The sequence below is a fragment of the Ailuropoda melanoleuca genome, chromosome 4, assembly GCF_002007445.2.
Source record: "Ailuropoda melanoleuca isolate Jingjing chromosome 4, ASM200744v2, whole genome shotgun sequence".
Lineage (NCBI taxonomy): Eukaryota > Metazoa > Chordata > Mammalia > Carnivora > Ursidae > Ailuropoda > Ailuropoda melanoleuca.
The window spans coordinates 14170390-14731751 of NC_048221.1; the positions used below are offsets into that span (position 1 = coordinate 14170390).

Here is a 561362-nt window from a genome sequence, read left to right on the forward strand (position 1 = left end):
CTTAGACAGACACAGCCCGTAGCCTGAGGAATTGTAGCAGTTAGACCAGGAAGAGGCTCAATATGATTCCAGTGCCCCAGGAGCTGGTTGGTAACCTGCATTTTCTAGATTCTGAGGATTTTCCAACTGAGGTTTTAGACACTTTTCCAGAGAAACCCAGAGCGATTAAGGCACTTCTCTGAAACATTCACATGAATTATTCCAACAGCTGCTCCTTCCTAGTTTGAGAAAGTTTCCTTGTTTCATGCATTGCTGAAATGTTTTCAAATCATGGCTCTTTTGGCAGAGTCCAGGGGAGAAGACAGGTGGACATCCCACAGAGTGACAACACTAGTGTTGAGATGGGGGAGGGCATGTAGTTGCAGGAAGGAAAGGGGCCTTGGGGGTTGGTACTTGGAAAGAAATGACTTGGGTTCCAGAGTAGCACCTGGTTGGTGATGAACAATACACTGTTGGAGTCCTGATTTTGGGGGGAAGATGGGAGTGAGGAATCGGGTGAGTTAAGTGAGAGCAGCAGCCTGGTGCCCTTTATACAGAACTGGGAGGGCTGGCATGTGTCCTGGCCCCTGCCCACCCTAGGAAGCCCTCCTTGTAGGGCCTGGGCTGTCCCTGAGCCCTATGTCCTCTGCTGTCCTCTCTGCTGTGTCGGTGGCCAAGAGACCGATCTACCTACTAGTCTATGTCTGCTCCGTTTACTGCCTCACACTTGTGGGCACTGTGCTGTTCTTATGGAAAGAAGGAGAGCACTCTGCACACATGCTCCTTGCTGGGGGACCCTAGTTTGCTCCTGTGACGCACTAGAGTGTGGTTGGCATGTGTGTACATCTTAATAGAAATGAAGATGAAAATTGGTTCTGGTTTGTGACCCAGGCTGGCAGTGTTGATCAGGTCCTTTAAGCCCTTTGGTTTGTACCTTGGCAGGTAAGGGCTCAGAAATATGTGCTTCAACACCTTTGAGGGGTTTTGTGCCTTTTGAAGAAAGGGAGTCATTGAATATGCTACATGGTCCACAGGATACAGCTTGCACAGTTGAGGGTCATTGCTCCATGAAGTTTCTAGCAATTCAGGAAAGGGTTAAGTTAGTGTGCTCTTAGAAGAGGAATTGTGGGTGTGCTGATCTTTGCTCTAGGAAAATTTCCCAGAATCTTGGGAAGTATCCAGCCTCAGGGTGGATTCAAAGTCAGACTGTCCCTGATGGTACAGTGGTTCAGATTTGAGCCTGGGCCTGGGAGATAGCTGACTTAAGTTTGGATCCCCATTTGACTTCTTAGCCATCTGACCCTGGCCAGTCATGTTGACTTCTGTCAGTCTCTGCTTTCTCACCTGTCAAGTCTGGGCATCAGTGGCAGTACGCTTTGTGAAGTGTGGGTAACATTGGAAGTACCCCCATGTGAAGTGTAACATTGGCAGTACCCCATGTGAAGTGGGTAGCATTGGCAGTACCTCGTTCTGTGGTTATAAGGATTAAATGAAATCAGGCATGTAAAGTGCTGGCTCCCTGCCTGATATCAAATAAAGAATTCAATAATTGTTAGCCACTGTTACACTTTTCTTTTCCTCCTTTAGTAACAGATCTCTTGTCAACCTGTTAAAGATGATTCTTTCCTTTTCCCAGAAGTTGTCACTGGGCTTTTCTGTAGCAGTTTGAAACTGTGTGCCTAATGGTCACTTTCTCAGTGAAGAGTCAGGCCCTCACCTTCTTGCCCCACTGATGCTTGAGCACTCAGGAGGAGGTTTGGACCATGGGGACAGCAGAGCGCCTGCCTTGGCAGTAGTGTCACTGTGGTCTTGGGGACAGATCTGCAGGGTCTGGGTCTTCGGCTGGATCTTGGTGCTGGATGGTTAGATAGGACCTGGGTCTGTGTGAGGCTGCTGGAGGCAGAGCAGGGCAGTGGGATGGGCCTTGGAGGAGGCAGGAGGGTCTCCTGTAAGGCTGGCTCAGTAAAGATTTATGTGAGTGATGACCACCACCCTTGTGGCCCTGCCCCTCTACACCTGTGCTGGCCTTGCAACCTCCCTTACAGGGAGGTCTGATGGCCTGGGACCCTGGGCGACTTCCCACTGAATGTCTTGCTCAGGGTTGGATTGTCTTGGCAAGACTGTGCTTCAGAGACACTAGAGTGAGGTATTTGGACCTGGCCCATGTAGGACAGTGTTTCTTTGGGATGTGTGGTTTGTGTTTTCAACAGTTGATGGTTTAAAACTGTGCCTTTGCCTGGAGGACAAAGTGTGTTGGCCATGTGTGTGCCTGTGTGGTGGCCTGAGTGTATTGGTCTTGTGTGTGCACATGTGCTGATTGCCGGTGTGTGTATACATATGTGCATGCTTGCTGGTACGTGTGTGGGGGGTAGCCCTATATGTGCTTATGTGTGTGTCTGCTGGCCATACTTGCTGGGATGGAGCCTGACATCTGCAGTTACTCTGGCGTGTGCAAATGGAAGAAAGACACTCCAGTCCATGTTGGACATGAACTTTGTGTGGCAGAGTCCTGCCTTTTGTGGGGCCTCCAGCTTACTCTGGGGTTAGTCTCAGGTACAGGTGAAGTCCCATTGAGGGCACAGTCTGAGCCTGTGTGGTCCTTGCAGATTTCTTTATGCTTTCTTCTTTCAAGGCAGGGGTTTGTGTGACATTTGCATTGTATCTTGTAACACCTCAGAGTTTTAGTACTGAAACCTCTTACCAGCAAGGAGAACTCCGACTGGAAGCAGAAGCAGCAAGCAAATTGTGAGGCTCTGGTCTCCTTGCCATTGCACCCCAGGAGGTAGGCCCTTAACTCTTCGTAAAGCTTCTGTGAGGGCAGTTAGGCCTTGGCTGCTTTGCTTCTCTTGGAGCACGGTGCTGCAGGCATCTGATCTTCAGTGCAGTTTCCTTCCTGCTCCTTAGATGCTAGCTCCTGGGCCATGTCAGCAGAAGTAGCAAGCAGGGCCCTGTGTCCACCCCGTCCCTCCTCTACCCCCTCCTCGTGACCCTTCTGTGAGGGTAAGTGATGGGAAGTGTCCATGCGGGCACTGGTGAGCTCTGATGGCTGAGAGAAGGCCAGGTGCAGCTCACCCTCACCTCCATCTTGGCTTCAGTTTACCCTGTAGGACTGGGGATGGTGAAGACAGTTGATGGTTCTGTGAACACTCTCCCTGAGGAGCCGCTCTGTTCCTGACATCCTCTGATCATACTTTTATTGTTGGATACATTGTCAGGAAGGTGTGGCATCTGTTTACATCGTTTCTCAATTTGTTCTTTTTTTTTTTTTTTTAAAGATTTTATTTATTTATTTGACAGAGATAGAGACAGCCCGCGAGAGAGGGAACACAAGCAGGGGGAATGGGAGAGGAAGAAGCAGGCTCATAGCGGAGGAGCCTGATGTGGGGCGATCCCATAATGCCGGGATCACGCCCTGAGCCGAAGGCAGACGCTTAACCGCTGTGCCACCCAGGCGCCCCTCAATTTGTTCTTAATTGATATGTGTAGCGTAAGCCACTATTTACTGATAGATGTTGCTATCGTTATAGTTTCTTCCTTCTCATTTTGCAGCCTTTTAGTCCTGCAATTTTTGTGATTGCTGTGGTACATCATCAGAGTTTGCAGCAGTGATGAAGCATCTGGGGTGAGGAACCAGCTCATTGTCCTGGACTTTGCTCTAAGGCCTCAGGACTCCTGGGCTGGCCATGTGTCTTTAGTCAGGCCATCAGTGCCATGGTGTTGTGGTGGACAGTTCAGCTACTTCTGAGAAGTTACCAGATGGGGTGCCTGCCTGGCTCAGTCGCTAGAGTGTGTGACTTTTGATCTTGGGGTTGTGAGTTTGAGCCCCATGTTGAGTGTGGAGATTACTTAAAAATCTTAAAAAAAAAAAAAAAAAAAGAGAGTTACCTGATGGTATTGGCTATTTGACTTAGGCCCTAATGGTCCAAGAAACTGAATTGTTCCACTTAGGGAAGCTTGGTTGGTGAGATGGGGTTGTAGGTTGTTTGGTATTTGAAGAGCTACTGTCAGACTGGATTTCTGAAATTCTACCAAGTCCACCTTCCTGTCTGAAACTCAGCTTGAGGGCATCTGGAAGGTTTGTGGTTGGACAACACTGACTTTGCTGCCTGCCTGGGTACTCACTAGCCCCACTGGATTTGGATTTAGGCAGACCATTTGTGTTCAGGGAAACAACCAGCTTAAATAGACCTGAGTCACTGCTTCTTGGTCTCCCATTGCCAGCTTAGAAGATAGTACCCTTCTTGGGGATCAAGGTGAGAGGTCACCTGAGGCTCCAAGTCCATCCAGCTGTAGTAGAATGGCTGGTGGGTACTTTCCTTCGCAGTGAGAAGGCAGAGAGAAGAGGTGGGGTGGGGTTTAGGGGTGAAAACTGGAGGTCCTCTCCCATTGATATTTCTTTGGTGAGATTTCTGCCATCCCACCAACTGCTAACTGACCAAAATAGTTGTGTCTTGTCTTGGACTTTTCAAAGATAAGTTATGTGAACTACTGTGGGTAGACTTTGGATTTCAGGATTGTGAAATTCTTTTCTTCTAGGCCCAGGTCTTCATTTATATGTATACAGTGGGGCCGTCTTTAGCATGCTGCTCCCTCTGGGTGCTCTTGAATAACAACAAAAGCTTTCCCTTCTCCCTTCCAAAGAAAAATATTCTGAAAAGATAGGGTTCTTAAACACTTGGGCAGTACTTGCAGAAGATTGCCAGATTGTGGCAGTCTATCGGCTCCCCCTCCCTTTCTAAATTTGAGTATAGTTGACACATAAATGTTACATTAGTTTCAGGTGTACCAGTGTAGCTGCTTATTCTCCAGGACCGCCTGTTGGAAGATGGCTTGTGGGGAAGTAAGCTCAGTGGATGGCCTTTATGCTGCTCCTCAGTGAGACTTGGTGTAATTTACTGGTGTTTGCCCTGCTCATGAATATGCAGATCAGGGTTGGTCACCAAATGAGAGTGAGTGGATTGCTGATTTAGGGGCTGTCTTCACAGCTTGGAGGAGGTGCTCAGCTGGTGGCTTTGTTTCTGCTTGCATGGCACATGCAGGCTCCAGACCATCCAGACCTGGTGGAGGAAGCACCTGGTGCCTGTGGCTAGGGCCCATGATGCCTCAGTGGTAGTGGAAGATAACTGTCCATTGGTGAAAGAAGGATTCCCACCTTTCCAGGAGGTTCCCTTTATGATAAGTAAGGTGTTCCTTCTTTAAAACAAACTCAAGAAAACTTGTCATAAGAATAGAATGGCTGGAGGTTTTATTTCTTGACATGAAAATAAACACAACCTGGCAGCCATCTATAAAGCTAATATAGCTGATTGAGATCCTGCAAGACAGGGAGGCAGATCCTGCAACACCTGGATGATATGTTCTTGGGAACAAGGCTGGCTGCCATTAGATTTTCTGTTGGCTGCCTCATAGATGGAGAAGATATCTTCTGCAGGTGGGATTTTTTGTGATCCTCACCCCCAAATTTTCCTGTTTTGTCTGGTCCTGGAGACTCAGGACCACTCTTCACCTATTTCAGGAGGATTCTTTGCATGTTTTGCAGTCACAGGTCACACAGAGACGTAGGTGTTTGCAAATGAGACTGCCTGCTTGCCTTGCCCTTGGCAGGGAACCCCACACATTTTTGCTCCTCTTACTTTTAATTTATCCTGGAGCAGTTGAGCAAGAGATAGGGGTGCTCTGGACATTCCTATCTGAAATCATGGGCAGTGAAATGCCCTCCCCCTATGCAAGTTGGATATCTCATGTTGGGGTCACTTGATATTACTGTTTTTTCTAGGCAGCATCATCAGTGGACTCAGCCAGCGTGGTGAATCCCCTGGGTCTGGCTCTGGCTCACTAGATAGGTGGGCTTGGTGCTCAAAAGTTGAGGGGGGGGGTACAGTGTTTTCCTTTTCACTGATGGTGATTGGCGGCTACACAGTTTGGGCTAATTGCATGGACCTCCCTTGTGTAGAGTTCGTTGTGTCAGGAGCTCAGGGCTTGCACCCCTGGTGGACTTGTGTAAGTTTCCACATCCAGCCCAGGTGCTCCAAGGAATAGGTTTGGGTTGGACTGTGGTATCTCTAGCTTCCATTTTAGGAAATGTTTATGTCCAAGATAAGCTAGTTGTTTTTACCACTCACCCACCAGCCATTGCTTGATTCCCTTGGTTCTTGGATGTGAGATGGGGCTGGAAGGGGTATATCCCAGGGAGATAGGGTGCATTGGGAAGTCAGAGCTGGGGTGAGATAGGCATACTTAAAGTCCATCTGAGGCATATTGTTTACTGCTGCTCTCATTTTACCATTCTAAGTTTTTCCAGTGCCATTCTGTGTCGTTTATTTGGAGAGTGGAAGGAAGGATTGGTTGATAGTGGAGTATGTCAGGGACATGGCTGGTCTGGGAAGCAGGGTTCTAGAGTCAGTCATACATTTGGCTGTGGATATACAAGGCTTATGGGCTTTGTTCTGTACACACTTTGGCCCCAAAGGGTTAAAATGATGTGTGTGGTTCTACCTTAAGAGACATTGTGCTGAGTGAAATAAGTCAGACACAAAAGTACAAATACTGTATGGTTCCACTTATATGAGGTCCCTAGAGTAGTCAAATTTATGGAGGTAGAAAAGTGGAATGGCGGGTGCTAGGGGCTGGGGTGGGGGTAATGGGGAGTTAGTGTTTAACTGGGGACAGAGATTCAGTTTTGCAAGGTGACAAAGTTCTGGAAATGGATGGTGGTGATGGTTGCACAGCAGTGTGAATGGACTTAACACCACTGAGCTGTACACTTAACTAGCTAAAATGGTCAATTTGATGTTACTTATATCTTAGTACAGTGAAAAAAAAAATGGAACCTTTCTGAATTCAGAAATAACCTGCATCCTTTCGAGCATGCATTTTATCCTCCCAAGAGTTAGTTTAGGGAGAAAAGAACAAAGGCACTCACTCACATTTTGATGGCTTAGCTTGTGCTGGATACTATGAGGTTTTTAAGGAAAAAAAAAAAAAAGGATATGGATATGTGTGATTCTAGAAGGCTCATTGTAACATCATTTTGGGAATGTTGGAGCAAAGGGATTCGATGGGTGTCCGTTGTCCCCGTAAGGGTGGGGCTTGGATGCACTTTCTCCAGCTGTGTGGGGTGACATGGGACTCTTAGAGTCTTCAAGGGACTTAGGAGAGCAGAGTCCAGAAGCAATCTGAGGTCTTTTCTGCTTCAGTGCTTGGCTTAGAGATTGAAGGTATTCCTTATTTTCCTATGGCTGCTTGTCAGTGAATTTCCTTAATATAGCACATATTGGTGCATGTACACAGAATGGGAGACACCATTCTTAGTTTCTCATTATTAACAAAGATGTTATTTCCTCTTTTGTTCTTGTGACATTTTCTTTGAGATGTCCTTTAATAATGTAACACACCAAGCATCCTCAGTGCTAAACACTAACACTTCAGACACTTCCCAGAGTCTCAGATGTGTCTAGATAGATATAGACATTTGATTCCTGAGCATTTTATTTTTTTATTTTTTAATTTTTTAAAAAGATTTTTATTTATTTATTTGACAGAGACAGACAGCCAGAGAGAGAGAACACAAGTAGGGGGAGTGGGAGAGGAAGAAGCTGGCTCCCAGCGGAGGAGCCTGATGTGGGGCTTGATCCCATAACGCCGTGATTCCTGAGCATTTTAAATATGGGGGTTTATCTGAAGTTTTGAACTTCTGTGTGGACTTGCCAGGGCAACTGCTGGGGGGCAAGGATGGAAACCCTAGGTAGGGGTTGAAATATTTTGAGAAACAACATTAAATGACACTACTCGTGTCATTAAATGACACTACTCAAAGCGAGTTGCTTCTGAGAGCCTGCCTGGTGCCAGGGCCTGTCAGTTGGTCCTCAGGATGGTTTGAAGGCCTGAGGGTGTGCCCAAGGGATCAGGTGGGCTCCTGTAGCTCATTATAATTCGTCAGGAGGAAGCAGTAGAACATTTAGGCTTGGTGGTATGAAAGGGAGGGATTCCTGGAATGCCCAGGAAAAAGGGGTATGGTTGAGCCACGCCTTGGAGAGGAAAGGGTTCTGTTGGAAAGACTGTACTGAGTGTTTTAGGATAGGATAGGAAAGGAGGAGGGGAGTACAGGGTGTGGGTGCCATGGGTGCAGGGGTAGGGGTAGCTCATGGTTCTCGGCAGTGACAGAGGAGGCCTTTCCAGATGGAAGGCTGTAGAGGTCTCTGGAATCTCCAAGTGAAGCTCTTTTGCCTTTCTCCAAACAGCAGTATAAGGGAGGGTGCGGAGAGCTTCCCCTAGGGGTTGTGGTGGCGCTGCGGCCTTGCCTATCTCCATGTTACTTCTTCCTGGTGTTGACTTGCGATTCTAATTAAGGGTAGGGTTTATATTTATATTGCTATGTTTTTGCCTCAGGTCCATGGTGGAAACACAGTGGTTGGTATTTATAACTCACGGAGGATGCCGTTTCCTCCTCTTTCTTCATTAGGCATTGGATAAAGAGATGAACAAGAGCTTTTTCTCAAGAGCGTTTGGGCAAGAGAGCCTAATGGGATGCTGGATGTCAGATGTCAAGATCAGCTGTGCTAAGTGTTGGGGCTGTAGTCCTCAGTGATAGAAGGGGGAATGGGGAGGGACTGGTTAGGGAGAGCATGCTTGAGTAACAGGTGCTTGAGTCTGAAGGAAGAGTGGGAGGAGGGAAGGGCTTTCCTAGTGGTGGGAACACTATGTGGAAAAGCCCAGTGGTGGAGGCAAGATGTGGCAGTATGAAGAATTGAGACAAGGCTAGTGTGGTTGGAGCCAGAAATGTGGTGTATGTATACACGTATATACATGCATGTCAGATGATTCATAAGGTCATGTGGGCCTAAAGCAGGCAGGGCCTTGAAGGTCAGGGTTAGATGTTATGAGCATTGGGGGGTTTTGAGTGGCTTGAGGAATGGCTGTACTGGCAGCCAGTGGTGAGTGGATGATCCATCCCTCAGTGAGGGCATAGTTACCATGGCCAAGGGAAGACAGGCAGGGACAGATCAGGGGCCTGGAGGGCACATACCCTGTGAATGCCTCCTAGGTTTGACAGTAGAGACAGGCCAGTTCTGGTTGCCAAGGATGGGCTCGTGTAGCTGGCCTCACTCTCGGCTCCTTGGCTCTCATGGGGCTGGTTCTTCGCCTCTCTAGTATGCCAAGTCATGCTCTCCCCTACTCCGTGGGGACATAGGGTTAATGAGGATCTATGCTTTGGAGAGAGCAGGTACTGCTTTGTGCCCTGGGGCTGACACAGAGCTGGAGCATCTCCTTGGTGTGCCTGTGCCCTGACTTTTTGTTGTGGTGTGTCTGGATCACCTCTGTCCCTTTGATACTCAGCACAGCCTGTCAGGGCTGCAGTTTCCTCCTGCTTTCAAGGATCAGGTAGTCTGTGTTTTCATAGACTTTGGGGCTGTACTGTCTCTGTTGCTATAACTCAGTTCTGCCTTACAGGTGTAAGCAGCTGTAGACATTGCATACTTGGGTGGGTGTGGCTGTGTTCCAGGAATACTGTTCACCAGGACAGCTCGGGCAAGTGCCGATCCTGGATTAGAAATGGAATCGTTGACCCAAGTTAATCATTCCCTAGCCAGCCAGCACATGGAACAGTATGACCTCTGGGCTTCGTTGTGATGTTTCACTGTTGCCCTGCCTCAGTTTCTCCCTTTCTGATAGGGCTGACCAGGGAATCCCGTCCTTGACAACTTCAGTGGTGCAGTCACTAAGACCTTTGCCAGAGAGGATTTAGGTAACCCTTTTCTTCAGGAGCATTCAGTTTTCATGCAGCAAGTAGACTTTGTGGACTTAGAGGTGGAGAAGGTGAAGGGTATTGTTGGGTTTCATCTTGTAGTTTTTTTGCCTAATGTCATGTTTCCAGAACTGGATTAGAGCCAGGGTGGTAAATATTTGGTTACAGACACAGTTGAAGAATTTTTAGATAGCACAAATGTTTGGTGAGTGCAGATGGTGGTAGAAGGAAACCAGAGGTGAGCAGCTTCCATAGAGCCTGGCCTCAGATGGGGCCCTTTGGGAGTGCCTTGGAGAGCCCAGGCTTCTTAGTCAAATGACTATGGCCCCAGAAACCCATCCCTGTGCTCGCCACGGGTGCTGCAACTGGAGTGTATCCGCAGAACTGGAGTTCCCCAGACAGCAGCTGGTTTTTGGCCAGTGTTCCTCCCCTCAAGTTTAAAGGGAGCCAACCTCACTTGCCTGAGCTAGAGAGGATGAAATGGCAACAAAGGACTTCTGTTCCCCAAAGTGCAGTGACTTGATTTCATGTAAATTATTATGGCTACTTTCTTAGCAAGTGTGATCTCTCTTAGACTGGGAAATCATTGTGTTTGAGCGGATTGCCGAGTTGGGGTGGTGTGGGTATGCGTTATACCCAGGTGTGGGGTCAAAGCCAAGCCATGAGGATATATCAAGGGAGTAGAAGAGTCTCTTATGAGTTGGTAATTGTGTACTTAAGGGTTACTTGATACTGTTTTAAATGTATGGGTTGGAAATAAAAACAGTAAAAGCTCTCTAAACCCAGCCAGTGCGGGTGGATGGCAAAACAGTCCAGATGATGTATCAGTAAAAAGCAACTACAGTTTATTTTAGAGAAATGCGCCTAGTTCTCATGGTGCTAAGTGATCTCTGCTTGGTTTCCGCTCCTTTGTGAATTTCACACTATTTGTATAGAGGGACTGCTGCTGTGGGATCCTCAGATAGGTTCCTTCTCTTTCAACGTTAAATCATCCCCGCCCATTCATGCTGTAAATGTTTATCAAGCACCTGGTGTGTGTCCGACACTTGTTTTTGGTGCTTGAAATAAAATCACGCATCAGGCAGACAAGATACCCCTTTCCTCGTGGCCTCTATGTTCTTATTAGGTGAGAAAGTCCTTAGACAGTAGCTGCATAATAGGGAGTACGCAGAGAGGCCAGGCCTGTGGGAGAGAAGGAGCAGGGTGGGCCTCTGCAAAGGAGACGTTTTGAGCAGTGACTTGGCAGGGAGTGGGGGAGGGGGCATGGACGTGGAAGGATCTGCCATCTAGGGGGTGAGAGTGATCAAGGCTGAGGGAGCAGGTGTAGTACAAACAGTGTAGTGGCTGCTGTTAGAATAGACCATAAAGACATTCCTGAGAAATTGTGTGAAGCTGAATATGAACTGGACATTTGCTGACATTTAGGGATTATTATATGGCAGTTATGTTTTCAAAGGTCATTTTCAATTTGGGATGGCAGTTGAAGAAGTGATTGTTAAAGTGATAAAGTATCTGGGATTTTGTTTAAAACATAAAAAGACCCCAAGGTGGGAGGGTGCCTGGTGTGTTGGAGGCGTGACCGGGGAAGCCAGCATGGCTGGGGAAGGATGAGCAGGTGGGCACAGGGCAGGACTCTGGGGCCAGGAGATGATAGGATTTCACTCTGAGTAAACACCAAACACGGTGTGGCCAGCAGAGGTACAAGAAGCTGTTGGACTTCAGATGTGTTTTATGAGAACCAGTAGCTTTTCCTGATGGACTGGATAGTGGGGTAGTCTTATGAAGAGGGCAACTTCAGCTTTTAATCTGAGCTGCTGAAAGACTGGGTTTGCCATGAGCTGAGATGGGGAAAGCCATGGTTGAGTGTGAAAGTGGGAATTTATGTTAAAATATCGTGCACATTGTGTTCTGTCCTATGATGCAGGATATGTGTTGTGATAACACATTAAGATGGCCTTCTTCCTTGCAGGGTTAACTGTCCAGGAAATTGTCCAGGGTGTCTTGTGGTCTTGCAGAGTGGGATACTGGATCTTTGTTGAAAATCAGTTGTCCACAGGTGCATGGGTGTATTCTGTTCATACATCTCTCCACTTTTTCACACTGTCTTGGTTACTGTAGCTTTGCTTTTTTTTTTTTTTTTTTTTTTACGAGGAGGAGGGAGGGGCATAGGGAGAGTGAATCTTAAGCATTCTCTATGTTCAAGGCAGAGCCCACTGCGGGGTTTGATCTCACAACCCTGAGATCATGACCTGAGCCAAAATCAAGGTGCCCCTTGGTTACTGTAGCTTTATGGTAAGTCTTGAAATCAGGTAGGGCAGGTCCTCCAAATTTGTTCCTCTTTTTCAGTTGTTTCACTATTCTAGGTCCTTAGCATTTCTGTGTAAATTTTAGAGTCAGATTGTTTTTTCTAAAAAAAAAAAAAAAAATTCTGGTAATTTTTTATTGGGTCTGCATTCAATCTGTGGATCAATTTGGGGGAGAATGGAGACCTCCTGACTCAGGGACAAGGCATATCTTCATTTGGGTTTTCTTTCATTTCTCTCAGTGACGTCTTATTGTAGTTCCAGTTTATGGGTCTCGAACATTTTTTTTTTTTTTGATGGGCATTGAAGCAAAGTTTATTGAGTGACATCAAAGTGATAGCACAAAGCTCCTGAGGAGGGAGGTGACCCAAGAGGGTTGTCCTTGAACATCTTTTTAAAAATTAAATTTATCCTGGGGCTCCTAGGTGGCTCAGTCAGTTAAGCATCCGACTCTTGATTTCCACTCAGGTCATGATCTCAGGGTCCTGGGATGGAGCCCCACCTCGGGCTCCTTGCTCAATGGGGAGTCTGCTTGAGGATTCTCTCTCTCTCCTCTCCCTCTGCCCCTCCCCTCCGTGTGTGCGCGCGCTCACGCACACACCCCCTTTCTCGAAAATAAATAAGGATAAATTTAATTTTTTTAAAGATTTAAGTATTTCATGTTTATGCTATTGTAAATGAATTTTTAAAAATCCGTGTGTGGAAATACTGCTGAACTTGTATTGACCTTGTTCCTGAAGAGGGTAGGTGTTCGGAAAGCTGCTTCTGGGCTTTTTCCCCTCCATGGCAGAGTGAGGCCATGGCTCAGGAGATATGAAAGAACTAGGAAACTATGTCTTCTGGCCTGAATGGGGCCAAGAGTGGCAGAAAATGCCCCCCTCTCCAGGAACTAGCCCTGGTGGTGGCTGCAGCTGGCCCTGGGCCTCACTGAGGAGGATGCCATGTGCTCCTCAGTGCCCAAAGGTCTTTCCATAGAGTTCACTGATATTTGCTTATTTTGCAAGTTCTCCTGTGGGAGTGTTTCTCACTATCCATGAACTGTGAATTGCTGTGAACCCAGTTTAAAAATAAAGGTTTCATATCAGAGCCAAGCTCCTGGTAGTCATGTGGGCGCAAAGAATGACAACAGAGGTGATACTGACAATATTCGGCGAGCTACAACTGACAGCACTGCCTAGGAGTCAGGGATTTGGCTGGTTCTCTAGGTTTAGCCTCTGTGGGTGGAGCCCTGCATCTCTGATGTCACAAAGGAGGGGGGATGTCCTAGGGCCACACTGTCTTCTGTGACCTTAGGAGAGTTCTGAACATTCTTGATCCTTAATTTTCCTGTCTGTAAAACAGGCAGCTCCTTCCTCCCTGGGCAGTTTTGTAATCCCTGTGGAAATGATCCCCAGAGTAAAACTTCGAGTTGCCTTATGGAGGTAAAGTCTGCCAGGCTCCAGGCACTTTGCACCCTCAGCTTCTTGAGGGCAAACCCTGCAACGGCCTGGAATGGTGGATTGTGGACCGGGGAGCAAAAAGGTCATGTCTGTAGAGGGAGACCTGGGTAACTCTGGGCAAATTCCTGAATATTGGACACATTAGATTCCTTATCTGTAAAATGGGGATGATTACGTAACCCCAAGATTGTTCTGGGGAGTCAAAGAGATAGGGAGTTTTAGCATAGTAACTGGAACTCGCTACTGAGCACCTATTAAATTCTAGATATTACTATTTCTCGTATTAATGTTATTACTGTTATAACCAAAACGTTGAACCATTTTCTGTATATTCAGTGTGTCAGCATGTGGCTGCTTATTACCACCTCATGTCTCTGTCCATATTGCTGATGTCAGTGTCTGGGATGCTAGGGTTTATTGGTTAGCACTGTATAGGCCATAGGTCAGAGAGTAATAGAAATTTATTTCCTCAGCCGCCCCCCCCCCGCCATGTAAAGTAGCAGAGGCAGAGCTATGGTTGAAATCTAAAATTTTGCTATGTAATTCCAGGGATGGGAGATACTGAAAATTGTCCATATATTCCAGAAACTTTCCTTGGAAACTCAGTGTTTCTTTTTCTGTCCTTTACTTTAGGTTGGTCAGCACGTTGACACAAGTTGCCTTTTGACGTAGCTGCCGCCATGGCCAGCTGGTAGGACCAGCATCCCATGCACAGAAGCCAGGTGAGTGTTTAGGGTCTGGTATCTGTGGAATGAAGGCTCTTGACTTGCCCAGCGATCCTCATTCAGCTCCTTGGACATTTGAAACCAAGCACTGCTTCAGAAGCTTATAGCTGCCATCCTAGAGGAAATGGAGGGAGGCAAGTTCCTCCAGGGTTGTGTACTGGGCTGTCACCACGGGATCACCTAGGCCCTGCCCATTGCTTCCAGGGAGGCCATTTACTCTCCCTTCCTGTCTCAGGGTTCACTCACTTGAAAAGCCCAGGCCTAAATAAAATAAACCTTCCTCGGATATCAGGAGCAGAGGACAATTGTGGCCAGGTGGCTTTTGCCCTCTGGCCATTTTTATGATTTCCCAACACTGACCAAAATGAGTAGAATTTTTCCCTGACCACTGTCTGTGCCACAGGGTCTGGCACTGGTGCTTGGAGCTGGTTGCCCTGACCCCTGACTCACGCCTGTGAGGATACTGAGCCGGCCTCACCCTGCTTAGGGCTCTCAAGTGGATTCTCAGGGGCTGTCAGAACCCAGCAGGACTGATCTTGACACCTGGTTGGGATTTTTGTCTTGTTACCAGCAGGGTCTGGCCAGCCATGTTTTGGCCCAGGACTGTCTGTCTGGAGAAGAATGTAGAACTAAGAGTTAGAACTTGAAGGCAGGTTGGCAGGAAACTTCCTTGGTTGGGTCAGCTGCTTCCTTTTCCAGGCCAGCCAGCAGGTGACTTGCTGAGGGGTGCATGCCCCTCTAACAGCGCCATCGCTGCATGGGATGAGAACCAGCCGCCTGGATTTGCCCGCTTCTTGACTAGAGTTGGGATTGGTTTTGTGAAGTTTTGGCTCTTATTTGCATATAAAAAAAAAAAAAAAAAAAACCAAAACACAAAACAACCACATGAGCATGGTCAAGTAATGCTGTTAGTGGGAAAACATTTCCAGAATGTTCTTCTAACAAACAAGCTTTACCAGTGCTTTAAAGAAAATTTTTTTAAAATTTTATTTGAGAGAGAGAGCAAGTGCAGTTATGAGTTGGGTGGGGGGCAGAGGGAGCAGCAGACTCCCTGCTGAGCAGGGAGCCCAGCTTTAAAAAATTTTTTTAACGATCAAGATATAATTTGTCTACCATGCAGAATTTGTCTACCGTACATTTCACCCATTTATAGTATACGATTCAGTGATTTTTTTTTTTTAATTTAAGAGTTGTGCAACCATCACCTCTGTCTAGTTCCAGAGCACTTACCACCTCAAAAAGAAACTCCATCCTCATTAGCTGTGACTCCTTCTTACCTCTCTCCCACTAACCTGCTTTCTGTCTCTATGCATTTGCCTGTCCTGGACGTTACATATCAACAGAGTCATACAATATATAACCTTGTGTGTCTGGCTTCTCTCAGCATAGTTTTTGAGGTTCATCCACATTGTAGCATGATTCAGTGCTTCATACACGTTTATGGCTGAGTAATAATTCCATCCCATGGATGGACCACTTATTCATTCATCCGGGATAAATTTGGGTGTTTTCACCTTTTGGCAATTGTGAATAGTGCTGCTATGAACATTTGTGTACACAATATGTGTGGATGCATGTTTTGTTCCTTTGGGTATATAGCTAGGAGTGGAATTGCTGGGTCATATGGTAACTGTTGAACATTTGGAGGACCTGCCAGACTGTTGTCGTGGCAGCTGTACATAGCCCACCCCTACCTGAGGCCCCCAGAGTTCTCTGGAGACAAGAAGTGACCTAAAGTCTCGGCTGGTTTCCTAGAGCTAAATGAGGATTGGATCATCAGTGTTGATGCTTGATACCTGGTCCTAGTGGCTTGTTACTTGGTGCTGGTGGCATAGTGGGACATCCACAGAGGGTGGGCCTGGCACTTGGCTGTTGACAGGCTATCTTTAGACATTAGCATTTAAAAATCAAGGAATTTTACATCTGAAAAAGGTCTCACTTGAACCCCAGCCCAGTGGGGTTAATGACTGCCCTTGTCTTGCAGCTCACTTCCTTGTCTGAAGGCAGTGGCCTGGCCTAGGGTTCTCTGAGGTTCTAGGGTGGCTGCTCCCCCCTCTGCCTGGTTCTTTGTTAACTCAGAGGTAGTGAGTAATTGCTGAATGGATGGATGGATGGATGGATGGATGGATGGATGGATGGATGAATGAATGAAAGGAAGAAACAAACAAACAAACCTCTTCCTTCCCTGTCACAGGGCTAGCAGGGAAGACACAGCCATAGCATTAGAAGCGGACGGTTGGGGGTTTAAACTCCTGGAAGTCATCCTAAGTATTCTTTCTGGCCTTGCCTCTCCCCATCCAGTACATGAAGGGGCTTGATAGGAAAGGGACAGTCTGTGAACAGTTATGGCATGTGATAGCTAATGCCAAACAAGCAAAAACACCCTTGAATAATTATTTTTTAAGATTTCTAAATATGTCAGCTTGTACTTTTTGTTGTGGTGTATAAGTTACCTCAGCAAATTGATTTTGGGTTTTCTCTGGTTAATACCAGCCTGCACCCACTTTCAGTTGTACCATGGCCTGTGGTCACCTAGGGTCTCTAGGGTCTCCACATTTCTGCCACCCAGGATTCAGTGGGCACAGAAGATGAGCAGGGCAGGAGGAAGGCTGGCTCCTGGCGAGCCCTGAAGCACACACATAGCCCCCACACAGCGCTCCACCCGGTACACAGTTGAGGTGTGCACATCTTGGGTCAGACTGCCTGCTTGGGCTAATGGATGTGGCATCTGCCCCTTGAATTTTGCTTGTCAGGAGCCATATTTGTTCAAGTACACACTGCTCATGTGCAGAATGACTAGCCTTATGTTGGGTGCTAAGGATTAAAAATGGGTGTGACTTACAGAAAAACAGTTCACAGAGAAAGTAAATGCAGATGGCCCTAACCAAAGTATGGAAGATGCTCAGGTCTTTCTGATACTAAGAATAATGCTCATTGGAGCTTCCCCAAAACAACATTTCTGACCTTTTGTCCGCAGAGGTGGATACCAATCTGTAGGTGGAAATCAGGCACTGCCATATGTTGCTTTTGGAGGTTCACAACTCCTCGGAGAGAGATTGGCTTACCCTTTGCTCCAGAAATTCCACTTCTAGAAATGTATCACAAAGATACACTGTCAAAAATAAGAATTGTGACAAGGATGTTCATTACAACATTCTGAAGTAACAAAGCTGGAAATGACTTAGATGTTTGTCAGTTGGGGCTGGAGACCAGTGGGGGTGGATCTCCTGGTGGGGTGGCATCAAGCCCCTGAAGGAAAGAAGGAGACGTCCTCATGTGATGGTAACAGGAATTCTAGGGTGAAATCAGAAGTGGAAAAAACAAGATGGAGGATAAATAGATATAGTGCACTTACCTATCCAAGGGAAGGTGGGGGGACATGGATGTATGTGTGTATGTTTGCTTGTATTTTAAAGTATAGGAAACCTAAACCATAAATGAACAACATGGTCATTTCTGGGAGGAAGGCTGAGAGGAGACAGGGTTATTAGGAGATATCCCTGGCTTTCTTTTCTATGTAGCACCAGATGGGTGTTTTACATAATTATAAACACAAGTATGGCAGATGTTGTGAGGAGGGGGGAGAGAAGTGACCCCTAAAAACCAAAAGCAAAAGGAAATGAATGTGAATCTAGGTATATGTCAGTCATGACTCAAGTTGGTGACTTAACGTCTCAGAGAGGATTTTCTTCGCTAGACTTTTAAACAGAGTAGACTGTAAATGTTTTAGTAATATGCCATAAGGGCAAAAACTTCTTTTTAAAAAATCATTAATTATTTTTAGGAATTATTTTTGGTTTTAGGTTAATAATACCAATAGTCTTACTGTTATATACAGTAGTACCTCCTTCCCTACAAGGACACTTTCCAGGACCATCATGGGATGCCTGAAAATGCAGATAGTATCAAACCCTATATATACTATGATTTTTCCTATACATGTATACTTACAAAGTTTAATTTAAAAATGAGGGACAGTCAGAGATTAACAACAATAACTAATAATAATAGAACTGTTATAGCTATACTAAAATAAAAGTTGTATGAATGTGATCTCTTGCTCTCAAATACCTTAGTACTGTACTCACCCTTCTTGTGATGATGTGAGATGATAAAATGCCTGTGATGAGATGAAGTGAGGTAAATGACGTAGGCATTGCGACATAGCATTAGGCTGCTGTTGACTTCCGTTGGTATGCCAGAGGATCATCTGCTCCTGGACCATGATTGACCAACCGCAGGTAACTGAAACTGTGGATAAGTGGGGACAACTGTATTGTAGGAGAAAGCAAGTAGTTGATGTCTTTAAGAATCAGAATTTTCAGCATCAAAGAAAAATACAAGTAGAAAATCAAAGCACTTAAATTAAAACAGAACTTCCTGGAACTCCCTGTACCCTCACTGTGTCCAGTGTGGCACCTGGGATAATTTGAAGAAGTCAAATTTTCATTTTATTTAACTTTAGTCTATTTCAGTAGCCACATGTGGCTAGTGGACAGTGCAGCTATTAACATATTCTGGCTAATTAAAATGAAATGATGGAATTATAAGCTTTTAAGTTTTCAGACACCTAATGAAATGGTTAGTCTAGACAGTGATCTTCCATGGCTGCCTGCCCTCAAGAAGGGTGTGCGTATTTCTGGAGTGATGTGTGCTTGGTTGGGCCTCAAAATCTAGTTTACAGTAAATTAGGGGCATGTTGCGTTATACCACAGGGATGCCACCGGCAAACCCGACTGTGGGAAACAGGATAAATAAATGTATGGTTGAAAGGAAAGGTTGTGGGGGCACCCATAGATTTCAACCAAGTGTGACTAACAAAGATTAAGAAACGCTTGTTAAGGGGCACCTGGGTGGCTCAGTCATTGAGCATCTGCCTTCGGCTCAGGACGTGATCCTGGCATTCTGGGATCGAGCCCCGCATCAGGCTGTTCTTCTGGGAGCCTGCTGCTTCCTCTCCCACTCCCCCTGCTTGTGTTCCCTCTCTCGCTGGCTGTCTCTCTCTCTCTCAAAAAAATAAATAAAATCTTTAAAAAAAAAATGCTTGTTAAATTGCTGGAGGTCAGCTCATGGGATTGTGGTTTGTTTGTGCTGTAGAGATAAATACTGGCCAGTTCATTCATAAAATGAATGCTGTGTAGGATTTACTTCATAGGAGGTAGTAGGGTGTGGGGGAAGGCCGAGCGTGGAAGACCTGCAACCTGGGTGGTGCATGTGCACTTTGAGTCATGCCTTTCTTGCTACTTCTGTGGGTATGTTTGCAGTTTTCCATAATCGAAGATTAGAAAAATGGACTTAACCCAGGCATTCCCTCAGGGAGCTTTATAACATGTCACCCAGGGCAGGGGAGACAGCTTTTTACAAAAGTGAGAGTGGTGGCCACTTGTGGTTAGTTAAAATTCAAGGAGAAAACCTTCAGAGATTCTGGAATTGTTGTGAGCGGCTGTAGCTGGTGGCCTGTCAGGTGGAAAAGCCTCCGATTACAGTATTGTTACTTTCTGTAATAATAATACTCACAGCTATTTCAAAGAGCCTTCAGGGAGCATTAGTGATAAAGTGGGTATTGTTCCCATTTCACAGGGGAGGAAACTGAGGTGAAGCAGGCATTCTGGTTTCTACCTGATGCACTGTGATCCTGATGGCACCTTCCTTTCCCTGAGCCTCTGGCCTCCCTCCCCAGTACTTGGAGCTCATTTTACCACTGCTTGTGCTTCTTCACCTCAATACTTTGACTCTGTGATATCCCATACTTTGTTTTCTGACATAATATATTTTTGATTAGAGACCAGTCTCACCTCATTGGTGTCATCTCTCCATAGTAGCCATAGCTAGTTGAGAGAGGATAAAATAGATGGTTTGATCCTGTGTGTGGTCTAGGGACCTCATTCTGTGTCTCTCGGCCTGGTGTCCACTGTCCACCCACCTACCTCCTTGTGTATCTTCCCAGAGTTTCCTGGGAGGGGAGGCCTGTCATGGGGTCCAGTCAGCCCCCTGGTTCCTGGTAGAAACTAAGCAGGTATTTGGATGAACGAGTAAAACACCTCGGTGACTGAGGTGGGTGGCACATTCCCAGAAGTGTATTAATATAAAGCCATAGTGTGTGGTGTTTTGGTTTTAGGGAGTGTAAAGTCTGTAATGAACCTGACTTAAATCATGTTCTGCTGGTGGTGGCTTGTGTGGCCCCAGTTATCTGAGGCCTTGCCCTCTTTTGCCTTGGCTTCCCATTGCTAAATTGATCTTTGCCCACGTGGCCCTGCTCCCAGGCATTAGCTCCTTTGCTTGGAGGCAGTTCTTAGTTCCCACTTGTGTGGTGGGTTTGTTGTGACTTCAGTCGCTGTGAGAACTGGATGGTTGATTCACAGAACCTAAAATTCGCCATTTTAGCCATTTTAAAGTTGGCATTTAGGGGCGCCTGGGTGACGCGGTTGTTAAGCGTCTGCCTTCGGCTCACGGCGTGATCCCAGCATTCTGGGATCGAGCCCCGCATCAGGCTCCCTGCTCCGCTGGGAGCCTGCTTCTTCCTCTCCCACTCCCCCTGCTTGTGTTCCCTCTCTCGCTGGCTGTCTCTGTCAAATAAATAAATAAAATCTTTAAAAAAAATAAATAAAAGTTGGCATTTAATACACTCACAATATTGTATGATCATCTCTGTCAAATTCCAGAATGTTTTAATCCCTAAAAGAAGCCCGTACCCATTAGCAATCACTCCCCACTCTTCTGCCTCTGTTCGCTTCAGGGCCCTAGCAACCACTAATCTACTTTCTGTCTCCATGGATTTGCCTGTTCTGGGCATTTCATATAAATGGAATCATTTTTGAGTCTGTGTGGCCTTTTTTATGTGGCTTCTCTCACTCAGCATAGTATTTTCACTGTTCATCCATAGTGTGACATGAATCAGAACGTCATTCCTTTTTATGAGTGAATAATATTTCGTTGTACGGATATATAATTTTGTTCATCCGTTCATCTGTTGATGGACATTTGGGTTGATTCTGTTTGTTGACTGTTGTGAGTAGTGCTGCTTTTAACATTTTTGTATAAGTTTTTGTGTGAATATGTTTTCATATCTCTTAGCTTATGTACCTAGCAGTAGAATTGCTGGGTCATAAGGTAATGCTGTATTTAACTTTTTGAGAGACTGTCAGACTGTTACCCACATCACTGTGCCATTTTATGTTCCCATCAGCAATGTATGAGGGTTCCAGTTTCTCCACCTCCTTGACAACACATGTTTTTTCTTCCTTTTCTTTTTCTTTTTTTTTAAATTATAGCCATCCTAGTAGGTATGATGTAGTATCTCATTGTGGTTTTGATTACCATTTACCTGATGACAAATGTTGCATATCTTTTCATGTGTTTATTGGCCATTTGTATATCTCCTTTGGAGAAATGTCTCTTCAAGTCCTTTGCCTGTTTTTGAATTGGATGTGTTGTTTAATTGTTCAGAGTTCTTTATATGTTCTATACACTGGACCCTTATCAGATAGATGATTTGCAAGTATTTTCTCCCATTTTGTGGGTTATTCTCTCTCTCTCTCTCTTTTTTTAAGGTTTTAAGTAATCTCTACACCAAATGTGGGGCTTGAAGTTACAATCACTTCTGACTGAGCCAGCCAGACCCCCCTCACTCTCTTGATAGTGTCCTTTGCACATTAGATTTTAGTTTTGATGGGGACGCCTGGGTGGCTCAGTCGGTTAAGCATCTGCCTTCAGCTCAGGTCATGGTCCCAGGGTCCTGGGATCAAGTCCCACATCCGGCTCCTTGCTCAGTGGAGAGCCTACCTCTCCCTCAGCCCCTCACCCTGCTTGTGCTCTCTCCCCTCTCTGACAAATAAATAAATAAAATATCCCCCAAAAAATAGATTTTAATTTTGATGAAGTCCAGTTTGCCTTTTTTTTTTCTCCTGCTGTTGATATTGTGCTTTTGGTTTCACATTTAAGAATCTGTTACCGAGGGGCGCCTGGGTGGCACAGCGGTTAAGCGTCTGCCTTCGGCTCAGGGTGTGATCCCAGCGTTATGGGATCGAGCCCCACATCAGGCTCTTCTGCTGTGAGCCTGCTTCTTCCTCTCCCACTCCCCCTGCTTGTGTTCCCTCTCTCGCTGGCTGTCTCTATCTCTGTCGAATAAATAAATAAAATCTTAAAAAAAAAAAAATCTGTTACCGAATCCAAGGTCATGACTTACCCTTCCTTTTTTTCTAAGAGGTTTATAGGTTTAGCTTTTTTTTTTTTAAAGATTTTATTTATTTATTTGACAGAGACAGCCAGCGAGAGAGGGAACACAAGCAGGGAGAGTAGGATAGGAAGAGGCAGGCTCCTAGTGGAGGAGGCAGACGCTTAACAACTGCGCCACCCAGGCACCCCTATAGGCTTAGCTTTTAATAGTTAGGTCTTTGACCTGTTTTGAGTTAATTTTTGTTAAAAGGTAAGGGTTTTGGTTTTGATCCTTATCTTTTTTACTGGCATGAAAACATTTTGGCTTATTTAACCAGGAAGGGAAAGAGTGATAGCTAGGAATTCTGAAAATACTTTTTCTTATGTTTCTTATGTTTAACACATATATGTTGAGCATTTATTCTGTCCTGGGCTCTAGGATGGTAGCACTGAACAAAGAGGTGTTCCTTGTCTTATGGAAGATGGGGTTAGGAGGGTACACAGAGAGATGAGTAAATAGAATGTTAAGTGGTGATGAAGTGGGAAAGAGGTTAAAAATCCACGGAGGGTGTTATGTGGAGGGGAGATAATGTCATTTTGCTATCTCAGCTGAGACCTGAAAAAGAGGGTTAGTTCAGAGACCTGGGGGAGGAGCCTTCCAGGCAGAGAGAGCAGGAAGTGCAAAGGCCCTGGGGTGGGAGTGAGCTTGACTGTCAGGAGCAGCCAGAATGTCAGTGTGCCCTAAGAGAATGGGGTGAGGATGGAGTGGGGCACAGGTTGCCCGAAAAGGTCAGAGAGGCTGACCTGACCTTAAGGCTGCGGAGAGGGCCTTGCTTTTATGTTGCATAGTATCTTTTACAAAAGGACCACTTAATGTGATACCCTCAAGTGCAGTTCTGCTGTTTCCTGGTGATTGTTGTAGGTATCTGAACAACTCCCTGCCTGAGGAAAGATTTCCACTTACCGGGTAGAGGCAAAAGTGGGATTTCTGCTTCAGCTCTCGCAGCTGTGCAGAAAGTGCCGAGAGAACTTTTCATTGGTAGCAACTGTGGACTTCATTGAGACCAGAAACTTAGTCCTAAAAGTAAGTTTCCCTGCTGGCTCTGATCCTCCGGGGTCATTTGCTGGTGTGCTGTGATACCACAGAATATATGCAGGGAGGAGCTTGACAAAGGAAGTCCAGGAAAGGCCTCCAGGTGTTACCATATTGCTGGGTGCCCTGATGAAAATGACAAAAGAGTCACCCCGGGTTCCCCCACTTTCTCCTCATATCTCCTCTTAGGAACGGAGGTGAGTTTTTTAGTCCTTCCTGCATTTGTCTGTGCAAAACCTTCCTGCCATTTCCAGCCACGGGCCTCTGTGGAACTGGTGGTTAGAGCTGTGGCTTGGCCCTAAGGGAGTTGGCACTTGAAGGGTTAAGGCTTCCCATTTTGTGATGTGACACCCGATGGGCATGGAAATGGCAGGTGTAACCCTTTGTAGGCCATGGAGGCACATGACCCAGGAGGCAGCTGGGAAGGAACAGAGGGCTGTTCCTTCCTCATGGGAGGCAAATGTACCAACTAGCCCTTAGAGTGACATCCAGCGCCGGGGTGACTCCTGGTTACTGTTTCCCTGTGGACATTTAATATTGCTCAGATTCCCCTTCACAGGCAGTACCTTTGTTTCTATATTGTGTGTTCCCGCAACAGCATCTGTTTCTTTCTGGCTGCAGGGTTGGGCTTTGGCCCAACGGCCCTGGCTGCTGGAGGTTCAGACGCCTATGTGGAGCCACTTCCAGGTGGGTGGTGTTCCGTGCTCACTGGGCACTTTAAGAGCCAAAAGCCAAATCCTTATCTCCAGTGTGAGCCTGGAGGAGCTACTGTAGTTTTAAAGACACTTGCTACCAGTCTTTCCCCCTCTTAACATGTGATCAGTGTAGGTGTACTTTTCTCCTACTGTGTGCTGTGACTGGAGGTGAAGACCGGGTTTCATCTCATGTGTCTGGGAAGGGGTGCTCAGAAGCCGAGGCATGGGGCTGGGGTGCAGATGTAGTTGAGGGGGATCTGTGTGATCCACATTATTTCCTGTTTTCAGAGGTTTGCAGGAGATTGGCTGTGTTAAAGGGAAGATAAAAATATATTCCCTACACTCTTGTCCCAGGATAGGATCTGTGCTTTCTTCAGTTGCCCTGCCCCCCATTCTCCCATGACTCCAGGGAGGGAGGTTGAGGTCTGAGGACCTGATGTCCCAGACCTGGTGCTGCACATCCCTGGGGTGAGTTTTAGCAGCCCGGTGAACTGTCAGCAGGCCAGCCTCGTGACCATCTATTTTCTGGAGATGACTTGTCCCGAAATCTGCTTTGTTCCCACACACTGTGCTGGAGTAAGCTACTACGAGTCCTGTATTCTTTACTGTGCAGTCTGTGTGGGATTTGTGTTTAGGAATCTGAGGACCATTAAGGGACACCTTGGTGGCTCAGTTGGTTAAGTTGCAGCCTTAGGCTCAGGTCATGATCCCGGGGTTCCTGGGGCTCCCTGCTCAGCGGGGAGCCTGCTTCTCCCTTTCCGTCTGCCCCTCCCCGTGCTTGTGCTCTCTTACTCTCTGTGTCTGATAAATAAAATCCAAAANGAAAAAAAAACCAAAAAAAAAAAAAAAAAAAAAAAAAAGCTGATGGTCACAACTTAAGTGTGTTAAAGTTTCTGCTGTCCAGGTCAACTTTGTTAAATATGTCCCCGAAAGCTTTAATTCAGAGACATCATTTACAAGTCCTCCACTTTAACAAAATCAGATTGGAAATGTGTGTTTATTTGTAAATGTGAAAAACAGAGGTGTCAGTTCTTTTTACTCTTTTCAGTCTTTTTTTTTTTTTTTTAAGATTTTATTTATTTATTTGACAGAGATAGAGACAGCTAGCGAGAGAGGGAACACAAGCAGGGGGAGTGGGAGAGGAAGAAGCAGGCTCATAGTAGAGGAGCCTGATGTGGGGCTCGATCCCGTAACGTCGGGATCACGCCCTGAGCCGAAGGCAGACGCTTAACCGCTGTGCCACCCAGGCGCCCCTACTCTTTTCAGTCTTAACCTGTTTCTCTGGATAGTTCTTGAACCAAGGCCTGGAGTTAACTAGATAGACGATGTCATGGCCTGACTCGGATGACCCCCCACCCCCCTTGGTGGTAAGAAGCTTATATTTGATGGGTCATTAGCATTTCAGATGGAATGCAGTGTGTGCACACACTGGGGGATGTTTGAAATGCCCTGTTAGGAGGAGGCTGGGATGGTCCTGAACTTAACCTTCTCTTATGGCTCCTGGTCCAAGCTGAGCACTGCATTTACAAATGGTGTCTTTTCCTAGAAGGGTTAGGTGGAGACCACTTGTAGGGGCTGGGAGCAGAGAAGTCCCCTGAAGAGAGTGCCAGTGCTCAGGTTGATTTGTTTGATGGAGTGACTGGAGGCACTTGATTTAAGTTGTGTGTATGTGTTTTTGGAGCATACTCTTCCATTTCACAGCTCTTAGGGCTTCCTTCCACCCAGTCCTTCAGTATCCAATTATAGGTTCCAGCCCTTCTCACTCTAACAGGCTGATGGCTGGTCCTGACCTCCACAGTCCCTGGTCTCCTGAAGGTTATCTGGTGCCCAGGCAAGTCCATGGGAGGCCCTGCCATCACTGAGTGCCTCTCACACTGAATATAAGTGGTCCAACAGGATTCCTTTTCCTTCTGCACAATTTCATACCATTTAAAAAACAATTGTTTAACGTTTTGATCTCCTTTTATTTGGTTTCATTTACTTTTCTTGGAGATGGGTTTTCATGCGCTGTATATTTTGCCACTTCATCTTTTCTAGCATTTTCTCCTCCCTCCTCTATCTTTACAAGTCCAGGTTTTGCCCTTGGGGCCCAGCTCAAATGAGGCATTTCTAGATTCTTCCCTTCCAACAGCAGGGTGAACTCCTTTTCTGGTGTTGACTTGTAATAAAATGGTGATTGGCACATGCATTTCACAGCCTTTATTAGGTCTATGCTCCCACGAAGGTGGGAACCCTGAGCTACTCTTCCTCCTACCCTGCACAGAGAGCCACCACTGGGTCACTGGTCCCTTGGAGATGTCACTGTCTGGTGGATCAGAAGTTGAATGGACACTGATCACCCCTAAGAAATCCTGATCTTTTGCTCAGAATTGGACAGAGAAAGACCTTTTCTGAGATAACGGGGCAAGATTTGGAAGTAGGAGAAGGGGATAAAAACTCTGTGTGCACATGTGTGAATGCATGTGGGGGGGGTGCCCGTGTCTGTGAGTATGTGTGAGTGTGGGTGCACATTCATGTATATTTGTAGTGCAAAGTTGCTTGGTGTGCTTTAGCTTGGGGAGTTGGGAGTTATCTGTCAGTGCCCCAGTTTTCCCATGTCCTACCAATAAGGTGTCCATTGAGTGGGGTCAAATGCTCCCAGGTCTGGGGCATTATGTGTTCTTGTCCCTTTCCCTCTCTTCTCACTGCCCTAGCCTCTCCAGAACGCAGGGCCCAGGCACCATGGCCATTGGAGGTTGATAGTGAGATTGTCCCAACTTGTGAGAAGCCTTTGAAAGAGTGACTAAGCCCGTTCAACAGAAGAATTTTTTGGTCATGTGTCTCATTTTTATGAAGTGGTTATCCACCTGGTGAGCTGTGTTTGCTGCTTTTAACGCAAAGCAGAAGGCTTAGAAAACCTTCATTGAGACCCCAGGTCCAGGCAGCCCCAGTGTGGAATTGATAGGACACTACCAGGTTGGGGGTGAAGTGATATGCCCACCAGTCAGGCCCAGTGTTCACATAAAGATCAGCAGAATTGAAGGACCAAGGTGGTGACTGGGTGGAGTCTGAGCCCCTGACAGGTCCCCAGGAAGGTTCCTGGGATTCTCTTGCTGTCCCCAGGCTGGGATAGGCTATGGAACTGCAGCTGCAGGCAGAATGTACCAAGTGAAAATCATGATTGCAGGGAGATCTCTATCCATTCTGTGGGGCAGGACACAGGGTGCAAGACTGTAACAGTGCTGCCTGTCTGCCCAGGACCTGCCCTAGAGTGGGGTAGTTGGAGGCACTGTGGTATGGACCTGCATTCTCCTGGTCCCCAGGAGGAGTGCTCCCCACCCCCCTTCTCGAAGTTTCCCTGGCATAGATGACCCCTTTCTTCCTAGCCCTCAAGGGTGAAGGGCAGTCCTGGTTATCTGGAGAGAAGTTGGGCCTTGCAGCTCCCTTCCTACTGCAGGACATCTGCAGGGACCCCTGGTCCTCCAGTAAATCAGCCCCAGTATGCTCGAGTCACTTTGTGTCCCAGCTCAAACATCCCTATTTCAAGAAAGGCTCACCCCAGCCCATCCCCTCCTACCCCTGTGTCCATCAGTGTCCTTCACATCCCCGTGCTTTTCCTTAGAGCTTTGGTCTGGTGCTCAGGCATGAGTGCTGAGAAGCTGCTTGCTTCTGTAACTGGGTTAAAGTTTCAGCCACTGCAGTAATTGAGTTTATAGCACGTAATTTCCTTATACGATGGACCTATTTATCTTGAGAGTGTGTAGGGCTTTTAGGATGGTATAAAATTGACCTGCGTAGTGAGACAGGCTGACCCTTTGGTGAGCTCTTTGCACTCAGCACTTTTTGAAACTGAATTTCTTCTGACTCATCAAAAGGGGTAACCTTGAGTCCTGGGCTCAGATTGAATTTACATGTTCAAGTCCTTTTTTGAAAACTGTTTTCCTCTGTAGTCAATTCTCTGATAATGCTTGTTTTGGAAAAGCAGATTTGTTCCAGCATTATTGATGTATTAGGGCACAGTGGGAGCATGACACATACGTTGTGTGTGGTTATGTACGATTTTGTCCAGGAGAAATGCCAGGTTCACGTTAGAGGTTGGGAGGCTATGGCTCATAGGCTGGTGGTCTGTTTTGGTAAATAGTTTGGTTAGGACACAGCTATGCCCATTTGAGGCTATACTATTACAGCTGCAGAGCCAAGTAATCAGAGACAGAATGACCCACAGAACTGAAAATATTTACTATGTCCCTTTAAGAAAAAGTTTGCCAACTCCTGCACTAGGTGAATCCAGAAAATTGCTCCCAGCTAAAAGAGCACCTGACAGTACACAAAATGGAAATGCACACGCCACATATATGCACCAGGCCCCCTCTAGGCCATACCATTTCACTTGGGGTCAGACAGCTTCATTCCAACATGTTATAGTAACTCAAAAAACAGCCACAGCAAATGCCAGGTCTCCTTCAGGTAAGGGGTCAGGCTTCAGGTAGCATTTGTGTATTTGTTGGCTGTTTAACATGCCACCATTTAAAAATCGGGTTCCTGTCTTTTTTTATGTCATGATGAAGTTTTGGGGTGTTGTGTACCTAACCCCATTGTTCCCGTAGCCCTGTGTTTTTATTGCACAAGTTTGCAGTATGCCATGGTTTTTAGAAATGCGTATACGTTGTGCTCCAGCAGAACTTACTGTACTTAGAAAGCAAACAGCAAAAGGTTGCTCTCAACAACATAAAGTTGTAATCATTTAATATCTCATCTGGACCTTGTGAGGAGTTCCAGTATTCTTTGGAAACCTCACATGTGACTGGGTGGTTAATGGGGTCTTTCAATTGGGACTGCCTGGAGCATGGGCTTTAGTTCCCAGCACATCTCACGCATTTGCTGTGTGACTACCACCTACCTCAGTTTCCCCACCTGTAAGGTGGGGGCAGATGATGGCACTTACCTCATAGGTGGTTATGAGGATCATCTGAGGTGATCCATGCGAGGTGAATGCTCAGTGTTCGGTGTTTTGCCCATAAAAGTAAGAAGACCCCACATTTCTGTTAACAATAGGGGAGCAATAAACTTGGGTCACGATCTGAGGATCTCAGTGTTGAGACAGGGTTGAAGTGTCTGGACCAGCCCCCTTTCCCCTACTGGGAGCTCCTCTCCATAAAACTTGTATTTGTTCATTCATCAGATGTCTGTCGTCTGTTTGCTCTGTGGCAGGCACTCTTCTCTTCCAGGGCTAGGGACATACAGGAACATCGACACTGAGGCCCAGCTGTCATGTAGCCTGTTACCTGGTGGGTGATGGTGACATCTGACTATGGGGTCCCATAGCTTCTGGCTGCAGGATTCTCCCTGGCATGGTCCTGGGCAGGGTAAATCTTAATTCCCTCAGGCACAGTTCCCTTTCATTTGAGGATGACTCTTTTATCTTCCTCCTTACTAGTGCATGTATCATTTTAGCCCCACCATGTGCTTGTCACTCCAGATGAAAACAAACCATTTAAACATGATTTAACAAAAGGCCTTTGACCATGTAGTGGAATGTTCACAGTGGTCAGCTTGTGGTGAGAGTGCCAGGTAGAAAGAGGAATGGTGGACCTGGGTTTCAGGCCCAGACTCTTCGCCTACCTAGACTTGGATTTCCCCACCTTGGGTGACATGCTCATCTTCAACAAGCAGAGGTTGTTGAGTGAGTGGTGATGGCAGCTATCACTCCCAGCATGTGTGGGTGTACCCCCACCCTGGTCACAGGACTACTGCAGGGAGGGTCTCCCTAGCATCCTCTCAGTCTCTAGGTCTTTGAAGGCCTAGGGAGCTCCTAGCCAGGTAGCTGGACCTAGTGCCTTCTTGATGGCATACAAGAGAGAAAACACCTGTATTTTTGGAGTATCTTGTGTTTTCAGATCCCTAAGGGCTAAGAACCCAGCTTCAGTCAGTGAGTAAGACTTAGTTCTCCATTTGAGGAAACCTGCAGCACAGGACTCATGTGGCTCCCTTCCTCTGCCTGAGCCCCTCACTGCTCAGTGGCTTGGCCCTCTCCTGCCTAGACCATCTCCCCAGATTCCTTTTTCTCTCTCAGCCTCAGTCTTTGAGACTCAATCTCTGTACATTCTGCGTTCGGACTTTCTGAAAGCCGAGGGTTTTTTGTTTTTGTTTTTTTAAGATTTTATTTATTTGAGAGAGAGCATGAGCAAGGCTGGGGGCAGAGAGAGAGAGAGAAGAGAAGCAGACTGGTGCGGAGCAGGGGGCCTGACGTGGGGCTTGATCCCAGGACCCAGAGATTACAACCTGAGCCAAAAGCAGCCGCTTAACCTACTGAACCACTCAGGCGCCCCTGAACGCAGAGTATTTAATGAAAGTACTTGTTTCCTTCATTTTGACCTATAGAGCAAACCCCAGGAATCATACATTTCATGAGGCTAATTTACAGAAATGTAGGTTTAACTCAGTAGCATGTACTGAACCCGTATTGTTTCGCTCCACACTGAATATGAAGGTGAATGGGAAAACAAAGTTTCTGCCATGGAAGAGTTTAGCGACAAGCTGGGAAAAGAGATGAAGCTGCTGAGTAGTATAGGGATTGTTGCCGTGGGCAGCCTTCATGAGGAACTGTGTGAGACTCGGGCTCCCTCAGAGTGAGCCCACACTGATGCTGTGGCCTGGCAGCCAATTCACAGCTGGTAGCCAAGGTGGAAGGTGGGCTATGAGAATGAGCTGAGGGGTTTGGGTTTACTGTTTAGAGCTTGAGAGTCTCTCTTTAGTGATGCAGAGGGTGGACTCTTAAGCTGCATAGATGCTTGCTAATAATGAATGGGAAGGTCACAGCAGCATCCTCTCTCAGTCCACTGCAGGTTGCATGTTTGTCTTACGTTCTTGGTTCTGCCTGTTGGAGGAGCCAGCCTTGTGATTTCCCTATATTACAAAACACCCTCCCTCTGGCCTGGAGCACTTCCCTCCAAAGGGCCCTCGTCCCTTGTCTCACTCCCACTACACTTGTCCTTTCAGTTTTCAGCTTCTGCATGTTAGAATGTTACTTTATCTAGCTCTCCGTTTTATCTTTGTGTTCTTTGAATATAAGACTGATATGAAGTCATCATTAGAAGTAACTTCATACAGAAATGTTTAATACAGAAAGTGAAAGTTTCTTAATTTTTTCTTCAGAAATGGGTGCTGTGGCTTTTAGCCCAATTTTTTTCACTTTTGATTTTAGTAAGCTTTTTCAGTATTTTTTCCTGAAGATTAAAGCCTTTTTAAGCCAGGTGAATGGTATTATACTACTCTGCAATTTGATTTTCTGATTCAAGTTATTTCTAACATCACTGTGTGTCTCTTCACATAGTATGTCTATGAGGTATGCATAGGGAAACTGAGGCTCGAAGAGTAACAGTCTCCCTCAGCCAGTTCCCTGAGCTCTGGCTTCTGTTCTCTGTTGTGTCTGATAGTAGAAGCTGGCTGTTGGAATCATCCTTCTTTTCCCCAAGTTAAATCGCATCCCTCGTACTCGGCCTTAATAGGGTTTGACGTTTAAAACTTGAGAACTGGCATCTTTAGTATGAGCTCCTTCCAGAACACAGCCACTGCATCTCTGCTACTGTTGCTCAGAGAGATGCATCAGGGAGTGGCTCAGGACTCGAACAGAGTGAGATCTCTGTTCTGGAAGGGAATACATGTGCCTGTCAGCCAGAGGCTGCTGGCACCAGAGTACAGCTTAGCTGTTCTCTTCCCTGGCCCCTCCTCGGGTGCCTGGGTTTGACTCCCAAGAATGTGGGGAGCCTCCAGAGGGTGGGTAGAGGGTGTACAGGTCTGGGACTCATCTTGCTGAGCTTCCTCAGGCTTTTGGGAGGGTGAATGGGATTCCTGGGTTTGGGCAGGAGACAAGGGGGAGGCCGTGCAGGGAGGCAGCACAGTCGCACAGTCCCAGCCTCAGGACTGCCAGGGCACAAATATCCACCTGCGCTGTGCATCTGCTTGGGGACACTCTGTCATTGGGTGCCCAGCTAAGGCCTGATGGAGCTGCCCACCCAGCAGGGCCTGTGTGTTGAGTGTGGAGATTGGCTAGTACCAGATGAGGCCGGTGTCTGGATCTCATTGTCAGCCAACTTGGCATTGGATGCATCACAGGCCCTTCTTTCTTCCTGACAGTAAAGGGTGCCCTATGCTACTGAGGACAGTGGCTGCCCCATGTGCAGGCCTCTACCTGTCAGCAGACACTCCTCAGCCCCCCTGCATGGGTCTGGTAGACACATGCTCAGCATGTCCAAACTACCCCACTCCCAGCCTTCTCATAGATCTACTCTTTCCCCATTTCAGGAAATCAATTCCATCTTTCCAGTTGCTCAGGCAAAAACAAACAAAACAAAGCAATCCTTTCTTGCCTCCCATCCAGCTGTTGGCATGTTGTGTTGTCCGTATCCTCTAAAGTACACTTAGTGTCTGGTCATGTCTCCTCTCTGCTCAGTCTCCTTTCCATCCTGAGACACAAGATACAGAAGCCTCCCAAGACTGCTCCCCCACCACCCCAGCTCCAGTCTGTCCCCAGATCAGCCAGGTGATCCTTTAAAACAAATTGGATCTCCCCCTATCCCTCCATGCTTTCTCTGAGGGCAGTCCACACTTAGTACCCTCTTTCCCCCACCTCCTCATGCTCACTCTTTTCTGAGCTCTGAAAAGAGCATCCCAGGTCCACTTTTCAGAGAATCGGCTGGTCACTTCTCCCAAGCACCTATCGCTTAGCACTTTTCTCATGCCTGAAACAGGAGTGTTACTGGTAGTATTTCTGCTGGTGTGTTAGTAACACCGTAGTATAAATAACATTTCCAAGTACAGATAGTATTAATGATAATGCTTTAGGGTTATGGCGTCATGACTTGTGTTTATTTACTTTTTTTTTAATCATCAAGAGACGTTTACTGGTGTTGTTTGCTCAACTTGTGCCAGGTGCTTTCTGTTTGTCTCCTGAGTCTTGTTTAAAAATTCTGGTTCCTACATCATTCACCCCTTTGGAGTTGTTTTAGAACAGGATTCTCCTGAGGTTCACAGATCAGTTAGACAGTGGCATTTTACTTAAAGTAGGGGCACCTGGGTGGCTCAGGTGGGTGTAGCCCAGCTACTGGGCGGCTGACTCTTGATTTTGGTTCAGGTCGTGATCTTGGGGTTGTGGGTTCAAGCCTCATGTCAGGCTCCTTGCTTAGTGTGGATTCTGCTAGGGATTCTCCCCCTCCCGTCCCCCCCCCCAACTTGCATGTGCGCGCACGCTCTCTCTCTCTCTCTCAAATAAATAAAATCTTTAAAGTACCTTTTAGTAGAGGTGATTACAATTTGCACAGACCCCAAACCCCATGTCATCATTCCACCTATGAATTGGTGGCCCCTTTGTTCTGGGGTTGCTCTGTGCTGTGCCTGTGTAGCCTCTAGTGTGGCTGCAACCTCCCTTCTTGGGGCGAGGAAAATCTGGGCTTCATGCTGCCACCTCTCTGCCTGCCCAGCCCTGTCTGAGGATGTATTAGAGCAGGCTCTGCTCAGCTTCGTTTTGTTTGCAGAGAGAGAGAAGTAGGGGCTGAGGCCACCTGGGTTCTAGCCCTGCTTCCTGGGTAGCATCATGTGCCTTAGGCAGCCTTGCAGTCCTGGGAGCCTCATCTTTACAGTGGGCATGCTGTTGTCAGATTCTGCCCCTGCCTGCATGTAGCAGACAGCACAGGATCCCCCTTCAGTAAGAGGGAGCTGCTCTTTGTGGGCTGGCCATTCCTGAATGGACCTCCGTTGTCTTTCCCTTCATTCTGCCCTTACTGGCCAGGGATTTTGAAGCAGATCCTAATTTGTTATCGCAGTAATCCAGCCTCTTCATCTGCTGTTCAGAAAGTATTCTAATGTACCTCCTCACTGCTTTTTTGTAGAGATCGTAGGTCATGCTTCATTCCTCAAGGCTGGTTTCTTCCAATAGCTTTGTGTCCGATCCTGGGTTCGTGCCTGCAGGGTGGTGGCCGCTAGCCATAAAGTACAGGGGCATGGGGCGCCTGGGTGGCTCAGTCAGTTAAGCATCTGCCTCCGGCTCAGGTCATAATCCCGCAGCCCAGCATTGGGCTCCCTGCTCAGCGGGGAGTCTGCTTCTCCCTCTACCCCTTCTCCCCTGCTTGCATTCTGTCTCTCAAATAAAGTTGTTTAAAAAATAAAGTGCGGGGCACGCTGGTCCTTCATGCTGAGAGGAGGGGGGAGCTGCTCTTTACTAGCACCTGCCCTCCCCAGGAGCAAATGCCCCATGTGGCCTCTAAGGCAACCACCTTGCTGTGGAGTAGGCTCCACCCAAGGCAGGGCGGGGGGTGGGGTGCAGAGCTGGAGGCACCGTCTGCCGTGGTCCCCCTGTGTCCCCTCCAGCTCTGCTGTGCCTTTCTATGGTGGAGGAGGCATGCAGCCGCCCTCACCCCCCCTCCCCAAGAATCCCCCACCAGAGCTGGAGGGACATGGAGCCAGAGGGGCAGGGCATGTGTGCACTGCCAGGATGGCTATTAGTTCTGGACCTAGGGTTGGCAGAGTTCCAGCCCCTCAGCTTCGGAGTGAGCTACCCTGACACTGCACACAGAGCATAAACAGACTATGTTCCAGGCCCTCTGCTGGGGACCCTGATCAGCTACCCAAACTTGGGTGCTGTGGGGGGGCCTTATGACCCAGGGTGGTCACTGGGGCTAGAAGGAGCAGCCCTGTGGGTGTGAGGCTCTGCTCTCTTTGCTATTGCTTGTTTTACACCAATGACAATGAAGTGAGGTCACCTAGGCACTTCCTTGCCAGTTTGGTGACCTGGCACACAGCAACCTGGTTGTTGGTTTCCCCCCTCCCCTTATCTGTGTGGGCAATTGAGAGGAAAGACTTCATGTAGGGTCTGGGTTTGGATGAGTTTCATGGATGGGAGCCTGGAGCTTACAAGGCCAGAGACTGTGATGGCTGGCAGGGTGGGGGTGCCAGGCTGGGGCAGAGGCAGAGTGGGGAAGCATGGGGGAGTTTGAGTACAGAATTGGGGAGGGCATCCTCCGGATCCACCTCAGTCCCTCTTCATCTCCAGTGGGTACCAGGCCTGACTGGGAGCTTCTCCCGTAGGGACAGAATTTCTTCTGACTCTAGTCGGGGCCCTATTTCCCTCTTCTCTGGTTTTGTCTCCTCTCCTCTTTGATCCTGACAGCCTCCTTTCTGGTCCTGGGAGCACAGCTACCTGCTGTCCAAGACAGCTACTGAAATTGTTCCTCTTGTCTAATTCCCGAATGTTCAAGGAGCTCCTGTTTTAGTCAGTCCCCAGGGAAAGATGACCCATGCCTCCCACAGTGAGGGAGGGGAGGGTGACTGACACTCAGGGCAGTGACTTATCTGCAGTCTCACAGAGACAGGACTGATAGATTCAATGGACAGGCTGACAGGGTTTGTTGTGAAGGCATATCAAAGGACAGAAGCCGTAGAGCTTTGGGCTAAGAGGGACATGGGGGCATCCCTTGCTTTTTCTGAGCCAATTAGGAGGCCATATCCACACAGAGAGTGGGAAGAGGTGATGGGGGGATATTTGAGGGGTGACTGGGACTGAGAAGTTGGTACAGGGTGGGTGGCAGGCATGGGCTAGGATGCTAGGAGGGGTTGAGGCCTTGTTGATATCCTGTGCCCTTGAGCTTCAGAGTTCTCCAGCCCCACCTTCCTTCAGCATGGGTGGGGAGGACCCTGAGGGTAACATGACCACTAGGAGACTTGCTCATTTTGACCCAGTTGGACTGCCTATAGGAGCAGATATCTGACTGCCCTGGCCAGGCCACACTGGCCTGACATGTGTATATGGGCCACTCTGCCTTCTGAGCCAGGAGCATGAAACAGCTGTCCATTTCCTTCTTTTCACTCTAAGTCCACCAAAGGGGTCTTTGGGGCAAGGCCCTGCGCTATTGCTCACTTGTGGAATTGGCTCCTAAAGAAGTTTGTGAATGAGTCATCTCAGGAGTGTATCCCATATATGATGATGTGGCCCCTTCATTGCCCTGTGTTGTCCCCAGCCTCCCAGATGGTGGGCTCCAGGACTGGCAATGACTGGCCCTGTCCAGGACAGGCCTCTGAGGGTATTCACTGGTGAAGAAACTGAGGTGCCAGGTGCCCAGACACAGGTACCTTCAGTGTAGGCATGCCACAGGTATGAATTGAGATTCTCTGAGGGGCCCATGGTGTATTCCTCCATGGGCCCCATGTTGGTAGACGTGGATGCCTACTATCCTGTGTAGAACTGGGACTTTGGGAATTCTACTAGAGCCTGGCAGCTAAATTCTTTTTTGTCCCCTCATGAACTCTGGTTTGGCTTTTTAGACCCAGACTCTGCAGTCTTATTTCCTGTGTCCTGCCTTGTTGGGACATCAAGGCTGAGCTCGGAGTGGCTCCTTTAAGAGCGAGCGCCTGTGTCCCAGACTCTGTTGTGGAATGCCAGCAGCTTCCCTGCAGACAGACATCACTGCGCTGTCCTCCGTCCTGTCTCCGTGAGGGTTAACAACACTTCAGCTTGTTGTCTGGAACCGGTTCAGACTGGTTTTCTGGAAAGTGCTTTGTCTCTCAGACTGAATCCTGGGAAGGGTCATGTGGAGCCCAGTGATGTCATGGGATCAAAAACTGACTCAGCTGTTTTTTTTTTCTTCTTTTCTTTCTTTAAATCAAGATATGTGTGTGCTGCAGGTACAGGGTGCTGGCACAGTGACAGGCCAGCTCTCACCCCACTCAAAGTTTACCTCACTGGCAGTCAAAGGGTTAAATGTGATCCCCACCTCTCACCCCCCAGAGGTGAGCAGGGAGGGAGGAGGCTGTCCTCACTAAAGAGGAGACAAGGGTTAACCTGAGTCAGTGCAGTGGGGGCTGGACCTGGGCAGTGACCCTGCTCCTGGGACAGCGTGGTCTCCCTTTGCCGGATTCCAGACATCTCCAATCCGGGGCAGGTACTCAGAATCCCATAGGCAGGGAGTTCAAATCTAGGACAGTTTTCCTCTATTTGCTTTTGAGTCTGGAGCACAGAGAATTCCCCTTCCTTCTGATAAGCAGCCACTTTCCATTGTTCCTGTCCAGGTCCCCACAGGTCTGAGCTCCCCAGATGCCCCACTGATTCTTCCCAGCCTTCCCTGGGCAGCAAAGAAATGTTCTGGGCACACTTTGTGGGTCCTGCATTTGTTGTGCCTACTTCCGCTGACAGCATGTGGCAAGGAAAACTCTCCAAGCTGACACTCTGAAAAGTTTCTAAGAAGGTAGCAACTTGGTTGTGCCAAGTTTAAATGTCGTGTTTTCTCCTTCTCCCAAAGTTCAGAATGACTGAAGAAGCATGCCGAACACGGAGTCAAAAACGAGCGCTTGAGCGGGACCCAGCGGAGGATGATGTGGAAAGCAAGAAAATAAAAATGGAGAGAGGATTGTTGTCTTCAGATTTAAACACTGACGGAGAAATGAGAGTGACGCCTGAGCCAGGAGCAGGCCCAGCCCAAGGGTTGCTGAGGGGGGCAGAGGTGATGACCATGGGCAGATGCGAAGGGCAGGCGGGTGACGGGCCCGTGGACATGCGTACCTCATACAGGTGAGCAGGAGGGACCTGGGTGTGAAGAGGTGGTGAGGAGATGGGGATGAGGCTTCCCTTCAGGCCTGCAGGAAGCAGCTCTGGATGAGTTATGGTGGAGATGGCTGTGGGTTCCAGTCCTGGCGTCACTGTGCTGTCCTCGACACACCTCCCCACTGGGGCCTGGATGTCAGTGGCAGAGGGTGTGGTTCTCACAAGAGGAGGGGTAGTATTCTCACGTTGGCTCCCTGTAAGGCAGGAAGTCTTCACTAAACTCATACCTGTTGTCTGTTCAACTGGTGCTTTTGGTTTGTAGGAAAACTTGGGAGTTTTTAATTTGAATATATCTCCTTGCTTTATAGATCTGGGGTTCAGGAGTGCAGGGGTTCTGCACTTTTTCTGGGTCACTGGGCTGGGGGCAGTCTGGAGTCCAGCTCAGGGATACCTCTCACATGTGCCACCACTCCTTATAGGCAGCACATTGTGAGGGAGAGGAGGTCACTCTCTTCAGGTCTTCTGTGGTGTGGTGTTTTGGTTTCTCCTTAGTACCGATTACTTCAAGAGTAACTTTCCTGATCCTCAGCTTTGTGAGGTTCTTAAGGAAAAAACTTGAAAGAATTAAGATTCAGTGTTGTTCCTGTCGTTTCTCCCCCCCCCCCATTTCTTCACTTAGAAACATTCTTTTCTTGTAAAGAGAAATCTGGGCCTAGCATCTGCTGTCACTGCTCCCCTTGGAGCTCTGGTGAGAGAACCATTCTCTCCAGAATGTTCACACCTAGATGTCTTATGAGCCAGATATTCCACGATCATGTATGGGTATGGGCATGACCTCCTGGCCCTCCCTCACTAACGCTTAATCCTCCCCTACAGATTCCTTTCCATATCTGTTTGCTCGAGGTTGGGGGTGAGGGTGAGGGTAGCAGGTGCAGAGCCAGGGAAGTTGGGAGCACCTTCCCTTCCCATGAGTGTTTACTAACCCGCAAGGGATAACTCTACTCCGCAGTCTTCATGTTAAATTCAATTTGGAGCCCAGATTTTCAGAATCCCAAGGATTTCAGAGGTCATCTGGCCTGACATTTCTCAGCTTTTATAATTCTTAACCTCTTTGAGATAAATGGGAAAATCCAACCCCTTCTATTAGGGAAGCATTCAAAGTTGGGGTGGGTACTTTCTGTTTCTACTACCCCAAAAGTTCTTTTGCTGTCTGGCTGTGCTTTTTGCTGTCCCTGTTCTAAAACCAGAGGCCTCTTTGAAAGTTTCAGTAATAAAATTGTAATTCTGGGCCTCCTTTCCTTCCTGCTGACTTGGTCCTCAGGAGTGTTTCGGGTGCTGTCTCAGGTAGCTGAGGAGGAGGAAGAGCCCATGTTTGTGAAGATCTGCTGGGTTCTTGTGTTCCTGGGCTCCTAGTGTGCATTTTCTCCTGTAATCACCTTGCTTCTCTGCAGGGCAGTCCAGTGGATTGTGAGGGAGAGATTACCAGATCTTTCTGTTGATACAGCCTGGGGCTACATTTGGCCTCTGGGCCTCTTGGTTCCAGGCTTTCCCCATTATGCCTATTGGCTTCTAACCCAAGATTACTCGGACAATGTGATGTTTTCTGTTGATGGGGATGATATCCTTATGACACAAAGGATGTAAGGGAGCAGGGATCAGAGATTAACCCAGGCACACAGGGCAAGGGTGATCCTACAGGACTAGAGACACCCTAGGGCACTCATGGAGCAGTATGGGAGTGTGGAAAGAGGTTGGCTTTGGTGGCCGGCAGGCAGAGTTGGGGTCACATCATATTCCCTGACTGATCTTGAGCAGATGGTCTTAGTCTTTGTTTCTTCATTAGTAAAATGGGTGATAATCTCTGCCTTGCAGGTTGTTGGGTGACAGATGTATACCCAGAATTGGTCCTAATGTGGGGAGGAAGTGTTGGTGACAACTATCCTTTAATCTTCACTCAAAAAAAGATGTCCACGTGTAGAGCTAATATGTCCCTGAGTTCCCACATAGAATATTCTGTTTAATTTATTTGAGAAGTAGAATTGTGAGTTTTGACAAAAATCATAGGATGAGGTATACCCCACAGCCATTCTAAAACTGTAATCTATTCTGGAGTGCGTGGCCCCAGTTCTGTGCTAGAAACAGGCAGTCTTTAAATCCTCATTGAGAGCATCTGTCTTGAGAACATCCCTTTAGGAACCTCCCTGTATCACAGTGTGGCTGTTCCACTGGTTCCCAGGTTAGTGTGAAATCCCACATTGGGCAGATCAAAAGGCACAACTGTACTGACCATAGCTTAGGTGTGCTGAAGCTCTTTGGCTTCAGGTTCACTGAATCTTATAAGACTAACATGCCAATTTTAGATCATTCTGAGAGAATTTCATTTTTGTTTTTTAATTGAGATGTAGGACACGTGCTGAAAAGTACAGAAGGGTGCCACGTGATACATTTTCAGAAACTTGAACACATCCTTGCAGCTAGAAATAACCTTGAAGCCCCCTTATGCCTGCTTTTTGTCACTACCCCGAGGGTAACCAGTTTTTTGGCTTCTAACAGCACAGATTAGTTTTTCCTGGTTTTGTACTTTAAAGAAATGGAATTATCCAGTCTGTACCCTTTGCTTGCTTTCATTCAACATAGTGTTTGTGAGGTTTACCCACGTTGTTGAGTTTAGTGGTAGTTAATTCATTTTCATTGCTGCGTAGTATTCTGTGTCTAGAATTTCTGTTTGGCTGTTTCACAGCTGCCTCATTTTCTTTCACACTGTCTTTTTTTTCCCCTTAAGATTTTTTTATTCATTTGTGTGAGAGAGTGTGCACAAGTGAAAACACGAGCAGGGGGAAGGGTCAAAGGGAGAGGGAGAAGCAGACTCGGGGCTTGATCCCAGGACCCCAGGATCACAACCTGAGCTGAAGGCAGACATTGACTACTGAGCCACCTAGGCGCCCCTCAGGCTGTCTTATGACTCAAATTGGGCTTTTTGAAGACTAAAGGGAGTTTCTGGTGGCTTCTAGGATAGATAATTTTCTTTAAGGAAGTGGCTGGTGAATTAAAATCACCAAGATAAAACCTCCCCCCCCCCACTACATTGGGGTGATGTGTAGCACACATAGGCAGACAAAAGGGTAAAATCAGTTTTCTCCCTCTCTACAGTTTCCCTCACCATCCCTGGCAGTTTTTCTGACTTATGCTCCCAATTTGTGTGTATTTTATTTTCGAAAAAAATAAAAAAGCCAAGCTGGAGGGTAATTTCCAGCAATGATTGAGTGAGGAGAGATTTTCAAATCCCCCCCACCCCACAACTATAAAACAGGATAAAATTGGCCCCAAAATGTCAATCATTTCATTACTGTGGAAATGGACCAGAGGCATACAATAATGTGAATAGTGTTTGTGCTTAAGGAACTGCTCCTTTCGGTAAGAATAGTGAGAATTTGTGGCATTTAGCCTGGAGCTCCTTCCATGCCCTCTCCACAGTTCTATTGCTAGGGAACTTCTGCCTGGCAGGTATAGGCTGTGAAGACCAGCCCCTTCTCTGCAGGAGTAAGAAGGGGCTCATTCAATTTAAGAGCTTTCTGGGCAGCAGCCCTTGGCCTTGAGGTTGAAGTATAGTCTTAGAGATGGGCAAATGGGGAAGGACAATGGCTCTGTTAGCCCAAGGTTGCAGTCATGGTTGGGGCAAGACAGAAAAACTATTTGAAGAAATAATGGTTAAAAACATAGGTGAAGAGAATTTTCACTCATCCAAGCAGCTCAACAGACCTCAAGTAGCAGAAATACAAAGTGATCTATACCTAGGCACATCATAGTCAAGTTGTTACAAGCCAGAGAAGAAGTTTAAATCTTAAAAGTACCAAGAGAAAAAGGGCTCATCACATACAGGGGAACATTAATGTGATTAACAGACAGCTTCTTACCCAAGATCATGGAAACTAAAAGGAGTTGAATTACATTCAGAGTACTCAAAGAAGAAAACTGTGTCAACCTGGAATTCTGTGTCCATCAGAACTCCTTCAGAAATGAAGGCAAAAAAGACATTTTCAGATATAGACCGAAAGAATCCGTCACGGGCAGACCTGCCAGTTCTCAGGCTGAAAGAAAATGACGTGTTGGTAACTTAGGTTCCCAGGAAGAAAAGAGCATTGGAAATGATAAATATGTGGGCTAACATAAAAGACTTTATTCTCATTTCTTCTTAAAACATACAACATTGTGTAAAGTGTTAACTGTAGCTAACACTGGTCGTAATAGACAAAACCGTCTCAGCTCTGTGGAAATTGACCAAAGACATACAAAAATCTGTTGTGTTTATAATGGTGACAGATATGTCAGATAATAATAGTACAAAACAGGAGGAATGAAATGGAGCTCCATTGGGGTAAAGTTTTTCTACATTTTACCAGAATCAATTTAGTATTAATTTGAAGCAGATTGTGGTAAATTAATAAGATAATTATTGTAATCTCTAGAGCAACTATTAAGAAAAATAACTTTAAAATGCAATAAAAAAATTAGAATTTAGAGGTACACTAAGAAATGTTTAACACAAAAGAAGACTGTCAATGAAGAACAGAGGAACAAAAAAAGGGAATATTTGTAGTATACAACTAGCAAAATGACACATGTAAATCCAATCATATCGATTATTGTGTTAAATGTGAGTGGTCTAAACACCCCTATTATAAAGGCAGAGTTTGTCAGACTAGATTTAAAAAAGCAAGATCTAGCTTAATTATTTATTATCTATAAAAGACACTCCTTAGATTTAAGGATGCTTTATCCTTCGGTAAAATAATGGGAGGAGCTATACCATGAGTAACTATAGGAAAGCTAGAGTGACTGTTAATACTGTCAGATAAAATTGACTTTAAGACCAAAAAAATAGGGGCTCCTGGGTGGCACAGCGGTTAAGCGTCTGCCTTCGGCTCAGGGCGTGATCCCGGTGTTGTGGGATCGGAGCCCCACGTCGGGCTCCTCCGCTGGGAGCCTGCTTCTTCCTCTCCCACTCCCCCTGCTTGTGTTCCCTCTCTCGCTGGCTGTCTCTATCTCTGTCGAATGAATAAATAAAATCTTTAAAAAAAAAAAAAAAGACCAAAAAAATAGTACAAGAGCCAAAGAGTGTCATTTTATAATATATCAGGGAGACATACCAGTCATAAATGTATATGCATCTAAGAACAGAACCCCAAAATACCTGAGGCATAAACTGATAGGATAGTAGAAATAGACAATTTATCAGTTATAGTTAGGGAATTCAATTTTCCACTTTTAGTAATTGGTAGAGCAACTAAACAGAAAATTGGTAAGGTTCTAGAAGACTCAAAGAGCATTGTTGACCCATTTGGCCTAAGAGGAATGTATAGTGCACCTGGTAACTACGGAAAACCAAATACGTCTTTATACACGCTCATGGAACATTCTCCAGGATAGACCAAATGCTGGGCCATAAAACAAGACTCAAGGATGGGTTTTTTTTTTAAATTTTTTTTTATTTTTTTAAAGATTTAATTTATTTGATAGAGACACAGCAAGAGAGGGAACAGAAGCAGGGGAGTGGGAGAGGGAGAAGCAGGCTTCCTGCTGAGCAGGGAGCCAGATGCGAGGCTTGATCCCAGGACCCTGGAATCATGACCTGAGCGGAAGGCAGACGCTTAACAGCTGAGCCACCCAGGCGCCCCAAGGATGGTTGTTTTTTTAAACAAAAAAAGACAGTAACAAGTGTTGGTGAGGATATGGAGAAGGTGGAACCCTTACACTTTGCTAGTGGGAATGTAAAATGGCGTAACAGTTCGGCAGTTTCTTACAAAGTTACACATGAACTTACCACATGACCCTTCATTCTATCCAAGGAACATATTCAAGAGAGATGAAAACATGTCCACACAAAGACAGGTACATGGGTGTTCATAGCAGTATAATTCATAATAACAAAAAATGGAAACAATCCAGATAGTCAAGCAGGGAAAAATAAAACATGCTATATCCACTCAGTGGATTACTATTCAGAAATATAAAAATGAGCTACCGATTCATGCTGCGGCATGGGGAAACCTCAGACTCACCATGCTGGTGGGGAGACAGCAGACCCAGAGATTGCATGTTGTGTAGTTTCATCTTCAGGGAGTGTTTGAAACCAATTGACTATAGAGACAGTGATCAGTGGTTGCCTGAGGGCAGGGGTGGGGGCGGGTAGGATTAACATCTCATGGGCACAAGGGAACTTTTTGGGGGTGGTGGAAGTATTCTAAAATTGGATTGTGGTAATGGTTGCACAACTCTGAGTTTATTAAAAATCATTGACTTGTAGTACAGTGAATGAATTCTAGTGGTATGTAAATTATGCCTCAGTATGGACATTTAAAAAAATTAATGAGGTTAAAATAGTTTGGTTTCTGTTCTGGTATCCGTAAACGTGCTCATAGAAAAACAAAAATCCACAGAGGTGGAAGTTAAGCCTGCTGGTCTTGTGAGACCAACCCAAAGGTCATGGGCACATGCCTGCCCTCCCCCACCACACCCCAAATCAGGACTGTTGGAAGAGGCTAGAGTTGGGGCAGGCAGAGGAAGCTGTGTTGGGTTCTCCGTTTCGTTTCTGTGGTAAGTAGATTCTCCTCCTGTACTTTCCTATAGAGAATCTCTTTGTTTCACAAGTTGTTGATCTTTAGAAATAATCTGGGCCATGCACAGGTGAGAACAACTTTTTCCGCCCTGCCTTTTGGGTGGAAGAGCATTGAACTCAAAACATGAGCCTCTTCTTTAGAGGTTTTGCCCCTGAAAGGTAAGGACTGGGGGTCTTGTGACTCTGGGCCTTTGTTGTGTGGGGGCTTCATGAACAGCTACCCCCATGCTTTACCGAAAATCTGTTTGTATATGCCTTTTTCTGAGACATCAGCCCTTGCTGGGTTGTTAACAGGCCAGGACTAGGCTGACTCTGTGACCCGCACTGTGGTGGTCCCGGGGATAGAAATGATAGGACAAGATCTGATCACAGCTACTTTCTGGTGTACTGTAATATGAAACAATGTGCAGAGCTCTTGGGGAGAAAGACTAGAGGTTAAGGGATATGGCTCATTGGGGATGGAAGTCCATGGGTGCCAAAGCAGACTATCTCTACTTCCTCATTTTACCTGGGAGGAAACATGACTGAGGCTCCTTGGGTCCCATGGGTGAGGCAGGGGCAGACAAGTAGGCCAGCTTCCACTTCTCACTAGCCTGCTACATGGGCCTCAGTGGATGTGGGGCAGATGTCCTGATGACTTCCTGTCCTGGTTTCTATTGGGGTGTGTGGCCTTTGGGTAGCTGCATGTCTCCCTCCTTTCTCCCCATCCCTCTTTGCATCATGCATCTCATTTGCTACAGGTCAGGTCTTCACTTGGACCAAGGGCTTCCCCTCTGGGTAGAAGGGGACCCTATCTGCCACTGAGGGGTCCATGGCTTACTGGTAGTAACATCTGAGCCATTAGAGCTGTTCTGGCTTTAGTTTTTCTGGCTTTCCACCTCCCTAAGTCAAGCACTTGTGAACATGAACAGACTAAAAATGCATTAAAAGCACCCTCTTTACCAGGCCTGCAAAGCAGGGCCTTTTTGTTAAAGCTGGTGTTCTTGATGACAGAATCACTATCCCATTAGAGACTTTGACATTCACAGAGGTTGTCATGGGTGTGACACGTCTTTAAAGAAACTAGTCACTTCTGTGCCCAGGGACATCACTACTCATTTGGTATTAAAACAGGGCTTTGTTGTCCTGCAGTGGTGTGTTGTGTGGGCACATCATCCACACATGTAAACGCCTGAGTTCTCTTAAAAGTGAAACTGAATCTGAAAGTAACATGATGGTGCAGCTGCCTGTTGTCTATAATGTGGGATTATGTAGACAGCCTTGTTCTGTTCTGTGTAGAAATGGGGCCTGCAGGTAGAGGGGTGCATCCCTTAACTTACCTAGGATGATTCCCTTGGTCATAGGTTGAGTTGTTGTTCGGCAGATGCCCTTTATAAGCAGCCTATTGGGAGAGGAAGAATAAAAACTGGGGTTGAGAAGGCAAAGCCCAGCAAGTCTTTCCTGGTGTGTTTTCAACTGTGTAGTCCAAAGCCTTATCAGGATACAGAACCTAGTCGCCACCATAAAAAGGAGCCATTTATACATTTCCTGTCCTTCTTGACTGGTTTAGTCTCACCCTAGACTAATCTTGCCTCTTCTCAGAAATGGATTCTAGAAATGGAATCATGCATGTGCTCAGTGGTGTTTGGCTTCTCCGTGTGCTTTGGGATTCATCCCTGTTGTATGTAGCATTTTGCTGATTGTCTCCTGTGTGGGTATGCACACTGTATCCACTCACTGTCCATAGACACCAGGTAGACTGCAGTTTGCCGCTGGTGTGAGTGCGGCTACTATGATCATTCCTATAGGTCTTTGTGTGGACATCAGTCCTTCACTTATCTTGCTAAATACTTAGGGGTTGAATTGCAGGGTCACAGAATACATGCATGTTGAATTATTTTAAAGAAACTGCCAGGCATTTCCCCCGAGAATGTCTGAGCTGTTTTACTCACAGGTATGGGAGTTTCAGCAGCTTCATTCTCAATTTGGTGTCATCATTCTTTACAGATTTAGCCATGGGGTCTATAGAGAGGTCTGGGTCCATGTCCTGGCTTGCTTTTGTGACTGTTACCTCTTTCCCATGGTGATAGAAGGGTGATCGTTGCTGCCCTGGCTGCCTGTGTGGGTATGGAAATGTGCCAGGCATGTACTGACCTGTGCCCCCACCTACTGTGTTCTAAGGACCGTGCTCCATCACAGCTGTGCCTGGCCTGGCCAGCTGTCTGCTGGAATGTGTGTTCTTGAGTGAGTTTTGTGAATGTGACACAGCTGTGTGTGTGATGGCTTGGGTTCTTGCACATCCTGGGTAGGTGTGGTTGTGATCCTCACCCTGGCTCTCTGACAGTCTTCCTCATAGAGATTAGACCCGCCCCCCATACTCCCCCCCTTCATGTATGAGAGCTTTGGAAGTCCCTTAGCCAGAAACCTGTTTCCTTCTCTGTGACCATCACTTCCCCGAGTCTGGGGGCTCCTGTACTCTTGTGGAAGGCTCTCTGGAGCCCAGCCCCTCCCCAGCACCTGTTGTGGCCTGGCTGCTGCTTTCACTTGCTAATTCTCTGTCTTTCCGGCTGGGTGATTTCCAGGAGAGGCTGGGCAGTCTCAGGGAGCAGTTCCATCAGCTCCAACTAGAAATCTCCGTGGCCTGTTTGCTTTTCTTAGCGTGTTTAGCGCATGGGAACCAAGAGATATGTTCCTCTGGAAATCTGTTCCTGGTTCCGTGCTTTCTTCCCTGCCTTAGATGTGCCTCTCTTGTGTCATTCTTTGCCTTATCCCTTCCCTGTGGGCTCCTCATCCCAATTCTCTCTTTCTGTCCACCTGCCTTTATTCGGAACCATATCTTATCCCAAGGTAGAAATTGAAATTTGAGGGGTTCACCTGTACTTCTAAAAATCATTAGGTAATGCTGGGCTATCAGAGAGACAGACTCTGGGTGTCCTCTTTCTAACTCCCAGAGAGTCCCAGCTCACACAGGGCCCTAGTGTAAGCCAGCCTGATGACAGGTGAGAAGCCACCTGCCCATTGCCTTGATAACACCTTCCTCTGGTCATAAAGGGGCTGTCTGTCTCTTTCTCACTGGGTAGTGCCTGCTTTCTTGGGGATGTGGTGGCTCTGACAGGAGCCAGAAGGTCACTATGTACAGTCAGTGAGGTAAGGACCTGTAAACACTCATCCTTTAGCAGTCATGAACTCTTCACACACGTGTGAATTAGGCAGATTTATAGATTAAGCAGATCATTTTCTTATTTTGAAATTATTTGGTTTAAATCTACAGTTGAAATTTCTGATACCTCTTCAGTACATCTTCCTGCTAGTATTTTGTCACGTGATGACAGACTCCTCATCCTGTAACTGGTGTCTTGGCTGCTGTAGCAGGTCATTTAAATGTTTTACCTGCAAAGTATGTGAGGGCTCTGACCAGCCTTCCACTATACCAGCTAAAACTGCTTTCATATGCTTTGCTTTATATCTTGCAGCCATTTCTCTGCTGTATGGAAAGCAGTCTGTACCAGAACCGTAACAAACCTGGAAGGTGGGGGATGGCAAGCACACTGGCCTGAGGGATCCCATCATGTCCCTCGTGGCCATGGTGAAACAGTGGGATGATGGTGGGGGGTGGGGAGCTGTGTGACTCCAGGTGGGGCGAGCAGGAGATAGACCTTGAGAAGAATTTTCTCAGCAGAGAGTGCCCTGGAGAAAAAGGAGAGCTGGCCTCATGGCAAGAGATTTCCAAGGTGTTTTTTTTGGGGTTTTTTTTTTTTTTTTTTTTTTTTTTTTTGGAGGGATGAGCATGTGAATCGGAGGGGAGTAGCAGGTGGTGGAAAAAGAAAATGGGTGTCCAGCCGCCTGATTCCACTCACATCCCCATGTGGCCTGGGACCGTTTACTCCACCCTGGTGAAGCTCATTGTCTCCTCTGAAGTGGGGCTGGTCGTTCTTAAGCCTCAGAAACTCCCAGCGTGGTCTAGTAAGGTTTGTCACAGTGATGATAGGAAGAAGCCTTGGGACTTACCGATGTTCAAGAATGAGGGAGAAGAGGGCAGGTGAATGGCCACAGAGCCCTATGGGAGGCAGATGGTGACATCAGGGTCAGTTGCCTTCACAGTTGCTGAGTTCCTTATGGTCCAAGCAGCCTAGATGTCAGTGAGAGGGGCCTGCCTGAGGGTGTGGGAGAGGAGGTGGGGAGTGTCTGATGGGTGGAGATGGGAGACATACCAGACAGTTTCTAATCCCCTTCCCTGGGTCCCAGGCCATAAGACTGGTTATTTTTAGAGCTTAAATCTTAAAAATAGCTGTGATGTAAATAACCACTTTGAAAAGCTTTGTTCCAGTCTTAGTATGACTGAGACCTGGTGACACGCAGTTCCTCAATGCAGGGCCTTGATAGCTTTCAGAAACAACTTTAACACAACCACACTCTAAAGAAAACAACCAGTCCAGGCACACAGCATTACCTTCCTTTGAGGCAACTTACAGTATCCATGGGCAGTGTGGGAAAGCGTGATCTGTGTAGCATATTTTAGGGAGCTCACAGCCCGGAAATTGGGATGCTCAGGGGCTGCAGGTCCCTGGAGCCATTGAGTTTGGTGAGAGGGTCTGAGAAGGCCCACAGTGGTGGTTTGAGCAGGGCCATGGCGCGCCCTCTGGAGCGGGTGGGAAGGGCAGGCCATGGGGTGCCCTCCAGAGAGGAAAGAGTTAGTGTTCTGGGCCTGGGTGGAGCGCAGAAGCTTGTGGGACGCCTGAACGTGAGGATGGAAGTGGACATGTTGGGAGGAGGGAGAGAGGCCTTTGCCTGGAGAATGGAGGTATGGGGGGAATGGGGTGTGAGATGGACAGGACAGTGTCTTGGCATTGGGAGCCTGGGGCACCCAGCTGATTTTCAAGGGAAGCCTATGCTTGGCCTCCCCATCTGCAGATGCAGGGTGTCTAGGGTGCCCTGGGCAGTGCCATATTCTCTGTGAATTGGGTAAGTGCAGAGCCTGTCCAGTTGCCGCTTTTAAGGCCACAAGAACAGGGTTACCGAATTTTGTTGGCTTATAATTGAATAGATTTTATAGGAAAATTACGGGGTATCTGTGGGGTGAGTCCTTTGAAATTTCTAGTATGCCTCACTTTTCAAAACAACTTGGGCAGCAAGAGAAAGCCATGTGGGCCATGGCGTGTCAGGAGGGCTCCATTGAGGAGCCTTTGCTCAGACTAGCACTTGCCATGGGAAGCCCTTTGCTGAAAGCATTGGTATAATCCCCTTTCCGTCTTGGCTATGTGAAAAATATCTTCTCCATTTGCTGTGTTAGAAATTTGAAAATATTTATTCTGTCCTGGATTTAGTCATCATATCTCCTTAGACACCTCTGGCCTGAGACAGTTTCTCAGACTTTCTTGTTTTTGATGACCTCAGCAGTTTTAAGGAGAACTGGTCAGGTGTGTTGTGGGAAATCCCTTAGTTGTGATTTGTCTGGAGTTTTTTCATGGTTGGCCTGGGGTGATGGGTTTGAGGAGGACCACAGATGTAAAGTACCCTTCCTTCAAGCCTTGTGAATGCTCACACACATGCTTTTCTTCTGGGTGGCTGTCCTGCTTTGGTATGCAGGAGAAGTGTTTTATCTTGTCAGAGAATATTAAAAAGACATGTGCTCAAGGGTTGAAGTTTAATAAAGTCAATAGCATGTACTTCATCCAGGGCTTTGCCTGTAGCATGGTGTCACTGAGTACTGGCAGTTTGGCACTACTGTCCTAACTTGGTGAAAAAGGCAGTTGTCTCAGCGTTACAACGACGACCTGGCAGAGCCCAGTGCAATGCAGAGGAGCTTAGGTGGGCTGGGAATAGGCTGTCTAGAGTGGGCATAGACAAGGACGTCCATGAGGGCTGTGTGCTTACATCTCAGGCAGCAGTGGTTAATGGCCTGCTGGAGTCAGACAATAGAAGGAAGGGAAGCCTTCAGCATGAGACCTTGTCCCCAGGGACCTCTGACTACAGGGCAGGTGGCCAGATGAGTCAATTCAGAGCTAAATTACAGCTGCAAAGGTGATGGGGGCTGTTATGGTTGTGCACATCATGTTCAGTGAGGATGGGGGAAAGAGCTGGGGCGTCATTTGTGAACTGGGTGCACGTTTAATGCCTTTTACATTTTACAACATCCCCTGGAGGTCAGTGGAATCCCATTCTGCAGATGAAGGAACTGAAGTTCATTGAGGTTTGGTGACTGGGTGGAGCCCTCACAGCTGCAGACGTACGACTAGCTTCCCATGGTCCTGCTGCACTCAGAGCAGCTGGAGCGGGTCTGGTGGGCGTGAGGGACACCGGAGCTATGCTGGGAGGGCAAGTTGGGATTTGCCAGGCGAAGGTGGGGGAGAATCAAGCAGTTTGAAATACAGATTTTTAGGGGCGCCTGGATGGCTCAGTCGTTAAGCGTCTGCCTTCGGCTCAGGGCGTGATCCCGGGGTCCTGGGATCGAGCCCACATCAGGCTCCTACGCTGGGAGCCTGCTTCTTCCTCTCCCACTCTCCCTGCTTGTGTTCCCTCTCTTGCTGGCTGTGTCTCTCTCTGTCAAATAAATAAATAAAATCTGAAAAAAAAAATACAGATTTTTAGAAGGGGGAAGTAAATTTCCAGGCAAAGCAAGCACTTTCCATTTATCACAGAAGTTTGTAGTTGCTGCAAGCTGGAGAGCAATGTTTGTTTCCGGTGTGTAGTTTTCATTTGCACACAGGTGACTTTCTCTTGCTGTGAGTTGGTGAGGGAGCTGGCATCCCAGGAAGTGTGTTTGGGTTCACGTGATGTAGGGAGTCCCTTCATGCTGCAGAGTGCTCCTGGGTTCTCGTTGTGTTCCTCCCTGGAGGAAGGTTGGTCTGGCATGTGGGTGTGGTGACCAGATGGAGGTATCACTAGCATTGGTGCTGTGGCATTCGGGGTCCCATGCTCCTTTTTCTTTTACTCTCCCAGGCCCCGGACCCTTTAGGAGTCTGGATTCCAGAGTACTGAAACCCCACCCAGCTTTCTTGGGCAGGTGGCAGTCCATGTGTAGCGAGAGTTGTTTCCCAGTCAAGTCCAAGGACTACATCCATGTTTTCACGCTGTCCTCTCTTTCTCACCTCGGGGTCTCGGCATGTGGATGCTGCTGGCTGTCCAGGATCCTAAGAATAAATAAAAATATTTTCCTCTTTAATCTAGTCCAAAAATGGTATTTGATAACCTGAGTTAGAGGTGTCAGAGTTGACAGTCGTGTGGAATGCATTCTCTTCCACCCTCTGACTGTTTCTTTTTCTGGGGTGCCATTGAGCCCTCTGTAGGCCATGGGCACCCAGCTGATCTGACTCATGGTGGAGGCCTGGGTCCCAGTCCAGTGCAGGGTACACATGGCAGCCCTCGGTGTCCCAGAGTTGGGCGGGATTACCAAGGGTCCACAGAAGCCTGGGCCTAGTGTGAGCCCAGGTTATCTGCAGGCCTTAGGTGTGTGACCTCAAGAAGTCATGCCTTTCTGACTGTTTTCCTCGCGTGTAGAGTGGAGTGACGATCAGGCAGTTGAGAGGATTGCACAGAAGTGTGCATCTTGGTGGTTGTCACAGAGATGGCCCTTGTAAAGGGTCCGTAAATGTCTTGGGTGATTTTTCCAAACCTGTGGTAGGTCAGCCTTTAAGTTCTATGATTGGTCATTTGTAACAAGTGCCCCTTCCCAGATTTCTGAGCAGAGCATACTGAATTGGATTTAGCCTTTCTAGTGTTACCAGATCCTAGCTGGCTGCTGGCAGGGTTATGCTTCTGTGACCTCCTTGGGTGGATGCTGGCCCTGAAGGCTGCCCGCATTACCATTTGGTGTTGGGGCCTTTATGTGGGGTCACAGCTGGTTTCTCTGGCCCAGGGAGTGCTCTGTTTCACCCATCCTTGCCTTGTCTCTACAGCCCTTGGTAACTCTGCACACTCCTGAAACTGGCCTCTGTTGTTCAGTTGGAGTGAAGTCCTCTGGGCCTCCCTGGCCAGGCTGTGACTTCCGGAGGCTCCTGTGTTCCTAGAAGGAGCCCCAGCAGGACAGGCTGAATGCTTCCTGGCCTTGCTGACAGCACAGCACTCTCTCCTCTGCTCTGGCCATGTGTCTTGTGACTGCCCTCCTCTGTGCTGGGGGCACTGGAGGGGGTATGGGCTCTCAGGGCCAGAGCCTGGCTACAGGAGCTCCTTCTCTTTCTTCTGAGATGTTCAGCAGTAGCTGTGGCAGGGTGCGCCATAATGGATTCCGAGAGTGATAGCTGGACCTGAAGTCTCCAGGAAGAATGATGGCTGGGTTTCAAAAATCTCATCCCCAGCTGCTCACCTCCATGGCCTCTGTGGCCAAGAAACAAAATGTGTTCTGACTTCCCAGTCCCTACAAAGCAGGCTCTGCGCTTTTCTCTTGACATCCCAGCCAACAGAGTGTCAAGTTACAGGGCTGGGAGAAGTGGTAATGGATGCCAAGAAGGGAGTCCAGGGAGTTGAAGAGGGGCTGGGGCAGGCAGGAAGCAGGTGGGCTCCAGGGCCCTGGGGGTCTGGGGAGGGGACCAGGCACCCGGCAGTGCCTACTGTCCCCTAGGGCAGGCAAGTCTTCAGCTTTGGGGCACAGCCTGTGTCTGTGTGCAGCAGAGCTCCCTTTCTAATCACACCAAGTGTCTTACTGAACAGCTCCCCTTGGGAAAGGGGGCGGTGGTGAGGAGTCCTAGTGAGCAGCTCCCATGTCCAGATGGCCATGACAGATCCCAGAGGTATGAGTAGGGGCCAGTGAAATGTTCCCAGGTGGTAGGACTAACCTGGGAAGTTGTGGTAACCATCTTTCTCTCTTGTAGGACTTTTCTGGAAGTGTTTCTGGAATGGAGATGCTCATTAGATTAAGCATGCAGAATTGCTTTCTGGCTTTGATTCACACCGCTCGGTGTAATGCTTGAGGCTGTGGTGGCTTCCAGACCCACAGATGGCCCCCTCCTTTCCTGTGGGACCCTCTGTTCACTTCCTTTCTTTTTTGAGCAGCTCTGGTCTCAGGCCTTTCTGGAGCTGTGCTTCCATATCCTCTCAAGTCTGCATTTGCTGTGGCCATCCCTCATGCACAGAGAACTGCTGGTCCTTTTGGGGGGATTTGAGGTTCAGCAGGGGTGGTTGCTTGGGTAAACTGTTTCTTTCCCACATTCTTTCTCCCTGCTTTGTCCCAGGTAATTTCTAGAGTGGGTCTCCTTGCTGGGAACAGTCTGAGAAAGGATACGGAGTAACAGTGGTGTGGACTAGTTCCCTGGGGCAGAGCTGGGCTGTCAGCCCTGTTGGCTTAGTGGTTTAAAGTGCTGATGTATTGGTGTAGCATTGTCTGTCCTGTCTTCCGGTTGGGTGGTCCTAGCTGGGCGCTGCTTCTTGGGCTCTTACCCTTGCAGTCCTTTTTCAACCAGGCTGGATGTCCCCAGTGGCTTTGTCACTCATATAAGATGGCTAGGCCCATCTCTTTGTGTCTTTGACCCTCTTTCCATACAACTAACTGACATCCTCAGCACAGTGTGAGACCCCACCAGAGCATGCATTCTTAGGGCCCAAGCAGAAACTGCGAGGCTTCTGTGACCTAGCCTCAAAAGCTTCCAGCATTGCTTCCTCTGCATTCCTGTAGTTCACAGAGTGAGCCACAAAACCAGCCCAGGTTCTGGGGACAGGACTGAATGAATGTGTGAACATGGAGAGGTATGAACGGTCTCATCAGGGTGTAGTGTGGTGGTCTGTACATGATTTTGTTGGCTGTATTAAGGCTCCTTCTTAATATCCACCAAAGTCCTGACTCACAGGTTAGGAGTTGTGCTTCCAGGACCTATTGCTTGAAAAGACAGACATGATGACACAGAATGTAGAAATCCCTTTTTTAAGAGAGAGAGGGACTGCCCGAGCAAGCGGAGATTAGAGAGAGAATTTTAAGCAGGCTCCGCACTCAGCGCGGTCTCATGACTCTGAAATCATGACCTGAGGTGAAATCAAGAGTTGGACGCCTAACTGACTGAGCCATCCAGGTGCCCCTTCAAAAATCCTTTTAAGTGAATTTGCACATCCTTTAACAATGTGGCATCTGTAAATGTGGAAAAAGCTGACCACATGTGCAAGGTCATCAGTCAGTCTCTACAGGCATCACTGGATTCCTCATACAGGCATCACTGGATTCCTCATGAACTAACAGACCCCATCCTGGAACCAGGTGCTGAGGAAGAGGTGGGCACATCCACCAGCCATGTTGCCTGAGTACCCACTGTGCCAGGTCCTGCTTTAGCTGCTGGGACAGAGCAGGTCATAAAACAGATAACATTCCTGCCCTTCCTGGGTTTGAGAATATTCAAGTATTAACCCACAGTGGCCGGTTGTCTGCTCTGTGCCAAGTTTGCATTCATGGCAAGCAGCTCTTCACTGTTTTAGGAAAGATTGGGGCCTGAACCTCCCTGATGATCTCCTAGGGTGTCCAAGCCTCCTCAGCACTGAGGTTGCACTCACCAGAAATCCTGAGGGGCAGCAGGGCAGGAATTCCTGTCCTGGTGTAGGAGGCACAGAGAGGGAAATGTCCTGTCATGGGCTCTTCACTTACAAGAGGCAGACCCAAGTGAAATTCAGACGGTTTTTTGGGGGAGGCCCCCAGTGTGCAGGCCTGGTTCATAGTGCCTACTTATGTGAGCTTTCATGAGGATAGCCACAGGCCTTGGAGTAGGCCCTGTGGCCTGTCCACCACTCCCAGCCAGTGTGGCACTAGGGGAAGATTCCTGCCCCTCTGGCTCTGGGGAGGTGGGGGGCATCACCCCCTTTCCTGGAGGTGTGGTGTCTCGTCAGGGCTGGACCCCTCTCATCCATTGCTTATTGGGTCACCCTGGGAATATCCTGGCCCTTATCGGAAGCTGTGGTGCCTGGGCCTCATGGAGACAGGCTCTGAGTGGGACTGTGGGGCCCTGGCTCCTGTGCCTCCAGGATGGCCTCCAGCCCCAGCTTAGGTGGGGGAACCTGCCTGACAAACAGGTAATGACAGTGTCGCCCTGCAAGGCTGTGGGGTAGTGGGTTGACCCAGTAGAAAGGTGAAGATAACTTTATTTGGACTAGTTTGCTGGAGTGAGGGTGAATAAGCTGGTTGCTGGCAGGGAAGCCTCTGCTCAGGCCTGTGCTGCCCTTCATGGAACCCCAGAATTCTGCCCTGAGCTCCCCACCCCCATGATGGATAGTACTGGGCATAGCTAAGAAGGCTTCCTCAGGCGTGCATGCTGTGGGGGGTGTTCCCCATGAGTGCACTAGGGGAGTGCTGGTCATGCTCCCAGGGCTGGCGTGTTGGAGGACTGGGCCAGGCAAGGACCTTTCTGAGGGCCCATGGTTTTAAAGTTGTGTCTTGAAGTGTGACTTGGGGCTCACATGGGGGCCTCGGGAGTGGTGGTGGGGGAACATTCCATGGAGGGACCCATAGTGAAGGCAGGAGGAACCCAGGCAGGATGTATCTGTGGGTAGGAGCCTGGGGTACAGGGGCTGGGAGCTGAAAAAACCAGTTGATCCATTTGGCCTGGGGGCTGTGAATGGGCTCCAATGGAGGAACACACTAAGGTAGGGTTTGGTGGAACCAAGGTGAAGTGGGTGAGGCTGGTGCTAGGTCTAGCGATGGTCTCCATCCCACCCTTAATCACTGCTAGTAAGTAGTTACCTGTCTCTTCCCATCCAGCCAGACCCAAAAGATAAGGGGAAGAGAGAGGGCTCTGGCAGGAATAGTTGTGGCTGGCCATACCTGTCTCCTCAGGCTGGCCCCTGAGGTGGAATTTGTTGTCCTGAGGCCTCTTTGGGCCTCCAGTCCTCTTTGGCTTCCCTAGCGTGTGCAAGAAAGAATCTTGGGGATCAGGGCACCTGGGTGGCTGGGTCAGTTGAGCATCTGCCTTTGGCTTGGGTCATGATCTTGGGATCCTGGATCAGGCCCCACATTGGGCTCCCTGTTCAGGGGAGAGTCTGCTTCTCCCTCTCCCTCTGCCCCCACCCCCACTGCTTGTGTTCTCTCTCTCTGTCAAATAAATAAATAAAATCTTTAAAAAGGGGGGGGGGAAGAATCTTGGGGATCTTGTGAAATACAGTCTTTGATGGAATAGGTCTTTAGGGTAGCAAGATGCTGCATTTCTTTGCGCTCCAGTGAAGTTTTCCCTGCTGTTCAGTGAGCCAAGGGAAGTGGTGGTCCATTCCCACCTGTGGATATGCCCTTACTTGCCCCTCCCCTCCTGGTTTGGGGGTCTGTCCCTCCTGATGGATCCTGAGAACAGAACTGCCTTTTATCCAGGGATTTATTCCTGTTGCTTGGCACAGCACCTGCTTTCTTAGTGGGTTTTCAGCAAATACAAGTGAGTGAGTGAATGAACAAATGTGGACGAAGTGTCCCTTTCCCATGCATCAGGCAAGCCCTTTCAGAGAACACCAAAGGTCAGAGCTGCCAAGGACGAGTTCTGTTTTCTTGATGAGACCATTTCCCCTGGAATGGGCTGGAAGGACACTAAATTTTAACTTTGCACAGACTGCTGATTACTGAGTGGTTGGGATGGTAGCCTGGTGCTGTGGACATGGGATCTGTCATTGAGTTAGGATTATATAATCCCTCCCTTCCCTCTAGGAAACTTGATGGAAGTTCCAAGCAGGTAAAAGAACTTTTGTATTTGGTTAGCCAGGGCCGGCATACAGGGGAGGAGGTGATGAGACCATTTTTGTTGATAATAGCATGGTCTGCTTCCAGGGGTGTTCATAGGGTCACATAAAAATCTCTTTTGATCATAATATTTTACATCAGAGTTCCCAAGATGGGCAGGATGGGCTTATTGGATTGCTCTGAAAGCATGTAGCTTCCAAATAAACTTGGTGCCCTCACGCCCCCCCATGGACTGTAGGCAGGAAAGCAGTGTACCTGGCCACAATGCTCTCTCCCCGCCTCCCCCCCCAAATCTAGCATGTTGGGCTAGATTTCCTCTGCTTTTGTTCTTCTGCCTAAATGCTTTTATAATTTAGAACAATTTTTTTTTAAAGAATGCCCATAGTAATTTTTAGCCTGTGTCAAAAGGGGTGTTCTTTCTCCTGAATTAGAAGAACTCTCTGAGAAAGTAGTGGGAAGACCTTTGAAGCACCTTTACTTTAAAAATTGAGCGTAGGAAAGTTTTCCATGTTGTCAGCTAGAGGAACTGGTGGCCTCTCTGTGGAAGAGGTGGCCCTGGCCCCTGTAATACACCAACAGTTCCTCGTGGGCTGGTGCCACATAGGAAGTGCCTGCAGCTGGGCAGCCCAGGGTGAGCTGGGTGCCTCCATTTTCTGACAGCACCTGAACCTTACCTCACTTCTCAAAATGAAGGCTGCGTGTCACAAACTGGTTAGAACTGGCTGTTGCCATGGTTTTCATGTTGGAAGGCACAGTTAAAGGGTCACATGACCAAGGAGGGAAATGCCTTTGTCACATGACTTTTTGGTGGCTGATTAGCATACAGGAAGTTGACTCCCTGCTGGCTGCTGGGATGCTGAGTGATCATTGATGGGGGTGGGGGTGATGTCATCTCTTGGTTGAGTTATTGATTACTCTCAGGCCAAGATGAGACCTGGGAGTCCTATGGTCAGAGTGGCCATCTCAGGAAGCTTCAGCCTCCAGATGGTCTCGGTCCCTCAGCCTGCCCTCTTCCCTCAGGCAAATTTGAGTTTTGTTAGACCTCTCAACCTTCAGAAAAAGTGCATGCCCTCAGTAAGATGATAAAAAGTGATTACCAGTGTCTCAGTGCACTCTTGCTCAGGAAGTGTCTGCAGTCTGCAATTCTAGACTTGGTTCTGCCTGGGCTGCTGCTCTGTCTGCATGCAGCCACCTGGGAACCCACCTGGGCTGGGACCAGCGGCTACAGCTCCCCTGCTGGGGCCTTGCACTGCCCCTCAATATCTGTGTCTGCATCCAGAGAACCTGAATGGAATTGGAGCCCTGAGGTCACCTTGAAAGTCGATCTTGTGCAGAGTGGGCAGTCAGCAGGGAGACATACAGAATGAGTGGTGGTTCCCAAATTGCATTGGTCTTTCGTTTGGTGAGGCCTGAATGTCACGTCCTGGGTTACTTTATAAATAGCCAACCAGTTTCCGGACTTGAGAATGCGGGTTAATCACCCTAGTGAGGAGACTGTATACATTGAAATGGCACCTTTTGGTCTACTCCCCTGATCTCTTCTGAGAGTTCGGCCAGTACCTGCACTGGTTCAATCAAATCATGTTTAGGAGTATTGAGGTGTAACCACTATGTGGCTCTTTAGGAGGTATGGAAGAGCCCTGGTTGCGGGGAAGGGTCCAGGGGCAAACATGAACCCTCAGCATTTGGTCCTCTCTGCCCATCCTTCCCTAAAGACAGAGCTCATTACAGGACTGGAAAAGGCAGTTCAGTGGGATCTTAAAACTAGTTCTCCATCTGTAACTCTTTCCTTGCTGTGCTGGGGTCTAGCAGGAGTGGGACAACCAGACCTATTTCTCCTGATTAACTTTATCGAGTTTGTTCACTGGGTCACAGTGCCACCTAGTGGGTTTGTTTGGTCCTCTGCTGGTTTTCCTACTAATGAAAAGGATCCATTCTAACCCTTCAACACAAGTGGAGGCCAGATCTTGAGGGAAAGTTTACATTGGGCCCTCAGCAAACAGCTGCTTGGTTGGGGACAAAGCAGTGTCTCTGGGACCTTGTGTGTGGGGTCAGCGACACAGTAGAAGCTCAGCATCACACTGTCACACTAACACACAGGAGCCCTGACAACAGGCCAAGAAAGACCCTGCCTCAGCCCCAGAATCCTAGGGTTTTTTTTTTTTGTTGTTGTTGTTGTTGTAAGATTGTCTGTTTATTTTGAGAGAGAGCATGCACGCATGTGCGTGCCTGCACGAACAGGGAGAGGGGCAGAGGGAGAGAATCTCCAGCAGACTCTGCCCTGAGCATGGAGCCCTACCCAGGGCTCGATCTCATCACCCCGAGATCACAACCTGAGCTGAAATCAAGAGTCGGCACTTAACCGACTGAGCCACCCAGGCACCCCTCAGGCTGAGCATTTTTATCGGCCACTGAACCACATGGTAGAGAAGAGAGCTGCGGTGTTTTCCAAAATGGCCATATCACCCTTGAATACAGGTGTCCTCAGCCCTAGGTGCAGAGAAGTGGGCACCAAGAATAGTCCTGGCTTGGGGCTAGCTGTCGGTTTGGGTGCCTCGTGGTGAGGACAGTGAGAGAAGTCAGTTTGGGTGTGTGGTAGGGAGGAAGCCCAAGGAGAGAGGCTGGGGAGAGTGAGTGGGGCAGCCGTGCTCTCCACCTCCTTGCTGTGATTGTGTTTAAATCTGGGCATCTGTGGTGCGTGGGTGCTGGGCTCTGGGGAATGGTGTCTGGTAGAGCGTCCAGGCGGTCTGGTAACAACCTGTTTTCCCTGCTCCACAGTGATATGAAGTCTGAGAGGAGAGCCCCCTCTCCTGATGTGATTGTGCTCTCTGACAATGAGCAGCCTGCAAGCCCAAAGGTGAACGGGCTGACGAAGGAGGCTTTGAAGGAGACCAGTACCGAGGCCCTCATGGTGAGCCTTGTCCCCATGTTGGGGGGGTGACCCTGCCTGACAATATTCCCAAATGGTGTTGGTGATGGTGGGGTCTGTGCTCCCTGGCTGTGGCTCTCCTCTTCAACTCTTGTTTTCTTGCCCTTGCAGAAAAGCAGTCCTGAAGAACGAGAAAGGATGATTAAGCAACTGAAAGAAGAGTTGAGATTAGAAGAAGCAAAACTTGTTTTACTAAAAAAGTTGCGGCAGAGTCAAATACAAAAGGAAACTACCACACAGAAGGTGTGTGTGTGTGTGTGTGTGTGTGTGTGTGTGTGTGTGTGTCCATTCTCTGCTCAAGAGTCAGCAGGAGCCAATTAAAACGAATGGAAATCCACACTCGTTACCTTGGCCCACCTCAGTGCCAGGAACAGGAGTAAGGGTCAAGGTCTGAAATGGAAATTTGAATTATAGATTTTGGGAAAAGGAAGTCGCAGTAAGAGGATATTACAGTGCGTTTTGGTTTAGAATATTCTCGATCTGAGTATGTAAAACTCCTTGTAGATGAGAAGCATCAAGAAAACAGAGAACAGATGTCTTAGAAACTGCTGGAAGTTCTGGGTTCTTAAGAGCTCTTTCCCAGACCCATTTATAGAGAGGCCTCCTACCCTGTGGGTGGGCCATACTGGCCATCAGGGGCTATCATGGTTTGGTGGACAGATTCCCTAATGCTGCAGGGGCATGCCACAGTGCGGCCCAGGCCCCAGAGTCTCTGTCCTGGGGCTCCTACTGCTATCTCCCCTGATGTCCGAGGCTCTTTTTGCTGCTTCTAAATGCAGGTCACCATGTAGGCCAATGTCAGGTTTGTTTTGTTGGGTTTTTTTAAGCTACCCTTCCTTTTACTTGAACCACTATCTCAGTAAAGCAGAAAGTAAATGTATCGTGGGCTGTATGAGCTGACAGAGTATATAGAACACAGTTTCTCTTAAGGGAACAGGACAGGAGGATACTCATTGGTCTCACTTAGGGCTTTGCTTCAGCTCCCACTCGAACACAGTCAGTAAGTGGACAGAGCCTGCCTATTACCTGTTTCCTTTCCAATTATTTAAGACTCAGTGTAGTGAACCAAGTCTGTCCCTGTCCCTAATCTAGTGGAATATGTTAGTTTAAGAAGTGCCTGGACTCAGTGTTTTCTCACCAAGGTTGGGATTAAGCTACTCAGGCCTGAGGTGCTTTGCCTCAGCCACCACTACCAACCCTTCACATCCCCTGGAAGACAAAACCTGCTCTTGAACCACAGTGTGAAGTCAATTATCCCCAGGGGTGAGGGGTGTTGGAAAGTCTGTCCTCTGCCCATTTCAAGTGTGTCAGTTCCTACTATAGACTTGAGCAGGCTGGAAGCAGAACCTTATAGCCTGGTGCCTTTGGGAAGAGGAAGAGAACTAATCTTCCTCTGTCTGGATTGTGTGTAAGGGGAGTGGGGCTGACAACCCTCTCATCTCTTGCATGTCCTGCTCTCTTACAGCCCGCAGGCTCTGCTGGGAGTGCTGTGACCACCCCTCCCCCGCTTGTGCGGGGCACCCAGAACATTCCTTCTGGCAAGCCATCCCTTCAGGTCAGTGTTCCCACTATGTTAGGCTCCTGAGCAGTCCTGATCCAGTTCCTGTGAAAGGCTGTCCATTCCTTCTGATTAGATTGGAGTGAGGCCCAAACTTAGGCCACTGTTGACATCATGAGCAAACCATGCCAGTGCTGAGAGGGCTTCTCCTATGACTGCTCCTAGCAAAATCGGAGAGAGAACCAAGATTTAAGCAGACCAAGTTTCTTTTGTTTCGACACTCCCAAGTTTGTGGGACCCAAGAGGATCTCCTGCCCACAGGGTGAGATGGGCAGAGCTCCCGCTCCCAGACACAAGACTAAGGTCTGAACAGGGGCCCACCTTCCCTCAAACAGGCCTGTGCCCCCAGCTCAGACCAGCAAGAAAGTGATACCCAGCCCAGGTTAGCTGGACTTCTGCTATGGTGGGGGTTGTGAGGGTGAAAATGTGCTACCTTGTTGGTGCAATTCACTCCTAAGTGACCCCAGTCTGCATGGCTTTTGTTGTAATCCATGTTCCTTGTTCTTTTGTGCTTAGAATAAATAGGCATTTTAGTGTCCTCCCTACCTTAAACAAGTGTGTACTTTCACAAAACAGCAAACCTGTTTGTTTAAAAAAAAAAAAAAAGCCATATAAAATCTGGGGTTTGGTGCTATTGACAGACCTCTTCAACAAGAATGCCTGGCAGTGTCATCCCACCACCCCTGGTTCGCGGCGGGCAGCAGGTGTCCTCGAAGTTGGGGCCACAGGCGAGCTCGCAGGTCGTCATGCCCCCACTCGTCAGGGGGGCTCAGGTGAGCAGGGTATGCTTGTGGGGTGTAAGAATGTGTCCAGGCTATTCCAATCAGCCACCTCACAAGAACAGCCCTTTTTAGTCATTAGGTTGGGGATTATAGGGCCCAACTCTTCCCCTCCTCCATTCTTCCTCTCATCATCTTTTTATTTTTTTATTTAATTTTTTATTAATCTTTTTTAGAGGGAGAGAGGGGTTATCCATACAGTGGGATGTTATTCAGTCTTTGAAAAGGTGGTGTCTTTTTGTTGTTTTTTGGTTTTTTTTTGTTTTTGAGAAAGAGTGCTGTGGGGGGTGGGGGGCGGGGGGGCAGATGGAGAGGGAGAGAGAGAATCCTAGGCAGGCTCCATGCCCAGTGTAAAGCCCGACATGGGGCTCAGTCTGACAACTCTAAGATCATCACCTGAGCTGAAATCAAGAGTTGGACACTTAACCAACTGAGCCACCCAAGCCCCCTGTCTCTCTCATCATCTTGTCCCCTATCCCACCCCACAGCAAATCCACAACATCAGACAACATTCCAGCACGGGGCCACCGCCACTCCTCTTGGCCCCCCGGGCATCTGTGCCCAGTGTGCAAATTCAGGGACAGAGGATCATCCAACAGGGCCTCATCCGCGTCGCCAACGTCCCCAACACCAGTCTGCTTGTCAACATCCCACAGGTGAGGCCTGTGCTGACCTAACCTAACCCTGCCCCACCCCCCCATACTCATATCAAGGGCCCCCGGGTCCTACAGCTTAGTCTGGTCTCCAGAGTAGTATGGTGTGACCTGCCTGCTCCCTCAGAGCCAGACAAGGTCTTGGATGCTCCATGGGGGTTTGGACTAGAGCTTCTCTGGGCCTGTCATGATATAAAAGTCATGGGCTGGAGTCCTGTGTTAAGAACTATGGTCTAGCAGAGGTGGGTAGGTATTGGGGGAGTGCAGACCCGAGCCGAAGGGTGGTGGGGAGGCTTCAGGTGGCATGTGGGACCCAGCATGTTTTGGAGGGATGGATGAGGCCAGGTAAAGCATCCGATGGGCCTGGAGATGGCTGGAATGGTGGGGCGGGGGGGGCACCAGAGCCTTCCCCACCCTCCTCCCCGTATGCGTGAGCACATGAGGGGAGCATGTCTGCAAATGTCCTCACAGCACCAGCACATCTATTCTTAGCCACGAGTCCTTTCACCTCTGTACAGAGCCTCTGAGATGGAGTGGGCCTGTTCCACCCAGCAAAGCCAGGAAGATGGGACCAGGGTGGGTGGGCAGGCTAGAAGCAAGAGCTTTATTGACAGATAAAATTACTGGGTCTGCAGGGGCTTTTGCTGATGGGTGTATTAGCCTCTCTTCCTCCTCTGGCGTGGTGCATCTTTGTCTGCCTTTCTCAGATAAGAGCCTGACCAGCAGGGTTCTGGGCAGCATCTCTGCCTCTCTAAAGTCAGGCCAGGCCAAGGTGCTGTGATGGCTGGTGTGTCCTCTATGTTGGGAGACCTGTTCAGCTCTGGAAGACCCTCTGTGAGGGTGGGGGTCTTGGGAAACCGTTCTGGGCTCCTTGAGTCCTATGATGTGTTGTGTGCAAGTTGTCAGGTGTGTGTATTTTCCCAGGGGTGGTATATGCTGCTTTCCTTTGATTTTCAGAAGGGTCCTCAACCCCACAAAATGGAGGGCACTGGTGTGATCAGCTCTGGGTTTTGAGGAAAGCACCTGACACGGTTGGGGGCTGGGTGAACTAGAGCAAGGAGACAGTGGAGCATTGGCCACTGGGGTCCAGATAAAGATGAGAAAGTAGTACAGGAGCACCAAAGCTCAAGAAAGGGGAAGGGGCGGGACAGGGGTTGGTCCAAAAGCTCTTCTTCTCTATAACCGCAGTGAGGACACGTGAGGTAAGGTTCTCATGAAGAAAATGCCACCAGTGCTGTAGTGATCCGCTGTCATACCCCTGTGAAGAAGGCAGCCATTTAGACCTGTGCTGGGAGGAAGGCTGCGAAGCCACAGTGACAGGACAGTGGCTGTGTTGCCTGAGTGGGGGTGCCCACTACTCTGGTCGTGGTTATGGCTTCATGGGTGTTCTCATGTGGCACAACACAGCACAGTACAGATTATAAATGTGTGAAGTTGATTGGATATCAGCTAAACCTCAATAAATGTGTTTTACAAGATTGGTCATCTCATATAGTGATGAGTTGAGTGCTGCTTTTGCATGTTGGCTTGCTGACGTCAGGCACCTCGGAGTTACTACCTTAAAGACTCATTAGTCAGTACAGCTAACAGTGCCATTCTGGGCTATGGGATCAGGCACCCCCAGCGCCCTGACCAGGTTGTTATCTCCCAAAAGCCTTCCCCAGCGTCGCTGAAAGGGACGACAGCCACCTCTGCTCAGGCCAACTCCACCCCCACCAGCGTGGCCTCTGTGGTCACCTCTGCCGATTCTCCAGCCAGCCGTCAGGCAGCTGCCAAGCTTGCACTGCGCAAACAGCTGGAGAAGACGCTGCTTGAAATCCCCCCTCCCAAGCCCCCTGCCCCGGAGATGAACTTCCTGCCCAGTGCTGCCAACAACGAATTCATCTACCTGGTCGGCCTGGAGGAAGTGGTCCAGAACCTGCTAGAGACCCAAGGTGAGTGGGCCTTGGGGCCATTTTCATCTCTTGCCACTGAAGTTTTTTCTTACATAGGTTATTTTCTTTTCTTTCTTTTCTTTCTTTCTTTTCTTTCTTTTCTTTCTTTTCTTTCCTTTCTTTCCTTTCTTTCCTTTTTCTTTCCTTTCTTTCTTTCTTATTTGACAGAGATAGGGACAGCCAGCGAGAGAGGGAGCACAGGCAGGGGTAGTGGGAGAGGAAGAAGCAGGCTCCCAGCGGAGGAGCCTGATGTGGGGCTCGATCCCAGAACGCCCTGATCCCAGGATCCCAGGATCACGCCCTGAGCGGAAGGCAGACGCTTAACGACTGAGCCACCCAGGCGCCCCTACATAGGTTATTTTCAATGCACAGCACATGTCGGAATGCTTACTGTATGCTGAGCCCTGTCTGGGGTGGGGCATCTTACGGATGACCTTTTGTTATCAGTCCTCCTGCTTGCTGTGAGGCTTAACTTTTTGCTTATTTGTTGTAGTTTTTACATTTATGTATGTATGTATTGAGAGAGAGCGTGTGCGTATTCAAGGAGTGGCAGCGGTGGGGTGGGGGTGGAGGCAGGAGACGGCGGATCTTAAGCAGACTCAACGCTCAGCGCAGAGCCCAACTCGGGGTTCAATCTCATGCTCCTGGGATCATGACCTGAGCCGAAATCAAGAGTCATACACTTAACCAACTGAACCATCCAGGTGCCCCATTAGTTTTCACATTTTTTAAAGTATTTATTATTAAAGTATGGTTGCCATACAATGTTACATTAGTATCATATGTATGATGTAGTGAATGTGGTCAACATCTATCACCTTAGATAACTTCTTAAACATGTCATAGTCACCTTTCTCTTCTTGTTGGGGCATCTTAGAGCTGAGCCCTGGGGAAGCCCAAGGCCCTGCATGCATGGTCTGAACAGCTCTGTGACATTGGGGCAGGCAGAGAGGGATGAGGAGGAATGTTTGCAGGAGGCTGACAGGCTTTGCTTCCAGACGGGTCTCTCCAGCTAGAATTTCCCAGAGCCTTGAGTGCTCTGAGCCCTGAAGGTAGGAGAGGGATGCCCATGCCTTGGCCAGAGTCACTTTATCACCCTCCTTGGAAATAGTTTGGAAAGCACCTCTTGCATGTTAGGAGGTTTTAGGGATAAAAAGGGCATATTATAGTGTCACGATCAAAAGTAACGTTGGAAATGGTGGTGGGAAGCCAGGTTGGCCCTTGAGGGGCCTTCACCAGACGATTTGAAGACGTTTCTGCTCTGAGATTGAGTTTGTGGTGAATCCTCTCCTGCATGATCTCAGCAGATGCTCAGAACTGAGGAGGAGGTAGAGCTGTAACTGGTCCAGGGCAAGGGAGGGCCTTGTAGGCTTCAGACCACATACCTTGAATTGCCCCTTGGTACATGCTGACCCCTTCCAGGGCTGCTCTTACCAGCACAGACTTGGGAGTGACAGTAATGGGGCCTGTACAGAGGAAAAACACCTTCTGCCTGCTTGCTTCTCTTCTGCAGAGAGGGAAGGAGGCACGTATGTGTAACAGGGAGTTGTGGTCCCTACAGTGCTGCTTGGCGTCAGGGTGTTGGGGGGAGGGCTCTCTTTTCCCTCTTTAGTCAGTATATCACAGAGGATATATCATATCCTTGGACATTATATCCAGTGCCTCCTAGAGGTAGAGTCCTCCCTACCTGGTTGGGGGCCAGACCCAGGGCAAAGGATGCCCAGCTGGCCACCTCAGATTTACTTGTAGCTTCCTTACTGCACCCCACCCACCCACTCAACCCCATTGCTCTTAAAATACTCTGGAACCACAGGGCCATATCAAGGACTGACCGACCATGAGTTAGGCTGAGAGTGGGAGGCCACAAAGGGCCAACACTGGCCTCTGTAAAATTGGGGATGGTGGCCTCCTCTTGTCAGGAGGCCAGGCCCAGCAGGGGAGGGTGCGAACCCTCACATGGCTTGGATGTGTCTGGATCCCTTTAGTGTCTTTTTTATGATGGAGTGATGTTGGCAAAAGAGTTGCCCTGAGGCCAGTGCAAGATGGGTGGGTGGTGGGAGGCCCAAGTCAGGATACAATGCCCACCCATCTGTAACCTGTGTGCCCTGGGCATCTGCTCTCCCCAATCATCCTGTCTCTACTTGTTCTCTCATCAGGGATCAGTATCCCTCTCGTATTGCCCAACACAGGACCTAACTGTGGGAGGAAGCTCTGAGCCCCTTTTGAGGTGTCCCCTGATACCTACCAGAGCTCCAGGCTAGGTGGCTAAAGTGCAGCCTTGTACCAGTGTCTCCACTCTGTTGTTGGTCATGCCTACTACAGCTGCCTAGAAAGAGGTACTGTGCCCTCTAGGGTTGAACGTTTGGAAGGTGATCTGCTCTTTTCACCAGAGAATGTTAGCTGCAGTTAAGGGCCTAGAGTTGGGAGCTTGGGGTGAGGGGCTCCTGCTGTCTGATCCTGTACAACCCCTCAGCATTCAGGGGCAGCTTGGGCAGGCCCAGGGCTGGAGGGAGAGGCCAAGGGTCTCTTGGTAGCATCGTCTCTGATGTTAGGAGGAAGTTAAACACTTGAGTACTCTAGACACAAAAAAGATAGTTACAGAATGCAAAAAGTGCCCCTTACTTCACTTTTTTTTTTTTTTTTTTTAAAGATTTTATTTGAGAGAGAGAGCACAAAGGGCTGGGGGAAAGAGGGAGAGGGAGAAGCAGACTCCCCGGCTGAGCGGGAGGCCGACCCGGGAGTGATTCCAGAACCCTGGGATCATGACCTGAGCTGAAGGCGACGCTTAGTCAGTTGAGACACCCAGGCACCCCTAGAGAGCACTAAAGTTCTTAAGAGTTGGTACCCAGGGCACCTAATCCATGGCATTTTCCAAAGCTGCTTAACTTCCCTTCTGTCAGCAAACCTTCTCCAAAGCCTGAGGCCGGCCTAGTGTCCACACACAGTTTGTGCCAGTACATGCGTGCCAAACAGACAGTGTCTTGGGATTTGGCTTGCTGATGCCAGCTGGGCACTGCTCCAGATCTGTCACATGTCCTCATCCTGTCCTGGGATGGTAGGGGCTCTCACTCTGGCACCCTGTTGCTATGACTTGAGCCCCCCTCTCTCTCCCTGCAGCAGGCAGGATGTCAGCCGCTGCTGTTCTGTCCCGGGAGCCCTACATGTGTGCGCAGTGCAAGACGGACTTCACGTGCCGTTGGCGGGAAGAGAAGGGTGGTGCCATCATGTGTGAGAACTGCATGGCATCCAATCAGAAGAAGGCACTCAAGGTGGAGCACACAAGCCGGCTGAAGGCTGCTTTTGTGAAGGCTCTGCAGCAGGAGCAGGAGATTGAGCAGCGCCTCCTGCAACAGGGTGCCGCCCCCACACAGGCCAAGGCTGAGCCTGCCACCGCCCCACACCCCGCACTAAAGCAGGTGAGAGTCCTCGGGGAGCCAAAGATGTGGCCCTGCGGCCTGGGAACGTGGGCTGGGCGGCCTCACCTTCTAGGAGAGGGGCCTTGGTCCCTTGGCAGGGAATTGTTGCTAGCAAGCAAGATGTTCTGATGTTCTGTCCCACATTGGGCAGTCATCTGCCTGGTTGTTAACTGTGTGTCTAAATTGCATTTAATGGTGGCCTTTGGTGGTGAAAATACTAATTTGCAGTTTCTTTAGATTTTGTAGCTTTCACGTGCAGTGTTCCGGCTGACAAGTACTTCTTGTCTAAAAGGACTTTTCTGAAAGCCACATTGAGATGCAAAAGGGGCATTTGGAAGAAATGTTCTAGCTAAATTAAGGAGAGAAGCAAGTTTGAAATCAAGTTTTTTGGCTGCTTTTTTTTTTTAATGCTTTGCTTTCTCACCCCCTGTAGACCCAAAGCACCCCGTTGGCAATTTTTTGTGTCCTCGGAAGTCATTTGTAATTCACTAATATATACATCTTCTCAAGATCCTTATATAGGGGGTGGCTGTGCTACCCTCGGAAAACGGCCCGTCCCGTGGGGACTGGGCCTCGTGTGGCCACAGCTGCTGTCCTTTGGTCACTCTAGGTCACCCTAGGCCGTCTGTGGATGGTGCTGACCTCGATTTCAACCCCCCCGTTTGTATAGGTCATAAAACCCCGGCGTAAGTTGGCGTTCCGCTCAGGAGAGGCCCGCGACTGGAGTAACGGGGCTGTGCTACAGGTCAGAACTGCGGTGCTGGGAGCCCCTGCACCGCGCCACCAACCAGCCCTCACGCCCCAGACCGTGACCACGTCAGTCGCCGACTGTCACGCTGCCTGTGTCTGTCTGTCTGTCTGTCTCTCTCTCTCCCTCCCACCTTCCCCTCCCACCTTGGTGTAACTTACCTGGTCTCCTGATTTTGGACTTTAGGGACCCTGTGTGGGTGGGAAGAGGTCGGCCAGAGCACGGAGAGGCTGCGCTGAGCGTCTCGCCCTCTGTCACCCCCTTCCCCGCGTGAGCCATCACACCCTCTCTTCACTGTAGGCCTCCAGCCAGCTGTCCCGGGGCTCGGCCACAACGCCCCGTGGTGTCCTGCACACGTTCAGCCAGTCACCCAAACTGCAGAACGCAGCCTCGGCCACAGCCCTTGTCAGCAGGACCGGCAGACATTCCGAGAGAGCTGTGAGTGCAGGCAAGGGCAATGCCACCACCAACTGGAAGAAGGCACCCCTGAGTACAGGTGAGCCACCAGCACATGGTGAGGTCCATTCCTTCCTTGCTTTTATCTAAAGACTTGCACACATACAGGGTGAACAGAAATGGCGCAGAGAGCCCTGAAACCCCAGACCTGTTCCCTGAGAGCAGCTGCTTTTGACCTTTCAGCTTAATCTCTGTTCACCAAATAGGATGCCCCAAACAAGTGATAGCCCTGGGTAAATACTAATTTCCCTCCTTTGTATGCTCTATACCCAGATTCTTAGCTCTTGACCCAAAATGTTGGGCAAAGCCAGTTTAGGTAGTGTCTCTCTCTCGCTCTCATTCACACACACACACACGAACACGTACACACCATCCAGGGGACACCTGTCAGCACAGACACTTAATCTTGCCAGTTCTGCCCCCCCCCCCACACACACACACCCCTTCCTGCCATAGGGAACACCTGTTTTTGCTGTTATGTACCTTTCTGGTGCACTAACTTAATTTCTTGTTCAACCAGATAGTGTGCTTCATTCCCTGCTCTGTGGGACACTCTTCCCACCGTCTGACTTAGGTCAGGCTGTGCGAAGTGTAAACTAGAACACGAACGTTGGTGGGGAGGTAGGGGGAAGATCCTTGGGGCAGGGGCTAGGATTTTAACTAAGGTGGGTGGCAGAGGATTCTGAGAAAACCACATTTGAGGAACAACTCAGGAGGGGAATACCCTCAGATGAGCATTCCCTAGTTTGCCACGGTCCCATCATCCCTGGGTCATCCCCCATAGCACTTTCCCTGTTTTTTATTTATGTGCTGGCATTAAGGTGACAGTTAAATATTTGTTTCCATCAAAAACAGGAAAGTGAAAGGTAGGCACAAAGGGCCGAGAGAAGGAGACAGGTGAGCGCTTTCACTGTGGGAGCCAGTGCCCCTCCCTGCCCCGCCCAAGTTTGCTGTATCCCCTTAGGAAAAAAGGAGGCAACATCATGAGAATCCTCTTCCTAGGCAGAACTAGGAAAGCCAGGCTGGCTGTGCAAACAAAACAGGGGAGTCAGCTCTGTGTGCAGCTGACTATAGAGTTAGAAATGTGGCCAAGATTCAGAGCCTTCCATGGGGTGAGGCTCAGGAGAGGGAGTACATTTGTCTGGTTGCAGAAGAATCTGAGCACCCTAAAGAGCATTTGTAAACCTAAGCAGGCAGAGAGACTTCTGTGCAGCATGTATAAGGTGCAGCTGAGAACTCACAGCTGTTTGAAAATTCCTTTTATGGGAAACTTTAAAAGTATACAAAATCAGATACAGGTGTGTGCACGTGTACACAGTGGTAGCAGCCATGTGAAAACCGCATATTTAAGGTAAAAGGGAATATGGGGGCGCCTGGGTGGCATAGCTGTTAAGCGTCTGCCTTCAGCCCAGGGCCTGATTCCAGGGTCCTGGGATCGAGCCCCACATCAGGCTCCTCTGCTGGGAGCCTGCTTCTTCCTCTCCCACTCCCCCTGCCTGTGTTCCCTCTCTCGCTGGCTGTCTCTCTCTGTCAAATAAATAAAATCTTTTTTTTTTTTTTTAAAAAGGGGAATATGAAGGAATAAGTAGTTGCTATGTTTAGTAGTAGAACTAGAGCTAATATATAGTAGCTTAAAAGCAGCATTTCCCAAAAGAGTTCTACCAACATTCCTAGTTCCCCTTGGTTTCTGGGCAGGACCCAGTCAAGTTTCTCCTTAGTATGTAGAGAGGTTTCCCTATTGCATTTGACCGCAGAACACTTGTTCCACAAAATGTAGTAACCTCCACTAAAAATACTCTTGGGGTAACACAGTGATGGGGGCAAGGGACAGGGCAGTCCTTACCCCCAGGCCAGCCAAAAACCTATGTGTGTTGGAGATTGGGGGGGTCATTTGTTCATTTTCCACTTGTAAAAGAGATGTTTGCTCCGTGGGGAAATTCGGAGAATACAAAAAGAAGAGAATGGTGTTTTCTACCCCAGGAGAGCAAATGCTATACTTCGGGGCTTTCCTCCCGTTCTGCCTCTGGTGTGGACACTGGTGTGTCCCTTGTGTGTAACTGAGTGCGCTACAGAGGCATCATGCTCTGTTCACCATTCCGTGTCCCTCTTAATGTTTTCATGAGAGAATATTACCATACCATTAAAAACTCTGCCATTCTGTTCTTTTGCAGGTGGGGCCCTTGCGTTTGTCAGCCCGAGCTTGGCAGTGCACAAGACCTCCTCAGCTGTGGACCGCCAGCGGGAGTACCTCCTGGACATGATCCCGCCACGCTCCATCCCCCAGTCAGCCACGTGGAAATAGTGCGAGCCGGGCCCAGTGGAGAACAGGCTCCCTCCTCCCTCCCACCTGGCCCTGCCACCTTCCACTCGGGAAGACCTCATACTCTCTGAGAAAACGAGTGAGCGAGCGCCGGCCGCGCTACAGAAGCAAGGGCTCCATTCTTGGCTGCAAAGTCTCATCGCAGCTGAGGGGCTGCTTCACAGGTGGACGAGGAATATCACTGAGGGACCTTTCCCTTGGGCTTTTTTCCTTTCTTTGCCTTTAGTTTGCCCAACACCAGCAGAAAAGTGGACCTCGGGGGCTGGTTCTGCTTCCGGCCCTTCCTTTCCGCGCCACCCCCTCCCCCCGGCAGGGTGCATGGACGGCTCACCCTGGACACTGTGACACGCTCGACGAGACCGGCGCCCGGGGCTTCTGAAGTCGAGCGGAGCGTTCTGTTTTGTTTTTGCTTTTCCCTATCTTAGCCTCCCAATCTTTGACTGCCTTCCTTCATGGCAATCTTTAGGTTGACAGATTTTTTTTTTAATCACCTCATGATGATGGAGTTTAAAGTAAACCGTGCAGATCCAGGGGTCCCTGCCGAGCACGGCCCCCATACCCCAGAGGGTGGGCCACTGACTGCCCAGCCCTCACTCTAGCGGAAGGCCTCTGCTGCTGCTCATCACGGAGACCCCAGACCTCCCACACGTAGCAGAAGAACAAACTGCAACCCAGACCCCAGCCAGAGAGCCTGGGATCCCAGAAGCCGCACACCGCCAGTAGAGGAGGGAGGAGAGAATTGGCAGCAACATCCAGAGCCTGAGTGGGAAATTGGAGGGGCGGGCTACTGTGTTTTTTGTTGTTGTGGTTTTATTTTATTAAATTTTTCCTTTTCTTTTCCTACTTATTTTGATGGACACCATCCTAAGCTGCCCTGGCCTATGCTCCTGTCAGGTGTGTCTGGTGGGGAGGTGCCCCTGCCCCTCCAAGAATTCAGGGTTTCCGTTTGGGTCTAGTTTAGAACCTTCCCTTAAAACAGGGCCATGTTGCCAGGGTTCGCCTTCAGACTGTTTTGTTTTGTTTGGTTTTTTTTTTTTTTTTTTTTTTTAACCCTCTTTCGAGTCTACAGAAATATGTCTTATACAAAGGATCAGGTCTGCTCTTAGTTGTGTTTCATTTTGGTTTCTCCCACTCCTTAAAAATCGGTTCCATGAGGATAGGCAGAAGCTGTTGTGAATGTGCTGTGCATGGGGCTGTCTCCGTGCAGGTGCAAGGGCGTCCTGTGTGCACGCACACATGTTTATCGTCGTGGAGATGGGGTACGCTGCTCCCCACTTCAGCCCCAGCCCTAGTTTTCCTATCCATGCAGTTAGGGACTTAATTTAAAATCCTTATTTTGTAGGGCCGCCTTCTTCAAAACACACTGCTACAACATTCTAATAAAGGCTCATTTAACCCCCTCTCTCATGTGTGAATATCCATGTTTAGCAACATTTTGACCCGCGGTAGAAGACCTAGGTTTGCAACATTCTAATGTTTTGTTATGTAAAACCCTATATTTCTCATTGATTTTTGTTTGGAGTGCATAACTCAGATGGGCTGAAGGAGGGGAGGGCAAGGAAGGGTGGCTTTCATTCCAAGATCCAGGGATTTGGGGGAAAGGAGGGAAATTGACATGGGGGGGTGTTTTTACACCAAAAAAATCAAGAGTATGCAAGCATTTCTATTTCTCACATTTTTCTGTGTGCCTGGCAAATAAATACTTGTCTTATACTACCCTGAGCTGTTAGCCCTCTCTGTTCAATGATATGGGCCAGATTTTCCAAATCCTTCAAGAAGGAGCACCTGGGCTGGCCACTTCCACGGGCAAACAGACCTCAGTTCTATGCAGTAACTCGGGATCAGGTGTTCAGATGAGAGTCACTTCTGCACTGGAGGGGTGTGCCAGGATTGTCGCACCCCAGCTGGGGTTGAATGGGTCTGTGACTCATGGGCCCAAGCTAAACTGTGCTGCACAGGTTGGCCCTCAACCCCAGCCCATTAGAACCTCGCTCATCACTGTGCTCAGGAACCACCTCTACTCACCTTGCCTGGCTGGACTTCTACCGGCCTCTGAGCTGTTAAGTGGGCCTCATGAATTCAGTACAAACCCGACCGCCATGGGTGGAGGATGGGCTACCGGCCCTGGCTCTGCCTCCTCCAGCCCAGGGTCCCTGGGAATAATCCCATCAGGGGCCACTTACTGTGACATGTAACTTTTTAAAGGAGACAAGAACGTGAGATGCCTTAATCTTTTGTTCATTTCTACTGTATCAAAACTCTAACACCCTTTTTTTTCTTTTGTCTCCCCCTTTGCAGTATAACTTCTCTGATAAGCCCCAAATGAGTAGTTCTTTGATGAGGTTTATGATGTTGCAGGAAAGACATATTAAATACCTCTCTGCATGTGGGGTTTGGACATACTAGGAAAGGGGTAGTAACATTAAGCGTGTTCTCCCAGCAGCAAAGCCTGTCAAAATTGGTCACAGTGCTGGGGTCCTGGTCTTCCCCCACCTCCACCCCAGGAGCCTCTGGACTGAAAGGACCTGGTTCCTAGGAGCAGTGAGAATGTGGGAGCCCCCAGTCCCAAATGATGATGATGGTCCCAAGTTATCTGTGACATGAACTCTGAATGGCAACTGGAAACTGTTCAAAATGCTAGCCACTCAAGGGTGAAGGGTTGCATGTTTGAAATGCCCATGCGTAGTAGATACATGCGTGTGCATGTAGGTACATGTGTGTCCACTTGGAGCCTCCCATTGCTCTGGCCATCCTGCGCATGTCACTGGGTCTCCAGTGTCCCAACTCTGATGTTGGGACCCACACCTTTGATAAGGCCAACAGTTGCCCTCCTCCCAGGGGTAGCCTCTGCGCCTCTCTGTATCCTAAGACATTCATGAATCAAAACTTGGCCCCAGCACAGAGGGAATGAAACACTGAGTACAGCCCTGCTGTGTGTTGGGGTTCCTGTCTCCCACGCATCATCTTCCTGTGGACAGAAAGACATGGGGAGGAGTTTTCTATATAAACATTCCCATCACAGGTGTAAATCATGGGAAAGACAGTCGTTGCTGCTGCACCATAAGGTTTTTATTTGATGCGGAGTTATGCTGCACATGATGGTTGCCTAAAGAACTTGGACTGAGCTTTTTTTTTTTTTAAAGGACAGCTAAAATTTTATAATCCTTAACAATGAAAGTGTAATAGACAGTTACACTAGTGCAGGGTATTTGGAAGGTGGGGGTTGGGGGATGGGTGGGTGTGACTCTAAATCTTTGATAATAAATGTAAAAGGTTGACCACCAAACCGGAATAGAAGTTCCAATAAACAGGCTGGAATCAATGGCTATACTTGTGTCATGAGAAAGTTTTAGAATCTGACGGAAAATAAAGAAATGGACAACGTGTTGGCTGTATTTTTCTTTCATCCCCTTGGCCCTGGTTTCCGTGCATTATTTTTGTCCCAGCTTTGGGACAGCTTGGAGACTCGGGAAGGTGTAGCAGCGTAACCCCTTGTTAATGGGAAAACAATGAGACACCTGTTTCTTGGGCTTCTTCCGGACTTTACTTCCAAAAGTGGGTGGAGTACCTCCCCAAACTGGGTGCTGTGGCTTTGCTTCTGGGCCTCCATCTTCACCAGAACCTGTGGCTTTGTGGCCTGCTTATCCACAGCTGAGAGAGCGAGGTGAGAATCCAGTGGGTGTTGGCATCCACTAGCTCTTAGCCCCTTCCAGCCTCCGCCCCAGAGTGGTAGGTTCTTCCGGGCCAATTTTCAGGCTTGGCATCTGCATTGGGTGTCTTTGCTGCAGGACGTCTTACAGATGCGGGTTCTAGAACAGATGGCTGCCCTGCCCTGCCAGCTCTGAAATGAACAATCTCTGGTGAAAATGTGTTTTCAGATGTTGATACACTGTTTCAAAGGTTATTCATAAAGTGAGACCTGTGCTCACTGGTGAATTACTTAATATTTTTTTTTAAAGATTTATTTTAGGGGCACCTGGGTGGCTCAGTCATTAAACATCTGCCTTTGGCTTGGGTCATGGTGCCAGGGTCCCGGGATCAAGTCCTGCATCAGACTCCCTGCTCAGCAGGAAGCCTGCTTCTCCTTCCACTCCCCCTGCTTGTGTTCCCTCTCACTGTCTCTCTGTCAAAATAAATAAAATCTTAAAAGAAAAATATATGCTCAACCAACTGAGCTACCCAGGCGTCCCATTGACTGGTGAATTCTAATGTGCCTAAAGTAGGACCTTGTTTCCCTAGGTGCTTTTTTTTCTCCCCCAGTTTCTCATAAGACATTCCTGCCTCCAGCCTGGGGGTTGATGGTCCTCTCCGGCCACCACACCTAGATAGGTTTCACGTGGGCAAGACACAGAACTGATAGAAGACATTACAGAAATTAAACCCAAACCTGTCCCAGTCTACCTGTGACACATCCTGACTAGTGCCCCATGCCCCAACACTGGCTGTGAGAAGCACACTTACTGGGCATTTTCTCAGGGGCTCCAAATTCAGCCTTCAAGTGAGTTTTCACTGGGTTAGGCACAGGCTCCTCAACTGACCCACTGACTCAACAGGGGTGAGTCTCAAGCAGTTTCTCCAGACAACAAATAGGACAATTGCCCCAATCCCTGAGGCCTCGTCCCCTCCTAACTGAGCCAAAGGTGGCCATGGGGTATGAAGAGACCCAGGCCTCACTGCTCACACAGATTACGGATAGAAAAAGGCACACACCATACCCAAGGCGCTGGGATTCCTTGTGACAAGGGCAAGGAGGGAAAGAACGGAGTGTCAGGGAAGAGGTGACTGAAACCAAGTCTGGGGTGAAGAAAGGGGGAAAATGGTACAAGGAATAGCAACAGCCAGTGCAAAGGCTCAGAGGTGAGACAAAACCCAGTGGGTCAAGGACAAGGCAGGCAGTGTGGCTGGGCCACAGGAAAAAGGGGTGAGGATGTGGGTTTCATTCTGAGTGTAGTGGGAGCCTCAAGAAGGCTCAGGGTGTGGTCTTTCAATGAGCCACACAGCCCTTCCCTACAACCTGGAGGATAGTTTCCTGCCTCCATTTTCCAGGTGCGGATCCCAAGGGATGGTCCAGACCAGAGGAGGCGCCCTCCTTGTGTAAACCAGAGGGGTTGGGTTTTCTTTTTCAGCTCAGATGTGTACCAGCCAGGACTGGAAGCAAGGCACTTCCCCTCTCTTAGCCTTGGTTTCCTCATCTGCCTATTTGAAGGGGGTTAGGGAAGAGCTGGCACTTAATCCCCAGGGCACCTGAGAACACAAAGGGTGAGTGAGCAGGAGCAGGGAATGGTCAGACCCACAAGATGACCAGCCTCCTTGGGGACTGTGTGGGGCTCAGAAGCAGGTAGGATTAGGGTTTAGGGAGACATCTTTCATGCAACCCAAATGAGAGACAGCACTGTCAACAAACCCACTAACCTCATTGCAACAAAATAATCCCCAACCTCCCGCAGACCCTGTGGGGTCTCCTCTCCAGACATACACTTTTACCTCTCTACCTCTTCTCCCTCCCTCTCCCTCCATTCCAGCCATAGGACTTCCGTGTCATTCCCCAAACACACCAGCTCCATGTATCTTGGGAACACTCAGAACACGTTCCTTCTGCTGTTTCCAGTGGCTGATTCCTTCAGGGTTAAACTCAAATGTCTGCTTCAGTCCTTCCTTGGTCACCCGCCCCTCCCCTCACCCAGAATTTAGCATAAGTTACAATTCTTTTCTTTCCACGCTATTCATTTTTACTTGACTTTTCACTTGCCTCCTCGTTGAGGGCAGGGATGGATCCAAGCCTCTTTGCACAGTCTCAGAGCTTGGCACACAGAAGGCATTCAATAAATGCATGAGTGAAGAGAGGACTGAAGTAACCAGCTTGCCCAGCAGACTGATGCCCCATTCTTGACTCCCCCCGCCCCCCAGACAACTTCTTTACCAAGAAAGAGCCCTTACTAAGGAGAGCTTCCACCACCACCCCACCCCATTCCAGCCATATCCAGTTTCAAATTCCAGATGTGTTCTTGGGCAAGTGTCATTTGTGTGGGCCTCAATCTCCTCATCTATAAACGCTCAGTTTCTGTTGAGACAGACGCCCCCTCCCCCGGCCTCCACGCTGCTCCATCCTTAAACAGGGAGAGGGTCTAGGATCCTTGCTCCCCAGCCCCGCATCTCTATTGCCAGGGCCATCACGACCCCAGCACGACCCTTCGAGTTCTGTTGAGGATGGAGAGCCCAAAAGTCCAGTTTGAATCCTCCCAATTCCCTTTCTAGATCTAGAGCTAGAACCTCAACAAGACTTTCTCTACGATGGGGCACCACGCCTGCCTTCCCCCAGGGGACGACTTCCCACCCCTATTTGGTAAAAGGGGGCCATTGCTAGAGGCAGGTGCGAGGAAGAGCGAGTTTATTGCAAGTTCCAAGGAGGCAGCGCCCAGAGCGTGCCTTCCCCACCAGCATGCGCGGCTGTTTAGAGAAGGCCGCCCTCCACACGCGTTCACTCTCTTGCAGCTCCTCCAGGTAGCCACCGCCTGCCGGCAGCCATCGCTCATTCTGCGCTGGCGCAATGCTTCCATTTCTTCTCGTCCCTTCCCCTCCTGAGGCCTTCTATTGGGGAACAGAGGAAGCGCTTGCGCCCTCCTGCTCTCGGGATCCTGGGGAGAGGAGCTAGATTCTAAACAGGGGCAACTACGGCCCCAGCCGTCCAGAGACAGGAAAAGGGGGGAATGCGCATGCGCAGTAGCGCGTGTCGGCTTCGCGGGAGTACGGAAGCGCGCCTTGCGCGCGTGCACTGCGCTTGCGCAGTGCTCGGGGCAGCGGGAATGGCGGGAACCCCGGCTTCTAGCTGGAGTCCCCAGCACGCAACCAGCCGTTGCGCGCTACCTGGCCCGCTGAGGGCCTGGCGGACGGGCTGAACTGCAGCAGTTCTGCGATCAGGGCCTTGCAGCGCTCAGACAGCTCGAGGCCATCAGGGTAGAGGACGCCGCGCTTCTGTCGCCTGGGCAGACCAGCGATGTCCGAGTCGTCGAAGGGCATGCACCCGGTGACCATGACGTAGAGCACGACGCCCAGGCTCCACACGTCGTACTTCTTGGGGTCGTATGGGATACCCAAGAGTACCTCAGGCGACGCGTAGGCGGCCGAGCCGCAGTAGGTGGTGCTCAGGTCAGGATAGCCGTGTGCCTGGCGACCAAAGCCAAAGTCGGTGAGCTTTACTCGGCGCTCGTCGGGGCTCAGCAACACGTTTTCACACTTGAGGTCACGGTGCACCAAGTGGTGGTCATGCAGGTAACGCACAGCCCCAGCGATCTGCGCGAAGAGGTCGCGCGCCTGACCCCCGGGGATGCGCCCATTGCGCTGCACTGCCTGCAGCAGGTCGGTGGCAGCCGCCTCCATCACGATATAGAGCTTCCCATTGCACACCTCGATGAACTCGAAGACGTGCACGATGTGCGGGTGTCGCACGCCCCGAAGGATCGACAGCTCGCGCGGCAGAAACTTGTTGACGAAGTCTGGCGGGGCGCGCCGCCGGTCCACCACCTTGATGGCCACTGTGCCCTTGTACTTCTTGGACGTGGCCACCTTCACCTTGGAGTAACTGCCCTCGCCTATTGTGCGTCCCAGCTTATAGCCGAGTTCGCTCAGAAGTTTGTCGCCCGACATGGTGGCGCCTGGGGCGCGCGGGGAGCAGGAGGCGGCTGCTGTCGGGGGGCGGCCGGACTCCAATCTCGGGCCTAACCCATGGCGCTTGGCACCTGCACACCCGCACCCCCATGTGCCCACTCCCGGGTTCCTGCCGCAGCGGTGCCTTTTATTGCCCAGGTAACAATTTCTGCCTTGTGAAGTGACCACGGGCGTCACCCCGCCTCGGGGTGGGGCCCCCCCAAGGCCATCAGGCTTTGTGACTCATAATCGCTCTGAATGGCCCAGTTCCCATGAGAGGCTACTAGCAAGGGGTCCCGACCACCACTCGGGAGCAGAATCCGCGCCTGGCATTGGGGCGGCTCCTCGTGAGTGGAATCAGAGCAGCAGTCGCCCCCCAGCTTCGTGTACCTAGCCCTGGCCATGTGGAATCTTGGGACGCCGGTACAGTCCTGCCAAGGGGAGAAAACGAGAGAGGGGGTCTTAACTCAGTAACTCGGTGACCCGGCTTCCTCAGAAGCTTGGGGTCTCTGAATGGCCTCAGCAGCGCACCAGAAGGAATTTGTACGGGAGGTCATTTAGGGCAAGGGCCTGGGCAACCGGACGGGTTACAGGCGTCTACACCGGCTGAGCCAAGCGCCGCCTAAGAGAAGAAATAGGGAGTCCCTGGCTGCAGCCTGGCCGGCCAGTCAATCCCTCGACCTTTTGCCCAAGCTCTCCCTCTCGGTGGGATCGCTACTCTAGCGCACTAGGTGCCCTAGTCCCGCCCAAGACATGCGCGGTACGTTCCGCCACACTCATCATGGCGGCGGCCGCCGGACGTAACTTCCGCCCGCGGCCGGAAACTCGGGTCTTGCGAGCATGGCAGCATCGAAGGTGAAACAGGACATGCCCCCGCCGGGGGGCTATGGCCCCATCGACTACAAGCGGAACCTTCCGCGTCGGGGACTGTCGGGTCAGTGTCGCACTACGCCGGGGTGTCAGGGTTGGGGCTTCGGGGCGCTGCGACGGGGGGGGGGGCGCCAGGGAGTTTCGCGGGCCTCACTTTCCGCTACGGTGTGATGGGAGGCGGAGCCCAGGGATTCCCCCATAGTTTCGGTAGTAAGGAGGATAACTGCTGGAGTTTGTCGAACGCTTACTTAGCTTTGCTTTTTTCACAGAAGAGTCCGGGAGGTCGGTCCCGTTAATTCTTTCCATTCTACAGTTGGTTAGATAGATCAATGTAGCCCGTGCCCCGAGCCCTTGGCCACACTTCCGTTTCACAAGTGGGGAAACTAAGGCCCGAGAGAGGCTACTACGTGTCCCCAGGGCCACCCAGTGTAAAACTCGTGCTGAAACTGGAACATTGAGGGAATTTAGAAGATTCCTCTCTGGTAGTCGCTACGTGCGGATGTCCCAGGAATATGTATTCTTAAATTTTTCAAACGTTTTAAGTAACCTTTAAAGTTTTGTTATTGAGCTCAACACAGGAAAATGTAAAAGAAAAAAAAAGTAGAAGGGGCACATACTTTGCACCTAGGGTTAACAGACAAATACAAAATTTTAAACAAGGATAAATAAATTTCCCGTAACTTGTCGAACTTTACATTTAATGTTACCCTCATGTGCCTCAATTAAATAATACATACACGGGCATGGTAAAAAAGAATTCAGACAGTGGGAAAGTATCAGGTGAAAACTCAAGTTCCCCCCAGCCACTTCTTGGCTTTTTTGTTTCCCAGAACAGCGGTTGGCAAGCTTTTTCTATAAAGGGCCAGATAAATATTTAATGTTTTGGTGACCAAATGGTCTCTGTCCACTGATGCTGCTGCTTTTTTTTTTCTTTTTAAAGATTTTATTTTTTAGAGGGAGAGAGAGCGGGAGACAGCACGAGCAGGGGGAGGGGTAGAGAGAGAGGGACAACCAGACTCCCCATGGAGTGGGGAGACTGTAGTGGGGCTCAGTCCCAAGACTCCCAAGATCACAACCTGAGCTGAAGGATGCTTAACCAGCTGAGCCACCCAGGCGCTCCTCTGTACGACTGTTCACAAACCTAAAAGTGTTCTTAGCCCGAGGGCCATTATAGAAACAGGTTACAGGCTGGATTTGGCACCACCTTGGCACTTGACTCATCCCAGAACAGACTGAACGAAAATAATGTGATCTGAATCTCTTCAGTTTCTTTTCTCAATGTATGACTTAACACCCAGGCCAGTGTACCCCTCAGGTGTGTGGCATGAGGTCTGTTTATACATGAGCACCTCTGTGACCTGTACCCAGACCAGGCTGCAAAAGGGTCCCAGCTCTTGGGCCTCCCTGGGCTCCCCCTAGTCAGCATGTCTGTTTTTTATTTTTAAGTCACAGATGTGCCCTTAATCCTGGTCCTCGTCCAGTTCGTGACATGTTAGTGCTTTCCATGTGCCTTCTATACCATTAGCTAGGGTTGGGCCTCGTAGTTGCCCCTACACACCAACTTGCATTGTAGCTTATACAAATCCGCCCCAGTCGTTCCGCCCCAGTCGTTCCTGGCTGCAGTGGGGTGAGGAAGAGACCCCTTCTGGTATCATGGTCTTTGTTACGGCCCTGCATTCAGTAGTTGCTTGTTGAGTGTGCATGTGGCACTGAGCCCTGTCTGGAAGAGCTCACAGCCTAGCAGAGGAGAAGAACATACCACACCGGAATTTCCCATTTTGGCAAGGCTCCAGCTAACCAGGGCCTGCTCTAGCCAGGGTGGGCTGGAAGGACCTTTCTGAAAGTCCCCTGGGTGGAGGGAACAGCAAGTGCAATGGCCCCCACTCTCCATCCTGCACCCCACCCTTATATGTCCTGTGCCCTCCTCCAGCCTTGCGTTTGAGCCATAGTCCTCAGTGGCTGTCTCCCCATTAGTCCTACCATGCTCTGCTCCTGTAAGGCAGGCAAGTCTGGCATCCACCCCCCTCCTCTCTGCCTAGATCACTTACCACTAGCGTCCTCGAACCTGCAAATCTGGCTCAGACCACCTTTAATCCAGACTGTTCCCGAAGTGACTGCTGCCCCCATCTTTTCCACTCTGTTCTCTTCTCTCCACTCCCTCTTGTGCCCAGTGGGTGACTCTTTTCTTTTTTTTCCTTTGTGTCTTTTAACATTTTTTTTAAATTCACAGACCGTACCATACAATTTACCTATTTCATGTGTACAGATCACAGATTTTTAGTCTATTCACAGTTGCATAACCATCACCAGGTCTAAATTTATAACACTCCTGGGGCACCTGGGTGGCACAGTCGGTTAGGTGTCTGACTCTTGGTTTCAGCTCAGGTCGTGATCTCAGAGTCATGGGATCAAGCCGCATGTGCGGCTCCGCCATCAGCGGGGAGTCGGGTTGGGTTTCTGTCTCCCTCTGCCCCTGCCTCTCCCCCTGTGTGTGTGTGTGCACGTGCACTGTCTCTCAAATAAATAAATAAATCTAAATAGATAAATAGATAAATTTATAACACTTCCATCACTCCAAAACGAAACCTCAACCTTATGAGCAGTCACTCCCCATCCTCCCTCTCTCAGCCCCTGGCAACCCCCAGTCTACTTTGTGTCTCTATGGATTTGCCAGTTCTGGACATTTCATGTAATGAAATGTCAGCTCCTATTCTGTGTGGCCTCTGGTGTCTGGCTGCTTTCACTCAGCAAGATGGTTTTATTTTTAATGTGCGTGGTGTAGCATGTGTCAGAGCTTCATTTTTTTTTTTTTTTGGTTGAATAATATTCTTGTATGAATGGACCACAGTTTGTGTATCTGTTTACCACTTGATGGACGTTTGAGTCGTTTCCACCTTTTGGCTGCTTTGACCAACATTCCTGTGCAAACTTCTATGTGGATATATGTTTCATTTTTCTTGCGGGGAAATTTCACCTAGGAGTGGCATAGCTAGGTCATATGGTAACTCCACATTTAACATTTTGAGGAACTGCCAGACTGTTTTCCAAATTGGCTGTACTGTTTTATATTTCTACCCGCAGTTAGTTTATGGGATTTCCAGTTTCTCCACATCTGGACAACACTAATTATTTTCCTTTTTTCTTTTTTTTTTTTTTAAATCCCAGCCATCCCAGCGAGATGACATCTCATCATAGTTTTGATTTGCATCTCCCTGGTGACTAATGATGTGGAGCATCTTTTCACGTGTTTATCCTTTATGCATTTTTTAATTGGGTTATCTTTTTTTTTTTTTAATTTTTAAAATTTTTTTGAGTGAGAGAGTGTGCAAGCACGGGGCAGGTAGGGGGAGAATCTTAAGCAGGCTTTGCACCCAGCACGGAGCCCAATGCAGGGCTTGACCCCACAACCCTGAGACCATGACCTCAGCTGAAAGCAAGAGCAGGATGCCCAACTGGCTGAGCCACCCAGGCGCCCCAGGTTGTTCATCTTTTCTTTTTTTTTCTTTCTTTTTTTTTTTAAGATTTTATTTATTTATGCGACAGAGATAGAGACAGCCAGCGAGAGAGGAAACACAAGCAGGGGGAGTGGGAGAGGAAGAAGCAGGCTCATAGCAGAGGAGCCTGATATGGGGCTCGATCCCATAACGCCGGGATCACGCCCTGAGCCGAAGGCAGACGCTTAACTGCCGTGCCACCCAGGCGCCCCTCATCTTTTCATTACTGAATTTACAGAGTTCTTTCTACATTTGGGTTACCATTCCCTTATCAGATACGCGATTTTCAGAGACTTTCTTCCATTCTGGGGGTTGTCTTTTCAGCTTGTTGATGGCATCATTTGTAGCACAAAGGTTTTTCATTTTGGCGAAGCCCAGTTACGTCCCTTTTTTTTCTTTTTCTTTTTTTTTTTTTTTAAAGATTTATTTATTTATTCGACAGAGATAGAGACAGCCAGCGAGAGAGGGAACACAAGCAGGGGGAGTGGGAGAGGAAGAAGCAGGCTCATAGTCCAAGAGCCTGATGTGGGGCTCGATCTCATAACGCCGAGATCACGCCCTGAGCCGAAGGCAGACGCTTAACCGCTGTGCCACCCAGGCGCCCCAGCCCTTTTTTTTCTTTTGTCACTTGTGCTTCTGGTGTCCTAGCTCAGAAGCCATTGCCCCATCCAAGGTCACACAGACTGACTCATCTGTTTTCAAAGAGTTTTATAGTTTAAGCTCTCAAATTGAGGTCTTTGATTCATTTTCAGTTAATTTTTTGTGTATGGGGGAAGGAAAAAGCACACTTTATTCTTTTGCATGTGGCTCTCCACTTATCCAATTTGCTGAAAGACTGTTCTTTTCCCATTGAATTGTCTTGGCACCCTTGTCCAAAATCAATTGACCGTAAATGTGAGGGTTTATTTTTGGACTCTCAGCTCTGTTCCGTCGATGTCCATGTCTGTCCTGATGCCATGCTGCACCGTCGTGTACACACAGCTGTGTGTGAAGTTTGAAATTGTGAAGTGCGAGTCCTCCAACTTCGTTGTTTTTCAGAATTGTTTTGGTGGATCTGGGCCCTTGAATTTCCATATGAATTTCACAGTCTGCTCCTCAGTTTCTGTAGGGCTGGTAAAGGGGGAAGATTGGGATTCTGATGGGACTCCGTTGAACTGGTACCTTAGTTTGGGGAGTGCTGTCATCTGAACACTGAAGTGCTGGTATTGAGCACAGGTTGTGTTTCCAGTTATTCGGGTCTTCCTTACTCGTGTCCTACACCCACTTCCGGGCATGCCCCTCATCAGCCTCCCCCACAAGACGGGCAGGTCCTGAGGCACAGACCCACGCTGAGGGTCTGGGGTCTCAGCCTCGCCACTGTCAGCGATAAAGAGCTGCACATTTGTAAAGGCCACCTTAGTCTTGGAATTTATTTTACACATGGGCCTACACATGGGTGCCTGGTGTGAAACAAGGGGTCTCCATGAGGATAGCCCAGGCCCATGCCCTGGGGCTGGATCGAAAGAGGAGGCCCCTGGGCTTCTCTCTAACTATTGAAAAGAAAGAGACAGCTCTTCTAAGATGTTCCTGTCCAGCACAGGTGGTCAGCTATGTGTAAGAGCCCCAGTTGCACTGGAAGCTGGTCCTGGGCATTCGGGCCTCTTGGGAGAGATTCTCCTTCTGTGCTCAGGAACCAGGGCGCCCTTGCTGTCCTGCCCCCTGTAACGTGGAAGTGTCTTACTCTGAGCTAATGTTTGTTTTGTTTTGCTTTTTATTTTTTATTTTTTTTATTTTTATATTTTTTAAAGATTTTATTTATTTATGCGACAGAGACAGAGATAGAGACAGCCAGCGAGAGAGGGAACACAAGCAGGGGGAGTGGGAGAGGAAGAAGCAGGCTCATACCGGAGGAGCCTGATATGGGGCTCGATCCCATAACGCCAGGATCACGCCCTGAGCCGAAGGCAGATGCCCAACCGCCGTGCCACCCAGGCGCCCCTATTTTATTTTATTTTTTTAAAGATTTTATTTATTTGACACAGAGAGACAGTGAGAGAGGGAACACAAGCAAGGGGAGTGTGAGAGGGAGAAGCAGCCTTCCCGCCGAGCAGGGAGCCCTGCGCGGGGCTCAATCCCAGGACCCTGCGATCATGACCTGAGCCGAAGGCAGACGCTTAATGGCTGAGCCACCCAGGTGCCCCTGTTTTGCTTTTTAAAGATTTATTTATTTATTTGAGAGAGAGAGAGCACGAGCACAGAGTGAGAGGGAGAAGCAGACTCCCCTCTGAGCAGGGAGCCTGATGCCGGGCTCCATCCCAGGACCCTGGGATCATGACCTGAGCTGAAGTCAGGTGCTTCACTGACTGAGCCACCCAGGCGCTCCTGAGCTAATGTTTTTAACGGGCTTAACTGAGGGGCTAAAAAATCTAACCAGTTTCTCATGCATCTCTGGGTCCAGCAGAGGTGCCAGGAAAACTGTGTGCCGAACTGAGTTGAAGAAGAGAGATGAGGACAGGGACAGCAGAGGCCCCCTGCAGGCAGCGAGCAGGGCCAGGACTCCTAGAGCCCCTTTGCCCCCCCACAGGTCCTAGGGAGTGGCATCACCCACCGTTTGCTGGTCATTTACCGGGTTAACTGGAGCTCGACCTGGCTGAGCTTGTCCGTTTTTCCCGGCAATCACAAGACCCGTTCAGGGAAGAGACCACAGCTCAAAAGATGAGAGGGTGTGCAGTGAGCCAGCCCCAGCCAGGCGGCAGGCAGCTCGGGCCTCCCTGAAGACCGCAGCAGGCCCACAGCCTGTCAGTCAGAATTACAGCTCAGGTGCCTGCTGGCGTCAGTAAATATTCATGGCAGCCTCTGTCCCCTGGTGCCCAGGCAGGGGGCTTGACCTGCTGGGCCAGGAGGCAGCACCCCAGGGAGCCCAGAGGTGGCTGGGTGGGCCCTGCAGGGCACTGCCTGCCTCTGGCAGCCCCATCCAGCCCCCTGTGGGCAGCACTCAGAGAAGTGGCCCAGGCAGCCAGGAACCACCATGGAGCTCGACCCAGCTGTAGATACCATCCTTCCCCATCGAAGCACCTGCTACCTGGGAAGCAAACAATCTTCTAGAAGATTGTGGGGCCAGGGCCACCCAACCATAAACAGCAAGACCCTTGGGCTCTCCTGCAGTCCCTGCCCAGAGTGTATTTTCTAGAAACTGTGGCATGGGGGGCAGAGGTGTGGCAGCTGCAGCTGCCTCCCTTGTCAGAGAAAAGCTGAGGCAGCCTGGTGTCCCTGCCTGCAGGGCAGGTGAATGGAAGAAAGAGTGGTCTGCAGTTTTGGAGGAGGGGGTCCAAGGGAAGGGGCCGATAGACATTCTACAGGGACAGAAAAATAAAGAAACTACAAGGGGTGGCCTGTCCCAAGGGCAGGCGCTAAGCTGGTGGCCCCTCTCCCCACAGGCTACAGCATGTTCGCTGTGGGCATTGGGACGTTGCTCTTCGGGTATTGGAGCATGATGAAGTGGAACCGTGAGCGCAGGTAGGCCCCAGGCCCCAGGCTGCTGAGGGTGGGAGTGCATCTGGTGTCCACTGGGTTCCTTTGTCAGCCCCTCAAGACCCAAGAATTATGGACCTGGACTGAGTCCATTTCTGAACTATCCACTCGAGAAACTTTCGACTCATAAGCGAGGAGCTCTTCAGCGGGTGTCCCTTGGCCCCCGCTGCTAGGGACCCAAGGGTCTGGGTTAGGACAGCCTATCAAGTGGAGGTGGAGGTGGAGGGGTAGGCCCAGGGCATGCTTTCTTAGTGCGTCTTTGTCAGTGGTAACCAGGCAGTGAGGACAATAAAGGCTTAGAAACAGGCCATGCAAGACAATGGTCGTGCCAGCCACGTGGGGCCTGAGGCACCGAGGTGGACGGTGGCCTCCATTCAGACTCTGGCTGCCTCTAAGCTGGCCCGATGCCCTGACTGGTGACCCCTTCTCATTGACCCCTTACTGGCTCAGCCCGCCTGCCCTGCCCCACCCTGTGTTATGTGTCCTTAGCTCCTCCTTTGAGCTCATTTGCCCCCCACAAGTCTGGGAATCCCAGACGGTAGTGCTGGAGAAGGCCAGCACGTGTCAGGTGCTCGACGTTGCGGGCACTCAGACGAGGTTCGCCTTCCCAGGACGACCGGCAGAGGCACGGACGCAGTAGTGACAACAGTGTAGCTGTGGTGGAGGCAGCGGCTTGGAGGGGGGCTGCTACTGTGGGTCTGGAGGGAGGGGAGGGAGGGAGGCTGAAGCTCATCCAGACCCTTCCCTGTGTGGCTGTGAGATTCCTAGTGATGAGGGGACAGCCAGGGGCCACTTGCTGGGCCACATCACTGGGGGCACTCCCCCAGCGTAGATGGGGCTGGTGGCTCAAAGACACAGAACTGCCTGCCCTGGGCTCACACCCCAGGGTTTGAAATGAAGAGGATATGGTTTTGTAAGGCCCAGAGCCCTGTGATGAAGGTCCCATCCCCCCGTCCCCGGTTCCCCACAATCATCAGGCCAGGGCTATTTTTAGGATTAAGAAATAAAGTTTTTAACTGAAAAGAAAGTGTGAAGCCAGCAGTCCTGTGGATCAGTGCCTGTGCCAGCTGTGCGCCTTGCTCCCCCCCCCCCCCCCCCCAAGCCCTGCCCCGCTCACTTGCCTCTCCCCCAACCCCCTTCCCCTCGTTGTCACCCTGTGGGTCTGAGGCCATGTCATCTACCCCCAGCTCCAGCCTGATCTAATTTGTTGGTTTTGGGGTTTCACAGGCGCTTGCAGATTGAGGACCTCGAGGCCCGCATCGCGCTGATGCCGCTGTTGCAGGCAGAGAAGGACCGGAGGTGGGGCCGCTGGGACCGGGGTTGAAAGGTCACAGGCCTGAGTGTCCCATCCTGCAGTGCAGGACCTGGCCAGAATGCACGTGGGGACTGACGGCTATGTCCTCGCATTCATGGGGTTGCCGTCACCCTTGGAGAGGGCCCCAAACTTGACTTGAAGTGGAGACCTAAGGGACAGAATGGGAAGGCTCCCTGGAGGAGGAAACATGGAGGCTGCAGCAGGAGGACCCAAAAAGTTTGTAGGGTGGGGGTGCCTGGGTGGCTCAGTTGGTTGGGCGACTGCCTTCGGCTCAGGTCATGATTCTGGAGTCCCAGGACTGAGTCCTGCATCGGGCTTCCTGCTCAGCGGGGAGTCTGCTTCTCCCTCTGACCCTCCCCTCTCTCATGCTCTCTCTCTCATTCTCTCTCTGTGTCAAATAAATAAATAAATAAAATCTTTAAAAAAAAAGTTTATGGGGGGAGGAAGGGACAAGAAGGTTCAGCATGTGCAGGGCTGGAAGTGGCAGGAGATGATGGGGAGTGGAACAGGGAGGGGTCTGGCAGGTCTGTTAGGCAGGGGTCCATTGAGGTGCTCAGGCCTGTCCCCCACCTCCTGTTTCATCTCCACAGGGTCCTGCAGATGCTTCGAGAGAACCTGGAGGAGGAGGCCATTATCATGAAGGATGTGCCTGACTGGAAGGTGGGTCCTGGGCGGGGAGGGCGGGGAGCCAGGCATGAGGAGGGGAAGGCAGCAGCTTTTGATCTGGCCTAGTGGGGTCCCAGTAGGCAGTGTGGGCCTGATGGGGTAGCTGCATCCCCACTTATATCCTGTTGTCTCCACAGGTGGGTGAGTCTGTGTTCCACACAACACGCTGGGTGACTCCCATAATGGGCGAGCTCTATGGGCTGCGCACGAATGAGGAGATTCTCAATGCCACCTATGGCTTTGTGTGGTACGCGTAGGGGCCTGCTCCCCTCGGACCACTCGGACCCCTGCACCCTCCCCACTGGGAAAGAATAAACGCTCTGGAGACCTGCCTGCCTGTGTCCCCGCGACTGAGCGACTGGCGAGTGGGGCACCATTGGGTTACACGTGGCCTGGGGACATAGAGTCTAGACCTGGGGACTCTGCAGAAGACGCCAGGTGGGGTGGCCTCAAAACCTACCCGGAGACTGCCCCTGGATCCATCAGCCTTGGCTCACAAATACGCCTGGATTTTCCTACCTCTGTCGAACCCTCCTTGTCAGCACCCCCACACCCCCACCCCCGTCGAGGCTGGGGTTCCCCCCCCAACCCCACAGCCTGGGCACATCAGTGAGTGGGGGACCTAAAGAGCAGAGCATGGGATGGAGGGGCACCAGAGGCGGGTCCCCTTGCTCCCAGGCCGGGACCCCATTATGGGGGTCGCTAACTGTCCGTCACTACCTGTCCAGGCTTCGTTTCCCTCCATTCCCAAGGCAGCTCCACTCCTGGCACGAAAGGGTTAAGTCGGCCTGCCCCCGCCAGCCAATGGCCGCGCGCAGCGCCTTCGCGGCGCCGCCTAATTGGCGAATGCACAGGGTGGGAGGGGAGGAGGCCCCTGTGCCCTGGGATGCTCTTAAAAGGCTGTGGCTTGGCAGCCGAGCTACGCGCACCGGCTCACCTCGGCCATGAGCAGCGCGGCCCGCCCGGACCCCGCGGAGGCGCCTGAGGAGCGGCGGTTCCTCAGGTCAGCCAGGGATGGGGATACTAAAGACCGTGGCAGGGTTGCAACCCGGCGCGGGGTGCATCATGGGCAGGGCATGGCTGGGAGGGGGTCTCATGGGCAGGACGGATCAGAGGCGGGGGGCATGGCCAGGATGGGGCCTGGGGGGTTCCGAGGCCCACCCCGCATTTTGCTGGAGAGCCTGCAGCCTGCTGCTGCCAACGCCTCCTAAGCTGCGTTGCCAGGGAAACTGCATCTGCCTAAGGCTCACCCCTGAGTGAATCATTCAGCTGCACCGCTAGTAGCTCTCCCATCACCCCTCAACCCAGTCCAGGCCCACCTCCCCTTTCATCTGTCCTAGGGACCCTGGAGCTCCCACCCTTTGCTCCCCATTTGGGAAGAGCTGAGCTCTTAGCTCCTCAAACGTTCACACCCCTCTTGGTGGCCCACCTGCTACTGTCTCCTTGACCAGAGAAGGAAATTGAGGCCTGGGGACGGAAGCCACTGCCTAGCCAAGGCTAGGGCGATTTTTGAACACATGGGCCACTGGCCAGTAGTTTGGATTTGGAGTCTGGAGCTGACAACTGTGGCTGTGTCTCCCACCTCATCCTGAGTTATCTTGTGTCCTCTAAGCCCTTGTGACCTGAGACCCCAAGCAGGGCTGTGAACCTCAGTGTAAACCAGATTTATCTGACATCCCCTTGTCTGTCATTCTCTGCCCACTATCCACTCAGGCCCTCAGGGAAGATACTGTCTAGTGACTGGCTGATGTCCAGATTGAGCCTGTAGACCCAGCACATCGTAGACAGAAGGAAGCTGGAGCTGTGATTTCACCTGGGATGGGGGATGGTGGGACCAGTTGTGCGGGGTCTCAAATGCCAACTGAGGAGTGATGGGGCACTGTGGGGTGGGTAGGAGTGGAACACTGAGAGCAAGGAGAGAGGAGACAATGAGGTTAGAAACAATGGGCGCGTAGGTGTGGTGAGGAATTTGAATATTCTCTGAATATTGGGGAGCCATAAGCAGGTATGAGACAAGTAGCGACGTGATCTTGTGTTCAAGTTTTTAAAGCCCCCTTGGCTCTTATGTTGAGGAATTTGGGGGCCATGAGACTGTAGGGGAAGCAGGTGGAGCCAAGAGGGCAGGGAGGGTCTGGCATGGGCAACCTGGCCCCAGTTCCTTTGAAAGCAGGTCACCTCAGCATTTGTGCTCTCTGGGAAATCCTGCCCCTCGCAGTTCCTCTCATCTGGGGACTGACATTGGGAGAAGCAAGAGGCACCTCATAACTGAGCCCCCCCGCCCGCCCAAGTCCCACAGTGGCCCTACCCCCTCCCACTCCCCCACCGGCCCTAATTCCCATCACACCCCACCTAGAGCTGCCAGCATCCCCACCCCCAGGCTCCTAGCCTGGACCATCCTCCCCATTATCACTCTAATGACCAGTTAGGCAGGAAGATGATGTTCCAAGTGGTGGCCGGAGGCCAAAACTTTGGGACAGAGGAAGAAGAGGAATGGGTAGTCCTCCCACCCTTCTCATCCTCCCCTCCCCCTCCTGTGGGGGCAGCAGCCAGAGCTGTCACAGATGAAGGTGGAGGAATGAGCCACGTTTCCAAACACACCTTCTCCAATGTTCTTTACTGGGACCTGGGCCAGCCTGCCCTGGGATTGCTCTTCATCTGCCCCACTGTCCTTCAACCTTATCTGAAGTCAGCTGGGGTGGGTTGCTGGGGTGACTCAGGGCATGTGTCCTCCCTGCCCTAAGCCTCCATCTCCCCCATGTGTGTGGGCCCCCAAAGGGTCTTTCTGACCCGGTTCCTCAGTTTGCCTGGCTTGGCTCCAGTCACACTGTCCTCACTTCTGTCCCTTCAAATCTGCCAGGCTCATTCCCACTACAGGGCCTTGGCTCTCACTGTTCTTCCATGTGGATTACCTCTCATAGTGCTCCAGGCCAGCTCCTCCAGGAAGCCCTCCCTGATACCCCCTCCCACAGCAGTCTTCCTTCCTTACCTATGCCCCTCCTGCGGCCCGGCCTGATCATGCTGCAAACTTGGCCGGAGGGTTGTGGTCTCCTGCTCACAGAATTGAAGGAAGGAACCTAAAGATTCATCCCAAGAAACCTCTGTTATCTGTAGGTCTGCCTCTGCTCCTTTGCTCACACCCTGTATGGCTCTGGAGATAGACACCAATGGTAGAAGTCTGTTCACTCACTTGCTTCCTGCATGACCCTGGGCAAGCCACTTGGCTTCTCTGAGTGGTTGAATGTTCTTCTGGGCCTACTGCTACCACTATACTTGCTAGGGTCTCCCGAGCTGGGGGTAGGTGCTCTTCCCCATCAAGAAAGAGTCCTGCTAGGGGAAGCTGGCCTTGGCCATAAACCCTGCCCAGCTGCCCCAACCCCTGATTCTGGAGTGAGGACCACTTCCAATATTCAATGCCAGCTCTCCTCCTCTGCAGCCACTAAGCCCATGCCCGCTGGAAGTCCCCTAAGCCAGAGCTAGCTTGGTCCCTGCTCTTAGAAGCGTCCAACAGTTGGTTGTCATTATCTTAAAATTCTTAATTGTTAAGTAATGCAGCCCATGTTTGCATTTTGAAATGGGCTTTGGAATTGATCTAGCCTACCCGGTCTTTACTTTTGCAAAAGAGGAAGCAAAACTTAGATGTGACAGATCCCAGTCACTCAGTGAGTTCATGGCAGACCTCCACCTCCCATGAGTAAGCCCCATCTCTCTGGCCACAATTATTGAAGGGTCACCAATAGGTCTGAGAGCTGTGGGCTCCACATGCACCTCCCTAAACGAGCCACCAAACTGCCCTGCAGCCTTCAAAATCCGCCTCGCTCAGGCGCTTCATCCCCCAGCCCCGTCTGCCCCCTCCAGTGTTCTGCAGCTTGCCCAGGGTTTTCCACTGCATGAAATTCGCCCACCACCCTCATCAGTCGTTCACGCCGCATTCCTCCTTCCGGGTTCTTTCCGCGGTGGGGGTGGGCGCATCTGGGCGAGGCTCGTCTCCCGCGCTTGGGGGCAATAAAACCAACAGGCGCCATCACGCGTTCCTCGACCGCCAGAGGGCGCCCGTGCCTTGGGCTTCCGCTTAAATCTTCCGCCGCTCCGTTCAACCGCATGCACGTCGAACGGGGAAACTGAGGTTGGGGGTGGCGCTAGGGCCTGGGTGGGAACATTGGTGGAACGTTACTGGTTCCATCTAAGCCTCTCTCTCTAAGTCTTTCTCTCTCTGTGTCTTTAAGCGTCTCTCCCCACTCTGTCCCCCAGCACTGCGGAGGCGGCCGCCCTGGAGCGGGAGTTGCTGGAGGATTATCGCTTTGGGCGGCAGCAGCTGGTGGAGTTGTGTGGCCATGCTAGTGCTGTGGCTGTGACCAAGGTATCTGATCCCTGATCTTTGACCTTGACCCCATCCAGATGGCCAGCCCGCCAGAGCCGAGTCCTAAGCTGCATGACCCGGGTGGCCAGAATGGTCCAGGACCTGAGAAGCCCCATTTTGTGTGCGGCTACTCCAGCCCATCACTCAGATGGGGAAACTGAGGCCTAGAGAGGCTCATCACTGGTCTAGACCAGGCAGGGACACAAGACCCCATGTGTCAGTGAGGGTCAGGGCAGAGATCGGGGTCCCCAGAGACTTGGAGGCCGGGAAGCAGAGACTGAGGCTGCTGTGGGTTGCTCCTGGGGCCCTTTGTGAGCACCCGCCTCTGCCATCTCCTGCATCCCAGTAAGGGAGACATTGGTTCCTGCAGGCTGAGGACCTCCAAATAATCCCACACTGCAAATGGGGAAACTGAGGCCCAGAGGCAGGGAGTGGCCTGCAAAGGGTAGGTCCCAGGGGCTAAGTAAGCAGAGCTGTGTCTGGATCCGGGGCAAAGCCCCAGCTTCTAGGTGCCTCCAAGGGACACAAGAGTAATAAGCAATGGCGATGCTGCCTCCCAGTGCTTTTGGCCACGGTGTCCAGCCGTGGGCCTGTTTCCTCCTCCAAAGCAAGCGTAATAAACTGACACCAGTTAATAAACAAAAATGCCTTAGAGAAGTGCCTGATGGTGTCAGGGCTCCAGCATGTAACCTTTCTTTTCCTCCGTCTTCCTCTTCTTGCCCCCACTGCAGACTTCTTTCAAACACAATTTCTTTCTTTATGTAGGCTGTTAGTATTTTTTTAAACGTTCCTATTTCCAAATGAAACATATCCTGAGTGAAGCTCCCGCAGGAGAAGGAAATGATGACAAGCAAAGCCCCAAAAGTAAACCCAGCATAGTAAACTCTTGCCTGGCCCTTGCTGACTGAACATTGTTTGGTTTTGCCCTGAAAGCCCCAAGTCTGTCTAGAAGGCCCTCAGTCCCAGCCAGCCCAGACAGCATTACCCTCCCTTGGTCTCTGGTCTCGGGCTCTGGGCCTGGCATGGTGGGGTCGCAGGCACCCTCAAGGTGGGGCAGGACCTCGCTGAGACCTTGGGGAAGAGACAAAGGAATACCTAGTTCTCTGAGCAGTTGGAGGTTAGGGTACAGCCAGGCCCCCTGGGGCCCCTGGTCTCAGAGAGGCCCTGTGAGCCTGTCAGTGCCATTGTCATTCCCAGTTGATAGAGGCCAAGGGAGGTTGGGAGAGGAGAGGGGGCTGAGGCCATGCAGAGAGTCAGGGCAGGGCCAAGACTGGAACACCAGTGCTCTGAACTCCTGTGTTAAAGAAACTGATGCATAAGCCCAGAGAGTCTGGGAGATAGAGACAGAAACAAAGAGAGACACAGAGATGCAGGCACAGAAAGACTGCAGAGAGACAGATGGGGACAGACACACAGAGAGAGTCAGAGATACAGAGAAAGAGAGATAGGTGATGGCAGAGGCAGATGGAGAGAGACAGGGTAACTTGGTTGGAAAAGTACCCCCCCACACCCCACCCCCAGCTTTGGGGCCTCTGGGAGGGGCTGAGGCCTGGCAACGTGGGCGGGGGAGGGGCAGCCACTGCAGTGGAAAAAGGTGGAAGAATGTCTGCAACTCAGGCCGAGAATAAACAAACCACACTCTGGGCGCCGGGTGGTGGCAGAAGGCACGTTTTCCTCCTCCAGCTTGGCAGAGCCTGAAGCAGGGACTCTGCATCCCCGAGGAGGAACCCGAGGCCCCCAGAGGCCATGCCCTTTGCCCAGAATGCCTCTCCTCCTGTTCTATTGCCTCTAGGCCCATGCTCATCCCTCCTGCTACTCCAGGCCTCAGTTTCCCCACCTGAACAAGGAGGAATTCCAGACATCATGCCTTTGCCTTTGCTGTGCCCCCTGCCAGGTATTCCCCTTGCATACTCTCTCCCGGAAGCAGAGGACAGTGCTGGTTGTGTGTGGCCCGGAGCAGAACGGGGCAGTGGGGCTGGTCTGTGCCCGGCACCTCCACATGTTTGTGAGTAGCAAGGACCCCCTCGGACTCCTAGGGTCACCCCCTCGACCCTGTCCCTGCAGAAATTGCTCCCTCCTCTTGATAGTGTCCCAGGGGGCCATTGAGGCTGGAGAGGTTACAGAACAAGCCCAGTGCTTGCTGCAGGCAGGGTCTGCTGCCTGGTATCCAGGTCTGGGGGCCCAGGCCCAGCAGGAAGCCTGCAAGGGCCCCAGTGCTGACTCCTTTCTGTGCCCCACCCCCAGGAGTACGAACCGACCATCTTCTACCCTACACGCTCCCTGGATCTGCTGCACCGGGACCTGACTACCCAGTGTGAGAAGATGGACATCCCCTTCCTGTCCTACTTGCCCACGGAGGTCAGCGCTTGGTGGCAAGTGAGGGGGGAAGTGGGGGACGGTGCCCAAAGGCCGCCCCCTAACCCTGCCTTCTCTCTCAGGTTCAGCTCATCAATGATGCCTACGGGCTGGTGGTGGATGCCGTGCTGGGCCCTGGCGTGCAGCCGGGAGAGATCGGGGGCCCCTGCATGCGGGCGCTGGCCACACTCAAGCTGCTGTCCATCCCCCTTGTGAGCCTGGACATTCCCTCAGGCATGCCAGGCGGGGGGGCATGTTGGGGGCTTGGGTGGGGGCCCTCTGCACCCCAGCTTCTGGTGGCCCTAGCCTGCCTCTGAGCCTCAGTTTCCCTATCATGGATGGCTCATGCACTCTGGGTGAGGGAGGAGGGGCGGAAGGGATAGGGAAGACGGAGGCTGCTCTGATGGGGAAGACCGAGGCTGCTGCCCAGGTGATCCCATGTCTCCCCCCCACCCCGAGCCCAACATGCCCGCTGCCCACCCTGGCCCAGTTGCCTGGGCAGACGTGAGCTCACTCGGCAAAAGCCTCGCCCGTCCTGGCCGCCGCCCCACGCCTGTTGGAGCCATTAGGCGACGGGCAGACGGAACAAACAGCTGCTGGCCCGCCGGACCCTCCACAGGGGTGGCCACACTCAGGGGGATGTCCCCCAGCTTGCAAGACCTCAGGGCCATCCCAGCAGGGTACCACAGAGCAGGGGGTTAGCTACGAAGAGATGGGCTGTCTGGTCCAAAAGTGGACACTAGGGTCACAGAAGGAAGGATTAAAGTCAGAGGGAGGAGGCTTTTAGTTAGTGGCTCCAGACTCTGGTCAGAGGCACGGGAGAAGGCAAGACCCCTAGTCTGAAGGTAGAGGCTCATTTGAGAGGTGGTAGAGGCTAGGGCACCGTGAGGGAGGGGTGGGGTCCTGTCAAGTCAAAAGGCAAGATCGAGTCTGAGGGCAAAGACAGACATGTCAGGTCAGAGGGAAGAGTCTCTAGTCAGAAGGTTGATGAACACTCAGGTTGGGTAAGGATGATGAACACTCAGGCCACGTTCTGTCAGAGGCAAAGACCAGGAGTAAGGAGACAGATCTTATGGCAGACGCCTGCCTGAGGATGGAGGCAAGTCATCCTCTGAGGATGGAGAGGGGGGATCTGGTCAGAGGCGGAAGGCTGGCTAGGAAGCCTGGGTGGAAAGGGGCTCGAGTCTAAGTGCGGAAGCTCAAGACTGACAGGGAGGGAGGAATGGGGACAGATGCTGGGTCAGAAGGCAGAGGCATGGTCTGACTGGGAAAGGGCAGGAAGTGGAAATGATGTAGTCTGAAGGCAGAGGCTGAGTCAAATGGAGGAGAAAAATTAGTAGCATGATGGGAGCAGGGGCAGAAAAGTATGCGTGCAGACGCTGTGGTCAGAGGAAGAGGGAAACATCTCCAAGTTAGGGCAGACACTGGTCTGAGGGCGGAGGCCCAGTTCTATGGGGAGGCAGGTCTGACCAAGACTCACGTGTCAGAGAGCAGAGGCTGGGTCTGATGGGGAAGGGCAAGTGGGTGGTGAGGAGGCAAAACTCTCTCTTCTGAAGGCAAGCACCCCTCCCAGCTCCCGATTCCCTCCCCCTCCCGCCCCTCCTCCCGCAGGCTGGGACGCGGAGACCGGCGGCGGCGACACCGAGGATGGGCTCCGCCCCGACGTGCTGGTATCGCTCGCCGCGCCCAAGCGCTGCGCCGGCCGCTTCTCCGGCCGCCACCACTTCGTGGCCGGCAGGTTCGTGCCCGACGACGTGCGCCGAAAGTTCGCTCTGCGCCTGCCGGGATACACGGGCACCGACTGCGTCGCGACGCTGTGACCGCCACCCGCGTCCTGGCGGCTTGGACCCGCGCCAATAAACAGACGTCCCACCACCACCTCGCCTCCTCCTTCTCTGTGCGCCGGGTTCGCCGCCCGGGTGGGCAAACTCGGGAAGGGACTTGCCACCGTGCCCCAGAGCCCAGGCTGGAGGGATGGAGGGTAGTCGTCGAGTGGGACTTCCCGCTGGCCGAGAAAACTAGCGCCAGAAGAGTAGAGGGTAGATTCAGGATGGGACTTCCAGCCTGCTCGGGGTGGCCTAACGCCAACAGGATTGGAGTTAGACCCGATGGAGGATTTCTCGCCGCCTCAAGGGCTGCCTGAAGCGTGTTTGGGCAGCTTCGGGCTCGAGTCCAAGAGAAGCACGTCCCACAGGCAGTTTGGGACCCAAGGTGGAGAATGGAGAGTGGGTTGAGGGAGGGACTTCCAGCTGGCACGGGGGAGGGGGGGTTGCGGGGGGGGGGATGCAGGCCAGCCTGAGGGCGGAGGCACAGCCGGACGCACCGAAGGGGGCGACCCGGAGAGGCTGCTAGCGCACCGAAGTCACCCAGGGCCAGGAGCTTCGCTCGGACGGGGCGTGGCCTGGACGGGGCGTGGCCTGCGGGCACCTCCCGCCCCCACCCTCAGCCCCAGCAGCCGCCAGACCCGCGGGAGTCAGATCCGCGCGCGCCGCGGAGCCCGGACCCTCCCTCGGACGCCCGGACTCGGCCATGGAGTCACTGTCGCCACTACTCTGCCTCTTGGTCGCCGCCGCGCACCTGGCGGGGGCTCGAGGTGAGGCGCCCCTTGACCCCAGCCCAGGCCCCTAGGCGCCCTGGCAGCCGGCCTGGCTTGCAGCCCCTCCGGGAGAGAGAACCGAGGGATCCGCTCGCATCCGCAGGCCTGGGTCCCCCTTCGTCTGCCCGGGAGTGAAGTGAGGGGGCGTCGGGGAGATGGGTCCTTGGGACCAACAACGGGGGGGGGGCGGAGGAAACCTCTCTGTTCTCTTCCCTCCTCAAAGAGAAGTAGGGGCACTTGGAGTATGGATATGAACCTTAGGCTCCTCTGGGTCCCAGGGACTACAGGGGCCTGGCGTCTCAGCCCTAGCGTTTGGATGCTGAAGCACCTGGTCCTGGCCCAGGATTAAGGGCTCAGAGCCGTCCCCTCTCACATAACTCTTCTCCTCACACACACCATCCATCTCTGGAAAACTCAGTGGAGACGGCACTGGATCTACTTCTCAGATGAGGAGACTGAGACACAGGGAAGGGACTTGTCAGAGTCACGGTCTAGCCTGGCTATCTTAGATAACTCAAGGTCAGAGAAGCCAGACTAGATTCCAAAGACTTCCCAGTGGCAGCTTGGGCCCCAAGTGAAGGGATGGAAGGTGCACTGAGGGAGGGACTTCCAGCCAGCAAATGGATGAAGGGGAATGCAGCTCAACTGAGGGCAGAGGCACAGCCAACTGAGCTCATGGCCACCGAGCACATTTGGGGAGAACCAGGTCAGGGGAGCAGAGCAGACACATAGACTTACCCAGCCCATGGCAACTGGGCTGGGGGAGACAGAGGGATGGGGCTGCAGGAGGTTGGAGGTAGGGGTCACAGGGAGGCTTCCTGGAAGGGGTAGGGGGAGGTCCTGTATTCCTTAGGGTCAGCCAGAGCTAGATTCTGGCTTCTAGAGCCTCAATTTTCTTCCCTGTGAAATGGGGATGATAATGACAGCACGTTGCACAGAAGCAGCTCACAGAAGTCCCCATCAGCCTGCTTCCTTCCCCCCACTCCTCACCCCTTCCATAGTCACCACCTCCCCTGAGGAGCCCACAGCAACTGCCTGGGGCTTTGAAGGTCCATCACTGCGCCCTGGACAGCCCTCACCAGCCCTGGAGGACTGGGAAGGTGAGTCATCCTGGGTCCAAGTCCTAGCTCTGCTGTGGATTCACTGTGTGAGCTCTGGCTGGTGTGGTCATGTGAGGAGGGGACACAAGGGGTAGAAGGGCCCAGAACCATCCTGGTCCCCGGACATTGAAGCCTCTGGCATAGGTCTCCCAAGAGGTCTAAATTTTAGGGGCAGAGGGGTGAGAGTCCAGGCTGTTTGTCAAGGAGGAAACCAATGTAGGGTGTGTAGGGGGTGCTTCCTTCCCCCTACTGGAAGCACCGTGTAGGCTGCTTCCAGTAGATTCCAGACCTCTGGTTCCGGAAGCTAGGTCTCTAGTTTCCTAGCTGGGAAAGTCACTCTCGAGTCAGAAAAGGAGTGAGCACCCCCTTGGGGGGCGGTGATGATGGAAGCAGAATCTGACCTCTGGGAGGCCAGACCCTCCCCACCTGTGGCTTCTGTGGAACAGAGGTAGCCTGGTGGGTTCAGCCAGGCAGTGAGCAAGGGCCCAGCTGGCTCTACCTGGAGCGGCCAGGCGACGGAAAGCCACAGCAAGGGCTGGTCTCAGGCCCCACTCCTCCTTGTATCTCTTCACACCTCAGGGGTTTTGAATTCTGAGGTGGGGGGCAGGCTCAATTCTAAGGTTGGGGACTGGTGAGACAGTGGCAAGATGTCAGTGTGGCAAAATGTCAGCTTGCACCGATGGGCAAGCTCAAGAATTGGACAGCAGAACTGGGGCTGGTGCTAGGGGAGGCCAACCTCCCGCGATCCCTTTATAGCTCCTTCTGCCCGAGAGGAACCTGGATCTGGGCGGGGTCATGGGCGGGCTGGGTTAGCCCGTGCTCACTGGGGGTGGGGTGACCCTTTTAGAAAGCAGGGTAAGGCCCTTACCTTGGAGCTGGGGGTGGGCAGGCTGCTTCCCGGGCCCCTGCATGCACTGATGGGGCCCGACAGGCTGCGACCCGGGTCCCAGCGCGTGCGGTGCCCGCAGAGGCCAGCGAGTGGACGTCCTGGTTCAATGTGGACCACCCCGGCGGCGATGGAGACTTTGAGAGCCTGGCTGCCATCCGCTTCTATTACGGACCAGCGCGCGTGTGCCCGCGGCCGCTGGCGCTAGAGGCGCGCACCACGGACTGGGCCCTGCCGTCCACTGTAGGCGAGCGCGTGCACTTGAACCCCACGCGAGGTTTCTGGTGCCTCAACCGCGAGCAGCCCCGCGGCCGCCGCTGCTCCAACTACCATGTGCGCTTCCGCTGCCCACTCGGTGAGGGCGGGGCCTGTGTGGGGATGGGCGGGGCTGGGGAGGGGGCGGGCTCGAGAGCAGTCACGCTGAGGAGAGAGTGGGGATTGGTCGGGATGGTTCATAGGTGGGTGGAGCCTGAATGGGTGGTACTGGAGGAGGGGGCAGGGCTGTGTGGATGTGGGCGTGGTTAGAAAGAGGCGGGGTCCCTTTGCAGAGCGGGGGGCGGGGCTTTGGAAAGGAGGGGCTGCCAATAGGGGCCCAGGTAGGGAACAGGGAGGAGCCCCCGGGAGCTCATCTTCCTCCCGCTGCCCTCATTTGCTCCTCTGTCACAGCTCCGTTCTGTGGGGGCGTGTTTTGACCCCAAATATGTGAGTGACGCAGGGAGAACAGCAAGGCTAACTTTGGGGAGCTTATCTGGGATTGGGGGAAGCGGGGCGGTACCTCAACTGCGCCTTCGACAGGTGCGCCTGGGGGACAACCGATGGGGGCAGTGGGCAGGGCTTTTGTCTGGGGGATACCCACCCTCGGGTGAACTTAGCGGGGGGCGTCCTGCAGTCCCACATTGTTACCAGATTTCCAAGGAGGAGCAGTCCCCGAGGTGGGCGGCCGCCTCACCTTCCCCCCTCTCCACCCTTACCGCAGAGGCCACGTGGGGCGCGTGGGGCCCGTGGGGTCCCTGTTCAGGGAGCTGCGGGCCAGGCCGTCGCTTGCGCCGCCGCCGCTGCCCAAGCCCGGCGGGGGATGCATGTCCGGGGCGTCCCGTGGAGGCTCAAAAGTGTATACGCCCAACATGTCCAGGTAGGAGGGATGGGGCCTGGAGGAAAGTGCTGGGTTAGAGGCGGGCCTGGATGTGGAGGGAGGCGCCCTGTTGCGAAGGGTACCTAGACGGGAGAGGCAGGTTGGGATGGAGCCTGATGGGGCGGGGCTTGAAGGGAAGAGGCGGGTCCTGGAGAGCCAGAACTTGGATCACATGGGGGACCCGCCCTTCTTTCCCTTCTGGGCCCCCCGAGGAGCGCTGGTGAATGTGTACGTCTGGATCGGTGGACGCCTTGAGGGGTCGCATCCAGGTGTGTGCAAATCCAAGTGGGCATTACCTTGGGTGCGCTGCCGAGTGTGTGTATGTCCTGGTGGACGTGGACACACACAGAAGCTGGCTCACGCACTCGTGGTGCACACGCGTGGCATTCACAGCCGCCGCCCGTCCCCCACGCCCACGCGGACACGCGCTCACACCCTGGCAGACACCATGCCCAAGCCCTCCCAGGGCCAGACACCAGGCCAGCCAGGAGGCGACTGGAAATTCCGATCCGCCTGGGCTCCACAAACACGGTCTGGAGACTGCGCCCACAGAGCCCGTGGCAGGGTGGCGGAGCACGGTGGCCAATGGGGTAGTGGGGTCCCCACCCTACCCCGCCTGGCTCTGCCCTCCTGACGTCTCTGCCCTGAAGTTTCCAGCGGAATTTTCCATTTTATGGAGAAACCGCGGGATTGGGAGGGGAGGGAGATGTTCTGAGCCCAAGACCCAATGCCTAGCAGGGCCCCCAGCCCCTGCTGGGCATTTTTTCTCCTGCTGGAAGGAGCCTCTCTGTCCTGTGAGAGTCACTTCTCCTGTCCCCTCCTCCAGGGCATTTCCCCCATCCCTCTGGATCACAGGTCCCTCCCCCTGCCCCAGTTCTGACTACTCAACCGAGTATCCCCACTCACATTAGGGGCTGTTCCAAGCAGGGCCATGCTGAGGCCTCTGAGGGGCACAAAGAGGAATGTCTAGGCATCTTTGCTGAGTGATTGAGTGGAAGGCCTTCCCCAGGAGGGAGCGAAGAGGCTCCTCTGTCCCTCTGCCTCCCTGTGTCCCCCAGGGTGCAGCTCCAAGACCTGCAGGTGCCCTGACCACATCCTTCTGGGCTCGGTGGTCACCCCATCTGGGCGTCCACTACCAGGAGCCAGGGTCTCCCTGAGAGACTGGTCTGGCGCTGTGGCCATCACTGATGCCCATGGAACCTTCCGGATGCCTGGAGTCTGTGCCAGTAGCCGGGCCAACGTCAGTGCCCAAATGGATGGCTTCTCTACAGGCCTGGGCCAGGCCCAGGCCAATGACTCCATCTCTGCTGTGGTCACTGTTGTCCTTAATAAGTTGGGTAAGTGCCTCATGGCAAGGAGGATGAGGGGGCTGAGAAACTAAGAAGGAAATTCTGGATGATGCCAGGTACTTTGGAGGATGTGATGCAGCATGAGGTCACTGGGGAAGAAATAAGATGTGACTTGGACATTGGAGAAGGCATACCACTAAATATGGTGCCATTGGGGGAATGAATAAAATGTGAGACGTTGGAGAAGGTGCGAGGTGAGACAGGGACCTGCAGAGGGAAGCATTAAGATGGGACACCATCTTGGGGCACTTGGGGGGCTCAGCCAGTTAAGTGAGTCTTGATTTTGGCTTGGGTCATGAGATTGAGACCCGAGTTGGGCTCCACAGGGAGCATGGAGCCTGCTTAAGATTCTCTTTCTCCTTCTGCCCCTCCCTGCTCACACACTCTCTTTCTCCTTAAAAAAAAAAAAAAATGGGGCACTCTCTTGGGGCACCTGGCTGACTCAGTTGGTAGAGCATGTGATTCTTGATCTCAGGGTCATGAGTTCAAGCCCCACACTGGGCATGGAACTTACTTACAATTTTAAAAAAAAAAAGATGAGGCACCATTTTGAGCAGCCATGGGATGAAATTGAATGGGGCGGTCATCAGAAGAGGCAAAGGTGAAATAGGGCATCCCTGGAAGGGGAAGGATGGGGCCCTGCCATGGGGAAGGGTTGTTGGGAGAAGCTGGGATGGATCGTTACCCGCTTTGCCACCTTTGCCCCCAGAGAAGCCCTACCTGGTGAAGCACCCTGAGTCCCGAGTGCGAGAGGCTGGACAGAACGTAACCTTCTGCTGCAAAGCTTCAGGCACCCCCATGCCCAAGAAATACTCCTGGTGAGTGCCCTGCCCCCTCTGCAAGGGCCTTGCACCCAGCTTTGTGGTTTGACTGGATTTCCCATGATAATGTGGTGCCTCAGAGACTGGGAGGAAGGTCCTCCGCAACCTTCCTGGGCTGAGTGTAGGGCGGGGGGCAGGTGCAGCCCCCTCCCTATGCCAAGGGCCTCCATGGTGTTGCCCACCTGCCACCCAGGTTCCACAACGGGACCCTGCTGGACAGGCGAGAACACAGGTACGGGGCCCATCTGGAGCTGCGGGGGCTGCGGCCAGACCAGGCAGGCACCTACCACTGCAAAGCATGGAATGACGCAGGCGCTGTGCGCTCGGGCACCGCCCGCCTCACTGTGCTTGGTAAGCACCCTCGGCCCCTCAACCTTGAGCACGCCCTGAAACTGAACCGAGGCCTATCACCAGGCAAAACTCAACCCCAAATGGAGCCCCAACTTTAGACTGCTCTCTTTTCTTGCTGAGTCTGATCCTAGGCCCCCCACTGAGCCCCTGGGTTGAGCCCCTGACCCCAATCCAGGCCCCCAAACTTGGACTCAAATGGAGCCCTCCCTCTTCCTCTGATCTGATTGATTTCTTGCTCTGTAGCCCCAGGCCAGCCAGCCTGCAATCCCCAGCCCCAAGAGCACCTGATCAAGCTCCCGGAGGACTGTGGTCAGCCTGGCAGCGGCCCCACCTACTTGGATGTGGGCCTCTGCCCCGACACCCTCTGCCCCAGCCCTGCAGGCTCCAGCCCCCGGTGTGGGGATGCCGGCTCCCGCTGCTGCTCTGTTCGCCGCCTGGAGAGCAGGGAGATCCACTGTTCCAACTACGTCCTCCCGGTCAAGGTGGTGGCTGAGTGTGGCTGCCAGAAGTGTCTGCCCCCTCGGGGACTGGTACGGGGACGTGTGCTGGCTTCCGACTCAGGGGAACCCCTGAGCTTCGCCCAGATCCTGCTAGGCCAGGAGCCCATTGGATTCACCTCCTACCAGGGTGACTTCACCATCGAGGTGCCGCCCTCTGCCCAGCGGCTGGTGGTAACTTTCGTGGACCCCAGTGGGGAGTTCATGGACACTGTCAGCGTCCTGCCTTTTGACCTTCGAGGGGGAGGTGTGTACCACGACGTCAAGGCCATGCGGAAGAAAGCCCCCGTCATCTTAGATGCCAGCGAGAGCAACACGATCCCTCTTGGGGAGCTGGAAGACGAGGCCCCATTGGGCGAGCTGGTCCTCCCAGCGGGAACCTTCCGCAGAGCCGATGGCGAGCCCTACACCGGGCCTGTGGAGGCCCGGGTGACGTTCGTGGACCCCCGAGATCTCACCTCGGCGGCCGCCGCCCCCAGTGACCTGCGCTTTGTGGACAGTGACGGCGAGCTGGCTCCGCTGCGCACCTATGGCATGTTCTCCGTGGACCTCCGCGCCGCTGGCTCCGCGGAGCAGCTGCAGACCGGGCCCGTGGCGGTGCGCGTGAACACCGGCCAGATCCGCATGGCGGGCCACGTGGAGGCCCTGAAGCTGTGGTCGCTGAACCCTGACACAGGCTTGTGGGAGGAGGAGAGCGGCTTCCAGCGGGAGGGGGCGGCAGCCCCTCGGGTCCGCCGGGAGGAGCGGGTCTTCCTGGTGGGCAACGTGGAGATCCGGGAGCGGCGTCTGTTCAACCTGGACGTCCCCGAGCGCCGCCGCTGCTTCGTGAAGGTGCGCGCCTACGCCAACGACAAGTTCACCCCCAGCGAGCAGGTGGAGGGTGTGGTGGTCACGCTGGTCAACCTGGAGCCCGCCCCCGGCTTCTCGGCCAACCCGCGTGCCTGGGGCCGCTTCGACAGCGCGGTCACCGGCCCCAACGGCGCCTGCATCCCCGCCTTCTGCGACGCGGACCGGCCCGACGCCTACACGGCCCTGGTCACAGCCACCCTGGGCGGGGAGGAGCTGGAGCCCGCCCCCTCCCAGCCCAGCCCGCTCGCGGCCACCGTGGGCGTGGCCCAGCCCTACCTGGACAGGCTGGGTTACCGGCGCACCGACCACGACGACCCCGCGCTCAAACGCAACGGCTTCCGCATCAACCTGGCGAAACCCAGGCCGGGCGACGCCGCCGAGGCCAACGGCCCGGTGTACCCGTGGCGCAGCCTGCGAGAATGCCAGGACGCTCCGGTGACCGCCAGCCACTTCCGCTTCGCGCGCGTGGAGGCCGACAAATACGAGTACAACGTGGTCCCGTTCCGCGAGGGCGCGCCGGCCTCCTGGACCGGAGACCTTCTGGCCTGGTGGCCCAACCCCCAGGAGTTCCGGGCCTGCTTCCTCAAAGTGCAGATCCAGGGCCCCCAGGAGTACATGGTCCGTGCGCACAACGCCGGGGGCAGCCACCCGCGCACCCAGGGCCAGCTCTACGGGCTCCGGGATGCCCGCAGCGTCCGAGACCCCGAGCGCCCCAGCATGTCCGCCGCCTGCGTGGAGTTCAAGTGCAGCGGGATGCTCTTCGACCAGCGTCAGGTGGACAGGACGCTGGTGACCATCATGCCCCAGGGCAGCTGCCGCCGTGCGGCGGTCAACGGGCTCCTGCGGGATTACTTGGCCCGGCACCCCCCATCCGCCCCGGCTGATGACCCTGCAGCCTTCAGCATGCTGGCACCACTGGACCCTCTGGGTCACAACTATGGTGTCTACACAGTCACCGACCAGAGCCCGAGGTTGGCCAAGGAGATCGCCATCGGCCGCTGCTTTGATGGCTCCTCTGATGGCTTCTCTCGGGAGATGAAGGCCGACGCTGGCACAGCTGTCACCTTCCAGTGTCGGGAGCCACCAGCCGGCCGGCCTAGCCTCTTCCAGAGGCTGCTGGAGTCCCCGGCAACAGCGCTTGGGGACATCCGCAGGGAGATGGGCGAGGCGGCCCGGGCACAGGCTCAAGCCACAGGTCCACTCCGTACCCGCCGGGGCAGGGCCCGGCAGTGACCTGGGCTCGCAGCCTCACTCCTCTGCCTTGCCCTGGACTCCTCTGTACCTGGGAAGCCTCAGCCCCCTTCCCCAGATGCTCCCTTCCCCAGGTTTCTGGGGCCCCCTCTCCCTCCCCTGCCCAGAATTCAGAGTCAAGACCTAGGTGTGTCGGACTGTGGAAACGCCAGGCAGGGGACAGTTGCTGTGTGACACAGAATGGAGTTCTACCTGATAGAAGGAGCCAGCATCCTGGGAGACCATTGGGCATCTGACTGAGGCCTGGGGGGATTCGCTCCCAGCATGCACACTGGCTCTCATTTTATGTGCGTTTTGACCCTGATTTCAGATATTCCGCCCCTTGAGATTTCCGACCTCCCTCCTGAAGCGCCCTGTGCGTGTCGCTGGGCTGGGTGCCTGGCTGGGTCCTCGGCCCCAAGCTTTGTTCTAGGGCTTATTTATTGAAATGAAGCCCGTGGGGCTGGTCAAGGGGGAGAGATGGGGGGTGGTCTTGGCTCAGTGAACATCGGGCAGGGGTTTCTTGTTTCCCCGGGGCTGAGGCACACAATTTCACAGGTTTGGTGCTTGGAGACCCCCCCGCCAAGGGGGGTTGGGGCAGGGAATCAATTAAAGATGCTTCGTTTCCAACTCACGGTGTCAGTCTTGGGGAGTGAAGATGGAGGCAGGGGCTCCTAGACCCAGACCTTGGCAGGCGGACCCCGGGGCACGGGCATGCGAGCCGCTCAGAGGTCTCGGCAAGGTCCCAGATGTGCCTCAGGCCAGCCTGTGGGTCCTGGCTGAGCCGCGCAGGAGTGTGTCCGTGACACATGTGGGCAGCCCGAGTCCGTGCGGCCCCGACCGCTGAACATGGTAGCAGCTGCCGCCCTGGCCTCCGAGCCCGAGCCCGGCTGCGGCTGGCAGCACCCATCTGGCCCCGTGCCCGAGGGCAGCAGCGGGCAGGGAGGGGGCCCTGGCAGGGGCACAGGCCCCAGGCGGCAGGAGCGGAGGCTGCTCTGGACTTCCTCAGCCAGGGCCACGCTGCCCTGCCCTCGGCCCCTCCGGGCTGAGGCCCGGCCACGCCTTGGCCACATGGTGACCAGGCTGCCCAAGGCCACGGCCCTGGGCCCTCTACCTCAGCAGGACTCAGTCTGGAGGCGGCAGAACATCACTTGCTGGCACTGTGTGTGCGCTGCTCCGTGTGTGCGAGCCCTCCTGGCACCCCATTGGCGCAGGCACTTTCCAGACAGAGAAACTGAGCCCCCAAAAGGAGAGACAAAGGGCTGCCCATGCTCTGGGGTGAATCCTGGCAGGAGCAGGGCTCCCTGGACCACCCAGCAGCTCCCCTCCGGCACATGCATGAGACTCCCTTGGCCCCAGGAGATCTGGGATGCGGGGCATTGTGCCTTGTTCATCGCCCCAGGGATGGGGTGACAGAGAGTGGGGGTGCGGGGCATTCCCTTAACCCAGGGCATGCTCGGGCCCTCTGCACACCAACCCACCCATTTCCCCTACCGGCACCTGCCTGTCTGGTCACCCACTTGCTGCCCCCACCCTTCCCGTCCACCCCACCATCTACCCGTCCAGCATTTGGAGGTGTGAGCTCTGTGCCAGCATCCAGGGCCTGGAGAGTGCCTGGCCTTGGTGGGCAGATGGGCTCCCACACTGACCCCAATACACCTGTGGGGGCAGCACTCTGCCCACACGGTCATCTGGCTCTTGTCCCTTCTACAGAACTCTCGGTCTGACAACTGCCAACCTCTCCAGCGCTCATGCCTTTGCTCAGGCCAGTCCCTTCGTGGGAACAATCTTCCCCTGCCCCGGGGATGGCCTTGCGGGCCTAGAGGGTGGCTGAGAATCTAACAAACCCACAGGCCTCGGCCCCAGGCTCTGAGGGTGGGCCTCAGGACCCCGCTGGAGTCGAGGTTTGGAAGGGCCTCGTTGCCGGCACCCTAGCCTCTCCCCGGATAGGCTAAAATGGACAGGGGTACAGAGATGCCGTGAGGCCCCTGGGGAGCCAGGGGGCATGTGCCTTTACCCAGAACTTACTGTGTCTACACCCCTAGCTGACAGGGAGGGCCCGGCTCAGAGGGGCCGGTCCTTGCCCAAGGTAACCTGGGCTCTGGGCTTACCTGACCCAAAGCCCTGCTTCAGGCTGTCCGGTGGGGTCCTGGGGAGTAGCAAGAGCTAGGGGGCCTCCCCCTGCAGCCGGCGGGTGAAGCTGGCTTCCAGGCTGAGAGAGATGAGGTGTCAGTCTCCACGGCCAAATACCTTTCATTGAGAGAGGGTTGGGGCTGTGGCTGCTGCCAGGCCGGGGGCAGCCGGGTTTGGGGCGGGCAGCTGGCCTCCCTTCCCCAGGGCTGGGCAGGGGCGGATGGGCATCCTCCTGAAGCCCCCTCCCCGGACGCTGCGGCTGGGCCAGGAGGACGAGGGGCTCCCGGAGGGAAGTGGATCAGGGAGGGCATTCCAGGCGGAGGGCACAGCCAAAGCGAGTGCTTGGCACAGGGCAGGGACGGCAGCCTCAGCTCCTCTCACCCCTGCAGACACTTTGTAAGAGGCAGCACTTAATTCCGATTTCCAGATGAGGAACCTGAGTCTCCAAGACAAAGAGGACGTCAGCCTGAGCTGACAGCCCCATGCCGCTTGCTGCTGCCTTGTGACCCCATTCCAGCAGAGCCAGGAGTCCAGCCCCCTCCCTCCTGGAACGTTGGCCATCCACCTCCTGGTAAATCCATTGCTCTCCCCCCAAACAGGAGCTGCCAGACCACACCCCCTCAGCCTGGGGAGAGTGTGGGGGGCATGAGGCTCTCCCCCTCCCCAGAGACCCTGGCTCCAGCCACCCCTGGGGTCAGCTCAGGGCACAAGGAGGCCCTCATTCCCGCCCACGGCATTTTAGACTTTTATAATTTTAGAACCAGGGGTTCTTAAAATTCCTAGCACCGTGAGTGGGAGAAAAATCTTGGAACAATGCTTAAAACAAGAGTCTTAAAACCACAGAATCCAGGAAGAGGAAGAGAATCATGAGCACACATTAAGCACTGACTGGATGCAAGCCCACTCTGCTGCCCCAAGGCCTGACTCACTCTGAGGGTATTTAATGTGCATTTAATGTCTTGGGGTTCAAAATAGGCTTGTGGGGAGGGTAATTTTCACACACACAACCCCCGTTTCACAGCTGAAGGGACTTGCCCACAGTCACAAAGCAAACAGGGACACTGTGGGCTGGGGGGAACGGGCAGTGTTTCCCAGAGAAGGGGACATAGGTGCTGGGTCTTGAAGGATGTATAGGAGTTCCCCCAGAGGCAAGGCAGGAAGGGCGTTCCAGGCAGCTAGAAATGTGTCTGTGAAGGTGGGAGGAGGGACATGGAGAGCAATCAGAAGGGAAGCGTGCAGGGAGATGAACGGAGCCTTGAACGCTGAGCGAGAAGCCTGAGCTACTCTGGCAGGTGATGGCGAGCCATGGAAGGTGCTGGAGTGGAGGAAGTTTACACAATTTCTCATAACAAAGACTCCTCTGGAGCCCATGTGGGATTCAGCTTGTTGGAAAGTGTTTCCTTTATGGAACTGTGGTCTGCCTCTCCCCACGTGGCAGCCCTTGTGGGGTCCAAACCCTGCAGGCTGGCGCCCCCTCCCCTCCGGCTGACTCCTGTCCTGGCTGAACACTGCTGGCTTCTCCGACGAGGCCTCGTGGACCTGGCGCGGCCACCCACCACTTCCCCGGCCCCGTCTGTCTCTCTCATCAGCCCTCAGAGTTGGGTACATCCCGGTCTCAGACCCCAAAGACTGGAGCCAGCCTGGCGGGGAGACCTGGCTTCAGTCAGGGCAGGGGCGGGGGATGGTGGAAATGGAGGCAGAGAGAGAGCAGCCCAGGTGAACGCGGCTGTCCTGCTGCCTGAGCCCTCCAACTGCGGGGGAGGGGGTGTGTGTCCTAGGCAGGCAGGAGGCAGGAGACCCCAGGCAGAAGGGGAGCCACAGACACTAACAGTCTGGCTCGCATGCAAGGAAACAGAGGCTGCCCTCCCCAGGGTCACAGCCGCCGGGCAGCACCATGGAGCCAGCCTCCCACATCCTCTGTTCCCAGGTCACACTGTCCTCGTCACACCCTGTCCCTGTCCTTCCCAGACACACCCTCCCACACCACCAGGGACACCTTCTTGTCACCCATTTGGGTGATGCTGTCACTCTCGATTACAGCCTTGCGTGCAGTCACCAACCCCGCAAAGCGCATGTGGCCAGACTCGCCCAGTGTGCCGGAGACCCCAGCCGGGCACAGCGCTGTCCCACCCCCGACAGCTAGCGCCCCTCTGACATGCATGCCCACGCCCCAGGGTCACGTGACAGTGCGTGTGGCCGTGTAGCACCAACAGCCCCACCGTCTCCCCGCATCCCCCTGCACTCGGGGGTGCTCTGACCCCCAGACACCTGGACCGCCCGAGGCAGGGCCGACTGTAAGCCCTCACGATCGCCCACAGTTCAGTCCCCCCAAGCACCCTGGGCCACAGCCGGGAACCCGTGGCACCTCCTGCTCTTTTGCAGCCCTGGAGAGGGCGCGGGCCGGGGACTGGGAGCCGGGGGGCTTCAGGGTCCCAGCTGCTTTTCCTGGGAAGTCCTGAATCCCTTCCTGCTGACTCAGCCCCGGGGGCGGCGGGCTGAGAGCTGCCAAACCTCAGGTATGTCCTCGAAGGCTGCCTGGCGGGGCCTCCATCAAGGCGTGGGAGGGGGGCTCCCACTCAGGACTCAGCCCTTTCCCGGGCCCCAGCCTCCCCTCTTGCCCCAGAAGAAGCTTGAACTTTCACGGTGGGGCTCACAGCACAGTGCCAGCGTGGTGGAGGCCGAGGCTGGCGGCTCATACCTCCAGTTCTTTCTGGTTGTACGTCGGTGGAGCAGCGAGCTTCCAGCCAAGCCGGGCTCCCTCATAAATGGGCCCTGCTCAGCCCACTCCCCCTGCCTCGTAAAGACGCTGATGTCCCAGGTGGTCTGGGGGCAGCTGGCCTGGCTGCTTATCCTGGGGCCCAGCACAGAGACGTAGACACAGACGCACACACACATACACACACACACACACACACACACACACACACACACAGCTGTGCACACGTGCTCCCATGTGAGTCCACGTGTAGACCTGTGGATACGCACAGGCTCCCTCATGCATAGACTCAGCCCCTGGACTGGCCTCACAGAGCACCATTGTGGCGTGAGGCTAAGCCAGGTACAGATGTCCCAGCCTGTGGGGTCAGGTGTGGACCAGCAGGAGGGCCAGGGGCTGGGAAAACCAAGAGGAGGGCCCAGGGAAGGTTTTCTGGGGGAGAGAGAGCGGTTGATATGGGCTTTGATGGGTGAATAGGAGTTTGCCAATCCCAAATCAGATGTCCAAAGTTCTTGAATGCCGGTTTTAGAGTTTACTTTTTGTCCATGAGGATTTTAAGCAGGGGAATGACACAGTCAGACAAACCCCAGTTCACCACCTCTTCCTGAGGATCCAGCCCACAACCTCGGGGAGCTCTTCAGTCAGGTGGGGGAGGCAGAGTCAAATCCAACCAGGAGGGATAGAAGTGACCTCAGGCTTGTGAAGCACCCGCTGTTGGCTTGAATCCCGTTAACAAGCCTTAAAGGTTTCCATTATTAGCCCCATTTTAAAGCTCAGGAAATGAAGGTTGAAAGAGAAAAGTACTTCACCCAGGGTTCTACGGGGAGGCGGATACACACAACCCCGGCCTCCTACCTGAAACTGGCCGCTGACCTGGTCCCAAGCTAACCCTAAAGTTTAAAGAACAGAGCAGTGGGGCTCAATGGAGCCTGTTTTGCCAGAGGTCATGTGTTTGCACACAAGCGCCCCCTGGGATCCTTCAATAGGCTTATCCCCCATACCTTGTCATTTGGTGGCTGAGAGCCTTTAACGGGGGCTTTCAGGCAGAGCACGTCCAACTAGAGGCCCGAGGGTGCTTCTCCTCCCTTCTGGGAGGCCTGGGCCCCTGGCCTTGGCCCCCGCCTGCCGTCTGGCCCAGCCGAACACAAACACTTGGAAATGGCCGACCCAACGGAATCTAGGTTGTGGTCAGGCTGTGGCTGAAGAAGCCACTGGAAAAACACGCAGTCCACGGGGCCAGGCCCAGCTTACATTTCACCAAGCAGGAGTGGCCTGCCTGGCGCCCAGAGCCGAGGAATGTTCATTTTCTAGCTCTTTGGAACCTGTCGTCTGAGCAATCCAGCTGCTGGCTGGTGCCACCCTCTGTCTCGTGTCATCAGGCTGTGACCTGCCTCCGAGGGGGTCCTGGAAGAGTCAGGCCTCTTGGGTTGACCTCCTTGTCCAGACCCCTTGTCTGTTTGCGTGACCCTGACAATGGCGAGTTCACCCCTTTGTGGCTACTGTGTCCGGCAGCCAAGAGCCTATAAGTGGGCAGATTTCTCACAGGAAGAGGGGAGGCCAGGCAGCCTGAGCGCCCTGCACCTACACCCCTCTGGGGGTCCAACCCCTTCTGGGCCTCTGGATGACCCCCAGGCTCTTTGGGTTCAGTGTATCCCAAGGGGACCCGAGTGTCTCTCCCCAAAATGTGCTCCTTACCCTGTGCCCTGCTTCAGTGCTAACTGCTTGTCCACCTGTCCCAAGCCACACGGGCTGGGCAGAAGGCCCCACACATCCATTGAGCGCCTACTGGATGCTAAAGCACTTTACTTACATCTCTTCACTGACTCCTCCCAGTGAGGCTGTTCCTGTTATTGCCCCACTTTACAGATGGGGAAGCTGAGGCTCAGACAATTAACTTGGTGTCATCTGGGGTCACAGGGGCAGATACTGGAAATGGAAGCCTGTTTCCTACTGGCACCAAGATAGGGGCCTGGGCAACCTTGTCTTTTGGGCTGGGGCATCCCCTGGAGGCCAAAGGGGGAGCTGGTGGGCCTGAGTGTGTCCAGCTTTCCAGAGGCTCCAGTCACTCAGCTGCTCACACACCCTCCATGACTCCCATGGTCCCTCTCAGTGGGGTTGGGGGCTCTGGGTGAACGCTTGCTGAGTTACCATAGAGACCCCTGAACATAAAACCTGGCCTCTTGGGTCAACCCTAGGCTCTGTCCCTAGTCAACCTCACAGACTCAGTTTCCCTCAGTTGAAGAGCTGTTGGCCCGACAACCAAGGGTCTCTGCTTCTTCAGGTCTTAGTGAACGCAAGCTGGCATGCAGTAGGTGCTCACTAACTGCATTATCACCCTCAGTAACATGCAGGGGAGGGGCAGGGATTTGAGCTGTGGTGTCCCAGGCAGCCCCGGCTCCCCTCCCTCAGCTACTGCAACCCCCAGAGCTTGGCAGTGATGTTGAGTGGGGGGAAGTTAAAACTCCCCAAAGCACCTAAATCAGGGCCTCAATTTCCCCACCAGTGTCTGAGGGCCTCCAGACTTCCTCTGGGGCTCTGGTGCGAGGGTCTTGAAACACCTCCTGGAGTGTTAGGGGCACAGAAGTCTTTACTAGGGTTTGGGTATGGGCCTTCATCAGGCTCTGGACTTGCCATCTTGAAACTGCATGTGGGGACCTTGAAACTGCCACTGCCCACCTAATTTGGGTCTGGACATCCCTCTGCAACCTGGACAGGGGGAGCCCTCTAAATCTTCCCATGGACTGGCCTAGGGAATCTGGAAATTTCAACTAGGGCTTGGGCATGGGGATCCTCCAAATTCCCATGTGGGGGGCCTCTAACTCCCTAATTCAAGGATCACACCCTTAGTGGCCCTGGGGAGGTTGTGGCCATTCTTGGAGGTGGGAGACGGGTGCAGGGAGGGATGGAGGGAAACCTGAAAGAGGTTTGGACCGGGGCCCCTCTAACCCTAGGGCCTGGGGAGGGGTTCCAAGGCCCAGGGCAGCAGCCACCAGAGCCCGTCTCTGGCCCTCCCCTCTGTCCCAGGTGACCCTTAAGGCTTTCTTGGAGGTGGAGAAGGCCTGGGGCCAGGAGCAGCACGCGCGAGGGGCGGAGCTTCAAGGCGAGAAGGGGGCGGGGCCAGGATCTGGGGGCGGGCCCAACACCCCAGATGGAAGATGAACCCGGGACTGCGGACAGGGGCCAGAGTCAGGGTCAGGAATGGGGAGACACCAACCAAGGTCCCTGAGAGGGGGTGGGTCATCAAGGGGTGCGGGGTCTAGAAGGACAGAGACCAAGTGCCCGCCGGGTCAGCTGACTCTGCCCTGGTCCAGGAGAGATCAAGGAATTAAACCAGAAGCTGCGGGAAACTTCGACCAAGGACCAACGTGAGGTGAGTGAAGTCGGAGACCTCCCCCCCCCACAGACCCCAGTTCTCCTCACCTCGCAGCCCTCGCAGGACTTCCCCATCGACCGGGCAGGCATAAGGTCGAGAGGGGCAGTCTTGTCTCTAGGGACACACAGTTCACTCACTGTGTGATTTCAGGATAATTGGGGGGACCCCCGCAACTGCTGGAATTGCCCCATCTCTACCCCAGAAGAGCATGAGGTGCAAGGCAGGACAACGCCCCCAACATCTCAGCTGCCCCTCGCTAGGCTGAAGTCCCAGGACGCTGGCTCCCCTGGGGAGGAGTCAGTAGGGAGTCAGGGACTCTGAGCGGTCAGGCCTGGGAAGAAGGGCTGAGGGAGTGGGCTGGGAGCAGAAGAAAGAGTCTCAGGGAGCGGTAGAGCAGGTAGCCAGGCGCTCAGTGCAAAGAAGAGAGCATGCTTTGGTAGGCGCTCAGTGCAAAGGCCCTGCGGTGGGAAGGCATTATGGGAGGGGTAGTGAGGAGGTTGGCGAATGGAGAGATAACGTCAAAAACGGACCTTGTTGGGCCTTGGGGGCAAGATGGAGGGGGAATTGGATTCTGAGAGGGAAGGGAAACCCGGCCAGGTAAGTGAATAGGCCTGGATCCGATTCACGTTGTAAGATCGCCCTCTGGCGGCCGCAGGGAGAACGGGCAGAGGGGTGGAAGAAGTCCACCCTCCAGTTTGTCCTGGCGCTCGCAGCCAGGCCGATCTCGGTCAGACCAGCGGCCTCCTCTGTGCCTTTCTCAGTGTCCCAGTCAGTGAAATGGGGACAAAATAGCCCAGACCTTCTGAGAGCGCCCCCTACGTGGACATCGTCGTCAGTGCTTTGCACTGATGTGCTCACAGGATTCCTACTGAGCCCTACTTCCTATTCCCGCTTCACAGAGACGAATTGCCAGAAGAGACAAGTTGAGTAACAATAGTAGTTATAGTGACTACTATAACTAGGTCCCATTCCTTGCTCTGAGCCCGGCCCTTTACGTGGATCAGCCCTTGGACAGCACAGCCTTGGGAGAGGCCTGCCTCCAGGCCCCCAGCTCTGTGCTCTCTGCAGGGCCTGGGAGCCACAATGACCCCTGGTGGTCGGTGGCGGGACACAGCGGCTGGACCTCTGAGACCCCCACCCTCATCTCCTCTCTGTGCTGTGGCCTCCATTTCCCTTTCCTGATGGGTCCCCTCTCAGGTGAAACCCCTGATCATGCATGCACCACCAAACCCCCAGGTTGGTGGGATGCTAATGAGCAGGACTGGCTGAGAAGAGTGGTCAGAGTTTCAAGGGCTCCAAGCCCTGTCCTTACATCAGCCTCTTTGGAATTTCTTAAATGCAAACTGCCAAAGGGTATAAGGAGAAACAAGAGACTGCCTTCTGTGCCAACCCCCAGCTCCCTGGTTCCCTCCCTAGAGGCCACGGTGTGACCTGTGTCTCCTTCCAGAGATACTTGGATTAAAGTCTCCTCCCACCCCATTTCAAAAATGTACAGAAATTGTCACTCTCCCTACTCTTCACACTAATGCATCATGGAGGAAAAGTCACTTCTGCCTTTTTAACAGTTTTATAGTATTCCACTGCAAGGCTGAAGAACCCTTGATTTAAACAGTCTCCAATTGACAGACAGTTGTTTCCAATATTTTGCAGTTACAAAAAAATGTGGCGAGAAGTGCACTCATTTTGCGTTTCTCCTACACATATATTTGTGTCCTTGCAGACGTATATCTGTAGAGAATTCTTAGAAGAGATATTGATGAGGAGAAAGGTGTGTGCATTTTTAATATTCATAGATTCTAGAAAATTGCCCTCTTGAGTGGCTGCATGGATGAGCAATCCCAGGAGTACTGCCTTCGGGATCACAGGCCGGGCTCCGCCGGTATCTAATTGGGGCCACAGGGGTGCGGGTCACAAAGTCGCCGAGCCCCAGCATCCCCATCTGTTGCTTGGAGACGCCATCAGCACCCATTCCGCTTGTGGGGCCAGCTCGGGGATGTCGGGTGATTCCTCTGCACTCTTGTAAGATTTATGCTCAATTATTGTTGTGCGGCCACATTTTAGGCTGTTTTTTTTAAAAGATTGATTAAAAGAGAGCACTATCGGGAGGGGCAGAGGGAGAGGGAGAGAGAAACTCAAGCCGCCTCTGCGCTGAGCAGGGAGCCTGATTTGAGGTTCGACCTCAGGACCCTGAGATCAAGACCTGAGTTGAGAACACGAGTCGGGGGGCTCAAACAACTGCGCAACTCCGGCGCCCCCTCGCGTTTTTGAATAGTGCAATAGAAAATGTTAATACAGTGAGATATGTGCAGAATTTGAGCTAAGGTATTCCTTGAAATTAAAAATCCCCCAAAAGACCCAGCTCCAGGCCTGTGGCCCAGAGAAGCACGGTCCGAATTCGCGCCATGGCCACGAGAGGGCGCGCGTGAGCGGAGGCGAGCCGTGGCAGGTCTCCTGCGCCCCCTGGGCCGCGCCAGTCGACGCCTATTTCTTTGCGGAGAATCTCCTCCGCACCGCATTGTGCCCCGTCTCTGATTCCCTCTTGAAGCAGCGGGTGGTCCCATCGCCGCACTGAGCCCACGCTGCGCCGCCTGGACGCCACTGCCCCATGCTAATGGAGCTCCTGCGTCTGAAGGCTAGCCTTCTGTCCTCCATGACATCCTCTCCTGCCCGGACTTCCACGTTTCTCTCTCCCGAACACAACTAACAGAACCCACTGACAGACACCCCAGACCTGACGGTGCAGAGCTGAGCTACCTTCCCTCCGTAGCATCCTATCTAGTCTCCCTGTGGCTCAGGCCACCCCACTCCCACTCAAGGGCGAGTCAGGTACGACCCCGCCCGGCCCTGCGTGCATTTGCCCACCCACCGCCCGGGTGATCACAGGACCCGCTGACCACCACCCCCCCTTCAGTCGGCTCTCTGCTCAGCAGCTGGGAGGCCTGTGAAGACCTGAGCCCACCCGGCGCCCACTGTCGCGTTCTGGTCCCTCCCACCTGTGTGGGCGCTGCCCAGCCCCCCCCCCCCCCCGGGCGGCCCCCCCCCCCCCCCCCCCCCCCCCCGGGGCCGCACGCTCCCGGCTCACCTCCCACAGGTCTCCTCTCAAAGCTACTTTCTCCGGTGGGCTATTGTCATATAGCGGAATGAAGCCCCGACACACGCCACAACGTGATGAACCTTGCACACGTGTCGCTGAGTGAGAGAAGCCAATCACAAAAGGTAGGATCCCACGGATAGGAAACGTTCAGAACGGGCAAGTCCATAGACACCGAAAGCAGATGGGTGGCTGCCAGGGGCTGGAGGAGGGGGGTGGGGAGTGACTGCTCATGGGAACGGGGTATCCTCTGGGGTGAAGGAAATGTTCTGGAAGTAGAGAGAGGTGGTGATTTCACAATCACATTGTGAATGTAATCCATGCCACTGGATTCTTCACTTAAAATGGCTAAAATGGCAAATTCTATGTTATGTGTGTTTTACCACAGTTTTTAAAAAGAAGGGGGGGGGACGCCTGGGTGGCTCAGTGGGTTAAGCATCTGCCTTTGGCTTAGGTCATGATCCTGGGGTCCTGGGATTGAGGCCGCTTTGGGCTCCCTGCTCAGCAGGGAGTCTGCTTCTCCCTCTGACCCTCCCCACCTACTTGTGCTCTCTCTCAGAAAGAGAGAGAGAGAAAGAAAAATAAAGAAGGAAAAAAAGAAAGAAAGAAAAAAGAAAGAAAGGAAGGAGGAAGGAAAGAGGAAGGAAGGAAAAGAAAGGGGAAAAGTCACCTTCTCCCAGAGGCTGGCCCTGAGCCCACCCCCAGACTTCTGGTCATGTTAATTCTCTTGTTTCCTCTGGACTGTCATTCACTAGAGCAGAGCCCCCGTCTGTCAGGGAGCCAGGAGGCAGGCCAGCGCGACCCGAGGGCAGGCACCTCGGGCAGGGGAGGGAGTCAGCGGCCACCTTCCAGCCACAAACGATAGAAAACCCAAATCGAGCCTTGAGAGGAGGAATGCCCACAGCAGCCAGTGCAGGGGGCCCGAGCTGGCACCTGAGCAGACGCAGCCAGGGACAGAGACACCAAGCCGAGTGGCATTGTGGGCTCACAGCCGCAAAATGAGAACCAGCCAAATGTTCTGGACCGAGGCCAGAGGGCTCCTGCCTTGGCGCTTCATTCACTGGAGGAAACTCCTGGCCAGGATGTTGACGGAGAATCGTAGAACTCAGACTAACAGAAAAAAATACAAACCCAATCCCCAGGGAAGTTTGGAGCTGACAGCAGGTGGGAATCAAGAGAATATGGAACGAGCCGAGAAGAGAGTGGGGAAGGCAGTGTCCGGTGAGCCGGTGCACGAAGGGACACAGCCGCCGACAGAACCACGATGCCAACACCTCGCCACTCCGGCCCGCACCCTCACTGCCATTGCCGGGAACAAATCTGGTGCGAACCACATCGATGTGAAAATAAGTCCAAAATTTTAATGGGAGAATTTGTGACAAGTCCTAGAAGAAACAATTCATAGTCTTAGCATAAAATCACTATTAAAAAACCAAACTGAATTGAGAAAATGAGCAGCGTCTCAGCCTGTTTCAGATCCCAGCCAGCAAGCAAGGGATGGCGCTCGCGGCCTGTGGTGGTTCTGGGTGTTAGAGGTAATCAGCTGCACGCGCACTAGAGACCCGAGTGCCCACGAACCGCGGCGGGCCACACAGTTGGCTTTTCTGCTCGTCCCTAAAACTTAATTAGATGCATCTGAGTTGATGCCACTGGGGTCTCCAGCAGGTGAAGCGGTGGACACTGGGGGGGCGGCTCCCTGCCAGCTGCCCCGGGCCTGGAAAGACAGAGACTGAGCATCAGAAGGCCCCGGATGGCCCGTCTGGCCCCCACATCCCTCAAAAAGAACCCAGAAGAGGAGCCAGGAGCCAGTGGAGGGACTGAGGGGTGCCACTGGGTCACAGCCAGCCTCGCCCCCTGACCCCTGATGTGGACACGCTTCCCTGACAGGAAGGAGCCTCCGCTGGCCACCTGACAGGGCTCTGGTCGAGGACTGATGTGGCCCTGCGGTGCAGCCGAGGCTTCTCCACATTCTGAGCGGGACGCAGACCCAGTCGGGCCTGGAGCTGATGACAGCCCCTGAATAACCACAGCCAGATGCAGTGAGCCGGAAGGGCTGAGACACCCGGCTGGATGCTGGTCGGGCTGGGCAGCCATCAGGGCACGGCTCCCCGGCGCGGGGGGCTCTGTCTGCGGTGCAGGGACAGCAGCGGGTACACTCAGCCTTTGGATGTTTCTCCACAGGACCCACCACCCCCCACCCCACCGTAATGGAAAACACCACTGAAAATGGCTCCTTGAGGACGGTCTGCTCTGTGGTGAGGCCTGTCTGCAGCCCATGAGAGCAGGGCCCTTCCCCTCCCCAACACGCGCTCCGGGCGGTGGCTTCTGTCCGAGCTACCTGCTCCCATTGGGCAGATGTCACACCCTGCATGTGACCCTGAGAACTCCCTAGGCCCCTCCTGAGTGGGCAGGCGACCACGCAAGTTCCTCCTCCCCTTCCTCTCTCTAGCATTTTCCCTTACAGGCTGAGCCCTCCTCCTGCGCCCTCTACCTCCTCTGACCCCACCAGGCCAAAGACCCTGCCCCTTGCCCCTGCCCGTCGCCCCTCCCCGCCTCAGCTCTCTCCTGGCCACGTGTCCCCGGTGCTCCCATGGCCCCTGCGCTTCAGCGGCTCATGTCGGGTGAATGGATGGACAGACTGTGGGCTTCCTGAGGGGGTCGCCTTATCCCATGATCCAGGGGTGCCCGGCCCACCCGTCAGGGAGTGGCTGGGACGAGTATCGGCCTCAGGGGGACACCCTGCCCGCGATGGACTCCCACAGACCTGTGCTCTGGGAAGGAGGCCATGACTGCTGAGGGAGGGGTCCATCCACAGCACTGAGGGGTGACAGGCTAGGGTCCAGGGGTGTGACTGGCAGCCACAGGGCAGCCCAGACATCCCTCGGGTCACAGGGTGGAGGCAATAGCTTCGGGCTGGGCGGCCTCAGCCCTTGGGGACGGCTCTCTTGAGAGCACCTGTGCCCCTCAGCACAGGCAGGGTGTCCACACCAGACCGGGGATGTTCCCGCTTCCTCTGTGGGGTAGACAGGATCCTGCCTCATGGTCCAGGGAAGCCACCTCGGGATTTAGGCAGCTCCACATCTCCTGGGGCTGGCTCTAGGGTAAGGATGGACCTGGTCTATCAGCTCCCCACGCGCATACTCACACCTGCCCTTCCTGAGGCCCTGAGCCCCAGGAAAGCACAGAGCAAGATGAGGCCAGGCTGCCTGGCTCGGCCTGGGTGCTCATTCTGGGCTGTGGGGTTCCCATGGCGACGGGACTCGCATCACCTGAGCCAGGTCCCGCCAAATGGCACCGGGAGGCGTCCCTTTCCTGCACCAGCTGGGGGCTGTGGGTAAATTGGTGGGGGTCAACTGGCCCTGTAGGGTACGCTTGTGTGAAGGAAAAGGTGGGCGAAGGCCTCGCCGGATGCCACACAGCCTTGCACCCGCACGGACACATCACAGCTGCGCCTGCACGGCCTCTTCGGGATGACCCTCGTGTGGGCCGGGCCCTCGTGACAGACAGAGGGACGCTGGGGTGGCCCCAGGGGTGATGAGAGGGATGGGGTCCCCCCAGTCCTGGCTAGCCCAACACACTGCCAAACCCTCTGAGAAAGAAAGTTCCAGAGGGCATGTCTGAGATGCCCGTGATCCCTGGCTTGTTTTCTTCCCAGTCACCAAAATGCATCTTCACTCTGGTCCAGCTAGGCCCTGGGTAGGGGGACAGCAGGCTCACAAGGCCAAGGCCCTGATGTGGTGGAGGGTCTGAGCCTAGTAGGGCTCCATGTTCCAATGGTCAGGGCCTTGTCTGCATGTCCCCTCCCACCCTCTCAGGTAGAGAGGCCCGCTGGGAACGAGGGCTCCTTCTCAAGAGCCACAGCCCTCGCCTCGGGCCCACCACTCGGCAGCTACGGTGAGTCGTTGAGTCCTGGGACTGGGAGGGAGGGGCACAGGTCTTTGCAAGGTGGGCCTCACAGAGCCGTGCCCCTGAGGCCGCTCGGCCAACCTGTCAGTCATCAAGACAACGGACCAAGTACCCAGTGGGCCCTTCCCCATTGCTGGGACCTCTGAGGGAGCCTTGTGGAAGCTGAGAGGTGGCCGGCAAGATGGCGCATTCCCAGGACCCACCACCCACCTGGGCTCTGTGTCTCTGCCCCAACACTGAGTCAGGGACCCCAAGGGCATCCTCGGATTGTGCCCTGAGACTCACTCGAGACCACAAGCTGCCTCCCGCAGGGGCGGGGCGGAGAGAGGCCAGTGTCTGCAGGGTGATAAGCGTGTCCCGGGCACTGGTCAGCGGGAAGGGACCAGAGGAACCTAGAAGGGGTGGAAGGTGTCAGGACAAGTGTTCCAGCTCCAAAAGTTAGAGAGCCTCCTCAGGTGGGATCTACCAGCCCCTCAGCCAGGAACGTGGCTCCCACCAGCCTCGGCTCCATAGAGAAGGTCTCCTGCAGCCCTTTCCGGGGCAGCTCAGCGGCCATGCGTGAAGGACGGTCCTTGGGCTGGGCAGCCTCACTCACCAGAGCTGGGTGTTGATGGGCAACTAGCTTGGCTCCCCAGGCCCCCGACTTTGGTGGTGTCAACTGTCATTTTAGTTGTATAAATGGTAGCCTCTTCTTGAAACTTCCCCATGTTCTTTTTATATCTGATTCTTTTGTTGCCGAACCAGTTGGAGACCTGTGGACACACAGAGAAAGAAGTCGCTGGAAAAGCTGACCCAGTAATGAGATAACGTGAACATATGGTGGGCTCTCTGAGGTGCCGGTGCTCCCACTGCCCAGGAGGAACATCTCTGAGTGGCAACACGCAGCCCTGCGGCCGGGCGAGAGGCCGGGACCGAGAAGCCGGCGCTGACTGAACCGTGGACCTAGGGAAATGGCCACAGTGGGTGGAGGTCACCCCAAGCCGGCCTGTCCTACCAGGTGCTGCTGGAACGGGGGCGGGAAGGAGCTGGAAGGAAAGAGCATGTGTGACGCGTGGAGAGCTGAGCATCCGCTCTCTGCAGGGGCAGGACCAGACTAAATTCTGGATTGTTCTTTAGGGAAAGTGAGAGCCAGGGAGCCATGCATCCCCGGGGGCCCTGTAACCCCACTCCTGGGAATTCAGTCTAAGGAAAGACCACATCGGATCCACAACTTCCCAAAGAATGACAAACTGACAGGGCAGTGGGGAGGAGCCAAGCCCTGAGCTAAGCGCCCATCGCGTCCTCGGAGCAACTGGGGACAACCGCAGTCACAGCTAGCCTACAAGCCAGCAGGCTCGGCAGGTGCAGGAGCCCCAGGACTCCAAACCTGCACCGGGACCAGGCCAGGGCTTCTCGCCGGGTCGTTCTCTGCCGCGGGCTGTCCTGGGTGCCGTGGGTGCTGAGCAGCACTCCTGGCCTCCACCCGCCAGATGCCAGCAGCCCCCCACCCAAGGGTTGTGCAATGAAAATTTCCCCTGGGGGCAGAATCAGTGAGCCCCTGGACCAGCACCTTCCTACAGAGCAGGGCATGACTGGAAACACTTCAATATCCCAAAGTAAGGCCTGGGGCCCTGCAGTGAAATATGTGTGGTTTAACGAGCAGAATTAAGAAGTGCCAGGGTTTTGATGACCTTTTCTCTACCCAAGTGCTCCACATTATCCTCTCCATGTTAGCCATGAGAAGAAAAAGCCGTGTGTGCGCTCCCTGCCCCTCACGCAGTGTCTCCTCCCGCCTGCCTCCGGGTGTGAGGGCAGCCAAAGCAGCACTTGGCTCCTTCTACCTACAAGGAATGTGCTGGAACGTCTTTGTGGAATGGAGTTAGCAGAGGAATGGCAGCAAGCAGTTTTCCATGTTAACTCAACTGGCCTTTTAGGGAGGCAGACAGCAAGCCTCCTGTGTGGGCGAGGAGGGGAGGCTGGCCCTGTTCTGGGCAGATGGGGGACCCAGGGGCTGGGGGAGAGCTGGTCCTGGGCCTGTGTCCGCCCTCTCCACGGGGAGCACCCTAACACAGGCACCTCAAGCACGTGCAGGTGTGGCCCAGGCTCTCAGATATCATCTTGGCTGGTACGGCCTGGAGCACCCAGCCGCCCCTGCCCAGTCCCCGCCCTTCTCCCCTCAGCACCCCTTCCCCTTTCTCCGTCGGACCTCCTCCGCCTACAGCTGCAGCTGATTCGATTCTATCTCCAAAACGTCTGTGGTCTCATTTGCGACACCCCTTGCCCTAAGGGTGCCCCCATTGCCTTCTCCTTAGATGAACCTCACAGCTTGCACATCTTCACCCCAAATTCAGAGTCCCCCTGCCACTGTCAGTCACCTGATGTTATCCTGAGGCCTGGTGGACCTGCCACAGTGGGGAGGGGCTCCCTGCCCAGAATTCCACTGGTGGTCGGTGGGGGTGGGGGTGGGGTCTTAGGGCCCGACCACAGAGGGGGAGTCACTGGAACGTGGCTAGTGCTTTTCAAACATTTGTTGGCAACTGACCCTCCCCTCAGATGAAGTCTAGACCCAACACCCATCTGCTTTCCAGAGGCGCCAGAGCCTGAAACAAATCGGGCTGTTCTTCAGACAGCTGCACGAGGTGGCAAACCAGCTGCTGAGCCTCACGCTTCTTGGGGGCCTCGGAGCTCCAGAGGCGTGCCCCTTGCTTCAGCTCCGGCCTTGGTGCTGAGGACGCCAGAGCAGTTCCAGAGGAGGGACGTCAGATGTGACTGGGACACCTGCCAGGTTCTGCTGCCTGTGGACCCCGTCACGACGTCGCAGCTGGACTTGGCCGGGGCCAGGGTAGAGGGTTCTGGCTGAGGGCACAGGCTCTGGAGGCAGCCAGACTGGGCTGGAAACTCAGCCCCTTCAAGTGCACGGCTGGCGGAGAGGGCTGCCCCCGAGCGGGTGGTGGTGATCCGCGCGCGAGCACCAGCACAGTCAGCCCTGCGGCCAGGCGCTTGGGGGCGCTGCCGCGGCGGTGCGGCCTGATCCTGCCTCGTGAGCCGCCTGTACTCACCGTTCGCACTTTAAAACCTTCCGAGATGTTTCTTGGGTTCTCCCCTCAGCTCCCCCTCCCTTGCCCCCCATTCCACTGAGGACACTAGAGGTCCAGACGACCAGGGCCTCTCAGGGCTGTCCATGTCCCGTCTCCAACCTGTACCCCCACACCCCATGTGGAGCAGATGTTGCCCGACATTGTACCACCCTGGCCACACACCCTGGACCACTGGAGAAACAATCAAGCACGCACGCATCCGAACTTCTCCCAGTACAGCTGAACTGGTACCCTGGCATGAGGGCTGAGCTATCATTTTAAGTCCTCATTTTGCTCCAAGTTGTTTTCCTTCTCCTGTGCTAACACACGCTCTCCTCTCTTACGCAGCACACAACCTCCCTGTGATGCAAGCGTGGTACTTGGTCCCGAGGGTGCCTCAGGGACCTCACACTCCGCCCGTGTGCTCCACACAGTTAATGAACTTCCCTGCGGGTCCTCCTCCCTGGACAGGACCTGCTCCCCCTCCTACGTGCGGGGAGGCCCATCACCTGGGAGACTGTGATGCCGCCCCTCCTGGCCAGCTCTTCTTTGGCTTCTTCGCTGGGGTAAGGGTTGCTCAGATGGGAGTAAAAATACTCATTCAGCACTTCCGTGGCCTGCTTGCTGAAGTTGCGCCGCTTACGCCTGCAAAGACGGACAGCCTCAGCCAGTGCGCACCCTGGCCATTAGGGACGCTCGTGTCCGTCTGTGATTTCCTAGAGGTCAGCACTTATTTTTTTTAAGATTTTATTTATTTGAGAGAGAGAGAGAGAGAAAGCGCACGAGCATGAACAGGGGGAGGAGCAGAGGGAGAGGGAGAGAGAGAAGCAAGACTCCTCGCTGAGCAGAGAGCCCGACACGGGGCTCGGTCCCAGGACCCCGAGATCATGACCTGAGCCGAAAGCAGATGCTTAACCCACTGAGCCACCCAGGCGCCCCAAGGTCAGCACTTCTGATTGCCTCCCAAGAGGCTGTGTGAAGGCCGCACCCCCGGCCACAGCCGGAGCCCCGGGACAGGCTGGGAGGCCCCTAGAACTTAAACCCAAGCCAGCTGCAATTCGGTTCTTCTCCTTAAGAGCCAACCCTGGGGTCATGGGTAGTGTGTAGGGCCTGACCTGGCATCGAGGAACCGTGAACGCAGGGTCATCACAGCCTCGCAGGTGCTCTGCTTCAGCTGCATCTGGATGGCATTGAACTTGCCGTGGATGACACCCACCATGCGCTCGATCTCCTTGGGCGAGACGGGCCTCATCCTGCTCTGCTCCCGGAGAAGGTTGGTGACGTGTGTGGTGAACTCATGGCAGGCCTGGGGTGGGGACACACGTGCCAGCCTGTGACTACCCAGCAGGCTGGCTCGGGGCTCCACGCAGGACCAGCCACCTGCCACCCCTTGCAGCTCCCACACAGGCCGGCTACTGAGAAGTGAATGCAAAGGGTTTCCAGCAAAATTGGCCACCTCTGCCGTGAGACCAAGTGCATGTACTCCCTGGTCTGTGCCACAAAAGAAAGGTGGTTAGCGTTCCATGTTTTGCTTTGACAAATGCGCATTCACATGATAGAAACTCTTCCATGCAGAAAGATCACCTGTTCATATTTCTCTAGCTCAGAGTGGTAAATCTGTCGGATCTGGGACAGCTTGGCCCTGTAGTCAGAGTGCTCAAGGCTATTGTCATTTGGACAGCCACCTGGTGTTGCTGTGTTGGCCGCTGCCGCCGATCCTCCTCTTCCTCGCCTCTCCGGCCTGGATACACCCTCGGCCAGCAGCATGTTATCCAGTCTCATGAGCTGAGCATTGGGGGGACCTTCTTCTTGAATGCCATGGATGCTTAACACTAGACAGGAGAGACGGGACTGAATCAGTGTCCGCTGTCTGAGCGAAAACAACCACAACAGGTTATTAGCTCTGGCATCCTATCTGAACCCCTGAGGGGAAAGGAAGGCTTCCTTTCAGCCAGTAAGAGACGCCGAGTTACCCACTTTGACAGTGGCCCGGGTGCCACATAGGAGTGCAGTCCAGGGAGTGCACCCAAGCCACGGTTCCACGTAGCCATGCAGGTGGAACTCAGAGCCTACATCTGGGCCCCCATGAGAGGCCTGGACGGGGCAGGTTTGGGGAGGCACCCGGCACTGGAGAAGCCCGAAGCCCTGAACCATGCGTCCAGAAGGGAGAGGAGGGCACATTTGCAGATGCTTACACCAGCACAGGCGTGGACATGAACATGAACGGCAGCCTGGTGTCAGCGCAGGGCTGTGTTGGTGTGCCTCTGTTGTGAGATGTGTGTCAGGGAGGGAAACCGTTGCTATAAAATCAGAGAGGAAAAGCCTGACGTAAAGTACCAGAAAAGACGAACTAATCCACTTAAAGATTTTAAACAGAGAAACAGGGGGGCGCCTGGGTGGCACAGCGGTTAAGCGTCTGCCTTCGGCTCAGGGCGTGATCCCGGCGTTATGGGATCGAGCCCCACATCAGGCTCCTCCGCTATGAGCCTGCTTCTTCCTCTCCCACTCCCCCTGCTTGTGTTCCCTCTCTCGCTGGCTGTCTCTATCTCTGTAGAATAAATAAATAAAATCTTTAAAAAAAAAAAAACAGAGAAACAAGACATTTGGCTCTAAAACTTGGAGGCTGGGCCTCAGCTGGGCTGAGAGGGGGGACCTTCTTGGGGCAGGGCTGGATGGGCAAGAGAGGCAGTGGGGAGAGCTGCCACTGTCCAGATGGACACAGGGCAACTGCAGGGCAGCCAGAGGGAGAGTCCTCAGGATCCCTGGCCACCGGATATGGGTGTGAGAGAAAGAGGCCAGGGCAACTCCCAAGTTCAAGTGGGCAGCGCCACAGATGGCACCAGATTCTCCCCAGTGTGCAGAGTGGCAGGTGAAAAGGCTGACCCGGCCAATCACAGATGCAAGGTGGCTGCTTACTGGGAGTTGGGGATAGACGGACCAGTTTGGACGGGAGACAGATAGTCACGTGTCATCTGCATGTGGTGTGTTTGGGACATCTGTACGTATCCACCTGTGCCCGCAGGTATACTGATGAGAAGGAGGCTGTGGCCCCTGAATGCTGGAAAACCAACATAAGGGACAGGCAAAGGAGGAGATGGAAAGAATGATCAGGTAGGTCAAGGAAAAACCATTAGTAATCACGGGGGTGAAGCGTGAGGGCTTAGTCATTAGAAGACCGCCGTTAACCTCTGCATAAGCAGCTGCAGGGTCTGGTGGGGTAGAAGCTGACTAGAAAGCTCCAGGGGACCGTGGGAGCCAGGTAGTGCAGGGAGGGAAAGGCTGCTGCAGGGGCTGCAGAGTGAGGCTTGGGGCCGAGGAAGGTGGTCTTGCAGGATCTGAATTTTGTTTGCTTCTTCAGTGAAGAAGTGTCCGTGGCTACAGAGAAAGAAACAGGTGGACGACCACGGAGAGGGGTGTCCCTGCGGGGAGGGAGGCAGGGAATGGGGAAGGAGGTGATAATGTCCATCTAATTCTGACTTCCCAGAAAAACAAAGTTTAAAGTGACTTCTTGGGAACAGGCTCCTTTAATACTATCACCTACTAACAGATTTAAGTGCTCAAATTAAAAAAAAGAAGTGGAGCTCTATCAGAGATATTTACTATCACTTGTCCCTTTCCTGTTCCCTGCATAAAGGATTGACCTTTTCTGTCACAAATTTACCTGTGAAAACTGAAGGAGCTCAAAAGCTATCCTTGCAGGAATTTTCCTCACGGGTGGGGACTCAGTCCCGCTGGGTCGCAGGGACGCGCTTTTTGAAAGAGCTGAGGGAGAGGGTCCCTCCACCAGCGCCCCACAGCCTTCCACTGTGGAGATCCAATCTCTCACAACCTTACGGGATCTTCAAGGGCACCAGAAGTGAATCTTAGTTCCTGTGCTCCACCACGACGGGGCTCCTGGGGCTGCACATGCCCCCCATCTGGTCCTTGCGGACACCCACTGCAGCTAAGCGGCTGGGGGCTCCTGGACGGGCCCTAAGCCTGCTCTAGAGTTAACCTCCACCACCTGGTCTTGGTACAGGCCCCGGCCCCCCTGATCTCTCTTCGCCCAGAGTAGATAATGGATGTCCTCCTGCTCAGGTCCCTCTGTGTTCAAATCCTATTGATCCTACCTCCTCAATCAACTCACCATCCATCCTCTCCCTTAATGCCACTCCTGGGTCCTGCTGCTCTCACCCCTCCTCTGCCCTCCATGACATGTGGAGGAAATCCCTCTCTCCGTCCTATCCATCCTGCACACCTGCAAGCTGACTACCTTCCAACACTGTGTTCATCACTCCAGTCTTGTTCAAAGACTTCAACAATTCCCTGGCACTCTCCGATAAAACCTAGAACCTGACACCTGGCACTCAGGGACTTGCCTGACATCTTTCCAAACTCACCTTCAAGAACTTTCCCTCTGCTGGGCCGTGCACACAGCCCTTTGACAGCACAGCAGACACTGCACGCCTGTATCAAGTTTATTCCCCAGCTGTCCCCTGAGTGCCTATGGTCCAGGAGGGGGATCAGGAGCGGGCCAAGAGGGACGCACAGGACCCAGCTGCTCCCCAGAGGGCCCCCAGCAAGCTCTGACGCCCGGGGGCAGAGAGGCTCCCTCCTCACCTTCCATTATGGCTTCAGTTGAACTAGGGAAAGGAGCGGTCAGGGCTGGAACACGAGGCTTAGTGAAGGCATGCATGTGCACGCAGAGGTGTGGGAGCACGTGAGGGTAAGTGTGTCTGAGTGTGCCACGCGTGTGTGTGTAACTCTGGGCTGCTACAGGCTGTGTGGCCGTCTTTCTTGTGTTCTTTATCCAACAGCGGGTACCTAGGAGCCCATCACAAGCTGCGTACCATACCGAGTGTTGAAGATTTTTAAAAATACATCAAAAAACACATGGAACTTGCCTTTCTCAAATGAAGATTCTCAAATCACAGAGTATACCTGAGCCTTTTCTCATATCTCTCTATAGGCATGTACGGGTGCAGCCCTTTTCGGAGGCGAGTTTTGAAATGCTGATTAACAATGAAAAAGTGCATATCCTTTGATCTCCAAATTATCGTTCCGAGAATTTGTCCTACAGGAACATTGACACGTATAGATGCCATATTTACAGGACACACACTACCTCCACTGTTCATAATTTTGAAAAACTGAAACCATCCGGATGTCCATGAATGAGACAACATGCTTGTCATACCCCAGGGCCCATGGTGTTAGCCATGCGGATGCCTTGAGGTGCTGTTATGGTAAACAATCACCCCCTACAAGCTTTATTCTTTACAACTGGACATTTTTGCAAATGTGTATATGAGTAAAAGCAAAACTTAAAAAGTGACCCCAAGCTTTGGTCACCACCAACTGTAGCTGCGGATGTGACTGCGCAGAGCACACGTGTTTGGATGTCACTTCACCGGCTTGCTAAGTGCGCTTTGCCCTACGCCAACGCCCTGCAGCGCAGCTCTGTCTCTCCCTCAGCACCAAGCCCCTGTCCTCCCAGGCACCGTAACTGGCCTAATTATGGTCATTAGATACTCATTACCACCAATTACAACAAGCTCATTTCCGGTAGGCTGTTCCAGAGCATCTCAGACGAGCTCCTCGGCACCCTCAGGGGCCCTCAACTGGAGACTGGGAGGCCTCGGGGACCAGGAGCTCAGCTCAGGGACACTGTCTGCTCGAGGCACTTAGAGGAGGAGGTAGGATCTAAAATAAAGCCCCCAAAACCCCCACCCCGGGGCCAACAGCCAGAGTTCCTTCTGTTCCTAATTTACTGAAGGCGATGAAAACCATGGTAAATCAAACAATGAAAGAAAATTGTGAATATCAACACATTATGTTTGTTTTTTAAAGAAATAATACGGCACTGTTATGGACTGAACTGTGTCCCCCTGGTTCACCCATTGCAGCCCGAACTCCTGTGACTGTCTCTGGAGACAAGTCTTCTGAGGAGGTGATTAAGATGGAACGAGGTTGTAAGGGTGGGGCCTCATCCTAGGACTGCCGCCTTCCAAGAAGAGGAAGAGAACTCTCCCATTCGCCCAAGATCCGTGTGAGGGCAAGGCAAGAAGGTGGCTGTCTGCAAGGCTGGAATGGCCTTCACTAGGAACTGAATCAGCCAGCACCTTGATCTTGGACTTCTAGCCTCCAGAACTGTGAGAAAATAAATGTCTGTTGTTTAGGACCCCCCAAGCAGATTAAAGCAGGAACATGATCCCAAGTTGCTTTTATGTTTCTCTTCTTAATAGAACAAAGACATGGCCACTGGGGGAGACGGAAGGCTCAGAGGGGAAGCCTCCTTCACCCTGACTCTCCCCACTCTGCTTGCTTATTCCTTCGCCCACTCAGGAGCGCTCTTGCTTGGCAACAAGACCGTGTTCCAGGTCCCTCCCGTGCCAAGGTGGGAGGCTGGGCAGAGCCATCTACAGGGCCCAGAGCCATCTCCGGAGCCCAGACCCCCATGGGAGGAAGTCTAACCCATGAGTTGAACCCATTAGTTGAGCCTCAGACACCCCCAACTGGCCTGACCACATGGCTGTGAATGTGTCACCCCTCTGGCTGCAGCTCCCAGCTGTGGATGGAGCCACCCTGAGCACCTGTTGGGATGGGATGATACGGGACAGGCCTGACCTGGAGCCTGCCAGGGTGCAGGACTCAGCAAAACACTGACCTCCCTTCCTCCCTGCAGCCCTCAATGGGCAGGGCCCTAGGCCCCCTGAAGCCTGCCCCCCTCTCCTGCACAGAGGGGTCTCCACCACCCACTGTCTGGATGGATGAAGATGAGAGAACTCGGAATAGAACGATGCGCTGAAGTCAAGGGACAGGTGGCAACCAAACTGCTTTCCTAGGAGCCTTTGGACAAAAGAAAGGCCAAGCCTGCTGTTGGGACCGCAGGGTTAGGGTCTAGAGGCCTGGAGTCTTGAGAACATGCTGAGTGCCCACAGTCGCCCTCATCTGGTCACACCAGACCCCACATCCATCTGCCCGCAGCACCAGTCTGGCAGTGACAGCACCAGTGTCTTTGCAGTCATGGGTGAGAATAATCATTAGGAAGAAAAGCTTGGGCACTTACTGCTTCCAGAAACCTTGTGATGTGTTTTCTTCCCTTGCTGAGGGCTAAGTGCTGGGCATAAGCTGGGGCTTTGGGGTGACAAGTGGCTGCTGCCGACCCCAGGGAGCAGCGGAGACTGGGGTCTCCTGCCACTACATGTTGGCAGGAATGGGGCCTCTGGGGCGGACCCAGTGCGGTCACGGAGACCCGGCTGAGGTTAGCGCTCCTGTCCTCATTCTCGGGCTGGAGTTCAGTGCCACCGGCTCCAACTTCTCTTGCAGCCAAAGAAGCAAAGGTAATAAGGGAATTCGACAAGGAATTCTGGTAAAGTGCTCATCCCAGCAACCACTGTCATCTTTTGTGAGAGTGTTTCCTCCCTCACACAACGCTTCTGGTATTGGAGAACATGGAAAGGGGTGGCAGGTGGTAAATTATCTTCTGTACCTGGATCCAAGTGTTTAAGAAAAACAACAACAACAAGTCCAGCAACAACGACAACAACAACAACAACTCCAGCTATAGGGAAGGTCTCAATGGCTTGCGGTTGCTCTTTCTGCTTCTGTAGCTCCTGACTCCTGGGTCTCCCCCACATCCTTCCCTCAGGATGGACACCAATGGAGTGTATACATGGGACCAGGAGTCTTTGCTCATCAGGGTAATTTCATCTGATAGGCCAGAGGTTTCCCAAACTAACTCTACACTCCCCTGGGGAGCCAGTAAACTCTGCACACCCCTCGGCTGGCTCTGGCTGCAGAGATTAGAGGGTCAGCACCTTCCCACCCTGTCACGGAAACTGGCTTGATCCAGACTTGGTCAGTGGCAGTTGTTGCTGATAATGAGCAGTTTCTAAGCCTTAATGCCTGGGTATAGGAGCTGCCGCTGCCCTGAAAATCCCATCAAGCCCCAGGATGGGGGCCCCAGCAACACTTCCAGCAGCCCCATTGCTCAGAAAACCTCTGCCAATCCTGACCTTCTGGAACTGCCCACCCTCACCCATTTTCCTGCTCCTGGCTCCAGAGGCAGGATCCCTCCTGCCAAGATCCATAAATTGGAAGGAGCCTGAGAGTAACTCTTTTGGGCTTTGGGGGCCATGGGGCCCCCATGTCTCTTGTCACTACTGCTCAGTCACCGATGTAGCACCAAAGCAGCCCCAGACAAGAGTGAACAAATGAGCAGCTGTGTTCCAATAAAACTTTATTTCCCAACACTATGGTCTCATGACCCCTGCTCCAGAATAGGCATTTGTGGAGCCTGGTATGTACCTGAGGAAGGACCTGAATGCATGAGGGTCCAGGTAGGTCAATGCCGTTGTACTACTGCCTTCAAATGCCCCTTCCTCGGGCCCCCCTCTTGATCCTTCTCCCTTCTTCTACGGGTGCAGTACGAAGGATTTTAGCTTGTTTAGTTCGGTTCCAATCTAGACCAGGACTCCTCGAAAGGTGCCACCTGGTTTGTCACCTGTCCACAGAGAAGCCAACACAGACAAGAGAAGCTGCACGTAGAAACTTCTAGAGCAACGTGATGGAGTAATTTTGTCTGTTGAATCCAATGAGACTTTGGGGCTTATTATTTTGTGTATCTGCTTTATTTTCCCTTTCTTTTTCCCAGAAGTGCATCTTGCTCGTCTTTTACACCGGTACTGGGTGGTGATGAGCCAAATACTTCGCAAGGCCAGAGCGGACTGAACTTGGGTCACGGCCAGAAGCTCTCACATCCAAGCTCCAGGGTTCCATGAGAACAGTCCAGAAGTGACCCTCTCAGGGAGTAAACCTATTTCCTCCCCCATGTTTGCAGGAGTCCTGCATCTCTGCACATCATTATTGTCTTCGGGGTCGGGGCAGAGATGCTGCTGTCACCTGGAAAGACCCTGTGGCAAGTTCCTGGGTCCTGGAGATAAGAAACAGAGGGCAAGTCCTGTGTGCAGTAGAGAGGCTCACTCCATGAGCTCCCATCAAGCGGATAGGGAGACGCTAAATGAAGAGCAGGACCACGTTTTAGAGAAGAGTGGTCCATTCCCACGGGAAGATCCATTTCCTGGGGAGGCAGACCCCTCTAACTCTGAGAACGCCAACCCGGTGACACGGCGAATGTGGCAGGGACACAGGCTGTGGGCCCCGTGCTGGACTGGGGGAGCAAAGGAGTTCAGGCAAGCCTTCACAGAGGAGGACGACCAGGTTCCCTGGCCCAGGAAAGAACACCTCAACCAAGGCAATAGTAGGGGTACAGGAGCGGGGTTTCTGAGTGCCTGGGGGGCCCAGCGTGGCCATGGCGATGACAGGCTGGGAGCCAGGTTAGGAGAGGCGCGATGGAGGAAGGGGCACCTGTGCATGCAGGAGGGGGCTGGGCGGTGTGAGGAGGTGGCGTAGAAGTAAGGCAGACCAAGGCAGTGGGACGACCAGCAGGAGGCCCAGGGAGACACTGAACGAAGGGGAAGGGCAAGAGCAGGAGGTGGCCTGACTCTCCCAACAGACTGCGAGTCCCCCACGTCCTTCATCCCTGGCATCGTCCATTGCTGCTTGCTCCCCTCACCCACTCAGCTCCAACGTGGCTTCTCTCTGGCCTGGAGCACCAAGCCATTCCTGCCTCTGAGACTCTTGCCCAATAAGGAAGGGAAGATGTGCCATCAGGCAGGTAGAGGCCCCCTTCTACCCATGGCCCTGAAGCTGCAGGTCTGTCTCTGTTATCGTCGTGTGAAACCACCCTGCTCGCTAAAAACCATCACTCTGGTTTGCTGTCATCACCCCAGCTCCTTGGAACATGCTTGGCCTCACAGAATCATGTTCCCGAAGTAGGAACTTCGGCTAAGAAACCTCTCCCCAAAGGCCACCGGGCCATTTTATGGCAACCAAGCTCTCAAGGAAGAGAGAGCCCCTTTCTTCAACAAACAGCTGCAGAGAAGAGACCCAGGAAAAGCCACACTAACCATACAGGGACCTCAAGACAGGAGCTCATAAGGAAATCACGACCCAGCCTCATTCATGCAGAGATGCATGACTAACTAATTGTCTAATTAAATGACCAGCCGCCTGCAGCCAGCCGCACCCATGTACATGCGTGTGCGTAAATATATGAATCATAGCCCAAAGGGTTTATTTCTGCATACAGGTGCTTTCAAACTGTGTCAGTGTAAATCATCAGTGTAAATGAAAATCTATCAATGTAAATCATCACAGTAACCTAAAGGGGAAAAACTATAACTCGAAAGATACAAAAAGAAAAAAAATCAATTAAAACTATACCCACTCATGATAAGAACCCTTAGCAAATCGGGGCGCCTGTCTGGCTCAGTCAGTGCAGCACGTGACTCTTGATCCCAGGATTGTAAATTCCAGCCCAATGTTGGGTAGAGAGATTACTTAAAGATAAAATCTTAAAAAAAACAAAATAAAACAACCCTTAGCAGACCATCCATAGAAAGAACCCTCCTTAACCTGAAAGCATCTCCCCAGAGTGCACTGCACACTCGGACGTACTGGGGACACTTTCGAAGTGCTCCTGCAAGTCAGGCATGGGCAGGGAGGCCTTTCCTTGGCTCGGTCCTCAAGTGCCAGTGAAGAGGATGAGACCAGGAGCCTGGGAGGGACAGACAGGCAAGGTAAGGACAGGAGATGTGACCAACTCAAAAGCTGAAGTATGTCCCTGTGTCTCTGGAGTGGCCCAGGGACTCACCAACAACACCCCTCTCACCCTCCTCCTACCTGCCCCAAACTGGCCTCCAGGTTGGGTCTTTGCAGAACAATGGCCTGCCAAAGCGGGCCCCTCACATGACTCTATCAAGGGCCCTTTTATATTCTTGTTTCCCTGGGGAAAACGGTCCTGAGTTCTTAACTCTAAGTGAGGACACTTTTGAATACTAGCCTGTTGGTATTGAGAACTGCCTGCATTTACCTGTGCGGCAGTGTCCCCTAGGTTAGTCCAATTAAGCAGCACTCTAGATAAATAAAAGTCCCGTCGGGCCTTACAGAGACTATTCCTTTAATAAACACTCATTTGAAATCATGGCAACTATGCACACTAGACATTCATCAAACTGAGGGAGTATAACATTATGCAAATTCCCATCATTTCTAATTAATCCTTAATTAAAATACATCACAACCTAAGTACTGAAACCTCAACCAAACATGCAAATTATTTTTCAGGTCCATGTACTCAGGCGTTTATTAAAACTGTGCAGCTCTGTAATAAGTACGAAGTAAAAATGATAGGCAGTTTGTTTAGGTTTTCATGTGCCAATGAGGCAAAAGGAAAAGATACCAAAATGCTATAATATAAAACACAGCCAGGTAAAAGGTCTGGAAAATTAGTCCATGCTCTCCTACAAGGCTTTGAGAATATTTAACAGCAATAGCTAAAAAAACACTTATGGATGATTTCTGTCTACAATAACAATTTCATTTCTCATCCAAAGGAATGCTCCTATTTTAACTGGGCAATACCTTATGCGAGCCACGGGGAAAGGCCTAGAAGCTTCCAAAGCTGGGCTGTTGTCACCCAAGGTGTGACCTTAATTTTGCCAAGTCCCACACAGGTGACCAGCCCGGCAATATGCACATCAACCTGTCCTACCTAATTTTCCAGGCTGGGAATCAGGTTTTTAGACCAGTCAATGCCCTAATTACCCTAAAAGGAATTATCCCAGGAACTGATGTTTTAAGCAAGTTCTAAGTGACAAGACAAAGGAGTATTTCCTGTCAAAAAAAGATTGGTCACTCTCATGCCATCACCAAGTTTACTGATAACTACTGTGAGCCAAGCCCCTGACAGGAACGGGCCGTACTGTGGGCACGCCTATGTTTTGGGGAGGCTGGCGTTCCAGGCTGGGAATCAGAGAACAAACCAGAAACAAAAGCACAAAGTCATTTGAGTTAATGGCCAAACCCTAACAAAAAACCTGAACAGGGTAAGAGACTCTGCAAAGAAGTCCTGCTTTACAGGAATCTTTGTCCATACCAGGCCCTTAAAACTCCTGGCTCACCTTGATCGGAGGTGCACCTGCGACTAAGACCCTTCAGGTTCGTGAGCTTTTTAAAAGATTTGCATTATTTTTAAGCAATCTCCATACCCAATGTGGGGCTCAAACCTACGACCCCGAGATAAAGACCATGCATTTGTAATTGTAATAGACCCGACTGGCTGATGAGGAAGAAACAAAGGTAAGAAGCCCGCTGGATTACTGAAGCCTGACAGCTCCTCGCCAGGCCAGCGAACAGTGGTCAGGAAGTAACAAGATGTTCCCTTATGTTATATCCGTTATTTACATTAACTCCTGAAAGGCAGCCATCTGTGCCCCTGACTATTCCTTTAAGAGAGACGGTTCCCTGGCCCAGGAACAAGCCTGGCCGAGACAGGTCTCTGGGACTTCTCATTTCTCAGTAACCAGTAAGCACGGAACCGACCAAACCAAGGTATAGAGATGTGGGCTTAAGACCAGCACAGGGGACAGTGACGGTGCGGAGAAGACAAACCAGGTCCCTGAGTCAACTGCCCAAGACACCGGGTGGCTTTTCAGGACACTTCCTCTGCATACCGGCTCCAAGCTGCCTGCTCATCCACAATCCAAGATCCCACGTTTTTCCGGCAGCTGGCACTCAAGTTCATTTGGAGGTAAAGCCTGACCCAACCAGGGTGTAACAATGTTCCTGCTCTGGTGCTAAATGTCACCTTTGGAATGCAGGCTCCGCCTCAGAAGTCACCAGCACATGTCTAAAATCCAAACAGTTCTGAATTCTGTAACGCATCTAGCCCCAAGGGTTTCAGGGAAGGAACTGAGCCAGTGTTTGGTCCTCCCAGCTAAATTCAAAACTCTCCAAACATGGTTTATTTTGTTCTCTTTAGGACAGCTCCTCTAGAGGCCGAGAAGAACAGCTGTCTCAACGGAAGGATTCAGGAGGGAGGGTGCACTTCTAGGGGGGGTCCTTGGCCTTCAGAGAGCTCTGCAGGCAGGGACGCCCAGACATCCCTGACCTGGAAGATACGCCAGCATCCCTCCCACAGGCCAAAGGAGACAGTGGAAGGCAGTGAAAAAGTGAGGCAGTGCTTCCAGATACATCTGTCAACACAGGGTTTACACACAGGGTGGCTTTCTTCTCGGGATGACGCGAACAATAGCCTTGTGTTCTAAGTCGGGCCCCAGACACAATCTTCCTGAACCTCATAAAATGAACAGGAGGAAAAGGATTTCAGTGAATAGGTATCAGTCACCAGGAACAGCTCTTCATTCAACAGAAACCTAAGGTACATGGCACCGTGTGCCAGATACCAGGGTAGTCCTAGAACACTGCACGTCCTGGACCCTTAGGTCACCGGAGGAGACAGATGGCAAAGGCCCAGAGCCATCGTGGCTGTGGTGAGAGCAGTGGAGACACAGATGGCACTTGGGGCTGGTGGGTGCAGGCTGTGAGGCCCAGGGAGGGTTCCCTTTCTGAGCCAGGACAGGGTGTGGAAGGGCAGCACGCAGCCTGGCTGTGGGCTACTGGGGTGTGACCTGTTCTCTCCAGAAGTTCATTCTGCCTATCTATAAAACAAGAGGAAAGTAAGAGGCCGCCAGAAGGGTGGGGCGATAATGCCAGGAAGCTTGGAGCAGCCTGACAGCAACCTGTGCTCCAACAGTGCCCATTGGGCTTCAAATGCTCTGCGCGGGTTTGGTCTTTACCCTAAAGGTCTGTTGCAGACGTTAGCCAGAGGGGAATGTGAAGAATGTAGGTCAAATCAAGAAGCAGACAGGCTCTGTCCCTGCATGAGGAGTCCCAGGAGAACCTGTCTCTCGGGATCACCAATAAGGTGGTGACCCACTGGTGCCCGTGTGCAGGATCGGGACCCTGAATAGTCTTCTTTGGGCTAATACTGGGTCATTCCCGTCCCAAGACTGGGAGAAGCTGAAGCAGAACTGAGATCTTGTTTACTTTCCTGCCACTCACATGTTGGACACACAGCGCTCCCACAGCTGCACTTCCTACTGATGAGAAAAGATATTTGGCTACAATGAACTTGACAACTCAGCCAGCCCACGTGGAGCCCAGCTCATGGCAACTGCAGATGGTCTGCAATTTTCAAGGCTGAGCAGTGCTGGCCCATTCTTGTGCTACCACGCCCCAAAACACATTATGCAGCCCAATGCTGGAGCCAATTGGTAGAGAGGAAGCATGAGGGAGAGGAAGAGAGAGAGAATTTTAAACAGGCTCCACGCCCAGCGCAGAGTCCAATGCGGGGCTCCATCTCACAACAGGGAGATTGTGACCTGAGCCGAAATCAAGAGTAGGACGTTTAACCAACTGAGCTACCCAGTTGCCCCTTAAAAATTGTTTTTATTACTGCTAGATTCCATATTTACATAGCTAAGTTGTCGTCAATTAAAAACCTCAGGGTCCCGCATGTCCAAGGAGCAATGATGACAGAGCCAACTGCCGCGGGCAGGGGGGATCCCCAGAAGGGCTGTTTTTACCCAGGCCAGGTGAGGGCTGGGCAGGGGAACAACACACCCTACCAAGAGGTACTAACCCTGGCCGATTTTTTATTAGGGTGACCAACATCACACAATTCGACAGTACTAAGGAGCATGTGATTATAGCCAACGTCTCCAGGGGATGGACATATGCTGGCAGGGGCAATTTCTTTCAGCCCACGGGACTCCCAGGTTTGTTGATCACTCAGTTGTAGGAGTGCTGCTTATCCAGTTCATATAGAACGCAGAAGGGAGTGCTTTGAGGGCCTGAGGGTAAATTTGTTGAAACCTGCAAAAACCAACACCCAACATTTGCACTTCAATCTACTAGAAGCCATAATATCTGCTCCCCATAATTTAAGTGAGGAAAGGACAAGACAGGCCATTAGACATTCAAACACCTTTGAGAGGTGCCTGAGTGGGAGCTCGGCATGGGGGGGGGGTCACAGCCCTGCAAGGTGAGGGGGCATCTATGGAGGAGGGTGAATTGACTCTCGGTGTTGGAGCCCAAAAAGGTGAGAAGGGTATCACATGGCAGCTGTCACAGCAGTGACCTGGTGGGGGATGGGAGTGGGGGCTGAGGGGTGAAAAGGGGTTCACATTGGGGAGGAGGATCAGGTATACGTGGGGGGCAAGGAACTGATTAGATGAGTGAAAGCACTGAGGATAATGGAAACGGAAATCTAATTGTGAGGAAACATCAGATAAACCCAAATGGAGGGATCTGCCTGCGATCTTCCAGATGGTCAAGGTCATGAAAGTCAAGGAAAAGTGGGGGCTTGTCACAGATGGAAAAAACCAAAGGGACATGATAACTACATGTAACATAAGATCCTGGCCTCCATCCTTTTCTATAAATTATTGGGACAACTGACAAAGCTTGAATAAGGTCAGGATTCCACTGTAGTGGCATATCGATGTCACTTCCTGACTATGAGCGTTGTCCTGGGGGGACACAGGAGAATCTCTTGTTCACTGGAAACACACTCAAATGTGCAGGGGTCATGGGCATCATGGCAGCAACTTATTCCCCAACAGTGCAGGAAGAAAATGTATGTGCACTGTTTTTGGAACATTTCTGTAAATCTGTTGATTAATTTCAGAATGAAAAATTAAACATGCACAAGCAACCTCCGAGAACAAATGCAGAATAAGAGCTTCTTGGTTACAAAGTGCACTCGAAGGTAAAAGAATCAGGAATGAAATATAGCCCAGGCTGGCTTTTAAGAGAAAGGAAAGTGGTGGTAAAGACAATAGATAAAATGTTGGCTGCTGGCAGGGTTGGGAGCTATACCATGAAGATCCATCACGAAGTATTTCTTTGAACTAATATGGTTCCCCACAAATGTCGGTTCCACGAAACGAGCAGTTCTCAACCAAAGTGTGAAGGTCACAGATGATGAAGAAAGACTGAGAAACCGTCACAGATCAGAGGAGACTAAGGAGACAGAATGACTAAATGCAATGTGGGAGGCTGGACCAGAAAAAGGACATTAGGGCAAAGACTGGGGAAAGCCGAATAAAGCCCGTTGTTTGGTTCAAGAGCACTGTACCAAGGTTAATGTCCTGGTTTTGATCATTGCAATGTGGTTCCGAAGGTGTTGACATGAGAGGAAGCTGGGCGAAGGGGACAGGAGAACAGACTGTACTATTTTTCAACTTTTCTGCAAATCTAAAATTAACTCAAAATAAAGTTCTGTGTTTGTTTTTTTTTAACAAAAGGATTTGCAGTGGCAGAAGCCTTCCATGGGGATTACTTTGAATGCTTAAAACAAATCAAACAAAACTGTTATTATTCTACTTTTCTAATTCTATCATCTTTTCCTTTTCCAAAACAACTGAATGCCACAGCCTTTTAGGTCTTGCTTAAGAACAATACCGCTGCTTGTTAATCACTGGCAACAGTATTTCTCCAGTTAAAGACTGCAGAATAAAAGGATGTGATATACCAGAAACCACAGCACCGACAAGGCAGAAAGGAAGCATCTGAACCATCCACTTCCAGAGAGCGATGTGACAGGCAAGACAGCCCATGACACATGTCAGGCTGAGCCAGGAACAGAGGGGCATGGTTGTTGCGGTCCTGAACCTACAAAAAAATGTCTTCTCAACGGCCTACCTGTCTTTTCCTTGATCTCACAGAGCACGCTGAAGAGAGCTGGCTTCATCCGATGGCAATTCAGAGCATGCTTTCTGAAAAAGAAGCACAGAAGAGCGTGTTGAGAAAGAGAAGTCATCCTGTCCACGCGAGTAAAGACCCTTCATATGGACTCTGCCAGTTCTGTGGAAAGTCACTCTTATGAAGTTATAGTACAAAAGCATTTCAGGGGCACCGGGTGGCTCAGTCGGTTAAATGTCTGCCTTCGGCTAAGGTCACGGTCCCAGGGTCCTGGGATCGAGCCCCACATTGGGCTCCCTACTCAGCAGGGAGCCTGCTTCTCCCTCTCCCTTTGCCTGTAGCTCCCCCTGCTTGCGCTCTCTCACTCTGTCAAATAAATGAAATCTTAAAACACATACACACACACAAAAGGATTTCATACAAATTCCATTTTGCAAAATTCAAATGGAGCAATATACAAATACTCAAACCATTCCCCTTTACATGCAGAATTTTAAACAGTGCAAATTTAAATAATGCAAATAACTCAAGAGCTATGAACTTTCAAGGTCCAGTGATTTAAAAGCTGTGTTCACACTATTGCCCTACAACATCCCTTTAATGCATAGAAGAAACCCCAGCCATCCTACCCCAGTGTCAGGAGACGTTGATTTAGTAGGGGTTCACTGAACAGCCAATATGTGCCATATACCATTCTAGGGTCACAGACACAGACAGATGAGGTTCCCACCCATGTGGCGGTTAAGACAGAGGGAGTGAGAGACACCAAACACACACAAACAAGACCACCATGAGCAGTGGCAGGTGCTTTATGGCAACAAACGAGAGTGATGGCTAGAAGGTTTATTGGAGTTTGCACGTCTCTGACGTGACATCAAAGCCAAGATCAGAATGACAAGGAGTCAGGCAGGAAAAGAGGGGCTGTACAGAGTAATAATTTAGGTAGAGAAAAGAGGCAGTGCAAAGGCCGAGTGAGAACACACTTGGCTCTTTAAGAGCACAGGATGCTGTAGAGTAAGGGGTGAAGAAGAGAGCCATGAGGTGAATTTAGATAAGGGGGGCCACATGGAAGAGCCTTGTCAGTCAGAAGAACGACTCTGACTTTTGTTTGCCTGTGATGGGGACTGTGACAGGCCGAAGAATGGCTCCCCAAGATGCCCACGTGCTGATCCTCAGAATAAGTTACAAGGGAAAAAGATCTCTATGGCTCTGATTAAGGGTAAGGACCTTGAGATGGCAAGATTAGCCTGGATTACCCAGATGGGCCTAATCTAATCACCCAAGTCCTTAAAAGTGGACAACTTCTTCCAGCTGTGGTCAGAGAGAAATGGTAACATAGAGTCAGAGACACTCTGCTGTTGGATCCAAAGATGGAGGAAGAAAGTACAAGCCAAGGAATGCAGGTGGCTTCAACAAGCTGGAAAAGGCAAGGAAATGAACTCTTTTCCTATGAAGGCAGTCCTTAGAACACCTTGATTTTAGCCCAGGGAGACCCATGTTGGACTTGTAACCTACAGAAATGGAAGACGATAAATAAATTTGTGTTGTTTTAAGATTTTATTTATTTATTGGACAGAGAGAGACACAGCGAGAGAGGGAACACCAGCAGGGGGAGTGGGAGAGGGAGAAACAGGCTTCCTGCTGAGCAGGGAGCCCATGTGGGGCTCGATCCCAGGACCGTGGGATCATGACCTGAGCCAAAGGCAGACGCCTATCGACTGAGCCACCCAGGCGTCCCTCCATTACCTATTTCTACAACACTCTCCCTACCCCCAGAAGAAACCCTGTTCCCGTCAGCAGTCATTCCCCCTTCTCTCCCCTCCACCCACCAAGCAACCACTTATCTTTCTGTCTCTACGGTTTGTCTCTCCTGGACATTTCATACAAATGGAATCACACAGTATGGAGCCTTTTGTGACTGGCACCTATCCCACAGCATGTTTTCATGGTTCTGCCAAGTTATATACAGCACTTTATCCCTTTTTAGGGCCAAATAATATTCCATTGTATGGCTATAATTCATTTATCCATTTATCAATTGATGGACATTTGGGTTATTTCCACTTTGGGCTATTGTGAATGATGCTACTATGAACACCCACATGGAAGTGTTTGTGTGGGCATGTGTCTAGGGAGAGTTGCGGAGTCATATGGTAACACTATGTTTAACTTTCCGAGGAAATGCCAAACTTTTATAAAGTGGCTGCACCATTTTCCATTCCCATCAGCAACTTATGAGGGTTCCAATTTCTCCACACCCTCACCAACACTTGCGTTTGTCTTTTTTATTACAGCCACGCCAGTGGGTGTGAGGCAGTAGCTCACTGTGGCTTTGACTTGCATTCCTCCAAAGACCAATGACACTGAACATCTTTTCATGTGTTTATCAGTCACTTTTCTTTGGGGAAATGTCTATTTAAATCCTTTTCTCATTCTTTTTTTTTTTTTAAAGATTTTATTTACTTGACAGAGATAGAGACAGCCAGCGAGAGAGGGAACACAAGCAGGGGGAGTGGGAGAGGAAGAAGCAGGCTCACAGCGGAGGAGCCTGATATGGGGCTCGATCCCATAACGCCGGGATCACGCCCTGAGCCGAAGGCAGACGCTTAACCGCTGTGCCACCCAGGCGCCCCCCTTTTCTCATTCTTTAATGGGGTTGTCTTTTTATTGTTGAGTTGTAAGAGTTCTTTATATATTCTGGATACTAGACTCTTATCAAATACATGATTTGCAAATCTTTTCTCCTATTATTTGAGTTGTCTTTTTACTTTCTTGATAGTGTCCTTTGAAGCACAGAAGTTTCTCATTTTAATGAAATCCAAATTACCTATTCTTTCTTTTGTTGCTTGTGCCTTAGGCATCATATCTAAGAAGCCGTTGCTTAATTCAACGTTACAAAGATTTATGCCTGTGTTTTCTTCTAAGAGTGTTATAGGGTTAGCTCTTACACTTAGGTATTTGATCCATTTGAGTTAATTTTTGTATATGGTGTTAGGTAAGGGTTCAAATTCATTTTTTTAAAGATTTTATTTTATTTATTTGACAGAGAGAGACACAGCAAGAGAGTGGAACACAAGCAGGTGGAGTGGGAAAGAGAGAAGCAGGCTTTCTGCTGAGCAGGGAGCCCGAAGCGGGGCTCGATCCCAGTACCCCAGGATCATGACCCAAGCAGAAGGCAGATGCTTAATGACTGAGCCACCCAGGTGCCCCTCAAATTCATTCTTTTGCATGTACAGATCCAGTTTTTCCAGACCATTTGTTGAAGAGACTATTCCTTCCCCACTGAATGGTCCTGGCACCCTTGTAGAAAATCAATTGGCTATATATGTATGGGTTTATTTCTGCATCTTCAACTCTATTCCATTGATCTATTTGCCTATCTTTAAGTGAATTGCATTTTTAAAAGATCACTGTGGCTGCTCTGAGACCAGAAGGGAAGGCAAGGGGTAGAACCAGGAACACAGTCTGGAGGCTACTACAGCTGGAATAGCCCAGAAATGCTGCTGGCTTAGTTTAGAGTTATGGTAGTAGACATAAAAAGTAGATAGATCTTGGGGCACCTGGCTGGCTCAGTCAGTGGAGCATGTGACTTGATCTCGATGTCCTAAATTTTAGCCCCATCTTGGGCATGAAGCCTAGTTAAAAAAAAAAAAAGTAAAAAAGTAAATAGATCTTTGACTTCAGCAATGGAATCAACAGGATCTTCTGATAAAGCGGTATGGGATTTTGGGGAAAGAGGAAATTCAAGGATAACTACTAGTTTTAGGCCTGAGCAGCTAGATGAAAGGAGATACCATTAACTACTACAGGGGAGACTGGAAGGCAGCCAGTTTGGGTCTGGAAAGCAGAGCTGTGCTTTTATCAGGTTACACTTGAGATTCCCATGAGCTATCCAAGAGGAGGGTATCACGTAGGTAACCAGGCACATGGACATGGACTCAAGGCTGGAGATAAGTAATATAAAGATGGGGAGTCCTGGGCATAGAGATGGCCCCTTAAGCCACAAGACTTGAGGAAATCACCATAAGAGTGTAGATAGACAGGGGTTCATGTCCCAGGCCAGGCTCACGGATTTATAGAAGTCAAGAAGAGCCTACAGAGGAGACTGGGACTGAGCTGCCAGTGAGGAGGAACCAGTTTCAAGGAGAGAAAAGCAATCTGCGAAAAATGCTTCTTAGAGGCAAAGCAAGAGAAGAACCCAGGAGAGACCTTGGCCTTAGCAACATGAAGGTCACTGGTGACTCAGCAGAGGAAGGAGAAGGTTGGGAGAGAATGAGTGGAGGAGGGGAGGTGGAAGCAGCAACCACAAACTCTTTGATATTTGATCACAAAGGAGCGTAAACAAATACAGGAGGTGCTAATAGAAAAGATGTGTATTAAGCATGTTTTTTATTTTCTGTTTTTTATTTATTTACCATGCTGCCCTCATGTTCACAAGAATTATTACTTTATCTCTGCTAGTCAGCCAGAGCATTATGGACCTTCTTTCCTGCCTCACAGTCATGTTATGTCTTCCTTCCTGTCTCCCTCCCTCCCTCCCTCCCTCCCTCCCNCCTCCTTTCTTCCCCTCTTCCTCCCTTTCTTTTCTTTAAGCATGGTCCATGCCCAACAGCACAGAGCCTAATGCGGGGCTTGAACTCAACCCTGAGATCAAGACCTGAGCTAAGATCAAGAGTTGGATACTTAACCAACTAAGCCACCCAGGCAAGTGCAAGACTGATGGGTGGCCTGTCCCACCCTGGATTCCTTACTCCCTCCCCTGTTCCCTTTAAAGCACTTATTATGGCTGGCCTGGGCATGAGGAAGGCCTCAACTTACTGGTTTCAGAAACTCCAGTCCCACACCATACTTGGCACACTAGCTGAGCAAAGACTCGTTGAACTGAACTGAAGAAAAGGTAGAAGCTAGATATGTCAAACAGGCAGAGAATGGAAACAAAAAGTTTGGAGGCAGAGCTCTGACGTCTCCAGACGTAAACTGGGGCAAATAGAGAAGTCAAAAATTGGGGTGAGAACTTCTGGATTCCACCATCTAAGAAGGTAGCAGAAGCCAAGGAAACAGAGAGCTCTGCTGGGAGCCCCTCTTCTTGGTCTCTCTTCTAGGGCTGAGGACACAGTGGGTACCCATCTACTCTAAGAATGAGGAAAAGTGTTAAGGGGTTAGGTAGTATGCATGAGAAGAGAGGAATAAGATCAAAAAAGATAATGGCCAAATGACACTAGATGTGGGCAGGAGGATGTTATTCATAAAAGGGAAAAACTACTTTAGAGTGAAAGAAGAACAAGAGCCCTTAAACCACTGGGAGGCTCAATCTGAAAGGTGATAAATGAGTGTGTCAAGACATTTCTGAAGAATAGATGGTAGACAGGAACTAATGACTATTGAGATTTCTTCTGATCCAGGGTCAATACCTGAGGTTTGAATAGGTTTGAATACTTTGAGAAGTACTTATACAAGGAACAGAACAAACTCTATGCTCACTCCTTGTTTGGCAAGGAATTCAAGGCCGTGCTCCCTTGGACAGCAGCTAAGGGGCACAGTCACCCCATCTGAGTCCCCTTTTTAGGGCTGTGCCCCCACTCGTGCCTGATGGAGCCATGCTGCATGCCTTCTTGCTCTGTGCCTTCCCTGCATGCACGCTTGCCCCAGCCGCAAATACGGTGCCTTCTTTTCCTGCCTGGGTAAAGCTTTGCATCCAGATATATGGTCATCTCTTTGGGGCATGCTCGTGTCCCCCTGCCTGACTTCAGCTAGATTCTACGGTCTTATCATCTACACTTGTCTTGCTGCCAGGTGGCCTCCCTCGCTCTGACTAATTCCTTATCTGGCTGATTCCTTGTCACGTTTTCTCTGGTCCCCACTCCCAGCACCATACTCTCCAATGTGCCATTCCTGAAACCGTGAGCTTTCAGGAATCATTGCTGTATCCCCAGGCCTGGCACAAAATGAAGTTTTACTGAGTAAATGAGATTAAATCCATGAGAATGAAATTTAAAAAACATCTTCTTTAGCTTTAGCCCAACTGTCCAATCTTCCATAGCACCTGTGATCACCTTCCAGCTCCTGTGAGCAGGAAGTGATGTCATATTCTAGTGAACCCGTGGGAGCTCTGGGAAATTCAGGGAGGGTGGCAGGTCAGCACAAGTGTTCCAGAGAACACAGCCAAATCTCTCTCCAACCACCTCCGAGTTGTCTGACTTCAGGCAAGTTCTTACTCAGGTCCAGTTCTTTATCTAGAAACTCTGTGAAGAACCACCCACTTTCTCTGGTTACTGGGGAGTTTAAATGAAGGAAATCATTGTTTTCATCATCATCAACCACTGTGTTCTGACAGAGGCACTCAGTAACTGTCACGAAAATGAATGAGGGGTACTTGCTTATTTGTAAAACTTTTCTAAAACACGCCACATGTTGCTTTACTTAATGAAACCACTTCAAAAGGGATTTTGCTGTGACCCTAGATTTTGGATAGCTTTAAGAAAATTTAAAACCAACAAAATTCAACTCCTAGGAAAAGTACTCCAAGGATAGCAAGACTTTCCTTTGGCACTAGACCAAGCCAAGCTAAGCCAACACTATGAGCAAAGCTAAAACCTACAAGCAGGTTAAGAACAGAATGCTGGCACTCTGGGATCTAACGAACCTCCTTAAGGATGTTGAAAAGAAAAATTTCAACTCGGAAATTCTACTTCCCAGGTTTGGACTAGTAGACCCCATCTTGCTAACACTATCTAGCTTTGGGAAATTCCAAATCATAAATTCCTTCTCTGACTCCCCCCATGCTTTGAATAAGCATGCTGGAAGCCAAATGCCCACTGACAGAACAGGAATACTAAATATGGGGACACAGACCTTTAGAAAAGGGGCACATCATTCAGTTGACAGTTTATGCCTTGCCACTTGGTTAAGTTCTTTTTTTTTTTTTAATTTTTTTAAAATATATTTTATTTATTTATTTGACAGAGATAGAGACAGCCAGCGAGAGAGGGAACAAGCAGGGGGAGTGGGAGAGGAAGAAGCAGGCTCATAGCTGAAGAGCCTGATGTGGGGCTAGATCCCCGATCGCCGGGATCACGCCCTGAGCCGAAGGCAGACGCTTAACCGCTGTGCCACCCAGGTGCCCCCACTTGGTTAAGTTCTAATGTCAAAATTAAATCATCTCCTTTTAATAATCAGAATTTAGTCTATACTACAGGCAACGTCAATCTGTAGAAATACTGGAGGAATTCAGAAAGTCACGCAAATTTCTACTAGTAGAAAATACCTAACATGTCGCATATGTAAAAATCAAATTAAAAAAGAAATTCAGAGAAATCTTTTCTTCCTAAGAAAAGCTATGGAGGTCCTTAACTGTAGTACCTGTTATGCTGCCTAAAAGCCAACTTCTGAATATAATCTTTTTAGCTTTTTTTTTTTTTTAAGATTTTAAAAATTTATTTATTTAACAGAGAGAGCACAAGCAGGGGGGTGGCAGGCAGAGGGAGGAGAAGCAGGCTCCCCACTAAGCAGGTGACCCTGGGATCATGACCTGAGCCGAAGGCAGACACTTAACTCACTGAGCCACCCAGGCACCCAGAATTTTTCTAGTTTCAAGTATACCACCCCATACACCACATTACTTGCTCCTAAACAGATATGATGGTGGCCATTCTCCATCATCCCTTTATTCACTATATACAAAGGGTTTTTTGTCCTAAAACCTATCCCCATTCCCCAGCAGTCATTTTCTATTGCACTCAAGTTCTACAAACACAAAGTTGGACTGTGGTTTCATAGATGCTATAAAGGAAATACAGAAACAACCCTGGAACTTCCACAACCTGATTTACTTAGATTGAAAACGTAAATAGACCCTGAAACAACAGGGTCTGATGGCCCCAAGACAAGATTTTCATTAAGAGAAAAAAAAATCAACTATTTTCTGAATTTTATTTGTTCATTTCTAATTTTCTTTCTATACTAAGTAGGCAAAACAATCCTAATATGGGACCCTCGTGATTAATTTAAAATCCATTATGCCCACAAACATAACTTAGGCTCCAAAATAACTTTCATTTGCCAGATTAACCAACTACTAGGTAAACTAATTCATGAAAATTGAAATAAATGGAATGCTATTATCTCCACTCTTGAGAGCCTGACCTCTCCAAGTGTGGTTTGGGATCAGCGGCATCAGCACCCTTGGGAGCCTGTTAGAAATATGGACTCTCGGGCGCCTGGGTGGCTCAGTCGTTAAACGTCTGCCTTTGGCTCAGGGTATGATCCTGGCCTTATGGGATCGAGCCCCATATCAGGCTCCTCCACTGGGAGCCTGCTTCTTCCTCTCCCATTCCCCCTGCCTATGTTCCCTCTCTCTCTGGCTGTCTGTCAAATAAATAAATAAAATCTTAAAAAAAAAAAAAAAAAGAAATACGGACTCTTGGATCCCATTGAGACCTGCTATAGCAGGACTTGCATTGCAATAAGATTCCCACAGCAATTTGCTGCATGTCCCACCGGAGAACTGCTCTAAAGCACCACTGTCCAGTATTTTCTGCAATTACGGAAACGTTCACCATCTGTGCTAATACGGTAGCCACTAGTCACATGTGGCTACTGAGCATCTGAAATACACCTAGTGCAACTGAGTAACTGAGTATTTAATTTTAATTCATTTTAATTTAAAAAGACATGTAGTAAGTGGCTACCACATTGAACAGTACAGCTCTCTAGCGAATCAGTGTGTACCTGTAAACAAAGGGTCAAGAAGTGACCACTACAGCCAAATCTGCCAATCCAGCAACACATAGCACAACTCACCTGTCGCTCCAACATGCAGAACGACTTGAAGAAAGACCAGTCCTCTTCAGACGCTCTCCCAGAACATCAGGTATGGAGCATGGATCTCCAGATGATACTGTGACCATTCTGCTTCCTTTCTCAATCAGGTTTCCAAAATTAACCCCTCAGCTCTAGAGTTTTTATACGGATTTCTTGGGTATCTTACTACGGGACAAAAAAATGAGTCCACCAGGCTTTGATGAGAGGCAGTTTCCAGGCTGTGGGGCCCCTGAGGCCTGAGGATCCTCAAGGGTACAGTACATAAGCACGCTGTTGGGGGGGAGGATGGGGGAGGGCTCCAAGCTTGCAACAGATTTTTATGACCCAAACATTGGTTAAGAACCCTGGGAGGAGAGAACTTTGGAGCCTGACAATCTTGACAGAGGGCCCTCAACCCTCGTCTAATAACCTTCATAAATCCCTCATAAAGGTAGCCAAATAAGCAAAGGAAATAAACTATGTAGAAACTGTAAAATGTTGTAAAATTTATTATTATTAAGGGAAAAAAAGGCTATGCGTGATAGAGCAAAATATTCAGACAATCCTTGGCAAATGAGTTAAATTTTCTGCCTTACTCGTCTCCTACAAGAAATGAACGAGCACATCAGTGAACGGTTCCAAATCAGAAAACACAGAACTGTACCTTCTCCAGGAAGAGCTCAGGGCATAGCTGAAGGTCAGAAGATCATTCAAGAAGACTGGCTATCCCTCACATAGGAAGTCTCCAGCTGACTTGGGCTGAATCTAAACTAAGGCGGTGTATTCCAAAGTCCCTTACAGTCCACTATCTGTGTGGCCCAAAGGAAAAACAATATACAGTTCACTATTCCAGGACTATTCAGCTATAATGACAAAACGAAAAATGCACAAGCACTTGGAGCTGCCTTCCAAATAATGCAGAAAGGTGTAAGAGTTCAGCTTTAAGGAGAGTAGGTGTGCTTTCCCTCTTTAAACATACCTACAGTGACAAAACAGTTTGAAAGGGCCTCGCATGTGAGATGAAAAATTCCTTCTTGCTAGACAGTTGAGCTAAACCGACTCCAGGGGCTATGAAGGGTTCAGCAGGTGCACCAAGAGAGAGGGCAGGGCAAAAGCCTCACCCAGTTGGGTGATCAGGACAGACACAATCTGCTTCCCCTCCCAGGTTGATAACCCACCAGGCTGCAGAGTTTACTACGAGGAAAAGACCCACCCACGCATTTTGCTCCAGAGCAGAGTTAAGTGATCTCCCTGAGGACTGAAGACTGTTGTCTGGACTTGTGTGACTTTTAGGGCCTTGAGTTCAGACTATTGTCTGGACTGTGACTTTTAGGACCATATCCAAAGAAGTGGGGCAGATCTGAAGCTTCTAAGTCTTAAAAGCCCCAGGAGCCTTTCTACCTCAGAAAGAAACCAGGGAACAGCTACCTAACAACCATGTTGTCATGCGTGTATAATACCCCACTTTTCAATTTCTTAGCCTTAAAAGAAAAAAAAAGCTGTCTTCAAGAATAGCAAGGAAGACGTGACTGACTGCACACCATTCTAAAGCCTGTCTAGGGGAGGTCTGGGCTGCTATAAGAGAAAGTGCAACCTTGGGACTGTAATGGGGTGACGGATGCCTGAGGAAGGCCACACCTGAGCAGATCTCACTCCTTAAGCAGCTCCCTACCTAGAACAGAAGGAACTCAGGGAGCTCCACAAACACCCAAAGCACTGCCTCTGTGGTTCCTGGGTGTGAAGAGCCCATTTTCCCCTCCCCAGCTCCCCCTAAACCTTCCAGAATCTTTAGTGCCACAAACTTTGCTATATGCTAGGTGCCAGACATTGTGCACAGCCTGGGAATACAAAGGGGAAAGCAGGACAAAGCCCCTGCTCTCAGATTAGTCTAGCAGACAGGGCATCACATAAGGGCACCCTCTCCTGGCCCATCTCTTTTTTTCCACCGGTGCCAGGAATCACTTCTATTCAGCACACACCTGTTATGATAACTATTTATAAATTAGTCTCCCACACACCCCCACTTCTCAATGAGCTCTGAGAGGGCAGAGAACATCTTAGCCATCTTGGTTTCTCTAGCACCTAGCACAGTGCTCCAACAAGTAGAATGAACATAGGAAGGGAGGAAGGGAATAACACTCTTAACTTTCCAGAGAGAGGCTGTGAAACTGCAGAAAGTGGACAATCCACAAGAAGCAAAGGAAAGTTGGAGAAGAACAAATGCATGCCGAATCCACCTTTTCTATGCCTCCTCCTTCCTGTGGCTGCTGCTCACTTGGCTTTGGCATAACCCCGCCTAACTAAAGGGCTCTAGTGACTGCACAGTCCACACCACCAGACCCTGGTCCCATCCCCAGGGAACATCCTTCACCCCCAAACAGGCCCCATTCAACAAGGCCTCATCCTCCAAAAGGACGTCGGTCCTTTCCTATTTTCTAATAATTTGAGCAGGCCCCAAACACAATGGGTTGCCTTGTGAAGCAGATTCCACCATTCTTGGCTGGCTGACAAGTGGTGGGTGGAGATGGGTAGGACAGGTCATCTTTTTTTTTTTTATTTTTTAAAAATTTATTTATTTGACAGAGAGAGAGAGCACAAGCAGGGGGAACAGCAGGCAGAGAAAGAGGAAGAAGCAGGTTTCCCGCTGAGCAAAGAGACTGATGCAGGCTCGATCCCGGGATGCTGGGGTCACGACCTGAGCCTAAGGCAGACTTAACCAACTGAGCCACCCAGGCACCCCAGGACAGGTCGTCTTAAAACTGCTGTGATTTTTCCCACTGCAACTGAAATAAAATCTAAACTTCCCAAGGCTTGTGGGCCCTGTGCGGTCTGCTTCCAACATCTCCCCAAACTGAACCCGGGACTTTAAGTCTCTGGCTCTGCTTTCTTCCAGCTCTTTCCCACCTCCCGGCCTCTGAAAGTACTGTGTCCTCTATATCTGACTTCCCACAGCATGCCATTCCTTTTCTTAGAGCTTGTCTCACAATGTATACTTAGTTTTTGCTACTTACTTTCTCTCCAACTATGAGCTTGAGAGCAGGGACTATGTCAGCACCCAGCTGGGTGTCCCTCATACAGTAAGTGTCTAACAAATATTTGCTGAATTAACAAAGAGGCAGCCCTCCATCCCTCCACCCAGCTCCCCTACCAACCAATGCATCCATATAGCTGTCCATCCTTCACAAATCCCATCTCTCAGCCCCTACACCCCCCTGCTCTCCTCTTACCCCTTACATTCCATAAACCCCAAACTGCCTTTCACCATATACCTCCCCATCCACAAACTCCCCTTAAACCCATTCCTCTCGCCCCAGGATGAGCCCCTAAAGCCCATCACCCGCTGCTTAGCCCCCTAAGCCTTTCGATCCGTCGCATTTTAACCTCATAAATCCCCTCGATCTCAGAAAAACCCCCTTCAGTCCTCCCCGAGCCCCCACATCTCCCCTCCCCGCTCCCCGCCCAGAGATGCACCCCACTCTCTCATCCTCTCTCACCCTCCTCACCCCTCAGGCCCCCAGCCAACTTGGCCCTGCCTCCTGAGCCCGTCCCCTTCTGCCCGCTTCTCTGTCGCGACTTCGGATGGCCCCCGCCCCCGTCGAGCCCGCGCAGCACCTGGCCTGCGCCTCCTCCAGGCTCTGGTCGGTGATGGCCATGATCTGCTGCAGGATCTCGCCTGTGTCGGGGGCCGGAGGGGGCCCGGGCAGAGGGCGGCGCGGGGCCGGGGGAGGCGGCGCGGGGCGCTGCGGGCGCGGCGGGGAGTCCATGAACCGCGGAGCCCAGCTAGCGCTGAGGGGTAGCCTCCGGGCTAGGAGCGCTCACAAGGGCGCCGCAGCCAACCACCTCCACCCGCGCGCTGCGCGCGCGCATCCCCAAGCCCCACCGCTCGTCACCGCCTCCAGCCAACCGCCGCCAGCCAAGCGGCCGCGCACCGCCCATGGGCACGCCCCACCGTCTCCGTCAGCCAACTGCCGCCGCCCGGGCCGCCGCGCACCGCCCACAGACACGCCCCTAACAGCTCCTTTCAACGGCCCGGGACTTGGTTGGGTTGCCGAGGCAACAGCTCTTCGCACCTACACCCCCCTCTTCCCCCCCCCATATATCTCCGTCTCCCTCACCTGCTCAGAACAAGGATTCCTGCTTAGAGACCTTAATCCTTTTTAGGGCCCCTCACGTCTCCTCAGAGCCCCAGCACCTCCTCAGAGAGGTCCTGCATTTCCTCAGAGACCCTCGAACCTCCTCAGAGAACCTGCCCATCTCCTCAGCGCCCTGTACTCCCCACCAGAGCTCCCACTCCTTCTGAGCCCCTGTTCCTCCTTAGAGCCTTCACTCCTCACAGGTCCCCACTCTTCCTCAGTGGCCCCATATCTCAGATCCTGCCACCTCCTCAGGAACCCACACATCTCTTCGGAATCCCCACTTCTCAGAGTACCCGACTCTTCCTTCAAGCCACCCATTCCCTCTCAGAAATCCCTGATTCTCAGATCCCCACCAAAACTCACCATTCATCTCCAGAAGCCCCGAGTCCCAGACCTCCTCAGTCCCCTCATGGTCCCCTCAGTCTCAGCCCCATCAGATGGGTCACTAGGGCTCCCAGCCTCCTGGCTCTTTCCCTTGGAGCTTTCCACTACGGGTGCAGGTGTGTACGGTGACGGTGACTGCACAAATCAATTCTTTCAAGGTCCGGCTTATAAATGACCTTGGGTTTATTCATTCTCTCCATCGACTGTAATCTGGACCTAGAACACCGGAGCACGGAGTTACTGAACTACTGAAGGATGCTTCCTGAGGGTCTCCTCTGAGGTGTACCCCAAGTAAGAGTGAATCTCCACAGGTCTTTGTTTCTAGCCATTAGAACTCACGGTGTCAGAGAAGGATCGTCATGTGAGAGAAAAGGAACGGACTGGCCATGAATCACTTCTCCAAAGTCATTGGGACCTGCTGGAGCCTGTTTGCTCTGAGGGAAGATTCCAGATGCAGGCTCATAGAGGGTCTTCAGCCTCTCTGGGAACCCTTTAGGGCAGGGCCCATCTTCTTCCCATTGCTGCTGGAAAGTCAAAACCACCTGGCGTGATTGGATTGGAGGACTCCAAAAAGATGGCAGGGAATGGAAATGAATGATGTGGGCCAGTGTTAGGCACCACTTAGAAACTCCCTGATTAAGGAAATCCAACACTGGACTCCAGTAAGAGGAAGTACTAGAACTTGTGGGGCCCACGGAGAGCTGTTGCCCTGTGCAAAAGTTCAGCCCTGCACAGGAAGCCTAAAAGTTGTGGGTACTTTGGTGTTCTTCAGAGAACAGTGGTGGGGATCCAGGGCTGAAAGCTTTAGGGACCAAAGCTTGAAGGGAGGAGAGACCTACAGAAGCGGGAAAAACCAATTGGACAAGATGCCAAAGGAGACCAGAGGAGTGTGGGTTAGAACCTAGGGGATGCTGATGTAAGAGCAAGTGAAACAGAGCTGCCTTTGGGAGGCCTTCGGGGTCCCCACCCCATAGGAATTGGCTTTGGCACCAGAAGTCATATGTCTGTCCAATAGGCCTGGAGCTCCACAGAGGCAAGGACTGCATCTTTCATGGTCCTATGCCCAGGCGCATGGTAGAAACGGCTTGCTTGGGTCACCATCTCTGGAGATTCTGGCCTCAGGCCCTAGAAATTCTGCTGCCCATCTTGGACCCTGAAGTACCCAACAACCCAGTTAATTCTTGCCTCTACACAGAGCTGTCTTTGGGCAAGGGGAGTTTTCCCCAAGGGAAACCTAGCCCCATTTAATGTAGAAGGATTTAGATGTTTTTGGTTCTTCCATGACGTGTGCTTTCGTGGTTTAAGAATTTGGTCTCTAATGGGAGGTGTGAGTCCACATTCTAGCTGTTATTTAGCATGTGAACCTTAAGTAGAGCTATAACCCTGTCTCCTCCCTAGTGAAGTGGAAGCAGAGAATCCAGATTCTAGTCTACACTGTACCTAGCATGGTGCCTCTACAAGAATCTGAGAGGGGACTTATCATGGCATGTCTGAAGACTTGGGGGGCTGGGAGGTGAGGTGAGGAAAACCAGACTGAGGTCATGACCAACTCTGGACGTTGTGGGAATCCAAAACTCTATCCCCAGGGGCCTCTCTAGTCCCTTGATTCATCTCTGTGACCTTGGAAGCTGTGTAACCACAGGCCAGATTGCAACCTCTCTGAGCCACTGACCTCATGTGAAAATAAGTGTGTCTGCACCACAAGAAGCAAGTAATGATAAAATAATGCACCTACAATGCTTATCAGTGTGCCAGGCACATCAGAGGAGCTTGAGAAATGGCAGCTCTCAAATCCTGCGTCCCGCTCCATGGGCCCCACTCCCCCTGGCCCTAGGTATGGACGGATATAGGTGGTGGTGGGGACAATGAGATGGACATGTCTGATTGTTAATAACCCGGACTCAGACGAAAGGGCAGGCAGGAGAAAGAGGCCTCACCCAGGTCAGAGACCACAGTGGGCTCCAGAGGACAGAGACAAAAGGGGGTGGTGAGTTAGAGGCAGGAGAACACTCAGAATGGATGCAAGACCTCCAATAAGAAAGATGGAGAGGGGCGCCTGGCTGGCTGAGTCAGTAGAGCTTGCCACTCTTGATCTCGGGGTTGTGAGGTCGAGCCCCATGTTGGGTATAGAATTTAAAGAGAAAGAGAGAGATGGAGTAACAGCCATGCAGAGATCAAAGAGGAAAGAGAACAGTGCCAAGGAGAAGCTGGGCCTAGCCCGAGGTGAGGTGGACAATTCTAGGACACAGGGATAGATGGACTATCTGAGTTGATAACAGAAGATGCTCTGGAGACCTCAGTGGAAAGAAAGGTTTACTCCTTATATCATGCTCTCCCCATAGATCCCCTCAATTCTAATAGGGACAGACAAGACCCCAAAGGCTGCGGGGCCACAAACCTTTTCCCAGCTCATGCTCAGCACCCCTCAGTCTGCGCCCCTAAAGAATCAGCTTCGGGCAGATGGTGCATCCATGGGCCATCTTTGTTACCCTGTCACACTGGGCAGAGAGAAGCCTGAGAGAGCCCTCATCTCTCCCACCCTTAACGCCCACACTGCCACAGACAAGGAAGTGGTCCACAGGGTTTACCAGGGATGTGCAGTAAAAATAGAAAATGTCAGTTAAAAAACCCTACAACCTGAGATGATTGAAGAGCAGATTCCTGAACCCCCTCTGACTCTCTCCTGGGCATTTAGAGATGATCCCACACCCCCAGGCCCTGGGGCAGGCCGAGTTGTGTGCCTGGGGAAGGCTGGCAGTGGAGCTGTGCCATGGCGGGCCGAGGGTCTGTCCTGCAGATTGGGTAGAGCCCGGTGCATTTACAAGCGGTCAGGGGCTATGATGTGGCATTTGCAGCACCCACTGAAGTCCCAGGCTGGCTAAAGGGTGGAGTCCATCAGGGGGTGGCCATTCTCTGGAAGCATGATGCGAGTGCTGGCCCCTGTTCGGGTGGAGGTTGCATAGCGGGCAGACTCGTGGGTGGACCGGCGAAGGCACAGACAGCAGAGGAGGCGGCGGAAGGTGCGGCGCATCTCAGCATCTCGGCATGAGTACACCACGGCATTGACAAGCGAGTTGGCCTCCGCCAAGAGTAGGAAATACTTCTCCACAGCCAGAACGTTGCAGGACTTGCAGCCCAGACCGTCCAGGAGCAGCACCACCTGGCCTGGCGTCCAGCAGACCACGAAGGCCCCTGCAGGATGGAGCCTGAGGTGAGCGGGGCCAGCTCTGGGGGCCCAGCACCCACAGCTCAGAGCTCGGGGCTGGAGGGGTCTCCAGAGTTCAGAAAACAGCTGTGTAGTTTGCAGGGCAAGAGCGGCCTGACACCTTTCTCTGACGTGTCTGCCAGAAGGCTCCCTTTCCTAACTGGTACACGGTAGACAGGGTGCTGGACGTTTCTACATGGAGATTTGTTCAATGGGGGAAAGGAGGTCACTGTGGGATGGGCCAGTTACTTGGTGGGGGAATGGAGGGAGTCATAGGGAAGAGTCACTCTGTTCTTGGGGTAGGGGAGTGGATCCTCACGGGATATACCTTGCTGCCTCCCCCACTCAGACCACTCTACAGCCAGACTGACCTCATTACTCCCTGCTAAGAACTCTGGAGGGCTTCCCACAGAACTCAGAACAAAATCTCACTCTTGCCTGTGCCCTTCGAGGCGGTGCTGACCTTCTCTCCTGCTTCTCTCCAGCCACACGGGCCTCCTCTCCTCTTTGGAGACATTGGCCCGGTCCTGCGGGTCTCTCACCTTCTGTTCCCTCTGCCTGGAACTCTTCCCTTCCCCAGCATTCAGGTCTCTGCTCAGATGTCACCTCCTTGGAGAACATTCCCCACCCAAATCATCCCATCCCATGTCTCGTGGGAGTTGGGGGGAAGCAGGGTTCCTGCAACTTGGGCCAGCTAAGGGCACTCACTCACCCAGGATAATGACAACGGTCTTGACCAGGCTGAGTGTGGTCTCTCGGTAGCGGGGGTGGCAGCTGACGTGCTCCGCCATGCGCTGCACCCTCCGCCTCACATAGAAGAAAATGCGGGTGTAGACAGCCACCATGAGCAGGAAGACAAGCAGGCTGGACAGGGCCCAGACGGCCAGGTAGGAGCGGCTGAGCAGGGGGGCCATGCGTGAGCAGCGGTCCAGGGCACAGAGGCAGTGCCAGGAGTGGGCGGGCAGCAGCCCCAGGCCCAGCGCGGCCACCCACACCCCCACGATGAGCATGACGACGCGGCCGCGGGGCAGGCGGCTGTGCAGCTGCACGGCCATCACGCTGCGGTGCCGTTCCACGGCGATGGCTAGCAGTGTCGCCACCGAGGCGGTCAGGCTCGTGTCCAGCAGGCCCTGCCGCACAAACCAGCCCTCCAGCGAGAGCCGGGCGGTGCGAGGGCCCGTGTGGAACATGAGGAAGAGGTAGGCCACACCAGCAAAGAGGTCGGCTGCGGCCAGGTTACCCAGCAGGTAGTAAATGGGCTGGTGGAAGCGGCGGTTGGAGGCAATGGCTGCGATAACCAGCAAGTTGGTCAGCAGCACCAGCACGCTGACAGTCAGCCCCAGGGCCACCACAACTACATCCTTGGGCCGCCAGTGGGAGCTGAGCTCCTTGCCACTGTTGTTGTAGAAGAAGCCGATGGTCTCATTGTAGTAGCACTGGCCCATGGTGACCATCTGGGGGCACAGAGGGAGAGGTCAGTGCAGGTGGCATTTGTTGGAAGGACACAGGAAGGAGCAGCAGCCAGAGGGGAGGGTCAGGACAGGAAGGGCAAGGGTCTCAAACTCAGATGCCTCAGGGTGAAGTGGTGGTGGTGGATGATGTGGGAAACAGGCAGAAGAAAAATTATTAAATTTCCTTATTACCTACAGCCCATTGACAAGTCCTTGAGACAGGCAGAATGACATTCCTCTAGGGACTCAACTGCGTCGATGTTAATACTTTGCTAAGGGCAAAAGGCAATCCTAGCCTGAGCCCCCCTCCCATAGGATCCTGTAAGTCTACTTTAATATATAAAAATTCCTTTAGAAAATTCCTTTATCTCTAAACCCCCCAAGATACGTGTTGGCAATCATCCCCCAAGCATATGGCCCACCGATATACATCTGAAGGGTCTCATGACTAAAGTTTTATTAGACGGTAATAAATGACGTTTTCCCAACAACAGCTAGCCCCCTCAAGGTCCTGAAAACCTTGCTTCCAGAATTCCTTAGAGACTTAGGGTATCCCTAACCCCCTCCGAACTTGAAAGTATATAATGGGCCACTCCTCATGACCCCAGTGCAGCTCTTTCTGCCCAAGGGTCCTGTCCCCGAGCTTTAATAAAACCCCCTTTTTGCACCAAAGATGTCTCAAGAATTCTTTCTTGGCCATCCTTCTTTCCTACATCAGTGACCAGGTCGACCAAAGTGGACAGCGATGCAGCCCCAGAAGTTGGGCGACGGGTTTTGGGCGCGAGTGCTCCCTAAGCGGGCGGGGCATCAGGCTATTAGGAGTGGGACCGAGGGCCCTGGCGGTCTCCCAGACAAAGGGGGCGGTCAGGGAGGCGGTGGACCGCCGGGCCTCCAGGAGCCCCCAGGCTGGAGGAGGAGCTGGGACAGAGGGGAGGAGGGGGCGGTGCCCGGGGCCCCACAGGCACGTGCCGCGCCCTCCCTGGGACCCACGCCCACCCACCACTGTCAGTACCGGCCTCACCTGGGCCGCCCGTCAGGCCGCAGACGGGGCGGCCTCCCGGGGGGTCAGGGTAGGCCCCAGACCCATAGCCTGGTGACTACCGCAGGCGCGGAGGAGCGTCCGGGTGCGCTGGGCGCGGGCAGCCGAGAGAGCTCGGGAGGCGGGATCCCGCCCCTGCCCCTGCCTGGGCGCGGCGCCCCGCCCCGCCCCCGCCACCTGGGGGAGCCCCGCCCCGTCTCCACCACCTGGGGGAGCCCCGCCTCCACAGCCGCGGTAAGTACAGGGTCTCCCGGAACCGCAGCACCCCCCATTTCCTCCTGGCCTCACGGCCTCTCGGTCGCCCCTCTCAACTTCCGGCGCGGGACCCCCGCCCCCGTCCTCGCCCACCTCACACGCACGCAGTTTCGAGCCTTCCGGGGGCTGAGTCACTCACTGCTCCAGAATTCCCGCCGTGACCTCGCGCCGCCTGGGCGCAGCTCCGGGTGGTCTCAGGGTCCGCGCCCCCGTCCGGCCCCACCCCGCCCGCTCCCTGGCGTCCAATCCGTCGCCGAGTTCCAAGCCACGCCCTGATCCGACTGGGCTCCCACCGCCGGGACCCCCGCCCCGCCTCCGCTTCTCCAGCACCGAGATACCGCGCCCAGCGGCCTCGGGTGCCCCTCGGACCTCTCCGGCCCCAGCTGACCCTCGGGCGCCACTTAAGTTTCTCGAAATCCCGCCCCCGCGCCCTCCGCCCCCGACAGCGCTGCCCCCTGCCCGGCTCCGGCTTGTGGCGGCCCTGGGCTCCCACGGCCCAGAGCATACAGCCCCATTGTCCGGTTATCTGCACTTTGTTATATTTGTTTGATTATGCAGGACCCGATCGGGGACGTGGAGCTCCGGGAGGGCCGGGCCGGTGTGACTCAGCCTGGTGCCCAGGCCCAGCCAGTACTGCTTGTAGGTGCTCAAGGATGTTTGGGGATGAAACGGGGCCTTGCTTCCTCTGGTGGGTAAAAGGGGGCCAAAGGGTGCGGCCCTCACCTACCCCTCCCATCCCCCTGGCCTGGCAAAGAAAGACACTCAAGGGTATAAAGGACACAGTTTATTCCCAGGCCATCAGACCCCAGGTACCACCAGGACGTTGAGTCTGGGCTGCCCACACCCTCCAAGAGCTGGTCACTGAGGTCAGCTAAGGAAGCAGGTAGAGGCGGGAGAGTGGCCATAACCAAAGTAGCAAAAGGCCCCCCGTTCCCGGGGTCAGAGATAGGGTGGACACCAAGGATCCCGTGACTTGTATTGACCCTGAGTACTGACCCTGACTCACCTCTGAACCTGAGTGGCCCTGATGGGCAGTGACCTGTGTCTAGTGGGGGGATCCTGGTATATTGCCCCAGAAAGGGTTTTAGTCCCCCAAGCCATGTAGTCTTTCCTTATAGGAACTCTCCAGACACCCCAACACTGAACACCTTCTCAGTCCTTTCCCCCTCAGTCAGAATGTTGGGATGGTCAGAGATGGTCCTCGGCTTCCTCAGGCTGGGGGTCTGGGCAGCAGGGGGCCTTGGGCACAACTTCATTGTGTAGCTTGGACAGTAGCCGGGCTGTCTCCTGGGTGATCTCAAAATGCTTGGGCAGCGGGGTGCGCCGCAGAGGGCTGCCCTCAGGCGAGGAGGCGACGGGGCCAGGTGCCCGCCTCCGCAAACTCCCTCGGGTCACTAATGTGACAGGGGTCTCCTCGCACAATTTGGAAGCTACCTGGGCCAAGCTGGACAACTGGTGGGTGACAGGCCGCACGCCGCCCCGGGGATATTTCACTGGCTGACGGCTGAAGTGGCCACGGGATTGTGTCCCCAGGAGTGAGTCCTCTGGACCTTGGCTGGACACTGTGGGTTGGCATGGTCATTGCTGAGCACCCGTAAGTCCTCTGGATATCTCCTGGGAGTCACCTCTCACCCAAGCCACCCCAGGCAAGCATACCCCAACAACTCCTGGGATGGTCCCCAACATACTTACCTTCCCCTCCCTCCTCTTTGGTGTCCTCAGCCGCTTCTCTCTGGTCACTCTGTGGAGTTGGAATCTGTAGGAACAAACCCAAGACCAAAACCCCAACAATAAAATCCCAGTTCTTTGAGACTCTTGGAGAGCTGAGGGTTTGTTCCTGGACATGTAAAAGGTCTTTTTTTTGATATCTGGGGAGATGATGCCCTTAACAGTATACTCCTTGTCCCCTTGTGCAGAGCAATATTATCAATCTCAACTATGGGCTCCACGAAGGAAGGAGCGCCCTTGCTCAGCAGAGCACCAGCCCAGGGAATGACTTGGCCATGTCCACATTAGGACCAAGTGAACTAACTGTCTCCATGCTGCTCTGCTTGGCAACCTGACACCTGCTTTTCAATTTACCTGTACAACCTTCAGTTGATCCTCTAGCTAAATGCTAATAGCAGCTGGAGTTCTTTCATGTCCTGAGCACGTTCTGAGCCATTCCATAGCTCAGAGACCCAGCGCTCACTGACAGCCCCTTTGCCAGCTCTGGGCCACTGCGGGGGGGTGGGGGGAAGGGAGAGGGGGAGGTGCATGCTCTCGGGAATGGTGTGTATAGCAGGATCTGAGGGACAGGGAAGCCACCAGTAGAAGTCTCATCTGTAAATGGTTTCCACTAACAGTATCCACCTCTCAGGGCTGTGGTGAAGATGACAGAAAGCCTATAAAGTGCCCATGCGTAGTAGGTGCACAGTGTGTGGCATTCCACAGAGCCCTCACCACCACCCCCCCCCCTTGGGCCTCACTTTCTACCACCGTCTCCTCACTAATTCACTACAGCTCGGGGCTGCACCCTAAACACCAGGCATCCTCTCACCTCAGGGCCTTTACACTGGCTGTTCCCTTCAGAACACCCTTCCCCAGAACTCCATCTGGCTCATTCCTCCCCCACATCTTTCCAGTCTTTGCTCAAAGCCACCTTCTCCACGAGACCTGCCCATAGCATCCTACTTACTGCTACAGACTGCCCGCCACCTCTCCTTGGTGCCCCCAATGTCTCTTACTTTACACTATGCTTTCTTTTCTTCTCCATAGTACTTGTCACCTTGTAATGTCCTATAAACTGACATTATACCATATTTCTTATTTGTTGTTGGTTTCTTTCCCACTAGAATGCAGTCACCAAAAGGATGGGGTCTCTGAATAATTTACTCACTGATGTATTTATAATGCCTATTACAACAATGTTTGGTCTATAGTAAGTGTTCAATAAATATTCTCTTGAAGGAATAAATGATCACCTATGTTTGTAACTGCAGAGCTGTACCCTGTCATTACTCCATTATTATTACCTACCACTCCATTCCTCACTTTTAGGGAGAGAGGGAATGAAAGAGAAAATTTTAAAGGCAAAGGAAGGAAGGAAGAGAGGAGAGTGAGAGGGTTAAATGGAGAGAAGGCCCTCCCCATGTCTGTGGGCCCAGTGGGTTCCTACCTCAGGAGGCAGGGCCTCAGGATGCTTCTCCAAGGTACCTTGGGGCTCCGAGTCTGGGTTGGGGTCCGAGGCTAGGACTGGGGGCAGGGGATCTGGAGCAAGGTAGGAGGGTGGTGGCTGGGGGTTGTTTATGAGGGGCCCGGGGACTGGACTGGGGTCTTGGGGTGGGGGCTCAGTGGCCACAGGGAGGTCGTCCATCCCAAAGATTTGCTCGTAGTATACAATGAGGAACTCAACGAGCTGGGCCTGGTGCCCAGAGTCTAGAAGGCAGGTGACAGGGCCGGCACCAGCTGCCCCTGGACCGTCCGGTGGCCGAAGCAGCGTTGGCCCGAACACGATGCCCAGGTTGTTGGCAGACATCTTGTTTTCCTCAAACTGTGCAGCCACCCTGGGGATGGTATGAGGAAAGAGATCAGAGCGTGGAATGCATGTCACTGGCCATAAGGTAAGAGCTATAGGCCAGGCTCATGGCAACCTGCCCAAGTCATGGGTAAGTGGTCCCAGTCATTGTTTGAGACCAGCAGCGACATGCCTGGCAATGGAGATTAGGGCTCAGCACCCAAAGTCCAGAGTCATGTATTAAAATTCAGAGCTCAGAAAACACATGCAAAGATCAGATGTCAGTGTCAGGGGTCAGTCCCAGAGGTCAGTAGTCATGTCCACGGACGGGGTCACAGATCCGTGCCTCAGGTCAGAAGTCACATTTCAAGGTCAGGGACAGTGCACACCTGAACAGATGGGCCACCAGGTGCCGCAGGGTGCTGTAGTTAGAGTCAGGCAGCTGCACCAAGAGTGTCTTCAGCGAGCGGATAACCTCAGGGCTGGGGCTGGGGGTCCCAGGGTCGTGCCCAGGGTCTGCATGCAGGGTCTTAGCCAGAGAGATGAAGGCGTCGTAGAGGTGGAAGGGGACCACGGGGTCAGTGAGCTGGGGGTGGAATGGCGGGAGGGACACGGGTGTGGGTGGGCTGCAGAGGGTCCTCAGCCTGAGCCCGCCCGGCCCCTACCCCCGAGCCACTGAGTACCCACCTCCTGGAGGAATCTCTTGAGAACACTCGAGACATCATGGGGTGAGTTTCCTGACATGTCCACCAATGCTCGACCGTTCTCAAAAGCCTGGCACAGCCGCTCCACACGGACTCGGGACCCGCTGACCCGATAAATGCCCTGCAGGGCAGAGGCAGGGGCAGGAAATAGACAACTGGCTTACCAACTGGCCGGCAAGAGGGCCGGGTCACTACTGGGGGTGGTCAAGAGTCAAGGCAGCACCTGCACGCCCAGGGCACGCTGTTCTATCTCGGCCGTGCACTTGGTGATCACAAAGGGCACCTCCTCCGGGAAGTCCCTGGGCAGCTGCAGGAAGTCAACCCCAAAGAGGGGAGTCCGGGCTGGGAGCCGCCTATGTCCACAGAGGATCAGTAGAGTCTCCAAGCAGCGCTTGTGGCAGGTCAGAGAGCACTAAGGGGAAGGTCATAGGGTCAGGGAGGTCATCAGGGGTCAGTGGGGGAAAAGAGGTCATAGGGATCCTCAGGGGGTGGGGGACGCATAGGATTAGATCATTAGATCAGGGCATGTCCCAAGGGCAGAAAGGTCATAGGGATTTCAGGTCAGGGAGGTGCCTGGGGTCAGGGACGTCACTGGGGTCAGAAGAGGTCATTGGTTGATGGGTGCAGCCCATACCTCCTCACACTCAGTCCCGCTGACCATGAAGGCTTCACACTCGCGGCACTTGGCTGGGCCCCGCAGCCGCCGCAGCCGGTGGGTCTGGGCCGCGCTGGACAGCGTCCACTTCCTGAAGGGGCTTCCTAGGCCGTTCTCCAGCCCATCTGCCAGGTCTGCGGGGACACAGGGTCAGGGGTGCCTGGTCCACCCCCCCACCTCCCGCCACACCCCACCTGCGTCCAGCCTTACCAGGGTCTCGCTCTTCAAAGTCATCTGAGGACTCGGTGCCTGTGGATGAGACCTTCACCAACCGCCTTGTGCCAGGGCCTGGAGTCAGAGGGTCACAGGGGTCGGGGGTTACAGGGGTCATGGGGAAGCTCCAGGGCTAAGGAGATATTTCTGGTTTTTAGGCTTTCTAGAACCATCCACGGATGCCCATGGGAAAAGGGTTAGAGGTCAGGAGGGAAGTCAGGTCAGAGATTGGGGTTGGAGAATGGGTCAGCAATCTGGGGGGTGGTTCAGAAGCTGGCTCAAGAGAATGGATCAGAGGATGAGGAAAATAGGCCAGGGGTACAGGTAGGCCAAATGATAGGTTAGAGATGGAGGGTCAGAGCCTGGCCAGGGACTGGAGGAGTGTTAGAGGTAGGGAACGGGTTAGGGCCAGGTCCTGGTCCCACCTGGGCTGGAAGTGGGAGAGTCCAGGGACCGAGACTCGCTGCCACCACCCATACTGTCCGCGTCGCTGCCTGGAGTCGGGCCTGGAGTTCCTAGGAGGGAACAGGTCAGTTAGGACGGACCCCTGCTCTGGCACCCCTCCTGACTCCCCCTCACTGCTCTCACCCTGCCAGCCTGTCCCTGTGTCCTCCCAAGGGCCTGTCTCCGCTGCACTTTCATCCAACCGTGGGGGTGGGGGGCCAGAGAGCTTCTTTCTTGTGTCCAGGGGAGAGCTGAAAGGAGAGGTTTGAGGGCTCTGATAACCAGGAAACTGGGATGACATCACCTATGCATTGCAGCCAGGAGGACCCAACTCCAAGCACTGGCATCTGCAAGCCTTGACACCAGTAAGCACCCAGTGCAGTAACCCTAACATTCGGACTCTCCCAGAGCTGGAATACCCACCCCCACAAGGGCCTTGGGTGCTAAATCCAAGAGCCGAGGCTTTGAGTTTCCGACCCCCAGGTACTCAGCCTGGTGGTGCCAAGAGCCTGCAACTGTTTCTGGGGCTCATTCCTGACCCCACTCCTGGGGGGAGGCCCACCTGTGTGCAGTGGGCACGAATTCCTGGAAGGAGAAGGCAGGCGGAGGGGGTGGTGGGGCCTCGGGCTGCAGCACCCTCACGAACTCCTGGTAGCGCTGGCCAGGCTCGAAGGGCTCACAGCACTCCGCCAGGGCAGCGAAGGCACGGGGGCCACGCTCCGCCTGCGCCCCTCGAAGTCCAAACAGTCCCAGGGTCACCTGCGGGGTGGTGGTGGGGGGAGTGCAAACTGCAGTGAGAGAGGGGCGGAGCCTGACCTTTAGCGACACCAGTGCGGTCAGGGTTTGGGGGCGGGGGCGAGCAATGAGAAGCAGTTGGAGGACGTGGTCTGAGCCTGGCCTGGAAAGAGGGGACGGGGGAGACAGGGGGTGGTCTGGGACTGAGGTTCCAACTGGCTTTCTAGGGAGGAGTCCTAGGCCCTGGGGACGGGTTGGGGGCAGAGGGCCCTAAGCTGGGGTCAAAGGAGAATGTGGGGTGGCAGTGGGAAAGGGTCTCACCCGCCTCAGCACTTCGTCCCCCTGCAGCACCAGCTTGCGCACATGCGACACGATCCGCTGCTTGGCGGCCTCCAGGTCTTGCTGCCTCGCGTTGGCCTCGCGGACGCAGGCCTGGTATAGCGCCACGGCCTCCTGCACCTGGGGAAATCAGGGCCCGAGCACATGTGGGACCGAGTGCGGGGCGGGGTGCACCAGAGCGCTGGGGGGCATGGGGCTGGGTCCCCACCTTGGCCTGGGCCTCCTCTCGAGATCGCCGCCGCCGCTCCTGCTGTTTGCTGGGCCCCGGCGAGGCCTGGGGTGCCGGGTCCTCGGGGGATGCCTGGGAGCGAACCCACAGGTCCTCACTGCGCTGTACATACTGGAGCTGGGCCCTCCGCAGCGCCTGCACTGCCTCATTCTGGGGCCATGGGGGTGGGGGCAGGAACAGAAGGGGACAGATCAGAGCTTCTTCCTCTCCTCCACCAGCCCAGCCCTTGCACACCCACCCACCCCGCCGGGCCTCACCATCCGCTTCTGCTCTTTAATCCACTGCTCCTTAAACTCCTTCCGCCACTTCTCAATCTCATTTCGTTTGGCTGCCAGGGGCTGGCAAGGAGGACAGATCGGGGGGCTGCCTCAGGGCTCCCTCCCATCTTTCCGCTCCCCACTACCACGTGCCTTTCATCCTCTGGGCCCTCTCCCGGGTCTGCACTCTCCCCCACCCACCGGCTCTCCACCTCATCCTTTCTAAAGCCTGGACCCAGAGAGGCCAAAGCTCTCTTCCTGGGAACACTCAGCACCTTGCCCCCTGCTCCCCAACCCCAAGGCCTGAAAACAAACAGAAGCAGTTTTGCAATTGCACAGGAAGCCTGGTTTGAATCTCTGCTGGGTAACCTTGAGCAAGTTCCTCAACATCCCTGGGCCTCAGCTTCCTCATCAGCAAAATGGCACTGCTGGTACTGTGCCTTCCTCCCGGGGAGGTGTGAATGGAATAGTGCATGCAGCAGGGCCCCCTCACCTGGTAGTAATCTCTTTTCTGCTGGGCCACTGTTTCCATGGCCAAGGCTCCCAGGCTGAGGTCGTGTTCCAGAAACAGGGTGTAGATGTACTGCAGTGGCATGTGGCTCTGGGGGGGGGGTTGGTGTTGGAGGGTGCTGAGGATCTAGGGGGTCAGGGCTGGGGTTCTGGTGGAGGGCTTGGACCCTGAGGGGTCTGGTCACGGCTACCTGCTGATGGATTGACACCTTGCCAGCCTCCGCGATCTTCATGATACTTTTGGCAAACTCTAGCTCTGGGGGGAAGACAGCAGGGGTCTGAGCTGGGCAGGGTGTGGGCACCGCCTGGGGCTTGGGGCCGGGCAGAAGGGGCCCTCACCAAGGCTGGCTCTCTTCTCGGTCCAGGCCAGCAGCTCCTTGGCATAGCGGCTCCAGGTCTTGGCGTACTCCAGAGCTGCGTCCACGCCCCCCGAGGTCCGAATGAGCCGCAAGTCCAGTTCTTCTCCTGGGGCAGGAGGGTGGACCTCTGACCTCTGAACCCTGGCCTTCTGTGGCAGCTCTCCCTGAGCCCCAAGACCGACCAGACCAGTGACCCCTATTCTACACCCTATGGGTCCCCCAAAACACCCCTTTATGATCTTATCCAGGTTGCAATTTTATATGGATTCTCCACCCAGACTGGGGGCTCCCTGAGGGCAGGGGCGCAGCTCTGTCATGTGTACTGCCGTGTCCCTGGTGTGTGGAACAGGCAGGGGGTGACGACTAGCTGAAGGAAGGACTCCTTTCTGCCCCCACTCCCCCCCCACAAAGCCCCCTACCTGTAAGGGGTGCAGGACCCCCCAGGGAGGGGCCACTCCAAGGTCTGGTTTCACTGGTCTGAGGGGGAGGGAGACAGCATTCAGGAGCAAGCAGGGCAGGGGCTTCAACCCCCTAGAGCCCCACCTCCTAGAGGCCCCCTCCTCCCTGCCTCCTTGGTCTCGCCCTTCACCTCAGTGGCTGTGGGGGTCTTGTCAGACTCTGGGTCTCCTGAAAGCACGGGGTCTCCAGGCAGCATCTCAAGGGTCCTGGGAGGTAAGGGTGTTAGGATGCTACCCTCCACCCAGTCTGTCTTGCTTAGGGGTGTTGGGGGCCCCCGGGGCACTGTAAGTGATGGTCCCGGATATCACCTCTGTGACATCTCTTGTATTTGGGAGGTCTGAGTGTTTTTGGGGGGGACCAGGTGAGTGGTTTTTTTTTTTTTTTAATGGGACTTGAGAGAATTTGAAAGGTCCTAGGTGAATCTGGGGTTCACAGAGTGGGATTATAAGGATCTCAAATGTTTAAAGGGTCACAAGGATATATGGGGGTCCTGGGACCACTTTGGGGATTTCCAGTGGATTTGGGGGGCCTGAATTTTGGTATTTTTCAGGTGTTTTGGAAGGACCCATCTTAGACTTCTCAGGTTATTAGGTAAATGGATCTAAATGTTATAGGTTCCTAATGAGGCACCTAAACGGCTAGGGATTTGGGGGTGGCCCAGGCTCAGACTCACACGTTCCCCAGTGAGATCTCGAGGTTGTCCAGGCTCCGGAAGATGTCACTGTACCTCTTCCTGCTCTCTGGAGCCAGGGTTAGCCCTGGGGGAGGGGAGTGTCATACACGGGCCAATCAAAGCCTCCCTCCACCCACGGAGGGACGGACACCTAGGCCCCTAGCCGGTTGTTTGGAGGTTGGGAAGAGAGAAACAGAGAGTGTTCTGGACCTGTAGAGAGTGCGGGATGGGGGCGGGTGTCAGAGTCAGGATGGAGGCAGTGTGGCCCGGGGTGAAGCCAACTCAGGGCAGGCAGATGGACTCAGGCACAACCCAACACAGAGACAGCTGCTCAGAGGAACACAGACACCCACACACAGACGGGCCCAGAAGCAAAGCAACAAAACAGATGCCCCAGATGCAGCCACACTGTCCCTGGGGAGAGAGCCAGCTTGACAATGGAACCACATGTACCTCAGGCCAGACAGATGGAAATACACGTGGGAGAGACCGGGACAGAGCCTGTGGCACAAACACACAGGGGCGGACTGAAACCAGAGGAACATAAAGACCGAATGACACTCGACATGCACAGCAGAGACACAAAGACAGCCGGAAACACAAGTCAGACCTTGCCACATTTCTGCCACGGCCCCCCTTCTAGGGGGCCCAGATCAGCAGTGCCCCCTCCCCTGACTATGGAGGAGCCGAGTGGGGATCCTGCCGCGTCGCCCTCTCCATCAGCGGTCGTGACACCCTGCCCCCAACACAAATATCAGAAGCAGAAGCAGCCACTTCCCCTTCCTGGGCCCCCTCCCCCAGGCATCCGGGGTGCAGACTCCAAAGGGGGAGGGGGTCAGGGAATGATGTTCTGGGCCCCTCTCGGCTTGGGGGTCCCCACAGTGGAGGATGCCCGCGTCCCTCCCATTCGGGACTCCTTTCCCCGCTCTCTGGACAGAAATGAGACAGGAGAGACCACTCAATTTAGGAAGTGGGGTACGGCTGGGGGAGGTCCCTCTCGGATCCCATATCCCGGACCGCCTACCCGGCTCTGCTGCGTCCATGGCCCGGCCCGAGGATCTCTCGGCGGGGACCGGGACTGGGATGGGATCTCGCACCCGCGGGGCCCTGCCCCGATTTCCTGCCGCGGCCGCCGCCGCCCGGGATCCACGTAGCCCCGCCCAGCAGAGGCTACGCCCCGCGGTCGAACACGCCCCTGCTCAGCAGAGGCCCCGCCCCCAGCTACACCTCAGCCGACCGGCCACGCCCCTAAGGCCCGGAAGCGCATACCGCGTGCCCTGCCGGAGACGCGGGAGATGCTGTGGAGCCAGGGATTCCAGTGCGACCAGCCCAGACCTGGACACCCCATGGCTCCATCCCGGCCAGGGTTCTCCTCGCCAGATCTTTGCGCGGCCCCAAAGCCGCAGCACACTCACTGTCCGGGGCGCCTGTCCCTGAATCCTCTACACTCTGCGACGCAGCGACTTTCCTGTCCACAGGCCTCTTGGACCCCTGAACCCATACAGGCTCCACGGGGTCCATGGAGCCCCCTGGTGGAGAGGCCTGATGTCAGGCCTTACTCCAGTGGGATCTTAAGTTTCTCCAATGCTTCAGGGCTGGAAACCCCTGGTCTGGGGGCACCCCCAGTGACCTTGGAAGCTGGATCAGACTCTTGAAGCCCTGATTACAGAACAGCCGGAAGTGCCCCAAGCACCTCTCTCAGGGACAGGGGTCAGAGATCTTCACCCCGAGCACCTCAAGAATCATTTCCAGCAAACAAATCCCAAGTCCAGAGTTCTTGCCTCCTACTTGCCTCAAACTGTCTCAGGGATTCCAAGTGATCACAACAGCCCTTTTGCCTGGTGGGTTCTGGCACCCCTACACTTCCATTGACCTTGGTCTGTGCTCAGAGCCCATGTGATGCTCACAGGCATTCACAGACAGTCCTGGCCCTCTCCTCGCTTTGGAACCCAGGGCTTTCCTTGGGCTGTGGGCCACACTGCTTCTCATGGGGAAGCCGGACAGGGACAGACTGCTGAGGATGGCCAAGGGGTGAAGATGGGAAAGGGGGTGAGCCCTTCATGGATAATCAGCAGGGAGGCAGAGGCTGTCTTGAAGTCTGGGCTTGGGTACCAGGCCTGAGATTCTCACATGCATCCTGTCAAAGTTATAAAAATGCACCCATACTCCGCACTCAGTGGAATTTCCCGTTTGAAACAAAGACAGATTTACGGGGCGCCTGGTTAATCAGTCAGTTACGTGTCTGTTTTCTGCTCAAGTCATGATCTGTGTATCCTGGGATTGAGTTCCACATCAGGCTCCCTGCAGGGAGCCAGTTTCTCCCTCTCCCACCTACACCCCCACCCATGCTTCCTCTCTAAATAAATAAAACAGGTTTATAACTTTGCTTTCTAAAGTTCTTAGCTGTTGAGAAGGCAGGAAATCTCCCCTGGCCATGTCTCTGCTCTCATGCTGCCTACTCCACAATTCCCGAGTTGCAGTGGGTACAATGTGTGTCGTCTGCGAGGAAGGATAGTGTAAGCACCAGGGCAGAGCGAGGCCGCAAAGCTGGGCTGACAGGAGACGATGAATGGCACCTGCGCGGCACAGGCCCCTCATGAGTGTGACCCGTTAGCATCTCCAACAATTCGTATTAACTTCCTCACATCTAACACACCATGAGAGGAAGGAATGCTGTTATTTCACATATTTCTGAAGAGGAGAAAATGCCATCAATCCTAAAACTTTCCACCATGGGGCACCTGGCTGGCTCAGCTGTTAAGCATCTGCTTTCGGCTAAGGTCGTGATCCCAGGGTCCTGGGATTGAACCCCACATCGGGCTCCCTGCTCGGAGGGAAGTCTGCTTCTCCCTCTCCCACTCCCCTTGCTTGTGTTCCCTCTCTTGCCGTCTCTGTCAAATAAATAAATAAAATCTTTAAAAAAATAAATAAACAAAAATAAAAAATAAAACTTTCCACCAATACCTAAGAGACCAGAACATGAAGCTGAGAGACCACAGAAATAGGGAGGTGCTTGTCAAATTATGAAATATGCACAACTCTCTGGGGTTGAAGCTCAGCCCATCTAAGCGCTGAATATGTCATTAATAACCTCACGATTTCTGGGGAGGATGCCAGGACCCTGCTCAGTGACCACGCAGCCCTGCCACGACCCCTTCAGTGGTGCAGACAGAGGTGGAGGCGGGGCTTCTTAAAATGGTGGATGCGGCTTTATTTACCAAAGGGGCCGGCCCAGGGCTGGTTCTGCCACCCAGGCCCTCAGGTGGCTGTGGGGCAGTCCCAGCGCAGCTCAGTCCCGGTGGGAAGGCCAAGCCCGCCTCGCCACGGGGGGGCAGTGTTCCCACTTGGGACTCCCGCCTGGCGGCACCAACATGAACAACAGGTGCCAGCACTGCCATCTCAGGAAGGCACTTTCAGCTTCGGGGTCCCCAGGAAGAACTGCAGGACACGGTCGGCCAGGAGCGCCAGGCAGAAGTCCAGGAGCAGGACCTGGGCGATGACCAGCTTGAACTGCGGGGCAAGGAGCACTGGTGAGCTGGGTGCCTGCAGAAGGGCCCAGGCTGAGTCCTGGGGCCACACCCACAGAGCCACTTACCTCCACGGGGATGTCCACGAGGCCAAACTGACTGTTGAAGTCAGGTGAGGAGCCAAGGAGCAGGCCCACGATGGCCAGGAGTGACACAGCCAGGCTCCACACTAGGGGCCTGTTCTCTGGCAGGCTCTCCATGAATGGTGGGCCCTGTGGGGACAGATGGATGGCCTGTCATGTGCTGTAGGGGCCAAGAGAGCGGGCCGGGTGAACTCAGGCAGGGGCTAGGCCTCACTTTGTAGTTGATGGCAAAGGTAGCCATCTGCATGGCCATAGCCATGATGTACACGGTGCTGTTGACCAGGCTCGGCTCAAACTCCTTGTACAGGTCCACAAACTGCTCCTGCCTGCAGCGACACATAGGGAACAGGGGCACTCTCTGACTCCCACCATCCTTGCAGAGAGCCAGGGCTCTGCCTGGCCGACCCCACCGGTTGGGCCTTGGTTACCCCAGTGCAATGTCTGTGTGCACATCCTCCCGCACCCTCCACCGCAGAGCCACTGCCTCCCCTAGAAGCGCCCCGCCAAGCGCCCACCCCAAGCCCCAGGCTGGCCCAGCACTCACTTCTCGGGGCTCCGGGCCTGGGCCTCGCTGTACAGGTAGACGAGACTCAGGAAGTGCACACAGAACTGGAGCACGACCGTGAGCACAGTGTACAGGTTGAAGATGTTGGGCAGGGGCCGCTCTCGGGAGAGGGTCTTGAGGGGCTGTAGTGGCGGAGTGGGAAGTCGGGGTCCAGGCTCACCCTGGGCCTACCCACCCCCCCGCCTCCCAGCAGGACTCGTGTAGAGAGCAGTCACCAAGTCCTGGAGGTTATGAGTTTGCACCAGAGTCCTGCTCGTTCCCCCACACTCAAGGCCTACACTCCACATAGCAGCCACAGGGTGCTTAAGATCCACCCCTTTCCCCTTGTTCTAGAACAAACCAAAGCCCTCCCTGGGACTCAGTGGGTGCTCATGGTTGACACAACCCACCTCCCACATCCTTCAGCCACCGGGTGCTCCTTGCAACAGCCCAAGCGCATCTATGTATGGCCTTTCTGCGTACTTCCTGGAAGTTTCCTTTGTTCTTTATGCATCACACAGGCTCCCCTGAATGATCCCGAGGCTGTCCCCTGTAGCCTGTGACCCACTTTGTATTTTTCATGGCACTGAATGCTGAATGGTCTTGAAAATAATTTCCCCATCGGTCCTATCCTTGCCTGTGGGATCTGTGTAGCCCACCTGAGACCCCAGCTGGTGGACAGTGCTAGGGCCCGAGTTGTGCCACTCTGGGGAGCCTCGGCATGCACCTGCCCTGCCCCTGATCCCCAACTGTAACACGGGGATGACAGTTCCCACCCTGAGGGATGCTGTGAAGACGAATGGAGGACACGCAGTGGCGCCTCTAACAGTCCACCCTAGCCGGCCCAAAGAGGCAGAGGGTACTCCGGCGCTGGGGAGGGAGCCCCTGCTTTGCCTGTGGCTCAGCCCACCTTGGAGCGGGAGATGAAGAGGAAGCAGCCGGCCAGCAGCAGCCCCTGCAGCGTGGCCTGGAAGTCACTGAACTTGACGCCCTCCAGGTAGAGAACACTCTGGCTATAGGCCAGGATGAGGGCATTGAGCGCCAGGATCTTGAACATCTGCAGCGTGGTCACCAGTGTGCAGCGGCCCTGCTTGATCACGTGGCAGACTGTAGGGGGGGGGGGCATGGGAGGGGAGGAAGGTGTGGGCGTGGGGGCCGATCAGGATGGACACAGGGGGAGGCACCGGGGGTGGGACTCACTGCACTGGATGGAGGAGAGCTTGGAGGTGAAAGGGGCGGCGATGCTGGCATCCCCCAGCTTCACGATGGGCGTGCTCTCATCCTCAAGCTCCCGCAGCACCTGGCTCAGGCGGTCCTGTGGGGCAGATGGCAGAGGTGAGACCTGGCCACCAAAGGGGGCCGGCACCCTCCACCTCCTGGGACTCACCCGCTGGGAGGCCAGCTGCTCCTCGGGGGGCGGGAGCCCTGACCTTTGCTTGGCCGCCCTGGAGGTGGCCCGGACTCCGCTGTTGCTCAGGACAGGGCTGTCTCGGGGCCGTCGGCGCCGTTCAACAACTCGCTCAGGGGCATTGGCCAGGAGTGCCACACCTGGGGCGGGCAGGTATGTGAGCATGTGTCTGGAACTAGAAGGAGCTGGTCACCCCAAGCCTGTTAGCCCTGTGCTGAGTGAGGCCCAGTGCGGAGCATGGAGTGGGGTGTCTGCTCACAGAAGTCAAACCTCCCCATCTCAGCTCCCCATGGAGTGCCTCAGAGAGCGTCTATCTTACTTTCTACATTTGGAAAACAAAACCCGAGTACACAGAACACCCAATGAGTCAAAAGTGATTTCCAAAGTGTATCGCCAAGAATCATAATTCTAGAACATAACAGTCAATTAATAAAGTAGTTAAAGATTGGGAAAGCGTGATAAGTATATCGGCTTGTTTTTTTTTTTAAGAGGGGAAAAAAGAGTGTATGCATGCCCCCGAGAGCACGCATGTGAGTGGGGTTGGGGGGGAGGGTGGGGAGGGCGGGCAGAGGGAGTGAATCTCAGGCAGGCTCCATGCCAAGCCTGGAGCCTGATGTGGGGCTTGAGCTCACAATCCTAAGATCACAACCTGAGCCACAATCAAGAGTCGGATGCTTAACCGACTGAGCCACCCAGGTCCCCTGTCAGGTTGCTCTTTAAACATCACCCTGATGGCTGTATTCTGTTGACAGAAATCCCAGGCTACGAACAGCTGGGAAATGCCTCAGCCTTCATTTGTGCATCCCCACTTGTCCCCTCTCCCCGGTCTCTGGCTTCAGCCCTCAGTCCCCACATGGTCCCCACACAGTACCGTGAGGCCTGGACCAACCAAGCTGTGTCTGCCGCCTGGAGCCTCCCTGGCTCCCCATGTTCCCAGAGGCCCTGGTGCCCCCCCCCACTGTTCCTCAGATACCTGAAACCTTTCCAGGCCTGCGGCTCCTCAGATTCCCAGTCCCACTGGCACCTGCCCCATCCCCTCACTGCCTCCTCAAAGAACTCGCTCAGTGACGTGTCTCTAAGGCTACGCCCATGCTGGCAGAACAGCAACGGAACAGTCCATCAGCTCACAGGACTCACCCACGTCAGCGTGCTTCAGGGCACCCACGTCATTGGTGCCGTCACCACACATGAGGGTCACATAGCCCAGCTCCTTCAGGCTGGTGATGACGAACTCCTACGTGTGCAGAGATGGGCTGAGTGAGGGCTGTGTGCTGCCCCCAGGGCCCTGCCTGCCCCCTGCCTCCTCTGTACACACCTTCTGTTTGGGGGCCACACGGGCGAACACCTGCACGTGGGGGATGAGGCGAAGCAGCTGCTGGGGGTCCTCAGCCTGCAAGTGGGCCAGGCCATCGCCTGTGAGGCATAGCGCATGCTCCAGGGCCAGCGCCTTCGGGGACCCCTTGGCCAGGGGCAGCACGACACTGCCATCGATGGAGCGCCACTCACAGGGTCGACCTGCAGGGCCGGAGCCCAGGGTCAGGAAGAGGGGTTCAGCAACTCCCCCTCATGTGGACCCCACATACGCCGTCCAGTCTCATCTATCTGAAGCACGTTCTTGGCCTGCACCCCTTTATCCCCACCAATCCCTGTCCACACTCACATCCTAGACCCCAGGAACCCCACAGATGTCCACAGAACCCGCTGAGACAAAGGATTCAAGAACCCAGAGCCTAGGCCACTGGCCTGAGACCTCATGACAGTCAGATTCAAACCCAGACAGACTGACTTCAGGAGCTAGGCACCCCTGACCCTGGGGCCTGCCTGAAACCCTGCGCTTCCAGGGCCAGGGCGCCCTGAGTCACTTCCTTGGGCCAGACCCTGCTTGCCAACCACTTCCTCTTTCTAGATGGCTGGCCCAGGCATGGACGCTGAGCGGTAAGCATGGCTGAGGGAGGCCTTCCGGCACCACACGGCTCATATGGGCTGTCTTGGCTAGGAGGGAAACCGACCAACCTCCACCTGGCTTCTACTGAGGCTGTTTTGTTCGAGCAGCGTCACCTGCCAATCAACAGTCCCAAGAGCCACCTCTGGGCCACCTGCCTACAATCCCTGGGCTCTGCAAGAGCCTAGTTAGTGCCTGCAGCTGAGACAGAGCTGACAGAGATCTGGGACCAACAGTGCAGACTAGGAGAGGGGCTGGGAAATTCTAGAACACAGCGTAGTTCCAGAAGCCAGCACCCTCCTCTGACTTGCAGCCTGGTGACACCCCGGTCCATGCGGCCCCCCAGTCAGGCACCATCCCTTGGCACATGCGGCTACGGAGCTCCTTGGCCTGAGGGCCCGAGTGTGCTGACAAGGTGTGGCCGCACTCCGCAGGCTGCTGTCACAGGTACTGGATGACACTGAGTGTGCTCGCTCAGGCCTGAAATGCCGGCGGGCCACCAGACAGGGGCTGTTCTTGGACTCAGGGTCCCCCCAGCTTAGGGCCCCATGGTACCTCACCTTTCTCCGTGGGAGGCTGCAGGATCAGTGTTTGTGCCTTTTCAATGAAGTGCAGCTCCTGAGCCACATGGCAGGCAGTGAGTGGGTTGTCACCTGTGATCATGACCACCTGAGGAGAGGACAGAGGCTCCGTGGGGCAGGGCCCTGAAGCAGAACTCCAGCCTGGAGACTTGGCGGCTGAGGCTCCTCTAAAGAAGGCCACAGAACGAGGTATTGGCCCTGACGCAGAATGGGCTTCGAGAGGCCACAATCCACCCCAACCTGGTGATGTTTTATGCAAACGACACATGTATGTGTGTCCGAGAACACCCACAGCCTTTATTTGCAACACAGACTCAGAACCAGTCACTGGCGTGGACCCTCTTGGCCTGGTAGCTGCCCCAGGCAGAGGGGGACAGATGCTCCAGCTTTCTCGCTGAGAGCCTGGTGATGGGAAGACGGGCTGTGATGGCTGAGGGCCAGGTGGGGCTGTTCATGTCACCACCTCTGAGACTGCTCACTCACCTCCCACATCCTAAACTGCATCCTGAGTCCCAAACTAGAAAACAGAAACCACAGGACAGATGGATGTGGCCTGTCCAGGAGTCACCTCCACATCCCCTGTCCCAACCCAGCTCCTCCTCTCTAGGACGGGGTGGAGTGGGGGAACTGCCCTCACCTCCCAGGGACGCTGGGGGCCAAGGAAGCAACTTGAGAAGGGTGGGCATAGGCCAGGTCCCAAAGCATCCTCAGACTCGGGACAGCGTGAGCACCAGAGCCATGATGGAGCTCAGCCAAGATCCAAGAAAGACATCCTTGCCCCACTGAAGGGGGGAATCTGTCCTCTGCTGTCATATTGCCCTCTCTGGAAGAAGGAGCCAAGACCCACCCACCTATCCACCCACCCTTGGGGCCCAGTGGGGAGGAGTCCAGGATCTGTACCCGGTGGGATGCATTTTGGATCTCGCGGATCACGGCCTTCGAGTCAGTCTTGAGCGGGCAGGAGACCACGATGAACCCGACGAACTTGAGGTTGCACTCCAGGGCCTCCCGTTTGATCTCCCGGGCCTGTGTAGGGACACGGGGATACTTCATGACCCATCTCTCCTCCATTTCTGAGCTGGGGGGAGGTCAGAGATAGGCACATCCTTACAGGAGGAACATCTGAGGCTTAGGTGAGAAGTGGGGAGGACACTAGGCACCCTGGACCCACAGGGCCTCAGCAGTGCTGCATGGTTCCTCCACCACGGGGCGTTTTCTCCCTGCTGTACACAACAGCAGGGCATGAGCCTGTGTGACTCGGCTTCCAACACAGTAAAGACAGAACTCCTTTGTTATTCACTCAGTTCATGCTCACCCTGTGAACCTCATACCAGAAACCCCAAACTCTTGCCCTCACAGAGTTTGCCCTCTACTGGAAGAGATATGTAATAAAGAAAGTGACAGAAATCAGAACACTAACTGCCATGCGAAATGAAAGCAGGGGAATGGGGCAGACAGGCTCAGGGAGTGGCACTGAGCAGGCTGTTTCTGAGGCCAGGGCACTGAGCCACGACCTGGTGTGCATTCTGGAAGGATTTCTCAGCCATCAGGTAGAAGAGGACTGGATGAGAGGTAAGGTGGAAGCAGAGAGAAGTATTGATGGTGGAGGTGGGACGAGAGTCGATAACCAACAGGACATGGGGTGTGACAGGGAGTTGGAGGCGCCCCACGACTATGTGGTGACTGGATGGTTGGGCAGGGTAGGGACAGAACCAGGCTGGAGACAGGAATCCAAGGCGCCTCCTGCTGACCCCTTGGGAGGTGTAAGGCCCCAAGGGTGTGGCGTAAGAGGCTGGATGGAGGCAGGGCCTGGTTGTGCTCTGTAGGAAGTGGCCTCAGGAGCCAGGATGGGATGGGGTCCCACAAGGGGCAGGGCACGCAGTAGAGAAGGGACCTGGGGCTGAGTGCCACTCAGGGCCTCCCAAGGTAGAGGCCCGGAAGGAGGAAGAAGAAATCGTGCCTGCTCATGGTGAGGCTGCAGGGAACAGAAGGCAGTATGGACAAGGGGCCAGGAGGTGGGGAGCCTGGGCCCTTACCTGCTGGTGGGTGAGGTGCCCCAGCTCCTTGTACCCCAGCGCCAGGACTCGGGCTCCTTCCCGGGAAATCTCCGTGTGGATGTGGTGGTAGTCAGGTGGGCACTGGGCAAACTGCAGGGAACGCAGGGGATGTCACCAACCGCCCCGCGCCCCCCTTCCCCCGGGGCCGGGGCTGGCTCACCATGGAGTGCAGGGTTTCGGGGGCCCCCTTCACAGCCGCGATGTAGCAGAGATCAGTGGAGCCTAGCTTCTCATAGGAGGCGAGCACGGACATTCGCTTTAGGGCACTGGCAAAATGAAAGCGCTGGTGAATTTTCAGCCCCTGAGTTTTAATACTTCGGGGGAATACTTTCTCATCTGGAAACAAATAAGTACGAATCCTGAGGGCCTTCGCTCCAAAGAGGCAGCCAGGCCCCCGCCTCCCCTTTCCGCCCCTCTCTTCCCCCCCACCCCCAGACCCAGACCCTGCAGGGTGTGGGGAGGAGAGGGGGGCTCCTCGCTCCAGGAAGGGTCGGAACTGGGAGACCTGTACCCAGAGGACCCTGCCCGTGGCTTCTGGCAGGGTGGGGTATGTTCCACTCCCAAGGGGTGGACTGTCTCAGGTCACAGGTGAGCCTGTGCCCACCCGCCTAAGGGACCATCAGAGTTGTGGGCCTGCCTGCCCAAGCTGGACACATGGGTATCTCTGAGGGGTGCAGCCCGCCTGCCCAGGGGTGTGAGAGCTGGCAGTTCATCCCAGCTGGCCCGAAGCTCCAGCCCCTCACCTTTGGTCAGTGTCCAGTCCACGGCCGTCAGCATAGCCTTCTCGAGTGGGTCACCCACAAGAGTGCCATCGTCCAGCTGCATGAGGGAGTGGCATGAGGCCAGAGCACGGTGCGTTTCTACGGGGATGTTGGACACAGGAGTGACCTCCTTCCCATCTCTGTAAAGACAGGAAATAGCTGGTTATGGAGTGGAGGGACCCCTGGGAATTGCTAGCCAGGATGAGGGATGAGCCCCCACTCTGTGCCAGTCACTGCAGGGGCTGAAAGAGATGCAGAGTCTTGGTCCTCGTGACACCTGTGCCCATCTCATGGACACTCCTAGGGATCACATGGCTGCTTGGGGTGGAGCGAGCTGCTATGTCGCTGTCACACTGAGGAACGTGAGGGAGAACCCCCCCACCGATCAGACTTTTGTGTACACTATGGGGCTCCAAGTGCATGCTGTCTGTCCCTTGAGCTCCCGAAGAGCCACCTGCTGGGCAAGAGGCCCAGGCCACCCATACTCACCTGAGCCCAGCCACCCCACGGACGACCAGGCTGTCACTAGTCAAGGTCCCCGTCTTGTCGAAGCAGCACACCTCTACCTTGCCGGCAAATGGGATTCGGAAGGGCTCCGTGCAGTACATGTCTGGGAGGTGGGGAGCCAGGGTCAGGGGCTCTCCAAGGCCCCAGCCCACTCAGCACCCCAGCCCTGTCCCAGGCACTCACACAGCTTGGCCAAGGCGATGAGGGAGGTGTTGACAGCCAGAGACAACTCGATGGGCAGCTCAGGGGGCACGACCGAGGTAAGGATCAGTGTGCATTCCAGAAACAGCTTGTAGCGGTTCCGGCTGGGGTCCTTGGTGCCTGCAGAGACAGGGCCTGCCAGCCTGGGGGCCGTGGGGGCGGGGCCCAACAGCCAGGGGAGCGGCCACAGTGCATACCTTCAATCCACACGTAGGCAGCTGCTGCGATGGCAAAGACCAGGAGGAAGAGGATGAAAATGAAGGTCTCCAGGTTGTTTGCAGTCACCCTCTTGACTCCAAAGAGGATGGTGCGCAGCAGCTTGCCCTAGAGGGCCAGAGGGTTAGGGACCTTCCCTGGCGGGGCGTGGCCTCCCGCACCTGAGAGCATCAGGGCCTGATTCTCCCTCTGCTGATGGGGAGTGCCTGCACTGGGCCCACCTGTGAGTCCTTCAGCCATGACGCAGGGGACCACACAGCTATGTGGGTGGCTGCCACTCAGCTAAGGGCTATAGAGACCAGTGGCCAAAAATTGGGCGTCAGGGAAAGAAGTGGCTGAGATAGGGGACTGAGTCTTCCAGAAGGAGGTCTGGCCAATCACCTCTACGAGGCAGCCCTTATGACACTTTATTGAAGAGTTTACGGGTGTGACTCTGGTCATGACCCCAGTATGTATGGCAACAGCCCGTTTCCTGTCTGTGCTCCCCACCAGAACCTCAGTGGAGGGGAGCAGGCCTGGTGTAGGGCTCACGTTTGCACCCTGGCCCCAAGCTGGTACCTGCTGTCCGAATAAGTCTGTGGCAGGGACATTCTGGAGTCTGAAAGAGCCACCATCTCAACTGTCTGTCACCCGCCCTGGGGCCTACCCTCCCCAGAGCCAGACAAGGGTCCATACCTGGGATGTGTTGAATCCGGTCCTGAGAACGTAGGCCACACACCCGTTGTCGACTGCTGCGGAGACAAACAGGACCAGCATCTTTTGTGTCTGTCCATCCCCACTCCCTCTCAGCCACGCAGATGCGGTGGTTGGGGCATGGGGGAGGGATGGCGGGGCCAGAACACCCCAGACCCCCCAAGGCACCTACGCTTCAGGCCCGTGGTGGCCTTCTGTGGGGGGATGTGCTGCACCACCTTGGTGCCCCCGAAGATGACGTGGAGCCGGGAGTCGGCCTGGAGGTCCAGCACCCGGTCAGGGTTCAGGTCTTCAATGGGCTCCTGAGAAGGAAGGAGAGGATGGTGAGGGCGCTCTCACCTCAGCCTCCTCCTCTGTCCCCAGGCTCACGAGAGCAGGGCCCTGGGGCTGGGAAGGGCCACTCCAAGCCTCGCAGGGCTCCCCGCCTAACGCAGCACATCTGACCAGGGACAGCGGCCTGCCTTCTCTCCACCTGCACGTGCCGTGTTGACTCCTCATCATCTCGGGACTGGCCTCACCGACGGTTCGCGCTCTCCTGGTTTCCCTCAGCCCACCCTAGTCCGATGTCTCTGGTCCCTGGCCTGGACAAGCCCTGACCATCTTGCCCTCTCTCATCTCCTTCCTTCTCATTACCACCCAGCTCCCCTTCATCCAGGGGGCAAGACCACCAGGAAATCTGGCAGCTCCCACCAGGCGCCGCACCTCCTGTGCCTCTTGCAGCGGCCTAGGCCAGGGCCCCGTCCCTCCCCCCACCGTGTCTGGGCAGCCCTGTCCCTCCCGCACAGATGGGCCAGTGACACACCTGCGTAGACTGAGTACTACCCCCGCTCCCCACCCAGCACCTTCATCTGCGGCACCGACTCCCCCGTGAGCATGGCCTCGTCCACAATGCAGCGGCCCCGCAGCAGCAGCACATCACACGGCACGAGGTTCTCCTGTGGGGAGCGGCCTGCAGGAAGGGGCAGGAGCGTTGCAGAGGAGCGGAGACAAAGGGCTCCCACTGGGACGACCAGAAGCGTGCCTCACCGATGGAGACGATGTCTCCGGGAACAATCTCATCGCTGGCGATGGGCCTCCACTTCCGGCTGCGATAGACCTGGGTGGAGGTGAGGCGCAGTTAGCTCTGGGTCTCACGGCGGGCACGATGCAGGCGCAGCCCTGGAGCTGACCTTGCCCCGCCCCCCGCTCCACGCCCCCCCCAAGACTGGCAGGTGCCTCCCCCCCATCTCCCCACTGGCCTCACCTGGATCATGTGGGGCTTGTTGCCCATCTTCCGGATCTCTGACATGTTCCGCATCTGCTGCTGCACCAGGGAGGCCTCGAAGGCCACCAGCATGGAAAGCGTGAAGACACTGTAGTACCAGTACTCATCCAGACACCAGAGCCCCACGCAAAACACCTGCAGGACACAGCCTGTGTGTCCACACCCCCGCCCGGCCATCCACGGGAGCACGTGAAGACACCTGTGGAGGCTGGGAAGGCACACCAAGGACTGTTCCGCCCGTGGGCTCAGACCCATGAGGACACAGAATTTCAGGTCTGCAGATGGAGACTGCTCTGGGTGTGAAAGCCCCCAAGGAATGGGAGGGGGGTGGGGGGGCCAGGCTGCTGCTTTACCTGGAACACAAAGAAGGGTGCTGTGGCTCTCTCTTTGAACAACTCCGAGAAGTCAGGCACCACCATCTCAGCCCTACAAGAGACCAGACCCCACATCCTGTTCATGGTATGAGGCCTCGGAGGCCCCACCCTGACACCTCCAATCAGGGCACTGCAGGCCTCCCCGGGAAATGAGAAGCCAGAAGGGATACTCCACGTGACTACGGCTCTCCTTGTCCCTGAGGCACTGGGCAAGCATGCTAACTGCAGCCAGCCCTCCAACGCAGAACCCAGGTAAAGCTTCTGAGCCAGCGACAGACAAGCTGTTTGGCAGCCACCCACCCAAGCAGGGCTAGTGTAAGACAGAACCTGTCATCAGGCTGGGTAAGAAGGCAGGCAGAGAAGGAGCACCTGACTATGGGATGGGAGCCTGAAGCTGCACAGACACGGCCCGGCAGCCGGGATGTGTTCTGGGGCCTGAGCCCCACCCGGAGTTGGAGAGAGGAGGTCTGGAGCAGAAATTTTCCAAAAAATCCCTTAATAAAAGCCCCAGAATTTGAAGAGTGGGGCCTATAGGTGCGTTCAGCGGCACTGTGTGTGGTGGCCCAGTCTGGCCGGGGACCAGCCAGGTCAGCTAGGGCCACCCTGGCCCTGTCCTTGGAGACATGTCCTAGATACGGGGTGTGAGAAAAAGAAACTGCTGTGATAAAAACAAACAACAACCAGACCCTATTGTGTATCATTCAGGTGACTTTGCATGAGCCCGGAAGGTGTGAATGGGGACATCCCAGGCCACCACCAAGGCTGACCTTAGGCAGGGAGAATAGGTAAAAATTCCTTATAAATCTTCCTATTAGATTGTTACTTGTGATGATATATCTGTAATTTTTAAAAAGCAATTGGGTCAGGGAAGAATTCCCTAAAAGTTCTGAGGGTTTTCAGGTCAAGGACGATTATCATGGTGGCAGGGCCAGGGGCTCTGAGGATGAACAAGAGGGTCTGAAGCCCTGCTCTGCCCTCTCCCAGACGTGCGTGGGCACGGGTGGTTTCATGAACTAAAGGGAGGACGTGTGTACAAGGCGTCTGCCATAATGCCTGGTACAAAGGAGAGCTACTGTAATCACTGACCACTCCTTTTATCCTCTTCCCAGAGTGCTGGGATGAGTACGAGGAACATGGTGACAACTTAAAAGAAAAATGTAAAAACAAAGAGAAATCCTACAATAATTACAAAACGAGGATCAACAGTCATCTCCCTGGGGCCTCGGGCCAGGCTCTGATGAAGAGCTGTATGCACTCCCACCAGAGGGCCCTCCAGGGTCCCTGTCAGCAGGCAAGTCCAGGAGAGACAAGACTAAAGCACAATTCTCAAAAGGTGGCCGCCGTCTTCACCAGGGATGTACTGTCGAAAGGGTGGACTTCTCCACCCCATCTCCCCATTTCCTAGGCACCAGGACTCAGGAACGTGGCAGGGCAGAAACCGGAAAGGAGCCACTGGCTCTGCCAAGAGTCCACGCTGTGACCATGGGCAGCCACCAGCCCTGTTGCCATGCATGGGCACATTGGGACTCACCTGTTGCTCCCAAACTTCTTCTCAGCTGCGCGGATCTCTGAGTCCTCCTGGAACCCTCTGTTGCTCTGGTAATATGAGAAGGCATTCCCCACGGGAAAGGCCACAGGGAGGAAGCGCTTCTTCTCCAGAGCGTCGTAGGAATACTTGATCTTCTGGAATTCGAAAGACAGCACCTCTTGTCCATCTTCGCCCTGTGGGAGCAGGCGTTGTCTGTGGCAGAAGGCCCACACCTGGGGGTGTCTGTCAGTGCCCGGGAGCCCCACCCGAGCCCTGGGCTGAGCAGCCCAACAGCCGGTCCCTACCTCATCCCGGTGCAGGGCCACGAGCTCAGTGGAGCCATTGTTGGGGGTCGGCACCACCTTCACGAAGGTTGCTTTGCTGGCGTCGTATTCCTGCGAGAGGCAAAGCCTGCTGTCGAGCCCTTCTTAATCTGCAGCTCCACAGCCTCCCCACCCCCCACCCTGCCCCGGGGAGGTTGCAAGCAAAGCAGCTCCGGGCTCCGGGTGCTGGCCTGTCTAGTCCCCAGGCTGTCACTGAGACAAAGACACCACCTCACCACACTTCTGGTCTTGTATCATAAAAGCGGAGTGATGGACAGCACCCAATGCCTGGGGCCCTGCTGAACTCAAACAGGAAGAATGTCCCCTGCACGACCTGCACCCTCAAACCACGTGGGCCAAGCCTTGTCACAGCCCACTGGCCTGCTGCTGCTCTGTGTCCCCTCCCTGAACTATTCATTTTGTGTCCTGAAGGGACGACGGACAATGAGGCTCCAGGCTCGTCCTTGCCTCAGCCAAGGACCTCGGCAGGAGCCACTTTCCTCTGCCTGGAACACGTGGTCACACAGTCAGCTTCAGGCCTATGTGCAAATGTCACCTTCTTATGAGACCTCCCCTGACCCTTCCCCCTGGGGAGTCCATGGGCCTCTGGGCAGGCAGAAAATAATGACAAAGACTCAACGAGGTCTGGTAACACTGTGGGCAAAAAAGTGTGAAGTGCTACGTGGGGCCACCGCTATGCCAAGCACTTTGCAGTTTTTTCAGTTTCTTCTCACAGGGGCACGAAGAGTGGGTGTTACGGTTCTCATTTTACACAAGGGGAAAGTGAAACCGAAAGAGAAGCACCCCTGTCTGAGATCTCTGATGCAAACCCAGATCTGCCCATCTTCACCCTGCGGTCATTTAGCTCCTCCTCCTCCATCCCTGGAGAGGAAGTTAACACTCATGCTTTTCAGCTGTAGGCCAAAAGGCACTTGGAAGTTTGGCGGGGGGGGGGGGGGGGCCCNCACGCTCCCTCCAACTTCCCTGCATTTTTTGGTCCCTCATTGGAGTCTTTCATTGCACTGACCTGAAGCTACCCGTAACTTTGAGCCCTTCCCTTGGGATAAGGCTTGTTGGAAGAACCATTCTCTCAGAAGAGAAAGAGGACTCAGTTCACATTTGGAGTCAAAGACAGGAGGCTTCTGTCTCTTTCTGCAGCCCTGCATGCTGTTCCCTTTCCCTCTTCTTTCTGAAACACTCCTGGGATCAAAGGGGAGGCTGGCGGGAAATCTGTGCCCATGGCTCCAAACATGTCAGTGTCATCTGAGGCAGGCCCAGAGGGCAGTCGTGCAGTCACCAACAATAACTGCTGACCCAGGGCGGCTCTCCCTATCCATATCTTGGGGGTTAAGAGTCAGAAATGCTACCGGACTGTTGTATTCCAATAGAGATCCTCTTGGAGGCTGACATAAAGAGACTCCAAGCAGTTGTCATTTGCTCACAAATTGCTCCTGCTCTTCTTAAATGCTACGATCAAAGTGCATTTCAACCTAATTTTGGTCCTAGTTATGCAAGGGACTCTAAGCACTGGACAAAAGAGTTCTCAAACCAAGCTTCACAGATAGGAAAACTCACCCCCCAGTCTAGCCTCACACTTCGAAAAACAAGATACGAGACAGGAGGAGGATAGACCACCTCTAAGAGAAACAACCTAGTACTCGCTAGAATGGTAGCTAGCATTAACAAGCCAAATCAAAGAGCGACTATGCCGCAGCCTACGCTGAGCTTTTTATAGGTATTACCTTATCGAATCTAAATGACCACACCAGGGAGGGATTCCAAGGAAGGGGGAAGGAACCTGCGCCAGGGTCGCACAGCAAGTCAGTAGCGGGGCCAGGATTTAGCCACCCAGAAGGCACCGTTGGGGACTCAGGCCCAGCAAACGGGAGGCCCGGGTTTGGGTGGGGACAGACACGAATGTCGTGACTGTGTCCCGCCGCAAGGCCCGACCAAGCCGAGGGTCGGGCTCGTGCCCGCGGACTTACCGGGGTGCAGGTGAGCGCGCAGTGCGCGTGCACGGACCAATGTCCCGAGAGGACGGTGAGCGCGTGCGCGAGGCAGATGGTGGCGAGCACGAGCAGCGCGGCTTCGGGGATCTGCACCCAGCTGCTGCCCCAGCCCCAGCAGCCGGCGGCCGCGGCGCCCAGCCAGGCCGGGTAGAGCAGGCCCGCGAACGGCAGAACCGTGAGGCGCCGCAGCAGCGCCAGCCGTCGGTACGGCCACACAGCTGCGACCAGCTCGTCGCCGCTCGCTATGAGCGCCGGACCAGCGGCGAGGAGGGTGCGCGGCTGCGGCCCGGGCTGGGGCTGCCCGCCGGGCCGGGCCCCGCAAGGCCGGGCCCCGCAAGGCACCGCGTTGCCCACCGCCGCTGCCGCCGCCGCCGCCATCTTTCCCAGCGCCGCGCTCGCTTCCGGGCAGAGGCACCGCCTCACTTCCGAAGTTTAACTTCCGGTGAACCCCGGACGCCGCCATGGCAGCCGGAGGATAGGAAGAGCCCGACAGTGTAGGAGTTAGGTTTTTACCCAGGGCGCCGCCATGACAGGATGAAGCCGGAAGGGGAGGCAGGGCGCGGCCATGACAGAGTCTTGAACGCGCTAAACCTGCCTACCCGCCCTGCCACGCCGGACTGAGACCGGAAAAGACGAGACGAGGCGGGCTGGGTGCCACTGTGACACCTGAACCGGAAGAGGGGAGCCCTTGTACAGGACTAACCGGGCAATGGCCAGTTTGGATCATCAGGGGCGGAGCCTGGACGCGCGGAGGCGGGGCCGATTACAGAAGCTCTGGGGTTCTGGGGGCGAGGCCTGGATAGGCCGAAGGGGAGGAGTTTGTCATGAGGGCGGGACTTGTTAGTGGCAGGGGTCTTGGGTTGGTTTCCCCGCGGGAGAGGCCCCTCCTTCGGGGTCCTGGGCCGGGCTGGCGCTGACAGGCTTACAGAGCCAACAGAGGATACAGCCACAGCTGAGAAGAGCGGTCGCGTAATAATGATTACACACACACAAAGTTATTATTTTAACATAAAAATATGGAAAATGGGTGTTTATTTGAAATTACATATATTCTGTAATATTTACTTTCCTGTTACGTAAATGCTATTGTTTGAACAAAACCAAAATAGGAATCAACAGTGGCAATTACTAGTATTTAGTAGTACTACTAATAGAAAACATTGTTTGCAAAAAAGTATAAACACACTTTTATAAAAGTTTCTTTGTCCTGATATAGCAATTTGAACTTTTTAAACTCTTTATCGGATGTTTATATTTTGTAGGTTAATTGTTGCATATTCTTAAGATATGTAAGACTTTGTAGGGGCGCCTGGGTGGCACAGCGGTTGGGCGTCTGCCTTCGGCTCAGGGCGTGATCACAGCGTTGTGGGGTCGAGCCCCACATCGGGCTCCTCCGCCGTGAGCCTGCTTCTTCCTCTCCCACTCCCCCTGCTTGTGTTCCCTCTCTCGCTGGCTGTCTCTATCTCTGTCAAATAAATAAATAAAAATCTTTAAAAAAAAAGATATGTAAGACTTTGTAAAAGAAGAACATAATGCAATAGGACTTAGTTAATATTCTATATTTATTAATTTTTTAAGATTTTTTTTGTAGACCAGCTATTGGCCAATCAGATCTTTGTATATATAAAATCATCATATGTTATCTAGGTCCAAAATGGTCATTATTTTTGAACACTCTAGAGCACATTGAATGTCATCATAAGTTAAACCTCCCTTTCTCAGGGACAATTGTTTTTAAATACATAGGTAATTCGAAATTGTGAAATCAAAGTAGATTCCAAACAGTTTCTTTATTCAGAAAGAAACTGAGAATATCCTGTTTAATTTGCCCATTTCTGAGGACGTTTTCAAGTATACGATATTGTTAATTATAGTCACTATGCTGTACATTAGATACCCAGAACTTATTCATCTTGTAACTTAAAGTTTGCACTCAGACCAACATCTCTCCATTTCTCCCACCACTCAGCCCCTGACAACCACCATTCTACTCTCTCCAGTTCATGTTTTTAGATTCCATACATAAGTGAGATCATACAGTATTTGTCTTTATCTGCCTGACTTATTTCACTTATCATAATGCCTTCAAGGTCTAAAGGTCCATCCATGTTGCCACAAAAGGCAGGATTTCCTTCTTTATGACTAATATTCAAATACATACATATCTAATACATACATATATATGTATGTATATGAATAATCTCACATTTTAGTTGTATATATCACATTTTCTTTACCAATTTATTTGTTGATGGACACTTGGGTTGTTTCCATGTCTTGGCTATTGTAAATAATGCTGCAATTAACATGGGTGTAGCTACGTCTTGGAGATAGTGATTTCCTTTGGATATATACCCAGAAATGAGATTGCTGGTGGTTCTATTTTCAATTTTTTTTGAGGAGCCTTCATACAGTTTTCCATGGTGGGTGTATCAATTAACATTCCCACCTACAGTGCATAAGGGTTCCATTTTCTCCACACCCTTGCCAGCATTTGTTATCTTGTATCTTTTTTATAATAGTTACTCTAACAGGTGTGAGGTGATATCTCACTGTGGTTTTGATTTGCAGTTCCCGATGATTAGTGATGTTGAACATCTGTTGGCCATCTGTATGTCTTCTTGGGTAAAATCTCTATTCAAGTTCTCTGCCCATTTTTTCACTGGATATATTTCCTATTGAGTTGTATGAGTTCTTTATATATGTTGGATATTTACCCCATATATATATGGTTTGCAAATATTTCCTCCCATTCCATGGATTGCCTTTTCATTTTGTTATTTCTTTTGCTGTGCAGAGCATTTTGGTTTGGTATAGTCCCCCTTGTTCACTTTTGCTTTGTGTTATATCCAAAAATCATGGCCAAGACCAATGTTGAGGAAATTATTTCCTATGTGTTCTTCTGGAATCTTTATGGTTTCAGGTCTTGTTAAATCCTTAATCCATTTTGAGTTAATTTTTGTGAGTGGTGTAAGACAGGCACCCAACTTTATTCTTTTCCATGTGGATATCCAGTTGATCCCAGCACAATTTATTGAAGAGACAGTCCTTTCCCTCTTGTTTATTCTTGGCTGCCTTGACAAATATTAGCTGACTGTATATGTGGGGGTTTATTTCTGGGCTCTTGTTTCTGATCCATTGGTCTATTTTTTTTAAGATATTATCTGAGAGAGGGGGGAGAGGGAGAGCACGAGAAGGGGGGAGGGGTAGAGGGAGAGGGAAAAGCAGACTTCCCACTGAACAGGGAGCCGGAGGTGGGGCTTGATCCCTGGACGGTAAGATCATGACATGAGCCGAAGGCAGATGCTTAACTGACTGAACCGCACAGGTGCCCTTCCATTGGTCTATTTGTTTTTATGCCAGTATCATACTGCTTTGATTACTATCACTTTGTAATATACTTTGAAATCAGGAAGTGTGATGCCTTCTGCTTAGTCCTTTTTTAGGGTTGCTTTGGCTATCCAGGGACTGTTATAGTTCCACATGAATTTTTAAACCATTTTTTCTATTTCTGTGAAAACTGGCACTGCAATTTTGATAGATATTGCATTGAGTCTCTAGATGGCTTTGGGAAGTATAAACATTTTAACAATATTAACTTTTCTGGTCCATGAACATGGGCTACCTTTCCATTTTTCTGTGACTTCAATTTCATGAAAATCTAGTTTTCAATACATAGAGCTTTCACTTCCTTAGTTACATTCAATCCCAGGTATTTTAGTGTCTTCGGTGCTATTGTAGATGTCGTTGTCTTTCTTTTTCAGATAGTTCATTGTTGGTGTACAGAAAAATGCGACTGAATTTAGCATGCTGATTTTGTAATTTAAAACTTTTCTGAATTTGCCTTAATACTAAGTTTTTTGATACTCTTTAGTATTTTTTTTATGTAAAAGATCATATCATTGACAAACACAGACAATTTTACTTATTCCTTTCTGATTTGGATGCCTTTTGTTTCTTTTTCTTGCCTGAGTAGGACTTCCAGAGTGGGCATTCTTGTTCCTGATTTTAGAAGGAAAGCTTTTAACCTTTCACCATTGAGTACGCTGTTGGCTGTATATTTCTCATATATAGCTTTCATTATGGTGAGGTATGTTCCTTCTATACCCAATTTGATGGTTTTCTATCATGCAAAAATGTTGAATTTTGCCAAATGCTTTTTCTGCATCTGTTGAGATAATCATATGATTTTTGTTTTTCCTCCTATTAATGTGGTGTATCATATTTATTGATTTGTGTATGTTGAACCATCCTTGCATCCCAGGAAAAAATGCCATTTGATTATGGTGTATGATCCTTTTAATGTGCTGTTCAATTTGGTTTGCTAATATTTTGCTGAGATTTTTGCATCTATATTCATCAGAGATATTGGCCTGTGTGTGTACATATATATTTGGTAGGTGGCAAAACAACACTCCAGGCATTTCTTAGGTTGCACTTTTATTTTTTAAGTTAATATACAGTACTATGTCATATTTGATAGATTCCACGCTTCTGTGATCAGTTAATATTTGTTGAACAAAACAAAGATTAACAATATTTATCCATCCTACCTAACTGATGTTCCTTGGGTAATAAATTTTTAAATAAATAATTTTAAACGAACATATTAAATTAATAGCCTGTTCACTTCAATATTTTCAATAATTCCTCTGCTCTTTTTTTAAAAGTATCTATGTATGTATGTATGTATGTAATCTCTACACACAATATGGGGATGGAATCTACAACCCTGAGATCAAGAGTTACATGCTCCATTGACTGAGCCAGTCTGGCGCCCCTGCCCCCTCTCTTTTCAATTTCATATATCCATAACAAAATTTTGCTGAGCAAAATAAACTTCAGTTTAGTCCAAGTGGAATAATTAGGAATGTGGGACCCCACCTCCAGCTCCCTGTTCAGCGGGAAGTCTGCTTTTCCCTCTCCTTCTACCCCTCCCCTGCTCCTGCTCTCCCTCTCCTCCTCTCTCAGATAAGATCTTAAATTCACACTGCTTAGTGTGAATTAATGAGTGTTTACTGTGTTCAGTATAATTCTAGAGTATGAGAGTATAAGGGATCTTAGTTTAATGTGTTAATTAGATTCTTCCAGGTTAGCTAAGGAGACAGGAAGAGAAAGAAAAGAACAGCAAGGGCTCTTAACCAGGCCATGTGGGGCCTAAAAGGAAAGTCATTCCCAGATAGCCCTGGTACAGCTTTCTGACAGCAGCTCATCCCCACCCTAACTCTCACTTTAGAGTACTGTAATTCCCAACAGTGAAGGTGAGCACCCCAGGATATTGGGCCACAGGGCAGTTTACTGTGAGAAAGATGACTCTGACCTCCTGTCCATCTGGGAATGAACCAGCACTCAGATGTGTCTAGAAGCAACCCTTCTGCTCAGGTGCCTGATGGATAGTTCAACCTTGGACACTGATTGACCCGCAAGTAAAGAGAGTGTCTGGGCTGCTTCATGCCTATTTGGGTTGAATGGTGGTTGTATTTAGTCTCAGAATAATACACTTATCATGAAATGAAATTAAAGTAGTTGCCATACTAGTAAATTTGTAAGGTAGGAACAGATTTTCCTAAAGGTATATTCACTTTTATTGTGGTCATCTATCTTCTTAAACATAATAATGCCAATTGTTATTCAAGTCTGGTAGGTGACTCTACAGTTTACTGATACATAAAACACTGGGCAACTTAAAGTCATCATCCAGTAGTTATTTTACATCAACCAGGTGAAGTGAGGCTTACAGGTTTCTGGTGAATTTGAGACTCCTGATATGGAAACATCAAGAAATTTATATATCTGGATTTCCTTATTGTGATTTTGGGCATAGAAATAACATGACTTGGTTACAAAAATAAGTGTCATGTAGAAGGCACAGAATACACTTATCTTGAACCTAACAGAGAGCCAAGAAATAACCCAGGCATATATGGTCAACTAACTGTTGACAAGGGTACCAAGAATACACAATAAGGAAAGGATAGTCCTTTAGTAGACTATTAAAAACTAGGTATCCACACATGCAAAAGAAGGAAATTGAATCCTTATCTTACACCATAAAAAAACTAACTTGAGATTGATTAAAGACTTCAGTGTAAGACATGAAACTATAAAATTCCTAGAAGAAGACATACAAAGGAAGCTCCCTGACGTTCACTGGTCTTGGCAATAAACTTTTTGGATCTGACACAAAAAGCACAGGCAAGAAAAGCAAAAATAAGCAAGGGGAAATACAGAATAAGCTTATCTCATTTTTAAAAAGATTATTCCCCAAAATAAAGCATTTAAGATATTTTTGATAAATTTAGGCTCACTGAGAAGGTATCTATAGATCCTTGGGAATTTTGAAAAACCTCCATTGTTTGCTTCTGCAGAAATAGTCAAACACTCCATCTGTCCCTCCTAGGACTTGGAGATTTCCACCAAATGTCAAACTGACCCACCAATCTTGACTGGTTATGCTAACAAATGTGTTTTAATGACCAGTTATAGACCAGTTATAAACATTAACTAAAAGGTCTTTTTTCTTGCAGAGATTTTTAACATTTAAAAATTACATGAAATACTGCTCCTGATTTCTGTTAGCAATACTGCTATCATCACTTACAAAACCTAACCATAATAATAAAAATCAGAGAAAGATAAAAGGACTATTGTGAAAATAAATAAAATTAAAAATCGACACTAAATATGGGGCATCTGGCTGGCTCAGTTGGAAGAGCATGTTATTCTTGATCTCAGGGTCATAAGTTCCTGCCCCACGTTGGGTGTAGAGATTACTTAAATAAATAAAACTTGAAAAATACATTAAAAAAATTAACACTAATCAAAATTCCAGCACAGTTTTTTGAAAATAGAAATTGAAAATCTGATTCCAAAATACATATGAGATGTAAAGGGCTAAGAAGAGCCAAGGCATTGTTAAAGAAGAACCAAATAAGGGAGACAATTCTACAAATTCAAAAACTTAATAAAAAGCTATAAAAGTTAAGGCAGTGATATTGAAACAAGAATAGAAAATAGAACAATGGAAAAGATCACAGCCCCAAAACAGACCAACACATATGGGGACATATGAGCTATGACAAAAGTACTGTAGATTACTGATAAAAATGCATTTAAAAAATTAATGGTGCTAGGTCATATAGAAAGGCAAATTTTTATTTTATTTCATTTTATTTATTTTATTTTATTTTTTATTTTATTTTATTTTTTTATTTTATTTTATTTTATTTTATTTTATTTTATTTTATTTTATTTATTTTTTGAAAGAGAGTGCAAGTGGGTGGCAGGGAGATGAGCAGAGGGAGAGAGAGAATCCTAAGCAGGCTCCATGCCCAGTGCAGATCCTGACATGGGGCTCAATCTCACAACCCTGAGATCATGACCTGGGCCACAATCAAGACTTGGACATTTAACCAACTGACCCACCCAGGTGCCCCAAAAGGCAAATCTTAAAACTATCATATACCATTCATAAATATCAATTCAAAGAGAAATGTACATTTAAACATGAATGTTAAAAAATAATCTTTACTAAATTATTTTTATGATCTGAGTTAGGGAAAGATTTCTTTTTAAAAAATTTTTTTTTAAAGATTTTATTTATTTATTTGACACAGAGAGAGAGACAGCCAGCGAGAGAGGGAACACAAGCAGGGGGAGTGGGAGAGGAAGAAGCAGGCTCCCAGCGAAGGAGCCTGATGTGGGGCTCGATCCCAGGACTCTGGGATCACGCCCTGAGCCGAAGGCAGACGCTTAACAACTGCGCCACCCAAGCGCCCCTAAAAAGTTTTTTTTTTTTTAAGTAATTTCTACACCCAATGAGGGGCTTGAACTCATGACCCTGAGATCAAGAGTTGCATGGTCCTCCCAACAGAGCCAGCCAGGTGCCCCTAGTTAAGGAAAGATTTCTTAAACAGATCACAAAAAGCAATAGCTATAAAGGAAGAGCTTGATAAATTGAACTACACTCAAATTAAGAATATGGGCCTATCAAAAGACACCATTAAGAGAGTAAAGAGGAAAGTCAAGAGAACAGGTATATTTAACACATATAACTGATAAAGGGCTCACATTCAGAATGTGTAAATAACTCCTGTAAGTCAATAAGAAAAAGACAATCTAACAGAAAAATGGGTATAAGAACTGAACGTATAATTTATAAAAAAAGATATCAAAGTAAGTTCAACTTCCTTAATAATCATGCACATCTGAATTAAAATCACAATGAGATACTACTCCATGTCCTCCAGAATACCTAAGATTAAAAAGATTGCCAACACCAAGGGTTTGTGAGGATGTGATGCAGTGAGAACTCATTTGCTTTAAGAGGGAGTGTACTGGTTTGACATCGTATACTAGATCTAACGGTGAACATAGCTTAGGACCACGTATCTCACTCCTGAGGTAACAGAAATGCACGTGTGTCAAGAGACATATACAAGAATACATGTAGCATCGTTATTTGGCATAGAAAAAGAAAACTAGAAAAATATCTCAATGAGACATCTGGTTTCAGCTTGGGAAGCTGTCACTCTTGCCTTCACAATAAGAAAAAAGCTAAACAAACTGAAAATCAACAACTTTTTTTTTTAGATCCGTAAGGAAACTGAGATCACAGGGCAAACTACTACCCCCCCACCCCCAAACTGGAGAGAGTCAGTCAGCTTACCAGGATCAGAAGCAGCTGTTAGAGACAGTGGTGGGGTAAGAAACTTACACTGTAATTGCCAAATAGCATGCCAGAGGCTTGGTGTCCACAAGCTTGAGAGTTAAAAATTAAGGGGGTGGGTCCCACACTTTCATGAGCTTACCTCCAGGAGCCTCCTCAAATTCTCCCTGAAGATTACAGAAAACATGCCTGCTTCCCTCAGGGGAAGGGAAAAAGTAACCATTTTGAAATATGCCCAGAGTATTCTGTTCCCCTTAACAAAACCCTGCCCTCAAGGAAACTATCTTACCAAAGTCTAACCATTCTGGGTTCTACCAGACCCTCACAGACATGAGGAACGGGAAATAACCAGCTCCAGTTCCCTGTAGCCTTCCAGTCTCTCCTAAGCAAGAGGGTGGGGAGTGGCCGAGAAGCAGTTTTGAAGGTCTCAAGCCTGAGGCAGTGGCTCGCTAAAAGTTAACTGACTTAATCATAGGGCTAGAGCACAATTCCCCTCCGTCCACACCTCACCAGCACCTTGTTACGAATAGCTCCTGAACAATAACAAGATTACAATGGAAAGAATTGCAAGCCGCTGATTTTGTTTTAGAAGTCTTCGGGGAAAACCCAAAGACAACAGTGGAGGAAAAAATACAAGGGCACCACAGGAAATTTTAGCCTCTAACGCCTAAGCTTCAGCAGACGGTAAATATGACTTAACTTCTACACAGATAAACATAGAACCTCACACTAAAGGCATATTTACCTCAGGTCCTTTTACCCAGTACATCATGTTCAGCTTTCAACCAAAACTACACGGCACACTAAAAGGCAAAAACCTACAGCTTCAAGACACAGAGCAAGCATCAGAACCAGGCTCGATATGGCAGAAATTTTAGAATTATCAGACCAGGAACTTAAAATAATTATGATCATTATGCTAAGGGCTCTAATGGAAAAAGTGGACAACATGGAAGAACAGATGGGTAACGTAAGAGAGAGATGGAAACTCTAAGAACCAGAAGGAAGTGCTAGAAATAAAAAGACACTAACAGAAATAAATAATGCCTTTGACGGGCTCAGCAGTAGACTGGACACAATTGAGAAAAAAATCCGTGAGCTTGAAGATATGTCACTAGAAACTCCTCAAACTGAAAAGCAAAGAGAAAAAAGAATGAAACAGAACAGAATATCTAAGAACTGTAGGACAATTATAAAAATGTAATCATACTTGTAATACAAAAGGATAAGAAAGAAGGAATATACGAAGTAATAATGGCTGAGAATTTTCCAAAATGAATGACAGACACCAAACTACAACCAGAAAGCTCAAAGAACAGTAAGCAGACAAATACCAAAAAAAGTCTACACTTAGGCATATTATATTCAAACTGCAGAAAAATCAAAGACACAGAGAAGATCTTGAATTGCAAGAAGGCAGGTGGGGAAATGCAGCTTATTTATAGAGAAACAAAGACAAGATTTTCACTAGACTTCTCTCCAGAAACCCACCAACCTAGAACTCAGCGTCCAGCAAAATATCCTTAAAAAAAAAAAAAGAAGAAGAAAAAGAAGGAAAAATACTTTCTCAAACAAAAACTGAGGGATTACATCACCAGTAGATCTGCCTGTCAAGAAATGTTAAAAGAAGTTCTTCAGAGAGAAGGAAAATGATATAGGTAAGAGACTCAGATCTCCATGAAGAAAGGAAGAGCGTTAGAGAAGGAATAAATGGACTTCTCCCTTCTGTCACGTCTTGGTGCCAAGCCCATACCTGATCCCCAGACCCAGGCTGAACGATATGGAAATGGAGCATGACGGCTCTGTGGGCTTAAAAAAATAAAGAAGACTTGCTTTTGTCACCCACAGCTGCAACCTCCACATTTAAAGATACTGCAATGGACATAGCAAGTTCTCTGGCTCATGGAAGGAAGAAATCTACTCCAAAGACTGTGGGCAAAATTTGGAAATAAGAGACAAAAATATGATGAAAGCTATCTCCCCCTCAATTTTACAAAAGTTGAACACGTACCTTATTGTGTCTTATGCAACAGATTTCCCTACATTATTAAAGAAAAACCAATTTGGAAGAAAAAAGAAGAACTGGAGCTGGACAGTAGTAGTTAAAGCAGTAAAAGGTTTTATTCAGAAACTATTGCAATGGGGAAAAAGAGGCCTCAATATAGAACTGGGCCCCATCCCCAGGACAGCACGAAATGGGGATTTATAGCCAAAGAGCAGGGTCAGGGTCAGCGGATGGAAAATTACTAAGAGGAAACCTCAGGAATAAAAAGATTCCAGTTAAACAGACTTGACAGGATTCTTGCTGAAGGCAGGCCAGGGTGGTCAGACGCTGTACAAGGGAAAACCCACAGTCTTTCCACCCATGCATGAGTCTTCCTCCTGAGAGTCTCCCTTACTATTCACATGAAACACTTCACTTCTGATCACCAAATGTGTGGTTTTTTCCCTACATGAAGCAATTCTCCATGACACCAGCTGGGATGTCCTACAATTCAACTCAATTCTGACACTATCTGTCCAGAGATAGTGTCAGGTTCCACAGGTTAAGGATTCAGTCCCACAAAGCAACCCCCCCGCCCCCACTTCCAGATGCCAAACCAAGTCCAGGTTATCACCTGTGCTTCTGATTCATTAGCCCTAGAATGGAAGTTCCAACAACCCCTTCCTTAGGTTCAATTCGTTTGCTAGAGTGGCTCACAGAGCTCCGGAAACACTTCCACTTGCCATTTTATTAAAGGATATGATAAAGGGTACGTGAATAGTTAGAAAAGACATACACTGGGTGAGGTCTGGGAGGGTCTTGAGCACAGGAGCTTCTGTCCCCAGGGAGTTGGGGCGCCTCACCCTCCCAGTGTGGATGTGTTCATCCATGTGGAAACTCTCTGAACCCCCCACACTACAGGGATTTTTATGGAGGCTTCCTCATGTAGATCATTAACTCCATTTCCAGCCCCTTTCCCCTCTCTTGAGGATTTGGGGGGGGCAGCAGTGTGGAGCTGCATATTCCAAGCTCTAATCGTGGCTTGGTCTTTCTGATGATAGTCTCCATCCAGGAGTCATCTAGGAGTCCATCCAGAGTTGCCTCATTAGAACAAGACATTCCTACCACCCAGGAAATTCCAAGGGATTTAGAAGCCCTGTGTCAGGAGCTGGGGTTGAAGACAGAATATTAGAACAAGAGATGCTCCTAGTGGTCCAAACACTTGGGAAATTTTAAGGGTTTCAGGAGCCTGTGCCAGGAACCGGGGGCAGAGACTGATACATATGTTCTATTTTCTCACAGATACTGAAGAGGGGAGATGAAGGATATTATCAGATATTGAGGGTGGGGAGTTCTCTCTAAACTAACTCAGCAAGATTCTTGCTACAACTGAGTGGTGCAGGACAGCCAAGGACAGACTACGAGGGCCAGGCCTAGAGGAGAAAGACTAAAGTTTAGTCAAGGAGAGTCTTTGTCAATAGCTATTGCGAAGCCAGTTAAGTTGTGGTACCATTTTGACACTGATCAGCCAGAGTTTCAAGAAAAAGGAACTGAATTATTTTAAGTATAGACATCATGGCTTTCTTTAAACACCAAAAATTATTACAGATTTCCAAACTAGACATGAAAAGGCCACCAAAGCATCCTTCGGGTTTTAATTTTTACTAAGGCAAATATCAATCGCTATAAGCCACATAAACAAAAAGGCCTTTGGGGGTGTTCTCCTCCCCCTCTATAAAGAGTAAAGGGTTCCTGAGACCCAACTGAGAAAACCACTGTGAATTATTCCCAGCCTTAACAGGTCCATTTCTTGCACCGACTTCAAGAAGGGCCACCAAGAGAGAATCCTAAGTACCTCTCTGTATAAGCCCTTGGCCAGGCCTACGTTTTTTGGTTCTTTTAGGCCAGGGAGCTGGTGTTTGGTGAGCTGAGGGACTTTTGACCACAGTTCGCTTTCCCCCTCTTTGTTCTCTGTTTCTTTTTTTTTTTTTTTCATCTTTATGTAGTTTGTTAGTACTGTTAGGGCGCATTTCTAGTTAGTATTGCTAGCAGTAAGTCACTGAGCTGCAGGACCTCGCAGCCATTCCCGCGACCAGGAGACCCACACTGAAAACTACCGGCTCCTCAAGACCGTTGGCCAGCGTGGCTTTGCTGAAGTGAGGTTGGTTTGGCAACCTGAGTGGGACGGAGGTGTCCATGAAGGTCATTAACAAGAGCCGGCACAGCTCCTCCAGCCCCGACAGACTATTCCTTGAAGTCCAGAGCACAAAGGCCCTTATTCACGACCCTCGAGTCATGAAACTACTGGAGGTGACTGACACCATGGAAACACTCTGCCTGGTCACGGAATGCACTGTAGGCACCCGATCACCCACTGGACCATGCCTGCATGAGAGAGCAGCAGCCCTGGGGGCAGATTCTGCCAGACAGTGTCCGCTGTGTAGTACCATCACGAGGAGGGTATTGTCCACAGGGACCTAAAGCCAGAGTACCTGCTTTTGGAAGCTGACCTGAACATCAAGGTTCCAGACTTTGGCTTCAGCAATGAGTTCACTGTTGGTCATAAGCTGAACACCTTCTGTGGTAGTGCCCCTTATGCCAAAAGTACAAGAGCCTCGCAGTGGACGTGTGGAGCCGGGAGCCATCCTCTATACAATGACTGTCCAGTGACCAGCAAGTCCCTGCCTTTATAGGACTTCAGGGAGCTGTGGGAGTGGGTACTGAGCGGAATATACCACATTCCCCTTTATATGTCTGTGGAGTGTGAAAACCTACTAGAGAAATTCCTGACCCTCAATCCCAGTGAGAGAAGTGCTTTAGAGGAAACCATGAAGGACCCATGGATGAACATGGTCCATGAAGAAGAACTAAAGCCTTACATTGAGCCACTCCCTGACTACAGGGACCCCTGGCAGAACTGAGGTGATGTTATCCATAGGCTATGGGTGGGACCAGATCCAGGACCTGTTGATGGGCTGGAATTACGACGACGTGATGGCCGACTACCTGATCCTAGGTGGCAAGAGCCCCAGGGGGGAGGGGTGGACCACTGCTGTGAAGCCCCTGCCTTCAGCTGACCCTACCAACAGCTGCTGTCTTTCCCCATCCTGCATGCTTCAGCCTAGGGTCTCCGCCAACGCAAAGAAATGAGGTTTTAGGGAGCCTGTCATTCCCACCTTTGTTGTGTTCTGTGACTCAGAAAGTTGGCGGCCTGGGGAAGACTGGGAGTCAGTGGAAGGCCAGCAGCCCAGCCAAAGTGTCTGCCAGTCCCTCACCAGGCCTGGAGACAAGGACCACCCCATTCCCCAGCACAGTCCCCAACGTGGCCCTGGGGCCTCCCCTCCACCCACGGCATCTACCATTCATGTGGTAGAGCCCCACATGGAACCAGCTGCTCTCAGGGTTTATCCTACAATGGAAACTCCCTCCATGCTGGGCGGCCTGGTGATGGGGCCCCAGCCTCTCCCTCTGGCAACAGCCAGGGCTGACAGGGGGCTGTTGGGGAGCTTCTTCAACTTCCTACTCAGACAGAGACCCGTGTTTCAGCCTGCCCAGAAAGAACTGGTGTGGCCCTTAAAACACAGCGAAGCCAGAGAAAGCTCACGTGGTGGAGAGCCGAGGCAGGGATAAAACCAAAGACTGCTTTTAAAGAGGAAGCAAGAAGATCCTGAGTTCCACAGAGCCCAGCGACAGGTATGAGAGCCGAGCCAGGCTGAGGCGACAGCTGCGAGGACAGGAGTGGCGCAAGGAGCTTACGGCGCATGCGCAGGGAAGTCGAGGCTTACGTGCAGGGGAGGCTAGCAGGTGCGGACTGCCAAGGTGCTCTGCATGGGGTTCAAACCAAGGGAGTGCCTGCAATTCCACAGCATTCAAAAGCATTGAATCCAAAACACCGGTGAGTTTAAAGAATGGCTGGGAGCCACTGGGGAGATAAGAGGACAGGCTGGCCACTGCCCCAACCTGGATGAATCTTCAGAGACTGGACTGTTGCCCTGGGGCACTTCTCCCCTCCTGCTCTTCTGTCTCTTCCTCCCTGTCAGGGAGGGGAGATACTGCTGTAGAAATAAACATAAAACAAAAAACAAAACAACATTTAATGGGGAAGCATTTAACATCTATTTTCTGAGTTGCTTTTAAAGCTGGGTTGGGGGAGGTGATTATTGATTGGACTAGTTCTCATTCATGTTTGTCTTAGAGAACACAGGATTGTCACTCCCTCGAGCAGGTTTGATAGTAGTGATATTAACACCAACAAGTAACAGTAGCATTTACTAGTGGCCACAGACTTTCTAGACCATTTCAATTCCTTTTAGGTACAAGTGCCCATTGAACAGTTTAGGAAGTGAACGCTGAGTGGGGTTAAGCACTTTGTACAATCATGGAGCTGGTGAGTGGCAAAGCTTGTGTCAGGAGCTTGTACTCTGAACCCCTGCTCTATGGCCTCCCGTGGCTCAGGCCTGGGGCCTCTGCAGTCCTGGTTTTGACATCCTTTTGAGGTTGTTACACTGTGTCTCTGAATTAACGGATCATTCAGTAATACAAGAAATGAGACCACCAACTGCTGGTGTAGCAATCTTCAGAGCTCTGGGTGAATTAACCTGTCTGCAGCCCTTTAAATCCTTCTCTGTATAAGCAGGACACAGTCCTGAGTACACTCTACCTCAAAAACATAAGGAAGAAAGATGAAGCTGTCCAGAATGCTGGAGACACTAAGGTTTTCTGGAGCCCTGTTCAGCTGGAGAGACAGCGCCTCGTAGGTCCTTTAGCACACAAGTGCGCCTCTCTGGTGTTAGAGCCTGATCCAGATCTAAATGGATCTAGGGCGGTGCCTAGCAGGGTGGCCTTCACTCTCTTCTGCCTCATGTCGAAATCTTATGAGTTAGAGAGCAAATGTAGGGTGATGGCTTCCGGATGAACTTTTGTATATTTAAAATTCGCTTACCAGACTCAAGAGCCCCTTTCTCTAACCCGATCCTTTTTATTCAGGTACAAATTAATTAGAACTTGCCTGAGGACACCCACTCACTCCTGAACTGCTGGGTCACACCTCTGCCCAGGGGATCTGCCACAGTGTGCTCTGGGCCTCTGTCCTCTCAGGCACCGGGAACAGACATTTCACTTAGGGTGAGAATTGAGCTTTTTTCCAGAGTCACACTGCTTGGTGAGGTCACTGAAGAGTTTTGGAACGGTCCTTGATTGAAAATTCAGTGGCAGTTCTTTTTTGGCATGTCCTCTAGGTTGAAGTGCAAAATTTTGGCATAGGCTTTCTTGATTGTCATAGTGCCTGGCACATAACAGCGCTCCACAAGCAGCATTTTTCCTCGTTCCTGCAAGGGAGTTACAAAGAAAGACATGCAGGGAAATTCTAGGAGAGAGAGACAACTAGGTACAGCTGGGGTGAGGATCAGAAATTTTTTGTTTTTTTCTTTTTAAGATTTTATTTATTTATTTGAGAGAGAGAGTGTGCACACAAGCAGGCGGGAGTGGCATAGGAAGAGGGAGAAGCAGACTGCGCCCTGAGCAGGGGCTCAAACCCAGGCCCCTGGGATCATGACCTGGGCCGAAGGCAGACGCTTAACCAACTGAGCCACCCAGGCGCCCCGAGGATCAGGAATGTTTTGTGGATGAGGCAGATGTGAAGCTGAGGCCCGACCAGAACTCCTGGGATCCTGAGTCCTCATGTGAGGTGGATCACGTATTCTTCTGACGGCCATCATTTATTTTCCATGGCAGCTGCGGGTGCCAGTTTCCAGGCTGCCCGCTGTTGGAGGGCAGTTTTGAGTTTGTATACAACACAGATCCATTAGTGGCGGTTGCCTGGAGCCCTGGCTGGAAAGGATCCTGAAGTCAAGGTCAGGCTCAGCAGGAGGGAGTCCCACGTATCAGGTACCTGTAAGAGTTAACAGTTCCTGGTACTGCCTTCGATGTGGCTCCCACTTGTAATGATGTAAATGACTCCAGGGCGGAGTTAGGAGGATGAACATAACCTGGACCCTACAGGAGCTTCTGGCTCAGAGAGCTCTCTGGTCACCACTGCATATATCCGGGTATGCCATATTCGCAAGCACGTGTATTTACAGGCACTGCAGTTGTGTTTTGGGTTTGCACCCTGATCCAGGCATTAATTTATTTAAAAGAATATTTTAACATTTTCAAAGAGTTGAGCATCTTTAAATTCCCAATTTCTGTTATTTCTAATTTTATTGCATTATGGCTCAGAAATGTAAGGTGTTAAAATTTTTGTCCTTTCATATTTACTAAATGTATCTTTTTGTTTTCAAAATATAATGAAAGGTATTTTTTATATTTCTTGGTAAGTTGTCTTGGTTTGTAAAAAAAAATCACTTTGTTATTTGTTACTACATTATTTTGGTTAGATGCACACAGATCAGTTATATTTTCATTGTTTTGCATATTTTTGTGTGTGTTTTTTTAAAACACATTCCCAAGACTTTTCCTTCCGTGCCTCCCATGCTTAAGATTCTATGATTTTATATCTGTTTCTCAGTTAAGATTGCTTTCAGCTCTAGATACCAGAAAATCTGACATACAATAGTACGAACAAGCAAGGATAGGAGATGAGGTCAAAAAACTAGGCAGAGGCCAGGTTATCCAGTTATCTAAGTGCTTATTTTCTTTTCTTTTCCCCCATCCCCTAAGCTTTTATTTTGTTGCAACAAGAAGCCAGTGGGAGGGTTTAATGGGGGGGGGGGAGTGAAGGGGGAGTTGGGGTGTGGGGTTAACATATATCATGTCTTTCATGTTTTCTATGGAGCACTCTGGATGCTTACTGGGGAATGGACTGTAGGAGAGTAAGAGGGGAAGCAGGGAGCTGGGTTGGGAGGCAGTCTGCAGAAGACCAGTATGAGAGGACAGTGGCTGAAACTAGTGTAGAAATGGAGACAGTGAGAAGAGGCTGCAGTCAGGATGCGTGCCAACAGGACTTGCTGGAGGACTGGGTGAGAGGGGAAGGAAAGTCAGTGATGACTCCTGAGTGCTCCCCCCAGAAAAGAGGACCCAGGCTTGGGGGTGCTCAGCAGATAGATGGTATTCAAAGCTGGGAGCCTCTGTAGGTTTGCTCTGAGAAGAGAGGGCCCATAAGAAAGAGAAGGGGGCTGAGGATCTCAGATAACTGGTGGAAGAGGAGGAGGAATAAAAGATAAGAGTAAGGTGGGAGTGAATCTGGAGGGAGGCAAATCCAGAGAAAAGTGTTTTAAGATGGAAGAAGTACTCAGTCAGTCGTGTTTCAAATGCAGCGAAAAGACTGAGAGAACGAAAACTTAATCTTGAATTTCGTAAAATGACAATCATTGGTGACCCCCATGAATGCCATTTTGGTGAAGTGTTATGGAGGGAAGCTGGACTGGAAAGGGTTTAGGAGCGAAGATGAGGAGAGGTAGCATGAATGGAGCAGAGAAGAATGGTAAATGGAGAGAACTTAGTTGTCAAAGGAGGTCTATGTTTAGTACACAACATTAGGGCACGTTTGTATGCCAAGGCTGGCAAGGGATCATTACTGACACAGGACTGTAGAACTCTGGGGTCAGAATCTGAAAGGACTTCTCAGCTCCAAGTTTACCAAGTTATAACTTTAATCTTTAAAATCAATGGGATTTTTGGCATCTATTTCTCTCTCTCTCTCTCTTTTTTTTAAAGATTATTTATTTATTTATTTTAGAGAGAGAGAGAGCAAGCAAGCACATGAAGAGGGGATGGAGGGAAGAGGAGAAGCAGACTCCCCCCTGAGCAGGGAGCCCGATGCAGGGCTCCATCCCAGGACCCTGAGATCATGACCTGAGCTGAAGGCAGAAGCTAAACTGACTGAGCCACCAGGTGCCCCTGCCATCTATTTCATAATACAGGCACACCCACAGAATATATCCCCAATTAATGTTTTCCTGGAAGAAAGTTTTAATTTTTTTTTCAAAGATTTTACTTATTTATTTATTTGAGAGAGAGTAGAGTGAGCAAGAGAGAGAGAGAGCATGAGTGGGAGTGAGGGGCAGAGGGAGAGGTAGACTCTCTGCTGAGCAGGGAGCCCGATGTGGGGCTCAATCCCAGGACCCTGAGATCATGACCTGAGCCGAAGGCAGACGCCCAACTGACTGCGCCATCCAGATACCCCAAAGGTTTTAATTTTTAATACCCAAATTGCATAGCAGTTATTTCTCTCTCAACATTTTTAGCTGATACATATACATATATATTATATACATATGTAAAGAGTTTAAACTGAGTCTTCAAAAAATACATTTTAAACAAGGAAAAGTTTCATGTTACTTTCAAATACAATCAGCAGACCATCAATCACACTAGTCATTTTGCAGATCTTTGGAGTGTCGGCAAGATGTCCAATATCTGAGGCTGTTGGTCTAGAAAAGGTCACTGCTACCACACAAAAAGCAACTGTATGCTAAAGACAGTATTATTTTTTTGATTTAATTTTTTCAGCATGATGTGGAGAACAAAGGCAAAAGAAATATAGAAAAAAACCCTCAATTTCCTTACAACTTACAGCCCATTGACCAGTCCTTGCGACAGGCAGAGTGACCTTCCTCTAGGAACTCAACTCAATACTTGCTAGAGGCAAAAGGCAATCTTAGCTTAACATTAACCCCACCTCCAGGATCTTATAAGTAAGTCGTTTTTAACATATAAAAATTCCTTTGGAAACTTCCTGTATCTCTACCGCCAACCCCCAACCTGCCAAGATATATGTCAGCAATCATCCTCCAGGCATATGGCCCACTGATATACATCTGATGGGTCTCATGACTAAGGTTTTACTAGACGGTAGTAAATGCCCTTTTCCTAACAACAGCCAATCCCTCAAGGTCCTGAAAACGTGGCTTCCAAATTCCTTAGAGACTTAACACTATCCCTAACTCCCTCCCAACTTGAAAGTATATAACTGGCCAGTCCTCACCACCCCAGTGCAGTTCTGCCCAAGGGTCTTGTCCCCTGCCCTTTAATAAAACCACCCTTTTTGCACCAAAGACGCCTGAAGAATTGACCGTTCACTCCGAACCCCAACATGGGGCTTGAACTCACCACCCAGAGATCAAGAATTGCACGCTCTTTTTTTTTTTTTTTTAAGATTTTATTTATTTATTTGACAGAGATAGAGACAGCCAGAGAGAGAGGGAACACAAGCAGGGGGAGTGGGACAGGAAGAAGCAGGCTCACAGCGGAGGAGCCTGATGTGGGGCTCAATCCCATAACGCCGGGATCACGCCCTGAGCCGAAGGCAGACGCTTAACTGCTGTGCCACCCAGGCGCCCCTAGAATTGCAAGCTCTTGTGACTGAGCCAGCCAGACGCGGAAAACTGGCAGTGTTTTTTGATGGACTTGCTATGCCTTATAATTTTTTCTACTTAAAATGATGGGAAATAAGGTCTCCTCAGAATTTCTTCTTAGAGAAAATCCTGACATTTCAGGCATAGACTATTAACAATCATTAATGGCATATGATTTTCCAACTTCGTCTTAGTTTTAAGTTTTTAATTACTTACCTTGGAAATTACTTAACTTCAGTTCTTCCAAATCTGGCAGTAGGATTGATGCTCCATTAAGTCATACCATGGATATTTTGCTTTTTTTGCATCCTTCCTGCACAGAATTGGAACTTTGCGTAAGTAAGTTTGAGACGTGTGTAGGGACGGAGTAATTGGGAGTTAATCAGATAAACGGAAAAACGACTTAAAAAAATTATCACTATAGCCCCCAACAGCAACAAATTGTTTAAGTATTTTGTGGTTCCGAAGGGATATTTAAAAAGGTATATTTAAGGGGCTTCCAAAGGAGCCGGGGCAGTAGGACAGAAACTGTCGTACTACCTTCCTCCACAAACTTCCCTGATTTTTTAGGAAGGAACAACAGGAGCTTATGGTCCTGCCGGCCCGAGTGAATGAGGCCAAGAGGCCCACGAGAGGAGATAACGGGAGTCCGGTCAACCAGCCCGAGCGGGGAGTCAGAGAAGTGGCTTGGGCGTGGTCCCCCCAGGGTAATGGATTAGGAGGTCACTGACCTGCCCACCTGACTTTCCCAACTGTACCACGCAGCATTGGGCCTGTTCATTATCATGTTTCTCTTTTTCACAACATAGCACTGGGCAGTTCCTCTAAGAGGACTGACGAGGTATGGGCTGTTCAGCCAGCCCAGGGGGCCGAGGGGCACTCTGCGGGCAGCCACACCACCGAGGGTCCATGGGAACGATTATGGCAGCCCCGAGGGGCAGAGGTGACGGCGGGAAAGGTGGCTTTGAAAAGGCAAGTTCCAGGTTTCCAGCTACCGGTATTTCCATCGTAACCGGTGAGTTTACGTTTCAAATACCGGCTTAGGAGCTTCCGCGCGGGTTCCAAGAAGACTCACCAACCGCCAGGTCCGCGCGAGCCGCTAAACCCCCTTCCCCACCCCGGGCAGCCTCAACGTGCGCGGCCCGGCGGCACAGCGCCTGTCCTAAGGGGCGTGACTCGGAGGGCGTGGCGAGTAGTGCGGGGAGCTAGGCGGTGGGAAGGGCGGGGCGTGCTGAGTCCTGGAGGCTGGGCTGTACCCGCGGCCAACTCCCCTCAGGCTGTCAGATGTGCCGACTTGCGAGAAATCAGGCTTCGGCCACAACAAGTGGCGCTATCGGCAGTTCGTGAAGATGCTCTATCACGATTACAGCGCGAGTCAGGCTGTCCGGGGCCCGCTGGGCCGCGCTGCGCCTCTGGGAGCCGGGCTTGGGGCAGAAGCGGGCTCCTCTGGGTGTGGCGGGACCGCCCCTGGTACTCGGAGGGGCGGGGCCGGAGAAAAGGCCTCTCTTCGGGCATTCTGGGAGCTGTAGTCTCCCAGTCGCTCCCAGCCGGCTGCTTTCAGGGCTGAAGGACTATGTAACTTCCAGAATGTGCTGGGTGCTGGGCGCTCATTGTGGTTCAGTGTCTTCTGCTTAGAGTCTGTGGCTCTGACACTTTGTTGAACCCCATTCCCATTCCTATATGCTGCACTGATTGCTTTGTTGTTGTTTCCTAGGAGCCGTTTTGTGGTTTCTGTATCTTGCAGTGTTTTTAGGGATTCCACCCTCGCTACATAGGTCACTGTGCAATAAGTACAATAGCTACCTACTTGCAGCTCTCATGTTTGTCCTCTCCAGTGCAGCTGTGAAGAACCTTAGTTACCTGTAGCTCCTCTCATTCTCCTGAGAATGGGGCCGCTTACAAAGCTGGGCACCTCATCTTTGGTCTGATTGATATTATCTTTTCATTTATTTTGAAATATACTTTGCTGGTAACGTGGACACTTGACAGGCATTTTTACGTATCTAACATCTCTGTCAAGTAGGCCTATGATCCCCATTCTACAGGTGTGGAAACTGAGGCTCAGAAGGGTTGAGTAGCTTCCCAAACCTCACACAATTTCTCTGCGCATTTTGAATCTTAACCTGAAACTCTGCCTCCCAGGTGTATACACTTTGTGTGAAAGAAGACGAGTGTTTACAGAATTTTGGCACAAGGGGCTGAAAGCAACTTAAATTTTAATTGAATACAGCTTTGCACAACTTCTTTCTGTCTTACTTCAACCTCCCGGATTCCTGTAACTCTCAAATATGCATTGGGTAGTTTCAGGGATTCACAAAACCTTTTCTTTTTCTTTCTCTCTCTCTCTCTCTTTTTTTTTAACAATATTCAAATGGCCTTACATAGTGTGTTTTAAGGTGCAGGAGACTCAATGGTGATGTTATACTTTTCGTTATCAAATTCAGCAACACCAGCCAACTTAGCACTTAGCATCTGGACAGATCTGCAGTGCCTGGTGCTGCTGAGCAGAGAGCTCTGGGAAAGTGAGAGTTGTCCTGCAGTTCTGGCAGCTCCTCCTCTGGCTGGGTACTGTCTTCAGTAACACTGGCCTGTGGGTACGTGAGTTCCTGGATCTTGTATGGCTCTGGCTGGCTTCTTGGTTTTTTTGTTTGTTTTTGTTTTTTATAAGAAAAGTGAAGTTTAGGGGCGCCTGGGTGGCACTTCGGTTGGGCGTCTGCCTTCGGCTCAGGGCATGATCCCGGCGTTGTGGGATCGAGCCCCGCATCAGGCTCTTCTGCTATGAGCTTGCTTCTTCCTCTCCCACTCCCCCTGCTTGTGTTCCCTCTCTCACTGGCTGTCTCTCTGTCAAATAAATAAATAAAATCTTTAAAAAAAAAAGTGAAGTTTAGAGATTTTATTTTCTATTTATTTATTTATTTTAGAGAGAGCACAGAGGGAGAGGGAGAAGCAGACTCCCTTGCTGAGCAGGGAGCCTAATGCGGTACTCGAACCCAGGACCCTGAGACCATGACCTGAGCCAAAGGCAGATGCTTAACTGACTGAGGCTCCCAGGCACCCAGCTTCTTGTTCTTAATAACAGTTTAATAGTTTGAAAGTGATCAGGTGGTGGATGTGTGTTTTCTTTCTTGTGTGAGTGTGTGTGTGTGTGTGACAAATAATGAGCCTAATAATTTCCTATGAACCCATGGCTGTTCTCAACCAAGGACAGTGACGGAAAAGCTGATTTGTGTATAATCATTGCCTTCATACTTCATACAAGAGAAGACATGTCTCCTGTTGGAACAGCTGTGGTGAGAACTCTCTGCCTTTTATATCTTGCTCGTCTGTGCCAATGTGCTATTTTAGGGGCAGTGCTAATGGTTCAAATTGCAGGGTTCCCTTGCATTTCCATTTTTTCCCTTGTTTGGGCTTAAAATGTAGTAACATTATTATCTTAAATGGCATAAGTATCTTTGTTAATGAAAAAATTCTATTGCCAAATACTTGTGCTTTTAAAAAAAAAAAGATCTTTTTTATTTATTTGAGAGAGAGAAAGAGAGCACAAGCAGCGGGGAGGAGCAGAGAGAGAGGGAGAAGCAGTCTCCCTGCTGAGCAGGGAGCCCAACTCAGAACTCAATTCCAGGACCCTGAGATCATGACCTGAGCCAAAGGCAGACTTAATAGACTGAGCCACTCAGGTGCCCTTGAACACTTGTCCTTATGAAAAGAAAAAAGCAGGGTCAGAGAATCTTGATGCAGTGTGCAGCATTCTGCATGACCAAACAGGCTTTATGTGGAACTTGGGGTCAGTAGGTGTGGCCTGTATCCTCTCAACACAAATCAGGCATACATTACCAGATAGGAGGACAGACAGGTTTAACTTCACAAGCCAGAGGTTCCCGGGACCACCATACTGAACGATGGTCCTAGCCTGGCCCTTCCTTTAAGATGAAGTCTCTCCCTCTAGTTTCTCTGGGACCTTACAGCTTCCATTGTCATTTTTTCTCCTATAACTTCATCCTCTCTGCTCACAGAGTAATGGAAACATTTTTCAATGAATTCAGGTCTCTCCATTCCTTCAAAACTGGACAAAAAAAATTTTTGTGGGGGAGGGGAGAGGGAGAGAGACTCTTACGCAGGCTCCACACCCAGCTCAGAGCCTGATGTGGGCACGCTCTCACAACCCTGAGATCATGACCTGAGTGAGCCGAAACCAAAGAGTCCGATGATTAACTGACTGAGCCACCCAGGTGCCCCTGGCCACATTTTCTAAATTTTACTCTACCTATTATATTCCTCCTCCATGCACTTCCAAAATTAAGAAAACAGAACTTTCTATAGATTACTGCCAGTTTCAGAACAAAGATTACTTTAAAGGGGCAAAAATGGGTGGTCTGGAACAAGGATGAAGAGAAGTATTTTCTTTATATTTTTTAGAGTTTTACCAAATATTCAACTGTACTCTAAGAGAACAAAATTGAAATTGGAAAAAAAATAAAAGCAAAACTGACTCTTTACTGTCCCTTCAGGCCCAGTCCTGTAGAAGTGCCTCTCTTTCTCCAGCTCCCTCAATCCTGCACAGACTTCATGCCAGCCCATGGAACCCTGGACCGACTGAACTTACCTGCTGACACACCTGCCTCCCCAGCTTGATCTTGAGTATCCACTCTTACTCGTCCTTCCCACCTCTGTCCAAAACATCCCCTAGCTCACTGCAATCACAGATGTGGTTAGGAGGCCATCACTTCTATATCAAGGCCATGGTCTTGTTAGATGTAATCTCTCATTCCCTCTTTGCAAGCATAGCCTTCATGGAGACTGGGACACATTAGTACAAATGTTGGAAGCTGATATCCCCATCAGTCCCAGACCCAGTGTGATTATTACAGAGACATGGATGATGACTCTAGCTCAGAGCCTTGGACACCTTCCAGATGCACTTAGAAGATGCACTCGATCCAAGTGGAGACACCTTCCTATCTACTGGAAACAAGTTTTCAATTCAGGAGAAAGAGAGAGGCCCTACTGACCTGTATGTCACAAGATATTTCATGGATAGATGTAAAACTACAGATGAGTTGAAGACAGGACATCCCAGGGACAAGGGTTCTATCAGCTGTCACCGCCCTCAGGAAGCTCAGTCTCATCTTTTCTCTCGCTCATTGAGCCCATCTAGTGGCATCTCTATTACTGTTACCGACCTCCCTCCCCATACACAACTTTCCCCAGTTCATGCCCTTCTTGTCCTAGAGGCCACTTGGGCTTCAGAGGGAGAGGCTTGGAGCAGGTGACAGCAATTCTTTGAGGGAATTAAGCCTCGGGGTAAAGCCCAGAACTTGATAGTGGAGATCTCCGACATTGAATGTGCCCATTTAACTTTATGTATGAGGAAACTGAGCCCAGAGAGGCCAGGTGACTTGCCCATCATCACACAGCCTATACATGACCTGGCAACGAGGAGTAAAGTGCCCTTCACACTCCATTGGCCTGTGTTCTTGTCTTCCTCCACACCTTTATGTGCTAAAATCAGATTGAGATGAAAACTGGCTAAGCTTTGGTGTACAGCAGTGGTTCTTAAACTTTGTTGCACATTAGAATCATTTGGAGAGCTTAAAATATTGATGTCTGGCTACATACAAGATCAATTAAATCACAACTTTTGGGCTGAGTTCCAGGTGACTGGGATACCAGAACCAATGCAAATAGCTTGACTTGTCTGTGCCTGGGAGTGGGGAAGGGTGGGAGGGGACAAGTGGCCTGGAGGGTCCAGTATCCTTCTGGCATCCTGTGGGCCTATGATTCCGGTAGGTGGAGGCAGTGGGGCAGGGGGACTGCTTGGATCTACTGGGATTTAGGACTGTTTTCAAGTGGGGCCTGCGCCTACCAGAGAATTTTGGTGGTCTACAAATTATTTCTGCATCCAGAGGAGCTGGACCAGTCCAACAAGCTCTCTCAATGCTGCCATTTAGAAATAAACACCCTTACTGCTTGGCAACAGGGGAAGGGCTGACTATGGTCCAGGAAATTTCTCCTTGGCCTCTGGGGAATATTCTGACAGTGTCACTGAAGATGGAGACAAATGTCTTCTTTGGTTAAGAAGACTTCAGATGATTTGAACATAAGTTTACAAGTTACTGTTTTGGTAAGGTAGAAAACTGTAGTATTTAAAAATTAAGAGCTAATTTTATGATTTTAGAGCCAAATATACTTAGATTGATAAATTGTTTAATGCAGACACTGGTAAGGATAAAAGCTAAGCGCTAAGGAGCTTTAACATTAATTTCTATTTTTGTAAAGTTTACATTCATTATAGTCTAAAGCTGGGGCCTATATATTTGTATATATTTCCATGTATCTGTGTATCTTTATGTAGCTTTGAGATGTGTGTCACTATTTGGTAGGTGCCAATTCTCCTGCAGCACCCATACTTTCTTCCCTTTGGAGAAGTTGTAACATTTGTTCATACTAGTGTAAGTAAAGAAATAATGTTTGGGTGGGCTAGGGCCTCTGTATTGTGGCCCAAGAAGAGAGGGAGTTGGCTGAGAGGGCTCCCTGGCTGTCTGGGCTTCTGCTTGGACACCTGGGAAATCTTCATTCATTCTTGACCAAGTTACAGGGGACCTAGAGGAGTGGGGTGAGCACCACTAGCCAGATACCCTCCATGCTATTCTCTCAGCTTACATCACAGGCATGGATTACCCTCAAAGATCTTCGAAGTTCTGGGTTCTTCTGATTTCTTTAGTTTTCCTAGGAGTCTTGCCAGGGATGTCACAAACTAAATCAGTCTATCAAAAGATTTTGTAGAGTGATTATATATTTCTATGTCTGCCATGATTGTCTGCCTTCTCAGTGTCAGAGATAGCAATCTGTTCTTGGTGAGAAAATGTTTTAATGAATGATTATATATTATTTTACAATATACAATTTTATATAGTGATTATTTTGTGGTTATGTTATTAATCTCATTTTATAGAGCAATTATGTACATATGTATATATTTTAAAGATTTTATTTATTTATTTGACAGAGAGGACAGCCATGAGAGAGGGAACACAAACAGGGGGAGTGGGAGAGGAAGAAGCAGGCTCCCAGTGGGGCAGGGAGCCCGATGCGGGGCTCAATCCCAGGACCCTGGGATCAGGCCCTGGGCTGAAGGCAGATGCTTAACGACTGAGCCACCCAGGTGCCCCATATGTGTATATTTTTGAGAGAGAGCGCGAGCACACGAATGCTCGCTGGGGAGGGCAGTGGGGAGAAGGAGCAGAGGCAGAGGGAGAGAGACAATCTCAAGCAGGCTCTGCACCGCATGGGGCTCGATCCCATGACCCTGGGATCATGACCTGGGTCGAAATCAGGAGTGGAATGCTTAAACTGACTGAGCCACCCAGCCACCCCAATTATATATTATAATATTATGGACTTTGCTAAGGCCTCCTGTGAGATCCGCTTCCACCCACAGGGCAGCATCACCCATGGATGGGCCTTTCCTGCGGCTGCTGAATCCAATGGCCCAGTTTGGTTCAACAATAGCCCAGTTGTAACAACGGTCAATTGTGATGGCCATGTACGACTCAGAGCCTTTCATAGGCCGCACCACAGCTCAACTTCGCCCTCTGATCAATCCTGCTTCCTCCCTACCCTGCCATAGAGGTTGACAGCTAATCCATATCCTGCTTGCCAAAATCAATCTCAACATCTGCTTCCGGAGAAACTAACTCCAGACAGGTGGGAGTGGGAAGGAAGGCAATTTGGAGAGGAATTTTGGAGCCAGATTGCTCCCTGGCTGGCTGGCAACAAGAACCCCTTCATGGACTAGGTGAAACACCCATGTGCCAGATACAGCCGGCAGTCTTAGGATTAAAACTCTCACAGGTCATGGGACAGTAATCGCTAGTTGCTACTGAAGCAAGCGGAGATGGTTCATGTAGCAAGAAGGCTGAGATCCAGACCCAGGACTAATTAGAGTGGCCAAGCTCTTGGTAAGGTTAGTCAGCTACCCACAGGAGATCTGTTAGGCTGTGCGGGGTGTGTGTGTGTGTGTGTGTATGTGTACGAGAGAGAGAGACCCTAAAACTTGCTTTGGGGGCTTCAGGTGGATGCCCCCAAACTTTCAACCAGACTCCTCTGAGCCTGCGGAAATGGCCCGCCCCGTCCCTATTAAGAACAAGTGCTGTCTCTCCATTCTCTTCCGACAACTAGAACAATTGCTCTAGCTCTTCTTTATTCTCAAGTCCTGCCCTTTGAGCTACCGGTTGGGGAGAGAAATTGGAAGCCCCAAATAAGCAGGCACAACGGCGCCGGATTCAGAGAAGCGGACGTAGTCATTTTTCGTTAGGGCCGTAAAGTGCGGCGGACTGTCTCCCTTTCCGGATAACGACAACAGCTTGGACTGTACCTGCGGGCCTTCCGGTGTGAGGGGAGCTGTCAGACCCTTGCTAATTCAGTTTTCCTCATTCCTGTCTCTTCCCTATCATCTCCACCTTCACCCTAGAACATGTTCAAGAAATTTGATGAGAAAGAAAATGTGTCTAACTGCATCCCGTTGAAAACCTCAATTATTAAGGGTATTATGAACCAATTAATAGAGCTATTTCCAGTTGTGGAACCATGGCTTAATCATGTAATGCCTAAGAAAGAGCCTGTCAAAATAGTGTGGTGCCATGAACATATAGAAATCCTTACAGTGAATGGAGAGTTACTATTTTTTAGACAGAAGGGCCTTTTTATCCAACCCTAAAGTTACTTCACAAACTTCCTTTTATCCTGCTGCACCAACAGATTGATAAAGGAGCCATCAAATTCCTACTCAGTGGAGCAAATATCATGTGTCCAGGCTTAACTCTTCTCCTGGAGCACTAGATAGGATAGGATTGTTGCAATTTTGGCAGAAGGAAGACAGCATGCTCTGTGTGTGGGAGTCACGAAGATGTCTGCAGGAGATATTGAGAAAGTCAACAAAGGAGTTGACATTGAAAGTACCCATTATTTAAATGATTGTCTGTGGCATATGAAAATATCTAAATGAGCCTCAGAACAAATACACTTGGGCAAAATGTGGATATAGTGCTTTATCTGTGTTTTTGTGTGTGACAGCATGAAGATGGTACTTCTGTGGTTATGCTGAATCAATTCAATGGATGCTAAAAAAAACAGCACTTGTTATCACCTTGCTTATATATATAAAGTAAGATTTATTTATTTGAGAGAGAGAGTGCGAGAATGAGTGAGAAGGGGTGGGTAATATGCTGAGCATGGAGCCTAATGTGGGGCTCGATTCCAAGACCCTGAAATCAGACTGGAGCCAAAACCAAGATTCAGCCAGTTAACTGACTGTGCCACCCAGGTACCCCAAGATTATTATATTTTTATTCTTGCCTGGGGTAATGTCACTTGAAACCGCTGGCTATTTCTGGAAGGGGTATGAATTAACCAGCACACTCTGGAGTGAAGACCATCTTCCTTTTTCAGAGGACTAGAACAGGCCAGAATATGGCCTGCAGAGAACTACATTTTGTTTAAAAATAAAAATAACAAAAACCCTTCAGAGAAATACTTTTCTGTTGAGTAGAAACTTTCCCAGGGGCACAAAGGCTTAACCATCTGAGCTGCAAATCCGGCTCCTGAGCTACCAGAGACAGGGAGGAGGGAACTGCCTTCAGGCCTGGAAACGAACTTCTCAGGAGCACTGGAATTCAAGGAGGGCCTGTCCAAGGAAGGTAGATTTATCCATTTGGTAGAAATGGTACAATGTGTTTTAATCTTTGAAACTTTAAAAATAATAAATTTAATTTCTTGAAATTTCTGAAGAGGTTATAATACATATGCATGGTATAACATCTCCCCTCTTTGCCCAGGACCCCCTGTCCTTCATAGTTAGCCTCTGTGGTTGGTTTCCTTGGTGCCCTTCCAGAGTGTTGTACGTATATGCAAGCAAATATGATATATATACATATATAACATATGTATATTTCTCCTTCGACCCTCTCCCGTTTAAAACCACAAATAGATAGGGTGTTGCTGAATCCTTCTGAGGCTTCTAGCAACAATCCTTTCTTCCTTAATTGTCAACCTCTCCTCTACCAGATCGTTCCCCCATCTGTGTTTAGAAACATTGTCTAATCTCCTCTACCCTCAGAAGTCCTACTTAATCTGTCCTTCTTCTCAGCCACTGCCTTTGTTCTCATACCCATCACAGACTCACCGGGTCTATGCTTGCTGTCTCTATTTTTTCCCCTGCCCATCACTCCTTAACCCACTTCACTTGGAGCTAGAGTCAGCATGGTCAGATGATTTCTTGAATCTAGAAAAATGGATCATGGATGATTCTGATCCATTGAGTCTGGGTACCCAGGAGAGAAGGGGCATCTACAGGGGAGTTTGAAGTAGCTGGTGGAGGAGGAGAGGGAGGGAAGTGTAGTCTTATCCATGATGACCATTCATGTGAAGATGCTACAGAGCCCAGTTGTGAGGGCACGAGAAATCAGGGTTGAAGATAAGTACTTGGGGGTCGGGGCCTAGAAATAATGGCTGAACTGAAAGGTAGGACTTCCACAGGTACCAATGCTTCTCTGTCCTCCAGGATGTTCTGATTCTAGGTCAATCACAACTCCCACACACATTCTGTGTGTGACCTTGGGCCTGAAGCCTGGCCTCCATGAGCCCATTTCCTCATCTGGGAAGTGTGAAAGCACCACCCATCTTACAAGGTCTCTGAGGACTCAGTGTCCTACTACTGTCATCATTTTTATTGCCCTCACCTCTCCAGATGGAGCAGAGCAGAAAATTGAGCACATTTCTTTCCTCCCTTCAGCCTCATCTCCACTCTGTGAGGTCTGGTCCATAGGCAGTATCCCTCTCTTTCCCAGATGAGGATACAGAGGCCCAAAGAGGGGCAGTTTTGCTCAGGGGCCCACAATGGAGAGGCCATTTGGCCCTCCCTGCCACAGGCCATGCCCCAGGTGCCTTCACCCCACCCCCAGCCCTACCACTGACAAGAGTCCTGTTCATTGAGCTCTTTATGTGTGTCCTGGGCCAAGCTGTGGATGGAGTGGGATGAGGTGTCTTGGCATCCTGGTTGAGTGGCACCTGCCTACCCTATCCCCACTGGAGCCTTTGGCCTCCAGGCTGGAACTGAGGCCATGTCAAAGGCTTCACCTCCCTGGAGAACCCCTTAGGCCATGCTCTGCCCTACAGAATGCCTCAATTCACTGTCTGAAGAAGACGTGTGAGAAAGTGTCCAGGTGAGTAGATCTCTCTCTGTAGAAGAACCAGGGTGGATGAGGGAGAAGTTCTTGAAGAACTGGCACTTCTGGGTATGGGAAGAGAATGAGCGGCGTGGTGGGGAGCTGGAGCCTTATTTGCTCTAGCTTCAGTCCCCCTCAATGTAAATCATCTCTCCTGCATGTCCAGGGAGCCCCAGAAGGGCCTATTCAGGACCCAAAGAGTAACAGTCCCAGGTAGAAGGATTTTAGTTCACCCCAAGGAAGGAGCCAAGTACAAAGTGAGCATCCCACTGCTGGGACATGCAAGTCAAGGTCAGCATACCCCTGGAAGGAAGAGCCTAGGAACAGTGCAGGCAGAAATAGATATTGGATAAGCAACTGTGAATGGTACTGGTGGTTGCATCTTGCATAGAAAAACAAGACATCTTTATGGCATATTCTTCATGTAATCTCTTTTGAAGGGTGGTTAAATATGATTTACCAGGAGTTTCTATTTCCCAAAGGGAAGTAACATTCATCTATTTAGAGTGTGTGCCTTAGGTAATCTGGAGGATGAAAGATGATCTTCCAGTGGTTTTCTCTCTCATATACAAGAAATACACATCTACTTGGAGTAGCTACTTCATCTAACTTGTTGGAACATAAACTGTTACCAGCTGTCATATCTCCTATGAATCTGGTAATGATGACTTTGAAACTCTTTCTCTTGTACTGTTGGTGTTCCTCAAAAATTTCATGATTTTTAGTGATCTATTTATGCTTAGGGATGAAACTGTAGATGGATCAGTATCAGTAGTGAGAGTGTAATTCCTCAGCTCAAGAGAGAATTCCGATCCTGGTGGTTTAGTCAGTCATTCATGAAATATCTATTGAGTGCCTACTACATGTCAGCCACTGTTCTAGATGTGGTTAGGCAGTGTGTAAGAGAGAGAAGGCCCCCACCTTCATAATGCTGATATTTTACTGGAGGAGACAGCAGATGTATAAACATGTGAGTAGACGGGAATATGCCAGCTAGATGGTCCTTTCTTCTGGATGTTCAGAGACTTGTTTTCTGGATGTAATTTATGACATTTACATTTTTCAATTTCTCAAAAATGCAAATATCTGAACTTTACTTTTGTATTTGATTAATGGATTCAACACATATTTATTGAATACCTTCTTTGCCAGACACTGCTAAACGCTGGGATATGATGGTAAGTAATAGCTCCACATACGTGCGCAGAGCTGTATAGAGATAAATTGGGTCCTTCATAGTTGCCCTTGGGTGGAATAATACGTGTATATCTCTCTAATAATGTTTGAAAGTGGACAAGTGTGTGTATTTAGGAGGCCAGCTAGAGCTGGAATTACTCATAGGGGTGATAGTGGAGTGTAAATACTAGTGAAGGTCAAGTAAAGATTGGCACTGGATCTTGAAGAACCAGTATGACCTCAATGGCCAGGGTGGCAGACAGTAGGTAGAGGGGAGGGAGAATATTCCAGAAGGGCAAATCCTGGAAAAAAGATTCAGTGTCAAGAACAGACAAGAGATTTCAGGGAACCAATGGGAATTCACTTATGATAGACTGTTAATGATAGCAGATCAAGAGATATTGACGAGTGAGGTCAGTGTGCCGGGGCCTAGAATGGGAATTTGACCATTACTCTCGCTAAATAGTGGATCATTCAAGATTCTTAGGGGCTATTTTTTAGCAGATGGAACACACTAGTGCCTTGCTGAGACACCCCATTCCGACTCCTACCCAGCACTCTCTCCAACCGTAACGACCCCATCTACAGTTTTCCTGAGGGATGACGTGGTCCCTGTGTTCCAGGCAAAGGTAGTCTTTAATGGGACCTCAGGCACTGGGCTGGGTTTGGAGGGAAACCAGACCCTCCGGATCGCCTTCCTTGAAGACCCCACCGAGACTCTCCTCCCGGTTCCTAGAGAAGCAGCGGAAGGATGCGCGAAACGAGAGACAAGAAGCCGCTGATGACGCACTACCGGCCGCGCCACTGGTTTTCCGGCCTGGGGGTTCGGGGGGGGGGTAAACCTGTGCCCTGGGCTTGCGCGCACCTGTGGGACCGTAGTCGTCACCCCGCGGGGAGCCCCCGGACCTCACGGTGAGCGGGCGGGGCCTTAGGGAGGGGAAAGGAGGGGCTCCGGGCGCCTTCGGCTGGGACGGCTGGCGGAAGGCTGCTGTACGAAGCCTGCCTCGGTGCCGTTCTCCCTCGGACTGCTGTCTGCGCGTGCGGCCCAGAACTCCCAGCGGCCTGAGCACAGGGCCCGGCACAGAGCAGGCGTCTAAGAAGATGGTGGAATGAATGTACGAATGAGGGATGACTGAGTGATGGATAGGTGGATAGATGATCAAGAGCCAGGACCCGTGTTCGGAAACGAAGTCCCGGGGCTCAGAGTTCTCGGTCTGGATACCAGCTGTTCCCCGCAATTAATCCTGCAGCTCAGAAACTTTTTCAGGGACCGTCGTACTAGGAACCGGCAGTAGTGTAGAGCGCACTAGGTGGCGAGTCTCGAATGTCTGAGTTACAATTGGATACAGAGGCTGTGTCTTGATCTCTGAAGTTGGGCTGTCTAGTAGTCCCTGCCTTCCTTTCTTTACAAGGTTCGATGGACCGCATGTATGTGATAGCACGTGTGGAAAGGTTAATGTCTTGCAACAAAATTTCACTATGCATCCATTGCCAAATATTACACAGAACTCAGGGGCAGGGCTGTTACAGAATGAGTGATGTTGGAGCCTGCCAGATGGGAAGATGCTTCCAGTCTAGTGATGGAAGATACATAGGTGAGCAGATTTTTGTGATAATTTATACTTAGTGCTCAATAGCACTGTTCGAAGCAGTTGGGCTAATTTATTTGACCCTCACAACAACGTATTATCTGTAGTTTTTAATGAGGATATTGAGGTACGGAGAGAATAGATGACTGTCTAAGGACACATTGCTACTGAGTGACCCAAGGCTGCAGAAGAGAGAGATCCAGTGTGCTGCTGCATCCGGATGAGCAGGTTACTTTTGGGCAACCGACAAGCCCAAGACGGGCTTTAGAGAGGAGTACATTTGAGTGTGATCTTATTGAAGGAATTGTGGTTTCAGATTCGTGAGAAATCTCACCCGGCTTACCCATAATCCTTTAGCTAATTATTGAGATGTAGGAGGTGGCAGGGAGGAGAAAGCTTACAAGGTAAGGGAAGAGAGCTAGCTCCCTGTTGCCCTTAACAGGGTTAAGCTATTAAAAGCTTCTTTCCTTTCTCCTTTTGCCCTTCACCATAATACCTATCTCTCCCCCAAACCTGGATTCAGACAGATCCTTTTATCATTAAAATCACTGACAATTAGATTATTCTACACTAGGCATTGGTGGAAAAACCTGTACCTTCCTCGATGGGGAATTTATAGACTAGGGGACAGTATGCTATGGCTCACAGGCCAAATTTGGTCTATCACCTATTTTTGTAAAAAAAAAGAAAGAAAGAAGAAAGAAAGAAAGAAAGAAAGAAAGAAAGAAAGAAAGAAAGAAAAAAAGTCTTAGTGAAACACAGCCAAACTCATTTGTTTAAATATTGTCTAGTTGTTTTCAAACTACAAAGGCAAAGTTGAATAGTTGTGACAGAGAGACCATCTATCCCATGAAGCCTAAATTATTTATTTTTTAGCCCATTACAGAAAAAGTTTGCAGTTTGACATGAACTGCTCACAGCTGAGATGGTCCACAGGTGGAGGAGAGGGTTGTCACCAACATGTCTTTTCTTCTCTGTAGATTTTAGCATCAAACATATTAATGCCTGACTGCTGTGGAATCCCTGCCATGGGGCAGATATCTTTATAAATGCTTTATATGAATTAACTCGTTTAGTTAAGGATTCACAGAATGTTAAAGCTGAAAGGACTCATGGATATTATCTTTCTTCCCTGCACGGATATTATCTAATTTGTTACCTTTTGCAGATAAATAGCCAGTCATGTAGGCCTATTCACATGGGCTGTGACAGAGCAATTCCCTGATTCCCATTTCAGTCCACTTTAATCTTACTCGAATGAGGGGCCAATACCATATTCATGGGATCTAGCTTTTTTTTTTTTTTTTGTTATGGTTGTTATTTTTGTTTCTGGTGAGCAAGGACTGTCATTTTTTACATGACTATTTCTCTATAAAAGTAATACGTGTTTATTGTAGTAGGGAAAGTGAAATATACAGACGAGTATAAAGGATAAAGGAAAGTAACCCATTAAATGTGTTACCATTTTGGTGGATTTCTGCTGTTCTTTGTGTGTGTTTTGTATATATCTGTGTATTAATAGTTCCTGTTTATTGAATGTTTACTTAGTGCTGGTATATGTCTGCATATTTTTTATTTTAGTGTTTTGAATTCTGTTTTAACGTACTCTATTTTCTCGTGGATATTCTTTGAAAACAAAGGGTAAGGAACTCTAAATCCTGAGAGGGAAAAGGTGTAATTCATTCATAAAAAGGACGTTTAAAGAAGCAAATCCTCCCATAAAACTACCTCTTATATTAAAGATGTGAAGGGCCCTAGTATGTACATTCATCCTGTTACCTCATGCTGCAAGGGTGAGGGTTAGTCGTGCAGCTCACCAAAATGATCTTGTTAAGGCCTGTTCTTCCAGAGTATAGCTCTCATATTAACAACCGTTACATCTACACATCAAGACGGATTGTTCCAGTTAGTCAGTGAGGTCCAGGTTTTTGAGAGCTGTTAATATGTACATGAGCCATTACTATAGCAGAGTTGAAAGGTGTGCCTTTGGGAATTTTAGATTATTAGTTTCTTTTGTGAGCTAAGGCAGGAGCCCTGAGAATTATGTGCTTCATTTCTCTGCAGATTCATTGACTATAAGGTTCTCCAGTGCCCATACACAAAAGTTTGTGAAGTTGCCAGATTCCTCTCCTCTGCCCCAGCCTCACCCCATCCCAGAGCAGGAATCATTGAGAGTCAGTCTTCCTCCGTAATCACTGAGAACCAGGCATTGTGATAGCATTGGGAGTTTTGTGAACAAGACAGAGAAGCCCCTTGACATCATGATACCTAGGAGACCAGCAGAGTGAATCTTAACCAGAATTTACATCAAATCAAGCAGGCATTTAAATAATTTTGCCAAAATCAAATTTATGTAATTTTCATTTGTCCCTTTTTTAAAAGCTTTTAATTTCAGGGGCACCTGGGTGGCTCACTCGTTATGCGTCTGCCTTTGGCTCAGGGCGTGATCCCGGCATTCTAGGATCAAGCCCCGCATCAGGTTCCTCCACTGGGAGCCTGCTTCTTCCTCTCCCACTCCCCCTGCTTGTGTTCCCTCTCTCGCTGGCTATCTCTCTGTCAAATAAATAAATAAAATCTTTAAAAAAAAAAGCTTTTAATTTTAATTCCAATATTGTTAACATACAGTGTTATGTTACAGTAACATACAGTTTGAGGTGTACGATGTAGTGATTCAACAATTCTATACATGACTCAGTGCTCATCACAAATGAACACTTTAATTCCCATCACCTATTTCACCCATCTGCCCTCCCCTGCTCCGTCTGGTAACCATCAGTTTGTTGTCTGTAGTTAAGAATCTTTTTCTTGCTTTATCTCTCTTTTTTTGCTTGTTTGTTTTGTTTCTTAAATCCCACATGTGACTGAAATCATATGGTGTTTGTCTTTCTCTGACTTATTTGACTTAACATTATACTTCTAGCTCCATCCATGTTTTGGCAAATGGCAAGATTTCATTTTTTTTTTTAAGATTTTATTTATTTATTTGACACAGAGAGAGAGACAGCCAGCAAGAGAGGGAACACAAGCAGGGGGAGTGGGAGAGGAAGAAGCAGGCTCCCAGCGGAGCAGGGAGCCCGATGTGGGGCTCGATCCCAGGACTCTGGGATCACACCCTGAGTCAAAGGCAGACGCTTAATGACTTAGCCACCCAGGCGCCCCAAGATTTTGTTCTTTTTTATGGCTGAATAATATTTCATTGTGTATATATAATTTCCACCAAGAGAAAGTACCATAATTTGCTAAGCCTCAGTGTCCAATGGTAGAAAGATTGTGTTTTCCAGCAACATTGCAGGGTATTTTTTTTTTTTACAGGTAACAAAAAAGTTCAGCTTTTTTCTTCTTTAGGAAGTTATTTTATTTATTTATTTTTTTAAAGTAGGCTCCACACCCAGCATGGAGCCCAATTTGGGGCTTGTACTCAGGACCCTGAAATCAAGATCTGAGCTGAGATCAAAAGTCAGATGTTTAACCAACTGAGCCACCCAGGTGCCCTGGAAAATTACTTCTTTAGGAGAAAGTTCTAATAGTAGACTTACTAGATCAAAGCTTATAGGAATTTTATAGCCATCCTGATGACTTTGAGAATCTTCTGAGATACATTGTAGGTGTTGTATATACTTAGTATTCTGTTCTGAGTCCCTATATTCACAAAATGATGATCCCAGTATTCCAACTGCAATTCAGCCTACAACTTTAAGACCTAATGTATATTGCCAAATTATCTCTAGAAGGATGGTGCTAGTTTACATTTCCACTGCTTGTGTATGAGAAGCTCTCTTTCCCCATACCTTTGCCAGTCTTGACTTTTAACGCTTAAAAGAAAATTTCCAATTTGATATAAAAATAGATTCTTTATTTTTTCGATGTCCATTTCTTTGATTACCACCAAGATGGGACTTTGTTTTGATATGTTTATTGGCCTTTTGTAATTTTTGCTCTGTATGTTGTGTTTCTTATTTTTTTTTATGAGTTCATCTTTTTTCCTTATTTTTAAATAAGCAGTCTTTTATCCATTAGGTCCATCTACTTCTTTTTTTTTTTTTTTTAAAGATTTTATTTATTTATTCGAGAGAGATAGAGACAGCCAGCGAGAGAGGGAACACAAGCAGGGGGAGTGGGAGAGGAAGAAGCAGGCTCATAGCAGAAGAGCCTGATGTGGGGCTCGAACCCATAACGCCGGGATCACGCCCTGAGCCGAAGGCAGACGCTTAACCGCTGTGCCACCCAGGCGCCCCGGTCCATCTACTTCTTGATGTATAAATAATAACTTTCCTAGATTGTTTGTCATTTGATTTTATTTGCATTTTAGATAGAGGGATTGTTGCTTTTCTGTGACCAGATTTATCCAGTTTTGTCCTTTGTGGTTTGTGTTTTTTTGCATATTGCTTTGAAAAGCCTATCCTAATCCTGAAGTCAATCATTTCTTAATATTTTATTTTGTGGTTTCATTTTTATATTTAACCCTTTAACCAGTTTAGATTTATTTTGGTGTACGGTGTGAAATAGGAATCTCACTAAGTGTTTTTTCCAGGTCATTAAGCAACAGTTCCAACATAATTTATAAATAATTAATTTTTTATGACTAGAAGTGCCAACTTTATCACATATTAAATTCTTTATTTCTCTCAGGGGATTAGTAATCTCTAAAATCAAAAGCCAGAGTTAAACTTCCTTTTAATACGTAAAGTTGTTGTTGAGATTTTCCTGGTCACACTCCTTTGATGTTTTTATCTGTTATTCCCAGGATGTTAATTACTCTCTTTGTGACGCCTCTTTCCTCTATTCCAGATATGTATGCCTATGTTCTGTTTGGATATTTGTTGTTGTTGTTTTAAAAGATTTTTTATTTAGGGGCGCCTGGGTGGCACAGCGGTTAAGCGTCTGCCTTCGGCTCAGGGCGTGATCCCGGCATTATGGGATCGAGCCCCACATCAGGCTCCTCTGCTATGAGCCTGCTTCTTCCTCTCCCACTCCCCCTGCTTGTGTTCCCTCTCTCGCTGGCTGTCTCTATCTCTGTTGAATAAATAAATAAAATCTTTAAAAAAAAAAAGATTTTTTATTTAGTTATTTGACAGGGAGAGAGAGAGAGCACAAACAGGCAGAGTAGCAGGTAGAGGGAGAGGGAGAAGCAGGCTCCCTGCTGAGTAAGGAGCCCAATGCGGGGCTTGATCCCAGGACCCTGGGATCATGACCCGAGCCAAAGGCAGTTGCTTAGCCAGCTAAGCTACCCAGGCACCTCCTGTTTTATATTTGAAAACTAAATGTATTTTCTTTCTCCCCAAACCAGCGTTGCCATTCTCCTTAAAGGTTGCTATCATCACTCAAGCCCCAATCTGGCAAATTATCTCTCCCTCTCCCTCACACCTCTTCCCAATATTCATCCAATCCTGTGGATTCTGTTGGTCCAGTCTCCTTACTGGACTGCTGAAGCAGCCTCTCGGGTTCTTCCAAGCTTCACCTCGCCTCCCCACCTTCCACCATTCATACACAGATTCCCTCTTTGCTATGGGCAGAAGGATGTGGTTTTTTTTTTAAACAGCAGATATACTCATGTCACTTTTCCCCCCAAACCTTTACATTTTCCTTTTGTGCCTTTCTACTCACTTGAAGGTAAATTCCTTAAAATGGTTCGTAGGGTTGTATTTGATCTGGCTTTTGCTTGCCTCAGGCTTTATATCTTATTTTTGGTGCTTAATACTTTGTCTTACTGGATCTCTTTCATTTTTCCAAAGTACTGAGCTTGTTTCCTTTTGTATATTGTTTCATATCTTTGGTATATTCTTTTCTGTCTTCACCTGTTTCTTTTTTTAAAAGATTTTATTTATTTGAGAGAGAGAGAGACAGCCAGCGAGAGAGGGAACACAAGCAGGGGGAGTGGGAGAGGAAGAAGCAGGCTCCCAGGAGAGGAGCCCGACGTGGGGCTCGATCCCAGAACGCCGGGATCACGCCCTGAGCCGAAGGCAGATGCGTAACGAGTGAGCCACCCAGGCGCCCCCTGTCTTCACCTGTTTCATTCCTATTTACCTCTTTTTCAGGGAGGCTTTCTTCCTCAGACTACATTAGGTCCCCTCCGCGCTACATTCCCTTATCCCATGTTTCCACCTCAGTAATTTCCATAATTGGACTTTACTAACTAAATTACTAACGTAATTTCCATAATTGGACTTTAATGTCTTTGTCCATCTGTAATGTAAGTTCTGGGCAGGTGGGGGCATGTCTGACTTTTTGTCCACTGTCTAACTATGATTATACTGAAACCCCACTCTATTTCATGGTTTTATGTAGGATTGTGTGGTGGGTTCTTTGTATGCTTAGAGGTGGGGGAGGGGCAGAGGGAGAGAGAGAAATATTTTTTTTTAAAGATTTAATTTATTTATTTGACAGAAAGAGACAGCGAGAGAGAGAACACAAGCAGGGGGAGTGGGAGAGGGAGAAGCAGGCTTCCCGCTGAGCAGGGAGCCTATCGGGGGGCTCGATCCCAGGACCCTGGGATCATGACCTGAGCCGAAGGCAGATGCCTAACGACTGAACCACCCAGGTGCCCAGAGAGAGAAAATCTTTTTTTTTTTTTTTTTTTAATATTTTATTTATTTATTTGACAGAGATAGAGACAGCCAGCGAGAGAGGGAACACAAGCAGGGGGAGTGGGAGAGGAAGAAGCAGGCTCCCAGCAGAGGAGCCTGATGTGGGGCTCGATCCCACAACGCCGGGATCACGCCCTGAGCCGAAGGCAGACGCTCAACCGCTGTGCCACCCAGGCGCCCCCAGAGAGAGAAAATCTTAAGCGGTCTCCACACTGGGCTTGATGTGGAGCTTGGTCTCACAACCCTGGGATCATAACCTGAGTTGAAATCAAGTCGGATGCTTAACCGACTGAGCCACCCAGGAGCCTCCCAGATAGGATCCTCCTAAACCTTTAAAACTCAACACAGAGGCACAGACTTTGATGAGAAGCCCATAGTACCGCCTTATTACGTGCTTCAGCAGACTCCTGCCTTTCTTATATGCCTTCTGAGCTCTTGATTATGGTAAAATCATCTTTCCGTCTTCCTTTTTCCTTGAAATAATGCTGCTGGTTCTACTTCTCATTCTGGGGTTATGTGGAGAGACATTTTTGGATGAACAGTTGTGATTTAACATTCCGGATACCAGAAACTCTGTACTATTTTTTGTAACTTACTTGTAAGTCGAAAATTATTTCACAAGATAAGTGTTTTTTGTTTTGTTTTATTTTTTAAGTAGGTTCCACACCCAGCGTGGTGCCCAGTGCAGGGCTTGAACTCGTGATCCTAAGATCAGGACCTGAGCTGAGATCAAAAGTCAGACATTTAACCAACTGAGCCACCCAGGCGCCCCTTTATTCCTTTTTTAAACTGCAGCCTATGCTCTTAATGTTGAGCTGTGCCTGAAGAAAAAAATTTTAGTTGATCTGACACCTAGAAGAAAGGGCAATCAGTGTATCTCTAAGTTGTACAAATAGAGTTCTCTAACTACTGTCCAGCTCCTTGGCATATGGTAGAGATGGGTGGATCAAACTTAATCCTTGTTATAAGGCCATTTCCCTAAGCAGCTTTTTTTTTTTTTTTTTAGAGATTTTATTTATTTATTTGGGAGAGAGAGTGCGTGCATGCAAAACGGAGGAGCAAAGGGAGAGGGAGAAGCAGACTCCCTGCTGAGCATGGAGCCTGATGTGGGGCTTGATCCTAGGACTCCAAGATCATGGCCTGAGCTGAAACCAAGAGTCAGATGCTTAACCAATTGAGCCATCCAAGCATCCCTCCCTATGCAACTTTTGATTATGTTAATTGACTTTTCATATAGATTGTTGTATAAAGACATGAATACTCCTATATACTTCATTGGTATCTTTACCATTACAAATAACATTTCTGATTTATCCATCCAGAGCTTGAGTGTTTGCTAGTATATCAGTCTGGCTATTACTTTTTACACAGCTGACAAATGGAATTTGTGAAGCTAGAAGGCTGGAAGCCAACCATGATTTTTACTGATGTGGTCACATTGCTATCCGAACAGATTTTGTGTGAATTATTAGATAGTATCCTTAGGCAACAGATCTTTCTCATTTTCCTGTTTGCCGGGACAATGATATCCCCTTCCCCACATTTTTTTCCCCTATGAGCAGGGCTCCCAGTTTTCCAACTCGGAAGTGTTTTCCAAGCAAAACAAAGAGAAGATTTGCAGATGTTGACTATGCAAGGAGCTGAAGAGAGAGAGCTTGGAAGAGAGGTTTGTCCAGGTGAGTGAGCAAGGGAAAACCAGTGGGAGAAACAGTGGGGCTTTGGAAATTTTATAAGAGAAACTGATTGAAGTTCAGGAAATAAAATTATCCTCTCTTTTAGGGATGTTGGGGGCAGATATGGGTGAGCATCTCCTGGGGCCAGCTTTTCCCCAGTATTCATTTTGTCTCATTTCCAGCATTTGCTTTTACATTCTCCCACTCTCCATTCTGAATACAAACCATCCATGTTTCTTCTCCTGACCTAATCTTAGCTTGCTGTTCTTTGTTATTTCCCCTTTATTTCTGTTATCTTTGGTTCTCTGGCTTCCTAAGTGTTTGTAGGTGCCAATTCCATGGGGTTCCTTATTAATGGTGAACCTTACCCTGATACAGATCTCTTCCACCACCTGTAATTAAATTACTTGCTCCACTTCATTTTATTGGCCCTTGTTTATATGCCATCATTGAGATATGTCAGAATTAGGCCCCTGTAACCTCAGGGGCTTTAACTCTGTCCTGCACAAGAGATACTCATTCTGATGTTTTCTTTCAGATTTAGTGGACAAGTCTGTTCCAGAGCAGGATGTCTCTGAAATTGATTCACCAGGGATAGTAGCATATAGATCACCAGAGGATGCAAACCAGGATTCTATATCTGAAAAAAAAAATGCATGTGAGAGCATGAAGAAAAACCCTGCCGGAGAGGTTCGTGGACCATGCCTTTTTCAAGAAGGAGGTTTTGGGGAAATAACTTTTATCCACAAGGAAGCATCTCCTGAAACAATTAGCCAAGAATATAATTTTGAGAGAAGCTTGCTCTTGACCTCCAGCTTTGTTACACATCTCAGGGTCTCTACAGAAGAGAGCCTACATCAGTGGGAGACAAGCAGCATACACACTAATGAGATTTCAGACCAAAGTAAATGCCCAACTCTCTCTACACAGAAAAAGTCTTGGGAATGTAGTGAATGTGGAAAATCTTTTACTCAGAGCTCATCCCTTACCCAACATCAGAGGACTCATACTGGAGAGAGACCCTATGCATGTGAGGAATGTGGGAAAGCCTTTAGTCGCAGTTCCTTCCTTGTTCAGCATCAAAGAATTCACACTGGAGTAAAACCATATGGATGTGAGCAGTGTGGGAAAACATTTCGATGTCGATCATTTCTTACTCAGCATCAGAGAATCCATACTGGAGAGAAACCTTATAAATGTAATGAATGTGGGAATTCCTTCCGCAATCATTCACATCTCACTGAACATCAGAGAATTCACACTGGAGAGAAACCTTACAAATGTAATAGATGTGGGAAGGCATTCAATCAGAACACACACCTCATTCATCATCAGAGGATTCACACTGGTGAGAAACCTTATTTATGCAGTGAATGTGGCTCTTCTTTTCGCAAACACTCAAATCTCACACAACATCAGAGAATTCACACTGGGGAAAAACCCCATAAATGTGATGAATGTGGGAAAACTTTCCAAACAAAGGCAAACCTCTCTCAGCATCAGAGAATTCATACTGGAGAGAAACCCTATAAATGTAAGGAGTGTGGCAAAGCCTTTTGTCAGAGCCCATCCCTTATTAAACACCAGAGAATTCATACGGGAGAAAAACCTTATAAATGTAAGGAATGTGGCAAAGCTTTTACTCAGAGTACCCCACTCACTAAGCATCAGAGAATTCATACAGGGGAGAGACCCTACAAGTGTGCTGAATGTGGTAAAGCCTTCATTCAGAGCATTTGCCTCATTCGGCATCAGAGAAGTCACACTGGAGAAAAACCCTATAAATGCAATGAATGTGGGAAGGGCTTTAATCAGAATACCTGCCTCACTCAGCATATGAGAATTCATACTGGAGAGAAGCCCTATAAATGTAAAGAATGTGGGAAAGCCTTTGCTCATAGCTCATCTCTTACTGAACATCACAGAACTCACACTGGTGAGAAGCTCTATAAGTGTAGCGAATGTGAGAAAACTTTCCGCAAGTATGCACACCTTAGTGAACATTACAGAATTCACACTGGTGAGAAGCCTTATGAATGCATTGAATGTGGAAAATTCTTCAGACATAGTTCAGTCCTTTTCAGACATCAGAAACTTCACAATGGTGAATAACCCTGGCATTCAGGTTATGGGAGTTTCTCTAGAAAGAGTGACTAGGAATCTGGCTGGGGGCAGCGGGGCAGGTAGAGTTCCTGGAGGGAAGGATGAAAGAGCACCGACTATTACACTCAGAAGAGTATTTCCACTTGTGGAGGCGGGAGCTTGGAGGATGCAGAGCCTACCCCAGCTGGGCATCTGGGAATACAGGGTAGAAAAGAAGTTCTTGCTTTTTCAGATAAATCCTTGCTGCCTGCCACTCCTCCTTCCCCTTGTGACTCTCATGCCTGAGGTGCCATTTGTTAAGTTAGTATTTGTGATTCCCTTCCTGCACTCCTGCTCCACCTTCCCCACTTGTGACCTTGTGACCTCTGTTCTCTGGCCAGTAGGCCGAGGTGCTTTTCCAAACATTCAGTGTGAAAGTGGCAGCAGTTCTGAGGTAGTGCTAAGTAGCCTCCCGGTACCTGAGGCTGCTGTGAACGTGTCATCTGTTAGAAGTGGTCTCATGAAGGGGAGATGGAAATAAGGGAAAACGAAGAATCCTTATTCATTCGTTCAACAAATAAGGGGATATGTGGCAAAAACTGGGCTGATGTCTACAGATAGCTCGTGAAGAAGGCTTTTATCAGGGTAAGGGAGATCTTTCCTGATCCTTTCAAGCTGAAAGGCATTTTGGGGCTAAAAAGGAAGTGGGAGGTCAAGAGAAACTTATCTTGAATGATGCCAGTTTGTGGGAAGGGAATCAGATCTGCTCAGAAGGCCAGGAAGAGGAAGGGCCAACCTTTGTCCCAGAGGAACACTGACTCACCCAGGAGGAAAATGGTTTGTGCTTAACTGCTGGTGCTGAGGCCCAGAGCAGGAAGCCTGTGTTTGACTGAGCAGGTCACCTACATATCCCAGCCCTGGACTAAGGTGTACACCCGTCTCCTATAATTCTGCCTGGGCCACTGGTTTGTAGGGTCCAGGGGAGAGAGATCCACCAGGATTAACTGTGTCCAAACAACTGTTAATTGACATTTAGGAAGGAAAAACTGTTAGTGAAGAGAGAGGACAGCCTTTTAGGTTGGCCGGAGTTGGGGATGCTGGACCAGTCCTTAGGAGAGCATTGGTCATTGTAGCAGGGAGGGCTAGGTTTCATGTAATTATGCCACTGGTGGCTATAAACAGATCTGTTAGATTTCAGATATTTCTATTTTTATTGGGACTATCTTATTCTTGGATATTAACCTTCCCTGCAGGTTAGGAGTATCTAGGAAACACTTTCATGGAATAAATTCAGAAAGTGTTCTAGAGAGAACTACCTCTTTTTCAAGTCCCTGAGTATTGAGATAGTAGTATGCCACTGTGATGGTATTTTATTTTAAGAGAAAGGGCATGGATTTTTCCTTTAGTTCCTTACTCCCTTTCATGTTCTTTACTGCTACCCAGAGCTTGAGCTCTGAGAAATTTGGTGAACTTGAGCTCTGAGAAATTTGGTGAGGATTGTCTTTGCCTGCTATTTGGAATAATTTCTGTGCCCTGAACCTTACATAGTTTTTAAAATAATGACTGTTAAAAAACAAAGTCAGTTGATTCTGGAATGGTTGGTTACTTAGAGCACAGGATTAATTTTTTTCCAGAACAGCTATCTTGTAAGCATCGGTTTGAGCTATTAATCACCATTGACAGGAATGTGGCAGAAACATCAGTCTTCTTCCTCTGCAGCTGTGAAGATGATATTCTCAAAACCTGCCACAGGGCAATTCATAATTGAGTAAATTAATACCTTATGGACAAAAGTAACCCTGTTAAAACTTGATGTTCATGAAAAAATTATAGTACTCAAAGGACATATTGATGTATTTGTACTTTCTTAGTAAAAATAACACTATAGAATTCATTGCTGGCACTCAGTAAATGTTCAATAAATATTTGTTGAATTAATACATTTTAGTCAAACTGTGCCCACCAGAAACTTAAGCAACTTCCTGATATGTAGGTATTTAAAGTAACATTTATACACCACTGTCTTTAGAGTTCTTGAGTTGAGATTAGAATTAGGAGAGTTTTCTTAAGGAAGAAATGGGAACTCCGAGGGTGAAAGATATCTTGAAGTTCTTGTTAGAAAGATTTTCCAAAAATCCAAAAACATTTTAATCCTCAGGCTAGGAGTCTGATACCATTTTCCCTTCCTGGGAAAACAGGAAGGAAAGGAACTTGTCATCTTGCTACTCTTCTCATCCCATAGTCTCACACTTGAAATATTTCCTCTCAGTTTTCTCTCAGTTACTGGCCAGACACGTGCCCAGTCATGCCAGCCCCAAATCTTGGAATTGCTTTTGGTCAGTCTTTTACTCAGTTGCCATATCCAGGCAACCACTGTATCCTGCTTACATCTCCTAAATCTGGAAGCCATCTCCACTGCTATTGCTTTAGTCCACCCTCTCGTTTATTTCCTAGACGACTTTCCTATTTTCCTAATCAGTCTTCCAGTTGCTTGCCCCATGAGGCCGTCTTACACATTTCTTCTGGATGGGTTTTGCAAGACACAACTGGCAGCTCTATTATCTCAGCATATCTGAGCCCCTTAGAAGGCATCTAAAGCTCCTCCACAATCAATCAATCAATCAATAAAAAAAAACACAAAAACCAGCTACTCCACTGGCCCATGCCTACATCATCACTCTCAGCTGCCTTCCCTACATTGCACACTGTTCCATAGTGCACATTCCCGTGATTCCATATCACGGTTGGACTCAACTTTGGCACCTTTTGCAGAGACTGTACCTATTGCCTCAATTGCCTGCCTGCCTTCTGCTTGGCTGGAAAGCTCCCGTGTGTCCCCTATGAATGTGCTCATGCAACATCTCCTTTGAAGCTATCTCTGACCTCATGTGCTTTTATTTCTGTATTTTGTATCTTCATTTTGTTTACGTTACATTGTAATGGCTGGTTTCCAAATCTTTCTCTTCGCACTGAACTATCAGCTCTGTCAAAGCCGGGGCGGGGGGGCGGCTGTGATATTTGTTCATCTTTGTATCCACAGTCTCTGGCAGTTCTCATGTGCTCAGTCAATATTTATTGAGCTCAACTAAAATATTGAGTCAGACATTTCTCCAGGCCTACCTGCAGGTTGTGACTTAGGTCCACCGTTGCCAGCAGAAAGGAGTGTGGAGAGCATATGAGTGTGTCCATGAAGTGTTTGCCAGGCGCAAGCATTCTGAACCTTTCCTTAAGATACAGATTGTGTGGTGGTATTGAGCACAGGGTCCCTTAGGAAAAGTAATATTTTGTAGCAAAAAACCCTGCCCTGTTGTGTTATAAATGAGCCATTTCAATCTTCCATCACAGTTTAACAAAGTACTTTCAGGGTCAACAGGAAGAGGCAAATGCCTGCAGCCGTAGAAGCACAAGTAGATGAGCTGGAATATCCCTGAAATAAGAAGAGGGAGCTGCAGAGGGATGCTGGTCTGGCAGGAGAGCTACTGAGCTCAGCAGTCCCAATGTAGAAGCACTTCCTGAGCTCATGGCTCTCTTTGGCTCCAGATGATAAAGAACTGGAATGTGTTGCCTATTCTCAGTGTGCTGAAATTTAATTTGTGATTTCAGAAGGACATGGGATGAGGCCACATCAGATCCTCAGAACAACAGTAGAGAAAACAGGTGGTTGGACTTGCCCAAGGTCACACAGCTAGTAAGTGTCATGTGAAATTTGAACTCCCATGTCCTTTCTCGCTTTTCCTTCGTATTTCTCTTTATTGGTCATACCTCTGTTCCGTGATGCCTCTTTCCTTGTGTTTAGTATAGAGTTGACCACATAGGACTCCAGTCTTGCCCTGGTTGTGAGGATGGAAGGAGATCATTTTAAGATTTTATTTATTTATTTTAAAGATTTTATTTATTTATTTGACAGAGATAGAGGCAGCCAGCGAGAGAGGGAACACAGGCAGGGAGAGTGGGAGAGGAAGAAGCAGGCTCATAGCAGAGGAGCCTGATGTGGGGCTCGATCCCACAATGCCAAGATCACGCCCTGAGCCGAAGGCAGATGCTTAACCGCTGTGCCACCCAGGCGCACCAAGATTTTATTTTTAAGTAATCACTACACTCAACATGGGGCTTGAACTCACAACCCCGAAATCAAGAGTCACATGCTCTACCAACTGAGCCAGCCAGGCGCCCTGGGAGCTCATTTTAGATCAAAAAGTTTTTTTGCCCTCAGATCTTGCAATGTGTGAGTGTGAGAAATAAATTGGTTTTGCATTTTGATTTCACCTTTCTGCCTACATAATGCAGAAGTCTAGCTTTGACCCTGGGTGGCTTCAGTTTCACTCCTCTTTAGCTACTGGCCACTGCAGGGCTAAGGTCACCTTAGTTTTGTGGGATGTTTTTGGTGTCTACTCTTCCCCCACCCATTTTCCACCTCACTGAGAGAAGCTCGCCCGAATTGTGTTAAGCCCCATTTCATGTTTCTAGTAAATTGCTCTGCCTAGGGTACCCCACTCTAGAGTTAGTTCCTATACAGCAGAGCCTGCTGATTTAGATTCTTTGAAGCTTAAAAGTTAGGGGGAAAATGATTAGGCCTAGGCTCTCTGGCCTGTGGGATGTTAGGGCTTGGGGAGGGGGAAAAACTTGCTATCTGAGTCCAAAGAAGTGCTGAGAACGTGACTCTTGGTAAAAAGCAAGGTGAGTTCAACATTATTGTTCCCTGGCACGTCACCTGACAGTTCTACAAAGGGTCATCTTTTAGCTGAACAGGGTTAATGATGGCCTTAGTCTGGGGCATTTCCCCTCCTAAAGGGACTTCATTTTGGTAAACCAGCCAGTCTGGAAGTTGAGCAGATTATTTCTCTGCTGCATCTCATTCATTTTTTCAAGTGTTTACTGAGGGCCCCTCATGGATTGTACACTAGGGAAATGGTAAGCAAACAACCCTATTTCCCAGAGCTTGCATATCAGTAAGAATGCCTGGAAGTGGATCAGGTGCCCTGCTACCCACGCCTTCGTCCCGGGAATACACGGTTAAGAGGAGCCTGTATGCTCAAGTATTCCCTGAGCGAGTCTCAGCAAGATCTGAAGTTTTGCCCCAGTGGGGATGAAGGCCTTGAGGGCTGGCAAGGTCTCCTGAAGCCAATGCAGAACAAAGAGGACTGGAGCTGGAATTTTTGGAGCATGATAGGACAAACATTTGCTGAACTTTTTTTAAGTGCCGGAAGGTCTTAGTAATTACACATATTAATCTCATTTAATCTTCATGATAAACTTCTATAATTCAGTACCATTATTTCTGTTCTATAAGTCAGGAAACAGGTACAGAGAAGTAAATAACTTGCCCACGTTTACACGTTGATAATATGGGACTTAAGCTGAAAGCAGAGCTCTTACGTTCTTAGGGCCAGGTGTTGAACAAAGAACCTAAAGCAGAGGGTGTTTGGGGTTTCTGCGAAGAGGCCAGTTTTCTGGTAGGTGAGAATAAATGTATGGAAGGTTGAAGCCAGCTTTGCGAAACCCTTGGGAAGACCTCCAAAAGGCAGTGACGTGGAAAAGTTTTTAGGAAGACAGATGTGGCCACGTTGCGGAATGAACAGTAAGAGCGCCTTGTGGTCGGCCGCTAGGTGGTCTCCAGTTCGGTTTCGGTACTCCGGGAGGGAGCGCGGTGAGGTGAGTTTGCGGGCTGTATCTGCAGCTGCGCCTCCGGCGTCGGGTTGATCCCCCAGCTCTGGGCCGGGGAGGAAGCACCGAGATGAAGCCGCTCCCGCCTTCCTAGAGAGGAGACCACACTGTTCTGACCGCGGCGCGGGCGGCTGACGTCAGCCGGCGCGGCGGGGACTGGCTCCGAGCTGCGCGGGGTCGCCCCGGCGCCCGGGTGCCGCCAGATGTAGCGGGAGGCCCTCGGGATGCGCCCTGTGTGTCGAGTCGCCGTGCTGGACTGTGACGGTTTCGTCGCGGCGCCTCCTTCGGAGCTGGGGCCGGCCCGCCGCAGTGCCTCTTCCCGGCGCGCGGGAACCTTTGGAGCAAGGGGTTGGAGCCACCTGGCCTTGAAGAGGGAAGGGAGAAGCTTGTTCGAGAGCTCTGTTCTGGGAGTCGGGAGACCTGGGTTCCATTTGTATGTACTTAAGGGAGGAAGCGAACTTCTGATTGCTTCAGTTCTCTGATTTCCAAAAGCCAATGCTATTCCTCGCTTTGCCCCTTGACAAAGTTGCGCGGGTTGAATGACTATATGTGAGAGTTACCAACTTCCTTTAAGCTTTTATTCTCTAATAGCAGCAGAATAGGTATTGTATGAACACGTAGACTCAATACTTTAACAGCAGATACTATTTATCGAAGGCATTTTTCTAAATATTTCCCATGTATTACCATGCATCATCACAACCCTATGAATTAGTTATTTTCTACTCCATATAACATTTGAAAAACGTCCTCAGAAAGGTTAGGTAACTTACCTAAGATCACTTGGTGAATAAATCTAGAACAGGGATTCAAACCCAGGGAATCTTGGCCCCAGAGCCCATGCCATACTTCAGGTTTAGTGGTGGAAGACAAAATGTAATCAGAGCATCAAAACAATGGGAAGTGCTACAGTAGAGCCACGTAAAATTCTTTGAGAATATAGGGGAGAAAGGGCCTTGCAAGTCAAGAAAAATTATCCACCTATGAGATGTATAGTGGTTCACATTTGAGCTGAATATTAAAGTTGAGTAGAAGTTTGAAAAGAAGTAGTTTGTTCAGTGTCAAATAGGGGGTGCTAGTGGATTGGGATGGATTAGACTGGTTACCAGCCTCTCCTCAGAGTTCTTAAAAGCTTTCCTCCTAGGAGGGGTCCTTAACATCTTCCAAAAGACTCCCCTTGTGCTTGGAGATTCTGCTTCACATAGATGCAGTCNCTTGGAGATTCTGCTTCACATAGATGCAGTCTTATTTTTTTTTAAAAGATTTTATTTATTTATTCGACAGAGAGACAGCCAGCGAGAGAGGGAACACAAGCAGGGGGAGTGGGAGAGGAAGAAAGCAGATGCTTAACCGCTGTGCCACCCAGACGCCCCCACATAGATGCAGTCTTATTTTCCTGAAATTCCTCTACTTCTAATTGTGGTAAGATAACTGTAGGGGAGTTTCTTTGATGTTGACTCAGCCTATTCTCAGCTGATCTCACTGTTTGACACACAGTACCTGCACAGTTAGTATTTTTCAAACAAATGAATAACCATCCTCATTCAAAAATGGACTGGACTTGAGGTTTTTGCTCTTTTCCCATGTGTTTTTATTTGTTTTTAATTTTTTTATTTTTAAAGATTTTATTTATTTATTTGACAGAGAGAGAGACAGCCAGCGAGAGAGGGAACACGAGCAGGGGGAGTGGCAGAGGAAGAAGCAGGCTCATAGCAGAGGAGCCCGATGTGGGGCTCGATCCCACAACACCGGGATCGCGCCCTGAGCCGAAGGCAGATGCCCAACCGCTGTGCCACCCAGGCGCCCCTTCCCATGTGTTTTTAGAATCAGAAGATCACAGAATGTTGGTACTAGTTTTCCACTTTCATTTCACAGATACAAAAACAAATCACAGATAAGACCGAGTGACTATCTTTAGGTTATTGAACACATTAGTGGCAGAGCCCAGACTCGAATCCAGACTTCTTGACTCAGGCCAGTGTTCGTTCTAACGCCCTCTACTGTAGCCCCAGTTTTTGACTTTTGAAGTCAATGGCTTTTCCAGTAGGTTTGGGGAGGAGGGGGCTTTGGCTCCCACTTTATCTTTTGTGGAGGAAATTTTACCCCAGGATAGTCCTTAGGAGCACCTGCCCCCTTTGCGCATTGTCAGGTCTCTTGGAAGACAACCCACTTACTGATTTTTGTCATTGGTGATAGGTTTTTTTTTTTTTCAGATTTATTTATTTGAGAGAGTGCATGTGGAGGGGCAGAGGGAGGACTGAACCTCAAGCAGACTCCACGCTGCACTTGGAGCCCAACGTGGGGCTTGATCTCACCATCCTGAGCTCACAACCTGAGCCAAAACAAGAGTCGACCATTTACCCAGCTGCACCACCCAGGTGCCCTATGGGTGATACTCTTTTAAGAAATGATGATATTCTTCATTCAGACTTAAAATAGTTATTTGGTTAGAAATTGGCTATTCCTGATGTTCCTCTGAATTCAGAATAGGAAGGAAGTAGGCTGACAATTTATTGGTGCTTTTTCTTCTCCCTCCATGCCTCAGATTCCTGCCCTTCCTCAAGAGAAGGCCCCAGGAGACAAACCAGTGTCACTTTTGTTCCTCACAGCTTATCTCTGGGTAAGTGAAATCTAACTAGAGAGCCCAGGATGGGTTGTTACGGGGGTGCTCATTCAGAAGTGGTGGCAGACTTATAGTGGGTCCCAGCAGTGACCAGTACACTTAAACCCTGCTATGGAGTAATTGGTTATAGGACAGATCAGAGAATGTACTAATTTTGTATCACATGTACTTAAACTGTAGCAAGAATAGCTACCCCCTCTGCAGTTATCTGGTAGCTGCTCACTGAACTGCTAACTATAATGCCTTAAAGGTGTTAGCAGTCAGATGTGGGAAAACCGGTAGTAAATCGCTGGATGACCCATCGCAGAGGTGACTGAAGTCTTTCCTCAGAGAATATGAATGGGCTCCTGGCTCTGTTTGGAACAAGAGCCTAAGTAATAGCAACTTCCATTACTGGGCAGCAGAAGGCAACGTGGAGCCTGGGGATCTGTTAAATTCAGTAATTATAGTACTGTATGAAAAAAAAAAGAATAGTACTGTATGAACTGGATTCTTAAGCTATGGGAACTCTATGGATAGATTGTGACTATTTATGGCCTGAAGAATTCAGTCTAGTTTAATATGTATGCATAATATACATCCGTGTGTGTCTGTGTATGTGTATATGCATTGAGAGATGCCTAGAAGAAAAGGTCATCAAAAAATTGACTGTATTTTCACTAGGTGGTAGGATTTCAAGTAATTTCCTTTGTGGACTAACTGACTGTTTTTTAGAATGAGTATGCATTCTTTGTATGGTAAAAAAAAAAAAAAGAAAACAAAAAACTTCTTGAGACAATAAAAATAAAGGAAATAAAAGTGTGGTTAGAGTTTTGGTTTTATGTTTAGCTACTTAAACCACCTGGAGTTAATTATTGTATACGGTCTATCTATACCAGAATTTTATACAGAAGTAAAAGATAGATGCATTCACAAAAAATATTCAATATATTTAACAACCAGTGCGGTACAGTACTGCCCAATCAGATCAATCTCTGACTATAAACCGTTTGTGCAGAGATACCAACTAACTCTTAGCCAGGGTATCCATATGTACCAATAAGAAATGATCTTGAAGACACATTTTTAGTGGAAAAAAAAGAGCAAATAGCACATAGAACCTACAGAACAATTTCATATATGTAAGAGAGAATCAAATGGTATATGTATAAAAATATGTAGAAAAAGGACTGAATGAATATACTCCAAACTAAATGATATTCTCTGGGAAGGAAACGAGCTTGTTTGGGTAGGGTGGGATGGTGATTAAAAATGACTGATTTATCCTATATCCTTCTATTTTATCTAAATATTATATATATATATATTTTAAAGATTTTATTTATTTATTCGACAGAGATAGAGACAGCCANAGAGATAGAGACAGCCAGCGAGAGAGGGAACACAAGCAGGGGGAGTGGGAGAGGAAGAAGCAGGCTCATAGCGGAGGAGCCTGATGTGGGGCTCGATCCCATAACGCCGGGATCACGCCCTGAGCTGAAGGCAGACGCTTAACCGCTATGCCACCCAGGCGCCCCTTTTATCTAAATATTATAAAGTGAGGATATATTCATGTGTAACTTATATTGAAAAACTAAAATAAAAAGGGCCTCAGAGAGTAGGAATGTGTGTCTGCGGCACCATCCGGGGAAGATGCTGCTGCTGTGCGGCACCCAAGTATCTGTTCTCAGATTCTGTCTGCCCTTCTTCAGAGCATCAGGGTTTCAAAGTCTGATGCCATTAAGATCATCTAAGTGTTTCTCTTTCTCTAGTTCTAAGGAGTGTCCTGATGACAAGGATTTGGTTCCCATACAGTTTTTCTGTAGAGGAGAGAATGTGTCAACCAGCTGGACATTGAGCATATACATTTTTCATTGTAGATCAGTAAAATGACTGTTTTCTACATCATTTTGTGAATTTGATTAGTATACATCAGATTCTGAAGCACTTCATTAGTGTCAAAGGTGAGGGCCAGATTCTGGACCATGATGCTATAGTCAAGTTACTGTCCAGTGGGAATCTCTTTCCCAAGGACCACACCATCCTATTTTTCCTCTAAACAAAACAATGATATTTTACTTTCTTTCAGTAAGCAGAGCTCTAGTTTTCAAACCTAAAGATCTTCCAGTTGGACATAGGGGGAGAGCTACAGTTGCTGAATGTTTTGGAGAGAGGTCCAGAGAGACACCTATCAAGGCAAGTGGATAGGAAGGATTGGTGTGATGGACCTAGTAGAAGTCACAGCCTGGATAACTTTTTTTTAAAAAATTATTTATTTTTAGAGAGAAAGAAGGAGATGGGGGAGGGGCATAGGGAGAGGGAGAGAGAGAATCTGAAGCAGACTCCCCACTGAGCATGGAGCCTGACATGGGGCTTGATCCCAGGACCCTGGGATCATGACCTGAGCCAAAACCAAGAGTCAGATACTTAACCAACTGAGCCATCCAGGTGCCCCACCTTTGAAATCTTAAAGAGAAACTCTAATTGTCACTAGACAATGATGTAAGCTTGTACTTTCTCCAGCAGCATGAGCAAGATATTGCTTACAGGCAACCTAAGGCAATAGAATTATTTTTCACCTATTTTTTGAGGAGTAGAGACTGTAGGTAGGTAATAGTTTTCCCTAACACTAATTTACCCAAGATTAGTATACTTATCCCTTTCACATTCTACTGTTTATCACTCTGGATGATCCTAAATTACCTGGATTCGTTTTTAGTATTTAAGTGTTCCAGAATCAATCACGATAGGGAATTTTATAGATTTCCCAACATGTCACCACTTAATCTCTTCTCCCTATTATCTAATATTTTCTCCAGGTCATTGCGATCTATCTCAATTATTGAGAAGAGGATATAATCAAGATTACACAATGCAGGTCCTCCGTTCTGCACAGAGGACATTTTCCTTCGTGATTTTTTTTTTTTTCCCCAGACAAGACCAAGCCTGATGCAACAGTGTTAAATGACTTGTGGCAGATGTGCAGGGTCAGAGAACCTGGTCGTCCAGGGTTTGTGTTTGGACAAGATGAAGATGCTTGCTGAAGAAGGAAGAGAAGGGGTATCCTGCAGGAACGCCCGAGGGGACAGTACATGCACACATAACACCCAAAGCTTTCCCAGGACAGTGTTACTGTAATAATCATCTTTGAGTAAGTTCCTTATAAGTGTCATGAATTTGAGAGAGTTTCCTCTAACCCTGAACCTACTGGACAAACATTCCTTGTGTTACAAGCAGCATGAGTTCTAGCCAGATTTCACTGCAAATGAACCCTCAGAGACTTAACACTCAGAAGAGACCTTCAAAGTGTAGTGAATGTGGGAAATTCTTTACTCAGAGATCATCTCTTACCCAGCATCAAAGGATTCACACAGGAGAGAAGCCCTATGTATGTAGCGAATGTGGAGCTTGTTTCCGTAAACAGTCAAATCTTACTCAGCATTTGAGGATTCACACAGGAGAGAAACCTTACAAATGTAATGAATGCGAGAAGGCCTTTCAAACAAAAGCAATCCTTGTCCAGCATCTGAGAATTCATACTGGAGAGAAACCCTATAAATGCACTGAATGTGGCAAAGCCTTTTGTCAGAGTCCATCCCTCATCAAACACCTGCGAATTCATACTGGAGAGAAGCCCTATAAATGCACTGAATGTGGCAAAGCCTTTAGTCAAAGCATTTGCCTTACCCGTCACCAGAGAAGTCACTCTGGAGATAAACCTTATAAGTGTAATGAATGTGGGAAAGCCTTTAATCAGAGCGCATGCCTCATGCAGCACCGGAGAATTCATTCAGGAGAGAAGCCTTACACATGTCCTGAATGTGGTAAAGCCTTCACTCAGAACTCCTCCCTTGTTGAACATGAGAGAACTCACACTGGAGAGAAACTTTACAAGTGTAGTGAGTGTGAAAAAACTTTCCGCAAACAAGCACACCTTAGTGAACATTACAGAATTCATACCGGAGAAAAACCTTATGAATGTGCTGAATGTGGGAAATCCTTCAGGCACAGCTCGGCGCTTGTTCGACATCAGAGGCTTCATGCTATAGAGTAAAACTTGGGATATAACCAGTGTGGATGTATATGAAAATGCCCCCCCCACACCAATTCTTAGGCATTTAAGACTCAGTCCTTGACTGGGATGAAGGTTCTGTATGTTGAGTGAAACGCAGTGTGTCCTGAAAGTTAAGAAAACAGACTCAGAACTAGAGAGTCTTGAGTTTAATGACTTCTCTGCCACTTAATGGGGTTAAGACCGGATCCTCTGCAAGCCTGTTTTCCCCATCCTCCTCAGAAGAATAATGAGGATACTCAACTAGGGTTGTCTTGCGAATAAAATGAGTTGTATGTAATAACTGCCATTAATTGGTTTTGAGTTATAGATGTTCCAAGCATATATAAGGCTACTGAAAACGAGTAAAGTTCAGCATTAGTTTTTGGTTCTCAATGTGTTTTTAAGAACTTTTTAAAAAAAGATTTTATTTATTTGACAGCATGAGAGAGCAAAGCAGGGGGAACAGCAGAGGGAGAGGGAGAAGCAGGCTCCCCGCCAAGCAGGGAGCCCAACGCAGGGCTCGATCCCAGGATCCTGGGATCATGACCTGAGCTGAAGGCAGATGCTTAACCATCTGAGCCACCCAGGCGCCCCATAAGAACTTTTTTTTTAAACATTCTTGAAATTGGGCTATGATTTCATGCTTAATCTACAGAAAGTTATTTAAACTATGTCTAGATTTAAATAAAGAGTTTATCCTTTAAGAGTTTAAGTTTAAATTTAAGAGTTTATCCTTGAGAAAAGTCAGATTAATCAGAGAAAAAAGAAATTACTGGGATTTGAGTGGACATTGTGAAGTGTACTTCTGAGTACCCTGAAGAGCTTTTTTAGATTTTGATACCTCCCACTGTTGGATCTTACTTCACTTCAAGCTCTAGATCTCTCTTTTCTATGAAAAGGGAAGCCTTGCTGACACTAACCAAATAAAAACTTGTGTTGCAGGACTTTTGTGTGTTTGTGGTGGGGGGGGGTTGGTGAGGAGGTTATATATGAGAATAAAGAGAGGTGGAAATAGAAGAGAACATAAGCATGTTGATTAGTATGTGGCTGTACTTGTTTGGAATTTGTGAAACTGGATAAAGAAAATGTCACTTAAAATAGAGTTGGGAGGCCAGAAGGGGGAGCTCACACATTCCACACCTTGCAGCCCTTTGCAGAACCAAGGGAAAGAGCCATGCCTTGCATTCCTAACAAGAAGACTACTTACTAAGCCCTAGCAGGGAGAAGGAAGATTATCTCCTTGCCTGGCAACAGCCCCGCCAATGAGACCATCACAACTCAGCCAATGAGAAGCCATTACCTTTCAAACTCCCAGTGTACTCCAATGGACATTTTGTTTGTAACAACTCCTCCCAATTCCCCCTATCCTCTGCAAAAGAGCAGTTCCCTCCTTTGTTCTCCTGACTTGCCTAGTTTTGTAGTAGCTTGTATGTCCTGAATTGCAATTGTCTACTATTCTCAAATAAACCCATTATGCTGGTAAAATAATTGACTTTTATTTTTAAGGCTGACAAATTCTAGGAGCACAATACTAAAGAAGGCCTCCTAAGGGAAGAGGAGGGCAAAAGACATTGAATTCTCAGATGTCAGAAGTGGTACTACTGACCAACAACTTTTGGTTTATTCTTCTCATATATTAAGAAGTCCAGGGGCGCCTGGGTGGCACAGTGGTTAAGCTTCTGCCTTTGGCTCAGGGCGTGATCCCGGCGTTATGGGATTGAGCCCCACATCAGGCTCCTCCGCTATGAGCCTGCTTCTTCGTCTCCCACTCCCCCTGCTTGTGTTCCCTTTCTCGCTGGCTGTCTCTATCTCTGTCAAATAAATAAATAAAATCTTTAAAAAAAAAAAAAAGTCCAGAAGTTGGCAGTCTGTGGCTGGTGCAGCAGCTCCTTGAGGCATGCTATCAGAATCCAAGTGCCTTGAGTCTTTCCACTGTACCACTCAGAGAAAGGGTCTGCCTTCCTTAGGCCAAAAAATGGCTCCAGTACTCCTAGGTTTCGTGTATGTGCCCCAGAATGTGACAGGATGTAGCAAGGACAAAGGTTCGTGCCTGCCAGACCTGCTTTCTTGTATCAAACACCTGGTAGCTTTATTAAGCAGACTGCTACTTGTATCTCTCTTATAGTGTTATTAACTACAGTCTCCATGTTATACATTAGATCCTCTCTTCTATCAAGATCAATTGTTATTAGATGCTCACTTGTACAAGACCCACTTTTATCTCTCAAATTCCTAGAGCTGTTATATGGCTACCTTTAGCAGGAGCTGGGGAAGTATTCTTAACTAGGCACATTATCATCTTTCTCCTCCAAAGTGGGCTTCTGCTAATGAAGAAGATGCAACAGGTGATCTGTTTAATGACAAAATCCTCTATAGCAATTATATTAAGTTTTTGAATTTTACTGATCTGGAAAAATGCTCAGAATATAATGTCATGTGAGAAGCAGGACAGAAAACATATACAATATAATCTCAATTTTGTTTTAAAAATATAATTTACATACATACATACCCCACATGTGGGAGGGAGTTACAAAATGTTAATAGTAGTTAATATCTACAGAGTTAGCCTCATGTCAAAGGGGTACCGAGAGACAAATTTTTATCATACTAAATTTTTTCTGAATTTTCTATAATGAACTTGTATTATTTTAAATAGAAAAAAAAGTGTCACTTTAAAAAACACCCCATATACTCTTAAGAAAGATGAAGTCCAAAATATTTACACTTACTCAGTTTCATCTTCATTGTCAAAAGAAAGGAGGCAACTGTTTTTTATTTGCTTTTGTGAGTTCTTTTTAACTGAGTCCTGCTTATTTATTTCATCTTCATTTGCCTTCCTCTTTTTTGAGCTTGCTGTTAAACCTGAATATTTTTCATCCGAGGAATGCTTGACTGGTTTTCGATACATGATTCTTCCATCAACTACAGCCGGTTCTTCATCTGCAGCAAAAACAAAGGTAAAGAACTTTCTTCTCTCGTTATTTTGTCTTTATCAGAGACTCAAATGGCAAGAAGATCTCAGACGGTATTTAAGGATGTCTTGAGCCAGTTCTGGTCTTCTCCACTGTTTCTAGCTACACCCACAAATCATGCAGTCCCTTAATAAAAACTCACTTCCTGAAGTATTCCATCATGTTGCCAGTCCCCAATTAATTACAGTCAGGCTGTATTTTTAAGTATTACGAAGAGTGATTGTTTAGAACTCCAGCATTTTCCCTTAAAACAATGTAATAAATATTTAGGAAAAATGAAAACTATAGCACATAGGATATCATGCTTCAGGGATTGATTAAATACACCTCTGATGACTAATTTGTAAACCTAGCCACCTTTTTTTTTTTAACAGGATGTTTTTATTTAAATTTGCACTTAACCCTCATAACAACCCAGTAAGGTAGGTACCATTATAGTTCCCATTTTACTGATGAGGTAGCTGAGGTTGAGAGGAGAAATAACTTATTCAAGATCACACACCTGGTGCGTGTTAAAGCCAAAGTCTGAACCTAGGACTGTCTCCTTCAAACACACCACCCTATTACATAAGACAATTTCATATTCCAGGCTTCCTACATTGTTAGAAAAACCAGCTTACTTTCAGGCATACCTGCTTTAGCAGCCTTTATTTCTGCTTTAATTTTCATGACTTCTTCAACTGACAGGTCTCCCTTTTTTAAAACCACCACTTGGGGCTGTTCATCTTCTTTGTCACTGTGATCACCATCTTCATCTGGGAGCTGAGGCTGGATTCTCTAGGGGAAAACACAAACACAATATGGAGGCTGCTGACCTTGAACCAAATACAACTGTTGTCTCTGTGAAATACTGTGATGACTAAGTGACAAGGGTAACTTGATTCACTAAATCTATTTGGCCAAGAATTTTCAAGTAACTCTTTTTTTTTTTTTTTTAAAGATTTTTTATTTATTTATTTGACAGAGATAGAGACAGCCAGCGAGAGAGGGAACACAAGCAGGGGGAGTGGGAGAGGAAGAAGCAGGCTCATAGCAGAGGAGCCTGATGTGGGGCTCGATCCCAGAACGCCGGGATCACGCCCTGAGCTGAAGGCAGACGCTTAACCGCTGTGCCACCCAGGCGCCCCCTCAAGTAACTCTTAAGGGCCTAACCTTGCCACACTGGGGAAGAGGTCCACCCGCCAGTTACTCTGCAGTGCCTGCCCAAAGCGATTAATTTCCTTCTCAGCAGGACCCCAGCCTGCAGTTCCCATTGTCAGGGGCCCTCTGCTTCATGGACTGCCAGCATTCTCAGGGCATGCTGAACTGCTTCAGTTCTCTCTGCTCTTCATCACCTGTTTTCACTTCCATCTCTTCTCGAAGTATGACCAAAAAAAATAATCAACCCCAAAGTACAGAAAGCAGCAAGTAGAAGGTAGCCTTTCTCCCACTTATGATGATCTCTCCTCCCTTCCAATGGCTTCAGTTTGGTGAGCATCCTATCAACTGTTTTCTAAATGTATAAAAATATGGAAGTATAGAAAACATTCTGTATACAAACAGGATATTGTACATAGTACTATGTGACTTGCTTTCTTTTCTCTATGAAATTGCCCAAACATAAGAAAGTACAGAGAACACCAACAGAAACCATGTAGTCAGTATATACACGTAACAAGCAGTAACCTTTGGCCAGTTGATTCAGAGTTTCGAAAAAATGTCAGATACCATAAGAGCCAGCCCCTCTTCCCCAACTTTTTACTCAAAAGATTTCTTTGTATAATACTGTGGAATTATCTATTTTAAAGATTAAAAAAAAAAACATTTTATTTATTTGACAGAGAGAGAGACAGCCAGCAAGAGAGGGAACACAGGCAGGGGGAGTGGGAGAGGAAGAAGCAGGTTCCCCGTGGACGAGCCTGATGTGGGGCTTGATCCCAGGCAGACGCTTAATGACTGAGCCACCGAGGTGCCCCTATTTTAAAGATTTTGAAAAGATTTATTTGTCAGAGAGAGAGAGAGAGCAAGAGCACAAGCAGGGGGAGCGGCAGGAAGAGGGAGAAGCAGGCTCCCCGCTGAGCAAGGAGCACAAGGTGGGACTCGATCCCAGGACCTTGGGATCATGAATCGAGCCGAAGGCAGATGCTTAACTGACTGAACGATGCAGGCGTCTCTGGAATTATCTATTTTAAAAATCACTGCCTAGTATTTGTGTACATGGTCATCTCATGGTTTATTTGATCAGTACCCTGTAAAAAATTTTGTTTCTAGTTTTTTTTCTCACTATGCACACATTTTTGTTTACTTTTTCCTATGTACTTGTTTTTGTTCATTTTTGTGAATTCATATGTAAGATAAATTCCTGCAGGTGGAATTGCTGGGTTGAAAGGCAGTACACCCACCCCACATTATTCAAATAACTTGTTACTCCACCTCTCACAGAGCCTTCCTTGTCTCCCAAACAAGGCAACAAAGCCCTACAGGATCTGGGCTATGAACACAGCTTTATCCTATACCATACTCGTGACCTCTGGACTCCAGCCAGGCTGGAGGATTGCAGATCCATGAACATATTAGCTCCTTTGCCTTCCCTGTCTCTGAACAAGTTCCCAGTGCCTAGAAAGCCCCACCGCCCCTGGTCCACACCTACTCTAGCTGCCTTCTAGACTTAGATTCTTTAGAAGTACTTTCCTAATGTCGCCTCATCTTCTTTCTCACTGTGCATAGCTCATAGGGAGCATGTGCCATACTGAGTTATCCATATTTTTCCATCTGGTTCCACTAGGTGAGCTCCTCTGAGGTATTATGTGTTTCATCTCTGTATCTAGAGGCACAGAGCCTGGTGAACGGCAGGGACTCAAGGAGTTTTTCTTGATCTACTCATGAATGACTAATAAGATGAAAAATAATGAACTACCAAAAGCCCTGGCTGGCAAGTCACTCACAGGAACATTCGTTCATTTTGTCTACATCCCAGGTCTGCTCAATCACTTGACACAAGTACATTCTCTGTAGTAATATCCATGTTAGTTTTGCCTGTTTTTTTCTGAAAGATTCCAGTAAGTGACCACAAACTAGTAGGTAATTAATAAGTATTTTTCACCAAGGAAATGGGAAAATAAAATAATTCCTGGGGCGCCTGGCTGGCTCAGTTGGTAGAGCATGTGACTCTTGATCTTGGGGTTGAGTTCAAGCCCCACAATGGGTGTAGAGAGATTACTTAAAAATAAAATCTTAAAAAAAAAATCCCTGATGTTCATTAGCTTGAGAATCATTAATTCTTATTCTCTCTTTTTGTTTACACAACTGGCTGGAAAATAAGAGAAATGGTCAAATAAACAGCAGCTGCTCAAAGCCACTCCTGAATTAACTTTCAAGAAGGTGAATAAGGTAATTTAGCTTAATTATATAGTGATTTCCCATGAAACTCTTCTTTTTGTTAACATATCATTAGAACGATGGTTATACTGCCAACATGATTAAGAGTGCAGTTGGTTTCTCAAACACAGAAACATGGAGTATCCCTCTATGGAAGTCTCTTAACTAAGTCAGTCAGTCTAAATCACTGATATGAATTGGAAAGTGCCCCCCCCAAGGTCTCCTAAAATAGCATTCCAGGCTAGAATTATCAAGGTGTTAACAATGTACACACGATCATCACAAGGACCTCAACCAAACTATAAAAAGGTCTCATATTCTCATTTGTAAATCTTTCCTCAAATCTCATCTTCTTTGTCCTTATCACTGTTTTTGGTCCTGGGGAATCAGTCACTCCATGATCATGGAGTAACCAAAAATGGCTCGTTGCCTACTGAATAGGCCATGTGGTCTCCCCTCCAACAATTCTTCAATCACCTCTACACACGGTCCATGACTCGCCGTCTTTTTTTTTTTTTCTTTTTAAGATTTTATTTTTAAGCAATCTCTAACACCCAATGTGGGGCTCAAACCTACAACCTCTAAATCAAGAGTCACATGCTCCACTGACTGAGCCAGTCAGGCGCCCGCTGACTCACCATCTTTACACCTTTATCCACCCTTTCTGCCATCTCTACCTGCTGTCCTATCCGTGCTCAAGATTCAATCTAAGTTATCCCTTCCTCCGTGAAGCCTTGCCTGATAAGCACAGTCAATACAAATGGCCATCCACTACCTGATGCCAGGCCCTGTGCCAGGTGCTGGGAAAATACGGAAAGATTAAGATACCAACCTAGAGAGTTTGATTTAGTGATGGTGATACACGGAGAGCAAGTAGTTGCACTGCAAAATGAGGAATATCACAGATATGGTCAAAGTGAAGAGAAAAATAGAGAAAAAGTAATTGGAGGAGTTTTGAAGAGGTTCACAGAGGTGTAACCTGTGACGGCAGAGATGAGGCAGGCAGGAAGGTTATACAAGAATACAGTATTTTGAAGATCCATCTCTTTGTCCTCTCAGAGCCTGACACAATGCCTGGATTTAGCACATACTCACTGGATTGAGTAATTTCACACAAGTCAATCTTGTTTCCTTTTCTAAGCTCTAAGTGACTTGGGGAGTGGGTATTAATGAAAGTACTAGATAGAGTGCTAAATGAATTCTTTATTTCTCCACACAATCCCTAAGCATAAGTCTCTCCTATTGAAAGAAGTAAGGCAGGTTTTGATGTGAACCAGTTACGCCCCAGGAGGGCTCAGAAGTTGATTCCCACCGATACTGATTCCTAGACTATTCGGCTGTTGCCCTTTCCTGAAGCTCCTCTTCTTTCAGGTCATTTGATCAAGTGGCTCAGTTTCTTTATCTGGAAAACGGGACTAAGCTACCATTCATCCTGCTACCTACAGGTTTTGGGATAAGCAAATAAGACGCCTTTCTTAACCATTTACCAAGGACGAAGCGCTTTACCGGCGTCAAGTCATTTTCAAGAACACAATAGCACTACAAAAAACGACAAATAGCTTCCTAGGCATATGAGGCTGTAGTTGTTTGAAGAGGGCCATCCTGGACTCTGAGGCCCATCCAGATTCCGGGCTGGGCGCAGGTTGAGAGGAGGGACCCCTCAGCGCCTGGCCTCCAAGTCAAGGCAGAAGCCGGAAGTGGCAGGGCAGCTCGCGTTTCTGAGGTAACGCGACTGGCCTGGGCTCACCTTGGTTTCCACGGTAGGCCCTTCCCTGTAGCCGACCCGTTCCTTGAAGCGGGCCAGGAACGTCGGTTCGGCTGGCCGCACGTACGAAACCTGGTTCCGCTTGCTCATAGCTGCTCCCGGGAAGAAGAGGTTCTCGGGTCGCCTGGAGTTGGTACATTGGCTACGGCGCCTACTCGTGACGTCACGACGTCCCCGTCCCCTGGCCAGAGGCCGGGCAACATGGCGGCCTCCCTGCTGGCGTCAACGTCCGACCCGAGCGCCAAATTCAAATTTGCGGCCATCTTGAGAGTGCGGAATCCCGGCTCGCCGCGCGGCTGGAGGTGTGGGTATCCGCTGTGTTGGTCTTGGGATCCAGGGTTGAGGGCGCCATGGCGCCCGGCTGCAAAAGTAAGTAAGGAGTCCCAGCTTCGTGACCCCGTCCCCGCCCCCAAATACAGCAGGGAAGGACAATCCTCCCTGCCCAGGGTTCCCGGCCGGGCGTGAAGGGCAGGAGGGGACTGAGCGGCGTGGGGCGCTTGGGACCTCTCTGTCCCTCAGACGGACAATACGCGGCTGGAACGGCTGTCTTCCCTTCCATCTGTGTATTGGGCGCGAGCCACGAGCCAGGTACAGTTCTAGGCACTTGGGCTGAGCAGTGAACCGGAGAGCCCTCCTCCAGGAGCTTGGCGCCCAGCGACCTGCTGGTTTCTTCCTTCCCGTTCTCGGTTCTGCCGTTTCGTCGTACCCTATTCCCGTGTCCCGAGTGGGGCTGTCTCTATATACCCTTGCCTGAGGTTCTCACCTCCTCCTGGCTCTCATCACCTTCTGCGTATTTCCACACTACTGACTATCCCTGAAGAGAAGAACTTACTCATGTTCCAAGAGCATCTTTCTCTTCTGTAGGGCCTACTGTAGAATCTCTTTAGATAAGCCCAGGATTATCACAAATCCCTATTTTCTTCTCAAGGCGACCCATTCGGTTTCTTCCTGTTTTCTTGGAGAGGAGTACTGCCAGTTTTTGCTTTTGATAAACCCTCCGATTTTTCTTGGTCCTTTGAGGTTCCTGTGTACGTGCCACATCTCTTACATTGCCTAATCCTTTAAGAAGTCTTGTTTTTTTTTAAGCTGATTTTTAGCTAATTCGATGGATCTCGATGAATGGTATAAATGCTAATGAGGAGAGGCCTAGGTTAGAAGATGGGGGAAACTGAATTTTGGAGCTTTGACGAGTCTTCCAGCAACGTTAATCCTTCAAGCTGTCAATTTTAATTGTCTTCTGAGGTCTTCGTTGTTTCTTTGACGTTTTGGGTCATCACACCATTCACTGCCTACTACTCATTGTGCTCGCTCTTTCTGTCTAAAATGTTTCTCTTCTTTCTCCATTTTCGGTATTCAGGGAATTGTAGCACGCAAATTGGAACGTTTTTGAACTGAAATGTTCACTGGGCTTTCTGCACAACCACAGTATTTGTTCTGTAAATCTGGACTCAAACAAGAGAATTGATACCTGTGATATAATTAGAGCATCTGTTTACATAATGGAAAGTGACATTTGTGTGTCACTATTAAAGGACTCTGGCCTGTCTATGTACATCACTTTCTAGAAGTGATGGAAACAGGGATATTGATAACTCCCCTGTGTGAAAATAGTAATTTTCATGGGGAACTCTTCTGTTCCTTGCAGCGTGTTAGCAACGTTGAGGTTGATGACATCCCAGGTAAGAGCTGCTCGCATTCCCAGCAGTCCAGAGATCTGGAGCATGAATTGGAGAACTCACCCTGTGCTGTCCACAACTTTTACTTTTGTGCTGAGGAAGATTTTTTCCTGTGACACCATTGGCACCATGGCTTGCTGACTGTGAAATCAGAGAAATGAGAATGTGAAGTACAGTCCCAATGAAACTGAGTTTAAGATTCCCTTTCTGAACTGAATCATATTTGGTCAAATGATCCATCGATATTTATCTAGACTGCAGAATAAAGCATCTTATGGGTTGTTTTTTTTTTTTCTTTTTTTTTTTACAGCAGGAAGATTCCTTTAAAAAAAATTTTACTGTTTTGTTGAGGATTAATATACATACAGCAAAGGACACAGATCTTAAGATTACTATGCGATGAATTTTTGCATATGAATACACACTTGTCACTGCCACCAAGATCAAGAAATAGATTGGTTTCTATGCCCCAAAAAGTTCCCTGTGATCCTTACTAGTTAACAACTGTACTGATTTGCATCAGCATTGACTGGTTTTGCCTATTCTTGAACGTCATGTAAATCGTACAGTATTTATTCTTTTTGTTCTGGCTTTTACTGAACATTGCGTCTGAGCTCAGTTTGTGGTTGTCTGTAGCAGGTAATTCTTTTACATTGCTGGTTAGAGTTCCATCCTGTCAGTATTCCACAATTTACTTATTCTTTTTTTTTTTAATTTTAAGATTTTATTTATTTATTTGACAGAGAGAGCACAAGCACAGGGGAGCAGCAGGCAGAGGGAGAGAGAGAAGCAGACTCCCCACTGAGCAGGGAGCCCATTGCGGGGCTTGATCCCAGGACCCTGGGATCACGACCTGAGCTGAAGGCAGACGCTTAACCAACTGAGCCACCCAGGCGCACCTGTTTATTCTTTTGATGTACGTTTGTGTTTCTAGGTGGACTATTAGGAATAAAGCTGCTGTAAACATTCCTCAACATATTTTAAGGTAGACGTGTGGAGGACCTCAGAGCTAAAAGAATTTTACAGTGAATACCTAGTAGGAAGGAACCTTGTTGTGTCACCCTTTGACGGCAGCCACGTGATAAATTTTTATATTCTGTTTAACCTTTGCTTAAGATAGAGCATACTGAGGTCATTAAGAGCGTGCGCTTTGGATCCTGAATGCCTGGGTTCAAATGGCAGCATTTCTCAGTGACAGCATTGCCTCCGACCTCAGTTAGGCTTAATGCCAGAACAATCTACCTCTGTGTAATTTTTGGTTTCATTTTATCTCACTATTGGCTTACTAACTTGGCTTTTTTCTTTTCTTTAGTAAACATTTCATTTTGGAGTAATTTTAGGTTTATAAAAAAAGTTGTAACCCGTGTTCATCCAGGATCTTCTCAACTGGACTAGACCACCAGGGGCTCTATGGACTCCCCTCCCTGCACTTCAGACTTGAAACTCTAGGCAGTTGAGCTGGGGCAGTTGAAGGGCTCACTGCCTTTGGTTCCCACTCGCAGGGTCACTTTACTGTGCTCTCTGTTGTCCAATGTCTGAAACTCATTGCGTGTTTTTTCCCAGTTTCCTAGTTACTTAAGACAGACCAGTTAATCCAGTCTCTTTTATTCCATCATGGCCTTAAGTAGAAGTCTGGGTCTATTTTTGGCTCATCTTTACACCTAAGGTGTGGAAAGCTTGGGCATTTATTAGGGCCCTGAACCCCAAATTTTGTTCCTCATCTGTGAGTCTATTTGAAACTCTGCTGGAAATCTCAGCCTCTTAGCTGTAGCTCGCAGAGTCAGTAATGTCCTCGAAGGAAAGAGCAGCCTCAGATGCTGTGCTCACACCTCTGGATTTCCGTCTTCTCTTGGGTTTTGGCCCCATATGTGCTGACCACCTTGGCAGGTCTCCAGTGCCCCCAGGTAGATGTTTTCTAGACATTTTCTGCATTTCTGGTTGCTTTCAGGCAGGAGGATTGGTCAGAATTAAACTAGTCCTTTAGTTCTGGACTGTGCTAGTAAGGAAAGCCTTACTGTAATAAATTCAGTTTTATCCCAGGACAGAAAAAAATCTGTATCTGAGGAAGTAGAAAAAGTAGAAACAGTTTAAAATCAGTCTGTTGGCCTAAAGAAGGGCTAAAACTACAATTGAGGGTGGCGTCATCTTTTTTTTTTTTTTTTTTTTTTTTTTTTTGCTTCTATGCTCCTGCCTAACCCCTCAAATCCTGATTTTATTACTAATGCTAACATTTTTGGTGGTTTGAACCTTTCAATTTTGAGTGTTTAACAAAAAAACTTATGTAAAAATCTGCCTTCCGCTGTCCTCTTGAAGATTCATGGTTGTTGTAGATGATAGTTGTCTTAGTCTAGGCTGCTCTAATAAAAACAAAACTGGTGGCTTTTCAACGACGGACATTTATTTCTCACAGTTCTGGAGTCTGGGAAGTCTAAGATCATGGTGTCTGCATACTGGGTGTCTGGTCAAGGCCCACTTCCTCAGTGAGGCTCTCTTTTTGCCCTAATCTCACATGGTGGAAGGGAAGAACTACCTAGGGTGTCTTTTATAAGGACACCAGTGTCAGTCATGAGGGCCCTGACTTCAAGACCTAATCACGTTCCAGGGGCCCTCACCTCCTAATACCACACCCTGGGGGTTAGGATTTCACCGTGCGGATTTTGGGGAGATAGAAACATTCATACCATAGCAGAGATAAAGAGATGACTTATTCATCATTTGTATGGAATTACAGGTTGACTGCTTTTACTGTGGTACACTGCCTTTGTTTTTTAAAGATTTTTCATTTATTTATGAGAGAGAGAGAGAGAGAGTGAGACTGAGAGGGGGAAGGGGGAGAGGGAGAAGCAGGCTCCCCGCTGAGCAGGGAGCCTAACGCTGGGGTCAATTCCAGGACCCTGAGATCACAACCTGAGCCGAAGGCAGACACTTAACTGACAGCCACCCAGGCGCCCCATAGCGTGGTTCACTGCCTTTAGGTAGCTGAGGTGTAGATGCCTGTTTTGAACTGCCTCCCCCTAAGCCCCCCCCCCAAACTGTCTGAATACCTGTCTGACCCAAGCCTTTGTATTTTTTACTTACCTTTTCCTCTATCCGGGTATGTGACCTCTGCTCACATCATCTATCCTAGTCTTCATTTTCCTCCTTCCCCAGCTCTTCATAAGGATCAGACTTCAGCTTTCCTAACATGAAAGCCTTCCTTTCGTATTCTGGCATTCTCATTTGTTTTTATTTTTGCTAAAGGTACAGAGGGACTGTTTCTTTGCTGCCAACTCTTGTAGAAACTGTGTGAAGGGCTGGTGGGGACTTGGGCAATCTGGTCTATTTCCCACTTGACAGGCAATCATTTGCTTGAGGCTATAGCTGGAAAGGGTAGTTTCCAGAACAGTTGTTCTGTGGTGAAAATTTACTTTGAACTTCTGTGCTATGAAATGAAGAATAGAAATAAACAATAGAAAGAATAGAAATTAAGGTGTTTTTTTTTTTTTTCCTAGTATTAATTCATTCAAAGACATTTACTGAGTGTTTCTTGTGTGTCAGGCACTGCTCTAGAGACTGCTTTGCAGTTCATTTAGAAGAGAAAGAGAGTAAACTAAAATATGTTATGATGGCAGTAAGTCCTCTGAAGGAAAATAGGGCCAAGGAAGGGAGTTAGAGTGATAGACAGGTGGGTAGGTGGGGAAATAAGCTGGTGTTTCCCATGATGCAAGGTCATGGAATGCCTTATTGGGAAGACAATACTTGAGTAAATGCCTGAAGACGTGTTCCAGGCAGAAGGTACAGCATGTGTAAAGGTCCTGAAGTGTGACGCGTTCTAGAAATAAGAAATCTAGTTTGGTTGTGTGTGTGTATACATAATATTTTTTATGAGCTGTTTGAGTCTGAAATGGGGACATCATGTACCTTTACCACAAAATACTTCAGTGAGTAATTTCTATGAACAGGTGTATTCTGTTGGCCAATCACATTGCAGTGATCAAAATGAAGAAATTTTACCTTGATATAGTACTGTTATCTAATCCACAGTCTATATTTTACTTTTATCCTGTGTACCAATAATCTGTTTTATAGTTTTTTTTTTTTCTCTAGAGCCAGATCTCTCATTGCATTTAGTACTGATAACTGACATTTTTTTAACAGCTTGATTGATATGTAAGTCAGATACGGTACAATTCACCCATACAAAGTGTAAAATGGTTTTTAGTATATTCATAGATGTGTGCAACTATCAGCATAATCCATTAGCACATTTTCATCGCCTCAAAAGAAATCTCATATCTTCAGCCCTCCTCCTTCCCACCTCTCTATCCCCCACCAGCCCTAAGTAACCACTACTCTCTTCGTTATTCGAAGTGGCATGGTAAAGTCTCCAGCTGTCATTGTTGAATTGTCTACTTCTCCCTACTTTTCTGTCCATTTTCGCTTTGTGTATTTTGGTGATCTGGTATTAGGTGAATTATGTTTATATTTGTATTATCATTCTGAAGGATTGACCTTTGTATCGGTAGAAAATGTCCTTCTTTATCTCACTTATCTCTTTATCAACATTTTTTGGTGGTTTTTTAAAATCTGTTTTGTCTAATACCAGTGTAGCTACTGCAGCCTTCTTGCGGTTGCTGTTTGACTGAGATATCTTTTTTCATCGTTTACTTCCAGTGTGTTTTTATCTTTGAATCTAAAGTGTGTTTCCTGTAGGTAGTGTATAGTTGGAGCATGCTTTCTCAAGTAGTCTGGCAGTCTCTGCCTTTTGATTGGGTTATTTAATCCATTCACATGTTATTGGTATAGTTGGATTTACATGTGCCATTTTACTTTTTGTTTTCTATGTGTCTCACATCTTTTATGTTCCTCTGTTCCTCCTTTACTGCTTTCTTTTTTGGATTTATTTCTTTATTTTTTAGTGGTTGCTCTAGGGTTCTACATGCGCGTCTTATCAGAATCAGCTTCAGATTCATTCATACTAGCTTAATTCCAGTGATATAAACATTATTCCTATGAAGTTCTATTCCTTCTCACCCCTTTTTTTGATATATTGTTAAACATACTAAATTTAATAATGTTATAAACCCAACAGTACATTGCTGTAATTATTACTTTACCAACTTTAGTCACTTCCTCGGGCCAGTACAGCTTTGCTCCTACCCACCTTGTATGTATATTACGTTCCTATTTATTGTAGACCCAACAATACATTATGTACATTTTATTTTATTTGTTTTCTTTAAAGATTTTATTTTTTAAGTAATCTCTACAACTAACGTGGGGTCAAACTCACAACCCTGAGATCATGAGTCACGTGCTGTATCAACTGAGCCAGCCAGGCACCCCCATTGTGTACATTTTAAAGCAACAATACGTTATGTACATTCTAAAGCTTTAAAAATCCATTAAGAGAAGAAAGGAGGAAAAAAATAGACATTTTTACTGTCTTTTTGGCTATTATATCTTTGAAATTTTTTCGCTTTTTATCTTTTTTTCCTTCTGGCGCTCCCCATTACATGTATATTAGTGTGTTTGGTGGTGTCCCACATTTTTCTGAGGCTGGCTTCATTTCGCTTTCCTTCAACCTTTTTTCTGTCTGTTCTTTGGCTTGTATAGTTTCTGTTGATCCGCCTTTGAGCTTGCTTATTTTTTCTTCTGCCAGTTTACATGTACTGTTGAGTCCATCTAGTGAATTTTTACCTCAGTTATTATACTTTTTGAATTGCAGAGTTTCAGTTTTTCAAAATAATGTCTATATTCTCTATTTGCTGGGGCATTGTCATCCTTTAATGCTTTAATTATGATTTCCTTCAGTTCTGTGAACATGTTTATAATGGTTACTTTGAAGTCTCCCAACATCTGGATGCTATCATAGGCAATTTCTGTAGCCAGCTTTTTTTTTCCCCCCCTCCTTCATGGCTTATACTTTCCTGTGTCTTTGAATGCCTTGCATTTTTTTGTTGGCTACTTGACATCTTAGATAATAAATTATAGCAGCTTTGGATACTGGTCTCTCTACCCTCCAGGGGTTGTTATTTGCTTGCTTGTTTAATGACTGACTGGATCATTTTAGTGACATCTCTTTCCCTCTCACAAGCCTCTGATGTTGCTCCTGAGAGAAGTTCAGCTTGGGGTATACCTACAGTCATCCTGATGACAGTGGTTTTGGTGGGGATCTGTTTCTCTCTTTCCCTGGCCACACTTAGTTCTTAAACTTCAGGAATACCAGCTAATTGCCCTTTTTTGAACAATGCCCAGAACATTGCCCTACAAATTAATCTAATTAGATTCTTCCCCGCCCCCCTTTTTTGAGGGGGAGGAGTAGAGGGAATGGAAACGAGAGAATCTTAAGCAGGCTCCACACTCAGCCAGGGCTTGATCTCGTGACCCTGAGATCAAGACCTGAGCCGAAACCAAGACTCATACACTGGACCAACTGAGCCACCCAGGCACCCCTGATTCTTGCCCCTTGGAAGGAAAAGTTTCTGAGATCTGTGTTTGATACTTGTTTTGTCCCAGTAAAGCTGCTCCCAGCTGTCTGAGGCTCCAGTTCTCTCCTGTAAATTAATAGGCCTGTGGTTTTGTTTGTATCTCCTAATGGCCTCGCACTACAGCCTTCACTGTTCTTGAGTGTGATTAGGCTTGAACTTCTCCATGCTCTGTTGGAAATGAGGTCAGCTCCTTTGGAGCTATATGCTTTATGGTGCGTTTCTCCCCTGAGGCAAAATCTCTGAGCCTAGACTCTGGAGCTGGGGGTAGGGACGATGGTAATCTTCTTTCAGAGTGACACCTTTGCTCTAGCGGCTGCGTATTTGTTGGGGAGGGGAGTGTGTGTGTATGTGTCTGAGTCTGTGTATAGCAGCTGGTGTCCACTTGACTTGCCTCTCCTACAGGAGAACCACTGCCTTGTGAGCCAGACCAACGGTGATCAGGGTCCCAGTGTTCTCAATATATTATGTCCAAGGTACTGCCTCATTCCTTAAGTGGAGGCTGGGTGGGAGAAGGGAACCCCCACCTCTCAACCATATTTATCTGGGATTTAGCTTCAGCAACAGGCAGCTGGCGGGAGGCAGGATGAGAAACCAATTACCTGCTCCTGGGAAGAAAGCCCTCCAAATGGAAGCTGAGGGAAGGGGAGCAGGATCCCCGTGTTCTTGGCTGTGCAGTCTGGGGTAGAGTTGCCAGCTTGCCAAGGTGGAAAGGAGGGACCTTGGTTCAACTGCCATAGACTCTCACCTTTGTTGTGGAATTTTCATAGATCTTCTTGACTGGATGTTTTTTCATTTGACTGTTTGCCTTTATGGCTGTTTCTAGAGACTTTAAGTGTCTTTTTGTTTTGTTTTGTTTTCTGGTTTTTATTTCACCAGTTTTACTGTGCAGTGGGTCAGTGGAGTTCCTCATGCGGTCATGCTGTCATCTGCCTTCTGGGTTGCGAATAGGTGGGAGTTTGGGGATGAGGGAGTGAGAAAGAGAAGCATGGAAACTGTTGTAATAACTCAAATGAGGGATATTGTTGGCTTGATTCCATAGCAGTGAATTTGATCAGAATTTGTAAGATTCTGGATGTATTTTAAAGGTAGAGCGAAAGATTGGTTAACAGGTTGGACCTGAAGTATGAGAAAGAAAGGGGTCAGGGATGACTCCAAGGTTTTTGGCCTGAGCAACTAGAAAGATGGAGTTGTCAGGGCACCTGTGTGGCATAGTCAGTTAAGCGTCCGACTCTTGGTTTTGGCTCAGGTCGTGATTTCAGGGTCCTGAGATCATGCTCCCAGTGTCCTGAGATCGTGCTCCATGCTCAGCAAGAAGTCTGTTTAAGACTTTCCTCTCCCTCTTCCTCGGCCCCTGAGGAGATTGAGGAGTGTCAGCAACAGAAGACCAGGCTAGATAAGAATGAGATTTTTTTTTAAGTTCTTTTTTTTTTTTAAGATTTTATTTATTTATTTGACAGAGAGAGAGAGCATGAGCAGGGGGGAGGAGCAAGGGGAGAGGGAGAAGCAGACTCCCCGATGAGCAGGGAGTCCGATGCGGGACTTGATCCCAGGATCAAGTTGGCTTAGCCAACTGAGCCACCCAGGCACCCAAGTATGAGATTTTTTTAGTACAATTTTAAGTGCCTGTAATAATTTCTTGTCTTTTTTTCTAGCTGAGTTACGCAATGTGACAAATTGTCAGTCTAACCAACCAAGGTAAGGAAAAAAATCTCGTTGATGAGACCAAAAAAATTAGGAATGTGGTATTCCTAAAACAACCATTTAGCATAGTAAGGGATGCTTGTTTCAGAATTAAGCTTGGTCCTCAGCTACCTAGAAATCTGGAAACATCACACTTCCTCCCCAACCCTCCCCTCATCCTCTCACCTTTCAGGCTAAAAGATGGAATCAGTAACATCATTCTCCCTTGGGGTGACTTATTTTATTACTGCTACCAAGAGGGAAATCAGACAAGCAGGCATGCTTGGAGCTCCGTGGAATCAACTCTCTTTCAGTTGATTTCAAATAAAAGCTTATGAAGATGAGTATCATGGAGCAAACCAGTAAAGGGTGTGAGTCGTGTGATACTCTTTTAGAAGAGGTAAATGTCAGCGGGTAGATTTGGGGCTTCTTTGGGGAAACTCAGTATGGAAACATTAGAGGCTATCGGAGACTCAGATCCTTTTTTAGTTTTCTCCAGTAAACTTAGGCTGGTACACTTCTTGTCTTTAGTAATGAAGGTGACGCCATCAAAGTTTTTGTGCGAATTCGTCCACCTTCAGAAGGTTCTGGATCAGCTGATGGAGAGCAAAACTTATGCTTATCTGTGCTCTCCTCTACCACTCTCCGGCTTCACTCCAATCCTGAGCCCAAGACCTTCACGTTCGATCATGTTGCAGACATGCACACCACTCAGGTAATGACAGTTTTGGAAACTTAACTTTCCATTTGGATAAGATTCTGTTATTTGTGAGGATTTCATTTCTGGTCTCTTTAGTTTGATAGATTTCAGATAAGGACACTCAAACATTATGTAAATATTTGAGATTTAATATAATTTAAAATATTTTAAATTAAATTTTATTATTTTTCTTCTTTCATCAAACTTTGTTCCAGAATGACAGGCCTGCTTTACTTTCGCTCACCATCCAGTGATGGAGGTTAGTGGAGATGTATTTTTCAGGGCCACTTGGATGATTGCTAAGTCTAGTTGAACTTCATAGTTTAGGGAGAGGATCTTAATTGTAGCTGCTATAACAAAATATCAAAAACCAGGTGGCTTAAACAGCAGACATTTATTTCTCATTGTTTTGGAGGTTCGGAATTCAAAGATCCAGGCCAGGAGATCCCGTGTCTGGTAAGGACTCGCTTCCTGGCTTGGAGACAGCTGCCTTTCACTGTGGAGAGAGAGAAAGCAAATTCTCTCTGTCTCTTAGAAGGATGCTACTCCCATCACAAGGGCTCTACCCTTATGACCTAATTATCTTCCAAAAGACCTGTCTCCGAATACCATCACATTGGGGATTAGGGTTTCAACATACAAATTTGGGGGAGAACACAAACATTCAGTTCACAGTAGAGAGTAACAGGTTTAAGATTACTGTGACGTCAGTGGGGCGCCTGGGTGGCACAGCGGTTAAGCGTCTGCCTTCGGCTCAGGGCGTGATCCCGGCGTTATGGGATCGAGCCCCCACATCAGGCTCCTCTGCTATGAGCCTGCTTCTTCCTCTCCCACTCCCCCTGCTTGTGTTCCCTCTCTCGCGCTGTCTCTATCTCTGTCAAATAAATAAATAAAATCTTTAAAAAAAAAAAAGATTACTGTGACGTCAGTAACTTTTTCTAATTAGACAATTTAGTTAAGATCTAGTCGACACTATCCGTTAGAACTTTCTGTAATGAGGAAAGTGTTCTATATCTGCGCTGTCTGTTACAATAGCCTCTAGCCACATGTAGTTATTTAAGTTTGAATTTATTAAGATTAAATAAAATCTAAAATTTAGTTTCTCAGATACACTAACTGCATATGACTATGGAGCACTTGAAATGTAGCTAGTGCATCTAAGGACCTGACTTAGATCTTGATTATTCCCTTACACACATGATGGTTTTGGTGAGACATTTAGATCTTTAGATCTTTTTTCATCTAGGACATGGCTGGTCAATGGAAATATAAAGTTAGTCACATATATAATTTAAAATTTTCTAGTAGCCACGTTGACAAAAAGTAAAAAAGAAACAGGTAAACTCAACTTTAATCCTATATTTTATTTAACCCAGTATGTCCAAAATATCATTTCCACATGTAATCAATATAAAGCAAATTATTAATGAAATATTTTCCACTCTTTTTATTCACGCTCATTCTTCCAAATCTGGTATATATTTTATACTTAAAATACATCTCAAGTTGGACTAGCCACGTTTCAGGTGCTCAGTAGCCACATGGGGCTCATGGCTATGGTATTAGACAATGCAGGTTTAGGAATTATTGCCTGTTGATAAGATTGCATCTACTTATATGTAAAAATGAAAATAAAAATCAGGTATTGATTATTTAGTATAAGCTGGTAAGAAAACACAGAAGAACATATAGGGTCATGTATTTGATGCTAATACCAGTATAATATTTGCATGCAATGTGCTGAACAAAATTCTGTATAAATTGTAGATGTAAGGTTTTAAATCTATAATTGTATACAAGATTAATGGACATACTTGTCTAATGTTTTATCATTTTAGATGTTTTAACCTTTTTTCTGTAGTGATTGCAATTTTCATATTACCACAGGTGTTGAAAAATCTAAGCACATTATTTTTATTCTGTTTTTGAATGTAGTTTAGGAAAAATGTTTTCCTTTCTAGGAAATGTTAAAATGTTTGGTGCTTACATTTGTAGGAGTCCGTGTTCTCAGCTGTGGCCAAGGGCATTGTGGAATCTTGCATGAGCGGTTATAACGGTACCATCTTTGCATAGTAAGTTCCTGGCTCTGTCCTTATATAAGGGTACCATAGTAAGTGCTTCTTCCTATAGCTGCTGTAATCAATACTACAAACTTAGTGACTTGAAACAATATAAATTTATTATCTTTCGGTTCTTAAGTCCGAAGTCTCACTGAGCTACAATAAAAGTGTTGGCAGGGCTCTGTTCCTTTCTGGAGGTTGTAGGGGAGAATTCCATTTCCTTGCCTTTTCCACCTTTCAGAGGCCACTCAAACTGCGTGGGTACAGCCCCCTTTCTCTATCTTTGAAGCCAACAACATACAGCCCTCCTACTCTTCTTTCTCAGTCACATCTCCCTCTGACTGCGGCTGAGACAGTTTCCCTACTTTTATAGATTCATGTGATTGGATTGGCCCCACTGGGATAATCAAGGTGGAGGGGATTAAACTCTACCTCCTGGAGAGGAGAATATCTACATAGATTATTTGGAATTCTTCTGTGAGGAAGATTTTTCTCTTCTCCCCCATTTATTTAATTCTACTTGGAGTTATAATCCAATATATTCTTTTTATTTTATTGGTCATGTTGTCCTAGCTGGGCCATTGGGAGCTGTTGGACGTTGGTTTCTGTGTCCCTTTGACATGTCACGTCCTTTTGCTCGAGCACTTCCTTACTGTATGATGCTCTAGGCTGCTCCTGGCTCATCTGTGTTTTCCCTGTCCCAGGCCGAGACTCAGCCATTTCGCCAAGGAGCCCTGGTTCCTTTTATCGGAGGATGGTATTTAGGAACCAAGATGTGGGCACTAGGTGTTGTTGCTACTGGAGTGTCAGTGCTCCTAGGTCTTCTCCGCAGACAGCTAGGTGTTAAATGTATGTATACCAAGTCATGTATATAGGCGTGTCTGTATTTGTTCCTGTATATATCCATTTGTATATACATCGAGCTAAACATGAGTTCATGCTTAGGTCTCTGACTCTAATCCACGGGTTTAGAATCCACACTGGTTCATTCTAACCTTTCTTTTTTGTCTATCTGTAACTTGCCTTGCTGGCAGTGAGAGCCCTGGCTCCCACCTTCCATCATCCCTTCACTTATTTGTTCAGCCCCAGTGCACATGTAAAGCACTTTCAGAATTGTTATCCTGTATCCCTGTGAGAAACAAATTTACTGAGGACAGTGTTGATGTACAGTTCTTCTTCTTCTTTGTTTTTTTTTTTTTTATTTAGCCTTACAATTTCCAGTCAAAACCTCCTTTTCTAAAGTTACTTAGGTCAGCTCCTTTGCTGTCCACCCACTTTAGTGCAGTTACGTCACGCTCTTGTAATGTAGTTACGTGCATTCCATCCTGGGACCGCTGACATCCTGGTTGATGTGTTTTGCTTGTTTTTTTAGTTTGCATGCCTTAAATTTCACCCGTTGTGATATACAGTTATATAGTGCCTTGACAGATGGAGAAGGTCATGTATTTAACAGCCAGCACTGAGGAGGACAATTCCTTCACCTTAAGAGTTTCCCCTGTTTGTCCCCCTTACAGTCAGCCACTTGCCCTTTCCCCAACCCCTGACATCCAGGGTACATTAATATATTTTCTGTTCCTATAGTTCTGCCTTTGCCAGAGTGCCATATGAATGGATTCATAACAGTATGTAACCTTTTGGATCTGGCTTCTTTCTCTTAGTAAAAATGCATTTAGGATTCGCCTGTGTTGTCGCATACATCAATAACATTCCTTTTTTTTTTTCTTTTCTGAATAGCAGTTTATTATACGGAGGTATCACGATTTTTTAATCTATTTCCTTGTGATAGGATGTCTTAGTTGCTTCCAGTTTTTAGTGATTATGAATAAATTGCTACAAATGTTTGAATATTGGTTTTTATGTGAACGTAAGTTTTCAGATCATTTGAGTAAATCCCTAGGAATGCAATTGCCAGACCATATGGTAAGTCTATGATTAACCTTATGAGCAACTGCCAAATTGTTTTCCAAATGTATGTTTAAAGTGAGTTATGGTCCTGAATTTCTAAATGTTGACAGCCTTAAAATATTGCTATAGATTTAATGTTGGAATGTAAGATGGAGGTCCAGAAAACACTGTGACCTTGGCAATTATACAAGGTGAATTTTAGTATCATTTCGGATTTATTTTGTAAATAGGAATATAATTTGTAGTGTAATTTTTTTCTTAGCAGTAGACTTTTCTAGAACTATTTAATAATGTAGTGAATTATATAAGACATTTGAGCAGCTGCTGCCTTGTGTGCATGTGCCCTTGGTTCATCTATAATTGGTTCAAGGCACAGGAAAATAGAAAATGCATTAAAAAGTGCAAAATTTAGGCTCATATTGCACATACATCCTTGAAAATTTGCCTTTGCTTTTCCTGCTTACTTTTCAGTTGTCTTCAGAAAAACTAAACGTTCTCTCTTTAGCAGTGAGACAGATAACCTATTTTCTCATTTGTCTTCTCAAGAGAAAACAGATTTTTTTCCCCACAGAATATTTTGAGTGGTAAAGTTCAAAGATGAATTTGAAATAAGAGCCGCAGTTGGCAGAGATTATATTATCGTTAGAACTTTTGTCTTTGAAGACCTTGTAGGCATACTAATTATGTTTAATTTGTAGCATATTCATTAATAACTTAATGAAAATTGCTTTTGCTAGAAGAAAGTAGAAATGAGAAACACTTGGAAAGAAATGAGTGTTTGATTTACTGGTTGGGGAACATACTTTCTGGTTTACCTAAGACAGTTCCAATTGTAGGGTGATTATTAATAGTGTCCCCTTCACTCTCAAGTCGGGGACTCAATAATAACCACTTCTCTGAGTTACTAAAGAACTTTTTTTACTACTTCTAAAAGGGAGAAGTAAACAACTAGATCATACTGGGTTTTTTCTTTGTTTGGTTGTTTTGTTTTATCTTTTGGGGCATTTTTTTTTTTATTTATTTTTAAAGATTTTATTTATTTGACAGAGAGAGACACAGAGAGAGAGGAAACACAAGCAGGGGGAGTGGGAGAGGGAGAAGCAGGCTTCCCGCTGAGCAGGGAGCCCCATGTGGGGCTCCATCCCAGGACTCTGGGATCATAACCTGTGCTGAAGATGGACGCTTAACGACTGAGCCACCCAGGTGCCCCCTTTTTGGGGCATTTAAACAAAAAATGAATTCAAAAAAAAATTTTTTTTTAAAGATTTTATTTTATTTATTTGACAGAGATAGAGACAGCCAGCGAGAGAGGGAATACAAGCAGGGGGAGTGGGAGAGGAAGAAGCAGGCTCATAGCAGAGGAGCCTGATGTGGGGCTCGATCCCATAACGCCGGGATCACGCCCTGAGCCGAAGGCAGACGCTTAACCGCTGTGCCACCCAGGCGCCCCTCAAAAAATTTTTTTAAGATTTTAAAGATTTATTCATTTGACACAGAGAGGGAGAGAGAGTGCAAGAGGGGAAGGGGGAAAGGGAGAGGGAGAAGCAGACTCCCCACTGAGCAGGGAGCCCGATGTGGGGCTGGATCCCAGGCTGGGATCATGACCTGAGCCGAATGCAGACGCTCAACTGACTGAGCCACCCAGGCCTACCTCAAAATTTTTTTATATTTGTTGTGTGAATCCAAGCTAAAGACATTTGGCACCCTGATTGATATCTATCTTAAGCATAAGTATTTTTAGTTTTAGTTTTTGTTACTCTTGTTTCTTGGGGGTAATGGAGAAAATATAACACTACATACAAAATCAGGCCTATAGCATAAGGAATTTTAAAATTGCTTTATTTTTAAATGAAGACATTTTAGTATCCTTAAAGGCAGAATTTAGGAAAGGAACTTATTTATTTATTCATTTTAAGGAATTTATTTATTTATTTGCCAGAGAGAGAGAGAGCACAAGCAGGGGGAGTGGCAGGCAGAGGAAGAAGCAGGCTCCCTGTTGAGCAAGGATCCCAATGTGGGATCCCAGGACCCTGGAATCATGACCTGAGCCAAAGGCAGATAGATGCTTAACTGATTGAGCCACCCAGGCATCCCTGCTAGTCTATTTAGAATAGAAAAAGTTGGAAACAAAAATCCAGTGGTTTCTGGTTAAATCAATTATGCATGCATGGAATATACAATGTAGCTATTAAAAATAATGAGGTAAATCTCTATTTACTGGCTTAGAAAGATATCTGAGATAAAATTAAAGGACAAAACAGATTACAGAGCAGTATGAAGAGCATCGTTTCAGTTTCATAAATAAAAATTAAATGAAAATTCTGATGGCTGTGTTTGTATAATCCTGAAGCATTACCAGACAATTAACAGTGTAGTTATTGGTGGTAGAATAGGGGAGAAAGAAAATGAATCATTCACTTCTCATCTAGTATAATTTTTTTTATTAAAGATTTTATTTATTTTTTTGAGAGAGAGAGCACGAGCAGGGGGAGGGGCAGAGGGAAGAGGGAGAGGCAGACTCCTCACTGAGCATGGAACCCAATGTGGGGCTCAATTCCAGAACCCTGAGACCATGACGTGAGCCAAAGTCTGATGCTTAACTGACTGAGCTATCCAGGTGGCCCCAATTTTTTTTTTTTTAAGTAAGCTGTATGCCCAATGTGGGCCTTGAACTCACGAACCCGACTTCAAGAGTTTCGTGCTCTACTGACAGCCAGGCAAGCACCCCTACCTAATATAATTTTTAAAAAGAAAGAAAATAAGATCTTTGTGGGAAATTTATGCACTAGTAGACCATATTAAAACAGGAGGGTAATCTTTTAAGTTTCATGTGCAAAAATAATGTATAAAACATTTATTTTTACAGTGGACAGACGGGCTCAGGGAAAACATTTACGATGATGGGTAAGTGAATTTAAGATGATCATTTCCTGGCTTAATCTACTCTTTCTATGATGACAGCACCTAGGCACCTAGTACATTTTGGGGGAAGGCATACTTTCTATATACAATGTTGTCCTCATAAAAGTAGGGCTGTTTCCCAGGCTTCTGTCAGTTGTGAGTTCCATGATAGCAAAGTCCATGTTTGCAGCTATGTTCCCAGTCATCGCTCAGCATGGAGTAGGTACTCCATAGATAGCTTCTGAATTGGGTTTAATGACTTTTTATATATTTATAAATCTGTGCAATCTCTCTCTACCTGGATCGAGATCCCCAGTCAGTAACTACCTCACCCCCTTCCCCTGGATTATGTATTACTCTGATTTCTCTGTCATCATTAGTTTTGCTTGTTTTTAAGCTTCTACAAATGAAATTTTACGTATATACTCTTATGTCTGGCTTCTTCCTCTCAGCATTAAGTTTCTAAGATTCACCCACGTTGTTGCTTATGGTAGTAGTTTATTCATTGCCCTATAACGTATCATTGAACGGATCTGCCACGTTTTCCATTCTAGTGCTGATAGACATTTGGATTATCTCCAATTTTAGACCATATGTATAATTCAGCCATGACTGCTTTTTCTTGTATGTGTTTTTTTAAAGTTCATTTCTAGGAATGGAATTGCTGGATCATGGTTACCTGTGTATCAGCTTTAGTAGATATGGTCAGGATAGATGTGGAAGTTCTAGGAACTCCACATCCTTGTCTATACATGGTATTGTCAGTTTTTAAAATTGTAGCCATTCTGGAGTATGCGTAGTATTATCTCATTGTGTTTTTGTTTGCAGTTCCCTGATGTCTGTAGACAACTGAACACCTTACATATGTTTGTTGGACATTTGAACGGCCTCTCTGTAAAATGCCCATTCGAGCTTTTTCCCATTAAAAAATTTAGCTTGTCTTTTTCCTACTCATTTGTGGAGATTTTTATGACATAGAGAGGTTAGTCCTTTATCTACAGTACTGATAACAGATTTTTCTCTAGGTTTTTCATTTGTCTTTTCAGTTAAGGTTTTTTCCTTTGCTCACGTTTTTTATTTTCTTGTTGAATTTTGGTTGTGGGTTTTTTTTGTTTTTGTTTTTTTTTATGGTTTCTGAGTAAAAGTTGCAGTCAGAAAGAGTGGTACTGAGTGAAATAAGAAGGAACCATGAGACTCTCTGGGAGAAGCATCTTCCAGGCAGTAGGCTCTGAGTTGGGAACATGCTCAAGAGTGTTCAGAGAACAGCAGGAAGACCCATGGGAGGGGAGTTTTCCAGAATAAGGGGGTAGTAGGGAGGTAAGTTGGAGTTTACCCTGAGGCCAGGTCATGTAGGACGTGGCAAGGATTTGGGATTTTATGAGGGATTTTGGAAGGTTTTTTTAAAAAGAAGAGCTGCCTGATCTGATGTATAATGAAAAGGATTACTCAGGCACATGAGTAGATTAGATTGGGAGGGGCTGGAGTGGAAGCAGGATGAGGCGCTAAGGCATAGAGGAGGCAGGAGATGATGAAGGTAACTAAAGAATAAGTTGAATATCTTTGTATATTATTTAACAGGAAAATGTTATAAAATTATCTGCACACTCATATTATTTGTCCTCTTTGTTTATTTACTTGGATTTTTCTAGTTCCATTATATGTTTATATATTGTAATTTATATATAATGTAATTTATATAGTGTAATATATATATTACAGTTTACAGGGGCCATTTATTTTTTTTTTAAAGATTTATTTATTTATTTTAGAGAGAGCCCTTGGGGGCAGGGCACAGAGGGGGAGAATCTCAAGCAGCCTCCCTGCTGAGTGCAGGGCTCCATCTCAAGCCCCTGAGATCATGACCTGAGCCAAAACCAAGAGTTGGACGCTCACCCAGGTGCCCCTACAAGGGCCATTTAACATATTGCAGGTTATAGCACATCAAGACAGCATTAGTGGCTATTATGGGCCCTTCTTTCAGTCCTGTTGATAGGCAACTTCTATTCAGTCTCTCAGACTAAAATTTAACTTGTTTGGGGGCACAGAGAAGGAACTGATTATACAGTGTGTCATCTTATTTCTGTATAAATTTCCTTTCAGTATTGCCGTTTTGAAGGACTGTTATAGAATAAAGATGAATTGCTACATATATATTTTTTTTTTTACATTTCTTTAGGACCATCTGAATCTGATCATTTTTCTCATAACCTGAGAGGAGTAATCCCACGAAGTTTTGAGTATTTGTTTTCCTTAATTGATCGTGAAAAAGAGAAGGTAAAATTTGTAAAAAATAAAGTGGTTCTATGAAATTCTAGTTTCAAGCTGTTAGCTACTAATTCGCTCATAACACATGGAGGGTCATGGGTGGTACTCTACAATGTGGATAAGCTACTGTGGTCTAGAAAAACCTCTAAGTTCTTAAGAAAAAAGAAAGACTCATTTTAAAATTTAATTTTCTAAAAATTTTTAGTTTCTAAACCATGCATCCTCTGTAAACTCAGAATAAAAGAAAGAAAAAGGTAGTGCTTCTTAGGCTCTCAGATTTTGCAAGAGAGAAAGCGTAAAGAAAATCTTAACTGAGGAAAACAGATTCGTTAAGTCCCATCACTTACCTGCACATAGGCTCACAGTTGACCGCAGGCGTCTCTAGATCCTGAGGGTGCCCCGGGGTGATGGGTCCATCCTTGACTCCTTTGCAGCACCTTCTACCACCTGACCATAGTTTGCTTGTTTTGTACATGGTGTGACTCCCGTCATGCTGGCGATGTGGGCGTCCCTCTTCCATGGGCTCTCAGGTTGGGCCTTTCTCATGCTTGTTTCTTTAGCTTGGTGAATTCCATGTTTAGGAGCCCTTAGTTAAGTTACATGTTCCATTCCATGCATACCAGGGATTTGGCTACATGACATTGGCTTACCATTTGCTTTTTTGCAGAAACGATCCCTAACCTTTACAGTTAGACATGCACCTTGGGCGCCAGTGTAGGAAGTTTAGCGCCCCACGTTCCTGTGGTTAAAAATCCTAGACAGGTTTTGAGATAAATTATCTTCAGTCTTTTCAAGAATATAGCACCCGTTGCAAGTAAAACTTTCTGAGGAAGTCCAGTATATGACAGATGAACATGGAATTGCTCTTCTCATCACAAGGAAAAAAATTTGTAGCTCGTGTGTGGTGATGGATGTTAACTAGACTCACTGTGGCGATTATTTCTCAACATATATAAATATTGAATCAGTATGTTGTACACCTGACACTAATATGATTTGTATGTCAGTGATCCCTCAGTTTAAGAAGGAGGAATTGCCCATCTTGGACTGCTCAAGTCCCTCCTCCCTGCTTTGCTTCTGAGTCACCTGTGGAGACCTCGGCTTCCTGGGATCACAGTTTGATGCTGCCTTAAGATGTAATGATATGTTAAAACTAGTTACCTGAATTGTAACTGGCTTTTAGGTACCTCGTATTGTGTAAAGAACATGTAGGAAATGTACACCTTGTGAAGCACGTGAGAGGGTGCTGCTCGTAAAAGGTACAGATGAACTCATGCAAAGAAAATGTCTAAATGAGGCTTGTCTTTCCAGGCTGGAGCCGGCAAGAGTTTCCTTTGTAAGTGCTCCTTTATTGAAATCTACAACGAGCAGATCTATGACCTACTGGACTCTGCATCAGCTGGACTGTACTTAAGGGAGCATATCAAGAAGGGTGTCTTTGTTGTTGGTGCAGTGGAACAGGTGGTGACCTCAGCCGCTGAAGCCTATCAGGTACCCCACCTTGAGCACTGTGATCCTTAGGCAACATCGCATGCTGTGAAAAGCACCTTGATCTCAAAAAAAGCAAGAATTGAGCTACTAAAAATAATTTTGTAAAGGCATGACACAGAATGTTCATGAGAAGCAGAAAAGAATAGGACTGTTTTATAGACCTCCCCTTGGTTAAAATAGAACTCTAAACCTCATGATATTGCATGATTTTGGTGCTGTTCATTCCAGTCAGGCACCCCTGTAGGTCACTGGGGGACAGTTCGTTAGTGTCATATTTCTTCAGTGGTTCTTCCTGGGAGCTGCCCCTTTGAGGGCCTTCTGGGATTGCTCTTTTTAAACCAGCTGGCTGTTCTCTTCCCTTTATTTTCTACCCTTGTTTACTTGTTAGGTGTCAAAAGCTAACCTCTTTTTTTTTTTTTTTTTTTTTTTTTAAAATTTTTTTTTTTTTTTTTTNCAGGCTCCTAGCAGAGGAGCCTGATGTGGGGCTCGATCCCATAACGCCGGGATCACGCCCTGAGCCGAAGGCAGACGCCCAACCGCTGTGCCACCCAGGCGCCCCAAAAGCTAACCTCTTTTGAGTACTCAACTTGGGGCAAATAAACCTCTTGACAGGAATTTACAAAATATTCCCATTTTTATGGGATCTGATCTAGCCAGCTGACTTTAAACAGTTTTTTTATCATGTAATGTTGAATACATACAAAATATTGCCACATGCATAGAAGTTACTAAGCTTATGTTAAAATGAACTTGGAGGACCTTAAGAATTCAAGACCCAGATATCATTAGTACTATCCTGTCTACCTCTGTGCCTCTCCCTATCTCATGTCCCTGGCTCCTCCCTAAACATAAACACTGTGCTGAATGTCATGATCATTTCCTTCCACTTTTAAATCACATACGTATGTATTTCTGAAAATGTTGGTTTTGACTGCTTTTGAGTTTTAATAAATTGTGTGTATTTAGCCTTCTATAACTTTTTAAAACTCAACAATGTTTATGAAATTTATCCATGTTGCATTTCACTTATCTTCACTGCTGTATAATTAATTCATTGTATGAATATTTGTGTGTGCATGTATTATGTGTGTATATATATGTATATATATCACAGTTCATTAATTTGTTCTTCTGTCTTCAAGCCAGTCTCCTGATTCACGCTTTTTAAACTGTGACTCTTATAGTAAGAAGATGGTTTTACATGTGGCCCAGTGTGTGTGTGTGTCTTCGTGTGTACATATACATACTAAAAAAAAATTATGTTGAGATTTTGGTTGGAATTGCATTGCAGTTTCGGCTAAGATCAAGTGTGAAAATTCTGTATTAGAGCCGTGGAGGCATTTTACCTCTTTTTGGGTCAGAAGTTTTCGGAAGTTTTGTATTTCTAGAAAATTTAGTTTCCTCAGTTTTCAAATATATGGCCATAAAGCTGTTCCCAGTATTCTCATTTTTAAAATACTTTGCTGTAACTACAATTCTGTTTTTCCCTTTTTGCATAGTTGATATTGTTTACATGGCTTTGGTCTTTTAAGGTTTTCTTTGTTTTTCTTTGGGTTCATCCTGTTCTCCTTGTTCCAACTTCTTAAGTTGGATGCTTAGATTATTATGTCCTTTCTTTTGTGATATAAGTGTTTGATGCTATAAGTTACTACTTATTATTGCTTAAACTTCACACAAGTTTTAATATCTTTTTTTTTTTTTTAAAGATTTTATTTTATTTTTTCGACAGAGATAGAGACAGCCAGCGAGAGAGAGAACACAAGTAGGGGGAGTGGGAGAGGAAGAAGCAGGCTCATAGCAGAAGAGCCTAATGTGGGGCTCGATCCCATAATGGCAGGATCACGCCCTGAGCCGAAGGCAGGCGCTTAACCGCTGTGCCACCCAGGCGCCCCCAAGTTTTAGTATCTTAATTGTTCTATGAATCTAAGTATTTTTCCATTATAATTTTTTTTGACCCATGAATCACTTAGAAATGTCATTTGAATTTCCAAATTTATGGTAATTTAAAATTTATTTATCATGTTGATTCTTAATTGCCATGGGATCAGAGAATATGGTCTTGTGAGATGCTTTGAAATTTATTGAGAAATGATTTATGAATTAATACAATGGCCAGTTTTGTAAACCTGTGCATGAGAAAAATGTATATCCTTGGATACAGGGTTTTACATTTTTACTAATTTTCTTGTCTGTATAATCTGTCAGTATGAAAATTGCTGTTGTGTCACTTGAAAGTTGTGGCAATATTCCCTTTGCCTAGGTGCTGTCTGGAGGATGGAGAAACAGACGTGTGGCCTCGACATCAATGAATAGAGAATCTTCTCGGTCTCATGCAGTCTTTACAATTACAATAGAGTCAATGGAGAAAAGCAATGAGACTGTGAATATACGGACCTCCCTACTCAATCTGGTGGATTTAGCAGGATCTGAAAGGCAAAAGGACACCCATGCAGAAGGGATGAGGTTAAAGGTAAGAATGGAATTATGACCTTCAACTCAACTTGTGTGTGAATTAATTACTAGAAGTCAGTACCAAGGTGAGTGTGTGGAGGTTACAAAAGAATGAAAACATGCTCCCATTCTGAAGACGCGAAAGTTTTTGTTGTGGGGTAGGGACATTAAGCATAATGTGGGACAGAACAAGTCTCTCGGTAGCCAGAGTATTTGATTTGAAGTCACGCCAGAAGGGATGACAGTACAAATATCAGCCAGGGTCAGAGGAAGAAGGGACTGGACTGCTTGGGGGAAGCATGGAAAAGAAGTAGTTCTTGAGTTGGGTTCTCAAAGGGGGCAGGATTTGGACTGGGAGAGAGCAACAGGGAATACATGCCTTGCGGGGAGGACATCTCAAAGGTCATTATGGATGCAGAGGGAGTGTGGCATTTGGCATTTCAGTGTGGATCAATGACTGGGTGGGCCTCGAGGCGCAAGCAGGCCCGGGTCACTGAAGGCAAAGGGTGCCAGGCGAGGTTCGTATTCAACTCTCAAACACTGGGAAACGCTGAAAAGTTTTGAGTGATTTCACGAAAAAGCCTGTTTTGTAGAAGCTTAGTCATCTGGCCCACCACTGCCAGATTCACAAGGGGAGAGTCTAGAGAGAAAGGAGGGCATCTGTGCTGGTTAATATCTCAGGGGGCGGGCGAGGACCTAGTCCTAGGCTAAGGGCTTTGCAGTGGGACCCGAGGTTCTCTGAATACATCTTGCCGGTGTGTATGTATGTATTTTGATCCACGTTGTCAGTAAAATGTGTGGATGCTATAGGTGAGGGTATATGAGAGCTAGGGGTGGAGAGTTGGAAATGGTGGAGGACAGTGTTACGTTTGCGTTGGAAGTGAGGATTTGAGCCTCCTGAGCTCTCAGGCAGTTTCAGATGAACTTGGGCTCATGTTTTTATTGAGACACGAAGCAAAGAGAAATAGCCAGTGTTTAAAATAGGACATATGCTGAGCCTGTTTCAGTTGCTTCCTGTGTATTAACTCATTTAATCTTCCCAACATCTCTGGGAAGTGGGTACTGGGATCCTTTCTATTTTGGAGAAACAGAAGTGAAATTGTCCAGGGCACACAGCTAGGAGTAGATCTGGAATTGAAGCAGAAGTAACCCAGCTCCACAGACAGAGCTGTCAACACCTTTCTGATTTCCTGACTGCTGAAACAGCGGCACTGGAGCTCAGCGCATCTTGCCGGATAACATGTACTTTCTCTCTGTTTTCTGTACTCCCACCACTGCAGACCCAGTTATTGAAGTATATAACTACAATACAAATCCAGTGTAACATATTCAACCCCAACATTTTCCCCTCCCCAAACCACGTTTTAAAAGGGTCTTATATACTTTACAGAATTAGACTGAATAATCTCTTGTAATAAGTTCATCAGTGACTTTATGGGACGTGGAGTGGGTTATTATCACAATGTTTTAATGTAGCAAACATTTTAAAATAAAAGGATTGAAAAATATGCCTACTAATGCCCAACCTTTTTTTCTTTGTTCTTTTCTAGCTTTTATCCCTACCTATAGGTCAATTTAAAACTTTTAGAATCATGAGTTGGCTTTTTTTTTCCTTCACATAGTTTCTGTGTTTGTCTTTGAATACTAAAATTGCAGTGTGTGTCAAATAGGAAAAGGTTAGGGGATAGTTGAGGACCTCCACTGAAAAGTCAGTTATCCTTAGTAATATTGTCCATGACTTGACTTTCCATTCAAAATTCACTGCTAGGCATATTTTAATTCAAAATACTAAAACGAAACCAGTGCATCTCAATTTTTGTTTTTTCTCCCTCTAGGAGGCAGGTAACATAAACCGGTCATTGAGCTGCTTGGGCCAAGTGATTACTGCGCTTGTTGATGTGGGTAATGGAAAACAGAGGCACGTTTGCTACAGAGACTCCAAACTTACCTTCTTACTTCGGGTAAAGTAGATCATTGGCTTCTGGGGCCCTTTTATGGGTTATGCTCACTATGGTTGACAGGCATGTGATCTCTCAGCCTTGGTGGTAAGAACATCCATTTTCTTTGCTTAACAAAGATCTTGTGGTTTCTCCCCTGAAAATGTGTACCATTCATATCATTAAACAGGATTCCCTTGGAGGCAATGCCAAAACAGCCATAATCGCAAATGTTCATCCTGGATCCAGGTGTTTTGGGGAGACCCTGTCAACACTTAATTTTGCTCAGAGAGCCAAGCTGATTAAAAATAAGGTAAAATACTGAGTACAATTAAGTAAATTAGAAAAATACTTAAGCTTATCATTGCCTTAATATTAACACTAATTTCTATTTCTCTGTGAAAGCTTAATTCTAAGCAAGATTTCTTTTTTTTTTTTTTTTTTTTTAAGATTTTATTTATTTATTTGACAGAGATAGAGACAGCCAGCGAGAGAGGGAACACAAGCAGGGGGAGTGGGAGAGGAAGAAGCAGGCTCATAGCAGAGGAGCCTGACGTGGGGCTCGATCCCAGAACGCCGGGATCACGCCCTGAGCCGAAGGCAGACGCTTTAACCGCTGTGCCACCCAGGCGCCCCTCTAAGCAAGATTTCTATTTCCTCTTTCCTAGCCTTCTGTATTGCTCAAGTAATTTGGGATCTAGATTAGGTCTTGTGGTTGGTATTGTTTGGCTTGATTTTTCTTAAAGGAAAGCAGAGTTTTTTCTTTCTTTCTTTTTTTTTTTTTTTTAAAGATTTTATTTATTTATTCGACAGAGATAGAGACAGCCAGCGAGAGAGGGAACACAAGCAGAGGGAGTGGGAGAGGAAGAAGCAGGCTCATAGCCGAAGAGCCTGATGTGGGGCTCGATCCCATAACGCCGAGATCACGCCCTGAGCCGAAGGCAGACGCTTAACCGCTGTGCCACCCAGGCGCCCCGAGTTTTTTCTTTCTAACTGGTTTGGAGACTAAATTTATTTACCTAAACCATTGCTAGCAGAGCTGTGTGTGTGTGTGTGTGTCCCCATGTGTGTCTGTGTGTGGTGGGGCTTCACTATGAAGATAGTTTGAAATGACAAGCTTTGTCTTTTAAGTTGTCTATACGTCTAAGGATTCCCCATCTTTCTTATATATAAGAAGCTTCCTTGATATTTGTGTACACCAGTGGTCAGAAAATTTTTTCTGTAAAGGTAAATATTTGAGACTTCTTGGACAGCATATTGTCTGTCCCAGCTACTCAGCTCTGTCTTGGTGGTGAGAAAACAGCCGTTGGCTGTATGCAAACATAAGGCCATGGCTGTGTTCCAGTGTAGCTCTGCTTACAAAAACAGATGGCAGACTGTACTTGGCCCATGAGCTAGCAGCTCTTTGCCAGCCCCTGGAGCAGGGGTCCCCCACTTCTTTTGGAAAGGTTGGAGGCCCCTTTGGTTCTAGACAAAAGAATCACAATGCCATGAGTTGGCAGGTTAATTTCCTCTTTCTTTCAAAGGAGAAGTTGGTCATTTCTGCCCCCCAAGTAGACTCCCTGATCATCTTAGCATGTAAGAGTGAAGAGGTCCATGTTGCCTCTTCTCCTGGGTAAGTCAGAAGAGTATAGGTCTAGTTGTTGATTCATTTTATTGGATTATGACCCTGTAGTGGGGTATTCGTCATATAAGGAGGAAAAATCACTAGAGCTTCCTGACCCTGTCTCTTGGGACTTATTAGAAGTTTTTGGAGAGTGGAGAACTGCAGGGATAATTAGGATTATGATGTCACTGATGTGGCAGTGATGTCAGAATGTACAGGAGTGCCTTGAAATAAGACTGGCCATAAGCATCAGAAGCAACTAGAAATGGCTTCTGAATACATCAAACGATAAAACCAGGAGGAGCCTTATACTAGTTATTAGCAATGGTAAGTCCTGTTCTGCAACCTACTGGTGGAAAGTGGCTAGGATATCTGGGACTCATTTAAGGATGTGCTATTTAGATCTTTCCCAATGGGCAAACGTGCCTTAAGACAAGAACACGGGGACCTTGGGACTGTGTCAGAGTTTTTCTCCCTCTTTAGGATATTGGGTATTTCACAACTGGGTCCCTTTGATCTGATTGGTAGTCAACTGTTGGGTCTTATTATCACCCTGTAGGTATTATGGGTCTTTTTGAACCTCTTAGATGTTGTCTTAAAGAGGGACGCCTGGGTGGCTCAGTCGGTTAAGCGTCTGCCTTCGGCTCAGGTCATGATCCCAGGGTCCTGGGATCGAGTCCTGTATCTGGCTCTCTGCTCAGCAGGGAGCCTGCTTCTCCCTCTGCCTGCAGCTCCCCCTGCTTGTATACTAGCTTGCGCGCGCGCTTTCTCTCAAATAAATAAATAAGATCTTTAATAATTAAAAAAATAAGTTGTCTTAAAGAAGTAATTTCTTTAAGATAATTTCTTCAAGAGACATTTCTTTAAAATAACATTTAGTGTGGTAATAAAACAGAAATAGACCTATCCAACCAACTCCTCTCTCTAGGAGGGCTGTTAGGAAATAGAGGGGTGGATTCTTTTGGAGAAGGTAGTTTTTGCTAAGCTGATGGAGCTCAGGCCAGCTCTGCAGTTCATTACCCCCTTGTAGTGGGCCAAGACAGAGGGGAAGGGGATACTCCTTCCAGAGGGGAAGAGCTGTTTGCTTTTCTTCATGGGGGTGAGGCTGTCCCAAGAAGAAGGCAATGTTAGGTGAACATACCCAGATCCCTGGGTGACCCAGCCCAACTGGTTGGAGCCCTAAGTGGAAGCATACAGGAGGGGTGGTGAGGGGGCAGAGTCTCTGGCTGTAGGTATGAGGCACAGGGAAGGGAGGCTTCCTCCCCACTCCAGCACACTGTGATTCTAGGGGCCTTGTGACTGTTTGTGGGATGGAAGTGCAATTTTGTTTGGTGTTTGTCACTCCAGATCCTACAAATAGAAACACAAGATTGTATGACTCAAGAGTATCCTTTTAATGCTTTTTTAAAAATTCTTGAACAGGCAGTGGTAAATGAAGACACCCAAGGAAATGTGAGCCAGCTCCAAGCTGAAGTGAAGAGGCTCAAAGAACAGCTGGCCCAGTTGACTTCAGGGCAGTTACTACCGGAAAGCTTTCTGACCAAAGGTAAGACGGGCACAGTGTCCTTTATCCTGAGGAAGACCACGTGCGGATATTGTTTGAGAATCCTCTGATGACAGGCACAGTACAGTAAAGCTACCCACATTTTTGAACAAGTGTGTTTGTTTTACCGACATCGGAACATGGTACAGACATCTCTCAGAGATACTGCAGATTCGGTTCCAGACCATTGCGATAAAGCCAATACTGCAGTAAAGCAGTCTAATAAATTTTGTGGTTTTCCATGCATATAAAAGTTACATTTACACAATACTATAGTATATTAAGTGTGCAATAGCATTATGTCTAAAAACACAACATACATACTTAATTAAAAGATACTTAATTGCTAAAAATGGTAACCATCATCTGAGCTTTCAGTGAATTGTAATCTTTTTGCTGGTGGATGGTCTTGCTTCCATGGTGATGGCTGCTGACTGATCACGGTGGCGGCCGCTGATGGCTGGGGTGGCTGTAGCAATTTCTTAAAATAAGACAACAATGAAGTTTGCTGCATTGATTGGCTCTTCCTTTCATGAACAATTTCTCTGTAGCATGAGATGCTGTTTGATAGCACTTTACCCGCAGTAGAGCTGCTTTCAAAATTAAAGTTAGTCCTCTCAAACCCTGCTGCTGTTTTACCAACTAAGTTTATGTGATACCCTAAATCCTTTGTTGTCATTCAACAACTTCACAGCATCTTCACCAGGAGTAGATTCCAGCTCAAGAAACCATGTTCTTTGCTCATCTGTTAGAAGCAAGTCCTCATCCGTTCAAGTTTGATCATGAGATCGTGGTGATTCAGTCCCATCCCCAGGCTCTGATTCTAGTTCTCGTGCTGTTTTCACCACATCTGCGGTGACTCTCTCCACTGAAATCTTGAACCCTCAAAGTCCTGAATGAGGGCTGGAATCCACTCCTTCCTAACTCCTGTCCATGTTGACATTTTGACCTCTTCCAATGAATCACGATTCTTCTTAATGGCATCTAGATGGTGAATCGTTTCCAGATTTTCTGTTGACTTTGCCCAGATCCATCAGAGAAATCACCATCTATGCAGCTATAGCCTTATGAAATGTATTTCTTAAGGAATAAGCCTGAAAGTCAAAATGACTCCTTGATCCACGGGCTGCAGAATGGATGTTGTGTTAACAGGCATGGAAACGTTTATCTCGTACATCAGCGCTCTTGGGTGACCAGTTGCATTGCCAATGAGCAGTCACATTTTGAAAGGAATCTTTTTTTCTGAGCAGTACATCTCAACAGTGGCCTTAAAGTATTCAGTAAACCACGTTCAACAGATGTGCTGTCATCCAGGCTTTGTTGTTCCATTTCTAGGGCATAGGCAGAGCCGATTTAGCATAATTTTTTTTTTCTTTTTCATTCAGTAGAATTAAAGTTGATTTTTTTTTTTAATTTAGCCTAATTCTTAAGGGCCCTAGGATTTTCAGAATGGAAATGAGCACTGGCTTCAACTTGTAGTCACCAGCTGCATTAGCCCCTAACAAGAGAGTCAGCCTGTGTTTTGAAGCTTTGAAGCCAGGCATTACTTCTCTCCAGCTGTGAAGTCCTGGATGGCATCTTCCTCCAGTATAAGGTGGTTTCATCCACACTGAAAATGCTGTGTGGGGCAGCCGCCTTCATGAATTATTTTCTGGACCCCTTGCTGCAGCTTCTCCATCAGCACTTGCTGCTTCACCTTGGACTCTGATGTTAGGGAGACGGCATCTTTCCTTAAACCTCGTGAGCCAACTGCCGCTGGCTTCAGACTCTCCTTCTGCAGCTCCCTCACCTCTCTGAGCCTTCACAGAATTGAAGAGAGTCAGGGCTTTTCTCTAGACTAGGCTTTGGCTTAAGGGAATGTTGTGGCTGGTTTGATCTTCTGTCCAGACCATTAAAAGTTTCTCCGTATCAGCAATAAGGCTGTTTTGCTTTCTTATTATTCATGTGTTCTCTGGAGTAGCGCTTTTCATTTCCTTCAAGAACTTTTCCTTTGCATTCACAACCTGGCTAGCAGTTTGGTGCAAGAGGCCTAGCTTTCAGCCTGTCTCGGCTTTCGGCATGCTTTCCTCACTAAACTTAATCATTTCTAGCTTTTAGTTTAAAGTGAGAGATGTGCGACTGTTTTTTTCACTTGAACACTTAGAGGCTGTTGTAGGGTTATTAAAGGGCCTAATTTCCGTATTGTCGTGTCTCGGAACAGGGAGGCCTAGGAGAGGGAGAGAGATGGGAAGAGCCAGGCAGTCAAGCAGTCAGAAGGCACATTTATTAATATCACCATCTTATATGGGCATGGTTTGTGGTCCCCCAGATAATTACAATGGTAACATCAAAGGTCACTGATCACAGACAGATCACCATAACAAATATAATAATAATACTGAAAAATGTTGAAATGTTGCAAGAATTACCAGAATGTGACAGAGACGTGAGGTGAGCAAAGGCTATTGGAAAAATGGTACCAATAGACTTGCTCAACTCAGAGTTGCTAAAAACTCTCAATTGGTAAAGAATGCAGTGTCTGGAAAGCACGGTAAAGCAAAGAGTAGTAAAACGAGAGATGCCCATACTTTGTAATTGGATACAGATACCATATGTATGTCATATCCGCATATCTGCAGATATGGTGGGAAGGAGGAGTAGAAATAATTTTGGATACTTCATTCCTCACAAGTGCAAAAAAGAGATACTAATTTCATTTAGATTCGCTTCTAAGATTTAGTCATGTAACATGTTTATGTTTACCAAACAGGATAAAAAAACTTATTTTTCTTCAAAGAATTGCGAATATGTAGACTGGATTGATTTGAAATCTGTGACCTGGGGATGACAGTCTGATTCTTTTCGATTGATTGAGAGCAGTCGGTCGTAGGCTGTTTTAGCTCAATTCTCGGTCCTAAAATTTGGGAGATAAACATTTTTTTTTTCCATTTCCTTTTCTTTCTTACTGAATCAATTACAGACAGAGATGAGACTAATTACATGAAGTATTTCCAGGAGGCGATGTTGTTCTTTAAGAAATCCGAACAGGAAAAGAAGGTAGGAAACCGAGTCGGTGTAAAGGGGATTCCAGATATTTTAGGGTTTTGCTCCGTGCTACCTTTCTGAGTGAAATGAAGGGCACATGTAAATAAAGAAAACAAAAACTATGGAAAATCTAATGTTGCCCTTGAGATTAAGTGTCAAGTTAGTGTGTATTGCTTGGTTTGTGGAAATTCAGGGAGGCTGAATTACTTTTCACATTTAACCAAATTATGAATTTCTTAAGTCTCTGGTAGAAAAAGTTACCCAATTAGAAGACCTCACCCTCAAAAAAGAAAAATTTATTCAATCTAATAAAATGATTGTGAAATTCCGAGAGGATCAAATAATGCGCCTGGAGAAGCTCCACAAGGAATCCCGGGGAAGCTTTCTGCCTGAGGAACAGGACCGCTTGTTGTCGGAATTAAGGGATGAAATCCAAACTCTTCGGGAACAAGTGAGTGTATGACATTTGCAGTATTTCTAAAAAGAAGGGAGGTTCGAGGCAAATATAAGTTTGTCACCAAATTCATGTGAGTTAATACAGTGGGAAGTGTTTTGAATGAATTCAGCTGACCGTATGATTGCACAACTCCTTTTCCCCCCATTTTCCAAGATGGTAAAATGAAGGGGGATGGGAGGAGCTGTGAGATGCTGCATTAGCGCCCTACCCAGCAGGCAAGTGTCCCTTGTCGCGGTGGGCAGTTGTGGTTGTCTGAATCAGCAGTCTCTTTACATTGGGGCCCTTCCAACTTCTCATTGCTGGTTTTCCTTTTCCCTGGGGAGGATGGGTAATTAATACAGGTACATCATTAAAAAACAAACAAAAAAAACCTGTTTCTGGCTTTTGTATCTTTCTGAGTCTTTTTAATGCGTATTCAAACTAATGTGGTTATTTTTACTTTTATTCCTTTTCAACACAAAAGGCAATTTACCATACATACTTTTCTGCTGCCCTTTTCACTTAATATATCTTGGAGGGTGTTCCATCCTGGTTAATAGAGTGTTTCCTAATTCTTTGCATCGTGTTAATGTCAACAGCCCCCATTGCACGAGGAGTCGGACGCAGTGAACACCCTTGCATTTCTCTCCTTATGAGCCCATGTCCAGGCGTAAATTTCAAGGCACAGACCCAGATGTGGGATAATGGCGTCGTAGGCTATGCACGTACTCAGTGTGGTCAGAAATGCCAGGTTGCTTTCCACAGCCCTTGCAGCCAGCCACTGCCAGCAGCACGTGCAATGTTCTTGATGTTTCCCAATGGCTTGGCGGCAAACTGGTTATTGAGGAAATGTCTGTCTGTCTGTAAGTCTGTAATTCTTCTATGTCACAGATAGAGCACCACCCCAGAGTTGCAAAGTATGCAATGGAAAACCATTCCCTCAGGGAGGAGAACAGAAGATTGAGATTATTAGAGCCTGTGAAAAGAGCCCAAGAAATGGACGCCCAGACCATTGCCGTACTAGAAAAAGCTTTCTCTGAACTATCTGGCACAGAGAAAAAGGACAAGGGTAAGAAATGATTGTTGTCTGCATGCCTTCTAGGGGCACGGGGGACACTGTTTCAAAGGGCATTTATATGGCCTCTCAGGGTCTTCATTTTGTCCTCTAGACCTGGTGTGCTAATTTCTTTTAAAAAATTTTTTTTAAAGATTTTATTTATTTATTTGACAGAGAGCACAGGCAGGGGGAGCGGCAGAGGGAGAAGGAGAAGCAGGCTTCCCACTGAGCAGGAAGCCCAATGGAGGGGCTCAATCCCAGAACCCTGGGATCATGACCTGAGCTGAAGGCAGATGCTTAATTGACTGAGCCACCCAGGCGCCCCCTGGTGTGCGAATTTCTTACATACACACTTAGGCTTTTATGTTACCAAAAGGCATTTTCTAAACTTTTTTCTCGTAAATCTCGTAGTAGTGAGTTCTGTAGGCTAAGAGACATATCAACGAAACACCTGTTAATGGTTCTGTTTTGTTGCTAAAAGGTTGATTCAGATATTTAATTTTTATTAAATGAAATTTTCCTGTTTTTAAGTATTTGAAATGAAAAGTGCTTAGCTAATCAACACAGATGAATGTCCAGTGGAGATGTTTACCTGCCTGGGTAAGGTGTGTACAGTGTGAGAGGCGTCTGTAGGTCAGACTCCTGATCCCAGCTCAGTGCTTGCGTCTTGAGGTCATGGGTTCCGGTTATACCCTCTTAGTTATACACTGACCAGCATACACTGTTAGTTCTACATTATTTCTGTCTGCTTTTACTCTGTGAAAAGTAGTTTAGTTGGTACCGAATCTCACTTATATGCTGGGCAGTTACTGGTGTTACTGCTCTGGGATTTGGCAACAAAGTCTGTGTTTGCCCCACTCCCCGAGAATATTTTCACGGGCTTTTATCAGATTCTGTCTCAGCCTTTGTCATTTCAGATGGAAATTGGGAATAATCTTATTCTGCACTGGTAATGAAGGCTGTTTGTGTCCATTTTAAATTTTCATTTTGCAAGTCTTCTTCCATTCTGTTATGACTCAATAAAGGAATAAAATTTGGGTTGTGGAGAGACTGATTTTAGATGCAAAGTTAAGATCGGGTTTTGTGTATTATTTCAGCTATTTTTCCCTATAGTGCTCTGTATTTTGTTGGTCATTTTGACCTCAAATAATTCCTTGACTTAACTACCTTTGAAAGATCCTAATGGTCATTTCTTGATCCCATCATCTTTTTTAAAAGTTAATTTATCTTTTAAATTTTATTTAAATCAATTAACTAGCATATAATATATTATTAGTTTCAGAGGTAGAGTTCAGTGATTCATCAGTTGCATATAACACCCAGATCTCACCGTCTTCTAAACAAAGATGATTCTCTAAACAACTTGTATGTGGTGTTTTCCCACAGTGGAACTCGTCAGAACTGTCTTCCACATAGCCGGTCTTCTAAGCAATCCTTGAAAATATTTCCCACTCGTTAGATGATCCCAGTCTTTTTCAATTTGCTGCCTTTACTCTTTGGTTCCTTTCCTGAATAATTTATTGACTGTTCACTTCAGCTGTTAGGACGAATTTCTGCAGTATTGGCCTGTTGACGTTTCACCAGCCTGATGTGTGTTATGCTTCGTGGTTTGCCCTTTCTCCTGATGGAAAAGGTGTTGCCTTCGGTGTGCCCCCACGTCCTGGGGCTCCTCAGCTTCTCAGAAACAACTCCAGCACACTCTGACACACTGCATTGTGTCTTTGTCTCCGGGCGAGCTACAGGCTCTTGTTTCTTGGGGTTGACTTTCCAACTCATCTCTCATTTGTCCTTCTTTGCTTCAAAATTGATACTTGGCAGAGAACGTAGAAAACGTATTCTGTTATTTCTGTCTTTCAAAGACCAAGTTGTTTTCTTATTACCAGGTCAACAAGGATTTTCTCCTAAAGCTCCAAAGGAGCCATGTTCATTAGTGAACACCGAGAAGTTGAAAGCACAACTCTTGCAAATTCAGACAGAGCTGAATAATTCAAAGCAAGAATATGAAGAATTCAAAGAGCTAACGAGGTAAAGTGAAAATACACATTCACGCTTAATTATTTCAGTATCTTTTAGTGTTGATTTGTTTTAGCGTTTAACATTGACAATTTAATTGAGCATTTTACGTTAAATATTGATTCTTATGTAGCAACTACCTTATTTTGACATGAAAAAGCTCCTTAATATATTTAATGAACTAGATAATACAGATGTTTTCATGCATACAACAGTATCTGGTTACCAAATTTAAATCAACGTTGTTATGAATTAAATCAGAAGTTTTAGAAATTACAGGTTTGTTATTTATGTTCCTTGTGTAAAAAAAAAAAATATATATATATATATAAGCCACATTTATAGTATAGTAAGATTAATGCTATCCTAAAATATAAAGAAGTGTTTGTTTTATTTTTTAAATTTTTTAAAAGATTTATTTATTTTAGAGAGAGAGAGAGACAGAGTGCACATGGGGGTAAGGGCCACAGGGAGAGAGAGAATCCCAAGCAGACTTCCCACTGAGCATGGAGCCTGATGTGGGGCTCGATCTCACAACTGAGATCATGACCTGAGCTAAAGCCAAGAGTCGGATGCTCAATTGACTGAGCCACCCAGGCACCCCAGAAAGTGTTTATTTTAAAAATAACATACCATATGTGGTATCATTATGGACTAGTAGGGCTTTTGAATTGGAGCTGTACCATTTATTAGTCAAATACTTTAAACTGTAGTTAATTCTCATAGCCATATATTATCCAACTGGAAATTGTGGGTAATAATCTGAGAATATCTCAGATTTAGAGAGATAAATGTCAAGTTATGTGAGAGTATAAACTGTAAAATACTCTGCAAGTACATGACATTACTTATTACCTGAAATACTCAATTTTTAAATATCCCTTAGGAAAAAGCAGCTAGAATTGGAATCAGAGCTTCAGTCTTTGCAAAAAGCGAACTTGAATCTTGAAAACCTTTTGGAAGCAACAAAAGCCTACAAGCGGCAAGAAGTTTCTCAGCTGAATAAAATTCATGCTGAAACACTTAAGGTGGGTAGTCTGAAGCAATTCTTCAGTCCTAAGTCAGTTTGATCTCATTTTATTAGTAATGGAGAGACTCTGCACAGATGATCCCCATATATGCTGGAATCCCTTGCAGGCAGTGACCCCCAAGGTGACTCTGGTCCTAGTGTTCTGTTGTCTGCTTCCAGTGGTGGGGTGGGGTGGGAAAGAATGCATTATTTGGAATCAGACCTGGGTGCATATTTTGATCTGCCACTAACCTTAGGCAGGGTCTCCTAACTTCTGAGCCTCCTATTTATGGTCTCCGAATTGGGGATGAGGAGAATGTGATTGTAGGTTTTCTGGAGCAGTGAGAGAGTAGAGTGCCCGGACCTGGTGGATCTCGGCAGCTGTTGCTGTCAGGTACTGTGTGCTCCCCGCTTGTGGTGGAAGAATAGAAATCCTAAAGACAGACCATGGAAGGATCCAGGGTATCACTAGTGATAACAGGAGGGCTTTTTTACCTAACCAACCATTGCCCTCATAAAAGAAAAGTGTGAACATCTGAGAATGAGGAGAGAAAAGCCAAAGAAGGTAGTGATGCTGATGCTGGTGATTGATGTTTTGTACCAGATTCTCTGAAGGCTAAAAAACCCTTCCTTATACAGCTTAAACTTAAAAATAGGTGTTTATCTCTAATGCTTATTTTTAGAAGTGATATTTTTGGTGTCCCTTTTTAGGAGGCTGCTTTTTTTTTTTTTTTTTAAAGATTTTATTTTTTATTTATTTGACAGAGATAGAGACAGCCAGCGAGAGAGGGAACACAAGCAGGGGGAGTGGGAGAGGAAGAAGCAGGCTCACAGCAGAGGAGCCTGACGTGGGGCTCGATCCCATAACGCCGGGATCACGCCCTGAGCCGAAGGCAGACGCTTAACCGCTGTGCCACGCAGGCGCCCCTAGGAGGCTGCTTTTAAAAGAAACTTTATTCATTCATTTGAATAGGCAATTCACATGACCCGAACTTTTGAAGGTACAAAGAGTATACAGTGACAAGTCTGTCTCTGTCTGCTGTCTTTCCTGCCAACCAACCAAGCCCCTTTTTGGAGGCAGTCACTGTCAGCAACTCTTTGGGGGTTTTATTTTCCTTCTTTTAATTTTTTCTTTCTTTCTTTCTTTTTTAATTTTTTCTTTCTTTCTTTTTTAATCGAAGTATAGTTGGCATACAATATTATTTTAGTTTCAGGTGTACAACATAGTGATTCGACAATTCTATACATTCTGTGGTGCTTACCCAGTAGGTGTAGTCACCATACAGAGTCATGACAGTGTTATTGACGCTAATCCCTATCCTGTACATTACAACCCTGTGGCTGTGGCTTATTTATTTTATAACTGGGAGTTTGTACCTCTTAATGCCCTTCACCCATCTCGCCTATCTCCCCCAACCCCTTCCCTTCTGGCAATCACCAATTCGTTCTCTGTATTTATGAGTCTGTTTCTGGTTTGTTTTGTTTTTTAGATTGTACATATAAGTGAAATCACATAGTGTTTGTCGTTTTCTATCTGACTTATTTCACTTAGCGTACTACCCTTTAGATTGATCCATGTTGTCACCAGTGGCAAGATCTCATTCTTTTTAATGGCTGAGTAATATTCCAGTGTGTGTATATGTGGGGGTGTGTCTGTATATACACACATATATAGACACACACATATAAATATATCACATCTTTATGCATTCATCCATTGATGGACATTTGAGTTGCTTACATATCTTGGCTATTATAAATAATGCTACAAAAAACATAGAGGTGCATGTATCTTTTCAAATTAGTGTTTCCGGGGGCGCCTGGGTGGCAGAGTCGTTAAGCGTCTGCCTTCGGCTCAGGGCGTGATCCTGGCGTTCTGGGATCGAGCCCCACACCAGGCTCCTCTGCTATGAGCCTGCTTCTTCCTCTCCCACTCCCCGTGCTTGGGTTCCCTCTCTCGCTGGCTGTCTCTATCTCTGTCAAATAAAATCTTTAAAAAAAAAAATTAGTGTTTCCGTTTTCTTTGGGTAAATACCCAGTAGTAGGTTTTTGCTGGGCCATATTATACTTCTATTTTAATTTTTTGAGGAACCTCCATATTGTTTTTCACAGTGGCTGCACCATTTACATTCCTGCCAGTGTTGTGTGAGGGTTTCCTTTTCTCCACATCCATCTCTTATCTTTTTGATACCAGCCATTCTGACAGGTATGAGGTGGTATCTCATCATAGTTTTGATTTGCATTTCCCTGATGATGAGCATTTTTTCATGTGTCTGTTGGCCATCTGGATGTTTTCTTTAGAAAAATGTCTATTCAGGTCCTCTGCCCATTTTTAATTGGATTATTTGGGGGTTTTTTGGTGTTGAGTTGTGTGAGTTCTTTATGTATTTTAGATATTAAACTATTATTGGATATATCATTTGCAGATATCGTCTCCCATTCAGTAGGTTGCCTTTTTGTTTTGTTGATGGTTTCCTTTGCTGTGCAGAAGCCTTTTCCTTTGAGTAGTCCCACTCATTTATACCTTTTTTCTTATTTTACACAATGGTAGCATATTATACACATCATTCTCCACCTGGGTTTTTTGGTTTTTGTCTTCAGAGTTTGTCCCATGACTAAAGGGGAAAAAAGAACTTTCCCTCCATTTTGTTTTGTTTTGTTTTTGTTTTGGCAGCTGCACATGAATCTGTTGTATGGATGTATCAAGATATATTTAACCTGGAAAATGCTATTTTTAAAAAATAAAAGTAGAATTTTTTTCTTTGCTCTTTAAAAATGGTGGTGCTTTAATGCTTTATGTTTAAATGCTTTAAAAGCATTTAAAAATGCTCTTTTAAAATCTGTGTAGGAAATTATTTTAAATTACTTGCAGAACATGGCCAAATGTGTCTGTAGCCCCTTAGCACAGTGGAATTGGAGAGCTTGAAGCACCGTGTGTGGCAGGCTGGTCCTACTTCTTCCATTTATAGGACAGCAAATAAGACTAAGGTGATTAAAAGTTTTACCAAGAGTAGCATAGCGGTTCAGAGCTTTTGTTGTTGAGGTTCATTCTCAATTACGTAAGAGTACTGTATGAATGCGTTCTTCTTCTTTAAAAGAAATATACATACATATATAAGTTTCAGTTCAAGGTCATTTTGAGCACTGCTGTGGTTCTAAAGCAATCTGGTTCTAATGCAATCCTTCACCTCCCATCCCTGGGGGTCATTTGTTCTCAGTTTGGGAATCTTTTATCTTAGCAGTTTTTTGGGTGTTTTTTTTTTCTTTTTTAAAGATTTTATTTATTCTTCAGAGAGAGAGAGAGAGCACAAGCAGGGGGAAGAGGGAGAAGCAGGCTCTCCACTAAGCAGAGAGCCCACCGCAGGGCTCCATCCCAGGACCCTGGGATCTGACCTGAGCCAAAGGCAAACGCCCAACCGACTGAGCCATCCAGGCGTCTCTACTTAGCAGTTTTGTACAGTAAATATTCAGGGACGGGAAAATATGGAGAGTTATTTCATAGATTGTTTTTTTTGTGCTTTGTTTTTAAAAGTAAATGGAATCATCCTACATAATGTTACTCCGCAGTGGGCTTTTGTTAACTCTGGGTTATGCCTTGAGTCTTCCCACATTAATGAGTACGTAGAGCTCTACCTCATTTTAAGTCTAGGCTTCCATGTTTTGGACAACCCATGGCTTGTTGAGGTGGTTGCCAGTGCGAGTGTTCTTTGGGGGGGAATCTGTGAAGGAGTGGTCGTCTTCTGATGTCTCAGCACTGAGGTCATGCCTGCCAGGTGTCTGCGCCGTGTGCCCTCCCAGGAGGTGTGGGAGCCCTCACTGCCCAGTGCCAGCCCCCAGAACTGGCGTTGTCTGCCTCTTTAATGTTTGAGAGTCTGATGGGTGAGAAATGGTATCTTTCGAAGATTTTAATTCTCATTTCCTTCATTTCTGAATGAGGCCACACATCTATGATCACTGTCCATTTGTGTATATCCTTTTCTATAAAAAAAAAAAAGAGTCCATTTTCCTCCTAGCTGTTTGTCTTCTGATTTGTAGTTTTTAACATGTTACTCTTGTGTGTCACATACTGCTGCCAGTGTATTCTGCCATCATGTTGCTTGTCTTTTATCTTTGTGATACTTTTGTTATACAGAAGTTTTAAAATTTTGATATAGCCAGGTTTATTCATCTTTCACCTTTGTGACTTCTTTTATGTATTCTTTTTTTCTGGGTACAGTATACTTCATTGATGGTACATGACAAGGTAGGGCTACCCAAGACCTTCCCCTGCTCAGGGGTTCTGGGGTGGAAATTGGGTAGAGATTGGGAGATTCTTAGTGTTGGGGGGTGAGCTGGGGCAAGGACTCCCCAGCAGCTGAGGGCCTGTCTTCCTCTTGCTAACCCTGGGTCTAGCCAAATTCATTGTCATACCAGGAAACAAGCTCGACAAAGTGGTCATTAAGGGCAGTGCCAGCCCCAGCATTAAAGATGGAAGAGTAGGTGTCACTGTTAAAGTCGCAGGGCAAACCTGATCCTCAGTGGAGCCCAGGATGCCCTTGAGGGGGCCCTCTGATGCCTGCATCACCACCTTCTTGATGTCATTGTATTTGGCAGCTTTCTCCTGGCAGCAGGTCAGATCCATGACTGACACGTTGGGGGTGGGGACACGGAAGGCCATGCCAGTGAGCTTCCCATTCAGCTTAGGGATGACCTTGCCTAGAGCCTTGGTAGCACCAGTAGTTGAAGCAGGGATGATGTTCTGGGCAGCCCCTTGGCCATCATGCCACAGCTTCCCAGAGGGGCTGTCCACGGTCGTCTTGGTGGCAGTGATGGCATGACTGTGGTCATGAGTTCTTCCACCATGCTGAAGTTGTCATGGATGACCTTGGCCAGAGGGGCCAAGCAGTTGGTGGTACAGGAGGCATTGCTGACAATCTTGAGGGAGCTGTCATACTTCTCGTGGTTCCCGCCCATCACAAACATGGGGGCATCAGCAGAAGGGGCAGAGATGATGACACACACCCCCCATCCTCTTCCCTTCAAGTGAGCCCTGGGCTTCTCCATGGTGGTGAAGACCCCAGTGGACTCCACAGCGTACTCAACACCAGCATCACCCCATTTGATGTTGGTAGGATCTCACTCCTGCAAGATAGAGATGAGCTTTTCATTGATGACAAGTTTGCTGTTCTCGGCCCTGAATGTGCTTTGAAATTTGCTGTGGGTGGAATCACACGGGAACTTGTAGACCGTGTAGTGGAGGTCAATGAAGGGGTTGTTAATGTCAACAGTATCCACCTTGCTGGAGTTAAAAGCAGCCCTGGTGACCAGGCGCCTGATACGCCGCATCTGTTTACTCCGACCTTCGCCATCAGGTCATCGTGTCTTGGGGACGCGGCTGGTACTGCAGCAGAGATGCGGACTGTCTGTTGGAGGGAGGAGCCGAGAGCCTCTTTTATGTAGTTTTTAAAAGGCCCAGCTGATCTCAAGGTCATCAGTATATTCTACTTCTTTCACTACTTTCATAATTTTCTTTTTACGCTGAGATGTTTAATTCATCTGCCATTTTGTGTTTGAATGGTAAAACATAGAGATTTAACTTTGAATAGTCCTTGTTTTTCTCACTAATTTGAACTTTCCACATGTAAATCACTTTTTCTCTATTTTTTCCCAGTGTTCTATTTGACTATTCATATGCTAATCACTGTTTGAATGACTGTACCCTTATAATGTGTTTTTATGTGGGTCAGGGAAGTTTTCCTAATTTGCCCTCTTTTTAATTGCCTTTCCTTGAACTTTTATTCTTTGAAGTTTGGAATCAGCTTATCAAGTTTCAGTTTTAAAAATCTTACTGGAATTTTGCTTGAGACCACATTGAATTGCTAGACTTGTTTCTACTTGGGCATTTCTCAGCTGCCTCTCAAGGATACTCTTTCCTTTTGATGATTAGAATTTCAATTTTAGGGGCGCCTGGGTGGCTCAGTCATTAAGCATCTGCCTTCTGCTCAGGGCGTGATCCCGGTGTTCTGGGATCGAGCCCCACATCAGGCTCCTCTGCTGGGAGCCTGCTTCTTCCTCTCCCACTCCCCCTGCTTGTGTTCCCTCTCTCGCTGGCTGTCTCTCTCTGTCAAATAAATAAATAAAATCTTTAAAAAAAAACAAAAAGAATTTCAATTTTATCCTTTGTTCACACAATTACTAAATACTTTTGCCGTTTTGTTCACGCGTGCTGATGCTGTTTCATCATCACTTTTTGCTGCAGATTATAACTACGCCAACCAAGGCTTATCAACTTTGGTCTCGACCAGTACCAAAATTAAGCCCCGAAGTGGGGAGCTTTAGCCCTGTGGGGACTCAGAATTCCAGTGAGTCAGATGATAATATCTTGAATGAGCCAGTTCCGCCTGAGATGAATGAACAAGCTTTTGAGGCCATTTCTGAAGAGCTTAGAATGGTGCAGGTAATGTTTGGTTTTAGAAAACATAAGTAATTAGACATTCATTGAAAACAAACTTCCTTTACCTTTTTAACTCTGTGATTTGTAGTGTTCCAAATCTGTGTAGTATTAAAATTGGGTCTCTAACTATGGGTGTGTGAAGGCCCCCAGCTTCGAAATCAGCCAGCTTTTGCTCTTGTAGTTTGCTCGGCAGTATTTAGCAAGTCCCCCCTTACAGTCTCCTCCGGCTCTGGTTCTCTCATGTGTGAAGAGACCAGTCTGCCACCAGCCTCAGGTCCAGAACTGGTTGGTATGGCACAGTACTGTATCTGCTAAAGAAAATTAAAATAATTGAAAGAATCTTACCAATCGAATTTCAGACAGTTTTTGGTATATTTGAAAGAACCTGTGAAATGTGCTTGTCTCAGAATTCTGGAGATTGATTGATTGATTGATTTGGTGATTTATTTTTTTAAAACGTTTTTCTGTTGTCTAGTAAAACTTAGAGTGAACCAGACCACCCTCAAATTGCAAAACTTTGCCCTTCGCAAGGCCTGGAGGCCATCCTGGTGAAGTCACTCACATGCAGCCCTGGGAGAGCTGCTCAGAAGTCTCAAGATGGCTCTATGATTGGACCCATTTAATTTTTTTTTTTTAAGATTTTATTTATTTATTCGACAGAGATAGAGACAGCCAGCGAGAGAGGGAACACAAGCAGGGGGAGTGGGAGAGGAAGAAGCAGGCTCATAGCGGAGGAGCCTGACGTGGGGCTCGATCCCATAACGCCGGGATCATGCCCTGAGCTGAAGGCAGACGCTTAACCACTGTGCCACCCAGGCACCCCGGACCCATTTAATTTTAATCACCTTTTCCCTTTGTGTTTCAAATTCTCCACTTCACGGACCACAGTGTGATTCTGAGGCATGAGAAGTCATTCGTGTAGTCTGTTGAAATTGTTTTCTGGCTCCAGACTGGCCTTTGATATCTTTGTCCATGTGAGGTTTTGAATTTTGTTTTTCTAATGCAGAAAAAAACAGTGGAATGTTTGAGAGTTCCATTAAAAAGAATTGTTGACAACTGAACTTTTTGTGTTGCTGCAGGAACAAATGAGTGCCCTGCAAGTGAAGCTGGATGAGGAAGAGCACAAAAACCTAAAGCTCCAGCAGCACATTGACAAACTGGAACATCATTCCATACAGACGCAGGAGGTGAGACCGAGAGCAGAGCGCGGCCCCAGGAAATGTACGAACCAGAGCCTCAACGTGAGAGTATTACGAGAAGAAAATGACTTTGCAGAGCCTTTGTCAAGGCTAGTTTGAGTTGTATTCTTTACAGTGTTGCTTCACATACTGCTCTGATAACGACACATACACCCCTAGTCGAATTCTAGCTCACGTCCTCGACAGTGCAAATCGGTCCCTTGCCATTAGTTCAGAACAAGGCAAGACGGTGGCCCAGATGCTGACAGTGATCCTTCCCTTTGTTGGTCATCCTCACTGTAGTTCATGGGAACACCCAATTTTCTTCTGTCAGAGACCTTAAACTAGATTTTTTAAACAGACACAAGGTAATGATTTGGAGTGTATCTTAGCACACCAGTATCCCTTTTCCAGTAAATTGATCTCTCTCTCAAAGCTTTTCTCATCAGAAAGAACTGATTGGACCAGACAGCAGCAAGAGCATCTCTCACAATTGAATGTCCTTGAAATGCAGCTTCGGGACACTCAGACTAAGAATGACTGTAAGTTCGAACAACTGGGAGCTTTGTGATCTGGAAACCTTTAACTCAGTATCTTTTGACACCTATGAATAAATCTTGCCCCTATGTTTTTGGTGGGTTGTTTTTTGTTTGTTTTTAATTAGATGACCAGACTTGAGTTTGCATGACAGTGGTAAGTAGTAGTGATCTGTCGTAAAGGGGAATTTGCACCAGGACAGCTCGCAAACAAGTGATTGAACTATGTTGGCTGAAAGTTTTAATACCGCTTTGAAAATGAAGTGTCTTGAAATCATAAGATGAATAATGTTTTGATAGTAACAAACTAGAGCATAAATTAGGTATTTGTATATATTCGTAGGAGTGGGAGTATCACTTGATTCCCAGTTTTTTTTCAGTTTATTTCTCCTTTCATCAAAGCGTTTGCAGCAGTTTATAATAAAGCTAAAACAAAAGACAGCCATTGTGTTTTCTTCGATCTAAAGAATTACCTAATTTTACCTCCACTTGGAGTTTCCTTAGGAGACCAGAAGTGTTTAACCCATTTTGGAAAGTTCTGGTATATTACCAAGGAATTTTCAATAAGTAAGATTAGGTCGCTTAAAATATGCTAGGTCTCTTGATTTCTTTCCCTTACATTAAGTTTTCATGCACGTGCTACAGGAGAAACGTAGAACAGTCAAGTGACGCGCAAATCAGGGACAGATGTTAACTCTTCCCTTTTTTGTAGAAATATATCAAAAATCCTAAGGGGGAGGAAGAAAATAATCTCTGTGTTTCTAGGTACCAACCACTTGGTTGTTTAACATCTTTTTTTTTTTTTTTAAAGATTTTATTTATTTATTTGACAGAGATAGAGACAGCTAGCGAGAGAGGGAACACAAGCAGGGGGAGTGGGAGAGGAAGAAGCAGGCTCATAGCAGAGGAGCCTGATGTGGGGCTCGATCCCGTAACGCCGGGATCACGCCCTGAGCCGAAGGCAGACGCTTAACCGCTGTGCCACCCAGGCGCCCCGGTTGTTTAACATCTTAACTTAAAATTGGTCTCTTCAACTTGTTTTTGCTGTTAGTGTGAAGATACCCATCTAACTTATTTGCCTACTTTGTAAAAAAAAAAAAAAAAAAAAGATGTAAAGAAACCTGTTGAGGATTTGTTTTGTTTGTTTTTTAGTTTTGAAAAGTGAGGTGCATGACCTGCGAGTCGTTCTTCATTCTGCAGACAAGGAGCTGTCGTCTGTGAAACTGGAGTATAGTTCATTCCGAGAGAGTCAGGAGAAAGAACTGAGTAGCCTTTCTGATCGACACGCGCACGCGCAGCTTCAGCTGGATAGTGTCAGGTAGAGTTGTTCTGTGATGGTGTCCCGTTGCCTGGTTGGCCTGAAGCCCAGGCCTGCTCGCCGTGCAGGTGCTATAAACCATTATCCAAACTAGTTAAACAAAAAGGTAAATTACTGGCTCCCAATACTGGGGAGGTCTAGAGGTGATTTTGGTTTCAGGAACAAACTAGATTGAGTCTCAAAAGATGTTGTCAGTGCACGTGCTCTCTGTCTCTGCCTGTTTCTGTCTGTCTCTATCTCTCCCTCTCTCAGTCCCTGCTCTGCTTCCTTCAGTATGTTGCCCTTACTCTGTGCTACTATTGAGGGCCTGCCTTTATGTGACAGGGAACAGATTGCCTCAGACAGCTCCATATTCTGTCTCCTAGTATAACGACTCCTGCAACGAAGTCCTCTCCCCAGAAGCCATGTAGCAATCCCAGGGAAAATCCGAATTGGTCTTGCTGGAGTCATCTGCTTACCTCTGGACCAGTCGCTCACCAAGGGTTTGAGGTGGTAGAGGCCCAACATAGGTGATGCGCCTTTTCCAGAGGGAAAGGTATGCTCTTACTAGAAGAAGGGGGAATACAAAGCAGACCAAGTCAGTAGCTGTCACTGTTGTCCACAGTAACTCGCCAGAGGCTGGTGGTCAGTGCTAGTAACCTTGAAACAAAGGGATGACAGATATAAGTTGTTTGTTTTTACTGTTCTTTTCCTTGCTCATTTCAACCTTTTGTAAAACCGTTTTGTTTCTGATGCCATCTCGTGGGTCCATGGCAATAATTTAATAATGGACATCTGGCATGTGATACTGTGAGCGTGAGAGACGTGGCAACGGTTTAAATCTGCAGTTTGTATGTGTTTTCTGCATATATAAGGAATTAAAATAGAGGAAGAAAACTTGAGACCTGCAGACCAAATCCATCCATAGACATGTTTTTGCTGGGCCTGCCCAGTGTGGTTTTAAAAAGTTTAGCATAGGGGCGCCTGGGTGGCACAGCGGTTAAGCGTCTGCCTTCGGCTCAGGGCGTGATCCCGGCATTGTGGGATCGAGCCCCACGTCAGGCTCCTCTGCTATGAGCCTGCTTCTTCCTCTCCCTCTCCCCCTGCTTGTGTTCCCTCTCTCGCTGGCTGTCTCTATCTCTGTCGAATAAATAAATAAAATCTTTAAAAAAAAAAAAAAAATAAAAAAAAATAAAAAGTTTAGCATAGCATTATCAAAATTGAGAGGTTTCTTATAAAAATCCATCTTTTAGCATCCTCTGAAAATCCTATCCCTGCCACGTAAATGACTCGTTTCCCATAAGACAGGGGCATGTGCCCAGTCAGCACGCCCTCCACTGCCCCTGCGCCCTTTCCCCAACACCAAGGCTCCGGCCAGTGGCCATTTGTCATCCCTGGTGCTCTGTTGTTTTTTTCGACACGTGACATTTGTTTTTTACGTCTGAATCCCTCTCATTTTGACTCTGTCGTAAATTAATTTTGTGTGATTTTTTTTTGGAAAAGATCACTCCACTAATCTCACTGGATTTTCATTTCCTCCCGTTTATATGTCAGTTGCACTAGATCTAAAGTGTTAAGAATCCACTGTATTTGACTATGTACTGAAATTCTGTCTTAAAAATCACGAGCATTTGCACGCTGTTTAAATTAGATATAACTTAATTTTCCCCAGTGTCTCAGGTTTAACACTGAGTGCACCACTCTGTGGGCTGCTTGTACCTGAGGAGGCCCCTGCAGAAGTAGCACGATACCGCTGTGTGTTTCTTGAATCATTTGGCTGCTTTATATATACACAGTTTGTATTATTACACATTTGCCCTCCCTCCCGTCTGTTGTCTTTATGTCTGTCTTCAGCAACTGATTTATACCACTTTATAATTTGCTGCTTCTGCCCTGCTTTCAGTTAATAAAACAGATCCCCGTTTAATAATCTATGTATAAGCTGGGACATCTGTTTCGGACGGTGCAGAGTCAGGTTCATTGTTTACGAGTTGTGTCACTGCGTGTGCGGAGAGGAACGAGGGGTTGAGAACCTACAACGTAGGAAATAACAATCTTATGAATTAAGAGATAGTTCTGTCTGAGGGAGTTTACTCTCGCTCAAGTCAAAGCCATATTTGCCATCTTAAAACCTTCCTAGAGTTGAGAGAATATGTGATGAATGGATAGAGGTGAGCTATCAACAACACTGCCTTAATGGCCAGTCCCCAGCTTACATGAGGGAGGGTTAGATCCGGAAGCCCCTAAAATGAATCCATGATCCTAAGCCGCCCATTAGTGACACATGTCCAGTTGAGACCACGGGAGGAGATACGACGAGGTAGACGGCTACAGGCTAACATGCCCACCCCGTCTCTTCCATCCCCATCACCCTGCTCTGTGGTCCAGTGTGTGTTATACGTTTGTGCACTGTGGACACTCCACATGGGTTCATGAGAAGCTTTACATCCGTCAAGGCTTCTGTAAGTTGGGAACGGTTTGTAGATGGGAGAACTGAAACTACTGATAATCTGACTAGCAGAACTACATTTAATGTTTATATTTACCATTGTAAAAATGTTTTCCTGATAAAGATTAGAAAAGGAAAAGCTTCTTGAGAGCAAAGCCTGCCTACAGGATTCCTATGACAACTTACAAGAAGTAATGAAGTTTGAAATTGACCAACTTTCAAAAAACCTCCAAAACTGCAAAAAAGAAAATGAAACTCTGAAATCTGACCTGAATGTAAGTTAAGAAGGGTTCTGGTTATTGGTGCTTTTGTCCTGGATGTGTGATTGTTCCCTGGAGCACAGGGCAAGGCCTGTTTGACCTCTTCCTAACTTCCTGTCCTGGCCCATCATGCCTGCCAACGCAGAAGGTATTTGATGTGTTTGTTGACTACACGTTGCTAGTAACAATTACTTAAAATCTGATATGACATTGTCTTTTAGAATTTGGTGGAGCTTTTTGAGGCAGAAAAAGAACGCAATAACAAATTATTATTACAATTTGAAGAAGATAAAGAGAACAGTTCTAAGTGAGTGTTATTTATCTTTTCCGTTAGTTGACTAGAATATCATTTATTACCACATTAACTTGAGTTATTTTTTTTTATTACTGATACCCTGTAAAGTTATTTTTTTTAAGCATTCTAAAATGAATATCAGATTCTTTTGTGTAAGAGGGTATATAGAGAAACTTACTCGGTAACCTGTGGTACTTTGGGAACGAGTAGCAGTTGGTGGTGATCAGAACTTAGGGCCTTCTCTAAATAAATCACAGTAATTTTATAACTGGAATGGGGGGACTGATTTTTATTTCTGTCTCTGCTATTCTTTTTCTAGCTGTTCTGTTTCTCCCTTGGTCTCCTTATATGAATGCCATTGTCTTTCTTCCCACTCTGTCCGAGTTCTTTCCCTTGTGATCTCTGTCAGTCTCTCGGCCTGAGCCAACAGGATGATCATTACACGAGTGAGAAGAAATCACGTTTGTTTATTCAACAGATCCTTGTAGAGTTCTTAGTATGACTCAGATTCTCCTCTAGGCCTGGGGGTACCGGGGCTTATCCATCTAGTGGGCGGACATCCTAGTTGGGAAGCAGTTAACATTTAGTTGTTTGTTCATACACTAGGTGATATCCAACAGGCCAGGCACTCTTCTGGTAAATGCCAGAACATTTATTTACAGGTAAGACAGTGAACAAAATATAGCCGTCCCCGTGAGTTTCACGTTCTAGCACAGAGAGAGAGGTAATAAACAAGTGCTTATGTCAGCAAGTCCTAAGCGCTCTGGAGAAAAAGGAACTTGTAGCACAAAGATGGGATGTCCTTTAATAGTTGTTGAAGAAACAGGTAGACATTGGACTCCTGCTGAAACACAGCGCCTAACACCAAGTGTGTGCCACGCAATATGCCGTTGTAGTTCACCGAATCTCTTCTCTACAAACATACTCAGTTCCTGTTTCCATTGGAAGAAGTCATGAGTAAAAAAGAGCATTCTTTTCTTCCAGAGAAATCTTAGAAGTTCTTGAGGTCGTGCGTCAGGAGAAACAGAAAGAGATGGCTAAGTGCGAGCAGCAGGTGAGTGACCTGTGCTCTAACTCTAGTATTTGAGGTCTGTAACTTCTGTTCCTGGTGTCAGAAGAGGTGTATGAGAAATACAGTTTCAGCTCTCAGGTGTCAAAAATTGGTAATAAAAAGAAGGACTTGTTGGTTGGTTGGTTGTATTATTTTTGGAATCTTGTTTTTCTAACTCCTAGATGGCTATAATCTTACTTTGTTGGTGGCCCCCTGGAGGAAACCCACAAAATCATCACCTTCTAACCCAGCTTCTCCTTTTCATGTGTTATCCTAGTGAGCACTGTATAATGTGAACAGCAGATTTCATCTCCTTTTTTTTTTTTTTCTGTGTGTGTGTGTGGTTAACTTTGTGATTTAATTCTTTTTCTAAAAATACTTCTTTTGGGGCGCCTGGGTGGCACAGCGGTTGGGCGTCTGCCTTTGGCTCAGGGCGTGATCCTGGCGTTATGGGATTGAGCCCCACATCAGGCTCCTCTGCTATGAGCCTGCTTCTTCCTGTCTCACTCCCCCTGCTTGTGTTCCCTCTCTCGCTGGCTGTCTCTATCTCTGTCGAATAAATAAAAATAAAATCTTAAAAAAAAATACTTCTTTTTCCCATAGATGATAAAAGTACAGAAACTGGAAGAGAGTTTATGTGCTACGGAGAAAGTAATCTGTAATCTGGAGAAGTCTAGAGATGCTGACAAGGTTGGTAGAGACCAAAGCTGCGTTCCTATGCATTGTCTTTATAAGTGATGCTTTAATGGTGGTCCAGTGTCCTGCCCCCAGGGGGACTGGTCGCTCGCATCCGTAGACACTTAGGCCTTGTTCATCTTCCGAGGTTGCCAGAGAAGGAAGTCTTCCATTTAAGTTAATTCTCCACGTAACTGCAAGAGCAAACTGCTCTATCGCTTCTGATGGCACTGTGTCTGAAACATCCTGCCCCTTTTAACTAGGATGCTGTCAGTAGGACCCTTTCTTGTTGGCCCTGAGTCCCATAATACAAACTGACTCCCTGCTGTTTCATAGTAAATAAAATATGTATGTCCAAGTGTAAAATTGGGCATAAATTCCTTATATACCTACCTCTAATTCATTCAGAAAAACCAGAGCAAACGATTCAGTAAAATAGTATAAAGCCATTAAAATATAAATTGATAATAATCTAAGGTGACGTGTTTTGCTAAAATAAAATTGACTTCTCTTATTGTCATTAGGAAAGACAAATTATTTGTTGTTTTAAAAATGTTCTCCTCCTTAATGTCATTGGGTATGAACATATTGTTTCTGTCCTCATCAGGAAGTGGTAGCTGACCTCATGAGCCAGGTCCAGGAGCTGAGAACATCGGTCTGTGAGAAAACAGAAACCATAGACACCCTGAAGCAAGAACTGAAGGACATAAGTGTAAGTTCTGTCACTGATGAGATACCACACTTCACAGATTCCTCAAGAGTTTAACAAATGCTCCACCAGAAAAAAGATTTCTGTGGTCAAATTGGTTCGGCAATACTAGTAGAAGTTCCACAGGTTTCTGGATTTGCAGAACTTAACAGAGCCCCTACTATGTCCCCGTGCAGTGCGGCTCTGGGAGGCAGCACAGGCTGCGGCCTTGCCCCATGGCCCCGCCGGGGAGCAGTGTTCTGTGTGTACCGGTTGGGAACTGCTAATCAGAAATAGACCGGCTGTGGTCTGTGATAGTTAAGGGTATGTGGTGTTCCTTAATTGCTTCAAGAAAAAACAATGACACATTTTGGTTCAGTTCAGAGACATTCATACATAGTGAGCTTTGCCCCTGTTGGACTTTCTGACCTCCGCAAATTAACTACGTTCCTCAAGTAACTACTTTCCCTTGCGCATATCTAAGTGGAATGTTGGTGCTTCCTCCTCCCCTGGTCAGGGTGAAGGTTTTTGTCCACGTTCCTCATTCCTCTGCTACAAAAGGAGCTTGCTGTTCTCCACATTTGTTTGCTAAAGGCAGTCTCCTGATAAAGGTGTGATAATAAGATGGGGCGCCGGCCTGGCTCAGTCAGTGGAGTGTGCGCCTCTTGATGAGTTGTGAGTTCGAGCCCCACGTTGGGTGTAGAGATTACCAAAAAACCAAAACCCAAAACCTGGATGTGTTTTCACTGGTACCTATGGGGCTTTTTGATGTCTCTTCACCATTCGGGCACTTACTCTTCCATTCGTTTATCCAACAATTAGTTACTGAATGGTTTGTGGTAATCTCATCGTCACCTTGGAGCTTAGACTCCTGTTATTTTAATCTAAAAATAAACACAGTAGGGGCGCTTGGGTGGCTCGGTGTGTTAAGCCTCTGCCTTTGGCTCAGGTGATGATCTCGTGGTGCTGGGATGGGGATCAAGCCCAGTGTTGTGCTCCCTGCTCAGCAGGGGGTCTGTTTGTCCCTCTCCCTCTGCCCCTCCCCCTGCTTGTGCTCTTTCTGTCTCTCGAATAAATAAATAAAATCTTAAAAAGAAAAAGAAACACGGTAAAGCAGACAGCTCTTGGATCATAACTTTCTTTGTTGCAGTGCAAATACAACTCTGCTTTGGCTGACAAGGAGGAGAGCAAAGTGTTGATTAAGAAACAGGAAGTGGAGATTCTGGATCTGAAAGAAGCCCTTAGACTGAGAATACTCTCTGAGGACATAGAGGTAGATGTTAACACAACCTGACTCTTTTTTGGCTCTTTCCCTTGTCGATGTTGATATGTATATGCGTGTGGGGAGGTTACGAATAAAGAAATAGAGGGCTTTTTGAAGGAATAAGTCTTAATTAGAGCTGTTTTCCCTAGGGTAGTTAGGCCATTAGTAGGTAACATTAAAATTGTTATCTTTTATCCAGTTGATTGATTTTCATTGTTTGTGCTGACACCTGGTAAGTTCCTGGAACTGACCCTCTTCTCCAAGGGGAGCAGAGTGGAAGCTGTGTTTACTCGGTAGGGTGGCAGCAGCAGGGGGCAAAGAAGGGGCTGGGCAACACGTTCACCTCAGGCTTGGCTCTTGTGTTTTAGCTAAAGTAGGTTTTAATTTTTTTTGTTGTTGGTATAAATTTTTCTTTTTTAAATATTAAGCCATACTGTTGTCACATGGTTCAAAATCCGAATTATATAAAGCTGTATACATTCCCTCGTGTTATCCTTCCAGAGACATTTTAGACAAATCTCATATACATTTAGTTTTCCTTTTTTCACACAGATGGTAACCCACTGAGTATACTGCTCTGTGGTTGCTTTAGAAATAAAGTTTTCTTGGGGTGCCTGGGTGGCTCAGTTGGTTAAGGTCATGATCCCAGGGTCCTGGGATGGAGCCCCACATCGGGCTCCTCGCTTAGTGGGGAGTCTGCTTCTCTCTCTCCCTCCGCCCCCCCCTTGCTTGTGCTCTTTCTCACGCTCTCTCTCAGAAAAATACATAAGGTCTTTGGGGAAAAAAAAAAAGAAAAAGAAAGTTTTCTTGCTAAACTATGCTACCCATGAAACAAACTCAACAAATCGATCCCACCTACCATACATCCTTGCCTGGCTTGGCATTTGGGAACGGATGAATGATTGAAACACTGTTACTTACCTCAAAATATGCCATCTAGCTTAAGAGTTAGTTGTATTTAGATGTAATCAATGACCTGGGAGCAAAGGAAGGGGAGGTGGGGAGTGATTATGCTTGGAGAATTCCAGAGCGCTTCCCAGAGGAGATAAGACTTGTACAAGACTTTGCTGGGGGAGGGAAGCTTGGCAGCTGTGGGTGTTAGTGGATTGGAGCGTCCCCAGCAAGAGGGGTGGTGGGGCATGTCCGGCTGGAGGTGGGGGAGTCTGTGTCATGGAGGGTGTCGAGGAACATCGGCTGTATCTTTTAGGAAACCAGGGCAGTGTGGACTTTAGCCCAGGCCAAAGGCATTGAGGCCGGGCCCGGAGGTGCTGGTGGGGATGTAGGGCGAGTTAGAACTGAGCAGTGCCTTGGAAGTACTGCCGACAGCTGCCGGTGCCCAGAGGACAGGTGCTGTGGTGGCAGGAGCAGTCAGAGTGGCCACCAAGGGCTCCAGCCACAGTGACCGAAGCTGGTTCTGTATACCCCTGAGATGGACGAATAGAGGCCTGGAGCGAGTTAGTGAAATACATTTTATACACAGTAGTTGTGAGCGTTGAGAACCTGTGGGGATAGATATCCAAGGCCAATATACCCAGTAATTTGTAATTATGTCCTCCTGTACCCCAGATGGGACTCGAGGCTGCTAACATATATACAATCCAAGGAGATTAAAAGAGGGGTAAAATCCAGGAAAAGGAAGGCGAGACTAGTAATAAGGGAATAATAAGTAATAACAGGGGTAAAATCCAGGAAAAGGAAGGTGAGACTGGTAAATATTAAGATCCAAGGAACATACGCAGAGAAGGGTGATGACTCCCACTTCCGGTGAAGCTTGAGTTCAGCCTTTGGGGAGCTGGTCTGGTAATACCCAGCTTTCATTTTTTTGCGTACGCTTCGGGTTTGCACTTTTAGAAATTAGCCTAAAGAAATAATCTAGATGTGAGAATATGAGGCATATAATAGTGAAAAATTCAAATCAGCCAAAATATTCAGTGATGGGTTGAATTGTGGTGCATTCATACGATGAAGTCGAGCCCACGCCAGGAAAAATGATAGGATAAAAGAGCGAACACATGGAAAAATGTTCATGGTACATCGGGTGTCTGTGTGTGCACGTGTACCTGATGTATCACATTTTCCCACGCACTCGTAGCATGTCACGTACATACATACATACATATGCATTATTGTATGTGACGTGTACATGTGTACGTATCTCCATATTTTGTAATATTGTACATGTTAATTCATATGTAGTTATGTAAGTTAATATATATATGTACGTATACACGCACATTTGGAAAGTTAGAGTAAGCAAGACTCTGCTTACCTTGGTAGGGCTTGCATGCTGTGTACATAGGAATTAGGTATGCAGCCCACAGGACTCTTAATTCTCTCTGCCACTTTCCATCAAGCTACTCCCCTGAAACTGTGATGGCCTATGACTATGTATCACTCTCTGGTGACAGCCCAGCCCCTCCCCCAACGGGCTGAGGGCACTCATCTTTACAGCTCTTTACCTTTCAATGTATAAATGACTAGAGTCAATTGGTTAGACAGCAGGTAAGGACGAGACCTGTGTCTGGAGTCCTCCTAAGGGAAGAGTGATCAACTTTGAGATCCTGGGGGTGAGGGGAAAGGTTCGATGTTAGGGGAAAGGGGTAGAATGCAATCAAACCCCAATAGGGAGACCTGTATGAATTGCCTGTAATATTTCTCTTTAGACCCGTTCACTTAAATATTAACTGCTTGGTTTGCTTTGGAATGGATTCGCCCATAAGCAAAAAAAAAGGTTCTTTCTTAAAACTTTCTTAACTTGTAAAATTGCACATAGCGGTGATTTGCAAATCCTTAGTGGAGTACCCAGTTAAGAAAGGACTCTTCCTTTGTGGGGATTGTCCCCCTGACAGAGGGATATGCTCTGCGAGGACCTGGCCCATGCCACTGAGCAGCTGAACATGCTCACGGAAGCCTCGAAGAAGCACTCGGAGCTGCTGCAGTCTGCGCAGGAGGAGATGACCAGGAAGGAGGCCCTGATCCAAGAACTTCAGCACGAGGTGAGACCCAAGGCGTCGGCTCCTCCTCTCGGTGTACAGAAAGGGGGGGCCGGTTGGGCGCTTAGGTGGGCTGGCTGTGCTATGGGCTCTCAGCGACTCGGCTGCTTACGTGGGTTCTGATTTGCTTGGCTGCCTCTCTGCCCACCCCCGGACCCCCAGCGTGCACCGATAAGTTCTAACCTTTGGGGCAAGGTTATGGCTTACTTTTGTCCTCTTGTTGGCTTTTGTTTTATATTTTATTTTCCCCACATGACCCTTTGATTACCTGTGAAGCTTAAAAAAGTTTTTTTAAACACTGTAAATAAAGTCTGGGAGAGAGCAGGAGACTAGAGGGTCAGAAAGCAGCAACCAAAGTGCACAGATGTTTACAGCTGTAAACATTGCTGTGGTCTGGGCTGCTTTTAATACCTTACTGCTTTTCAGATTATTACTGAAGTCCTGACAAAATTGCGTGAAGTCTGTATCCTCCTACCTCGGGCAGCTTGCCTGTTCTAACAGGACCATGGGCCCCATATGATTTTCTAATGCGTCATCTCACCTCTGTTTGATTTTCCCAGCTGAACCAGAAGAAGGAGGAAGTAGAACAGAAAAAGAATGAATATAACTTCAAAATGAGACAGCTCGAACACGTGATGGATTCTGCTGCCGAGTACCCCCAGGTACTTGTCAGAAAAAGAGCGTGCTGCGGGAAAGAATGAAGTTTCGTGGGTGATAAAAGTTTGGAAATTACGAAGACCGTAGCTTCGTTTTTTTGTTTAGAGAGAGAGATTTTCTCCAACACCTTTTCTGCTTTTTGCTTGTTGAAAAGGTACCGGTGTTTTATTTGTTTTACTTGGACAGGAATTAGAATAATAAGGTAAACAGCTGAGTGTTTTTTGTGTGCTTGGCATATACATTTACAGTGAAATCTTTATGAAACCTCACTTAATCGAGTATTCAGATGACATTTAATTTTATCGTAGAGCCCTAAAACACCACCTCATTTTCAAACACATTTGGCAAAACTCCTGGAAACACAAGAACAAGAGATAGAAGATGGAAGAGCCTCTAAGATTTCTCTGCAACACCTTGTAACAAAGCTAAACGAAGACAGAGAAGTCAAAAATGCTGAAATCCTCAGAATAAAGGTAACTGGATGATTTTTTTCCCTTAAACCTAATCTTTTAAAAGAAACAGTATCCAAAATAAGTAAAATAGTATCTTTCATGGTTACTGACGATACAAAATTCAAAAGGCACAGAACTAAAGGGTACACAGAAAAGCCTTCCTCCCCCTGCCGACTCCACACTGCCTAGGTGACCGTCCCTGGGGGCTCCCACTGTAGTCAGGTTCCCATATGTAACCACATCTGGAAGCATTATCTCCCTGCCTATTTGGTTTTTATGATGGTATCATACCCAGGCCGTACCAGCTACTCCGATCACAGTGCTGCCTGACTTAGATCCTTGCCAGTTATAAATTTGTATTTTTCCTATTGGGAATAAATAAGATGGAGCATCTTTGGTTTTTCTGTTTCTCTGACCTGTAGCCTTCGCCCATCTTTCTGTTGTTGGACTTTTCCTTAATGATTTGTAGGCATTCTTTATGTATGAGGGAGATTTACTTTTGTCTTTGATAGTTAAAAATACTCTTCTCTTGTTTGCCCTTCCTTTAAACTTCCTTCTGGTTTTGTTTTGGTTTGGGTTTTGCCCAGGGACTTGAGGGTACGGTGATTATACGTGGGGAGAGTGTGTTTGGAGGAGCATTGAGGGGCGGGAGGTGTGTGGAGGAGCGCCGGGGTGGGTGGTGTGTGGGTGCTGAGGGGTGTGGGTAGAGCGGATGGGGTGCTTCGGAGAAGATCGCAGTTAGCCTGTGAGGCCGTTGCTCTGCAGTTTTTGTTTAGGAACAAAATGAGCTCGCTGTAACCAAGGGACAGAAAGTACAGGAAGACAGCATCTCTCTTAGCTTTAGGGGATCATTCTTTGCTTTTTTATTTAGGGCAGCTCTCAGAATGCTGCTATCCCAGGAATGTGGCTGCTACCCAGATTGGCATGATTTTAGGACTGGGAAGAAATTGGTTCAGGTTAAAAGAAGCAGTGGACAAGTAGAAGTAAAGGAGAAAGGACACTCCTTACAGACAAGTATTTATTTCTTTTGGATGGTTATGCTCATGATTTTCAAATTAGAGTTCACTTAAGGATTTTGAGTGACGGGCTGTGGCACATCCGTTGGACACTACGTACAACACAGTGATTTGACAGTTCCACCCGTTACGCTGTGCCCGCCACAGGTGGGGCTACCATCTGTCACCAGACAACGTTATTACTCTATTATTGACTATATTCCTTACATCAGGTTTTTCTAAATTAGAATTTATTAAAGAGAATCAAATAGAACATTTACCAAAGTAGGGACTTTTGAACATCTTTTCTCATAAAGGGATTTTAATGAATTATGTGATATAGTCGAGAGACTATGTTTAGCACACTGTGGGTATGAAAAGGAGTCATAGTTCCAGGCCCCCAAGAGCTTGTCATAGTCTCCTTTTTATCCAGCGATATCCAGGGCAGTGTTCTGTGCCTAGCAGGAGCTTCAAATATGAATATGTGTCTTATATGTGGCTTTGGGGAGCAGAATCATGCCTCCTCTAATGTGTTTTCTGAAAAGACACGATTTGATATCTTACTAGGAGCAGTTGTGTGAAATGGAGAGCCTCCGCTCAGAAGCTGAGCAGTTGCGAGAGAGAAACTGGCTCCTGCAAAGTCAGCTGGATGATCTTGAAAGGGAAAACAACAGGTGAGAAAGAGCCACTAGGACTCTGTGGGCTAAATCGTGGCCTGCCTGGGTGTGGGTAGGGGAAAGTGGTTGGAATTGGTTTCACGGTGTGCACGGTGTTTGCCACTAGTCCAGGAGAAGCCCCGTTGGTTGCTTTTGAGTCAGGTCTGATGGGGGGGCTGCTTTTTCCAGGATGGGAGAATAAGGCCTTCATGATCTTGCCAGCTCTGCTAACGTTGCATTGTTGTAGAGCTGTTGAAATGAATTTCAGACGTGTGAAACATTTGAACCAAACTGTCTACTGACTGCTATTTGAGGGGAAAGGGGCGTGGGGTGGGGAAGTTATGACCTCGACGAGACAAGGTTTCAGAGGTCCAGAGGAAAAGGGAGGATTTCCTACCAGGTGATTTTGCTTCATGACCCATGGTCCATGGGATGCTGCTGCGCAGGAGGAAGGAGCTTTCCAGAGGAGCGTTCCCTTGGGTTTGGGTATCTGTGCATGTGGCTTGCCTTTAGCTATGACTGTTTCCTGGTTGTATTTGTTAATGGGACGGCATAGTGTCATGGGCAGTCACACCCGGGCTCTGTCCTGTCTCTGAAAGTCCTGTGACTTTGGACACAGTTTTTAACTTCTAGTGCCTCAGTTTCCTGAGCCATAAAATGAGGAAAATGATGGCTCTGTCTCACAAGGTGTTTTAAAGACCGGAAATAACCTGGATAAAGTGCTGGTTACAGTGCTTGGCCGAGGGGTGGCACTCAGCAAGTGGCAGATATTAGGTATACAAGGTAGAGTTATGATCCTGCCCTTCTGTGAACTTCCCAAGAAGGACTTGAGAGGAGGGTGGCCTGGACAAAAATGCAGCAAGTTGAAGTGAATCACAGGGGCTCTCCTTGTGGGATGGAGGCCCTGGCTGAATTCAGCTTCCAAGATTAGGGGTGCCTGCTGTTCCTACCGTTGCTGGCAGGTCTTGGGCAGATGCACTTCCCTTCCCTGTCCAGAAGCGGCCCTGAGATGCACTGTCCAAAACCTAGCGAAGACAACAGATGCTTGAGGATGGTAACGGTGGCTGTGCCAACAGTCTATTCCAGAATGCTTCTCTTCAAGTGTCAGGGAACATTGGAGATGCTCAATTTAGTAGCACTGCCTCTCCCAGCTGATTCTGATGCGGGTAGTCCGCAGTCTGCCCACCTGCTGTCCACATGCTCCACCCCCATGTAAAGAAATCACTGTACTTGGTACACGGTCTTTTATCAAGAGCTAGTTTAAGCATGCAACATGGAACGTTTTTAAAATACTCTGTTTCATAGCTACATGTCCCGTATGAGGAGCCATACAGAACCTCCTTCCTGAAAGACCAGAGTGGGAGAAAACTGTGGCTCAGGGGTCAGATCAACCCCACAGCGTGTCTGGTTAAGAAAGTTTTATTGGAGCGTAGTCACATCCTTTCATTTAAATATTGCATTGACATCACAGCAGCCAAGAGGAAGAGCTGCGACAGGGACCCCCCATGGCTCCCAAGGCCTAGAATATTTTCTGTCTGGTTCTTGACAAAAAAAAGTTTACTTACTTTTGGATTAGAGCATAGAAAACACTTCTCTAATGGTTTCGGGTGTTTTCCTCACTGAGGTCTCATTACCATTTCTGTCTAGGCTGCCAGATTCACTAATTGAAAGAAACTACTGGACCTTCTGTTTTCCTTCAAGAAATGATCTTTTGCTCATCAGTGACAGATATTTCTAGAGGAGTCTGTGGCATCCAGGCAGGTTCTCCTTGGGGGATGTCCCCTTGGTGAAGGGGCTGTCCACAGAAACTCAATCTATGATCCTGCCCTGGTCAAGCTCACAGAGATGGACTCCCATTAATCAGATTCACAGGATACTGATGCATCATCCAGAATGTAATTTCCTTTACATAGAGGAGCATTCCTTTTCCATGAAAAGATCTATGTCTGGTGCTCAGGGAATCCCCTTCCTGGTGTCAGGATACATGGGATGCCAGAGTACCATCAGAAAATTGCCAGCTGACCATGAAATCCAAGCAAGGGGGCGTTGTTACTCCCTGTGCTAGGCCAGCCTGAGGAACCCTCCCCACACCCAGAGATGCCCCCTCCCAGCTGATCACCAGGCTCCTGGACTGCTGGTCTCAGCCCCATTTTGCTCCCATTTGATCTTCATGTGATAGCGCTCTTGGCTCCATTTCTACTTTACTTTCCACCAGGCCTTGATTGGATTTCCCAGCTCTGTTCATCTCATTTTTGTATGGGAGGCATCCTGAATTCCGGGGAGGTGCCTTATTTGATCCCCATATATCAATCACTTTTGTGAACTGTGCTAACTTGACTTAATCACCGGAGTTAGCTTTGCATTGTTTTCAAGCTAGCATAACTTGACATTGCTGCTACAGCAGATAGGAAACTGATACTTGGATATGCCTAACTGTGTTTCTGCATCCTCCCTTTCTCATCTCTGCAGTGGACAGAATCATCCGGATCATCAACAGCTGAAGAAAGAACAAGAAGAAATGATCAAAGAAAGACTTGCTAAAGTATGGCTTTTTTTTTTTTAATGTAATAGTTATGTTTCTTGTCTGAGAAATGCTTTTCTACTTAGCATTTGTGGTTATAGATTTTAGAAACCATTTTACTCTTGAAATTTCTGTCTCTTCTGTATTCCCACTGTTAAGTTTGATATTTACCTTCAGTATTCAGACATCATTGATGATTAAGAGTGAATTTGTCTTCGTGTTTCAGCGGTTAGCTTCCTGCCCGCATCCCCACACGGAGTTTTCCATTTAGAATAGAAGCAGGTATAGGGTGCCCGTGGAAGGCCTCCCAGGGTGCAGCACGTGAAGTCTGAAGAGACAGGCACCCCCCTTCTGGGTGCACCGTTGGGATGTGGAAAAGGATGTTGGTTTAATTGATCTCATTACCATGAGGGAGAGTGGACTACTTACCACCAATCTTTTTCTTAGCAGTGGTAAAAACTTAAGCCATCTTTTTCTTTTTATCTTCTTACAGAATAAATTAGTTGAAGAAATGCTGAAAATGAAAACAGAGTAAGTTTGCTGTTTTGTAATTCAAGTTCTTGTAGTTTTCTTTCTTCTCCTCTAATGGAAGAAATACTATGTCTACAAGGCAGGGAACTCCTTTCCATTTTCTGGTTTCCTCTGATTTAAAACCTTGAGGCCCCCTGAGACCCATAGATCAATAATCTTGATTTCTTCTGGTCTTGATCTTGGGTCTCTTTACATGTGTTCTGTAAACAGGATTTTAATTTATTCATCTAGTTTTCATATTAATGTAATCTTATAAACTGCCTCATTCTTAGATGAGCAAGATATACTGTATTTTCTGTCAAGTTCAAAATATGTAAACTGTTTGGTATTAACAAATACAATGGTAAAAAATTAGAAAGATAGTGCACTCTGAATAGATATTCATCCAGAGAAGAGGGCCTCAGACATTTTCACTTGTTAAACCTCCTGAAAGAATTTTGGAACACCACATACCCTCGTGCACATTTTTGGGGTTGACTTTATGTCTAAAGTTTCTCATTGGAAGTTTAAATTGATGTAAAGCATGGAAGTTCTCACATACTGAAAATAGTGCCATTTAGGAAGGAATAAAGTTCTTGGTGTCAGGATGGCTATATGGTCTCGGGTGCCAAACTCCAGCTCCTGCTTCTTGTGGTCTGGATTTCTGGTTTCTGCATGGAGGTGGGGTTTGGATCCCACTTCTGACACATCACTGGTTTTGTTCTGGCCATTGTCCTATCAAAAGTCTCACCTTGAACTGGCCACAGAAATAAAGCTCCGGTGGTGTTCTTCTGAAAGTATCCAACTGACCTGCTACTTTCTATCCATTTAACAATACACAAACAAATTCCTAAACCTAAAATTGTACATTGTTCCTTTTTCCTTTCAAATGGAGTTTCCGTTCCATTCTTACACAGAATTATATCCTAATTTAATAAAGTGTTTGGGAAATTTTTTGTTGATTACCCTATTATATACCTGGGCAACAAAAATATATATACAAATGGAAGTAAATTGTATTTGTATGGCTGGCTGTAGTGCTGTATTTCTTCTGGATTGAGTTTTCATTAAAATTATTATTAATCACAGTGTCCTAAATTTATTATAAGTTTTTATAAATTATTATACATAGTAAAATTTAAGCGGAAATGCATCTCCCAGTGCATTTTATCTTCATGCTTTTGCTTCAATTACTCATTATTCTGTTGTACTTAGTTCTGGAATGAGACAATATTCAGTATCACCTCTGTTCCTACTTTGTTTTTATAGCTATAAGTGCTGAGAAATTTTATTCACACAGTAAGTAAATGGCAACAGAAGGAATTTTGTTAGAATCCTGTCATGCAGTTATTTGAACTCCATCCAAGTTAGTATGTCAAAAATTACATAGTGATCTGTCATCAAAAAAAAAATTTTTTTTTTAAAGATTTTATTTATTGGGGCGCCTGGGTGGTTCAGTCATTAAGCATCTGCCTTTGGCTCAGGTCATGGTCCCAGGGTCCTAGGATCAAACCCCACATCGGGCTCCCTGCTCAGTGGGAAGTCTGCTTCTCCCTCTCCCACTCCCCCTGCTTGTGCTGTCTCTCTCCCTGTCAAATAAATAAATAAAATCTTTTTTTTTTTAAGATTTTACTTATTTATTTGACAGGGAGAGAGAGCGCGAGAGAGCACAAGCAGGGGGAGCAGCAGAGGGAGAGGGAGAAACAGACTCCCCCCTCCTCCCCTGAGCAGGGAGCCTGACACGTGGCTGGATCCCAGGAACCTGGGATCATGACCTGAGCCAAAGGCAGACGTTCAACTGACTGAGCCACCCAGGTGCCCCAGACAAAAATTCTTTTTAATGATCAGCTGACAAAGACCACCCATTTTGTAAATGATTTGTTACCCAGTCATTTGCTTTACAGCATCAAAGAGTATAGATGTGGAACAGAGCTTGTTCCATACTTTGCTGTACATACAAGCAGTTTAGGGACTGGCTCCCAGACAGGTAGTCATTGTAGAGCTAGGATAGAAATGTGGATCACTTACAGGATCTGTGAGAATCCAGCTCTACGGTTTGTAGAGTTGCAACTATTTTAGAAATAATAGCCATTTTAGACCTTCTAGCAAAAAGAATAAAAGCTCTGTAAGTTGGCATGTAATTTATTTCATAATCTAGGAACCAAGAGTCTCCAGTGATACACTGTCCCTAGAAGATAGAGGACCTCACACTGGGCCAGGGAAGCACACACTAGAAAGTGGCACACCCAGTTTTATCGGTCCCAACCTACAGCAGTGATTCTCACCATAATGTTATCTATTTGTGTATGTGAGGATGCATTAAAAAGCTACAAGGAACTGAATTCCATGCTAACTGGTGTAGGCAGGGGATGCTTAATTTCATATCACAAGAGGTCTGGAGGTACACTGACTCAGTGATGCCATCAGGGACCCATACCCTTCCCATTCTTCTGCTTTTGGCACCCTTGCTTGTGTCCTCTTGGCCACAAAATGGCTGCTATAGCCCCAAATGCCATAAGCAAGAGGATCACAGCTTGTAGTGAGGTGGGTTCAAAAGGGCTTTCTTTTGTCAAGGGGGCAAAAAGTCGTATTAGCCCCCAAGAATCAGCCTATGCTTCGCTGCCAGAATTAACACCCCTCCAGACAAGCTGAGGAAACCAGTATCTGGCAGTAGGTTGAAGAAACCAGGCTTAGACTAGACCAGTTTATTTTTTACCGACACTTGGGAACTGGGTGTGCTGCTGCTGCTGCTTCTTTTTTTTTTTTCCTTTTTCCCCCCAAATAAAATGAGTTTTTATAAGCAAAGAAACAGCAAGGGAATGGCTGTTGGGTAAGCAGCAGCAGGGTCTGCTGTGCCACAGAAATTTCATCAAACTAAAGCAAGGTACACAAGACAAATGTAGAACAGCTCCAAGTGAATCAGGGAGAACGTCAGTGCCTCCTCCCCATGCTGTTCTTCTGAGGTTCCACGGGATGTAGTCTGAGAACACTGCTCCTGAAATTAGCTTGTCTTAAATGGCATATTAAATTCTGAGTATGATGTCCTTAAGTAATCATTCTATTCCATGTACATAAAAATGCGGCAAAAAGTACTTGTTTCTTTTGGAGAGCTTATAGGTTCATATAATTTTATTAAAACAGTATAGTTCTATGTAATTCCATGGTAACTTTGTTCCTTGTTTTTCTTTTCAATTGATAGTTGTATAGTGTATGAATTCCGAATAGCACACCCTTGAAGAAATGACTGGTGTCCTATGGTCTGAGAACCAGTTTTTGAAATCCAAAAGAATTAAGATATGGGGCATTGAAGAAAACCATGCAGACTGTCATAATACTTAAATTACATTTGCTCCAAAAAGGCCAAATCCAGAAGTTTCCATTCTAAATTTTATCATTTTAAAAAATGGTTCAAGGAGTTTTCCAAAATGAAAGTCTTGGGTAAAATAACAAAAGACGCCTATCTGCACCCCTTGCTATCTCCCTATGCCGTCACTAGGGGAGGGCTGAGTATTTGTGACGCTTTCAAATCAAAATTCTGGGCTTGGGTGAAAAATGTCTCATTTGAATACTGTTGTAATTATGTTCCTTTGGAATCCCACAAAACGCTATTTGCTGTTGCAGCCTAGAAGAAGTCCAGAGTGCCCTTCAGAACAAAGAGATGGACTGCCTTAGAATGGCCGAGGAAGTCGAGCGAACCAGAACTTTGGAATCTAAAGCGTTCGAAGAAAAGGAACAACTGAGATCAAAGCTGGAAGAACTGTATGAGGAAAAGGAGAGAATATTCCAGGTGTGTTTGTGTGTTGGTTGTTTTCGTGTGCTTAGGACATATCTGGGAGGGGGGTGTCCGTGGTTCAGACTTGCTCTGTCATGAAAGTCGGGAACCTGGGCTCTCTGGCGCCCCGTGCTCTTGGGAGGCACGAAATAATGTGATGGTAAAAGCAAAATTAAGAGCAACTCATTTTCCCGCCCTGGACTGGTTTGCCTGCAGGAGATGGAAATGTTAAGGAAGCAGGTGGAGTGTCTTGCTGAGGAAAATGGGAAGTTGGTCGGTCACCAAAACCTGCATCAGAAGATTCAATACGTCGTGCGGCTGAAGAAGGAGAACGTCAGGCTCGCTGAGGTAAGCTCTCAAAAGTACTCTGAATAATACTGAGCCTGGTCTTAGAATGATTGTTTAAAGTTTAATTTAATCATCGAATCACTTAAATGCTTTCTTCGGGGAAATTACTGAATTAAAAAGTATTTATATATCAGTCTTTATTATTCCAAGTATAATTCAGTCCGTTGTTGGGCTCTAACATAATCAGATTCTTATTTAACGTTATAAATAGTTTACAAATTGAAAATGGTAGTCTTAGTTTGAAATATCAACGTAATGAATGCAAAGAATAACTTCCTGTAAGCATTTGAGCCTTAATTCTTTTTTTCTTTTCCTTTTCTAAAAATTTACTTCTCAGGAGACAGAAAAGTTGCGTGCCGAAAATGTATTTTTAAAAGAAAAGAAACGGAATGAATCGTAAGGCTCTTGGTCAACTACCTACCTAGGCGTCACCTTTCTGGAGACTTTCTTCCCTCTTGCAAAAGTAAGCCCTCCCCTTGCGCGTTTAACAGCTGAATCAAGGAGCGGAATTACTAACTGTGTGTGGCGTTGGGGGTTGACCCTCAAGTTTCTGATGAACATTCTGCATCCATGCTCGCCTGTGGCAGTCGGCAGTCTACCATGTAGAAGTTACCATCCCATTTCAAAGCTTTAAATCAACTGTAAATACTGGGAAAACCTTTTGCCTTTTTAAAATAAACTGCAGCTAAGGTTTACAGTGGCTGTTGGCCAGGTTATTTTTTCCTTAGATACCACCTCCCGTAATCTCCCTCGAGTCACAGCAGAAGCTCTAACAGTACGTGGTGGTTTTAAAACCCGCCCCGACGAGAATCCCGTTGCAGAGCATGTACGGAGGGCAAACTTGTTAATATAGATTATTTTTGTAGTCTTACTTTCAGTATTCTCTCGAGCATTTTTTATGACTGTAAATATGGCCATTTTCCAAAATGTAACAAAATCCCTTCAAAATTAACAATTTAATAAAGTGATTTACATTGCTCTCTTGGGAGAGCCAGATTAAAGACTTGTCCCTTCACCCTATGCTTTATGAGCACCTCTTATGTGCCCTGGTCATCCGTGAACAAAGCAAACAAAACCCCCTGCTCTCAAGGAACTACTGTGTGTCACCACTTCTTTCCTTTTCATTGCGAGTCATATCCCGTTGTGTGAAGATGCCACATTTGATTGACTCACCATTGGATGGACACTAGAGCTGTTGGCAGTTTGGGGCTATTACGAGTAACGCTGCTGTAAATATTCGTGTACCAGTCTTGCTGGGGACCTGTGTTTCCTATGGCTTGAGTAGATATCTAGGAGTGGAGTTACTGGTAAGCTTGTGTTTGACTTTTTAAGACACTGCCTCCCCTTTCCAGATGCAGTTTGGTTGCACCCTCCACGTTCCCACCAGCAGGGGGTTCAGTTTCTCCACATCCTTCTCATGTTACCTTCTCCTGTTACCGCCACATGTTTTACTGTAGCCATCCCAGTGTTTGTGTCGTGGCTTATCGCTGACATTCTCCTATAGCTTAACACTACTGAGCATTTCTTACATGTAATAGAACACTATACTCGGCAATAAAAAAAGGCTTCATGGATGAACTTCAACAGCAACAAAAAACATGGAAGAAGCCAGACCCCAAAGACCACATACTGAGTAATTCCATCTATGTGAAATGTCTGGAAAGGGCAAGCTGTAGAGATAGAAAGCAAATCATCGGTTGCTTGTGGCTGGGGATGGAAGCGAGTGACCCAATGGGCATGATGGGAACTTTCTTGATGTGGTGGAAATGTGTTGGCTTGTGGTGATGATTGCACACATTTATTTAGCTCTATATATTTACTAAAAATTAAACTCTCTTCAAAATGGCTTCATTTTATGGGTCATAAATTATACCTCCATAAAGCTAAGAAAAAACAATTTTAAAAATTAAAATTCCCAAGGAATAATAGTTAATCCCTAAGAGCCAGAAACAAAAAAGGAACGAAAAATCAGTGTAGGGGTACCTGGTGGGCTTGATGGTGGAACGTGGGACTCTTGGTCTCAGGGTTGTGAGTTCAAGCCTCACACTGGGTATAGAGATTCCTTAAAAATAAAATCTTAGAAAAAATAATAAAATTCAGCATAAGGTAGAGCATAGAAACTGAGATCGCTCTGGAGGTGGGAGAAAGGTTGGAACACTGGTACTGAAGAGGCTTGAATGTTACCCATATATGGGAGTGTCTGGGGGCTGCTGGAACAAATGACCACACACTGGGAGGCTAAAAACAAATGTATTCTCTCACAGTTTCTGGAGGCTAGAAGTCCAGAATCAAGGTGTCAGCAAGGCCATTCTCTCTGAGGGCTCCAGGGGGCGTCTGTTCCATGCCTTTCTCTTAGCTTGCGGTACCGACAGCAGTCCTTGGCGGCCCTTGGCGTGTAGATGCATCACTCCAATCTGCCGCCCGTGTCACGTGGTCTTTTCCCTGTGTCTGTTTCCTGGAAGAATACTAGTCAGATTAGGGCTCACGCTAATGACTTCTTAATTTGGTTACATCTGCAGTGGCCCCCTATCAAGTAAGGTCACATTCACAGGTGCGAAGGATTAGGACTTAAACGTATCTTTTTGGGGGGACACAATTCAACCTATAAATAGCTATCCATGCTTTAATTTGAGCCATAAAGCCACCCTGTGAGAGCGAGTGGCAAAGAAGGACTTCCACGAAAACTTCCTGAATGGAAAAAAAAAATGCTCAACAGTTCAGTGTGAAGTCATACTAAATAAAAAAGCCCCATACAGATTATGTAAACTATTTTTTAACGCGTGCTATATATAAAACTGCACAGACAGAAAGTAATAATGGTTTTCCTGGAGAGTGGAAGTAGACCTTTATATACTCCAACACTTCTCTTTGAAAGACATGTACTACTTTCTACACACATTTTAAACATTTAAGTGCACAGGAAATGGGAAGTAATGTTAGTCCTGGTTATCTGAGTGGAGTGATTATGGGTGACTTATTCTATTTTCTAAATCCTACAATGAGCGCGTATCCATCTGGGCCTTTTGATTGGTCAGAGGCCCTCAGCGGAGCCCGCCTCCCGGCCGAGTGTGGAGGTCTCTAGCGCCCTCTGCTGAGGCGTCTTTCTCCTTCGCGCCTCCCGAACTGGAAGGTGCAGGTGAGTCCCCGGGGGGTCTCGTTGAAATGCAGGTTCTGATCAACGGGTGTCGGGAGGGCCCGGGATTCGACATTTTTAACCAATTCCTAGGGAAAGCGGATGCTGGACCACACTCAGTGGCAAGGGCAACCACAGCGGCAGGGCCGCGGCTTCCGACGCCAGTCGCCGACGGCTCCGGGGTAGACCAAAGCCCAACGCCTAAGGCTGCCCGCCGCCCCACCGAGGCCCCCTCGGCTCGGCTCCGCCCCCCAGGCGCTCCCGCGCCCGAATTGGCCTCCCCGCTCACGTGGGCGCCGCGTCACGTGAGGCCGCTGCCCAATCGCGACGCGCGCTCGGCCTTACTGGTGGCGGGTGTGCCCGGCGCGGGGCGAGGTGGCGGCGGGCACCATGACCGAGAGGACGCAGTCCCCCGGCGGCGCCGTGTGCCCGGCCGCCTACCCCGATGCGCCCGCGGAATTCCCCCCTCACCTCCAGGCCGGCGCGATGCGGCGCCGCTTCTGGGGCGTGTTCAACTGCTTGTGCGCCGGCGCGTTCGGTGCCCTGGCCGCCGCGTCCGCCAAGCTGGCTTTCGGCAGCGAGGTCGAGCCCGGGGCGCCGCTGCGGCCGGCCGGCGGGGCGGGCGGGCGGGTNACGCCCGCGGGTCTGTTCGCCCCGTCCGCAGCCGGGCGCTGCAGTCAGCTGGGGCGGGAGAGCATCCCTGCATTCTAAATCACCTCAAAAGCTCGTCCGGTGTAGGCGGTAAGAGACCTGAGCCTCTTCCCTACCAGGGACCTAAAATCTGTTCTCCCATTGGGCTAGTTCGCTTTCCTACATCCACTCTCACCGTCTGATTTTAAGCCCCTTATGCCCGAACGGTTCTCTCCTCGTGACTTAAGGTGAGAAGCCTGTTGCCCATCTCTTTGCTCAATTAACGAGTGTTTTGACCGGTATACCCTGCTGTCAGGAAAATTGGGAGTTTGGGACATGTAGGCATAAGAAAGGACAGAGAAGCGTTCTGGACATCCCCCCCCCCCGTGTCCCACCCCCTTGCTGAGAACTCCTAAACTGCCTCCCCACGTCTGCTGAAGTAGATCTCTGTCCCTCCTATTTCGAGTCATAGGCTAGTGTCCACTGCTGGAGGGGTTTCGCTGCCCCAGCACCCCAGGGTTAGGTCCTGACCTGGTCGGTGGACAGACTGGTCCGTGAGGGTAAGCCTGCTTAGGGCTAATCCAATGGGAACCACCATGCTTGGGGTCAGTGTCCTGTTCGGTGTAATTCCTGAAGTGGTCCAAAGGAAGACAAGTAACTAAACCATGAAGTTTCCTATTCCTAGTCTGTTTAGTTGTGCACCGGGCCTTCATAGCTGCATAAGCAGGCTACATACAGTGCTTTTGTGACAATTCTGCAAAGACACCCTTTCCTTAAGACACTATATATTCACCAGCTGGAAAACTGTTATAAGAAATAAGAGCATGAGGGGCTTCTGGCTGGCTCAGTTTGTAGAGCATGCCCCTCTTGGTCTCGGGGTTGTGAGTTTGAGCCCCATGGTGGGTGTAGAGATTACTTAAAAATAAAATCTTTTAAAAAAAGAAAGAAACAAGAGTATGATATTGAGATGGGCACCGAAGAGGAGGCAGCTGTGTCTGCAGGCAGGTGTCTAACTTAACACCAAGCAGGTCTGCATGTTCTTTGTGTAGGAGGCTTAAGATCTTCTCCTTTCCAGGCTCTCACCTTTAAAAGAAAAGAAAAAGGCTGCAAGTACTTCACGTGATGTCTGGGATCACTAGTCAAATAGGGAGTGTTTTCCCTGAGCAGGGCTGTGTCCTGGTTAAGAGCATGGAGCCACGGCCTGGGTTTGAATCCTGGTGGCTCCCACGGGCTATAGGCGCTTCAGGCAAGTTACTAATGCCTTGGGTTCTTCATCTGTAAAGTGAAGTTAAGGAATAAATGAAAGTTCGCTGAAGACAATTGGTACAGGGCCTGGCACAGAGTAAAAGCTCCAGAATGCCCAGGGAATTCCCAGAGGGGAAGCGTGGCGCATTTACGCTTTACCTGATCCCCGGAATCTGCTCACACTACGTACTGACTAATATGTCAGCGTCCTGCGGCACTGATCTTCAACACCAGTAAATGACTGGTGTTGGAAACAAAGTACTGGTTACGGATTAGCATTGTCCTCTGCCCCAGGGCACGTGGCCAGCAAGATGGCCAAATAAGTCTCAGTTTATTCCAGCTGTAAAATGGGTATGTTGAGCAGAGGGTTCAGTGAAGTCCTGTGCAGGAGATCTCTGAGGACTGCCCACCCCGGCTGTGGCAGGATCTCAGTAGGGGCCCAGCTGCTGGTGATCAGGCCCCTGGGTGTGCTGAGAGGGGGGCCGCAGGGCTGCCGTGGCGGAGCGTGGCCGCAGTGACACTCTCTCCCGCAGGTGAACATGGGCTTCTGCATCTTAGGCATCACTGTGATGGCGACCACCAATTCTCTGATGTGGACATTCTTCAGCCGGGGCCTCAGTTTCTCCATGTCTTCGGCCATCGCATCCGTCACGGTGACGTTTTCAAACATCCTCAGCTCGGTGAGTAGCCCAAGGGCACAGTGCCCCTGTCCCAAAGCTGGGTTCTGGGGCGAGTTGGGGAACTCCCGCCCTCCCAGACAGGAGAAAAGAAGACAGAAGCTGACGCGGAGATTGGGCTGTGGCTTGAGCCCTGGTGGCTCCTCTGATCTCTAACTTGGCCGAATTCTCGAGCTAGCTGGGAATGAGGTCCGACTATAGAAAAGCCTACCTGCGTGCTGCCCTCCCAGGCTGCAGCCCTCATTCTGACGTCTCGGCCCCTTCTGTTCAAGCTGACGCCTAGGGCTCTGTGAACTTGAGCGTGAGACGTGGAGGGGGGATGCTCTTTCCTCTGGTAGCCTGTCGTCAGCCAGGCAGGGCTGAGCCCAGTCGGTCCTGCCATCGAGGGAGGGAGTACTTGGCCGGCCGGTTTGGATCAGCAAACACCGGGCAACAGCTGTGTGCTGGGCCTTAGCGGCTGGCCTCTGCTGGTCTTTATTGTGCCCTTTGCTTGGGGTGGGGGCTGTGAGGAAGGTACCCTTCCCCCGCTCTCCGTGAGCCCGACATGAATAGTGACTTGCAGAAGGTGACAGCTGGGTTTCAAGCCCCCGACTTCCAGCTCCAGACCTTCCCTCCTGCCCCATGAAGGCAGTCAGCCTTGGGGGAGTGAGGTGGTGCCTACTTGCCGCGGTCGAGTCCCCCGAGCATGTGTCGCCGTGGCCTCACCGCGGTCTCCGTCCCGCAGGCCTTCCTGGGCTTTGTGTTGTATGGAGAGTGCCAGGAGGTCTTGTGGTGGGGAGGCGTGTTCCTCATCCTCTGCGGACTCAGCCTGATCCACAGGAAGCTGCCGCCCACCGGAAAGGCCCCTGATCACAAGCAGCAGTAGCGGCAGGTGCTGGATGAACCCACTGGAGAGACAGCACGGTGGTCCAGGCGCGGGACGGCATGTGGGAACCAGCTCCCGGGGTGGGCTGGGCATGCAGCCTTCTGACCATCAACCAGAGGGGGATGCTCCTGAGGGAAATACGCGTCTGACCCGGCAGCCTTGAGGCTAGCCAGCCACAGCTTCTGGAAGGGGAAGGACAGGTGCACTCGTGTTCGGCCTGAAGCCTTTTCCATACGCCTGCATGGTACTTTCGATTCTTGCGCCCCTGGGCCCACCCAGTGCCCCTTGGCAGACGCTGGAGACCCTGGGGTCGGTCTGCTGGGTGACCGGCCTTGAGACCACACTGTAATTGCAGTCCTGTGGCCGAACAAAGGCCTGTCACGTGACATTGGGATGGGTTCCTGGTGGAGCTTTCCGACACCTCCACGCAGACGTACTGGGATGTCTGCGTGATGCTTCTGTGGTTCGGCAAGGGAAGGGAAGCTGGATTAATAAATCCTGTTGTTTGTAAGTTAAAAGTAGCAGGTGTGGCATCTTAATGTTTTCCTACTTTTTTTTTCCGTTTCCTACTGGAGTAAGAGGGAGCAGCCCAGGTGAGCCGCAGCCCTTGGAATGGAGTTGAGAGCTGCCCTTGCCCCCGGGCCTAGGGCTCAGCTGTCTACCGCCTGCCGAGCTCGAGCACCCGGTTCCTTCCTGATGCCACCCAGGCTGGCGCTCTTCAGTTTCATCCGGGTCTGTCCATTTTCTTGGTACCCAGGGAGGAAGGCTTGAACTCACTTTGGGGACCAGTTTTGTTTCACTTGTTGGGAAAGGAAACTGACCCAGAGGCTGCTCTCACCCCCTCATTTCCCCTGTAGGCCTCTCTGCCCTTTGATTTTCTGAGGGATCCCACAGATCCCTGTGACCTTTTTGTATCTTATGCAGCGTGAAAATAATTCCTAGTTCCAAACAGTCCGTGTGCTGGCTGCACGTTCCCTCATGTGGAGCTTCAAGTTCTCTGTGGGGGGACATCCCTGGATGTCCCAGCACCCTCTCTGCTCTCCCCGAGGCTGACCACCTCCATCTCTTCTTCAGACACTCCCTGCAGTAGAGAGGGACTTGGTGGGCAGTATGCAGTGGGGAGAGGGGGGACAAGGGCCGTGTCCAAGCTGCCCCTCCTCCCCGCCCGTGTAGCACCTCGCCTGCCCTTCACCATTATTCATTGCACCGCTGACCAATGAGCTTCCGAAAACTGTTCCTTGGCTCCTACCGAGTGGGGTCTGGCCTTAGCCCACCTGTCCAACTTCTCTCTCACTGCCTCCTTAATACCCCCGCACCCACCACACTTGCGCTACCCCGAACACTTGCATCTCAACAGTTCTCAAGTCCACTGTGTCCGGTCCTGCCTCCACGCTTGGCGTTTTTTTTTGCAGGAAGAGGAAAGCCTGTCCTAATATTCATAGGAATCCTCAAGGGGCCCCTGAAGAGCCAAAACAATCTTGAGAAAGAAAAACAATGTGGGAGGACTTACACATCCTGATTCCAAAGCTTACTGCAAAACTGCATAAGGAAAACAGTATAGTCCTGGTATCCCAACGTGAACCGATGGTATGGAATAGAGAACCCAAGCCCTTTGAGAAGGGTGTCGACACCATTCAGTGGGAGAGGGTGTCTTTCAACAGCAGGTGCTGGAGAAACTGGATATCTGTATTCAAAAGAATAAAGTTGGACCTTTCACCATATAGAAAACGAACTCAAAATGAATCAAATTCATTTCAAATTATAAGAACTAAAACTGTACACTCTTAGAGGAAAACAGGAAAAGCTTCATGACATTGGATTTGGCAATGATTTTTTGACACCTAAAGCACAGGCAGCAAAAGAGAAATAAATTGGGCCTCCTCAAAATTGAGAATTTTTGTGCATCTCAGGACACCATCAATGGAGTGAATACATCACCTACAGAACAGGAGATATTTTGTCAAATCGTGTATCTGAAAAGGGATTAATATCCAGAATATATAAAGAACTTCTACAATCCACCAATGAGAAATTCAACTTAAAAGCAGGCCAAGGACACAAATGGACGTCTCTCCAAAGAAGATATACAGATGGCCAAGAAGCCCGTGCACGGGGCTCCCCATCACTGGTCATTAGGAAAATGCAAATCTAAACCACAGCGAGATAGCACCTCACCCCGATTAGGACGGCTGCTATCAAAACAAAACAAAGCACAGAAGATGACAAGTATGGGTGAGAGTGGAGGAACGGGAGCCCTTGTGCATTGCTGGCGGGAATGTAAAATGCCGTCGCTGGGGAAAATAGTTTGGCAGACGTACGAAAAGCTCAACAGTCGTATGATTCCGGGGAGTCCAGTTCCAGGCGTAAATCCCAAAGAACTGAAAGCAGAGACTCAAACAGATACTTGTAGACCAGTGTTCATAGCAGTGTTATTTACAATAACCAGAAGGTGGAAACGTTCTGGAGAAACAGAATTTGGTTATTCGGCCTTAACAAGGAATGAAGAGCGTACAGGCCACAAAGATGAACCTTGAAAACGTTTTGCTAAGTCAGACACAAAATGACAAATATTGTACGATCTCGCTTAGATACCTGGGAGAGGCAAATTCACAGAGATGGAAAGTAGGAAGGGGGCTGCTCAGAGACCAGGAGGAGGGGAATAGGCAGTTAGTGTTTCATGGGGACAGAGTTCCCGTTTGGGGCAAAAAGGTTCTGGAGATGGGTAAGCAGTGATTGTTGCAAAACTGAATGTAATGCCACTGAATTGCCACTTAAAACTGGTAAGTTTTAGGGACGCCTGGGTAGCTTAGTCAGTTAAGCATTTGCCTTTGCTCTGACAAATAAATAAATAGAATCTAAAAAAAAAAACTGGTAAATTTTATGTCCTAACGTAATCGTATTTATCCGCAGTTGAAAACAAAACTGAAAAAAGAGGGAATGGGAGGAAGAGGGATTGGAGACAACTAGTGGTGAAGACTACTTTTTTTTAAAGATTCTATTTATTTATTTGACAGAGAGCACAAGCATGGGGAGCAGCGGACAGAGGGAGAGGGAGAAACAAGTACTCCGCTGAGCAGGGAGCCCAACTCGGGGCTCGACTCCAGGACCCCAATCCCAGGACCCTGGGATCATGACCCAAGCGGAAGGCAGGCGCTTAACCAGCGGAGCCACCCAGGCGCCCCGGTGAAGACTCTAGTTTTCTGAGTTTTCCTACGAAGGGACAGTAGGTGGCAGAGAAGATGGGGACAAGAGAGGGGGTTTGGTTTGGTTTGGTTTCTGGTTGTGAGAGGAGAAATAGCACGTTTATGTAGGCTAATGGCAGGGAGCTATCAGCGGGGAGACTGAAGGTGCAGGAAAGGGGCTGGTCCGAGTCCTGAGCTGGGGTCTGGTTCGCACGTGAGGGTTGGCTTTAGCAAGGGACACAGACATCTCACTCTCGCAGACGTGAGGACTTTGGTCTGTGGGCAGAGCGCCAGGTAAGGGGACTGGATGTGGTTGGAGGGGCTCATAGAAGTTCTTAAAGTTCCTCAAACTTTAAATCATGAAGAAAAGACAATATACCTCAAAAGAAAATTGGGCAAAGCACATGAGTTGATCATTCATGGAAGAAGGGGAAGCTTGAACAGCTGAACACTTTTTAAAAAAAATTTATTTTTAGAGCGAGCATGCAGAGGGGAGGGGCAGAGGGAGCCTTAAGCAGACCCTGAACTGGGCATGGAGCCGGATGCAGGGCTTGACCTCATGATCTTGAGTTAGGACCCGAGTGGAAACCGAAGTCGGACACTTAACCGACTGAGCCACCCAGGCACCCCCGGGGCAGCTCGAGCGGCTAATATACAAAAGGCTTCAATCTCACTAGTGATGGGGAAATGCAAATTAAGAGCACAGTGAGGAGAGAAGACGGGCCTGCCAGAGGCTGAAAATACTTGCAAAACATCTATCCGACAAAGAACTTGTCTCCAGAAGATGTCCCACCAGTGCCGGCGTGTTGGTGGGAGCAGGTTGGTGCTGCTGGCGTCGCCCAAGTCACATCACCACCCGCCTTGCGGTGGCCCCGTGTGTCCTGCTGCCTACACTGTGTTCCCAGGAGCCACACAGCATTTGTTTTCCCAAAGCTAGGACGTCCGGACGTTTCAGGGACCCGGGCAATGGTGGGAGGTGTGGTTAAAGGTTCATAAAAGAGAGATTGTGCAGTTCACGATGTTGAGACAAACGGTTGGCTTTCAGAGAAAAGTAAGGCTGGGTCCCTACCTCATGCCTCAGTCCGCAATAAGTTCCAGAAAGGTCAAAGATGAAACTGTAAAGCAGAGAAGAAAATGAAGGCAGTGTGAAGAACAAGCTTGGAGTGAAGATGTTTCCCAGGAAACAGGGAACCTAGAAACAAAGGAAAAGAGAGAGAAACTGACTATATAAATGTTAAAAAAGCATGTAGCAGAACCTGGAGTCAGAAGGTGATGAATAAGCAGACGCTATTCTGAAGCACAAAAAGAGCTCCTGTGGCTCCAAAAAAATGAGCCACATCCCAAATGACAAGTGAACCGTATTCGGTAGCCGAGAGTGGTCTATGGAAAGATACTTAGTCTTACTCGTAATGGGGTGGTCAGGAAATAACATTGAAACAGCAATGAGATTGCCTTTTTTTTTTCCTTATCAGTTGGCCAAGATGAAAAGTTTAGTCGGTGAGCAGGGTTCGGTTGGTTGGTTGGTTGGTTGGTTGGTTTTTAAAGGCATCTTCCCATCTTTCTATGGGAGTTACTGATACAGTCTCTAGAAGGCTCTTTGGCAGCATTTTCTGAAATTCCAGAGGCACATACCCTGTGACACAGCAGTTTGACTTTGGAAGATTTATTTATTTGTTTGTTTATTTATTTTAAGATTTTATTTATTTATTTGACAGAGAGACAGCGAGAGAGGAAACACAGGCAGGGGCAGTGGGAGAGGGAGAAGCAGGCTCCCAATGGAGGAGCCTGATGTGGGGCTCGATCCCAGGACCCTGGAATCACGCCCCGAGCTGAAAGCAGATGCTCAATGACTGAGCCACGCAGGCGCCCCTGGAAGATTTATGTTCCAAATCTCATCCCCCGTAAGTGCAGAGACATGAGTGCAAGGAAATTGTAGCCCATGAGAAGATTTGGAACTACCTCTGTGCCCACCCAGAGGCAGCAGTGACCACTTATATAATGAGAACTACCTGGGTGGTTAAGAAGTAAATTCCATGGTATGTTTTGGGGGGCGGGGGAAGGCACAGTATAGAATGACATGTTGAGAAAGCTCCTGCATGTGTGAGCACATGTTCATGGCAGAGAAAACTGAAAAGATACTCCCTAGTAGTTGCCTCTGGAGAGAGGGTCTGAGGGTCTGGGGTGGGAGAGGTTTAATTTTTATAGCGGTTATTCATTACTTTCCATCCTGTTTGGAATCGTTTTGATTCCTAAATCAGAGATTCACATCTTTCATTTATTCTGGAAAGTTCTCCACATCATCGCTTTGATGCAGCTGTTCCCTTATGCTTGATTTTCTCCTCCCAGAACTCCTGTTGTGTGTGGTTTGGACTTTCTCATCCAAGCCTGCCCGTCTCAGTCGAACTGGACCCACAGGTTGAGAATAGCCCGTGGGATTGAGCTCCGTGACGGCCTTTATGGGGCCTGGGGTTAGCCAGTTAAAACCAAGCTCATTAGCCATGAAGATCTGTCTTCGAAAGCCAGAATGGCTTCTTCAGGTTTCTGTATGAACCTTTTCCCACCTGGCCCCAGGCCTCAATCCAGGCACAGGACAAGTCTGGCTGGAAAACTGAAGCTGATCTGAAAGCCTCCCAGGGCAGAGTCCATGTCATGGGAGGCAGGGTGCACACACCGGAAGTACCCAGAGGGCCCATGCGGTCCCCCCCAGACACAGAGTCTGTGGCTCCACCAGGCAGGATAGGCTCCAGTGTGGCCACCCACCGTGGAGCGTCCTGCCCTAGGGTACTCAGTCCAGACCCGGGACTCCAGGCCAGTGCTCGGTTTCAGAAGGGCCTCCTGAAGCCATCAGTTCCAGCCTCACAAGCGTGGACGACGTGTGTAAGCATTCTGCGTGGAGGGTGCAGACGGCCAGCTCGGTCTGGATTTAGAGCACTTGCAGCAGCTTGGAAATGCAGAAGGGAATCTTCTAGAAAGAGCTCTGAAAGCAAAGATCCCGAATGCCCTCCTGTGGCCTCTGCGCCGCCCTCAGTGCCAGGCTTCCGTTCTTTCTCTGTCCTTACGAAGTCCGTGTGTCCCGTTCCGCAGTCGTACTTTACGTGGATTCAGTCATCCCTGCTTCTCCCCCAGGCCCTTCCTCTACAAGGGCTGGGTACACGAGGGACGCAAGCCTTCTTAATGCGATTTAACCAGAACGACGCACCATGCTCAGGACTTGGTCAGAATGAGGGCGGCGGGTCAGTGAAGCGTCTGCCTTCGGCTCAGGTCATGATCCCAGCGTTCTGGGATTGCGTCCCTGTATCTGGCTCCCTGCTCAGCGGGGAGTCTGCTTCTCCCTCTCCCCCTGCTGCTCCCCCTGCTTGTGCTCTCTCTCTCTCTCTCAAATAAATAATAAAATCTTTAAAAAAAAAAAAAAGGAATTGGTTAGGATGAAATCCTGAAATTTCACATATTTTGGATGTGGTTTACATAATCTCTTGCTCCATTTGTCTTGACCTCTTATCCACCGAGCGACCTAGAAAAGCTCAACCCCTTTCTGGGGGACAGCTGCATGTCATAATCAAACTGTCTTCTAAGGTGTGCGGACCAGGAGGAAGAGGAAGGATATAGAGGCAGGCTGTCAGTGCGTTGTTGCCAACTGCAGTGACTCTGGTATGCCGATCGTACCCCGACATCCCTCAGGGGTCCCGAGTAGTCTGAGCTGGCAGGAGCACATGGGGTCCCTGTGCTGTGCCCTCCCCGACCGGCAGCTTTCGGCTGGAATCACAAGGCTGGAGCACGTCGGCATATGGAGCCTCTCAGCAGCTGGATTTCAGGTGGTCCCATCGGAGGACAGGCTCTGTCCTGCAGGCATCTGTTTGTGACCCAGAAGGTCCAGCCAGCATCTGGGATGTTTTCATAGCTCACAGGCTGTACAGAGCAGTGTCTGAAATCGCCAACGGGCCTGAGCCCAAGGCCTGTTTGCCACGCCTGAGCTGTGCCGGTCTGAAGGTTCTCGTCGCTGACTGCCTGAAAAGGGAACAGCCATTTCTCACCTCACTTTGGCGTTCCCAACCATCACACGTGCAGTCTGGTCAGGGCAGGTGTTTCACCTGCAACTGCTGCTCGGGCCGGCCCTGCATTCTGGGGACAGCTTGACCCTGCTCTTTGGTACAGGTGTGCCTGGAGCCCTGCTCATGGGGCTGGGGCATGTGGGTTGTGATCCTGGAGTGGCCCTTCCAGACCAGGGGTGCCTTCGCCTCCTTGATCCTGTCTCCCCATCTGTCATGTAGGGATGATGTGGGCGCAGTGAGGATGGAATGGGAGACCGAGGCGGGGCCTGGCCCCCGGGGGGGGGCCTCCATTCTCAGACACCCCGGTTCCTTAGCCCGGAGCACGGTGTGGCTGGGAGGGGACAGAGCAGAGAGAGGAGACAGCGGGGCAGCTGCTGGAGAACGGTCTGGATGACTCATGGGGCTGAGATTGGCTGACACCATAGCTGTGTGGGTTGGAGGCAGGCCAGGACGGGGGATTAAAAATACCACACTTGGGATGCAAAGATAATAGGAAATGGCTCACCCACTGCTTACAGTTAGCTAAATACTTGTGCTCAAGTACCCTCGGGGGAACAGACAGAAAATCTAGCAGATCTTGTGACAGGCAGTGGGATAATGGGGACAGTCTCGCTTCTTTAATGTTGCTTTTGAGTTTTAAAAATAGATCTTTACAAGAGGATATATTTGGCCCCTGCCTGGGAGACAGCTCCTTTCACTCCTCCAAGGGAGGCGTGGGGTCTCCTTGAATGTGCAGGTGGAGACTACAGTCGGAAGAGTCTCCATTCCCTTTGGCTACGATGAACTAAGCACCTACTGTGTGCCGTGCTGGGGGCCACCTGCTCAGCCCCGAGGACGAGGACCTCCCTGCCCCCGACTTCGGGGGCTGTATAGTGTTCCTGGGTGCGGGCACGTTCCTCCCGTAATTACTTACTCAGCACCTACTATGTAACCTTATGTCACTCAGCAGATACCTGCCTTCTACCTACTGCTTCCTAGGGGCCCCCCAGGCTCTGGGAACCTGGAGGTAAGGCCATCCCCGCTCTCCTACACCTGCCTGTTCTAATAGAGGGAGTCGGACAGTAAGCCAGCAAGAGTACAAGGTAATTTCAGACAAGGACTTGTGCACGGAAGAGACTGAAGCCCGAGGGTCCCCCAGCGGGAGAGACAGCAGCGGGGCAGGTGGGGCTGAAGCAAGCTGGGGTGGGGAGGGCTTCCCTGGCCGCTGGCCTCCCTGCTGAGCCCCCCCCCCCAGCCCAGGCAGATCTAAGAGCAGGGGTCCTGGCCAGGGACGCAGCCAGTGCAAGGGCCCTGGGGGAGGTGACGCCAGCCACCCGCTGGTGTCCTCTGAGGACCGGAGACCTGGTTGTTGCTGGGAGATGTGGGGGAGGGCGGGTGGGCTGGAGACTCCCCACAGAGGGCCCTATGCAGGCAACAGGAAGGGGTTGGATTTGATTCCAGGAGTAACAGGGAGTCCCCGGAGGTCATGACATAACCTAATCAATGGTTTTCTTTTTTAAGATTTTAAAGTAATCTCTAAACCCAATGTGGGCTTGAACTCACAACCCTGAGATCAAGAGTCACATGCAGGGGCGCCTGGGTGGCGCAGTCGTTAAGCGTCTGCCTTTGGCTCAGGTCATGGTCCCAGGGTCCTGGGATCAAGCCCCGTATCGGGCTCCCTGCTCGGCGGGAAGCCTGCTTCTTCCTCTCCCACTCCCCCTGCTTGTGTTCCCTCTCTCGCTGCCTCTCTATCTGTCAGATAAATAAATAAAATCTTAAAAAAAAAAAAAAGTCACATGCTCTCCCGACTGAGCTGGCCAGGGGCTCCGAATCAATGGTTTTAAAAAGGTTTTCTGAGGGGCACCTGGGAGGCTCAGTTGGTTGAATGACTGCCTTCAGCTCAGGTCATGATGCTGGAGTCCCAGGATTGAGTCCCGCATCGGGCTCCCTGCTCAGCAGGGAGCCTGCTTCTTCCTCTCCCTCTGCCCCTCCCCCCTGCTTGTTCTTGCCCTCTCTCTTTATGTCTCTCTAATGAATAAATAAAATCTTTTAAAAAAATTGAAAATAAATGAAAAGGGGATCCGATAGCTGGCAGGGTTGGCAGAGGCATCACCCAGGGTGGAGGCCGCAGGCTCCCTGTAACCTAATCTCAGAAGCGACATCCCCCATGGGGTGCCTGGGTGGTGCAGTCGTTAAGCGTCTGCCTTAGGCTCAGGGCATGATCCCAGCGTTCTGGGATCGAGCCCCACATCAGGCTTCTTTGCTGGGAGCCTGCTTCTTCCTCTCCCACTCCCCCTGCTTGTGTTCCCTCTCTTGCTGGCTGGCTGTCTCTGTCAAATAAATAAATAAAGTCTTTAAAAAAGAAAAAAAAAAAGCAGCGACATCCCAGCCCTTTTCCCGTGTTGTTTTTTAGAAGCGAGTCACCAGGTCTGGCCCGCACTCTAGAAGAGGGGGTTCCACAAGGCAGGAGGTGGGCGTCCCTGGGGCCCATTCGAGAGGCTGCCCAGTGCACCGGGAAGAGGAATTTGCTTCATTCCATAGGAACTAGAATCGTCCATTGGGATTTTTGCAAGTGTGAGTATCCTTGGGGCTCAGCGTCCCTCCACCTTCCCTTCCCCGAATTGCTCTATAGTCAGCGTGGGTCCCGAAGGCACAAGTGCGAACAGGCTGGGGCCACGAGGCAGAACAGGAGGACACCAGCCCAGAGAAGGGGGGCAGAATTAGAATTAAGATGGTGCATGAAGGGTCTCTTCAGCCAGACCCTGCATTTCGCTTCCAGGTATTTGCATCCCTTCTGGCCACTCCAGGGCGTGGGGATGGCCTTTGCTCCTTTTCCCTTTTTTTTAAAAGATTTTATTTATTTATTTGAAGGAGACACACAGAGTGAGCACCAGTGAGGGGGAGGGGCAGAGGGAGAGGGAGAAACAGGCTTCCTGCTGAGCAGGGAGCAGGGTGCAGGACTCGATCCCAGGACCCTGGGATCACAACCCAAGCCAAAGGCAGACGGCTTAACTGACTGAGCCCCCTAGGGGCCCCAGCCTTTGCTCCTTCTGATCAGAGGTGGAAAGTATCGCCCAGCCACGCCACCTGAGAGGTCGCTAGAGGCCCAGGCCACACTGTCTTTTGAGACTGCTTGTAAATGAAAACCCAACAACCTCCAAATCAGGCTTCGGAAATTGTGGCACGTTGTAAAACCCCCATTTAACAAACTGAGAGCTTCGATATTCAGGAAACAGGAGGGAGTGTGACTGTGCTTTTCACCAGGCCTGATGGAGTTTGGGAAGAACGTTTGTGTGCCGGCCAGGAGGGGGAGGCCTGTGGGTCCAACCCGGGGCCTCTGGTTCAGGGATTTGTGACAAGTGTCATCTTTATCCCAAACCTGCCTGTACAGCCTTTTTTAGAGATTACATCAAAAGTGTAAGTGAGGGCCCTTTGCTAACTTACTTTTACATGATTCATACAGCACGTGCTGTGTGGCGAGCATGTTGTAAATGCTTTAGAAAAGGAACTTACTGGCTCTGCCCTTTCTCTGGTTTCCATAGAGTAGAAGGACTGTCCAGACAGGGCTTGTCAGAGGTTGAGAGAGATACAGGCCACTCCCAACTAATTTCAAAAGAGAAGATGCCCCAACAGGCATCAGTGTGTCACCTGCGAAACAACCCCAAAGGGAGGTAGGCGTGGTAATGACCGCCATTTCACAGAGGAGGAAACTGAGGCACAGACAGGTGGGCATCCGTTCCAGGCCACAAGGTGGGTACGTGCACTGGCCCTTCTGGGTGCCCTACCTGTCCAGACAGGCCGTGGCCCCCATGTGTTATGCATTGCTCTGGGGGGCAGGGTATGGGCCCTGGGGGGTGTGGCCAGGCTGGGTGGGGCTGCCAGCACCTGGTTCCAACCCCCGCATGTGTGTCAGAGGAACGTGCAGACAAGCATGGTGCACTCGCCTGGAATTGGGTCAGGGAGCTCCCAGAGGGGCATGGCCTGTACCTGTGGACGGGGAGAGGCCCCCCCAGTCGCTGCTCGCCCTGCCTAGCATCATTTCTGTGCCCAGAGCACAGGGCACCCCAGTACGATTTAGACCGTGACGTAAGAACCTTAGAGTGGACTTCAGCTGCACGAGATGGTCGAGATCAGAGACTGTCTGGTAGGGGGCCCTGCCCCCCGCCCTCCCCTGCCTCCCTCTCCCAGGAATGTTCTAGCACAAGCCCAGTCTCCAGACCCTCCCCAGCCCAAGGCTCCACTTTGCGGCTTCGCCAACCTTTCAGAGACTGATCCAAGTCGTAGGCAGGTAGGTGTCCCCTGCTCCTGAAATTCAGTGTTTTTCAAAATGTGGCGCCAGGCCCTCAGCTGTGGGTTCGTGTAAATGCAGAGTCCTGGGCTGGCGCCCTGGCCCCAGGGGCATCTGCATTTAGTTAGGGGCCCTGTGCCTCCCTTTGCAGGAAGGCTTCACTTGGGAACCGCCGGGGATGGGGCCCTCGGCTGGTTTATGAATTTGCTGGATCTCCCAGGGCCAAGCCAGCACCGTGTACCGCGGCACCCCTCTGTCTTCCCCACCCACTGCTCCCCAGGAATGAAGCTGCCTTTGGGACCCTGGGGGCCTCCACCCCAGGGCACAGAAGGATCAGGTCAGCCAAGGGGATTTTGACTTAGACCAGCCCAGGAGAAGAAGCGTTTTAAACAAGGGTGCCCCTTCCTGATCTTTGGAATAACGAAAACACCCCAAGGGGCACCCTACTTGAAGCCCCCTGCCTTGCCCACCACCTCCTCTCACCAGCGCTGGTGGCCCCCGTGGGCACAAGGCCAGCGGGCTGCACAGGAACCCACCCCGAGACCCCCCAGGCCTGGAGACGGGCTCTAGCAGGGACGCAGGCTGCCGCAGGGTAAAAGCCGGCCCAGCTGGGAGGGATGGCTTCCCATGCTCAGCAACCCTGGGCAGGCGCAGGGGAGGGAGACCCCGCGGCCAGCAGCTCCCCCTCCCTTGAGCAGGGGTCTCTTGGCGGGGGGGGGGGTCATCTTCCGGGAGGAGGTGCCTCCTCGTGCCAACTGAAAGTCCTTCTTGGTGAACCAAAGCTGTTCCTCCTTGTTCTGCCCTCCAGAGACTTGCTCAAATGATCAATACGCTTTTAATTAAACTCCAACTGCTTCAGACGACTGTGTGGTCCCCTGGGTCATTTTTTTTCTTTCTGTGAACAAGCTTCTTCAAGTATCTTGTGCTGGGGATCATGTAGGCCCTCGGGGAGCCATCTGATCCTCTGAGCTTCCCCGGTCGAGGGCCTCCCTTGAGGGGTGGGGCTGCTTTATTGGGCCCTACTCGGGATGCGGGATGCGGGGGTGGGGGGTAGGAGGGCCCTTCTCCAAGGCTGTAAGCCCGCGGACTGTCCGGCAGGCGCCGGTGCTGAATGGAGCTACTTTGTGCGTGTGCCTGGCATTCAGGGGCAGGGGCCTGGCTTCTAAAGTCAAAAGCCCTCAGTCCTGGGGACTCTTGCCCCCAGTGCCCACCGCCCTGGCATACAGTAGGTATTCAATACGTGCTCATCGCCTGAAAGGTGAGTTCTCCTTCTGCTGGAAGTACCACCCGGGAGATGACCCGGAGAGGCTTGGTGAGTTAGTCCCCACCCAGAGCTCCAGCCTGGTGTAATCCTCACCTGTCCCCTACGCCGGGAATGGAGAAGAGAGACGTTCTTAGAGGTGCCCTGGAGGTGACTAAGAGGAAGGACAGTGCCGCCCTGGGGTCCGGCCTGGGCTCGCCTGCTGAAGACAGGACACTCCAGCCACCGAGGTCAAGCAAAGAGCTTTTATTCGGAGCACGAGAGGGAGGTTTGCGCCCGGCCTCCCTCGCTGTGGCCCTCGTTGTCTTGACAGCAGCTACGAGCCTGTCAGCCTGAGGCAGGCACAGTGTTAGGCTGTCCACAGCCGCAGCGGACAGTGGCGACGGGGAGGACAGTGAGGACAGGAAGCGTGGGGTTGGACGGGTCAGCACCCTCATGGCCCCATCTGGGCCCCCAGCGCGGGGTCTGCTGGGGCCGAGCTCCAGCACGAGGTGAGCTCGGGGGGCAGGGAGGCCCATGTGACGCGGCGAACAGGCCGGGCCCTCAGAGCTGCCTCCGGGACTGCTGGCGCCTCAGCGCCCCTCTGACCACGGGCCTGAAGTCGGCGGAGACCGACATTGCCAGAGGTGACCAGGGGACCCCCTTCCCTTATTCTAACGGCTGCCTCCTCGGGGACCAGCGACCGCACTGCTTTTCTCCGTGGTGTGGAGTCTTTGGTATACAGTCGGCCGTGCTGCCCCCCCGGCCCCCACCCCGGGCTGCCTTCCAGGTTAGGACGGCAAATAACAGGCCTCCGTGGCTGGGGCATGGCTCTCCCAGAGTGCCTAGCGGCCTTGCCCTGCCCTCACTGTGAGTGAACAGCCTTCAGAGCCGACCCGGGCTCCTGCCATCATCATGAATAAATACTAAAGCTGATACGGACCAGGAAGCTAGGCCTGTGGCCTGGCGGCTCCAGGGTCCTGCCATCACCCCCTCGTGGGATGTCTGCCGAGGGCTCTGCACTGGATCAGGACAGGTGGCTCTGGGAACACCGCCCCTGCGAGCAGGTAACCCTGGGGTTCAACCAGGTTCATCCTGGCAGAGTGTGGGGTGTGTGTGTGTGTGTGTGTGTCCATCTGTCTTCCTGGTTCATCGGTCTGCAGTCCCTGGCCACCACCCATCCTCTCAGAGAGACAAAATGGCCCCTATCTTGTGAGAAGTGGCTCAAAACACAGGCCAGATTTCTGGTCGGTTCTGCCCACGTGGTCTGTGAGACTCTGTCCAGAGGGCAAGTGAATTAAGCTCTCGGGGAGGTCAACAGGGGGTCCTCTCGCCCACCCCTACCTGTGGATGGACAGGCCTGTAGCCCCAGGCAGGATGGCTCCAAGCTGCCCGCCTCGGTGACGATGCTAGCGTCTGTGGAACGGAGTGGGGGCTAGGTTTTGGCACTGCTGTCGTGACACAGCTACTGTCCTGACCTGTGTTTCCAACCTGGGCACGGCCCGCACGTATGTGTGTGTCTCGCCTGGTACGGGGTCCTCCTCAAACCAAGCCTGACCCGCGCAGGTGGCTGTGGCAGCCACGCCCTTCCCCTGATTTAGACAGGCCCGGGGGCGCCTCTCCGGGGAGCAGCCCGGATCCTGCAACCTTTCGGGGCTGGTCTGTCCTGATGTCAGTGTCCCACCCCAGGCCCCCACGGCCAGCCCTGTTCTGTCCTTCCATCCTAACATCATGGCCCTCATTCTCAAAAGCCAGGAGCCAGGGCCCCAACCTTCCCAAGAGAAGACAGACATCCCAAGAGAAGCCAAAGGCAAGTTCTTTTCTGCCCCGGGGGCCGCCCCGTGCAGAGCTTCCTTTGCCGGCGAGGCTGTGCCAGGTGCGGGGGACGCCCCGTCTAGGAAGGACACCCAGTCCTGCTCTGGGCAGACTTCCTGGATGGCCTCCGAGAGTCTCTCATCCTCCTGTCACCCCTAGTCCTCCCCCCCAGGACCTGGCCCGACCTGGGGAGAGGTGGAGGGGTACAGGGGACGGCAGTGGTCGTGAGCGGCCTGCGGGGAGTGGCGGGAGGGGGGCAGGGGTGCGGGGCGGCATGTCACGAACACGCCGGGGCCACGATGCCCGCGTCCAGGTTGCCAGCGGCTTTTCGGTGTCTGGCCCTCCCCCCTAGGCCGCTTCACTCATCTGTCACCTCCACAGAGTCCTGGTCCTTCCTCTCCTCCGACTGCTCCTCCGTGGTCTCCGTGTTGTCCGTGTTGGACAGCGAGGCTGCCTGCCGCACCCAGTCCTTGTCACTGAGAGGCTCTGGGTCGCACGGTCCCGAGAAGGGGTTGAACCAGTTCAGGGAGAAGTCCCCACCGAAGGTCTCTTTCACCGACTTCCAGCTGCCCCTGCGCTCCCTGGGCTGGTGCTTTCGTTTGAGGCGCTCGATGCTCTGGAGGGACAACGGGATACAGAGGGTCAGCGGGGGTGACGGGGGCGGCCGGGACACAGCACCGCCCGGGGCCGGGTCAGGGCTGCGGGGCCCTGAGGGCCGGTGGGGTGCGGGCGGGGAGGGGGAGCGGCACAGCAAGCAGGGGCCGGGGTCGCCCAGCCTTGCTAAGTCAGGCCAGGCTGCCCAGGGGCCCAGGGCCGAGGAGTAACGTGGCCCCTGCCCTGAAAGCACGAATTAGACGAGCCCTCCCTGGGGATTCTGGGCCACGCCCCCCAGCAGGTGCAGCGGACTTAGCATGAAGAAGGGGTGCGGGCGGTAAGGGGAGAGCGCAGGGTACAAACAGCGGGGCCAGGAAAGCAGACTGTGCGCACAGCTAGTGCCAGCATGCGGCGGGCAGCCAGGGGGCGTGCAGGGGCTGCCCACTCACCTGCCTCTGGGCGTCGCGGCAAGAGAGAGGGTGTGGGGGAAGGGGAGAAACCCACAGGAGTTAAAGGCACAGCCGGGTCGGCTCTCCAGCCACAGCACCCCCCACAAAGGCTTTTAGCCCCACCGGGGCCTCTGCCTTCTCCGCCTTTTCCGGAAGCCAAGGGAAATTGCTGGGGTTTGCCAGGCATGGCACTGCACATTCACACGACTCATTCCACCTCAGAACGACCTCTGAGGACCTCGTTCAGGATTTTCTCTTCTTTTCCACACAAGAGCCTCACATAACTGGTATGATCCCTTCTGTTATGCAGAAAGAGAAACCGAGGCACACACACAGACTGAGATCTGCCCCATCCTCCGGGCCAGTTCTTCTCCAGCACTCGCTCTTCCCACTCCATCTCAGAGAGTCCAGTTTCTGGCTCTTGGAAAAAAACGGTCGTTTCAAGAATCTGATCTCAAGGTATGTCCTTGGAAGATACGACAAAGCGCAAGCCCGTGAGGGAACTTTGCAGGTGTCACCTTAACCGAATCAGAGGTAACATCGCCAATAACGGGGTGTGTCAACATCAGATGTCTCGGGATATGACGCACCCGAGGGACACCACCTCAGTGCTTTTCTTGCCCCAAACGCATAATCTTGATCTAATTTCAAGAAAACATCAGACAAACGCAAATCGAAGGCTATTCTCCTGGGTACCTGGCCTCTACTCTTCAAAAGGGTCAAAACCTGATGGAAATGCTTCGGAACCAGACAGAAGCAATGGCTGTGCGGCATTAGGAATGTACTCAATGTTGCGGAACTGCACACGCCGAAGTGGGTGATTCTATGTTATGTGAATTTCATCTCAATTAAAAAAGGGGTCAAGTTCATGAAAGACAAAGACTGAAGAGCGTCACGGGTTGGAGCGGACTACACAGACGTGACAGGCGATACGATGGGACAGACAAGGGTCTCGGTGGGGCACCCGGAGAAATCCGAGTGAAGCATGTAGATCCGTGAGGGGTCTCGTATCAATAATTTTCCTGGTTTTTGTGTTTGTATTATGGTATATAAAATGGCTCCATTTGGAAAGACTGCTGGAAACGTATACAGGAGATCTTTGCTATTTTTGCCACTTTTTCGTTAAGTCGGAAATTATGTCACAATAAAACATTAAGAAAATAATCGGAGACACAAAGATGTGAGCAACAGTCTTGAACACTGACCGACAACGTGACAAGCTGGAAACAATCGAAAGCCCGATAAGGGTGGCTAAGTCTGCCCTTCTGCAAAGTGAAACACAGCGCAGCTATGACAAAATGGTGTCAGTACAGCTCTACGTCACGCTGGAAAACCCTGTCCGCTGGTGACAAGGCAAGAAAGCCAAGTTAGTCGCACATGACATCGTGGGACCTGTGGTACCCTTTGGGGTGGGATCTCAGGTGAGTCGTATTATCTCTGTGGACTTCCCACAGGTTCCAAGCTCCCGCCAACAAGCGGGTGTTACTGTCATCATCAGAGCAGAAGAGCTGTTTCGGAAAATGGACCCTGCCGACAGCTCTCGAGGGGGCTTCGCATAAGTCAAGAGCAGCCGATGCCGTGCTGCACACGGACCTGCCCTCGCCAGGCCTCCCTACTTAGCAGAAGCCGCAGGGGCCAACTGAGGGGACTTGCTTTGGGGGCTGCTACCTTCCCTTCCCCGGCAATCCTTTGCAGCCTGTCAAGAGAGGCATCTGAAGCCTGATTTCAGGGAAGCTGGGACATCATCAGGAAGCAGGGCAGATGACAGAGGGGAACCCAGAAATAGCAGATTGACCATATCTACATTGACTCAAAGCCATGATTGTGGGGTCCTCAAAACAGCCGAGAGGAGGTGAGTGCTGGTCCTGACACTTGGCAGACGGGAAAACAGAGGGTCGAGAAGCAGGCCATTACGGTGGCCAAAACGTGTCCCGCTGGTTGTCAGAGCCAGGGCAAGAACCATTGTCTTCCTTCTGCCCAGGGCGTTTTCAATCCTCCTACAAATTCTCACTCTACCCGTGCCGATCACCGAGGCAGAGGAAAAAGCCAGAGAGGGAGATGAAGCAAAAGAGCCCGCAGGACGACTGTGCTCCGTGGCGAGCACTCTGGGACGACACGCCACCTCTTCACCGAGCTCGTTAAGAACATTCCAGATCGGAGCCTGGCCCATCCACCAGATGCAGTTCCTGAGCAGGTAAGTGGACAAACATCCAGGTCAACTCTGAGTCCGGACGGAAGAAAATATTCTAAACGCATCCGAGGCCTCAGAGAGGCCTGAGGGTCTGAACGCGTGGGTTCAGGAGGACCCGACACGGTTTCTTTCTCCTGGTAGGACTCGATTTTGAGTTTGTGTGGCTCTGCAGGCGCGCTGAAGGCAAAGTTCTTCCACTGGAGGCTTGCCGAGGCGACAGGGTTACTGCCTGCTTGAGGCCCAAGCGAACAAGAATAGTGGATTCGTGGGTAGGGGACAGCGGCCGGAACCAGCATCTCCTGTAGGGGGGCTGTGGCTGGGAGCTTCGGGGGCCCCCTCTGCCAGGATGACACGTGAGCTGTAATCAGCACGCGAACCCACCAGAGTCCCCAGAGTGAATGTACCAGGACTAAGGCTCCCGAGGGAGGCAGAGACCCGAGCACAGGCTTTGTAAGGACTCAGCTGAGACCCACGGAGCCAGAGCTCGTTGTCCCCCCAACTCCCCACATCATCAGATGGGGAAGGTCGGAGATGCTGCTGCCTGTGCCCTGCGCCCTCCTCCTTAGGTGGCCAGAGAACACTCTCGAATCTTCATCTGCAGCTTCACGTCCTTTTCCTGCAACNAGGCTGCTGTGCGCCAACACATTGGTCTCACAGATCACGGCCCGTCTTGGCCGTGGTCAAAGAGCAGAGGTCTAGCAGCGCTACCGTTTCCAGAAGCCACGCCGGGTGCCTCCTCACTGGTCCGGTCACGGCTCTCCTATAACCCTCGCTTCGATCTCGTGGGTCCGACGGCCTCCCTGGTTTGACGCGTGAGATCGTGGAGGCTCAAGTCAGCGACAGCCCAAAGTCACACGTGAAGGAATTCGCCCAGCAGGGACCTGAAGCAGTGGGGTCAGGGCCTAAATGCCCGGTCGCCAGGCTATGTAAGCTCAGCGGCCGAGAGATCCGGGGCATCCGTATGTCCACACGTCAGAGCCTGGGGTTCCCCCAGGGGCTCCTGCGAACTCTCTTCCTTAGCGCCCGTGCCCGCGGATGGACCCCTGGGGCCGACTCCTACTTGCTGGGGTACTCATGGCGCTCATGGCCAGTGGCTGCTCTCTGTCACCGTGAAGTCTTTATATCCACTGAACCCCTTGGGGCAGAACCCAGGCGGACAGACGAAATGAGCAGGAGGATTGCCGGACAGACTCGCGGTGTGGCTCCGCGTCCAACAGGCTTTTCTTGTTCTCGCAGCATCATTTGTTGGGGAGGCTGCGGGTGTTGAGGGGAGAGGGGCTCCTGGTCGGCACACCCCACCCAGCAGCACACGGGACCGTATCGTCTGCAGGCATCAGGGACCGAGCACCGCGGGGATGACGCCTGCACACTCCATGGAGACTCTCGGACTTGTGTGTCAGTCACCTGGATGGCTGTTCAGTCCAGATTGCTGGCCCTGCCCCGAGGGTTTCTGGTTGGGTAGGTCTGGGGCGGGGCCCGAGAATGGGCATTTCGAACAAGTCGCTCTGTGATGCTGACGCTGCTGGTCTGGGGACCACACTCGGAGACGCACTGCCTCCGGGCACCACCAGCAAGAAGATCCTTGAGAGGGATTCTAGCAAAATCTTCCTCTCTTCCCATTTCTTCGGTGTGTAAGGGCCCCTTCTGCGCTGAGACGCCTGGCTCAGGTGGCTGGCTCACCCTTCGGGCTGGTGCACTTACAAGCCACGAGAGGAGAGGAACGTAAAGCCTGTTAGCCTGGCCTCCAGAAGCTGTTTCTGTGTGAAGCCCACCTCCCACGGGTGGTTCAGACACGTTTCTTAATCCCCGTCAACCGACAGACCCCCCGCAGCAGGAAGGGGGCCTGTAACTTTCTCGGTGGCCGAGCCCGAATGGGCCAAAGCTGGTCATTCCAGGGGTGTTGCTTTGGTTCTTCCGAGATGAAGTATTCCAGAGAGGAAACGGTGTGACAAACAGGAGACGTGACACGTGCTCTGCCACCCAAACTCACTTTGCGGGCGCGAGGTCACCAAGCCCGGGCACAGAGGTGGAGATCTGCCCGGAGGGAGGCCTTTTGCATGTTCAGCCCAGTTGCTAGGAGCACACACCTGAGGTCGACAGGCGGGAGGGAGTGGCCTAATCCAGCCCGCCACGCCACCGTCCTCTTCCTCGTTCCCTGCCACGCTCCAGGGCCCACGCTCTGAAAGACCACGGCTGCCACGGGCTCACTGCCCAGGCGCGCACCACCCAGCGCCGTCGGGAGCCCCAGTGCCGGAGCCAAAAGCCAGGGCTGCGTTTGTGTAGAGACGTGTCCTCTTTCCTCGGCCGGCTGGGAAGACTGGGGGGCGCTCGGGAATGCCCGTTTCTTCCTGTGTGGACACCAGGCTGCGGGCCAATCACTCCACTGCACACGACAGCCCCATGCCCAGTCACTGAGCTCCCGGCTAATCGTCTTCCGTTTCGATGAAAGGGAGCGAGGAAAACCACAGGGAATCCGGAGGTTTGCCTATCTTCCAAGGGCAGCATTTCCCTCTGCCTGCAGGGCTGGGGAACATACCTTCTTTCAGCCACAGGCCTCGTAAAAGCCCAGAGGCAGAATCCTACAGGATGTCGAAAGCAGCCTTGCTCTCTGGGAAGCGGCTGCATAGAACATTCAGGTTCAAATAATGAATTTCTATGGTTAGGACTCAATAAAAATAAAATCAATATGTTTTCAGCACTACCCACCGCGTTCCTCGGACATTCCGTGGGACGAGGAACCAACCTGGATCACTTTGAAAAAAAGACAAAAATGCCTTGAAGATGGAGTGTTTGGAGGGCACCCAAATACGTAAAAAATACCCCCCCACCCCCGGCAGGAGGACCAGCAGCGGCGCTGCCTCCCAAGGGATGGATCCCTGCGGGGTGGGAGCGGGCCAGAACCTTCGAAACCGCTCTAGTCACTAACGACCACACTTCTTCGCACACCTCAGTGAACCGTTTAAAAGGGGGGGGGTAGGAGCCTGCGGGAAACAAATGCTATAAACTAGATTTAAACACGGAAAAAAAAACCAAACAAACGCTTCAGACCCCAGCCTTGACTTAGGGCGTCAAGAGCACAGGAGAGGCAAGCCCGGCTCGACTGCCTTGGGGAGGGTCGTGGAGCTCTCCGGTGACATGGGAGCGGTGAGGAGGAGCTCCTCAAAGCGCTGGAATGGTCTGTGGAGGTTTCCAGCGCCTTCCTCTGGCTTGCCAGCGCTTTCTGCTGGGTCAAGGGGGCACGGGTCTCTCCCCGGTGCCCGGCAAACTGCAGACTGGAAGGCTTTTCTGTAACCCGGGAGCACGCGAGGGGATTCCGGCGGAGAGGCCAGGGGGGCGGGGGGCAGGCTCTCGGTCAAGGGCTGGTGGCTAACGCATCCTTTAAAAACAGCGCAGCGGACACCTGGTCCAGGAGGAGCAGCAGACATGAGTATCCTCCAAGAGCAACAGGCCAGAGGCCCCACTGCGGCCGGCACGCCTCGCCCGGCGATCGGCTCTCCCCGAAGGCAGCGCTGTGAGAGAGCACGGCTCAGTGAGAACAGGTTTTGGAAAAATTTTATTGCATTTTGTTTCCATGTGGAAGCACGGACAGGATTGAAAAGAGGCAGCATGTTCCACGCCACTCAACTGCTCATGGAAAATCACGGGGCTCGGTGAGCCTCCCTCCTCCCTATCCTGGACTGGGTTTCATACACCTTTACCCCCCACCCCACCCCAAGCACAAGCTAAAAAAGGTTTGTGGTGATCACTTATAAAAAACCAAGTCCACGGGTACGGATTCACAGATGGTCCGTCCTCCGATTTCTGTGATTTCTGCACTGGCTGGGCCCTCCCTGCCCCTCGGCCTCCTCCTCTGCCCGCTCTCTTCAGGCCTTCCTCTCGGAAGGGAATTGCACATGGGAAGTGCCTCCGGGGTGGCCGGCCACCAGCTTTCAGAAGTCTGGGGGCCATGATGTCGACACCTTGCATCCCCGTCAGCCCCGGGCCAGGACGACGGCCTCCCAGGTTAAAGACAGGTAAGACATGGCTACGTGCACAGCTAGGTGTCTAAAACATCAGAAAGGGAACCCGCTTTCAAGATTTACAAAGTGGGGCAGCGGGGGTTGACGACGGGACCGGCTGCTGTGCACGCTGGGGGCTGTGGCTGGGTCACTCAGCGTGAGCGCTTACCAGCCACCTTGCGGGGAGGGGGAAGGGGAGGGGGAAGAGGAGAGGGAGGGGTGCTAAGAGTAAGCAGCCGTGACAAAGGAAACCTGAAATCACGTGATTTGTTTTCTCCTTCTCACTGGGTAAGGCATTTAAGCTGGAAATCTCCTTCACACTCTTCCAAATAATCAGCGGGAACATAATTGGTGATTCAGAATGCAAATAAACCCCCTGGATCCCACCCCCCAAAGTCACTCTGCACACCCAAGCCCATGGAGTACAAGGAGGCAAACCGTGTCCACACGGGGGACGAGGCCGCTGTGCCAAGGGCCCTTCTTAGGGCTCCGGCCCTGATCCTGCCCGTCTCTTGGCCACAAGGGGTAAGCATCCGTCTTCGGTGATGTTTTAAGTCCCACAGGGGTGCCTGCCACCGCCTCCTGGGCAGCGGGAGGTCACGGCCCCCCTGCCTCTCCCACGCAGCCCCCACCAGGCGTCCGGGCCAGTCCATCCGCGCACCAGCCGGCGGCTCCCTCAGTTAGTACAGGCGGGCGCGGGAGGAGACAGCACCCTCCACGTTAGTCAGGCCAGACAGACAGCACAGAGGAAACCAGAGGCCAGAGAAGTGATTTAAAAAAAAAAAAAGGAAAAAAAGAGGAGCAGCTTCGGTCACCAAAAATAGAAAGGATGATCTCTTAAAAATAAAACATGGGGACATTTTTTTTTCTCTGCAATGCTCAGCCATTTTACTTGAGACATAAAAAAAATTTTTTTAGAGTAGTTGTTTTGCTTTTTTTCGATTTAAACATTCATGAGAACGGATGGGACGGTAGTGCTGTGATGTGGGTGGTGTCTGGGTGGCAATGCTGGTCAGGGTCCTTCAGACCACGTACTGGTACGGGTCTGCCTTCCCTTGGTCTGGCGTGGCAAAGGGGCTGGCCCAGCCTAGAGAGAAGGGGTGGCCAAAAACGGCTTTCATGTTCATCCATTTTGTTTTTTTAGCCCATCTTCTCTCTTCCTTTTTCAATTGTTCTATTCCCTGAAAACAAGAACAATCACACTTCAGTCAAGCACTTTATTGCTGTGGTTTTCGGGGAGGGACGTCCATTAGCTTGAGGTGAATGGAGTTAATGGTTCCTTTGAAGGCCACAAAGCTACCTACATCGTACATTTTTCTTCTCTTTCTCTCATAAAAAGTGTCAAAGGAAAAAAAATCATGTTTTTTTTGTGGGGGGTGGCAGGGGTATGAGGGTACGTATTTACAAGCCCCTCCAGGAAGGGAGGGGAAAATGAGCCAAACCACAGGCCACTGAGCCAGGCCCCCTATGGGCATGTCGGTCTGGGGTGTTCTGCTAAGTGAAGGAGCCTCAGTGACGCAGACTGGGCTCTGCAGAGGCACTTCGGCCTGGTGCCGGGCCTGGCTGTGTGTGCGGGGGGCTGGGAGGGCCTTGGGGCAAGAAACCTCGGAGCTGGCAGGGGCTCGTGAGCGGGACAGCCGATGCTGGCCTTTAATGTGGGTGGGTTCAAGTTTGGCACGACTATGACCACTTTGCAGACAAAAAAAAAAAGGAACCAATGAAATGACCGCTGAGGCGCTGTCAGTCTCAGCAGCCCGCAGGTCAAGCACCCAGCTCAGCGGGGCGGGCGAGGCCGACCTGAGAAGGCCGAACAGGAGTCAGAGACCGGGGGTGAGGGGAGAAGCCACCACAGAGGAGGAAGGAAAGGGATTAGTAGAGGTTAGAGGGGCTGCCTGGACAGACAGACAGCCCCGGGCGTGGCCAAGGTCTCCCCAGTGCTCCTGTGGAAGAGGCGGGACCAGAGGCCCCCCTCGGTGGTGGTCCAGAGCCTGGGCTACTGCCCCTCACTGAGTCTCCCAGGAAAAGCAGGCCCCCTCCCTCCTCCCCTCTGCTGATGGAGCTGGCCAGCGGGCAGGGCCTGGCCCAGGGTCTGTCTGCCGTGGTCTCTGGTGAGGAGGAGGAATGGGGAGGAGTCGGGGGGGCCAGCCTAACTCAAGTCTTTGTTCAGGGCCAGGGAGCTGGGAGGGTCCAGGCCGAGGGGAAGATGCGCTTTCCCAAGATGTGCCCTTCCTTCTTTTCTGCTTTCCTTTCCAACGCAATTCCCTTTAGGAATGGCCTGGAAGGGGAAGAACAGCTAGGGCCAGGGCTGTGTGAGTTTTCCTGCTGGCTCCCCAGGGCACGGCCTGTGTGGCCTGGCTGCAGACGACAGTGGGCGGGGCCGGATGGTCACCTCTGGGGTGCCGGTGGGTCTTAGGCAGAGACGCTGGCCACGCCCACTGGCTGGACACACAGCCGGAGCTATGCCATGGGCTGCTACTTTTACAGAAACTCTTACAGTGATGTTATTTCTTCTAAAAGATAAAAAAAGTTGCTGAGAGCCCCCCAACATTCTAAACCGTCGGGAATTCCCCCAGATCTGAAAGAGGGTGCCTTGGCGGCCGGGAGTGCCAAAGCCTGGATTTTCCACACCCACACGGAGGGGCCTGGGCGGCAGCGGCAAGTAGCCTGTCTCCCTAAAGCCTCCGTCCAACGAGGACTAATCCACCCAGCCGCCCCACGGGGCCTTAGATGACGGACACGTGCCACCTGAGGGGGACCTTGGGAAGCCAGGACGGGTGCCAAGAAGGACCCAGGGCCTCATGCCTCTGCTGCTCACACGGAACTAAGGGCTGCCCCTTCCTCCCGGGGCCCCTCACCTGGAACCCAGAGCCAGAAAGGAAGAAAGGCCCACATCACAGCAATGGGCTGACCACCCTGAGGCTGTTGGACACTTAGGACAGACCGATGGCAGTGGCAACAGGGGAGTGGGCTCTGGTCCTGCTGCAGCCAGCAGCCTCCAAGTTCGCAGAGGAGGAGCTGTGGGGAGGGAGGAGGTGGGGGTGGGAGGCAGTGGACCAGAAGAGCTGGACCACGCAGAGGTACCTAGTGGCCAGGCGAGCGCTTGGGGCCCGCAGCTCGGGGCTGCCTGAGGCAGGCTGTCTCCTGACTCTGCCCTCTGGACCTACTCACGGAGTCACCTCCTCCAGGAAGTTGACCCTGCCCATTTCAGCTAGATTCAGGCCCCCTTTGTCCATCATCCTCTCTCCAGGCTTGTAGTCCTCAGACGGGAAGGGTGTCCCTGTGCCCAGGAGAGTGCCTGACACAGCACAGTGTGTAACAAAGAACCATCATGGGAGGATGGAAGGACTTTTGGCAAAGGGCACCCTTCACCAAGGCTGCCAGGCCCCATTCCCGGTGTGATGGGCTGTGCCGGTCCCAGGGGAAGATTTTGTGTGTGTGTGTGTGTGTGTGCAAGATCCGGCGTCACTGCACATGGGGGGATGTGGCCTGCACACCTCGCCCCTGGGCCCTGGTCACTGGGCGCCCAGGTCTGGCCTGCACGCAGCCCTCCCAGCAGCACCGCCCTGAGTCCTCCCCCAAGCCCGGGAGTGGAGGTGGGGGCAGGCCGCCTGCTTACCGTTTCATCTGTGCAGATGGAGTGCACCTGGGTCCCAAACATCACGGACGTGAAAATGAGGAAGAGCAGCCCCTCGAAGCACAGCAGGATGAGAAGGATCACTGTGGTGGGGGGCGAGAAGGAGCTGCACTCTGAAAGGGAAGGGTCCCGTGAGACTTGGGGCTGCCACCCATTGCCCGCTGTGCACCACTCAATGTCCCCAGGGCTCCCGCCCCGCCTCTGGCCCCGCAGGACTCGGTTCCTCCTGGGTGCCACGCGTCCCTGGCCTCCAGGCCTCAGCGGGCACCACCCTGCCCCCCTCCGGCTGCACCGGCACTCCCTCAGAGAAGCCCTTCTCCACGGCCAGGCCGCTGCCTCCCCTCCTAACACCTTACTCCTTGCTCTTTTCCCCCGCCAGTGTCTGTATCCTGCTGCCAAGCACAGTGCCTGGCACATGGAAGGACCCAGAAAGGCCTCAGGGCTGAGGCGTGAAGACAGGGAGAGCCCCCTCCCCTCAGAGAGCACGACACGGGCTGCACGGGTGGGGCGCCTCCGTCTGGTTCTGGGGGACAGGAAAGGGCAGGTCCAGAGACCACTCAGGGGTTTGAGGACTCGAAGTCTACGAGGGGGCCGTCTGGCTGCCGGGCTTGGCCCTGAGCTTGGGGCGAAACAAGCCCCCTGGGAGACATCCCTCTCAGGAGTGTCTGCGTCACCGAGATGGTCAGCCCAACCAGAGAGCCGCCTGGCCCCGGGCTGCTTTCCCGACCGCTCTCTGAGCCCAGTCTGCCGGGGGGTGTGTGTGTGTGTGTGTGTGTGACCTGAAACAAGTCCTTGTCCCTGTCCGGGCCTCTACCCCCTCCCCTGTAGAGCAGCGAGGTTTGACCAGATGTGTGGTGTGGTTCTGTTTTCAGCAGCCTGTCTGGGCCAAGTCCAAATCGGAAGCGCCCCCGACTGGAGAGAAAAGCCGAGGTGCCCTGGGAGATGGTGGGGAGGTGCCTGGGGGAATGGGGATGACACTGGGAGACGGGGGTCCCAGCCAACAGCACTCACTCCCCCAGGCCTCCTGCCCCCGCTGACGGCCGCCTGGGCCTGTCACAGCCCGGCTTGTGGTGCATGGTTCTCGTTGCCCCAGTGCGCAGGCCTGCTGCCCTGGCTGGAGGGGTCCAACCTGGGAGCGCAGGGCCGGGCTTCACTGGGCTGTGGGAACTCAGGGAATCTGGGGATTCAGTGGCCTCTGAGCAGCCCTGCCGCCTCCCTCACAGGGACTTCAGGAGAATGGGCCTGGGGCCCCGTACGGGTGGTGGGGTGAGGAACATCTCATCCAAATGCCTTTATCACCTCACGCTTCCCCTGGGACTCAGCAATGCCCGCAGGCGCTTTCCCTTCTGGCTTCCTTGCTGGCAGGGCCGGGAGGCTCCGGGTGTGGCAGCCACCTGCCTGGCCGCTGGGCGGGAGGGTGGGCAGGACGAGGGTTCCACAGTCAGGCAGACACAGCAGGGTGAGGCTCCCGGAGCCAACTCCCCACCACGAGCTCTTGCTAAGATGTCCCGACTACTATTCTGTGGCCCCTGCATCTTTCCGGTCCCGCATCCTGTGGAATCACGTTTGTTCCTGTCCTTGCTTGCTGTCTGCCTCGCCCACCACACCTCCAGCCCCAGGAGGCCGGGGCTTTGGCTCCCCGCTGTACGAGCAGCCTTGGGGCAGTGCCCCATAACACAGGAATGTGGGCACACGGGGCTCTCCGAGCTTTAGTTCTCCCTTCGGCTGTGTGGCGTGGCTGAGAAAGTGCGAGAACAGCCGCACAGGTCGGCCCGGGCCCGGCGTGAGCACGTGGTGGGTGCCCCCTGGACGGCGGCACCTTGCTCCTTCCTTCCGCACCTCGGTGGCCCCGGGGCTGGAGCAGGAGGCAGAGCCCGGTGCCCCGGCCTGCTCTCCATCCTCACCCAGCTACACGGAGCCGTCCCCTCCTGGGCTGGCCCCAGCAACTACGAATGGAGGTGGGGAGGCAGGAGCCAGACCCCGGGAATGGAGAACTACCACTTTACCCTTCGTTAAACCTCAACTCAAAGCGCCTTCATTCTGGGGACACCCCTCCCCCTTCTTAGCCGAGCTGGATGCGAGACAGCTCGTCCACAGCTGAGCAGTGATGGCAGTCACTGTCACACTGGGCCAATCTCAGGCTTCGGGGACTATCCTCCTAGCCTAGCGCCAGAGGCACTCATGCCTCAGGCCTCTTCCATCAGGAATCTCGACTGAACACAACCGAGGGCCCTGAGGGAGGACCCTGGGCCCCGGGGTCATCAAGTGGGGCTGGAGCCCACTCCAGACTGGGGCTTGAATCACTGCCCTCCTCTTAGACGTGTGAGCTTGGGGACTGGCTAAACCCCTGTGAGCCCCAGCTTTTGTCATCCACTAAGTGGGAGTCTCTCTCTGGGCCTGAGGGCTTGTCCTAAGGTTGAAATAAGGCGCTGCTCAAAAAGTCCTGTGCACCCCCGCTGGCTCTTAGCGGGCAGTAATGACGTGGCCTCTGCCAGCTGTGCTCCGAAGATAGAGCCCTTCTGCCCCCTAGACGGTCCAGGGCACACGCCTCACTGCCCGTGTCTATTAACCCCACAGCGGCAGGTGGGGGGAACGACGGAGTTGATAAAACGCCCTTGTCAGACTCCACTGCCACATTGCCAAGGCCACATCTGGGGTTGGACTGGAGCCCTAGGACTTAGCAGGGTGTGAGCACTTGCAGAACGTTCGCCAAGGACAGTGCTGGGGCCCTGCCCAGCTCTGCAGAACGTCGGAATGCAGAAACCCGGCTGCCCCCTCCTCTTCTCCCTACTACCCGCCAGCTTGACCTCCCCCCTCTCTGGCTGGTACCAGAATGGCAGTAGTCAGGAAAACTGGGAGACACAGACCGAACTGTGTCACCCGCAAAATTCGTATGTGGAAGCCCCAGCCCCCATGTGATGTTACTTGGAGATGGGGCCTTTGGGAGGTGTTGAGGGTCCCATGAGGTCAGGGCGGGGGGGCCCATGATGCGGTCAGGGCCATGCGAGCACACGTGGAGAAGGAGGCCATGCGCAAGCCAGGCCGAGAGCCTGCCCCAGGGACTGAATTGGCTGGCACCTTGTTCCTGGACCCCCCGGCCTCCAGAACTGTGACAGATCATGCTTCAGCCGCCCAGTCTGTGGCACTTTGTCATGGCGGCCCAAGCTGACTGAGACTCGTGGGGCTCTCCCACCCTCTGGTGCTGGGCCGGGCAGGGGGCAGGGCCAGCCTCTTCACCTCTGGTTGGGAGCGAGAGATCCCATCCTTCCCACAGCCTCCCCGGTTCTGGGGAGCGGGAACGGCAAGCTAGTCCCCGAGAAGACAGGACGTACGGGAAGAGTGAAGTTCTGAAAGATGATGCAATGGAAAAGGGGGCCCATCTGATGCTTCTGCCCAAGACGTTTGTCTCACCCCAGCACGTGGCCTCTCTGAATTCCTCCAGCATCTATTGAAAAATTCTTTTTTCTTCTTTCTCATTTTTATCCTTCTTTAAAATCATAAAGCTGTGTTTGTTTTCCCAGCATCTATTTTTTTCGCCTCAGGGTTTGTGTGGCCTCCTGGCTGGAGTTCCTTCCTCGGCATTTGTGCACGAAACGGATACCGCTAAAGCGGGAAGAGCTGCTCTGCGATCTTAATGCCGATTGGTAATGAAGCAGTGAAAAAACACCCACAGAAAATGAAAGTTCACGAGGGATTTCTGTGAGACTGGAATGAATGACTTTTGATTAAAGTGCCTCTTCTTTTTTAAGTAGGCTCCACACCCAGCATGGAGCCCGACGTGGGGCTTCAACTCACAGCCCGGAGCTCGAGACCTGAGCTGAGATGGAGTCGGACGCTCAACGACTGAGCCACCCAGGGGTCCCCAAAGTGCCTCTTCTTAAAGACCCGGAGACACAGGTCTGTCCCTGGCAAGGCTCCCGTGCCCTGGGATGCTATTCCTGTGGGGCCTGCATTTCCCCTGGGCACGCTTGGGCTACAGGGTCTGTCCGACTCACTCGTTTACCTGTGGAACTGACTCTAGGGGGCTGCTTTTTGTCATGAAGAGAGATTCAGGCCTCTGCTGTCCCTTCCCTGGTCAGTCCGTAGGCTTGCAGCAGATCTAATAAACGGGGTTGGCCCCTGGCACCATGATCCAAACCAAGAGCCCGCCCTGCCTGGGTCGCACACCGCCCTTGGAGCAGGGGTGGGAGCTCTGTCTGGCACATACTCACTTGTCCAGTCTTCTTCAAAGCAATGCAGAAAGTGGAATCCCACCATGATGAGGGCGTGCAAGGAAATGAGAGCTATGTACATCTGAAACAGGAAAGCAGTGCAGACGCCATTGTTGTGAGAACCTTCTGACCGTGCAGGCTCCCGGGACAGGGGTGCTCAGAACCTCCCATTCCGGAACACTCAGTTAGGCTGAGGGCTGACCGGGAGAGAGCCAGAGAGGCATCTGGTGATTCCCCTACCGGTCTCCCTCCCCCCCACCCCTGCTCTGGGACCAAGGTGAGACCGTGTGGAAGAAGACAGGAACAAGTGCCCGTCTCCAGGTGTGACCTGGGCTCTAGGTGGGCCGGGGCGCTCCGGGCCGCTGACTTCCCTTCACTTGCAGACTCACGGCCTGACTGCCAAGGGCCCTTCCAGCCCCCATGCTAACTCTTCTCTACCTACCTGCAGCTGAGGGGCGGCTTGCGGTCCCCACCAAAACCGGCTTCCATAGCTACTTAGACTAGACGCTCGGGGTGGGAGCCCAGCACACGGCCCTTGCTTAGAGCCAATCGACTTGAGCCAATTTTCTAGATGCTCAAGCGGAGGGCTTAGGAACAGGCCCTTGTTGAGCCCAGGGGCGCTCTGGGGGGAAGGCGGAGGTCTACATGGCCGGGCAGGATTCGGAACAGCAGCACAACACACTGTGGGCGCCGAGACTTTTCGAAGGAGCGAAGCGCTCCGTTGCTCCACGGAGGTGGGGCCGGACTGGGAAGCGGACTTACTGTAAACAGGACGAAGTACTTCTGGTTGTTCTCGCCGACACAGTTATTGACCCAGGGACAGTGGTGGTCCATCTTCCGAATACACCGCTTACAAACACTGAAAGGGCCCACAAGGCAGACTTTTAGCGGTGTCCTCAAGGCAGCAGGGGCCCGAGAACCCACCCCCCCAGCTCTAGTCCATGCACGGGGCCTCCTTGGGCACTGCCCGGTGAACTGTTGGGGCTGTGGCAAGGGGCCTAGAAGGCGGGGTCAGGAGCCCCAGGATCCCACTCATTCCAAACAGGGGACACTCATTGGCCAAACAGGCCCCTTGTCTTGGGTGGAACCGAGGGGCTGAGCAAGCTGCTTGCTGGCACTGATGGTGGGCCGTGAGCTGGTTTACTGAGAGGCTGGAGCGAAGAGGCAGTTTACAGAAAACAGGTACTCCCAACTTCCCCCAAATACACAAAACCCGAGGGCCGGGTGCCAGCCGGGAGGGCGTGGCTGACCGCAGAGGGCTCTGGGAGAGGCAGAGCGGGCTCAAGGGCAGGATGTCTCGGCGGCAAGAAGTGCCCCTCAAGCACCTTTCAGCTGGAAGCTAACAGCCACTCAGCTGCAAAAGCAGAATGTATTTGAGCTTAAGCGTTGATCAGAAATCCCACTGATTTGCAAACTGCTACCTTGTCATTGAGCTTATTCTGGGACTGAGACTGTTTCAAGCTTAGCTGACAGCAAACAACCCTCCCCATCCCTTTTTGGAAGAAATCATCTGAAACAGGAGTGTAGGCTCATGGGGGCTTGAAAGCACCTACTCCCAAAAGTCAGGTTTAGAAACACCCCTTTGCCGACAGGTGGGCTCACGAGAAATTGGTCCTTTCTCAATTTGTTAACATACACTCGTTGACGTGATCCTTCACAACAGTTTGAAATACAGTAAATATAAGCCCGGGAAGAAGGCAATTCAAGTGTTTTCTGTTTGGAAAGCCCCTTCGCTCACGCCAGCTTTTCTTTCCACTAGTTGCCACAGCTAACTTTATCTCAGGTTCTTAACGAAGTGCACTGTGGGCCGTGGCCGGTGGACCCTGGCGGAAGGGCTGTGTCTCATTCCCACCTGGGGAGCTCACACCTGCCGAGCTCTGGCCGGCCGTCTGTCCCGGCAGGGAAAGCATGGGAGGAGCTCTTCTGGGAGTGGAGGCGAGTTGCTCCCCACACTCCAGGCCCGGAAGCACAGACCACTCTGAAGGAGAGCCCCACGGTGAGGCCACGGCCGACTTGGAGCTGCGGGCTCATCCACACCGAGATGTGCGGCCTTTTGTAAGCAGGGCGTGAGCTTTGGTGGCAAGGTAGGCCTGGGCCTGCTGAGCTACCTTGGTCAGACTGGCCAAACCCGGAGCCACTAGGAAGTTTAAGTGTTGTAAGGACAAAGTGAGAACCGATTGTGGGGCCCTGGCCAGTCTCCACCCTGGTTCTCCTCCACAGCTTCGAAGGTCCTCACTAACATCGGGGGGAATGGGCACATCTCAGAGAGGCTGGCCCAGCTCTAGACTCTCCCTGGGAGCCAGGAGGGCAGGGGAAGAAAGAGGCATGAAAGGGACACAGAGGGACATACAGAGAAAGTCAGGTACCTGTCTCTCTCTGCGTGGATGTGCTCCTAACTAAAAAAGTACATATGAATATGCATAATACAGAGTTCAATTGATAACGCTTGTCCCAGGATACAACTTTAAGAGCACAGACAAGTAGAGAGTGAAGACTGAGCCGCTCCCTGCACCCTGGGCCTCAGCCACCAGGCCCCACATTCCCTCTGTGCTGCCGCCCTGTACGTCCTTCCTCGGCGCCGGGGTCTTTGCTCCCTCCCAACCTGAGGACCAAACTCCCAGGGTTAAGCCCCTCCCTGCCCCAGGCTCCTGAGCCCTTTCTCCTCCATCCGTGCCTCCCCCTGCAAGGGGTTTCTGGTGGGTGCTCTGAGGCATGTTTGCTCAGCAGTCGAGAGCTGCCAAGGGGCCTGAGAGCCTCTGAAAGCTGCCCGAGTTGCAACAAGCCCTCAAGCAAATCCGTCCTTTGCTTTCCTCCCAGCCTCTGAAGAGCCCCGGCATGTACCCCAGGAAGTGGGTTTCATGATGGGCTACGTGTCGCTGGGCGGCCACCTCAGAACACTCCTCTGTCTCCTCTAGGGAGCAGGGCCAAGCGAGCAGAGCTGCTGAGAGCGGCAGACGTTGGCCCGGAGTGCCCGGCTCTGAGCTTCCTGTCTGCAAAGACACGGAATGCCCCGGCGGTCCCTCTCCCCCCACACGCAGAATTGTTCAGAAGCCGGCTCTGGGGCCAGGCGGGGGTGCCTGTGCATGGGGAGTCCATCCGGGAGCGTGGCGTGAGGCCCCGATCAGGGGCGTCTTGCCCATGGCTCACAAAAACCACCGGCCCGAACGGTTCTGCATTTGGGGCTTGGAGAACACCGAGGGCAAGGCCTGCCTGCGTCCTGCCCAGCTGCTTCGCCTCGGGCCCTACCCATCCTGAGGAAGAAAAAATGTGGGCCTCTCACAACCCCGGATCCCCCAGTGGGACTCGGTCACCTCAGAGCCAGCCCTCTTCCCACTCTCCGTGACTGGGTGGGCAGGGGGGCTCCAAGGTGTCCCCCCCCAGACACAGCAGGCAGAGGGCCCTTTCCCTCTCTCTTCTCTGGGGCTCCCTGCTGCTCTTCCCTTCCTGTGTGTGCCAGCCCTCTCCTGGGACTCCTCTCGGGCACCCCTCATGACCCCTCATGCGAGACATGTGGGCAGGCGCGCTCCTGGGGCACCGGAGCCTGTGGGACAGTCACTGCAAAGAATGAACGTCTTCCACGGAGGTATCTTTTGATGTCCCTGCCTTCAGGGTTTCCCGAGCCTCTTCTGTGTTTTTAAATCAATGTTCTAGAAGAAGGCGGTGCCCTTCCTTCCCTCTTCCTCCAGGTCTCCTGCCATTTTTCAGGCCCAGAAGCACTTCCCTCAAAAGCTTGGTAGAGCCTGACAACCTCAGCGGGGGGGCTCTCAGGCACTCAGGCTCTTGGTTCTCAGCCCCCAAGTCGCTGGCTGAGGCTCTTGCCCAAGGCTGGGTGACGGCCCGCCGTGGAGACATAGCTGTGTCCCTGAGGGCCTGCGTCTCTCCCTACAGAGGCACTTACCAAACCGTATCGGGGTGGAAAACGGCAATGTGCCCTGCCTGAGTGGGAGGCCCCAGGGTCAGGGCCACATCAAATCCACCACTACAGCCCAGGGCCAGGCCCAGGGCGCCCTTAGCAAGGCTGGGCTGAGCGCAGGCCCCGATGCTACAGATGCGGAAAGTGCAGGCCTGGGAAGCGGCTCCACCACGCCAGACTGGGCCGGCCGGCAAGGCACGAGCAGGGAACAAAGCAAGAGGACACTGGTGGGCCATGCTCCACGTGCGGGTTTTCACGCCACACCTCCTGCCAAAAAGCGTCTACCACATCCTGGGCCCAGCGCTGCAACAACTGTGGGTAAGGAAGTCCGGTGCGGCGGAAAGAACACTGCTCTCAGATCCCCACGCTGGGCCCTGGGCACAGCAACTTAGCTTCTCCAAACCGCCCTCTGCAGAGCTGGTCCCCATCTCCCAAGGTTAGAGGTGATGTAGGTAAAACGCTTTAAAAACAATACTAGCGCTCTATCAATTTTATCGGCGGTCACAACCGTCAGAGAGACAACATAAGACCCTGGCAGGGGCCCTGAGCAGTCCGTGAGGGTCTCAGCCTCAGCGTGCATGTGTTTGTGGGGGTGGGGGGCGTGGAGGGGCGTGAGGCTTTGCCAGGGGCACGGGTCTCCACCTCCTCGTGCAAAGAGGGACCTAACGCAGAAGCCCAGCACCTTGGCTGTCCGCGTCAGCGTGAACGGCTCCCTCTCTGGGACTTCCGCGGGCCTCCATGGTCCTCAGCGCCAGCACGAAAGCAGCCTGGGCTTCTGGAAGGCCTCTCGGTGGAAAGCAGACCCACCCACACACCAGCAGGCTGGAAGGAACGTCTGCACACCCAGGTCAGGGAGCATCTGCAGTACCCCGCAGAGCTCAGGGAATGGGATGGACTTAAGTTCCACGGGGCTCCGTTGGGAGGACAGGCTCCGAAGAGCCGGGTGCGCGCTCACTCACACAGACCGCGCTGTCGCCCGAGCAGCGACACCGACTCTCTCCAGCAGGCGGCAGGCCTCTTGGCTCAAGCAGTCACGAACCCAGCCGTGTGTGGCGTGCTGGGGACTGTGCTTGTCCCAGACGGTGGGTCCCCACACGGCCCGGGCCGCCGCGAGCCCTCACGGAGGAGCAGCTGTCAGCACACACTTCCTGACGCGGGAGCAGGCGGCATGCAGGCATCCTCACTCGACTTGCCCTGAATCAGCAGCTCTTGTTTTGCTCAAGCTGATTTGTTTACTAGCACTCAAGAATACCTCCCTCGGATCACCCCGGGGAGAGAGGCGAGGAGGAGGCGGTGAGCGAAATGCCAGGCAGCGGAGGCAGCTGAGGGCTCCGGGAGGGAAGAGAAAGAACCACTCTGATCCCCCGAAAGTTCTTTCCTGCAAAGCTTGCGCCTCGCTGGCTGCTGGTCCAGCCTGTGAACGCAGCGCGCCCCGCTCGCACACGCCTCTATTAACCAATGGCTTCCGCTGGGGGGAGCAGCGGACTCCCCAGCGATTCACGTCTACCGATCACGACAAGCTGCCACGCAAGGACCCGCTTCATGGAGGACAGAGCCGAGCTCAGAGAGATGTGCTCCCTGGTCCGGGGTCCCATAGCGTGACGGGGGCACTGACCTCTCCAACGCCGAGGCGGAAGCCCGCTCCAGCACACGGGGCTGGCCGGAGTCAGGTGTGGGGAACCCCGTAGGCAAACGGGGCCTCTTCACTCAGGCTATGAAGACAGTTGACTTCCCACGCCTCAGGTGGCAGAAGGCTAGACCTGCACCCCAGGCACAAGCAGCCAGCCCTGAATTCATCTGTAACACAGATCTCAGAGGTAAACTGACCCCATGCTGGGCTCTGCACAAAGAAACTCAGCTTCTCCAAACTGCTGGAAGCCCCGCGGGAGACAGCAATTAGCACAGGCCCTGTCCAAGCTCCTCAGCCGTCACCCTCAAGAGGGGCCAACTAGTCGCGGAGGTCGCCATCTCTCTGACCAAAAGACATACCTGCAATTCCATCAGGCCACACGAGTCACCCCCAAACCAGGGTTCTAGTGGAAAACGTCCTGGGCCCCACGCCTGTCTGTGGCACTCACCAGCTGTGTGAGCTCCGTGTGCCCCTCCTGCCCCCCCAAAACCAGTCTGAGAAAAGGACCAAGTGATACGTGTGTATTTCCGTAATTTAGCATTTAAAGTCCCCTTGTAATGATAAAATGGAGTTTTTAGCTAGATGTTTTCTTGTTGAGAAGACGCAAAACAATGAAGAAATCTGAAAACTAAAGGGAAAAATCACCACAGATGAGATAGGGAAATGGCTTTTTTGCCTGAATCCTGCAATTGTCACAACCTCTAGAAGTTTCGTTTTTAAGAAACATCTCCATTCAGGCACAGCCCCTTCGTTTCCCTCTGAAAGTCAAGTGAGTAGGGCCCACCTCTTAAATGGGTCAAGTAATGGACACTCAGAATGATTTTCCACAGCTGTCCCCGGTGCCCTTAACGAAGTAATAAAGCTGTGAGGCAGGAAGAGCAGGAACCCCCTCAACTTTACTGATTCAGAAACAGAGGCGGAGACTGTCAAGGGTCTGGCAGGGTCTGTCGCCAGGGGTGGCAGAGCCAAGCCCCAGCACAGGTGTCCTGAGCCTGAACCAAACGCCCTTTCCAATCTAGTGAGCTCATGGAGGCACAGTGGTCACGTGCCCAGCGCAGGGGACGTTCAGAAGCCCCGTTGCCGATGGCACCCGTGCGGGAAGCAGGTGTGGGGGGGCTACTCCAGAGCGTGTGAGGNTGGGGGAGGGGCGGTAGCGGGGGTGGGGGCGCAGCCGTGAGGGAGGGGGCGCGTGTGTACCTGCAGTGGTGGGCTCGGTCGGGCTTGATGCTGCAGCATTTGGGACACTTGTACACCACCTGTCCGGGCTTCAGCTGTAAACTCTCGATGAATTCTTTAGTGGCATTTCCTTTGGGCACCGCCCCCTGTCAGAAAGAGGAAAGGCGTCAGGCCTGGGCCAGGGGTTCCAGCAGCTCTGACGCTCCACGGTGGAGACGGTCACTTGGAAGCAGCAACTGTACACACGGACAGGACGTTCTCACCCCAGCGACTTGTGTGGTCAGGATTATGCCAACACCGATGGATGCTTACGGACAAAGAATTTTCCTGAGGGAAAGTAAATGATTTTTCTAGAGTGAACAGTTACATTGTTCCTGCTTTTTAAAAAGATTATTTATTTATTTGAGAGAGAGAGAGGAAGAGAACATGAGCAGGGGGAGGGGCAGAGGGAGAAGCAGACTCCCCGCTGAGCTGGGAGCCTGACGTGAGGCTCAACCCCAGGACCTCGAGATCATGACCTGAGCCAAAGGCAGATGCTTAACCAACTGAGCCACCCAGGTGCCCCATGTTCCTGATAATTTTCTATCTTCATCTTAGTGAAATAGTTTTCACTTAGTGAATCTGTTCTTTCCTATGTAAATATTACAGTGAGGATTTGACTAAGCAATTAGTTTTTGGTCTGCATTAAAATTTCCCAGTAGCAGCTTCGGCCTTTTTGAATTTTCACTGGAGGACATCACACCCAGCAGTTCAGTTTTCCCAGGTCAAAGTTTGCAGCTCTGAATGTTATTGGCTACTGTTTAATCTAGAATCAAGTTTTATTTTTTACCAATCCTATTGCTGTGAAGCCTCGGTAATCTATATCGGGTTCTTAGGAATCCAGAAGCAACTGTGAGCCACTGCCCTCAGATTTCTGACTTGCTTTTTGACCAGAACTGCCCTCCAATTTACTATCCCAACCTTTTCGTATGCTTGTGAATACTTTGCATTTTGTTCTGTCAACACCTTTGGGTGGCAGACCCAAAATGCCACCAGTCTGCTGGGGCTGTGTGCCCGTCTGAGCAGAAGGAAAGTAGGCTGTGGCCAGGCCTAAGCCGCGTCCAGGCCTACTTGGTGCTCTGCCTGTGCTCCGGTGCTCACTGCTACGGACTCAGGAATCAAACGAGGTCTCTGTCCCGCTAGGCTCTTGGTCTTCTGGAGGCTAACAATTCTAGAAGACAGTTGTGTTGCAGGACCACAGAGGAGTAGCGGCCAACTAGCCAAGGCAACCACAGAAGTTTTAAGAGGCGAGGGCATTTTTTGTTTTTTTGTTTGTTTAAGCAATCTCCACGCCCAGCGCAGAGCCCGACATGGGGCTTGAACTCACGACCCTGAGATCAAGACTTCAGCTGAGATCAAGAGTCAGATGCTTAACTGACTGAGCCACGCAGGTGCCCCTCAAGAGGCGAGGTTTAAGGGTGGTCCTGAGGCACGCACAGAGGTTTGCCGGGTGGACCTGAGGGAGAAAAGGGATTGTGGCGGCAGAGGGAAAGACAAAAAGGTGACAGTGAGCACAGCACACGTGGGGGACGGTGAGAAGTGCAGCACGGTGGGGCCCAGGGTATGCGGTGGCAGCGGAGAGGCTGGGCTGATGGGCAGGGGCCGGCTTGAGCAGAGCACATGCCGGGCCTCAAGGCTGGGACCGGATTCTTCTTCATGGGCCAGCCACAGCCACCAGGGAACATCTTTAGGATGAGAATTCAGTTGCCTGTGCTGTGTGGGGCAGATAAGAACAGGGAGAGAAGAAAATCCCACAGACCAGTGAAGATGTTATTGCTGATGGCCCAGTAAGTGAACACGGAGTGATGAGGGTGGAGGAGAAGTGGGGAGGAAATTCAGATCTAAACAAGAGGGGCGGGAAGCGAATTAATCTTGTGGTGGTGGAGAGCGTGTGAGCAGGGAGGAGGTCTCCATCTAGAGCAGCTGGTAACTGGCAGCACCTTACACCACTTACAGCACAGGAGAAGCGAGGGCCGGGCAGGAGCTGCCTAGCGCATAGTTAGGGTATGCCGAGTCTGAAGAGCCTGGGGGACCCCCAGGAGGAGGTGTCCAGGAAGGTGGTTGGGAAAATGGGCCCAAGAAACAGGAGAGAATAGTCAGTGGCATAGCAACACGGGCTAAGAGGCTGGCTTGGAAGTCGGCTGGCCCTGCTTTCAATCCGGGTTCTGCCTCTGTAAGTGGGTGCCCATTGAAAGCTCGGCCTCCCTGTGCCTTATTCAGCTCCCTAACTGGTGAGCCAGGACCCATCTTCCCTAGTTTCCAGCATTACTGTGAGGGTCCAACGAGACGCAGACACACACAACCCATGAGAGGGGCTCAGGTGATGTTTTCCAGAGACGGTGCTCGGCACACAGCAGCTCAGCGGACTGAATGTTTGCGTCTCCCCCAGGTTTACAGGCTGAATACCCGAGTGTGCGGATTAGGAGGTGGGGCCTCTGGGAGGCGATTCCATCTCGGGAGTTCCACGAGGTGGGGCCCAGACACTCGCCTTTTCTCAAAGGCTCTCAGCAGGGCTGAGAACCACTATGCTAACTGAGAGCTCCGTGTCTGGATCCACCTTGTTCGGCACCAGAGCCCCGAGCCTGGGGAAGGTGTATCGGTTTCCACCGTGGGGGGAAAGGAGCAGTGAAAGAAAGCAGAACAAAAAAGAAGGGGGCCAAGGGGGCTAGCCTGGGGGATTCCAGCAGCGTGGCCCAGCCTAGCAAGACCTGGGCCTAACACTGGGCCGAGTCACAGCTGTGGGGTTGGACTGCTCCACACCCCCCCATCCAAGGCTGAGGTGACACCAGGCCACTCTCTTCAGCGGGCAGCCATGAGCTACCAGCATCAGGGAAGTGGATATGACAGCTGAACAACAGAACAGGGAGCACACCCAAGTCCCGCAGGGGCCCGGGGGTAGCGACAGCGCGGTCTCCCAGGGTGGGTAAGGTGGGGACTGACGGAGCATCCCTGGCCTCCCCAGAGTGGGGCTGACGGCCTATAACACGCCAAGGGAGGGGTTCCCGGGGTAGAAGAGATGCAAACTGGGTGTCAGAACCTTTCCCACAAAGGAGACATTCTGGGATAGGAATAGCCACTGAAGAAACAGCAAGAACTTGAGATGCTGATGGTGCAAAGGAGCTGGAGTTTCATCTTTTGCTAAGAAAATGACTCAGGGGACAAAGATTCTAGCTATAGAAACTGCAAGACAAATTAATGAACAACTCTTCCTGAAAATCTACGCCACACCGAGCACTGTGGGAAGTACAAGCGGCAGGGGCCTGGGTTTCCAACAGCGGGTGGGGTGGGCCCCCAAATACCCTGACACAGCAAGGAGGCTGAGCACCTGGTGGAAGGCGGGGCTGCCGGGGGAGGCAGGAGCCTGGCGAGGCAGGAGGGTGGCGGCTGGGGACCCGGGAAGGCCAGGAGGATCCTGGCGGACGCAACAGGAGACAGGTACCCGGGAAGGGAGAAAGTCCACGCAGTGGCCAGAGGTGGCCTGTCCAGGGGGTGCCGGGTAGAGCAGCAGTACTGGAGCGAGAGGGCGTGTGCGGGGGTGTCTTCCTGGCAGCTGAGCGAAGATTCAGTACCACGGTTCAATTATGGGAAGATTTTCAATTTGTCTCACAGAGGTCCCGGGGTGCCTCTCTGGGGAGGCAAGGAGTGCTCCCCTCTCCTCCTACCCCTCACCCCACCTTTCCTATGGCTCTCTGCTGGGCTCTCCAACTTTCCCCTGCTGACCCGTCACCGGCTCTTTATCTGTTATCACCCACACTTTCCTGTCTAATCAAGGACCTGTTCATGCCCGAGATGGGCAGCACGTGGCTGACTTCACTAGGAACAGGGCTGCGCTTCCCCGCCCCCCCCCGTCTGCCTGAGGGCGATGGGGCGACAGACAAATAGGGAACAAGAAACTCCAAAGGACTGCTCGTCCACAGGAATGCTCTTCTCATTGGTGGAGTGTCAGGACTTTGAGTGGGACAGAGATACAGTCCTGAGAAGAAACTTCTAGAAACATAGATCCTGGTACACAGGCATCGAGGGCACCAAGATGCTGAAAACTACACGATTCCGGGTAACCATCACCTCCATGGTGGTGGGGAGGCTGGGAGAGGAATGAGGTGGGGCAGGGCGTGGGGCATACAAACAGGCTAAACTGTCTTTATGACATTTTATTTATGAGGCTGGAAGAGAGCGAAGACATCATATCATCATATCATTGTATTATCCTTTATACCCTTTCATCCGTCGGAAGCGTGTCATTAACATTTTTTCTAAAAGTTCAAAAGAGTAGAAAAAAAAATCTGGTCTGCCAATGCAGGCAGGTGCCAGAAAAGGCTACGATAGAAATGTTAAAAGCAAACAGACTTTGGTGGGCGAGGACTCTATGGTACGTATGACGCCATTTAGGGTAGACCTCCTGACATTAAATATGCTACAGGAGTATAGAGCTATTAACACGGAGAACATCTATGGCAGCTTGTTAAAGGCAGACGCAGACTTCCAAATAGCATATGGCATAGAAGACATTCTGGTACAGATCTGACAGCACGGGGCTTAGGGGCCTGTGCAGCCAAAACCCACATATAGCTTACATATAACTTAACTACTAACAGCCCAGTGTCGACCAGAATATGAATAACATAAGTAGTCAATTCACACGTATGTTGTACATTCTATGTATTAGATACTGTGCAGTAAAATATTTACTTAAAGTAAAGTAATCTAGGGGAAAGAAAATGTTGTTAAGAAAATCATAAGGAAGGGCGCCTGGGTGGCTCAGTCGGTTAAGCATCTGCCTTTGGCTCAGGTCATGATCCCAGGGTCCTGGGATCGAGCCCCACGTCTGGCTCCCTGCTGAGCAGGGAGCCTGCTTCTCCCTCTCCCTCTGCCTCTCTCCCTCTCTCAAATAAATAAAAAATTTAAAAAAAAAGAAAAGAAAGTCATACGGAAGAGAAAACACATTTATAGTACTGGTCTGCATTTATCAAAAAGAATTCATGTATAAGTGGACTCGTGCAGTTCAAACCCATGTTGTTCAAGGGTCAACTGTATATATAAAAAGACAAAGACACTTGCAAAATTATTAACGGTTATCTCACATAGTAGGATCATAGGTAATTTGTACTTTCTGAACCATTTTTCTTAAACGTTCTAATAAGAACATGTGGCTTTTACAATTAGAAATTCACTGAAAATACAAGCCAAAAAATACACCTTAGGAAGGAGCTACCCGAAGTAGGAATATGCCCAGCTTTCCTGAATTTTAGAATCAAAATGCTAGGACCATCTCATCGGGAGATACCTGGGGCCCTGCCTGGAGGCACCATGGAAGGAGGGCAGGGTTTGGAAGTCTTCCCAGAGGCAAGACAGGGCTCTGACCACCCAGAGGAGCGGATTTTAAAGGGGGATTGGGAAGGGCACTGGCCCAGGCAGAGAAGAAGGCCCCACAAAAGCCCAGATGGCCACATTAATTCATTTTAATGGAAAAAGTCACTGAGTTTGGGCAATCGTGTGATCTTTTATGAATCCTGAAGCCACAAACCACAACTAGACATCACTCTTGTCTTACGTACAAAGGAAAAGCCCTGAGGAACACCACTGGTCCAAGGAGATAAAGCAAGGGGGCCGAGTTTTCCTAAATGAAGGCCCACGTTGTTTCCCCCTCCCACACATCCAGTCTTTAAGGTCCCAGCCACCGGAGCTTGCCGTAAACCTCGGGAGGCCGCACAGAAAGGGCTACGAGAAGGAACCCCAACACCACAAAGGGCCATTGAAGCCCTCACTTGGTACCTTCATCATCGCCTGCTGTTCCATACAACAAGCGCTGCCTTTTTAAAGTCTGCCCCTCCAGCAGCTCTCTACATACTTACATCCCCCAGAAGGCTCGCTCCCTTCCAGGCCAGGCCCCATCTGCCTAGGGGGTCCATCTCAGAGCCAGAGACCAGTCGGGCCAGTCCCTGAGATGGACCAGCCTGCAACACAGGCCCTTCCCAGCTTCTGGTTCAAAGTCTCGTCTCTTTCTTTCTTCCTCTTTTTAAAAAAGAATATTCTCTTCTGTGCTTATCTCCACAGATTTCAGAATTTCCTGTTAATAGTTCATGGTAAGGAATTCTGTTTGGTACAATTCTGGACAGACGGCAGGGAGTCGGAAGGCCTGCTGAGACATTTCTGCCAGTGTTGTCACGTTGGCATGATTGAGAAATGCCTACCCCCCACTCTTATGCATCTCACGGGGATGTCTTAAAGCCTGCATGTACTGCAGCCCGGCAGACCAGAAGGCACCAATTTTTCCCCTCTTTTCCACGGTAATACTTGCTCATAATTTTAAAAAATACAGAGATGAGAAAATTAAAAAGGAAAACCCATCCTTTGATTTCACTACCCATAGATCCGTACAATTAACATTCTGGAGGATATTCTTCTAGTCTTTTCTCTGTGCACACAGCAAGCTAAAAACACTAGAGAATGAATATGTTCACAACGCTCAGATGTTTCTAAAATACATATTTGGCCCCATAGTGGCATCTGTTTACATCTGGGGCAGGGAGGTGTGATATGGTTCTACCAACCATTCCCCTCAGTGGCTAGCCCAAACTTCCAGTACCTTCCTTGACCCCTGCCCACTTCCTTTTCTATTTCAGAGAACACCGAGGCTGCTGGGGTAAAGCACCAGCTGGGGGATGAGGGTCCCAGCTAACCCTGGTCTTCAGGGGCCACACACTTGTACCTCAAGGCTTCTTCCCTGCATTGTGCGCACACTCCGGGCTCTCCCTCCCCTCATGCCTAAGCTTCTCGAGGTCGTGCGCACTTCTGTCTCTGCCACCTCTCCCTTACTCTGGTTCACTGCTCTCCGGCACCCGGTGTCTCCGCACCAGGGACACCTGTCACCAGGTCACTGTGCAACTCCCTGTGACCAAACCCAGAGGTCGGTTCTAAGCCCTCATCTCCCTTGGATCTCCTGTGACCACCAGTCCCTCCTGTCACTCTCTTCTGAGGCCGCTCTGCTCCCTCTGGTGTCCTCCTGCCTCTGGGGCCGGGCTTCCTGCCCTCCCTTGGGATGCTGCCCCCCTTGGACCCCAGTGTTCCTCAGGGATCCCCCTACCAGCCCTCTCCCCTGCTCATTCTACTGCCCCCACCCCCGACCACCGACAGTCCTATCACACCCAGTGGTGATGTTCAATTGCCGGCTCCAATGCAGACCCCTTTTTGAGCTGCAGACATCTCCACCAGGCTGTTCAAGAGGCTTTAAAGCCAAAGAAAACCAACCCCTCAAATTCACCATGCGAGACCTGAATCCATTCCTTTCTCCCCAACCCCTCCCACCACCCTCCCTTCCCTGGTCCGTGGGACATTTGGTTACCGTGCGTGCGGTGTAGAAATCCGGCAGCCATCCCCAGCTCTCTGAACCCTCTGCCCCACATACTGGCCCCAAACTGCCTCAAATCCCATGTCCTCCCCTCCATGCCGCTGTCATGGACTTCATTCCGGCCCATCCTCATGTGCCCCAGATGTTAGAGCATCTCCCACCTCTGTCCATTCTCCTTAACTATTTCCCAGAGTAAACTTTTTTTTTTGAAGATTTTATTTATTTATTTGACATAGAGAGAGACAGCCAGCGAGAGAGGGAACACAGCAGGGGGAGAGGGAGAGGAAGAAGCAGGCTCCCAGCGGAGGAGCCCGATGTGGGGCTCGATCCCAGAACGCTGGGATCACGCCCTGAGCTGAAGGCAGCTGCTTAATGACTGTGCTACCCAGGCGCCCCCCCAGAGTAAACTTTCTTTCTTTCTTTTTTTTTTTTTTAGATTTTATTTATTTATTCGACAGAGTTAGAGACAGCCAGCGAGAGAGGGAACACAAGCAGGGGGAGTGGGAGAGGAAGAAGCAGGCTCATAGCAGAGGAGCCTGATGTGGGGCTTGATCCCACAACGCCGGGATCACGCCCTGAGCCGAAGGCAGACGCTTAACCGCTGTGCCACCCAGGCGCCCCCAGAGTAAACTTTCTAAGATGGGAATCTGACCACGTTATTCTCCCTGCCTGGACACCTTCACAGGCTTCGCACAGCCTTTCCCGGGGCCCAGCGTCCAAGCTCCTGGGCGGGGCAGGTGCAGGGCCCCCGCAACGGAGCCCTGGACCACTGAACCAGTGTTCCCCCATCCCTGTGGACTACCTGCAGTTTCCCAAAGCCACTGTGCCCTCCAAGTCTTCCTCTTGTGGCCCCAGGGACCCCGTGTCAACACCTCCGCCCAGCCTGCCAGGCACCTGCCTGCCTCTTGCACTGGCACCAAAACCCACTCAGGGATCACCTCCTCTGCCTTCTTCCTACTGGCCCCGGGCCGCGCCCAAGACAGAAGCCACCGCTTGGCCTTTGTGGCCCCGGCCTGTTTTTATTTGTCTTAAAACACCTATCATTTAAGTACACACTGATTGTGCACGGCTGTAAATTCCTGGAGGACAGAGACGACGTCTTTCAACTTGGTGCCTGGTGCGAGGCCCAGGGCCTGGCATGGAGCATGTATTCATTAAACCCAAGCTGAAGGATAATGATGATACAAGAGGCATTTACTGAGTGCTCCTACGCCAGGCACAGTCCCAAGTGCTTTATTGTATTTTCTCAGCTAAGTCTGCCAATAAGCCTGTGAGGCAGAGACTATGTTATTCCCATTTTACAGATGAGGTAACTAAAGCAGAGGAATCAAGCAACTTCCCAAGACGATATGGCTAACAGGTGGCAGAACCAGGATTCGGACCCAGGAAGTCCAGGTCTAGAACCCTGGTCTCTATCAGAAGACAACTTAGGTATTTACCAGATGCTGATGGAAGAGGCTTTTTATAATGGCCTTGATGCCATCATTCGGCCAGTGACTGTATCTGCGCGCTAACATTAAGACTGAAGCAGGCCTGGTCAGTACGTATTTAGGAGAGCACGACAGTGTAAAAAGGACACGATGGAAAGCAACAGAGAAGTTTCCAAAGAAATACCAACGAATCCAAGGACTCAACATCCCCATGCATTTTAAGTGACAAGGATGAAACTTGTTTAAAGTGTTTCGGGGGCCCTGGGATTGAGGCATGAGTGCACCTGCTGTCCAGGCAGAAACTCTCCCTCGATCAGCTCTGCCAGGAACACAGTGACCAGCCCCAGGCCTGTGTCACAGGCCACCTGTCTCCTCACAGAAAGGTGGGAGGTAGGTAATCCCCAAATGGGTCACTCTCCTCTCTCTGGAGCCAGAAAGATTTTTCAGTTGGCGTTTCTAAGTTGCTTAGCGGCAGGTATGAGAAGCTGCCTGGCAGGAGGGAGAATGACCCCCGCGGCAACTGACCTGACCTGGGGGAATAGGTCAGCACCTGTGGCCGCACCCAGCGCCGGCCTATTACCCTGCACGCCGCAGGAGGGCCCCAAGCTATCCCTCCTCTGCGCTCCTGGGGGCCTGCCATCATGCCGCCATGCTACTAGCCCGAGGAAATACTTGCTAACCGGCTCTGTACACAGTGTGTAATCCGTAAGGTCATGGAGAGAGGCTCCAGAAGAGAATACCATCTGCATGTGGATGAGTTTTGGCAGGTGAAACTGATAGAGAGGCCTGCAGTGGTCTGGGACCATCGTGTGAAGTCTGTTTATAGCAAGGTGTTCACAAGTTAGGACTCAAAGGGAGGGAGGAACAGTGGTAGGCAGGTGGATGGATGGATTTTCTTCTCCTTAACGAGGTGACTAAACTGATTTATACGCCTCCTTTCGTCAAATCTCAGAATTGGGATCATTTACAATGATGAGTTAGTAAATGAGCCGTTAGTTAGTGATCAGAAGGGTTTACGCAATTATTGTGGCCGCGCAGAGCCTGGCTTTGAGCTTCCTGGTGGCCGGGGCAAAATGAACGGGACAAGCTATGCCTCTCAGCTTTAAGCAGCTTCCGGGAGACAGACATTGTTCCCAAACTAAATCTTAAAGGGAATCCCTCAGGATTCCTGAAGAAGCTCACAGGATGAGGAATTAAAATGTATCTGCAAAGGGAAAGGAAAAAGTGGCAAAGCTGGGGGTGGGGTGGGGAGGGAGACAGGTACCAAGATGAGAGTCCCCAAGTCGGGTTTGCTTTCAAGAGGCTGCCTCCTCTGGGCGCTCAGAGCCCCTCTAGACCTCTGAAGTGTTTCGGGAACACAGAGGGCTCCTCGACATGACACACCCTCCGAGTGAGCGAGGCCAGGGCACCCGAGACCAGACTCTGGTCTGACTTGGGCTCTGCCCACGCCATGCTGCCTCTAGGCCAGCCGCCCTGCCAAGGGAGGCCCCTTTGGCCCCTTTCTCGCTCCTTCAGGCCCGTCCCTCTTACCCCACTTCCCATGGGAGCTTGGCCTCCAAGGGGGCTCCTTACATGTTGGTGAGCCATTTCCTTCTTCCCTTTTCTGCTCAAGCTGCACACGGACCCAAGTCCCACTGCGGTGGAGGGAATGACTGCTAACTGGTCCAGGACGCTGCAGGTGTCCTGACGGTCCAACTGCGGCAAGATTTCAAAGCTGGAAGGGGTCTAGCGACTGTTTGGGGGAGACTAGAAGAGGTTCCTTTTTTTTTTTTTTTAAATATAACCTAGTAATACTAACAATCCCAAATGATAAACAATGCATACATTGTTCCATGTTGTTTATAACCCACGGAAATAGTGTTTTTTTGAGAAGAACTATATGCAACATAAATTCCTGAGATGCAAAACATGATAATCCTGTTAGGGAGCTCCTGAGAACCCTGCAGTGGCACCTTCCTAAAAACATTCCCCCTCCCACAGTGTTAAAAAGGAGCCCCAATTTGATCTGTTTTCAGTGTGAGATCATGGCTCCCCATGCTGCCTCAGGGCCTCCCACCTCTCTCTGGACACACTGGGTTTTGCATAACACGTCAGTGTGCTGGGAGAGAGGAAAGGCAGGTGGCCGAGGAGCCCGAGGTGGGCCATGCCTTCAGGGCATGTCTGAGCTGCTCCCCTTACTAATGATAGATGTTTGACAGATACTTCGTTTGGGGAGAGGCCACGCAAGTCAGTGTGGGGTAAAAGGACGCACGCGTGTGAGGGCAGCTGAAATGCAGGCCAGAAGCCTTCCCGTCGCTCTCCTCCTGACATCCAGTTCCCTGACTCATGTGCCTTCTAGACACCAATGACCTTGCACGAAGCTGTCTGATCCTGACCCTGCACCAGCCCTAAACCTGGTTCTCTACTGCCCACCTGGCATCTCTGCTTACGTGTAATATAGACACAGTTGGCCAGAACAGAAGCCTTGATTTCTCTCCAAAATCTGTTCTCGACTCTCCCATTTAATAAACGGCACCAGCAATCCCCTAGCTGCTCAAGCCAAGACGCCGGAAGGCACGCTCTCTAGTCCCTCTCCATTCTGTCGGCCCTGCGGGATAGTGGTTCTCACACCTGGCTGAACATAGAGGACGCCTGGGAGCTTTAAAGCACCCCGATACCCAGGGCTCTACCCCAAACCAATCAGAGCAGACTCTCTGGGGCTGGGGCCCAGGCATCTGTACTTCTTCAAAGCTCCCTAAGGGAGTCTAATGTGCAGCCAGGTTTGAGAATTAGTGGCTTAAAATACACTCCAAGTCCAATAGGTTCCATCCAGCTTCACTGCTCCCACTTTGGTCTGAGCCACCAACCATGTCACGTGTGAGCCACTGCCATCCCTCTAATCCTCCTGGGTCTCTGCTCCACCTCAAATCCCCATTACAAGCATGAGACAGTCTCTTTTTAAAAATCGGGTCACGTCACGCCTCTCCGATGGCTCCCCACAGCATTAAGAGTAAAGAGCAGCGCTCTCACGAGGCCCTCAAGGCCCTGCGCAGTCTGGCTTCTGCAGTCCTAGCCACCTCTTCCAGCCCCTCTTGCTCCCCTCACCACACAGCGGTCACCCCGGTCTTAGTCCTGTTCCCCAAATACGCCAAGCACATGCCTACCTCTGGGCCTTTGCACCTACTCTCTCCTCTTCCTGGAAGGCTCTGTCCTCAGGGCTTCATTTGCCTGACTCACAGCTCCATGTCATTTAGGTCTCAGCTTCAATGGCATGGCTCACAGCCCTTCTCAAGTCCCCTGGAGCTAAAGTAGGCCCCCCTGCAGCCCAGAAAAATCACATAACCCCGATCACACTCTTCAATTGTCTCTAAAAATACTTACCACTGTTTGAAATCACCTTGTTTGCTCACTCATGTCGTCACTGCCTGACCCCCTGCGCTAGGACGTGAGCTCCAAGGAGGCAGGGATTCTGGTCTGTCTTGCTCACAGCTGTCTCCATTGCTCAGAAAGGCCCTCTCACGGGGCGCCTGGTGGCTCAGTCGGTTAAGCGGCTGCCTTCGGCTCGGGTCATGATCTCAGGGTTCTGGGATCGAGCACCACGTGGGGCTCCCTGCTCGGTGCGGAGTCTGCTTCTCCCTCTCCTCCCTGCTTGTGCTCTCACTATCTCTCTCCCTCTCTCAAATAAATAAAGAAAATCTTTAAAAAAAAAAAAGAAAAAAGAAAGGCCCTCTCACTTAGGAGGCACTCAATGAGCATGGCACTCACTTTGTCCAACTCATCAGGGCCCCCAGGCTCTTCCTCAGGGCTGCCAGCGTGATCCCCATAAAATGACAACTGGGTCTTGCCACTCTTTTACTCAAAATCCTCAGGGGCTCTAGACTGCCCCTTGTCATCCAACTGCCACTCAAACCCATTCCCCTCGTCAGTTCCCACCACCCCACATAGCTCCCAGGTGTCTCGAGGGGCCACACGCCTGTGTGCCCGCTGCTCTCTCTGCCTGGCCTGCTGCCAGTGTCTTCTTGCCCCACCACCCGCCACTTCCCCTGCCAACAGACACTGCTCTCGCAACCCTGGCCAGTGCGCCACCCAGCAGCCATTGTCATCTAGACTGGTTCACACCCCCTCCCTTGTTATTCCACAGCAACCCGGGCTTTCCTCTGCAACAGCCTTCATTGCATGGGGCTGGCCTCACCTGTCTTCTCTAGACGGAGCACACTCTGGTGGGAACCACATACAGGTTCCCCCCGCTGCTTCCCGACATTTGTGTTACGTCACCTAGCTTTTATGAAAGACCCACGTTAGTACCTGTTTTGGCCAACGGACAGAAATCCGAAGAGGACGTTCACTTTTACAAAATGCGAATTGCTTCTTTGCTTGATGTCGTTTCAGCTTATGAAAGGTTTCACAGCAACACTCTCCTTTTCAGATAGTGGGTGAAACCTGCACGTCAGGCCCTTCAGGGGTCGGCTGATCAATGACCCCACCAACGGTGCCGGCACGGGCGGGAGAAGAGGTGCTCTCTGGACCGACTGCGGACATGTAATCGAGCTGGGAAAGCTGCTCTCCCTCGGGATGGATTAACAACCCACCACGTGAACCGGCAGGAAGTGGAGCCCATCGAGGAGGGAACGAGCCCAGGACCCACGGTGCGTATTTTGCTGTCCCTGGGGCTCACAGAAACAGAGTCTGGGTGGCCAGGGCCACGGCCGATAGCGGTGCTTTCCCTCTCTTAATTTCAACATACTTGTCCTCTGCACGCAAACAATTAAGCCACAGGAGGTCTTTATCAAATCACGCACTGTCGCTTTTCCCATACGAGATAATGAACAGGAATGGAGGGTTTAATATCAGGGTACACGACACTCAATAGCCACTTGCACAGCTTGGTATATTTAGCTAAGTCATCAGGCAGAACACCACCGCTCTACCCCCAGATATTCACCAAGAGGCACTTGCTGCTGCCTGAAACAGGCTTGTCCAGCTTTTCAGGAAAAGATGAGCCTCGCCCAAACAAATTGAAGGCCATTTCCGTGCAGGTTCCTGGAATTGGATATGGCTTTAATTTCAAGAGCACCTTGCTGCAGTCCTGCCTTCACTGGGAAGCCCCGCCCTCAGCCAACCCCCCAGCATGCTTTCCACTCTGATGATCTGCCCCAGTCTCCGTGGTTATCTGACTGCGCCTTTCGAACGAACGAGAGGCTAGGTTTCCCCTAGGCCGAACCCCTCCCGTAGCAGGTTCCACTAATGCATACTCCAGTGTACATACAGGATCATCCGACCAAGACAGAGAGGCTGTGGCACAGATGGCGTCCCCTCGGGGGGCCTGAGTTCACGTCCCCCCCCAGACCCGGCCCTCCTGTTCTCCACACTCCCAAGGTCCGGGGGAACATGCGGGCTGTGGCCATGCCAGGGCCAGAGGAGGAGAGTGTGGGCTGGTTAAAACAGGCCCAGACATACTCACGGGGTCCGTCAGCATGGCCCGGCAGTGGGAAGCCAGGGCCAAGAAGGCCAGCAGGTTGAACACGGTTCCGTTGATGGCGCTGTACACGTAGTCTCGGGATGGAATCAGCATGACAAAGAGGACCACGAACTCCGCATAGAGGACCAGAAACCAGGTGACAATGGCACAGGCAATGCCACAGCCGTCGCGGATAAACCACATGGTTCCCACGGGACCGGGGTGGGGAGGTGGGACACACTTCTCCGGCTGGAGGTATTCCGGCTTCCGCTCAATGTCTCGGAAGTGGTGGGTGGGGATAAGCATCATAAGCTATTCTGTCCATCCTGGCATCTGGAAGAGAGAAGAGAGGACCCAGACAATTGGTGATGTCTTGTTATCAAGGAGATTTGACAAAATGACCTTTCAAGGGGCACCTGGGTGGCGCAGTTGTTAAGCGTCTGCCTTCGTTCGGCTCAGGACGTGATCCCGGCATTCTGGGATCGAGCCCCACATCAGGCTCCTCTGCTGGGAGCCTGCTTCTTCCCCTCCCACTCCCCCTGCTTGTGTTCCCTCTCTCCCTGGCTGTCTCTGTCAAATAAATAAATAAAATCTTTAAAAAAAAATGACCTTTCGAAAGCGAGCCACGAGGGATGCCCAGGTGGCTCAGTTGGTTAAGCATCTGCCTTTGGCGCAGGTCATGATCCCAGGGTTCTGGGATCGAGTCCCACATCGGACTCCCTGCTCAGTGGAGAGTCTGCTTCTCCCTTTCCCTCTGCCCCTCCCCCCAACTCAAGCTTGCTCTTTCTCTCTCAAATAAAGAAATATTAAAAAACTGCAAAAAAATTAAAAAATAAAATAAAATGTGAGTTCTTGGGACACCTGGCTGGGTCAGTTGGTAGAGCATGTGACTCTTGATCTCAGGGTCATGAGTTCTAGCCCCACTCTGGGTGTAGAGTTTACTTTAAAAAAAAAAAAAGGAAAAGGAAAAGTAAGTTCTCTTCCTACTTCTGAGCGTTAACTTAGCCTTTGTGAAATATGACTACCTTGCCCAGAGCCCTCACATGATGGGTAATAGAAGAGAGCCTCCCATGGGCAGTGCCTCGCCCCAGGGCAGCTGGGGCTGTGGCTGTACGCACAGGACACCGGCTTAGAAGTGGGGCTAGAACTCAGGGCTCTGTTTACTAGGGATCCATCTACTGCGAAGACGGTGTCAACAGATTATGTTCCAGTGGCGACTTTAAAGACAAGATGGGGCACAGAGCACCACGCCCTCCAGGAAAACTCTCTTCAGCATGAACACCGCTGCCTCTCTAAGGACAAACCCAGAGACTGACGTGGAGGGTGTCTGGGGTTAACAGGGATGAGTAGGAGGAAGGACCTGGTGACCTAGGACCAGGGTTAAGCGGCAACCAGGAAGACGTTTCTAACTTACTACAGCATTAGCTAAAGGTAAAGGCAAAAGAGCTACCCGGAAAGGGAAGGTTCTTGAAACCAACCAGGGTTTTTAGCCCTATGGCCCAAACAGTCAATTTTCCAGGAATCAGAGACTCCCAGAGTTCTGCCCTCCTTGCAGGTGATGGGGTCAAGTGGAGAATGTTGGACAACGAGTCCAAAGATGTTTCCGCAGGGTGCCTGGGTGGCTCAGTCGTTAAGCGTCTGCCTTCGGCTCGGGTCATGATCTCAGGGTTCTGGGATCGAGCCCCACATCAGGCTCCTCTGCTGGGAAGCCTGCTTCTTCCTCTCCCACTCCCCCTGCTTGTGTTCCCTCTCTCGCTGCTGTCTCTATCTCTGTCAAATAAATAAAAATAAAATCTTTAAAAAAAAAAAGATGTTTCTGCAAGCCCTGGCTGTGGGGCTTCGTAAGCCTTCGTGTCCTCACCTGCGGAGACACCCCCCTTCCAGCCCCAGCCTCCCCCTCCCAGGGCTGGCATGAGGCTCAAGGGAGCTGGAGGTGCTCATGATGAATGCTGTAGACCCTAAAAGCCCACACACCGTGCACCCCACACATGTGGTGTATTCTCTCTAGGAAAGACATCCATTCTTCCTGAAACAAGTGCTGACAACACGCCCCTTCTTCCTAACAGCTGCAGCCCGCGTCTCTGGAGACAGCGATGAAATAACTCAGGATCGATCATAAAGTCGATCTGTCCACGGCCGACGTGGCAAGACGCAGCAAGTACAGAGCTCCCTCCTCTGATTCCTTATCTCACACATGGTGGCCTGTCGCTCAGCAGGCCAGTTACTCAGTCAGAAGCTGCCCGGGGGCAGGCTTGCCCCGGTGCCACGGAGAGGCCACCACGCAGTCTACAGCACAGCAAGTGACATCTTCAGGCTTCTGAGCACTCCAGTCACGTCAGAGTGGAGGAAACCATCCCAAGCAGCCACGCGTGTGTTCCTGGAGACTGGGACTCTCCAGGGCACAGGCAAACCTTCACTGGTGGTGCTGGGCTTTCCTCACCCTGTGGCTTTCTTCCTCCCCGGCCCTCATCCCCAACAGAGAAAGAGCCTCTGGACTGAACATGCTGTAGTCATGACGAGTAAGGATGTGTCCAGAAAGCTGAGCGGGCAGAGCAGACACTGCTACTCAAAATGACAGACATTCTAGAGTCAAAAGTTGCGGAGGCCCATCATGAGAGAATAAGACGAAGGCCTCCCTCCCCAGGATGGCAGAGAATTAATGGCCAAAAGGCAGTTTGACTCAAAAAACACAGTGACTATCACATGCTGGGTACACTGGGCTGGGAGCTGAGGGACGGGAAGTCATGACGTATGGAATAACCATCCCAAGTACAGTAAAAGCAGTAGTTCCCCACAGGCCATCAACCAGAATCTTCGAATGAAGCAACCACGCTCTCCACAAGACAATGGCAGTTGGTGCTTCCAGTGACAACCTAGAGGCATGAGCGATGCAAGGATACCCTTCTGAGCCACCAAATGGAAGGACAGCAGGAGCTTGCAGACAGGGGTGTCTGCGACTGGATCCGGGCCCAGCAGATTCTTCAGTTCTAAGCTCCGTTCAACCAAAAGCCGACAAACGAAAGGCTGAAATCCCATGAAATTCCACAACGATCCCAAAGCTGATCAAAGCTCACCATTCTGACAGCTTCCACAGGCAAGCATTCTCTTGGTTCCTCCTGCGGCCATAGGGATTTGCGGGTACTCAGGCTCGAAACCCATCAAGTTTTACTGGACCACAGCCACGCCATTTGAAAACGTATTGTCTCTGCTTTTGCATTACAATGGCACAGCTGAGCAGTTGTGATGAGACTGTGCGACCAGCAAGCCTAAAGACTGACCAGCAAGCCTAAAGACTGAAGTATTTACCCTCTAGCTTTTTTTTTTTAAGATTTTATTTTTTTAAGTAATCTCTACACCCAACGTGGGGCTCGAACTCATGACCCCGAGTTACGTAATCCACTGAGGGAGCCAGCCAGGCGGCCCTACTCTCTAGCTTTATACAGAAGTTTGCTGACCACGGTTCTAGGCGGTTGTTATGCACCAGATAAGTGAGATCTGTCTTGGCTCCAGCTTTCCCTGCAGAACAGCTCAGTGTGACAGAAATGGGTGGTTACAACTCACCCCGCCCCACCCATGTCTGTGGCAGCAAAACCTCCTGTCATCTGCCGCCGAAGGTCATCTCACTGAAAGCTGTGTACTCCATCAAACTGTTCTTTAATTATCTTATAAAAGGTGCGCTTCTCTGATAGGGATGATCAGTGAAAATAAATTTTAGAGCCATGTTCCTGTTCAGGTATTTCCAGTGATGGCATTCCGCTCATAGTATTTCAGACTCGTTGACTGTATTCTCTCGTCAATTACTCATTCTTTTCTTTTTCTCCTCAATGTTAATCAATTACTCATTCTTGATTGTACACATGGCAACAACTTGACTAGAGTGATGTTGCTGATGTGTGGCTTTGCTGAGGAACAGACCCTTCCGCGTAAGTAAATTTCCCAGTAACTGTGGCTTGTTTCTGAGTAGATATACAGTTTAACCAATAGGATGGTTAAGGTGGAAATAAAAATAAAACAGGGAGGTAAAATAAAAAACAGACCCCCCCCCAAAAAAAAAGATTCTATACCTCCTCCTATCTTAAGTACAATAACCACCCATTCCTCCGGAATGATTTAGTTATTACCGGGAACATCAATTACTGGAGTGTATCAGGGAATGATGTCCTCAGGGGTCATGGAGATTCACTGAGCTCTTGGCCTCATACCAGCTGGCCTGTTCAGACTACTAGAATTCTAATTCCAACATCTCCTTTGTATGGTTCTTTGTCTTCCTCTTCCATTCCTGGCTACTGTCATTTCTGTGTCTACAGTTACCAATCCCCCTGACAAATTCTCCATTTATGACCACTAATTGGCTGTGGGCTGGAAAACAAATAAAACTATACATAGTAACCCTTGTAAAAGAAGGGTACTCATTTTAGGTAATAGGCCTTTAGGGAACACCTGCTATGCTCTCCCACCATACACTTCCTGTGGGCTGGAAGCCCTGTCTTTTCATTAGCCCAGGGCCTGGCATGTAGTAGCCATTTACTGTATGTGTTCGTTACACAAATGCTTGAGTAAATGCCAGAGCTTTGTGATCCCAGGCCCACCTCTGGAGGCCCTGTCTGCTTCCTTTCAAGGGTGTGGCCAAACCCTAATGGTAGAGGGTGCACCAAGTAGGACTGTGAGGTAGGTGGACTGTGACTCTTATTTAAGTAACCAGAAAGTTCCATCCTCAAACAATGTGGGACCAAAGAGCGTATAGAGGAGCTCTGTTTTCCCCTCGCTGGTGAGAGAGAACCTGTGATCTGGGCCGGCACCCAGACAAGGGCACACTCAGCAGAGACAGACACCAAGTACTGAAGTCAAGTTCACATTCCAACCCACACTTTAGAGTTTCAAAATATCCTGCTCAAAACCGATCAAGGCACACTGCGATGAGGAGTCTAACTCCAAGGCCCCTCAAGAGCAACGGAAGCACTTTCCAATAAGGATCTGTTCCTTAAATCAGCCAACTGGAAGTCTGAGAACTATGGGGAAAACCCCGCCTCGAACAAATTGTGCTCCTTCCCTTCACTCTGCCCCTAATGACCGCAGCAGGAGAGGCAAATGTGGACCTTTTCTCCTTTTCTATATTGAATTAGGGAAAGACCAATCCTTGGGATTGAGGAGAGGCTCTTTGCCCATGACAGACTCCCCACATGAGACCTTGCTTGTGAGCGCTGGGCAGAACTGTTTGCTCAGGCCTCTGGGTTGCGCACACAAGGAGGCTGGTGGGTCCCAGGACCTTTAACCCTGTCCACCAGCTCATCCACTCAGAGGGGCGGCCTCCTCCAGTTTTCCCCCCAGCCCCACCTCTTTCACCCATTCCCTTGCCCTTTTGACCCTCTAAATTCTCCTCTCTTCAGTTCAATTCAATTCTAAAACATATTCGTGGAGCAGCCCCTAAGCGTAAGGAACTATGCGGGGGGGAGCTCACACACAAGGGATGATGAGGACAATAACATGTGTGTGCGCCGCCCAGTTCAGGCCCTGACATTGCCCTCTCCCAGCTCCCAATCTGCTAAGACTCATCTTACTTGCTTTGTTCTAGTAACCTGCAAGGCCCATTTTGTTTGGCGTTGGAGCCTGGTATCTGGCAGGAGCAGGTGCTCATATCAATATTTCTTGAGTGCATGGATGCAGAAATCAGACAGACCTACCCCACAATGATCCTAACACATAGGTTTCTAATGAACAGCACAATGGAGAGGCAAAGAGTACACCCCCCCCCCAAAAAAAAGCCCAGAAGTGAGATAAATAGACTTTCTCATGGCCAGGGCATCTAAAGGGAGAAGATCTGAGCAGGGCACGGAGTCAGATGAAGCGTTCTGCTCAGACAAAGGCAGGGAGAGCAGTCACACAAGTCGGTGGGGGGCTGGATGCCCGGGGCTGTGTTGGGAACAGGAGGTGGGAGGCGCTAAGTGGAAATGAAGCTTTAAAGGCAGTGTTATGCTATGTAGGCTATGTTTTACAAGGCCTTGAGCTTCAAGGTGAGTTGGGACTTCACCTTGAAGGTACTGGGGAGGCACCCCGGTCTCTGAGGAGAGCTATAAGGTCTGTAGTCATGCTATGGTAAGGCGGCTCTGGCACTGACAGACAAGACAAAATGAGACAGACAGAGGCCAACGAGCCCGGGGAGGTGCTGAGGCAACAGGCCAGAGTTCCAGTTGGGTGGAACTGGGTTTTCTGTTCCTCTTCCATTTTGTTTCCAAGGAAAGATCGAAAACAATGATCATTTGGCAATTTTAATTATAGTAATCTATGTTGTACTGTTCTGGCCAACGGTTCTGCAGCATGAAGAAGAGTTGGCTTTTCCATATGTTAGTAAGCCATGTCCCAAGTCATTCTTCTTCTGCCTGGCAGGGGAGCACACAGAGGCCCAGAGAAGCGAAGGGACTAAGCCCTGGGGGTAAGGAAGTCATAGGAGGATTCACGGTACCCGAGGAGTCCTGGAGCTCCCCAGAGCTAGTGACCCGGACGATAAGGAAGATGCAGCCTTGTGTCAGAATGACCTGCGCTCTGTGCTATCTGAGCAGGTGGGAATTCTAAGGAAATCATCTAGGCTTCCTTCTCAGAGTTTCAGAAGCAAAAAACCGAGAAGTGACTCAAAGTAGTGACAATTTTCTAAAGGAAGAGCAAAGCCCCCACATCTGGTCCAGAGAATTGCCCCAGGTCTCTAACTTCCAGGCTTCATTATACCCGACCGCAAGTGTGCCCTTCCATTAACCCAGACACGCAGACGCACCTGTACTTAGTGAAATGCAGTCTGGGCCCTCCAGGCCCTTGGGTTTGGGGTACTGGGTTGGCTCTGTGGTAAGCACTCATGACTCAATTTCCACGCTGCCTATCCACGGCTGAGCAATACAAAGGGGTTTGAAAGGGTGATGCTACGACCAAGCTCACAGGTCCCATCGCACTGTGGCCCTTCAGCAGGCTGGCCAGGCTGGATGCCGAGCCAAGTGTTGACCATTGGCGATGGCAAGAGTCCAGAGCCAGGCCCTGTTGTTACTCAGCATTTGTTCAATGAGGGGCCAATCCTTACAAATCCATCACCTGCCCTAAGAACACTGACCCAAAGCCCAGGCTTCATGTGCAGGGTCAACGCCATCACATAAAACATACAAGATCTGTATTGGGTGTATTAGAGCCCCCCTCCCCACCCCCACTCCACGGTTCTCCAACCAGCAAGTGTTCCCGGGACCGCAGATCCTCTCAGACTGCCAACTTCACTGGCTTTCCCGACATAAGATCCTATCCCGAAGTCCCCGTTACTTCAGCTAGATCTAAAATCCTTAGAAGCATCTCAAAGTACTTTGTGAAGATTACTTTCCTAAGACACCACACCCACTCACATTCTCACATCCACACATGCGTTCACACACAGCATGGAAGTAGGTTTTGGGGACTGTACAGCTTAAAGTAGTGTTAATAAACACCCAACCGGTACGAAATATCTGTTTACAGACTGGTTGAATAAACTCAAATCAGGAGCAATTATTTTCCCTTGGCTTAGAGACGAAGGTCATCCAAATACTCCAAAAAAAAAAAGTTTTTTAAGGATTCAACTTTCTGGGTCCCTAGTAGTAGGAACATACTCAATTTCATCAACTCCTTAGCCGAGGTCACGAACGTTGTTAGCAAAGTAGCAGAAATCCTTAAATTGGAGGCTTTTAACTGAGGTCAACATTTGTTTCAGGTGGATAGTTAACATTTTAATAAATCTAATATTATGCTGAATTGCTGTTGGAGGGGGGCGCTGGTCTGGTATCCTCTTAAACTTGCCCTGAACATTGAATTCTCACCTGGACTAATTTTTGCTGCAGTGAAAGAACTCAGTCTACCCTTACACAATCACTTAAAAGGTCCCCTGAAAGAAGGAAGCATCTTTTCTGATATTTCTATCATTTTTCTCAATTGAAATTCATCTTAATGAGTGTATCAATAACCTTCCATGGTTTAAATTCTACTGTCTCAAAAATATGGTGTTTGCCTCTTTCAGAACTTCTCACATTTCAGAGTGATAGACTGAAAAGCATTCAAATGCCAGCCCCACAACTTCAAAGATAAATAAATGGTCCGTGCCCTAGAAGCTTTAGAAAGGCATCTGAAGAAGCAGAAAACCAATGCATCTGAGCTACAATTCTCTTAATTTAATTCGTGTAAGGACCTCAAAGGATTGTAAATTTTATACCCATTTTTAGAGGGTTCTCAGAAAAAGAAAGAATGAACCATGAATCACTATGTTTGAAATATTTCATTTAAAAAAAAAAGAAAGAAAGAATGAGTCACTGAACTTTTTTTCTAAAAGGTAAAGGGTGTGGTTCAAAGGAAAGGTGCCGTATCACCTACATTACAACCCGCCCGTGGAGGAAGGCGTCCAGGCAGGCAGAATGCCCTGGTCTGTTTACAAGATCTCTACCGACAAGTGATTCCTCCCTCTGCAGGAGGGTCAGTCCTGCTCTGCCTGTCTCTTGTCTTCTGACATACTCAACCTTCCAAAAAACACTTAAAAAAAAAAGAAAAGAAAAAAAGTAAAAGTAAAAATTAAAACATCACACCCCCAAACCAAACCCTACAGACAATAAGGTTCACTGAGAAAATCAGATAGGGGTTGTAAGTTAAATTTCCCTTCTGGCCTCCTAACCAGCCACCTTCTGATAAAACAGACTCATGTGCACGCTCAGACTTCTAACAGCAGGCCTTCATTTGGACAGTTCATGGACGCCAACAATTCTCCCACCTACCACGACGGACTACTGTACCACAACTAGCCAGTTCGCCACCTCCTAACTTTCAAAATCTACTAAAAAAATACACACCTGATGTGGGAAACAAAGGCAGAAGAGAAATTATTAAATTTTCTTACTACCTACAGCCCACTGACAAGTCCTTGGAACAGGCAGAGTGACCTTCCTCTAGGGACTCAACTGCCTCAATGTTGACACTTTGCTAAGGGCAAAAGGCCATCTTAGTCCAACTCCCAGCATCCTGTAAGTTTACACCAACATAAATATTCCTTTGGAAACTTCCCTTATCTCTACTCCCCAAGATACATGTTGGCAATCATCCCCCAAGCGTATGACCCACCGATATACATCTGAAGTGTCTCATGACTGAGTTTCTACTAAACAGTAATAAATGACCTTTCCTAACAAGAGCTAGCCCCCTCAGGATCCTGCAAACCGTGTTTCCAAAACAGAGGCTTACACTATCCCTAAACATCCCCCCCCAACTTGAAGGTATACGATGGGCCACTCCTCATGACCCCAGGGCAGCTCTTTCTGCCCATGGGTCCGCCCAGTGCTTTACTAAAACCCCCCCTTTTGCACCAAAGATGTCTCAAGAATTCTTTCTTGGCTGTGGGCTTCGAAACTTCACGTCTTTCTTACATCACTCCCACACAGAGAATGCCATAATATAGGTCACAAACACTGGGGATCAGTAGAAAATACACTCGTTTGTGTAACACATTCTACTTTCCCCTTTATAGGTGTACTTCACGCTATGTTGTAACAATGAAGAAAATTAATGAGACTTAAAACAAGACCATGCGTAAGATGAACTCGTTAAAAAAAAAATCAATCACTATCTGGGTCAGAATTTTAGAGCTGCAAGAAACCTTAAAGACCATCTTAGGTCCGAGGAAAGTCCATTTGAGACTTCGTCTAAAAGTTTTAGATAAAACATGCAGTGCTGTCTCCAGGAATGGAGATGGGCACCAACGTGAACCAGATGCCTATGATGACTGAGAACTTAGGTAAAGCAGCTCATTGTAATTCTTACAACAACCCAGCACCTCGACCTTCTTACCCCTCAAGCCAGTGAGGTGCAGAAGCCTTGGGGAACACTCCCAAGGTCATACAGAGCAAGGGAGTGGTAAGGCCAGGACTCAAAACCAGCTCTGCTTGCCACCATGGACCACAGCCTGAGCACAGCACATGACTTTCTTTTCTTTTTTTCCCCAGAGCGGGAGGGGAGGCATGACCAAGCCGGACACACGAGTTCTGCTTCCTACTCCCTCACACAGATGGTGGACCTGAGGAAAAGTCACTTCAACTTTGCTTTGATGGCTTCATCTCTAAAGTGACTGGGAAGGACTAGACCTCTAAGATGTGTGAATTCTTTTGAAAAACCCAAGAACTGGACTCTAAACAGACATTCCTTCCTCTAGCTCCTGGAAACCGATTGTACCCGTTCTTTGAAGAAAAAAAAAATTTTTTTTTCTTTCTTCTCTGAGCCATTTGACTGACTTCTGGCAGCTGCCTCTTCCACGGATCACGACACCCCCCCCCCAGACTACCTTACACACGCTGGCCCTCAAACACTCGGCCTTTCAGAAAGAGACTGCAAGGATTAGCCGACCTCTTCTAAACTCCAGTCCAGCCTGCTCTCTAGATGAGTACAGGAATGACGCTCAAGGAGTGAGCTGAAGTCCACAAAATGTTTAGAGAGGTGACTCACTTCCCTCCTCAGTGGAGCGGACGGTATCTGCCACTGGCTTGTGCAGCCATCTCCCTGCATGAACTCCTCTCCTTCCAGAAGTCTGCAACCCAGCAACAGTATCTTTCCAAGGGTAACAATGTATCACTGACCCAGCTACCTTCAATACGGCTCTTCAATGAATGCGCTACTCTCACAGTATGTGAACCCTTCCTAATCAGGTGCACTGGCCTCTGGCAGGGTAGGCTCCCGAATGCCTGGGCGTGCTGCCTGGCTCCTACCACAGTGGGGGGTATGCTGAATGTACGAGTGGGGCCCCCATTCTTCCTGGGTGTCTACTACCTGCCAGGCACTGGGCTGTGCACTAGACACATCTCCTCCTCTTTGATCATCACATCTGCTCTATTTTGTAGATATAAACTCTGGCTTTCCCATCCCCTTTTTGAGAAGAGGAAACTGAGGCATGGAGAGATTTGCCTAAGTTCATAGTTCGAAGCAGCCGTGGAGAGAGGGTACACTCCCCAGCCTGCTTTCGTTCCAGAGCCTGCTTTTTACTCCTCACTACAACCATTAATATTGCCCTGTAACCAGAAAACAAAAGGGAAAGGTGCATCGGTGCCTCCGCCATGACCTTGGGTTACTTACCATTTGGCTCTCTTGCCCACTCGTGGTTATGTGGAGATGGCGCTAGTGGACAGGCCATGCGTGGCAGCGTTCACAGGCCACAGGCCTGAACTTAAGCATTCTGTCTTCTAAGGTGGGGCCCTGGTTGAACACCAGCCAACATTTGGAAGGACTGATCCTGCCTTAACCTAGGAAGCAGGGGGGATGTGAAGCTTCAGCGGGGACAGTCACCCTAGGGCTGAGTCCCTAAAATCTGCTTCTGTTGGAGAATGTTTCTTGGGGGGCCAAGTTCCAGCACGCTGTTTCTTCGGAGACAGAGCCCACCCATGCTAGGCAGAGACCAGACAGAAAAGGGTCCCACCTGAGGGTGCTGAAAATGGCACCTGCCCCCACATTGTGCCATGTGCAGACATGCAGCCACTGTGACATCACCCAGGCGAGCGCTTGGCTTTTTTAGGGACTAAAAGCAGAAGGCCCTTGGAGGGATCTGAGAGAAGAGCGAGGAGAGAGCAAGAGAACCAGTTATGGCAAAAGCACCAGGAGCAAGAAGGGAAGCCATTTAGCTTTAGATCCCTGCTGATGCCACTCACCCCAGGAACCTGCAGGTGCCACACCAGAGCGGAGCCTTGGGAAGAGCTTGGGACCAAGGAACCGGGCTGTCCACATCCTCAGCCCCTGCCTCCCAGGCAACAGGCTCTCTGGCATCTATTTGAGGGCTTCGGAGACAGAAGGGAGGCTAGTGAATACAGACTGGGCTTGGAGTCAGGAGGCCACAATTCTACTCCCCCTCCTGTGGCCACTACCTCCTTATTTCTGGCCAGTCGCCCTCCCTGGGCCTCAGTGGCCTCATCTATAAAACGAGGGAAGACTGAGCTGCATGCTAAGATCCCTTGCAGGGTTTAGATTCTGACTCCTCTGTTCCCATGAACAAATTCAATAATCTCTTTGTTAATTTCTTGGATTTTATGCGTTTACCAAAAGCATCCCTTAACTTCCTGTCCCTGTTCTTTGCTCATATACAGAAAGAAATCCACCAATAACTGTCAGCCATTTTCCTGAGCATGCTCAGTTTTTCAATCAATTACCATTTCCTTTTGTAAATTCACTTAATTTTTTTTTTCAGGGTGGAAAAAGCACTACCTAAATGTATCAAATATTATAAAGTGGTAAGAGAGAGAAACCTTTAAAGTGAAGTAGGACCATTTTTCATTGTTTAAGTATATGTATATCCAGGATCAGTTCTGAGCTTTACCATCTGGTAAGATACACATCTGAGGGTAAAATGAGGCTCAGAACAGTTAATAGACTTGCTCAAAATCACAAAAAACTGATCTGTGGCAAAGCCCAGATCACCAGAATAGATACTCAGTAGTCTTTGCACTGATAGATCATTATCTTCCTAATCATCTTGCCTTTCTAGATTTTCTGCTATTTCTCGGTTTAGAAACATACGCTTTGTCCATCGCCGAGTCAAAAGTTACTGCAATAGAATTGTGGCCAGCATTGTATCTGTCCCACTAGGCTTATTTTTCTAAGGTGGGATATGTAATACCCCCCCCCCAAAGGGATTCTGTCCCCACAGACCCTGACCAGGAGAAATTCATGTTTCAGGTAGCCCAGAAAAATCCAGAGTTCAATTGCCAAGTTTCTACATACCAGGAAGGTTACAGTTTGGAGGAGACCATGAAAAGATGGAGTTTTCCTGGTATTTCCTGCCATTTCTTGGATGGATAATTGAATTAGGTGAGAGAGGGAACTGGGGCCTTCTTACCTTCACATTTGAAGGCCAGGAATAACCTGGCCATTTGTCTCTGGAAATCTGCTTCCAAAGAGGAAAGCAAGTGATTAAAAATGTGCAAAAACAGGAAGAAACTAGAGGCAACTTGGAATTTACTTCTCTCCCCGCCCCCCAGCAGGTCAATATCCAGACTTCACTCCTCCATTTCTTTTGGGATTCTGGGGCTATTAGCGTGTGTAGGTGTGTTTAAGCATTTCCAGGTTTGCTCATTAGAATATGTGACCCCCCTTTTCACACATGCCCTAATGAAAGGCGTAAGAAACACCCTGCTACCCTCTCAAAATGAAGCACACATGGAGACCATTTCTCTAAATGAGAATAAGCTTTACCCAATTTTTCTACCACTGTAATTACGAGTTGTAATTTCTGGAAAAGCAAGACAGCCACAGACCAGCCAAGGCACAGGCAGGACAAATCAAAGTGTTTAAAGGAAACAGATCTATAGGGAAAAGAGTCACTGGCTTTTGCTTTTCTGCGATGCCCGGCTAATTGTGAAAAAGGTAAAAGGCCTCACACTTGGCTACCTCTCTTTGAGACTGGGAAGATGTTCCCCTGCTGGGCTTTTAAGAGCACTCTGCAACTTCAGCACCACGGACTCAGCATCGCCCGAAGCTCTTCCGTAACTGGCTTTTATTGCTTTAATTAACCATGGTTAGGTGGGACAGATTTACTCCACCTCTGTAATGTCATTGTTGCCTGCTAGTGGCTAGCAGCAGCTCTTTACCTCTCGCCCTTGACGCCTGGCCTGCACAATTAGCGCCTTATTATAGGTTGGCCTCACGTCTAATTACCACACTGGCTCAATTGGGCACGTTATTTCACTGTCTTGTTTGTGCGCCAGTTCGAGTGCCTGGGCTCTCCAGCTACGGTAAACGGAGCCTCCGCTCCTTTAAGGCAGGTGTGTTTTCAGCTTCCCATCTCTTTGAGTCCACAAGAACACTAGACACTCACAGGCATGCAAACAAATACTTCCTGTTGAAGAGCTTCTAGATGTCTATTCTGGGAGTAAGGCACATGGTTGGCATCTGGGTCTCCACGCCTCACTCCATCATCCGTCCCAGATCCATCAGCCTTCTCTTTTGTTGAGGGCTCTTCTCAGCTACTCTGAGATAAGCTCCACTTGGCCTGTATGTAACCTTTTCCCTTATCTAAAAGGGTTGGCTGAAACAGACTTAGGAGTGTCCCCTCAGCACCACATTCGACATTCCTTTAGAATAAGGATTCAAGGGATGTGAATTTATTCTTGAATAGATTCCCTGCTTTTGGAGGAAAAACTAACTACAGCCTACAGGGCAGTTAACAATTCCGTAACAAACACAGGCCTCCTTCACCAAATACTCTGGCAAATGAAGTACAGTCTTGGGGGGAGACTGCATAAGGGGATGGTTAGGAGTGCAAGTATGGGAGTTGGACAGCCTGGCCTCAAATCCCAGCTCTGGCACTTTCTAGTCATGTGACCCGTGACCTTGATCAAGACAATCAACCTCTCTGCACCTCAGTTTCCCAGTCTATAAAATAAGGATAATAGTACTTGCCTCATAGGACTCTCATGAGGACCAAATCAGTTAATCATTGTAAAGTGCTTTAGAACAGTGCTTGGTGCCTAATGAGTACTATGTAAGTTAATGTCAAATAAAATTAACAGAGTGCAGAGATTCAGAATGGACAGACCTACAAAACAATATGCCCTCCCCTCCCCCCAAAGAATCTGACAATGATGGAAAAACATGCTGGCTTTATAGACTAAGGTGTTATTCTTACCTTCTTGATTTTCTGGCTAGCATGCATTCTTTGATTTGCTTCACTATACCAAAAAAGAACTCTGAATTTATGAGTTTTAAAAATGTGTAATGCATTGTCACAACAAACATGATAAAAATGTTCTGGCAGCATTGAAATATAATGGTTAGTGAAGGTGTCATTGTTTTAGTAGAGAATTTAAAATAAATATTCCACAGTTTACACCTCTCAGACCTACTTAGCCTAACATGTCAGACATCATTCATAATATTATTTAGTAAATACTGTCAACACTTCTCCAGCAAGGAACCTTTAGTCGATTGTCAAGGGAATGGTTCAAATACATGTTCTGTATTTTCAAAGACTTATTTAAAGATCTTCATATAAAGATGATTCCACGGTATCCAACTCAGACTCTTCTTTCTGTCTTTTCTGATCTGTCCATTTGCTGCCACTTTTTAAATCCTCAATCCTCTTAGATATCCTGGCTAGGAAAATTCCATGTTCAGGGTCTCTACTTTCTGAGCAATCTCTAGAACAAAATATCATTTCTAACAACAGCAGTCCCTTGTTATCTCATCACAAAGCTCCTCACATAGAAACCAGGTGTCCAACCACACAAAGATTCCTATGGGCCACAACAGGTGGGGCACCTGTGCTTTCATTCAGAAGAAAAGCCTTCCGGCTTCACCTCTCCCAGTTTCCCTGGAGGGCAAAGTCCAACCCGGTAGGATGTCTTCCCTTAGGTGCACCTATAAGAGAACTATGGAGGCATAAGAAGCCACTGATGTCCAGTCCACTAAGAAGTGATCATTTATTTTGGAACTCAGCAGTTTACAGCTTAACAATATGGGCAGGTACTTTTTCCCTGTACCCTCCTCTGACCCACCTCCCTAATCCCACTGTGTTCATGGGTGCCACCATCGCAGTTCTTAACCATGTTCTGTCGTTATGTTGACCCTAGAGCCTTTCCCTCTGCCTGGGGAACTTCTCTGGGCAGAAGTTGTGTTTTATTTCTTTTACTGTTCCAAAGTTGGCACAAAGCCCATCCATAGTAAGCTCTCAATAGTTACCTATGAGACAGTATCGAAGCTAAGAAATACATTCTTTAGATGATCAAGCTGTCATGGGTTACTGTATTTTCACTTTTGAGAACACGGAGGCTCCTTAAATGGACATTTAGAAAAGTCATCAGATCCCCCTGCTTCAATCACTTTGGGTTAACTTTTGCCCATTTATTCACATGACCTCTTTAAAATCTGTACCATACCCTATCTTGCCTCACCTTAATGGGCTCCTTCAGTGACCCTATATTCACCTTGCAGGTATCTGTTCTGGATATCCAAGGCCCATACTCCCACTTGGCCACCGCCAGAACTGGCTCCCCCTCCCCTCCCGGGGGCAGCTGTCTACAACTCCCACCGACCACACCATCAAGCTGAGGCTTCCAGCCATCGCTGGGAGCACTGGGGACGCCTGGGCACTGTGCCCCTCGCCAGCGCCAGTTACCAGGACTCTGCCCCCTCCTCTCTTCGGGACAATGCTCCAGCGACCACTTGGAGCAAGGGGGATCCCGCAAGGTTCTGGGTCAGCGTCTGGTCCGCCCCAGGGAGAGGGGGTAGGGGTGGAATCCTTGGGGTGGAGCGAGGACGCCTCGGGACTAGTGGGCACTCACTCCTGGCCCGGACCCTTCCCACAGAGAACGAAGTAAAGAGGGCTTCACTGCCTCTTCTTTTCAACCATCCTAGGGACTAGGGAAATGCGGGACGGGGCGGGGGTAAGAGGGGAGGAGAGCAAGGAGACAGCCCCTCCGGCCAATCATGACGTCCGTCTCCCCTCGCTCGAGGTCGGTCTCTCTTTCAGGTCTCTCTCTTTCTCAGGACACGGACACACACACACACACACACACACACACACACACACTCACACTCACACACTCTCTCTCTCTCTCCCCCCCCCCCCCCCCCCCCCCCCCCCTCCTCCCCCCCCCCCCCCCGCTACTTCAACTCCAGCTCTGAGCAAACTGCGACGTGCGCCTCTCCCACTGCAAGTCCTAAGCTCCGGCCCCGGCCCGCGCCTCTGGCCTCACCCCAGCCTTTTTACTCAACCCCAGTTCCCCCTCCCAACTGACCGTGAAGCCGGAGGCAGTTCCCCAGTCCCAGGCCCCCGGTGGGGCTCCCGCCGCCTCCCCCTGCAGCCCCCGACCCGGGACCCGGCCTCGGGCTGCAGCGATGGATCCCCAGCACGAGGCGCCGCGGCTTCCTGGACTCGTCCAGACACGGGGCGGCGCGCAGGAGAAGCCCATCGAGCTGCCGGCGGTGGCGGCAGCAGCGGTGGCTGCAGGAGCGGCAGCCGCGCAGACCGATGACGCACGGGCGCTTGGGGGGGCGCGGTCGGCGCGGGGGCGACGCGGGCAGATGACGTTCGAGGAGCGGGGCGGCTCGGTAGCATGGCGTCCGTGGCGCTGAGCGAAGCGGAGAAGGTGTACATTGTGCACGGCGTTCAGGTAGCTACGCCGCGGCGTCAGCCACCGGGTCCCCCTGGCGCTGCGGGTGGTGGCGCGCCCTCGGTTCGCTTGGGAGGAGGAGGCCAGGCGGCGGGTTGGGTTTACCTGGTGATTAGACAGCCCTGCGGCCGGCGTTTGCAGTCCGGAGCCGGCAACGCGGGTGTGTTTAGGACCCCACGGGCATGGTCCACTTAGGACTTTATGCGTGCTTTGAAGCCTTCCGCGTCTACAAGGCTCCAAACCTGGGTGGGAAGGCAGTCCCTGAGGCCCTTTCTTAGCGATGGAGCACATCCCCCAGGGCCGTCTCTTCAGCCTTCGCGAGTCGCATCACTTGGGCTGAGCCTCACTTTTCTCTGCTAGGAAACGGGGGTTGGCGGTAGGCTTCTGCTCTGCTGTTTCTTACCACGTGGTTGGGAAGCACAGGGAGAGAAGGCTCTGAGGTGAAAGCGCTTTGAAAATATAAATTTCCTTACAAATAAAGGGGGAAGAATGTTTAAAAAGCGGCTCTACAGCCAGTGGCACTTAGTTCTACAGCGGAGAACTGAGATCCTTAGAGGCAGCTGGAACTATATTCAGATCTTCTGTGTTCAGTCTTCAGTCCCTGGTCTTGACCACTGCAGAGCGAGAGTTGGAGAATGTTGGGTGTAATGAGCTACCAAGGAAAGCCAAGGTGTCCTTCTTGTTTGTAACCTACCCAGGTTAGAGACATCCCCAGACATCTTGGTAAAGCCTAAACAATCCTGTTCTTGCCGGTAGAGACCTAATCATTTTGTGTTTTACCGTTCACATTCAGTCCAGTGTGGTCAAATTAAGCTTCTGGCATCCCCTTTCCGTTAGCCGTTGATTCCTTTATTATTTCAAAGACGAATAAAGTAAAGGCAATGGGATATAACATATATGCTAAAAGAGTGGTATAGTTAGTGGAGGTCAAAGGAGCTATACAATATTGGGGCTGTGATGCTCTGAAGGCTTCCCTATGTGGATGTGGAATTGCTCCCTTAAATCCATGTCAAATGTCCCTCCTGTGTGGTTTCAGGACTCCGTATTCATTCATTCAACCTAGAACTAAGCCAGACTCAAGGGATAGGAAGGAGCCTGCCCTTATAGAGCTCCCATGCTAGAAGGAAGAGACAGAAATTACAGCTCTATTTATGTGTTTGTATGTGAAATTGTACTGATCAGCTGTGAAGAAAAAAAATCAGGGACCTGATCTAGTCCAGGAGGTCAGGGGAGGCTTCCCTAAGGAAACAGTATTTGAAATGAGCTCTCAGCATGCTTAAGAATTAAGTAGGCTTGAGTCTTCCAGGAGGAAGAAGTACTGAATCCGCAAGCTCTCAGGTAGGGGAAGTGTGGAGCCACAGGGGTGGGCTGGGGGTAGTGGTAGAGATCGGGTTGTAGAGGTGGTTAGAAGCCTGATCCTAGGGGGTTTAGAGGCTGAGTCACTCCTTCCTCATGGACCTTGGGAGGTAATAATCTGTTATTTGGTACCTTTAAAACCTAGACAGTGTCTAGCACTTAGTAGGTAGGTACTCAATGACATTGATTACGGGAGGTCTTAAAAGGGAGATCAGTTGGACACCTTCCATTTTTAAAGTTAAACCCCTGTCTTACCAGTACCATGAACCTAATATTAGGGCCACAATTGTTGGTAAGTGCTCTGCTCTGTGCATCATGGAGCCATGCAGAGTAACTGACATTAAATAAATCTGTTCATAAGGACTATTAATGTTGGCCACAAATTTGCTGTATTTATGGAGGAGGGAAACAATTGACATGATCTGAATAAAGGTCAGAAGGCAGGTGATTAAGCTTCCCATGGGATCTCCACTGACTCAGTTCTAAAATCACCTCAACTTTTGTTTTTTTGGTCTTTGAGTGCGGGCAGTGCACCTTTTACAGTACCTACCCGGAATCCTGTTCTTGCTGTATTGTAGACCTACTTGTGTTTTTTTGTTTGTTTGTTTTACTTTTCACCTTTGGTCCAGTATGGTCAGTTTTAGCTTCTGTCATCCTTTTCCTTTCAGCCTGTGATTCCTTTATTATTTCAGGGGTATTTCATCTTGGTTTGGTGGTAGTTAGAAGCAGTTGAAATTATTTTTTAAAGATTTTATGTAGTTGTCAGAGGGAGCGAGCAAGAGAGAGTGAGCGCACAAGTAGGGGGAGTGGCAGGCAGAGGGAGAAGCAGGCTCTCTGCTGAGCAAGGAGCCTGACATGGGACTCGATCCCAGGACCCTGGGATCATGACTTAAGCCAAAGGCAGACGCTTAGTCAACCATTGAGCCACCCAGGTGTCCCAGAAGCAGTTGAAATTAACCAAACAATGTGTGTTGAGGACTCAGTTGCTAGTAACGGTAACCAACAAACTTGCTCAAACAAACAAATTTTGCTTTAGAAGTTTACGAATGTTATTTCAGGAATTCAGGGTCATTTTCAAGCTCTCCCCTGCTCATCTCTGCTGCTTTTTATGCCCCTGCTTATTCTTACCTCTCTTCAGACTGGCCTTCTCTTTCTCCATGTGGTAGGAAGAATGTGGTTACCTCTCAGCTTCTGGGATTACAGTTCCTCTGTATATAAGAAAGCATCCCTTCTAGTTCAGTTCCAATGTCATGTTTCCAGGGAGAAAAACCTCTTTGCTTCAGCGTGGGTCAGGTGAAGGGATGGACAGAATCATTACGCTCAAAGATGTCTACTGGGAGGCTGGGACACACTTGAGAGAAAACAGTTTGTGAGCAAGGAGGATGAATCATATCAGGTCCTGGCAGAATATGGAATCCCATTCAGATAATTCAGGAGACTTGTATGATGCGACTATTTATAGTGGTGTGGGTGGGTTTCAGGGAACCGACAAGAGATCTGAGGAGCCCAAAGACTAGCAAGCACAGGGAGTAGCTGTTACCCTAGGCTGAAGGGGCCATGGGAGGCGGTTGTGTCACCAGATGCCAATGATAGCGAGAACTGTGGAGGAAGAGCTGCTCAACAGAAACCTAGGCTTGGGAGGATGAAAGCACTGTCAGAAATGTGGCCCCAGTTAGGGGTGGTAGGGATGGGGGGGCGGGGAGCATTGTCTCATCTTTTGGAACTTTCATTGGCCAAATCCAGCCACAAGCCAGTAAAGGGGTCCGGGTGATGCAGTTCGGAAGGAGTTAACCTGGTGCACAAAGGAGGCCAGGGAAGGATAGAGAGTGGATCTGAGGGAGTGGGACAGGATAAATGGAAAGGTTGGTCAATTAGTATTTTTAGTATATGATTGGATTGGTTTCTTTTAGGTTCCTTGTCACCTATTGAAGGCTGAAATGTCCCACTCTGGTTAGATAGATATTATATTACAATTTTTATGTCACTGAATCTTTGAAACCAGGTTGAAAGTGAGTGTTATTATCTCTACATTACAGATGAAGAACTGAGCTCAGACAGGGTCCAAGGTCACACAGAAAGTGCATGGTGGAGCGGGGACAGAAATCCAGATCTGTGTGATTGCAGAGCCCATACTTGACTTTCGTGCCGCTTTCCTACTGCAGTGAAAGCCATTGTCTTCCGGTCCTTAAATAGGGATCCCAAAGCAAAGGCCAGAGAGAATCCCCATTTCAACCTCTCTTTCTTTCTCTCTCCATGTAGAAGCATGTGAGCGAACAGAAAGGAGAAGGGGAAGTTCTGGAAGTTCTGGACACTGCTCCAACCCCACACCATTTTTCTAGATTTGATTTTATTTGATTTATTTTATTTTTTTTAAAGATTTTATTTATTTGACAGAGAAAGAGACAATGAGAGAGGGAACACAAGCTGGGGGAGTGGGAGAGGGAGGAGCAGGCTTCCCGCCGAGCAGGGAGCCCATTGCGGGGCTCGATCCCAGGACCCTGGGATCATGACCAGAGCTGAAGGCAGATGCTTAATGACTGAGCCACCCAGGCGCCCTATCATTTTTCTAGATTTTAAATAGTACATGCTATATATTGTATTATTATCTTTTCAAGTAGTATTTCTCCCACCTTTTTTTTTTTAAACAATTTTATTTATTTATTTGACAGAGAGAGAGCACAAGCAGGGGGAGCGGGAGAGGGAGAAGGAGGCTCCCCGCTGAGCAGGGAGCCCAATGCGGGGCTCGATCCCAGGACCCTGAGATCATGACCTGAGGCGGAAGGGCAGATGCTTCACTGACCGAGCCACCCAGGCGCCCCATCCCACTTTTGTTACAAGTTCCTTTAGAAACCTATTTGCCTTTCCTTGTATAGCTTTTGTTTTACCAACTTGTATCTCAAACTTTTTTTTTTTCTATTTACAATATTCAGGAATTGGTGGGGGGCAGATTCTAGAATTTGCAGAATCACATAACTGGCTAGATGTGTGTTTTCTTCATAAGGAGACACTGCTAACCTCCATCTCAGCGCAGTGATTCTGAAGCCCTGAAGTGCCTTTTATTCACCCGCAAAGTGCAGATTCCCAGGCTTTACCCGGACCTTCTGAATCCGTACCTTTGGGGCTGGGGCCTGGGAATGGACATTTTCATAAAGTGTTAGGAGATTTTAATGCTGCCAGCAGACATCAGCCTATGGGCAGACCACTGGCCTGGTGCAGCTGAGACTCTGCTCCTGCCTGCCTGAGATCGCATGGTTTCCACTGTGTTTGCAGGAGGACCTGGGAGCCAGACTGAGCAGGGCTCCTTTCCCAGCTGTGCCATTAACAGTGAGAGCGATTTTACCTGAGTTTCTGAGCTAGCTCCCTCTGGTAAAGTGAGACTATATCCATCTGGGGGTGCAGAATGGGGTCGTGAGGAATGATGAGATGGGGAAATACAGAGCGCCTGGCATGTGATCAACCCTGAAGAGATGTTGGCTCCTTTTCAAGTTTGTTTTTTCCATCAGAAGTATGGCTTTGTGCTGAACCATGCACACTGTATTCCCAACCTTCACAGTGACCCCACCAGGGGTTCAGCCTATAGCTGTTGAGGACTAGAGATTATTAAATCATCTCAGGAAAAATTGGATTTGTGGCAAGGGCTAGAAGGTTCCCAGGCAGGTCCAGGGCACCACATCTCATGGGCTCCACCATGGATCACGTGGTCCTTGTGACTGTCTGCTTGTCTTTATATCTGTGGTGACACCTCCACTTGTCTCTGCTTTTTTTTTTTTTTTTAAGATTTTATTTATTTATTTGACAGAGCATAAGCAGGGGGAGCAGCGGGCAGAGGGAGAAGCAGGCTCCCTGCTGAGCAAGGAGCCCAGTGCAGGGCTTGATAACAGGACCCTGGGATCATGACCTGGACCAAAGGCAGATGCTTAACCACTGAGCCACCCAGTTGCCCCTCCACTTCTCTCTCCTGAAGTGTATCTCTTCTCTGCAGCCCTTGCCGTCCAGCTTCCCTGCATCTTGGTAAAATCTGTCACCACCCCCACCCCCCACCTTTTTTCTGTGTGGCCTCTCCAGCCTCCCTCTGTACCTGACCTGTCAGTTTCTCTTTAACTTTCTTCTTCTCAAGTATTTCCCAGGTCAGAGATCAGATTCTAAGGAGAGAGTCTGTTTCATGGCAGAGACGCTGGTTGCTCTCTGGATTGTATGTGGGGTCAAGCCCTTGCCACTGTCTCTGGCTGTTGGAGGTGGACAGTGACTCGGTCATGTGGCCTTAGCGCAGTGGGAGGCATGGTAGGCTTTCCAGAGGTCTGCTTATTGGTGTTGTGTCCGTGACCTGGACACCTTCATAGGTTCATACTAGGCTCTAGCAATGGATTAGCCCATTTTATGGTATTTTTCCTGGCAGTTGAATGGAGGTGTAGCTCAGCTGATATTTTTAGCTTTTTTTCCGTGGCTCTAGCTTTCATTGTAGGCATCGTTGGTGGAACAGCGCAAAAGAGGGGGAACGTTGCTGAGCCTGGGGTCTTTAGCTGTAAAACTGAGCAGTCAGTATTCAGCTGCTCAGCCTGGCCATGCGGAGCTGGAGCCAGCCCCCAGGACTCTTGATTTTTGAACCTCATGCCCTTCCCATTTGTGGGCCCACGGCACAGAAAGCCTGCACCTAGGCACTTTATGAAGTAAACGGAATCCCATCCTCCAGAGGGACTGCGGACTACTCAGTACGCTTGGAAGGTGAACGAGGATCGACATCTGATTTTGCCAGCTGTGATGTGGGCCACGGCCTGCAGAGCTGGATCTGGTGTGGTCCTTCTCTTAAGTGGGGTCGCATCCTAGTAGAAGAAGCATTCTGGTCTCCGTTCTGAAGCAGGTCCGAGGTGTTGGACAGGTCAGAGCAAGGTAATGGGGGGTTAAGCTCACTGCCAGGGTGACAGTCTAAATTCTCCCAGGCATGTTAGGCTGGTAGAGCCGACTTATCAGCTTGCTTTAGCGAGTGATAGGACTGGGTTACTTGGGTCTAAGGAAAGTGGCTGTGGGTGGGGTCACTTGTCCCTCCACTTTGCCACAGGCAGTGAAACAGGCGTTTCAGAGACCTACCTCATCCCCAAGCTCCTTTTGGGGTTGTTTTCAAGGATTTGGTGCACTGATACCTGCCCCCGAAGCAGGAGAAGGGAACTGTGCCGGGGCCACTTCTGTGTCCTACACTGTGCTGAGGGTCCCCTAAATGATGGCTGGCTTTTGGATTCTCCTATAATTCTGTAAGGTTGGGGTGATTCCTGCTTTCCAGGCGAAGAGACGGACGCCAAGCTATTGAGGAGCTAATTTGTGCAAGGTCACAAAGCTGGTATGTGACAGGAGAGATTTCAATATAGGTTGGGGGCGCCTGGGTGGCCCTGTTGGTTGAGCGTCCAACTCTTGGTTTCAGCTCAGGAGGTGGTCTCAGGGTTGTGGGATGGAGCCCCCCATTGGGCTCCGTGCTCAGTGGGGAGTCTGCTTAGGATTCTCTCTCCCTCTTCCTATGCCCCTCTCCCTAGCACGCTCTTTCTTTCTTTCTCTCTCTCAAATAAATAAATACATCTTTAAAAAATATATATATATGGGTTGGAGGTGACTCCACCACACCACACCCAACCGGCAGGGGTGTTGTGATTGGGTGAGAAATAACTGGAAAGTCCCCGGGCGCTGTCCCAGCCCTCTCTGCCGAGAAGGACAGGGCTCCACTCCATGGTGGTGTCCAGTGCTTGTTCACATCTCCTTTGGGTTTCTGAATGGAGCTTTCATTGCAGGGCAGCCCCTGTTTAAGTGGTCACACGTGGATTAATTCCTTTGCTTCTGTGTACTATACTGGTGAATAAACATTTTGGTAGGGTGTCTGGCTCTGAGCCAGACCTAGCAGGTTTGGGTAATTTTTAAGCCTTTTATGAGGAAAGCTGGGTTAAAAAAAAAAAAAAAAAGTCCTGAGTGCAGTGATCCGTGGAATAATTTGTTTGTTTGGTTTTTTTTTTGGTTTGTTTTTCTCCTATTGGGTGCTTTTTTTCGATGGGAAAATATATATATACTCTGTGCATCCTTGGAAAGGAAAATTTGTAGCTTTTTGTTTATCTCTTGTCGCCTGAGACTTTCCCAGTGAGCCTTCCCCAGGGAGCAGAGAGTGATTTAAAGGCTAGAAAGGCAGTACCTGGTGAGGCGCGGTTTTCCGACTGCCTCCCGGCCCCATCTTGGAACCGGGGGTTGTCAGTACAAAGGGTAGTGACTAGATCTTTCCAGAGAAGTGGTATTTTAAAGCCATAGTTGGAAGCCCTGTCACCTTGTGGCCTCCCTGCGTTCAGAGTTGTTTTCTCCATCATTAGGACCAACTGGTAGAGCCAGCAGTTCACCCTTCGAGGGAGGCCTGTGCTGTCTCCTGTTGCCCAGTGAAGAGACCCTTTAGAATGCAGGGAACAATGTGAAATGGTGGGTTAAGAACTCTGGCTTGAGGGGCACCTAGGTGGCTCAGTCGGTTAAGTGACTGCCTTCGTCTCAGGTCACGTTCCCAGGGTCCTGGGATCAAGCTCCGCGTTGGGCTCCCTGCTCAGTAGGGAGCCTGCTTCTCCCTCTCCCCCTGCTTGTGTTCCCTCTCTGTCAAAAAAAAAAAAAAAAAGAGAGAGAGAACTCTGGCTTGAAGTTCAAGTGCTCCTTACTGGCCATGTGACCTGGGGCCAGATATTTAGCATCTTTCAACCTCTTTCCTCGTTTGTAAAATGGAATGAAAAAAAGCTTATCCTATAGGGTTGGTGTGAGAGTTAAATGTGTCAGCCGTGTAGCGTTCCTAGCATGTTATCCCAAATATAGTAAATGCACATTAGAGAGTAGCTACTGTTAGTCTTTGCAAATAATTGTGGCTGTTTTAATTTATAGATCTATAGAATTAGAGAAGCACCTTTGAGGCCTTCTAATTCAATTTCCATCTTTTAACAAAGGAGGAAACTAGCCTCAAGCATCTTGTCCTAGGTCAAGCAGCTAGTCATGGCAGGACCAGGCCTGGAGCCCATGACTAATACTCCTCGTGATCGCTCACGCTGGTACCTGACCTGCAGCTCAGGCAGGAGTCTTCATAACTGATGTTTCTGGGCCCTGTTTTCCCTTTCCTCACTGGGCACACCTGGGGGATGGGGCACCAGAGATTGACCTAGGAAGCCCTTCCTGTTTGTTGGTGGGGTTGTCAGGAGACAGTTACGCAGTTTTGGGATCCTCCAGTGAAGAGGGATCACTTTATGGAGTTCCTCCCTGGAGTTTCATTTCCTAGACTTGAAATTCTGTTGCTTTTCAAGTACAGGTCTCCCCAGACTCAAGATGGGGACTGCCTCCGGGGAGGGGATGGCCTGGGGAGTGGACGAGCCTCAAAGGGACTTCAAGCTGACTTGTGATGTGTATTTCCTCTGCCTTAACAGGAGTGGGAGCGGGAAGGAGTGGAAACAGGGCAGAAGGTCGGAGCTGGGTGAATGCAGTGCTCTGCTGGATTTCAGGGTCTCCAAATCAAAATGTCAGTCATATATGCAGTTAGCCAGACAGTTTAAAGGTAAATTTGTGACAGTTGTGTACTTTAGGACAGTGTTTTTAAACATTTGAGGACATTCAAACCCCTATGAGAATCTGATGAAGCTAGTGAGTCTTTTTCTGAAAGAATGCTTTTAAAACATCTTTACGGGGCGCCTGGGTGGCTCCGTCGTTAAGCGTCTGCCTTCGGCTCAGGGCATGATCCTGGCATTCTGGGATCGAGCCCCACATCAGGCTCCTGGGAGCCTGCTTCTTCTTCTCCCACTCCCCCTGCTTGTGTTCCCTCTCTCGCTGGCTGTCTCTCTGTCGAATGAATAAATAAAATCTTAAAAAAAAAAATCTTTACAAAGAATGGGGACAATCTCCATGAGCTGATGTATAGTGATTGCCTGCATATGTATTATAAAGCGTTAAAAAAAAAAAAGCAGAAGCAAAGTATAAAAGAATATCTATCGCATGTTACTCTTCGTATAAGAAAGAAAGGGATATAAAAGATATTCATGTATCTGCTCATTTGTGCAAAGGAAATACAGGAGCGATGAACCAGCAGTTAAACAGACTGCCTGGAGTGGGTGGGAAAGAGCTAGAAAGAAGGGGGCATGACAATAGGGCTGAGGGGAGAGCGGCCTTTCCCCGAGCACACCTTTTCTGATAACTTTGACTCCTAGAGTCATGGTGATAGTCCGCATACCCAAAAGGTAAATGAGTCATTAAAAGTAGCTGGGTTGTGAGGGACCCACACTGGAGCACACACGGTTACAGATGAACCTCACAGGGGTGCAGGGGACTTGTAGAACCACACTGAAGGATGGGGAAGACAACTGGGAAACAGGCTTCCGGGTGGGCATTGTAAGGCTAAAGACAAAAAGAACTCTACACAGATACCGGACTTCGTTAGTGCATTTGTTTCTCAAGATCTAACAAACACATAAATACATTGTGCACAATGAGAGCCAGGTTTCTCACTTTCTGAGAAAGAAGTTACAGATCAGACAAGGAGGAAGGTTAGAACCAACTACCAGTGTGAACACATGGCCTTTTAATAGTTACGTGGATAGACTCAGAAGTAAATACAGCTGTGTGGGCTAGCATACATAGATGTCTAGCTCCATCTGGAGAAGTTCTGGAAGCAGTGATACCTCAGTAGCAATGAACTTACTTAGCAGCCAGATCGTGGTTTTTAAAGCACCATTCTTCAGTGAAAGGAACCAGGACTCCTTGGAGAAAGGGCAATCCCAGGGCTGGGGCCGGGAGAAATAGCAGAGGCTGGAACATCTTGTCTTGTTAGAAGTAAAGATGTGCTCAAAAAAAGATTGCAGGCATGTTGAAGGAATGCAGGAACCAACCCAAAGGAACCCCTAGTGGCCAAATCTGGAAGACTTTGAGCAACAGCCTAAGTAATGACGGTATTGGATGACAGCCGCAGCATAAAACAGATATCCATGAGTTATACTGATAGAAGTTAATAATGGAAGAAGTAAATACACGGGGATAAGGGGGAGGCAGTATGTAGACCACTCCGAAATCCGTCTTCTGCAGCAGGGGTCAGCAAACTTTTCCTGTAGAGGGCTGGAGAGTGAAGATTTGGGGCTCGCAGGTTAGAAGATCTCTGTCACAACCGCTCAGCTCTGCCGTTGTAGCGTGAAAGCAACCACAGGCTGCCTCCAGGAGCAGGCGTGGCTGTGTTCCAGTAAAATGTTTCACAGAATCAGGTGGCCCTAGGCAGAAGTGTGCTACCCCTATTCTCGAGAATGCCTGGTTTGGAAGAGAAGAGTTGGGTATCTTTGGCTATCCGCAGAGTAGATTTTGTTGAGTTCGGGGGGGCTACAGCTGAGACAGGGGCATCCTGTAGCTCTGACAACACATACTTCTGGCGCAATTTGGGAATTGCAGATTCGGGAAGAGGCAGCTTATTTTGTCTCTCGTTCAGATTTTGTCTGTTTTGTGTGCCTGTTTGGGGGTAGTAGGATGTAGTATGGACTTTGCCCTCGGTCGGGCTTGGGTGGAAACCCAGCTTTGCTCTCACCAGCCACGGGACCTCGGATACATCGCTTTACTTCTCTGAGTCTCCATTCCCTCACGTGTGAAATTGTAATATTGTTCCTAGCTACGAGGACAGAATTCTGGGTGATTCGCTAAGAGAGAAGGGGATGCTGTACTGCCTAGTTTTCCTGGGGGAAGTGGCGTGATGAGATTAGAAGTCTGTTGGTGGTTTGGTTGTGGTTGTATTAGGGTTGTGGTTGTTGCCCTTAGGAAGACCTCCGCGTGGATGGCCGTGGCTGTGAGGACTACCGATATGTCGAAGTGGAAACCGACGTGGTGTCTAACACCAGTGGGTCTGCCAGGGTCAAGCTGGTGAGTACTGTGGCCACAGTCTGTGCCCAGGGCGAGGACGGGCAGGTCCTAGGGAGCCAGCTGCAGGCCTCTCCGGGCTTTGGGAGTACGTATTTTTCCAGGGAATCGAAGATCCAAGCCAGACTCTGGGAGGGCATCTGCCTAGATCTGAAGGACCCCTTACCTTTTCAAAGGGCCACGTTGCAAGTTCTTTGCAGTGCTCCTAAAAGAGTCCCCCAGGGGCATAGTCCGGGAGAGGAGGTTGGTGGTTGGGCATCTGACTTCCCGCCCTGAGTGAGGCTCCTTCTTGCATGTGTCCACAGGGTCACACAGACATCTTGGTGGGAGTGAAAGCAGAAATGGGGACGCCGAAGCTGGAGAAACCAAATGAAGGGTACTTGGAGTTCTTCGTTGACTGGTCAGTACTGTGCTTTTTTTTTTTTTTTTTTTTTTTTTGAGTAGGCTCCATGCTGGGCATGGAGCTCAATGTGGGTCTTGAACTCAGCGGCCCTGAGATCAAGACCTGAGCTGAGACCAATAGTCGGATGCTTAGGCCACCCAGACATTCCTATGCATATGTTTTTAAAGAAAAATGATTTATATTTTTTAAAAGATATATTTATTTATTTTAGAGAGAGAGCACGTGTGTACATGCGCAAGCTGGGTAGGAGGGGCAGAGGGAGAGAGAGAATCCTCAAGCAGACTCCCCGCTGAGCGTGGAGCCTGACTCAGGGCTTCATCCCCCAATCCTGAGATCATGACCTGAGCCGAAATCAAGAGTCAGACACTTAGCCTACTGAGCCACGCAGGTGCCCCTAAAGAAAAACGATTTAAAAAAAGATTCAGAGACTAGACCTTTGGTTTTCTGTTGAGCCCACTTTTATTTTGTATTCAGTTGTCATTCCCACAGCCAGCAGGTATTTCCTGCGTTCCTCCTAGGTGGCAGGCACTGGGATATGTGGAAGAAGGCTTTGGCTTGAGTCCTGCCCTTGTCCTAGTCACCCAGTCCTTGCTGGGCCTCGTTGTCCCTGTCGGAGAAAGGAGGGCATTGCCAGGTAGCCCAGCACATGGTGGTTCTGAGAGTCAAATGAAATGGTGGGTTTTGCGATGCTTTGAAAAATATCAAACATAGATAATTAGGGTCATTTGGTCCAAAGTGCCCGGTTTCACTTCCTGCTCTAGTTTTGCAGAAAAGTTTTTGTGACTTGCTTGGCAGAGAAAGTAGGAGGGCTGGCCAAACAGCATGACGGAGGGAGTGGCAGCGAGGCAGGCAGCGTGGGTGCTGGGAAGAGCCAGGACTCCGCACTTTCTGCAGCCAGCCAGCCTTCTCCGGCCAGCTGTGTGACCTCAGGCTAGTTACTCAGTCTCTCTGTGCCCGAATTTCTTTCTCTAAAAAATAGGGATAATGATACTGTTGCGATGATGAAGAAAGGAAGTGAGGAAGACAGAGTGAGCACCACCACAATGATTGGCTCCCAGCGGGCTTTTAGGAAGTGTTCCTTCCCCCCAACCCGTTGCCTCCCCTTTCTTGGCCTCAGGGCTCTTTACTGGGTTGCTCGCCCAGTCCCATCTTCTGTCTATAACTTCGCTTCTAATTAGGTGGTGACAGCAGGCTTTCTTGAGGTGGGTAAGGATCTCTATTAGCTCATGCTGGGTGCAGGTATATAATACCGATTCTGTATTAAAGCCCCCAAGACCACCCCCATATTTGGAGATTTGCTGGAAGGACCCACAGGACTCAGCATATAGTTGTACTCATGGCTGAGATTTATTATACCAGCAGAAACACAGCAATATGTGTGTGATGATTCTGCCCAAGAGAGCCCATTAGAGATTTTTATTGGGGCTGGTCACATGGGCACCCTCTGCTTACCACATACCAAAATTCCAGACTCCTAGAAGGAAAGCACATATTCACCTTATCATATTATTTGCACAAATAGTCTAGGCACAGTGGACCACAGTTCACTGTTGCCTGGGAACACTCTGATGGTCAAGTTCCCAGATACCAGCTGAGGGCCCACCTTGCAAGCAGGCCCTTGCAAAGATAGCAGCCTTAGGCCTGCTATGCGCACCGTTTTGGCATAGACGCTAACCCCCGTTTATATAGTGAGTTAGAGTTTTCTGGTCTTCTTTCAAACTCAAAGGTTGGTCCTTGGGGCGCCTGTGTGGCTCAGTTGGTTGAGCGTCAACTCTTTTCTTTTCTTCTTTTCTTTTCTTTAAAGCTTTTATTTATTTATTTGACAGAGAGAGAGAGATGGAAGGGGGAGAAGAAGGCTTCCTGCTGAGCAGGGAGCCCGATGTGGGGCTCCATCCCAGGAGCCTGGGATCAGGACCTGAGCCAAAGGCAGATGCTTAACCGACTGAGCCACCCAGGTGCCCCCAAGCATCAACTCTTGATTTTAGCTCAGGTTATGATCTCAGAATTGTGGGGTCAAGTGACGCATTGGGCTCTACAGTGGGCCTGGAGCCTGCTTAAGATTCTCTCTCTCTCCCTCTCCCCCTACAAATAAATAAATAAAATAAAATAAAAAGAAGTTGATCCTCACAGCACTGCTATGAGAGAGACAGCCAGTGGAGTTGAGAGTGGGTAAGTGGGTTCCGCAGGGTCGTAGAGCTGGTCTTGCCAGCTCATGCTTCTCCCAGTCTGGTCTTTGCTCGTTCTACTCCATGCAGCCTGCAGAAGCCAGCTGTCCAGGGATATCGTGCTCAGAGTTCTGAGAACGTATCTGCATTCGGCTTTCTGGCCAGTTTTCTTTCCAGCCCATTCCTGCAGCCTGCCCTGTGAGACCCCACACCCCCAGGCAGTTGCCTCCCCTGGTCGAACCTGGCTGCTCTCAGCAGCCTGAGTCATCCAGTGGGAATGGTCCATCCTCTAAGTCACCGTGACCTTGTTCAGGCCTCCAACTTATCCCTCTGCTCCTGGTGGAAGAAAAATGCCTCTCCTGGCCTTGATCTGCCTAATTCAATGCAGTAACAATCACCGAGAAGCAGGCACATGTGTGAAGCACTGTGATTTGCTTTTCTTTTTTACCTCTTTATTATCGTCTACCTCCTTCATCTTCGGTGGACCGCAGACAGCCAGCCCATCCACACCAAAGGGAAGGTGTTGCCCTCAGACGCTTGGCGTAGGGGACACATTTCATTGTGGCTCTGTGTCGGGGCATGACTCCCGTTTAGCCTGCTGGTCTTGTCCCTTTCTGGTCCCAGGTGTAAAGGGAGGGTGGCTCCAGGGTGGGAGGATGCTTGGACCTGCCTCTTCCGAAGATCCGGCTTCCAGGGGTAGCCTCTCCCTCCTGGCCAAGCGGGGCTGCCCGCTCCTCTCTTTTCTCCCTTAGTAAGTCTCAGGAAACCCTCAACAGGCCCAGAAGCTCCAGCACCCAGGGAGTTCTCCTGACTCTCTTTCAAGGTGGATAATCACGAGGTGGCACACTTCAGTGTCTTCACGTGGCTCGGTTAATGTGTTCGGTCTAGCAGGTAGAATGACCGTGAGAGATTCCCAAAACCTTGTGTTCCTGCAGAGAAGGGAGGTGTTGATTGACCAAGCACCGGGCGGCTGCCACCTTTATCAGAACCTCATCTGGGTCTTCAGAGAGCAACTCGTAATTGCATAAACAAACCCCTTTCTTCCCATGCAGCGAATAGGAATGGCTTTTGGACGTGCTCCCCATCGACCCCTCTGCTGGAGAGCCCGAGGCTCTCATCCATCCACAGGCTGAAACAGAGGTGTTAGCCAGCTGGAGGGAAGTAATTGGGGTGGGGCGGGGCTGTCAGTCTGAGCCCAGCTTGACTTGACACATCAGCAACTTCCAGGATTTAATTAGTTAAATTTCCAGTGATTAGAGAGGCCTCAGAAAACTAACTGCTTTTCCGCTACCTCCTCCTACTTCCGTTTTGTCTGCTTGGTAGACTACGTGGCACCCGACGCAGACATTGCCTCCCACCCCCATAATTTTCCCCGTGTCTTGGGAATGCTGCCGTTTGGGGAGGGTACCCAGTGGCACTGCCCCTGACCCCGTCCCCGTGGAGTAGTAAAGACTTGGGGTCCTGAGCACTGCCTCAGAGATGCCTGGCAGCACACTCACTAAGACTGGGAGCAAACTCGGACCTCCTAACTCCTGGCTCATGTCTTTGTGTTAGTTGTAACTTGAGAACGGGCTGTTTTAAATCAGAACTTTGAAACTTTGGGAAAAGATGGTTTCCATCTGAAGCCCAGAGGGTAAGAATTTAGGGAGCTGGTATGTGACTCTGGGCTACCACTAGGTGGCGGTCCGTCTAGTCTCTTTGTAGCTCTGACCCCATGTTGATGGGGGTGTCAGGAAGCTTCATTTAGCCTCTCTGAGAGGCTTCGATTCTTCACTGGGGAAGTTGAGGAGAACACTTTTCATTCATAGACATTTCAGTGTGCCCAACCCTTGCCACTTCCTTGTGGGATCTTAACTACTTTTCATTGTGATCACTGGTATCTATCACTGATGTTGAACCAGAAGCTTCAGGCCCTGAATTGGTGTATGGAACCACTTGATCTCTGTTCCTCACTGCTTAGTGCTGCTCGAAGGGGGTCACTGTTTGTGCCTGATGGGCTGGGGTGGCGGGGGGCAAAGCAGACAGGCAACCTGCAGCAGTCAGTCGAAGCTAGCTGTACTCTGGAAGTCTCCAGAGCTGGTAACTCTCCCAGAAACTTCAATCAAGAGCTTACAATGAAAAGCTCAAAATGTGCTCCTGTCCCCGTTCCCAGTCATGGGGAAGCTTCTCCAGGTTCAGGAATGAGCACGTCTGCACCCAGGCGAATGGGAGGAATTGGGGCCTGCCACAGGGCTGGACGACTGAGCACTAGACTGGTAAGGCCCAGAGTTAGCCCTGCCCCACAGACCCATGAAATCACTTTCTTCTGCCATGGTCCTGGCCTGATCTGTCTTTAAGACTCCAGAGATTTGCAGGCTAGATTGATCACAAGGGAAACAATAGGCTTAGTGTCTGAAGTCCTGTCCCAGGTAGACATGGCCTTGATCTCACCCTACCCCAGTTAAACCAGAGATGGCCCAAGCAGGAGGAGCAGAGTAGAGGTGATGAGTCAGGAGGGGTGGAGAACTGGGAGGGGCAGCGTTCCCAGGATTTTTATGTTTATTGGCTTGGTAAGCAGTTTCCCCAGAGCCCTGGAAAAGGAGCTGGGTCATACTTTATGAAGGATCTGAATTGGTTTTGGCAGTTGTAGACACAGAAAGCACTTGGTTTTATGCCCCAAGCCCCAAGTGTATACTCCGCTACTGAAAGAGTGTATTGTGATACCTCTGAGCAGGGGGCCGGGATTCACAGCCTGTATAGCCTGTGCACTGTCTCTCTCTCTCTTTTAAACTTTGCACTTAATAGAGAAGCTTTTTATCGAGGACTCCTTTGGTCTGCGTTCCTTGACTCCAATATTTGCGGTCTAGTAATAAGTCCCAAGACCAGAGTATCCATTCATTACCTTGACTCATGTTAGGCTACAAGCCAGACGTGGCAAATGACACATTCAGCTGGAGTCCAGTGCTGCCTGGCAGGTGAGGGCTGGGCTGCCTGTGTTGGAATCTTAGCTCCCCAGTCACTAGCTGTGTGAGCTTGGACAAATTATATAACCTTTCTGGGACTCAGTTCCGTTTTCTCTAAAATGGGGTCGGAAATAGTGCCTATCTCGTAGGGTGGGGAGAATCGAGCGAGCTGGTGCATCTGAAGTGCCAAGAGTGGTTTCCAGTGGTTCCAAAAGAACATTCGAGTTTTCCTCCTTGTAAAACGAGAGAGTCGGACCATCTGAGATCTCGCCGGGTTCTCCCGTAGGTCAGAGCCCACCCGTGAGATTTTTGTTTCGCTAACGGAGTTTGTTTTCAGAAGTGAGTTAAAGTGCCTTTACACGGGCTGGAGAGTTTGTCAGAGTCTCCGTCACTGCCCGCGGATCACCGGTAGCTCTTTGTTCAGAGCGCAGGGTTACCTGGCCAGCCGCTGTGGGCATTCTGGTCCTCTGACGTGGTCTCTGAGGTCCTTTCCTGGGTTTGCATCTCTGTCCACCTCTACCAGGAAGTGTTCTTGTGCTAGGAGCACCCCAGTGATGAGAGGGGACACTCCATTCTCTACCTCAATCCTGCTCTGCGTCCTTTGTTAAATGTGGGGTCTCTGGCTTTTCTCACGTTACCGGAAGTATTGCCTCCCACCACCTCACCTCCCTCCCCGCCCCAACAATTTCCTTCCATTTTTCCAGCGTCCTCCCGAGTCATTCCAGGGCCCGGGCACCATCCAGACGCAGGAGCTTTCCGCGGTCTCGTGAGCCTCTAAACCTTCTTCTCTGCCTGGCTGCCAGCTGTGCTGAAAGAATAATGTGTTTAAAGGGGGAAAAAAAAGCTTTTAGAATAGGAAAAATTCCCAGTTTAAATTAGTTCAGTGTCAAAAAAACCCCAGTGGGGCGTGGTTTTGTGGGTAGATTAATTTAGCCAGTTGGACTGGGAAGATCTGTAAGCCATCCCTTGGGGCTGTAGGAGAGCACATGCATCAGTCCCGAAGGAGGAGTTAATCCTACCCAGAAGGGTGCGGCCCGCTGTCGTCAGGGAAAAGTGCACATTTTAAGCAGAAACACCTCCGGCCGGATTTGTCCACTCAGATCTCTATAGAGGTGTTTTTAAACACTTAAAAAAGATGGATAATATTGATTGCTTAGTGTGTAAATTGGAAACAGCTTTTGTTTTGCTGGCTGTGCAAAATTATTAAGTTGGTCTTTGGGAACTTGATTATTTCACCATAAATGAGCTGCTTTTTGTGGCTCGGTGCCTGAGTCCAGCAGAAGCAGTGAGGGTTCAGCGAGGCTGCCGTGGCAGTGATTGAGTTTCTCTTGAGGATTTTTAAACTGGGGCTTTGCTGGCTCGCAGTGGTAAGGGAAGGCTGTGTAATTAGAGAAGCAAAGTTACTATGTAGTGATACACTCTCAGTGTTTTAGGGGTCATTCTTATACCTATATTAGAATGGACTAGACAAAAGGGATATTTAAATATATCAGGTGAGATTTCTTTTAACATTACACAGAGCGGGCGGGCCCAGCCTTGAGCCTTCACACGGGTTTTGCTCTACCTGGAACCCCCCTGCCCGTCTGCAGTCTGACCGACTCCTGCCCACATTCTGGTGTGAGGTCTCCTGTGACACCCGCCACCACTGGTCGACATCCTGCCCAGCCCCATTCCTGCTATTTGTTCCCTGTCGTGAAGTTCTCCCTGACTTTGTGAAATTGCCAACTCGGGGCCTTCATCCTTCTGCTCAGGCTCTCCCTCCGGTGCCTAGCAGGGAGCTAGTACCTTCTAGATGGATGAGAAAGTTTCAGTGGACCAGAAAGCTTCAGTATGTGATTTCGTAGAGAGCACTGTGAAACAGCTGGTGGCTTACCTTTCTGGACCCGGTTCATTACAGTGAAATGATTACTGGACCGTTTATTTACCTCACAGATGTATTGAGGGTTTGTTTTCATTAAGCCAAAACTCTCAGAAAATGCCTGTTAAATACTTTGGAGTAATGCTTAGGGCGGCAAATGTTGATGCCCATTTCTTCGTTGTTGAGGTAATTGGGCATACGATTCAAGAGGCCAAAGTGGAAAGGTTTTTCCTCTTGAGAAAATAGCAAATAAAGTAAAAGGGATAATCCAGTTAATCAGCCGCCAGTCTCTCTCCCTCCTGTCCCTTTCCTGCTGTTCAGTATAGTGTAAGCTAAATTTTGTGACATAACTAGCGTACTGTCCTACAGAGCTTCTGAATCATTCCAGGAAGGCCATCACTGTACTTGCGTTGTGGTTCCTGCTTTGAGAGTTTCATGGGGCGTCTAAGGCCGTGGAAACTCGGGATGGCGTATGTACGGTGACCCCTCTGTGACCAGCCTGCTTGACTCCCCAGGCCTCCTGGCTTCCTGGGCCTGCCCGAGGGGAGCATTCCACTCTCCAGAGAGTTAATTATTACTGGCCAAGGTGTGCGTCACTATTGTTCTCTTGTTTGTCTTTGGATAAAGATGGCTTCTGTTAGAAGTGGGGGGCGGGGGCACGCCCATCAGGCACACTGACAAATCCAGGGCGCGGGCCCAGCCTGGCTCCCGGTGCTCATGGCTGGAGGCTGGAAATGCGGCAGGTGCTGTCCTTTCCCAATGCAGCGACTTTCCTGTAGCGTTGGCCCTTCCGGCTTTCCACAGGGCAATGGAACAAAGCCCTGTGCTTCGCTCTGTGTGAAAAGACTCACTCAGCCTTTCTGTTGCCTCTCTGTGTAGTTCAGCCAATGCTACCCCTGAATTCGAAGGTCGAGGAGGTGATGACCTTGGCACGGAGATTGCTAACACCCTCTACCGGATATTTAACAAGAGCAGCGTCGACCTGAAGTCCCTCTGCATTAGTCCCCGGGAGCACTGCTGGATCCTCTATGTGGATGTGCTGGTATGTATCACGTGACCATATAGGCCACACCGTCTGCCTCTGCTGGAGACCAGTTGGCCTACTTTCCTGCCGCCGCTTTTTCCCTCTTCAGGTGGATGCTTTCAACTTCCAGGGTGAGATTAGGTGGAAAAAGCATGATGTCCTGTAATAAGTTTTTGAAATTAAATATAATACATGTGTCACAGTATACAGAGAATACCATCCTACAGTAAAAATCGCAGAACAGTCCTATCATGGTAGTTCCTAAAATTATCTACTGGGCTTGTCGGGGAAGGAGAAAAAAAACGAGAGATGCTCTCACAATGTTATCAGATGGAGGTGATGGGCAGAAGTTAGACAAGTTGGCGTATTCCTCTACATGGAATGAGAATGAGCGCTTTTGTTTTTTTAAGATCTATTTATTTCTTTTAGAGAAGGAGAGTGCATGCGTGGTGGGGAGGGGCACATGGAGAGGGAGAGAGAAACTCAGGCAGACTTTGTGCTGAGCGTAGAGCCCAATGTGGGGCCCGATCTCACGACCCTGAGATCATTACCTGAGCCGAAACCAAGAGTTGGGTGCCACCTCGGTGCCCCAAGGACGAGCTCTCTCTCTTTTTTTAAAGGCAAACAACCCAATTTTATTTATTTTTTTTTAAAGATTTTCTTTATTTATTTGGGAGAGAGAGAAAGAGAGAGTGAGAGAGAGCATGAGTAGGGAGAGAGGCAGATGGGAGGGAGAGGCAGACTCCCTGCAGAGCAGAGAGCCCGATGCAATGCGACGTGGGGCTCTGTCCCAGGACCTGGGATCCTGACCCGAGCTGAAGACAGACCCTTAACCAACTGAGCCTCCCCGGTGCCCCGAGGATGTGCTCTCTATATACATGTTCATGCAGGCCCTACGGCTCTTGCAAGCAGATGCTGCTGTCCTCCCCGTTTACAGGTGAGGGAACGAAGGCTCGGAGAAGTCCAGTGACCAGCCCAAGGCATCTCAGCTCGCAAGGACTGGTGTTGGGCCTCAGAGCCGCGTCTCCTGAATGCCACTGCCTGCTCTTGACCTCACTAAGCCAGCCTCCCTTGAAAGCACCCTGTAGCCCACCTGCTTTGTGTCCCTCGCTTCCCAGAGGAGGACCCTGAGGGCCTGCATCCTCCTCCGATTCTGCGCCTCCAGAGGCCTCTCTCATCCAGCCTCCCATCTCCTGCCTGGCGTCTTCTGTCCCAGCTGCTCCGCGGCCTGCCTCTGGGCGCCGGACGGTGACTGCTCATACAGCTGACACTCATTTTGCCACTTGCTTGTTCATGTAAGGACAGGCTCTTGTTGGGTCTGTTTTATTCCTTTGAGTTACAGCTTAGGAACCTTGAGCTGAGTGACTGCGTCTCCACTTCAGATTGAGGTCACGAGGCTAAGCCGTTGACCAAACAGATTCTTTTAATGGCTCTAAAGAGAGAGCAGATTTTGCGACCTGAGCGTGAACCTCATGACGAGGTACAGCCTGGCCGTCTCTAAGTGCTGGCCCTGCCTGAAACAGGGTAGGGCTTTCTGGATACTTCTGAATTAATTTGATAATGGATGGAGCACGACCAGCCAGAAGATAGTGGCGGTGATCCCTGTCTGGCAGGCTCGGGTTCTGGATGCTGACGCTAATGGGAAAAATACTGAAATTACAAAGTCCGTTTGCTTTTCCTCATCTCCGGTAAGTGGGATGTGCCTTTTAGCGCAATTCCGACCAGACAGGTAATTTTGCAGGTCCTGGTTTTGAGGAGGCAGGAACTGGCAGCCTCCAGTCCTTGCTGAGTAAGGGGCAGGCTTCATAGCTGCCAGGGGAGTTGCAGCCCCGTGGTGCGAACTGTGTCTGAAGAACATTCTGTCCTTTCCTTCCCCCCAAAAAAGCTGAAGACACGAGCGTCGTGGTGATTGCACTTGTCCTTTGGTGATCCCGCTTTTGTTCCTTGTCCGTATTTGTGCGCACCTGTGGTTTTGTACGAGGCTGGCCCAGTGAGGGTCCTGATGCACTTTTGGTTTAGTCAAGAGGCCTGTTCTCTCAGCGAAGGCTTTCGCAAAACAGATGACTACTGGGACGTCGTCTCAGTTTGGAACCAGTGCCCTTCCTCCACGGGCAGAGAATATGTGGTATCCTCTGTGGCACACTGCGTCCCTGTCGTCTGCAGACCTTTCCTTTTAAGGCTCCTTGTGTTTGGATTCTTCTCTAGTATTTTTTCTCAATCCTCTGTTTGTTTTGGAAATAAGACATGAGCTTTTAAAATGTTGTCATCCTCAGAAAAGTTTTTAGCGAGGAGCGTCTGGGTGGCTCAGTCAGTTAAGCGTCTCTGCCTTTGGCTCAGGTCGTGATCCCGGGGTCCTGGGATTGAGTCCCATGTCGGGCCCCCTGCTCAGCGGGGAGTCTGCTTCTCCCTCTGCCTCCACCTGCTCATGCTCTCTCTCCCTCTCTGTCTCTCTCCCAAATGAATAAATAAAATCCTTTTTTAAAAAAGTGTTTAATGAATTAGAAAAGCAGTTTTTGAAATTTATAATATTATTGAGGCAGATCCATTTTTGTCATTCACATAAATCGTGTCTGTGGAGAGGTTCCACTTTGGTGAAAGCCAGTGTTTGCTTTCAGCCTTGATGGGGATGTGCTTGGTGCATGCAACGTAGGGGGTCGGCTTTTGTTTGGGGAGTACGTTTTTGTCTTACATCTAAAACTATACTGAATACATTGAGTCCGTGTTTGAAGCAAGATGGTGGAAATCCAGTCTTGTCACTGGAATTAAAAAAAATGAGTGAATCTCAGTTTCTTTTTACCAACTGCTCTGGATCGTCCTTAAGCAGAGCCCATCTTTCAAACAAATATTCAGTGGGCAGTTTTCCCTGTCTTCATGCTTTTACTGTCGGTGCGTTTACTATTCCAGTCAGATGACCCCCCTATTTCCAGTGTTATTTTTTACCTTGGTTGGGTTATCTTATAAGAGTAGAAATGTAACCTCCTGGAAATGTCACCCTTCTTTGCTTTTCATGCTTCTTTAATGGCATGGTTTTTATTCCAAGTGGGATACCTGTTAGGATCTTGTCACACTGACAGTGTGCAGGCGACCTTTGGTGGGGAGATGGATCACAAAGCTGTTTTGTGATGTGCCCGGGAGTCGTGATGAGGAACTGGCCCCTGGTCTGTAGCGCTGGGCATGGGGAGGACAGAGAGAGTGGGGGAGTGACCACAGCACCTGGCAGCTGGCTGTGTGTGGCACCAGGAGGCAAGGAGCCTGGGGGCCTGAGAGGATGGTGGGGGGAAGTCCAGGGAGAGCAGGTGTTTTCTGGGGAGACGTGTTTTCTTCTTGTGCTTCCTAGCAGTATGTTTTGGAGGTTTGCCTTATGAAAAGGAACCCCTCATCCCCAGAAGGCCAGCGGAATAAGTTGTGCTGTTCCCCTAAAAGAACATTCTAGAATCTGTGCACCTGACAGGAAAAGGTGTGTTTGTGACCATGTGTATCCTCCTTTTTTCCAGTTCTGCTCCTTCCGCACCTCTCTTATAGGAGAGGTTTTCTCCCTGGAGAGGGCAGACACCCATGTCCTGCTCCAGGACCACAGCCCCGGCTTTCTGTAATGCTAGACGTCCTGTACCTCCTGTTCTCTCTTGGCTTGTCTGGGCCTCTTCACACACCCGCTCAGGCTGCTTGGGTGTCCGTGTGGCATCCACTGTCCCATGCCTCCTGGACGTACCGCTGTGTTTAGCAGAAAGATTCTTACTAGGCCACGCCTGCTTGGCAGCAAGAGAGGAAGCTAGGGTCTTTGAGCCTCTGTTATGTGCCGGGAATGGTACGGATGTGATCTCGTTTAATCCTTGCAGTCATCCTATAGAGAAGCAGGGCTTTGCTTTACTGGGGGGAAACCTGAAGCTCAGAGGACACATGGCCAGCAAGTGGCAGGGGTGAGTGTCAGACCCACACTGCCTGACCTGGGTTACCCCATCGTGTGGGACAGCGTGAGAAGCCTGAGCAGGCAGACCTGAGGCCTGTTGTGGGCTCATCCTTTGCACTCCAGGAAGGAGAGCAGGCTGGTACCTGCCCTTTGGGGGGCCCCATGGCAGCTCAGGTTTAGCATCCTGCCCTCTTGATTTCCTCTCTTGCTGGTAAGCCAGAATGTTGAAAATCGAAGTTTGTGGCGGGCCACCGTGTCACGAGCAGAAGAGCTTCTGTGTCCCCAGCTGCCAAGGGAGGGTAGGTGACGTGCTCTCCAGGGTCCCTTCCAACGGGGACACCCCACAGCCGCTAGAGCAGATGCAGCATTTCACTAGCACCTTCTCTGCCTGAGGCAGACACTGTGGGATAGCGGAATGGGAGAGGGTGGGCTTCAGCCCTGGCTCATCATCAGGACTGCCTCGAGCCTGGAGTGAAACGCGCACGCCAGCGTGTCACCCTGCACGTTGCATAAGCTCCCCAGGTGGTTCTGATGCACAGCAGCCTTAGAGACCTCAGCTGTCAGCCATGCAGCTGGAGAACGTGCAACGCACGTCCTCCCACGGTCTGAGGACGGCAGCGGGGAAATGAAGGCGCGGACCAGTATTCTTGAGAAGCACTTAGCTCACGCTTACTGTGCGCTAGACACGCTTCTGAGGGCTTCACAGATAGGAACTCATTCAGCCCGTGTAACAGCTCCGTGAGACAGTTGGGATTTGTCCCCTCCGTGAGGTAGCCCCCAGCTGACTGGTGAGGACAGGAGTCCTAGCGGACAGTCTGACTCAGGAGTCCGGCTGGAGCTCTTTGCTGTGCGGCAGTCTGTGTCTGAACCGCGCGGAGAAGAGCTAGTCCTCTGCTAGGCCAGTGAGCTGCAGTTACAAAGCCGGGTGGTGACACGGGCTGGGGTGGGGGGTGTTCTAGTAAGCCGTAATCCTCCGGTGCCATGGGGAGGCCGGCATCTGCGCTTGAGGTTAAAGCCTAAAGAGCAGGTAAAGATTTGCACCCGGCATGAATGCTGCGTGTGAAGGAAACCTGCCAGGTATAATTGTCGATCTGGAGTCAGAGTTGGAAGGCCCAGGCTCAGGGCCTGCCTGCCTTCCGTAAGTAATCACCAGGCTGTTTCTTCACGGTAGTGCTTTGGCTGGGCTCCGTGAGCCAGGATGGGACAGGACGGATGCGACAGGGTCCAGCCCTCAGGAGCACACAGTTCAGGTGAAAGGGGGGCAGACTGCACAAAAGCACAGGGAAGGACATGACTTTTCCTTCTACATGTGACTGCCTCCCCGTCCTTTCTTGGGGCCGCCAGCTTGGCTTTATTCCATAGCCTCAGGCCAAGGCATCACTGAAATGAGAACAGAAGGATGCGCGGCCTTCCACGTAATGCTGTGCTCTGGCCTTCCCGGCTGAGTGAGCGCACATAAGCGCGGTGAGCGCTTTTGCTCTGGGGCCAAGAGCTTAGATTTTATGGCCCTCGATGTGCAGCGTGGAGTGTTTGTTCCATGTCCGAGCAGCAGCTGTACATTGGTAATTACATACAGGAGGTCACCACGCTGCTAACCGTGAGCCTGGTGGCAGCCACAGCATCCATGACCACCGCGATTTACCTGTTTGGAGGCTGGGTTTCTGTCAGCACAGAGGAGAGTCACGCTCAGCAGCCCTTGGGACAAAAATAGAGGTGTTCGTTTCCTCCTGGAGTGCAGATCCAATAGGCCGGGAGGCCAGTTAGAGGAGACCCACCACGAGCGGGCCTGAGTGGTGGCCCCACAGCCAGGGCCAGTGGTGACCTCACCCTCGGGGCCCAGGCCAGACAGCCGCCAAGGTGCCTCTTGCAGTGAGGGTGAACGCATCCAGCGTCAGCCAGGAGAGCGTCCGCACGTTCTTCTCTTTCTCTTGTAAGCAGTCGGCATTTAATGGAAACCAGCGTCCTTTAACTGGGATGATACTTAGAGCAAGAAATGACATTCGCTTTTCCTCCTTGCTTCGCTCCCTGCCTCCCTTAGCTGCTGGAATGTGGTGGGAATTTGTTCGACACCATCTGCATCGCCGTGAAGGCTGCTCTCTTCAACACAAGGTGAGTCTTCCTGGAAACAGCCGCAGGGGCATGCGCAGAGCCGGAGCAGACACTTGTGATGGACGCGCGGGACATTTCTACCAAAGCTGACAGGGGAAGGTGACAAGGGGCTTTAGCATTGAACATGGTGGCACGTCATGGTAAGCTCCGGATTTCACAAGGTAAAACTCAATATATGCACCTGTTTCTGGATTTGTTCTTTATATTGTTATTTTCGCTAAGTGACCACGTCCCATGTAGAAAAATACTGGAAAACAACAGAGAAGCAAAAAGAGTGGAAAGCAAACACAGGTCATCTGTCCAAAGACCATAACTGGATAAAGCTGCTTGGGAGCATGGGTTTGGCCTGCGTGTACTCTGCTCTACATCCAGCACCGCGAGCAATGCCTGGCACGTAGTAGGTGCTCACATATTCCTTGATTGGACACAGGAATGTTCTAACAGCAGGGCGGCAGCCTGTGCTTGGATTCAAGAGCAGGAAACGGTTCTGCCACCGTGGTTCAGCTTCCCAGCCAGCTCTGTAGCACGGGACGTGGCACTAAGCCCTTTTGGAGCTGGCATTTCCTCCGACTGATCACACAGCCTTCTCCCCTTCCTTCCGTGTACCAGGTTCTTGCAGGAAAGTTTGCAGCATTTGAAAATAAACGCGTGGGTGGAGATGTTGAGGCCACGGGCGCTTGCATTAAAGGAATGGGGGCTCCTGGGGTGTAGAACATGAGGGTTAGAGACCTCTAGGGATAGAGGCTAAGGAATTAACTGGATAATTGAGCAAGGTTATTATTCTAGAATGTTCATCATAGCCTTTTTGTAACGGTGAGATGTTGGGAGCAACCTGAGTGTCCCAACACGGGGGTCGCTGTGTGCACATCAGCCTGTTTAGGGCTTTGAAACCAGGCACTAAACACAGCCCTCTCATCTCGTTTGTTTTGTTGTATTTTACTTTTGGTAACTCTTATGTTGTGATTATGTCTGAAGATAGATAGATAGACAGACAGATGGACAGATATGTATATCCCAAAATGGGCATTGTGATTATTTACCAGTGCTCCTCCAATAGGCAACTTAACATTTATCTGTGTTTTAGAGGTTTTCTGTGTTATATTTAGACTACCTGTATAATTCAGAAGAAAATAAAAAGTTACATAAATTTCAGTCAGACATTGCAGGATAGAATATTTGCTGTGAATGAAAGCCATAGAGCGCCCCAGCCCGAGCTGTGCCACTAGACTCCTGGCTGAGATCAGTCAAGAGGTGGGCCTGGCACTGGTGGCCGCGGTGGGGCCCGAGGACCAACGCCATTGTAGCAGCCTGTGCTGGGGCTCTATTGGAAAAGAAAGGAAGTCGCCATCTGTTGTACCTTGAGCTTCAGAAATAACTACCCATCTGCCAGCTGGTTTCCATGGGCACCAGGGCAAAAAGAGAGAGTAGAACCAGACGAGGCTGTTTGGCTGTGGGGGAAGTGTTGGGCAAACTGGACATCAGGACGGTGAAACCCAGCTGCTCAGATGGGGAGGGTGCCTGTCGTGGGCAGAGCCGTAGGTCTCGTCCCACAGGGACCAGCCCTACAGGTAGCAGGGAATGTGGACTGTGTGAGGCATCAGGTCCCTCTGGTACGTGGAAAGACCTTTTCTAGAGCCCGTGTCCTTTAGAAGGAGAGAGGCCATTCTCTAGCCCTGTAGCTGAACCAGGCTGTGGCCAGAGTGTTGGGAAGAAATGCATGTGTGTGTATGTGTGTGTTTGTTTGCATGTGTGTGTGTGTTTGCGCACGCTTATTTTTTTTTTTTTAAAGATTTTATTTATTTATTTGACAGAGACAGCCAGCGAGAGAGGGAACACAGCAGGGGGAGTGGGAAAGGAAGAAGCAGGCTCCTAGTGGAGGAGCCTGATGTGGGGCTCGATCCCAGAACGCTGAGATCACGCCCTGAGCCGAAGGCAGACGCTTAACGACTGCGCCACCCAGGCGCCCCCTGCGCACGCTTATTTTTTAACATACCAATCAGAATTCAAACCGGTTACCTGACTTGCACAAATAGGGCGTTACTTAATACTTACACCCTGGGTGCCCCTGACATGGACACTTTGAGCCAGGGCAGACCCAGCAGGACCCCTTGGTTCCTGCAGACATTCCCCAGCTTCAGCTCATCTGCTGTGGCTGTGGCCCTTGTGTAGGGACAGCCAGCCAGGATGGGATCATAGAGGGCTTTTGTTAGAGGAACAGGGCAAAGCACCAGCGCTGTTTCCGTTACGCGGCTGAATGGACCACCTCTTCCTTCCTGGCTCCTCCACCCTAGATGGGGATGGATGGCCTCTGTGGGTCAAATGTGTTTCCCAGCACCCAGCTTGAGAAACAGAATGTTGCCCGCCGCCCCCAGAAGCCCTCTCACCCTCCACCCCCGTGCTATCACCACAGCCACTGAGGATAAGCATTGTCCTGCAACAGTAGACCGGTTTTGTACTTGATACAAATGAAATCCCACAGTGTGTTCTCTTTTGTGTCTGCTTCACTCACTGAGCATTGTGTTTTGAGACATCTGTATTGTGGCCTGCGGTCACCGCTTGCTTTCTGCTGCGTGGTGGCGCTTGTGTGACTGTGTCTCCGTTTACGTACCCATTGTGTCGATGAGCATCGGGGTGGTTTCCAGGTGGGGGCTGCTCCAAACACGAACATTTTTGTCTTTTTCTTACACATATTTACCCACTTCTGTTGGGTATGGGTGAGAATTTTGGATCATAAGGCACGGCTGTGTTTGGTTTTAGTCGAGGCTGCGAAACAGTTTTCTAAAGAGCTTTTACTAGATGATACTCCCACCAGCATCGTGTAAGCGTTCTGGGTTGCTTCACATCTTTGCCAGTTCATCGTTGTTGTTGTTGTTGTCTTTTTACTATCTGCCATCCTGGCGTGTGTCTTGGTATCATACTGTAGTTTTAATTTGCGTTTCCTTGATGAATATTTAAGGTGAATACCTTTTTGTGTGTTCATTGGCTGCTTGAGTAGCCTCTTTTATGAAGTCTCTGTTCTGGTCTTTTGCCTATTTTTCTTTTAGGTTGTCAGTCTTTTATATTTGGTAGGAATTCTTTTTTCTTTTTTTTTTTTTTAGCTGCAGTAGGAATTCTTTACGTAACATGTCAGCTCGTACGTGTATGCGCACACACATACGTATTTGCAAATATTTTCTCCATTCTGGAATATCTTTTTTCTTTTTTTTTTAAAAGATTTTTTTATTTATTCGTTTGAGAGAGACACAGCGAGTGAGAACGTGAGCGTGGGGGGGGTCGGAGGGAGAAGAAGAAGCAGACTCCCCACTGAGCAAGGAGTCTGTTGCGGGGCTCGATCCCAGGACCCCAGGATCATGACCTGAGCCGAAGGTAGAGGCTTAACCGACTGAGCCATCCAGGTGTCCCATCTTTTTCTAAATGATGTCTTTTGACGAACAGAAGTTCATTTTTTTTTTTTTTTTAATTTTGAAACATTGTTCAGAGGGCCATTGAGAAAATGTTTTATTCTGCCTAGGGGTGATTATGCTCTTCTGAAAGTATAGAATGTCAGCCTGACGTGGGAAGATCATTTCATTTCTAATATCCATTTAATCAAGATGAAAAACATCGAGTGCAGCTTGTGTTCTGAGACCCTGACCAGTGAAATTACACAAGTCAGGTTTACCCCTTTAGACCACGCTGAAGACCTTCCCCCTTTGGGAGCTTCTCTACTAGCTTAAGGAGCTCTTTCCAGAATAAAGAAATGTTAGCTCTTAATGTTCTCTTCACCCTCGGGCTTTCCCGTCCTTCAGCCGCACTTTCTGATACCTTTCAGGACGTGTTCTTCACTTACGTGGGTCTAGATATATTAATTTTGACAAATGTGTATCTAAATATGGAACAGATGGACACCTTGACAATAGTCATGGGCAGGACTTCTCAGCACTTGCCTCCTTTGGCTTCCCATGCTTTATCTTTGTCATCTGTTTACCTGCCAACACGTGGAAAGTGGAAAGGTTGGTGGGTTTCGGAGAACATACAAACACATGTACGTTCTTCTCTGGTTTTCTAGTTTCTCTGCCCTTGTATGGGCAGGTGCTGTCACGCTAGCAGTGGTGTGAAGCCGACGCTGCTGTGGGGGCCAGAAGGCCTGCATCCCCGTCTTTGCTCCAACAGTCGTTAGTGCTGTGACCTTGAACAAGTAATTAAATCTCATTCAATAAATGAGTCCCTCCTTGTGTCAGATAGTGCGTTAAGACTCGAAGGATGGGGAAATGAGTACAACATAGACCATGGTTTCATTTGTCTTTTTCTGTCTTGGGGAGCATAACCGAGTAACAGCCGATTAAAATGTCCGACTCTGTTTCATTGCTTTTTTTTTTTCAATGAAATAATAAACGTGAATGTATCCCAGTAAACTTGAGAGGATTATCCAAATATATGGTACTGTTTTATTATAGTATGTTCCATAGACACACATAATTTTCCAAAATCAGAATATCTTGGATACAAAGACTTCAAATGTCAAAGAAAAGTTCTGATTAACAAATGAATTTCTGCATGAAAGTAACAAGATAAAGACCAAAAAGAATCTCATGTAATAACTCATTGCATTCCCTAACAAGTCCCTCACCCCTGTGTGATTTGAGCTTGAAGGGATTCACTTTTAGGTAAGATTCTTTGCCTTGTTCACAATGGCACCATGTAAAAATCTGTGCAGTAGATTTCATAATTCTTCTTAATCCTCAACACATTTAAATCTATTGTTTTTTCTCCGTTTATGGTAAGTCCTTCATGTGGTCCATTCCAGAAATCTTTGTTTACGCCAAGGTCATGAAGATGTTTTTAGTTTTTCTACTTTTATTTTTTTAAGATTTTATGTATTTGTTTGAGAGAGAACACACACAGGAAGCAGGGAGGCCAGTGGGAGAGGGACAAGCAGATTCCCCACTGAGCTGGGAGCCCGATGTGGGGCTTAATCCCAGGAATTTGGGATCATGACCTGAGCCAAAGGCAGACGCTTAACCAGCTTAGCCAGCCAGGAGCCCCTTAGTTTTTCTTCTAAAAGCTTTTATTGTTGGGCGCCTTGGTGGCTCAGTCGGTTAAGTGTCTGCCTTTGGCTCAGGTCATGATCGCAGAATCCCTGGATTGAGCCCCGCGTTGGGCTCCCTGCTCAGCGGGGAGTCTGCTTCTCCCTCTACCCCTCACTCTACTCATGCTCTCTCTCTCAAATAAATAAATAAAATCTTTATAAAAAATAAAAGCTTTATTGTTTTATCTTTCCCCTCTATCTCTGTAGTCCATTTGGTATGGATTTTTGTATACGGTGTGAGGTAGAGATCAAGATTCTTTCTTTTTTTTCCCATGTGCATATCTGATTGACCAAGCATCATTTTTAAAAAGACCTCCTTTCTTCACTGCTCTGCAGGGTTGCCTGTGCACTTTCGACAGAGATGGTAGGGATGAGGACGATGAAGTACAGGTGGAGTGTGACTTTATCTTGTGAGATGCAGGAATTCTGACTCCTCTCCTCCGTCTCAAGAGAAAGAAGTTCTCTTTCTTCGTCCCAGCAAGTGGGAATTTGAATTGTGCTTCTGCTTCTAGGATACCAAGAGTTCGTGTTCTAGAGGATGAAGAAGGGTCCAAGGACATTGAGCTCTCAGATGACCCTTATGACTGCATCCGGCTAAGTGTGGAGAATGTCCCCTGCATTGTCACCCTGTGCAAGGTATGTGGTTGTATCTGATGGTTTTTGAATTCCCTGTGGGTCTCCTTCAACCCCAACCCATTAAGGTTACTTAATAGGTTGAGAAGTTACAGTTTCACAAACCACGTACAAGTAGCTTTAATCCAAATCCAGTAATTTGGTTATACTAGAAACCACTATATGAGCAGCTCTTTTTTTTTTTTTTTCAGTTGGAAGATATGGAGTCCCAGGAATACACAAGTGGGTTCATAATAATAGTAGCCTGAGTTTGTTAAGCTCCTCCGTACCAGGCATTTCACTCAAACACCCTGTGCACACATTTCCCTTAACTCCCTCAGTTCCATGGGGTCGAGGGAGGTTAGAGGTGAACACTGTCCCCTCTGTGGGCCCCAGTGTCCACATCTATGAAATGAGGGGTTGGAGCAGGGCCTGGGGATCTGTTATGTCAAGTGTGGTTTTTACATGCGCACAGAGGCCCGGGGAGCCTAACCTCCAGCCGGGGCTGCTGCATACCTGGCCCTGCCCAAGGCTGTGCACCGAGGCCTGGGTTGACTGAGCCTGTCCCTGATTCCACACAGGATTCATGGAGAAATAGGACCGAGTAGGTCAGGTTTAATTCCCTTGAAACCACTTCATGAAGCTGGGGTGTGGTGAAGCGTTGGGACTGAGCGAAGCCACCCGCTCTTGACTCGTTCTTGAGCATGGCTCTTAGCTGGCACCCTCTTGATTCATCTTTGTCATCAGTGAAACATCCACGTGGCTTCATGTGTCAGTGTCTCCTGCGCCCCTCTGTTGGGGACTCTTGGTGGCCCCTGACTTGGCTGGTCTCTGAATTATGGCTCTAACCCCACCCCCACCCCATATTTCCTTCTCGTGCTTTTGTAATTCTGCTACCACGGTGGCCTGTGGTGAAATTGTTGAACATGTTTTCCACGGGAGCAGAATCTAGAAGATCTTGCGTGGGCAGTGCGGGTCCTTCGCTGGTGTAGATACTCCCTCCACGAGGCGCTTGAGGCTGGGGTCTGGGACGCGTGTTACTCACACGTGTACCCCGCTGACTTGGCAGATCGGCTACCGGCATGTCGTGGACGCTACTCTTCAGGAGGAAGCCTGCTCTTTGGCCAGCCTGCTGGTGTCTGTGACCAGCACGGGAGTCGTGACATGCATGAGGAAGGTGGGGAAGGGCAGCCTGGACCCAGAGAGCGTCTTCGAGATGATGGAGGTGAGGCTCTGGCTCTGAGGCAGGTGCAGACACCTGACGGGGAACGCATGCTGCCTCTTGCCCCTAAGTCCCACCATGGGAATTCTCCCTTGACCCCAGACATAGAACTTGGAGAATAGCTGGTGTGAGCTGCTTGTCTCCTGACCTAGCCAAGGGTGGAGGCGATGGGGGGCTCTGGATTGGGAGGTAAGGAACCTGTCGGTCATTGTCCCTCATCCTCTTCCTCTCTGATCCCGCATTTTCATGTCTCTGGATGGAAGTGTTGGACTGATAACGTGGAGTCACCTGTAACTCCCAAATCCCAGGCTTTTGCAAGCTGATGAGGGAACTGGGTTCCTGCCTGACCGCTTCCTGTCCTTTGAAGGGAGTGAGTAAAGGTGGAGGCAGGGGGCTGAAGGATGGCCGTCTCCCCATTTCCTCATGAGTCTAGAAGTATTCAAATGGAGACAACTGGGAAACCCTTCCAACGGTCTCAGGCTGTCTGGCAGCCCCACCCAGGAGGCGCTTTCCAGCTCAGTGCTGATTGGTCGATGTGTGTGTGTGTCCCTTACTGGCCTGAAAGCCCCCCGTGGCAGGGACCCCCTGTGTCTTCCCAGACTCACCTTCCCCTGTGTCCACCTCGACTTTCCAGAAGTCTTGGAGGACTCTGACACAGACCGACTGACTGACTGAATTGCCAGGAACAGAGTTAGCTGAACCCAGGTGTTTTGCTTTAGGTAAAAGGCACATGCAGAGGTCACGCTTAGTCACAGGCAAGGTTGCCACGCATGCTCTTCCTTCATTCCTAGAAACAGTGACTTTTCTCTGAAGACACTAAGCATTTAATGTCCATTTTCTCTTTCATCGTCTTACTTGAAAGCAAAGCTGGGCAGTGTATATGGTGTCGTGAGTTCAGACACGAAGATGCACTGTCCTCCCTATAAGTCCTGGCTCTGGGCCGCAGCTCGTGCATCTCAGAGAGAGGGTGACAGCAGCGGTGGCGCCTGTCGCTGCGCGTGTCGTGAGGAGCCAGCGAGGGTGTGGAGGTGAAGCAGACGGCGCCGTGGGGGCCTAGCCCGAGTGCTCAGTGGATGCGTCCTCCTCGGCGCCCTGAGCTCAGTTGTCTAGCCCTGTGTGGCAGCGGGTGTTCTTCGTGGCCGGTTGGTTAACTGGCTAGTTTTTTAAAAAAAACAAAAACACTTAAAATACTTGATAACTTCTACCAGGGGCCTCTCTAGAAAACTGGCTTGTATTGGAAAGAACTCTTTCCCCACCCCCTGGAGAGCTTTATGAGAATTCCAGTATGTAAAACAACAAAAGTTGTAAGTGATAGAATGTATCGTGCACTGTGTGTCCAGCACCCTGTTTTTTAGGGCTTTAAATGTATTATGTCATTTAGTCCTCCACCGTCGTGTGAGGCAACTACTGTTGTCATCCTTCATTTTACAGACGTGGAAATTGAGACCTGTAGCAGATAAAGTCACTTGCCTACGGGGTTCCCAGCTCATAAATGCTGGCGCTAGGATTCAAAACCAGACGGTGCGCTTCCAGAGCTGTCCCCCCGCCCCTGCAGCCACACTGAGCTATTTTAACCTTATACACCGCGTCTGCTGGGGCTGCCAGAGCTCCATCTGGTGAGCTGGGCTCCCTCCTCCTCTGGGACGCTGCGAATGCGGTCTGCAGACTCTGCACAGGGGTACCGTGGCCCCGTCTCACTGCTCTGGTCTCACCCAGGGATGCAGCCATCCGGAAGTGCCTGCTGTGACACATTAAACGTCGGGGGTGGCTGTGCAGGCTGCCACCGCCAACCTCTGCTGTTCGCATTCCGACCTCCCAAGTCCCGGTGTCCCGCCTGTCTCATCCCCTCTTATCCTTGCTCCCTGCCTTCATTTATATGGACAGTCAGTATCCCTGTCTGATCGACTGACACTTTTTCTTTAATTGGTCACTTCCCACTTTTAGACTGAGATCTTTTCGTGTAAGTTTCCAGTAATGCTCAGAGTCTCATCCTGTGTCACAGTGAGGGGCCAGAGGAGAAGGTCCCTGGAACTGGGAGGATTGGGGCGGGGGTCAAGGCCGGGGTGTCTTTCTCCCTGACGTTGCTGAGAGGGGAACCGCGCGGCACAGCAGAATTAACACTGCTGTGGAAACACGGAAGACTTGATGAGGTGGGGACTTATGGTTGGTTCCTCAGAGTCTTAAAATGATTCGTGAGCTCAGACACGGTAACAGTTTCATAAAGAAAGATTTTTGTATATGAGTGTTTTTTTGAGGGGTCCCTGTGTGGCTCCTGCATAGGGGCTAATTAGAAACTCGGTGGGTTGTCTGACCTCTTGACGTGTCTTTTTCCAACGTTGCCTGCCCTTAGCATCTCTGCATGGCAGCAACGCCCGAGACCCTACCCAGGGCTCAGCTCGGGCCCATCTGAACAGCTCTGTGTCGAGATTTGGTGGCAGGTGAACGAGAAAGTGCTTGTTCGGACATGTCCCCAGAACCATCTGTTCCTTCATTAGCCAGACTCTCCGTTCCCTGTGGCCTCCCCCTGCCTTCCCACCACACCACACTGCAGTGGGACTTGGCAGTCGCCGGGAACAGATTTGGTTCACAATTTTGCTGCTTGTTGTAATGGCAGTGGGAGTGCTAAGCGTGAGCTAATGGCCGAAGCCGCCTTTGCTGCTTCCTGCTGGCTGGCTGAGGGTTGGCGAGGGGTTTTTTTTTTTTCTTTGTTTTTATTTCTAGGGTGGAGATTTTTCCAGGGTGTAACTGCTCTGTTGTGGTGGTTGGGGGTTTGTTTTCCACTTGGTTTGGTGCACTAAGTAAAAGCCCCGTAAGCAGATGGAATGTGTACCGTTCGGAACGGCTAGCAGGTGGAGGGAGGCGTCCCCGGTCCGGGTGTGTGCGCCTCACAAGCGGGTGTGTGCTTGCTTCTGTCCTGCAGACCGGCAAGCGAGTGGGCAAGGTGCTGCACGCCTCCCTGCAGAGCGTCCTGCACAAGGAGGAAAGCCTGGGGCCCAAGAGACCGAAAGTCGGCTTCCTCGGATGATTTGCACGTCAGCGCAGATGCGGGGTGTTTGGGTTTTTTTGCTTTTTTTTTTTTTTTTTTTTTGCCGCTGTTTGTATATATTTTTCTTACCTGTTATAAATTTGAGGCAACATTTGTACATGTAAAATTAAAGTATGTTTTCTAACCTGGCTTGGTACGGCTAGAGTTCTTCAGCAGCAACCCAAGGTGCCATTTGGTGACACCGCTCCCCCCCCCGCCGGAAAGTCTGGCCCTGGTCTAGCGACTGGCAACCAGATCCAGAGATCTGCTTCCAGGGAGACTCGTATATATCCTGCTGCAGGAGTTCAAAACAACAACAAAAACACTAGAATAAGGAGCTACCAGAAAAATGGTTTAAAGGAAATGCTTATGATACGTATTTTGTGAAAATTTCCCCTGTAGAACTTTCAAAATAAGAAACACACACACACACACACACACAGGGTTCATTCTCCTTGTGGATTTGGTGCTTCTGGGGGAGGACAAAGGAGGCACAGGCCTCGGGTACATGGCCATGGCTTCTACCTGGCTGATGAACCTTGCTGAGTCTTGGGGAAGCCCATTTCTTGCTTCCTGCCCTCCAAGAAATCCACGCTGAGCTCCCTAGGGTCCAGGGCTTAGTGGCCACTTTGGTCCTTGGCCAGGCGTTCTTATCACTCTTATTTTGAAATTGCTCTGGATTTTATAGCCACTCCCTGGTGTTTCGTAAGATTTCCTTGTTTTATCAGCACAAGAAGGCTGTTTTAGGAGTGTTGTCATTTGATTACTCAGCCTGCCTTCATACGCTGGGGACGGAAGGGAAGGCCATTCTTGATGGCCCCAGAAGACTCATCAGCCTGTATTCTACTCACAGCGCAGCGTGCTGGAATTAAGTCTCTTCAGAGGTTGAGCAATCTTTAGTTTTTTCCAAACCGAAACTCCCCAGTCAATCTTAAAGAGCCCCGGGGAAGAAGCTGATTCACGGAGGGCGAGTATCTCAGCCACGGCATTTGCTCTCCGCATTTCAGTTAGACAAATAGGGTGAGCAGTTAGGAATGTATTGCCTAATGGAAGGAACAGAATGTGAGTTCAAGCCTGGTTCCAGAGGTCCTGTCACGGTACCTTCTGCTGGTGTGGCCGAGGGCCATCCCTGTGGGGACAAACAGCTGCCTGCACTTGCACTTGGAGCTGCTGTCCTCTTGAGAACACAACCTGGGTTTTCATTGTTTTTACAATGTTTTTCCAGTGATTGTCTTTCCAGGTGCCATGACGGTGCTCCCGACAAGGCAGCAGTGAGCCTGGTACTCCTCCCCTCCTCCTGGCTGACTGCCCGTGATGGGACATTGACAGTGGTCAAGACGCAGCTAGAGTTTGAGTCAAACGTAGAAGCTTCAGTCCTGATGATGAAAGACATCAGACAGATGCGTCTTTGCCCGGCTGGGTGCATGACCGCTACCCGACGGGGCTGACCGCCAAAGCAGTTACAGTGAAAACGGAGGCGAGAAATCAGTTAGCATCTGTCTCTGCCACCACCTTTCCCAGGCCACCCCCGCCTGTCAGGAGCGAACATCACACGTGAAATGGAACCCCCCAATGAGCAAGGTCTGTCCAGGAGAGGCATTTATGGGGAATGTGGGATGACTGCAGCTCTTAGAATTAAGGAGGAGAAAACTGATGGCAGAGACTTGGGAAACTATTGTCCTGGAGAGACCCAGTGCTTCATCCACTAGAAGCAGAGCTGTCCTTAGTGGCCACTAAATAAACATCAGGGGATGCAACGTTACAGAAGATTCAAGTTGGTTCTGTTGCTTCTGTGATTTCTTGGTCTCCCAAATCATGTCCATCCAAGCCTGCAAATACATCATTGAGGATATTAGCCCATTCAGCCTAGAAGGATGTGCAGCCCCAAAGCGCTGGGGACTTAGTGCCTCCCGAGGGGACCCACAACCACTGGGGGGGCAGCAACCAGCGGGGAAAGGCTCCTCCATCTGATCCTTGGATGGGCAGTTCTGAGAAGCGTTCGGTACGTTCAGCAGACCACGTTGGTGGTGGCCATGACTGTGGTCAAGCCTTTCCTTCCTGGTTTACCCTCCCCAGTCCTTCCCTTCTGTTCCCTGTGGGACCCCCTCCCAGATAAACTACCAAACATGAGTCCTCGTCTCAGACTTTGACTGCCTGGGGAGTGACTCTGACTAAGCATTTGGTACTAGCAGTGGCCTTAAAAAGCAGACCCTCCAAATGGGTTTTGAACACAGGAGCAGTCGTTGGCCAATGGCCGTGAGGGCCCTGTGGGTGGTAGCAGGTGAGTCAGCGATAAACTAGGCCATCCTACGGTGTCATTGTTACCGAGACTTGCCTGTGGTGGGTTGGGATGAGGTCCAGGAGAGGAAGTGTTGGGTCCTGTGGAAGCTCTACCACGTGGACGCATGGAGTCAGCGGTAATTGTAAGAGTTGTTTAGTTCACTGGCTTCTGTTAACGATGAAAAGCCTTTGGAAGAAAAAAATAAAAGTCTCATCAGCCAACTATCAACTTGATGTGCGCTCTAAAAACCAGAGAGCCTTCACGGTACAGTTTAAAGAGATGGATCTGCAGCCACTGGGTAGGACGTGCTGACGTTCACCCCTCGGATTTGCTTGTGCAAGAGTGGCAGAGCCCCCAAAAGAGACAAGCTGCCTCCTGGGCTTGTTTCCCTTGCCAAAGTTAGGGCTTTTGTCAGGAAAGAAAAGGACTCGGACCTGAGATAAAGACGGGATCTTCGTCCCCAGCATTCCCCTGAAAGCTTTGAGCAGGCAGAAGCCCCCATCCCCTCGCTGAAGGAGAATAGCCATTTCTTGAGAGAAACAGACCACTTTCCATGCAGAGACTGCCTCAGGAGATGGTATTTGCCAACCTCTGCCCCACCTTCCCACGTTGTTTCCAGACCAATGACTAGAGTCCTGTTACAGCCCAGCCTGAGCTGGGAATTGCAGTCTCTGCTGTGGGAAGGAATAGATTACTTATAGAAATGATTACAAGACCTGGCTTGGCATGTACCAGGGAAATAGGAGTAGGAGTGGACCTGGAGGGTATCGGACCAGGGCCATAGCTGAAAAGGAGCTTTAATGTCCCAGTAAGGAGGTCCGAGTTGTTCCCAGTTCACTGCTGGGATAGCCCCCTGAAGTTGGGACCTAGTGATCACCTGAAGTAAAAGGAGGAGATACCAGAACTGAACACAGAAAAAGCAACAACTCTTGGGGCGCCTGGGAGGCTCAGTGGGTTAAGTGTCTGCCTTTGGCTCAGTTCATGATCCTGGGGTCTTGGGGTCGTGCCCCACATTGGGCTTCCTGCTTGGTGGGGAGCCTGCTCCCTCTGCCTCTACTGCTCCCCCTGATTGTACTCTCTCTCTCTCTCTCAAATAAATAATCTTAAAAAAAAAAAAAAAGCAACAACTCTTCTTAGAGATACATAAGAGAAATGAGGTCACAGAGCCAACCACTGGTCCCCAAATTGGAGAGACCAACAAACACAGCCACAACTTACTGGGAACCCAACCAGGGAGGGGAAACCTGAACTCCCAGAGGCAAATTGCTGGAGGCTCAGCATGGACAACTCAGGGGGACCCAGTCAACAAGGGCCCTCACACTTAGGTGAATTTTATCTCCAGGATCTCAACCTACTTCTCACAGTGAATTTCAGAGAAAACTCTCCTGCTTCTAGCAGGTGGTGAGAGGAAGAGGGGAGGGACCATTTTGAAATACACCGGAGCACTCTGTTCTTCACAAGGCCTGCCCTCGAGAGAAACTACTTAGCCAGAGCATACCTGACCTAGAGGAAGGGAAATACTCAGGCCCACTCTAGCCATCCTGTCCCACCTAGCGGTGTGTGTGTTTGTGTGACGGCGGGGAGTCAGAGTCGGAGAGCTGAGAAGCAGTGTGAGGTTCACAGTCCAGGGGCACAGGTACACTAAAAGACAGACCTGGCCCTACCACAGATCACTTCCCCGCCCCCACACCTCATCAGCACACCACTAAAGGCCTATTTACAGCAGTTCCTTTTACCCAGTGCATCATGTCTGGCCATGAATAACAAATATGAGGCGTACTAAAAAGCGAAAAACACACTTTGGAGAAAAAGAGCAAGCACCAGAAACCAGACCTGGCAGGGATACTGGAATTAACAGACTGGGAATTTAAAACAACTATGATTAATATGTAAGGGCTCTAATGGATAAAGTAGACAGCCTGCAGGAACAGATGGGAAATGTAAGCATAGAGATGGAAATCCTACAGAAGAACCAAAAAGAATTGCTAGGGAGAAAAACACTGTAACAGAAATGAAGAATGCCTACGGGCTTGTCAGTGGACTGCACATGGCAGAGGAGAGAATCTCTGAGCTTGTGGATGTATCAATAGAAACCTCCCAAAATGAAAAGCGAAGAGAACAAAGACTGAGAAACAGAACAGACTATGCAAGTGGGACAATGATAAAAGGTGTAACGTATGCATGGTGGAAATTCCAGAAAAAGTGAGAAAGGAACAGTAGACATATTTGAGACAATAATGACTGAAAAATTTTCCCAAATTAATGTCAGACACCAAACCACAAATCTATCAGTCGAATGAGTACTATGGGTGATTACAGACTGCTTCATCAGCTGGATACACATTTTTCTCAAGCTCACATGGAACATTCACCAAGATAGACCACATTCTGGGCCATAAAACACACCTTAACAAATTTAAAAGAGTGGAAATCACACAATGAACTGCTCTCAGACCACAACAGAATTAAATTAGCAACCAGTTACAGAAAGATAGCTGGGAAATCCCCAAATACTTAGAGATTAAACAACACGCTTCTAAGTAACACCTGGGCCAAAGCAGATGTCTCAAGTGAAATTAAAAAATACTTTGAACTAAATGAAGATGAAAGCACAGCTTATCAAAATTTGTGGGATGCAGCTAAAGCAGTGCCCAGAGGGAAAGTTATAGCATTTGAATGTGTGTATTAGAAAAGAAGAAAGCTCTAAAATCAGTCTGCAAAGCTTCCACCTTAGGAAGCTAGAAAAAGAAAAGCAAATTAAACCCAAAATAAGCAGAAGAAGAGAAATGATAAGAATGAGAGCAGAAAGCAATGAAATTGAAAACAGGAAATCAATAGAGAAAATCACTGAAACCAAAAGCTGGTTCTTTGAAAAATCCCACAGAAAGGAGAGATCATCAGAAGCCAGCAGGTTGTCGTCACCAACAATTTTCTTCCCTGGGGCCATTTGCCAATTCTGGCCATGGGCTGAGGACCAGATTTGGTGCACCCAGAAGGATCCTATGGGGGCAAAGGGGAAACCAGCCAAACGTCTGGCAAGATTGTGCAGGGCTAGGGTGATGATTTGGAAGGTTCAGGATCCCTAATGGCACAGCTGGGTTTACAGTTGTTGAATTCTTGGGCTGTCTGGGGAGGCAGGGAGTTCTAGTAAGGTAGATTGAAATCTGTAGTAGCCTATAGAGCTGATGGGGTTTTCTGTTTCTTCTTGTGTGACCTATTATAGCTGAAGACTCAGGTAAGTGCAAAACTGGGCTGAGCATGCCTAGTTCATCCTTAACAAATTTACACATCAGGTAATGTCTTGCCTCTGGAGTAGAGGGAATAAAGGGGCAGATGGAAGCCATGAGTCCTGAAGGCCCTGTGGCTTCTCAGAGTGGTCCTCCCCCTCCTCCCACACTTTTGCACGTTGCGCAGCTGCCTCACACATAGGTCTCCATGTGTTCCTTGCAAGGATCCCATTGTGTAGGCGGGGTCGAGATTACGGCCCCATTTTATGGACAAGGAATCCGTATCTTGAATAATTTGCCCCAAAGGATGCAAGTGCCAGGTCTCTGAGCTGGATTGGAAACCCAGGACTCCAGTTTTCTCTCCACAGGGACACTGCTGACCTTCAAGGACAGAACAACCAGGTAATGGGGGCCCTGTGAGAGCCAAGAACTTGGCTTGGTGGGATCTTGCCTCTCCCAGCATCGTGTGCCCCAGGGGCTGGCACACAAGGACAGAAGCAATACTTGTTGATTGAATGACAGCACCAGGCCAACGAGCTTTGCAAAGGAATGAATGACTTTCCTAATGAGGGTCACCGAGGCCAAGGTTATGGGCCATTTGTCTTTGTCTTTGACTAAGGGCTGAACTGCCTTTGCCATATTTTTGGAGCTGTGCACCCTGGACACTCTTACCTTTCAGGAGAGTGTGGAAAGTTCTCTGCCTCCATAGGCGGGCCACGTTCTTGTTGACACAGGACGAGCAGAACTAAACGGAAACAGCTGTGCGGGGCGAGGGGATGGGGTGGGGGATGGCTCCATGTCGGGCCAGAAGTCTGCATGTTGTTTGGGCTGACATGGGTGGGGTGGCCAGAGCTGGTTTTATATAACTCAGACTTCCAACAGCTTTGGAGAGAGAAAAAAACCAAAACTTGCTTAGAAACTGAAGTGTGCCTTTTAGAGCTCTCTTCGGATTTTTCTGCCTCTGGGCTTTGTTATCCAGATCATTCTTTGTGCAAGGAAATCGGCACAAAAAGACTGGCCCTCAAGGGCGATGTGTTCGTGCAGGGACGTGTCCCGGGAGGAGGGTGGGGCGGTCACTAGTGAGTATCAGCACCGCATTCCTGGCTGAAACCGCCCCGGACTTGCTGCTGTTCCGGCTGCCTGAGGCCTCGTGTCCGGGGCCCGCAGAGGGGAGCTTTCATTCCAGGAGCAGGAAATCCGTACACGCCGCCAGGGCTGTGAGCGAGTGCGTTGCAGGTGTCCACAATGGCGGTCCCCGCCTGGCCAGGGACAGTGGGTGGCAGATAAAGGGGAGCTGGATGTTTCATGGCTGTGAGCTCAGCATGGGCATGGTGGCTACAAAGAACCCGCGAATCTGCGTCTCTGAATGGTGAGCGGTCTGACCATTCGAGAACACGTTTCCTTCTGGGAGCTGCACCACAGTGAGGACTGTCACAAGCAGACTTCTACCTAAAGCTGATTTTTCAGAAAGTCGAAAAAATGTCCAGGAGCCATATTGTAGAGGAACGTGGGAGAGAAAGGAGAAAGGAACACAGAGGGGGACCACGATGGCCAATTTCAGACTTGCCCCCTTCCCGGCGTGCCCCCCGCCTCGCTGCCAGGGAACTTGGCCGCAGGCCGAGACTCACGATGGAGCCAGCTGCTTAGAGTGACCCCCTCGTTCCCGGAGGGTTTGAAGCAAGCACAGGGGGAGGGCGGAGAGGGTCAAGGGAAGGGAGCATCCCACGTTGAGGGGGGGTTCCACGCAACTGCAGCTTCTGACCTGCTTTTTAACTCCGAGGCCAGGAGTCAGTGGGCCACACGCATTCTTTGAGGCCTACCAAAGCCATTAAAAAATGCCAAAGTAGGGTCACAAAAATGGTGATATATTTTAGAGACTTAAAGATTTATTTATTTATTTGAGAGAGAGAGAGAAAGAGGGAGAACATGAGCGGGGGGAAAGGGGCAGAGGGAAAGAGAGAGAGAGAGAGAATCTCAAGCAGATTCCCCGCTGAGCACAGAGCCCAATTCAACAGGGGGCTCGATCTCAGGACCCTGAAATCATGACCTGAGCCGAAACCAGGAGTCGGACACCCAAATGACTGAGGCGCCCCCCAATATAGTGATATATTTTAAATGTTCACCTTTAATGAAAGTGTACTTTGAACTCACAGAAATATGATGCAGGGCAATGCTCTTCTCAAGACAGGACTCCCTTTTAAAGCATCATCCTGAGGGTGCTGGTGAGGGGTGCAAGTTTAAAGTGTGTGTTGAACTTGTCTTCTCTCAGGGCTGTTGCTGTATCTCCTCCCAATTGCTTGTAGAGGAGCTCTGTGTAGTGCATGCACACGTGTGCACACGCGTGTGCACGCACGCACATGCACACACACCTGTGAGAAGCTGCAGGGCGAGAAAACCACACACTGCTCACTACTTTCTAGAAAGCTCTATGAAAGCCTCCTTCGTGGAGAACAGAGAGGTCATTTACCAGGTTAAGTAGGAAAGAGTCACACTCCCCCGGTGAAGGTGTGATCCCACCTTGCTTGGGGGCTCAGGCTTCATGTGTCCCTGGTACCTCCCCGGGCCCCCCCAGTCCAGCCCCGCTCAACTGCCAAAGCATTCTCTCCACAGTGGGGTCTGGTCGCAGCCCTCCCAGCTTGGTTCCTTCTGTGTCCGCCGCGTTCTAAGGTGGCCTGAGCAGACTTTGAGATCGGCCCTGTCCACCTCTCTAGCTCGCTTTCTTTCCCTCCTCCACCCCCATTCGTGTTCAGGATCGAGAATGTGCGGTGTGCTCTCTGCCAGGAGCACTGGCCACATTCCTTCTTCCCTCCCCTCTCCTCCTCTCGGTGGCCACCCCTAGGCTGTGGCCCTTCCCTCCCCTGCCTCACCGCATTAGGTGCCCTGATGGCACAGTGGGCCCCTCACGTTGACCCCCTGGGGCCCAGGCACCCTGCGCAGTGAATGAGGGACTGATGGGGAGGCTAACAGGTCCAGGTGTGTCCTGGCGTGTCACGGCTCCTGCGTGACAAGACCCAGAGCAGAAAGGCCACAGCAGAGCCTTCCTGGGACCCCCTCCCCGGTATGCGTAGGGCAGGGCCTCTGCAATCAGGTGCATGAAGTACGTGGTACCTCTCGCCGCCGCATCATTGAACAAACTCCTTCCATGTCCCTGCCGCCCAAGAAGCAAGGTAGGAGAACCAGGAAAGCAAAGGAGTTAGTAAAAGAGAAAAGAACAGCACGCTTTTTTCTTGCCATGTGCTCCCCGCCCAGAGCTCAGGCAGCCAGGCTCTTCGGCCCCAAACTGTCTCCCCCGGGGCTCAGTGGCCCCTGTTAAGACCCTCTCCCACTCTGAGGATGGGAGACGTGGAGCCCACGGGCACTAAAGGGCTGGATGCTTGCTCCCGCCCTTGAAGACCACAGAGCCCCGGGCCAGCCCAGCCGGGGTGCAGACAGATCCCTCCCTAAATCCGACAGTGGGCTCAACGGCAGGCTCCCTGGAAGAAAAGCCCAAGTTACAGAGTATTGTATTTTCTTTGTGAACAGTCTTACGCTCACGGAAAATTGGCAATTCCCGTGTCAACAGCACTGGTCCCCCGAAGCATTTGTGAGTAAGGCGTCAGCTGCTTAGCCGGGCTGCACGATGTTTCTTCGGCAGGAATCTCATGGACGGATGGACGGATGGACGGATGGACGGATGGACGTGGTGATACGTTCCCATCAGGAGCTCAGGGGCTGCAGGCTTCCCACCTGCCCCGCGACCCGGGGTGCTTACCTGGGGCACTTGAGGAAGGAGCGTCTGCCAGGCTTCTTCCCCTAGAGGTTACTCGTTTTCTCTTCGTAAGGAAAAGTGTTTGCGGACAAGTGATCTGCATCTATGAAAATATCCTGTTCCTCGTCCGATTATCAGCTCATCCCCTTACATCTGTGCGCGCTCCGGGTTTCCTCCCTCGTGGTTGCTACCGCGACGCTGCTGACTGCCGGCCCCTGGGAGCTCCCCCAGGCCGGCTCTGGGTGCTGCGGGCATGTCCCCATCATCCCTTGAGCACCTGCCTGCTTTCTGGCAAAACAACTTGTTACATTTGCGAACTTTCCCTGCCCCGGCCCTGGAAGCAGGCCTCTCACCCAGATGCTCTGGTTCCTTTTCGTGGGAAGGTGGGTTGAGAAGCCAGTCCTTGGAGGCTTAGGGGTGCTGGGGGGCCTTGGAGGGGTTCCTGCTCCACAGCCCTCTCAGTGACAGCTGGGGAAAAGACGTGCACATTTCCATGTAAAGGCACAGGTTCGTCTTTATGTGTCGAAGGCCACGATCGCACAGCGATGGCTCTAATTGTTATCTTCCACCATAGGGTTCATTCTAGTTTTCTCCCTCTCCGTATTTGTCCCTCCCTTCTCTGATGATGAGAAACCTGGCTCCCACGGTCTGTAACAGATTGGCTTATTTGATGGGTGGTCCCCTGGATGTAACCTACCTCTTATTCTAGCCACCACCCCCCACCTCCCATGCGGGATCTCCTCTCCTTGCTCATACCCCAACGTTCCATGCAGGGCCTCTGCGCCCCCCGGGATGCCCCTCTCCACCCTGCTGGGCCAGGACGGTCTTTTTCTTCCTGCTCCACCTTTCATTGCACTCTGGGGTACCGTGGCTTCCCCCCTCCCACTGTGGTCACCTCTGGTTCAGTGTAGGATGGTGGAGAAACAGAAACATGAAGCAAGGTGAGGATTCCCTGGTATTTTTACCCAAAGAAGCACCAGGTGTATAAAGATGGAGCCACACAATCAGCATAACAAACATTCCACGCAATCAGGCAGTGAGCCCCAGGTCACGCTGTACAGTGACCTCGGAGTGTACCCGTTTTGGAGTCGCCCCACTTGGGTTCAAATACCAGTGCTGCCCCTGGGTAGCTGGGGCCAGTCCCCGAGCCTCAGTTTCCTCAAATGTAAAATGGAGAGGTGATGGCACTTCCCTCCTGTTGCTGGTGTGAGGCCTCCACGACCTAATGCCTGGGAAGGGCACGCCCCTGCACCTGCCCAACGTGACTGCTCGACTGGCGTGCGCTCCAACAACTCCCGTGTATTTTTCAGAATTCTAGAAAATAGTCATTCTGCTTTAGAAGGCAGGGCCAGGATGCTGGGTGGGTGTTCCCCAGGCAGCGAGGCTCTCCGAGGCCTTCCTCCTTTGCAGGCTTTTTTTCCCTTTTTCTTTTTCTTTTTTTTGGCACGCCCGCCCCCAAGTCTGGGAGGGTTTCCTGGACAGAGGTCCCGGTGGCCGCTGCCTTAAGACGTGCAGGCCGGGCCGCGGCCGCCACTGCTCTCTGACCCAGGCCAAAGCAGGCAGCAGCAGCAGCCCCAGCCAGTGCAGCAACATGGAGCTCTGGGGGGCCTACCTGCTCCTCTGCCTCTCCTCGCTCCTGACCCAGGTCACCACCGAGGAGCCAACCCCCAAGGTCAAGAAGGCTGCAAATGTCAAGAAAGGTAAGGAGGGGGGCAGGGCTCCTCCCCACCTTCCAGGGAGCTGGTCACCCTGTCCCTCACTACTTCTTATGCTCCTTCCCTTCATTTTCCTTCTTGATAAATCCAGGGAACTTTCTCGAAATACCCCTGGAGCCTCAGAGAATTCTCTAGTATCGGGGGCAGTTGTCAGAATTGTTAAGGATCACTGACTCTCAGAATGGGAAAGAACCTTCCAGATCACCTAAACCGACACCCACTCTGCCCATCTCCACCCCCCGCAAATATGTTAAAGAAATCAAACCTTGGGTTTGGCAGTGCCAAGGGGCTCTGCCTCGTAATCTCCAAACCTGGGGTTACTCCACTGTACAATGGGGATAGTGGCATTTACCAAAAGGCGTCTGATTAGGATTTAATGCCACAAAGCCCAACGCCTGACACCTACAGTAATACTTACCGCGCAGGGGAAAAAGGGACCGAGTGAATTCTCTGTGTGAGAGTGTATCACGCAGCCTTGAGAAAACAAAAATGTGGGAACTCAAACTAGGACGCCAGAAGTGGGTTTGCGTTCCCTCTGTTGCCTCTGGGTTTGGGGTGTCCTTGGACTGCCTTGGCTGCTGCAGGGCCTGCCCTTGGAGCCCGGCCTGTGGTGAGGTCACCCCAGGCTGTGTTGAGACAACATTAGCAAAATGCCATAGCAATGAACCGGGCTGTCACCCCCACAGGGCTCCAAGGCTCCGAGAGAGAGTTCCAGGGGATGAGAATGTGGATTTAGGCAGAGAAAGGGGCAGCCAGAGCCAAGAGCCTGGAAGAGGCAAGGCGAGGGGGGCGTGGGCTGTCCTCAGGCCACTCTCTGAGCCTCCTCTGTACACAGACAGCTGCCCGTTGGCCAGGGACTAGTGGAGTGTGGAAAGGCACCTCGGGACAGTGGAGGCCCCCAGGGCTGTGAGAGAGAACGGAGCACATGTGCAGGTGACAGATACCGACCTCCAAGGTTCAGTTTATAAAGTTAACAACAGAAAGTTCGGAAGGGAATGGATACCATGCCGATATTTATCTTGAAAAGTGGGTTTATATACAAATACACACAAATCCTTTTACATGCAGGGGATTTTTCTGGAAGGATCCACAAGAGTTAGTGATAATGATTACTTCTGGGAAGAAAAACTGGGGAGCTGAAGGCGATGTCAGTCGGAAAGGAGACTGTAATGTTTCGAACTGTTTGGGTTTCTAAAAAGTTATATGCAGATATTACGTTCTGCAAAATTTTCATGAAAAAGAGAAGACTCAATACCACGCACGATTGTGTCGACGAGCATTAGCTAAAATTGCCACCTAGTGATGTTCTTGGTAAAGGAGACACAGCTCCAAAGACAAATTATAGAATTTTTAAATGTGGAAAATAGTTGCTAATGTCTCAACTACCAGAGATTTAGTATTTATTTATTTAATCATGCAAATCACGTATTAAATCATGAGAAAAAGGAGAAGGCCAGACCAGATGATGACCCGGCCCTCTCTGGCTGTCACACTTGAACCCAGCCCCAGGGGGTCTCCACGGAGGTGGGCCCCGGACCCCGGAGGCCAACAGCTGACGACACGGGTGGGGCGTTCTGTCCAGCCCTGGCCTCTCCCAGGAGCTGGCTTCAGAGTTCTCTGACTCACCTGGCGTTTCTTCCTTCCACCTGCTGTCCACATCCGCAACAAATGCTTCCAGAGCGCTTCTCCGCGGAGGGGCCAATAGATGCGATGAGCATCCCAGCAAGGGGTCGCCACCCTGCTCGTGAGGTGCAAATCGGCCAAGGAGCCTCGGTGGTTCTCACTCGGGCACTGGCACCCGCTGGGGAATACCTTACAATCTAGGAGCCTGGGCCCCACTGCTGGAAATGCTGGATCTGGGGGTCAGAGGGTGGGGCAGCATCTGCGTTTTCCCCAAATCTCCAGTGATTCCAGGGAGCCACCAGGATTGAGAACCCCAGGAGCAATCCAGTGCACAAAAGTGGGGGAGGGAGTCCAGAGAAGGGGCTACATTACATGGTCCCTGGGGTGGGGGCGGGGGGGTGGTGAACAGATAGGTGAGGCTGGCAAAGGAAAGAGACGATAGCTTGCGTGCCAAGCCCCCACTCTGGCCTCCAGGGTCAGGGGAGAGCCCTGGGTGCTTCTGGGAGCATATCTGCTCCTGGTGGGGGGTGTATCCCCAGCCGGCTGTAGGGGGGTCAGCCGGAGGTGAGGCATGCGGGGAAGGCTCAGGTGCCTGGGGTGCTAGTGGCCATGTGGCCACACCTGGCAGGGAAGCTCAGGTGGGCAGGATGGCCGCATAGGGGGTCAGAGGCCCTCAGAACAGGGACTAGGGTAACTGGAGGGTGTCCATTCCAATAACACGCACCAGGAATCTGCAGTTCAGAGACAGAGAAGGGTAGCACAGGGCCTCCTGACTCCTTGCCCAGAGCTGTAGACGTTCCCTACTCCTACACCTTCCTCGGGTGGAGCACTGTTGGTGCCTTCCTCCTTGACCAGTCCCCGGAGGACCCCTTGCACACATGGGCACCTCAGTGCAAATTACAAAGGTACCCCTCTGAGCTGCCAAATTGTAGAAAGGCACCCTTTTCTCTGATCTGACCCAGCATAGCCAGAGCAAGGCTTAGGGACTAGACGTGAGCCCCCCCAAGTCCCCTCAGCTGAGTGCCTTTGTAGAGTATGCAACTTGAACAACCACACCTGGCACCCTTTGCTGGTACATCATGTGACTGGTACAGAGCTGCCCTGAACTTGCCAAGACAGAGGCCCAGCACTAGGCACACGTAACCCTGCCAGGCTAGTTTGCCAGCCCTAAACCCTCCTTTTTTTTTTTTTTTTTTTGGCCTTGCTCATCCGGATGTTATTTTCCTCATATTTGATAAATTACATCACTAATTTCTGCATATGCAAGTATGTTTCTTGCTTGCATTTGTTTCCTGGGATTCCTCTGCAAAAGCGCCTCACAGGTGGACAGGCTTTGACCTCATTGCTCATGACCTTGGACTTTATTGCAGGCACAGCTAAATGGACCGTGGACTCGCTTCCCCGCCCTCTACCCCAAGCCACACAGCGTTTTCTGAAGCCCCAGGGATTTCAATAAGACTGGGGTCCACCCACAGAGAGAGAGAGATCCTCCCCACCTTCCCCTGATGGCTCCCGCCTAGCCAGCTCCCAACAGGCTGCTGTGTTGAGGACGGCTCACTTTAGGGCTCCGCTCTTCTGCGGTCACAAGGGTGGGGAGGATCAAACCTGGAGCCCTGTGCGCCTGGGTTCGGGCCAGCCCTGCCCCCTGCTGGCCAGTTGCTTCATCCAGCCTCGGGTTTCCTGTCCGTGATGTGGGGCTCGAGAAGAGATGGCCTTACACAGGTCATGGGGTCGATTGTCCCCCAGCCGCTCGCAGGCTTCTCTCTCTTAGCCGCTGTCTTCTTCAGAGTCCTCCGAAGTGGGGCTGTTATCATCCCATTTCACAGATGAGGAAACCGACTTCAGGGAGGCTGAACAACCCGCCCCAGGTTACTCCCATCCTTGTGACCTCAGAGCCCATGCACGTGCGCACCTGTGCCACCAGGCTCAGTCCCAGGCTGGCGTGCAGGCCCCGCTGGCCTGTGTCCCTCGGCTCCAACCTAGGGAGGTGAACTTGGCAGGTCTCAAGGGCATCTGGTTCTGGTTTCTCTGCTTTGCTCTCCTCTGGAGCTGGGAGAATGGTTGGGGGTGCACCCCCTCCCCGACCCCTGCCAGTCCCAACCCCATCTGACCCCCAGCCACACTCCTCAACAAATGCACAGGTCTCGCGTGAGTTGGAACTAGTGAAGGATGGGTTTCCCAGCAGCTGGAGAAGCCCAAGCAATTCCTTATACTACCGTTGGTAGGGACAGAGAGAAAGTAGTCCGAGATATCGCAGTCTAAGGGCGTCCTTTCCCTTGCCCCCTTGGGGTTGATAGAGTGAGGGCTTAGCCCACTCCGCCCTTGCCCTGCCCCCATCCCTTATGGCCTTCTTCACGTGTCTGTGATCGTCTCCATCCTAGATGCTGTGACTGTAAAGATGTTTGAGGACCTCAAAAACCAGATGGACAACCTGGCCCAGGAGGTGGCGCTGCTGAAGGAGCAGCAGGCCCTGCAGACAGGTGAGTGCAGTTGCCTGCCGCTGGGGCGGAGTGCGCCAGAGACGGGCTCAGGCCAGGGAAGCCGGCAGGCAGCACCAGCCCAGTCTCCAGCCAGGCCCCGGGCCCCGGCTGTCGGGCCAACCCTGTAGGCCAAGATGCCAGGTGCAGGGAGCCCCCCCCCCCTTGGCCCGCTTCCTCTCGGACAGATCCCCTGACATGTGTGCATAGGGGAATCTTCTCAAAGTACAAAAACTCTCCCACAAGAATGCATGACCGCCCATCAGGAGCGTGGCCCTAGGAGCACTGCATGGAGCAGGGGCAGCGGCGTTCCTAATGAGCTCCCAGAGGACCCTCCACTCGGCCAGCCCCCATAGTCCTAAGGGGCATGCTAGCTTCACTCCCCTGTGCATCGGCCCATTTGCTCATGTTGTCACTCTTAGTCATCCTAATTATGCCAAGGCAGGGTTTATTCTACCCATTTTAAATGGGGGAAACCGAGGCACAGAGAGGTCCTCTTCCTTCCCACGCTCACCTGGCTGGTTAGCACGGATGATGATCTGAATGGGAGCAGCCTGCCCGGGGCATGCTGGGTGTGAGGAAAGGCGGGTCATCAGGCAACCAAGGACCGACCGAGGCAGTCACACAGCCGCAGAGCCTAGGGGCAAGGTCAGGTGTCCTCCTGGGCCACCGAATCTCTCTCTCTCTCCACCATGCTCCTTTCACAGTGTCTCAGGCTCGCCTACTCCTTTGTGCCCCTGCCCTGGGGAGCACAGAGAACACGGACGAACAGTAGCAGATCACACGTGAGTGTCCTGCGGACCTGGCACTGCTCCAAGTGCTCTGCGTACGTTAACTCATCGTTCGCAGAAAACCCATGCAGTAGGCTTATTACTATAACCCCTCCTCCATTTCCCACCAAGACTTGGAGCGCCTTGCTCACAGCCGGAAGGAGCAGAGTCTTGTTCTTAGCTCTGCCTTGATGCCTCTCCAGTTATGACTTGGGAATCACTGGGCCCCTTCTTGGGCAATCTACAAATCTCGCTGTTTTCACAGCCACCCTCTCACCTCATGCTTCTCTGACAGCATGTCCTGAGCCTGGGGCCCTCTGCTGCCCTCCTGCCTCCTCAGAGACCTCCAGATGCTTCTCACTGGGCAGTTTGCACCCACTTTCTCCCACCTAGGTCTTTCCTTGCAGTACGCCCACTGGCCATCCTTCTGTCCCTCTGAAGTGCCACACTCTGTCCTTCCCACCACAGGGCCTTTGTACCTGCTGTTCTGGCGGCCTGAATTGCTCCTGTAAGAGCCATCTAATATGCACCTCTAGCATCACTGTCTCAGGACTCCCTAATCCCTCGTCTCAATCAGGCTCCTCAGTTACGACTCTCGCAAAATGATGTTCTTTCCTTTATCATATTTATTGCAGCTTGTAATCATCTATTCATCTGTTGATTTATGTCTGCCTCCCCTGCTAGATAATAAGCCCCAGGAACACAGGGGCCATGTTTGATTGCCTTGTCTCTTCCACCACCTTGCCCAGCGTAGTGCCTGCCACATGTCAACACTCAGGAAAGTTTGTTGAAGGGAGGACAAACACATGATTTTGTACAACCTGCTTAACATAGCAGGTAGGGTGAAGGGGCTCTAGAAGGGAAGTATCTACCATGTTTTGGCTTCAAGGGAATAGAACACCTAACAGTAGCTTACACAAAAAGCGAGTCTGAAAGTGGGTAGCTGTTTTTGTTCAGAAGCTTCGCCTCATGGTCCCAAGATGGCTGCTCCAGCTCCAGACATCATGACTGCATTCAAGGCAAGACGGAGAAGAAAAGGTGGCCCAGCCATTTATCAGGAGAGTGAAGGTCTTCCATTCCCACCTTATTGATCAGAGCTCTATCATATGACCACCTGGAGCTACCATGCGAGAATGAAGCTTTTCTAGGCTCTGTAGTGGTGGCAGACAAGGGAGAAGGGGATTGGGAATGGATGTTGGTTGGGTCCACCAGCAGTTATCTGCCCCAGAGGGAGAGTTTAGAAGCACTGTGTTGTTCTGGGTGACAGTCTCCTCATCCGTAGAGCGGAAAGCATAGGGGGAGATTGCAGGGTGAGCTCTAAGGTCTCTCCCATGTCTAAGCTTTGTGCTTGGGCAAAGTCCATATAACCCAGATGCCACTAGCCCCCCCAGGTGAGGTGATGAGGTGGGGACTTCCTGGCACAGAGTCCCGGGCATATGGCAGTCGCCCCCCCCCATCATGTCTGCGGATTCCCTGGAGGTTCACAGCCTCCCACGCTGACCCGCTCCTCAGAATTCCCCTGCCTTGGGCGGAGCTGACCCTGTCTCTACACTTCCACATCCCCCAAGCACCGGATGTGGCGCCCAGGGAAGGGCGGTGACCTTGAGCTAGGGGCTGTCTGCCGCTGAGGGGCTAGCCAGCCTCAGGACCTCTGGCAGGAGGATCTGGGCTCTGCATCCATATCCATCAGCCTGGGGGGCTGGCTGTCCAGGGCCAGCGACAACCGGGCGGGCTGGCGGGGACTGCAGGAGGATGGGCCCGGCCCTGGAGGGTGGCCTTGGACTGGCGACCCTGGAGACCTTGGGTGATGGCCGTTCTCTCTCCCCTCGCAGTCTGCCTGAAGGGCATCAAGGTGCACAGGAAGTGCTTTCTGGCCTCCACCCAGGCCAAGACCTTCCACGAGGCGAGCGAGGACTGCATCTCGCGCGGGGGCACGCTGGGCACCCCGCAGACGGGCTCCGAGAACGACGCCCTGTACGAGTACCTGCGCCAGAGCGTGGGCGCCGAGGCCGAGATCTGGCTGGGCCTCAACGACATGGCAGCGGAGGGCGTCTGGGTGGACATGACCGGCGGCCACATCGCCTACAAGAACTGGGAGACCGAGATCACGGCGCAGCCCGACGGCGGCAAGGCCGAGAACTGCGCCGCCCTGGCCGGCGCCGCCAACGGCAAGTGGTTCGACAAGCGCTGCCGCGACAAGCTGCCCTACATCTGCCAGTTCGCCATCGTGTAGCCGCCCGGCCGGCGGGGAGGCTGCGGGCCCCGATCCCGCTCCGGCCGCGCCGGGCGCTCGTGCGCTCGTGCAAATAAAGCTGGTGCCGCTGGGCCGGGAGTGGCTGCGCCTGTGCTGGGCCCGCGGGGCGGAGAGCTCTGGGGAGGAGGAGGGGCGGAGGGGGTAAAGGGAAAGGAGGAGGGGGTAGGGGGAGTGGAGGAGGGAGGGGGAGAGGGGAGGGGAGGAGAGGGATGGCGAGCTGGACACAAGGGCTTCACACCGCCAACGGATTCTCAGCAGGGGGACAGAAAAGAATAAGGGGAGACAGAGAACCCCTGACTGCTGCTGCCTTTTTTCTTTGTATAACTTTTTATTATCGTGTAATTTCCTACTCATAGAAAAGTTGCAAGAATTCCCTGATACCCTTCCTCCAGATCTTCCAAACATTAACATTTCCCCATATCTGCTTTATCCTTTTATTTTTTCCTGCACCATTTGACAGTAAATTGCAGACATGATTCCCCTTTACCCCGAAATGCTTCAGTGTATTTACTTCCTGAGAGCAAGGGCATTTTCTTACATAACCACAGCACTATAATCAAAGTTGGGAAATTGACACCGACAACACAGTAATTGTCAAAGTTACAGCCCTGATTCGCACGTCCAGGCGTCCTTTTGTAAACTCCACTCCCGCGTGCTGGAATCTAGCATCCCCTCCCCAGCTCCAGGGAAGGGGTGACCCCCTCACCCCCAACCCCTCCTGCTGTGGAACCCTTTCTGGGAGTGCACTGACATCTGAGTCTTGCTGGGGCCCGAGAGGTGGGGGATAAGAGCAGAGGCCGCCTGAGGGAGAATTTGCACCCCCATCCTTCCCGAGCACACCCTGGGGGCTGGTCTAGGAGCCCAATAGGACCCTTGCCAACGCTGCCTGACTGCTGTGTCCCCTCCTTCTCACTCCTTACAGAGAGCTCCGTGCTACCAGTAAACAGCCACCACTTGAGCTCACCAGAGCGTGGGAACGTTAAGTATGTTGTTTTATTGAAATCTTATCCACCCAGCACAGGATGTGCTGTTATCCCCCAGAGCTGAGACTCAGGGAAGTTAAGTGACTTCCCTCGGGGTCACACAGCTAGTAAGTGGCAGAGCCAGGATTTACCCCAGGGCTGATTCCAAGAGCCTTGGATTTTCAACCACCACGGTGATGCTTGCCTCACGTACTGGAACTTCCCTGAAATAAAACATTGGAAAAGCAGGCTGGTGACCCCAGGAGGCTACTGGCCAGCTTGTGGCATGACCTGACTAGTGACACCTACTAGGGGAAGTCTTCCTTGTCCCATTAGGCATCGCGTCATTCCACCATCTGCACCTTTTTCTCCCTGGCCTTTTTTTAGCGTGTCTTGCCTTCAGTAAAACTGATGACAGTTTGATTCCATCCATGGCCATGGGGTAGCTTACCGTGAACCATGTGCGGACTTGTGAGGCAGTTGGCCGGGCATTGTCACAGAAAGCCTCTCATGTAATCCAATAATTACGGGAAGAGGTAATAAGATCCACGGGGGGTGCAGAAACAGGCTCAGAGGGCTGATGCAATTTGTTCAAGGTGGCCGGAGGCAAAGCTGAGACTCAAATCTAGGCCGTGCAACCCTCAGTTTGGGGCTTTTGTTTAGCCCACGCAGCTATAATCTAGCAAGATGCAGGTGACCAGGGCCTTGTCAAAGTTCCCGAAGTGGACGGCTGCCCGCAAGAGGGCACTATGCCTCCGCACGAGAGCAAGGGTCCCGGTGGCGAGGCGCCACGGTGGCGTCTCGCAAGCAAGCAGCGAGCACTTCCCGATTCCAGCAGCAGGGGGCAGTATGGGCCAGAGAATCGTTAACCATCGTTACTAGGCCACACTCTTCCGTTTGGAACAGAGACCAGTTGACTGCAAAGTTGGGGTACACCTGTCCTGGGATCCTGTTTTTATTTTAACTTTTGACACTTTGCTCCTCATGGATTTTCTTGCATTCATTTTGGTTTTTAAACACCCCACGTTCGATTATTATTTATCATGATTGCTGGATTTTTTTTTTTAATTTTTATTTTTGTATTTTTAAATTTTTGGGGGGTGCTTCCTTAAATTTTGTAGCCCAGGCGAGGGCTTCACATAGTGCTTCACTCACCTCACGGGTCCTGGCCCTGGCTCCGAGGTACAAACTGGAGAAGTTTCCAAGGCGTATGTAAGCAATGATTCTAGATCTTCAACTCCTGGGAAGAACGTCTCCTAATAGTCTCCTGGAACTGATGTTGAGGCCTCTTTCATAATCATAACCCTTTCTTCTTTTTCCCATGGTGTGTTGCCTGGTGTGTCAAAAGCTTTGAGAATGCCAAACACAGGGACAATTTGAAATATTGAGGTTAAGTCAGCCGTTCTCAACTTTGGCCAGACGTTAGAATCACCTGAGGTACTTAACCCAATGCCCAGGCTGCATGCTAGACCAATTAGATCCGAATCTCGGGGTAGTGGGACCGGGCACTGGGAGTATTTGAAGCTCTCCAGGTGATTCCAAGCAATAGTGGTTGAGAACCACTGGCTACTAGGTTAGGATTTGGGAAGAAACCCGTCAGCCCCAGAATAGCTTCCTCCTTGGTCGGCCTCAGTCTGAATTTCCTACCATTCTAAGCCTTGAGTAGTGATACCATGCACGCTAATCGGGATTGGCCAAAATAAGTTTGGTTAGTTTTATATTGATTCTGACAGGAAGTAGAGGCTCAATTTGTAGGACTTGGTGTAAGTTAATTTCAGTAGGAAGTAGGCATGTTTATCCAGTTAGGATTAGATTTGGTTGCATATAATGAAACATCTCAAATAATAGGGCTTTAAGACAGCAATCTGGAGGTAGATAGTCCAATGCTGGTATGGCCTGTCTATGGTCACAGGGGATTCAAGGTTCCTTTTATTTTCCTATTCTACCATTCTAGTATATGCTTTCCAGCTGAGGTCTCCTCATGGTCCATGATGGCTGCTGGAGCACCAACCATTATCATCCACATTCCAGGCATCAAGTAAAAGAAAATGGGAGAATGGGCAAGAAAGTTCCAGTCAGCTTCCTTTAAGGAGACTTCTCTTTTCCTTATATTTCATAGGCCAGAACTCTTGTCAAATGCCTATCTGCATGGAAGACTGAGCAGTACAACCTTTTAGGTAGGTACCTTTGCGCCCCAAATAAAATCAAACCTCTTTAAGGAAAAGGGGCAAATGGTACGTAACTAGCAGTTTGTAGTTGTAGCATGGAGCCACTGCTCACCCAAAGCTTGACCATGGGAGGGGACTAGAAGCTAGGAGGCAGAGTTAAGTGATTTTTGAAGGAGAAATGAGTCATTCATCTGGTTCCCAGGAACTTGCTCATGTGGGTCTTTCAACAGAAGCTTGTTTTCAATTGGGCAGCTGGGTCAGGCCCTAGTTCCTTTTTCAACAAATTCCTAGTTCCTTTTTTTTTTTTTTTTAAAGATTTTATTTATTCGACAGAGATAGAGACAGCCAGCGAGAGAGGGAGGGAAACACAAGCAGGGGGAGTGGGAGAGGAAGAAGCAGGCTCATAGCGGAGGAGGCTGATGTGGGGCTCGATCCCATAACACTGGGATCACGCCCTGAGCCGAAGGCAGACGCTTAACCGCTGTGCCACCCAGGCATCCCCACAAATTCCTAGTTCCTAAGCATAGCCATCTCAGCCTCACTTTTGGGTCAGTCGTCTCCCAGGGCAACCGTCTTCCTCAAGAGCCCAGATCTAGAAGGCTGCGACACCCCAGGTGCTTCCTGCCTGCCCTTCTAGCTGGTACAAGAATTGATTGCTGGGGCGCCTGGGTGGCACAGCGGTTGGGCGTCTGCCTTCGGCTCAGGGCGTGATCCCGGCGTTATGGGATCGAGCCCCACATCAGGCTCCTCTGCTATGAGCCTGCTTCTTCCTCTCCCACTCCCCCTGCTTTTGTTCCCTCTCTCGCTGGCTGTCTCTATCTCTGTCGAATAAATAAATAAAATCTTTAAAAAAAAAAAAAAGAAGTGATTGCTGGTCTGGAGTCAGAAGGGGTAGCTTGGCAGACCCTGCTGCATACTGCTGAAGCTTTCTTTTTCACTCCCCTGAAGAGTGAGTCTCATGCTGTATCAGTTACGGTCTCAGCAGGAAGCAGAATCCAACTCGGTTCAAAGGACTATAAGGAAGGATGACGGGCAGTCCTCGTTTTGCACGGTGAATTGCAATTATCGCTAATTTCTGTTATTTTAAATGACGCCCGGCCCCCCCCAAGATGGTTCCAATTGCAGTTACGCTGGCATATTCATCGTGAGCAACTGCATCAAGCTTGGATTGCGAAGGTGTGGTTGGACCTCCAGTCCAGAAATCACTGCGTGAACAGCAGATACACAGTGTGATCGGTGACCAGTCGTGTCACCTCTTTCCAAGACAGTGGGTGACTGGCCTCTGCACATCCGTTACTCCATTCACGCACAGACAGCAAAGCATGCAGTTGTGGCTCCTCCTCGTCTCCCACGGATAAACTTAGGGGACATTTTCCAAAGATGGATAACAAACAGGGAACTGGCCGATAAAGATGAAAATTCAGCAAACAATGAAACCTGATAATGTTAGAAGAGAAATCTGAATATGATGGAACAGGCAAGGCGCTGTTCAAACTCCCCCTGGCAAGACTTTTCCAAAGAAATACTTTGATTCTCAATGTCTGTCATGTTTCAAATTAGCGTATTTAATATTCGTACTACTTTTCCTCTTACCAACAGTAAGGGGGTTTCAATGTCTTTACAAACCTTTTGAAAGGTCAATCGTAATTTTGCCCATTGATCATTAAGGTTATTTTGCACAGTTGCAGCTTGCTTGGTCCTTGTTACAGCCCCCAAAACCATGGTGAGGTTTCCTATATTTAGAGACATATGGGGGCACCTGCGTGGCGTAGTTGGTGAAGCATCTGCCTTCTGCTTAGGTCGTGATCCTGGTGGTCCTGGGATGGAGCCCCCCATCTAGCTCCCTGCTCAGTGGGGAGCCTGCTTCTCCTTCTCCCTCTGCCTCTCCCCCCCACTTGTGCTCTCTTGCTAATAGATAAAATCTTTAAAAAATATTTAAAAAAATACATATGGGCATTCTCAGTAAGTAAGCAAGAGATAGTGGGGCTTTCAGAGCCTAGCCATGGCAGGGAGCTCCCTGCAAGGCAGGAGGATTGGTCCCAGGGATGGGGGTGCAAATACTGCTATGGAGCCTTGGAACAGGAACACACGGGAAGAGAGCTCTGTGCAGAGGGACACAGCCACAGATGGAAAATGCAGCCTGGTGCACAGACACGGACTTCTGCCCCCATCCCCACCAGGCTTGGCAGGTGCTTCCCTCCCTCTGGGTGAACCCAGCTGAAAGGCAGCTAGCAGGGATCTAGGCAATGCATCCTGTCAGGCTCCCAGGGCAAATGACAGGATAGAGGTAGGTGGAGCCTGGGTAGGGGCAGAAGTATACTTGACACATGTTGGCATTTTTATGTCCATGCCCTGCAGTCGAGGACAAAGTCACCTGCGTCTCTGGTGCTCAGTGCTAACACATTCCCTTAGTAAAGACTCAGTGAACACACATGGGAATCTGGGGTTCCAGTCTTCCAAAGTTGGGCTCCTAACTTCTGCTGCGCCCTAGAATTCCTTTGGTGCTGCTTGTCCTATCGGCTGGGACACGAAGCACAAACACTTAGGGTCAATGGGAAGGAGAAAAAGCGAACTCAGTGTTTTCCAGCCAGTGTTAATAGGAAAAATTTCTAGTGAGAGTGCCCCAAACTCTGTACATTTTCAGTAAGATGGGCTGGGAAAGTTTCAAATTATATTCTAAATGCAACTGACAGAATGTCAGGGTGGGCGTGGGTACATCTCAGATGTTACCGCATATAAAGCATATTGCTTGGGATCAAGTGTTCAAGCATTTTACTTTTCTGCCATGAGCGTCTGTAACTTACATAAGACACTTCGTCTGCGTCAGTTACATCTTTGGAAATCTCTTGGGGGGTCTGGGACCTTCATTAAACAAAAACTTGCTATTTAAATAGAAAGGAAGCACTGGTTGGTCTTCTGCAGAATGCTTGCTCTCTCTCTTGTTAGGTCTTTGGCTGTCTGCCGTTTTCTTGCTCGAGGCCGATTCGGAAAGGAACATCCCCCATCCAGGAGGTCCCAGGCCCCAGGGTTCTCCCCGCAAATTCCATGTTGCTGCCCTCCTTGCAAGAAGGTGAAGAGGAACGGCAGGGGTTTCTCAGCCTCAGCACTGCTGACACTTGGGGCCGGATAACCTTCTGCTGTGGGTGCGGTTCTGTGCATTGCTGGACGTTCATCAGCAACCCTAGGTGCCCACAGGGCCGGCTCCAGCTGCGACAGCGCAGATGTCTGCAGACGTTGCCGGATGTCCCTTGGGGGGGGGGCAAAATCACTCCCACCCCGCCACTGAGAGGTTAAGAAGCAGTGAGAGGGTCCCAGCGAAGCCCTCACAGAAAAGAGCTGTGCAAAAAATAGTTGAGGCAGACCCTATTTGTCTGATGCTTGGAATTCAGGGACTTATAAACCCTTTTTCGCAAGCCAACATTCGGCGCACGGGACTTCACGGAGGCTTTGTAAAGAAAACACTCTTCTGTGAGTTTATTTTCGCCAGCAGCACACAGGTTGTATCACATTTGTGTGGGGGTTTGTTTTTTTTTTCCTCCCCTCCTCTCATCCCCCCTTTGATCCTCAGGGCCATCTCCCTCAATAAAGCTCTTGCACGTCTAAGCCCATCGTGGCCCCCGCTTCTAGGAGGATTTAAATTGGTTCAGTGATTCAGTGGTGCTGCCGAAGTCCCATGTGGGCCCCCGGGGCCGCGGCTCCGCTGGCTGCAAAGAGAGCTTGCCAATGGCTGGAAGAGAGCTTGCGGACTGACAGCCTCGGCTGCCCCCCCACCCCCTGGGACAGGAGGCCAGGCTGCCTCTGGGCAATGACTGAGAACGGCAGGGGCCCCGGTGCCATACTCTTCCCACCCAGGACGACTTCGGGACTCCTCTAATGGGGAAGTTCAGCCTGGGGAGTTCCCAGCAGCCTGGCCAAGGTTTTCTCAGAATTGCACTGTGGCCTGTGGCCCTTCCTCCTCCGTCCTTCTCTCCCTTTCTGCTTAAGCAGGGGGGGCTGGGCCTGTATTGCAGAGGGCTCCCCCTGCCCGCTCCTGCTCCCTCAAACCCTTGATCCCTCACAGGTGTTTCCCCAAATAACCCTCTTGCACTTCTAATCCCACTTTGCTGTCTACTCCTCAGAGGATCAGACAAGCAATGGATTCCCTTCACTAAAACAATTAATTGTATACAACAAGATCGTCGGTAGCAAAACTACATCCCAGGTAATTGAATAGTCATAATACTTAAAGGTAGTATGACTGGATGTACCAGAAAACTGGGAGGTATGATCACACCCCCTAGGTTTCCTAAGACAGTGGATTGTATTTCTAAGTGAGGATTATCTGTACTAAGAATGGCCACTCCTTATTGCCTTCCCCACTTTACTGGGACTTCCTCCAATAATTCAGAAGGCACCTGCATGGCAATGATATCCTAATTCCCCCACCCTGCTTCCTGCCCCTGCCAACATGGCTTTGGAATCCCATTCTATCCAGATAGAGGAAGGGAACCCTGGATCTGTTCAGGTGACAGAGGGCGGAATACTTTAAGCTAAGCTGCTATTTCCCTCCGACAAATCCCCCTCCTTATTCTTATCCATCCTTTCTTCCTCTTCCAATGGGATGATCCTTATCCCACCATGAAGATATGAGACTAGGATAGAGAAGGCTGCAACTTGAAGGTCAAGGCTTTGCCTTTGCAGTGAGAAAGGGAAAAGTAGCCCCTGGCAGCAGCTCCAACCAGCCAGGGGCTCACCGCTGGACTGCGAAGTTCTGCTGCTTAACAGAGCCGATTTCACAGATCACATCAGGCGAGGTGTGACAAAACGGGACCATCCCACAGTCATGTCTGAGGACAGACAAAATCCAGGCCACCGTGTCAACCACAAAAACCGCCCAACGTCCCCCACCCTTGGCTAACACAGGTGATGGCTGTCTCTTTACCAACCACAGTTTTAGCTCCGCTGCCTTCGTCTCAGCTGCTAACTAAAAATTGAGATACCCAATCATGGAATTGATCCGGCTTCCTTGAAACTGCCCCCACAGTATTTAACACAGTTCTGTTATGAGTCCTCTGTAACAGCCCCGGACTGAGATGCCCCAGGACTTCCCCATCTAGACACGTACGCAGTCTCCCTCATCGCAACAAATCAGTCAATCCAACTTTGTTCCAGGCGGTCTCTGGCTAAGGGCAGAGACAGGTCCTGGCCTGTCTCCGAGGTGCTGCATCCATCCTATGAGAGAAAAAGAGAAGAAACTGAAGGCTAGACAATGACAAAAAAACCAAAAAAACAAAACAAAAAAAAGGTTTCCTATATGCAGCTGAGGTGTAGATGGGTCTCCTGGCTGCAGTTCCAATTCTAACCAGTTGCTCTGTGGCCTTGAACAATTCATATGAAAGTGGAGCTACACGTATTCCTCACAGGCCTGCAAAGCAAGTTTTAAACAAGTCAAGGATGAGAACAAGCTGGGCCCAATGGCTGGCATACAAAAGGCACTTGCTCGTGGCTGGGAGGAACTGGCAGGGTAAGGAAAGATGGAAGGTACAGAGAACATGATGGTGAAAGTCAGATCATCTCAGGAAGAGAGACAAGCTAAGAATATCAGAGGGAAACAGCTGCACATGGAACCTAGGAGACAGAGAAAAGGGGAGGCCAAGTTCATCCTGACTGGGAATCCTCTGCCCTTGAAGTATTGCTCAGCCAAGGGAAAACAGATTTGGGGAGAAACGGTGCGGGGCTGGCAAGATTGGGCAGATAAGCACGGAGGGAGGGGTTGGGGAGAAGAGGAGAGGGACATCCACTCCTGGGAGTGGGGTTCAAAGTCCACCTCTGAGAGTGAGCTGAAGTGGGAACCCAAGATGGGCAAGTGTTCCCTTACCTTTATGTGTCAGAAGGAAGCTAGACTCCAGAGCAGGGGCCAGGGACCAGCCTCACAACAGCCTTTATCATAGTGTCCCCAAGACTCCACCTTGGGTTCTCTGAGCAGCCACCAATTTAGAAATGCACAGACCTTTCAAGAGAAACAACAGATCAGTAACGAGGGTGGCCTTCCAGAGACTCAAGAAGCCAAAATTAACAGCCCAACTTCGAACGAGTGGGAAGCGGTTGGAAAACAGATGCTTTCAAGGAGGGACAAGCGAGAGGGGCCGGGAGCTCCAAGACAAGGAACAGAGGGGTGCCTGGAAGGGTTCCCGCACTTCCCACCTGGGCCCCGCCGAGCAGCGCAGGGGCACAGAAGGTGCACGGGGCGGACCGGTGCCCCAGCAGGAGGGCCCCGAAGCCTCGCCATCCTCGCACACGGCCACCCTTCCGAGCTGCGTACTTTAACTGTGTGTGTGTGGGGGGGGTGCATGCTCACCCCCCCTCCCAAAAAAGCGGGCCCGAACCGTGAGGTGAAGTGTCTGCTGGAGCAAACCTCTTCTGTCCTCCGAGGTGCAAACGTTCACCAGAAGCTCACTCCGCAAGCCCGCGGCAGCTTCCCAGATAAACTGACTCGCTCTCCATCCGGCCACGTCCTCGACCGGGGTCCTGGCAGTTTCCTCACTCGCATGCCCACGCGGCCTCAAACCCGCCTTCGACGGGCTTCTGCGCTCTGATCAGTGCCCTCTACCCGGAGGCCCCCCGTGCAAGGCTCTTTTGCGGGCTGGGCCGGGTGGGGCTCACGGCCTCCTCCGGGCTGTCCCACCCTGACCCGAGCGCGGTTCTCTGCTGTGTGCGGAGGGGGCCGGCGAGCCGAGGAAAGAGGACCAACTGGCCTTCGCGAGACCAACGGTGCCAACCGTCTTTTGAGATCCAGCCAACGGCCGCCCGCCCGGCCCCAGACGATCCCGCCCTTTGCATGGCCCCGCCCCCGCATGACCCCGCCCCGCCTCCCCACCGTCCAGCCCCGCCCCAGCCCGGCTCCTCTGGGCTCCCCGGCTCCCAGCCACACACCAGGCTCCGGCCAAGACGGCTCCTCCTGCTCAGGGCACTTGTCAAGAGTCCAGTTTTGTTTCCCCACCTTTACAGCCCAGCCCCCACCGCGCCCTGGCTCTGCCGGGGCCCCCAGCTCCCTCCCCTCCCTTAGGCACCGGCTATAGGGTCTCCTCCTCCAAACCTCAGGGTCTTTCTCACCCTCTGGGCCTCTGAGGCCCAGGCATTTTTTACACCAGTTGCCCTCACCCTGGTCCATTTCAAACATAGTTTAAAATCGTGGCTTGGGGCGTCTGGGTGGCTCAGTTGGTTAAGCGGCTGCCTCGGCTCCGTGGTGATCCCGGGGTCCTGGCATGGAGTCCCATGTCCGGCTCCCAGCTCTGCAGGAAACATGCTTCTCTCCCTGTCGCAACCCCCCCACACACTCTTTCAAACTCGTTCTCTCTCAAATAAATGAATTAAATCTTTAAAAAAATAACATCGTGGCTTGGAAGTGGGAGACAGGATGGAGAGCAGGGACAGTTGGTTTGGACAAAGGCCCCAAGACCTGCCTCAGGGCTCCTGACTGACAGCCCCAGGATGAGAGCTTTACCTTTACCTTATGAAGTAGAAAGATCTGGAAAGATTAGGGGCCCGTGTAACCCGGGATCTTTGGATGGGGATTTTTGTTGTTGTTGGCATTTTGGGCACAGCTCTTGGAGATGCCTGGGAGGAAGATGTCCCCTGAGCACCAGTAGTCCTTTATGTAGTGGTCCTCTTGTGGCAAGAGCTCTTTCATTGGGATTTGCTGGAAGAATTTGACCAGCCAAGGAGGCCGAGCTGGTGATTCCCTTCCCCTTTCATCATGTCATTGCTTATGTAACATCCTGGGGCATCTGTCCAGAGAAGGGTCAGGGATGGAGTCTCTTCTGCAGAAGCTCATCCCTAGCATAGCCATTATCTTCAAAACCTTCTTCCTGATTGTTTGGGTCCTTAAAGAACCAGGGAAAGAGGACTTGAAATATGTCAGTTCAGAAACTTGAGAAGGGAGTAAAACACCGTAAACGTCCACCTTCTCCAACTGAGCCTGTTTGGTTTGTTTGTTTGTTTGTTTTTCCTGGGTGGCCTGAATACGGGTTTCCTCTCCCCTTCAGCTGAGAACAATATCAAGTTGCTATTAAAGAAACAGTAGTTCTCTCTGCAAAGGCTTGGAATCAAGATTGATTCACTGGAGGCGAGCCTGCCTCTTACAGGTGCAGAATCTCTAAACTTCTAGCTGCTGTGGCCGTCAGCATTGCTGAGGACCATAACCGAGTGCATGATTTCTTTTTATAGCATCCAAAATGTAAGTTCTTAGTTCAAGGATATTGCTAAGAAATCATTGCAATATGCTTTACTTGGTTTATAGATTAATGTAGCTTGTTTGCTAAGGTAAGTAACTTGCAATGTATTCTGTTGCCTTGGGAGCAATGCTAGAAACAAAAGCTCCAAATTAGGAAAACTGAATGAAAATTGGCAGAGTCCTCACCACATTTTCTTACTGCCCCTCCAGCCTCAGCCCCACATGACCTTAGTCTTCTAGTTTAGGAGTGTCGTAACAGCTCAGAGAGCATGCCTCGCTTGGCTTGTCGAATGAATAGGTGAATGCTATCCCCTAAGGTTTGTAATCTCCTCCCCGCCTCCTCTGCCCCACCTGCCACGTGTCTGAACCTTTCCTTCTAGCACTTCACGTGGCAGCTGCTTCTCCACCCACGCTTAGCCTTAGCACTACGTCTTCCGCATTGCATGTATTTGATAGGAGTGAATCGAAGTAACTGAATTGAGTGGGATACCCCGCAGAATGAAGTGCCAGCTGTGCTAAAATTCTTCATGCGGACCGAAGCAGATGTGACGCCATGTTCAATTACTGCTCAACCCTTGGCAAGGATCTGAAGACAAATAGAAACATCTTGATCTATTCGTGCAAGAAGTCTGTGCTTCCAGCATCTGGAACAAGTGTACATTTTTATCTTAAAAATCGATGTCTCTGGCCTGGAGAAAATAAATTAGATTGATTTTTTTTTTTTTTAAGCACCAAAGACAGAGACTTCGTTGTCTCAAAAGGGGTTTGTTATCCATGTTATTTAAGGAAAACATAATTGAAGATACAACTTCCTCCTGGGATTACTGGGCTGATTTGACACTAGATGGTTTTTTTTTTTTTTAAAGGTATAGGGCACTTTTGTCTTCATTATTGGAAGTTATCTCTGTAGCCAGTGCTTCTCAAGGAGACTATCTGCTGAAATATCACTGGGTTGCCATTCAAGAGGAAGTGAGGAAGATTTCTGGGAATATCTAACCCCTGACTGGAAGGATCATCTCTGAGGAATGTATTTCCCCATTGTCCTTCCTTCACCTGGGCCTCAGTTTCTGCATCTGTAAAATGAATGCCCTGGTCCCCGGATAATCTTTAACATTCCTTCTAATTATAACTTTCACAAGACTTTGGGTTTTTTGTGTGTGTTTTGTTTTGTTTTGTTTTTTGCCGGCTGATGAAGGGCAATTGGTGAACTAATACCAAATGATGAATCTTAGGTGTGTTTTGTTGTTGTTGTCCTTAAAAGTGATTCTCTGGGCGCCTAGGTGGATCAGTTGGTTAAGCCTCTGACTTCGGCTTAGGTCATGATCCCAGGGTCCTGGGGTTGAGCCCCACATCAGGCTCAGTGCTCAGCGGGGAGCCTGCTTCTCCCTCTCCCTCTGCTGCTCCCCCTGCTTGTGCTCTCTCTCTCTCTTTCTCTCTGTCAAATAAACAAATAATATCTTTTAAAAAAATTGATTCTTGTAAGGAAAGACTTCTGCTGTCACTAGGTCTCCCAAAGTATTTGTGTCTATAGGTAAGTGTTTGCATTTCAAATAGAAAACTCTGAAAATAGCAGGACAGTGAAGTCTGGCGTCCGTAAACCAGGCATTGTGTAGAAGGAGTCACAGACTATCTTAAAAATACTGGAAATCTTATTTAGTGTTTTTTCTTCTTATATCAATTTTATTGAGATGTAATTGACCCACGCTAAAATGCACACATTTGAAGAGTACTGATCAGTTTTGACACATATTTGCTCCCAGAGAAACTGCCACCCCCCTCACCCCCAAACGTTCTCTCATGTCCTTTTGTAGCCAGTCCTCATCAGACTGGGTTTTCAGTGGAGATCCGTCTTCCCTTTGCATCCCATTGTTTGACTTTCCTGGGGACACAGGTGAACAAAAAGGCTGCATCCCTGCACTGAGGGGGCTTACACGCTAGCGCCGTAGGGCGAGCAATTCTCCAGCTAGCCCAAGCCCCAGCTTAACCAATTCAGCCTCTTACCGGATAAGGAGACAAGACTCTGTTTAGACCTTTGGAGGATGGCCTAAGTGGGGGCTCCCCTCACACTTGAAACAAATAGCTTTTTCCCTTGGGACGCCTGGGTGGCTCAGTCGGTTAAGCATCTGCCTTCGGCTCAGGTCATGATCCCAGGGACCTGGAACTGAGTCCTGCATTGGGCTCCCTGCTCAGCGGGGAGTCTGCTTCTCCCTCTCCCTCTGTGTGCACTCTCTCAAATAAATAAAATCTTAAAAACGTACACACACACACAAACCCCAAATCACATTTTCCCACAGGGTGAGGAAGTGCTTCCTATCTCTTACAGCTGAACATCAATGGCATCTTCCCTTCTGTTCCTTTTTTTTTTTTTTTTTTTGCAACAGCTCCAGAAGCCAAGCCCAAGTGCTGAGTGGGTAACGACAGCAGAGAGCAGAATTGCTGGGTTCTTCAGATGCATTTTGTTCTCCTTCTCTTGAAGGCGGTAGTGATGTGGTTTTGGAATATAGGTGAGCTTTGGTGGAGTGGAGCCCGGAGCCAACGACCAAGAAAGAATTCCTGGGACGTCTTTGGTGCTAGATGGTGGTTTATTAGCGCACAGGCACGGAAACCATGGGCAGAAAGAGCTGCTGCCCCGGGGTGGTGGCTGATTATATACTGTGGGGTGGGGGAAGGTAAGGAAAAGGGAGGTTTCAAAAGGACTTTCATATGTTAAAGGCTCACAGGATACCAGATACCGGAGGTCTTGCCATTGTCAAGTCAAGGTTGTTTTCCCTTCTAGCAAGGCATTAACAAGAAGATAGTTGGGGGCTTCCTGGAGGAATATTATATTCTGCCCCCTTCAAGCATCTGTCTATGAGCTGCAGATTATAAGGACATTTAATTGTATCTACATCTCCTTCTGGAAGCTAGGTTATTGATAGAAACGCTTTGTTCTTGTAGATTGCTAAGACATTTGTAAACTGAGGGAGACTCAGGTCTTGCGGGATTGTGGTCCCTATAAATTGACTATTTGTTTTTTCCTTTCCTTAGCTTTAGGGCAGTGCCTGAGGAATGTCACATAGATCCCATGTGGGGGTGGGGGTTGCGGGGTGTCAGCTTCTGCTTTGTGCTCAGCTTGCCTTCTGTTCCCTCATCAGTAGCTTGTTTTAGAAAAACACTCAGCCCACAAGAATAATTAATTTTTCTGAAGAATCATGATGTAATAGTAAATGTCTACACCCAGAGGGACAAACAATGTAGAATAAGTTGGCAAAGTTCGATACAAGGCTGGTTGTTGTCCACAGGGCCATGAAACCATAACCTTTGAGGTTATCTTTTCTACTGGACCGAGTTTGTTTGCGTCTCTACCTGACAAAAATCATTCCCAGCTTATCAATTTTCTACAAATGAACAGACACTCCTAACAGAGTCTAGGTCCCAATCAATAGTAAGTCAACCAAAAATTCCATTTCCTTATAGCCCTGGATGATCTTTAGGTGAACTTATTAGGCAATGCTCTGGGAGACTCGGAAAGGACATTCAGTCCATCATTCTCCATCATTTTCCAGTTTTGGATAATCTGTCTTTACGTGATTGCCCGAACTCCTGCAAACTAACCAAGCCTCATTAGACCAAACGGCCAAGTGCCTTTCCCGTGGCTGCGGAGCTGTCGGAGCTGACGCTACTACCACCGTTATATCAGATGTCTTTCTCCCCAGATCTCTCTTCCACCACCAGGGGGAGTTGGTGATGTCTCAGTACAATCTGATGAATGAGTGACTTCTGGCAGCTTCCTGTTTGGTGTCTTCCGGTCATGGAAAAGACCATTGCTCAAAAATGTTTGGCTTTCCTGGAAAAAATTGGGGCTCTCAGTAAAAAGATTGATTCATATTTCTTTGGCAACTTTGTTTTATTTTTTTAGTTTTATTATTTATTTATTTATTTACCTTTAAAGATTTTACTTATTTATTTGTCAGAGAGAGAGAGAGAGCACAAGCAGGGGGAGCAGCAGGCAAAGGGAGAAGCAGACTCCCCACAGAGCAAGGAGCCCCATGCAGGACTCGATCCCAGGATCCCGAGATCATGACCTTAGCCAAAGGCAGACACCCAACCGATTGACCCACCCAGGAGTCCCTATTTTATTTAATTTTTAAAAGATTTTATTCATTTATTGGAGAGAACGAGAGAGAGCATGAGCAAGAGGAAGGGCAGTGGGAGAAGCAGACTGCCCACTGAGCAGGGAGCCTGAGGAAGCAAGGCTCCATCCCAACCCCCTCCCCCATCGTGACCCGAGCCTAAGGCAGATGCTTAACCAATGAGCCACCTAGATGCCCCTTCTACAGCAAATTTAAACTGAGCATTTTGTGACTTTACTTATAGAAAGACATCTAAGCAAAAGAAGGAAAATAGGCCCACCCTGAGTCATATAGTATCCCTATGCTAAAAGCCCCGGAGAAGGCTTGCCCTGACGCTCTGCTGGTCTATGTCTTTGGGAACACCAAAGTACTGAGTGAAGACATCAACAGCCACTACAAAGTTTAATAAATATGTTTAAAAAATTGCATTATGATTGACATGCAGTATTGATATTGTGTGAGTTTCAGGCATGCAACGCAGTGATTTGACAATTACATACATTATGAAACACTCATCGTGGTAAGTGTAGTCACCATTCAAAGTTATTACAGTATTATTCAATGTGGTTTGAAGTGGTGGGGTTTGGAGTCGATGGCCAAGAAAGAATTCTTGAGACATCTTTGGTGCAAAAAGGTGATTTTTTATTAAAGCACGGAGATAGGACCAGTGGGCAGACAGAGCGGCCCCAGGATTGCGAGAGCAACTGATGGTCTACTATGGAGTTGGGGGAGGTAAAGACCAGGGGAATTTTCCAAAAGGACTTTCATCTGCTAAAGAAGACTCGCAGGATCCTGGAGGCCTGGCTGTTGTCAAGCTCAGGGTGTTTTTAACCTCTAGCCAGGTATTAACATAGGACAGTAGGGAGTTTCCTGGAGGAAGTTATACTCTGCTTGCCTCAAGTATTGGTCAGTGGTCTGCAGGTGACAAGGAGATTTAATTTTATCTACATTTCCTGCTGCCCTTGTTCTCCACATCATTGTTGACTATATTCCCTATGCTGTATTTTTCATCCCTGTGACTTATTTGTTTTCTACCTGGAAGTTTGTACTCTTCATCCCCCCCACCTCTTTTGCCCATCTGCCCACCCCCATCCCCTCTGGCACCCACCAGTTTGTTCTATTTATGAGTGCATTTCTGTTTTCTTCATTTGTTTTGTTTTTAAGATTCCACCTATAAATGAAACCCTATGGTATTTGTCTTTCTCTGTCTGACTTATTTCACTTAGCATCATAATACCTTCTAGGTCCATCCACATTGTTGTGCACATGTAGATGCATTTTGGAGTGCCACCTGGTGTCTTGGAGGACCCTCCCTGTGCCTCTCCCACTCCACAAACAGGAGGCTGGAGTCCACCCCTAGGTCTTTCCGGTGACCTTAGGTAAAAGCCACACACATTCTTTGTATTTCTTCATTTAAACTTAAAGAAAGAAAGAAGAAGACACTCAGCCCTCTGGGACTCCAGTGTGGTTGTAAGAACCAATTCAGAGTTTATTGAGTTAAGTGCCAGGCACCCAGTGCTGCACGTGGGATAAAGCTGCAGTAAAAGTACTTTGCAAATCAAAAGAGAAAGTGTCATTAGTTGAGATCAAAGGCCCATGACAGTTAGCCTGCAGGCTGGGCCTCCTGGGTGGCTGCAGGGAGCAGGGGTAAGATGGGGGTGATGGTGGGAAGAGACTTGGTGAGATGGCCTATGATCCAGCTGTTCTTCAGCCTGCAAACTAGCTCAGGAGACATAGCAGGTGGCTCCCAGCCAAGCAATTAGGGTCTTGTGAAAGGAAAGGGATCAAGAATGGAACGGGTCCCTACTGGTCTCCTGAGCCCCAGTGGGCACCCAGGGTCCACAGTACACACTGAGTCCAAGTCTGAGGCAGAGCGAGTGGCTCTTTCATTCACTCCCACAGGCCTGTGGACTTGGATTTTGGCTAAAAATATAGCTTCCCCTAAAATTCCAGAGCAGTCACAAAGCGAGTTTTGCAGCCTGACCTCCTCACAGTCCTAGTCCCATGGTTAAGGTCGGAACAGAGTTTAGTTCCTCTAGCCTGGGTCTTTGAAAGGTCAGATCTGAACATCTGGGGCCACATGAAGAACCGATGAAGGGCTTTGAAGTTGCTTCAGTAGCTGGTGCCCGGACTCCTCTTTCCAGGGGGGAGCCCAACACCTCCTCTCCCAGGGCTGGTTTGCAGCCCCCCAGAGACATCTTGTATTGGAAGGATCATCAGTTGAGGAGTGTGTGGAGCAATGACGTTCCAACTCACTGGAGGTGTGTAGAAGCTTCCAGCAGGGTGTGAGCAGCGTTTCTGCTGTTCTACCTTCTAGTCTTTTCTAGCCAGTAGCCTCTCAGGGAGTGACCTGGGATCTCTGACCAGAGGGGGATGAAATCTGGCCAAACTACTGGTCATAGCACCTGGGGGTGGGAAGGGGGGAAGCGAGGCTCAAAGTCTGAAACACTGGACTTAACAGAGGCTTGCAGGGCTGTAATACTTTTTTGAGACATTTAATAATCACATAATCCTGAGTTTTAATGCATTTTAAATATATCTATTTTTAAAGTTTATTCATTTAAGTAATCGCTATACCCACCGTGGGGTCTGAACCCATGACCCTGAGATTAAGAGTCACATGTTCTTCCTACCAGGCCAGCCAGTGCTCCGTTTTAACAAGTTTTAAAAAGGAAGTTTTCATTTTATTGTATTTAATTAATTAATTAAGTTATTATTTTAAAAAAGTTTTTATTTACTCATTTAAGTAATCTCCATACCCAACATGGGATTCCAACTCATGACCTCGAGAGCAAGGGCAGCATACTCTTCTGACTGAGCCAGCCAGGTGCCCCCATTTTATTGTGTTTTATTTTATTTTTTTAAAAAGATTTTATTTATTTATTTGACAGAGAGAGAGAGAGAGACAGCCAGCGAGAGAGGGAACACAGGCAGGGGGAGTGGGAGAGGAAGAAGCAGGCTCCCAGCGGAGGAGCCTGATGTGGGGCTTGATCTCAGAACACCCAGGATCACACCCTGAGCCAAAGGCAGACACTTAACAACTGTGCCACCCAGGCACCCCTAAAAACTGGTTTTAAAACTTCTCAAATGCTTAGAGGCTATTTAGAGGCACTGACTCAACTCCACACTGGAGAAGAATGGATGTGGTCTGCGACCATTGTAGGGGTTCAGAGCAAGTTGCAAAATAATCAAGGCCCAAAGACTTGGAGAAACGTTGACCTTCCCTCTAACTGCCCAAAATAATTTTGATGAAGAACCCATTCTTAGAAGAAGGATACATTAAATCACTGCATGTTACCAGGGTGGTAGACAGGGAGGGATTTAGCAAGTCTGTTTGTTAAAATTCCACCCGATGTCCCATTGTTTCCCCAGCAAACATTTGTTTACCAAACATTTACTTTTTCATCTTCCTGTGAATTTCCTTCCATTTGAAGTCCCACGCTCTTACCCCCCTCTCTTTGGTTCAGGATGACATATAAACTTCATTTGGTCTGACTGTCTTTGGAATCTCACGTGTATGTGGATTCCCCATATGTACAAGTTTAAATTAGATTTTCTCCTGTGAATCTTGTCTCGTATCCATTTAATTCTTAGACCAGCTAGAAGAATCTTAAAGGATAGAGAAAAATGTTTCCTTCCCAGCATCATTTTTAAAGGACTGGTGCTATTTGTCCATATCCTTGTCATTGAGGATAGGTGTCCTTTGGGGAGTGAGATGGAGCAGGGAGAAAAGACTGGATGGTTGCTATGGTTACCGCAAGCCACAGAGCTGGGAGTGTTGCTCCCCCCTCCCCTACATGTCTCCACTGGGGTCTGTTTCTGATCCCTAGGTGCCCTGGGCAGGCAGGCCCAAATGCCGAGGGCTGCCTCACACACGGACAGCCAAATATCTCATCTCACTGCTCCCATGTCACAAAATGAGACCCTGCACTTTCCTCTTCTCTGGCTGTTGAGCCCCCACAGCTCATGCTGTGATGATCCTTCCAGGAACATCGCTTTCTAGGGCTGCACAAAAGCTAGAGGACCATGTGCCAGCTTGCTGGAGCTGACAGCTAAATGAGTTTGGAGAGGATGAGGAGAACAGCAACATCAAATCTGACACAGTTAGCTAGAGAACTGTCAACTCACAGGAAAAGGCAACCAGCTTGCCGAAGATGAGGCCAAGCCAAAATAAGCCCACTATTGGCAATAGTTTTCTTTTTCAATGCAGATTTAAGAAGAGTGGCTACTAAATTCAGACATTGTCATATACATCACCTCTCCCACCCTCATAATCACCTTGTTAAGTAGGTATCAGGATTCATATTCTACAATTGAGGGTGTTTTGACTCAGAAGGGTTAAGTAACTTGGATTACATGGCGGGACTTCAGAGCTGCCTCTGAGCAATTTTGAGGTCTTTATCAGTCAGAGCACAAATGTTTCCCCAAAACAAGATAGGCTTGGTTTAATACACATACCCATGTGCACAAATTGATAGATCTCCACCATCTCCTTGACACATGGTGGACGAGTGGCCTGCGGCTTCGTCAGTGGCTTTGCTTCTGGAACACTCTTCAGTGACGGGCCCCAGCAGTAGGGACTCCCTCAAAGACCGGCCCACTCCCCAACTGGTCCTCTGAGGCCTCTCAAGGAGCAGCAAACTGTGGCACAGCTGGACTAGAAAATGAGCCCCAGTCTTCTCATCTGTGAGTCTCTTTCCTGAAGAAAAGGTCTTGGTCAGTTGGTCAAAACTGGGAAGCTCCTTGAGAATGTCACAACTCCAGTCCCAGAGATCCTGACTGTGTTGTTATGTATGGAGCCCGGGAATCTGCATTTGATTTAAGAATGCCAAGCAATTTGGAAACAGGTTCTAGAAACCACACTGAACCCTCTGGGCCCTCTGGGCCCTGGAATGGGACAGTAGCTGGAGCAGAGTGGAAAACATCCAGAAGCATTTCTTTTCCATTGAGGGTACAAGGGCAAATATTATACCCAAGTAAGCCTTCCAGAGGCCTGGAGTTTCAACAGACTCAGACCTTGCTCGGAATTGGGGAAAATAAAAATGAACTATAATATGATGAAAGCTTCTAAATGGATGAATAGCTCCAATTAGCCTGTTCATTGTCCAGCTCCAATCAGTTGGGACTCCTTGGTGACCATTGTTCTATGTCACATGCATAGACTTTCAGTGGCCAATTGTACTTTGAGGTTAGTTAATGCCCATTATGGAAACAAAACAAAACAGAAACATCCTCATGTTCCAGCTAGATTCAAGATCTTGCTACGGTGTTAAAATGGGCTGAATTTGTATCACACCATAGCACTCATTTGAAGCCTGCCCCCAAAATGCTCATTTTCATTTTTGAAAAATTTTCAAATGACAAAGGACACGATATTTTTTAATATTGACATTACTCTAGTCCATAAGGACAGGATAAAACTAAAACACACAGTGACTTTCAGTGAGGTCTTTAATCAGCTAAGGAAAGGGATAGGCTAGGGGAAAATCTCCTTGGAGGTTCTTAAATTGCTAAGGGAGGAAACAAGACAAACGGGCTGGATGCATAAATGTCCGAGTGAAGAGGATCTAGACATGGAGTCAGATGTGACAGCTACATTATGCTGGAAACAAACACTGCATGTTTTTGAGAGATTTACAATCATATTCAAATATAAACAAACAAATACATAAAAAACCAGAACTGAAGCAAAGTTGACAAATGCCTAACCAGTATCCATTTTTTCATTTCTCCCCTGTAATAGACCTTTACATTGTCAGAGTCACCAATGTGCCTTGCTAATTTTCCAGTCATCCTTTTTTTTTTCTTAAATTTTTTATTTATTTGAGAGAGAGAGAGAGCACAAGCAGGGGGAGCAGCAGAGGGAGAGGGAGAAGCAGGCTCCTCGCTGAGCAGGGACCCCAATGTGGGGCATGATCCCAGGACTCTGGGATCATGACCCGAGCTGAAGGCAGATACTCAACCAACTGAGCCACCCAGACAACCTCCCAGGAAAGTTCTTTGCTCCCCATCTCTCTGCTTCCTGCCTGGAATGTATATGTGGCTTCTGGAGCTCCAGCAGCCATAATGAGACCCATGAAGCAAACTTGATGGTTAGAAGCCATAGCCAGGATGGTGAAGGAGAAAGATAGGAACCTAGGTCCCACCTCTGAATGTCCTATATGTGAGAAAATAGGCCTTTATCTTGTTTAAGCTATTGTTTTTCGTTATATGAACTTGAACCTACCCTGTGCCAGGTACTGTTCCAGGTACTAGGGATGGGAATGAGTAAAACATACCAACAGTTCCTGCCTCATGAAGCATATAACTTTTGTTTAAAGCCCAATGCAGGGCCTGAACTCGTGGCCCTGAGATCAAGACCTAAGCTGAGATCAAGAATCAGATGCTTAACCAACTGAGCCACCAGGTGCCCCATGAAGCTTATAATTTAGTTGGAAGAGCAACGATAAACAAGATAAAGAAATACAATATATAGTTTGTTAGATAGTAACAATGATAAGTACAAATGAAGCAAGGGAGCAGATAGGAAGTGTGGAGGTCAGGGGAAGGCTTGACATTTTAGAGTGTAGCCATGGACCCCATGGGATTTTACCAAGGCACTGAAGTACTGTTCGTATAAAGACCTAAAGAAGTAAGGGAGAGAGCAGAGGGATTTCAGGTGGAAGAGTGTTCTAGTTGGAAAGAACAGCAAGCACAAAAGCTGTGAGGCCAGAATGTTCGAGAATTAACCAGGGCTTGGCGTGGGTGGAGCAGGATGATTGAGGGAGTAGGTATTAAGAGCTGATGTTCCAGAGGTGACAGGGCCAGGTGCAGCAGGGCCTCACGGGCAGCAGGAAGGATTCTGGCTTCTACTCTGAATGAGATGGGGCGACACGGAGGGTTCTGAGCAGGGGAGTCACGAGATCTGCCTTATATAGGAACGGAATCCCTGTGGTTATGTGTTGAGATGAAGCAGCAGAGAGCAAAGGTGGAGGCACAGAGACGGATGAGGAGGTGACAGCATCATCGAGGTGAGAAGTGATGGTGGCTTGGGCCTAGTGAAAGCAGTGAAAGTTGGAGGGTGGGGGATCCTGGATACAAGGGGAGCCATTAAAATTACTGGTAGCCGGGACGCCTGGGTGGCTCAGTCGGTTGGGCGTCTGCCTTAGGCATAGGTCATGATCCCGGGATCCTGGGATTGAGTCCCGCCTCGGGCTCCCTGCTCAGTGGGGATCCTGCTTCTCCCTCTGCCTGTTGCTTCCCCTGCTTGTGCTCTTTCTCTCTCTGTCTCTGACAAATAAATAAATAAAATCTTAAAAAAAAAAGATTTTTAAAAGTGATCTTTATACCTAACGTGGGGCTCAAACTCACGACCCTGAGATCAAGAGTTAGCACCCCAGTTTTGGATGTTTTGAATTTGAGATGCCTAAGAGATGCCAAGTGGAGATGTTGAGTAGAGATGGACGCACAAGTTGAATTCAGGGGAGGGGTCCATCCTGGGAGCGAGCAGGATGTAAATGGCATTCAGCATCACGTGACTGGAGGAGGTCACCAAGTGAGTGAGTGTGGAGAAAACAAGGGATCTGAACCCCGAACCATGGGCCCCTCTGATGTTTAGAGATGAGGAGGCAAGGTAGAGCCAGTGAAGAAGAAGGTTGAGGAAAACCAGCAAGCCCGAGGCCATGACGGCCAAGAGAAAAATATACTTAATGGGGAAAGAGTGAGAGATGGTGTTCATTGCTCATCCAACTGGCCATAGAAACACTTCAGAAGAGTTCTCGGTACATAGTAAGCATCAGGTTCATGGAAAGTGGTATTGTACGTATCACACACACACACACACTGCATTAGTCCCATACAGCAGAATTTTTCGTGATGATGAAAATGTTGTCCACATGTGCGTCCCATACTTAGCACTTACCCACAGGCGGCTACTGAGCACTTGAACATGTGCCTAGTGTAGAAACTACACTATGGGGGCGCCTGGGTGGCGCAGTCGTTAAGCGTCTGCCTTTGGCTCAGGGCGTGATCCCCGCTTTACGGGATCGAGCCCCACATCAGGCTCCTCCGCTGGGAGGCTGCTTCTTCCTCTCCCACTCCCCCTGCTTGTGTTCCCTCTCTTGCTGGCTGTCTCTCTCTCTGTTGAATAAATAAATAAAATCTTAAAAAAAAAAAAAAAGAAACTACACTATGGGAGGGGCCGAAACATGGTAGCGGAGGGAAACTCCATTCAAACAAAATAAGATGCCCAAGTGTACTTCGTTCACATAAACGCCCCTAAGGGGCGCATTCAAGTCAAGTGGGGAACTCCATACCCCTTTCCCTAGTCTTCCCACTCCCCGACCTTAGCATCCCCTCCACACACAACCATGTACCCTTAATTTGAAAAAGGAAGCCCTAATGTATTAATTAGGAACCAATTTAATTAAAATTAATTTAATATTAAAATTTGAACAGCCACAGGTAGCTAGTGGCTAGTGTATTGGACAGAATGGATCTCGTCTCTCCCATGACCTAGTATAAATGCTGTCTTTTCAGATTATCTGCCCAATCATTATGTGTTTTTTTTTTTTTTTTAAGATTTTATTTATTTAACAGAGAGAGAGACAGCCAGCGAGAGAGGGAACACAAGCAGGGGGAGTGGGAGAGAAAGAAGCAGGCTCCCAGTGGAAGAGCCCGACGTGGGGCTCGATCCCAGAACTCTTCGATCATGCCCTGAGCCGAAGGCAGACGCTTAACGACTGAGCCACTCAGGCGCCCCATGTTTTAACCAGTTAATAAGTGAGTGGTACAGAAAGGCCTTTTGGTAGAGTTCAAAAGTCGGGTGCTCAGGAGAGGACAATGAGTGAGCAAGCAAAGGCCAGAACACTGGAGAAAGTAGGATAGGCCTTCGGACACCCCAGGACTCAAATCTTGGTTCTGTTACTTAGCTGTGGGCCCCTAGCGAGTTCCTGACTCTCTCCAAGCCAGCTTCATTCTCTGAGATGAGGGGTGGTAACAGCCCTGATCTCCAGGTAGAAGCGGTTAACTCATTCGCAGGATCTGGTGCAAAATCAAAATGTGAGTATAAATGTTCGACAATTAGTAAGAATTTCAAGCGGGTGCAAGTGGAGCCCTGAGCTAGGCGCGGGCCCTCCTGAGCGTGTGGCTGCAACGGGGCACACACACGTGAAGCTGTCTCTAGGGTCTGGGAAGGCTGCTGGGTGGTCCAAGTGTTGAAAATAGTCGTGGGCGCAGGGGCTGAGCCAGGACCAGAGTGTTCGTTGCTGCCGCTGAGCTGGCTGGGCTGAAGGCTGGGGCGGGAGAGCTTTCCTGGCATCCGTTCCGGGTCTTCTCTCTTTCCGTGTCCTTAGGCTATCTTACAGCCAATTTGTTCTAGGCCTGTTTGTTGTCTGGGTCTGAAATGACCACGGTCTAGCTCCTGGTATTTACCTCCGTCAATGGCTGGCCAAGAGGCCTTATGGGCTCAGCCCTGTGGCTCATGGATCAGCAACAGGGTCTTAAGAGGCCAGAGGAAAGGAGGGAATTGGGGGGTTAGACTGAGTTCTGTGTCTTTCTGTTTTCTCATAAGCACCTTTTCAAAAAGATTTTATTTTATTATTAGTTTTTAAATATTTTATTTATTTGAGGGTGGAGGGAGACAGCACAAGCAGGGAGGAGGGGCAGAGGGAGAAGCAGACTCCTTGCTGAGCAGGGAGCCAGATGCAGGATTCGATCCCAGGACCCTGGGATCATGACCTGAGCCGAAGGCAGATGCTTCACTGACTGAGCCACCCAGGTGACCCCTCATAAGCATCTTTAAAGCCAAAAAGCAGCCCCATGAACCCCCAAACAGAGAACAGTGAGTCCTGGGGTAGGGACTTGTTCACTTACCTCTGGAGTAGAGCTTAGGCCAAGGGTACCTTGATGTGGCATCAATCTTGGAAAGCATGCAGGTGTAAAGTGTGACTCCCCTCTTCTCTTGGGAACAGGAATCCATCAGGGGTGTGGCTGAGGGCAGGGCTGAGTGTCGGGGAGCTGGATTTGGCAGGGCTTGCTGAGCTGCGGGTGCTTTGCTCTATGGCTCTGACACCAGATTCCTGGGCATCCCTGACCTGGGGATGAGCTGCCGACACCAGGTCCAGAGGCCTATGGGTGGGTGTTGTGCTCCCGAGGCTTCTTCCCCCAAAGTTCATGGTCTTCTGGAGGAAGGAGAAGAGACAGGGGGAAGGAAAGGATCTCATGGGAGCCCTGGGCCACTTTGACAGCCCCTTACCTCTAGTTGTGTCGTGTTGTCCCCCCACCTGCTGCAGAGCAGGACATTTGCTGCCCCGCCACTTGCGTGTTCGCATCCTTGGGCGAATGACTCCATTTCACTGGGAGTCCTTTTCTCACCAGTAAACTGGAGATGGAACATTACCTCTGCGATCATCAGAGGTTGCTGTGAGAGAAGGCTTGAAAGCTTCTAGCATAAGGTATTTGCCCGGCGTCGAATTCCTTCCCTCCACCTGGCCGTCTCCGGTATGACACCTGCCTGATGTCACCGGTGAAGTACGATGTCTCTATTCTGACCATGAACGTAACAGATGCTATTGCTGGGCGTCTGCTGTGCTGGGCAACGTGAGAAGGATGAACCAAGTATAAAGACATGGACTCCTACCTCTGAGAAAAGTAAGACCACACTGGGCAAGACACAGGCAAGTACCAACTCCCAATTAAAGGAACTGAAGTACCTCAGTGCTGAGTATCAGGCATCCTAAGGATGATTGCCATTTAGAGGGAGAGCTTGGTGGGGCTGGAGGGCTTCTTGGAGGAAGTGGTAGACTCAGAAGTGCTGGTAGGATCTGCATGGCGGGGTATGGGGGGGGTTAGGTAGCACAGCTTCTGGTAGAGGGTCGTCCGGGAACAGTGGCGTGAACCACTAATCGGGCAGGAGTGCCCATCATACCCCCTGAGGGTTCTGAGTGCCATTAGGATGGAGCTCTGTGGTCATGGGTTCAACGGAGGGAGATATCCGGAGAGCTGAGGAGGACCAGGTAGGAAACTGGAGGTGCCGTACTGTGGTCCCAAGGGAAGCAGATCACGGATTTTATTCTGAGGGTCGAATCTGGAGGCACAGGTGGTCAGAGCGAGGGGGTCCCACAATGAAGTGTGGTGGGAGGGAGAAGGAAGGTAGAGGAGGAGAAGGTCTAAAGCAATCAGGGTGAGTGACAGGGGTGAACCAAAGTCCGGTCCAATATCTGGGCCTGGGTGACGGGAAGAGTCAAAGCATTTTTGAGATGGATGTGACCTTGGAAGACTGACTCTTGTGTAGACGTTTGAGAAACAGAACACAACTCAAGACCACCCAGCTAGCTAGGGGCAGAGTCAGGAAGTGAAGTCACGTTGAAGGTTTAGTGCGAGTGGATGAGAAAGAGTGAATTTGCCTCTGGAGTGATCAGGTTTGCGGCACACGGGGACATGTGAGCTGATGAACCCAGAAGACTGCTGAAAATGTGGGCCTGACGCCCAGGGGGGGATCAGCTAGGACATAGGGGCATTCTCATCATAGAACAGAGGACATGGTTAGAACCCCAAGGGGCAGTGTGCTGATCGAAAAGGCCAGAAGCCCAAAGACTGAAGCTTGAAGTCCAAGAACAGGATCCAGGAGGAAGGGTAGCCAGACAGGTGGAATGTGGCCCAGATGTGAACACGGTGATCAAGAAAAAGGTGTTGGTTGGTGCTGTCTAGGGGCTCGGACACTTGGCTCCAATCTCCCTGGCCCCACTGAAGCAGATGGCTGCAAACTCTTTGACCCCTCTCCCACTGAGATGCGGGTTCTTTGCTTCCCCCCCAAATGTGTGCAGGCTCTGTGATGAATGTGCCCGGAGACTGGAATGGAAGTGCCGCCATGCCAGCTTCCTGGCCCAAGTCTCCAGACACTGGCAGCTCTGACTTTCTGCTCTGAGAACACCTGCTCTTGGAACACAGCCACCGTGTTGCAAAAAAGCCCCCCAAATCCTGTAGAATGGTCCAGGGGAGGAGGAATCAAAGCTCCTGGCGGGCAGCCTGTAGACTCACCAGCTGAGTGATGCCACCATCTTGAAAGAAGAGTCCAGTTGAGTTGCCCAGAGAGGTAAGCTGTCCCTGATGAGTTCTGCTCAGATTTGTGAGCAAAATAAAGACTATTCCTAACTTCCTTAAGTGTGGGGTGGTTTCTTACACTGCAATATCCTTTCTCCTCGGTGCACTTGGGTCTCTTCTCCAAGGGCAAGGTGAATGGTGGAGGGCCCATTGGAGCTTCCCTTTCCCACCAGCCTCCCTTTGCTTCTGTTCTGCTGGTCGGTGACCGGCATGGGGCTTAGGGCTCCATTTCGGTCAACGGCAAGGGTGGCCCAAGACCTCCACGGGGGTGTCAGGAATGGTCACGCAGAGAGGCTCATGGTGTCTCAGCAAGGACAGAACAGAAAAGGCTCTGGCCTCTCAGTTACCCACTGGCAGCCCAAAGCCTGGCATCCGGTACCATAAACACACAGAAAAGACAACATCTGGTGAACTCCTGCCGAGTGTGTTGGGATAAACCGGGGGATCTGGGCCTCAGCCGGACCAGGGGACAAGCAGCCAAAGCATTTAAACAATTCGATGCCCACTTTCCTGCACATTCGTTTATTGAAAAAAGAGCAGGAAACGAATAAAATGGTACCTAAAAAGTATCTACAATGGAATAAATTATTCCCAGTTAAGCACTACAGATGCATACAAACCAGTCCTCTAACCTTGACCAGGATTCCCTTCCCAAGGACGTGCTTCCCCCCTTCCCCCACTCCCGACTCTTCCTGAGACTTCCCCTCCTGCACAAAGTGACCGTAGCATTAGAGCCCCGTCCTCTAGGAGCCGGGCTTCCCCACACGCATCACGGTGCAGGCAGCCCAGGCGTCCACAGACCCAGCGGGAGAGCACACAGTCGGCGTCGGCAAATGTGTCCAAGTGGTTTCTAGTCACCCTGACGACGTATTTTAACTCAGTGGGTTCTGGGCTTTAAAGAAAAGAGTCAGAGGCGTGTTGGGCTGGCACCTCCAGGGAGGCCTAGCTTCAGAAAACATTACATTCTCCTGGGGTCTCAGGGAGATAGCAACTGGGCCTGGAGTTTTGAGCTCTCGGTTAAAAGCAAATGGCCCCATGGGGCCCTTGTAAGTAAAGGCGGAGGATGTGACGACAAGGAGGCCAAGGGTGGCCCGCCAGGCTCCGGGGCAGCGGGATACAGAGCGCCCAGGCCAGGGCTCCAGCGGTGATCCGAAGTCACGATACAATGTCAGCTGCAGCTGGGGAAGCCCCTTCATCAGGGGGTCAAGAGGCCGAAGGTAACTGGGCAGGGACCCACCTTTTTAAAAGGGAAAGGTGCCAGGGGCTGCACCCAGGGTGTCAGCCAAACAACCAACTCTTCCTTCTGGAAAGAGTTCAAGAGGCCTTGGAATACACTGCATTTAGGAGATCGCACAACTCCTTTTCGTGGAAGCAAGTAGCACACGCGAGCAAGCCAGGCAGTGCACTTCCAAGGGAATTCACTGAACACAACAAAGTGCATTTATTTTTTAAAGGAGGCGTGGCCACAGAAACATTGACCTTCGGACTGTGCCCACAAGCCAGAACCCGATCGCTCCCCTCCCAGGGATCGCTCCCCTCCCAGACGAGAGCAGGGCCCACAGAGGCAAATGCTCCCGGGGGGATGCAGGCCGTATATGGGAAAAAACCTTCCTAAAACGCACACCAGCCTCAAGGCCCGTCTTCTCCTTTGACAACAGACACAAACGGGTCCCAAACTTTCCCTTTCATTATAAACAAAGCAACCCCTGGGCGCGGAGGGGGGCACTGACCAGTAGCCACAGACACTCAGCCTCAGTGAGGGAGGCGAGAGGGAGTAGTGGGGACTGGGGTGAACTGGGGAACCAGGTGCCCCACCAGCTGCTGCCAGGTGAGTGTGAGCCCAGCAAGGGCCAGATCGCCTGATCTGGATTTTTATGCAAAAATTGCATCATTTTAAATGTTAGTAACGAATTCTTCAAAAAGATTCTGCAGGCCAGACAAAACACACCTGTGGGCTGGGTCGTTTTGTAGTCTCTCTTGCAGTGGTGGGACACTGTGATAGGCAGAATCATGGGTCCCCAAAGATGTCCATGTCCGAATCCCCCGGAACCTGAGGCTACGTTACCTTATGTGGCAAAAGGGACTTTTCCGTGTGATTAAAGATCTGGACGTGGGGAGATTTTCCTGGATTACCTGGGTGGGTGGGCTTCGTAAGTGAAAGGCCCATATAAGGCAAAGAAGGAAGGGAGGAGCATCCGTGGTCGGAGGCATGGACTGCCAGCAGCCTCTAAAAGCTTGAAAGGGCAAGGAAACCGATGTTCCCCTAAGGCCTCCAGAAGACGCGGAGCTCTGCTGACTCCCTGATTTTAGCCCAGGGACACCCACTTTGCCCTTCTGGTGTCCAGAACTGTAAGATAAGAAATCTATGTTGTGTTAAGCCATCATGCTTGAGGTCACTGGTTACAGTAGCAACAAGGAGCTAATACGGTGGCCCTTCTCTGGTGTATTTGTAGACATTGCTAGAGGTTGAAAATACTCTCTAAATTTCTCTTTCAATGCCAAAGTATTGCTGGAACAGGGACAGCCACACAAAGCAATTCGAGGACATGTTTCTTACTTCTAGGACTCAAGTGGACATGCAGTGGGATAACCTCACGCAAAGCAACAGCGTCAGGAAGTTGCTTATCAATGCCCTCCAGCAGACACGTCCTGCGTCGGCTGGACAGACTGCAAGTCATTCCCACCTTCCGGGGCACAGGCACATGTTTATCTAGTGGTCGGGAGAAGTCAAGACCCAGCCATCCAACCAGTTCGCATGAGTTGTCACCATGTCAGGTAGAAAGACCTATGTGGTTACGCATTCAACTTCTTAAACAGACAGGCCCACCAAATAAATAATAATAATAATAAGGCACATTGTCATTTTCATCCAGGGGGCTCCAGTGGGAGCAGGGACCTTGGATGGGCTCTGAGGGACTGGAATGGTTGCCCTGAAGAGGTCCAGATCCAGATCCAAATCCAGAACTTGTTGCCACCTCGTGCGGGGTGACTCACAGGTCTTCTCTCTCCTTACGGGCTGGTTCACAACCCACCCTAAGTTTAGAAGGACGTGAACTGTGATGATTGTATCCGGGTCGGGCTTCATCACTTTCAACATCCCATCACTGGAATGAGTCCACTTGGAAATCAGAGGTCGGTGGCATCCTAGAAAGCCTCCTGCTGCTCCTTCCATAGAATTCCTCTTTAGGATTTCTGCCTGAGACCCCTAAAAGGGTGTCTTAGTGCCCTGCTTTAGGCAAAGTCTTTGGGATGGGTCCCCGTTACTCCCCAGGATCCTCTGGCTCATGAGTGTCCAGCAAGGGAACGTCTGTGTTCCCGTTGTTGGGGTGGGAGAAGGTATATGGTTCGCTCTCAGACTCAGCAGGGAAGGCAGGGGGTGGCTCGTCTGTGGTCAGCTTTGCAGTCGGGGCCCTGGAGCATATGGGGGGTGGGAAAGGGGGGTAGTCCCCCATGGGGCCCTGGAAGGGCTGGTAGGTGTCCACCTCTGGCTGCAGGAAGGAGCCGTTGGAATCCTGCAGCAGGTGCCCATACACCATGGTGTCATCGATGACAGCATACACGTGGGAGTCACTGTCCTTTCGTCCTTTCTGAAACTTTTTTGGCTGCATCGGCATCTGGGTGTTGATGTTGCCATTGTAGATGCCTACGGGTGGGCGTTTGCTTTTCTTCTTTTTTCTACTGAGAGAAGGAGAGCAAGACAAGGGTCAGGAAGAGCAGCGCCTTAGCTGTGCCCCCCTTGCAGAGCCCTATTAGAAATGGGGCCCTTCAGGGTTCTCGCATGTCTCCCCCACATCCCTCAAATCCCTTAGCCCTTGAAGCTGAAACTACTGTCCTTCGGGAACATGTAGGAGGGACCAGCTTCTGTCTCCAGGCTTCACAGCGGAAACCGGGAGCAGAGCGTGGTTTAGAGAGGGCTCGTTTAACACTGTCTGCGCTTGGATTTGCCTCAGTGGCTGCAGGGTATCCAGGGGTGGGAACACCTGACAACCAGCCCCTCCTCGCTAGGAGAAAGGGTGGTGCCTCCGCCCAACCGCGTCCGGCGTGGTCATGCCTCCGCCAGCCCTCTAGGACGTGGTCTTTCCCATAGCTAATGCTTCATCCCTCTTTTGCGTGGGGCTCTAACCATCTGGATTCTAAATGACAGAGCAGAGGAGACTCGGGGTGCAAGGCTGCATCTTAGCTTCCAGTTGGAGTTGGGGACAGTGGGACTCAGGATTAGCAGAGGGATCCAGTCCCTTCAGCAGTAGCCTGCACAAGGGGGCCAGCCTGCTTAAAGGGAAAGAGCTCAAAAGAAGACAACGGTCAGGCTGGGGCACGCCAGAGCGCCTGGATAACACCATTAACATCTGCTTCCTAATGTTCTTTGGTACTTGGGTGTGGACGGGCATTAGCGCTCTCCGCGCCGGAAAACAAAGCTTCACCCTCCATCTCCATGAGCCAAGAGCGGGGGATGCTGGCTTTTTAGCTGACCGGTGATTCAAAGGGAGGACATTAGCTCAATTAACATAATGGGCTGAGGGCTCACTGACTGTGGACAGGCTCCCTGTCCTTTCCTGAGATAAAAATAATCTAGTACATTTAGCTTGTAACACTGAGTGGCAGGGAGGAGGGCTTCCAAAGGCTCCTGCCTAAAGCCCTGAGATACACGCCCCTCCTTTGTGCTCCGCGGAGCCTTGACTGTCCCCCCCCAGTGTTCTGCTCAGGCCAGAAGCGGGGCAGTTCAGAGACCCTCCGCTAGCCCGGTTCCCTCCTGATGAAGAAGCAGGGGCCCGGCAGAGACTGCCCCCCAGACAAGAACGTTTCCTAGAGAAACCACAAAATGATCATTTGTTGAAAGAAGTCCTTTCCCCCTGTGTGGGAGCTGTACAATCCCATTTCACGGAGAAGAGGCTTTTCCCTGCATCTGCCGCGGGCAGCCCCTTCCTCATCAGTGGAGATGTTTCTAGACAGTTCCACCGTGGATCGGGAATTTCGGTGGTTTGCTCACGGCCCCAGTTAAAAAAAAAAAAATCTCTTTAGCTTGTTGCAAGGTTGAATTGCGTTAAGGAAAGCAATTTCCCTCTCCCTCCCGGCTTTAATCAGAACTACGCGCAGAACTGATAAAAATCTGGTGGCGGCGCGCGTCGTGTCTCAAAAGGTCAACACTGCCTTCACAAAACAGCCGCTGTCATCCTGAGGGGGTGGAAGGTGAGGTGAGTCAGGTAACTGGGCCTTCCTTCCTCTCGCCCACGGGGCTCGCTTTTTGGTACCTGTCCGGAGTCCAATAAACACGCACAAAAAGTTTAAGACAGGGGAGGAGAGCCAGCTGGGGTGGCGTGGGTTCGCTCTCCACGTGACAGAGGACGCAGGCTCAGAGGCCTGGTGCGGCCGGGCTGACGGGAGCATTTTCCTGCTACGGTCATCGCCGTGATGACCACTGTCTGATGCGCAGACAGGAAATGATTCCCAGGGGGCTCGTGCTGAGACCGCTGCGTGAAAACCGCAGGCCACCATGTCACCAGCCGCGTCTTCTGCCCCCACTGCCCCCCTCCAAGCATAACCCACATCTGGCTGCATTTAACAGCGATCCCTGGGAGAGGAATGGGAGGCAAGAAAAGTCAATAATTAACGACAGCTCTGGTCTGTGTGATCTAAGGAGGCGTCAGATCGGCTGAAGACAGTTTGAGAAATTCCACCTACTTCTTTTTCACAAAGCAAATGATGAGTCCGAGGGCAAACAGCAGCAAGGCGCCACCTCCCACGACCGCGATGATGATGACAGTCAGGTCTGTGAGCAGAGACACGAGGGAGAGGGATGAGAGACGTGGGGGTGGGGAGGCGGACGATGCACTGGGGCAGACGGTCTGCAGAGATGGCCGCCATCCCGCCCCTCCCTCCCGTACACACATGCTGCTCCTCACAGCGAGAGGAGTCGATTTCCCTTCTTCTTGACTCTTCCTGACCTGCTGGTGCTGGGGCCTTTTAGAAGCCTGGCAACTTCTTGTACTTTCTGTCTGAGGGGCAGCCAGTCAGTCACCATGTAGGAAGTCTGCCTATGCTGCGGCCGCCATGCTGTGAGGAAGCCCAAGCCGACCGTGTGGCGACTCCGGGAGGGAAACTGACCAAGGAACCCGGCGGAAAGCACCACGGTGGCAGACGCCTGTCCCCCGGTGAACCATCCCCCACCCTCTAGCTGTTCGAGGCATCTGGCGGCAGCCCCAGATATCCAAGAGCAGAGAAGAGTCACGCCGCTGTGTCCTGTCCAAATTCCTGACCCACGGAATTGTGAGCAAACAAAATGGTTTTTGTCTAAGCTACTGAATCTTGGTCTGTTTGTGAGGCAGTAACAGAGAACTAAAACCTACGGGAGGCCCTACCAGATCCCCTCCAAAGGCTATTGTGGGCTTACCCCAGGGTGTGTTCACCCTGGCGCCACAGCTCAGATGGGAGAGCAGGGCAGAGAGCTGTCGGGGAAAGCAGGAAGCAGGAGTCAGAAGTGAGGGCGCTAAGGACAGGGTCGTTTCATCTGTGCTGTCCTTTTCCTACAGTGGTACAAAGGACAAAGGAAGTAAATCAGACAGGGAGCCCTGCACCAAACAGGGATTTAGAAGTTCTCGTGTGTTCAACAAGAAAAAAAAAAAGGAGAAGTTAAGAGAGAAATAGAAGTAAATGGGGCACCTAGTTGGCTCAGCTGGAGGAGCGTGTGGCTTTTGATCTCGGGGTCATGAGTTCAAGCCCCACAGTGGGTATAGAGATTGCTTAAATAAAGAAGTAAAACTTAAAAAAAAAAATAAGTAGAAATAAATGACAGGGGCGCCTGGGTGGCTCAGTCATTAAGCATCTGCCTTTGGCTCAGGTCATGATCCCAGGGTCCTGGGATTGAGCCCCACATCAGGCTCCCTGCTCGGCGGGAAGACTGCTTCTCCCTCTCCCGCTCCCCCTGCTTGTGTTCCCTCTCTCGCTGTGTCTCTATCAAATAAATAAAATCTTAAAAAAATAAAAAAATTAAAGAAATGACAGAAAATGAATGTAAGAGAGTCAGAAAACACAGGAGCTAATCTGAGAGTAGGGGAGAGCTTCTCACTCATGGCTTTTGGTTTGCATCCGTTCTCTTCCTGCTAACCAGTTGTGTGGACTTGGGCAGACACCGCAGTGTCTCTGACCACCAGAAAGGGAACGGGCTGGGAGAAACGACCTCCACGGTCCCTTCTGGTTCCAACACTCTGGGTGATCTGCGACTACCTTGGAATAAAGGCAAACATGGCCGCACCACGACTGCCCTGCCACACATGCATTTCCTCACTGGAGGCTCTTGAGCAGATCCTGCAACTCTGAGCATGAGGCCTGCCACCGAGGGCGTTCAGTGGATTCCCGTGTTTCACTGGACTCAGTAAAAAATGCCAGTGCCAAGGGGCGCCGAGGTGGCTCAGTCGCTTAAGCGTCTGACGCTTGATTTTGGCTCAGGTCATGATCTCGGGGTCATGAGATCGAGCCCAGCGTCAGGCTCTGCATTCTTAGCACAAAGTCTACTCGAGATTCTCTCTCCCTCTGCCCCTCCGCCTGTTTGCGCGAGCACACATATGCGCATACGCTTTCTTGTTCTCTAAAAATAAATAAATACAACCTTAAAAAAAGAATGCCAGCACCACGTTCTGTGTCACGCTTTCCAGACCCCCACGTTTGAACCCCCAACACTTGAATCCCCAATGATACTTCTATGAGGTATTTACTACCATCTTCCCTCTAAGACGAGGAAGGTGAAGGGAGTGAAGAGCTTTCCCCTATGCCAGACAGAGATTAATAGTAAATGACAGTGATAGATGGATGATAAAATTGCCCTGGTTCTCCTCCCTCCCCGAACATGGCCTTTTACTATGTGACTCCACAGCTCCTCCCACCAAGAGGTGGAGTGTATTTGTTCACCCCTTGAATTGCGGCAGGCCCAAAGAATTCTGTAGAAGGGATGGTGTGAGTTCCTAACCCAAGCATCAACAGACCTTGTATGCTTCCTCCAGACTCTCTTGGGATCTCTCTGCCTCTGCCATGGGAACAAGGCCCAGGCTGGAGTGTCAGGGAGCATGGGGAGGAGAGCCAAGCAAACTAGTTATCCCAGCTGATCGTGGCTGGGCCCAGTAGTGTGAGAATGCATGGCCAAGGCCCGTGTGAGAATGCATGGCCAAGATCAGCAGAGTCCTCTAGCCATCTGCAGCTGCCCACAGGTGCACGAGTGAGTGAACCCGGAGAAGCCCAGCTCACACCAGAATCGCCCAGCCAACATGTAAGCAATAATCAATGCTGTCTTTAAGCCAGTGAGTTCTGGGGTGGTTTGTTATGTAGCATTACTGATGCAAGTGCTGACTGATACATGCCAGCCAGGACCCAAATCCCCATTTTCTGACTCGCCTCCCAGGCTTGCCCCCTACCCTTCAGCTGCCAATTTGCTGTCCACCCCTACCCCCACAAGACCTTGCAGGCCCTTACCCATAGTCCTTGGGGTAAGCAACACCCAGAAGAACAGGTCCAGCTGCTTGCCACTCACAGGGCTGCAGTTGGAGATGTTGACCCAGAAGCTATGGTGGTGGAAGCTTGGCTTGGGGAGCACATCATCCTCCAGGCTGAAGATCTCCTCGGCCTTGCTCCGCTGCTCCTGGATGATCATGAACGCACGCCCCGTCTGGCAGACAACGCCGGTCCGCTCCTTGAGGAAGGTCAGGCAGGCCACCTGGTTGCTGGGCACACTGATGTTCCAGGACACTGAGGTGAGGGACGGCAGGCCCCAGTCCCAGTTAGGGGTCCTCAGGTAGACCTTGCTTTTTGTGTCTGCGGTCACCGTGAAAACACCATCCTCTGCAGGAAAGGGGAGAGAGAAGCCATGCAAGATGTTTCACTGAATCAAAATGGATGTTAACCTATCTAGACTTTTCTAGAGTTTTCTTCAATGACAGAAAAGTTCTTCACAGGCTCATCTCGTTTTATTACACTTTGCTCTATCGCGCTTTGCAGATTCTGCGTGTTTTGTTTTGTTTTGTTTATTTTTTTTAACAAATTGAAAGTTTGTGGCAACCCTGCATCGAGCAAGTCTGTGGCACCATTTTCCCAATAGCATTTGCCACTTTGTGTCTCTGTGTCACGTTTTGGGGATTCTTGCAACATTTCAAACTTTTCCATTATATTTGTTACGGTGATCTGTGATCAGTGACTGCAACTTGCTAAAACCTCAGATGATGGTCAGCATTTTTTAGCAAGAAGTTTTTTTTGTTGTTGTTTGGGGTTTTTTGTTTTTTCTTTTTGTTTTTGCTTACAAAGATTTTATTTTTAAGTAATCTCTACACCCAGTGTGGGGCTCGACCTTACAGCCCCAAGATCAAGGGTCTCAGGCTCTACCGAGTGAGCCACGCACCCCGGCAATAAAGAAGTTTTAAATTAAGGCACGTACGTTGTGTTTTTAGACACAGTGCTATTACACACTTACTAGACTACAATATGGTGTAAATCGAACTTTTATATGCACCAGGAAACCAAAGAGCTCATTTCACTTGCTTTATGGCGGCGGTCTGGAACTGAACCCACAATATCTCCTGGGTGCCCGTATCTGCACTGTCCAAGCGCATAGCCACCGCCATGTTGTGTCTGTGGAAGACCCGAAATGTGCTCGATGGGACTGAGGAGCTAAATTTTAAATTTTGTAACTGATTTAAATATAAACTGCCACATGTGGCCAGTGACCGTTGGTCAGCACAAGATTAGAGTCTCAGGTTTGGTGCTCAGGTCTTTTGAACAAAACCAATCAACCAAACAACAACAGAGAAACCCAGGCTAGTTCACGAAACCGCTGGTCATCTCTGAAAGCTTCCTTTCAGAAACACCCTGGACATAGCTAAGATTCACCGGACACTCTGCTCCACGGTGGGACTGCTAGAGAGCGATTTCTGAGATTAAACTGCTTCCGGTTCTGGGAAAAATGGTAGAAATACACAGCCGAAGACCTCCGACAGACACACCACCTGAGCTTCCGGTGAGATGGCACTCCAACGTTCCACACTGAGGAGGGTAGGGCTTGTTTCCCAAGACTCCCCAGAAGGAGTTTCTCGGGGAGCTGGGGAGATTATCAGGCAGCCTGCACTGACCTTAATCTCCTGCCCAAAGATTCGTCTCCCTCCCCACTCGAGTCTCTGGGAACAAAGTATGAAGTAAACCTCAGATAAAAGTCTTGGTCAATTTTTAAATGGCCTCTGAGTTGGACCCACTTGTAATGGCGACTGTGACTTTGAAAACCAACCACGGGAGAGCTCACCGTTGTGAGGGGTGTAGACCCCACTGGCCTCGCAGGACGGGCTGCACCCCTGTGCTGAGAACAGGACCCTGGCGCTCTGGAGACCCATCTCTCCCCCGTCTGCCTTCCTCTGGGCACTCCGTGCCACATGCCGAATTGCCAAAGCCGACTCACAAAAACGCCTGCGTCAGGATTTTCACGCTACCACCTTCCACATCTGGGACCCGGGACTATTTGGTTAGCTCTCCCTGATGCCCCTGCTTGCTTCCAAAAAAGGCTTGAACCTGATTATCTGTTCTGCTACCTGCCAACTGTCACCTCCCACTGTCAGAGTCTTACTTCTAACTCCTGGGATGTTCCACACTAGGTGAATGGTGAAGTCTGGAGGAGGACATGCCACCTTGCAGATTTCTTGGGGAGAGGCCCAGCCCGCTCAGCTCTCCCTACTCTTGAAGTTGACAACTTAATGAAGACGATCACAGAAGCAAAATACGAGGGATGCCCAACCAAGCAAGGGGCAGGGAGATGGGGAGGGAGAGGGGGAGACCTCCTTACCTTTGAAGAAGGGTATAAAGGACACGGTCAGGCCCTGCCTGGAGGCCTCTTGTTGGAAGCTGGGCGCAAAGGTGCGGAGGGTCACCGAGATGTTCTGTTTCACCTGGATCTGCTCGATGGAGCCTCCAGGGCAGAAAGAGCCAAAGTAGAGGTCCTGGCCGGGGACGGCGCCGGCCACCAGGTAGCTGAAGCTTGTGTTGCAGACCTTCTCTTGCGTGTGCTGCCGCAGCTTCTGGGAGGGCACCAGAGCCAGGCTCAGCTTGCCCTTAGGCACCAGCAGCTTCCAGGAGAAGTCGTGCAGCTGCACAGGCAGCTGGAGGATGTCCCCAGGCACCTGGAGGGAGTAGGACCTCCTGTGGCAGTACCGGTGGTCCGTGCAGCCTGGAAAAGAGGGGCTCATGGTACCGGGCAGGGAGCAGACCGGCGGTGTGTCCTCCCCAGCTGTAGAGACCGCCCCAGGCTTTCTTGCTTTTCCCTTTGGTCTCTCCTCTCCCACTCCGTCCCCCACTCCAGGCTCCCTGATGCTCCTTTGCTTGCTGCCCCTCTCTCCGTCTCACGTTCTTACTCTGCCCTAAGTTGGCACACCAACACCTGGGAAGTATTTAGGGGTGCGGTGTTCTCTTCCTGTGTGTCGGCCTCTCTTCTGTGTCTCTGAGTCTCAGATGCTAAGTATGGGCAGGGCAGAGGCTTTTCCTCCACCCTGCTTCCCAACGTCCCCGACTGTGGGGAGGTAGCTTGGGGCAGCGGTCAGAGCAGGGATGGCATCGGGGAGGTACCAGCTGGCGACCCAGCTCTGCCACTTCCTAGCGGGGAAGGCTGCCTCGCGTCTTGTGGCCCCAGCGGCTGCATCGTAGAAACTCTAAGAGTATCCATGCTGGAGGTCCTGCCGGCCCAGCAGGGAGGGGACTAGGGGTTTTGCTGTTCTCCATTCATCAAACATTTATTACGTGACTAATACATGTCCAGCACCACCAGGGGCTAAAGGGACAAAAAAATGGAACAAGCCACAATTCTTGACCTCAAGACTCTCGGTCTCATGCAAGAGGAGACAAGTGCACGGTGAGTCTGGAGGCGGGGATGGGGGGCATGGGGGGTGGGGAGGCTACACAGAGGAGAGGATCTCAGGAGAGATGCTGGAAGGCTGGGCAGAGGACACGAGCATGACCTCGCGAGTGCCATGCACTTCTGAAGGATGCCCGCTCCCACTGAGGCTCTGGTCCTAGCAGGGCACATCCCCACCTCACTGTCTGCTGCCTGCCCTTGCTCACCCTGCACCAAGGACGACATCTCGGATCACACTACATACAGCCCACCCAGCAGACCCCACTAAGAAGACACGGCGGCGGGGCAGCGAGAGCGGCCCACAGCGACGGAGGATGGTGCTAACCACGGGGGCGTACTTATGGTTTTCTCAGCGTTCATCCACAGGCGAGTCAGGTTATCACAAAGGAAGGAGATCCTGTGTTTGGAGCCGGAGGTCAGGGTGAGGTTGTTGCTGCAGGTCCGAGACTCCAGACACACGAAGCAGCCAGGGACAAACTTGCGGCTAAGCTTGATGGGCCGCGGCTCGATGGTGAGCGACATGGCCTGCTCATTACTCAAGTCGACCAGGTAGATTTTATCTGAAACCACGAAGGGAAAACAGGTCTGAAACAGGGATCAGCAGCCACCCCGCGAAGGGGCGAAAATTAGCACAAAACCTCTCAAGGCTGTGGACCATTGGAAACATGTTTTATTATTATATTATTATTATTATTATTATTATTATTATTATTATTTGTTTTTAAAATTTTTTATTTATTTTTTTATTATGCCATATTAGTCACCATACAGTAGATCATTAGTTTTTGATGTAGTGTTCCATGCAATATGTGCCCTCCTTAATACACACCACTGGGCTAGCCCATCCCCCCACCCCCAACATGTTTTATTATTAAGAGAATATACAAGCGGGTGCCTGGGTGGCTCAGTCAGTTAGGCATCTGCCTTCGGCTCAGGTCATGATCCCAGGGTCCCGGGATCGAGCCCCGCATTGGGCTCCCTGCTCATTGGGAAGTCGGCTTCTCCCTCTCCCTCTGCCCCTCCCCCACTTGTGCATTCTCTCTCTCTCTCTCACATAATAAAATCTTAAAAAAAAAAAAAGAACATACAAGAACTTTGGAAGAAATTTAAAAAGAAAAATAATGGCCTGAATTTCTACCACCCATATTTAACTGCTTTGAATTCATTTTAGTCCTTGTTCATATGCATGCATATTTTCAACTGCTTAAGAGTATATACAAACTTTTATACTCAGCTTTTACTTTATTACTTTCCACAGGTTTACTTATTGTTGCATACAGTTTTCATATTCACGAGTCTTTGAAAATATTCGCTAATTTAGTGGCTGCGTGATAGTTAACACGTGAGATTTGCCACTGTTTATTGAAATATTCTCCTCTTACGAAGAGTCATTAGCCGCAATGTGGCATTAGCATGGGGATAGAAGATTCAGAGATATTGTATTTCTTCATAGATGTTATTATTATTCACAGATATTATTCCGTCAATATTATAATTTAGTCTCTAATAAGTGCTATATTTCAAATAAATGAGAAAAAGATGGACCACTCCTGGCTGGGCCGGACCTATTTCTCCCATGAGTAAAAGAATAAAATAAGACTGGTATTTCAAAGCAAAGAGAATATCCTTATAAATGTGGAGTGTAAATTATAAAAGAAAAAAAGATTTAGGGATCTGACAATAGGTGCCAAAACACTGAAGGACAAGGGACACATCAGGAGGAAATACTTGTCAGATGGATGGATGGAGCAGTTCACAGAGAGGGAAACTGAAATGTTCACATATTCAAAATATAAAGAGCTCTTGGTATCACTTGCAATACCACTCGTCATCACAGAAAAGCAAATTAAAACGAAGAGTAGAAGGTGAGGATGAAAGCCTGCACCCTTGGGACCCCAGCGGTGTGACCTGGGACTATTTGCCTGTGTTTGCACGGCAGCTCCGGAACTGTGGAAAACAGACACCATGTAATATGGGAAGGGTTAAATACTCTGGAACATTCATGAACAGAATATTATTTAGCACTTAGAAAGAAAGAGGGAGATCTAGGGGCGCCTGGATGGCTCAGTCCGTGAAGCGTTTGCCTTCAGCTCAGGTCGTGATCTCAGGATCCTGGGATCGAGTCCCGCACTGGGCTCCCCGCTCGGCGAGGAGTCTGCTTCTCCCTCTCCCTCTGCCGCTGCCCCTGTTTGTGCGTATGCTCGCTCATTCTCTCCCTAATAAATAGATAAAATCTTAAAAAAAAAAAAAAGAGGGAGATCTAAATACACTGATCTAAGAACTTCCAAGATACAGTATTGACCAAAACAGCAAGTGTAGGACGATATGTACACTACGACATCGATCGATTACACAGTCTCGGCATCAAATGTAATCGCCATTTCTAAGTGTATGTACTTATGTATGTAAATGAAGAGAAACAAGATCTGGAGAGAAATATAACAAATCCGTAACTGTGGTTACCCCAGGAGAGGAGCCAAGAGCAGGGCATCACACACTATTTGGAATACCTCTGCTGGCTGACTGAGCCTCTCGAGGGTGATCTGACCAGATTGCTTCCTGGGGATCCCGTAACATCTGCATGTTCAAGTCTCTTCTCTTGGGTTCGTTGGATTCCCCCAGAGAAGAGCCCACCATCCACCAAACGGAGGAAACACTCTCAGGGCTTCCCACGAAGGAAGCAGGATGGGGCCTCGAGAGTCAGCACATCAATCTTACTCAAGCCGCCTGTGTTCAGCACCTTTACCTTCATTGCAACTGGGATCTTTGGGTCAAAAACGTCCCTTCTCCAGGGAAGAAACTCCTATCTTCTGTTGCCCGGGGGAGGAGTGTTCCGGGGCTGCCTGGTGGATCTGGGGCTGGCGTGGCTTCCCCCACTTTTAGTCCCTGTTCTGAAGGTGACTTGTTGCCAATTCCTGCCTTTGAAAGTTTCTTCTCGGTGTTTCCCACTGTGAGATTAGATTCTGCACTTTCAGGTCTGCTAAATCAGTCACTTCTCTGCGTCCCATGCTGGGAAATGTTAGAATATTGTTTCCTTTCCATTTATCATTTCCCTTGGAATTTATGCTTTTAGAAATGTTTTAAATGCCATTACAGTGTGGTTTAAGAAGGAAGCGAGTCTCTCTTTAATGGGAAGTCCTCATTTTCCAATTAGTTGTCTGCTTTTCCCATCAGAAAGTGAACTTCAGGGGCGCCTGGGTGGCACAGCGGTTAAGCGTCTGCCTTCAGCTCAGGGCGTGATCCCGGCGTTATGGGATCGAGCCCCACATCAGGCTCCTCTGCTAGGAGCCTGCTTCTTCCTCTCCCACTCCCCCTGCTTGTGTTCCCTCTCTCGCTGGCTGTCTCTATCTCTGTCGAATAAATAAAAAAAAAAAAAAAAAAAAAAAAAATCTTAAAAAAAAAAAAAAAAGAAAGTGAACTTCAGGGCTCTCTATAACCTGCATTATCTGGCACATGGTCAAGAGGCCATGATGCGTCAGGTTGTTAATCCTCATGATATCCTGGAGAGGGAGTGTGTCAGTCAGCTCAGGCTAAATTACGCTGCAGTAACAAATGGTCCCCATATCCGAAGGGTTAGGATAACAACGAATTATTTTTCATTCACCTTACACATCCATTGTGAGCTGGCTGTAGCGCTGGAAGATGTCTTTTTCTTTTTTTTTTTTTTTAAGATTTTATTTACTTATTTGAAAGAGAGAGGGAGAGCATGAGCAGGGGGAGAGGCAGGCTCCCCAGTGAGCAGGGAGCCTGACATGCACTTGTTTCTAGGACCCCGGGATCAGGACGTGAGCTGAAGGCAGACGCTTAACCAACTGAGCCACCCAGGCGCTCCATGTCTTTTTAATTCTGAGGTCTGGGCCAAAGGAGAAGGCTCTGTGACACGTCAGTCCCCTGACAGAGTTTGAAAGGTGAACCAGAGGATGGGTGCTGAAGCTTCTGCTTGGAAGGGGAAACACTCACTTCCACTCATATTTCATTGGTAGAAGCAAACTCACGTGGCCAAGCGTGTAGCCAATGGGGTAGCGAATCTAATCTTGCCCCGGAAGGGGTGGTGAAGATTTTGGAACAAATACACAATCTAGCATAGCAGGGTTCATCACACCCAGTTGACAGACAGGGAAACTAGGGCCAGGAGATGGTGAGACTAGGATTCAAGTCCACATCTTCCAGATTACAAAGCCTGTGCTGTTTCTGCGATGCTCATGGCCTCTGTGGACCTCAGCTTCCTCTCCTCTGGCAGGTGGCCGTGCAGAGCAGACAAGAAACCGTGGGAACCCTGGGCCTGGTTTCCGGAAGCTCAGATATGGATGATGCCCCCTTTGAAAAAACCTACCAACAGCCATCTGATCCCAAGATGAGAGCAAAGTTGTCCCTTGATGTGCATTAGAAATGCACCAAATTTGTCAGACTTGCTTTAGTTCAAAGGCAGTTTCTTAAATATTGATGGAAGGCCTGTTTTTACGACCCACACGGTACTCCAGTGATGGCCTGCCACCATAAATGGACCTTTCCTTTGGGACGCTCAAAGTTTAGATTTGTTTAAGGTAATACTGCTTTCAACATGTCGATTTTATAAACTACAAATCTGAAGCTTAGAAAGGTTAAGTAACTTGTCCCAAGTCACAGAGCTCGCCAGTAGCAGCCTGACTCCCAAACTCGCTAACCACTGGCTATAGCTTTCCTGGACTTTTTTGTCATGTAATTTACATACAGTAAAATGCACAGTTCTTAAGTGTTCAGTGTGAAGAGCTTTGTCAACTTTACATATACATCATACTTATCACCCAGAGCAAAATCTAGAACATGTCTATTATCCCAGAAAGGTCCTTTGTGCTCCTTTCCGATCAATTTTGCTTGACTTCTAGTCATGCCCCAGAAAGGCCATGACTTTCTGATTTCTACCATTGCAGATTTCGCCTGTTCTAGAACTTTCTATAAATGGAATCATAGGATATATACTCTCCTGTCTGGCTTTTTCCCCTCAAGAAAATGTATTTAAGGCTCATCCGTGTTGTTGTGGATATCAGTCGCTTTTTCCTTGTCATCGCAGAGTGGTGTCCCACAGAATGAATATACCACACTTGTTTGTTCCTAGATTGATGGAGATGTAGGTTGTTTCCAATGATGAGTAAAACTGCTGTATACATATCCTTTTATAGATCTTTGAGTAGACTTACAGTTTCATTTCTCTAGATTGTTCTCTCAAGTGATTGTGCCTTTGTACCCTCCTGCCAGCCATGTGTCCGGGTTCCAGTGCCCCACGTTCTTGCCAACATTTGGTGTTGCCAACCTTTCACATTTTAGCTGTTCTGGTGGGTGCGGAATGGTCCCATGCTTTTAGAGTTCATATTTCTTTTGAAGGTCACTGTAGAAGGATCAAGGACAGTGAGGAGACACCCCACACTTGAGCCAAAACAGACAGTGGCGTTTGTTGAGGAAAACGATCCTGATTCTGGGGCAAGATGGACCTTGCTCCGCGGGGAGCGTCAGGAGGACCCTGGCCTCCGGGTTCATACATCGCCAGGTATCTGGCTTTCCAGTTCTACAGACACAGCCCATTTGTCAGAAATTTGATGTGGCTTCTTTCCACAGTTTTGGTTGGCTCTCGGGGTAGACACGGTAAATTCCCACGTTGCCGAAGGCTTGTGTTCACAGGTGGCTTCAGGGGTCTGGACAGGAGGGAAGGAGGCAGCTGTCACCTGTCACAGGTGAGGTGGGTGCTTTAAAGGGAAATGTCAGTATCTACATCTGTGAATCTATAAAAAGATAAGGCAGATTTTACTCAGTGTCTCCTGAGTGTGCTGACAAGTTGCCTTATCCTACCCTCCCCAGGAGGAGGACGACAGGTGTGAGTGTCACCAATTCACAGCTGAAAGAGACCTCAGAGAGGTTCCAAGTATTTGCTCCAGGCTAGGAACTAATGGATGTTTCCCATGGCAAGGGATCCCATATTGTTTCTACAACACTGCACGTTTCCTTCCTGTAATTAACACTTGAGCTGGAGGTTTGAAAAGACACCTCTGCTCACCCTCCCAAAAAAAGACAACCTTTCACTATTTGATACTTCCTGACACTGGAAACCCTTGAGATTAGCTTATTGCCTGAAGTTTCAAAAAGACCCCCAACGATTTTTGTAGAACCTGTAGATAGTTTATTTATTTATTTATTTATTTATTTATTTATATTTTGGAGTGTGTGTGTGTGTGTGTGTGTGTGTGTGTGTGTGTGTGAGGGGCTGGGGGGCAGAGAGGCAGAGAGAGAATCTTAAGCGCAGAGGTGGATATGGGGCTCGATCTCACGACCCTGACATCATGACCTGAGCTGAAATTAAGAGTTGGATGCTTAATCAATGGTGCCACCCAGGCGCCCCGAGATTTCTTGCTTTAAAAGAAAAATGGGCTCCACGGGAATAAGTCACAGGCCACAGTACGCGTCGACTCTGCCAGGGCAGATGTAAGACTCACCGAGCTTGAATTACCCAACAAAAACCAAAACCAAAAACAGAGTCCACATTTCATTAAGGGCTCCAGGTGGCTTCTGGGGATCTATAGAAGCTGAAAAAGAAGCCATACGACTGCTTCCCCAACCAGCATTTACTCAGACTGGTTCATGGAAGCACGCCGTGGAACAAGCTGGAAACTCCTGTTCATCTACCTTAGACTGAGTCATGATAACCCAGAAGCCCATGGGTTTTGAAGAAACTAGCGTGTCTGGTATTTTCAGAGCAAGTGAACATACCTTCGAAAAGCTGGAGGAGAATGCATAAAGCAGCAGGCTAGCGGTCTGCTCCGGCTAAAGGGAACCATATAGTGGGGCAAACTACTATGAATGTGTGTGATCAGTACCCACAGGGCCACTTGAACCTTGCAGAAATGATACAAAAGGAGGAACAGGCTGCAGGAGACAATAGAGACGTTGTTTCTCTACCGTGACTATCAGGACGAAACTCCAAGAGGGACAAAATTAGTTTGTATAGCTCGAGGAAATGATGGGGCACTAACAGCTGGTATGACAGGGTGGTACAGTTGACCCTTGAACTGTGTAGGGTAGGGGCGCGGACCCCCTCCCACAGTTGAAAATGTCCATAAAACTTTTGACCCCCCCAAAACTTAACTACTAATAGCCTCCTGTCGACCAGAAGCCTTATCAGTAACAGAGTGGATGAACATATATTTTGTATGTCATGTGTATGATGCTCTGTATTCTTACAATAAAGTCAGCTAGAGAAAAGGAATTGTTATTAAGAGAATCATAAAGGGGGTGCCTGCCTTCAGCTTGGGTCATGATCTCGGGGTCCTGGGATGGAGTCCTGCATCATTGGGTTCCCTGCTCAGCGGGGACCCTGCTTCTCTCTCTCCTTCCGCTCCTCCCCCTGCTCATGCTTGCTCTCTCTCTCTCTCTCTGTCAAATAAATACAATCTTAAAAAAAAAATCATAAGGAAGAGAAAATACTTTCATGGTATTAGATTGTATTTATTGGGGAAAAAAAAGTCTTTGTATAAGTGGACCCATGCAGTTCAAACCTGCGTTGTTCAAGGGTCAACTGTATTGTATTATCGAAAAATAAAAAAGAGAGTGCAGAATAGAACACTGAAAAATAAGATTTGTTTGGTAGAGATGAAGGTGAACCCAGCTCTGGAACCCGGCTGAGCTGTGTGCATTGGACAACATAAGTCATCAGGGCTCACAAACATGGTCTCAAGAGGCCGGATGGGTTACTCCTCCGACCCAGGGCAGCCCACATTCCTCATCCCATGACACAGGGTGTCTGTGGTCAAGCCATGGAAAGACATCCCTGTAGGACTTCACTGGGTCCACTCCGTGTCTAGTTGGAGCCTATCTGATATTCTTGAGCAAAGTAGAGAGAGGGTGGATAGCAGGGTTTTGGGGAGCAGACAATCAGGTTCAAGGTAACACCTGCCTGCTCCCCACCTTAAGAGATTGTTTTCATTTTGTTCTTTTTGCAGCGCGGGCCCACTGTGGTCAGGTCCCGCTGTGGATGACGAGGGTCCTGGGTGCTGGCTGGGCTCTGATGGCTGCCTCCGCCTTTGCTGAGGCTCTGGCTTTGCGTGGTTGCTGTTGACAGCCCATCTCTAGGCTTGAGGAGGTCTCCTGCTGTTCTTTCTCAGGCTCTTCCCCTCATCTGACTTCCTGGAACAGCCAGTCTCCCGGGTACCCCCACCGAGGCATAGCCACCCGCCCCTTCCGACGGGCTGTGCCACTGGATCCCGCATCTGGTTCTTGAGTCACTTTGGGCAAGAGGCTGCCTCCTGAGATTAGGATGAGGATTTCTGTGCCAGAAACTGCGGTGGGTATGGGAAGACAGAGGAATAAGACAGATTTCTGATGGGGAGGAGTTTGGTGGGACACAGACATGCAGACGGATAAATACGACACGGTGCGTGATGAATGCAATCCCTCCCGTGAGCGCTCTTGGAGTAGTGGTTTTGGTGTGGGCAGTTGTTTCCTCTCCTGGGGGCAGAGGAGGACAAGCGAGGGGCAAGAGGCCCTGGCCCGGGCTCAGGGAGGTGCGGCAGGAGGGAGGTCTCCACGGGGGACCAGCGGTAGGACGTTTGGCTCTGCACTCGTGGGGGAAAGAAGGGCAGAGGCTCCTACCCAAGGGGCTCAATCTCTTGAAGCCCCTCCCCACCCCAAGCTGCTTCTTTCTCATCTCCAAGGCCAAGAAACAGCAGAAAAAGCACACAGAGCCCCTGACTGTGGCAATGAGGGGCACCAACCATCTGGCCCTCCCGCGTTGGTTGAAAAGCACCAGGCTCTGCTGTGAGTCTCCCCCTGGACTTCCTGCCAGCCTCCTGCAACCCTGAATCCCGCGCCACACCAGTGAGACTCCCGTGAAGTGACCTCCTGCCTATCTCTTCTGGGTTGTAGTCTGTCTCCAAGGACAAGCGTTGTGTCTTTCTCAAACCTGTATCCCTTCCTTGATCTGGAACTCTGCGGGACAACACTCAAAGAGCGCTTACGACCCGCCAGGCTCTGTGCACCTCATTTCATCCTTCAAACACCCCTATGACGGTGGGCCCATCCTCTCTATGTTAAGATGGGGAACCGAGTCACACACAGGTTAAGTGCCTGGCCCACAGTCACTTGGTAAGTAGGGGAACCGGGATTCAAATCCACACGGGCAGACCCTACACTTTACCTGAAGCCGCGACACCACCAAACAGTGTTAAACTGCAGTTAACCACTCTTTACTTACCTGGCAACTAAAGCCAGACCCTTCCTGACACTGGTGAAAGCCTGTTTAACAATTCGAGGAGTCGCGAATCAACTCAGTTCTTGTTCTGGGAAATGCAGTAAACCGGCCGCGCTCACCACAGCAGAGAAGATCAACAAATCCCTCGGTCTCCTAACCCCAAACCCACACCGTCTCCAGATGCTTGCGTGGCTGTTTTCAACATTGCGATGATGAAATTGTGACAGTGGAATCACAAAAATGTGTTAGCGGACACACACACACACACACACACACACACACACACACACACACACACACACGGTGACGCCTTCTACACCGTTATTGTAAATCAAAAGGCGTTGTCTTAGGTTACACTGGGGCTGCAGCTTCCGGAAAAACCCAGAAGGTATTCCCGAGGCAGCCGGGCAACCCCTCGGGCGGGTCCCACACTGTCGCTTTCCAGATGTTTATCGGCTCTATGAAATAAACGGCTCCTGTTTCCACTTAACCATTTCTGCCTGGCTCCGCCTACTTCCTGAAGTAAATACTAATGAAAACAAGGCTGAGACTCCGTCCTCGAGACAGAACGCACTCTGAGCCCATGTCACCGGCTCAAGACCACTTGTCACACACTTGTTCCTTCAGACTCCAGCAGAGAGACGGGATCCAGGAACAGCCCCTCTGAACTCGTCTCATACCTTTGATTTCAAGATCCACACTGCTCCCCACGGAGCAAAGTTCAAGGAGGCGCTCGCCCTCAGGGGCTGACCTTGTATTTACACGACCCTGAGGGTGAGCGTCTCCAGAACAGCAAAGCCTCAGAGCGGGTGCCTCCTTCCACGTTGCATGCTGGGCACTTTGCCCTAGTCCTGGCCCTGACTCACCTTCTCTGGGTTCATGGCATCTGAGAACCTCGTTCTCACCAACCCACCTGGGGTTCAGAATGGTCCAGAGCACAGGCTCTGGGTTCTGAGCTTGCTCTGGTCCTGACAAGCTACGTGATGCGGGGCTAGTTCCAAACGCTCTCTGAACCTCCTGGTTTTTCACCAGTAATTGAGGATAATTCCTGCCTCCCCATAGGGCTGTAATAAGGGTTAGCTGAGGCTAAGTGGTGTGCTTAGGTCAGGGCTTGGCATGGAGTGTGTACGCGGTATGGGGCACTTGGCCAATCAAACAGGGTTCATTATCATTATCACTGCTGACGGTGCTGGTGCCATTCTGGTTCACACTGAGGGTCAAGACATGTGATCTAGAAAGTAACCTTCTGGGGATGCCTGGGTGGCTCAGTCAGCTAAGAGCCCAACTTTTAATTTTGGCTCAGGTCATGATCTCAGGGTGGTGAGATGGGGCCCCGCGTCAGTCTCTGTGCTGGGCGTGGAATCTGCTTAAGATTCTCTTTCTTTCCCTCTGCCCCTCCCCCCACTGCTCATGCTCTCTCTCTAAAAAAAAGAAAGGAAGGAAGGAAGAGAGAGAGAGAAAGAAAGAAAAAAAAAGAAAGGAAGAAAGAAAGAAAAGAGAAGAAAAGAAAGAAGCCTTCCAACACTTTTGTTAAAAACAACAGCCTGAACGCAAGTGTGCCTTTGCTTCTTACGGAGTTGAAGTGGAGCGGCATGCCAGGCGCTCAACAACGAGCCTGTCTCACCGCCTGGCAACGCACTTCCCGAAACTCTTATAGGGTCCAGAGTCCAAGTGCTCCCGAAACCACAGATAAGAAATAGCAAAGGGAACCTCACGCCAAGCAGACTATCCAGGAAGGAAAGAAGGAGCTGGAGGAGGAGGGGAAAGGAAAGTGGGGCTCACTTACTGCTTTCATTTTGTGGATGCTGGACCAAAACTTGAAACTGCAGCCGGAGGATCCCTGGATTTTGGGCATCTTGGTCACAGCCCTGCAGAGACAGGTTGAAGTTCCCAGCCATGTTCCCGGGCTGCTTGTCCTCCAGCCTGAACACCTCGGGGTTGGTGGTGGAGCCCGGGATGTAGTACTCGACCCGCTCCTCCTTCTTCTCGCAGTTGGAGACGTTGAAGCGAAGGAAGGAGACGCTCGCCCGCAGGTGCGGGGGAATGACAAACTGCCACGTCATGAGCTCGTCCTCGGGGAAGCCGTCTGGGTAGTTGGCAGACATCAGCGTTGCCGAGCCTTCATCCTCAAACACACATTCGATGATGCACAGTCCTGTTGGGCGGAGGACCCCAACAAGAAAGAACAGGAGGCGGTTAGACCCTGGCGCGGCTATCCATGGCTGGGAGGCAGCAGGGTTAGGAAGCCGTGACAGCGACGCTCAGGTCCTGAGCTCTGTGTGCGGTCTTTTCCCGGATACGCCTACATCAGTGGTGGGTGACTAAATGCTGAATGACCGACCCAGCCGGGGGGGGAAAACAAAGCCCTAATCTGTAGTGCCTGCCCATGTCCTTGCTGTAAATACTCCCACCACGGCTGATTCCAAGCCGCCAACATGATATGGATGCAGAGTTCGGAGCAGACGGGCAGCAGCTCCCCACTTACGGCACGATCGACCCCAATAACCTCAGGAGCACAGATGACAGTGACATGTCGCGAATAATGAGCAAGTGTTGAGTTTTGAGTCTCCAGTACCTTTGTTTCTAAACGAATTTACTTTATAAGTTTACATCATGTATTTCTATGAACGGCTCTGTTTAGCATCAGCCCCCAAAATGCCTGAACATTCAACCATTAGCTGTCACGAACGGGTGTGAACCGGCTCCGGCACACCAAGGATACAATTACCGGAAACGTGAAAGGGCTGGAAGACGGGACAAAGAACTCAGCAACGGGGTAATCAAGGGAGGTCTGTGCAGCCAATCCCGCTTCAGGTTCTGAAAACAAACCTTATGAGCCCAGAGGACCGAGGAAAGAGGGTGGCCACACAGTTTGTTTACTAAAAAAGGGTGGGCTCACACCAGGAGATCCACACCACTTCTGCAAGTGTGGGATCTTCCTTCGAGGTATTCAGGTTGAATCAAACAATAGTGTGCACATCGGCCCGTTTCTGACCTAGAGCAGGGGGCGGGGCTTGCAGGTTTCACGGGGATGGAGGGGCGTGCTCACGTTTTATGGAAGACCGGTTTGCGATGCTGAAGCCAGAGACGTTGCGGTTGTGGAACCAGGGCAGGTGTAAGGCCATTTTCACCCCTTCTTGCATTTTGATGCGGGACACAGTGCCGTTGCTGCAGAAGGTCCCGATCTTGACCGCGGTGGCATCAATGCGGCCGCTGATGGAGTGAGTGACTCCGTCCGGACAGCTCTCCCGGGGCCCGATCTGCCTCAGGCGAGGGATGGAGAACTGCAGTTCTAGACCAATGCTCTTGTGAGCTTTGACGTCCCAGATGAAGGTTCTGTTGAGGGTGGGCAGCGCCGATGTTGGGGGCTGAAGCTGGACCTCCCCAAACGGACAGGGGCCTGACATGCAGTCTGAAACACAGTCACAAAAGCAAGCTTGGTCACAAACGCTACCAGGCCACTCCCAGCCTCTCCTGACCCCTGGAGCAGATGCTGCCCCTACCCCCCCCCCGTTCCCCCAGGCAGAGGCACGATCTCTTGGCCATGTCGGTGTCAGTGTCCAAGAGCTCACTCTTCTTTGGGGAAGTGCCACGGCTGGGGGAGAGCCCCTTTGGGCCAGAGAGCCTGAAGGGTCGAACTGCACGTCCTCCCCTCCCAGGGTGGGTAGCAGCCCACAGCCAATCGCTGTTCCTCAAGGCAAGCCTGACCTCGTTTCTTTTTTTTTTTTTTTAATTTAATTTTATTATATTATGTTAATCACCATACAGTACATCCCCAGATTCCGATGTAAAGTTTGATGCTTCATTAGTTGCGTATAACACCCAGTGCACCATGCAATACGTGCCCTCCTTACTACCCATCGTTTCAAGCGACAACCTGGCGTTGTCACTCATAGGCCCGCATCGGCCTGTGGCTACACTTCAGCTAAAACCACACCTTTGCTTACCTCCTCCCTTGGCTCTATTTTCTCACAGCTTCCTTGTTCCGAGGGCACCCTCTGGACAAACGACTGAAAGATCCCTGTGTCAGGCTCTGCTTCCAGAGAACCAGATGCAAGACGCCTCCTAACTACCATGTTTTCCAGCCTTAGTAAGCCGGACGGAGGCCCCTTGCCATGGAACCCAGACTGTGGGATACCCCACGTACCCTTGGGTCTGAGACAGTCACGGTTTCACAATTGCGAAGGCACAGTGCTGAGCTCCGCCTTTTAAGACTGGTTTTCCCATCGAGGGACTCATCAACGAACCGAGTACTCTGAACTTACAACCCCCTGTAGGCCTGGAATCCTGAGGCACAGTTATCATTTTGCCTCGGGGCTGTCATGCCGCTGTTTTATGAACAGTGCAGTTGAACTTTTTTTTTTTAATTTTAAGGCTAACAGCTATTGACAGGCTTTGGTGTCTTTCGTTTCCTAAGTCTTTTATTTTTATTTTATTTTTAAAGATTTTATTTGTTTATTGGATAGAGAAAGACACAGCGAGAGAGGGAACACAAGCAGGGGGAGTGGGAGAGGGAGAAGCAGGCTCCCCGCTGAGCAGGGAGCCCGATGCAAGGCTCGGTCCCAGGACCCTGGGATCATGACCTGAGCCGAAGGCAGATGCTTAGCGACTGAGCCACCCAGGCGCCCCTCCCAAGTCTTTTAAAGCAAAGCAAGAAACGTTGTTCTATCAAGGAGGAAATGAGCATGCAGAAGAAGGGACAGAAGGCCGACAGAACAGGGAGACTTGGTTGTGTCCTGTGCAGGGAATCTGAACGGTGCAGGGGGCTTCTGGCCACTGGAACAGGAAATCTTCCCACACCTAGTGCTGCTCCAGTGCGGTGTCTGAAAGGACTGCCAACGCAAAGTGGGATCACAGGAGAATTTCCGAGCTGGCCAGGCCCTCCGAGGTCATTCCTGCCCGAGCTCTCAATTTGGCAAGGCGGTCCTGGTGTCTGGGTGACAAGCGTGTTTGCAGCACACGCAATCCCAGGACGAATGTCCAAGCTGTGTTTGGTCCACCTGAGTTCTTGCCAACACATCGTGCTGCCTAACCCACGAGACAGGGTGAGATAATGTGAGGAAGGTGGCTAAAGTTAGACTTTCTGTGTGTGGGAAAAGATAGGACCTGTTTGTAGGAGCTCAAGGAAACTTCATTATATCAAGCCACCTCTGGGGCGCCTGGGTGGCTCAGTCGGTTGAGTGTCTGCCTTCAGCTCAGGTCATGATCCTGGGGTCCTGGGATTGAGCCCTGCATCGGGTTCCCTGCTCAAAAGGACGTCTGCTTCTCCCTCTCCCTCTGCCCCTCCCCTCGCTCGTGTTCTCTCTCTCTCTCAATTGAATAAAATCTTAAAAAAGAGCTACCCCTTCCAGGGCTTTCCAGTCACACCTCCGATGTACCCAGGGCCATATGGATTGCCTCCTTCCGTGCTCTAGAACGGGGTCAGCAAATCACAGCTCATGGGCCCAGTCCAGTCCGATCCCCGCCAACAAGCACAAACACGTGAGACATCACGGCCCAGACGTTTCCCTGCTATCTGAGGCTGATTCCATCCTGTAAGAGCGGAGCTCAGGGCTGACTTTACTATCCAGCCTTTTATGGGAAAGGTTTGCCAACCCTCCTCTGGAATGGTTTCAATACAAGAACTTAGCTTCTCCTTGACGTTTTACAGGGTCCTCTATGAAACCGTGTCTAACTAACCCGAACCCTGCTTTCCTTCATCTTGGACATGGTTTCCAATTTCCTCCTTGGTTATTTATTTATTCAGGTCTCCTAACTTTCTGGGAGTCAATCTGACTCATTACATTTTCCCTGGAAAGGATTTCTTTCATTCAGATTCCCACACTTATTATCATAATGGTGTACATCGTCTGTTTTAGAAATCACCTCTGTAAATGTCATTCAGTCAACATTTATCCTTTCGATGCTGTATCTCTGTATGTTCTCTTTCTTTTTTTCCAGGGGACTAGTCAGACATTTGTCTATTTAACTAGTCTTTATAAAGAACTGTGCCTAGGGGCGCCTGGGTGGCACAGCGGTTAAGCGTCTGCCTTCGGCTCAGGGCGTGATCCTGGTGTTCCGGGATGGAGTCCCACATCGGGCTCCTCCGCTGGGAGCCTGCTTCTTCCTCTCCCACTCCCCCTGCTTGTGTTCCCTCTCTCGCTGGCTGTCTCTATCTCTGTCAAATAAATAAATAAAACCTTTAAAAAAAAAAAAAAAAGAACTGTGCCTAAGGTTTAGTTATTAGATGTAGTTTTAAAGCTGCTGGTAAGTACTTTAATTTCTCTCTTTTTAAAAAGATTTTATTTATTTTAGAGTGAGCAAGAGCTAAAGAGAGAGAGAGAGAGAGCACAAGCGGAGGAAGCGGCAGAGGGAGAGGGAGAAGCAGATTCCCCCCTGAGCAGGGAGCCTCACGCAGGACTCGATCCCAGGACCCTGGAGTCATGACCTGAGCTAAAGGCCGACGCTTAACCGACTGAGCCACCCAGGCGCCCTCCTTTCGTTTTTCTAAACTTCTTCCTAAGGTTCATTTTACTCCCTTTTCTTGCTTATCTATTGCCTGATTCATTTATTTTCAATAAAAGACAAAAGAGATTTTCTGAGTATGGCTTTGATTGGACCCCAAATAGTGTTCTCCTTGTTGTTACTGCATCTAGGTTCCTAGCTGGCGGGCCCGCCTTAAAGCAACTGGGGGATTCTACGTTTAATTCTTTCTGCCTGGTGATTATATCGTATGTCAATCTCCTATCCCGAATTCAAATTATGAGGAATAACAATGATCCCAAATAGCCGCTTGTTACCTTGTGTGTCAAACATTTTTAGTCCATTAGTTTATTTCACCCTCAAGAGAGCCCTGTTGGTTGATACAATGACTTTTCTTTTACAGAAGAAAAAACCAAGTCACAAAACGGTTAAGCGACTCATGTGAAGCCACGTGAAGAGCTCACATGATCAGAAGCCTAAGGCTTGAAGCCAGACCCAGCTCCCACAGCCTCAAAGCTGTTTTCCCCACTGGGCCTCTTGGACCCACCTCTCTACCCTTATGTCCTCAACCTTCCAATTCCTTTCCTTTCTTTTTTTTCTTTCCTTTCTTTCCTCTCCTCTCCTCCCCTCCCCTCCCCTCTCCTCTCTCTCTCTTTCTTTCTTTCTTTTTTTTTTTTTTAAAGATTTTTAAAGTAATCTCTACACCCAATGTGGGACTCGACCCTACAACCCCGAGATCAAGAGCTGCGCACTCCACCGACTGAACCAACCTACTAGGCACCCCTCCAATTTCTTTGTCTTCCAACTCCCTTGTTTTTTGCTCCTCATCGGCAAAGTTTTAGCTTAAAATTAAATTAGTTTAAATTTGAATTCAATTAGCTTTAAAGTTTTAGTTGAAAACATTTAACCTTTAGTTTAAAAACTTTTTTTTTTTTTTTTAGCACATCCGCTGGAGCACCCCAGACCTGAAGGAAGCTCTGGAGCTCCGTCAAGAAACAGTGTGGCACAGCGGGGACAGGCAGAGCTGGAGCCAGGGTACCTGGGCTCTTGTCCTGCTGTTACTTATGAGCTGTGGTACTTTAGGCAAGTCGCTGTCTCTGGGAGTGTCTCACAGGGCTCTTTGGGGTTCAACAATGTAACCTATGTAAAGAGGTGAGAACCACGAACAGCCCCGTCGCAGCTAAACAGTGTGGTTTCGGCGTTGGAGGCTGGTTTAGCACCGGAAAGAGAAGCAGGGCGCCCAAAATCCGTGAGCGCGTACTTACCGATAGTCTTCTGGATCTCAATGACAAAGTGATTCTCCGGGTTGTGGCAGCTGAAGGAGAAGACCTCTTTTTCTCCAGATTGGATGGTCAACGAGGTTTTGTGTCTTTTAGCATTGATGATGTAACAGAGCTTGGCTGGCAGAGCTGGGCTCCCAGGCTTTATGAAAACCGTAATGCCACTTCCGTGCGGCGGGGCAATCTCAAAAGCTTCTGGAAGAAGGAAGAAAAATGGAGTGAGCAGGATGATTCATTTAGGTCTCCACACTTGCTGCCGTCGCCTCCGCTGGTCCAGGAAGGATGCCCTCTTTGACACCTTCGTGCCCTCCCTCCTGGTCTGAGAAGGGCGGCGGGGAGGGGGGTGTATCATGATAGTGCTGTCCTTACCAAGGGGAAAGAAGTAGCCTCTTGCTGATGGGGTCTCGTTTGCTTTATTAATTTTTCTAAAACTTAAAAACACTAGACCACAGCCTAGATGTTTTGAGCAATATGTGTTCATACCCCATCTGTGCAGGATGAAATAGCAATCAGAGAAACTGCCACACCCCTTCTCAATAGGACTGTAGACGAAAGTCCACGTACAGAGACTCGTCTCTCTCTCCAGGGACGTATTTGTTTGCAAAGAGCTGCAGTCTCCTGCCCTGAGTGCCTCACATGCCCAGTATATACATATATACAACAGTGGAGGCTAGGAAAAAAAAAAAAATTTTTAAGATTTTATTTATTGGGGCGCCTGGGTGGCTCGGTCAGTTGAGCATCTGCCTTCGGCTTAGGTCATGATCCCAGAGTCCCAGGATCGAGCCCTGCCTCCAGCTCTCTGCTCAGCAGGAAGTCTGCTTCTCCCTCTCCCTCTGCTCCTCCCCCAACTTGTGCCCTCTCTCAAATAAATAAATACAATCTTAAAAAAAAAAGGATTTTATTTATTTGAGCGAGAGAGTGCGTGCGCAAGCAGGGGGAGGGGCAGGCAGAAGGGCAGGCAGAGGGAGAGGGAGAAGCTAACTCCCCTCTGAGCAGGGAGCCCCATGCGGGACTCGATCCCAGGACCCTGAGATCATGAGCTGAGCCGAAGGCAGACGCTTCACCGACTGAGCCACCCAGGCGCCCCAACAATTTATTTTTTTAAATCAACTTTACTGAGAAAATAATTTACATACATTAAAAAGGGCCCACACATTTTAAGAGTTTTAAAAACGTGTATCACACGTGCCCACCACAACAGTCAAGATGTTACAAGTTTTCGTCACCCCTAAATGTTCCTTTAATGTGCCTTTACAGTCAACCTCAGCTTCTGCCTCCAGAAAACTACCCGTTGCCTGACCCAGACCGTAATATAAACAGAACCCTGCAGGGTCTTCTCTTTTGTACCTGGTTTCTTTGTCCCCCATGTTTGTTGAGTTTAATCCATGTTCCTGAAGGGATTAGTAACGTGTTTCTTTTTACTTCTAAGTAGATTCCATTGTCTGTATAAATTCTGGTTTATTTATCCACGCACCTGCTGAGTGACATTTGAATCTTTTCCAGTTTTTGACAAGCCATGTGCTTTCATTTTATCAAAACTGCAGGCCGGCATGAGAGTTCTGTGCATTTTCCCTCTGACGGGAAGGTATGAGCACACTTGCGTTTCTCAGGCCCGAAGCTGTGTGCGATCATACGTTGGGACTTCTGTCAACCTTTTCTTGACCCTCTTTCTCCCCCTTGTTTGCTCTGCTTTATATACTAGTGGAAATTGATCCCACAGTCTGTGATAATGAACTGCAAATATTTTCTCCATTTTATCAGTAAGACCTTTACCCTCTTTGAGCCTCTGTTCCCTCACTTGTAACATGAGGGGGTTGGGTTAGAATAATTCTACATTTCCTGCCAGCTCCCTGTCTATGATCAGTACCTGAGGAAGGAAGAAGTGACTTTGCAACTCTCAGCATTCCCAACAACTGCCCAGCAGTGACACAGACCCATGGCTCAGAATGCGAGGACACCAGCTCAGCTGCCTTCCCGACTTGGCTTTCAAGACAGCTTAGGTTTGCATTTTCGGAGCAAAATGGCCTAATCTCTCCAACTTCAGCTTGTACCCCTCTCTGCTTTGGTCACCATGCTCAGGGCAACTTTGCCTTCTTGCTGGAACACACCATAACCTCTTTCCCACCCCAGGGCCTTTGCACATGCTGGTCCTAATTTCTAAAATGCTCTTTTTCTAGAGACCTGGGTCCTTTTGGTCATTCCAGTGTCGATTCGAAGGTCATCTCCTCACAGCGGCAGTCCCTGAGCAGCCCCCTAAAGTGCTCCCCTCACCTCCCACCCCCAGTCTTCCTGCTTTGTGTCCCTCCCTGCTCTAGTCTTTGAGAGCACTGTGTTACCTGTTCATTCGTTCTTGCTGCCCATGATCAGAATGTGAGCTCCTTCCTACCTTAATGCAGCAGGAATTTGCCTGCCTTTTTCAGTGGGAGCCTCAGGATCTAGACTGGTGCCTGGTGCCTGGGTGGAGGCAGCGGTCATGAGCCTCTCAAGGGCTCCAGGGAAAACTCTCATCTCCATATTCTTGCCTCAGCTGCCTTTGGAAGTATCTCACAGATTACCGCCACTCCAGGATTTCAGTTTGGGCTAATCCATCTCAGTGGGAACCAGGGGCTCTGAGCTTAAGAGCTTCCGAGAGAGAAAGCACTCTCTAAGGCAGAAGCTTATTTACTCCAATTCTTCATCTTCAAGCAGTGCAGCCATTTAAAATCTTCAGAGAGAGAGAGAGAGAGAGCTGGAGGCCCAGGGGTTCTTGAAGACATCAGATTAAAATGAATCTAGATTCGTGTTCAGAAACCCAGTTGTCAGACTGCTATCCAAGCAGTATATGTCAACCTTGTGTTCTTTTTCTGCAATCATCAAAATGTTATTTTGCATGCTATTTGCAAAAAATTCTTGGAACAACCAGTCTCAGAAGGCGTGGCACGCTCCCCTGTGACCTCCAACCCGGGGCTCCAGCAGGGCTAACTCACGGGCCAGGGAAGCGGCGTCCAGTCTCAGGACTGCAGCCCGGCTAGTTAGGGTACCAGCTAGCTAGGGTACCAATGTCTTCCCCATTCTTACTGCTCCTCTGTGTTTATATCCGTTGGCCATAGCATTTAAAAAAACATTCCTGACCTGGGGGGCACCTGTGTGGCTCAGTCAACTAAGTGTCTGACTCTTGATTTCAGCTCGCGGCATGATCTCAGAGCCTGGAGACCGAGCCTGCATCAGGCTCCATGTGAGTGGGGATTCTGCTTGGGATTCTCTCTCTCCCTCTGCCCCTTCCCTCTACCCTCCCCTGTGCGCACATACACGAGCTGTCTCTCAAAATAACTAAGTTAAAATGAATTTAAAAATTCCTGACTCTACAGTGATGATGATTATTTTATTTATTTATTTATTTTTTTTTAAGATTTGATTTATTTGTCAGAGAGAGAGAGAACACAAGCAGGGGGAGCGGCAGGCAGAGGGAGAAGCAGGGTACCCACCACCCAAGGAGCTCAGTGAGGGACTCAATCCCAGGACTCTGGGATCATGATCTGAGCCAAAGGCAGAGGCTTAACCAGCCGAGCCACCCAGGCGCCCTGGGTGCCATGATGTCCTTCCACGTGTGAGCCTGCCTTTCCAGCCTCACCTCCGCCTTCAGCCCCGTGCTCTCGATGATTGTTATTTTAATTAAGTGTTAGACCCCACACAGATCTGCAGTTGCCTGTGGTGTGCGCAGGGAATGGAGCCACCAGGGACAGAGGAGCCTTTGCAGGACCAGAGAACCATTCTGTATCTTGACCGTGGAGGTGATTACACATTGTGCACAGATGCCACAATTTACCAGACTGTACACTTAAAATGGGTGAAGCTGATTATATGTAAGTTATGCCTTAATAAACAAACAAGAGGGAAAAACTCGTTAGGAAGATTGTGTTTCTACACAAAGCAGGCACTTAATAAATGAAACAAAGAGTAGTCACTGACCATAGCTAAAATATGGTTTAATAACATTCTGGGGTGGGCCTTGTTTCTCTCATGGTGTGTGTAATATTTTCAGATATCTTTAAATTAGATTTCGGGAACAAGGCTGCTCTCTCCACGATGCCTCTGCTCAGCTGTCAGGTACCCCCAACAAATTCTGGGTGTATGACAATCTAGTCTATTCTTGATGACAGCCAAAGAAAAATGGGTGATCATTTCTAGAAATCTTTTTTTCTTTTAGAATCTTTAAAATCATGTATTCATTCCATAAACACTGGGTTCATAATATGTTCTAGGGGACCATACCTGGTGGGAATGATTTAATGACAAAAATCATTGGCGTCCCTGCCCCCAGGGAGTTAATACTCCAGAGGAGGGGTTTCTTTTTGTTTTTTGTTTTCTAAAGATTTATTTATTTACTTGAGAGAGAGAGAGAGCAGGGGGAGGTGCAGAGGGAGAGAGAGAGAATCCCAAGCAGATTCCCTGCTGAGCACGGAGCCCCACATGGGGCTTGATCCCACGACCCTGAGATCATGACCTGAGCTGAAATAAAGAGTCGGACGCTCAACTGACTGAGCCACCCAGGCACCCCTGTTTCTAAATGGTCTCTGGAGGGCTTCAAGAATGATGAAGTCCCAAGGTCCAGGACTCCTACTAATGGACCTGGGAGTCTGTATTGTAAACACTTTGTGTCATCTGTGCTGGCAGGTAGGGATTCACTTTTACTATTTTTTCCCATACGGAAAGCCAATTATCCCCAACTCTACTGAACACACCGACCCTAACGCCACCCGTTATTTTTATTTTTTATTTTGGGTCAAAATAACCCAGATTTTCATTCTAACTCATTTTGCAAACCAAGAAGATGAACTGTTGAAAGGGAGCGATGGCTCACTGCAGGTGAACATACTTTTATCATCTCACCGTGTTCCTTCGTTCTGTTCCCAGATGGCCAACCTAGCACATTCCACTGCCCAGCCACGGTTCATAGCTTTCCTTCAGTATCCAGGACCAGAGAATCCCCGCCCGCTTCTCAGCTCATGGGCCAGAGGAAACACGTGCGCAGTAAAGCAAAGCTCACTCCCCTCTGCAGCAGGAAGCAGGAGGGGGCGATTTATTTCCCGAGGTCACAGCCAAGGACGACACATCACCCACAGGACTACCCCGCCCCATCCTCAGCGATGCATATATTAGCAGAGGGGGCAGATGGGGAGTGAGAGCCTAATAACCCAACCATGAACATGCCTGACTTCTGGACTCCCCCTATCCCTCTTCCCCCAGCTCTACCGCTCAGTAGCAGAGAGACCCTCATTGCTTGGGTGAAAAAACTTGCAACTCATCACAGATGCTCTGAGTTTGAGAACGACACGTTGCTCGCACATTTCCCCCTCTACGCTCACCATCATTAACCAGACCTTGAAACTGGAAATCCCAACGCTGGAATAAATCTCAGCCGCCCCCCATGGCCACGCCACGCCGGGTTAGCGCAGGGGAGTGCTTGACAAATGCCCTGTAATTTAAAGAAAGTGGTTGGGTGTTTTCTCCTTCAGCATCTCTTTCTTTTGCCTCCCCAGGAACTTGGTATTTCTCTGGTGTCATATTTTAGAGGACCTATAACGCAGGTTCACAGAAACTCAGACAAAGCTCCAGATTCTGGCGTGATTTCGAGGTCTTCCAGGTGCAAAGACATCCAAGCCAAGCCTCGTGGAAACGGCGCGTGGGCTCCCGGGCCCCCGAGCGGGCGCTCGTGAGTCACCCCTCTCTTCTTCACTCTTCTGCTTTCCGGACCTCTCCTTATTAGGACAACTTCGCTAGTTTCTGCCTCACCAGCGGCTTCTCGGGCGGGAATTTCCAATTGTTTTAATCACCATTCATTATTCACCATTCACTAATCACCGTACACACAAATGCCCCTGTTATTTCTTCTCCCTGCCATCCTATTTCTTTGCAAGGGAAGCACATGCAAGGAAAAGAAACCCAAAGAAAGGGATTCCATCAGATACACATCGGGGAAGTTACGTGTTCCCAGATTTGTCAAGTAGGGGTTAAAAGACCGACTGATGTGCTTGAAACATTTTTAGATGGGTCACAACCAGCTACTTCAATTCTGGGTGTGGTTCCCTGGGGGGCTTGGCTTCCATTCACTCTCCGTCTGCCAAAGATGGACAAGCAGCTCCCAGCCCCGCCTGGGCCCAGCCCAGGGCACCAGGAGACACCTATTAAGATGGATGACGGATGCCCTGCAGGAGAGCCCAGGATGTCGGGAGACAGAACATGGAAGCCACGTGGTATAATCGTGAGTCAGCGTGGCCGATCAGGCATGGCCTGCGTGGGAGTCAGATTCTAAAACAAGTCTATTAAGGGGAAGAATTCTTCTGGCCCAAACAGCCCCATCCTCTCTTGGGAAGATGTCTCACTGCACGTCCACATCCCTCTCCCAAGTTCACTGGCTACAGCTGCTGTTTGCTCATCTGTGCAGCGGAGCCCGGCTTCTCGGGTTGAGCACCAGACAAAGTCGTGATCTGATTTGAGGCACCGGGTTTGCAAAATCCATTTTGTTAAATTGTGGGTGATCTCTCAGAGCATGGCATGCTCAGACCAGGAGAGCCTGAGGAAGTGACATGAGAAGGGACCGTGCTTCACCTGTCCATGTCACATCCGCCCTGGGGGGACGCTCATGCCGCTTATGCGATCTCTCCTGCTTTTAGTCCCTGCAGAAAGCAGCTGCTGAATTCATGTAAGCTGAGTATACATTTGCCTGTCTGCCCCACCAGACCCTACCTGAGAGTCAGCAACTTGAAGGCACCAAGGAGAGTCAAGGTCCTCTGAAGATACTGAGGGTCCGCTATTAACCGTCTAGGGGTGGTGGTCAAGGAAGGCTTCATGTAGGAAGCATAACTTAAGATGGGTCCCGAAAAATAAATAGGAGTTTGCCAGCCAGGGCTAGTGAGATGGGTGTCAGGAAGGACAGGTGGAGGGAACAGCAGGTGCAAAGACACAGAGGTATGAAGAATGTGGCTCCTTCGGAGCCACTCCATGGAGTTTGTTTTGCTGGGGGGGCAAGGAACATGCGGGAAGAAGCTGGAGACAGCGGCAGGAAGCAGGCTGGGAAGGGGTGTGGTCGTGGCCATGGAGTTTGGGCTTCTCCCCAGTGGACCAGCATAACTTAGCAGCTTTGCATAATGGTTAAGAGCTTAGATTCTAGAGTCTGACTGCTTGGCTCGACCACCCACCAGCTGTGTCTCCTTGGGGAAATTCCTTGGCTTCTCCGTGCTCCACTTTCCTCAACTGCAAATGGGGTAATACTGGCATTGTTGTAAGGACTAAAAGAGTTAACACCTGTGGAGTTGCTTAGAACCATAGCATCAAAGTTAGCTGTTGTTATGGTTGGTAGTGTAAAGCTCAGGGCTGGGCGGGGACGAGGGGGAGGCAGGTAAGGCTCCCTGGGGCAAACTGGAAGGAGGCCTTTATTCTCAGGGTTGTGCAAGCGTGGAGGCCTCCTCAGCTCTTCCAAGCCTTCCCTGCCCTGGCCTGGCCCTATTCACTGCTTATCAAGGCCTTTCTATTTGTGTTGACTCATGGAACTCCAGCAACCCTTCTCGGCTCAGAGATGTGACCTCACTTCCCCATGTTTGCTGAGCAAAGGAAGCAGAGGGGACATTCTCGTTTGACTCCAGCACCCCTGCACTGGCCGCTCTCCCGGGTCCCACACTGGGCTGCCCTCTAAGAAGCTGCCAAGGTCAAGTCAACCAGCAGGACGGGAGGCAGTGCCACTGTGGTCAGGACGTGCACAGACTTCCTGATTGACACCATGGGCCGGGCATCACCACTGACATAACCCATTTAATGGGGTCTGCTGTGGGGACGGGGTGCCAGACTGTCACACCACCAAATTCAGAGTCTTACTAATCCCATGGGCCTGGGGCAGTGAGGCCTGCCGGCAGAGGAGGGATACCTGGTTTAGACACCCTATGTCCGTCTGGCATTGACTTGCCTGGGTCCATTTACATCCCGGTGAACCGAAGGGAAAGTCTTCCCAAGGGCAGGGAGTCGCCCATCTGCCTACCTGGGAAGAATTAATTGCTCACCTTCACAGAAAACAGAACCCGACACAAGTTGCTGTTTCAGGAACTAATCAGCCGCCCTTGGCTGAGAAGCCTCTGGAATCTAGGCACCGGCCACGCCTCCGTCATAATGACAATGAACACCCCATGAACGACCCCCACGTGCAGCCTCCAGGCTTGTACTCGGTAAAAGTATTTCTAAATCCCCACCACCACCCCACACAGGTTCTAATATTAATGCCCATTTTGCAAACGAAGGAGCTGAGGCTCTGCGAGCTGAAGTAACCCGCCCAGGGGTACACGGTTAGTAAGAGGCGGGGCCACGTCCTGTGTCCGAGCAGTCGGACACGGTAGCCCAGCGGGACAGATGACCGCTCCGCAGGGCTGGCCCTGCCTGAATGCTGCACTCAGCCAGGAACTGCGTGATGAGAATGGTGTGTTCTCATGGCCAGTCTGTCAGGACGGAATCAGACATGGCCTAGCTGCTGGCTTTCCAGCAGCTCTCCGGGACAGCGACAGGCAAAGACGTTTGTTTAAAATGGCTAAATAGGCGTGCTGTGTTAACCGAAATCATTTGAACTTCAGATCGAAATGTTCGGGATGTGGTTCCTTTTTTTGGTGCGTCTTTTTGGACAGGTCTCAGTGCCAGGACGCGGGGAAGGGAAACTGGCGTGCTTAGGTGCTCCCGGTTCTCCTGCAGCTTTGTGGGGTCTGCCTGGGGCTTGTGGGATGGGAGGCCTGCGGCCAAGCGGGTGGCCAAGGAAGAGCGGCCACGATTCTGGTAGAAAGCAGCAGGAGAAAAGGGCTAGTGCCAGGTGTTGGTGGGAGAGTGTGTGTGCGTGCACACACACACACACACACGTATAAATGTGTACGTATATACATATGGAAAACGTATCAAGCTGTATACCTAATATTTATGTATTTTCTTGTATGCCTCAATAAAACAATTTTTAAAACTCAAAAAAAAAGGTTAGCTACTTGAAACTTGCCCTGATGAGAGGCTCAACCCCCTTCCCTGTCCTTCTGGGCATGCACTGCACCGTCCTGAGTCCCTCTCTGAGCCTGCAGAGTGCTCGGCACGGGGTCTCGTCCACAAATGATTCAAAACCTGGGCCCTCTAGGTCCTAGGCTCTGAGAGAGCCTCACACTTCTGGCTACCACAAACTGTTGTTTGCCTACGGCTGAAGACGGAGGACAAAAGCCTGCTGGCCTCCGACCGGACCGAAGCCTGAGGGGTCTGAACCCAGTGTGTGGTGACTTATCCTGGTGGGACCCCGCTGAGGGGCCCTGCGGGGTGTGGCAAGGCCTCCTCCGAGGATAGGATTCGAAGCAGATACGCTGCGAGGGCCATTTACAAAAGCAAGCCTTGGGATCGAACGGTGGCTTTGCTTTTTTTTTTTCTTCTTTTTTTTTTAAAGATTTTATTTATTTATTCGACAGAGAGACAGCCAGCGAGAGAGGGAACACAAGCAGGGGGAGGGGGAGAGGAAGAAGCAGGCTCATCGTGGAAGAGCCTGATGTGGGGCTCGATCCCACAACACCGGGATCACACCCTGAGCCGAAGGCAGACGCTTAACCGCTGTGCTACCCAGGCGCCCCTGCTTATTTTTTTCTTAATGGTGGTAAAAAAGAAAAAAGGAAAGGGAAGAGACTACTTATCCTTCCACTATCCACAAATAAGCCTCACAAACGTTTCCCCCCTTTTTAAACTTGTGGTAAAGTACACATGACAGACACTTTGCCGCGGTAACCATTTTTAAGTTCAGGGGCATTAGGTGTAACTGTGGTATTCTGTGACCGCCGCCACCAGCCATTTCCAGAACTTTCCCATTTCTCCAAACTGAAACTCTGTCCCCATTAAACACTAACTCCCCGTTTCCCTCCCCCAGCTCCTGGCGCCCACCATTCTTTCTGCCTCGACGGATCTGGCTCCTCTGGGGACCTCACAGAAGGTATTCAGTACTTGTTCTTTTGTGTCTCGCTTATTTCGCGGAACATGAAGTCGGTGTGCTTCACTTCTAAACCCGAGAACTGCTAACCACCGATTTGAATAACAACCAAAAATCGAGCAAAACGACACACAGTCTCCAATTCATACATGCACACAATATTCGCTTTGTGAGAAGGGGGAGAAATTTCTCTTTACACGAAAAATGATGTCAATAACTAGAAAACTCAAAAGATGGCAAAATGGTATGAAAAAGAAGCAGGAGTATTTCTCTGAAAAGTGGGCAGCCAGTCAGAACGTCACTCAAGGGGCGCCTGGGTGGCTCAGTTGTTAAGTGCCTGCCTTCAGCTCAGGGCGGGATCCCGGGGTCCTGGGATCGAGCGCATCGGGCTCCCTGCTCAGCTGGAAGCCTGCTTCTCCCTCTCCCACTCCCCCTGCTTGTGTTCCCTCTCTCGCTGTGTTTCTCTCTCTATCAAATAAATAAAATCTTTAAAGAAAAAAAAAAAAAAAAGAACATCAGTCAGCCTGCTAGCCACCAGCGCTCAGCGACCTTGACCTTCTCTGAGCCGCAGACCCAGCGATGGACTACCGTGACCAGTGTTCTGACAGGCCTGTGTTCCTTGGCAATTAGAAGCAATAGACGTGAAAACTCTCTTGTCCGAACATAAGCCATGAATTGGTTAAAAGTAAAAATAAGTGTAGTTTCAAATGGGCTTTTCCAGAAGGTTATATGAGCCCATTTCCACCATATTATTCACCAATCCTCAAAGCTAATGTTAAGAGATGGGGCTGGGAGGGCAACGGGGAAATGCTTCATTATTAGAATATCCCCCTTTGATTTAGTTCAGCCTGCAGCTTTGAAGAGCCGCTCCTAAGGGAGTGGGGTGGGGGGGCAGCAGAAGAGAAGGTTCTATTAAGGCCTGACCTGTGCTGGGGGCCCCTCGAGTCTTGCCTCCATCACCCAGCCTGATGTGAGTAACACTCCCTCCCTCATGAGCCAAGTCTCTCCAGTCATCCCTGGGACCATGCTTGCCGCACTGCTTGGGAAAAGCCATCTTACTTCTTTAAACTGCAGGGTTCTCATCTGTCCTATTTGGCTCCAAACATTAACTACGCAGGACTTGTACAAGTACTGCAGTCAGTCTGTTGAGTGCAAAGAACAGGGCTGCGCTGGTGGTAGGCCCTCATCTAGAGATGGCCACCATCACTTCCAACCCCCCACGGGACCTCTGGACCCTGTGGTGGGCAGAAGTTCAAGATGGCCCCAAAGAGCTGCGCCCTGTATGTTCTCCTCCCCTTGAGTGTGGGAGGGACTCCGAATACGATGGGATATCACTCATGTGATTAGATGGTATTGTAGGGTCAGGTCAACTTTATCCTGGTGGGCCTGACCTAGTCAGAGGAGCGCCTAAAGGAGTCTGGGCTTTTCCCGGAGAAAGGCAACTGAAGTGTGAAAGGAATTCGACTGGGAGGCGCAGAATCTCTGTAGCTGGTTTTGAAGACGGAGGGGGCCACATGGCAGGCAGTGTGGGGGTGGGAAGCTGACTGCTGCCAGCAGGTGCGGTTTCAGCTATTGAATGGAAAGGGGGACCCCAGATGTCTGGCCACAAAGAACTGAATTCTGCTACAACCATGCGAGCTTAGAAGAGGGCCCGGGGCGCCTGGGTGGCACAGCGGTTAAGCGTCCGCCTTCGGCTCAGGGCGTGATCCCGGCGTTATGGGATCGAGTCCCACGTCAGGCTCTTCTGCTATGGGCCTGCTTCTTCCTCTCCCACTCCCCCTGCTTGTGTTCCCTCTCTCACTGGCTGTCTCTATCTCTGTCAAATAAATAAATAAAATCTTTAAAAAAAAAAAAAAAAAAAGAAGAGGGCCCAAGCTCTCGATAAGAACACAGCCTGGCCAACATCTTGATTTTAGCCTGGAGAGACTGAGCAGAGAACCCATCCACATTATATCTGGACTCCTGACCTACAGAACTGTGAGCTAATTAATGCGTATTGTTGTAAGCCACTAAATTTGTGATAATTTCTTATGCTGCAGTAGAAAACTAGTAGAGAACTTGTAACCAGATGGGGTACCAGGCAGGACCTGCTTAGCTGCTCAAGGAAAGAGGTTTGGGTAAGTATACCGTATTGTCTAGGTCACGGATCCTCCCCTTCTTCTTTTTTTAAGATTCGTTTGTTTAAGAGAGAGAGAGATAGACAGTGTGTGCGGAGGGCCAGAGGGAGAGAAGCAGACTCCGCTAAGCACGGAGACTGACGTGGGACTCGATCTCACCACCCTGAGATCATGACCTGAGCAGAAATCAAGAGCTGGATGCTTAACTGACTGAGTCACGCAGGTGCCCCAGAGCCTTCCCTTCTGAGCTGAGGCACCATTACAGTGTTACGTCACGTGGACAGCTTTTCTGGAAGGTACCTCCACGAGGATATCTAACTTCATTGTATTTACTGTAAAACTTCAGTGTCCAGATGCTGGAAAGTGACGGGGAGGGAAGTGGAGCAGTGCGTCAGAGGGAAGCGGATGCTGCGGTCGCGAGAGTTCGTGGCCAGTCATGTCACCTGGCCCTGTGGGAAGAGCAAGAGCAGGAAAAGGGTGCTCAGAGGAAAACCAGAAGTCAGGGAGAGCGGCAGTGGGAAGCCTGGCCTTAACACCCCGAGAGTCCAGCCGTGTTAAGCTGTGTAGGGGCCGCTGGGGGCCGGTGGGAGGTGGCCTCCGGGAATGATGGCCACAACCTACCACCCCCACGTGATCGGCATTGGCCCCGTGCCGGGTACTTTCTATACAAATCCTTTAGGTCAACTGTTCCCATTCACAGCTGGGAAGACACACGGCTGAGATTCGACCCAGGACTGACCGACTCCAAAGCCCATGCACGGCTGCCACTCCAAGACGTCCACCCTCAACGTCACAGGCTGCTGGGCAGCCGGGTCCCAACCGTGGCCAGGGAGGGACCTGCTTCAGCGTGTAGCACTCAACGCCACCAACACAGACGGAAGTCTCACGTTTGCTTTTCCAACGCCCACTCTGAATATCAACGCTGCCCTTCGTCCTACCGCAGAGGCCCCCGTGACCGTAAGCTATGTTCTGTGGGGAGGCAGGAGTCTAGCTATCCGAAACAAGCCTCTTTGCCTAGTTTGAGCCCCTCTCTTGGTCTGTCATCTTGCCCCCTTCAGAGCCCTGATCCCAACTCTCCTCATGAATGACAAGTCCTGGGCAAGGGATGATGTCCGCTCCTCCTGTCATCGCTGACATCTTCACCGCCTCCTTCCTTACCTTCACTCCTCATACTCTGGCAACAGTCTACACTCTGGAGGATGACCACCAGCTGACTCACCCCTCACTCTATCCTTGCTGCAACCAGAAGAACGGACAGCAGCATTTGCAGCCAGGGGATGCCAGGCTTCACCAAGTGGCAGCTGAGAGAGGGGTGAACTGGGTCTTTTGGGGGGGCCTTAGGGCTACCAGTTTCTTAACTGCAAAGGCCCAAACTCCTGGTTACTCAGGGGGACATAACCCAGAAGGGTGGGTGTATCACCATCTCAGGAGTCAGGGCAGCCAACTGGGAATCTATCCTTCTGTTTGGATCTCTTGTTTTAGGGATTAGGGATCAGCACCTCTTGCTGTTATCGATGTTTCCAGCATTCTTAAAGGGCGGGGGGGGTGTGTGTGTGTGTCAACTCACATAGCCTGACTTGGACAATAAGTTTTGAACGAAGCTCTCCCAAACGACCATAAGGAAGGCTGCACAGTCCGGGAAATCTCTGGAGTCAGAAAGACACATGCTTTCCTCACCCACAGGGGCTAGGGTAGTTCCCAAGGGTGTTATGTCAATGAGGAGGGCCATTACAGAATACATTACATCAGAGCATGGTGATTATGGGAGGTTTTCGTCAACAAGATCAACCATTATGGAAGATGTCTCATCACTGAGGAGGGCTGCTGTAGGAGAACGGTTGTTATGGAAGGTGTTACGTCCACGAGGATGGGTGCTGCAGAAGATATTGACATGGAAGGTCTTCAATCAACAAGAATGGATATTACAGGGGTTCAACCATCATGGAACAAATTACATCAACAAGGATGGTCATATTGGCATCTGGACAGTGCCAGTATTGGGACTAGCCAGTGATCTCAGGGAGATAAAATACAAGGTTGAGGGACCAAGAATGCTGAGATGAGGGTTTTGAGGAGCCTGGCCCCAAAGCACATCGTGTTGGCAGGTGGAAGAAAAAAACATGTTATTCCTGAAAGGGAGAGAAGAGACTGTGATTCAGAGCACTTTCCTTTTCATGAACCATATTCCTTCCTTACAGCAGGAGTTGGTCCTACTGCTAAGTGCCGTTATCAAGGAAGAGGAGGATGGGAACAAAACCAGCTCACTGGCTGTCTCTGTCAAATAAATAAATAAAGTCTTAAAAAAAAAAAAAAGCTAGAAAATTCCAGAGCAAGGAGGCATTTAATCCTCATTCAACCACATTGTTTTGCTCCTACAGCTGGTCTCCCATTACAAATCATATGGAAGGATCACTATTTTTTATAGTTTTTATTTCAATTCCAGTTAGTCAACACACAGTGCAATACTAGTTTCAGGTGTACAGTATAGTGGTTCAACACTTCCATGTGTTCATCACGACAAGTGCCCTCCTTAATCCCCATCACCTATTTCCCCCAACCCCCACCCACCTCCCCTCTGGTGACCAGCAGTTTATTCTCTATAGTTGAGTCTGTTTCTTAGTTTGTCTCTCTCTCTCTCTCCACCCCCCTCTTCGCTTGTTTGTTGTTTCTTAAATTCCACATATGAGTGAAATCATATGGTATTCGTCTTTCTCTTTCTTTTTTAATTTTTTTTTTTAAAGATTTTATTTATTTATTTGACAGGGACAGCCAGCAGAGAGGGAACACAAGCAGGGGAAGTGGGAGAGGAAGAAACAGGCTCCTAGCGGAGGAGCCTGATGCAGGGCTCGATCCCAGAACGCTGGGATCACACCCTGAGCCGAAGGCAGACGCTTAACGACTGTGCCACCCAGGCGCCCCTTGTCTTTCTCTGATTGACTTATTTCACTTAGCATAATACCCTCTAGCTCCATCCATGTTGTTGCAAATGGCAAGATTTCATTCTTTTTTATGACTAATATTCCATTGTGTGCGTGTATGATTTATATATATACGATCTATACAGATACATAAGTAAGATGTGGTATAAATACGTATATGTGTATAGGTATAGACCACATCTTCTTTATCCATTCACCAATCGTTGGACACTTGAGCTGCTTCCGTAATTTGGCTGTTGTAGATAATGCCGCTGTAAACGTCAGGCTGCGTGGATCCCTCTGAATCAGTACTTTTGTATTCTTTGGGTAAATACCTAGTAGTGCAATTGCTAGAGCACAGGGTAGCTCTATTTTTAACTTTTTGAGGAATCCCCATACTGTTTTCCAGAGTGGCTGCACCAGTTTGCATTCCCAACAGGGCAAGACCTTGCCAACACCTGCTGTTTCTTGTGTTGTTGATTGTAGCCATTCTGACAGGTGTGAGGTGCTATCTCATTGTGGTTTTGATTTGCATTTCCCTGATGATGAGTGACGTTGAGCATCTTTTCATGTTGGCCATCTGGATGTTGAAGGATCATCCTTAATTACATTTTTTCAGATAGTGGATCATTTAGCAAGTTGTCTTTTCAGAGATGGTGGGAGAATGCTCTGGAAATATCAGAACAACACTGTGGGATTATTGGTAATGAATGACAGAGCCGCACTTCCACTCCAGAGCAAACAAACCTCATGGTTTGTTATGATGTCCCACAGATCTCAGACACGAGAACACCTCGTCCTCCTCCTTTTCTTTTCCTGCCTATGAGAGCTAGTCTCCATCCCCAACCTTTACTGCAGTTTTTACACATAAATCTTTAAAGTGTACTTATCACATTGGACAGTGTCGTAAACTCATGCTTTCGGGGCCCAGGCAGGCAATGTAAACAAGAAAAGCCAACGTAGGATATTTGCTGAATCAGAGGTGAGTGCTTTACTAAATACTTTGTAATTCAGTTTTTTTTTCAAAGCACATCAAACAGAACTGGGCCAAGGCCTCTAGGCCTCTAATTTGTAGCCCCCAGTTTACATGTTTGACACCCTTCTGGATGGTGAGTCCCTGAGAGTGAAGGACTGGGGTTTCCTACCCCTGTATGTCAACTGTCTAACACAGGGGGCCTCCAAGATCTGTGGAATGGATGGGATTTATTACTACACGGCCTAAGACTGAGCTAGATCTTTCAGAGACCTCCTAGGCAAAAATCAAATTCTCTACGCCTGCTCAGTGCTAGGCTCTAAGAGTGGATAGGGGGAGAAATGCAGCAATTTGCTCATCAAGAAAAGTCGCTCCACGTGGAGAAGGCAGCTTTGGTCATGAGTTCCCCAATTCCTAGTGACTTAGTACTTCTCCTCTGTTACTGCTACACAACGGATTTCTTACAGGAAGCAACTGTAGATTTTCTCAAGACGGTACTTACACTCACAAAATCCGTTTTTATTTTTTTTTAAAGATTTTATTTATTTATTTGACGGAGAGAGACAGCCAGTGAGAGAGGGAACACAAGCAAGGGGGGGTGGGAGAGGAAGAAGCAGGCTGCCAGCAGAGGAGCCTGATGTGGGGCTCGATCTCAGAGCACCAGGATCACGCCCTGAGCCGAAGGCAGACGCTTAACGACGTCGCCACCCAGGCGCCCCACAAAATCCGTTTTTAAACAAAACTATCGATCGCTATCCTCATACCTGGCTTTGAATTTTTTTAATTTAAAACTATTTTTAAGGCAAAACTTTGGTGGTAGAAGGCAAAAGGCAAATCAATGGCTGCCTGGATATTGACTGCAAAGCGGTCTGGAGGACCTTTGCGGGCTGGTGGGAATGTTGAATCATGCGTTTGACAAGCCTCATTGAAGAGCACCATCGAGACTGGTGAAGCTTGTGTTGTGTATATTACAGCTTAATAAAGCTGAAAAATATATTTTACATTTAGATAAATAATACATGAAGCACAAAGTAAAAAAAAAAAAGAGTTTTCATCAGTAAAAAGTCTTACTTTTATCGTGAATCTGGGGTTTTTGTCGGGGCAACCAGGGATACCAGCTTCTTGTGTGCCCTTACACAGCTAATCTCTGAATTTGTAAGTATATACCTATATGCCACCCTGATTTTATTTTATTTCATTTCCTTTTGCCAACAGGCAACGTGCTATACTCACTGTTTTGAACCTTACGTTTTCCTGTCCATGACGTATCTCGGGGGTCACTCCACATCAGCACACTGAAAGCCACCCAATTGTCTTCAACAGCTACCTAGCATTCTTCTGTTGGCATGTACCCTAATCTGTTAACCAGGCTTCTAACGATGGTCATTTGGGTTGTTTCCAGTTTCCAGCTCCCCGGACAAGGAGCAGAAGACGTTTATCTAGAGTTTCCAGGTGCCAGTGGGACACACCTTCCGTGGGACCCCGGTTCCTGGCTAGAACTTGGATAGCACCCCCCACCCAGGCACAGACCAAGGAGGCTGGAAGGTGTGGATGCCCGTGTTCGGCTGCATTGGCAGTGAGAGGCTTCTGCGAGATGACCCAAGCACTGTTGGCAATTAGGAAAATGTCCTCTTCTGTGTTCTGACAAGTTGAGAACTTGCTTCCCACAGATTTAGCCCAAGGCCAAAGTGCCTGATAAGATTGTCAGCAACTTCTAGGAGGGTTGGGTAATCCTTCTTTGTCTCTCCGAGGGGCTTAAAGGCAGGGGTCCAGCACTGTTTCCACCATCTGGCACATTCCAGCCCAGGCTCGGTGCATGCCACCTGCTCACAAGAATAGCTATAACCCTCAGAAGTCTACTGGGCTGTTCTCATTCATTTCGCAGAGAAATTGGGCATGGCATTAAAGTTACATAAAACTGGTCTGGTCAGTTCCTAGGCTAACAGAAAATATGTGTGTGTGTGTGTGTGTGTGTGTGTGTGTGTGTGTGTGTGTGTGTGTAGGTCCTCACTTGCAAACAATTTTTAAAAACTTGTTCTAGGGTCATGGAGAATGACTTCTTGCCATTTTTATTTATTTCTTTTTTAAAGATTTTTTTTTACTTACTTGAGAGCGAGCAAGCGAGAAAGAACATGAGAGAGCACAAGCGGGGTGGCTGGGGACACAGAGGGAGAAGCAGGCTCCCCGTGGAGCAGGGAGCTGGATGCGGGGCTCGATCCCAGGACCCCGGGATCATGACCTGAGCCGAAGGCAGACGCTTCACGATGGAGCCACCCAGGCGCCCCCACTTCTTGCTATTTTAATCCAGCAGCTTCACTTCTAGGAAGTTCCTGCGAGATGTCCTCACACCTGCCCAAAGTCATCTGTGCGCGGACAGTAACAAAGCACACCCCGTGGTAGCAGAGGCCTGAGAACAACCTAAATGTCTCCCACGAGTGACCTGGTTACGCAGACTGTGGCCTGGCAGCTCTGTCCAGACTGTCTGCTCTTGAAAATCTCCAAGTTCTTCGTGGGCTCAACTCAAATAATCAATGAAATAGCAATTCTCATTAACTGAGGAAGCTGTTCTCGGCCAGACCGGGGGCCGAGGGGCTTCCAGACGTGATTTCATACAGCCCTCCAGCTACCCACAAGGTGCTGCCGTGTCCGCGTGTGGAACAGAGGACACTGAGTCTTGGGGGGCTAAGAAACTAGCTCAAGCTGCCTAGTGAAGAGGAGGGGGAGTCAGGATTTGAACCAAGCTCTGGCCTATCCCAACGCTTGTCTAAATGAGATTGCTTCCAAAAAGCTAGCAGGTAACCGTGAGTGCAGTGAGCCCTCAACTCCTTCCATTGCTCTGCTCCCCTCTCCCTCCGCTGTTTCCTGAGCCCCATGGGGAGGCAGGGTCTAAGGACATGGGACGTGCAGCGGTGACCAAGAACCCAGAAGCCAATGGGGACTGAGCAGGGCTGGGGTTGTGCCTCGGAGATACTCCAAGTCCCAAGTCCGCTCAGACTTGTCACATGGCGATCAGCAGGGAGGACAGCCCATCCCCGCTGCTGAAGCCTCCCCAAGACAGTGTTCCCAGCTGCCTGGGACCGCCAGTGGGAGCAGCGACGTATCACGCGTCCCTCTGTGCTGCTGGCTCTTGGCCTCTCCTCCCCCGGGGCAGGCTGCTCTGCCCAAAAGCCAGGGGTCCATCTGGGGCCGGGAGATGCCCCAAGCCATTCACACTCAGGGGCTTTATCTCTGCAGCCCTCATGAAGTCCCCGGACATCTCACCGAACATTTGCGAGTGGTGTTCAGGCTCAACCCTGCTTTAGCCAAACATTTGTTTGAAATAGCCTGACGTTCCTGCCCCCAGATCAGCCGTGGAAGAGAAGTCATCCGTTTGGATGGATCGGCGTGTGCCGGGACAGACAGCATCCTAGCCCAGCTTCCAGTTGGACCACACATAGTCAAGGGCTACAGAAGGCTCCTCGGGGCGCCAAGCTTTGTGTGGCATCGTGCGTGGCCACGTGGCAGACCCAACCCCCAAAACGACAGCTTAACTTAAACTCCACGTAATTTGGGGACTCATTAACATTTGATGAAACTCGCTTCTGGAGACTATCTTTTACCATCGCAGACAGAGGCAGCAGATTGGAACTTTGTATGTTTTTGCAGAAACGGCACATCCACCCAGAATCCTCGGGTCTGTCACTGAGGGTCAGGAGTATCTGTACTTGACTTAAAACTTAAAGCTGCATCGTCTGCGCTTATGGAGCACTTTAATTCATTCTTTGGAGGTATTTCCAAATTCATTACTTAAAGACACTCCCACTTGGAAGTGAGGCGCTCAATGGCGTTGGAGTCCTATTACTGAGTTGTGTTTGCATCGGGCAGAACGGGCGGCTGGTCCGAGAGGACAGCCCCTCCCGGCAAAGTCAGACCAGCCAGGCTGTCAGTGGTGCCCTGGTCTTGGGCTCCTTTGCTCAGGAGAGACTTGAGAAGTGCCGATCGCTTTTTTAAGTCCAGTTGAAAAAGAACTTTGCATTTCATATGAGTTGTAAAGCAAACGTCTGGAGGGCAAAATCTGATTTTCTATTGTGTTCTTTCACAGATTCAGCACCACTATCCAGAGAAAACCAAACCAAACCAAACCAAACCAACCCAGTTAAGATGCTGTGGGGACAATGTGGCTCCAATGGGGGAGAACACGAAGGACAATACAAAGTCCTTATCACTGCGGACCCCCTCCCACCCCCACCCTCTGCCTCCTGAGCACACGTTTCAGGGGACCAGCAGAGACTTAGCACATCGTCCGTGCGGCGAAGCTCCCGGTCCTGGTGTGAGGCCGAGAACCTGGATCGCCAGGGAGGTCTCCTCCATCCTCTACAGGAACACAGAGTGGTGGTCCCCTCTGTCAACCCACGTTCTCTTTTTTTCTACTTTCCAGGACCGAGCTTCCCTCTTCCTCCTCTTCTGTCTGATCTGCTTTGTATCTGGAGCCAGAAGACCTGAGGTTTAGAACTTCTGGCCCTCAGCCCCCTTCCAGCCATGTGACTCAAAGAAGTCACCTAACTTCTCTGAGTTCACTCCCTCCTAAAAAGACGAGGGCTGACCTGGAGTCCCCATCTGTTCATTCCACACATAATTTATTACATGGTAGCTATGTGCCAGGCACCGTTCCAGCCACTAAGCTCATGTGCATTGGATAGGAACCTGCCTGAGCTGTTCCCCTAGCTCAGGGGTCTCCAGGAGGCCCACAGACCAGCTTTGGTTTAGATCAGCTCATAAAACATTAGGGCTGGTGCTTCCTCAGCAGGGCCCAAGCCCCTACATGAAAGACTGGAAAACCGAGGGGCGCCTGAGTGGCTCAGTTGGTTAAGTGTCTGTCTGCCTTCAGCTCAGATCATGATCCCAGGGTCCTGGGATCAAGCCCCACGTTGGGCTCTCTGCTCATCAGGGAGCCTGCTTCTCCCTCTCCCTCTGCCCGTGTTCTGCCTACTTGTGCTCTCTCTCTCTGTCAAATGAATAAATAAAATTTTTTAAAAATTGGAAAGCCAAGGCCCAGAGAGGCGAGGCAACTTTCCCAAGTCCTAAAGCTCACCGTTGACAAGACTTGAAGATATTCCACATGTCCTGACTCTTACGTCTGGTGCTCTCCCCACTCTGCCCATGGCCTTGCCAACAGGACAATGCTAACTTCTTCCAGGGTCACATCTAGGCTCCATTTCAGTCTCCCTTCCAGTGGGATAGGGCCATGCCACAGAGTTTTAGCCAAGACAATGGCAGCACAAATGATGTAGAATGACTCCCATGCTCGGGTCATAAAAAGCTCCCGTGTGAGCCCCTTCACGTTCTTTTGCCTTCTGCCAGTTTCATGTGGCTAAGCTCGGAAGCCGCACATTGAAGATGGCAGAGCAAGAAAGCGGAAGGAGCCTGGGTCCTCATCACTACTTGGAGGGGATCCCCTGTTTGGGATCTTATATGAGCAAGAAATACGCATCTGTTGTGTTTGAGCCATGACCCACATTTGGGTTTGTGTGTTACAGCAGCTTAGAGTGTGTTACCCCTTAACCATGAGACTCACGTATGTAAAAAGTCGGTAAGAACAAATGACTCATCAATGTCAACGTGAGGTGCTACCAGAACCTATGCCTGGCTGCCGTCTTCTTGACACCCTGGACTCCAGGCACGATGAGCGCTTAGCCAGAAGTAAATATTGAAAAGGAAGTTCAAGACGTTTCTCTTGTCTAAAATGTATGGTTAGTTTCAACCGGAAGGATGAAAGGCAGGAGCAAACCGCAGCGTGGGGCAGTGCAGAGCCAGCACTCTCAAACGGGTCTGCCCAGATCCACAGATATGCGCCGCCGCTCGTTAGCTGTGACCTTGGGTGTTGTCTCACTTCTGTTACTCACTTTGCTCCATTTGTTCTTTGATACTTTCTGTACAAATCCTTTGACCCAGTAATTCCCTCCTCCAGGAATTTCACCCACAGGTAAACTTGCCTATATGCCTAGCAAAGTCAACTGCAAATATGGTCACTGAAGCTCGGTTTGTATAAAAACAAAAGACCGGGGAGCCTGGCTCGCTCCGTGAGTTAAGGGTCTGACTTTGGCTCAGGTCCTGATCTCAGGATCCTGGGATCGAGCCCTGTGTCAGGCTCCCTGCTCAGCGGGGAGTCTGCTTCTCCCTCTCCCTCTGCCCCTCCCCCTGCTCATGCTCTCTCTCTCCTTCTCTCTCAAATAAATCAGTAAAATCTTAAAAAATAAATAAATAAATAAATAAATAAAAACAAAAGACTGGAAACAACCCACCAGTAAGAGGCCGGTGAAATACAACACGGTGTGCCCACGGCGAGGAATATTATGCAGCCGTCAAAAAGAATGACAGCCCCCCCCCGCCCCGTATGCTCTGATCTGGAGTGACCACAAGATGGGCAAAATCATAAAAAGTGAGCAAAATCAAGACGCATGTGAGACACACACATTCATAAACTTGTATGTGTGTAGAACAGCTCAGGAACAACGCATAAGAAACCATGGCTACCTCTGGGAGAAAGCCTGGGGTCAGAGGTGGACGGGAGCGTGCTTCCTCCCAACACCCTTTACTACTCTTTGAATTTCTGTTACTGTGTCCAGGTGTTTTCGAAGTGCAGTCTTGAAATTCTTCAAATATTAAAAGCACATACACATCCCTAGAACAAATATGACCACAGCACTAAGTAAGTGCTGCTCGTTCTAAATGAAAGGATGAGTCTGGAGCACAGACGCTGTCTCTGAGAGGACTAGCTAACGCTGTCTTCAGGAGTCCCACTGCGCACAGGGGTTATTACAGTGCACTGGTGATGGGAGCCAGGCTCTGCGGTCAGGCTACCTGGGCCGCCATCTTAGCATCACTACCTACCAGCTGGGTGACCCTGGGCAAGTGACTTCACCTCTCTGTGCCCCTCAACACAGGGGTCTTCGTGGGGGTACTTGCTAAAGGATGGAGAGGTGAAAAGCTAGCAGGTTTCCTCAAAAGCACCTCCTCAATTTACATTTTCTTGGGAGAAAGTGGCTTAGTTTTTATTTATTTAATTTTATATTTTTAAAAGATTTTATTAATTTATTTGACAGAGAGAGAGCACAAGCAGGGAGAGTAGCAGAGAGAGGGGGAGTAATAGAGGGAGAAGGAGAAGCAGGCTCTCTGCTGAGCAGGGAACCCGATGTGGGGCTCGATCCCAGGACCCGGAGATCATGACCTGAGCCGAAGGCAGCTGCCCAACCAACTGAGCCACCAGGCACCCTAGCTCAGTTTTTATGACTCAAACCTTGTTTCATCCATCATATTTCTTTCTGGTCAATGTCCATGGAGGAAACAGGAATATTGACAGCTCCAAACACAACACAACATTGTAAACAAAATGATACTCAGAAGGTCTTGCCTCACATTGCAAATACAACAGGCGGAGTGTCAGGGTCTGGTGGAGATGCCCCCGGTGTCAACAAGGGGGCTTCAGCAAGTTACTGCATACAAAGCCGCTGTCCGAGAAGAACCACATAAACGGTCTGGCAATCCGGAAGTGACGTCTTATGTATTTTACACTGAACAGAATCAGTTGTTAATTACAGATGGGTGTCTTTCTGTGTTTCATGATGCTTTTGGAAACGGCTGGCAGTTTGGGTTGTTATAGTTTTTCCCATATGAAATACTGAGACATAGGGCATCAGTTAGCGTTTCATGAAGAATGTCTGGTTTTAAAGAATGAATTAGGGGCGCCTGGGTGGTTCAGTTGGTTAAGCATCTATCTACCTTCCACTCAGGTCGTGATCCCAGGGTCATGGGATCGAGCCCCGAGTTGGGCTCCCTGCTGCACAGGGAGCCTGCTTCTCCCTCTGCCTCCCTTTCTCTCTCTGTCTCTCATCAATAAATAAATAAAATCTTTAAGAAAATTTAAAGAATGAATTACTGATGGTAAGCGAGACATGCTTACATACAAAATACTCTTCTGAGTGGCCGGCCATATGTGCTCCATATGTGTTAGCTATGACAAGGAGTAGTTAGTGATTTAAAAAAATGTACTGAATACAAACCCAAGGCTACAAGGAGGTGAGGTGGGAACTTGGCTCTTTTGGCTAGTTGTCAAGAATGTTGCCAGCTGCCTGGGAGAAGGTGAAGGGCTAATTACAAGGCTGTCGGAAGTGGTTTGAAATTATTTGATTGTGGGATAATTTTTATAATTTAGAATGATAATTAAAGGGTATGAACTTTTCTTAGTCAGGTGGAGAGCCTTAGCCATGGGTCTCCCATAGCAGGGGTCTTGTCATCCCCCACTGCCCCACCCACCTTGAGCTCAATCACGAACCCTCTGACCAGCAAACTCCACCCCCTCCCCTATCCAAACCCAAGTCAGCACTGCAGCGCAGAATCCCAGGTGAGGGTTGTGCTATAAGCCAAGGGATTCAGTTCCGGTTTATTTTTAAATAAAGATTTTATTTATTTTTTAGAGAGAGAGAGTGTGTGCACAAGTGGGGGCGAGGGGCAGAGGGAGAGGGAGAAGCAGACTCCCCACTGAGCAGGGAGCTCACTTTGGGGCTAGATCCCAGACCTCGAGATCATGACCTGAGCCGAAGGCAGACACCTAACCAACTGAGCCACCCAGGCGCCCCTGGGGTTTTGTTGTTGTTGTTTGGTTGGTTTTTGGCAAAAGAACAATCACTTGGACTATTAGTACTATCTAGCTGGGGTGCGCCTAGGAGTCTTAGAACACGGTTCAGACCCTGCCTGCTGGACTAGAGGGAGGAAAAGGCTTCTTCCCTAGATGTTGCTTAAACAGTGAGGACAGCCTGCAAGCGTGGGAAGCAGCGGCTCGCACACGGTGGCTGGAACGTACGCCAGGACCACAGGATGAACCCTCCACAGGGCCACGGCGGAGGACGGATCCACCGCCCGAACATTTCCTCTACTCTTCACGTCAGCAGTTCTATGCCCGGGGTTTTAGTCGGACAGAATCATCAAGAAAGTGCGGAATAATATAGTGAACAAGAACACATTCTCAGATATATCCAAACGAGCTAGTCCAGCTCATACTACTTTATAACCTCAACAACACAAAGATAACATCATTTTATGTCAGTATAGAATCTGTGCTATGTAGGGGCACCTGGGTGGCACAGCGGTTAAGCATCTGCCTTCAGCTCAGGGCGTGATCCCCGCGTTGTGGGATCGAGCCCCACATCAGGCTCCTCCGCTATTGAGCCTGCTTCTTCCTCTCCCACTCCCCCTGCTTGTGTTCCCTCTCTCGCTGGCTGTCTCTATCTCTGTCGAATAAATAAATAAAATCTTTNTTAAAAAAAAAAAAGAATCTGTGCTACGTAATTTTTTAAAGATTTTTTAAAAAAGATTTTATTTGGGGCGCCTGCGTGGCACAGCGGTTAAGCGTCTGCCTTCAGCTCAGGGCGTGATCCCAGCGATCTGGGATCGAGCCCCACATCAGGCTCTTCTGCTATGAGCCTGCTTCTTCCTCTCCCCCTCCCCCTGCTTGTGTTCCCTCTCTCGCTGGCTGTCTCTCTCTCTGTCGAATAAATAAATAAAAAATCTTAAAAAAAAAAAGATTTTATTTATTTATTCGACAGAGAGAGAAAAAGGGAGAAAGACAGAGGGAGGGAGAGTACAGAGGGAGAATGAGAGGGAGAACCCAATGTGGGGCTCGATCCCAGGACCCCAGGATCACGACCTGAGCCGAAGGCAGACACTTTACCGACTGAGCGTTACCCGACCCAGGCATCCCTGTGCTATGTCATTTTTTAATGTCTTTTCACTGAAAGGACCTATCAGAATTGATAGAAGCAGTCTCCTATTGTCAGACCTGTTCTGTTTTTTAGCAGGAAAAGTGGAAAGCAACTTAAATGTCCAATGGGACTGGTGAAAGCCACACAACGGATGGTCCCATTTTTGGTTTTACACACACATGCGCACACGCACACTGCACCAAAGTGACCAAGGTGCTTTGCTCACAGATTATTTTTTTTCATGTTGATTATATTTATTACCAATTTTTCTACAATAACTTTATATTGCTTGAAACATTTTAATTGGTGTTTTCCACTTCCTTCCCCTACCCTGACAGCCTGGGAGAACCCCCAGAAGAGCGTGTGGGGGGGGCGGGGACAGTCTTCACAGCCAAAATGGCAGCATCTGAGGTGAACGCGGAGGCTGCCGGGCCAGCACCAGAGCACCTCCCTACCGTCCGCAGAGCAGCCCTGTCTGACCCTTAGTCATGAAAATCTGTGGGGTGAGGGAGACTCCTCGGTCCTGCCGGTTACACATTCCAGACAACAGCCGCCAGCTCCTCATTTGAATGGGAAGCATGATGAACACACATATCATCGAGGGCGAGTGAACACGTTGTTTGATGATGGCTCACAGTTCTGGCAAAAAACAATGGCGGCAAGAATGGGGTCACTGACCCAGACTCTGGTATCTCAGCAGTTCTTAAAACGTCACCAAGTTGAGGTTTTAACAAGGTTAAGATTCCAACTTCACTAGTCACTTCCTCCTGGAAGTGAGAGGGTGGGTGGTTACACCAAACCCACCCAAACACACCACTCTAAGACACCAACTTCCTTTTATGGAGTTCAGTCCTGCAGAGATGCCAACCTCACTTTCACTCTGTGTAGTTAACAGAGTTCAGAGATTTTATTTTTAGATTTTATTTATTTATTTTACAGAGAGAGAGAGAGAGCATGAGCAGGGGGAGGGGCAGAGAGAGGGAGAAGCAGACTCCCCGCTGAGCAGGTAGCCTGATGCAGGACTCGATCCCACGACCCTAGGATCATGACCTGAGCCAAAGGCAGACGCTTCACCGACTGAGTCACCCAGGCGCCCCAAGAGTTCAGAGATTTAACAAACAAATTCACTGGGTCTCCATCTCTTCTGGACAGACTCCAGTAACTGCTCAAAGGCCTCTACCCGTGAGGCCACCCCCAAGACTTCAGACAAAGCAGCTGAACTCTGCAACAGCTCTAACCTCCAAGACACAGCCCTCAGTTCAGCCCAGAGACGTGGCCACACAGAGCCAGTTCCCAGTTCCGGAGACCACAACAAGGGTTTAAGAAAGGGAGATGGGGAGTTCCTCGGCTTCCCCGTATTTATACCTGAACCATGAGACATGGCTCGGAGAGTCAGGAACTTCCTAGAAGGAAGGGTCTCTGCTGGAGCTCCCGGAAACCAAGATGGCAGCCTCTCCAGGCCCCAGGGACACATCAGACGCATTGACAGAGGCCAGTTCAGGCCAGCCCTTCATCCTTGTCAGGACTAATGCCTTGATTTACACCATAATCTTACTGGAGGAGTTCTAGGTATCAGAGACAATACAGAACATCTCAAACAATCCCAATTTCCATACAGCCCCCAAGTGTGACTGGACACACATTTTTCTCACACACATTTTCACTCACAAAATCACTCTATTCTGAAACAGCATTTTTCTTCAAAGGAAATCTGGGAAAATTCCGTCTGACAGTAAACGTGTTTTACAGTAACTATGCATGTGTGTGCAAGGTCTTAAATGAGGTCTTAAAATGTTCTATGAAATGTGCAGCGATGCCACCGCGGGCCGTTGGAGGAAGGAACCGGGAAGCTGTTTGTAATGGTGGCATTTGCCAGAACGCCAAAGTTCACCGCAACCGCTTGGTTCTATTCCTTAACTTAATCCACACGGATCTACCTACCTGCCAAGTACAACTCCCCTCCCCCCTTAGCTGCAGCAAAGAATAATCAAAGACCCAAATCGCTTCCCGGAGAGCTCTTTAACAATCACAAAACCTGGGCTGGTTTCGGGAAAGTCCTCAAATCAAGTTCGTACACGAAGACACCTGGTTATTTCTGTGTTGTGATAGTTGCAGGACCCGCAGGGCACTTCCCCGCAGGCACAGGCAGCGGGGGTGAGTGGCGGGGTCGGGGGGGGGTGGCGGTCCCTCCCCACAACCGGAACAACTGGAAATTCACACACGTCTCCGGAACGCCCCCTCGCCGACCCCCTCGGCGGTCAAAGTGCAGTCACTACCCAGAGACGCCCGGAGCGGGGACTACAGCGCCTCCGCCGCACAGATAACCGGCGACCTCCTCCTGCCTGGCGCTTTCATTTTCAAATTAATGTTCCCGAACTTCGGGAGAGCCAGAATGCAGCGTGCGGACCGGGACAAGGGTGATCCGCGGGGCTGTCGGGCGCCAAACCACTATTTTCTCGCACCTTCTCCCTGATCTAGGCGAGGAGGTAGAGGGTGGGCCAGGAGGGGAGAGCTCCCTCCCCACGCCCAGACCTTGCGCCCCCAAGCACCCGCGTGAGGCCCCCGGTGCGCGGCAGGTCCCCGGGACTCGCCTGGGGCGCGCTCTTATTTCCTCCCGCGCCGTGTGCGCGGGGCTCATCCCCCCGGACCGCCGGGTTCCCCGCTCCGGAACACTCCCAGGTGTCACGGCCTGCGCCCAGGACGAGGTCACTCGCAACCCAGGAGCGCACGGCCACCTCGCCCGACGCCGCACGCCCTGGAGCCGGGCGGTCCCGGGGACTCCGCGCCGTGGGTGCGTCCCGACTGCGTCGCCCCGATCCCAGCTCAGCATCCTCCGCACCCGGGGACCCTCTGCGCCTCCGCAGCCTCCGCCGGGCCCCTGCTCGCGGGCCACCAACACCACTCCGCGCCACCCGCTACCGCCGCGCCGCACCGCACTCACCCGCTCCGCACGGCAGGAGTACAGCGCCCAGCAGCAGGACCCCCAGCAGCGCGATCGTGACCCCGCAGTTCAGGCCGGCCATGGCTCCGGGGCGCCTCGGGCTCGGGGGGGGGGAACCGGCTGTGGCCAGTGGCTCTGAGCGGCGGCCGCGGGCGCCCGAGCCTGACACCGGCTGCGCTGCGCTCCGCCCCGGCGAGCTCACCTGCGTGCAGGAGCGCGGGCCCGGGCTCCGCCCTGCGTCCGGGAGCCGGAGCTGGCCCGGCCTGTCCCCTCCTCTGTCTCCTCCTCCCCTTCCTGCCTCAGCCCCCGCCCCTCCCTCCCAGGGTGCTGGGACTTGTCGCCGCTTTCCCGTGCTAGTCTTCCCTCTCAGGGCTGAGGGTGATCAAACCTTTTTGTCCACAGGCTCGAAGGTCGCCCTTGGGGAAGCCGATCAGCTTTCTCTTCCCTGTCCAGTCAACAAGAAAGCCCTTGTGAGCCCTGTTTTGCAAGGGAATCATATTTGTGGTTCACCCAAGCCCTGATTTCTCGTGGGCTCGCTGTCTCCTACCTGATGTGGCCGCGGAACTGAGTCTGCAGCCTTCGGCACTTTACTTGCAGCGTTTCTAAGCATTTCTAAAGCTCACCGCACCCCTTCCACATTAGAGGAGACACTGCCCAAGGCCAGTTAGAAATTTACAGAGGCAGGGTTTCGCAGTGCAGGAAGGGTTATCCAGGAAGGAGTAGCTTTGAAGAATGAATGAATGAGTATGAATGCTGGAGGCTGGAAAGGGCCAAGAGAAGAAATCTAAACATGTCCACAAAGGCGCCTTGAATTGTGGGCCGAGTAGTATGTGTGGTCTGGGTGTGAAGCATCCAAGCCACTCGCGGGGCTGTAAAAATCGAGGGCACTGGGCTCTTTGCTTCCTCCCAGCTGCCCTTGTGCTTGGTGGGTCTTGTGAGTTCTTCCACCCCACAGGCCACACACCAAACCTAGAGGCATGGGGCCACAGGGAAAGGCAGTAGACGGTTCAGGGACTCAGCTGGCAGACTCGGGGTCTGCTGGAATGACTCCATGCCCCCCCGGGGGGGCCTACATGCCTGTGGGCACCCAGAGGCTGGACCAGGGTCACCCAGAGCAGCCGAGGAGGGCTGGGACAGGAACCTGAGCACATGCACGAGCGTCGACCTACTGTTCAGCCCCAACTTCCATCTAATTCTTGAGGGCCCAGTGACATCTCCCAGCAGCCCCTGTGCTCCTTGTGCATCAGGTGAGATGTCCTTCTTAGGTGCTTCCTGTCCTTCCTTCTCTGATGAGAAAAAAGCAAACTCCGCCCTGGGGAGCCCACAGTGCACAAGGGAGGAAGAGATGTCCAGACTGAGGGCATGACCCATCCTTTCCTCTCCCTAGAAAGGCCTGGACTGTGAGCTCATCTTCTGCTCCACTTCCCTCATCAGGGAGCTAGGTGGGGAAACTGAGGCCTAGAGGGAAGGAGGAAGATGAGAAAAGTAGGGAGGCTCTTGGTTCTCCCCACTGAACTGAGGGCAAGCTCATCAAGAAAAAGAAATCTTGAGAAAAATCTAAACACCCTTTTTTTTTTTTTTAAAGATTTTATTTATCTATTCGACAGAGATAGAGACAGCCAGCGAGAGAGGGAACACAAGCAGGGGGAGTGGGAGGAAGAAGCAGGCTCATAGCAGAGGAGCCTGATGTGGGACTCGATCCCATAACGCAGGGATCACGCCCTGAGCCGAAGGCAGACGCTTAACTGCTGTGCCACCCAGGCGCCCCTAAACACCCTTTTAGTTTGTGTTTTTTGAAGATTCTATTTATTTGAGAGAGAGAGAGGAGGGAGCACGAGCCCGCATGTGTGGGTGCGAGCAGGGAGGGGCAGAGTGGAGGGAGAAGGAGAAAGAATTTGAAGGGGTCTCCACATTGAGTGTGCAGCCCCACACAGAGCTTGATATCACGACTGTGAGATCATAACCTGAGCCGTAACTGAGAGTCAGGTGCTCAACTGACTGAGCCACCCAGGCGCCCCAACACCCTTTTAAAATGTTTATGCTGACCCAGAGAGTGAAAGCAGATTTTGTCAGTTTTCCTAATTCTAGGCGAGGATATATACCCCAGCATCTTTTCCTAGCATCCATTGCACTATTGTTTCCCACATATAATAGTAATAATAATAATAATAATATAATAATAATAATAGAGTGGCAGTGTGTTGAATTCAAAATATTGGAATTACTGCTTAACAAGTTTAAGTCTGAGGAGCAAGTGATTTCATTACTGTCTTATTTCTCCGAAGTTTGCTTACCTGTCTTCCCTGGGATAGTGACACCAACGTCCTGTAAATGCTGTGCAAGTCAGTAATTCTCCGACGTGAAGGGCTGGCAATGGTCCCAGACAGCAGCACCAGTGGCAGCAAAGGGAAAGAGGTGAGCAAAGCAGGGAGGCCTTCCTGCATCCTCTGTGTGACAGCCCAGCTACAGAGTTGAAATCAAGATGCCTTGAGGTAATGTCTTGGTTCTTGGAGTGGAACGTGAGCAAAGCAGTGTCAAGGCGTGGAAACATTTTGTCGTACGAACGTGGCTGAATGGAAGGAGTCAGTTTTGAAAGTTTATTTCTGAGCTGGAAAGGAATGCAGGCAGCCACTGTCTATTGCCAGAGAAAAATGACAGATGGAAGGGTGAGGTTTTTTTTTTTTTTTAAGATTTTATTTATTTGTCACAGAGAGAGAGAGAGACAGAGTGGGCAAACAGGGGGAGCAGGAGAGGGAGAAGCAGGCTCCCTGCCAAGCAAGGAACCCGAATGTGGGACTCGATCCCAGGACCCTGGGATCATGACCTGGGCTAAAGGCAGATGCTTAACCGACTGAGCCACCCAGATGTTCCTGGAAGGGTGAGTTTTAAAACAAGTTATTCCATCTGATTTTGACCCTTCAGAAACCCTACAAAAGCTACAAAATAGAGCTTTTAAAAAGACACAAAGACAGGGAGAATAGAGAGAAGACAACAGCAAGATCCTCTTGGAAGCTGGAAGGCGAGACAAGCAGTAACTGCCTTAGGAGCCTGGAGGCAGGAGAACCCTAAGCCAGGACGGGGGAAAAGTGAGAAACAGCACGCTCTATACCATGGAATTCTAACAACTAAAAAATAAAACAAAGCAAAAAACCTAAAAAACCCCACAAAAACCCATAAAATAAAAAACAGCTTAGGAACTGGTAGCACAAGGTATGGAATGGAACCCCAAAGGAAGGGCTAAAGCAAAGAAAACTGGGAGAAAACTATCTGAGAAGTGCTGTAGTTTGATCGCTGGAACCTTTCTTTCATTCCTCCTGGCTGGGCCACTGCCCCTCTGCCCCAGCAGAAGTCTGCCGTGTTGTTTTCCGGAGAGGTTAAAACCAAGGGATCGGGGTCAGGAGTGTGAGGCAAAGCTGAAGACCTAGGAATTGTTTTGAAAAACAGGTAGACAAAAGGGGCATACGCATTCTGAATGCTGAACTCCCCAGCTGCCTGGCCCCAGCGTGCCTCGCAGATTGCAGCATAGAGGGCTTTAACTTCCAGACTGGAGATGGAGTCTTCTCCTGGAGGATCTGACCAGCCCAAGAGGAAAGAGCCAAAGATAGGGACATTTGTCCCCATCAGCAGGATAACCAGAGCACAGGTATGAGGCTTCCCAGTTGATAACCCCCACCAACTCAGCTTTTTAACCTCTCTTTTAAATATGACCAGACAATTAGGATTTCCAGACATCTGAGGAAAGCTTCTAACATGATAAGAGTCAAAATCAACCAACTAGCCAAACACCAAAAAAAGCAACTTGGAGGAAAGCAACTACATAAGGAGAAGAAAACAAAACAAAACAGAAACAATTACTAACTCCCTTAGAGAGATAGCAGGCAACATTGTATCTGTGAAGCAGCAACAGGATGTTATGAAACATGAAGATTCAGGGATGCACAAAAGAGTTCTTGGAAATTACAGAAAAAAAATGATAGTTGATATCAACAAATAAGTCCAAGGGTTGGAAGATTTCCCAGAAAGTAAAACAAAAGGACAAAAAGAAAAAATAGGACAGAAAAATTAAGAAATTAGAGATCCAGTTCAGGAGATCCAACATCTGAATAATTTCTCTGATAATGGTAATGCTCTTTCTCTAAGAAAAGAAAGCAAATAAAACAGAGAAGACATCATCAGTGATATAATTCAAGAAATTCCCCAAGCCTGGATGACGTGAGTTTCTAGATTTAAAGACTATGGAGTGTCCAGCACAATGGATAAAATAGGCTCACATCAAGGCACAGAAACCTATGAACAAAGAGAAGATTCTATAGCTTCCAGAGGCGAGAAATGGGTCTCATGCAAAGGAACAGAAATCAAAATGGGTTTGGATTTCTCAACAGTGGCCCTGAAAGCTAGAAGATAACGAAGCAATACCTTCCAAATGCTGAAGGTTTAGTAACTTCCAGTCGAGAATTCTATACCCAGCTATGCTACCAATTCAGTATAAGGTAGAAAAAGGGCACTTTTAGATATCCAAGATCTAAGGCAAACAAAATAAGCAACCCCAAACATCAAACTTCCACACACCTTTTCTTTTTTTTTAAATAAAAGATTCTATTATTTTTAAGTAATCTCCACAGCCAATGTGGGGCTCGAACCCACAACCCCAAGATGAAGAGTCACACGCTCTACCGACTGAGCCAACCGGGTGCCCCTCCCACACACCTTTTGTCAGGAGAATACTGGATGCTGTGTTCCGTTAAAAGAAGAAATGCAGGGGTGCCTGGGTGGGTCAGACGGTTGAGTGTCTACCTTTGGCTCAGGTCATGATCCCAGGATCCTGAGATCTAGTCCTGCATCGGGCTCCCTGCTGAACCAGGGAGCCTGCTTCTCCCTCTCCCTCTGCCCCCCCCCCACTCTTTCTCTCACTCATGTGCTCTCTCTCAAATAAATACATAAAATCTTTTTTTAAAAAAAGAAGAAATGCGTAACACAGAGAGATGAGTGGATGTAGGCTTCTGGGGCTGAGCTTAATCACCTTAAGAAAGAGAACACAGAGTTACAAAAAATCAGGTGTGAAAAATGACTATTTAGAACGAGGAAAGAAATCACCACAAATTACAAACTTGAAAGAAATAGAAAAATACCGCCAACGTCACAGGATCAAGCAAAATAACCTGTTGTCTTTACTAGGAACTCACAGGTACTGCTCGATATCATTCATTGCTTTAAGTCCTTTTGCTTCCTCGATGCGTGTGCTCTTTCTTCCGGAACTGCCAGACTTCATCACGACAAGATGCATCAGCTAAGCTAAGTTACCATCTTGATGTATGGTGCTGAATTCACACAGAAGCACTCACAGTTCATAGAAACACTTCACTGTTGTGCCCTACAAATACAGGAGTTCTTACAAATTCTATTTGTGTGATTCCTATTAAATAAAAGAACAAAGTAGGATGGTACGTTTATAAGCTTACCTGCTGCAGAATCCACTTATTCTTGACAGAAAAAACAAACTTTTCATTTTTTTTTAAAGATTTTATTTATTTATTCGACAGAGATAGAGACAGCCAGCGAGAGAGGGAACACAAGCAGGGGGAGTGGGAGAGGAAGAAGCAGGCTCCTAGCAGAGAAGCCGGATGTGGGGCTCGATCCCATAACGCCGGGATCACGCCCTGAGCTAAAGGCAGACGCTTAACCGCTGTGCCACCCTGGCGCCCCCAAACTTTTAATTTTTTGTTAAGGCATAATGAGAACTGATATTCTACTTAAAATTTTGGTTTTGGTAATTGGAAGAGTTATCCACAGATGGGCTTCTGGCTCTGCGCATGTCACACGTGACTCCTCCTCCACGATCCACATCCTTCTGGTTGCGCGCTGTAGGACAGTTCCTCATGGGACACTACCTCTGACCTTATTCCTTTTGGTCATCTCACCTGTTGAGTCAGCCAAGCAGTATTCCTGGAAGTCACAGTTGTGTGAGGATAAGTAATGATTTAACTGTGTAGGGAAGGGACTGTGAATCAGCTCTATTTCATCTCACCAAACCCCAATTAAATGTGTCTCTGATTCAACTCCTTAGCCGGATCCCCAAATGTCTACAGCTATTCAGTGCTGTGTTGCATAAGGGGAAGAGTGATGACGGGGTGGCGGGGGAGAGCTTTTTTTTGCGGTTGAGACATGTGCCTTTGCAACTGGCACAAGAAACCTCTGGCCAGGTGAGCACAGGCCCTTGGAAGGGGCTGCACAGTGACCTTTGAGCTTTCTTTGCTTCATGGTCTATTCGCCTGTGGACACAGGAAGCACAAGATCCAGTGGGAAGGAGAGGCAAGAAGTCCCCAGGGTGATGTGCTCCAGGCTTAGAGAGCCCACAGTTGAGTCCAGACTGTGTCAGGTTGTAAAATGCATGGTCAAGGAGAGTGGGGGTCCGTCCCAAGTGGGCAGAGGGACAGAATGGAGTCCAATGGAGCATTACCTTCGAGGATGAGATCCTCAGGTAATAATGGTGTTTGGCCGAGATGCGCACATCTCACACCTCGGCTTACCTGTGCTTTCCAGGAGCACCTGAGCCATGGACAGCTGAGAAACAAGAGACCGGGAGCCAGCACCACGGAGTGACCCGCCCACCCTGGACACCGACCGACCCGGGTTTTTACACAAGAGAGACATCAACTCCTCTTCTTAAAGTTTCTATGAGTTTGGGCTTCCAGTCTCTTGTAACCGAACCGCATCCTAAGGCAAAGCATAGCAGATTTTTCTGGGGCCGCGGCATGTTTACCGGAGAGCAGACTCAAGTGATTCACTCCAAAAAAGAATCTGACCTAAGCGGGTGAAGTTCAGTGACTCAGCGACTACCAGTGTGGGTTCTGCAGTCAGGTGTCCTAGCTTCAAATGCAGGCTCTGCTCCTTACCAACATGCGCCACTCTCCGTGTGTCTCAGTTTCCCGATCCGTACACTGGAGCTACGAGGCGCGTCCTTCCTAGGGTGTTGTAAACATTCGTGAGACACGTGATACGTGTCCAGCACAGTGTTTGGCACACGGTAAACGCACAACGAAGGTAGCTGAGATTGCCTTTGCTGTAGGGTTTGGCAGGAAAGTTAGTTTCTGCTTGGTGGGAGTGGAAGCTATGGGGGTGGAAGAGAGAGTTCTAGAAAGAGAGGTCTGGAGACCAACATCATCATGGTCTCTTTCAAGTGTGAAGGTGTCAGCTCCCCAAGGCAGGAAGCTGTCTCCGCTCCACTCACCTGGATGTTCCCATGTCCCCAAAACAGCGCTTGGTAACTAATCGGCGCTCAACAAATAGTTGAGGGATGAATGGATTCGTCGAGCCAAGGAATGCAGGGATTGCCCTGCAAACCCAGCCAGCTGAGCCTGGGGAGCTCCTGGAAACTGGGACCCTGAAAGGATGAATGCACAGTTCATTGGGAAAAGGGCTAGGGCCCCTGGCTTCCAGAATGAGGCCATTGTGGCTCACGCCAGGTGCCTGGCAGCAGCCCCGGCCTTGTGGGATCGGCCAGGGTCTGGTGTGCCAGGACTTCATCTGGTGTGGACGGAGGGTGGGAGGAACATCTGTCTGAACCAGGCAGTTTCTCTGAGACTTTGCTTTCCAGGCGATGAGATCAGTTAACAAAGTGGAGATTCTTCCGGGGCACAAACAGCCCTTAACTGTCGTTGCAACACCGACTACTGTGTCAGGGAGAAAACCGTCCAGGCCCAGTTTGGGCAGAAGCCCCTTTGTGAGTCTTGAAACAGAGGAGTCTGCTGTGGTCTTGGGATGAGATGGGTGTTTGGGGAGGGGGGGAGGACTTAGCCGGCCCAGTAATTTGCCCGAGGGTAACCATGTGGTACCATTTCAGTCCTAGGGTGAGTAAGACAAAGAAGGAAAAATCCTCGAGGAGGAGCGGCTGCGGACCGGGGCTGAGTGATCTCGGGTCGATGCCGTGACTCAGGGACTCACAAGCAGGCAGCGAGGGAGCACTGTCGCGCTCACCCCGCAGTTACCCGGAGCCCAGGGATGCATAATTCTATCACCTCCCCCATCGTGGCACCTAGGAGATCAAGGTGAATGTCAGGTGGCAGAAAGAGAGGAGTGTGGCCCGGAAGCCTGTGCTCCCTTCTACTCCCTTCTTCAAGCTTGTGCAAGTGGTTCCCTGTAAGTCACTTGCCTGCAGGGCGAAGAAAGGCACCCTGCCCTTCCTTGGAGAGCACCACCCTCGGATATGACCCATTCCCCCGTCAAGCCTGTGCCTGCCAGCCTTGCTTCTTTTTTTCTACATTTCCGCTTGGAGTTTCAGAGGGGGAGGGCCCTTCTAAATGCTTTCAGGGATTTTCTTCCCCTGGGAGAGGGTATTGAGTCATAGAATCATTGAGCTGGAGGCCTTGGAGCTCATCTGGTTCTCACCTCCTGCTGGATGGAGTCTCAGAGGGGCACATGTCACAAGTCACCCAGCAAGTGACCTCCAGAGCACAGAAGCCAGATGTCCATCCAGGAGCCCATCAGTTCTTCCTAAATAATCCTGGTCCCACTCTGCCGGTACTTGGGGATGGCCGGCATCCTTCTGCCCTCCTCCTATACTCACCATGTTGCCACCTGCCCCCAACGCTCAGCCTTTTGCAGCTTGGCTTCCACCCCCCATACTCTGCGGAAACTTTCCTCCCCAGAATGGCCAAAGCCTCTCCCCTTGGTCCCACCGGGTCTGGGGACAGGAAGATGGCTTCAGAAGGAGGAGGGGGATTGAGAACAGTTGTGGGCTGAAGCTCTGAGGCTCCCGCTGCCTCATCCAGGACTAGTTCAGGAGCTTCAAGGGGCTAAGACTGGGCTAGAACCGGCTAAGACAGGGTTAACCAAACAACACGGAAGCCATTGGTCAATATCCTTACCTGTAGTCCTCCCCACCCCCAGACACTTAATGGGCTAAGAATCCAATCCATAGGCGCTCCCCTGGAAAGACTCATCTACTCCGTCCCATGCACACATGGGCTCTGTCCCTCTTTGATCTGCCAGCCGGGAAACTGAGACTGGCCTCATTGTCTTTGTCACTGTAATTTTTTGTCTTACGTAGAACTTTAAAAATATGCAAAAATAGGGAACACAGCACTATGAACCCCCATGTACTCATCATCCAGCTTCAAATTGCCAACTCCTGCCCAGTCCCGCCCAGTCCTCACCCATTTTTTTGGTATTACGGCTGGTTGGTATTTTTTTTAATAAACCGTGTATTTTGGAATAATTTTATATTTACAGAAAAGTCGCCAAGATCACACAGAGAAATGCCATGTACTCTTCACCCAGATTCTTCTCATGCGAACATCTTGCAAACGTGATACTTTCGTCAAAACTGAGAAATTAACCCCGGTACTTTATAATTAGCTAAACTCTCGACTTTCTTTGGATTTCAACCAGGTTTTCCACTAACATCCTTTTTCTGTCCCAAGATTCCATCTTGGACCCCACATTGCATTTAGTCCTCACATCTTGGTCTTCTCTGATCTGTGAGTGGTTTTGAATCTTTGCTTATTCTTCATGCTTTGGCAGTCTTGAGGGCTGGCCAGGGGTCCTGCAGAATGTCCCCCGATCTGAGTTTGACGACTGTCTCAGGGTTAGACAGGGGACGTGGATTTTTGGTGAGAACACCACAGATGTGGAGCCCCCTTCTCATCGCTCCCTATGGGGGGTTGGGGGTGGCCTCCACACGGCATCACCGGTGGTGTTCCCCTTCATTTCTTGGCTACACGGCTTCTCCAGACTCCTCCACTAAGAAGTTCGCATCGTCCCCTTTCCCTGCTCTGTCCCTTGAAAGCAAATCGCTAAGTCCATGATAAGTCTTTTAAATCCATTTTAGTCAATCAATTCCCCCATCTTTCTTGTTTTTTTTTTCCCCCAAAGTTTATTTTTGAAGAAACCAGGTCTTTGGTATCCTTTCTGTGATGTTATCTGCTGTTGGTGCTCACTGTGGTACCTTGGGGCTAACGCCTTTAGATTCTCAGGACTTACCCTATCAAGGTATTTCCTAAATGAAGATAGTTCGTTCTGCCCCCATCACACATCGTAGATCTCAGCAAATCAAAGGCACAGCCCATGGCTGGAAACACCATTATCTTAGGCACACCTAAGACAAAACCACTGCGAATTAATCTACGGCACCGTGCTTCTTACCACTTGGAACTTCTCCATCGTTAGTGTAATTTTGAGGCAAGTGGAAGAATACCAAGGTCGAGTTAGCATTTTCCTTTTTCATGGACACAGAGGTTTACTCTTTGCTCAGTTGAGCTGCATTTGCTGGGCGTTGGGTCAAAGTCAGCGGGCAGCCTCCGACAGCTGGACGTCTGATGCGCTTAGGGCAGCCTGGGCTGCAGGGGCACCGATCGCTCCTGCCTTCCTTGTGTTCATTTGATGGTTCCTTCACCATCCCAGCGGAGTCTGTGTTTCTTCTGTCCGCCCTTGTTGGCGTGTGTTCTCTCCGTTTGCACACTTCTTGGTGACAAAACATCCTAATTTCATTCTGTTTCTTCTAGGTACATTTCCTTTTTTTTTTTTTTTTTAAAGATTTTATTTATTTATTTGACAGAGATGGAGACAGCCAGCGAGAGAGGGGAACACAAGCAGGGGGAGTCGGAGAGGAAGAAGCAGGCTCATAGTGGGAGCCTGATGTGGGGCTCGAACCCATAATGCCGGGATCATGCCCTGAGCCGAAGGCAGACGCTTAACCGCTGTGCCACCCAGGCGCCCCTCTAGGTACATTTCTTAAGACCCATAGCACTTGGTTATAGCTTTGCAAGAAATAAGGAATTACGGTCATTCCTGTAAAGACAGATACTTGCTACTCTGCCATTTAACTTGCACCCCACTGCCTTGTTTCCATGCCCTTCTATGCCTATACCAACTTTTTGTTTCCTTACTGAATCATGTTGTGATTTTTGGGGGTGTTATTTTATTTTATTTTTCAGTAGGCTCCACACCCAGTGTAGATCCCAGTGTGGGGCTTGAACTCATGACCCTGAGATGGAGACCTGAACTGAAATCAAGAATCAGACGCTTAACTGATTGAGCCACCCAGGCGCCCCTAGGATGTGACTTTAAACCGTAATTAAACTCCATAAATGTAGAGCCAACCATGCCTGTCATGCATTCCAGGGTGACAATCTGAACAGTTATGGCCGAGTGTGAGTGTGTATTGTCACACCCATGCCAGGGCTGTCGTTTGCATTTTCCAAATAATAAAATATTTTCGAAGGATCCCAGGCTAGTTCCAAGGAAACTGTGGGAAAAAGAAGTGGCAAAAACAGGAAAGCGTTGGAGAGGAAACTTGGACAATCCCCACAACCCCCAAGGTGGAGTGGGGTTGATGGGGGCGATCGGTGGCAGTGTTAATTTCTTCTGGGAGTGGGGCACCTGGGCGGCTCGGTTGAGTGTCTGTCTTGGGCTCTGGTCACGATCCCAGGGTCCTGGGATGGAGCCCTGCCTCCCACATCGGGCTCCCTGCTCAGTGGGGAGTCTGCCTCTCCCTTTTCCTCTGCCCCTCCCCACCACTCATGTGTGTGCTCTCTCTCTCTCTCAAATAAATACATTTAAAAATCTTAAAAAATTTTTTTCTGGGAATATTTATCTGGTTGGGCCTTCGGGGGTTTCACGGAAATGACAGGCCAACCTCGTGTTTGATTAGGTTGGGAGGGTCTCCAGTCCAAGGGAGGTTCCACTGCTCCTGGGACGCTCAGAGTGTCTGCTGTCCCGGAAGCTCCCAGGAAGGACCGGCAGGGGAGGAGGTGTGGTGAGATGAGCCTGAGTCCTGGCGTCGGACAGGCCTGGGTCTGCATCCCAGTTCCACCTTCCACCAATGCCGTGTGGCTCCGGACAAGTTACTTTACAGCTCTGGGCCTCAGCTTCCTTACATGCACATCACGACGTCTGTTTTTCAGTGTCATAGTGAGGACTCGAGAGAATCATTACAGGGTAGAGACAGAACTCAGGGCCGGTGGACACACAGCTGTCACTCTGGTACCTGGTGGCATAATGATCATCCAGGGAGGACCCCAAAAGGGTAATGAGAGGCCGCAACAGGCGACATAGGCAGCGCTGGGGAAAATGAGGGGCTTTAGCTCAGATCAGAGCAGGTTCGGGACGTGTGAGGATGGGTGTTTGCGTCCGAAGGGCCGTTTTCTTGAGATGAGACTAGAATTCTTGTTTGTACCTCTCCAGAGCAGAGTTCTGGACATGGTTTGGATGTTGTAGAAAGGAGGCTTTTAGCTTGGTTCAAGAAAGAGCTGTCTGTCAAGAGAGGTAATCAAGCGTGGGGCGGGCCCTCTCCCAAGGACATGAAAAGTCAGCAGGGTGTCCATCACCTGAGGCTGCCCTGGATGCTTCCCACTCCGAGCTGACTGCGGAAGCTCAGTGACAGGATGGCCGGTTGGGCCAACTCCTGAGCAAGCTGGGAGGTGCACGGTCTTTCCTCGCTGGGGGTTCTCACCCTGGGCCCATTGGACCACCCAGCAGAGTCGACCCCAGCCAGAAAGTGAAGGGAGAAATCAAGAAAGTGATTCTCCTCCCTCCAGCCTGGCCCCTTGACTGGAAGAGGCTGTCAAAATGGCAGCCAGGAGAGCAGGGGCGCCTGGGGGGCTCAGTCGGTGAAGCGTCTGCCTTCGGCTCTGGTCATGATCCCAGGGTCCTGGGATTGAACCCTACATCGAGCTCTCTGCTCAGCACGGAGTCTGCTTGTCCTTCTCCCTCTGCCCCTCCCCCTGCTCATGTTCTCTCTCTCTCTCTCTCTCTCTCTCTCTCTCGTACTCTCTCTGTCTCAAAAAAAAAAAAATCTTTAAAAAATAAAAAAATAAAAATGGCAGCCAGAAGAGTCAAAAGCAGTGGCTTTCAGGCCCCAATAAAATGGTTTTCTTCAGGGTCCCTTTCGGGGTGTGTGCTGCCCGGGGGCAGGACTCGGTCCACACACGCTCTCCCCTCAGGTCCCACCTGCTGCCCTTATTATTCAGGAGGGCTGCTTTATACTCATTGCCCCAGTGTTCTGTCCAATTTAATTGCTCTGTCACCAGAGATTAATCCCAGTAGATAAGAAAAAGACATCTGAAGAATATTGATTCTGTTACTACTTATCTTCCCCCCCCCCAACCCCGCCGGCGGGGAACTTAGAGTTTTCAGTGGCTTTGTTCCAAAGCTTTGGGAGGTTCTTGGAGTGACCTGTTTGGGCAGGTGAGCTACCGGGGGTCCGGTGTGGGGCTCTCCCCAAGGCTGGATGCTGGCAGGGCCTGCCCCCCTGTTGCTGTGCTGGGGGGACAAGGGCCAGGCCTGGAGTCCTCTGGTTCCATCCCAGCCAGGAACAGTCCCTGGCTTTACCAAGCTGCTAAGAGATAGACATCCCGAGGGGCAAGTTGCCTTTAAAGAATATAAGTTTAAGAGGCACCCGGGTGGCTCAGTTGGTTGAAGGTCTGACTGTTGGTTTGCAGCCCAGGTCATAATGTCAGGGTCGTGAGGTCGAGTTCTGTGTTGGGCTCTGCCCTGAGTGCAGAGTCTGCTCGAGATTCTCTCCCTTCCCCCTGCTCTAACCTCCACCCCACTCAAATAATAAATAAATAAATCTTTGCCAAGATCTTTCTGGTTGTTCAAAAGATGGCCAACATCTCTCTTTTTCTCATTCCCTTTCCTCCCCATACCCACCCCTTCTCTCCCCATCCCTTTCCCTCTCTCTCTCTTCTTCCAGGTCTTTTTGGTTGTAGATTTTTCTTTTTTAAGATTTTATTTATTTGAGAGAGAGAGAGAGAGAAAACGAGAGGGGGGAGGGGCAGAGGGAGACAGAGAAGCAGACTCCCTGCTGAGCAGGGAAGGCAGACATGGAGCTCCATCCCGACCCTAAGATGATGACCTGATCTGAAGGCAGACACTTAGCCGACAGCCTCCCAGGCACCCCTTGGTTGTAGTTTCTAAGGGCTCTGCATCTGGACCTGTGATGGGGCTGGGGGGGCAACAGGGTGGGGGTCTCAGCCACAGGTCAGCCTGGGGACCCAGGAAGCATTTGAGGAAACTGCCTGTGCTTTGTCCACCTACGCCTGTCATTTCCAGGGGACCCCTTCAGTGAGCACACTCTCATCCGTGTGTAAAGTGATAACCGGGGGAACGAGCATCCATACTTTTCGTGATGGTTGCTGGTGACCATGTAGCCCTTTGCTGTGTTCCCAGTCCTGAGCTCCTCATTTTTAACAACACGTGTTGTGTGTCTCTGGCTCTATTTTATTTTTATCCAAAGGATCGCACGCTATCACCTGTTTTGCCCCTCGGGTTTTTCCTTTCTTTCAGCATAACAAGATTCTGGCTAATCTTTCCACGTCCATACGGAGGAAACAACATGAATCATTTTTCATGACTCGGCATCAAGTACGCTCTCTGCTCTGGGGCGCTGCGGCCGTCTGGCCCCAGGGCTGCAGAGACTGTGGCACCCGGGGCCCCAGGCCGCTGTGTGAGTCACAGGGGGTCGGAGGCAGATGGCAGCTCAAATGCGGCATCCAGGAGAGCTTCACGAAGGTGTCGTCTACAGTGGTGTGGCCATAGGAGAAGGAACCAGCCAGGGAGTGTGCCGAGGGCTCAGGGCTGACACCATCTCATCCGCTCATTTGCCCAGGTCGCGGGGGGCCTTGTGACTTGCCCAAGGTCATACAGCGGGAGGTGCAGCCACTGGGGAAACTGGGTGTCCTGCCTCCCCATCAGTGGTTTGCTTTGATTGTTAAAAAAATGAGATAAGCCAAAAAACCCCACCCTCAGTTATTGAAATTACACTCGAGAGTCTAAGGAAAGAGTTTTTCAATCCATCTTTTCCACAATCAAGACCAAGTAGTGAACTCTTCCGTTATGAGTTCCCGCAATTTTTCTATTTATCCAACTTACAAATTGCTTTTTAAGTCGTAACTTGTAAATGGATTCATAGAAAATGTTTTTAAAAGCAAAAATTTGGTATCGGTTTAAGTGCCCCAAATAGGATAATTGGCAAGGAAATGAGGATTTGTCTCCCCAATGGGAAATTAAGCATTTCTTAAACTTGGTATCAACGAAGAGTTTGCAATAGATGGAAAATGTGTAGCCGTAATGCTCAAGGAAAATTGTGATCTCCCATTTATTTAGAGTATCACTATAATTAAATGTTAATTCACGCATGCACTGAAACAAATAAACCCTGAAACTTACATAAAGAAAAATAAATACAAGAAGAGAAGACACCAACGTGTTACTGATAGTGATTATCTTAACATGGGGGAAATATGGGTGATCTTTATTCGCTCTGTATTCTCATAACAATAACAGTATCAACTGCAACAATCCCAATTCAAAATAAAGTCTCTGATCATTTGAGAAGGGGCGAATATCCAGAGCCAGAAAGATACCCACAACTTCTGACCGACAGTCCTTTCTCTCCCAGGACTCTGGCTCTAGGAAATCATTCTGCTTTCAGAAACAGTTCTAGGCAGGAAGAAGTTCACTGCAGGTAGAAACTGGCAATCGCCCCAATGCCAAACAGTGACTCAACCACATTATGGAAAATGTGGCTCAGCCACTCGATGCCACCATGTGTTCATTAAGAAAGAAAATTAGGACAAAAGCCTGCGCTCCATCATTAAAAGGGAAAACTCAGGATTCACACTGAAATGTAAAGTTTGACCACAAAAGGTTTTTAAAATGCTGTAGGGTTTGGAAAAAATACGCCAAGATGAGCAGAACGAGCTGGCGTACGGGGTGGTGGGAGCGTGGGGAATTTTTTTCTTGATTTTCCAACATTTTCTGTAATGTGCTTATCTTGCTTTTATGCCTTAAAAAAAACATAATAAGTAGCTATTCATCTGGAAAGCTGGTTCTAAACCACCTACCCCCTAAGCCACGGTCCACGGGGAGGGCCGCCCGTTGGCCGCGGGGCGAGAGGGAAGTGTTCATCAGTGAAAGCCTGACGACATCTGAGTAATTAACTGCAGGGCTGATTCTGCATGGCGTAGGTGAAAAGAAATGGTTGGAACCTGCCAAGGTCAAGGTGGGGAATGGAGAGATAAGGAGTGCAGAGCACACAGTTTTAAAAAATCAGTCAATAGATGAGGTCCAGTGGACAAATGTCAAATCCCTCCTACCTGCCAGGGAGAGGAGAGCCGCAGTTGTAGACACCCGAGGCAGCCTCCAGGTGGACCGAAGAGGGGAGGTGCCCAGGATCGGATCCCAGAGACGTTGGTTCTCAGGCTTATGCTGCCAACCCCTAACCAAGGAGCTGGGATTGAGCAGCGGGCTCTGAGGCCCCTTCCAGCTCCCAGGGTCTGCGATCTGTGCGCCCTTTGCTCTTGAAATTCTCTTCCACATCTTCCAATACGTGGCCCAAATGCCTCCAGCTCTGGGAGGCCTCCTTTCACTGTGCTGCTGGCGCTGTGTGCCCACTGGTCTGTGTCCGCAGCTCGGAGCTTGAAACCCAGTTCAGAACCGGCTTGTTCTATCCAAAAACAGGGTAGACACCTGACAGCCAAGCAGCAGGTGGACCGTGCCAGGTACTCTGCTTGGCTGCATGTGGTCTGGAGGTGGCTTAGTCTATTCTCCCAGAACGGCGGCTGCGTCTCTGTTCCCCGGTTAGCTCTCACCGCATAGCAAGCCTTCCCAAAGCCTGGAGTGGAAAGCAACTGCCATCTTTGTTTTGCTCACCTTTATGGTGACAGCTGGGGCAGCCAGAAGTCCAGGGCAGGAATTACCTGAAAGCTCGCTCGCTCACATGGCTGGGGGTTGATACTGGCTGCTGGCTAGCACCCCAGCTGGGGCTGTTGGCTGGAACACCCAGTCTGGTGGGGGCCTGAGTCCTCATGGGATTGACCCCCCGCCCTCTGGAGTGCATGCGTCTTAGTAATGTCTCCAACCTATTTGTCACTTCTTAGACCTCTGTTCCTATTACGTGATCTCATCAAGGCAGTGGACTCATGGCGTTCTGTGGGATATGCGGTGAGGCAGGTCCCTTTGGAGCATATTACAACAGAGGCTGGGAGTAGTGTGGCCCTTGGAGGATGGTCAGTGTGTCCTGCTCTCCGTCCCAAGAGAAAGTGAATTGTTTCTGATAAGGACGGGGTGTGGGGAAGAAAGAAAATGCATTTGCCAGATTAATGCTGCATATCACATGCGTAAGTTCTTCTTAATGTGCTCTAGCAAGACCCCGCATTTGGCAACAGCAGTCTGGGCTATTACTTGGTTGGTTTTGGGGAAGTTTACTGTCATCTTCCAGGGTTTATCTGGCTTTTGTAAGGGACCACCATCCTTGCATGCTTTATGATGTTAAGAGCAGCACGAGTTCACCATGTCATTCTCGTAGGGTTGGGATAAGGCTTTCTGGGGCTTCCATTTGGGTTTTTCATTCACGTTAGGTCCCACCCCCCAGGCCAGGGCACCCGTGAGAGCTCTTACTCCCAAGTATATCCACTCACGTCATTCGTTTGGGAGCTGGGGAAATGACCACCAGTCGACTACAGGGCTGGAGCTCTCGGGTCCACTGGGTCAGGGATTCACGTGCTTCCTCAGAGGTTGCTGTTAAGATCAAATAAGACGACACAGGAAAGGAAGTGTGGGACATGCAGTAAGCCACAGTTGTCATTTTTCACCCTGGGAACATCCAGTCTGGGTTGGAGCCCACGACACTTCGGTTCCCTCATCTGTGAAATGGGTACAATGGCATCTGCCTTGCAGAGCTGTGCGTGTCATCGGGCCACGGGGACCCACGGAAGTGCCTGGCATAGTTCCACATACAGCTTTGCCTGAATGGAAGCTTTATTTTCTCAAGAGTTCTTCACTCTGAATGCCCAGGTTCCATGGAGTTCCTTGCCGATGGACTGCAAGAGTTTTGGCTGAGCCCAGAATCCGCTTTATGTGAGACACCACCCCCCATCCCCAGGTTGAATCATCCAGGACTTGATTTCCAGCTCACTTCGAAGGTCCCTACTTCCCAAAGCAGCCCCTCTTCCGGCTGCCATGTGCCCGAAATTGTACCATTACGAAGCTATATTTCTTTGCCTTCTTTTCATCTCCGTGAAGCCCGTCTGCCACTCACATTTCCTGTGTGTACGGCACTTGCTTTCTGTTTTTAAAGCAGTATCGGTCCTTGGCACAGCCTTGGGGAATAAATCAGAGATCTGTCCCAGTCACTCAGTTGCAAAGGGAGGAGCTGGGATTTGAACCCAGCACCTCCCCCTCCCAGCCCAGAGGCTCTCACTTGAGTGGAGGCGGTCTGAGTTGTTAACTCCAACCAGAGTGTTATCTGTTGATCTGACAAACCACGTTCCACCACTGGAGGTGAGGTGCAAGCAAGTCGGTTCATATCAATTAAAATTAAACGTTAAGGACCTGCTTCGTGTCTCGAGCTCCCTGTCCCCGTCGCGTCTGCTCCAGGACAGCACTTTGTTTAAACTGAAGAACTTAACCACAGTCACACGTTTGTCTGCAACAGAGCTCAGGCTACAGGATTTCAGAGCCTGATCCCAAGCCCTTAACCGCCACATCATACTACCATCAGCATAATAAACAGCGGGGGGTGGGGTTGCAGAGTGAGGCTCAGAGAGGGCTCTGCAGGCGAGGGGAACAGCCCCACCGAAGGCCCAGTGTGGGGAAAGCAGCACTGTGCTCTGTGTGCTCAGAGTCACTGGAGGACGAAAGGGGAGAGAGGTCATGGAGATAAGCATGGGGGTGCCAAGCTTACCTGGGGAAACCCAGTGAAGGAGAGAAGTCTCAGCCCCTCCCCTGAGACACTTCAGTGCCTGTGGGGCACTCAGCCTCTGGCTGAGAACATCTCCCTCGGGAATCTGGGGCCGGGATTTGTTGTTTTGTTCGAAAGAGCACTTGTCTGCCCTGCCAGGACCTTTGGGGCACAGTGTTGGGGTGTCCATCATCCCCAGCAGCCACATGTAACACCAGGCTCCTTTGCGGGGGGAGCTGGCGGCCACATGGCGGAACCCGCCCTCTGAGATGACCGATAGCGCCACGAATGGGCTGAGCTTAGGGCTGCCTCTTCCTTGGAATGTAGGTGGTATTGTGGCAACAGGAGAAGTGGGCCTGCGTTTCTTTGGGGTTAAAAAAACAAACAAGTAGAAATACCTCCCAACCAGCCTAGGTGGGGGAGATGGTGAGGTATAGCCAGGAGTGTGGCTCTGGGAGAAAGATCTGAGATAAGGTCCTGGCACTTGGCTTTGCCATGGGGCCTTGGGGTGGTCTCTTAAACCCTGGAATGCCCAGTTTCTCCAGATGTGACTTGGCACCCCAAATGCTCCCGTTGACCTTGGGCTGTAAAGGTGAAGAGCACGGCCCAACTCATAGGAATGTGTCCAATCATGGGAAGTCTTGGCGTGACACCTGGGAGGTATGAACCAGTGCATTCCCACAGTCTCAGGTTCGATTCTTCCAGAACCTGGGCTAAGGATTTGGGTGCCAGCAGATGATTAAGGGAGTGTTCTCAAGAGAACCTGGGAGGGCTCCTCCAGCTTTGCATGAGGGCACAGTGGCCCCGGGGCAGGCGACAATCTTCTGAGAGTCCCAGGGTCAGCCCCTAGGAAGAAAGTAAGCAGAAGTTAGGGGAAGGATGCACGGAGCGGATGAAAGGATTGGAGGAGACCTGCACAAACTGGAATGTGCTTGTATTCTAAGAGCCATCCCCAGGCCCAGGCAGCTGGGCCCAAGCCCCGTTGCCTCATCAGAGAATAAAGTTGACAACATTTTGACTTTCAAGTTTGAAAGACTTTGTTAGGTGTAAGATGGAAGATACTTGGAAGGAGACAGGCTCTTTTTTCTTTCCCTGAGAAAACCGGCTGGTCTCTGGGGGGACCCCTGCCCTCAGGGGACCTGAGTTGGCCAGCTCAGTCTCCAGGTTGGTGCTCTCTCCAGGACGTGAGGCTCAAATGGTGGCTTCCCTCTGCTGTTTGGGGACAGCCAGTGGGAACTGCGGGGTTAACCACCTCATTCCAGGACACAGAGCTGCCAAGTAGAGCTGGGGTTTGGACGTGGGACCATAGTACTGATATGTGTTATATGATGTTGCATAGGACATCATCCCCAAACTCAGTGGCTTAGAACACCAAACATTTATAAGGACAGTTTCTGTGGGCCAGGACTCTGGGAGCAGCTTCCCTGCGTGGTTCTGGCTCAGGGTCTCCCATGAGGTTGTTCTCACACTGACAGCTGGGCTGTGTTCATCTGAAGGCTTGACTGGGGCTGAAGGAGCCAATACCAAGCTGGCTCACTCAGGCCAGGGGCAGCTAGAGGCCTCAGTTTCCCTCCACTGGGCTTTTCACAGGGCTGCTTGAGGATGCCCCTGATACGGCAGCTGGTTCCCCCCGGGCAAGCGGTCCAAGAGAGAAAGCAAGGAGGAAGCCACAATACCTTCTAGCCCCAATCTTGGGCCTCACACACTATCACTTCTTTTTTTTTTTTTTAAAGATTTATTTATTTATGGGGAGCCTCAGTAGCTTAGTCAGTTGAACATCTGCCTTTGGCTCAGGTCGTGATCCCAGGGTCCTGGGATCAAGTCCCACATCGGGTTCCTTGCTCAGCGGGGAGTCTGCCTCTCCCTCTGCCTGCTGCTCCCCCTGCTTGTGTGCTCTCTCTGATAGATAAATAAATAAAATCTTAAAAAAAAAAAAAGATTTATTTATTTATTTATTTTAGAGGGTGGGGGGCAGAGAGAGAGACAGAGGCTCCCCTCTGAGCATGGAGTCTGACACCAGGCTTGATCTCATGACCCTGCAATCATGATCCAAACCCAAACTGGGAGTTGGATGCTCAACCAACTGAGCCACCCAGGCACCCCTGCCACATCTTATCAGGAGGGGGTTACTAGGTACACCATACTTTACGAAGGGGAAGTACCTTTAAAAGGGAGAAATATCAAATAATTTAGTAACATGTTTTAAAACCACCACAGTGCAGCACAGCTGCTCCCCACCTGTAGATGTGTTTGAGGGGTGCTTCCCTCGACTCCCTGGTTGGCTAAGGCCCCCTGTGTCATTCTGCCAACCCCCCCCCCCAGCACTGCCCCGGAAGAGCACAGCTGTTGCTGTGGCCAGCCTTTCTCAGGCCTGGAACACTGCCAGCTCTGCCCTCTGGACCCCTCTTCTCTGCTTCCCAGGGCACCTCAGTTCCCAGAGATGGAGGTGAGAGCTCGGAGACCCAGGGTTTCACCTCTGTGGGAAAGGGGTTCAGCGTAGTCACATCTGCCATGGATGCTGGGGGGGGGGGAGGTCTCTGCAGGGCTGAGGCAGCGTCCCTGCCCAGAATAGCCAGTCCACATGAGAGACTTGGTTCTGGGCAAGGCTGATCCACTCAGTGCACACCTACTCTTTGACCCGAGGGTGAAGGAGTACTCAGCCACATCCCCCATTTCTCTTTCTAGAGTGCTCGTGATGTGGGGCCCTCAAGGAGGTCAAGCTGAGGCTAGAAGACAGATGTCCCAAGGCAGCTGCCACTCCGGCCTTTGTGCAGGGCTGTGGCAACCGCAAGCGAGCCCCTGGAAGGCCTCCAAGCAGAAGGGGTTAACCAACCAAGGGCCGCAGCTCCTGGATCTTGAATCCACCCCCTCATTTGTGCTGAAGCCACGAAGTGTCCCTGTGCCCATCAAAACTGAGTGCAAAAGGGAAACGAAGGCCGGCCCACGGATTCCTTGGATGTCCCCTAACTTTGGCTGAGGGACTCCCCCAATGGCTTTGCAGACACTCCGTTAGACAACACAGCCATCTAACATGCTCCACCTACTTTTCTCCTTTCCTCGGAGTTCGGGTGGCCAGAAACAGTACAGGTCACCCAGGGAATTGTGAAACTCGTATAAGTGACAGCCGATCCTTAGCATAAGTATGTCCCCAATACTGCATGGGACAGGCTTATTCTAAAAAAAATTTGCTGTTTGTCTAAAATTCACGTTTACCTGTACATGCTATTTGCTGAATTTGGTGACCCTACTTGGGGTCCGACTCACCTTGTAGACTCCTCTGTTCTCTATTTTCTGCCACACAGGCAATTCCGCTAATAAAATCTTGGCACATTTAATCCTTTCTTGGCAACTACTTCTCAGCGGGTGGAGACTAACACCGCAGGGCGGGGCTGGGGGCCGGGACACAGCGTGGGCAGGCTTGATGTACAAACCCCTAGTTCCTGAGAGTGGGCATGGTCCCGGGAGTGGGGACCCCTCTTTTGCTGCTTAAAGCCTTAGTAGTGTGTGTATGTGTGGGAGCCCCTCTCCCTGAGTCCGACTAAAAAGCAATTGCTAAGGGAAAGGAAGTTCCAAATCAGTTCTGTAATGTTAGGGTGCCCGAGAGTTCCATGGGGGAATACAAGGGAAAATGTAGATTCGTGGGTCCCTCTCTCCAGATCTCCCAAGTCTAGAGGTCTAGGGTTGGGGTCAGCAATTTGCATTTTCCCAGGCTCCACACTTGATTTTGAAACTGCCTAGGGAAAGTAACTCAGCTGATTTTGTCAAACTTCCCACAAATGCCGCTGCCTATGCTTATTAATTTAGTAGTAGTCAGAATTTCGTACTCAGGGCGTCAAAGCTAGGAGTAAGTTTGCCTTCCTTTCTTCCTCTCCCCACTTACTTTTTTGAAACCTCTTTCCGGGTTAGAAAAATTTGCTAGGAGTTTGGGTCCTTGAGAAGATAGGGGTATACTTTTTTTTTTTTTCAATTTGGTAATGAGAACAACACAAATCCCTTTTCACCTTGCCTGCTAGGAGGCTCAGAGCAAGATTTTTCTGTAAATTGCAGTGCTCTTTCTAAACCAGGATTTCTTTTTTTTTTTTTTAAAGATTATTTATTTAACAGAGAGAGAGAGACAGCCAGCGAGAGAGGGAACACAAGCAGGGGGAGTGGGAGAGGAAGAAGCAGGCTTCTAGTGGAGAAGCCCGATGTGGGGCTCGATCTCAGAAGGCTGGGATCACGTCCTGAGCCGAAGGCAGACGCTTAATGACTGAGCCACCCAGGCGCCCCTAAACCAGGATTTCCGATACAAGAAATTTCTGCCTTCTGCCAAGCAAACACCGACAGACATCATTACATTGTTATTGTTGTTTCATTCCTGGCCCCAATAGTGAATGACCTCCTTGTCTCCTATTGTAGACGGCCGACTGTGGTCCTTTTGGAATTAGGTGGAGTAGAAACCAATCCTCCCTTACCCGACTCCTGAGAACTGGAGGTGCTTCCCAGGAGCCAGGATCATCTGAGTGTGGGCCCCTGAGGAGCGGCAAGGCTGGCGAGTGGCAGCCTTAAAGGCAGAGCTGAGTGGGAACGAGCAGGAGGATGGTGCTGGGTGGTGTAACCAGTATGTTCAGAATGGGTGTTGGCTGATTCTGATCCCGGGCTGGGGCAGGCTGGGTGAGTCGGCAGGGAAGGAATGTCCTGACTCATCCGTGTCTCAGTTTCTCTTTGGGTGGACGGCTGCCCCTGGGGGCTGGGGACTCTGGAAATAAAAAAGATGGACAATGGAGCTTCATATGAAGCCTGTGGAACAGGCGTCCCAGCCACAAGTGGTCAAGGCCTCTTTCCTTCTGACAGTCCACCACCAAGCACTTAGGGAGGACCTGGGAAGTATAGCCCCGCACGAGGCACTGGATTGGGGGTCATCGGGATATCTGCCCCTCCAGAGACCCAGACCACCAGTCCTTATTGCAGGATCTGCCTTAGAGGACATTTGCCTGCGGTTCAAAGAATCTGGCCTCCTTCCTCCCATTTCCCAGGGGCTTCAAGCACCCGCTCTTCAGCCTTCGCTAGGTGACGTGGGACAGGTTCCTTGAGCTCCATCTGGAGAATGGGTGCGTGGGGTTGGGGTGGAGGGCAGGGGGCCTGAGTCCCAGTGTCTTCCCTCCTGTGTGCTGGCATCGGTGTTACCCGCCCTAGCAGTGTGCTGGCTGGACAGGCTGATGGCAGCTGGGTGCGGGTAGAAGCCCTGTCCGGGCATCTCTTCGAGCACTCAGCGCTGGCGTGCTGGCTCAGAGCCAGCCCCAGCATGGATTAACGGGCCAGGCGGGGCTGGGGCCAGAGTGACCCTGTTTGCCTAGGAGCCGGAAGCATCCGTGTCGCATTAGGACCCCTGCCCTCCCTTACGGAAGTCCCCAAGCCACGGTTCTCACCAAGCCTATGGCCATGCACTTTTTCTTTGAAATGGATCTCCAGATCTAAGGCAGGGGGCGGGGCTGGGGACATAGAGGCTCAGGCCCGAGCAGGTTCACTGGGTCCACCTGCCCAGAGGGGCTCCACATGGGGACCCACCTGCTGAAAGAAAAAGATGCAAGCCCAAACCCCAGGCTTCCAGAAGAGATACAAAGTTAATGAAACTGCAGAAGAGTGTTTATGCCCAAACCAGTGGTGGCTGGGGGCTATGGCGGACAACCGCAAGCCCGACCAGTTGACCAGTTGGCTCTGTAGGCGCGAGTGGAGGTGGGGGGGACTAGGCAGATTTTGCCTTGGAGCAGCTGGAAGACCCTGGCCGTCTTTGAGCCTCCAATCGTCCTAGTCATGTAGGGACATTCTGTCTTTAGAGAAGCGGGCCCGAGAGCTCAGGCGGTGCAGGGGTGAGTATGCCGCCTACCAGGTCCTGGGGCTCTCACTGGGATTAGCTCCCTCTGCCTCCAGGATCTTAGGACTCCATTCTGGAAGGGAATAAAGAGCTCTGTGGGGCCCTGCTGGGCGCATTTTGGGAAATTAAGTCATGGATACACAAGTCCTCTTCCAAAGGTACCATTTCAGAACATGGTAGAATGAAAGGACCCCCAGTTCTACAATGCTGGTGTTTTTCCATGCACGGCTCCGCCCTTGGAGGGCAGCCGATTTCCTGCTCTTGTTTCAAAAGTGAGCTGGTCTGAGTGGGTCTTTGTAGACACAGCCCCCGGGCTGTAATTACTGCGAGTGTAAAATCTCTGGCTGGTGAACGCATTAATTAGCTAATGCCCGGCGGCGCCGTGGGGGCTGCTAAGTGTGATCCTGGTTGTCTGGGGGAGGGAAGAGGTGGATGGGCGAAGGGGCTTGTCAGGGGCCTACAGGGGGAGAGCGCTCCTGGGGGCAGCCTAGCCCTTCTCAGGGGCTGGCCTGATTTTCCTGGGGTCTCGGTTAATGAGCTCAGTTCACAATGAGGGCTTGCGGCTGGAATCCGGACCTGCAAGCCCTGCACTGCTGAGAGCTCCCGATTTCCAGGTCTTTTAATGTTTCCTCTCTCTCAAAGGAGCTCATTCAACAACCCTTTGTCTTAACAATATGGGCACTTTCTTTCCTTCTCAGACCGCAGCTGGGAGAAGGTGATGCCAAGCCTGGTGCAGGGCGGGAGGCTGGTGTGAAAAGCAGTGGGGAAGGTGGGGTGCATGAAGGGAGAGGCCCCACGGAAGGGCAGGGTGGGGTGGGCAAGGCCCCCCACACACAAGGTGACCTTCCTACTCCGTTCCTCTGAACGAAGCAAAAGTGCGGAAATCGTGATGTGCTGAGGGTGGTGGGGGCCCGTGGAAGCCGATGTGTGGCCATGCCTGGGTGCCACCGGCTGTGGGGACAAGACAGGGTCTGCGGACCCCCTGGCCAGGCCTGGGAGGGGCAGTCCCTGCCCACACAGAACCCCTGTCTCAGGGAAGAGAGGCTGGTGACTGGACTGTGCGCCCAGCTGGGGTTGCTTTGGTGGCTTCGAGGCTGGGCCGCCTTGCGTGAAGATAGGAATTACATCTTATCCTCACAAGGAGAGAAGAAAGGAAAGGCTGTTTCCCCTTGGCTTTCTCCCCAAATACCTGGGTATGTGCACTAAGGGTCGGGCCAGGTTGTAGGGTGCCTGTGGGGCCTGGCAGGGGACTGAGAATGAGAGCCAGGAAGGGAGACCCTGCCAGGGGGAGGCTGGAGAACATTGCTCAGACCCCGAGGATTGTCCTGGCCATCCATTGGGCCCCAGGTTGCAAGCTCTGATTTTCCAAGCGTAGCTGTGATGTAGTTTTGGAATACTGACCAAGAAAGAATTCTTGAGGCGTCTTTGGTGCAGAATGGTGGTTTATGAAAGCGCGGGGACAGGACCCGTGGGCAGAAAGAGCTGCTTCCCCCAGGTTGTGAGGGGTGGCTGATTATATACGATGGGGTTGGGGGAGGTAAGGAAAAAGGGAGGTTTTGAGAAAGAACTTTCATATGTTAAAGAAGACTCACAGGATACCGGAGGCCTTGCCATTGTCAAGTTAAGGTTGTTGGCCCCTCTAGTAAGGCATTAACAGGAAGATAGTTGGGGGCTTCCTGGAAGAACATTATATTCTGCCCCCTTCAAGTATCTGTCAGTGGGCTGCAGATTATAAGGACATTTAATGGTATCTACACTTACTTCTGGAAGCTAGGTTATTGATAGAAACGCTTTGTTCTTGTAGATTGCTAAGACATTTGTAAACTGAGGGATTGTGGTATCTCTAGGTTAACTATTTCTTTGTCCTTGAGGGCGGCCAGGAGTGCCTGGGGAATGTCACATAGATCCCATGGAGGGGGGGGGGTTGCAGGGTGTCAGTTTCTGCTTTGTCCTCAGCTTGCCTTCCGCTCCCTCATCAGTATGATTCCCTTTCTATGAAATGTCCAGGGCAGGCAAATCTGCAGAGACAAAAACCAGACCGTGGATGCCAGGGGCTGGGGGAGAGGGGGGGTGGAGAATGAATGTGTAATGGGTATGGGTTTTATTTTGGGGTTTTGCAAACGTTCTGGAACTAGATAGAGGTGATGGTGTATAATGTTGTGAATGTACTATGCCACTGAGTTGTTCATTTAAAAATGGTTAATTTTATACTATGTAAATTTCATCTCAAAAAAAAAAAAGCGCCTCCAAACCAAAAAACCAACAACCATCTGCCTACACACACACACACACACACACACACACACACACACACACACTCCATTAGCAGCCTTCCTCTGGTTCGGGGGCCGGGGGCAAGGAGGCTCCCTGAGGCCTTTCTTCCCACCAGGGAGCGTGTGTGGCGGTGGCCCCGACGGCCAGGGCCTGTAGCAGCTCCCGAGTCCAGGGGAGCAGCTGGTGGGGTGACCGGAGGCTGGGCATTAAGTTTAGAGGGCCTGAGCACAGGGAGGCTTCCCAGGCGGGGTTCCCCAGGGCACAGGGCTGTGATAGGCACCCCCGGTCACAGGAGCAGCAAGGCCAGGCTGGGGGTGGGGAGAAACACCCGACAGGAGCTTCGGGTAGCAGGAGTCACAGTAATGGGGGTGCCCCCAGGGACCAAGACCGGCCTCCCCCATTTTCCTGGGACTACACACACCTTGGGATGTTGATAGAACCCCAAGGAGGCACGGAAATGAGTGATACGGCACGTGGTCTGGGTAAAGGAGTGCAGAGCCACCTTAACTTGACTTAGGAAAACAAAGAACTGCCGTGCCTGTTCCAGGGAAAGCACACAGAGCAGCCGGGGAAGCCCCATCCGGAGGGGGGCAGGCAGGGCGAGGATCCCGGGCCAAACTGTTTGATGGCAAGTGACAGAAAACTCAAGGACACTGGTTTACAGAAAAGGCAGGTGAGGGCACGCGGGCTGGCAATCTCCCACATATCTCAGCTCCAGGTCTGACAGCTGCTCCTGATTCAGCCAAAGCTGCCTGGAGTCCCACTGTGTGCAGAGCCGGAGGCCATCCTGGTGTCCCGGGGCGTGTGCAGTGCTCACTCCCACACTGCCGTCCTAGCGGGGCCGGTGGCAGCCTCGCTCTAGCAGACGCACCAGAACCGAGGTGTGGGGGTGGAGGGGGATGTCACTGGAGGCAGAGTGAATGGATGCTGGCTGGTCGGACAGGCAACCAAAAACCTCTATCCGGGAAGGCTTCCTGGAGGAGGGGATGTCCAAGCTGAAGGACGAAGAGGAAGACATGGGTAATGCTGGTGAGACTGACTGGCGGGAGAAGCACAAGCGGGTCTCAGAGGCAAACCGGAGCACCCTCAGGGAGCTCCAGCCTTTGGGGAGCATGCAGTGAGTGTGCATCGAGGTGAGAGGGGACATCTCTCAGGTCAGGGGGCCATTGTCGAGGGCTGCATCTGCCAGGCCAAAAGCATATCAGCTTATCCTGAGGACAGTCGGGAGCCATGGAAGGCTGTTAAGCAGGGAATTAATATGGTCAGATTTGCATTGAAGAAAGACAGCTCTAGGGCGCCTGGGTGGCTCAGTCAGTTAAGCATTTGCCTTCGGCTGGGGTCATGATTCCCAGGTCCTGGGATCAAGCCCTGCATCTTGCTCCCTGCTCCATGGAGAGCCTGCTTCTCCCTCTGCCCCTCCCCCTGCTCGTGCTCTCTCTCTCTCTCTCAAATAAATAAATAAAATCTCAAAAAAAAAAAAAAAAGACTCTCTGATTTTCCTAATATCCATTCGTGAGTTTTGATATAGTTTAAAAAACACATTTTCAATCACAAAGTATTTCCAACACACAAAAAATGATGTCCAGTTACTCAGGTTTCCCAGAAGTTAAGATAGTGCCACATTTGTTCCAGATGTTATTATAATTCAGAAACACGGCCGACACAGACACCTTCTGTCCCCTCCTGCCCGGAGGCAGCCACCCCTCTAGAGTCAGTGTCAGTCCCGTCCAGCCATGTTTCGACCCTGGAACTTCACATTCACCATACACACGTGTGCGTGGGTAGCACTGAGCACTTTTTTTCTGAAGATTTTATTTATTTATTTGAGAAAGAGAGAGTGAGAGAGAAAGCACAAGGCAGGGAGGAGGGGCAGAGGGAGAGAGAGAAGCAGGCTCCCTGCTGAGTAGGGAGCCTGATGCGGGACTCGATTCCAGGACCCCGACATCATGACCTGAGCTGAAGGCAGACGCTTCACTGACTGAGCCACCCAGGCGCCCCAGAGTTTATATCTTTCAAAAGGGTCTGGAGTCAGTACTGAGATCCCCTGGGATCTCAGCTCTCCACTTCCTTGATCTCCTGTCCCCTAGACACCCCTGAAAGGAATCCCTGGAACTGAGTTAGAGCCTTTCTGGGTTTCCTGTGGTGGACATTGTCAAGGGCTGTGTGTAGCCAGGGTGCTTGCTGAGACCTCCATCCTGGATGGACAGGTGGGTCCCTGGCTCCTAGAGGGTAATTAACTTCTGTCCCGAGTGGCTGCCTGCCCTCCGGCAGGGCTAGTACTGCCTTGGGGTCTCCGTTGGTGCCTGTTGCTGGCAGGTAGACCCCTGCTGTGGCAAGAGCTCAATAAGCTTTGGGAAGTGGAAGGCCATGCGATCAGCCATGCACAGACCCCATTTCTACCATGTGGCTACGTGTTCATGAGCCCACTGTGCAAACCCCGGGTAGTTGGGGACAGGGACCAAAGGACATCTCCTGGCTGAGCCATTCTACTCACTTAATTATTAGTGCCTCTTCTGTGGCAGATGTTCTCCGATGGCCATGAACGTGTGGCACAGAAATCCTCACAACGGTGTCTACACCCGTAGACCCATCATATGTCTCCTCCTGGGACCTCTTTGTCCCCGATCTTCCAGTCCTGCGCCTCGCAGACACCCGATCAACCAGCTAAGCCGGTTGGCCCTGCTCACATGTCAGTGTGTATTCTCCGTCCACACCGAGGTGGATGACCGTCCACTCTGCCCTGCCCATCAGGAAGACTTCCATCCTCTGGTGTCTTTCACCCCTACATGGGGCTGCAGTGTGACAGCACCGACACTCTGAGCAAGCCCATGCGTGACCAGGCTCAGACCTTTCCCCTCCTCTCTGATCCCAGGGCCACAAGGGTGAGCTGAGGGAGAGACACGAGCACGGCAGGGATGGGGGACCCGAGGTCTGTGCCACCAGCTCGTGAGGCTCACTTGTCCCTCTGGCCCTGTTTATGCCCGATCCTGGATGGGTTCTGAGTCTAAGGACTGGCTCCAGTCCAGAAGCTGAGCAAAGGATCGTGGCTGTATATGAGGTGGCTGACCTCGGCCTTCTGCTCGTCCTTGGTCACTTCTGATTATATATATATAAGGCAGTAGCCTCATTGGCTGCCCATCCATCTTCGTGATGCATAGGACATTATCTTCACTGTGCGGATCCATGGTCAGACACTCCTGGTTGCCATTCCAAATTTGTCACCCGTGATGGTAATCACTGCCACCTTGATTCTGATGGCTGGGCGCCATCACCTGCCCTCTGCTAGCCCCAGATCCCATCATCTCCACCGTTATTGGGGAAGCCAGGTCTGTAATAGTACCTCTTACTTCTCTCCCCTGCCTGCTGTGGACGGCCAGCTCTAAGCTTCAATTCCGGCGCCCTTTCCAGAGTATTCCTTACTTGGTAAAGGGAGTGATCGCCAGGCCTTCCCAAGGAATATAATCAGCTGGGGATGGGGTGGGCGGAAGGAGAGGGGGAAGGTCTCATATATTAGATCCATTCTAGCCACTCACTTCCTGTGGCATTCAGCAACTGTCACCTCTTATAATCATCCTCTCTCCCTAGCTTTTTCACAAGCCAGGGCCATTGGCTGAGCCACCGCGCCCCATTCTACCGCTACCCCAGGTAGCACGAGTGGAAGTCAGCCTTTGTCCAGCTACAGAGAACCAGGCAGAGAGAGGGGAAGGGACTTGCCCGGGTCTCCCCAGGAGCTCAGAAGCACGCCGCACTGCT

The 561362-nt window shown here is 49.9% G+C and overlaps 17 protein-coding genes, 3 long non-coding RNA genes and 2 pseudogenes across 65 annotated transcripts in view; 10 read left to right on the plus strand and 12 right to left on the minus strand.

The window, feature by feature from the left end:
- Positions 1-73372, plus strand: part of GATAD2A (GATA zinc finger domain containing 2A) — a 97804-nt gene extending 24432 nt beyond the window's left edge. Inside the window, exons 2-13 of one of the 5 annotated variants that reach the window (XM_034658128.1) lie at positions 14100-14188; positions 37402-37670; positions 59645-59777; positions 59907-60038; positions 61261-61350; positions 61995-62126; positions 62621-62788; positions 64440-64719; positions 67837-68135; positions 68806-68880; positions 69184-69379; positions 71511-73372. In XM_034658128.1, the coding sequence (XP_034514019.1) occupies positions 14174-14188; positions 37402-37670; positions 59645-59777; positions 59907-60038; positions 61261-61350; positions 61995-62126; positions 62621-62788; positions 64440-64719; positions 67837-68135; positions 68806-68880; positions 69184-69379; positions 71511-71641 (1920 nt within the window). In that variant the 5' untranslated portion in view covers positions 14100-14173 and the 3' untranslated portion in view covers positions 71642-73372. Of the gene's footprint in view, positions 1-14099; positions 14189-37401; positions 37671-59644; positions 59778-59906; positions 60039-61260; positions 61351-61994; positions 62127-62620; positions 62789-64439; positions 64720-67836; positions 68136-68805; positions 68881-69183; positions 69380-71510 lie in introns of those variants that run through there. The other 4 variants (XM_034658129.1, XM_019797671.2, XM_034658131.1 and 1 more) reach the window with 4 other exon arrangements.
- A 4756-nt stretch (positions 73373-78128) lies between these two features.
- On the minus strand, positions 78129-80065 carry TSSK6 (testis specific serine kinase 6). Its single transcript, XM_002912748.4, has one exon. It carries the CDS (start codon positions 79301-79303, stop codon positions 78482-78484), a length of 822 nt encoding a protein of 273 aa, XP_002912794.1. The 5' UTR covers positions 79304-80065; the 3' UTR covers positions 78129-78481.
- A 24-nt stretch (positions 80066-80089) lies between these two features.
- NDUFA13 (NADH:ubiquinone oxidoreductase subunit A13) lies at positions 80090-89490 on the plus strand. The gene is made up of 5 exons (XM_011222540.3): positions 80090-80237; positions 87084-87162; positions 88405-88476; positions 89083-89152; positions 89296-89490. The coding sequence occupies exons 1-5, from the start codon at positions 80144-80146 to the stop codon at positions 89413-89415; spliced, it is 435 nt and encodes a 144-aa protein (XP_011220842.1). The 5' UTR covers positions 80090-80143; the 3' UTR covers positions 89416-89490.
- Positions 89491-89637: 147 nt separating this feature from the next.
- YJEFN3 (YjeF N-terminal domain containing 3) lies at positions 89638-97766 on the plus strand. Of its 5 annotated transcripts, none has more exons than XM_034658136.1 (6): positions 89638-90161; positions 93407-93515; positions 95308-95520; positions 95760-95873; positions 95954-96082; positions 97482-97766. In XM_034658136.1, the coding sequence occupies exons 1-6, from the start codon at positions 90103-90105 to the stop codon at positions 97728-97730; spliced, it is 873 nt and encodes a 290-aa protein (XP_034514027.1). In that variant the 5' UTR covers positions 89638-90102; the 3' UTR covers positions 97731-97766. The 5 variants fall into 5 exon arrangements, with proteins under 5 accessions (XP_034514027.1, XP_034514030.1, XP_034514029.1 ...); XM_034658139.1 differs by having other exon boundaries at positions 95308-95409; XM_034658138.1 differs by having other exon boundaries at positions 95410-95520.
- Positions 97767-97981: 215 nt separating this feature from the next.
- Positions 97982-107278, plus strand: CILP2 (cartilage intermediate layer protein 2). Of its 3 annotated transcripts, XM_034658134.1 has the most exons (8): positions 97982-98463; positions 99468-99566; positions 100535-100807; positions 101429-101584; positions 102643-102921; positions 103643-103751; positions 103948-104105; positions 104349-107278. In XM_034658134.1, the coding sequence occupies exons 1-8, from the start codon at positions 98400-98402 to the stop codon at positions 106682-106684; spliced, it is 3474 nt and encodes a 1157-aa protein (XP_034514025.1). In that variant the 5' UTR covers positions 97982-98399; the 3' UTR covers positions 106685-107278. The 3 variants fall into 3 exon arrangements, with proteins under 3 accessions (XP_034514025.1, XP_034514024.1, XP_034514026.1); XM_034658133.1 differs by lacking the exon at positions 97982-98463 and having other exon boundaries at positions 99041-99566; XM_034658135.1 differs by lacking the exons at positions 97982-98463; positions 102643-102921 and having other exon boundaries at positions 99041-99566.
- A 12038-nt stretch (positions 107279-119316) lies between these two features.
- Positions 119317-154234, minus strand: PBX4 (PBX homeobox 4). 7 transcript variants are annotated; one of them, XM_034658146.1, is made up of 8 exons: positions 153958-154098; positions 150346-150531; positions 141547-141620; positions 126541-126788; positions 126072-126262; positions 125466-125601; positions 122496-122652; positions 119317-122292 (listed from the first exon to the last, which is right to left on the minus strand). In XM_034658146.1, exons 2-8 carry the CDS (start codon positions 150450-150452, stop codon positions 121985-121987), a joined length of 1221 nt encoding a protein of 406 aa, XP_034514037.1. In that variant the 5' UTR covers positions 150453-150531; positions 153958-154098; the 3' UTR covers positions 119317-121984. The 7 variants fall into 7 exon arrangements, with proteins under 7 accessions (XP_034514037.1, XP_034514036.1, XP_019653249.1 ...); XM_034658145.1 differs by having other exon boundaries at positions 150346-151154; positions 153958-154007; XM_034658147.1 differs by lacking the exon at positions 150346-150531 and having other exon boundaries at positions 119320-119708; positions 122186-122292; positions 153958-154234.
- A 2931-nt stretch (positions 154235-157165) lies between these two features.
- Positions 157166-161457, minus strand: LPAR2 (lysophosphatidic acid receptor 2). 4 transcript variants are annotated; one of them, XM_034658149.1, is made up of 3 exons: positions 160920-161457; positions 158783-159524; positions 157166-158057 (listed from the first exon to the last, which is right to left on the minus strand). In XM_034658149.1, exons 2-3 carry the CDS (start codon positions 159522-159524, stop codon positions 157744-157746), a joined length of 1056 nt encoding a protein of 351 aa, XP_034514040.1. In that variant the 5' UTR covers positions 160920-161457; the 3' UTR covers positions 157166-157743. The 4 variants fall into 4 exon arrangements, with proteins under 4 accessions (XP_034514040.1, XP_011220871.1, XP_002912795.1 ...); XM_011222569.3 differs by having other exon boundaries at positions 160909-161457; XM_002912749.4 differs by lacking the exon at positions 160920-161457 and adding an exon at positions 160543-160891.
- Positions 161458-161584: 127 nt separating this feature from the next.
- Positions 161585-171067, minus strand: GMIP (GEM interacting protein). Of its 3 annotated transcripts, none has more exons than XM_002912750.4 (21): positions 170913-171067; positions 169889-169973; positions 169346-169421; positions 169176-169233; positions 168737-168862; positions 168589-168653; positions 168381-168488; positions 167888-167968; positions 167610-167780; positions 167384-167521; positions 166890-167086; positions 166472-166578; positions 166309-166398; positions 165881-165958; positions 165650-165804; positions 165239-165427; positions 164999-165136; positions 164701-164897; positions 163973-164360; positions 162508-162571; positions 161585-162377 (listed from the first exon to the last, which is right to left on the minus strand). In XM_002912750.4, exons 1-21 carry the CDS (start codon positions 170929-170931, stop codon positions 162004-162006), a joined length of 2904 nt encoding a protein of 967 aa, XP_002912796.1. In that variant the 5' UTR covers positions 170932-171067; the 3' UTR covers positions 161585-162003. The 3 variants fall into 3 exon arrangements, with proteins under 3 accessions (XP_002912796.1, XP_034514032.1, XP_034514033.1); XM_034658141.1 differs by lacking the exon at positions 170913-171067 and adding an exon at positions 170499-170643; XM_034658142.1 differs by lacking the exons at positions 169176-169233; positions 169346-169421; positions 170913-171067.
- A 2008-nt stretch (positions 171068-173075) lies between these two features.
- On the minus strand, positions 173076-188565 carry ATP13A1 (ATPase 13A1). 2 transcript variants are annotated; one of them, XM_034658140.1, is made up of 26 exons: positions 187883-188560; positions 185880-185969; positions 185578-185768; positions 184026-184098; positions 183652-183807; positions 183435-183504; positions 183251-183357; positions 182581-182710; positions 182391-182446; positions 181697-181823; positions 181482-181619; positions 181281-181401; positions 180774-180931; positions 180191-180366; positions 180010-180120; positions 178874-178999; positions 177953-178061; positions 176766-176965; positions 176588-176684; positions 175430-175590; positions 175243-175357; positions 174953-175149; positions 174043-174185; positions 173713-173824; positions 173484-173627; positions 173076-173398 (listed from the first exon to the last, which is right to left on the minus strand). In XM_034658140.1, exons 1-26 carry the CDS (start codon positions 188282-188284, stop codon positions 173288-173290), a joined length of 3621 nt encoding a protein of 1206 aa, XP_034514031.1. In that variant the 5' UTR covers positions 188285-188560; the 3' UTR covers positions 173076-173287. The 2 variants fall into 2 exon arrangements, 1 of the variants encoding a protein (XP_034514031.1); XR_004624655.1 differs by lacking the exons at positions 173076-173398; positions 173484-173627; positions 173713-173824 and having other exon boundaries at positions 174049-174185; positions 174953-175129; positions 187883-188565.
- Positions 188566-189344: 779 nt separating this feature from the next.
- LOC117801883 lies at positions 189345-209288 on the minus strand. The gene is made up of 3 exons (XR_004624658.1): positions 208586-209288; positions 208071-208167; positions 189345-189371 (listed from the first exon to the last, which is right to left on the minus strand). It is a non-coding gene; the product is annotated as an uncharacterized LOC117801883 (long non-coding RNA).
- A 7039-nt stretch (positions 209289-216327) lies between these two features.
- LOC100481806 lies at positions 216328-216858 on the plus strand (annotated as a pseudogene).
- Positions 216859-221065: 4207 nt separating this feature from the next.
- On the plus strand, positions 221066-245985 carry LOC100482057 (zinc finger protein 501). 11 transcript variants are annotated; one of them, XM_034658159.1, is made up of 5 exons: positions 230671-230788; positions 235784-235868; positions 239129-239266; positions 240390-240464; positions 243266-245985. In XM_034658159.1, the coding sequence occupies exon 5, from the start codon at positions 243685-243687 to the stop codon at positions 244498-244500; it is 816 nt and encodes a 271-aa protein (XP_034514050.1). In that variant the 5' UTR covers positions 230671-230788; positions 235784-235868; positions 239129-239266; positions 240390-240464; positions 243266-243684; the 3' UTR covers positions 244501-245985. The 11 variants fall into 11 exon arrangements, with proteins under 11 accessions (XP_011220916.1, XP_034514048.1, XP_034514049.1 ...); XM_034658157.1 differs by lacking the exons at positions 235784-235868; positions 239129-239266; positions 240390-240464; positions 243266-245985 and adding exons at positions 221076-221164; positions 221665-221847; positions 229988-230101 and having other exon boundaries at positions 230637-235758; XM_034658158.1 differs by lacking the exons at positions 235784-235868; positions 239129-239266; positions 240390-240464; positions 243266-245985 and adding exons at positions 221076-221164; positions 221759-221847; positions 229988-230101 and having other exon boundaries at positions 230637-235758.
- An 899-nt stretch (positions 245986-246884) lies between these two features.
- KIAA1143 (KIAA1143 ortholog) lies at positions 246885-252719 on the minus strand. Its single transcript, XM_034658163.1, has 3 exons — positions 252580-252719; positions 248108-248252; positions 246885-247443 (listed from the first exon to the last, which is right to left on the minus strand). Exons 1-3 carry the CDS (start codon positions 252685-252687, stop codon positions 247229-247231), a joined length of 468 nt encoding a protein of 155 aa, XP_034514054.1. The 5' UTR covers positions 252688-252719; the 3' UTR covers positions 246885-247228.
- Positions 252720-252772: 53 nt separating this feature from the next.
- KIF15 (kinesin family member 15) lies at positions 252773-318852 on the plus strand. Of its 7 annotated transcripts, XM_034658152.1 has the most exons (36): positions 252788-252966; positions 254243-254276; positions 262396-262438; positions 262955-263138; positions 265119-265195; positions 269955-269992; positions 272166-272263; positions 273566-273745; positions 276006-276215; positions 278032-278157; positions 278324-278446; positions 281162-281285; positions 284242-284318; positions 284548-284757; positions 285634-285811; positions 287683-287824; positions 288699-288840; positions 295060-295257; positions 296334-296441; positions 296869-296974; positions 298121-298286; positions 300839-300989; positions 301196-301281; positions 302254-302323; positions 302924-303010; positions 303603-303707; positions 304834-304956; positions 307797-307943; positions 308501-308602; positions 308906-309070; positions 310612-310718; positions 313170-313242; positions 313715-313752; positions 317353-317518; positions 317720-317851; positions 318189-318852. In XM_034658152.1, exons 1-36 carry the CDS (start codon positions 252799-252801, stop codon positions 318249-318251), a joined length of 4347 nt encoding a protein of 1448 aa, XP_034514043.1. In that variant the 5' UTR covers positions 252788-252798; the 3' UTR covers positions 318252-318852. The 7 variants fall into 7 exon arrangements, with proteins under 7 accessions (XP_034514042.1, XP_034514043.1, XP_002912798.1 ...); XM_002912752.4 differs by lacking the exon at positions 254243-254276 and having other exon boundaries at positions 252818-252966; XM_034658154.1 differs by lacking the exons at positions 254243-254276; positions 262396-262438 and adding an exon at positions 263339-263382 and having other exon boundaries at positions 252851-252966.
- LOC105236785 lies at positions 293210-294281 on the minus strand (annotated as a pseudogene).
- Positions 318853-321317: 2465 nt separating the features above from the next.
- TMEM42 (transmembrane protein 42) lies at positions 321318-324919 on the plus strand. Its single transcript, XM_034658164.1, has 3 exons — positions 321318-321566; positions 323393-323539; positions 324261-324919. Exons 1-3 carry the CDS (start codon positions 321375-321377, stop codon positions 324399-324401), a joined length of 480 nt encoding a protein of 159 aa, XP_034514055.1. The 5' UTR covers positions 321318-321374; the 3' UTR covers positions 324402-324919.
- A 12631-nt stretch (positions 324920-337550) lies between these two features.
- ZDHHC3 (zinc finger DHHC-type palmitoyltransferase 3) lies at positions 337551-391970 on the minus strand. Of its 4 annotated transcripts, XM_034658165.1 has the most exons (8): positions 391759-391970; positions 375004-375337; positions 374489-374586; positions 360772-360896; positions 354794-354890; positions 354032-354113; positions 349803-349933; positions 345729-347367 (listed from the first exon to the last, which is right to left on the minus strand). In XM_034658165.1, the coding sequence occupies exons 2-8, from the start codon at positions 375311-375313 to the stop codon at positions 347209-347211; spliced, it is 1002 nt and encodes a 333-aa protein (XP_034514056.1). In that variant the 5' UTR covers positions 375314-375337; positions 391759-391970; the 3' UTR covers positions 345729-347208. The 4 variants fall into 4 exon arrangements, with proteins under 4 accessions (XP_034514057.1, XP_034514059.1, XP_034514056.1 ...); XM_034658166.1 differs by lacking the exons at positions 345729-347367; positions 374489-374586 and adding an exon at positions 337551-339570 and having other exon boundaries at positions 375008-375337; XM_034658168.1 differs by lacking the exons at positions 345729-347367; positions 391759-391970 and adding an exon at positions 337551-339570 and having other exon boundaries at positions 375008-375136.
- Positions 391971-391989: 19 nt separating this feature from the next.
- EXOSC7 (exosome component 7) lies at positions 391990-427845 on the plus strand. The gene is made up of 8 exons (XM_011222637.3): positions 391990-392133; positions 403267-403368; positions 403671-403765; positions 411613-411775; positions 417703-417773; positions 423354-423477; positions 424523-424678; positions 427596-427845. Exons 1-8 carry the CDS (start codon positions 392077-392079, stop codon positions 427698-427700), a joined length of 873 nt encoding a protein of 290 aa, XP_011220939.1. The 5' UTR covers positions 391990-392076; the 3' UTR covers positions 427701-427845.
- A 10500-nt stretch (positions 427846-438345) lies between these two features.
- Positions 438346-445867, plus strand: CLEC3B (C-type lectin domain family 3 member B). Its single transcript, XM_011222658.3, has 3 exons — positions 438346-438656; positions 442676-442774; positions 445374-445867. The coding sequence occupies exons 1-3, from the start codon at positions 438548-438550 to the stop codon at positions 445772-445774; spliced, it is 609 nt and encodes a 202-aa protein (XP_011220960.1). The 5' UTR covers positions 438346-438547; the 3' UTR covers positions 445775-445867.
- Positions 445868-452413: 6546 nt separating this feature from the next.
- On the minus strand, positions 452414-455681 carry LOC109489424. Of its 3 annotated transcripts, none has more exons than XR_002142424.2 (3): positions 455320-455681; positions 454783-454914; positions 452414-454136 (listed from the first exon to the last, which is right to left on the minus strand). It is a non-coding gene; the product is annotated as an uncharacterized LOC109489424 (long non-coding RNA). The 3 variants fall into 3 exon arrangements; XR_004624663.1 differs by having other exon boundaries at positions 455291-455681; XR_004624664.1 differs by lacking the exon at positions 455320-455681 and adding an exon at positions 455109-455206.
- Positions 455682-462457: 6776 nt separating this feature from the next.
- Positions 462458-474906, minus strand: LOC117801886. Of its 3 annotated transcripts, none has more exons than XR_004624665.1 (3): positions 471102-474906; positions 465708-465948; positions 462458-463654 (listed from the first exon to the last, which is right to left on the minus strand). It is a non-coding gene; the product is annotated as an uncharacterized LOC117801886 (long non-coding RNA). The 3 variants fall into 3 exon arrangements; XR_004624667.1 differs by lacking the exon at positions 462458-463654 and having other exon boundaries at positions 465416-465948; positions 471102-471818; positions 471941-474906; XR_004624666.1 differs by lacking the exon at positions 462458-463654 and having other exon boundaries at positions 465416-465948; positions 471102-471409; positions 471628-474906.
- A 1684-nt stretch (positions 474907-476590) lies between these two features.
- On the minus strand, positions 476591-531075 carry CDCP1 (CUB domain containing protein 1). Its single transcript, XM_034658169.1, has 9 exons — positions 530803-531075; positions 502141-502350; positions 497463-497825; positions 496200-496568; positions 485538-485759; positions 484138-484518; positions 481791-482156; positions 479010-479097; positions 476591-477005 (listed from the first exon to the last, which is right to left on the minus strand). The coding sequence occupies exons 1-9, from the start codon at positions 530882-530884 to the stop codon at positions 476591-476593; spliced, it is 2496 nt and encodes an 831-aa protein (XP_034514060.1). The 5' UTR covers positions 530885-531075.
- Between the last annotated feature and the right edge of the window lie 30287 nt (positions 531076-561362).

Excerpts from the sequence above, each read along its gene's own strand:
- TSSK6 (XM_002912748.4), bottom strand. The coding sequence starts at position 79,303 with ATGTCGGGCGACAAACTTCTGAGCGAACTCGGCTATAAGCTGGGACGC.
- NDUFA13 (XM_011222540.3), top strand. The coding sequence starts at position 80,144 with ATGGCAGCATCGAAGGTGAAACAGGACATGCCCCCGCCGGGGGGCTAT. Across the intron at positions 80,238-87,083 it reads TCCGCGTCGGGGACTGTCGG|GCTACAGCATGTTCGCTGTG; the intron begins GTCAGTGTCGCA and ends CTCTCCCCACAG. Across the intron at positions 89,153-89,295 it reads AGGATGTGCCTGACTGGAAG|GTGGGTGAGTCTGTGTTCCA; the intron begins GTGGGTCCTGGG and ends TTGTCTCCACAG.
- YJEFN3 (XM_034658136.1), top strand. The coding sequence starts at position 90,103 with ATGAGCAGCGCGGCCCGCCCGGACCCCGCGGAGGCGCCTGAGGAGCGG. Across the intron at positions 93,516-95,307 it reads GTGCTGTGGCTGTGACCAAG|GCCCATGCTCATCCCTCCTG; the intron begins GTATCTGATCCC and ends TATTGCCTCTAG. Across the intron at positions 95,874-95,953 it reads TGTCCTACTTGCCCACGGAG|GTTCAGCTCATCAATGATGC; the intron begins GTCAGCGCTTGG and ends CTTCTCTCTCAG.
- CILP2 (XM_034658133.1), top strand. The coding sequence starts at position 99,374 with ATGGGGATGATAATGACAGCACGTTGCACAGAAGCAGCTCACAGAAGT. Across the intron at positions 99,567-100,534 it reads AGCCCTGGAGGACTGGGAAG|AGGCCAGCGAGTGGACGTCC; the intron begins GTGAGTCATCCT and ends CGGTGCCCGCAG. Across the intron at positions 100,808-101,428 it reads GCGCTTCCGCTGCCCACTCG|AGGCCACGTGGGGCGCGTGG; the intron begins GTGAGGGCGGGG and ends CCCTTACCGCAG.
- PBX4 (XM_019797700.2), bottom strand. The coding sequence starts at position 154,109 with ATGGACTCCCCGCCGCGCCCGCAGCGCCCCGCGCCGCCTCCCCCGGCC. Across the intron at positions 141,621-153,957 it reads CTGGAGGAGGCGCAGGCCAG|AAAGCATGCTCTGAATTGCC; the intron begins GTGCTGCGCGGG and ends CTTCTTTTTCAG. Across the intron at positions 122,653-125,465 it reads GCGGCATCACAGTCTCCCAG|GTCTCCAACTGGTTCGGCAA; the intron begins GTGATGGGCCTC and ends GTGTGTCCACAG.
- LPAR2 (XM_034658149.1), bottom strand. The coding sequence starts at position 159,524 with ATGGTCACCATGGGCCAGTGCTACTACAATGAGACCATCGGCTTCTTC. Across the intron at positions 158,058-158,782 it reads GACCGTTGTCATTATCCTGG|GGGCCTTCGTGGTCTGCTGG; the intron begins GTGAGTGAGTGC and ends TCCATCCTGCAG.
- GMIP (XM_002912750.4), bottom strand. Across the intron at positions 166,579-166,889 it reads TTCGTGCCCACTGCACACAG|CTCTCCCCTGGACACAAGAA; the intron begins GTGGGCCTCCCC and ends CTCTCCTTTCAG. Across the intron at positions 162,572-163,972 it reads CTGAGGCCCTGCCTCCTGAG|ATTCCAACTCCACAGAGTGA; the intron begins GTAGGAACCCAC and ends TTGTTCCTACAG.
- ATP13A1 (XM_034658140.1), bottom strand. The coding sequence starts at position 188,284 with ATGGCGGCGGCGGCGGCAGCGGCGGTGGGCAACGCGGTGCCTTGCGGG. Across the intron at positions 175,591-176,587 it reads CCTGAAGCACGCTGACGTGG|GTGTGGCACTCCTGGCCAAT; the intron begins GTGAGTCCTGTG and ends TGCCCGCCCCAG. Across the intron at positions 173,399-173,483 it reads TCGTGGACATCCCCGTGGAG|TTCAAGCTGGTCATCGCCCA; the intron begins GTAAGTGGCTCT and ends CTTGCCCCGCAG.
- LOC100482057 (XM_034658157.1), top strand. The coding sequence starts at position 221,670 with ATGGACCGCATGTATGTGATAGCACGTGTGGAAAGGTTAATGTCTTGC. Across the intron at positions 221,848-229,987 it reads TAGTGATGGAAGATACATAG|GGCTCCCAGTTTTCCAACTC; the intron begins GTGAGCAGATTT and ends CCCTATGAGCAG. Across the intron at positions 230,102-230,636 it reads TGGAAGAGAGGTTTGTCCAG|ATTTAGTGGACAAGTCTGTT; the intron begins GTGAGTGAGCAA and ends GTTTTCTTTCAG.
- KIAA1143 (XM_034658163.1), bottom strand. The coding sequence starts at position 252,687 with ATGAGCAAGCGGAACCAGGTTTCGTACGTGCGGCCAGCCGAACCGACG. Across the intron at positions 248,253-252,579 it reads GGCCTACCGTGGAAACCAAG|AGAATCCAGCCTCAGCTCCC; the intron begins GTGAGCCCAGGC and ends GTTTTCCCCTAG. Across the intron at positions 247,444-248,107 it reads AATAAAGGCTGCTAAAGCAG|ATGAAGAACCGGCTGTAGTT; the intron begins GTATGCCTGAAA and ends TTTTTGCTGCAG.
- KIF15 (XM_034658152.1), top strand. The coding sequence starts at position 252,799 with ATGGCGGCCTCCCTGCTGGCGTCAACGTCCGACCCGAGCGCCAAATTC. Across the intron at positions 301,282-302,253 it reads GATAAAGAGAACAGTTCTAA|AGAAATCTTAGAAGTTCTTG; the intron begins GTGAGTGTTATT and ends CTTTTCTTCCAG. Across the intron at positions 309,071-310,611 it reads CTGAAATCCTCAGAATAAAG|GAGCAGTTGTGTGAAATGGA; the intron begins GTAACTGGATGA and ends ATATCTTACTAG.
- TMEM42 (XM_034658164.1), top strand. The coding sequence starts at position 321,375 with ATGACCGAGAGGACGCAGTCCCCCGGCGGCGCCGTGTGCCCGGCCGCC. Across the intron at positions 321,567-323,392 it reads AGCTGGCTTTCGGCAGCGAG|GTGAACATGGGCTTCTGCAT; the intron begins GTCGAGCCCGGG and ends TCTCTCCCGCAG. Across the intron at positions 323,540-324,260 it reads TTTCAAACATCCTCAGCTCG|GCCTTCCTGGGCTTTGTGTT; the intron begins GTGAGTAGCCCA and ends TCCGTCCCGCAG.
- ZDHHC3 (XM_034658165.1), bottom strand. The coding sequence starts at position 375,313 with ATGATGCTTATCCCCACCCACCACTTCCGAGACATTGAGCGGAAGCCG. Across the intron at positions 354,114-354,793 it reads AGTACTTCGTCCTGTTTACA|ATGTACATAGCTCTCATTTC; the intron begins GTAAGTCCGCTT and ends TTCCTGTTTCAG. Across the intron at positions 347,368-349,802 it reads CCATCTGCACAGATGAAACG|GGAATAGAACAATTGAAAAA; the intron begins GTAAGCAGGCGG and ends TCTTGTTTTCAG.
- EXOSC7 (XM_011222637.3), top strand. The coding sequence starts at position 392,077 with ATGGCGTCCGTGGCGCTGAGCGAAGCGGAGAAGGTGTACATTGTGCAC. Across the intron at positions 417,774-423,353 it reads GCTGCTCTCTTCAACACAAG|GATACCAAGAGTTCGTGTTC; the intron begins GTGAGTCTTCCT and ends TTCTGCTTCTAG. Across the intron at positions 423,478-424,522 it reads GCATTGTCACCCTGTGCAAG|ATCGGCTACCGGCATGTCGT; the intron begins GTATGTGGTTGT and ends CTGACTTGGCAG.
- CLEC3B (XM_011222658.3), top strand. The coding sequence starts at position 438,548 with ATGGAGCTCTGGGGGGCCTACCTGCTCCTCTGCCTCTCCTCGCTCCTG. Across the intron at positions 438,657-442,675 it reads GGCTGCAAATGTCAAGAAAG|ATGCTGTGACTGTAAAGATG; the intron begins GTAAGGAGGGGG and ends TCTCCATCCTAG. Across the intron at positions 442,775-445,373 it reads GCAGCAGGCCCTGCAGACAG|TCTGCCTGAAGGGCATCAAG; the intron begins GTGAGTGCAGTT and ends CTCCCCTCGCAG.
- CDCP1 (XM_034658169.1), bottom strand. The coding sequence starts at position 530,884 with ATGGCCGGCCTGAACTGCGGGGTCACGATCGCGCTGCTGGGGGTCCTG. Across the intron at positions 497,826-502,140 it reads TGAGATCCAGAAGACTATCG|ACTGCATGTCAGGCCCCTGT; the intron begins GTAAGTACGCGC and ends ACTGTGTTTCAG. Across the intron at positions 496,569-497,462 it reads AAACCGGTCTTCCATAAAAC|GACTGTGCATCATCGAATGT; the intron begins GTGAGCACGCCC and ends TCCGCCCAACAG.